The sequence below is a fragment of the Homo sapiens genome, chromosome 17 (assembly GCF_000001405.40).
Source record: "Homo sapiens chromosome 17, GRCh38.p14 Primary Assembly".
Taxonomy (NCBI): Eukaryota; Metazoa; Chordata; class Mammalia; order Primates; family Hominidae; genus Homo; species Homo sapiens.
In genome coordinates, this window is record NC_000017.11 from 60,119,731 (window position 1) to 60,535,407 (window position 415,677).

At 42.2% G+C, this 415,677-nt stretch overlaps 4 protein-coding genes, 2 long non-coding RNA genes, 1 other non-coding gene and 7 pseudogenes across 44 annotated transcripts, besides 27 other annotated features; 6 read left to right on the top strand and 8 right to left on the bottom strand.

The window, feature by feature from the left end:
- Nucleotides 1-2,932: 2,932 nt before the first annotated feature.
- On the bottom strand, nt 2,933-15,914 carry LOC100996660 (uncharacterized). Of its 7 annotated transcripts, NR_187525.1 has the most exons (5): nt 15,026-15,914; nt 12,706-12,782; nt 9,226-9,360; nt 8,811-8,929; nt 6,805-7,135 (listed from the first exon to the last, which is right to left on the bottom strand). It is a non-coding gene; the product is annotated as an uncharacterized LOC100996660 (long non-coding RNA). The 7 variants fall into 7 exon arrangements; NR_187528.1 differs by lacking the exon at nt 9,226-9,360; NR_187526.1 differs by lacking the exon at nt 8,811-8,929.
- Nucleotides 15,586-15,645: an enhancer, noted in NCBI's record as "active region_12525". NCBI's record gives its function as "activates an Ori minimal core promoter by ATAC-STARR-seq in GM12878 lymphoblastoid cells {active_cell/tissue: GM12878}" and the evidence as "EXISTENCE:reporter gene assay evidence [ECO:0000049][PMID:35858748]".
- Nucleotides 15,756-15,855: an enhancer, noted in NCBI's record as "active region_12526". NCBI's record gives its function as "activates an Ori minimal core promoter by ATAC-STARR-seq in GM12878 lymphoblastoid cells {active_cell/tissue: GM12878}" and the evidence as "EXISTENCE:reporter gene assay evidence [ECO:0000049][PMID:35858748]".
- Nucleotides 19,326-19,859: an enhancer, noted in NCBI's record as "H3K27ac-H3K4me1 hESC enhancer chr17:58216417-58216950 (GRCh37/hg19 assembly coordinates)". NCBI's record gives its function as "activates a minimal SCP1, AML or CMV promoter by ChIP-STARR-seq in naive H9 embryonic stem cells {active_cell/tissue: H9 hESC(naive)}" and the evidence as "EXISTENCE:reporter gene assay evidence [ECO:0000049][PMID:30033119]".
- Nucleotides 20,394-20,927: an enhancer, noted in NCBI's record as "H3K4me1 hESC enhancer chr17:58217485-58218018 (GRCh37/hg19 assembly coordinates)". NCBI's record gives its function as "activates a minimal SCP1, AML or CMV promoter by ChIP-STARR-seq in naive H9 embryonic stem cells {active_cell/tissue: H9 hESC(naive)}" and the evidence as "EXISTENCE:reporter gene assay evidence [ECO:0000049][PMID:30033119]".
- Nucleotides 21,584-22,140: an enhancer, noted in NCBI's record as "H3K27ac-H3K4me1 hESC enhancer chr17:58218675-58219231 (GRCh37/hg19 assembly coordinates)". NCBI's record gives its function as "activates a minimal SCP1, AML or CMV promoter by ChIP-STARR-seq in naive H9 embryonic stem cells {active_cell/tissue: H9 hESC(naive)}" and the evidence as "EXISTENCE:reporter gene assay evidence [ECO:0000049][PMID:30033119]".
- Nucleotides 22,847-23,356: an enhancer, noted in NCBI's record as "H3K27ac hESC enhancer chr17:58219938-58220447 (GRCh37/hg19 assembly coordinates)". NCBI's record gives its function as "activates a minimal SCP1, AML or CMV promoter by ChIP-STARR-seq in naive H9 embryonic stem cells {active_cell/tissue: H9 hESC(naive)}" and the evidence as "EXISTENCE:reporter gene assay evidence [ECO:0000049][PMID:30033119]".
- CA4 (carbonic anhydrase 4) lies at nt 30,243-59,291 on the top strand. Of its 11 annotated transcripts, NR_137422.2 has the most exons (12): nt 30,243-30,362; nt 35,584-35,637; nt 36,830-36,985; nt 37,697-37,842; nt 37,960-38,058; nt 38,331-38,397; nt 38,553-38,716; nt 39,500-39,770; nt 50,821-51,332; nt 52,134-52,295; nt 56,631-56,854; nt 58,554-59,291. NR_137422.2 is itself a non-coding variant. In XM_047436652.1 (11 exons), exons 1-8 carry the CDS (start codon nt 30,305-30,307, stop codon nt 39,692-39,694), a joined length of 1,011 nt encoding a protein of 336 aa, XP_047292608.1. In that variant the 5' UTR covers nt 30,243-30,304; the 3' UTR covers nt 39,695-39,770; nt 50,821-52,029; nt 52,134-52,295; nt 56,631-58,459. The 11 variants fall into 11 exon arrangements, 10 of the variants coding, with proteins under 10 accessions (XP_047292608.1, XP_047292607.1, XP_047292611.1 ...); XM_047436652.1 differs by lacking the exon at nt 58,554-59,291 and having other exon boundaries at nt 38,259-38,397; nt 50,821-52,029; nt 56,631-58,459; XM_047436651.1 differs by lacking the exon at nt 58,554-59,291 and having other exon boundaries at nt 38,259-38,397; nt 56,631-58,459.
- Nucleotides 35,414-35,914: an enhancer, noted in NCBI's record as "H3K4me1 hESC enhancer chr17:58232505-58233005 (GRCh37/hg19 assembly coordinates)". NCBI's record gives its function as "activates a minimal SCP1, AML or CMV promoter by ChIP-STARR-seq in naive H9 embryonic stem cells {active_cell/tissue: H9 hESC(naive)}" and the evidence as "EXISTENCE:reporter gene assay evidence [ECO:0000049][PMID:30033119]".
- Nucleotides 38,058-38,887: an enhancer, noted in NCBI's record as "H3K4me1 hESC enhancer chr17:58235149-58235978 (GRCh37/hg19 assembly coordinates)". NCBI's record gives its function as "activates a minimal SCP1, AML or CMV promoter by ChIP-STARR-seq in naive H9 embryonic stem cells {active_cell/tissue: H9 hESC(naive)}" and the evidence as "EXISTENCE:reporter gene assay evidence [ECO:0000049][PMID:30033119]".
- Nucleotides 41,878-42,172: a silencer, noted in NCBI's record as "tiled region #8996; HepG2 Repressive non-DNase unmatched - State 20:ReprD". NCBI's record gives its function as "represses a minimal TATA promoter and a strong SV40 promoter by Sharpr-MPRA in HepG2 cells {active_cell/tissue: HepG2}" and the evidence as "EXISTENCE:reporter gene assay evidence [ECO:0000049][PMID:27701403]".
- Nucleotides 46,482-46,561: an enhancer, noted in NCBI's record as "active region_12527". NCBI's record gives its function as "activates an Ori minimal core promoter by ATAC-STARR-seq in GM12878 lymphoblastoid cells {active_cell/tissue: GM12878}" and the evidence as "EXISTENCE:reporter gene assay evidence [ECO:0000049][PMID:35858748]".
- FAM106DP (family with sequence similarity 106 member D, pseudogene) lies at nt 53,549-55,839 on the top strand (annotated as a pseudogene).
- Nucleotides 57,597-302,686, bottom strand: USP32 (ubiquitin specific peptidase 32). 13 transcript variants are annotated; one of them, XM_011525372.2, is made up of 34 exons: nt 302,516-302,686; nt 225,751-225,878; nt 181,869-181,974; nt 174,953-175,071; nt 168,793-168,952; nt 151,620-151,751; nt 149,720-149,827; nt 146,246-146,361; nt 145,682-145,744; nt 135,445-135,528; nt 132,651-132,712; nt 116,408-116,510; nt 106,309-106,501; nt 103,681-103,856; nt 102,679-102,819; nt 99,940-100,057; nt 94,890-95,044; nt 93,851-93,932; nt 92,294-92,368; nt 91,646-91,784; nt 91,283-91,388; nt 89,640-89,813; nt 88,924-89,098; nt 88,329-88,480; nt 87,291-87,402; nt 85,717-85,928; nt 78,530-78,714; nt 73,114-73,200; nt 70,833-70,953; nt 65,730-65,921; nt 63,435-63,723; nt 61,594-62,018; nt 60,815-60,907; nt 57,597-59,698 (listed from the first exon to the last, which is right to left on the bottom strand). In XM_011525372.2, the coding sequence occupies exons 1-34, from the start codon at nt 302,619-302,621 to the stop codon at nt 59,525-59,527; spliced, it is 4,863 nt and encodes a 1,620-aa protein (XP_011523674.1). In that variant the 5' UTR covers nt 302,622-302,686; the 3' UTR covers nt 57,597-59,524. The 13 variants fall into 13 exon arrangements, with proteins under 13 accessions (XP_011523674.1, XP_011523673.1, XP_011523678.1 ...); XM_011525371.2 differs by having other exon boundaries at nt 99,898-100,057; XM_011525376.2 differs by lacking the exon at nt 302,516-302,686 and adding an exon at nt 272,609-272,736.
- SCARNA20 (small Cajal body-specific RNA 20) lies at nt 111,786-111,915 on the bottom strand. Its single transcript, NR_002999.2, has one exon.
- Nucleotides 125,574-125,917, bottom strand: RPL32P32 (ribosomal protein L32 pseudogene 32; annotated as a pseudogene).
- SEPTIN7P12 (septin 7 pseudogene 12) lies at nt 136,959-138,678 on the top strand (annotated as a pseudogene).
- Nucleotides 185,420-185,469: an enhancer, noted in NCBI's record as "active region_12528". NCBI's record gives its function as "activates an Ori minimal core promoter by ATAC-STARR-seq in GM12878 lymphoblastoid cells {active_cell/tissue: GM12878}" and the evidence as "EXISTENCE:reporter gene assay evidence [ECO:0000049][PMID:35858748]".
- Nucleotides 195,329-195,388: a silencer, noted in NCBI's record as "silent region_8787". NCBI's record gives its function as "represses an Ori minimal core promoter by ATAC-STARR-seq in GM12878 lymphoblastoid cells {active_cell/tissue: GM12878}" and the evidence as "EXISTENCE:reporter gene assay evidence [ECO:0000049][PMID:35858748]".
- H3P42 (H3 histone pseudogene 42) lies at nt 196,104-196,485 on the top strand (annotated as a pseudogene).
- Nucleotides 205,616-205,769: a silencer, noted in NCBI's record as "fragment chr17:58402707-58402860 (GRCh37/hg19 assembly coordinates)". NCBI's record gives its function as "represses an EF-1alpha promoter that drives an FKBP-Casp9 reporter gene in an ReSE screen in phorbol 12-myristate 13-acetate-treated (for megakaryocytic differentiation) K562 erythroleukemia cells {active_cell/tissue: K562(+PMA)}" and the evidence as "EXISTENCE:reporter gene assay evidence [ECO:0000049][PMID:32094911]".
- Nucleotides 207,926-208,772: an enhancer, noted in NCBI's record as "H3K27ac-H3K4me1 hESC enhancer chr17:58405017-58405863 (GRCh37/hg19 assembly coordinates)". NCBI's record gives its function as "activates a minimal SCP1, AML or CMV promoter by ChIP-STARR-seq in naive H9 embryonic stem cells {active_cell/tissue: H9 hESC(naive)}" and the evidence as "EXISTENCE:reporter gene assay evidence [ECO:0000049][PMID:30033119]".
- Nucleotides 265,806-266,617: an enhancer, noted in NCBI's record as "NANOG-H3K27ac-H3K4me1 hESC enhancer chr17:58462897-58463708 (GRCh37/hg19 assembly coordinates)". NCBI's record gives its function as "activates a minimal SCP1, AML or CMV promoter by ChIP-STARR-seq in primed H9 embryonic stem cells {active_cell/tissue: H9 hESC(primed)}" and the evidence as "EXISTENCE:reporter gene assay evidence [ECO:0000049][PMID:30033119]".
- Nucleotides 272,118-272,959: an enhancer, noted in NCBI's record as "NANOG-H3K27ac-H3K4me1 hESC enhancer chr17:58469209-58470050 (GRCh37/hg19 assembly coordinates)". NCBI's record gives its function as "activates a minimal SCP1, AML or CMV promoter by ChIP-STARR-seq in naive and primed H9 embryonic stem cells {active_cell/tissue: H9 hESC(naive and primed)}" and the evidence as "EXISTENCE:reporter gene assay evidence [ECO:0000049][PMID:30033119]".
- Nucleotides 272,134-272,193: a silencer, noted in NCBI's record as "silent region_8788". NCBI's record gives its function as "represses an Ori minimal core promoter by ATAC-STARR-seq in GM12878 lymphoblastoid cells {active_cell/tissue: GM12878}" and the evidence as "EXISTENCE:reporter gene assay evidence [ECO:0000049][PMID:35858748]".
- Nucleotides 272,224-272,443: a silencer, noted in NCBI's record as "silent region_8789". NCBI's record gives its function as "represses an Ori minimal core promoter by ATAC-STARR-seq in GM12878 lymphoblastoid cells {active_cell/tissue: GM12878}" and the evidence as "EXISTENCE:reporter gene assay evidence [ECO:0000049][PMID:35858748]".
- Nucleotides 272,554-272,873: a silencer, noted in NCBI's record as "silent region_8790". NCBI's record gives its function as "represses an Ori minimal core promoter by ATAC-STARR-seq in GM12878 lymphoblastoid cells {active_cell/tissue: GM12878}" and the evidence as "EXISTENCE:reporter gene assay evidence [ECO:0000049][PMID:35858748]".
- Nucleotides 278,429-278,558: an enhancer, noted in NCBI's record as "active region_12529". NCBI's record gives its function as "activates an Ori minimal core promoter by ATAC-STARR-seq in GM12878 lymphoblastoid cells {active_cell/tissue: GM12878}" and the evidence as "EXISTENCE:reporter gene assay evidence [ECO:0000049][PMID:35858748]".
- Nucleotides 278,659-278,708: an enhancer, noted in NCBI's record as "active region_12530". NCBI's record gives its function as "activates an Ori minimal core promoter by ATAC-STARR-seq in GM12878 lymphoblastoid cells {active_cell/tissue: GM12878}" and the evidence as "EXISTENCE:reporter gene assay evidence [ECO:0000049][PMID:35858748]".
- Nucleotides 282,968-297,675, bottom strand: LOC105371850 (uncharacterized). 2 transcript variants are annotated; one of them, XR_934893.3, is made up of 3 exons: nt 297,579-297,675; nt 294,175-294,312; nt 282,968-283,231 (listed from the first exon to the last, which is right to left on the bottom strand). It is a non-coding gene; the product is annotated as an uncharacterized LOC105371850 (long non-coding RNA). The 2 variants fall into 2 exon arrangements; XR_007065870.1 differs by lacking the exon at nt 297,579-297,675 and having other exon boundaries at nt 294,175-294,352.
- CHCT1 (CHD1 helical C-terminal domain containing 1) lies at nt 301,484-311,696 on the top strand. 6 transcript variants are annotated; one of them, XM_005257033.6, is made up of 6 exons: nt 301,484-301,803; nt 306,053-306,154; nt 306,431-306,606; nt 306,988-307,124; nt 309,632-309,827; nt 311,451-311,696. In XM_005257033.6, the coding sequence occupies exons 1-6, from the start codon at nt 301,654-301,656 to the stop codon at nt 311,527-311,529; spliced, it is 840 nt and encodes a 279-aa protein (XP_005257090.1). In that variant the 5' UTR covers nt 301,484-301,653; the 3' UTR covers nt 311,530-311,696. The 6 variants fall into 6 exon arrangements, with proteins under 6 accessions (XP_005257090.1, XP_005257091.1, XP_005257092.1 ...); XM_005257034.6 differs by having other exon boundaries at nt 306,988-307,087; XM_005257035.5 differs by lacking the exon at nt 301,484-301,803 and adding an exon at nt 301,989-302,186.
- Nucleotides 301,586-302,005: a silencer, noted in NCBI's record as "silent region_8791". NCBI's record gives its function as "represses an Ori minimal core promoter by ATAC-STARR-seq in GM12878 lymphoblastoid cells {active_cell/tissue: GM12878}" and the evidence as "EXISTENCE:reporter gene assay evidence [ECO:0000049][PMID:35858748]".
- Nucleotides 302,016-302,115: a silencer, noted in NCBI's record as "silent region_8792". NCBI's record gives its function as "represses an Ori minimal core promoter by ATAC-STARR-seq in GM12878 lymphoblastoid cells {active_cell/tissue: GM12878}" and the evidence as "EXISTENCE:reporter gene assay evidence [ECO:0000049][PMID:35858748]".
- Nucleotides 302,226-302,295: a silencer, noted in NCBI's record as "silent region_8793". NCBI's record gives its function as "represses an Ori minimal core promoter by ATAC-STARR-seq in GM12878 lymphoblastoid cells {active_cell/tissue: GM12878}" and the evidence as "EXISTENCE:reporter gene assay evidence [ECO:0000049][PMID:35858748]".
- RPL12P38 (ribosomal protein L12 pseudogene 38) lies at nt 313,948-314,570 on the bottom strand (annotated as a pseudogene).
- Nucleotides 315,203-315,806, bottom strand: HMGN2P42 (high mobility group nucleosomal binding domain 2 pseudogene 42; annotated as a pseudogene).
- Nucleotides 323,428-406,512, bottom strand: APPBP2 (amyloid beta precursor protein binding protein 2). Of its 4 annotated transcripts, none has more exons than NM_006380.5 (13): nt 406,064-406,512; nt 380,669-380,757; nt 374,736-374,887; nt 359,418-359,541; nt 346,561-346,729; nt 344,291-344,380; nt 342,264-342,331; nt 342,080-342,185; nt 340,933-341,057; nt 336,566-336,651; nt 334,572-334,762; nt 332,150-332,315; nt 323,428-328,104 (listed from the first exon to the last, which is right to left on the bottom strand). In NM_006380.5, the coding sequence occupies exons 1-13, from the start codon at nt 406,199-406,201 to the stop codon at nt 327,851-327,853; spliced, it is 1,758 nt and encodes a 585-aa protein (NP_006371.2). In that variant the 5' UTR covers nt 406,202-406,512; the 3' UTR covers nt 323,428-327,850. The 4 variants fall into 4 exon arrangements, with proteins under 4 accessions (NP_006371.2, XP_047291072.1, NP_001269405.1 ...); XM_047435116.1 differs by lacking the exon at nt 406,064-406,512 and adding an exon at nt 389,323-389,482; NM_001282476.2 differs by lacking the exon at nt 380,669-380,757.
- Nucleotides 393,279-402,564, top strand: LOC107984970 (splicing factor 3B subunit 6-like; annotated as a pseudogene).
- Nucleotides 405,423-406,131: an enhancer, noted in NCBI's record as "NANOG-H3K27ac-H3K4me1 hESC enhancer chr17:58602514-58603222 (GRCh37/hg19 assembly coordinates)". NCBI's record gives its function as "activates a minimal SCP1, AML or CMV promoter by ChIP-STARR-seq in primed H9 embryonic stem cells {active_cell/tissue: H9 hESC(primed)}" and the evidence as "EXISTENCE:reporter gene assay evidence [ECO:0000049][PMID:30033119]".
- Nucleotides 405,852-406,121: an enhancer, noted in NCBI's record as "active region_12531". NCBI's record gives its function as "activates an Ori minimal core promoter by ATAC-STARR-seq in GM12878 lymphoblastoid cells {active_cell/tissue: GM12878}" and the evidence as "EXISTENCE:reporter gene assay evidence [ECO:0000049][PMID:35858748]".
- Nucleotides 406,202-406,341: a silencer, noted in NCBI's record as "silent region_8794". NCBI's record gives its function as "represses an Ori minimal core promoter by ATAC-STARR-seq in GM12878 lymphoblastoid cells {active_cell/tissue: GM12878}" and the evidence as "EXISTENCE:reporter gene assay evidence [ECO:0000049][PMID:35858748]".
- Nucleotides 406,513-415,677: the final 9,165 nt, after the last annotated feature.

Consider the following 415,677-nt stretch of genomic DNA (forward strand, 5'->3'; position numbering starts at 1 on the left):
GGCAAAGGTCCGCGGCCCTGGAGAACGCCGCGGCGGGGTCCACGGACACCAGAGGAGGAACCGCCAAGGTTTTTCCAAAGGACAAGCGGCGCGGCGGTCCTCCTAGCTCCTCGGCCCGCGCGCCACCCGGGAGGCCGAACCGGCCCCAGCCCTGGGCCCCCTCCCCAGCCCGCCCCAGCCCCGACCCTCCGCTGCGGGGCCCTCCCGGAGCGGCCGGCCAGCGGGGAGCAACTACGCTGCCGGCTGCAACGCGTGTCTCCCCGGGACGCAGCTCCGCCCTTCCCGGGAACAAAAGCGGCTGCCCGCGCCTGAGCTCCCAAACGGCTGGCGGGCAGGGAGCGGGCGCCGCGCGCCGGCTCCCCGGAGCCCAGCCCCGCAAATGGGACACCCACAGCGGGTGCCCCCAAACTTCCCACCTCTCCCGTCCGGTCGGGGGAGGGGTCGGGGCCGGTGGGCAGGGCGCGGAGAGCGCACGAAGCGCTTAGGGGGTCTGCGGCCCCGCGGCGGGGGGTTATGCCAAGGGAGAACGCGACGACGCGAGGGGGAGGGACGGAGGGCACCCCGAAGCCGGGGACCGCCAAGCCGGAGCCAGTGGAGTGGGGCGAAGTCGGCGAGTTGGAAACTTCCTGCAATCGTCCACTCCTAGCCTTTGGCGTTCGGCTGGTCCTCTGGCGGCTTGGCGGGCGGCTGCGCAGGGCTGGGACCTGTGCTGGATCGTTAGGCTTCCGAAGAGATGGTCGCCATCCTTGTCGTGGTCGCGGGCGCCGTCAGAGGGGCGGCGGCGGCCGGCGCTGGCAGTGGCTGGGCGCGCGGGGGCGTCATGGGGCAGGTCCCGCGGGAAGTGGGGGAAGTAGCCAGAGATCTGCTGGATGGGGCGGATGGGGCCGGGGCACACGTCGATGGCCACATGCTCCTGGATGCAAACGGTCGCCTTTTCCCCGCGCCGCCGGGGGTCATACAGGCAGCGCCTCGCCGCCCCCGCACGGCCTGGCCCGGAGCGACCCCCGCCGGGGGCGGCTCAGCAGGCCCGGCATGGCGCGGCGGGGCCTCCGCGAAGGCCAGCGCGAGTGAGTGCCAGGGGCGGGCGGGCAGGGGGCCGGCCCAGCCCGTGTCACCCGGCAGCAACCACGCAGCGTGAGTGTGCGGGCTGCCCAGGCAGCGCGGAGCGGAGAGAGCTGCGTGGGGCCACACTCACTCGCACTCACACCGGCGGACACGCCGGCCTGGGACCCCGTGCGCGCACTCCCTCGGGACAAGCGGGGAGCCAGCAGGACAGGGACCCACGGATCGCACACTCACTCACACGTTCCTGCAGGTGCCAGCACATGCGGGGCTCCGTTCGCTCTCACGGGACACACGAAGGTGTGCAAGGACAATGCAAGTGCACGCACACGTGTGCAGACACGTAGTGGAAGCATCCACTCGCTCATACCTGTAAGACACACACACACACAAACATATGCACACATACAGAGTTGGTTGAGGATGCTGTAACACAGTACACCCCCTAATGCACACACACACAGACACACGCACACACAGGTGATCAAGGGCACCCAGGGGAGAATCTTCCATACCCCCAAGGACCCCTAACAAGATGCACAAACATGCACCCATAGAAGTAATCAGGGGACCCTGGGCACAACTCCCTCTCTCCTTCCCCATCTACCAGGACGTGGAGTCACACTCCTAGGCATGTGTGGACAGGCTGCCTACACACGGGCAGGACATGTATATGCTCAACTGTACAAGGACACTGCGGGCACACTCTGCGCACACATATTCTCAGGTCACATAAACACAGCACTCTGTAACCTGGAGTCAGTCCCTCACTTGGTCAGTGAGTGGGCTGAAGCACCCACTGGGACAGGGTGGCTGAGAACCAGGACAGGGCCTGGTCAGGAGGGGTTGAGGGCAGGGCCTGGGAAGTGAGTGATGCAATGAGGTTGGGCAGTACCACCCCCCACCCAACCACCCACTGCAGGCCTCCCACATCATCGGGTCACTAAACAAATCCCAGAGGGCCCAGCCCCAGCTGTTGCCTGGCTTTCCAGAAACAGAACTCGGTTGGGAATCGCTGCTGCTTGGACAGGTCTGTCCCCAGAAAGCCCTGGGCATGGATGGAGTCCTGTCTACCCTCTGGTTTCCACTGACACATTTACCTACCAACATTCTGTCCAAGTCTCCTCTTCTGAGCCCTCACCAGAATCACCCTTAATGGAGAGTCACAGGGAGAAGACGTCCACCCGCGCATGAGAAGACAGGCCTGGAACAGAGCCTTCCTGCACAGCCTCAGAAGGGACCCACCTTGCTGACACCTTGATCTTGGACTCATGGCCTCCAGTACTGTGAGACAGTAACGTTCTGTTGTTGAAGGTGCCCAGTCTGTGGTACTGTAAAACAGCCCTAGGAAACTAACACAGCCTGTTAGCCCACAGATGGTGGAGAGATGGAATGCTCCATGGAGCTCCAGGCTTACTGTCTGCAGCCCCCAAAGTGTGCTCCGGGACCCTTGGGTGGGTGTAGGTATGCAAGGTAATTTGGGGTGGTTCAAGGTGAAGAATTTCAATTGACATAATAATGTATTTATCTTGCTGGGTAAATGAGGGATCCCCAGCTGTTAGGAACCAGGCTACACAGCAGGAGGTGAGCAGCCAGCCAGTGAGCAAAGCTTCATCTGTAGAAACAGCCACTTCCCATCCCTTGCATTACCACGTGAGCTGTGCCTCCTCTCAGATGAGCGGTGCCATTATCTCATAGGAGCGTGAACCCTACTGTGAACTGCGCATGCCAGGGATCTAGATTGCGTGCTCCTTATGAGAACCTAATGCCTGATGATCTGTGACTGTCTCCCATCACCCCCAGATGGAACCATGCAGTTGCAGGAAAACTAGCTCAGGGCTCCCACTGATTCCACATTATGGTGAGTTGTGTAATTATTTCATTATATATTACAGTGAAATAATAGAAATGAAGCACACAATAAATGTAATGGGCTTGAATCATCTCCACATCATCCCTTCCCCTTCTCCCGGGTCCGTGGAAGAATTGTCTTCAAGAAAACTGGTCTCAGGTAGCAAAAAGGTTGGGAACCGCTGGTGTAAATGCTTCAAGGAATAGTTAAGCAGCTTAAGGTTTACATGCTACAAAAAGTACAGGTTCAAACGCTAATAAAAATGGGTGCAAATGAAAACACTCTCTTGCTGTGGTCCAAGGAGTTTTAAGCATTCTATCAGAAAGACTTGCAGCTTGGAGCTGCAGCTGCCCTCCCACATCCTGTCCACTGTAACCCCTGCAACACACAAACACACATATGCACACACGCGTGCACACACACACACACACACACACACACACGCTGTGCTTCATGCCCTCACTTGGGTGGCCTGGGAGGGAATGTGTTTGTTTGTTTGTTTGTGTGTTTGTTTGTTTGTTTTTTGAGATGGAGTTTCACTCTTGTTGCCCAGGCTGGAGTACAATGGCGAAATCTCGGCTCTCTGCAGCTTCCGCCTTCTGGGTTCAAGCAATTCTCCTGCCTTCGCCTCCCAAGTAGCTGGGATTACAGGCATGTGCCACCATGCCTGGGTAATTTTGTATTTTTAATAGAGATGGGGTTTCTCCATGTTGGTCGGGCTGGTCTCGAACTCCCGATCTCAGGTGATCCGCCTGCCTCAGCCTTCTAAAGTGGCGGGATTACACGCATGAGTCACCGCGCCCAGCCGGGAATGCATGCTTTTAGGAGAAACGAAGACAACTCAGGCCCCTCATTCTCCTGGTGTTTGCACAAGTGCCTTCTCCACAGACCATGCTTCAGTCTCTTTCTTAGTTCTCCTTCTTACTGAAAGAGAGAAGCAGAGTCCCATCATGTACCCAGCTGCTTGGGGCCCAAGCCAAGTGTGCAAGCTTCCTGGGGAGCCTAGTGAGTGGAAGGCACTGCAGACTCTCCCCAAAGAAGCATCAGTTTTTGATGGATCCTTGAGCCCAGGAAGGCAATAGACAAGACATCATGGTTCACCAGAAGAGACAACAAAAATGCGGTGAGGAAGGGCAGTAGTCAAAGGTTTTATGCTCCATGAGAAGGGGTTCTCAGGGCTCTAAGCAGCAGGCAGACTTTATTGCATGTGTGGTTAGGTGATGGCGACCTACAGTTTTCACTGGGAACTGGGATCAAGAGTAACTCGACCTCCTACTCCTGCACGTCTCTCTCTGTCTCTTTGTGTTTTGTATCTCTCTCCCCATCTCACCCTCCTTATCCTCTCAGCCTCCTCTGTCTCTCTCCAAATCTCTCTTCCTCTCTCACTTTCCCTTCTCCTCATCTCTCTTTCTCTCTCCTTCTTTTCCAGTTCTCTCTCCCTCCTCATCTCGCTGCATGCCACTGTTCACGCTCCTGGGGCTCCACGTGGACAGGTGGACATGGGACTCCTAGGCTAATTTTCACGGCACAAGCACAGGGCTGCAGGACCTTGGTCCCCCACCTCCCAGCACCCTCAAAATGAGAGGTGTGGGGTCTGCCCGTGCTCTCCTGGGTGGGCGTCCCACGCTCCAGGAAGCAGAAACTGCAGGACAAAGCTGGCGCAAGTGACATGCCCGCGTGGCTGCCGGCTTCCATCTTGGGATCTGCTGAGGCCAAAGCAGAAGACACCTGCCCCGGACCGACCCTGCACCAGGGTAGGGGTAGGGGTGGGTTTGGGGGTGGGAAGGGCGATGGGAGCAGACACTGCAAAGCAGTCCCTGGCTGGCTTCCTGCCCCGCACCCTGCCATGCGAGGCCTCTCCTCCCGCCCCCAGCCCTGCCCCTCACCACCTCCACCCCTAGGCTGTCCAGATCCAGGCTCCAGAAGTCTCCTAGGATCCAAGAACTAAGGGCAACCACTGGGCTCCGCAGCCCCTAGTCCATGAGTCAGCCACCCCTCTGCATGCTGACAAACCTTGGCTGTCACTTATCCTCCACCCCAAACCAGCCCCAGCCCCATCCTATTGCAGGCCTGTGTGGCTGCTGGAGAGGCTGGGCTCCCTTCCTCACCCTGAGGCTGCCTGATATGCTTTCTGGATCCTGGAGAAAACTGACCCACTATTCTCATACTGGTGCAACTTCTTCCAAGACCTCAAAACTGGACCACATGAACTTGTCTTCCTTCTTGTTTCTCCTTGCTAGGGCTGTCATTGGGACAGTCCGAGATGGGGGGTCGGGGGAGACAATGGATGAATGGATGGATGAATGGACGTCCCCCCACCAGCATTACCACCTCCTCCTAAACATAGTCCTGAGAGCTCTATTTCCTGGTAAACTTCCCCCTTCCCACCCTGGTCCAGAGAAGCCCAAAGGCCAGTGCCCTCCACCCACGCTTCCTGGGGTACACTCTACTCTCTTCTTGCCCAGATGTCTTAACCTGGCTCTACCAAGCTAGAACAGATAGCAGGGATGAGCCCCCAGCCTCTACCAGGAAGATTTGCCAAAATGTTCTCAGTTTAGAAGCAGGGGCAGTGACGGGGCCTAGGGATGACCCCAGGGTTGTCACTCAAGCAACAAGAAGGGCAAGGAGCCCTGTTTCCTGCCCTTATCCTGGGAGAACTTGGCCAGGGCTCCACAATGCCCTGCAGGGGCAGGAGGAGAACAAATACACCCTTCTCTGGAGGAAGTCACCACCATCCCCAGGAAGCAGGAGATGGGAGCACACTGGCAGAGCCCTCGCGTGCTATAGGGCAAGGCCGGCAGGTCTGTACTCAGCCTCAGCCCCAGGGGAGCTGCAACATAGACTGAGACCCTCACATGTTTGGCTCTGTGTCCCCACCCAAAACTCATCTGGGATTGTAATCCTCCTGTGTCAAGGGAGGAATCTGGTGGGAGGAGATTGGATTTGGGGACAGTTTCCCCCGTGCTGCTCCCCGGATAGTGAGGTAGTTCTCAGGAGAGCTGATAGTTTCAAAGTGTGGCACTTACTGGTTCTCCACTCACTCCCTCCTGCCGTCTTGTGAAGAAGGTGCCTGCTTCCCCTTCCCCTTCTGCCATGATTGTAAGTTTCCGGAACTGCAAGTCAATTAAGCCTGTTTCCTTTATAAATTACCCAATCTCAGGTATTTCTTTACATCAGTGTGAAAACAAATGAATACAGTCCCCTTCCCTGAGGTGCCTTCCCCTTAGGCAACCAGCTGCCCCCATGCTCCTCTTCTGCCCCCTGGTATTTCCTTTCCCCTCATGAGGCCCAAGTGATCCACATGGCCAGCCCCAGCCCCATCCTACTGCAGGCCTGTGTGGCTGCTGGAGAGGCCAGGCTCCTTTCCGCACCCCGAGGCTGCCCGATATGCTTTCTGGATCCTGTAGAAAACTGACCCACTATTCTCATACCGGTGCAACTTCTTCCAATACCTCAAAACTGGACAACGTGAACTTATCTTGTTGCTTGTCTCTTCTTGCTAGGGCTGTCATTGGGACAGTCCGAGATGGGGGGGTGGGGGGAGACAATGGATGAATGGATGGATGAATGGACAGTAGTCCAGGGAGATGTCCCTGTGTGTCCTGAACTGGGCCCTTCCTCCAATGAGAAGCCTTCCTGAGTGAGTTTCTACAGTCATCCCTTGGTATCCATGGATTAGTTCTAGGGTCCCCGGGGATGACAAAATCCATGGATCCTCAAGTCTCTGACATAACATGGCCTAGTATTTACATATCAGCTATGCACATCCTCCTGTAGACATTAGACCATCTCTAGATTATTCAGGATGTGTAATACAATGCAGATGCTACATAAATGGTCGTGATACTGTATTCTTTAGGGAATAATGACAAGAACAAAGTCTGCACATGTTCAATAGAAATATAACTGTCCAATTTATTTTCTGAATATTTTCCATCTGCTGTTGCTGAATCTACAGATGCAGAGCTCCTGGATATGAGAGCCAAGTGTGCTTTGAGAGTAGGGTGGGTGAGGTTGCTAATGAGTACAGGGGAGCAGGTGTTGATCAGGAGGACCCTGCACTGGGGCATCTGGACGTCCTGCCTCAGGACTTGAGACTCCAGTTGGATGGCACAGGCAGACTCGGCACAGGCAGACTCAGCCCAGGTCAAAGCCCTCCCCTTGGATGTTCATTTTATCCCAAGCTCTTTCTGGACCCTGGAATTTGGCATCCCCTAGGCCCTGCGTGGAAGGACAGATGAACCAGGTTTTAGATAACACGTCTAGAAGAGTGAGCCCCTACTGTGTGCCCGGCACTTTCCCCACAGGATCCTCTAGCTAGAATATCCAAGGGTCATGGAGAGAAATACCCAGTTAAAATATCAGAAACGAAAAAGAGATACAATTAGAGACACTAAAAAGACCATTAGGGACACTAAAAAGACCATTAGGTAATAGTATTAGTATTTGTATTCTGAGATCCAGCAGCAGCAGCAGTCACTTCCCTCCACCCCTATGTGTATCCCAGGACCACCCTGGGCGGGGAGGGCTGAGGTTAGGGAGCAGCCAGGGATGCTCTGATGCTGGCCCTGGGCCTCGGGGGTGACAGTGATGAGGAACTGGGTGCACATGAGTGGGGCAGCCAGGCCTGGCCAGAGAAGCAACATACACGTGCACAGACGTGTTTATCCACGTACACGTGTGCACGCACGTGCACACATTGCAGGCAGGCACGTTGTGGCACTTTCTAGCTGTACCCTATGCTTGGGAGAACTACTGTTTCGTGTTACCTCCACAGCTGGCTTTATTTCTGTTACCTCAGCGGGATCAATGGCAGGGCAGATGTTTACTTTGAACTAGGAGCTGAGTTATACTTTGTCAGATTCAATGAGGTGACGCTGTATAAAGGGTCTGGTTCAGGGGCAGGCTGTGAGTAAGGGCTCAATAAATTACAACTCTAATGACTAGCTATAAATTATCAGCCACATTATTAGGACAGCAATGGCCCAGACTTGATAGGAGCCCAAGGGACAGCACCTAACCCAGCCAGTGGAAGGGAGATTGGGGAAGGCTTCCTGGAGGAGATAAGGACTGGGCTGAGTCTTAGAAGGTGAGCAGACACCAACTAAAGAAGGTGAGAAGGGCAATCCAAGCAGAGGAAACCAAATGAGAGGGAGCACAGGGCTGGGGTGCGCCAGAGCATCTTGTGAAGGGCAGGAGTCTTGAGAGATGAGACTGGGGAGGTCTGTGGAGCCAGGGGGGTGAGCTTGCTTGCTGGGGTTACTGGTTTTTCTACAATGAGTAACACAATCCTGATTTTATAGGGGAGGAGACAGCCTCAGTGATGGTCACTTGATTTTAGAAGATGGAGCTCAGCTACCTCTGAGTCATAGGATAGAATGCTAAGGCACAGGCTGGGCACGGTGGCTCATGTCTGTAATCCCAGCACTTTGGGAGGCTGAGGTGGACAGATCGCTTGAGCCCAGGAGTTCAAGACCAGCTTGGACAAGATGGTGAAACCCCATCTCTACAAAAAATACAAAAGTTAGCCGTGTGTAGTGGCACACGCCTATAGCTCCAGCTACTCAGGAGGCTGAGGTGGGAGGATGGCTTGAGTCCAGGAGGTCGAGGCTGCAGTGAGGCGAGGACATGCTACTGCACTCCAGCCTGGGCAACAGAGAGAGCAGGAAGCAAGGAAGAAAGGAAAGAAGGAAGGAAGGAAAGGAAGGAAAGAAGGAAGGAAGGAAGGAAGGAAGGAAGGAAGGAAGGAAGGAAGGAAGGAAGGGAGCCCAGACAGGGAAGGGACTCACCTAAGTAGCCCTGCATGGAGGGAGCTTTGGTTTTCCCACCCCATTTCCAGTGCTCCTTCCATGCCCTCCCCCTGCCTTCCTCTCACTGGAAACAGCCTCTACCTGACCTTGTCCTCTGCATCCTCTGATAGGTAGCTGATACCAGACAAGGTTTTGCAGGGACTCCAGGTGCCCCTCGGTGTCTGTTGAGATTAAACCCAATGCAAAATAAGGCTTAATCCCAAATCTGCAATGGAGAAGAAAGACAGGAAGTTTCCTTCTTGCCTGGGCCAGAAAAGGCTGCAGGTCCTGTCCCTTCCCTTCACCCCACCGTCCAAGTCCTCCCTGGGCTGTTCAGGGATTCCTAGGGGGTCAACAGAGAGGGGTGAGAGCTGGAGGCGGTCACTGGGGTATGACGGGGCCTCCTTGACAGAGCAGGTGGTGAACTTTCTGCCTTTAAATATTTTGAAATAGCAACAGACAGAAGAAAGCACAAAAAATCCCAGATGGCACATTATTTCCTCCAGCCCGGTGTCCCCCCACCTCCCAGGGTCCCAGGCACAGGAGCCCAGGTTCACACCAGCAGGAGGCTAGGACTGGAAATTCTGCAGACTTTCCAAGCGTGTTTATTCACATTCCTGTGGGCCCCCAGGACCCTGCTGAGCTTCCCAATATTAGCTGAGAAAGAAAAAAAGCACTTCCTGACATCCGGAGCAGATTTGACATTCATGGTTAGACCTCAATGTTGTCACAAACTCATCTGACTTTCATGGGGAACATTAACAAACTCACAGAATTCCAACCTCCAATAAGGTTACTCTGAGACCATGATAAAATGAGGCAAGGCAAGGCCATGTCATAATTTTGTCTAAGCACTGACAAAAACAAGGTCACTATGCTGTCACCCATAAAATACCAAATAATCTCTCTCGGCTAAAGTGAGTGACTGCTATCCTTTGAACAGATTTATAAAGATCTAATTCACATACCATTTAACTCATCCATTCAAAGTGTATAATTTGGTGGCTCATGCCTGTAATCTCAGCACTTTGGGAGGCCAAGGTGGAGAATCGCTTGAGCCCAGGAGTTCGAGACCAACCTGGGCAACATAGCGAGACCCTGTCTCTACAAAATAATAAATTTTAAAAATTAGCTGAGCATTGGGAGTTCAAGACCAGCCTGGACAACACGGTGAAACCCTGTCTCTACTAAAATACAAAAAATTAGCCAGGTGTGGCGGCATGCCCCTCTAGTCCCAGCAACTCAGGAGGCTGAGGCAGGAGAATTGCTTGAACCTAGGAGGCAGAGGTTGTAGTGAGCCAAGATCGTGCCACTGTACTCCAGCCTCAGCTACAGAGTGAGATACCATCTCCAAAAAAAAAAGGCTGAACATGATGGTGCACAACTGGTAGTCCCAGCTATTTGAGGTGGGAGGTCGAGGCTGCAGTGAGCTATGATTATACCACTGCACTCCAGCCTGGGCAACAGAACAAGACTCTGCCTCACAGAAAAAAAAAAAAAAAAAAAAAAAAAGAAAAGAAAAAATGTACCTATCAGATACTATGCTTTTTACTGGAGTGATGAAATAATCTGTACACTAAACCCCCATAACACACAATTTATCTATATAACAAACACACACATGTACCCCTGAACCTAAAAGCTAAAAACATTGAAAAAATTATATTCACTGAAGCGTGCAACCATCACGTTATATTTATTTATTTTAATTTTTAATGTTTGTGAGTACATAGTAGGTGTATTTATTTATGGGGTATATGAGATGTTTTGATACAGGCTTACAATGCATAATAATCACATCAGGGTCAACAGGGTATCTATCACCTCATGCATTTATCCTTTGTGTTTCAAATGATCCAATTATATTCTTTTAGTTAATTTTAAATGAAGTTAAATTATTTTTTACTACAGTCACTCTGTTGTACTAGCAAATACTAGGTCTTATTTGTTCTAATTTTTTTGTACCCACTAACCATCCCCTCTTCCCACCCCCGCCCCACTGCTACCTTTCCCAGCCTTTGATAATCATCCTTCTACTCTTTATGCCCATGAGTTGAATTGTTTTAATTTTTAGCTCTCACAGGTAAGTGAGAACATGCGATGTTTGTCTTTCTGGCTTATTTCACTTAACATAATGACCTCCATTTCCATCTATGTTGTTTCAAATGACAGGATCTCATTCTTTTTTATGGCTAAATAGTACTCCATTGTGTGTATGTACCACATTTTCTCTACCCATTCGTTTGTTGATGGACACTTAGGTTGCTTCTAAATCTGGGCTATTGTGAATAGTGCTGCAATAAACACAGGAGTGCAGATATCTCTTAGATATACTGATTTCCTTTCTTTTGGGTACATACCTAGCAGTGGGATTGCTTGATCGTATGGTAACTCTATTTTTAGTCTTTGAGGAACTTCCAAACTGTTCTCCATAGTGATTGTATTAATTTACATTCCATCAATGGTATATGAGGGTTCCCTTTTCTCCACAACCTCACCAACATGTGTTACTGCCTGTCTTTTGGACAGAAAACATTTTAACTGGGGTGAGATGACATCTCATTATAGTTTTGATTTGCATTTATCTGATGATTAATGATGTTGAGCACCTTTTTATATGTTTGTTTGCCATTTTTTTTTTTTTTAAGACAAGGTCTCACTCTGTCGCCCAGGCTGGAATGCAGTGGTGCAATCTCAGCTCACTGCAACCTCTGCCTCCCGGGTTCAAGCAATTCTCCTACCTCAGCCTCCAGAGTAGCTGGGGTTACAGGAGCCCACCACTACAACTGGCTAATTTATATATATATTTTTAGTAGAGACAGGGGTTCACCATGTTGGCCAGGATGGTCTCAAACCCCTGACCTCAGGTGATCCACTTGCCTTGGCCTCCCAAAGTGCTAGGATTCTAGGAGTGAGTCACTGCGCCTGGCCCTGTTTGCCATTTGTATGTCTTATTTCTTTTTTTTTTGAGACAAAGTTTCGCTCTTGTTGCCCAGGCTGGAGTGCAATGGCACAATCTTGGCTCACTGCAACCTCCACCTCCCAGGTTCAAGCGATTCTCCTGCCTCGGCCTCCCTAGTAGCTGGGATTACAGGCATGTGCCACCACACCCAGCTAATTTTGTATTTTTAATAGAGACGGGGTTTCTCCATGTTGGTCAGGCTGGTCTCGAACTCCCGACCTCAGGTGATCTGCCCTCCTCAGTCTCCCAAAGTGCTGGGATTACAGGCATGAGCCACCGCGCCCGGCCTTATTTTTTTTTTTCAATGTAGAATATGTGTCTTCTTTTGAGAAATGTCTATTCAGATATTTTGCCCATTTTTAAATCGGATTATTCGATTTTTTTCCTATGGAGTTATCTGAGCTTCAGATGAGTGGTTTGCAAATATTTTCTCTCATTCTGTGGGTCTCTTCATTGATTGTTTCCTTCGCTGTTCAGAAGCTTCTGAACTTGATGTGGTCCAGCATGCTAAATTCAGAACATTTCCATCCCCAACATTTCACCCCAAGAAGAAACCCCACCCCCCTGAGTCATTACTTCCAAATCCTCCTCTCTCCCCCCAACCCTTGACACTCAGCCTCCCAAGTAAGTAGGACTACAGGTACATGCCACCACGCCTAATTTTCTTTTCTTTTTTGTTTTTGAGGAGATGAGGTCTTGCTATGTTGCTCCAGCTGGTCCTTCACTTATTTAATCCTACCAGCTAGTGTTCTGGTATCTCCTCTGAATTTTTAATTAATTTCACTTCCAGAGAATTAAGTATTATTTTTGTTGACAGTTTGTTCTCTCAAACAGCATTGCATTTAGTAATACTTTTTTAGTTGTTGGGGTTTTTGTTTTTTCAAATGTTACTAATTTGTTTCCCTTTCCAGCTGAAGAAATAGTGACCAGGGGAGTAAATATTCTCAGGCCACTGTGTTTGTATATTATGGACAATCAAGAAAGAACTAGGGTATGTTAGAGACAGAACTCCAGAGGTCAGGTCATCTCCGTCTACTCACTTGGTGGACTTGGCTAAGTCACGTGATCTCTCTGGGCCTCCATTTCTTCATCTATAAAATGGACTAATACTTTCAACCTAGTACATGAAAGAAAATATGCTGATTGAACCAATCCTACTCCTGTTGCAACCTCACACCAGAGCACAGGCTGGGTGTTCATGTATGTTCCCTTGCCTGGTCTCTGGCTTTCCCTCTAGGAGATATCCTTCTTAACTCTGGTGCTCCTGGGAGCTGGGCTAAAGCTGATCTCTCGATTCTTGCCTCTGCCCAGTTTCATTGCAGGCAGCCTCCACTGAACTATGCCCACATCATCATCCCTGAATGGAAGATCTATAGCATGATGAGGTTCAATCAAATCCTGCTAAACAAACAAACAAAAAGCCACTGGCCTGATCGGTTGTAATATATTCTTTACAAAGTCCTTTATGATACTTATCTTAGTAAAAAATGGTGTTAAAACTTTGCCATATATGCCAGGCATGGTGGCTCACGCCTGTAATCCCAGCACTTTGAGAGGCCGAGGCAGGTGGATCACCTGAGGTCGGGAGTTCGAGTCCAGCCTGACCAACATGGAGAAACTCTGTCTCTACTAAAAATACAAAATTAGCCGGGCGTGGTGGCGCATGCCAGTAATCCCAGCTACTCAGGAGGCTGAGGCAGAAGAACTGCTTGAACGTGGGAGGCAGAGGTTGCAGTGAGCCCAGATTGCACCATTGCACTCCTGCCTGGGCAACAAGAGCGAAACTCCATCTCAAAAACAAAAACAAAACAAAAAAAAACCCCCAACTTTGCCATATTGCTTATGTGGTATATCTTAATCTATAACAAAGTGACACCCGTGTCAGCCAGCCTACACCCCTGGAAATCAGCCTTCCTTGCTTAGGGCTCCAGCAAGGCTCTCCCCACCCTAGCTGGTCTCCTGGGAAAAAGAGGAATTCAGGCAGCAACAGTCAAGCAAGCAGGTGCTTCAGCAAGCAAGTAATCCATCTCAAGAAGCCGTAACCAGCGATCGTTCAACAATTCTTAGGAGTCTTGTGAAGTCTGCAAGCTCCATAAACGAGGGCTCTTGCATGTCCTCAGGTGAGCTCTGCTTTGTTGTCATCTTATTGAAGTGGACCCACAGCAGCAAGGTGAGCAAAGCCAAAGGAAGCCCCCTGCCTGAGTCTAGCTCAGGTGAACTGACAGTCCAGACAGGACAACCGAGAGGGACCCTGTTTTCATACTGCTATAAAGAGCTGCCCATGGCCAGGCGTGGTGGTGGGCGCCTGAGGCAGGAAAATCACTTCAACCCAGGAGGTGCGGGTTGCAGTAAGCCAGATCACACCACTGCACTCCAGCCTGGGTGACAGAGTGAGACTCTGTCTCAAAAACAAAACAAAACAAAAAGGCCGGGCACGGTGGCTCACATGTGTAATCCCAGCACTTTTGGTGGCCGAGGTGGGCAGATCACTTGAGGTCAGGAGTTGGAGACCAGCCTGGCCAACATGGTGAAACTCCGTCTCTACTAAAAATACAAAAATTAGCTGGGCGTGGTGGTGTGTGCCTGTAATCCCAGCTACTTAGGAGACTGTGTCAGGACAATCGCTTGAACCTGGGAGGTGGGGGTTGCAGTGAGCCGAGATCACGCCACTGCACTCCAGCCTAGGTGACAGAGTGAGACTCCATCTCAAAACAAAACAAAACCAAAAAACTACCCAAGACTGGGTAAGTTAGAAAGGAAAGAGGTTTAATTAACTCACAATTCTGCATGACTAGGGAGGTCTCAGGAAACTTACAATCACGGCAGAAGTGGAAGCAAGGCACCTCTTTCACAAAGCAGCAGAAAGAAGTGTGGAGTGATGGGGGAAGAGCCCCTTATAAAACCATCTGATTTCCTGAGAACTCACACACTATCATGAGAACGGCATGGTGGAAACCACCCCTACGATTCAATTACCTCCACCAGGTCTCTCCTTTGACACGTGGGGATTATGGGGATTACAATTTAAGATGAGACTTGGGTGGGGACACAAAGCACCTAACCATATCAGCCCTAAAGCCATGGCTGGAGAAGGCTCCTGCCAGAAGTCCACCCCGAAGCCCTCAGACTCCACTGTGGCCTTTCCTCACTCTGCTTCCTATCTCCATTTTTCTTTCCCTGAAGGAGGTTGCTCTATCAATGCCTCCCGTGACAACACATGCCCCCTCCTCCCCCACCCCCCAGGCTCAGCGATAAGGAAGCTGGTGCCCTGAATCCCTGCCCCACCCAAGACTCTTTCCTTTTCTTCCCACTTAGTCTACTTGAAACTCCTCTCTGTATTTTTTTAATTAAGTTACCCACCTCAGCTTTGTTTCTCAAAGGCTTTAACTTTTCCGGGAAGAGCTGCAATCGTTTCTTGGCAGGAGTAGTTTCAGGTTTGCATTGCTCTGAAAGAGACTCTCAGAAACACGGGACCTCCATTTTGGTGTCAGCACCGCACGCACCCCCACCCAAGCCAGCACCGTGGCTGGAAAGCTTACGTATAGGATAAGGGATGTGGGTGGAGTGGGAATTGACGTGGAGGATGTTGGAGATCAGATCAACAGATGCTACAAAAAAACCCAACCCCTCCCCACCGAAAGACGGCAATACTCAGGCTAGGAGCCGCTGCACTAGGTGCTAGGGACCCACTGAATTTTCACCAGAGCAGTGGCTTGGTCAGATCTCTATTTCCAGAAACATCGCCCTGGAATCCTTTCCTTGGCGTGGAAGGAGAAGTTGACCCCGAAGAGTTACTCAGTCAAGGGCGACTCATTGCTCCACTCTAAGGTTTCTCTAAGCACAGGGCGGTGGCGAAAGGGAAGGGCTGCAGGGTGGAGTCCGGCACCAAGACCTCCCGGCCCGGCTTCTAGCAGCACACGGACGCTTGAGATGATTTCTTCTGAAAACGGGCAGTGGTTGAAAACCACTGCTTCAAAACACAGACTGGAGGAGTGGTAAATACTAACGAGGAGTTTTAGCAATGGACTCTGTTAACAGAGTCTGGTCGCCTGAGAAGGGCCTCGGAGGACTGGCCAGGTTGGAGAACGATTTCAACTGCGTACTGGACGACACACAGAAGACTGCGGGGAGCCTTAGCCCCTACCCGGCCTGCAGTGCTCTCTGGGGCACACGGCAGCCCCACGACGCCTTTGGGTTTCTTCGAGCGCTACTCGCACGCACCAGCGCCCACACAGCTGCAACGCCAAACGCCCGCCAGCACCTTAGGGCCGCGGGAGTCCCTTCCCCAGGCCCGCCCCACACGCCGGCCTTTTCTGCCGCTTCCCAAGCCGGAGCCAATCAGCGCTCAGCAGCGACCGGCAGGGACGACCAATCGACTTATCCTGCGTTGTGCTAAAGACCTAGAAATCGAGCGTGGTACATTCGATCGACGGAACGTCTGGGCCCTAGTGCTAAGTTGGGTGACTGTTCGGTGGTTGTCTCGGGGGGTTGCAGGAAGATCCTGTTTCCTTGGCGTAGAAGGAGAGGTTGACCCCGAAGAGTTAAGATTCTCGAAGCACACTATTTATCCGTGGCCCTCCTCCTCCTTCGCGGGGTAGCTTGGGGCAAGTCATCTATTCTCTCTAGATCTGTGTTCTGCCTAAAAATTAATGAATGGGACAAAATGGTCTCTACAGTCCCTTGTTTATCCTGGCCCTGCAAATCCAGGATCGCTGCCGTTGTATCTCAGTCTGATGTCGGTGGTCTTGCGCTGGCCGGTGTTCTGAAACTTTGTCGGCAGTAACATGCACTCCAGTCAGTCTCTTCAGTCCAGGACACCATCGCCGGGGAAACTGAGGCATAAGAAAAATAAAAATGAGCATTGTCCATCCACAAATATGTATTGTGCTCCCGTTGTGTATCTGGCACTGCCCTGGTGCTGGGTCCCCTATGAGAAACAGGCATGGTCCTTGTGCCCCTAGTTATAAACTATGTCACTTCCATCAGACTCTGAGATCCCCAGGGAGGAGCTGTACTCTCATCAAGCTGCTCTCATCAGCAGACAGGAAGGAGACAGACTTGTAGGCCTGCATGCTCCTGTGCTCCTCTTGAACTCCCAGCTCAGCCACTGGCTGCCTTTTACCCACAGATCTGAAAGGAGCCAGGGCGGACAGGCTCCAGCAGTACCTCTTTTCTTGAGGAAGCCACCTTCTCCTGGCTGTCCAACCCTGAAAGGACCTTGGAAGTTTGGGGGAGTCCCTCTTGGCACTCTGATTTATCCAGAATGCACCTAATCACCCTCTACACATGCACACCCGCCCCCCCCCCCCCCCCGACACACACTCCTCCAGCCTGATACCCTGCTGGGGTTCTTTTGCAGAGTTTTGTCTTGAGGTCATCAGAGAGGTCGTGCTCCATGGGGCATTGAAGCACCACAGAGAAAAACCCCTGCAAGGCCAGGAAAGCATCTGAGAGGCATCTGAAGTCAGAAGGCCTGTGCCGGAATCCTAGCTGTTTCTGGCAGTGTGGTCTGGGTAATTTAACTTCTACCAGCACCATGTGTATAAATGAACATCATCACAGCACATACCTCACAGATTGCTGAAAGGATTAAATGAAATGATGGATATAACTCACTTGCAGCATGCCTGGCAGAGACATATAGTAAATGGGCAAGAATTGGGAGCTACTGTTATTATTGTGTTATTGTGATTATATTCAGCAGGAAGGAGGCCTCCCAGGCTAGGCGCCAGTCCTTGATGAGAAGGTGCCCACTTTATGTCCTCTCCTGTTTCTAACTCTCCTCTTCTGCCTTCTGTGGTCCCAGCTGAGTGGCTGTACCTCAGCAATATCCAGTTTCCTGCCTCAGAACATGAAGCCCAGATATACAAGCTGAAGGAGGGTGCCACATTTGAGAGGCAAGGGAAGATCAGGCGGGGACCCTGTGCTTCAGAGCTTTGGTCACATCCGCAAGGAGCACAGCAGGCCCTACCAGATAAACAGACAAAATCAGGAGGGCTCCAAGGTGGGACAGAGAAGGAAGATTGTTAAAAATTGAATCTGCTAGACTGGGCGTGGTGGCTCACACCTGTAATCCCAGCACTTTGGGAGGCCGAGGCAGGCGGATCACGTGAAGCCAGGAGTTCGAGACGAGCCTGGCCAACATGGCAAAACCCCATCTGTACTAAAAATACAAAAAATTAGCCAGGCGTGTGGTGCGAGCCTGTAGTCCCAGCTACTCGGGAGGCTGAAGCACAGAATTGCTTGAACCCGGGAGGTGGAGGTTGCAGTGAGCTGAGATCATACCACTGCAGTCTATCCTGGGCAACAGAGCAAGACTCTGTATATTTTAAAAAAAAAGGCAAAAATTGAATCTGCTGTGCCCAACCAAGCCATCAGCTGATCAGCTGTGGGGTCCTGCCCTGAATCATTTACTCCTCACCCTATCTCTGGGACCATCAGGGCAGGCAGGCAGCAGCAGATGTTTTCCAAGCTCTACTGCTCCCAGGCCAGCATGACATCTGCAGTGACCATTTTAACAGGCTGGACACCCTCGTGTCCCCCTACCACTTATCCTTGGCCCACTTGCCACTTGTGCCTTACCCAGTGGGGAGGGAGTGGCAAGGCCTTGGCTCTGGGTTCCACAGGTAGAGTTTTGCAGAGGAGTCCAGTGAACTCATTCTTTACAAAACCTACCCAGGCCTGCTTTCAGCCACCCCTCCTGCTAAGATTATATGTAATATATAATATTATATATAATTTTTTATAGAGACAGGGTCTTCCTCTGTCACCCAGGCTGGAGTACAGTGGCATGAACACAGCTCACTACAGCTGCAAACCCCTGGGCTCAAATGATCCTCCTATCTCAGCTTCTTGAGTAGCTAGGACTACAGGCATGCACCACCAGGCCTAGCTTTTTTTTTTTTTTTTTTTTTTCTGTAGAGATAAGGTCTCACTGTCTTGCTCAGGCTGGTCTGGAACTCCTGGCCAAGCCATCCTCCTGCCTTGTCCTCCCAAAAATGCTGGTATTACAGACATGAGCCACCGTGCCTGGCCAAGAGACTATATATTTTGAGCAGCTGCTGGAAAGCGGGGACTAAGTTCTGGTCTGAGGAGAACTTCCTGGGCGTCCAGGAAAGAAATATCTGACATTGTTGGTGCACAGTGAGTATAGTCCTCACTGGTCACCCAGAGGACAGGGTGTGGCTCCCTCCACAGTGTAGCTCCCTAGCCCCCAAAAGCTGGACCTGGGCTCTCCCCAGTCACCAGAGATCCCTCTCCTTCGTCCCCAACAAAGTGTTTGGCTGGCTGCAGCAACTGTGCAGACCCTGACTAGTGGACATTCCTAAGTACCAGGGGCTCGCCTTGTGTCCCGCCAGGCTGGTCCAGAAGGCTGTTGCGGGCAGGTGGGATAAGAAATTCAGGAAGCTGAAACAGCCAGAAGGTGGAACCTGGCCGGCTCGGGGGAACTGCCTGTGGAATGGCCCAGCGCTGAATGAGTGGAACAGTGGGTGGGCCTTGAAAGCGAACTCAGGAGATGGGGCGTTGTGTATAGGCAAGTCGCTAACCGGGAGCCCCGCGCCTCATTCCGACTGGATCAGGGGGCCCCGCCTGTCCACGGTCCCCATGCGCGGTGCGCTCCCCCTCCTAGGGCCGTAATTGCCGCAGCCATCCCTACGCGTCTCCAGCCCCCGTCGTCTTTGTCCATTCGGTTCCGAGGCCGCGCTTGGACTGGGGCGCCCACGACTGACCCCGGAGGCACAGCGAACGGGGCAGCTGCAGGGACTCCCTGTCCTGCAGGCGACTGGGCTCCCGCGAGGCAGCAGGTGCCGAGGACTAGCAGCAGATCTGGTGTGCAGAACCCTGGATTCGAGTCCCGGCTTCAGAGACCCTCGGCTGTGTGACGTGGAGGCGTCGGCCGCCCTCTGAGAGCCTTCGTGGATGACAGCTGATGCTTGGGCCTACCTTCCTCGGCTGCTGAGAGGCTCAGAAGGGACCGCGTGTAAAACGCCTTGGAATCTTAAATCTACTTAATTCCATTTACCTGCTTCCCAGAAACGGTCCATGGCTTCCGTCCCGGTCATAGCGCTGCGCAGCGGGACCGTTCTGCCCCGCTGCCCTCGAACAGCCCGTCCGCGCTCCATTGCCCCTCCAGGTGCCGTTATTTTGCCTTTTAACCTGGGGCGGGAGGTTTTAGACGAGGCTGCAAGTCTGGGCCAGCGGGGACCTGAGGGTCCCTTGCAACCAGCACCCGCGACGGTGTCTACACTGGAATTCCAAGGAAAAGAGGGCTCCAGGGGCGCGACCAAGGTTTGGTCTTCTGCTGAGCGCTGCTGGATGAATCGCCAGCCTTCGCCCGCGGCCCCCTCCTCCTCATCCCTGACCCCAACTCGACAAGATCCCCCGAGCGCAGGCCCAAACTCCGCACAGCTTGTGGGCCGTGAGGTCCGGGTCTCGAAGCTCGGTCCCGCTGGGGCTGTCCCTCCGCCTCTACTTCCAGGGTAAAGACCGCGGAACCAGGCGGGGGTCTGGGGAGCCTGGCTGCGACCTCGGCTGCAGGCTTCCGCAGCTGCTTCCAGGGTGCTGTCCACCCCGTGGTGCTGAAGTGCCCCACGCCCCTCCGCCACCTACCGGAAGCCGCGTCCGCGCTACAGCCTCCACTCAGGATTCGACCCGAACTCCAAGACGCGTCCGCACTGGTCCAACAACCCTCATGGATCGTCGCCTGCCTCAACTGTTTAGACCACCGCGGGTTTCACCCGGAAGCACCGGGGAGGTCGGAGCTTGCCTGAGAGGCTCAGCGAAGGTCCATGCCTTGTTCAGTCCCAGGCAGTGCGGGACAGGTGGGCGAAGCTCGAACCCCATGCTCTGTCCCGGCACTGGCAGGAATTCACTTATTATGGAGATAGTCCTCGCTCACTCCAGACCTGTCCTGTAATTGTCTGGGCCCCGGGAAGGTTTCCCTCGGTTTTTAGAATCTCAACCGCGGTGTGGCCATCCAAGCTGTGCCAACGCTACTACCTGCGAAGCAGGAGAGAAAAACCCCTGGAATTCCTCCCGCACATCTTTCACAAAGTGAATATGCCCTTCTTTGACACTGGGTACAGCCACTTCGGGACCAGATTTTTGCTCCTGAGCATATAAAATCACAAGCTTGGGCAGGCACAGTGGCTCATGCCTGTAATCCCAGCGCTTTGGAAGGCCGGGGCGGGCGGATCGCTCGAGCCGAGGAGCTCGAGACCAGCCTGGGCAACATAGTGAAGCCCCGTCTCCACAAAAAACATAAAAATGAGTCGGGAGTGATGGCACTGCACCTGTAGTCCCAGCTACTTGGGAGGCTGAGGTGGGAGGATCACCTGAGCCCAGAAAGTTTCAGTGAGCTATGATCACACCACTGCACTCCAGTCTGGGCAACAGAGCAAGACCATGTCAAAAAAAAAGAAAAGAAAGAAAAACAAAAAGAAAAGAAATGTCTTTCCTTTTTGGAAAGCTTGGATGACCACAAGGGGGTTGAGATTCTAAAAGCCGAGGGAAAGCTTCCCAGGGCCCAGCCTCCCCATACAATTCATAGGACAGGTCTAGAGTGAATGAGGGCTACTATATCCATAAAAAGAAAGAGAAAGGAAAGACAAGACAATATTGCCCAGTGAGTCAAGCATGATCGTAGCACAAAGAAGCAGGGCACTCTTCCCCAGAGCAGGCCAGTTCAGAGAGGCAGTCCAGGGCTATGCCCCAGTATGGCTCCCGCCGTGCTCCTGCGCGGTGTCCCAGGGCCTCCTGGCACCTTCTTATCATCAGCCTGGGGCGAAATGCCAGACCAGATGGTAGAGGCAGAAGTCAAGCAGGCAGGTGCCGTCCAGGGCATTCCAGGCCAGCTGAGTGTGCAGCCAGCGCCCAATTCAGACGGCGCCCCAGGCCAAGGCTGGCCCGCTTAGGGACCGCGCTCGGGCTGGACGTCGCGCTCAGCGCGCAGGGCCCCCATGGACGTCGCGCCGCTGACCTAGCTGTCAGACATCGCCACGAGGAGTAGGCAGGCTCGGGAGGCCGAAACGCTGTGCTCACCTCGAGCACTGCCAGGCTGCTGGAGAGGCTTTCCGGGGCACAGAAGCTGCAGCGGCGCGGGGCGGTGGGCTGTGAGCGAGCATATGTAGGGGAGCGTTTCCCGCGAGAAAGCAGAACCTGCGCCAGCCGAGGGCCCTAGGGCTGCTGGTAGGAGGACTGTTCTCTATCGTCCAGCTGCTCCCGACCTCTTCTCTGAACTGGCCCTGCTCTGGGGAACAGCGCCCTGCTTCTTTGTGCGACGATCACGCTTGACTCATTGGGCAACATTGTCTTGTCTTTTCCTTCCTTTTATGGACATAGTCCTCGCTCACTCCAGACTTGTCCTGTGAATTGTATGGGGAGGTTGGGCCCTGGGGAGCTTTCCCTCACGGCTTTTAGAATCTCAACACCCTTGCCGCCCGCCCTGGCTGGGTGGAGATACAACCAGAAGACAGACACCGCTCCCCTAAACCCCAGCCTCCAGTATAAGCTACAAAATAAAAATGTGGGCAGGGTGAGGTGGCTCATGCCTGTAATCCTAGCTCTTTGGGAGGCCGAGGCGGGTGGATCAGCTGAGCTCAGGAGTTAGAGACCAGCCTGGCCAACATGGTGAAACCCCGTCTTTACTAAAAATACAAAAAAATTAGCCCGACATGGTGGCGGGCATCTGTAGTCCAGGCTACTTTGGAGGCTGAGGCAGGAGAATGGCGTGAACCCGGGAGGCAGAGCTTGCAGTGAGCTGAGATCGCACCACTGCACTCCAGCCTGGACGGCAGAGAGACACTCTGTCTCAAAAAAAAAAAAAAAAAAAAAAAAAAATTAGCTGGGCGTGGTGGCTTGTGCCTGTAATCCCAGGGAGGCTGAGGTAGGAGGAGCACTTGAGCCAGGGAGGTGGAGTTTGCAGTGAGCCAAAATCACGTCACTGCATTCCAGCCTGGGCAACAGATTGAGACTCTGTCTCAAGAAAAGAAAGGAAAAAAAGAAAGAAAAAGAAAAGAAAAAAGAAAATGTGAAGCTCTTCTAAGTGCAGCTGCTCTGCAACTATGCAAGCCCCTGCCCCATGAAGCCAGGCCTGCCCCTAATCCTTTACCACACAAGGCTCATTAAACTTCGGAAATCTCGGAGTTACTTGCTAGGAAAAAGCCATTCCCCACTTCCCCATTTGCATAATAAACGGAGGGGCAGGGAAGACCCATCTAACCACCCCACGTGTACCCATGTGTCACCCTTATCAGATGCAGGAGGTGAGCTGAGCTGCCAAATGCTTGGCTTCTTTCTGGGGCTGTAATACAGCCATCCCTCCCCAGGGCCACACCTGGAGAAGGGAGTGGCTAGGACAGGGTCTTCAGGGAAACTGCTGCCTTATTCTCAACTGCTTGTCTCAGTCCCCATCCCCCCAACCCCCAACTCAATATCTAAGAGAGAGAGAGAGTAGTTCCAATAGGGAAGTCTCCTGAAGGAGGCTAAAGTTCTGGGTACTGGGTTTGGGGTGGACCTAAAGAGTTTTTTTTCAATTCTCTGAATGCTATTTCATTGCTGTTAAATGATACTCTTCCCCTAAATGGAAAGGAGACAGGAAGGACAGACTGGTCTACAGTTACACAGAAAGAACTTCCAAAGTATTAGACGAGCAGGGACAGCAGAGGGCGCCAATGTGGTGCAAGGGCACTCAGGGAGGAGTCGCCCACAAGCACATTTTTTTCTCACACGCTGCAAATCTATTCAGAACCACCTCACCCCCAACCTCACACATATTTCCCATCTCACAGGCACATCAGAGGTCAGAGTGAGGACTCCAGGCTCTGATTCTCCCACTGGCCGCCAAGGGACCTTCACCAGCCCCCACCGCACTCCTCAACTATTTTCATGAACTTAGTTAGGGCAGCTCCCCTCAGTAGGGAGCTGGGTAGAGGAGCTGAGACTCCCAGGTTCCCTGCCCATCCAGCGGCCCTGTCCATCTAGCGGGAAGGCGTTTGCTGCAATGTTCTTTATAATGGGGAGTGAGCTGATGATACAACCTGGGTGTACTGTGGAGCCACAAAATGAAAGTTGCAAAGGCTGCCCAGTAACACGGACTCAGGTTTACACTGAAATGTGGACATTAAAAAGCAGGACCCTCCATTGTTCACTATGTCAATAGCGCGCTTGCATATAGATAAAGGCTGCAGGGGACACAGAAAAATTAAACACGGATTGAGGTGAGGTGTTTTTTCTTAAAAATACATCAAATTTGTAAAATGATTGCCTCTGGGAAATAAGGTTATGAATAATGTTTCTTTTTCTCCTTTCCAAATGTTCTACAATGAGCAAGTGTTATTTGGGTAATCAGGAAAAAGAAGTTCACACACACACACACACCCCTGAAAGAGCTTGCTTGCTTCCTTCCTTCCTTTCTGCTTGCCTTCCTTCCTTCCTTTTTTTCTTTTTTTTTTTTCTTTTCTTTTTGAGACAGAGTCTTGCCCTGTCACCCAGGCCGGAGTGCAGTGGCATGATCTTGGCTCACTGCAACCTCTGCCTCCCGGGTTCAAGCGATTCTCCTGACTCAGCCTCCTGAATAACTGGGACTAGAAGCATGCGCTGCCACCACACCTGGCTAAGTTTTGTATTTTTAATAGAGATGGGATTTCACCATGTTGGTCAGGCTAGTCTCAAACTCCTGACCTCAGATGATCCACCTGCCTCCACCTCCCAAAGTGCTGGGATTACAGGTGTGAGCCCCCACCCCTGCTAGTCCTTTCCTTCTTCCTCTTTCTTTCTTTCTTTCTTTCTTTCTTTCTTTCTTTCTTTTCTTTCTTTCTTTCTTTCTTTCTTTTCTTTCTTTCTCTCCTTCTTTCTGTCTCTTTCTTTCCTCTCTCTTTTTTCTTTCTTTCCTCTCTCTCTCTGTCTCTCTCTCTCTTTCTTTCCTCTCTCTTTTTTTCTTTCTTTCCTCTCTCTCTCTCTGTCTCTCTCTTTCTTTCTTTCTTTTTACAGACAGGGTCTCACACTGTTGCACTGTTGCCCAGGCTGGAGTACAGTGGCATGCTCATAGCCCACTGCAGCCTCCATCTCGATCTCCCAGACTCCAGGGATTCTCCTACCTCAGCCTCCTGAGTAGCTGGGACTATAGACGTGCACCACCATACTCCCCTAATTTTTTATTTTTTGTAGAGACAGGGTCTCTCTATGCTGCCCAGGCTGTTTTCAAACACCTGGGCTCAAGTGACCTTCCTGCCTCAGCCTCTCAAAGGGCTGGGATTACAGGTGTGAGCCATTGTGCCTGGCCAAGTCTCTTTTTTCTTTCCTTTTCTTTTCTTTTTCTTCTTTCTCTCGCTCTCTCTCTTTTTTTTGAGGCAGAGTCTCACTCTATCACCCAGGCCCCAGGCTGGAGTGCAGTGGTGTGATCTTGGCTCACTGCAGCCTCCACCTCCTGAGCTCAAGTGATTCTCCAGCCTCAGCCCCCCAGGTGGCTGGGACTACAGGCATGTGCCACCATGCCCAGCTCATTTTTGTATTTTCTGTAGAGACCGATTTCACCATCTTGCCTAGGCTGGATTCGAACTTCTGGGCTCAAGCAACCTGCCAGGCTTGGCCCCTCAAATTGCTGGGATTACAGGTGCGAGCCACCGCCAAGCCACCCGCGAGCCTGTTTTCTTAATGTTGTCACAATGTTAATTAAGGAAGGACCATTCCTTTCCCCACCAAAGTTGCTCGTGTGGCTCTTCTTCTCCCCAACCCAATTCCCCCTCATCACCCTCTTTAGGGGATCCCTCCACCACAAAACCAGAATGTAAATGAACACACTTGCAAAATCTGACCTCGCTCTGATCCCAGTGTCCTGCTGGTGTGAGCCTGGGCTGTTGTGGCCAAGATGCTGAGAGGGGAGGGGACGACCACGGGGGAGTATTCCTGAGTTTTCTGCAGGAGAGGAACAGAACATATGTCACCTCTATCACTGGGTTTTTCCACACGTATTACTGCTATTGTTATTTCAAAATGTTCGGGGCCAGAAGTTTCTGCCAACTCCTGTACCAAAAAGGCTCCTGTCCTTCCCTAGTGACAGTCTCCAGCTCTCTCTGCCGGCCCCCTCCCTCCCCTCCCTCCCCTCCCCCAGATTCTCTGCACAGTCCAGAGAAATAGGGCAGGCATAGAGGGTGGGAAGAGGGCACGCAGCCTCCACAGGTGCTGGCAGGAAAGGAGTTTTTTCGTCTTTGCTGGAATACAGCAGAGATCCAGGCTGGGGAGAGGTGGAGCCCAGGCTATTGACTAACCCTTCTTTTGTGTGGATTTAATCTCACTCTCTGGGAACACAAAAGCTGGAATCTCTGCAAACCTTTCCCTGAATAATCTGCGAGTCAGCGGAGAATCTGCGGGTGAGGAAAGCCAGGGCAGATGGAGGCTGGGACTCCCAGCGGGAGGGAAGTATGTGGTGTTGGGAGGAGGTGAGATGGCACAGAAAGAGCACTGGGAAGTGGAGCAGGAGACCAAAGTTCTAATCCCACCTGTACTCCTCTCTCCTTGCTGTGAATTTGGGCAAACCACTGCCCTCTCTGAGCCGCAGCTTCCTCTTCTGTAACTCATAGAAGTAACAGAGGATCCCTACCTGCTTCTGGGGTCGAGTGACCCTCTCTGAGAATGTTCCCCAGTCTATAAAATTAAGATCTTGATATCTATCCCGCACCAAAGGAAAGATCAGTCCAACCTTCCAATCCTAACAGACAAGCCCTGTCTGGTCCCAAACCCCTCTCCAGCCTCACCTCCATGCCTTTTCTCATTCTGTTTCCTTCACCTGCATCTCCCTTCCCTTTTTAAGTTAAAGTCTACTTTTCTTTGAAGACTCAGTGCGGGTCTGATCTCTTGAGGGAGGCTTCCCCAGTCTCTTTCCTACAGGCTGGGTTAGGGGCTGCTCCTCTGGGCTCCTGTGCTGTTCTGGGCATAAGGCCACTGTGGCCTTAACAACTAAGAATTACAGCTGAGGTTTACTGAGCACTCAGTAAGTGTCCAGACAGGCCCTTCACCCAGCATTACCTTGTGGAATTTTAACCACGCTCTTGTGAAGGTATTGCTGGTTTTCTTTTTTTCTTTTTTTTTTTTTCTTTTTGAGATAGAGTCTTGCTCTATTGCCCAGGCTGGAGTGCAGTGACACAATCTCAGCTCACTACAACCTCTGCCTCCTGGGTTCAAGTGATTCTCCTGCCTCCACTTCCCATGTAGCTGGGATTACAGGCACCCGCCACCACACCTGGCTAATTTTTGTGTTTTTAGTGAGACGGGGGTTTCTCCATCTTGGCCAGGCTGGTCTCGAACTCCTGACCTCAAGTGATCTGCCCACCTCGGCCTCCCAAAGTGTTGAGATTACAGGCATGAGCCACTGTGCCCGGCAGCTGCTGTTTTTATTTCTGCTGTGTTTTTTGTTATTTTGGTTTTTTTTTAAAATCATGGTCGAAGGCTGGTGATTTTCCTGATCAGGACACTGAGCCTGACGGGGGTGAAAGCTGAGTGTCGGGTCTGGGATGTAGACCCCGGGCAGTGTGGCTCCTACTCCTATTCTGACCCTCTGCCTGATATTCTCTCTGCCCTCCTGCGACGCTGAGCATAAGGTATGATAGGTTTCTGTTTAGGGCAATGTATTTGACCTTCCCCTGAGCTGTGAACCCAGGGGTGCAGGGTCTCAGCTCCCTTTGTGCCTCCACTCCATGGCTCTCACAGTTCCAGCGGGAGCTGCATCTGAACCTCATGTTCCCAGGTTTACAGTCAGGGCTCTCCTCCTTGCCCTTGGGAGCCCAGGAAGAGCCTGGATGTGCCAGGGCCCCTCTCCAGTGCTAACTCAATGTTCCATCCCACCCAATGCTGCCTCCACACCTGCCTAGGGTCAGATTTAATCCAGCTAAGGGGACTCTGCTTAGAGGTCATGGCCACATGTGCCAATGTGCCAAGCCGTGGGCCCAGCCTCCTCAGACTTTAGCTCACTGAGGCCTCAGGGCAATCTTTGAGAGAGATTGGGGGATGATTTCCATTTCATAGATGAGGAAAACTGAGGCTCAGCTGCCATCACAGAGCAAGTGGATGGAGCCAGAAGTGACTCCAGGGTTATGTGTCTCAAAGCCCCTTAGCTTTCCCATGGCCTCCCTTCTGTTCCTGACAGGGCCATGCGTGCAAACATCCCCAGAGGACAAGAGTGTGATTAATCTTTGCATCCGCCATGGGCCAGTGGCTACACCCAGGCACTGAGAGGCCGGTTGTGAGAGTCTGGGCTGGGCAGGCCCTGGTTCACAGCAGACTCCAAATAACTGTTTATTGGTGGAGGTCAGCCGGGCAGGGATTACCATCTCCAGTTTATAGATGAGGAAGTTGCAATCAGCCGGGTGCAGGAAAGTTGCCCAAGGTCATCCGTGAGTCAGAAGAAGAGCAAAGACTTGAACTCAGAACACTGGGGGCCTCTGCAGAGTAAGAGGAAGGAGGCTGGGGCTGCTGGGCTGGGCTCTCCCACTCAGGTGGCCTGGGCTGGCAGCTTTATGGGCCCTGTAAGTCGCTGGGACATGTCAGCACTCATTCCAGCTCTAACGACCCTAAATCAGGCCTTGTCCCCTACAGGTAAGCAGGGCCCCAGGTAGTCTAAATAGTGACAGGTGACTGGTTTATGGCAGGCCAGGACTGGGGTCAGGGCTGGAGATAAGGCTGAGAATGTTAAGACCAGGAACAGGAAGAGAGGGCCACTCACCCTGTGTAACCTTGAAGTTAGAGATGGCAGATGGAGCAGGAACCAGTCCACCACCCCATCGCCAATGTGCAGGCTCTGTGGTGCCCATAATTAAGATGCACCCATAAGAGAGTGTATAGCTTTACCCCTCCCGCATTCCTCAGAGGGGATGCCCTACCAGGGACTCGTTCTCCTCACCCATCTTTATGGTCCCAAAATGCACCCAGGGCCCCCCTCTCTCCTGGGGGGCCTGAATGCAATGAACTTTAAAGTGGATCATTGATCAACAGTCCCTTAACCCCACCAAAGTTTCCCAAGCCTCTCCCCTGCTCATCAGGGGGCTGGCCAGAGGTCACAGGGACTCCCTGGGGGTGGTTTTTATTCCCAGGAACAGGCTTCCTCAGTCCTGAAAGGGACATTTTTATAGCCCTGTGAACACAAATGCACTCCCCAGAATAGGCTCTGGGTGTGGAATCCCTCCTGTGGCTGTCATGGTCGCAGGCTGGTGATTACATTATACAGTGGTGTTGACAATAGAGCCCTAAGCCTGGCATGGACACCCCCTCACCTCCCTCCTGCCTCTCTGTAGGATCAAAGCTGCTCTGTGAGGCTGTGTGATCCTGGGCCAGGAGCGGGGAGTCAGCCTCAACCCTAAGCAAGGAGGAAGCATCTTTGCCTGAATCCTTCTGGGGGAGGCAATCCCCCTTCAGAAGTCCCTAGCCCAGGTTCGAAGGTCGGTAGGGACTGAGAGGTTGGCAGCGGATGGGGAGTGGCTAAACCAGAAAAAGGGGGCTTCCTGTTGATGGATTGATGGAGGAGGTCCAGGTCCACTGCCTGGTTCCCCGTCCCTCTCCCGCACCCCAGCCTGAGCTTCCCAAACTCCCACAGAAGCCCCCACCCCATGTGGGACACAGAGGACCTGCAGTAGCAGGAGGGCACAGCTAAGAGAGGAGACAAGAGGCAGCTTGGGGGCATGGGGGGGACCCCATTTCCCCAAATGTTGGAGCCGCCCTTAAGGGAACTTCCCCTGGACTCCTCTGGAGGTCTTGCCAGATGGGAGAACCAGGGGTCCATTCAGACCCCAGTCTCTTCTCTTCCCATCTCATCTCTCCACCTGGGGGGCTCAAAGAACCTAGCTCCTCCCCTTTGACCCCATCAGCTTCTCCCTCACCGAATCCTCTTACAATCCATTTCTTAATTCTGCCCCATCAACCCTCCCTGGTCATCACATAAACACCAGCAAGGGCAGTAGTTTAGGGACAGCTTTGCTCTGTATTCGAAGAAAGGTCTTTGGTCTGCTTAGAAATTAAGTTTGGAGCAGCCTGGGAGGAAATAGAAGAGATGAGACCCAGAGAATCAATGGCCACTGCCAAAGAGAGATAGGAGAGCCTTTCTGCGGCCACTGATTCAACAAACGGCATCACACGCCCCTCAGCCTCTCATCTCTTCGAGGCCATCTCCACCCCCACCCCCACCCCCACCCCAAGGCCATTCCAAGGTCCCATTCAAGACCACTGCGCAGGGGTGGCGCCAGAATGATCAAAGTCATCATGGGGCACTCATCTTTGTGTGGGTCAAGCACTTTGTGGTGTCGTGTCCCTGTTCCCAAACCAGGGACCAGGAGTAGGATGGGGGAGGGGCAGGGCGCCGCTGCTGAGTGGAGAGGACGCGGAGTGGGTGAGGGGGCCTTGCGCACAGGGCAAGAGGTGGCCAGGCAGGGCGGGGGACCGGGGAGAGCGGAGGATTTCAGATGAGGGACAGGGGAAGGTGGAGAGGGGAGGGCAGGCCCCGCCAGGGGGAGGAGCCGCCTCCCGCGTCCAGCTGTCGGGGCTCCCTCCCGTCGCGGCTCCGCTATAAAACCCAGGCCGGCAGGATCGCTGCACCCGCGGCGGCCTCCTCGGTGCGCGACCCCCGGCTCAGAGGACTCTTTGCTGTCCCGCAAGATGCGGATGCTGCTGGCGCTCCTGGCCCTCTCCGCGGCGCGGCCATCGGCCAGTGCAGGTGAGCTCCCGGGCTCCGGCCCCAGGTGCCCCTCGGCGGTCCCCTCCGTGCCCCCAGCTCCCGCCCCTGCAGAGGATCCCCCCGCGGGCGACCGGTGAGCGTCGGTGGCGCTGGGGTCCCGGGTTGCGTGTGCGCCGGGGGCCGCGAGGGTGCGGGAGGACTGGGCAGCGCGCGAGCTTGTGTGTGCACACGCGTGTCAGCACCGGCTGGGGGAGCGTGTGCACGGGTGTGCGCGGTGAGGGTGTGTGCGCGTGGCCCGGCGAGACGAGTTGGGAGTCCCTGATAAGGATGCGTCTCAGGCCGGGCGCGGGTGCTCCAGCCTGAAATGCCAGCACGTTGGGAGGCAGAGGCGGGTGGATCACCTGAGCCCAGGAGTTCGAGACCAGCATGGCCAACATGGTGAAATCCCATCTCTACCAAAAATACAAACATTAGCCGGACGTGGTGGCACACGCCTGTAATCCCAGCTACTCGGGAGGCTGAGGCCCGAGAATCGCTTGAACCCAGGAGGTGGAGGTTGCAGTGAGATCACGCCACTGCACTCCAGCCTGGTGCTCCGTTTAAAAAAAAAAAAAAAAAAAAAAAAAAAAAAAAAAAAGGATGCTTCTCGGACCCGCCTCAACGCACGCCTTCTTTTCTCACCCAGCCTCCTCCGTCTGCCCGTGGGTTTCCGTCCGTCCCGCTGGGACTCAGCGCTGGGTGACTGCCCCGCGGCCAGAGCAAGGGCGGTCTGGCAGGGTCCTGGAAGCCGCGCTTCCCACACGGGTTCCTTGCCCCTGAGGGTCGCAAGCTCCCCTGGCCTCCCTAACCTCCAGCGCTGAATTGGGAGCCTGGCGGGGGCGGGGGGTGGGGGACCCGGAGCCCCAAGGCCTCTGCGGAGCCGGTCTTTCCGGACAGGGTGATTTTCGTTTAAAGATTAATGGTGAAGCCGAGCTCTTAATTATTCCTCTAGGTGGGAGGTGGCAGGAAAGGCATGTTAATATTTGATAAGAAGCTAAAGGCGCTTCAAGCGGCTGGGCACAGGGATCCGATCCTGGAGGCACCTTCTTTGCAACCCCAGACCCCATCACCGGAAGACCCCCTCTGCCAGTTCTCAGCCCAACCACCCCTCGGATGGTTCTTGGGGTCCACGCAGGCTGAAACCTCCTCTCCCAAGTTAGGTGCTCCATCCTCAAAGCGGCGGAGTGAGGGGTGAAGGTGTCCTCTGCACAGAGAGGAGCCAGCGTGTGCCCTTTGCAGCAGGGACTGGCTGAGCTGTCTTAGAGGGTCGAGGGGCACCTTGCAGCCTCTCCACCGGGCCCCTGGGAGAAGAAAGAGAAAAAGCAGAATGTGGAAACTTTTATTTGTAGGGTTGGACATTGGAAACCTACTAAGCAGCTAGAAAGTAGAAAGAGAAATGCTTTGCAGTTCTGGTGCTTTGTAGCTGTGTGGTCTTGGGTAAGTCACTTCCTGTCCCATTTGCAAAACAGGTGTTGTCATTCTGACTTCAGGGGTTTTAAGCGTTTGAATAAGATAATGGGTTTAAGTGATTAGTGCGGTGCCTGTGTGGCACGTGGCTGGTGTGTCATATACCAAGTTTATGGGGCTCTCCCCCAAGCCTGGGGCCAGTGTCAGGAATGTGTCTCAGCTCACCCCTCACACAAGCTGCTATCCCCTTTAGTGCCAAGGCTTTCTGACTGGGACCTGCCTTCCATTCATCTTATGGAGGACTCAAGCTGAGAAGGGACCAGGTTGCATATGGCGACCCCCAGAGCATCTCTGTCCATTGAGACAAGAGGCCGGGTGAGGATATTTGGTCCCCTTCAGAGCCCCAGACCCCTGGCCGGGAGCGACTGAGACTTTGCCCAGGAAACACTTGGGTTGTGCTGAGCTGTTTTTCAGGATTATCCCCTGTCCCTCAGAGGGGGAGGTGGGGTGAGCAAGGTCCATTAGAGAGGCTTCTTCAGCCATCTTGAAATAAGGGGGAGGGGTGGCAGGTCAGTCAGTGTGGGGGGCAGTAGCTGGGTGACAGGCGACTGACTTTCGGTCTCTAACCTCTGGTCAGGGTGGATGGACTAGGTAGGATGTGGCGCTGGACACCGAGACCTCTGGGTAGGTAGCCCCTCTCCTTCCCAAGCCCTCTTGGGAGTGGCCTGAGTCAGTGGGCTGGTACTTACCTGCAAGGGTGGCCCTCTCATTCAACGAAGACAGGAACCTGAGTGGTGGGTGCTCCTGCCACCAGCACCCCACCCTCATCCACCGACATGGACCTGACCCCTGGCCTTGACCTCACCACCATTATGTTTTCCTGGCTGCTGCTTCCTGAAGAAGGTAGTTACAAGTGCGTTCAGCCAAGCAGGTCAAAAGTCTCCATGATTAAGACAGTGGATCACAGGTCACCACTACAAACCTAGGAGCTGCGGCCAGAGCCAGGGAAGACCAAATTCCTAAGAAAAGCTAAGCCTGGACCAGATGGGCCCCAGGGAGGCTGTGAGGCGAGTTACAGGGGGCTCCACCCTTTGCAGCTGGCTCTTGGGGATGCTGGCTGAAGGGAGGCTTCTCCTGGAATGGCTGCCCCCGGGCCCTCCAGTCAGAGAAGAGGCCAGCCCAATCTTCAAAACCCCTTCCTCCTTCAAGACCTCTGCGGGTGGGGACATGGGATGATTATGGCAAGGAACTGTCATGGTGCAAATGCCCTCTGATTTATTATCTCCTTAGTCACCAGCACTGGGAATTTGGTGGCTGCACCTGTCAGAGGCGTTTGAACCAGAGTGACTCCATTTTGGGTGAGAGCTAGGAAAATGAGGCCGAGATTTGCTGGGCTGCATTATCAGAAAGTCAGGCATTTCTAGCCTCTAGATGTTTGCAGTTAAGGGAACAAATTAATAATATTTACTACACAGACCCAGACTTGGGAAGGTCCAGATACTCCGATATCTGGAGAGCAAAGGCATTCCTAATTTTGCTTTAAAAATAATAATGTTGGCTGGGCACGGTGGCTCACACCTGTAATCCCAGCACTTTGGGAGGCCGAGGCGGGTGGATCATTTGAGGTCAGGAGTTCGAGACCAGCCTGGTCAACATGGTGAAACCCTGTCTCTACTAAAAATACAAAGATTAGCTGGGCATGGTGGTACATGCCTGTAATCCCAGTTACTCAGGAGGCTGAGGCAGGAGAATTGCTTGAAACTGGGAAGTGGAGGTTGCAGTGAGCCAAGAGCCCACCACTGCCCTCCAGCCTGGGCAACAGAGCGAGACTCTATCTCAATAATAATAATAATATCAATTCTTGGATAATGTAGTAATTAAGAAAATTAATCCTTTATCACAAACCCTTGTAGCAGAGCACATGTCCCCATATATACAACGCATTGAATGCATTCCTTCCTTCTCTGACTTTTGGGAATGTCCTACTCTGTCTATGGAGTAGCTGTCCTTTCACCACTGTACTTTCTTAATAAACGTGCTTTTCCTTTGCACTGCAGACTCAACCTGAATTCTCTCTTGTGCAAGATCCAAGAACCCTCTCTTGGGGTCTGGATCGGGACCCCTTTCCTGTAACATGCCTTCTGTCAGAGGAAGATTATGGGACTCAGAATGTCAGATAACTCCCCTGTGGAGACTGAGCAAAGGCAGAGCGGGAGCTGGAGGCTTCGGAGCTCTGCCCCACTGCTGGGGTGGCGAGTGGCCACTGCCCTCTGCAGAATCCACCCACATGGGGGTGGTTCAGGTGCAGCAACTCCCAGGGACAGCAGAGCCCTGCCCGGGGCTGGGGATGGGCCATCAGGGGGAGGACACTGCAGCTCTGAAAAAGGCGATGCCAGCAGGGAAGGAGAGGCAGTGATCAGGGCAGGGAAACTCCAAAGCCCAAAGCAGCTCTTCGTGGCCAGTTAGTTTTCCTGGGGATGCTCCCTCATGGCTCCTTCCCCATCCTGTCCCCACTCCGGGGACTCTACCCTGGCTTAGACTACAAGAAGATGGGACTGTGGGGGCAGCCCAGGCAAGAAGGGAGAGGGTGGATGAGCTCAGAGACCTCAGCTTTGGCTGAGTGGGAACCGTGCTTTTCTTAGGAATTTCCTCATCTTGATTTCTTTCCAAGTCACTTCATTTCTCTCCTCTCTCGGCCCCTCCTTGGCTTTGGCCATCTGCTCCCAAAAGGAGGCCATGGGGTGGGTGGGAGGGGTGGGGGGGAGGGAAGGAGTTGTCGATGGGATTTTACTAAGTGCCAAGCCGCCTGAAACCTCATTTAATCCTCCCCAAGGCCCTATGAGGTGGGTATGTTTGTCTCATGTTACAGATGATACAACTGAGGCTCAGAGAGCTTAAGGGACTTGCCCCCAAACCCATCTAAGCCCCCTGAGCGGCTCAGCCAGAATTCCAAGCTCTGGATGAGATGTTGTGTTCGCCCTGCTGGTGCAGCCTTTTAAAAAAATTAATAGACTTTATTTTTAGAGCAATTTTAGGCTCACATAAAAATTCAGCAGGAAGTACAGAGGGTTCCCATAGGCCCTTCTGCCCTGCATGCACTTTCCCCTCTTATTAACATCTTGCATCCATGTGGGACATTTGAGGTGCAGCCTTTTTTTCAGAGATGCTGGGTTCTATTGCCCTGAGGCAGAGCCCTCAGCCTGTCCCCAGAGATCAGGACTGTGCGGTTGAGGGGCAGGGGAGGAAGCCTGGCTGCTTTCCTCCTAGCGGGAGCTGTGAGACGCTAGCCAAGAAGGGATCTTAGTAACACAGGGTGAGACATTCTGGGGAGGGGCCGCCTAATCTCCTCCCTCATCTTGGATCTGGGAAGGCTGCCCGGTTGAACCTGACTCTATTGTCCCAGGAGCGGAGGCTGGGCCAAGTCCTCCTCTTCTCCTCTCACCAGCCTCTTTTCCAGGTTTGGGGTGGGGGAGGTAAGCGCGGAGGAGGCTGCTGGTGACCAAAGGATGGAGTATCCAAGCCAGCCCCATGTTAGAGATGAGTGGCCTCAGAGGGCTTCCCTGGAGGGCCAGTGGCTGCTTGGCCTGGCCCTGCCTGGGGAACAGAGCCCTATGCCAGCTGACCTGTTGATCAGCCCCTGCTTGGTTTTCAATTGAGTCTCTTTTTCTGGGCCCTCAATCCTGCTGCCAGGAACACTCCATCCCAGCCCAAGAGGGGCTCCAACCCCAGGGGTAGGCCCAGCCTCTGATCCTCCTGTGTGTGTGAGCAACAAGACACACGCACGCACACTTCACACCCTTCCTCTCTGCTCCAGAGTCACACTGGTGCTACGAGGTTCAAGCCGAGTCCTCCAACTACCCCTGCTTGGGTGAGTACAGCCAGTCCAGGGGACTGCTCTTTGTGCATGGTGGGCACCACGCAAGCCGAAATGGAGACCCCGGAAGAGTGGGAAGGGGAGGGGTGATGGTGGCTTCCCAGGCAGATATCAGTTCCCAGCATACACACACACACACACACACACACACTCTCTCTCTCTCTCTCACACACACACACACACAGATATACAAACACACACACTCACACAGAAACACACACACAACACACACACAAGCACACACTCAAACACTCACACTCACACATGCACACACACACTCACACTCACACAAACCCACACTCACTCACACACACAAACACACACTCACACTCTCCTGTCCTGGTGCTCAGGGACCAGGGAGCATAGAGTGACCTGAGTCTTCACTGGCACCTGCTGTCATCGAGAGGGCATGTTCCCTGTGGAATAAATCGGTAGCAGCATTAAAGGAAGAAAGGCGTTTTGCTGTTTCCCATAATAAAACGGGGAGTTGTTTCTATCCCAGTGACACCCCTTGCAGGGTGCCTGAGTGATGGTCCTTTACGCTTTTATTTGAATGCTGACCAATTCGAATGCAAACCCTGCAGTCTGCTGTGTTTTGGTGACTGAGCAGTGCTGCCCGCTCCTGACCCTGGCCCACCTGGTGTTGGGGTCACCAGGGTTCGGGGAACCAGCTCCTCCAGGGTTACTCCTCTCCCTCCCATTCCTCAGATGATGCTCAGCGCCCTTCATCAGCAGCCCCCCCGGGGGTCCCACTCCACAGTTTCCAAAGCCCTCTCCATCCACCTCCTTTAAACTCTCTGACATCCCAGGGAAGCGGATTATCTCTGCAGTTCCCATTTTACATTTGGGAAACCCAGGGCTTGGAGAGGCCATGTGCACCACCTCATGAAGTTGTCCCTACCCCGGAGCTCACAGTCAACAGTTGGCAACCCTGTTCCCACCCTGTTCCACACTGGGGCTAGACTCCCCAGCCTTGCATGTATGTTTCTGTGGAGGAGGAGGAGGAGGGCCCAGGGAGGGCGAGAGTGGAGTTCGGAGCTGAGCATCCCTGCAGCACAGCCTTCAGGCCACCCCAAAGCGTTTCTGTGTGGGAACTGAGTGGGTGGGCCTGACTTCAGTGGGGTGGTGGGGGCTACACCTTGGTGCCAGGCACCCGACTCTCAGCCCACCTTCTCTCCCTGCTCAGTGCCAGTCAAGTGGGGTGGAAACTGCCAGAAGGACCGCCAGTCCCCCATCAACATCGTCACCACCAAGGCAAAGGTGGACAAAAAACTGGGACGCTTCTTCTTCTCTGGCTACGATAAGAAGCAAACGTGGACTGTCCAAAATAACGGGCACTCAGGTGGGCTGGATGGAGGCCCCAGGCAGGCCTGGGCACCCGAGTTCCCCAAGGACTGAGAGGATGGGGCTCCTCCCAGGAGGGTGTGCCAGACCCAGGCCCATCTGTGCTGTGAGGTGGCTGAAAATCCCATGGGGGAGGACAGCTTCCAGGAGGAGAGAGCACTCTAGTATGTTTTCGTTACTTTTGTCAGACCAGTCTGGGATGTGGGGGCAGGAAACGTTCCAGGAAGAAGGACATGTGCAAAGGCGCGGAGGCATGGAACAGCTCGGCGTGTTCAGAGGACTGCCAGGAGCTCTGTGTGGAGGAAGGACAGACAGTGAAGCCAGGCAGAGCCCAAGCAAGGCCCAGGGGCAGCTGGGCTGGGGCCCAAGGGCAGATCACCCAGGCCTGAGGAGTTTGGACATTACCCCGAGGACACCAGGGCACCACAGAGGAGGTGGACGCAGAGGAGGCACCAGGACAGAGCTGCAGTTTGGGGCAGTGGAGGGTGCAGGAGAGGGGGAGGCAGGCAGGGAGACCAAGGAGGAGGCCAGGGAAAGGTCCGGGGCTGTCCCACCCTGTCCCACCCCGCGCCACCCCTGCAGGCCAGAACCAGAGCTCATGAAGGTTGGGAGGCAGGAGACAATGTCCCATCTGGGTGAAGCTGGGATGAAGAGCTAGAGGAGGCTGAGGGAGGCTGGTTCGAGGACTCTGCCCCTTCTGTGCTCCCAGTGATGATGTTGCTGGAGAACAAGGCCAGCATTTCTGGAGGAGGACTGCCTGCCCCATACCAGGCCAAACAGTTGCACCTGCACTGGTCCGACTTGCCATATAAGGGCTCGGAGCACAGCCTCGATGGGGAGCACTTTGCCATGGAGGTGAGGGCCCCTTCCCGACTGGGACCTTGTCTGGGCTCTGGGCGCGCACCTGCCTTGGGCAAGGAGGGTAGTCCAGGCCCTTCATAGGTCCCCTTTTCACCCCTCCACCCCGACCAGATGCACATAGTACATGAGAAAGAGAAGGGGACATCGAGGAATGTGAAAGAGGCCCAGGACCCTGAAGACGAAATTGCGGTGCTGGCCTTTCTGGTGGAGGTGGGACTCCCATCCCCCACTTCCCGGGGAACCCGGGGCTGAGAGCTTCTTCTTAGGATTCAGAGACCTGGGACTCCAGCGAGGCAGGAGGGGGCGGGGAGACTCCAACTTCCGCCTCTGTTTCTGGGGTTGCATGTCCCCGGGCCAGGTGGGGAGCCCAGAGCCTCAATCCCAGAAGCTGCCTGGCCTTCCGCCCCCAGATCGGGAGAATGAACTGGCCACCACCACTGGCTCCCTGCAGACTTTCTCAAGACCCTTCCCTCCCTTTCCAGGCTGGAACCCAGGTGAACGAGGGCTTCCAGCCACTGGTGGAGGCACTGTCTAATATCCCCAAACCTGGTGAGTCAGGATGGGGGAGAAGGGCTTGGGGTGAGGGGGGGGATTCCTCCCACAAAGGAAGGGGTGGGTGTGCGGGGAGCTGGGCTCTCAGAGTGCAGGGGAAGAGGGGCTCCTTCTCCCACCCTCACTGACAGTGTCCTCTGCCCCTATCTCAGAGATGAGCACTACGATGGCAGAGAGCAGCCTGTTGGACCTGCTCCCCAAGGAGGAGAAACTGAGGCACTACTTCCGCTACCTGGGCTCACTCACCACACCGACCTGCGATGAGAAGGTCGTCTGGACTGTGTTCCGGGAGCCCATTCAGCTTCACAGAGAACAGGTGCACAGGGCCTGGGGCAGGGCATGGGCTCCCACTGCCTGGCTCCCCAGAAATTATCCCTCTGTCTGCCCTCAGAGGTCCCTCAGGATACAGGTGGGGAGCCCAGGTAACTGAAGTCCGTTGTTAATCATCGACATTCACTGAAGACAGGCAAGAAAAGCCTGAGCTGTTCCATCACCAGATTGGGGGCTAGACAGGAGGCAGGGGAAGGTGGAGTCATTCAGAAAATGGTGCTGGGGTTTCTATCATGAACGAGGCTCTGGGGAGACAGCAGTGAGCCCAAAGGACCCAAATCCCTACCCTTGCACTGCTTTCATTCCAAAACAGTGGTTCTCAAAGTGCGGCCCCTGGACCAGTGGAGTCAACATCATCACTGGGGGAATTTGTTAGAAATGCTAATCCTCAGAGCTACTGAATCAGGAACTCTGGGGGTGGAGCCCAGGCATCTGGGGCCCAACAAGCCCGCCCCCCAGCTGATGCTAACGCATGCTCAAGTTTGAGAGCCACAGTCCTGTAGTAAGAGTGACAAGAGAAGCAGGCATTGCGGGCCCCCTGGGGTGTGAGTGAAAGGAAGCCAATGGGCACTTAGCCTTCACCCATGCCACGCACCTCATTTACATCCCCTATTCTTATCATCTTCACGACCACCTTGAGAGCCAGGGGTTCAGAGCCCCTCTTTCCTAATGAGGGCTCCCAGGACAGGATGAGGTGCCTGCCTGAGGTCACACGGCAGGGAGTGCAGCTCCCCCTGCCCCGACCTGCTGAGCCCCATCACTTCCGCAGATCCTGGCATTCTCTCAGAAGCTGTACTACGACAAGGAACAGACAGTGAGCATGAAGGACAATGTCAGGCCCCTGCAGCAGCTGGGGCAGCGCACGGTGATAAAGTCCGGGGCCCCGGGTCGGCCGCTGCCCTGGGCCCTGCCTGCCCTGCTGGGCCCCATGCTGGCCTGCCTGCTGGCCGGCTTCCTGCGATGATGGCTCACTTCTGCACGCAGCCTCTCTGTTGCCTCAGCTCTCCAAGTTCCAGGCTTCCGGTCCTTAGCCTTCCCAGGTGGGACTTTAGGCATGATTAAAATATGGACATATTTTTGGAGAAACCTTTCTCAAGTGTGTTTTTAGCCTTCCACAACTACCCCACCCTGTCCCCCTCCACCCACCCCTGTTCCTCCTGTTCCAGGGCGGGGGCTTTAAGGCCAGGAGATTTCTCCCAAGCAGGTACCACCAGGTGTCCCCACTCCCGTTCTATGTGAATTCCGTGTCTATACCCCACTCCCTTCTACCAGGACCTGGACCTTGGAGAGATGCTGAAGGCATCTTGGAGCTTCATCACAGCGGAAGCTAGAGGAGTTCCAATCTGATCTCTTCATCATATAGAGGGGGAAACTGAGGCTGAGAAAGACAAGGTTGGGGCCGGGCATAGTGATTCACGCCTGTAATCCTGGCACGTTGCGAGGCAGAGGCACGTGAATCACTTGAGCCCTGGAGTTCAAGACCAGCCTAGGCAACATGGTGAAGCCCTGTCTCTATAAAAAATACAAAAATTAACCAGGTGTGGTGGTGCACACCTGTAGTCCCAGCTACTCAGGAGGTTGAGGCAGGAGGATTGCTTGAACCCAGGAGGCGAAGGTTGCAGTGAGCTGAGATTGTGCCACTGCACTCCAGCCTGGGCAACAGAGCGAGAGAGAAGAGGCTGCTTGGCTGGCTGGAGGCCATATACTGAGGCTAGGGCAGAGCCGACTGCATGACGGCAGCCCCAGCCCTGTGCGTTCTCCCCTGTGCTAGGGGTGAAAGGGTGTCATGTGTGGGGATGGCCTAGGCAAGGTGGGCGAAAGGAAGTTCATTTGTTTGCTCAAAAATTTATTGAGCGTTTATGCTCTAGGCACTGGGGATATGGCAGAGAATAAAAGACAAAAATGCCTGCCCTCCTGGAGTTCACAGTCTAGTGGAGAGACAGCCCATAAATGAAGCAGGCATGTTGTCTAATAGATCGGGAGGCAGTGAGTGCATGGGAGAAAGAGAATTCAGGGCAGGGGGCCGGGCGCAGTGGCTCATGCCTGTAATTCCAGCACTTTGGGAAGCCGAGGCGGGCAGATCACCTGAGGTCAGGGGTTTGAGACCAGCCTGGCCAACGTGGCGAAACACCGTCTTTACTAAAAATACAAAAATTAGCTGGGCATGGTGGCGGGTGCCGGTAATTCAGCTATTCAGGAGGCTGAGGCAGGAGAATTGAGGCAGAGTTTGCAGTAAGCCAAGATTGAACCACTGCACTCCAACCTGGGTGACAGAGAGAGACTCTGTCTCAAAAAAAAAAAAAAAGAGAGAATTCAGGGCAGGGAAGGTGGGAAGCCCTGGGGGAAGGGGCGGCTGGGAGGAGGCCAGAGATGGAGGCCTCTGGAGACTGCAAATGTTGAGGTGCGGCAGGGAGGGAGCCTTCCAGAGAAACAGCAGGGAGGAGTAGAGGGAGGGAGGGAGGGAGGAAGCAGGGGGAGGGGAGGCAGGAGAGTGAGGTGGAGGGCATTGGTTTGGAGCAGGGAGGGGAGCTATAGAGGTGAAGGCAGAACGCAGGGACAGTTCAGGGGCTGCCGCAGTGCCCAGGAGCTGATCTGCTGATGGGTTAGCAGTGAGATATGAGGGAGAGCTCATGGGGGTGTCCAAGGGTGTGGGGCTTGGTCCCTTGGGACTTGTCAGGAAAGTCCCCACCACCACGGTGATTACATCTCTAATGGGTTGTTTTCCCTCCTGTGGCCAGAGGGAAGTGGAGGGAGAGACTGGGAGGAGGCTGGTGAGAGGGGGTCCAGGACACCAGAATGAGAAGGAAAGAAGGGGACCCACGCGGTCCCCAAGCCAGGTCAGGCCCCAGGTGCCAGGAACTGAGGGCCCGCAGCTGTCAGACCTCATCATCAGGAGTAGGACTGGATTTTGGAATTCGTGAGCCTTGGAGTGGGGTTGGCTGAGTGAATGGGGCACCCAGGTTTCCCTGGCTGGGTGAGGACCCCTTTGGCAGGCTGAGAGTCCGGAGGTAGAGAGCTTCCTCACAGGAAGGCGTGCCCACCAGGAGGGCACTGAGGGATTCCATCACCTGGTTCTAGAATCCCTCGCTGGCTGTGGGAGGGGAGCTGGTGGGAGAAGGTGGTCTCTAAGCCTTCTCTCACCCCGAGCCCCCCATGCCCCTGACCACCCCCAGTCAGCCCAGGGAGAGGAGAGACGGCTGCTCCCCTCCCTCCTCCCTTTCCCTCCGTCTTCCCTTTTGTAACCAAAAATAAGTCCCCCCTCCCTTCCCTGGTGACCACGCAGCTGTGGGGGAGGGGTGGTATTGCTGTTGCCATGGCAACCGCAGGCCGCCTGTCAGCGGGGGGTGTGTGGACGCAGAACCTGGAACCTGTTCTTTGGTTCCCACACAGACTGCAGGGGATCTAAGCTGCCCCCCAAAGGATCAGGGCTCTGAGGTCAGAATGGCCCCTCCCAGCTCCCCAATGGCACTGCATCCCCACCCCCATCCCTGCCCTCCAGGCAACCTTAGTGAATAATGTGGCAGCAGGACCAGGAAGTCCTGGCCTTTCCAACCTAAGGCAGAAGGTGTTCGACCCTCCCCATCCCCCTGGTCCCTAAATCATAAATCCGGCCAGCAGGAGCCAGAACGGGCACAGCTTGTCCAGGGCCTGGGGCTCTGGCCACCTCCCATGTCCTGCCTGCCCTCCCTGCGGCCCAGAGGCCACAGCAGGTGCTGCCAGCACTCAACTCCCAGCCAAGTCACCAGGGCCAGTCACAGCAGAAGTGGGCAGCTCACCCCGGGCACTGGCCCCCACCTCCCGAGGCCGCCACTGATGGCATTCCTTCCTGTGAACATGCGTGTGTTCATGACGAGCTTCCTGTTTTTAGTAAATTCACTCCCTCCATGCGGCCTCCACCACCCCCAGCAGACCCCCACCCTGGGGATGGTGGCTCTGAGTTCCCTGTGCCCAGTCTGGCCTGGCTTCTGAGACAGTTCCCTCTGAGGGCGAGGGAGGAGAACCCCCTTATTCACAAAGAGGGTCCAGCCTGGCCCCTGAGCCCTCCTTTCATTCATTTCTGAGGCCCCGTGGGTGACTGCATGGGGTACACACACACACACACACACACACACACACACACACACACACCAGCCTTCACTCCTTCACTGTAGCTGGCCAGGCCTGGGGAAGGCTCACAGGCTGATGGTTTTGCCTGCACCCTGACTTCTCTGAGGGTCACTGGCCGGCACTCAGCACAGCATAAAGCACATTCTGGGGTGCCCATCGTGTTCCAGGTGGGGGCCGTGCTGCAATCCCATTGGGGTGGTGTTATCCCTCCCACAGCACGGATAAGGAAGCCCCAAGGCACAGAGAGGGACGGGGCACTTGTCAGAACCTGGGGCCACTCCCCTGTGCCTCCTTGGCTCCCCTGGCCGGCTCTCTCCTTTGGCTGAGCCATCTGTGTCCAGGGGCAGGGTGGGGGCTGCAGCACCCCGTCCCACCCATCTCCGCTGGTTGCTCTCCATCCCCAGTGGGCCGCCTCTTTGGCCCCCTGTTTAGATTCAGCATCCGGGTGGGAGCCAGGGGCTAAAAATATTCCTCATGTGTTTAGATGGTTCTTGGAAAATAAACTTCCCCATCTTGGCTCTTGGTTTGCACACTTGCTGGCCCTGCTTCCTGTGGCTCTGATCTGACAATGTAGGGGTGGGGGAGGAAGGTGGGGCGGAGGAGGGTCTACAGGGGGCCCAGAGTCGTGGGGGCTGTGTGGACGTCTGCCCATGGTTCGTGCAGGCTGCCGTGTCTTAAAACTCCAGGGGGCGCCTATACCGACAGGGCCTTGTGAACGGTGCCCCCAGCGTGGTGCAACCCTGAGGCTCTGAGCTTGTGTGTGTGTTGGGGTGGGAAGAGGCAAGGAAGCTAGTGGCTCCATGGGCATGGAGGCATGCTCCCTGCTCTGGGCCTCAGTTCATCCATCTGCAGAAGGGGCTACCCTTGGTCCCCCCATCTAATTGGGCAAGGCTGTCCCGGGCTCCTGCTGTCCCCGGTGACCTCAGAAGGAAGGCCAGGCCTCTCTGAGGTTGGGGAACTGTTCCTGCACCTCGCACTACACATGTCCTAGCCGCTCTGTTTGTTTATCTGAGAGGGACAAAGGCATTCTTTCCCCCAGGGACAAAGGACGATGTCCAAGGCCCAGGGAGGGGCTTCCTTTGGAGAAGAGCTGCGGGACAGAAGAGTCAGTTCCTTCCGCAGAGCCCTCGGCTGGACACGTGGGAGGCTCCTCAGGTTGTTCCAAGTGTCAGCTGCGGCAAGGCCTGGAGGACAGGAAGAGGGCAGCGGAGCAGGACACAGGGAAGGGATGTGGGTGCATTCTGGAACAAGATTTAATCTTCCATCAAGATTTAGTCTTTCAGCCAGGCGCAGTGGCTCACACCTGTAATCCCAGCACTTTGGGAGGTCAAGGCGGGAGGATCACTTGAGCCTGGGAGTTTAAGATCAGCCTGAGTAACTTAGGGAGATCCTGTCTCTACGAGGGGGAAAAAAAGAAGCCAGACGTGGTGGCACGCCTATGGTCCCAGTTACTTGAGAGGCTGAGGTGGGAGGATGGCTTAAGCCCAGGAGTGCAGGCACCATTGCACTCCAGCCTGGGCAACAGAGAGGGACCCTGTCTCAAAAAAGGAAAAAAAAAAACAAACGTAATCTTCCTTCCTCCCTCCCTCCCTCCCTCCCTCCCTCTCTCTCTCTCTTTCTCTTTTTCTTTCTTTCTTTCTTTTTTTCTTTCTTTCTCTTTCTCTTTCTCTTTCTTTCTTCCTTCCTTCCGTCTTTCCGTCCTTCCCTCCCTCCCTCCTTTCTTTCTTTCTTTTTCTTTCTCTTTCTTCCTTCCTTCCTTCTGTCCTTCCCTCCTCCCCTCCCTCCAGTCTGTCTGTCTGTCTGTCTTTCTTTCTTTCTTTCTTTTTTCTTTTTCTTTCTTTTTATACAGTCTCACTCTGTTGCCCAGACTGGAGTGCAGTGGCACGTTTTCGGCTCACTGCAACCTCTGCCTCCTGAGTTCAAGTGATTCTCCTGCCTCAGCCTTTCGAGTAGCTGGTACTACAGGCGCATGCCACCATGCAGCTAATTTTTTTCATATTTTTAGTAGAGATGGGGTTTTGCTATGTTGGCCAAGCTGGTCTCGAACTCCTGACCTCAGGTGATCCACCTGCCTCGGCCTCCCAAAGTGCTGGGATTATAGGCATGAGCCACCATGCCCGGCCTTAATCTTTCAACAAACACTATTATTTCCTCTGTGCCAGGGACAGAGGATTTAGGGAGGAAAATCCTAGTCTGGGCTCTTCCTCCGAGACTCCCAACTGTAGGGCAGGCAGACACAGCAGGCACAGGAGCACCAGGTTTACGACACAGAAGCCAAGAGAGGAATGCAGAAACATCCGGGCATGCAGCCCAGACTCACACCGGCCTGGGGTGGAATCCCCCTCCATTGCTGACTCTCTAGGTGCCCTTGGTAGTTTAATTCATTTTTCTGAGCCTCAGTTTCCTCATCTGTGAAATGGGGGTGATGACAGCATTTACCTCATGGGCTTGTTGTCAAGATGAAACAAGATGCCGGGACAAGAGGAGATATTCAATAATTTATAATTATTATGATGATTCTTTTTATTGGAGAGGGCAATGAAGGACAGGCAAGACCCACAGGTGGGGAGTAGGGAACACTGGGCGGAGGCTGGAATTATGCAGAGTGATGCATAATGAACTCTGATCTGTGGTTGGTGGCAGTTCTTTCCTATCCAAGGGAGAAAACTTAAGACCCTTCAAGGGGCCACCTCTCTGCCCAGACACTTAGGGACATCCCTCAGCACTCTGTCCCAACCGTACACAGAACAGTTTACAGAGGAAGATCTCCCAGCCTGACCTTCACCTAGAATTGTCTAAGGTCACCCAGAGCATCAGAGGGAGAAAAGGGGGCCCTCTGAGCCCCAGGACTGCCCTGCAGTTCTTATGTCCTGCCTTAGGGGGTAGCAGGTGCAGAGTTCAGAGTCAGGCTGAGCCCACATCCCTGAAAGAAGGGGCTCTCGGCCAGGGCTCCTCCTGCTTTCTCACTGTGGGGATTGATCGGGTTGGGGACCAATTTCCCATTTCATTTTCCTCTAACGCTTCCTCTCCCCCTTCCCCAGGAGCCGTGGGATTACACACATGTCCATCTCTCTGCTTCTGGCTCTGTCCCTGGCTCTGCCTCCCACAAGCCTATCCTGTGTAGAGTTGCTGCAGGCTCCCCCAGCACAGGATGAGTGCCTGCCCCTGTCCCCACCCTTGGCTTCAGTTTTGTCTAGATGGGTTCACCTAGACAAAATACAGGCTGCCCAGTTACATCTGAATGTCAGATAAATAACAAATCTCTTTTTTTTTTTTTTTAGTATATCCCTAAATTACATGGGACATAGTTACACCAGAGCATTATTTGTTATTTACCTGAAATTTAAATTTAACTGGTTGTCTTGTACTTTTATTTACTAGGTCTGGTGACCCTACCTCCATCCCACTTATAAGAGGAAGACTGAAGCCAAGAGAGAAGGGTGGGCAAGAGAAAGAGACTGACAGCCCAGGCCTGCTGCCACTCCTTCCTCCTCCCGGTCACCTCCCTCCCTAATGGGGCACACCTTCTAGTAACTGATAACAGACTGATCAAGGGGTTTTCCCTCCTGTGTGATTCTGGTGTTGGGCTTCCTGTGGGCAGGGCAGCTGGGAGGGCATTGGAGGCCCATCTGCCTGTAGATTTCCTCCTCGCTGACTCAGCCTCCCAAGTAGCTGGGATTACAGGCACCTGCCACCATGCCGGGCTAACTTTCTGTATTTTTAGTAGACACGGGGTTTCGCCATTTAGCCAGGCTGGTCTTAAACTCCTGAGCTCAGGCAATCCTCTCTCCTCTGTCTCCTAAAGTGCTAGGATTACAGCCATGAACCACCATGCCCGTCTTGAATTTTTGACTGTGTGTCTTTAGGATAGATTTCTATAAGTGAAGTTTCTGGTTCAAAGGGTAAATGCCTATGTAAAATTGCTAGATATTGACACATTCCTCAAGAAACTAATTTCTATTGCATCTGGCAAAATTATTTGCTGTGCTTTATATAGCACTTAATCCTTAGAATAACAGTCAGAGATGAGTATGTCTATTTTCTTCATTTTCAGATGAGGAAACGAAATACACAGGACATAAGGCTAACAAATAGAGCTGAGATTTGGCCAGGTGCGGTGGCTCATGCCTGTAATCCCAGCACTTTGGGAGGCCAAGGGGGGGGCGGATCACCTGAGGTCAGGAGTTCGAGACCAGCCTGGCCACATGGCGAAACCCTGTCTCTACTAAAAATACAAAGATTAGCTGGGCATGGTGGCATGTGCCTGTAATCCCAGCTACTCTGGAGGCTGAGGCAGGAGAATTGCTTAAACCTGGGAGGTGGAGGTTGCAGTGAACTGAGATGGTGCCAACGTACTCCAGCCTGGGTGACAAAGCAGGACTCCATCTCAAAAAACAAAAAGAAAACCCCCCAAAAAACAAATAGAGCTGAGATTTGAACCCAGAAATTCTGATACTTGAGTCCGCACACTTACAATTGCTACATTGTACTGCTTTTCTGAAGAAAATTGAGAGGTAAAGGAACTTGTCCCTTGCCAGCGAATGAATGACAAAATGGGGAATTGAACCCAGATCTGCAAACCCAGCAGTCCTTGCTGCTTCCCTTATACTGAGTGCTGCTGGCCTCCAAGTGTTTCTTGTTCTGTGTTTCTACATGGACGCTTACAGGGAAGCATGGGTGCAGAAATCGCCAGGCCAGTCAAGGACGCTGGGATGTGTGCTGACCCTAGCCCTGGAGCGCTCTCCCCCACCACTCCCCGCAGTCTTGCTTCCTCTTGTGAAGTCTACGTGCTAGCCAAGACCCAGCCTGTGAGGCCTGACCTGATCTCTGCTCCTTGTCTGCTCCCCCAGCAAGAGTCCCTGAGGAAAAGAATGGGGAATCACGTCTTAGTCATCAGAGCATCGAAGTGCCCAGGCCAAGGCTGGCCACAGAGAGGGAGGGCAGGTGGCAAATGTTTGCAGCACGAGTGAATAAAAGGAAAAATGATAGCAAAGAATGGAACTACCAGGCACCATTCCAGGGCTGGGACTAAATATTTACCTTGCCCATTGGGCAAAGATAAGCCTGGTTTTCCAGGCTCTATTTATGCCAGCTTTCCTTCAGGGGCTGACACAGTCAACCTGGTATCATTACAGCTTGAACAGCGGTTTCCACATGTGGGATCTGGGTGTACAAGGTGCTTGATTCTCAGATTCTGCTATTCCCTAGCTCCATGTGTCTTCCCAGTCCTTGAGCCCTAGGTGGCTTTGCACCTCCATTCTGCTGCCTGGTCTGTCCCCAGTCTCCATGAGGCTATTGAATCGGGGTTCATTCTACTCTAGATGAAGCTGTGTATCCTCGTTTAGCCCCTGAGGTCAAGCCACATCAGGAGCTGCTTACAACATGACAGGACAGACTTGCCTGGGTCTACTGCCTCAGTGGCCTCCTGCGAGACACCTCTCTTAAGGGAATAGGGTTGGGTATGACAAGCTGGGTCCAAGTGAAGCTTCAGAGATGTAGAGATGTAGAGATGTAGAGATGTAGGGGAGGAGGGACTCTGAGTTCAGTGTGGCAACCACTCAGCCTCTGGGACTCACACCAGGGGCATAAGGAGAATGGAAGCCGCATGTGGAAAAGGGAAGGGTAATTTCTTTTTATTTTTTGGGGGGGCGTGGGGAAGGGTGATTTCTTTTTTTCGGGGGGGAGGAGGAGGTGGGGAAGGGTGATTTCTTTTTTTGGTGGGAGGAAGTGGGGAAGGGTGATTTCTTTTTATTTTTTGGGGGGGAGGTGAAGAAGGGTGATTTCTTTTTTTGGGGGGGGCAGGTGGGGAAGGGTGATTTCTTTTTTTGGGGGGGGCAGGTGGGGAAGGGTGATTTCTTTTTTTGTGGGGGGCAGGTGGGGAAGGGTGATTTCTTTTTTTGGGGGGGCAGGTGGGGAAGGGTGATTTCTTTTTTTGGGGGGGCAGGTGGGGAAGGGTGATTTTTTTGGGAGGGGGTGGGGAAGGGTGATTTCTTTTTTTTTTTTCGGTGGGGAGGTGGGGAAGGTGATTTTGTGGAAATACGAACAGCTCTGCTTTGGGAAAGCCTTCGTGGAGTGTGAAGGGAGCAGTGAGCAACTCTGGCCCCTGGTGTCCTGCCTGGGAGGCAATGCCTAGAGGCAGTGGTCACGTTGGGTGAGGGGTGCCCAGAAGATCGGGTGGTCCCTCTCAGAGGACACCACGTGGCAGCTGAAAGGACTAGTTGAAGAGCACACTTGAGATACCCTCTGGAGGCTGCCATCAGTACTTTGAGGGAGAGTGGGTCTTTGCAGGGGGATAAAGGAGAACCAATGAAACCTGAGTCATTACAGCGAGTGACCTTTCACTGAGCCTGAGGCTGCTATAACCAGGAAAACACAGCCAGTGTGGAAGCAGATTCACAACCAGGCACGGTGACTCGCGCCTGTAATCCCAGCAGTTTGGGAGGCCAAGGTGGGCAGATCACCTGAAGTCAGGAGTTTGGGGCCAGCCTGGCCAACATGGTGAAACCCCATCTCTACTAAAAATATAAAAATTAGCCGGGCATGGTGGTGCATGCCTGTAATTCCAGCTACTTGGGAGGCTGAGGCAGGAGAATCTCTTGAGCCTGGGAGGCGGAGGTTGCAGTGAGTTGAGATCATGCCACTGCACTCCAGCCTGGGCAACAGAGAGAGACTCCCTCTGTCTCAAAAAAAAAAAAAGCAGCAGCAGCAGCAGCAGCAGCAACAGCAGATTCGCAGATTCATGGAGATACTACTGCTTGGAATTTGGTGATGCTTCAGGGAGTGGGGCCGGAGCTGGCCTATGCTCCAGACAGGCATAAACTATCAACGTAAACACAATTACACCTAAGCCTCTGCAGGCATGGTGCTGATGCTGCCCCCTCCCAAGGGGGTACCATCTGGGTGGGTACAGGCCCTGGAGGCTGACTTTTTTATTTTTTTTAAGATGGAGTCTTGCTCTGTCACCAGGCTGGAGTGCAGTGGCTCAATCTCGGCTCACTGCAACCTCTGCCTCCTGGGTTCAAGTAATTCTCCTGCCTCAGCCTCCCAAGTATCTGGGACTACGGGCATGCGCCACCATGCTCAGCTGATTTTTTTGTATTTTTAGTAGAGATGGGGTTTCACCATGTTAGCCAGGATGGTCTCAATCTCCTGACCTCGTGATCCACCTGCCTCAGCCTCCCACAGTGCTGGGATTACAGGCGTGAGCCACTGCCCCCGGCCAATGCTGACAATTTTCAAGTCAGCTATGGAGTTTGAATTTTCCTCCAAATTTACACTGGCTATTTCCCCAGTTCAAATTAGGCCTGACTGGTTTCTCTTTCTCTTTCTTTTTTTCTGAATACATATCAGTTTTGGATTGAGGCCTAACATTTCCACTACCATCCAGAGGAGAGATGAGAAAACCAGAGTTGGGCTCTTAATCCCAGGGGAAAAAACAATGGGCTGCTCTGGAACGCTGCAGAGTCAGGGTTGAATGAATGCAGGAGCGGGGCAGGCAGCTAGGGAGTGTGTCGGCCACGTGATGAGCCTGCCATGGTGTCCAGATGGACATGTGGTATTTGGTTTAAAGCCCACGCTACTGGGGCATAAACAGCTGAGGATAAATGATCAGACTCAATTGTTCTCTCCTTTCCCAGGAAAGGCCAGGAAGGAAAAGGCCCCAGTTTAAGGGAGAAGGCATTGTCCTCAGTGGATGAAGCATAGTCAGGTAGCCCGGTCTGGCAGGGGGCCAGTGGGGAGCACGAGATTCTCATGGCTGCTGTGGCTGGTGGCCGCCTTTACAACAATAGCATATTGGACTCCTGTCCTTCCCATCCCACCTCTGAAATGATCACACCCATGTTAAATCTCTGATAAGATACTATCAGATACTCCAAAGTCCAGTTTGGAACTACAGTCTTTGCTTGACTCAATCCAGAATCCTTTCTCTCTCCCTGGTCCTATCTCCCCATCTAATCCCCCTCAATTCTTCTTTCTATCCAGCTGCTAAGGTCCCTGGGCCATCAGAAGCGAATAGAACAAACCTAAGACATCACTCTCCATCAAGAGGCCTGCATGACTCTTTATTTACATCATCTTCCAGGAAGAGGAGGAGGAGCTGCTTTGGGGACACCCACTTCCTCTCCTTACGTAACAACACACTGCATTTGCACAAGTGTCCTTGGTTGTAAAGGGTTCCACACTCACTTTCTTATTCAGGGCTTATTACAAGCCTCTCAGGTAGCTATGGTCATGGTACCCTGATCCCTTGTCAAAGATGAGCCCACTGAGGCTCAGGGTGACTACCGTTGTGCCAGGAGTTGCTAAGTGGTGGATCACAGACTCCAGTTCAGGGGGAGGTAGGGTGGTAAAGAAGCAGCTGGATGAACCTGGGTTTGAATCCTGCTCAGAAATGTTCCATCTGTGTGACACCACAGGCAAGTGACTTAACCTGATTGAGCCTCAGCTTCCTGATCTAGAAAAAAGGGTGATCATGCATCCCTCATAGAGCTGTGGTGAGCATTTACGAATCACGAGTGAAACATGCATAGCATGGGGTTTGGCAGATAGAAGTCCAGTAAATGTCTAAGCCCATCTCCAGCGTTTCTTCTGGTTCCAAGCTCAGGACTATCCTTTAAGCTAAGTGGTAGATACTCAATGAACGTGTTTTGGATGATTTAGCCCTCTCCTTTCCCCCATCCCTCCCCAAGTGAGAGGATGTTTATTTGCAGCTCTGTGCTGCAGAGAGCTCTGCAAACAAGGATTGGCAGCAGTAACTTTCTCCAGCTGGCACAACAATGAAAGGCCACAGGCCCTGGGGCTGCTCCCTATGGATGTCCAGGGAACAGAGGCCAGGCAGCAGGCTGACTGCTCCGGGCACTCCCTGTGGCTTCTTCACTCTAGCTGGCTACCCAGTATACTGAGTAGCAAAATGGCCTTTGAAAAGGCCCACCCTGTGGCCATGATTTCTAGCAGACCAAATGAGAGTGTTCTCCTGGGAGCACTGTCAACTCCTCTTGCTGGAGACAATTCTCTGGGAGCTCCTCAGACCCTACTGGAGCACTGTGTGCTTGGCTTTCTGAATGCTTAGAGGTGACAGGTGCTTTAGCAGACATCCAATCCACAGCGGTTGCCCAGGCAGCACTACACCCCCCACTGTCACTTCAACCGGAGTAACTCCAACCTCATCTGCTTTAGCTATGGGTCCTTCAGGTAAATGTGGCTGGAATGGCTGGAAGAAAGGGTCGGGTCTCAATGTTGTTTCAAAATAAAAGCTGAAGACAACTGACCTAATGCAACTCGCTCAATATTCACAGGGGGAACCGAGGCGCGGACAAGGCAAGTGACCCCCAAGGTCATACAATTCTGCCAAGTGCTGAGCAAACACTGCGGACTGGACTTCTGGTCTACTGCTTTCCATGGCATCAGCTAAGATGACTGCTCTGAACCTGGGGCTGCGGCAGCCTCTGATGATGGCCGTAGGTATCTCCTACTCCATTCTGGAGGCTCCCTGCTGATCCCTAATGTGGAAGTCCCCCTCTTCCTCCCCAGTTTGTAATCCCAGTGGGCACTGAGGTTTGGCCATCAGCAGCAGAGGATCCTGCTACAGATAACTGAAGGGTGGTACTGAAAAAACCATCAGATCAGCAGAGAAGCCCCGTCCCCTTATCCCCAAGGTCCTTGGACAACTCCTCCAACCAGGCACATTTTTCCTTCCTGGGCTGCACTCAGCTGTGACTGGGCTCCTCTCTCTGGCATGCCTCCTCCCTGTCCAGAGCTCTTCTAGGTTTTCCCCCTTCTGCCTCCTTTTTTCTTCCTCCTCCACTTCCTTCAGTCTTCTTGGGGCATTTCAAGCCTAGCACCCATCTGTGAGTTCCTCTTGGGCTTGTTGGTAAGGTCTAAAGTTTGTTATCAAGAGAAATTCCAGCCAAAGTGGATTGTGAATATGAAAAAGAGAGAAATTACAGCAAACAGAACTTATGTTTATAATAAAATGGTCTAAAATAGATACATATGTGCCGTGTGGTGGCTCACACCTGTATTCCCAGCACTTTGGGAGGCTGAGGCGGGTGGATCACCTGAGGTCAGGAATTCGAGACCAGCCTGGCCAACATGGTGAAAACCCGTCTCTACTGAAAATACAAAAATTAGCCAGGTGTGGTGGCGTGCGGCTGCAATCCCAACTACTTGGCAGGCTGAGGCAGGAGAATCACTTGAATCCGGGAGGTGGAGGTTTCAGTGAGCCGAGATAGTGCCACTTCACTCCAGCCTGGGCGACAAGAGTGAAACTCCGTCTCAAAAAAAAACTAAAATAGGCCGGGCACAGTGGCTCACGCCTGTAATCCCAGCACTTTGGGAGGCCGAGGTGGGTGGATCACCTGAGGCTGGGAGTTCAAGACGAGCCTGACCAACATGGAGAAACCCCATCTCTACTAAAAATACAAAATTAGCTGGGTGTGGTGGCTCATGCCTGTAATCCCAGCTACTCAGGAGGCTGAGGCAGGAGAATTGCTTGAACCTGAGAGGCGGAGGTTGTAGTGAGCTGGGATCGCTCCATTGCACTCCAGCCTGGGCAACAAGAGCGAAACTCCGTCTCAAAAACAAACAAACAAACAAACAAAAAAACTAAAATAAATAAATACATAAATAAAATGGATATGTATTTATACAAACCATAGAAAAATGTTTGGCAACTATCCCAAGATACCTGACAATGTGAAATACTTTTATTACAACTGGCCTGACCTTCAAAGGCCTTCACAGCTCCTGCCTTCCTGTTACAGTCTACTATGTTCCTCATGCACCTTCCACTCAGCACAAACAGGCTGCACTGCCTCTGAAACGCATCACTTGAATCCTGCCTCTGCTCCTTTGTCCATCTGAATCACCCTCTCCACATTTCTGACCCAGTAATCCTAATCTCACTTTATGAGGCAGTTCGCTTCCCTTTTGCATTTCCCTGGGGTACACTGTCAATAGCCTAGTGTCTGATGTCATCAGTCAGCACTTCATCAGAGGCAATTATGTCTACAGAGCTTTTGGCTAATTACTGTCACTCCTTACATGTGTGCATATGCATATCATCTTTCCCTAATGAGACTGGAAATAATGATTCATTCCCTGGAGCAGTGGTTTCCATAAATGACCAACCCACAGACCAGTGCAAACTGGCTGTGAAAGAGCTTCCTCTGAGGAACTTATTAGAATGCAGATTCTTGGACTGCATGGGAGAGGAGGATCTCATAAATCTGGGTGTAATAGGCACAGAACATTAGGTGTAATATGGGCAGGACTCTGGACTCAGCATATCCAACAAGCTGCTGGCTGATTCCGATGATGCCGATGAATTGCCAGGTTGGGAACTGTTGCCCCCAGAGAAACTAGCAGAGAGCTCTGTACGTGGTAGGTGCTCACTCCCCTATTGTTTGGGTGTATGCCTCCTGATAATGAACTTGAACATAACATTATTGTTATATTATGCCTGTATTGTTTCCTTAAGTGAGGGAAGAATGCTTTTGAGTACCTAATAGGTGGCAAGCTCTGTGCCTACTTACATACATGATCTATTCCTTTTAATAACCTTTGGAAATGAAGTGGTATTTTCACTGGGCGTTAGAAATCTGAAAACTTTCGTTTACAGCTGTTGCAACAGCAGAACTAGAATGTGACCTCCGACATAATGGGCTCAAAGTCTATGACCTTTCTGCTCACCAGAGGGCATGAACTGCTGGTTTGTACCTGGCTTGCAGATACCTTCTTTGGGCAGCACAATGTTCAAAGTTAAAAAAATTTACCAACACTTCTAAACTGGATACTTTGTATTAATATCTGGGTTTCTGGCTTCTCTTCATGGGAAAAACAAAACAAAACAAAAGGTTTGGTGAACACTGGGGCCCACATTCCTGCAGGACAACAGTCACATGGAGCCTTTAGATGGGCATGTGCCTAGAACACACTAGAGTCCCCATCGCTCCCCATTCTCTTACATTCTATTCCCAACCAGGTTCTTATAGGCCTGGGTTTGTGACTGCTGCACACTTATCTACTCTCTTGCTTCCCACTGGTCAGGAAGTCTGGCAAACTTAAAAGGCCTCTTTTTGTTGCTCTCTCCTGTATGGATCTCTGATCATAGAGGTGTGTGCATTTCTGTCTTTGTGATTTCAATACTAAGGAAGCCGTTGGTACATTATCAAGAGAAACTGGGATCGCCACTCCCCAACTTACACATTCTGGTGTGTCCCAGTAAAATTCTGTACTCAGCCTCCAAACTAGCTGGGAAAAATGTGGCAAATCATCTACTTGCTCCAATTCAATGGTGTTTAGAAGTAAGAAGTCACTGTGAGCAATGCCACCAAGTGGTGGAGAGACTCCATGCAGACTCACCACCTTCAGCCAGGGAGGCTGGGAGGCCGAAGACCTCTCTCAACGCATAGGGCCATTCAGAAACTAGAAACAAAATGCTTGCCCATCTCCCTAGGCCAGTCCTTCCGAGGCTTTTTGAGACAAGGTCTCACTGTCACCCAGGCTGGAATGCAGTGGCACAATCAAGGCAACCTCAACCTTCTGGGTTCGAGCGATCCTCCCACCTCAGCCTCCCGAGTAGCTGGGATGACTACAGGCATGGGCCACCACACCCAGCTGATTTTTTTTTTTTTTTTTTTTAGTAGAAATGAGGTCTCACCATATTGCTCAGACTGGTCTTGAACCAGCCCATTTTTAGCTTTTTAAAAGACAGCCTTGGCCAGCCATGGCAGCTCACACTTGTAATCCCTGCACTTTGGGAAGCTGAGGTGGGCAGATAGCTTAAGCCGAGGAGTTCGAGACCAGCCTGGGCAACATGGTGAAACCCCATCTCTACAAAAAATACAAAAATTAGCTGGGTGTGGTGGCGCACATCTGTGGTCCCAGCTACTGGGGAGGCTGAGGTGGGAGGATTGCTTGAGCCTGGGAGGTTGAGGCTGCAGTGAGCCATGATTACCTCACTGCATTCCAGCCTGGGCAACAGAGACCCTGTCTCTATTTAAAAAAAAAAAAAAGTGTGAACCTAGGAGTTGGAGTTTGCAGTGAGCCGAGATTGCGCCACTGCACTCCAGCCTGGGCGACAGAGTGAAACTCCGTCTCAAAAAAAAAAAAAAAAAAAGGAAACCTAAAAACAGACTGGCACTTAAAAGAGTTGTGCTTCATTTTTTGACTTTCTGTATTAATTTTCTGTTTGTTCCTTTCCTTAAACAAGCTGCCACTGCTGCTGATTGAACATGTTTCATTTTATACATTTTTTTTTTTTTTTTGAGACGGAGTTTCGCTCGTTTCCCAGGCTGGAGTGCAATGGCGTGATCTCAGCTCACTGCAGCCTCTGCCTCCCGGGTTCAAGCAATTCTCCTGCCTCAGCCTCCCAAGTAGCTGGGATTACAGGCATGTACCACCACGCCCGGCTAATTTTGTATTTTTAGTAGAGACGGGGTTTCTCCATGTTGGTCAGGCTGGTCTTGAACTCTCAACCTTAGGTGATCCACCTGCTTTGGCCTTCCAAAGTGCTGGGATTACAGGCGTGAGCCACTGCGCCTGGTCCATTTTATGCATTTTTAATGTGTATTCTCGTTTTTGGAAAATGTGAACAGAGGACTATTAAACTCTTTTAGCATCAGAATAGCAAGGAGGTAAAAAAACAAACAACAAAACAAACAAAAAAAACCCTCTTTGTAAAATAGGATTGAGTATCGTTGGATTGAGCACTTACCAAGCAACTGTGCCAGGCATTTGTGTCCTTCATTTAATTCTTACAAGCCTGAGTGTTCGGTATTTTAATTTTATAGGTGAACAAATAGAAGCTGAGGGTGAAGGACCTACAGCTGTCACCTTCATCTCTTCTCAACACTGCCAACTGTCTCCTTGGATCTCCCAGACAGACGACTAGGGACATCTCTGGTTTCTCGGTGCTCCCTAGAAACCTAGGGTCATTTCAAGGCATTATGCAAATGAGCTTTCCTTCTCTTCACCTCATCTCCTGATCTGCACAAAAATGACCGTAGGACCCACTGTAGGTACCAATGTAGGCACCAATCCTCAGTTTACCACCTGCTCTCTACTTGCTTCCCTGCCATAACTTTCTAAAAGGGATGTGAGCCATGTTTAAAGTCACCTGGTCACTGGAGGGATCTTGTTCTACACTCTACATCAGTGGTTGCCAACCTTTTTGGCACCAGGGACTGGTGTTGTGGAAGACAATTTTTCCACGGACTGGGGGATGGGGGGAGTGGTTTCAGGATAAAACTGCTCCACCTCAAATCATCAGGCATTAGATTCTCATAAGGAGCACACAACCTAGATTGCTAGCAGGCACAGTTCACAATAGGGTTCGTTCTCCTGTGAGAATGGCATGCCGCTGCTGATCTAACAGAGGCAGAGCTCAGGTGGTAATGGGAGCAAGGGGGAGCGGCTCTAAATACAGCTTGCCGCTCACCTCCTGCTGTGCAGCCCAGTTCCTAACAGGCCACAGATGGTACTGGTCTGTAGCCCAGGAGTTTGGGAATCCTGCTCTACAGAGTTTCCAACCTCAGAGATGAAGCATCCCCTCTGTAAGTCAGAAAGAAATTATTCAAGTAGGAGAATTAAAACAGGATCACAGAGAGGGAGGCTGAAGAATTTGTCTTTCTGTGTTTACTTGTATGAGGAAAAACGGCACATGGAGGCATCCACAGTATTTAATTTGTTTGTATACTAGTTACAGATAAACAGGTACACCCCATATACAATTACCAATACTTTTTATACAGTTCATATTTCGGTACATCAACACTATTTTATTTACACTCTATTTATGTACATTAACATCTTTCTAAAGTCAGTGCATTGTCAACAAGTTTTATACAGTAATTTACAAGGTGAATGTAGTTAATAGTTAATTTAATAAATTTTCTGCTAGTTCATGAATTAAAAAAATTAATTACAACCAGTATAACAAACACAGATCAAACAACATTAGTAGATTGAGCTACCTGCTTAAATAAAACATCTGTAAAGAAATTATTTAAAATCTTCCACTTTTTAATGGGAATGGACAGATTTTATATACTGAAAATCTTGAAACTATAAAGTATGCATTTTGTCTGACTTTATTACATTAGACAATTTAGGCCAGTCCTACCTACTTGCAATTATATTTTTTCTGAAAAGGATTTCAATTTAGGTAGCCATTTAAGATAACCTTTCCAAATGCTCTGAGAACTAGATATTAATAGTTACTGGCCTCAGATATCAGAACACAAATACTTAGTTACATTGGTAATTACTATCTATGAGGAAGAAAGGGTAGTGGAATCTGACAATTAATGAGAATCAACTTGCAGGGTCTAAATGAATAAACAAAGACCAAAAATAAGGTGAAACATTTCCTTCAAGTATATATTAAAAAACTACACGAAAAAAATGCTACCTGAAATAAATAATATTTATACTTTTGTTCCAGTCTTGATTAGAGAAAAAAATGAAGTAAGCAAAGAAACATAACTTTCGATGACTACTGTAAAATTTAAAAAAAAGACAAATATCAAAATAAAAAAATTAGTGGACATGCAAACAAAGCAAAACTAAAGTTGACTTCCTAAAACCACCAATTTCATTAAATACACTTATGAACTCCTAATGTCTGGGATGTGTTTTGTTTGTAATTTATAGCCCTTAGAGCCATCAAATACACACAAGCAAGTTCATTTGCATGTGTTCTCTCTTTTTTAAAGTGCAAGACAAACACAGAAAAGAACAACCACTAATTGTGAAACGTGATCTAGCTCCAATGCCACTTACCTTCCCAGAAGCTCTTGTTGCAACAGGTGCATGTGAAGATGGTGCAAATATTGGCAACTGCTCCCCTTCCCTCAGCATGGGTGGGGCCGGGGGTGCAGAATACATTTCTGAGGATACTTGAAGTATCCTAAATGTAAGATGCCTCCACTGGGAGGGCCATGGTAGCTGGATTTCCCAGGATGCTGTTTCTTTCTACTGGGTCTCCCACAAGGCTCTGGGTGGAAGGCACACAGCTCTTAAGAGAGCCTCCCTTTCAGACTGACCACTATATGCCCCTGCCACCAATGACTGGTTGTGTCTCAAACATAAATACAACGGCAAAAACAAAAAGCAAGAAAGACAAAGAAAGGGTATGGAAACAGTTTAAAAAATAAATTGAAAAATCCTCGTCCATGCCTTAAGAATCATTTGCACACCTTCGTGATCTTGCTTTCTCCATCTTGTCAATATAATGGAATAAAACTTCAGGAAAAAGGAGGTAGCATATCATGTCGTCCCTAGACAACATTATAATTGTTTGTTTTTTACTCTGACTCCAAGGAAATCTTTAATATTTGTTATGATTATGGTAAACTCTATACTCACTACATATTTGTTCATATCTGGACAAGCACAATTGAATTCTTATTTGGTCCCAGGTGGCTGGTGCCAAACCTTTTGTTTACAGGCTAATGGTGGGATCTGCCTGAAAGTTCTCTATCGGAGAGCTTGTATGAGACTTCAAAATAAAATGATTACTACTCTTAAAGTTAACTATTTTAATTAGAATTTTTATTTTGTGCTTCAGGGCCACAGGATAAAATAACTACATTTAGCTTGCCTTTCAGTGACGCTTTTGCCAAATGTCAGCTACAAGGAGTCATCTCCCTCACCGCCAAGCTGTCTAGCAGCCAGAGTGGTAGCTTTACTGTAACACACAGTACTTTTTGTAATCAGACTCAAAGTCTTCATCCATACTGCTTGTGTCTGCCATCTTTTTGCCATCAGTCTTTGGCAGAAATTGTGCATAGTCTATCCCCTGCTGCTCATAGAAAAGAATGTAGGCAGAGTCGGTGTCAATTTCATCCGGGTGAAGTTCCTGAAAGGGCAAGAAAAACCTTTAACAAAAAGCCATCACTACTATGGCTCTAAATCCTTGCCAGGAAAGGGAAGACCAACCCTCTGTAATTACTAAACCTGATTGCTTCCAATAAGCTCACTAGTTTGGCTGTCTCACACCTGCCCCTTTAAGATGAGCCCCATTATTTCCAATGTTTGCTTTGGGGAAAATATTTTGACCATAGACAAGTCAAAAAAGAATGACCTAAAACCTCATCAAATTCTATTTATTTATTTTTTTGAGATGGAGTCTCGCTCTGTCACCAGGCTGGTGTGCACTGGTGCGATCTCAGCTCACTGCAACCTCTGCCTCCTGGGTTCAAGCGATTCTGCTGCCTCAGCCTCCCGAGTAGCTGGGACTACAGGTGCGTGCCACCACGCCTGGCTAATTTTTTGTACTTTTAGTAAAGGCGGGGTTTCACCATATTAGCCAGGATGGTCTCGATCTCCTGACCTCATGATCCGCCTGCCTTGGCCTCCCAAAGTGCTGGGATTACAGGCGTGAGCCACCGTGTTCGGCCCAACCCCATCAAATTCTAACAGTCTAGAAGATAGGAGTTTTTGCATTAACTAACTCCTGTTTTTTTTTTTTCTTGAGACAGAGTCTTGCTCTGTTGCCCAGGCTGGAGTGCAGTGGCGCAGTCTTGGCTCACTGCAACCTCCACCTCCCAGGTTTAAGCCATTCTCCTGCCTCAGCCTCCCGAGTAGCTGGGATTAGAGGCACGCGCCAACACGCCCAACTAATTTTTGTATTTTTAGTAGAGATGGGGTTTCACCATGTTGGCCAGTCTGGTCTTGAACTCCTGACATCAAGTGATCCACCTCCTAAGCCTGCCTCAGCCTCCCAAGGTGCTGGGATTACAGGCATGAGCCACTGCACCCAGTCAACTAACTCTTTATTTTTCCTCACTACTCATGTTTTCATTCCCTACTCTGCATATAACTTTTGTTCCTTTAATACTGACAGCATCTATATATTGATTCTAACAGAAATATCTATTTCCTATTCAAGAGATAGTCCATTATTTCAACAAATGTTCCCCAGTTCTGTTGATATTCTGTTTCTAACTTTCATTCAAAGACTGAGAATGTTTACCTTACAGCTGCTGTCATTGTAACAGTACCACTTGCAGTTTGGGTTTTTGGCATAAGTGACGTAATGGCCCCCACCCAGAATTCCTGAATGGCACTGTAAGAGATAAGAGAGTGGAGGTATGTTAGCAGTTAACTGTACTATGGCCAGGGTATAGCACTAGGATCTGAGCAGGAGAACACTGATCATGTAAATGATCAGTAGGTGAAAAAATATTTTAGAACCCTCTAACTTTTTCTAAAACCAAAATAAGCAAAAAGCAAAATACAAAAGTCATAAGCTCTAAGTCTTGTGTGGATAAACAATCATTTTATAATTGTAATTACTATTATTATTATTATTATTATTATTATTATTTTGAGACAGGGACTTGCTCTATCACCCAGGCTGGGGTGCAGTCGAGTGATCACAACTCTCTAAAGACTTGACCTCCTGGGCTCAGGTGATCCTTCTGCCTCAGCCTTCCAAGTAGCTGGGACCACAGGCACATGCCACCATACCTTGCTCCATTTTAAAATTATTTCTAGAGATGGGGCCAGGCTGGTCTCAAACTCCTGGGCTCAAGTGATCCTCCTGCCTCAGCCTTCTAAAGTGCTGGGATTGATTACAGGTGTGAGTCACCACACCTGGGCAGGCCAAGATTTCTGTGTTAACTTTGTCTATCACTAAGCTCAATGCTAGGAAATAAGCAGGACCTGAAAAAAATACTTGCTGATGAATACATGAAGACAAGTGAACAAAACACAGACCACTCTCTGAAAACCATATAATAAACCACTTACCGAAATTGCATATAGATTATAAATAGGCTTAATACGAGTATCTTCTCTTTGGTCATCAGTGCTGTCTTCTTCACTGTGGTTTCCAAGCTGACCATTGCTGTAGCCATTGCCACATGCTTCATGCTCATAAAGGAATCCATTGGCCAAAGCTACCTCATGGTCCTGAGGAGTGACCAACTCTGGTTGGCTGCCCCCCAGCACATGCCCTCGACTCAAGGCGTCAGCCAGCTCACATATCTGCCCAGCCCCATTTTCTTTGCTGGCATCCAAGTTCTCTTTACTACTTGACAGTTTATTTTTGCTGCCAATCTGGGGCAGCCGGAGCCTCCCTTTGCTCCTCCCCAAAGTCCGTGGGCTGCTATTAGGGCTGCTGTTTTTGCTGGAGGGACAGCTGGTTCCACTTTTTCTTGATGAAGAAGGAGAACCTGTGAACAGGACAGAAGAAAAGATTCACAAATTCAAATGCCACAAAGTAAGCCAGCCCCAAATGCTACCTCTGAGGTTAGCTTCACAACTGTACACACAAAGGTAAAGACAGGGCAGTCGTGACTGGCTACTCTTTAGTTCCTATTATGTAGCCAGTAAGTTACATTTTTGTCTTCTTCAATGCCAAGTCCCTATAAGCAACAATGTCCTCAAAATGTAAAGTACATTATAGGGACTCAGAAAATAGCAGAAAGATGATTTATGTCAGATTCAGTTGAAAAAAATCTAACTATTAGAGTAAGGAGTTTTCCAAATACATATTCCTCTCCTTTGTAAAATTAGACAAAAAATGTGACCACCATTTACTGAGTACTTCCTATTGTTAGGCATGGTACTGGGAATTTGTTGCTGTCCATTGTTACCTCTATGTCTCACAAAAATCCTGTAAGGCTTTAAACTTTTTGGTTATAGCCTCTTACCCATAGCCCCTTTTATACCTTTAAAAATTATTGAGAACCTTTAGAACTTTTATGTGAATTTTATCTATCAATATTTCCCGTATTAGAAATTAAAACTAAGGAATGAAAAAGTACAATACATTAGCACAGACTTCACTGTCAAAGTGACGATATTATTCCATGTCATGTTATCTCTCACACCATTGTACATTTGTGAGAGAATAAAAGTGAAAAGGCACATATTGTCTTAGTATTTTTATGAAAATAGTTTTGGGCAAGGCACAGTGGCTCACACCTGTAATCCCAGCACTTTAAGAGGCTGAAGCAGGAGGTTCACTTGGGCACAGGAGTTCGAGCCCAGCCTGGGAAATATGGCAAAGCACCATCTCTACAAAAAATACAAAAATTAGCCAGGTGCAGTGGTGCATGCCTGTAGTCCCAGCTACTCAGGAGGCTGAGGTGGGAGGATTGATTGACCCCAGGAGGTAGAGGCTGCAGTGAGCTGTGATCTGTGTTGCACCACTGCACTCCAGCCTGGGTGACAGAGTGAGACCCTGTCTCAAAAAAATAAAAAATAAAATAAATTAAAAAAAAAAGAGTTTTGATCCTCTAGACCCCCTGAAAGATGGGGAACCTCAGAACTTTTGCTATAAGGGGACAAGACAGCAGCTACCATTCCTGTTTACCGTATATCAGGCACTGTGTGAAGTGCTTTACTCTCCATGTGTCACTCTCAACTCTGTAAACCTGGCATTATCTCCATTTTACAGATGAGAAAATAGATTCAGGGAGGCTGAACCTCTTGCTAAAACTTACATAGCTCAAATACAGATAGGTCTGATTCCAGATAGGTTCTTTCCACCCAACCAACCTGATGTTCCAGAACAGAAGACAGAGAAACATATGTAGCCTACAGGAGTCCCAAGAAAGCACCTGCATAAGGCCCCCAGGCCTCACCTTTCGGGCTGCTGATGATGTTAGCGCTGAGTGAGGATGGGCTTTTGCTCAGGAGCACGTCCTCTTCCCCAGCCGAACTCTGCGCATCCACTTTCTTCACCTCCCTTGCCAGAATCCTGGGCTCAGAGAGCTCATCCCCCTGGGGTGTGAGTGGTTTATGCTGGCAGAGAGCCGGGTCTCTTGGTACCAAAAAAGCACTTGGATCAAAACTTTCCCGAGGAAATTTGACAATTTTCTGTGATTTTATCCACCGACCATTTACAAATTGAAATCGCTTAAGGTGAATAATCTGGAGAAGTAAAGGTAGAAAACATCTGCATTAAAGGGTTCTGAAGATACAAAATTTACATGGAAAAAACAAGTCAAATACATGTGAATGTTTGGGAATATATAACAGAACATTTACTCTTCATTATTTTTTAAAGACTTCAAAAATATGGTTTCATAAAGGCCTCTACATAGGCCCCAGTGCACTGGTGTGCTTGTGCACACACACTCAACTCAGCAGTGTGGCACAGCCACGTGACTGCGCAGTGGGTACTGCCTCCAGGCTCAGTTGCTCTTCTAGAGTCCACAAAGGCTTAGCCTAAGCTTCCACCCTCCACAGAGCCAGAAGTTCACCCTCTCCTGAAGTTCAAATTCACCACATTGTACCCCTTGTGGCAGTTCTCACATCACACTGAATTGCAGTTACTGGTCTACATGACTGCTCTGCTTGTTTTATGTGATGATTATATGAAAATATATACTTGTCAAAATTCATCAAACTGGATATTAAAAATCTATGCTTTTAATTGTATGCTAATTATACCTCAATTTTTTTTAAAAGGTCTACCCGTCAGCCGGGCGCAGTGGCTCACGCCTATAAACCCCGCGCTTTGGGAGGCCAAGGCGGGTGGCTCATGAGGTCAGGAGATCGAGACCATCCTGGCTAACACAGTGAAACCTCATCTCTACTAAAAATAAATAAATAAATAAATAAATAAAAAACACACAAAAAATTAGCCAGGCGTGGTGGTGGGCGCCTGTAGTCCTAGCTACTCAGGAGGCTGAGGCAGGAGAATGGCATGAACCCAGGAGGTGAGGCTTGCAGTGAACTGAGATGGTGCCACTGCACTCCAGCCTGGGCGACAGAGTGAGACTCCGTCTCAAAAAAAAAAAAAAAAAGTCTCCCCCTCCTCCCCACCCACCTTGTCTCCAAGCCTGCCCCTTCCCTCTAGTTCCTATCTGTGGAGCTAGCTAACAACCAATGTTATTAATTTCTTGTGCATCATTCCCTGGGAAGCTGTTCTGGTCTAAGAAAAACCTACATTCAGCTTCACAGAGTAGTATGACAGAGACATGAATAGAATAAGAAAACATGGCTGGGCACGGTGGCTCACGCCTGTAATTCCAGCACTTTGGGAGGCCAAGGTGGGCAGATCACCTGAGGTCAGGAATTCAAGACTAGCCTGGCCAACATGGTGAAACCCCATATCTACTAAAAGTACAAAAATTAGCCGGGTGGTAGTGGTGCATGCCTGTAATCTCAGCTACTCAGGAGACTGAGGCAAGAGAATCACTTGAGCCCGAGAGGTGGAGGTTGCGGTGAGCTGAGATTACACCACTGCACTACAGCCTGGGTGACACAGTGAGACCCTGTCTCAAAAAAAAAAAAAAAAAAAACATATAAATATCTGAATTAAAATATGCCAGTACCTTACAGTTACACTGATCTTAATGAATAGGAAGATTTGTCACTTCAAATTCTCCTGACAAACAACAGGACAGTCTCCTAATCCATGAAGGGAGAAGGCAGAAGTAAATTAAATCTAAAAGAACACACAGGCCCTAGTGCACTGGTGTGCTTGTGTACACACACTCAACTCAGTAGTGTGCCATAGCCACATGATTATGTGCAGTGGGTGTTGGGGGCTCCAGGCTCAGTTGCTCTTCTAGAGTCCACAAAGGGTTAGCCTAAGCTTCCTCTCTCCACAGAGCCAGAAGTTTAACCTCTCTTGAAGTTCAAATTCACCACGTTGTACCCCTTGTGGCAGTTCTCACATTGCACTGAATTGCAGTTACTGGTCTACATGATTGATCTTCTAGGTTATAAGCTCTTTAGGAAAAAGAACTACAAAATATTTGTAGAAAGATTCATCTCTGTATTCAACATAAAAAGCTTGTACAGAAAGTGTTTTAAACACTGCTGCAGGAAAGGTCTTATTCTCAAAAATAACAAAACCTCCTGTTTGTTCATGTCTTCTTTCTTTTATGCCAGATTCCTGCTCTCTCAGAGGCAGGACTGTAACATACCAGGATGGGTGGAAGCCTCCAGAGATCCAGCTTCTTTGTTGCTAAGCAGTGGGTCTTACACTTGGAACAGTAGTACATCTCATTTTCCCCTAGCTCTTCCTCACTGGTGAAAGCACGGAGACAGCTGTCCAGGTTGATGGGCTCGGCTTGCGCTCGCCGACTCTGCTCCACACTCTCATGCTCATCTACAACCTGCAGGTAGAGGGAACAGGAGGAAAGGGGTGCGTGGGAAGGCATTTAAAGTGGTGATCTAGGTATGCATCAACCTCTTGGTCACTCACCCTTATTTTACTCTATATAAGGAAAAAGAAAATACAACTGGCTGGGTATGGTGGCTCATGCCTGTAATCCCAGCACTTTAGGAGGCCGAGGTGGGGTAATTGCTTGAGTCCAGGAGTTCGAAACCAGCCTGGTCAAAAGAGTGAGACCCTGTCTCTGTAAAAGAAAAATCTAAAAATTAGCTGGGCATTGTGGTACATGTCTGTAGTCCCAGCTACTCAGGAGGATTGCTTGAGCCTGGGAGGTAGAGGTTGCAGTGAACTGTGATTACACCACTGCGCTCCAGCCTGGATGACAGAGAGAGACCCTGTCTCAAAAAAAAGGGAAAAGAAAACACAACCCAAACTAGAGTCTGAGCAAATACAGCACCTATATATTTATTCACAAATGTTACATCGGTAACATTCTGGATAAAATTTCTATTTATATGACCATAGCTTTTCTTGAAAAATTTTTGAACGCTTCAAAATGACAAAAACAAAAAGAATTGCATTTATTTAACAACTTTGGAATCCTATAAGGGATTACATGTGAGCTGGCCCTCAAGCCAGGGGTGCTGATAGTAAGCCATTTACTTTTAATCAGAAAGCCAGAGCATTATTAGTATGCTGCAGACTTTACAGAGGCTAGGAGAAATAACATGAAACACAGAAACCAGAGCTGGATGAAATAAGGGCACAGAAAAGCTCACCATGAGAAGACAACACAGCAGAGCATGAAACCCCACAGGGTACAACTCATTTGCATCTGATTCCATGTAACACAGAGTTATCAGAATACCAAGTCTATAATTATCTGTCTCCTCCCTCATGGGGCCTTTTTATCTGAGATGGCAACAAAAGGAAGAGCAAGCTCAAAAGAGTGTGCTGCTTTTGCTGAGAAGGCCCCTAATACTCACCCAAACCTTTGGGGTCCTGTTAATCAGCATGTTAGGCTGTGGAGCAAGGAGGAATTAAGTATAAGAAAGGACAGAGAGCAAAGAATGGGCGGGGTGCAGGGATGTAAGTTGGGGGTGGTGTAGAATGAAGAAGACGGAGAGAAGGAAGGATCTAGAGTGCAACAGAAAAGAAACAATTTTTTCCTCTCCATGCCTGGCTGCTACCTGACAAACAATCAAGAATCATAGAGCCGGGATCCTTCTGTTTGTCCCTCTAATGTATGGGAAGGTGGGTGAAGCATCAGGGTTATGAATGCTATCATGAGACTTCACACAGTATATATTTGTGTCCCAAAGCAGAGCCCAGACCACAAGGCCCACACTGACTGCCTCTCTGTGGCAAACGTCACATATGTCCATCACCCACCCTATTTATTGCTCCTCCCTTCCAGAGGTGAACTTCCTCCATGAATTTCCCTTCCTGAAACTCATGATGGGAACATTAGGCTGTTGCAATACAAATTGGCACAGCTCAAGACATTCAGTTTAGAATGGGTTTTCAGGTGAGACTTCTTCCCTATATGAGAGTCACGAGGCTCTCAAATGCTGCTATAAACTAGCAAGGCTGGATTTGATCGTGCAATTAAGGTTCTAGCACTGCATAACTATCCAGGCTAAAGAGCTCATTTAAAAAGGGGAACTTAGAGGAAAATTCTTTTTTTAGAAAAGGAAATCTGGCTTGGACTTGGGTTATAGACTTCTTTTTTGAGTACAAATTCTGTAGTAACAAGATATTAACTGTCATCATCTTTTGAACTGGTCACTCAAGGAAAAAACTGATGTGCTTCAAAAGGAAACGTGCTGCATCATCGTTGTTGGAATGAGTAGAAAAAGGGGTGTATCATATACGGTAGTGTTTCCTTTCTCATAGCCAGTTAAATATTATCTCTATTATCTCTACCAGGAATACTTTATGGCCAACCACAAATTAGAGTAAGCTAGTAAAGAATGTTGATTTTTATTGACTATATTTTCTGTGGAACACAGGCTACAGTGCTAGATGAAGACAGGAAAGAAGGCTGATAAAAAACATATTTGTGGACTGTACTGACAATAATTTCTATTTATCAGTAAATTTCCCAAAGTGATAAAGATTCCCTTTACCTCTTGGGATCTACGCTTAGATCCTCTACTATTGTTTAAATAATCTATAAATTACTTATAGGCACCCTCTTCTTTTTCAAAGTTACTTTAAAGCTCATCTTTAACACAAAACACAGGAAATGAAGTAATAGTTTTCATAGAAGACTATTGAAAAAAAGAGAGTGGCCTAAGAATTTGTCTAGCTTAATTTTCTTTTTTTCTTTCTTTTTTTGTTTTTTTGAGACAGGTTCTTGCTCTGTTACCCAGGCTGGAGTGCACTGGCGAGATCACAGCTCACTGCAGCCTTGATCTCTTGGGTTCAAGCAGCCCTCCAACCTCAGCCTCCCAAGTAGCTGGGACTACAGGTGCACACCACCACACCTGGCTAATCTGTGCATTTTTTGTAAAGACAGGGTGACATCATATTGCCCAGGCTGGCATCCAGTTTAATTTTCTACTGAGGAATCTGAGGTCCCAACAGGAGAGAAATGTAAAGGATAAGAGTGATTGCCTCTGTTTTTTTTCTGATTACTAGGTATAATATTCATGTTGGAAAGCAGAGAAAAATGTTAAAAGGCAGGGAATCCTTTTATATTCTTAATTATATTCTTAATACAAAGGCAACCACTGTCAAAATATTGGCAGATTTTCTTCTGTCCTCTTTCCTAAATAGTATTTTTTTCAATATTGAAGGTATTATTTCCAGTATATGCAACTTTATGTCTTGTTTTTTAAAAAATGTTCACATATCATAAGCTTGTTCCCATAAATGTTAGCAAAAACTCCTGGTAATCATTTTCAACAACCGCATTATATTTTATCCAATGAATACACCATGCTTTATTTAACCATTCCTCTAATGTGAGACAAATATAAGTTGTTAATAACTTTTTGCTATTCTAAAAAATGCTATGATGATATTTGCCTGCAAATTATGGAGTAATTACAGAGTATTCTCCCCTCAGATAAATTCCTAAAAGGGAAATCACTGGAATAAAAAATATAAAGTATATGGGCAATAATCCCAATTTAAACCACGGTATCTCTTTTGTCTACATGACTTTCTAAGCACATTCAGAAACCCTACATGTAGGGGAGCCCAGATTAGTCATATGGGCCCACTCCCTAGCAAGGCATCAATAGCCCTTCACTTCCATGGTATCCTAAGTGCATCACTGAAAGTGGAAGTAGGGTGAGATTTAACAGGTCACGTAGGCCGTTTCCTATAAGCAGGATGTCCTAAAGAGCTTTTCCGATTGCACACTGGATTTGTTAAAAAGGGGAAGAGATTTATAGAGCCAAATAATTTGTCATCATTGACAGTAATGTCTTGTCAGATTTTGTGCTGACAAAGATTTATGAATCTATCAACTAGTAAAATTTTCCCTCCTTGCTAGTGAGCATGATCTAGAACATTAGTTTCTCTTCAGCTTTCTTTAGCTTTAGCCTAGTGATCTTTCATTTGACAAGTATCCACAAATTATACTTATTTCTGGCTAGAAAGGGCTCCCAGGAGCCTTGGTGTGTGCGGCATATTTTGGGATCTAAATAAGAAACTAGGTCTAGAATTGGTAGTTTCCCCAGTCCTCCATAGCACAACAAGACAGAAAAGTCAGTTACCGTTACTAACTTATCCAAAGGGAATGCTTTAAAAAATAGTAAAGGAAATTTCCAACTATCAAGAGCCATAAAAATGCAAAAACCACTACAATTCCTCATGTGACTTAAGGAACTCCTTTGACTCTGTTGTTTTTACCTCTCTATCAGATTCTTAATGTCTTTACCATTCAAATAATATTTGGTTGATTAAAAACTGCCTGAGGCAAACATTTTTAGGTATGGAGTTAAAATTATTTCTGAAGCAACATTTTCAAAATTTAAAAATTGCTCTGGCCAGACAGTGACAATAGAAGAATGTGAAGTGCAAAGAGTGGCCACTGAGATGTGCTCTTAGGTACCCAAAATGGAAACATTTCAATCCTTTCTGTAACTTTTCTGATCACTCTGCCTATTAAAGGCAGCAGCTATAGCCCTGGGACACATTTGAACTAAGTAACTGTGGTTACCAAATGCTGCAACTTCAATAATATTTAACAGAGAGATGCTTATTGATATGTCATGGCCAGACACAGTTTTGTTTCAAGGTTCACTTATTAATATTTTTGAAATTTAATGCCTGCTATAGTTTGGACATGGTTTATTTGTCTCCATCAAAATGCATGTTGAAATCTGATTCCCAATGTGGCGTTGTTAGGAGGTGGGGCCTAGCAGGAGGTGTTTGGGTCATAGGGGTGAAACTCTTGTAAATGGTTGGTGCCATTCTTGCAGTAGTTGAGTTCTCCTTCTGAGAACTTAGTTTCCAAGAGAGCGGGCTGTTAGAAAGCGAGGATCTTCCTCCTGTTTGGTCCTCCCTCTTGCCTGTGTCTGTTCTCCTTTGATCTTCTCTGCCATGTTATGATGCAGCACAGAAGCCTTTGCCAGAAGCCAGGACCATGTCCTTGAACTTCCCAGGCTGCCGAACAGTAAGCTAAATAAACCTCTTTTCTTTACAAGTTACCAGCCTCACGTACTCTGTTATAGCAACACAAAATGGACAAAGACAATGCCCCAATACAATGAACTCCAGAAGTTGGAAAATGAAAAAGCTCAAGCAAACATGTCAATATATTAGGTGCCATAGAGGATGCCAATGAAGGTTTTTCTGGTTGTTTTTAAATTGTCTAAAACAGAAATGGCATAATAGTTACACTGGTGGAAATTTCTCATATAAAAACCACCATTTTATGGTGGCCCTAAATACTTACCCTTTCCTGGGATGTTTGATAGCGAAGGTGAAGGGCTGTGGGATCCCAATCCACAGCGATATAGGCATTTCCAATGAAAGCTCTGTCTTCCCCACAATCAATTTTACAGCCTCTGCAAAATCTAAAAAGGGGGAAAAGATCCACAGAGGAAGAAATAATTATGAAGGAATCTAAATTTTCTTAATAAAAAATATTCTCCCTTCCTACTTTTCTGCTTTCCTCTTGGGCCTCACAATTTGTCATGGGCTTCTAACTTCAGACTCTGATAAATGTAGGGATACTTATTAATAATTAGTACAGTTTCAGGGAATCATGCTTTTCATTTTTCAAGTCTTTATTTTTACAAAGTACTTGATAACCACCTGTTAATCACAGGAAGATGTGAACTTTATGGCAAATAAATGACATGGGAATTGCCTGTTTGAGATACTACAGCACTCAAGAAATTCCAAATTCAGTTATTGAATGCTCTGAGGTAGGACAATTTATCTGGTGTAACACCTAGCTCCTTGTCTGTAAAATGGCAGATTAAATAAATGCATATAAAAGTTTACAGGGGCCGGGCATGGTGGCTCATGCCTGTAATCCCAGCACTTTGGGAGGCCGAGGTGGGTGGATCACCTGAGGTCAGGAGGTCGAGACCAGTCTGACCAACATGGTGAAACCCTGTCTCTACTAAAACTACAAAAATTAGCCAGGCATGGTGGCAGGCACCTATAATCCCAGCTACTTGGGAGGCTGAGGTGGGAGAATTGCTTGAACCTGGGAGGTGGAGGTTGCAGTGAGCCGAGGTTGCACCACTGCACTGCAGCCTGGGTGACAGAGTGAGACTCTGTTTAAAAAAAAAAAAAAAAAAAAAAAAAAGTTTATAGAGTTGCAGAGGTGGGGTGGGAGATGGGGTAGGGGGGAGGATATAATAAAGTCATGGTTCCAATGCCTACTTTATTATTATTATTATTTTTCTTGAGATGGAGCCTTGCTCTGTCGCCCAGGCTGGAGTGCAGTGGTGCGATCTGAGCTCACTGCAAGCTCCGCCTCCCGGGTTCAAGCAATTCTCCAGCCTCAGCCTTCCAAGTAGCTGGGACTACAGGTGCCCGCCACCATGCCTGGCTAATTTTTTGTATTTTTAGTAGAGATGGGGTTTCACCGTGTTAGCTAGGATGGTCTCAATCTCCTGACCTCTTGATCTGCCCGCCTCCACCTCCCAAAGTGCTGGGATTACACGCGTGAGCCACCACGCCTGGCCAATGCCTACTTTAGACTCAGTTTGCTAAGTCTATTGCAGTTCTCTAAAGGCGGACTTTAGTATCATTAGGCACTTTCCCTGTTGTAACAGCAATGACCAATCAATCTCCGTAACTCTTTAAAAACCAAGAACAGATTTCCAGCAAGGTCTAGTAAAGACTATGGTCTACTGTGCTTAGAACTGGCAAACTTATATTTAACGAGAGGCTTGGCGTGGTGGCTCACACCTATAATCCCAGCACTTTGGGAGGCTGAGGTGGGTGGATCACCTGAGGTCAGGAGTTTGAGACCAGCCTAACATGGCAAAACCCCATTTCTACTAAAAATACAAAAATTAGCTGGGTACAGTGGTGTGCACCTGTAGTCCCGGCTACTCGGGAGGCTGAGGCAGGAGAATTGCTTGAACCTGGGAGGCAGAGGTTGCAGTGAGCTGAGATTGAGCCACTGCACCCCAGCCTGGGTGACAGAGCGAGACTCCATCTCAAAACAAAACAAAACAACACAAAAAAGGAGAGGTGAAGTTATAGAGTAATAAATGTTTATCACAAGCTATGAATTTGGTATGGACTGTAGTTTATAAAACCAGCTAAATCTCAAAAGCAAAACTTATCTATTGACCTCAAAAGGAAGTGAAAAATATTTTTTGAGACGGAGTTTCGCTCTTGTTGCCCGGCTGGAGTGCAGTGGCATGACCTTGGCTCACTGGAACCGCTGCCTCCTGGGTTCAAGCGATTCTCCTGCCTCAGTCTCCCAAGTAGCTGGGATTACAGGCACGCATCACCACGCCCCGCTAATTTTTGTATGTTTAGTAGAGACGAGGTTTTACTAGGTTAGGCTGGTCTCCTGATCTCAGGTGATCCACCCACCTCGGCTTCCCAAAGTGATGGGAATACAGGCGTGAGCCACCGTGCCCAGCCACAATTCTTAAGTTTCTCATTATTCACTATTTACTTCTCAAAACTGGAAATCTTATGAAAACTGTATAATATCTAAAGCTGAAATTCTACTAAAGTAATTCTTTTGCAGGTCACTTTACCTATACCATGGGCACCAAGCACAGGAGTTCCCATCTTTCTGCACAACTCGTAGAGTGAATGGATATTGATAGCCCATACTGTCGTCACTGAAACAGAAGAGAACAAAAAGAGTGTAAGAAGCATTTCTGGTTCGAGGTCCAACTCCTCTTCATCTTCTCTTGAAGTAACCCTAGGAAGGGGCATTTGCCATAGCAGTACGCTCATGTTGACAGCTCAATGTTACTTACCCTAATCCATTAGCTGCAGCCCAGTACCAAATACACTCTGGCTTCCCATCCTCTATCTGGGCTTACAGAAGGGTAGACATAAGACTGCCAGATGTCTCTAAGGGAGTCCATGTGGCCCATGAAAATTTTATAAGATAAGCTAATCATGAAATCAAATACTAATTATCCTTCAGCCTTAATTCTATCAGAGGATTTAATTCACATTAAACTAAAATAATTAGATCTTTCCATGACAAGAACACCGACACATTGCAGAAAGCTGTATATTTAGAAGTCTTCTTTAATCAGAATCGCTGATGTGGTACATGCTAAGTACTGCCTTAACTACTCAGAGTTATAAGCTACATACCATTTTTGGAGTAACTGCTTTTAACTGCCAATGATTATGTCAAGATGGCCCTGTGAATTTTCCAACTTTTAAAAAAATTTACTCATCCTTGCCCTAACAAGGAGCAATGCAACAATTTATACATATTATCAAAACATAAGCTGTACACCTTAGATGTATATACAATTCCTTGAACCTGGGAGGCAGAGGTTGCAGTGAGCTGAGTTCAATAAAGCTGGGGGTGGGGGAGAAGGAAGCAATGCGAGGAATATAACATAAGAGTGGCATACTTTACAGCTCATCTGGCAACTGACAGTGGTTATTACATGGGCTATTGAAGGTAATGAAACCATGATAAAGAGTCACTGTAAGGGCAAAGGTGAGAATCACATCTGGCATAGGAGTTCCCATCTTTCTGCATAACTCGTCCAGTGAATGATCATTGATAGCCTGTACTGTCTAGTACCATGTCCAAATCAGGCCAGCAATAAGTGAGGAATCAAAAGAAAGATAACGGGATAAAACAGTCAAGTAGCACTCATAGAAAGCTGTGCAGCACTTCCCTTCTGAAAATTTCTTTTACCTTTTTGCTCTAACTGAATGAAGCCTGGCTTTCTTGAGAATCCTGCTCCCCCTGCAGACTTTTTCCATTTTTTTTTTTGAGACAGGGTATCACTCTGTTGCCCAGGCTGGAGTGCAGTGGCGCAATTATGGCTCACAGCAGCCTCCACCTTTCTGGGCTCAGGTGATCCTCCCACATCAGCCTCCCAAGTAGCTAGGATTACAGGCACGCAACACCATACCTGGCTAATTTTTACATTTTTTGTAAAGACAGTATTTCACCATGTTGTCCAGCCTGGTCTTAAACTCCTGGGCTCAAGTGATCCTCCTGCCTCAGCCTCCTAAAGTGCTGGGATTACAGGCGTGAGTCACCGCACCCTACCCCCTGCACTTTGTATTCTCATACGTTCCAGAACCTGGAGGTAAAATAGATCTCTTCCTTACTCCTATGCCACTTGTGCATGATTTCTTCTTCCTTCCTTTTCTAAAACATTCCAGCTTCTTTGTAGCATGTGCTACTGAATTATGCTACCTGCTATTCCTCCTTGGAAGGTACATATCTTCTTTACTCACTAAAGATTGCAGCACCCAGTTCACTGTGTTTTTTCTCCACCATTTCTCCTGTTATTATTCTTGGTGACATCAACATCAATGCAATTAATATAACAGTAACTTGGTCTTCTCTTTTCCAACAATAAGTTCCTCCACCCCATATGTAAACCCTCTCCAAATGTCATATTCTAGACCTTGTGAATACAAACTTTTCTACCTCCAAAATCTCAATTCCAAGTATCCTACTTTGCAACCACCACCTCCTATCTTTTTGGGTTACTTACTTATTCGAACATCCCTATTCTAATGATTCTTTCACCCAAGAGAAACCTCCAATCACTGCCCTGAAATCCTCACTTGCCTCTTTACCCACTGTCCCTGAAAATAATCACTCTTCTCCATAGACCCTTAATTCCAGGATTTTGTCCATTTAATCTAAAATTTCAAATTTATTGACATAAACACTCAAGAAGTCGAGAACTATACAATGAACATCCCATGTATTCATTACCCAACTATAAAAGTCATCAACTCCAGGCCACTCTTATTTCATCCATAACTTTACCAAGTACCACTAGAATCAGGTGAGAGCTACCATGCCTGGCTATCTTTTTTAATGTCCGAAGGACATAACCCACTCCAATCTCTACTCCCTTATCTATACTAAAATAGCTTTCACAAAGATCACCAAAGACCATTTTATCAAATCCAGCGGGCAATTCCCAGTCCTCTGTAGCATTTGAAACGACTATCACTCCTTTCCTGAAATACTTCCTTCACTTAACTCCTGGTTTTCTTCTTACACTATGGGCTGCTCCTTCTCAATCTTACTCTCTCTCTTTTGAGACAGAGTCTTGCTCTGTCGCCCAGGCTGGAGTACAGTGGTGTGATCTCAGCTCACTGCAACTTCCACCTACAGGGTTGAAGCAATTCTCAGGCCTCAGCCACCCAAGTAGCTGGGATTACAGGCACGTACCACCATGCCCGGCTAATTTTTGCATTTTTAGTAGAGACGGGGTTTTGCCATGTTGGGCAGGTTGGTCTTGAACTCCTGGCCTCAAGTGATTCTCCCACCTTGGCCTCCCGAAGTGCTGGGATTACAGGCATGAGCCACTGCACCCAGCCTCAATCTCTTTTGATGCTTCTTTTTCCCTTTTCAATCTCTAAATGTCGGAATGCGTATGAACTCAGTTCAGAGTTCATGTATAGATGATGGGAATCTTCTCTATTTAACTCTCACTCTCTAAATGTTAATCATCTGGTCTCAGGGCTTTAAATACACCTTTTTGTTGATGACATCTGTATCTCCAGCAGAGGACATTCAAGTGAATTTCCCACTTGAATATATCATAGACTTCTTGAATTTAACTTGATTCCTGTCTTTTCTTGCCAAAATCTGCTCCTTCTCCAGTTTTCCTTCTTCCATTAAATGGTACCACCATTCACAAACAATTGTTCAGGGTAAAAAGCCGGCCTGGGCCGGGTGCAGCAGCTCACGCCTGTAATCCCACCACTTTGGGAGGCTGAGGTGGGATCATGAGGTTAGGAGATCGAGACCATCCTGGCCAACATGGTGAAACCCTGTCTCTACTAAAAATACAAAAATTAGCCGAGTGTGGTGGCATGCACCTGTACTCCCAGCTACTTGGGAGGCTGAGGCAGAAGAATTGCTTGAACCTGGGAGGCAGAGGTGCAGTGAGCCGAGATCATGCCACTGCACTCCAGCCTGGTGACAGAGCAAGATTCTATCCCCACGCCAAAAAAAGAAAAAAAAAAAAGAAGTCAGCCTGGATTCCTCTTTCCCTATACTCCACATCCAATTCATTAGCAAGTCCTGGGAAAAGCCCTCGTCTAGAAGCTCTTTAATTCAATTACTTCACTTCAAATTTAATCTTGTCCAACTTTCATCTTTACTAAACACAACATTCATTAACTAAACTGCTTATCTATTATTTGCAGTTTTCCTTTAGGATTTATTTAAATCTTAAAATAAATACTTTAAACAATTATTTATTTAAATAACTTATTTTGGCCGGGCACGATGGCTCATGCCTGTAATCCCAGCACTTTGGGAGCCTGAGGCAGGCAGATCACTTGAGGTCAGGAGTTTGAGACCAGCCTGGCCGACATGGTGAAACCCTGTCTGTACTAAAAATACAAAAATTAGCCAGGCATGGTGGCGGGCACCTGTAATCCCAGCTACTCAGGAGGCTGAGGCAGGAGAATCGCTTGAACCCAGGAGGTGGAGGTTGCGTTGAGCCGAGATTGCACCACTGCACTCCAGCCTGGGTGACAGAGCGAGACTCTGTGTCAAAAAAATACAAAATAAAAATAAATAAATAACTTATTTAAGTAAAGATTTATTTAAATCTTTAAATTTAAATCTGGCCAGGTGTGGTGGCTCACACCTGTAATACCAGTACTTTGAGAGGCCGAGGTAGGTGGATTACTTGAGGCCAGGAGTTCGAGACCAGCCTGGCCAACATGGTGAAACCCTGTCTCTACTAAAAATACAAAAATTAGCTGGGTGTGGTTACGAGCATCTGTAATCCCAGCTACTCAGGTGTCTGAGGCATGAGAATCACTTGAACCTGGAGGTGGAGTTTGCAGTGAACAAAAATCACACCACTGTACTCCAGCCTGGGTGACAAATTAAGAATCTGTCTCAAAAAAAAAAAAGATGTATTTATCCTAAGCCCTACCCTAATCATCAAAATACCCCATATCATAACAAATAAGTAAAGAACTTTTTTTAGTTACCATAAAACAGAACTCTCATTTGTACCATGATGGCAAGAAAATGATCTACAGGCCGGGTGTGGTGGCTCACGCCTGTAATCCCAGCACTTTGGGAGGCTGAGGCAGGTGGATCACCTGAGGTTGGAAGTTTGAGAACAGCCTGACCAACATGAAGAAACCCCATCTCTACCAAAAAAGCAAAATTAGCCAGGCATGGTGGTGCATGCCTGTAATCCCAGCTACTGGGGAGGCTGAGGCAGGAGATTTTTTTGAACCCAGGAGGTGGAGGCTGCAGTAAGCCAGGATCGTGCCATTGCACTCCAATCCGGGCAACAAGAGCAAAACTCTGCTGTAAAGGGAAAAAAAGAAAAGAAAAGAAAAATGATCTACAATTTGATTGAGATAAAAATAAGACATCATCAAAATCCCAAAAATTATTCAGAGTAAATGCATTTACTAATCAAATAGAACAGTGATAGGAAAAAGGGAAAGAAAACAGAAAATGTTAATTATTTTTATCTAGATTTATGAAATTACTTCACGTTAAAATGACATGGTAAGGGAAAAAGAAAAAAGAATGACATGGTATGGAAATAATCCAACAGAATTATTTTTTGTATCATGAGACTTTTCAGAGTTCACGTATGCAGTCACTCTCATTCTGAATTTCAGAGGACTGAGATTATACAAATTTCCTGGTGAATTCATACTCTCTACTTTTGCAACACAGAAGACAGGATATTACTTGAAGCATTAGCAGGATGAATCCAGGTAAAAGATTAGAGAATGGAAGGATTATTTGACACTAGAATGTTTGGCAAAAGGAAGCTGTATCATCTCTCCTACTCCAAATATCAAACCAAATGGTTGAATTGTATGCTGTCTGAGTGGTTCTTCCAAGAGTGATTAACTTGACATAGGCTGGGTCCTATCAGTCATGTAGAATTCATATAGATTATTTTTCTAGAGTTTGGAAACCACAGGTTTAGATGGATCCCCTGAACTCACCAATCCTGGGCATGATTACTAGCTTCCTGAGGTGGGAGTGGGCTCGCTAACCGGGATACTTGAATCCAAACCGCATCATATAGGTCTTTCTTCCGGGTATGCACAGTACATGGAACAATCAATGGCATTCCAAAGAGGCTGGGGCGATTCTTCTGAGATGACAGGAAATACAGTTCTGTCCTCATCTGTATGTACAAACAAGAGAATAGAGAGTTCAGAAGACAGGCCTCTGATTCCTCCCTTTAGTTCTTCTAAATGCCTGCCAATGACAGGCACTATCACCATTTCAAATCAGTCACTATCACATTCTTCTCTGTATTTATAAAACCATCTTTATTGACACAAAGAGAACGGTTACAGTGGAGTCATTAAAGGGGCTGAGGTATTGCCAGTTTTAGAGTTGTTGCCTATTCTATCAAATTTGGGTTTCAGCAATTAATATATTCAAACCAGTTTTCTCTGATAAACATTTCTCACATACACTGACTCACATGTAAAAACTAGTAATAGCTTCATAGCTAAGGGCTTTTAAACAATTAAGGCTCTTTCTTTCTCCAGAAAATATGCCAGTAAGCTGGGTGTGGTGGCTCACGCCTGTAATCCCAGCACTTTGGAAGGCTGAGGCAAGAGGATCCCTTGAGCCCAGGAGTTTGAGATCAGAATGGGCAATGTAGGGAGACCCTATCTCTATAAAGAAATAAATACAATTAGCTGGGCATGGTGGCATGTGTCTGTAGTCCCAGCTATACAGGAGGCTGAGGTGGGAGGATTGCCTGAGTCTGGCAAGTTGAGGGTACAGTGAGCTGTGATCGTGCCACTGCACTCCAGCCTGGAAGGTAGAGTGAGACCTGTCTCAAAAAAAAAAAGAAATGAAAAGATGCCAGTGGAAAAAAAAAAAAAAGACTCTCTCAACTATAGTTTTCTAGGGATAAGCTGTTGATAGTGGTTGTTGGAGTGGCAATTTCCAAAGTTTTGGAGATTTGTGAAACCTAGTAATTCTATTTTATAACAAGCTTATCCACCTTCCTAAAAGCAGTTAAGTGATTTTAATCTTTTTTTTTGTTTTTTAAATACAGGATAGGATAAAAGTAAGGTAAAATTTTTAAAATTTGCTTTGAGTACGTTAAAGAGATATTTACGATATTCCTTAATATAGAGATACTGCACAGAATTATCCTGGAAATGGCTGTTAAATAAACATTTAGTATAATGGAATGGTTGGTGGGAGTTCAAGGTTATCTAAAGCTGCTGAACCTTTGAACATTTAATTCCCTAAGAAGTTTGGTATTTATTGAGTAGTTAGAAAAGCTAAATCAACAACTTATCAACTCACTAGGGGTTAAGTTAGCTAGTTTCTAAGTAAAAAGACCCTTTATTCAGATTATTAAGCATTTTATTTTGCCATTTTCATTTAAGCTTAAATACATAATTTTAAGCCTCTATTTCATATGTTACTATTATTATAAGATCCAGAGAAATCCAGACAGAGTTCAGTACAAATATTTTATAAAATTTTAAAACGTAGCTAAACCCACACAATTTTCATCCTCTCATTAAGGAACTTCTCCTAGTGCCCTAGGGCCCATACTTTCTCAGTTACTACTGAGATAAATTCTACTCCTAGTTATTAACATGGTTAGAAACTTCAAGCCAGGGCCAGGTGCAGTGGCTCATGCCTGTAATCCCAGCACTTCAGGAGGCCGAGGCGGGCGGATCATGAGGTCAGGAGTTCGAGACCAGCCTGGCCAATATGGTGAAACCCTGTCTCTACTAAAAACACAAAAATTATCTGGGCATGGTGGCAGGCACCTGTAGTCCCAGCTACTCGGGAGGCTGAGGCAGGAGAATCACTTGAACGCAGGAGGCATAGAGTACAGTGAGCCGAGATCGTGCCATTGCACTCCAGCCTGGCCGACAACAGCAAGACTCTGTCTCAACCAAAAAAAAAAGAAAGAAATTTTAAGCCAAGGGCTACTAATGCAGAGAAAAATAAAAATCAGAGGTAAAAGGGTACATTTCTGGCTGGATGTGGTGGCTCACACCTGTAATTCCAGCACTTTGGGAGGCCAAGGTGGGTGGATCACCTGAGGTCGGGAGTTCGAGACAGCCTGACCAACATAGAGAAACTCTGTCTCTACTAAAAATACAAAATTAGCCAGGCGTGGTGCCGCATGCCTGTAATCCCAGCTACTCAGGAGGCTGAGGCAGGAGAATCACTTGAACACAGGAGGCGGAGGTTGCAGTGAGTTGAGGGCCTGCCACTGCACTCCAGCCTGGGCAACAAGAGTGAAACTCCATTGCAAAAAAAAAAAAAAAGTACATTTCAAATAATTATCACAAAGCAACTAGCTTTCCATTATCACTGAGTTTAAGAAACAGAATATAGCGAACACTCAAAAGCCTCCCATTTGCTTCCTCCAAATCACAAATTCTCCCTTCCTCACAAAGGTAACTATTATTCTAAATGTTACAGTAATCACTTTCTTGCTTTTCTTTACAGTTTTATATCCTATGCACAAGTAAATAAACACTAGATTTCATTTTCCCTGTTTTAAAAGTTTTTATATTTATAAATAGAATTACTTAATTCATTTTTGTTTGTTTGTTTTTTGTTTTTTGAAACAGGGTCTAGCTCTGTCATCCAGGCTGGAGCGTAGTGGTGTGATCTCAGCTCACTGCAACCTCCACCTTCTGGGCTTGAGAGATTCTCTTGCCTCAGCCTCCCAAGTAGCTGGGACTACAGGTGTGTGGCACACGCTGGCTAATTTCTGTATTTTCTGTAGAGATGGGGTTTCACCATGTTGCCCAGGCTGGTCTTAAACTCCTGGGCTCAAGCAATCGGCCCACCTCAGCCTCCCAAAATGCTGAGATTACAGGTGTGAGCCACCGTGCCTAGCCTAATTCTTTTGTGTTTGGCTTCTTTCCATCAACATTAGGTTTACGAGATTCATTTATACTCTATATAACTACAAATCCATTCATTTTCATTCCTGTATAATGTTCCATTATCTTAATATATCTCAGCTTCCCAATCCCTTCTACAACTAATGGACATGCAATGTTTTCATTTTGGGGCTACTATAGATAATGGTGCTACGAATATTCTTGTACATATCTCCTGGTACACATATCTCTTGGGTGGATACCTACAGGTAGAACTGCTTATCTTTAACTAGAAAATTGTATTCCAAAGTAGTTGTTTATAGTATTTAATTTATAATTAAAATTATTTATAATTAAATATAAAGTTAATTTATATTCTCATCAGCATGGTATGAGAGTTCCTGTTGCTCTACTTAGCAACCCTGTCAGTCTGTTTAATTTTACCTGTTCAGGTGAGTGCACTGATATCATAATATTGTTTTAATTTACATTTCACTGATTACTAGTGTCGTTGATCATTTTTTTTTTTTTTTTGAGACGGAGTCTCGCTCTGTTGCCCAGGCTGGAATGCAATGGCATGATCTCGGCCCATTGCAACCTCTGCCTCTGGGGTTCAAGTGATTCTCCTGCCTCAGCCTCCCGAGTAGCTGGGACTACATGTGCCCACCATCACGCCCAGTTAATTTTTGTATTTTTAGTAGAGATGGAGTTTCACCATATTGGCCAGGCTGGTCTTGAACTCCTGACCTTGTGATCCATCCGTCTCGGCCTCTCAAAGTGCTGGGATTATAGGCGTGAGCCACCGCACCCAGCCAAGTTATCAATTTTAATGAAGTCCAATTTAATCTTTTCTTTTATATGAGTAGCGTCAGGAATGTATTTACCAGTATTATCTTCCAAGGGCTGTTTCATTGTTTTGCTTTCAAATTTAGCTCTATAGAACACCTGGAATTGTGGTGAAAGGTAGGTGCCAAGTTTCATATGGATATCTAATTGTCCCAGCACCACTTGCTGAGAAAACTATCTTTCTCTCACCACTCTGCAATGTTATCTTTGTTATAAATCAGGTGTTCATACATTTGTGAACTGGTTTCTGGGCTCTCTATTCTATCCCAATGGTCTACTTGTCTTTTCTTGTACCAATATGACATTATTTTAAATATCATATCTTTGTGAAATAAATCTTGATATCTGGATGATATCCAATCTTGATGATATCCTCATATCTTACTCTTCTTCAAGAGTATCTTGGTTATTCCTGGTGCTTTGTATTTCCACATATGAGAATCAGCTTATCAAATCACACACACACACACACACACACACACACACACACGCAGACTTTGCATTTGTATTGGGATTGTGCATTAAGTCATCCGTAGATTAGTTTGTAGAGAACTGATATCTTAAAATATTGAGTCTTCTAATCCATGAACATGGTTTACTCCTTCCAATATTTCAGTCTTCTTTAATTTCTATCAATATTTTATTTTCTATATAGATGTCTTATGTGTCATTTTTAAAGTTTATTCCTAGGTACTTAATTTTTTCTCAGCATTTAATTTTTTTGATACTAAGATAAATAATATCTGTAGTTGAGTTGAATGGTGGCCTCTAAAACAGTATATCCATATATCCATGTTCTAACCCCTGGAACCAGTAAATGTGACCTAATTTGGTAAAAGGATGTTTGTAGATGTAATTAAGTTGAGGATGTCAAGATGAGATCATCCTGGATTGTCTGGGTGGGCCCTAAATTCAATAAGTATCCTTATCAGAGAAAGACAGAGAGAAGGAGAAGGCTATATGAAGAGGCAGGGATTGCAGTTATGCAGTCACAAGCCAAAGAATGCCTGGAGCCACCAGAGGTTAGAAGAGACAAGAAAGCATTCTCTCCTAGAACCTTTGGAGGAAGCCCCCACCCTACAGAAACCTTAGTTTCAGACTTCTGGCCTCCAGAAGGTGAAAGAATAAATTTCTGGGCCGGGTGCAGTGGCTCATACCTGTAAACCCAGCACTTTGGGAGGCCGAGGCAGGCAGATCACGAGGTCAGATCAAGACCATCCTGGCCAACATGGTGAAACCCCATCTCTACTAAAAATACAAAAATTAGCCAGGCATGGTGGCGTGCACCTGTAGTATCAGCTACTTGGGAGGCTGAGGCAGGAGAATTGCTTGAACCCAGGAGGCGGAGGCTGCAGTGAGTGGAGATCACGCCACTGCACTCCAGCCTGGGCGACAGAGCGAGACTGTCAAAAAAAAAAAAAAAAAAAAAAAAAGAATATATTTCTGTTGTTTAAAGCCACCAAATTTGTGGTAATTTGTTATAACAGTCCTAAGAAACCAATACAGTACCTTTTTTACAATTTCGTTTTCTCTTGTTGCTGCTATACAATCAATTTACTTGATCTAGAAGCCTTGCTTTCCTTTATTTTATTTATTTATTTATTTAAGACGGAGTTTTGCTCTTGTCGCCCAGGCTGGAGTGCAATGGCACGATCTCGGCTCACTGCAACCTCCGCCTCCCAGGTTCAAGCGATTCTCCTGCCTCAGCCTCCTGAGTAGCTAGGACTACCGGCGTGTGCCACCATGCCTGGCTGATTGTTGTATTTTTAATAGAGACGGGGTTTCACCATCTTGGCCAGGCTGGTCTCGAACTCCTGACCTCACGATCCACCCGCTTCGGCCTCCCAAAGTGCTGGGATTACAGGCATGAGCCACTGTGCCCGGCCTTTCCTTTACTTTATAAAATTAAGACACTAAAGTCCAAAGAGCTCAATCAGCTATCTAGTGGCAGAATTAGAACTAAAACATAGGTTGCTAAATTCCTAGTTCAGTGCCCTTTCTACTCTACCAAGTTGCCACTATACCCGAAGACTACCTCTTTAACAATTATCCACTGACCAGTTTTCAAACCTTCCTTTTTCTTTTTTACCAAAGAGTCAACCTTTAATGCAATAGTTATATATTAGACTGTCAAGAGAGGAATTACGCACAACTTGATTTTCCTCAAGAACATTCTTGTATCCTCTAAGAAAAAAAACAAAACAAAACAAAAAAACCAACCCCAAAACAAAAAACTTTTCCGAAGCCATCCGCATTTACGTGGCAGTGAAGATATACATACCTACACAAACACACAGGAAACATAAATTTTGTGTGTGTTGGTTTTTGTTTTTTTCTAATTTTTTTAGAGACAAGGTCTCACTTATTGCCCAGGTTGGAGTGGAGTGGTTATTTACAGGTGTGAGCATCATAGCATATTATAGCTTCAAAATCCTGTCCTAAAGGGATCCTCCTAAACATGCCTGGCTTAGGAGATACTTTTTTTTTTTTTTTTTTTTGAGACAAAGTCTCACTTTATCACCCAGGCTGGAGTGCTGTGGCGCAATCTTCGCTCACTGCAACCTCTGCCTCCTGGGTTCAAGCAATTCTCCTGCCTCAGCATCTCGAGTAGCTGAAGCTACAGGCGCATGCCACCATGCCCAGCTAATTTTTTTATTTTTAGTAGAGATGGGGTTTCACCACATTGGCCAGGCTGTTCTCAAACTCCTGACTTCAGGTGATCCCCCTGCTTCAGCCTCCCAAAGTGCTGGGAGTATAGATGTGAGCCACCGCACCTGGCCATTTTCTTTCTTTCTTTCTTTTCTTTTTCAGACAGGGTCTTGCCCAGCCTGGAATGTGTGGGGCAAGCAAGCATGGCTCACTGCAGCTTTGACCTCCTAGTCTCAAGTGATCCTCCTGCCTCAGCCTCCAGAGTAGTTGAGACTATAGGCACACACCATCATGGCTGCTTAGTTAAAAAAAAGAAGTCTTTTTTTTTTTTTTTTAGAAGAGACGAGGTCTCACTATGTTGCCCAGGCTAGCCTTGAACTCCTGAGCTAAGGTGATCCTCCTGCTTCAGCCTCCCAAAGTGTTGGGATTACAGGTGTGAGCCACTGCACCCGGCCAGGAGACACAAATTTCTAAAGAAAGTAGTACTCAGATGCACTGACTATCCTGTTGCCTCTTAATATACGGATAAGGAATGTCATTTCATACATTAGCCACCATGAGTAATACTAAATCCTGGCTCTGATCACTTATATTAGCATATATAATACATTGAAAATGCATTCACAGCAACAGATTTTGAGGACAGGATAAAAAAGTAAAAAAATAAAATTTGTAAAATTATTAAATTTTAAAAAATTAAAGAAAAGAAGAGAAGAAAATACATTCAATGATGTTGCAAAGACAGAAAATGACTATTTCACAAATGACACTAGCAAGACTGGCAGTGAGTTGCCTAACATTTAACTAACCATTTTTCGGTGGACTGCAATGATGTAACCTGTAAAGGGGCTGTCAGGAAGAGATGGCATGTGACCATTAACCATTCCATTTGTGAAGTTCTTCTCAGTTCCACATGGCACAACAGTGTTTGGCATTCCATTGGGGATGAATATTGGTCGGGGTAGGTCCCCATTGGTAGTTAGGGTGAACATTTCATTTGTAGATGGCGAAGAGGAGAAATCTACAAATTCAAAGATAAGTACAGTATCATAAGCTTGTGGTATTTTCATCTTTGCTCTTTTCTCAAGTATCCTGAGGACCAGAGACAGTGTAGTCTCTTAACACAGGGCAGGGAGAAATCACAGTATAAATAATTCTAGATTTATTGGAAGATTTTAATTTTCCAGTTTTACTTCCCTAACTCACACTTTTGGCCAAATGAAAAGGAAAGAGTAACTGCTGGAAACTATTAAGCAGAATTTTTGCAGAAACCTGTATCAGCACCATGTTGTAGCACACAAACAGTTCTACCACTTGTTTTCTTTTCCTTCTCTTTGCCTTTGAAGACACTGTCCAATACAGTAACCTCTACCCAGATGTTGCATTTAAAATTTAAATTAGGCTGGATGAGGCAGCTCACATTTGTAATCCTAGCACTTTGGGAGGCTGAGGTAGCAGATCCCTTGAACCCAGGAGCTAGTGACCAGCCTAGGCAACATGGTGAAAACCCATCTCTACAAAAGATACACCATAGCTGGGCATGGTGGTACACGTTTGTAGTCCCAGCTACTTGGGAAGCTGAGGTGGGAGGATTGCTTCAGCCCATAAGGCAGAGTCTGCAGTGAGCCAAGATGATGCCACTGCACTCCAGGCTGGGTGACAGAGTGAGACCATTTCTCAAAATAAATAAATTAAATTAAATAAAAATTAAAAATGCATTATTCTCACTCACACTAACCACATCTCAAGCGCTTAACAGTCCACGTGACTGGTGGATACTGTATTGGATGGCAAAGATCACAGAAGTTTCCACCACTGCAGAATTCTATTGGACAGTGATGCTCTAAACTAAAACTAAAATTAGAACATCCACCAACTCACCGTCAGGACTATCTACCTACTACACATCAATGAGGGGAGCCTCATAAAGCCCTTTATAGTTGGGGAATTAGCCTAATTAACCTAATTGTAAGTAATATAAAGAATAGACAAAGCATACTAGTGGCTAAAAGGACTCAGTGAGTGACCACATTAAATTACATATAATATTGGATTTCTTTCTAGCTATATCTATTGTTTATATTTTCTGGTAGTATGTTCCTCTCATACTAGCTGTTGCCATGTTATATTAGATACAAGTTCAAAGAGATCTGAATTCCAAGGGTATATTAGCTAACGACTACCTATCTAACTGAAGTCACTTGGGTTCTCTAAATTTTAGGTTTCTCGTCGAAAAAATATGGAATAATCAGTAAGGTTTCCCTTGGGTTCCAAAATTCTTCTGCTATAATATCCTCAGCATGAACAAATATAAAAAAGATGACAACTCTTAGACAAATATTTAAAGGAGCAATCATGAGAAGGAGTTCTAGTTCTATCTTACCTGTCTGTGTTGGACTAGAAGCTGAAATTGGAGACACAGGGACAGGAATTTCAAATGCACACAAAAATCCACTCACTGAGAGTCGTACTTTTTGGTTGTCCTGAGGAAAGTTCTACAGAAACAGAAGCAAGATGAGAAGGGGGAGATGTTTCAGATAAAATGGAAAAGTTCTCTCTCTAACATATTTCAAAAGAATGTCTTAGGCGCTTTCATCCGTAAAACCAACGAGATGATTGAATAATTTTTCAACTACATAAAGGATGAATGCTTGATAAAAATAACGGAAAACTAACCTCAATTTTCGAACTATTATCTCTTTTCACAGGAAGAAGTGTGTTATATACGACTGACTTCAGTTTTGTCCGTTTCAGGGATCTAAATTCCAACCCTCAGAGACTCCATTTTTGCATTTCATATTAAGAAACTGTCAGTGAGGTGAGAGTGTGTTCAGAAATCCCAAAGATGAATATAAATAATACCAGTTGCAGGAGCTTAATTTAGAGTAGGCAATATATTTATTAGATTATTTGTTTCCCCAGCTGGTATGTAGAAAGACATGATTGGTGTCAATTTGTCTTTACTCTTAATTTCTTAGTGTGTTAAAAGACCAAGTATATATATTCATAAATACTAAAAACACACATTCATAAATACATAAAATACTTTAACCTAGGAAGAATTCTAGTAACAGCGGTAATACAGAAGAGTTGTCAAGGGTAATAGCAGCAGTCTTTGGTAACAGCAGCAGTCTTTGGTGGAAACCTATACTATAGTGACACAGCTAGAACACTCCATATAGGCAGCCTTACGTATTTCCCTTCTTCAAAAATACCACCATCAGTATTATCCCTTTATTCTGGTAGAAAACTCTTAAGTTTCTGGGTTGGAAAACTTGGCATTTTTTGTTGTTGTTGTTCAGTTTTCGTTATGTTTTAGTATCTCTCTTGGTCACATAACCTAACAATTGATCATAATAATTGAGAAAAATGTCATCTTTGGAGGATAGAATCAAAAGTTTCTTAGAGTAGTTAATATTACCTTTATGTTGGAACCATGTACTTCTGCTAGAAGGATTTGTTCTGAATTAAGTCCACAGAGATCACTCAGCTGTTTTTTTAAACCTGTGTACTTTTCATCCATATTCAGTCTTAGTCCATACCGTACAGGGGTAGTACCATCTAACTTAATCACTAGTAAAGAGAAAAGATCTTTTATTGGTAAAATGCAGGTTTCATTGAAAGTCTTAAATGCTGTGTACAGATATATCTGACCTGTAAATATAATAGCAAATATTTCAGCCTAGAATTTTTATTTTATGTGTAAACACTAAAACAGATGGTACTTAGGGATAATATTAAGTGAAATCAGTATTTTTTTGGTGTTCATCTGACATAAAAGTATCAGTGGCTTTGCAGGGTTTTAAAGAGAGTTGCTGGCATATTTGAAACCAAAAAAACATGCCCCAGTCTACATCTTTCAAACCTCAAGTCATGCCTAAAATTAGGTTGCTCAATTATAATATGCTGACTACCGGTCTTTATTTGTAAACAAATAACTATGCTTACAAATTCAGGCTATTTAAATAAAGTAAATTTAATGGAGTCAAGTAATTTTTCAGAACTTTCTGACCTACCTGTTATTTCTAAGTGCATATAACTGTCCATTGGTAGTGGCAAAGACAAAAAATTGAAAGGGTCAAATCGGACACTTATATGCCCACATGTCTTGCATTTTACTTGAGATCTTAGCTGCCCATGGAACAAATCCACAACAATTGATCTATTTCTTCTTAGATGGTTGTCCCAGGCCTAGCAATAAAAAAGATGAGAATTTTCTCTCAAAATCCAAAAGAGAAGCATTTCTATATAAATTCAAAGAAGCTAGTTAAATATATTGGATTTAAATGTAAAGAATATAATCCTTACTCTTCATTTAACATAAAATATTAAATTGAGATGGAAAATCCTATTTTTCATTTGTTCTTATCAAGGTAACAATGGTAAATATTAAAGTTATTTGTCCATTAACAAGTATAAAGCATGCCTATAGGTCACTGTATCCATTACTTTAGCAATTACGGGGACTCTTTAAATTCCACTGGATAATTATTCCTACATCCAGTCCCATAAAGTTTACAATATGAAATGGCAACAGTTTTCTATTTTCATTAAACGTATTTTTGTTTTGGCATTATTGCATAAGAATTAAGCACAGAAATAGAAATTCATTCATTTTTGCAGTAAAGTTCTGATCTCAGAATAGTTGAGTTTGCATTTAAGTTGTGCTACATGTATTTGTGGCCAGAACATTTTGTCTATTGCTTACATTAGAAACTCAAAACTGACAAACCTCTGCAGCTACTTCCCAGTCTGGTCGCCCATCACTGTCCTTCAGTTCCACATATGGCTTTTCATGGACTCGATTAAGATCTTCATGAAGACCATCCAAGAGAAAAGCCAGAAGTTCTTGGGAGTCCTGTTGCTGAAACCCATTAAACCTGGGAGCATATTTTGCTATGGTCCACTATAAATATAAGAGAAGTCACAGTCATTATTTCCTACCCATAAAATTTGGAATGAACATGTCCTATAATCCAATCAGAGCCATTGTAAGAAAATAAATAGTATAGTACTTAGTCTGCCTCTATTTCAACAAATATATTTTGGATAATCATGAAATCTTTTGAATCTTAATGTCAAATGACCCCCCCCAAAAAAAGAGAAGTATTTTGGCCAATACTGTGCAATACTGTGTCCTCAGTTCAGTATTATGTAAGCAAACTGTTCTTCAGGCACACAGATGTTATTTAAGACAGAAACATTAAAACAGCGTTTGCTCACATTGAAAGACATCCTGTTCTATAACGTTTTACATTTTTATATGCATATAAAATATGTATATTTTATAGGTACATAGTATATACATAACATATGCATAAAATAATGTGTATATAATAATACATAACATGTATAAAATAATATGTGTATACATTATTTTATATAATATAATGTTGTCTTCAACAATTACATTTTCTGGTCTTGTTGCATCCTAAATTTTATTAACTGCATTATATTATAGAATTATTTTGAGGATATAAATTAATTAGAATAGTGCCTGGCAAGAGGTAAGTAGTCAAATGTGTAGCTGTTATAGTTAATAATTTGTAATATAAAAAGCTTTTGCTTTGTATTTAAATAAAAATAATGAATAATCCTAACTTCACTAAAATCTACTACATCTGATATTAATATAAAACTTATATTCATTAGTTTCATTCATTCATCCTTCTACTTTTTTTTTTTCTTTTTGGAGACAGAGTCTTACTCTGTTGCCCAGGCTGGAGTACAGTGGTGCGATCTTGGCTCATTGCAAACACCACCTCCCAGGTTCAAGCGTTTCTCGTGCCTCAGCCTCCCAAGTAGCTGGGATTACAAGCATGCACCACTATGCCCGGCTAATTTTTTTTAGTAGAGACAGGGTTTCGCCATCTTGTCCAGGCTGGTCTTGAACTCCTGGCCTCAAGTGATCCACCCACCTCGGCCTCCCAAAGTGCTGAGATTACAGGCGTGAGCCCCTGCGCCCAGCCTACTTCTTTGTATTCTACAGATAGAACTATCTTAGTTACGTTGAAAATGGATTGGATTGGATGTAATTAATAAGACTCTGAGGTCCACCTTGCAGTTAGAATACTGCTAATAGTGAAGTATTACCAAAAAAGGTTTACTCTTCATATAAGATGTTTGACAAATTAGTAAAATGAATGACATCCCGAATTTAGAGTGTACCTTTGGTCTTTATCCTACCCACTACATATACAGTAGTAATTTTGCATATATTTAAACAAGCAAAAGAATTTGACCTTTTGTTTATACCAAGTGAAGGATCCAAAAACATTTATTAAGTTAAAAGGCTAAACACAAAAAACAAGCAGAGAAAAATGATTAAACAACTATTAGGAATTAAATACTTTTATATTATTTTAACCTGCTTACCCGAAGCTTTAATGGGGCAACATTCTTCTGAGTTCCACTCCAAAGTTCCTGCACTAAATCACCATAGCATTTAGCCATATGCCCCTTCATACCAATGGGATTTGTCCTAGAAGTTTGAGAGGAAAATTTGTTGCCAAAGATTCTCATAAATCACAATCATGTGGGCGCAAAAATGCCTAGCATCTCACATCAAAATATCTTTTCTTTTTGAAACAAGAGATGTATTCCTTGGCCTATTTCATATTAAATAGGGCAAATAAGATAAAATCTTTCTCCCACAGGGTGAAAAAAGAGGAAATTTAGGTGATATTGGGTTTATATCAAAGTCACAGGTTAAGAGGCCAGTGACTCCAGAAAGATTACCTGTTGAGTTCATAAAGATGTCTCCCTGAGATAAAATACTGTGTCAGTGGCTGTGTGTTACTAACACACTGGATGCTTGAGTTCATGAAGCATGTGTTTCCCAGATTGCTTAGACCTGTGGCTCCCTTTTCTGTGGGAACTGGAACAAACAATATGAGAACCAAAGCTTAGCTGTAGTAATATGCCATGGCACAAACAGTTACTTATATTCAATGAAAAGGTTTTTTATAACTCTCATAATCAGCTAAATGGTGCTAATAATTCTCTAGCAGGTCTCTGAAATGCTAGAGAAGGCTTTTCATGGAGTGTCTGGCAACAGTGATGATCCATGCTCATTTGTAACCCAGAAGCAGCAATTATTCTTTTTAATTGCTATGATTTTTCAAAATAATTCAAACAATTCTTCTTCTAGTATGTCTTTTAAAACATATAAATTATTTAATTGCAGAGTTAGAAAGAAATTTAGAAAATAATTTGATGGTGGGTTTGCCAACATCAAATGCTGCTTCAGGAAAAAAGAAAAAGAAGAAGGCCCTAATTACTTTTGAACTAGAAAACCAAAAGTTGTTAGCACTTTAACAGTTGAGAGAAGAAAAAAAAAGAATACATTTAAAATAATCTCTTTAAAAAATAATACTGGAGACTTACCCTTGTGTCTATCTATTTTACTACTATTTGCTATAAAAGACATCTCCTCAGGCCAACTCATATCTTTGTTGCGAACTGGAAGGACAGATAGGAATGTGTTAATTTCTTATCTATCTAATTTATACCCATTCGATTGCTTTTTTTTTTTAAAGACATCTTATTCCTAAATCAGAAGTTTTAAAATCTAGTTAATTTTAGTACATACATTGCTTAACGACGAGGTTATATTCTGAGAAATGCATCATTAGGTGATTTTGTCTTTGTGTGAACATCACAGAGTGTACCTACACAAACCTAGGCTATGTATGGTATAGGCTGTCGCTCCTTGGCTACAAACCTGTACAGTATGTTACTGCATTGAATACTGTAGGCAAGTGTAACACAATGGTAAGTATTTGTGTATCTAAACATGTTAGAACATAGAAAAGGCACAACTAAAAATACAGTATTATAATCTTATGGGACCACTGCTGTATACAGGTCTTTTGTTGACAAACATCTTTTTGCAGCACATGCCTGTAATTGGCTCTAAAACCATTCCTACTCTTCATATTGAGGACTTTAAAGTCACTTGGTTTGAATAATCTTATCCCTCAATTACCTACTTGAAGTAAAATTATACTCAACCATCTACAGAAGTAATTAAAGTTCAGAAACAATGGAATTTCTTATACTTAAAACATTAGAAATTACAATTCTTTCTTAAATTGTAACAACTGTCAGAGTAATTTATTCCTTTTTTTTTTTTTGAGACAGTCTGGCTTTGTCCCCCCAGGTTGGAGTGCAGTGATGTGATCTTGAGTCACTGCAACCTCCGCCTCCTGGGCTTGACTGATTCTCGTGCCTCAGCTTCCTGAGTAGCTGGGACTACAGGCACGTGCCACCACACCCAGCTAATTTTTGTATTTTTAGCAGAGACAGATTTCACCATGTTGTCCAGGCTGGTCTGGAACTCCTGACCTCAAGTGATCCACCCATCTCAGCCTCCCAAAGTGCTGGGATTACAGGCGTGAGCCACTGCGCCCGGCCTATTCATTTTAATACAAAGGCAGCTAACAATGTTGCCACAAAACTTGATGGGAAAAGATACACTTAAAAAGTTTTTAATGGCATGTGCATGCCAGTGTGTAAATCTATGAATATACAAATAGCTCTGTCAGTGAGTAGCCAATGTTGGTGACTAATGAAAGCCTGTGCTACTAACTATGCAAGAAAGTTGTTCTTTTTACTCAAACTCAAAGCAGCAACTTGAAAATTTTAAGGAACTATAAATGTGTAAACTGAATTCACTTGTTTTTTATCTACCATTCCCATTCTTTGTCAGTCAATGACTAAAAACAGAATATTTTCCCTTTAAAGCAATCTAAATTGTATGGTAGGATTACATAAGAGTTCAAAGGGTTTTCTTTTTCTTTTTTTTCCAAAGGGTTTCTTTATCATAAAAACATAATAATCAAATAATAGTTGTTTTGGAGAAAATTATAAAATGGGTTATTAGTAACTCTTTAAATTCTTCCCCTTGAAAATTTAATATAGATGCATGCTTCCATCTTGTACCTTCAATTACCAGGTGTTGTTCATCCTGGATTTTCAAATATTCCAATTTATGATCCTCATCATCCAGAAGAGTAAGGTAGTTCTGTGTAAGGAGGAGGAAATGTTTTTGTTATTTGGTTAGTAAACTTGAAACAAATACAGAGATAAAAATGAGTAACAATTAAAAAAACAACTTCTTTGTAGTTATATAACATATCACAAATATCTGGCCTACTATAGTTGTTCATAAATATTTATAACTTAGGTGGCAGTATGACAGAAAGACAATGTGTACTTCATAAGCGTTATCTTTCTCTTTTTTAAAATTTCAATAGGTTTTTGGGGAACAGGTGGTGTTTGGTTACATGAATACGTTTTGTTTTTTGTTTTTTTTTTTTTTAAAGATGGAGTCTGGCTCTGTTGCCCAGGCTGGAGTATAGTGGCACTATCTTGGCTCACTGCAACCTCTGCCTCTGGGTTCAAGCAATTCTCCTGCCTCAGCCTTCTGAGTAGCTGGGACTACAGGCTCCCACCGCCATGCCCAGCTAATTTTTGTATTTTTAGTAGAGACAGGGTTTCACCACGTTGGCCAGGCTGGTCTCAAACTCCTGACCTCTGGTGCTCCAGCCACCTCGGCCTCCCAAAGTGATGGGATTACAGGCGTGAGCCACTGTGCTCGGCCACACCATTAGTTTATAATGTAACATATAATCTTTGTAACATGTAATCTTTATATGTAACAATAATCTTTGAAAGATAGTACTGTCCATGGTGATCAATTGCTATTATGGATCTCAGAGACAAATATTACAAGTATACATATAGTAACTTAAAAGATGAACTTTTCACTGATATCCTAGACATGGCTTTTAGCATAATTATTATAGGTAAAATCCCATACTCATGAAATATGATTTAACACTTAATTAGCCTTGTGCTCTTTGGCAACATATGTACTAAAATTGGAACAATACAAAGAAGTTTAGCAAATTTCTTTTACTATTTAAAATTAAACAAATACCAACAATCAGACTCTCTATGACTCTGAGATGCCTCTTACCTCACTGTTGTATAGCCACAGGCGCATATCTTCCTCTTTAATGCGCAGCCTTTGAGATAGATATTCGTGAATTTCCTTGATGGTCTGCATTCGACTAAAACAGCCTGTATAGGCTAATACCCGCTTTAAAGGTGCATTCGGAGAAGGTACATTTCCTATGGTTACAGTAATCACAGTAAGAAAAAAGGCAGATGTGAAAAAGAAGCACCCCTCTCAGCAATGGGGACCATACTATTTTAGGAAATAATAATGAGAAATGAGAATTACAGGTGTAATAATTTTATAAATGAAGAGTACCAAAACGCTTTAAAATGCAGGCAGGAGACCCAAGTTCTTTTTGTTTGTTTGTTTGTTTGTTTGTTTTTAATAGATGGAGTCTTGTTATGTTGCCAGACTAGAGTGCGGTGCTGTGATTTTGGCTCACTGCAGCCTCCACCTCCAAGGCTCAAGCAATCCTCCCACCTCAGCCTCCTGAGTAGCTGGTACTACAGGTGCACGCCACCACATCTGGCTAATTTTTGTACATTTTTGGGTAGAGACAGGGTCTTGGCCATATTGCCCTGGCTGGTCTCTAACTCCTGGGCTCAAGCGATCCACCTGCCTCGGCTTCCCAAAGTGCTGGGATTACAGGTGTGAGCCACCAAGCCCAGCCTTCCAGGTGTTTTAAAGTGAGTCCAAAGCCTCAACTTTGAAAAGATGAGCAAAGGCCCAAGGCCCAAGGTCCAAATTATTGGCAATATTTGGATACCAAGAAGAGTAGGAACATGCCAGAAAACAATTGGCATTGATATCTGGCTGCACTCAGCTGAGTCACAGTCAATAGCAAAATGAAATAAAACTCAGTGAAAAAAAAATTAGGACAGAGTTAAAAAAAAAAAAAACTCAGTGGAGGAGGTAAAATGAGATGGGATTTGAATCCCACAGATAGATAATTGGATTCACCTGGTCCACTTTCCTAAACTTTCTTTGAATCACTAATCCCATCACTTTCAGTCATTAAGTAGCTCAATTATCTGGCACAGTGGTACAACTGCACCAGAAAACATATGTATATCTATTACATATCAATTAAAAAAAAAGAGAATTTGACATAAAATTCTAAATAGGTATAGACTCTACATAGCCAAACAGAGTTTTTTATTATCATTATTTGAGATAAGGTCTCATTCTGTTGCTCAAGCTGTAGTGCGGTGCGGCAATCATGGCTCACTGCAGCCTCAACCTCCCTCATTCAAGTGATCCTCGCACTTTAGCTTCCCAAGTAGAGACAGGGTCTCTCTATGTTGCCCAGGCTGGTTTTGAACTCCAAGGCTCAGGGAATCCTCCCACCTTGGCCCCCCAAAGTTCTGGGATTACAAACTGAGATTACAAGTGTGTGAGCTACCACATTTGGTCAAAACAGAGTTTCAAATTGAAGCCAAGAAGTTTCCCATGGCCAAATAAACAAGTGCCCAATAAGGAAAAAAAAAAAATCGTATTAGCCTGTCCACCCAGTAAGTTGACGACAGACATGACCTTGAATTCCTGAAGGGCTAAAGGTAGAAACAAGAAGAGTGGTAATACAGGGGAAAAGAGTAAAGAGTGAAGGAAGAATATATCAAGTCTCACTACATACTTCAAAAGAGGAGGGGTATGAAATGACAAGAGATTATGGAAATCAAAGAGAGGTGGCAAAAAAAAAAAAAAACATCATTAAACCCTGGTTAACTACTCCGCCAAAAATCTAGACAAAACTGTGGCTTAAAATAGTCTTCTCTGCTGAGGCTGTATTTTATTGAGCAACCCAACTTAAAAATATAAACTTATCAATATAATGTACATTCCAAATAATTTTCTACCCATTCAATCATGAGTTAGCTTCTTTCTTCCTGAAAAATGCTTTTAATGAGTCTTCCCCACTAAATAAAGCTGAGAAAATATGTGCATCATCTACTTTTTTAGAACTTCAGAAAAGGAATTCCCTCACCTAAGGCAGGCTAAAAAGTCACCTAAAAAACAATGACTTCTATAGCCTTGTCTGTAGAAAAGCCTACATTTAAGTAATTGTAACTGTAAGAAGGTTTGAATACTTGTCACTTCAAAAGGAATAAAAGAGCCTAGTAAACAGCTGTAATAAATTGAGTATTTGAGAAAGATGAACATCATGTTATGGCAGAACAAAACCCAACCCGTGATCAGTTTTTGAACACATAGCAAGCAAATCTTTTACAATCAGCAAGCAAAGGATAATCTCTAAAAGAAAACAAAAGAGCAAATTTCTCCAATTATACATTTTAGGATTAGTTGTAAGATTACAGCAAGAAAGCATATTTTTATAAATTTTAAAATGATTAATGATTGATTTCACAACTAATTAGCAAGGAATAAAATTTCAAATTAAAACCAAATTTGGAGCATCTGAAATATGCAGTTCTAGGATTCAGAAGCATATAAGTATAGTATTCAAGTCAATCTCTATTGTCTTAAGCCACAATATGAAAATTTGAGTTTTAGAAAGTTTTTATAGCATAGCTCATTAAGCAGGCAGCCACTTACTATACATACTTTTGTGCTTTTGAATAGCACCAACAAATCTAGTGGAATTTATAGAAGCAGCAAAAATCTAGGATCAGCACAAGAGTTACAAAGAATACCTACTAAAAGTGCAACAACACATCTTGCCTCTCATGTTATCTTTCTTTTATATATTTTTTTGAGACAGAGTCTCACTCTGTTGCCCAGAATAGAGTGCATGGCGCGATCTCGGCTCACTGCAACCTCTGCCTCCTGGGTTCAAGCAGTTCTCATGCCTCACCCTCCCGAGTAGCTGGGATTACAGACACCTGCCACCACACATGGCTAATTTTTGTATTTTTAGTAAAGATGGGGTTTCACCATGTTGACCAGGTTGGTCTCGAACTCCTGACCTCTGGTGATTCAGCAGCCTCGGCCTCCCAAAGTGCTGGGATTACAGGCATGAGTCACTGCACCTGGCCTCATGTTATCTTTCAAAGAGAATTGAAAAAGTTGTAATGGGTGCCATGGAAGCAAGGCTAATCCTTCTAATGGAAAATTAAATCAAGAATGTTTCATAAAGGTTCTATCTCACTGTTCCTTTTTTAAAAAATGGTTTCCTTCACTTTTTATTTTTTTTTAAGAGACAAGCTCTTGCTCTGTTACCCAGGCTGGAGTATGGTGGCACAATCATAGCTCACCACAACCTTGAACTCCTGGGCTTAAGAGATCTTCCCACCTCAGCCTCTTGAGTAGCTGAGACTACAGGGCACACCACTTTGCCCAGCTAATTTAAACAATTTTTTGTAGAGACAGGATCTTACTATGTTGCCCAGGCTGGTCTCAAACTCCTGGCTTCAAATGATCTTCCTCCCCAGTCTCCCAAACTGTTGGGATTACAGGCATCAGCCACCATGCCCAGCCTCACTGTTCTTTGATTTTGCTGTTTTCCCCAAAGACAAAGTTTGGTAGACAGGGGCCAATGCTTTGCTATAATTACTACGAAACACTACTGAAAGAATTCTTACCAAACAGGCCGAGGTGGATGGATCACGAGGTCAGGAGATAGAGACCATCCTGGCTAACATGGTGAAACCCCGTCTCTATTAAAAATGCAAAAAATGAGCCAGGTGTGGTGGTGGGCGCCTGTAGTCCCAGCTACTCAGGAGGCTGAGGCAGGAGAATGGTGTGAACCTGGGAGGCGGAGCTTGCAGTGAGCCGAGATCGTGCCACTCCACTTCAGCCTGGGCGACAGAGCAAGACTCCATCTCGAAAAAAATAAAAAATAAAAAATAAAAGAATCTTCATATATTAAATGAATATAACCTTTAATGAAGATACAAAACTAACTTTGTTCAATTTCAAAGGAGAGCAAGTACTTCTTTTGGTCAGGGTTTAGAGGTAGTTCTTGCATACTAAGTTATTTAAATTATAATAACATGCTGGTATTGTTAACATAGTCTGAGAATTTGTGTAAATGGTTGCTCATGATTATTAATATTATTTTTTGAGACAGAGTCTCACTCCGTCACCCAGGCTGGAGTGCAACGGTGTGATCTTGGCTCACTGCAACCTCCACCTCCTGGGTTCAAGCGATTCTCTTGCCCCAGCCTCCCAAGTAGCTGAAATTACAGCACCACCACGCCCAGCTAATTTTTGTGTTTTTAGTAGAGACAGGGTTCGTGTTGGCCAGGCTGGTCTTGAACTCCTGACCTCAAGTAATCTGCCCACCTCAGCCTCCCAAATTGTGGGATTACAGGCATGAGCCACTGTGCTCAGCTTATTATTTCTTTACTGCTGAAGAATAATTTCAAACATTTGCAAAGCAAAAGCACAGAGCAAGTCTTGCCCGTCAATAAAGTTTAACCTTACAGAGAAATGAAAGGGGAACTTTTTGCATGTTATACATTAAAATGGGAACTACTTTATATGTCATTTTGATAGGCTTGATGTTTTTTCAAAGCAAATATATCACTTTAATCTTCAAAAATATGCCTTTTGCTCTGTACTCTCTGTCTCTTATGTAAAGCCTCTTTAGATCAAGCATGAGAAATGTATCATGTTTTGCCAAAAAACCAAACAACAACAAAAACCTTAAAAAACAAAAAAGATGATAGTATAAGAGGAATTGCTTTTTACAAATTTGAGTGGAGTTGAAAAGACCAGTCAATGACTGGTATACTACTACTTAGTCTAGTAACAATTTACAATGGCTTGTCTCAAAGAAATAAAGCATGTAAAATCTATTTCTATTTATTTTCTTTGTAAGTAGAAAAGGAAACATCCCATCTCAGTTTGCTGTTGGAATGTTTGCTTCAACCCCTCATCTAGTCTTGTGCATGACCATAGTTCTAAGCCCTGTAAAAATTAATTACTGAGTCTGTAGGAAAGCTGATGGGAATGTGTATCAATACAGTGGCACCAGACTTCGAGCAACGTAGTTTTCACCTTTTTTTTTTTTTTTTTTTTTTTTTTTAAGGAAATGCATGGTATTCTTGCTGCATTCTTAAGTTACCTCTCGGTAAATGCTGAGGAAACATTCTCAGGCTCATCATACCCATATTCACCCAGATGTTAGACTGCTGTGTCCGAGTGGCAGGCTGCTGTCTCAGGAAGAGAAGATAGCGGGGAAATAATTCCAGCTCTGGGATGTCTGTCTTGCTGTTCTTGATAACCTATTGTTTTAAAAGATAAAAAGAGATCACTAAAAAAAGAAACAAAACTTGCCATTTTAATCTAACTTCTGAGATTTATTTCTAAACCAAAATGTCCAACAAGTTCACTAGCTACATTTCAGTAATTACTGAAACTCACACATTTAAGTTACATGGATCTGATTACTGTTAAAATTCCTGCTCCGAAACCCATTTCCTAAGATTATAACTCCTTGTAGATATCTTCTCCCCTTTTATTTAAAAGCAAGTAACAACACTGAGGAAAAAAAAAAACCCTAAGTATTATCTATAATTCTACTACCCTCACACCATAAGTCTTTTCATTTTTACATATTTCATGTATATAAATGATTGACATTTTAAGGACAAATTCATAAAAATTGAGTTACAAGTCAAAAACTATGGAAGTATTCATTAGCTATATAGTCATGCTGCCATCTAAAGTTTAGCAATTTACACTATTGCCAGTAATGTGTAAGTATACTACTCTCATAAAACCTTATCACTGGACATCATTTAAAAACATCCACATTTCGTTAATATGAAGAGTATTATAAATTGCTTAAATTTTTATTTTTTGTACTAGTAGTGAGGATGCAACTGTTCCCATATAAAAATTTACTACGTTCTACTTGCGTAACCAGTCTGTTCACATATGTTTTGTCTATGACTTAAACAAAAAATTTGGATGTAAAAAAAACTCAGATTTCACATTGTTGGAACAGGATTTTTAAGTAGTTTTAACCTGCTTATAAGCCCACAGACACAGGAAAACATTTAATTATCAAAATATTGTTGTAAGAGTAGTAAATGATCAATTTCATATTCTAAAAGGATAGCAGGGTTAACACTGAAACTCCTTTTTTTTTTTTTTGAGACACAGTCTCGCTCTGTCACCCAGGCTGGAGTGCAGTGGCCCGATCTCGGCTCACCGCAAGCTCTGCCTCCCGGGTTCTTGCCATTCTCCCGCCTCAGCCTCCCAAGTAGCTGGGAATACAGGAGCCCGCCACCACGCCTGGCTAATTTTGTTTTTGTATTTTTAGTAGAGACAGGGTTTCACCGTTGTTAGCCAAGATGGTCTCGATCTCCTGACTTCGTGATCCGCCCGCCTCAGCCTCCCAAAGTGCTGGGATTACAGGCGTGAGCCACCGCGCCCAGCCAACACTGAAATTCTTGAAAACAGAAACTCTGTACAGAGTCTTTTAAGTCTCAGGTGACCAGGCTTTATTTTCCTTTACTCTCATAACCAATATCTTCTGCAACAGAACTTTTTTTTTTTAGTATCAAGAGGGAGCAATAAAAATCAAATAAAAACAACACTACAAGCCAGGTGCAGTGGCTCATGCCTGTAATACCAGCACTTTGGGAGGCCAAGGCAGAAGGGCTGCTTGAGACCAGGAGTTCGAGACCAGCCTGGGCAACACAGCAAGATTCTGTCTCTTAAAAAAATTTAAAAATTAGCTGTTATGGTGGTGTGTGCCTGCAGTCTTAGCTATTGGGGAGGCTGAGGTGGGAATATTGTTCAAACCCTGGAGCTTGAGGTTATTTTTCATAAACGTAATTATTAAGAACTCAAAATCAACATCAAAATTACATTAGTCTGTTTTATAACAGATTTTTACTCTTTTTAGAAGTTAACGTACCATATCTCATCTATACAAAACCTTCCTGGCATAAGGAAGTTTTAGCTTGGACATTATAAAAGGAAGAGTGTTTCTTTCTTTTTTTTTTTTTTGAGACGGAATCTCGCTCTGTCACCCAGGCAGGAGTGCAATGGTGTGCAGTCTTGGCTCACTGCAACCTCTGCCTCCTGGGCTCAGACAATTCTCCTGCCTCAGCCTACCAAGTAGCTGGAACTACAGGAGTGTGCCACCACACTGGATAATTTTTGTATTTTTATTAGACACGGGGTTTCACTATGTTGGCCAGGCTGGTCTCGAACTCCTGACCTCGTGATCTGCCTGCCTCGGCCTTCCAAAGTGCTGGGATTACAGGTGGAAGAGTGTTTCTTAATATACCAAAACAAATCCCACCAAAACATCTTGTTATATTTTACTTCATCAACAATGTAAAAAGTGAGTGTCCAGAGTACCGAGTGCTGTTTACCGTGTAAGCACAACAAATGGTGCTATATACTAATATTTTAATATAATATTCTGTTATCATATGTTGTGATCTTTTATATGCCCCTCCTTCAAAAACATAAACCACAAAAATCCACCAAAAGCTACAAGAAGAATCCAATCCCTAACTAGATACTTGTGTGATTGTTAGGAATAGTAGTTTCAGAAATAACCTCTGCATCACGCCCTACATTCACTGAACTTTTTGGCACTGGCTCTTGGCCTGTCTTCCCCTCCAGCCTAAGTTCCACATATCCTAGGTGATGTCTACTTTTATGTGGATAACACATTCAACAGCCTCCTATTTCCTTGCCTTTATTTATGAATGAATGAACGAATGTGAAGGAACTTAACATTGAACAATCCACACAGGTTCAGAACACTCTTCTACCACAAGGTAAGAGCTACTTTGTGGTTAGTGAGAGTCACATAGAAAAAGTAACAGAAGACCCCCATCTATGACTGCTCCTTATATAAGGCACTATTAACTATACTTACTGGTCTAGGTAAGGCCAGGTTTGCTCCATACCAGTGATAAAGTGCTCTCCACACAGGTTCTGGGACCATTTCATAGTCTCTTCCATGAATCAGCTGTGGAGTTCGTTTTAATCGTCCTCCTTCTAGTGTTAATGATGTAGCCTGAGAAAGAATAGAATGACAATGTTGACTTTCAATATTACAAAAGTTTTTGGGTCTCAGCAATACCTAGAAACAGGAAAACAAACTCATATATCACCACCCAGTTTCATGTTGCTGGAAAAACTTAATTTTTTTTTTTTTTTTTTTTTTGAGACGGGGTCTTGTTCCGTCACCCAGGCTGGAGTACAGTGGCGCGATCTTCGCTTGCTGCAGCCTCCGCCTCCCGGGTTCCAGTGATTCTCCTGCCTCAGCCTCCCGAGTATCTGGGATTACAGGCACACGTCACCATGCCCGGCTAATTTTTGTATTTTTAGTAGAGACGGGGTTTCACCATGTTGGCCAGGCTGGTCTCAAACTCCTAACCTCAGGTGATCTGCCCACCTCAGCCTCCCAAAGTGCTAGGATTACAGGCATGAGCCACCACGTCCAGCAAAAAAACTGAATTTTTAATGAGAGATTTTTATTTTTGACTTTCAAAATAAACTATGTAAGAAATGAAACTCAAAGCATATCATTTGGAAAAATCACTAAAGCACTTGAAATAACTTCACAGATTTCTTTCAAACAATAAAAAATACTAGTTTGGAAAAAAAAATTCATACATAGCGTATGTGAAACAACATTTTCAGAATAGCTGTCCTAAGTAAGAATAACAATAATGCCAAGGGTTACTAAACTACTTCTATGTAAGTTCTAAATCATAAATATTCTCACAGAAATGTACTATACAAAGAGATGTCCATCTATAATACAGTAATTAAATGAACCATCAATGTTTTGCTATGTGCTAAAACCTCTGAAATGAAATTTATTAATAGCTTGCAAGAGAATAATTTTAAGTTTAGATGTAAAATTACTTACCTTTACTGGTTCTTGAGTTACTAATGGCTGATTATCAATAGCCCCTGGTTTCTGAGGGTTAAGGTGCAACAAAATATTCCCATTGGCTCCCAGCAAACACTGGTTGTTATTGTCAGAAGTGTTATGTTGTCGAGCAAAGCAAACATCTGCCCCTGGTGTGGCAGAATACAGAAAGCCTATAAAAAAAAAAGAGGATAGAATCTCTTATTTTTAGTTATTATACATAAACAGGCTTGAGGATATGAACTCAATGCCCATGTATTGTATTACTCTGTTGACATGTCAGTACAGATTAAGATTCTGGTAATTCTGTAGAAGACAGGAAATGTTATCCTTCTCTGAACAATACATGGCATGGTACTAAAAATAAGAGCTTTTAAAATTATTACCAAATGAACATTTGGCCACCCTCCTAGAATATCTAATAATTCATAATGAGAATTATATGTCCTCCGACTGGAAGGGAAGAGCTGGGCTAAGTGGCTGGGCTTCTACATAGCATCCTTTAATTATTTTCCTCAAACTAGAAAAATATTCCAAATGTTCTTGGTAGATAATGGTGATATGAAGTCACTAAATTAAAAGAAAACTAAAACAAGAACTCCAACAAAAGAGTAATGGGGGCTAGATCCTATTGTATCTATGAACTCAATGTCCACAAGTTCTTTTGAAAGAAATACATGATCTTTACAATACGAAAATATGCACAGAAGATGATTAACCATGGCTTAGAGTTGTGAGCCTCAGTGGTATTTTAAGCCATTTCAACTCTCAACTACATGCTAATCTTTGGTAAACAATCTAGCAGTCATCACTTTGTAACCTTCTGCCTGTGGTATGCAGCCTTTGGGTGTCACAAGTTATATGGTAAGCACATACCAAACAGGATCTTTAGATGGGGTTAAGAAATAATCCTCATGTTAAAGCTGATGACAGCACTTCTAGGACTGCTAAGTGATCTTTGTAATACCAGAAAGGGAGGGAAGAAGCAGATTCTACAAGGAGCTTTGTGAAGAAAATGCTAGCTCTGTCCAATTTGCTTACACCTTCCACAGAAAAGGAAAAGAACATCTTGGAAGAAATAATAACACACGCCAGGAGGAATGGCTCATGCCTGTAATCTCAGCACTTTGGGAGGCCAAGGCTGGAGGACTGCTTGAAGCCAGAAGACTGCAACCAGCACAGGCAACATGAGACCTCGTCTCTACAAAACAATTAAAAAATTAGCTGTGTGTGGCAGTGTACACCTGTAGTCCCAGCTACCAGGTAGGCTAAGACAGGAGGATCATTTGAGCCCAGGAACTGGAGGTTACAGTGAGCTATGATCATGCCATTGCACTACAGCCTGGGCAACAGAGTGACACCCTGTCTCTTTAAGTAAATAAATAAATAACAATAGGGTAAGATTGAGGGTTCTGCTACTGTACCAGAATAACAGCAATCAACTCAATTCAGCTGGGCCATAGAAATACCACAGCATCTTCCTTGTAGGTGTGGAAACATGAAGTTTTAGGTAAGTACCAAGGCCTAAAGGGAATTATGGGAGGCATCTGAATTCTTTCTCAGTATTTTAACAAAATAATCTCCATATTTTGGCCTGAAATATACATAGAATCTGATGTGGGGTGCATTTAATTTAATTATGTTTATGGCTAGAGAGAGTCCTGGAGATGACTATCTTTGAAAATTTAAATTTACTGACTAAATAATTTAATAGCAATAGGGAAAGATGGGGCTTGATTGATGAAAATAGTGAAAATAGCCGCATGTGATGGCTCATGCCTGTAATCCCAGCACTTTGAGAGGCTGAGGCCAGAGGACTGCTTGAGCCTGGGAGTTTGAGACCAGCCTGGGCAACATGGCAAAACCCTATCCCTAAAATAAAAACACACAAAAAATGGCTGGGCATGGTGGCGCGTGCCTGTAGTCCCAGCTTCTTAGGAGGCTGAGGTGGGAGAATTGCTTGGGGCCAGGAGGCAGAGGCTGCAGTAAGCCGTGATTATGCCACTGTACTCCAGCCTGGGTGACAGAGCGAGATCCTGTCTCAAAAGAAAATAGTGAAAATATTTCCATATTGAGAGATTTAATGAAGTATAATATGGAAAAGAGGTTTTCTTTGTAAAAATACTAATATATTCAAGAATTTTACAATTGACCATTTCATTCAAAACTTATTTCTGTTAATGGAAGCCTGATCTCCTATTACCATATTCACTACAGCCTCTGTCAAATTAGACTGCCTTAATAACTATCCATGGGGAGGCCAGGCATGGTGGCTCACGCCTGTAATCCCAGCACTTTGGGAGGCCGAGGCAGGCAGATCACGAGGTTGGGAGTTCAAGACCAGCCTGGCCAACATAGTGAAACCCCATCTCTACTAAAAAAATACAAAAATTAGCCAGGCGTGGTGGCGGGTGCCTGTAATCGCAGCTACTCAGGAGGCTGAGGCAGGACAATCGCTTGAACCCAGAAGGTGGAGGTTGCAGTGAGCAGAGATCGCGCCACTGCGCTCCAGCCTGGGCAAAATGTGAAACTCAGTCTCAAAAAAAAAAAAAAAAAAGAAAAGAAAAGAAAGACCTATCCAGGGGGAATAAACCAATAAACCTCAGGGGAATAGGTCATATTTACCGCTGCCAGCAGTTTCTGAGGCTTCAGATGCAGTAGAAATGTTGTCTGAAAATTTCTCTTCTGTAGTATTCACGTAACTGAGGCTGCTTCCAATTCTATCTTCGACCTGCTCCATAGGATGGGCTGCAGTTCCAAATGAGTATTTTCCTCCATTCAAAACAGATGATGGCTCAATTACCACAGGGTTGGCATCCTAAAATCAGGAAATCAGAGAATAAGAAGCAAAGTTTATAATCTGACAACTATGTAGTCTTCAGAAACAAATCTCACAATTATCTATTTTTTTAAGTCTCCTGTGGTTGGCCACAGACATTTAAAAACATTCTAATACATAGCTATATTTTAATCTCTTTCAGGAGGAAAAGTATGTATATAGATAAAATTGGCAAGGTAGACAAAACAGACTGTGAAGGATTTTGTGCCACATAAAGTAATTTACACTCTATTCTGTTGGCAGCCATTTTTTTAACATTAAAAGTAAATAAAGCTTAAATTTTTTTCTTTTCTTCCTTATTTCCCATAGTACATGAATGTATATAATTTTTTTATTATTAAAGATTACATGGTCAATGTAGAAAATATAGAAAACATGAAGAAAATATCACATGTACTCAGATTCCATCATTTAGCAATAACTGTGTTTTAGTTCTTATGACTGAAAAATATGTATATATGTAAAAGATGAGTGGTGTATGTACATAGAGTGAAGGGCAATGCTATGACTTATACCTATGTGACCTTCTACAATAACTGAACACACCTTTAATCCCAGCACTTTGGGAGACCGAGGCAGATGGATCACTTGAGGTCAGGAGGCCAAAATGGTGAAATCCCATCTCTACTAAAAATACAAAAATTAGCTGGGGGTGGTGGAGGGCTCCTGTAATCCCAGCTACTCGGGAGGCTGAGGCAAGAGAATCACTTGAACCCGGGAGGTTGCAGTAAGCTGAGATTGCGCCACTGTACTCCAGCCTAGGCAACAGAGTGAGACTCTGTCTCAAAAAAAAAAAAAAAAAAAAAAATCATATTTTTTTCTTTCACCAAACATTGTATTGTTTATATAGTGCTAATATGCTAATCTAACATTTCATATTTTCTCTATTTCTCTTTTTAACAAAGAGAGAACAATCCTAAATAGCAGAGTCTTCAAAAGGCAACACTATTAGCTGGAATTTAATAATATTATTGCCTTCTATTTCTGGCAAGCGACACTAGTTTTCTTTTCTTTTTTTCTTTTTTTTTTTTTTTTGAGACGGAGTCTTACTCTGTCACCCAGGCTAGAGTGCAGTGGCGTGATCTCGGGTCACTGCAACCTCCACCTCCCAGGTTCAGGAGATTCTCCTGCCTCAGCCTCCCGAGTAACTGGAATTACAGGTGCATGCCACCAAGCCCAGATAATTTTTGTAGTTTTCATAGAGATAGGGTTTCACCATACTGGCCAGGCTGGTCTTGAATTCCTGACCTCAGGTTATCTGCCCGCCTGGGCCTCCCAAAGTGCTGGAATTACAGGCGTGAGCCACCATGCCCATTCAGTTTTTCTTTTCTTTTTTTTTTTTTTGAGACAGGGTCTCGCTATGTTGGCTAGGTCAGTCTTGAACTCCCGGCCTCAAGCAATACTCCTGCCTGGGCCTCCCAAAGGGCTAGGATTAAAGGCGTGAGCCACTGTGCCCAGTGGACATAAGTTTTCTACTTAAAGTAGTGATATAAAGTTTCCTTTGAAAATATGATTAAATAACTAATTAATCACAAACAGTTATAAATTTCTTTGTTCCTTGTCTGTTACCACTGCTTCACTTTAGTAGCCAAAAAATTTTTTTAAATTTTAAGTAAAAATGGCATAATTATTTATGTAAGTTAACTGTATGGCATTACATGAGAAAAATGGTGACCATAGTTTAAAAAAATGATTAAGAAGTAGGAATCTATATTACATATGAATTTTGGACCATCAATTTTTAAAATTTAGATGGTTCACCAAAGTAGTCAAAATTCTTTTTTTTTTTTTGAGACAGAGTCAAGCTCTGTCGCCCAGGCTGGAGGTCAGTGGTGCAGTCTCGGCTCACAGCAACCTCCGCCTCTAGCTTCAAATGATTCTCCTGCCTCAGCCTCCTGAGTAGCTGGAACTACAGGCACCTGCCACCACACACAGCTAATTTATGTATTTTTAATAGAGACAGGGTTTCACCATGCTGGCCTCAAACTCCTGAACACAAGTGATCCACCTGCCTTGGCCTCCCAGTGTGCTGGGATTACAGGCGTGACCCACTGTGCCTGGCCTAGAAACCAAAATCCTGTAGACAAGACAGTAGAACCAAAATGATCTATGTCAAAAAAGAAGTATAAATTAGTCCTAAGTGTTAATTTTCTTAAAGATAATATCAAGCTTCTCACAGCTTTTCTAATATGGAATTCATACCAACACAAAATACATGACATTTAAATTAGGTTTCTTTTTTCTTTTTCTTTTTTTTTTTTTTTTTAATTAAAACAAGTTTTGGCCAGGGATGGTGGCTCATGTCTGTAATCCCTGCACTTTGGGAGCCAAGGTGGCTGGATCACTTGAGCTCAGGAGAGTTGGAGACCAGCCCGAGCAACGTGGATAGATCCCGTCTTTACAAAAAAATATTAAAAAAAAATAGTGGGGCATGGTGGTGTGCACCTTTAGTCCCCAGTAACTTGAGAGGCTGAGGTGGGAGGATGGCCTCAACCCAGGGGGTGGAGGTTGAAGTGAGTTGAGATCATGCCACTGCACTCCAGCCAGAGCAACAGAGCGAGACTCTTTGTTTTTTTTGTTTTTGTTTTTTTTTTTGGTAGAAATGGAGTCTTACTGTATTGCCCAGGCTGGTCTCAAACTCTAGCCTCAGGTAATCCTCCTGCCTCAGTCACCCAAAGTGGTGGGATTACAGGTGTGAGCCACCTCACCTGGTTAAATTAGGTTTCAAAAGAAAATTTTCCATAAACATAAATGCCTTATTATTTAAATCAATTCAACTTTTTTTTTTCACTTATGCTTTTTGATTTTTTTAGTCTGGAGTATAGCAAAGGCTCTTTTTTTAATACAGGGTCTTGCTCAGTCGCCTATAGCTCACTATACCCTTGAACTCCTGAGCTCAAGTGATCCTTCCACCTCAGCTAGGACCACAGGCATGCATCACCATGCCCAACTAATTTTTAAAGTTTTCATAGAGATGGGGTCTCAATATGTTACCCAGACTGGTCTCAAACTCCTGGAGGATCCAAACAATCCTCCTGCCTTGGCCTCCCAAAGTACTAGGATTACAGGCATGAGTCACCCGGCCAAAGGCATTTTTTCATTTTTAAAGTTCTCTATGTGATCTCACTACATATGCAGCCAGAATTAATAACTATTGCCCTAGTGAGGATTATAGTCTCATGCATTTGTTTTTATAATGTGCTCCAGATGTTAAGAGCTTAGAAATTGACTTGTTATTAAATCTGCTACCTGCTCTGGAACTTGTGTTTTAGAAGAAGATTTAGATTTATTTAGTTTTCAGGTCATTTGCTTCCTGCCCATAAAGATGGAGCAAGACAGACAGCAAAACCATTTTGAAAGAGTAACAGCGCCACCTTTGAGAAAAATTAAAGTCTTCCAAGTCACTTTGTTTTCCTCCAGAAAAATCACTTTAGTTTTGCTATAAGTGATCTTAAATGATGTTTCAATAACCATCACATTTTTGGCAAGGTAATCCGTTTATAAATTTATACTCACTTCTATATTCCATTTATATAAAGTTGATGCATTACAAATTACTTTTTTTTTCCTTCTTTTTTTGAGACAGAGTCTCGCTTTGTTGCCCAGGCTGGAGTGCAGTGGTGCAATGTTGGGTCACTGCAACCTCTGCCTCCTGGGTTCAAGCAATTCTCCTGCCTCAGCCTCCGGAGTAGCTGGGATTACAGGCACGCACCACTGCGCCTGGCTAATTTTTGTATTTCTGGTGGAGACAGGGTTTCGCCACGTTGGCCAGGCTGGTCTTGAACCCCTGACCTCAGGTGATCCACCTGCCTTGGCCTCCCAAAGTGCTGGGGTTACAGGCGTGAGTCACTGCGCCCGACCACAAATTACTTTCTAAAAAATTTGTAGTAATATATTTTGAGGAAGATTGGGTCTATTTGAGCAAACAATTTTCTTCAAGTTTTCCTCTAAGATGGGCATGTAAGAGAATTTCAAGGAGTAATATTTGGAATTGTATCTTAAATGTTTTAACATGTTTGAAAGTCTTACATGGTGCCTATGTTTCTAAAGAAAATGTAAATGAAACCATTCCTGTAATAATGCTTCTCATTCTGAAGAGCTCAGTCCATAGGTTAAATCTATATATATCACTGGCAAGAAAACAGGATAATAAAAATATTACCAGGCATTAAATTTGCTAGGCTAAATTTTATAATAATTTGTGAACAGGATGATTCTAATAACTTCTCAGAGATTGCAACATTTGCCTCTAGCAACTGCGGTTCTACCACATGCTTTTAACATGGTACAGTGAGTAATAACCTTTAGACTTGGAGAATATGGGCTTTTCTTTGCTTCTCTTCCAATGCTCCAAACAAACTAGACTGGTCTGTCTTCTCATTGTCTTCGGCTTTCTTTTCTATTACAGGAACCTGATGCTCTCACTGTTCTCCACTGCCTGAAACTGTCAGCACAACTCAGGTTCCTTCTTCCCCTTCCTACACGCTTATTTTTCTTGTTCCTTCTACCCTTCTTGGCTTTCAGTGAAATAGCTACCTTTTCATCCGATTAATCTTATTACCACTTTCCTTCTATAAGATGAACAAACCAATCACAGTTATATATTGCAGAATCTTAGAGTCACTAGCTTTTTTTGACTGTTCATTTCTGGCTGCTTGCGGAAATTTTTGTTTTTCTAAAACATCAAAGGATCATGTTTTGTTTTTATTGACTTCAGGGGTCTGGAACTATTCAAAATTATCCTAGAACCCTGGTTTTCAGAAGATAGATTTCTAAATAGGTAAAGTTTCACCTGTAGAGAGAAATGTCCTCATTTTCTGAGTCAACAATTCACAAAAGGACTAGGTACTTATTTTAATATAAGAGAATTTTATTTTGAGATTTTAGGATTCCCTGTGAGTTGTATAAATAGTTTATGTGTTCTAAAATATGGGTCAAGATTCACCTTTTTCTCTATTGATGATACTACTACTTTTTATGCCCTGTACATAGGTATGTTACAAGAATCAATTAACAGTTATGTCAATTTCATATTTCACTAGTGACTGAAATGCTAGCTTTGGAAAAATAGAGGGCAGCATGGAGCAACAGATTAGGTACTAAGGCAGGACTCAGGACACTGAGCTCTAGAGTGCTAGATAAAGTAATAAAATAATTGTCTGATACAGCTTTGGGCAATTATAAAACCTAAGGACCTCAGAGGCTTCATTTGTAAATTCAGAGAAGAGAGGTGTTTCATTCCTTTTATTTCCCACTCAACTACACATGTCTGAGGCAGGAAAACAAGGCTGCCCCACTCGTGGCAGTCCTGACGACGATCCTCGAGGGCTGCTCTTGGCCTCCAGCCTTGGCTAAGGAGAACAGGGACCCCCCAAAGCCCATGGGAGAGAGGCACGAAAGGTGATTTAAAGTATCTTCTAGCTCTAAAGTTACGTGATAACTAAATAGGAAAATCTGCATGTGAATAGTAATAGCTGCTCCTTCATAGTTCTCAAAAAGGAAGATACACATTATGTAATGTAATAATGATAGAAAAGATTTCACCATTCTTCCCCATTTACATTTTTTTAGGAGATTACACATAGAAGAATAAAGCTTGACACATTAAAGCGGGGAAAGACTGGTAAGATTCCATGAGCAGAGACACAATCAAATTATTCATGCTCCAGTGAATCAGCAAATCTGGGGTTAGCCACTTCTAAGAAAGGATGGCTCATTTTTCCTGATCCCTTGGTCTCTGATCTTTCCATTTAGTCTTGCCAGTATTTGAAACATACTACCCTCACAATTAGTAATATTCGTAAGTAAATATGTCATTTTATGAAGAGAAAAAATTAAAGCTAAGTACTCTCTTAGGTAGGCAGATGAAGCTCTAAGATCAAATTATCTGACATGTCAACACTAATTTTCTTTTTCTTTTTTTTTTTTTTTTTTTTTTGAGATGGAGTCTCACTCTGTCATCCAGGATGGTGTGCAGTGGCATGATCTCGGCTCACTGCAACCTCTGCTTCTTGGGTTTAAGCGATTCTCCTGCCTCAGCCTCCCAAGTAGCTGGAACTGCAGGCACACGCCACCACGCCAGGCTAATTTTTATATTTTTAGTAGAGTCGGGGTTTCACCATGTTGGCCAGGCTGGTCTGGAACTCCTGGTCTCAAGTGATCTGCCTGCCTCAGCCTCCCAAAGAGCTGGGATTGCAGGTGTGAGCCATTGCACCTGGCCCAAATTTTTTTTTTTTTTTTTTTTAAACAAGGCGTTTGTCAAAGTGGCCACATGGACTGGAAAGAGAAATTTGATTTTTTTTTTTTTTTTTTTAAATACAGTCTCATTCTGTTGCCCAGGCTGGAGTGCAGTGGCATCATCTTGGCTCTCTACAACCTCTGCCTCCTAGGTTCGAGCTATTCTTGTGTCTCAGCCTCCTGAGTAGCTGGGATTACAGGCATACACCACCATACCCGGCTAATTTTTGTATTTTTAGTAGAGACGGGTTTTCTCCAGGTTGGGCAGGTTGGTGCTGAACTCCCAGCCTCAAGTGATCTGCCTGCTTTGGCATCCCAAAGTGCTGGGATAATAGGCGTGAGCCACCATGCCTGGCATGAAAGAAGAAATTTAAATCCTCATATAACTACTGCTACTACTACCACCATTATTACCTTTAACCTTATATAGAGTTTCTATCTGCCAGGCACTGGGCTAAGTGCTTCACATGTATTAACTCATTTAATTCTCACATCCCTACTTAAATAGATATTACTATTAATCTCATTGTTCATATGTGAAAACTGAGGTAGAGCAAGAAGTAGTAATTTATTCAAGGTCATAAAGCAAGTGCAAGGGACAAGAGTCCAAGCTCACTACAATTACCTTATTGAAGTTTCTCATAATAATAGCTACCTATTTAGTACTTACTATGTACCAGACACTGTTTTAAAATACTTAACAAGAGTCTGGGTGCCTGTAATCCTAGCACTCTGAGAGCCCAAGGCAGGAGAATCGCTTGAGCCCAGGAGTTCGAGACTAGCCTGGCAGGCATAGTGAGACCCCATCTCTACAGAAAATCAAAAAATTAGCCAGGTGTGGTAGTGCATGCCTGGAGTCTCAGCTACTCAGGAGGTGGGAGAATTGCCTCAGTCCATGAGGTTGAGGCTGTAGTGAGCTATGATTGTGCCACTACACTCCAGCCTGGGCAACAAAGGAAGATCCTGTCTCAACAAACAAGCAAACAACAACAACAAAACACTTAACATGCATCAAACTCATTTAATCCTCGTAACACTATGAGGGCGATTATTATTATTACTCTAATTTTACACATGGAGGAAACAAGGCCCAGAATGTCACTTTTTTAAAAAGGTTACTTGAATTCAGTTTAAAAACATTTTTAAAAAATCTGTCAGTGTGCAGTTATTTGCATTTACTTTTAGAAAAGAACACTTTTCTAATTAAAACATGTTCAGAGGATTGTTATTAGTCAACTTACATTTCCCCCACCTTATTAATAAGTTGCCATAGTTCCCTGTCTCTTTATTTAGTAAAAACACTTTTCTAATTAATATGTATTTTCAGAAAGTACTGCTGTTACTCCACTTACATTTTTCCCCATCTTATTGAATAAATTCCCATACTCTGCCTCCTTTCTCTCCATATAAAGCGATACTCCTCTCCTCCCAGGTTTATTGTAACTCTAAGTTTGCCTTTATTTATTCATTTATGTTATGAGACAGGGTCTTGCTCTGTCACCCAAACTGGAGTGTAGTGGTGTGATCATGGCTCACTGCAGTCTTGACCTATCAGGCTCAAGCAATCCTCCCACCTCAGCCTCCCAAGTAGCTGGGACTACAGGCGCACACTACCAAGCATGACTAATTTTTTTTTTTTTTTGAGATGGAGTCTTGCTCTGTCGCCCAGGCTGGAGTGCAGTGACGCGATCTCGGCTCACTGCAAGCTCCGCCTCCCGGGTTCAAGCCTTTCTCCTGCCTCACCCTCCCGAGTAGCTGGGACCATAGGCGCCTGCCACCATGCCCGGCTAATTTGTTGTATTTTCAGTAGAGACGGGGTTTCACCGTGTTAGCCAGGATGGTCTCGATCTCCCGACCTCGTGATCCGCCCGCCTTGGCCTCCCAAAGTGCTGGGATTACAGGTGTGAGCCACCACACCCGGCTCAAGCATGACTAATTTAAAAAAAAATTTTTTTGGACCGGGCGTGGTGGTTCACGCCTGTAATCCCAGCACTTCGGGAGGCCGAGGAGGGCAGATCACGAGGTCAGGAGATTGAGACCATCCTGGCTAACACAGTGAAGCCCCATCTCTACTAAAAATACAAAAAAAAATTAGCCGGGCGTGGTGGCACGTGCCTGTAGTCCCAGCTACTCGGGAGGCTGAGGCAGAAGAATGGCGTGAACCTGGAAGGCGGAGCTTGCAGTGAGCCGAGATCGCGCCACTGCACTCCAGCCTGGGCGACAAAAGCAAGACTCCGTCTCAGAAAAAAAAAAATTTTTTTTTGTTTTGTAGAGATGGAGTCTCACTATGTTGCCCAGGCTGGTCTTGAATTCCTAGGCTCAGGTGATCCCCCTATCTGGGCGTTTCAAAGTCCCGAGATTACAGGCCCAGCCAGACTTCATTCTTAAGTAAATTTTAAAGTTTGCATTTGACAGACGCATGCTAGAAAATAATATCAAATGCCAGAGTGGAGAAGGGAATATGTAGATTCTCCCATGTATACCTCTCCCTTACTACCCTCCCCAAATTTCTTTAGTGCACAAAAGGACTATGGTAGGCAACAATAAACCAGGTTCATGTTCTTGTCAGTGCAGTTCAGTCTGTTTATAAGGGACACGCTGCTAAGAGTAAGATCTCTATTGTGTTCCTACGGAAAACAAAACGTAATACATCCAAGACAAAACTAGGTTATTCTTTGAGTCTATACTCATTAAAACATTAACAACCACTCATTCTAAGGCCAAGCTACAAATATAAAAACCAAAAAAGTATTTCAAAATAATGACTGATGCTGTACCCCAATATTCTCATTTTTCTACCTACACATACCATCATTATCTACCTACAAGGTCCAGGAAGTCATTTGCCTACTTTTTATTCCTTCAGAGACACCAAAGTCCGTGTTTCCCAATTAATATATTTTACATGTGAAAACACATTAATAAACTCTGCAAAATGGAAAAAGGATGAGAAAGAATGATGAGATAGATAATGTAAAAAGTATGTAACTACCAATATTCTGATAATAAGCAGTGACAGAGGAAATACAGGCAAATAGGAATCAAATGATTAGAATTTTCGTTAGTGATCATTTGGCAATGAGTGTATATATCAGTTGGCTCTCCAAGAAGGCAAATACTTGATTCTTGGCATTACTCTTTTCAATTTTCTAGTTCTGAAAAAAATTCCATTTTAATGGAAAAGGTAAAATAAAGGACAATGTAAATGATGTAGTTGAGAGAATATAAGCTTTAAAGTCAGTCCTTCGGTTTGATCCCAGATCTTCCACCCTGATCATGACATTCAGGTTACTTTTTCTTTCAGCACCAGGTTCCCCACAGGTAAAATGGGTATAATATTATCTTCCTCACAAGGGTGGTGCGAGAAATAAATGAGATGTGATGTATGTGACATATGCAGGTACCCCCGTACCCAATATTATCTTTTTTTAGGGTTGTTGCAAGGAAAGAAATGTATGTGGAAGTGTAATCACAAAGCCTAGACCATAGCAAGTATCATATAAACACTCATTTCCTTTCCCTTCGAATCTTTATTTAAGTTGGAGCATTTTATTATTGGCTGGTAGTCATAGCATTTTATTATTGGCTGGAAGTCTCACGCAGCTGAAAATCCTGTGAAAAATGTAAATAGACAGGAATCTAACTCACGTATTTGACATATTCTTTCCACTGTTGCCACCACTGCATGGAGATGATAAACCAGTTGTGTCCTGCTTGCAGACCATACCTGCTCTCTCGTTCTAACCATCCTCTGTATGTACAAAAGAAATTAAATACATCAAACAAAGTGTGAAATAGGTGGCAACGCACAAAAATTATCATTAGAAGTTTTATAAGGAAAACCGCGAAACATTTAGATGTAATTAGGAGAGACTGCCAAAACCCAATTAGTAAAACAACACTGTTTCTATTGATAAACCAATTTCAAGAGTCATAGGGCAGTATCAAGAATAATTACTTCAGGAAAAGATTCTGGGAAAAACTTAAAAATTAAAAAAAATTAGAAAAACAACTGGTGTTTCCAATTAATTAATTAATTACATTTTTTGCAGAATGTTCATGTAACCAATGATGTTCTTCAAAACAGCCTTATTGAGGAATAATTTACATATATATAAAACTTACCTATTTTAAGTGTACAACTCAGTGATTTTGATAACTTTACAGATATGTGCAACCAACACCACAATCAGTTTGAGAACATTTAAAACATTTCAATTAATCCAAAAAGACTGCTGTAGCCATTTTTGGTCAATTCCTATTACCACCCTCAGCAACAGGAAACCACTAATCTATGTTTTGTCTCTTACAGATTTGTCTTTTCTCAACTATTCATATAAATAAAATGATAAAACACATGGCCTTTTAAAAATTTGGCCTCTTTGACTTTGCGTGTTTTTGTGGTTCATCTATTATTGTGGCAGACATCAGTTGGTTGTGCTTTATTACTGAATAGTATTCCACTGTATGTATATATTACATTTTGTTTATCCATCCAACACCTAAAGAACATTTGAAACTGGCAAGTCAATTTCCAAAGTGGCTGTCCATTTAACATTCCCATCAGCAATTCTAGTGGGTGTGAAACACTGTTACACTGGGATTATAAAAAAAAAAATCTACTCTATCTATCTATCTATCTATCTATCTATCTATCTATCTATCTATCTATCTACAGAATCTCACTCTAGCCTAGGCTGGAGTGCAGTGGTGCAATCTCAGCTCGCTGAAGCCTTGACCTCCTGGGCTCAAGCAATCCTCCTGCCTCAGCCTCACAAGTATCTGGGACTACAGGTGTGTGCTATGCCCAGCTAATTTTTTTTTTTTTTTTTTTTTAACTAGAGACAAGGTCTCACTATGTCACCCAGGCTGGTCTTGAACTCCCAAAAGTGTTGGGATTACAGACATGAGCCACTGTGCCCAACCAAAAACTATTTATTTTTTTGAGGTGAAAATGGCATAATATGAAATTATTTTAAATCATACAATTCAATGGCATTTAGTACATCCAAAATGCTGTGTGACCACCTCTTATTAAGTTTCAAAACATTCTGATACACCTCAATTAAAAAGTCATCCATTAAATAGTTATTCCCCATTACCCACTTCGCCCAGACCTTAACAACCACCAGTCTGCTGTCTGGACCTATTGACTTGCCTGTTCTGGATATTTCATGTAAATGGGATGATTCAACATATGACCTTTTATGTCTGGCTTCCTTCATTTAACATGTTTGTGAGGTCCAACCATGTTGTAGTATGTATCAGTACTTTATTCCTTTTTATGGTTGAATAATATTCCATGGTGTGTATATACTACATCTCGTTTAACCATTCATCCACTGATGGATGTATAGACTGTTTCTACCTTTTGGCTATTGTGAACAGTGGTACTATGAAAGTTGTGTTCAAGTATTTGAGTACCTGTTTTCAATTATTCTGGTATATATTTAGAAGTAGAATTGCTGGTACATGGAAATTCTTGCTGAGGAACTGCCAAACTGTTTTCCACAGTGATTGCACCATTTTACATTTCTACCAGCAATATATGAGAGTCCCTAATTTCCCTACTTGCCAAAACCTTCCATTTTAAAAATTCTAATAATCTTATTGAGAAGTAGAATTTCATTGTTTTGACTTGCATTTCCCTAATGACTAATTACGTTGAGCATCTTTTCATGTGCTTGATGATCACTGAACATCTGGAGAAACATGTATTCAAGTCCATTTTTAGGTGTCTATTTTTAAATTGGGTTGTTTGCTTTTTGTTGTTAAGCTGTAGGAGTTCTTTATATATTCTAGTTAGGAGACCCTTATTGGATTATATTATCTCCCATTCTATAGGTTTTTTTGGTTTTAAAAATAATATCTCTTGATGTATAAAAGTTTTAAGTTTTGCCAGGTACAGTGGCTCACACCTGTAATCTCAGCACTTTGGGAGGCTGAGGCAGGCGAATCGCTTGAGCCCAGGAGTTCAAGACCAGCCTGGGCAACATGGCAAACCCTCATCTCTACAAAATATACAAAAATTAGCTGGGCGCAGTGCCTCACGCCTATAATCCCAGCACTTTGGGAGACCGAGGCAGGCAGATAACCTGAGGTCAGGAGTTCGAGACCTGCCTGACTAACATGGTGAAACCCCGTCTCTACTAAAAATACAAAAAAATTAGCTGGTGTAGTGGTGGGCACCTATAATCCCAGCTACTTGGGAGGCTGACACAGTAGAATCGCTTGAACCCAGGAGGCAGAGTTTGCAGTGAGTCGAGATCATGCCATTGCACTCCAGCCTGGGCAACAGAGCGAGACTCCATCTCAAAAAAAAAAAAAAAAAAATTAGCTGGTTGTGGTGGTGCACGCCTGTGGTCCCAGCTACTCACGAAGCTGAGGTGGGAGGGAGTTTGAGGTTGCAGTGAGCTGTGATGGTGCCACTGCACTCCAGCCTGTGTGACAGTGTGAGACTGTCTCAAAACACAAAAACAAAACAAACGAAAACCTTTCAAATTTTGATGAAATGCAGTAGTTTTTCTTTGGTTGCTCATGCTTTTGGTGCTACAACTAACATTCCACTGCAAAATTCAAATAATTTTTGAGGAAATAGTTTTGTTAGATATAGAGATCTTGGTTACAGTTTTTCCCCCACTTTCAGTTCTTTAAAAAAATTACCATCCCACTCACTTCTGGATTCCATGCTTTCTGATGAGAAACATGCTATTAATTTTATTGATGATCCATTGTATGGGACAAACAGCTTCTCTTTTGCTTTCAAGATTCTCTCTTTGTTCTTGGCTTTGTAAAATACAGTTTCATTATAATGCTTCTCAGTGTGGATCACTTTGTTTATCTTTCTTTAAGTCCAATGAGCTTTTTGAACGCGTAGGTTCACGTCTTAAGAAGTTTAGGACAATTATTTCTTCAAATATTCTGCCCTTTCCTTCTCTCTCCTTTCCTAAGATTCTTATGTTGACACATATGATGTTGTTCTATGGGTTTCTTACGTTCTGTTCATTTTTCGTCATTCTGTTTTCTTTCTGCTCCTCAGTCAATAATTTCAATGGACTTTTATTTAACTTCTCTGATTCATTCTTCTGCCTGCTCATATCTGATGGAGAACCCCTCTAATAGATTTCTCATTTCAGTTATTGTAGTTTTCAGCTCCAAAACCTGTTTGGTTCCTTTTTATACTTTCTCTTTATTGATACTCTATTTGTACATATATCATTCTCTTGGTTTCATTTATTTATTTCTTTATTTATTAGTTTTTGAGATGGAGTCTCGCTCTGTCACCCAGGCTGGAGTGCAAGTGGCACAATCTCAGATCACTACAACCTCCGCCTCCCGGGTTCAAGGGATTCTCCTGCCTCAACCTTCCAAGTAGTTGGGATTACAGGAGCCTGCCACCAGGCCTGGCTAATTTTTGTATATTTTTTAGTAGAGACGGGGTTTTACCATGTTGGCCAGGCTGGTCTCGAACTCCTGACCTCAAATTATCTGCGCCTTGGCCTCCCAAAGTGCTGGGATTACAGGCGTGGGCCACCATGCCCAAGCCAATTCTCCTGGTTTCCTTTAGTTTGTTGTCCATCACCTCCATTAGCTCTTTGAACATATTTAAGATAATTGATTTTAAATGTTTGTCTACTAAGTCCAATGTCTGTGCTTCCTCAAAGAGAATTTCTATTAATTTCCTCTGCGAATGGACCACACTTTCTTGTTTCTGCAATTTTTTGTTGAAAACAACATTTTGAGCATTAATGGTAACTCTAGAAATATTTCCCTCCACCTCAGGGTTTGCTTTCACTGACTGCTATAGTTGTTTGTTTAGTCACTTTTCTAAAATATTTTTATAAAGTCTGTCTTCCTTGTTATGTGTAGTTTCTTAAGTCTTCATTTCACTTGTGTTCGAAGAGCTAGTATTTTGACAGTGATTTCCTAGAATGGCAGAAGTGGGGAGAGGGAGAGAAGAAAAGAGAGAGGGAGGGAGAGAGAGGAAGAGAAAGAGAAAAAAGGGAGAGAGAGAGAGAGAGAGACAAAAGACAGAGACAAAGACAAAAACCACTACTGTCTTTGCAGAATGGCGCTGTGCTGGGGCATTCCTACAATGGTTTACAACTATGCCTTAGCCTTCACTACCTGTACCCTTAGTCTAGAAGCTCAGCCAGAGGTGAAAGTTTACGGGTCTTATAAGGTCTTTTCTGAGTGTGTATCTTGTTGTTGGCATGTGCAAAGCCTTCTAAATTACCCAATGTACAGTGTGCTTTTGGGTACTTTAATTTCCCAAGGAAACTCTCAAGTTCCCACCACCCGCAAGACTTTCAGCATTCTATTATATGCCTCAATTAAAATATTTTACCCCAGGTGACTGCAGGTGGCTGGCTCGTTTGCCTTACAGAACTTCTGACGAATAACCCTGCCTGCCTTTCCATCCTGGGTAAATTCTGAGTTAAGTATAACATAGCTGAGCATCTTGCAGTAGCTTTTCTGGTAGCCCCAGACGGTTTAGACAAACACAACTTGTTTTGTTTTGTTTTTGAGACAGAGTCTTGCTCTGTTGCCCAGGCTGGAGTGCAGTGGCTCAATCTCAGCTCACTGTAACCTCTGCCTCTCGGGTTCAAGCGATTCTCCTGCCTCAGCCTCCCAAGTAGCTGGAACTACAGGTGTGCGCCACCATGGCCGGCTAATTTTTTGTATTTTTAGTACAGACGGGGTTCCATCATGTTGGCCAGGCTGGTCTCGAACTCCTAACCTCAACTGATTCACCCACTGTGGCCTCCCAAAGTGCTGGGATTACAGGTGTGAGCCAACGCACCCAGCCTGACAAACACAACTCTATAAATAAGGTATGTTCTGCTCTCTCTGAAACCAGGGACCAGGTGGGTTGCCATTTTCAAGGCTGCCATTACTAAACCAGACAATGGCAAATATATATACAGGCTTTTAAAAAATTATTATTTTTTTTATAATTTTTTAAATCAACATTTGCTTAGTAGCTATAAATCTTTGTCTCTTTCTTCAGAGTTCCAACAGAGTTGAAATGGGCAGTTTGTTCTTTATTTTTCAATGTTTCTGTGGAGAGACAGGCTCTTAGAGCTACCCACTACATAATTTTCACTGAGTCACTCCTCTCATTGTGCTTTTAATTTGCCTTCTCTGAGGAAGCAGAACATCTTGTCATGTACTTACATGTATGGTTAAGAGTCTATTCAACTCTTTTACACATTTTAAATTAGATTTTCTTGATGTCTTAATGTGTTGTAACAGTCCTTTATATATTCTGGACATGAATACTTTATCATATATAAAATTTGCAAATATTTTCTCTAGGGCTGTGAGGCTGTAGCTTTTATTTTCTTAATGCTCTCTCTTGAAACTCAAACGTTTTTAATTTTTTCTAAGTCTTACACTTTTTTCCCCACTTATAAACTGTGCTTTTGGTGTTATATCTATGAAATCTTCTAATCCCAAATCACAAAGATTTTCTACATTTGCTTTTCTAGAAGTGTTATATTTTTAGCTCTGATGTTTAGGTATAGGGAATCCATTTTGAGTATACTTTTAAGCATAGTGTGAGGTAAGGGGTCTAAAATAATCTGTTTGTGTATGGATATCCAAATTCTCCTGCACCGTTTTTTGTTTTTTAAAGAGACAGAATCTTGCTATGTTGTACAGGCTGGTATGAGGTGGCTATTCACAGGTGTGATCACTGCATACTCACACTAAAGCCGTGAACTCCTGGGCTTAAGTGATCCTCCTGTCTCAGCCTCCTGAGTAGCTGGGACTACTGGCCAGCTACACCACTGTGCTCAGCTCCTCCTGGACCATTTTTTTTTCTTTTTAAAGTCAGTCCTTTCTCTACTGAATTTTCTTGACATCTTTAAAAAACAATAAAAATGATAATAAAAATAACCATTGACCAAAAATATAAGGGTTTCCTTTTTTTCTTTTTTCAGGCAGAGTCTCACCGTCACCCAGGCTGGGGTGTAGTGGCATGGTCTCAGCTCACTGCAACCTCCGCCTCCTGGGCTCAAGTGATTCTCCTGCCTTAGCCTCATGAGTAGCTGAGACTACAGTCGTGTGCCACCATGCCTGGCTAATTTTTGTGTTTTTAGTAGAGATAGGGTTTCGCCATGTTGGCCAGGCTGATCTCAAACTTCTGACATCAGTGAAACCACCTCTGCCTCCTAAAGTGCTGGGATTACAGGCATGAGCCACCACGCCTGGCCAAGGGTTTCCTTTTAAAATATCAATTCCATTTTACTGATCTCTATGATTCTCCTTATTCCAGTACTTGATTAATGTATCCTTAGGTAAATTGTGAAATCAGGAAGTCTAAGTCTTCTGTTTTTTGTCATTTTTTTGAAGTTGTTTAGGCTAGTCTGAGTTCTCTGCATTTCCCTATACAATTTAGGAATAGCTTGTCAATTTATAGAAAAAAGCTGGGATTTGATTAGGTGTGTTTTGAATCTATAGAACAATTTGAGAAAATTGCCATATTGACAACAATAAGTTTTCAAATCCATTTACGTACATTTTCTTAAATTTCTGTCAGCAATGCTTTGTATCTTTCAGTGCACAAGTCTTGCACTTCTTTTGTTGAATTTGTTTCCAAGGGTTTGATTTCTTTTGACAATATAGTGAATGGAATTGTTGTCTTCTTTTTAATTGTACTTTCAAATTATTCTATCTAGTACATGACAATTCAATTGATTGCTTAATCATTGATCTTGTATCCTGTCATGTTGCTGAACTCATTTTATTAATTCTAACAGTTTTTCTGTGAATTCTTCAGGGTTTTCTACACATAGGATCATGTTATCTGCAATTACAGACAGTTTTATTTTTCTTTACAATCTTGATGCCTTTTATTTCCTTTTCTTGCCTAATTTAACTAGCTTGAAGCTCTAATACAATGTTGATAAGTGCGGCAAAAGCAAGTATCCTTTCCTGATCTTATGGGAAAAGCCTTCAGTGTTCTACCATTAAGTATGATCTCAGCTGTATGTTTTTCAAGATATTTTTTAGAGTGAGGAATTTCCCTTCCCCAAAGTTGTGAATGAGCATGACTGTGCTCTAGTAAAATGTTATTTATGTACACTGAAATGTGAATTTTATATAATTGTAAGGTGTCACAAAATATTTATCCCCTTTTGGTTTTTTCTAAGCCACTTAAAACGGTAAAAACATTTTTAGCTTGCAGATTGTACAGAATCAGGCAGTGGGACAAAGTTGGTCAATATGCCATAGTCTGCTGACTAACTGCTGGCCTAGTATATGGTCTATCCTAGAACAATACTCTGTCTACATTTGAATATGTATTCTGTTGCTGTTGGCTGAAGGGTTCTGTTGGTGGGTGCATATATCATCATTTATCATAATAAAATGTCTCTCTGGCTCCAGTAACTTGACTTTTGTAACCTAAAAGCCATTTTCTTTTCTTAACAGTAAAGTGATTTTAGTTCACGTATGGCTATATTTGTATGGTTTTATCTTTTATTCTTTTACTTTCAACCTATTTGTGCCTTTGAATCTCAAGTAGCTGGATTGTGTTTTTTTTTTTTTTTTTTTTTTTTGAGATGGAGTCTAGCTCTGTCACCCAGGCTGAAGTGCAGTGACGCGATCTCGGCTCACTGCAAGCCCCGCCTCCCGGGTTCACGCCATTCTCCTGTCTCAGCCTCCCGAGTAGCTGGGACTATAGGCGCCCACCACCACGCCCAGCTAATTTTTTTAGTAGAGACCGTGTTAACCAGGATGGTCTCAATCTCCTCACCTTGCAATCCACCCACCTCGGCCTCCCAAAGTGCTAGGATTACAGGCATGAGCCACCGTGCCCAGCCAAGTAGCTAGATTTTTCAAAAAACAAGTCAGTCTAAATCTTTGGCTTTTGATTATCTGTTCAATCTGTTTATATTTAAGGTAAAAACAGATGTGGATTTATGTCTGCTATTTAGTTTTTTGTTTTCTATGTATCAAGTCTATTTGTTCCTCTATTCCTCTAGTTCTTTCTTTTGTGGTAAATAGGTATTTTCTAGGAATTTAAATAGGTAACATTTTAATGCCTTTTTAAATAAAACTATTTTGGGGGATCATTTTCTTAGAGATTGTTGTAGGGTTTACAATATGGATCTTAACATAGTCTACTTTATTGTTTATTTTACTTTATGTTTTTGAGATGTCATCTTGCTCTGTCGCCCAGGCTGGAGAGCAGGCGTTCCATCTCAGCTTACTGCAACCTCTGCCTCCTGGGTTCAAGTGATTCTCCCACCTCAGCCTCATGAATAGATAGGGTTACAGGCACGCACCACCACGCCAGGCTAATTTTTGTACTTTGAGTAGAGACGAGGTTTTGCCATGTTGGCCAGGCTGGTATCGAACTCCTGGCTTCAAGAGATCCGCCTGCCTTGGCCTCCCAAAGAGCTGGGATTACAGGCGTGAGCCATGGCACCCAGCCAACATAGTCTACTATGTTTGATTGATACTAATTTATTCCAGTAAAGTATAGAAACTAAAAAAGTGTAGAAACTAAAACATAGAAACTTTGCTCAAATATAGCTCCCCTTCTACTCTCACCTTTGTGCTATTGTTGTCACTCATATAAGATCGTTATATGTAATGGGAACAACATGGTTTTATAATTATTGTCATGTAAAAATGTCTTTTAAACCAGTAAAAAATAAAATAAACAGAATGGTATATTTATACTGTCTTTTATTATTACCTATGTAATTTCTACTATTGGTGCTCTTTATTTTTTTTTTTGGCAGTTTTTATGGTTTTATTTAAACATAAAACATGCATATGAGCTGTCTATTCATTTTCTTCACAGGCTGGCATTGGGATTGGTGACTCTGATGGCCAGCTGGGCTGCTCTTTCCACAATGTCTTTGCAGTTCTTGGAGGAAACACTGTGGGCAATCTCAGCACACTTGTTGCACGTCAGCAGCACTTCCAGCTCCTTGACATTGCGGACCAGGAAATTCTGGAAGCCACTGGGCAGCATGTGGTTTGTTTTTTGTTGCTGAACCTTCTACAAACTCTGTTGTCAATACCTCTGGGTTTCTGTCAGTTACACTTAGTTTTGACATATCAGTGTAACTGGTGCTGGATGAAATTCTTGGTTCTCTTTTTGATGATCTTGGACTTCACAAGGGGTCTGAGGGCAGCTATGATGCCAAGTAGGAGATGGCTGCCACCTCCGTAGGCAGCGCCAAGGAAGAGAGCCTCTTTATTTGTTCATGTGGATGTTAATAACCGTCTGGTGTCACTTATTTTCAGCTTGAAGAACTTCCTTCAGTATTTAAAGACAGATTTCCTGGTAACAAATTTTCAGTGTTCATATAGGAATGTCTTTAGTTCACCTTCTTTTTTTTTTAATGTGTTTTTTTTTAAAAAGCTTTAAAAATATTTCTATTAAAAAATTATATATAATAATAGTATATGTTTTTGGGGTACATGTGATATTCTGATATATGCATACAATGCGTAATGATCAAATATGGTAATTAGGATATTCATCACCTCAAATATTTATCATTTTTTTGGGTTGGGAATATTCCGAATCTTCTAGCTAATTTGAAATATACAATAAATTATTTTTAACTATAGTTACCCTACTGTGCTATTAAACACTAGAAGTCATTCATTCTATCCAACTGTATTTTTACAGTCATTAACTAACCTCTCTTCAATATTATCCCTCCTGCCCTTGCCAGCCTCTGATAACCATCATAATACTCTCTAATTCCACGAGATCAACTTTTTTAGCTCCCACTTAAAAGTGAGAACACGTGATATTTGTCTTTCTATGCTTGGCCTATCTCACTTAACGTAATGACCTCCGGTTTTATCCATGTTGCTGCAGATGACAGGATTGCATTCATTTTATGGCTGAATAACATTTTATTGTGTATGTGTGTGTGTATATATATATATATTTTTTTTTTTTCTTTATCCATTCATCAACTGATGGACACTTAAGTTGATTCTGTATCTTGGCTATTGTAAGTAGTGCTGCAATAAACACAGGGGTGTAGATAGCTCTTTGCTTTACTGATTTCCTTTCTTCTGAATATATACCCAGCAGTGGGATCGCTGGATAATATGGTGGATCTATTTTTAGTTTATTGGGGCACCTCCATACTGTTTTCCATATTGACTGTACTAATTTACATTCCCATCAATAGTGTACTAGCACTTCCCTTTCTTCACATCCTCATCAGAATCAGTTATTCTTTGTCTTTTTTATAATAGCCATTTTAACTGGGAGATAATATTTCATTGTGGTTTTGATATTTCGATTATGATTAGTGATGTTGAGCATTTTTTCATATATCTGCTGGCCATTTGTATGTCTTTTTTTGAGCAATGTCTATTCAGATCACTTGCCCATTTTTAAATTGGGTTATTTGGTTTTTTGTTATTGAGTTGAGGCCTTTATACATTCTGGTTATTAAAACCTTGATGAATGGATAGTTTGCAAATATTTTCTCCTATTCTGTTGGTTGTCTCTTCACTCTGTTGACTGTTTCCTTTGCTGTAAAGCTTTTTAACTTGATGAAATCCTGTTTGTCCATTTTTGCTTTGGCTGACTGTGCTTTTGAGGTATTATACAGTGTCATACCACTCAGACAAATGTCCTACAGCATTTCCCCAATTTCGTCTAGTAGTTTAGGTCTTAGATTTAAGTCTTTGAATCCATTTTCTTTTCTTTTTTTTTTGAGGCGGAGTCTCCCTGTGTAGCCCAGGCTGGAGTGCAGTGGGGCAATCTCGGCTCACTGCAACCTCCACCTCCCGGTTTCAAGCAGTTTTCCCACCTCAGCCTCCTGAGTAGCTGGGATTACAGGCGCCTGCCACCATACCCAACTAGTTTTTGTACTTTGAGTAGAGATAGGGTTTCACCATGTTGGTCAGGCTGGTCTCGAACTCCTGGCCTCAGGTGATCCAGCCGTCTCGGCCTCCCAAAGTGCTGGGATTACAGGCATGAGCCACCTCGCCCAGCCTCTTTAATCCATTTTGATTTGATTTTAGTGTATGGTAAGAAATTGGGAACTGGTTTCATTCTTCTGCACGTGGATATCCAATTTTTCCAGCACCATTTATTGAAGAGATTGTCCTTTCTCTAATGTATGCTCTTGGCATCTTTGTCAAAAAAGAGTTGGTTGTAAATGTGGGGGGTTTTGCTTGTTTGTTTGTTTTGGTTTTTTTTTTGTTTGTTTGTTTTTGAGACAGAGTCTCATTCTGTTGCCCAGGCTGGAGTGCAGTGGCGTGATCTTGGCTCATTGCAACCTCCACCTCCCCAGTTCAAGCGATTCTCCTGCCTCAGCCTCCTGAGTAGCTGGGACTACAGGCATGTGCTATCACACCTGGATAATTGTTTTGTATTTTTAGTAGAGACGGGGTTTCACCGCGTTAGCCAGTATGGTCTCAACCTCCTGACGTCATGATCCACCTACCTCAGCCTCCCAAAGCACTAGGATTACAGGCGTGAGCCACCACGCCTGGCCTGGATTTATTTCTGGGTTCTCTGTTCTGTTCCATTGGTCTATTTGTCTGTTCTTATGTCAGTGCCATGCTGTTTTGGTTACTATAGCTTTGTAGTGTATTTTGAAGTCAGGTAGTAATTCACCTTTATTTCTGAATTACAGTTCTGCTAGATAAAGAATTCTGGATTGACAGTTTTTGCTTTTTTGGTTTTTTCCTTATATCACTTTCTCATATCACTGCACACTGAGCTCTATTGTTTCAAAAAGTCAGCTGTTTATCACATTGTGGTTCCCTTCTACATGATGAGTCTTTCTGCTCTTGTGGCTTTCAACTTCTTCCTTTGTCTTTAGTTTTCAACACTTTGACAATGATATGTCTAGGTGTGATTCTTTCTGTGTTTAACCTAGTTGGAGTTCATTAAGCTTCTAAGATTAATAATTTTCGAGAAATTTTAGAACTTTCAGACATTATCTTGTCAAACTTTTTTCTGCTTCTTTCTTTCCTTCTGAGACTTTCATTATGCATATTTTGGTAGACTTGATCATGTTCCAACTTCTGTGAAACTCTGTTCATTTATTTGGTCTTCTTTCTCTCTTTCTGATGAAATAATCTCTATTGATCCATATTCTGTTTTGCTGAATATTTCTCTGTCAACTCAAATCTGCTAGAATTTCTATTTGATTCTGTTTTAAATTTTTATTTATTTATTGCTATTTTCTATTTGGACAAGTCAGTGAGATCATACATTCCTCTAATTCTTTAAATACAGCTTCGTTTAGCTCTTTGAAAACATTTACAATAGTTGTATTGAAGTCTTTGTGTGCTAAGGAGAACATCTGCTGCCACCTCTGAGACAGTTTCTACTATTCTTTGTTTTTTCCTCGTATATGGGTCACATTTTCCTGTTTTATTCCATGTCTCATAATTTTTTCTTGTTGAAAACTGAACACATTTGATACTTTATATTAGCAACTCTGGATTCTGAACCCCTGTGTGTTTTGTTTTGTTTTACGACTTCCTGGAACAATTCTGTAGAGTTTATCTTCCGGTACAGTATCTTGCAGTGTGAAGCTGCTCAGTTTCTTCGTGTTTTCTTTTTTATTATCTGTTTTTATTTTTAAGCTTGGCCTTCTTGGGGTGAGCCTAACTTACTGGTCAGCCAATGACTGCTGAGAGGTTGTGCTCTCAGCAGTTTACTGGTTGTGTTTAGCCAGTAACATTCACACCCTTTTCCTGATGGATCTGTACATGGTTTGGGGAATGCATTTAAAGTTTGGGCAGGTTACAAGCCTACCCTGGCTTTTACTTTCTGCACATGCAAGGCTTCACCTTCAACTAGGGAAGAATAAAGTGCTAAAGCCCACTTTGGTTTCTCCTGAGTTTGTGTATAGCCTTGTACAAGCAGTCTACAGATCACTGGGGACATGAGAAAGCTTGCTAAGGCTCACTATGGTGATCCTGTTCCCTGTTAAAAATTTGACTGGTCTGTTGTTAGTCTGCTGCTTCCCCTAACCAGTATTTTATCCCCAAGCTGGTGATGTCAGTTTTCCCTCACTGTTTACCACCATGATGGTATGTATTTATTTTATTATCCTTGGACAGGCATTTATTCCTGCTCTCCTTCAAATCATGAATCAGACTGACAGCCCATGCAGACTTGCTGGATGGGAGGAAATGAAAGCTGCTCCTGGTTAAATTACCACACACTTCCATTGTTCTCACCAAGGATTAGTAGTTCTTGAATAAATGCTTCTCAATTTCTTGTATATATTTGGTCAGTTTCCAGAGTCCTGAAATGGTTGTTTGACAATTTTGTTCAGTTTTTTAAGTGCTTTTGGGGAAAGGGTTGGCTGAGATCTTCACTCGGCCATTCCAGAAATCACGATACTTTTTTTTTTTAACAACGTACTGACTGTAAGTTAGAGACAAATATTTGTTTCACCTCATTGCATATGAACCAACCTGAATCATCCTTTAAAAATTATCACAGTCAAATGAATTTTTATAAGTAATAGTAGAGGCAAAATAAAATAAAACTGAAAATGAATAAACAAATTTTAAAAAAAACCCACAGATGAAATGAACCCATTTGGAACCAACAATTTTAAATCTAGACTTATTAAAAAATACAAAATACAAAAGGCAAATTATTGGTACTTTTAATGAAAGAGGTCCTAAACTTGATTCTGCCAGTCCCATGTAATTTCAGGTCCTCAACTTCTATAAATCTTGGTTTCCACTTTTACAAAATGAGAGACACTAATTTCATGCAGTTATTCTAAGGACCAGATGAGATAATGTAACTACATGTATTTTACAAAGAATAACTTTCTATGAAAATATAAGATTATATCAACCTTATTTTTTGAAATAGGGATGCTATGAGTAGTTGTAAAATAAGCCAATAAATATAAATATAGGCTATAAAGCATTATTTCTACCTATGCTAAGTGATATTTACCTCAGAATATATTACTATAATAAATTAGATTGTAATATTCTAAGAAAAAAAGTCACTATAGCCACATAAAAGCCTTTATGTATGTCCTTACAATATCTGGTTTCTACATGTCAATTATTTTAAAATCCTACGTTAATATATTTTAAAATCTTTTAGTAGCTAAAAACTAGAGACAATCAAGAAAACACTCAAGAATATCAAGACTGAGTCTTCTGAGTATGAATATTTAAAAAACTACATGAAAGTTGGGCACATTGGTGTACACCTGTAATCCCACCTACTCAAGAGGCTGAAGTGGAAGGATCTCTTGAACTCAGGAGAGTTCAAGACCAGCCTGGGCAATACAGTGAGACCCCATCTCAAAAGAAAAACCAAGACAGAAAATAAAACCAACAAACAAAAACTACATGAGACTAGAGTTTTATGAAAGCAACATTTAAAAAAATAGATTTTGCTTAATCTTCTTTAAGAAATAACCATGCTGTTTTGCATATGGAGTGGCCACCCATTTATTCCTTTCTTTTCTTTTTTTTTTTTTGAGAGAGTCTCACATTGTCACCCAGGCTGGAATGCAATGGCATAATCTTGGCTCACTGCAGCCTTGACCTCCTGGGCTCAAGCAATCCTCCCACCTCAGCCTCCCAAGTAGCTGGGACCACAGGCGTGTACCACCAAGCCTTGATAATTTTTGTATTTTTTGTAAAGACAGGGTCTCACCATGTTGCCCAGGCTGGTCTCGAACTCCTGAGCTCAAACAATCCACCTGCCTTGGCTTCCCAAAGTGCTGGGATTACAGGCATGAGCCACTACACCCAGCCCCTTCACTTTCTTAATAAACTTGCCTTCACTTAAAAAAAAAATAATAATAATAAATAACCGTTTTTAAAACTTGTCATTTAAAAACTTAGAAAATATATCTACTACTTTAAATATCTATATCTTAATTGGCATGTCCTGTTTAAATGCTGAATATGTAATCCTATTCTCAGGTATTCCAAACAACTCTATTTTAGTAAACTCCCATCTATCCAGAAACCCAAGCCAGAAGAAACTACTGAAAAGTTTGTATGCACAATACTTTCAAGAAAAAGTCAAATGACAGTACCTATTGAGAGTTTATTTTAAAAGCAAATTTTACTAGAAATTCAGTCCTATTTCTGAAACTATCTACACAAATGTGTAGCATAATAGCAATGTCACAAAGCAATGAAAGACACTCAAGTTATTAAAAATTGGACTATAGCTATAAAATATGCATACCTTTGTTTTTTAAATATAATCCGGATATTTGATCTTAAGTAATTTATCCTAAAGTAAATCCTTAAGCCAAGACATAGAGATTTTATTAACAAAATTGGTCCAATATGCTTATACTAAAAAAGAATAATAGAGAATGAACAGGAATGCTAGCCAATCATTTAAAATTATATTCAAAGAAGGCTTTATTCTAATATATTAAAGTATTATTTTATATGATCTAGAGTGAAAATAGGAGCAGGGAATAAAGTAGGTATTTCAGAATATTCCCATTTTTATATGAATTTTACAAATATCACTGTGGGCATATGTTTATATGAATATTAAAAATGTCTACAGCAATTATCTATAAATTATCTATAAAATCTTTCTCTGCTTCTTTTTGTTTAGCTCTATTTTCTAATTTTTCCAACAATAAACATATTTTTGTACTAAAGAAAACTGGCTACCTTTTATCTCATTTCAAAAAATGAAATTTAGTATTCAGTGCAATTTTAATGTTAAATAGAATTTGCCTTCTTAATTAATCTATAGTACCTTCCCTTATCTAGGAAGGTACTTTAACAAAAATATTTCAATATGTAACTATTTTTGAGAAATAGTTAATGATTACATTAAAATAGGACATGCTGTTCCTCAGTAACCAATATATTTCAAGTATGTGAAATTTCAACTATATAATTGAAACTACAAATTTACCTAATAATTTGTCCTTCTTCTTCCGGAGTAGCTGGTCTTAACCCCAGAACTATGTGACACACCTAGGGAAAAAAATGGTAAATCAAAGTTTATTAACTGCATAATATTTCACATTATCTGCATGAGACCCATTTCCTAAATTGGAATCTGAATTAGCAACAGTTTTCAACTCATGAATTATCAATTATTCACTTGAGCAAATTTTAACTTTAGCCTTGTGGTTTTGGGGTTTTGTTTGCTTTTTTTAAACAAGCCATTCCAATGGAAGCTAACTTTCAAATCTCTAGGTAAGAAGGGAAGAGAAAGGGAAGGAAGAAAAAGCGAAAGGGGAAGACATTACCTCAGGAACAGATTTCAGAATAATTCTTCTGACACTTGCATATGCTAGATTTTAAATAACCAAAACACTCAGCCATGTGTGAGATCTTGGCAAATAAAAGCATAATTCAATATTGTATCATTAACCTAACAAATTAACTCTATCAATTTTAAAACACAGATAGAAAATAAAAACAATTTAGCATAACTGTCTGCTTATTCATATATTAATTGCATATATTAATTGTACATATGAGCATAACCAAATATGTGACAAAGCACATACAGTAAAATGTAATAAAATTTAGGTGTTGAGTAGATTATTGGATGTTTCCTGAAAAAAACTTTCAGCTTTTCAGTATAAAATGTTGGAAACATACATAAGCAAATATAAAGTATATGTTTATTCATTATCACAAAAATAGTGCCACTCCAAGTCCTTAGTAAGAATGACAAAATAGGAAAGGCAATACCAAAAGTCAAAATGCTATACTCTGTGAGAGCTACAAGATGACTCAGACACAAACTTAAGTGACCAAAATGTTCATACACTGATTATGAGATAAAGAGTACACTGAATATGTTCGTGTACAAACAGCATATGAACTGTCAACTGTACATGAGCAATACATTGAATGTGTTCATGTACTGTTCATACAAAAAGTTCGTACACTCAACATGTGATTGTTATTTTAAAAAGTAACAATAGTTTAATTAAAAAAAAAAAAGCCTACAGAACCTACTACTGAAGATCTTATTTTAAATGAGATAAAAATAGTTGACCAGGCTAGGCTTGGTGGCTCATATCTATAATCCTAGCACTTTGGGAGGCTGAGGCGGGCAGATCACTTGAGGTCAGGAGTTTGAGACCAGCCTGGCCAACATGGTGAAACCTCGTCTCTACTAAAAATACAAAAATTAGCTGGGGGTGGTGGCACACGCCTGTAATCCCAGCTACTCGGGAGGTTGAGGCAGGAGAATCGCTTGAACCTGAGAGATAGAGGTTGCAATGAGCCCAGATCCCAACCACTGCACTCCAGCCTGGGCGACAGAGCAAGACTCTGTCTCTAAATAAATAAATAAATAAAAAATAAAAAATAGTTGACCCATTTTCATGTTACCAAGCAATTCTGTTGTGTTTATAGTGGTGATCTATATTATTTTCATATATATTTTATAAAGCCATCGACTTGAATCTATGCTGAAAATTATAACTTGTAATAAAGCAAATAATTGATTTACAGGCCTATCAGATTATATATGTTTTAAATACATAAAACTTAGTCATTAACTCTCAGGAAGAGACCAATTTCCATTTATTCCAACACAGACGTGTTGCAGACAAGTTATTCTTTGTTTAAAATGGTAGATCATGATACATATAAACATACTAAACCATTCTGACCTTCACAGTGGTGAAAGGAAAATAAAATAAGAAGAAACTAAAATAACCACTATTAAATCAAGTTAAATATTTGCGAATAACTATAAAAATGGGAAAATATAAATTATCTTTAAAAATCAGAGCGAGGGAATTAGTTTAACTAGGACAATAGTTAAAATTTGGCAAGCTCTGTGACTTAGTGTTCACTTCTGGTAGCTTTCCTTCTTTCCTTCCCACTTAATCTTTTTTGGACCTTCTAAAGAATAAAAATTAGGAAACAGCCTCATACCTTCAATGATCTCTTAACCAGAGAGATGGTATACTTTGAAAAACTTGGGCTGGGCGTGGTGGTTCACTCCTGTAATTGCAGCACTTTGGGAGGCTGAGACAGAAGAACTACTTGAGCCTAGGAGTTTAATACCAGCCTGGGCAACATAGCAAGGCCTGTCTCTACAAAAAATACAAAATTACCCAGGCGTGGTGGCACATGCCTATAGTCCCAGCTACTTGGGAGGCTGCGGAAGGAGAATGACCTGAGTCTGCGCAGTCAAGGCTGCAGTGAGCCATGCTTGCACCACAGCACTCCAGTCTGCATGACAGAGTGAGATGCTGTCTCAAAATTAAAAATAATAATGATAATAATAATAAAAGAAAAGAAAAATGTATAGCTACCTCCTTATGATTCATCTTTCTGGTCATACTGCCTTACTTATTAGGAAGGCCTTTTATTTATTTATTTTCTTTTAAAAAAATTCTCTTGGTCAGTCTTATTACAAGGAAGCCCTTTTAAAAAGACAATAATGAAGAAACTAGCAAATTATGATGGCTTTTGCAACTTATTCTCTATATGTCTATGTACTGCTCTATAATGAGTTATAATAATCTACATCCCACTTTCCTATTTCCCACGTCACGATTTTGACAAACTTCAGCAAGCACCCATCTTTCAGACGAGTAATGTAGTTCTTTTTTTTTTTTTTTAATATATGGTTTTGCAGCCTAGATACAACAACTCTGGCTACTATATGATGGAAAAGATGTAGAAGTACTGGTACTACTACCCTCTGTTGCTGTCATTTACCTTAAACATACCTGGAAAAGGAGGTTCAAAAACTCATTGGCAAGAACATTTTTCACACTCCAGATCTGATAGTCTTCCAGAGTAAGATGACCCATCTGAAACAGAGACACTCATGTTAGGAACATCTTTTTTTTCTTTTTTTTTTTTTTTTTGAGACGGAGTCTCATACTGTTGCCTGGGCTGGAGTGCAATGGCACGATCTTGGCTCACTGAAACCTCGGCCTCCTGGGTGCAAGCGATTCTCCTGCCTCAGTCTCCCAAGTAGCTGAAATTACAGGTGCCCGCCACCATGCCTGGCTAAGTTTTTGTGTTTTTCAGTAGAAACGGGGTTTCACTATGTTGGCCAGGCTGGTCTTGAACTCCTGACCTCGTGATCCATCCGCCTTGGCCTCCCAAAGTGCCGGGATTACAGGCATCTGCCATGATCTAAATGTTGACTAACACAGAAAAGTAATTTCTTCCTCTTTACTTTCCTAACTCCCCTACAATGCAGAAGGTAAACTAGTTCAAGTTCGTTCCTGTATGTTTTCCTAAATGCATTCAATAGCAAAATTTTACAATTTGTGGTAATGCAAACATATATGGTTTAATCATATATGGTTGGTAAAATTCACTAAATATCTCTGAATTTTATCAACGCAGTAAGAAATACTGCCCATTTTCTTTAAAAGGTTTAGGTAACTAAATCAACAAAGATGTTCTGGTAACATTATTTGTCCTCGCTTCCTTTTATGCCTCAAATATATTGGTGGCAGTCTGCACTAATAACAAGGAAAATATATACACATATTGTTCTCTAAAGAGAAAAACATTGACTTGCAGAATCACTGAAGTGTATAGATCAACTGTCTTATAATCAAACAACAGACATGTGAGAGATTTAATAGAAAAATCACTGGGCATGGTGGCATGTGCCTGTAGTCCCAGCTACTCCAGAGGCTGAGGCAAGAGGATCGCTTGAGCCCAGGAGCATGAGTCCAGCCTGGGCAACTAGCAAGACACCATCTCTTTGAAAAAAAAAATAATAAAAATAAAGAAAATCCTCCAAATCAGAATAGAGAAATAAGCTAAAGGGAAAGGAAGAAAAACAAAAACTCATTTTTGTTTTTTCAAAAAAGTTCACATTCAAAAAGTAGAAGGCAGGGAGAGGGGTAGGCAAATCACTAGATTATGACTAACACTGAATCACAGAATCTTTCTTATCATGATCACTTTTCAAAAAATTGTCCTGTTCACTTACAGCAGAGGAAGTGCTGTGATAAGGTTTTTGTTTTTTTTCCACCCAAATCAGTACAGCAGAGGTCCTTGAATAATGTTTCATTCAATATCATTTTATTATAATGTTAATGGGGGAAAAAATGGATTCCCAGCTGGGGCCACTATCTGTGTGGAGTTTGCATATTCTTTCCATGTCTGCATGAATTTTCTCCAGGTACTCCGGTTTCCTCCCACATCCCAAAGACATACACGTTAGGTTAACAGGAGTGTCTAAATTGTCCCACTGTAGTGTGGTATCTGTTGCTGTGAGGAAAGGAACATCAATGCCTGCACCACGGCAACAGAAGAACTTCAAAGGCTATGTAAGATCTGCCAATCTCCCAAATCAAGTATACAAAAAACTGGTGAAGAGAGGGTTTGAATTCATACTTATAGGTGAATTCTGGATTGGGCCAGTCAACATTAATCAACTTATTATTCCTCACAGATTTCTATTCTCCAGAGTATCCAGGTCCTTCCCATAGAATAAAAAACACTGACCAACAACGTGATTTCATCATTCTAAGAAATATATTGATAAGAACACACATGCAGAACTTGAAAGATGTTACTAATAATGAAGAACTACAGAAGCAGAAAACCGGCAGCTGTGACATAATGGAGTTGATAACGTTACCAAGCAAAGGAGGCTTGCTGCCTGATGAGACAGAAGCCAATACTCTGATGTTGGGTTTTTGAGAAAAGCAAAGGTTTTCACTATAAGCCAACCAAAAAGGAGATGGGAGTCCAGCTCAAGTCTGTCTCCCTGTGCTTGTTTTAAGGCAATAATTTTATTAAAAAAGCCTTATAGGGTGGATTCTGGGATTGGCAGATGACTGGTAGAAGGAGAGGATTGGAAAGTCCTTCGGCATGCACAGTTATTTCTTCATGTTACTTCGTGGATCACATGTGCCAATTGGGGGGAGTCAGTATGAAACACACAGTGGGAATTAGCAAGCTCATTCTGCGTAAACTCTACTTAGCCATATTGGTTCTAGCCAATTCAGCCAGTTTTTAAAATCTCACAGTGGAGAGAGGGTTAGCATTTCAGCAAGTTGTTATTTATTTTATTTTGTTTTCTAAAAAAGACACAGGGTCTCACTCTATCACCCAGGCTGGAGTGCAGTGGTGTGATCACAGCTCACTGCAGTCCCAAACTCCTAGGTTCAAGGGATCCTCCAGCCTCAGCCTCCTGACTACAGGCACAGGTTACCAAAACTGGCTTAAAAAAAAGAGAAAAACACAGAAAAACAAGGTCTAGTTATGTTGCCCAGGCTGGTCTTGAACTCCTGGCCTTAGGCAATCCTCCTACCTTGGCCTCCCAAGGTGCTGGGGTTACACAGGTGAGAGCCACCACACAGGCCAGCTTTTTGGTGTTTTTTTTTTCCTTCAATCTGCTATTCTGCAAACTCAAGGAGTTCTGCTGGTTATCAGTTTCTTACTCTTTGGGGAACAGTTTTAGTTTCAGCTTCTTACTAAGTTGCTTTTTTTCGTAGCCTCTATCCTGTAAGCCCAAGAATATAGTCATTGGTTTCTTTAACTCTTTAGGGCACAATTTCAATAACAAAATAAATGGCAGCTTACTAAGAGTCTTCCTCTGGCACAAATGGAAGAAGAAAAAAGGGAGCAAGCAGATAAGATGAAGAAGATGGAGATCAAGACAGAGCAGGTATTTGAGATGAAGGTGAGTAAGTAGTTCAAAACCTGAGGGACTCTGAAGTTGAGCTCCAACGGTGCCATGAAATGATGCAAATGAAAAACATGAAATGATGCAAATGAAAAACATGAAATGATGCAAATGATAAATGAACATTACGTTCACTTAATGCAAATAAAAAACAATTTGGAAGCACAGCAAAAAGAATTAAGAGAAAAACTGTTGTCAGTTTGAGGATGAGTAAGCAAACTGGGAAGCTCAACAACGTATTTTAGAACATCAGAACTCTTCAAGAACCTTGGCAAAGATCAAGAAGAAAGGGAAGGTCTTTTAAACTCTCTACTGACCAAGAGTTACATATTAGTTGCCAATATGCCATTATGCACATCAGTGTTTGTTGGATCCCTTTGACCAATCTGCATCAGCCATTATGATGGATTTAACAGCGTGACAAAAGTGACTTTGTTGTTGATCCTGATGGAGATTAAGATGCCTTGAATTGTAGGGTGTTGTATACTTAGAAAGTAACAGCTCTAAGTACCTTTCCTACATTTTCTTTTCCTTTTTAAAAAATTAAACAGATATCTTCAATTTAATGCAAGAGAACACTTCGCTGTTTTACAGTCATATTCTGGCAGTTTGAATGTTTACAGGACATTCCAAAATGAAATGACTCTGGAAGGTTTTGATTGAAGATAAATTGCCATAATATGAGGCAAACTATGCTTCTCTATGATAACTATAATGCAAAGTTCCATCTCATGCAGCATATACAATAAGGTAAATTAGTCTAACACAGGTGACCCTATTTTTTGACCTTTCCATTCTTTAAAAATACACATGGGAAAAAACCCTATATGCTTACAGTGCACCTAGAACTACTTTTTTACACAATCCTTTAAATATATATTATTCTTATTTAGTGGCCCCTTTAGCCAGAATCTCATTATTGCTTCATTTTTGTAATAACACTTAAATTTAGGTATTTTCCACATATTGGCCCAGCTAAAATAGAATATAGCATGTTTCACATGGTAGGAACCAGCAAGGAAGCTTTCCTTTAGCTCCCTTTACACATTTTATGGTAAGTAGCAGGAGGAAGGAGGAAGATGCATTTACAGATCACTTCTAGGAAACACTGAGAAGATAAAGACCAACCTGCGGTCTCTTTAGTTTACTAGAAATAAGAATCATGGCCTTTTAAAGAGAAGAAGTCACTATTTTTCACTGAGCTGTATTCATATATAGCATATATGCCCTTTTTGTTTGTATTGTAAACAATTCACGTAACAATGCTGTGATGTAAAAAAACAAAAAAATGAAAAAATTAAATAAATTGTCCCAGTATGAGTGAGTGTGGATATACGTGTGAGCGCGCCCTTCAGTGGGATGGAGTCTTGTCCAGGGTTGGTTCCTGTCTTGTACCCTGAGCTGCAGGGATAGGCTCTGGCCAGCCACTAACCTGAACTGGAATAAGCGGGTTGGAAATGAATACAAATTACCATAAAATAACAAGTATGCAATGATCATACAAATGCATGATAATAAATGATATGCTGAGAAAGTACTCAATGAGCCTCCCATATTTGTTATTGTTAGTTTTTGAACTGCAAGGTGGTAGGAGGTGTTCCTTATAATTTTCATTTTGCAAATTTATCCCTTGATTTAACCCATCACCACTATGACTGCTGCTGTCACTCACTAATTCACCAAAAACTGGGTAAATAATTATCTTGTTTTTATCAATCTTTCTTAGATCTGTTTATAGTTCACATTTATTTCAAAGCTTAATATTAGAAGTGCTTGGGGTCTTTATTTAGAAGTTTGGTGATATTTTTGTGACTAGAAATATGCTGTAGGAACTTAACTCTTGTTTGCCTATGGTAAAATTAGTTTTGTTCTATACCCTTTCACTTAAAGTTGCAGTTTCCAAGAACCTAAAGACAACATTAAGTGAGTACTAACTGTACAAGAAGTTAAAGGCATCTGGAACTGTAATACATTATGAACAAAAGAATCTTTGACTTAAGAGACCTGTTGTTCATATTACAATGCTATCAGAACCATCAATTACTAGATAACCATCCATCATTAGTATTCCTCTTGCCTTTGAAAATGACTTTTTGGCTATAGCAATATGGTTTTAAAAGATACAGGAATAGGCTGGGTGCGGTGGCTCATGCCTGTAATCCCAGCACTTTGGGAGGCTGAGGCAGGTGGATCACCTGAGGTCAGGAGTTCGAGAGCAGCCTGGCCAACATGGTGAAACCTAGTCTCTACTAAAAATACAAAAAAATTAGCTGGGTGTGGTGGCGGGTGCCTGTAATCCCAGCTACTCAGGAGGCTGAGGCATGAGAATCATTTGAACCCAGGAGGCGGAGGTTGAAGTGAGCCAAAATCACGCTATTACACTCCAGCCTGGGTGACAAGAGCAAGACTTTAAAAAAAAAAAAAAATACAGGAATAAATCATAGCATAATCATAATGGAATACTATGCAGAGGATAAAAAGACTAAGTTAATCTATATATAATTTTCTATCTAGCATATGAAAGATGCTTAGTAAACATTTTACTAAGTTTATGAAGTAAACATTTATTTACTAAGCATCTTTCATATGCTAGATAGAAAATTATATACAGATTTAGGAAAATTCAGAAAAAAATTATTGCATAATCGCTTATACAGTATTATTCAATTTTTAAATATAGAACACACACACAATACATATAAATTTCTCCTACACTTGATAGTAGTCAGAATAGTATATCTTCCCCTCTAACATCCATTGAGAATAACTAAAATTTTAATTCTTAAAACAAAACAAAAAAAACCCAGAAGAACTGCAAGCTCTGCCACATCATGTATCTCAGTCATGAGGAGGCAAAAGAGAAACATGTCACATAACTTAATGAACTCTACGGGTGAGGATATGATCTGATAAATTTCAACTCATTCAGGAGTTTTACACTGAACAGTCACGACTAAAATTCCAGGACAGAAAAATGAAGAATGCCAACAGAGGGAGAAGCTATGTTGAACATAGGCTATATTTCAAAATGCTACTTGTTTATCTTTGAAGTAATAATTGTCAATGATTCTGCACTGATGACAAAATTAACAGCTAGTGTAAACCCATTTTAATTTTATAGGACTCAGCATCTAGAACAGATAGGAAAATCACAGTGAAATATGAAAATGTAATAACTTCTATTAATTTTATTGTTTGAAAATCTAAAATGCTACTAATAAAACTAAAATAAAGGCTGTTTAAAAAGTACAAATGTAGGCCAGGCACGGTGGCTCACACTTGTAATCCTAGCACTTTGGGAGGCCAAGGCGGGTGGATCACTTAAGGTCAGGAGTTTGAGACCAGCCTGGGTAACATGGCAAAACCCGTCTCTACTAAAAATACAAAAATTAGCCAGGTGTGGTGGTGCAAGCCTGTAATCCCAGCTACTTGGAAGGCTGAGGCAGGAGCATCACTTGAACCCAGGACGTAGAGGTTCCAGTGAGCCGAGATCATTCCACTGCACTCCAGCCTGGGTGACAGAGCAAGACTATCTCAAAAAAACAAAAATAAAAACAAAAACAAAAACAAAAAAACAAAAAAAGGACAAATGTAATTTGATATGTGTGATAAATTATTAATACATGGTATAAGAACCTTTTATATCTAACAGAACAAAATATAAAATGCTCAAGATGGTAAAAAGTATTTTTAAGATGATAATCTGATTCTTTTATATAACCACAAATATTCAAGGAACAATTTTCAGGTACACTGACCTCAAAGATATGTTAATACTGTCCAAAAGGAAAGAAACGTCATGAAAAGAAATAATAGATACCACCGTACAGAATCATCATGCATACAATGATGATCAAAAGCCCATTTGCTATACTGACACCTGAGTAATAATTAACACACTGTAAAAACATATAGAGCATTATGCTTAAAATCTAGAACTGTAAATGGATTTTATTTTCTCCCAATTTAATGGATGTTTTACTGACTGCAGTTAGGACTACTGCTAAGCAAGGTATCATATGAACTTTTTCTAAAGCAAATTCACTGACTATATGGCTTATTTATTTTGTTTTATGTATGTATGTATGTATTTATTTATTTGAGACAGAGTTTCACTCTTGTTATTCAGGCTGGAGTGCAATGGTGTCATCTTGGCTCACTGCAACCTCCGCCTCCCAGGTTCAAGCAAAGCTCCTGCGTCAGCCTCCTGAGTAGCTGGAATTACAGATGCCCAACACCATGCCCGGCTAATTTTTGTATTTTTAGTAGAGACAGGGTTTCGCCATGTTGGCCAGGCTGGTCTCGAACTCCTGACCTCAGGTGATCCGCCCACTGTGGCCTCCCAAAGTGCTGGGATTACAGGCGTGAGCCACCATGCCCAACCTATATGACTTATTTGTAAATGTCCTCCGTTTAAATGTGGCCCTGATTTTCAAAATAGTGTCAGCTGATCACTTGCTCTGTTCTACTTGAATCTTTGGAGGTTTCTCCATAGTTTGGTATAAAGTTCAACTCCTGAGTTTTGTACCCAAGGCCCTTCAAGATACGTCTCCAATCCAGGTCTACAGCCTTCAATATATGAATCTGTTATTCCAGCCACATCAGAATATTTGCAGTTCTAGGACTACACAGGATGTTTTACTGTACAGTCCTATACAGTAATAATGTCTTCTATTCTACCCCTAGTTGTTACCTCTTTTAGGAATCACCTTTCAACTTTTTACTTCTGTTAACCATAATTAACTAATTATTAAAGTGCCACATCCCAGCAGAAATCTTCTGGACTTTCAAAGTTCAATTTACATGGTTCCCTTTCTATCCTCTCACCGTAATACTTGGTGCTAACCTTTTTTTTTTTCCAGACAAGTTCTCATTCTGTTGCTCAGCCTGTAGTGCAGTGGTGTAATCATGGCACACTGCAGCCTTGACCTCCCAGGCTCAAATGATCCTCTCGCCTCAGCCTCCCTTGTAGCTGGAACTATAGACATGTGCTACTGTGCCTGGCTACGTTTTTTCTTTTTTTAGAGATAGAGTCTCGTTATGTTACCCAGGCTGGTCGAGAGCTCCTGGGCTCAAGTGATTCTCCCACCTCAGCCTTCCAAAGTGCTGGGATTATAGATGAGAACTACCATGCCCAGCCTCAACTTCTAACATAGCCCTGATCACACTTGTCTATCTTTACCTGTATACTACAAACTATCCAAGGGTAACATCTAGATCTCTTGAGCCACTACAGAGTATCATTAAATAGTCAACAGATGAATTAGATAAAACAGAGAAGAGTTGGAAGTCAGAAAAAGAATGAGTAATGTTGGTACAATCTAGTCACCAGCGAATATGGTTAATAGGCTTGGTTAAAAAACCCAAGTTCTATCCCAAACTATTACTATTTCATTATCATGGTTACATGGAAATGAAGCAGCTAAATGATCTTGTTTAATGTTCACAGAAGAGCCAGAAGTAGAAACTCCATCTAACATAAAAGGCGACAGCAAAAATACCTACATACTTATGAAACACTTAGAAAAAAGGTGTTCAAAATTTTATCTCTACACAAGGCATTTTCTAACAGAAACTTTTCCTGGTTTTTGTTCTCATACACACGAAATAGAAGTCGATACCTTAGTTTCTGGCAGAGAGGAGAAAGAAGGGGACTGAATTGTCAAAGCTCTAGCCTGAAACTCATTTCTATTATTTGTTTCTATTGAGAATCAGTTAATAGGGCCATTAACAATTTCTTCTGAAATTGTGATTGAAGAAAGAAAAAAAACTGACGTTCTTTATTTATTCTAAACCTCTATTTAATAACACCATTGTGGTGTAGATCCTACCAATCTGCGACTTGGTACATGTCAATGCTTCAGTAGAAAGACTCCAATTTATGCAAATGTGTCTCATACAGGTAATTTATTTTCAATTTCACAGGGACACATAGACATCATAGTAATGCAAGCTATAGGAGTAAATCTATTATGATAACATTACTAATAAATGTTACCAAACTAAATAAGTCAAGGATTTTTTTTTAATTTATAAAGTACATGTTTATTTTTGCTATTACATGCTTATTCTGGCTACCACTAAAGGACACAGGAGAGGTCCTTACCACAACCATTTAAAAAAATTTTTTAGGCCAGCACAGTGGCTCATACCTGTAATCCCAGCACTTTGGGAGGCTGAGGCAGGACTGCTTGAGCCCAGGAGTTTGCAACCAGCCTGGGAAACATGGCGAGACCTGGTCTCTACAAAAAAAAAAAAAAATTAGCTGGGCATGGTGGTGCACACCTATAGTCTCAGCTACTCGAAAGGCTGAGGCAGGATTGCTTGAACCCAGGAGGTCGAGGCTGCAGTGAGCCAAGATCCCACCACTGCACTCTAGCCTAGGCAACAGAGCAAGATCCTGTCTCCAAAAAAACAAACAGACAAAAAAAAAAACAAAAGAAATTTCTTGAAAGAATAGATGTACTGGCCAGGCGCAGTGGCTCACGCCTATAATCCCAGCACTTTGGGAGGCCAAGGCAGGGAGATCACTGGAGGCCAGGGGTTTGAGATCAGCCTGGCCAACATAACGAAACCCCATCTCTACTCTAAAAATACAAAAAAATCAGCCGGCATGGTGGCACACACCTGCAGTCCCAGCTACTTTGGAGGCTGAGGCAAGAAAATCACTTGAAGCCGGGAGGCAGAGGTGGCAGTGAGCTGAGATCCTGTCAGTGCACTCCAGGCTGGGTGACAGAGCAAGACTCTGTCAAAAAAAAAAAAAAAAAAAAAAAAAGAGAGAGAGAATATATGTACTGCCAGATTAAGAGGAAAAAAACATTTCCATCATCTCAGATATCCTTACGGTTGTTCCCAATTAATCTGCACACCCCTGAAATCACTATTCCAACTTCTATCACTATTTGTTAGTTTTGCTTCTGTGTTCTTCGACTTCATATAAATGGAATCATACAGTATATATTCTTTTTTGTTTGACTTCTTTTGCTCAATATAAGGTTAGCCTTACCACAACTTAGTCAAATGGAAGAAATACAGATGATAGGCTATAGTTGCCAAGGGCTCTGTCTACATAATTCTTATAAAATGCCTAGCTTATAATAAATGTTTTCACATACAGTTTCAGAGTTGCTTAAAGATGGAATGGCTCTCTTTGGAGATAACTTGGAGGTGTTTTACCCACAGGTCCAGATAAGTACTTGGTAGGGAGGATGCCAAAGAGATTCAAGCATGTATATAAGCGATACATCCCAAATGGAGTACATGATATTTTTAGAAAAAGATAAATTAGTTCTATCTAGACTCACCTTTGTGGTGTCATGTGCATTCAGTATGCCTTCTACAATATCAGAGAGATCCATATGTAATTCCTTTAAAAATAACCCAAAGGAGTAATTAGAAAACAGTGAATATACTTTTAATTTTGTTATTCAATGGCTAAAGTATATTAAGCAAGATTTGTTTTGCTTTTCTTGTAGAGATGGGGTCTCCTTACGTTGCCCAGGATTATCTCAAACTCCTGGGCTAAAGTGATCCTCCAGCCCTGGCTTCCCAAAGTGCGGAGATTCCAGGCAAGAACTACTGCGCCCGGCCTTGCTCAAGTATTTTTATAATTACCATAGATTCTCATATATGATTAAAAATTAAGATAACTTTCCTATGGTTTCATTCTTATTTTACATAGTTCAGTTTAAGATTTTCTAAGCCAAACTCTCTTTCCAATTTTGCATCTTCAGCTATAAATATTTTGAGTAGCATAATGTAGTAACTAAAAGCAGTAACAAATTATTTTATGCTTTTAAAGAAAATGATTCCCTCCAATTTCCCATTGGAAGTTTATACGCAACAAGACATACACAATCATAACTTACAGGAATATCATCAGTGCGGTTGTCCTTCCAGACTTCTAAAAGTGCAACCACCATGTCTCTCAGTTCAACCCTGGAGAGAACTCCATCACGGTCAACATCAAATACCTTGAAGCAAACTAATGAAAAGAAACTCTTATGGAGGAAAATCATTTTTGTATTCTGAGGTATAATATATTTTACTAGAAGTTGCCCTTGTATAATTACTTAGTTTTTAAAGCAAGTATATGTATTCTGGAACAGTTCTCATCTGTAATAAACTATATTATGTCATTATAGTCCTCAGAACTTGTAGGACTTCCTGCATATCATGAATCTGTATCTCTAAATCATTATTCAGATATAAGACCCTACCCTTCAGCCAAATCTAAAGCTAAATGCCTTACAAACTGTCAAGAAAGGGCGAAGTTACTGTACAATAAATATTACAATACCTTACAAGTTTTTAGGAAGTAATGCAAACCCCTAGGTTAATTTCTAATATTGAAAACTGATCATTGCAGAGTTGTTTCTTGTTCTTCTTTTTGTTTGTTGGAGATGGAGTCTCGCTCTGTCGCCCAGGCTAGAGTGCAGTGGCATGATCTCAGTTCACTGCAACCTCTGCCTCCCGAGTTCAAGTAATTCTCCTGCCTCAGCCTCCCGAGTAGCTGGGATTACAGGAGCACACCACAACACCCAGGTAATTTTTTTTTTTTTTTTTTGAGATGGAGTCTCACTCTGTCGCCCAGGCTGTGGTGCAGTGGAATGATCTCAGGTCACTGCAACCTCTGCCTCCCGGGTTCAAGCAATTCTCCTGTCTCAGCCTCTGAGAAGCTGGGACTATAGACACGTGCCACCATGCCTGGCTAAGTTTTTGTATTTTTAGTAGAGACGGGGTTTCACTGTGTTAGCCAGGATGGTCTCGATCTCCTGACCTTGTGATCAGCCCATCTCAGCCTCCCAAAGTGCTGGGATTACAGGCGTGAGCCACTGTGCCCGGCCAATTTTTGTATTTTTAGTAGAGACGGGATTTCACCATGTTGGCCAGGCTGGTCTCAAACTCCTAACCTCAAGTGATCCACCGGCCTTGGCCTCCCAAAGTGGTACGATTACAGGCATGATGCACGGTGCCAGGCCAGCAGAGTTGTTTGTTTGCTTAAAATATCCTATTTACAGCTGGGCATGGTGGCTCACGCCTGCAATCCCAGTACTTTGGGAGGCCGAGGTGGGCGAATCGCGAGGTCAGGAGCTCGAGACCAGCCTGGTCAACATGGTGAAATCCCGTCGCTACTAAAAATACAAAAAATTAGCTGGGCGTAGTGGCGGGCGCCTGTAATCTCAGCTACTTGGGAGGCTGAGGCAGAATTGCTTGAACCCGGGAGGCGGAGGTTGCAGTGATCCAAGATCGTGCCCCTGCACTCCAGCCCAAGCAACAGTGCGAGACTTCGTCTCAAAAAAGAAATCCTATTTATATCAAGAATCTTAAGCTGATATAAAGACAGTCCACTTCCATGTTACCTTTCCAGTATAACTAATGTACATTCAATCTTTTTTTGGCAAAAACAATTTTAACTCTTTTTTTTTTCTTTTTTTTGAGATGGCGTCTCGCTCTGTCACCCAGGCTGGAGTGCAGTTCTCAGCTTACTGCAACCTCCGCCTCCTGGGTTGAAGCGATTCTCCTGCCTCAGCCTCCCGAGTAGCTGGGACTATAGGTGTCCACCACCACGCCCGGCTAACTTTTGTATTTCTAGTAGAGACAGGGTTTCACCATATTGGCCAGGCTGATCTTGAACTCCTGACCTTGTGATCCGCCTGCCTTGGCCTCCCAAAGTGCTGGGATTACAGGTGTGAGCCACCGTGCCAGGCCTTTTTTTCTTTTGAGACAGAGTCTTGCTGTCTCCCAGGCTGGAGTGCAATGGCGCAATCTTGGCTCACTGCAACCTCCACCTCCCAGGTTCAAGCAATTCTCCTGCCTCAGCTTCTCAAGTAGCTGGGATTACAGATGCCTGCCACTGCACCCAGTTAATTTTTGTATTTTTAGCCGAGACTATGTTTCGCCATGTTGGCCAGGCTGATCTTGAACTCCTGACCTCAGATGATCCACCTGCCTCGGCCTCCCAAAGTGTTGGGATTACAGGCGTGAGCAACCATGCCCGGCCAACAATTTTAACTCTTTAATGAAATTCAAACACAACATGCTAACAATTAGAACACCAGTGCTTTGCTATTTAACTCCAAATGAATCATTCTAGTTTAACTTCCATTAGTTCATCAGCAAAAAAAGAAATTAAAACAAAATTTTTTAAGACAACAATTAACTTTAATGGAAATGCAGAGCTGGGCATGGAGGCTCATGTCTATAACCCCAACACTTTGGAAGGCTGAGGTGGGCGGATCATTTAAGGCCAGAGGTTCGAGACTAGCCTGGGCAACATAACAAGACACTATCTCTATTTAAAAAAAAAAAAAAAATTAGCCAGGCATGGTGGTACATGCCTGTAGTCCCAGCTACCTAGGAGGCTAGGATGGGAGGATCCATTGAGCCCAGAAGTTCAAGGTTACAGTGAGCTACGATCACACCACTGCACTGCACTGGACTCCAACTTGGGCAACAGAACAAGACCCTGTCTCAAAAAAAAAAAAAAAAAAAAAAAGATTTTAGCTTCCTCATCTAAGAGCAAATTGTAATGGAAACAACCAAGCCAGTTTGAAATAGTGGTATAACAACAGGGAATAAAAATAGAGATTTGAATTTTTAGTTGAAAAATTATTTCATATACCTTCATAATAGAATTATGGCTATTAAATCAATTGAGCGCATCATAGTACAACAGTACTAAATACGATAAAAATATTGAACACCACACCCAAAATATGCAACATTTGGGAAGATTTATTTTAGAAAGACGTGGAGATAATGACCCCAGTAAATATATTTGAGTTAGGTTCCAATTAAATGTAAATGCCTGCATTTTTACAAATATGGTTAAGATTTAATAATGGAATGTATTTATGCTTACAAATTATGCTACAACATTTTAGTTAGGTTAAAAAAGATCATTTTAGTATTTGACAAAATTAGTTTTGACCATAAATTTTCTTTTGCCAATGAAATATTAATCTGTGCCAGTGGATGGAAAATGAGTTATGCCTCAACTTATGTAAGACACAAAATTCTACCAGAAAAATATTTCCTAAATGTTTAAAATTTTCAATTACATCATAGCTGATCTGATTCATTTATCATGAATTACAAATTCTTCAGGAAAATCAACTCCATTGTTAATAGCAAATATCCCAAACTATTCCATAGTAAAAAAGAAGAGGTGATTGATTCCTTAGAGTGACCTCAGTAAAACCCTAACATGAGATTAATATTTGTTAATCTGACAAAGTTATAAAAATTCAAGCCTTAATCCACAGATAATTTTACATTGATGAAAACTGATTTTCTCTCTACATAGTTTGCAATTTTTTGACAATGTTTAACACACTTACATTTTTGTCTTTCAGCCAGGGGTCCCCTGCAACAGGCTGATAACCCACAGGATATCTCCTTAAAATCTATGTGATTGTCACGATTTTCATCAAAAGCATTAAACAAACCTGTAAAATAGGAAGAGATGCCATAAATCACAGCCAAGCTTCCTAATGTTAATAATGACATGTTTACAAAAGGAGGAATGACTCTTTCCCATAAACTGACTGAATTTTTTTTTAAGTTTATTAGTAGTTCCTAATGTTTCAGGAAGTACCTCTTTCCTCTTGGTATAATTATAATTGAAACTTGTGATCATGGCAGAAAATACATTACAATCCTTTAGTGTTTGGTTATGTCCATCTATATTTATCTTACATCATTTTTAATGGCTAAAATGACTATTTTTGAAGTCAATAAATAAAAATTAAAAACCAAAAAAAGGTCAGAAATTGCAACAATTATCCTTACTTAGAAAGACTAAGAAGAAAAAGGGAAAAAAGAAAGAAAAACTGAACTGCTTATTAAATGAATACTCGAAGATACACTATGGTATCATTAATAAGCTCCCATAAAGCTCTTTCATAAAGCAAAGGAAGATACACTATGCAACATAAGAGAAAGAAATTCTCTACTACAGTGTCTCTTTGTACTGTTGAATCTTTTATACATGAATATTTTAAATTTCACAAAGGGAATTTATAATCTAATCCTGTGGTTTTCAAACATTTCGTAAAAAAAAGAAATGAAACAATTTTGTTTTCAAATGAAATGATACATCAATCCCAATTCTAAAAAGGTAAAAACACAATGCACTGTTGTTGAAGTAGGTAGAAACCCAGAGCCCTATCTGCCCTGGCTCCCCTGACAAGTACTTCCGAAGTACTCTAGAAATTTGAAGAATACAGATAGTATATTCCCAGAATCTAACGCAGTGCCCTCAGTTTAGGGATTAGAAAACTAAAGCTCAGAGAAAATTACATGATTTGCCAAATATAAGTTTTAAAAGGTGAGAGCTGGAAGCAGAACCCAAGTATTCATATTCAAAATATGATTTTTATGATGTGCTCACAATTATATTTGGACTCCTTATTTTTAAAAAAGTAACAGCAGACTGGGCGCAGTGGCTCACGCCTGTAATCCCAGCACTTTGGGAGGCTGAGGTGGGCAGATCACCTGAGATCGGGGATTCAAGACCAGCCTGACCAATATGGAGAAACCCTGTCTCTACTAAAAACACAAAATTAGCCGGGCATGGTGGCACATTCCTGTAATCCCAGCTACTTGGGGCGCTGAGATAGGAGAATCGCTTGAACCCAGGAGGCAGAGGTTGCAGTGAGCCGAGATGGCGCCACTGCACTCCAGCCTGGGCAACAAGAGCAAAACTCTGCCTCAAAAAAAAAAAAAAAAAAAGTAACAGCACTAAGTTTAGAGCTAGAGAGCACCTCGGAGATGGTCTAGTCCAATAGTTTCTTCATCTTTTTTTGGAGGGGAGAATACAGCAATGGAATCTTCTTATGTAAAAGAAAAAAAGTAGAGGCACCCTACTGGAGGAAGAGACGAGGTCATGTGTGGAAACATGGAGCTCTGCCCATTCAGTGGCCACCACATGACTCCAGGCACTAGCTACTAATGCACCTTACTGGAACACAGTATCACAACCACTGCCTTGGTCAAACACATTTTATACATGAGCATGCTCGGGTGCAGAGAGCTAAACTGATTTATGCAAGGTTATAACAGGTAGAATATCAGGCTCAAGACTATAATAATAATTCCCATTTGTTTTTCCCCACTCCATTAAACCTGCAAACATATGAGAAGATGGTTTCTTAGAGTTAAAATGTATTGGTTACAAATATGAGATGGGCTCAGGTATGTTTACCAGTGAACATATGTAGAAAATGGAATGATCCCTACCTTCACTTAGAGATGGACGAATAGGTGGTGAAACCAATGGGCCAAATGTCTCTAAATCAAATCGTCCAGTCCGGGATTGAGCCTTCAATAACCAATAGCGTTTCTCAAGATCAATGATGTCTGATTCCTCCACTAAGGGTCAAATCAAAAAAGATTATAAAACCTCAGAATTCTCTTCTCAGGAGTTCAGTTCATCCTGATAATATATCTTCCACAGATATATTTTAGTTTCACAATTCAATTGCTAAAAAATAATCACGACCAAAAACAAAACTGAAATTTATTATATCCAAAATGGTAGGAAAATTAAACCAAAATAAACAAAATGAAGCTTTAAAACAGAAAAAAGAAATCTACAATTCCCCATTTAAGTAGGCTGTTAAATCCAACATTTAAAATAAAAATTAAGCTATTTCTTTTGGGTTTCCCACACCACTTTTACCTGTACTGATTTTTTTTCTTCTTTTTTTTTTTTTAAGAGACAGGGTTTTGCTCTGTCACTCCCAAGCTGGAGTGCAGTGACACGATCATAGTTCCCTACAGCCTCAAATTCCTGGGCTCAAGCCATCTTCCCACCTCAGCCTCCCAAGTAGCTAGGACTACATGTGTACGCCACCACATCCAGCTAATTTTTTAAAAACTTTTTGCAGAGATGGGGTCTCGCTATGTTGGTCAGGCTGGTCCCAAACTCCTGGTCTCAAGCAGTCCTCTCACCTCTGCTTCCCAAAGTGTTGGGATTATAGGTGTGAGCCACTGTGCTCAGCCATTTTTGTTTATTTTCAATCTCTATCTTGGATTTAAAGTTTCTATGTACAGCTTCTCTCCTGGCTAGACTGTAAACATCATAATGGCAGGACCTATGTCTGATTCATCCTGTCAATACAATTAATGACTTACACATTCAATACTTATTGAATAAATGAAAAAAGTCAGCACTGACAGAGAAGATGGAGTAGGAGTCCCTATGTGATAGCAATAGCAAAGCCATGAAAGCATGAACACCTGTCTCTCCTCATTCCTCAGAATATACATCAAAAATCGCAAATAGGCTCTAAACCATTTTATCTGTGTTTGTTTTTCCTCCAAGGAACTAAAGTAAAATTTACAAAGCGTACATAGGACATTTATTCTCAACTAAACACAGGAACCAAAGTGATCCTGTTAAAATATAAATCTAGAAATTTCAAATTCTGTCTATAATGGAGTAACTAGCACCAGACTTCACCTCCTACCACAAATTACTAGAAAACTGTATGAAATATATAAAACTATTTCTAGAAATTAGAGAATAAGCAGCATAGAACGGTGAACCTTGAGAGAGAGGAAACAAATAAGGTGAACCCTTTCATTACCCTGGATTTTTTCCCCACAGTCACTTTCCAGACCTAAACAAGGGATGAGTACTGTAAGCAGAGAGATTTCATTGAGTTAAGAAGATAGGTTGGAGGTAAGGTAGCTGAAATTTGCAAAACAGAGTACTGGAGAGGAAAGAGTTATGCCAAGAAAGGGCTCCAGAAATCTGCACATGTGTCTTACTGAGTTTTGGCAGAATAGTAAGCTGTGTATACATGAAGTGAATACAATGAGGCTGGGCTATGTACAAATGCCGGGAAATTTGTTTTGTTTTGTTGTTGTTTGAGACAGAATCTCACTCTGTCGCCCAGGCTGGAGTGCAGTGGCGTGATCTCGGCTCACTGCAACCTCTGCCACCCACCTGGGTTCAAGAGATTCTTGTGTTTCAGCTTCCCAAGTAGCTGGGATAGCAGGCATGCACCAGCATGCCTGGCTAATTTTTGTATTTTTAGTAGAGATGGAGTTTCGCCGTATCACCCAGGCTGGTCTCAAACTCCTGGCCTCAAGTGATCTGTCTGCCTCGGCCTCCGAAAGTGTGGGGATTACTTACAGGCATGAGTCACCGCACCCAGCCCAGATGCTAGGAAACTGTAAGCTAAAAAAGTCCTAGAGCTCATACAGGGCTGGGAGATGTCTGAGTTGTGACCAGCTGAAGTGGAAACACATTGTTGGACATTGGGAGCATTTGTGAACTCCAGAGGGTCTCTACTTAATAAACAGAGAAAAACTAACTCTAGAGTAAAGGCTACTCTAAACTTGTCCCAACAAAGCTTACAAACAATCCTGGAAAATATGGTGCTGATCCACAAGTAACTTAACTGCCTATCAAAATAAAACACAAGTTCCTTTTTTAAAGAGAGACAACAATCCAGATGCTCAGATACGTAACATCCACAATGTCTATCATCCAAAGAAAACATGAAAGTAGTAGAAAAATGTGACCCAAAATCAGGATTAAAAATTAGTCAATAGAGGGCTGGATGTGATGGCTCATGCCTGTAATCCCAGCACTTTGGGAGGCCAAGGTGGGTGGATCACTTGAGGTCAGGAGTTCGAGACCAGCCTGGCCAATATGGTGAAACCCCCATCGCTACTAAAAATACAAAAATTAGCTGGGCGTGGTGGCGGGTGCCTGTAGTCCCAGCTACTCCGGAGGCTGAGGCAGGACAATCGCTTGAACCTAGGAGGTGGAGGCTGCAGTGAGCCGAGATTGCGCCACTGCACTCCAGCCTGGGGGCAACAGAGCGAGACTCAGTCTCAAAAAAAAAAAAAAAAAAAAAAAATTAGTCAATAGAAAAAGACCTAGAAATAACAGATGATGTAATTAACAGGCAAAGCTTTAAAATGTCTATTGTAAGTATCTCAGGAATTAAAGAAAAACATGCCTATACTAAGGAAAGAAATGGCAACTATAAAGAAGTATCAACTGGAACTACTAAAGATGAAAAATACAATATTTGAAATTTAAAAAAATTCCCTAGAGGACTTAACAGCCAATTATAAACTAGACAGGAAAGATTAGTGAGCTTGAAGGACAGGCAATAGAAACTATCTAAATGATAGCATAAAGAGGAAAAAGGCTAAAAACGTATTAGAATCTTAGTGACCTATAAGATAATATCAAACATACATACAATTGGGATCCCAGAAAGGGATAGGCAGAAAAATATCTCAAAAAATAATGGCTGAAAACTTTCTAAAATTCATGAAAACTATATTCCCACAGATCCAGAAGTTCAATGAACCTTGTGTTAGAAAACTCAAAACCCTAACAAGGCAAGTCATAATCAAACTGGTGATGAAGAAAAAAATCTTAAAAGGAGCAAGATGGGGGAAAAACACATTACAAACAAAAGAACTAAGATAATAATTTATCTCCAGAAAAAAACCCCAGAAAGCAACAGGGAAGAAGTACTGAAAAAGAAAACAAAATTGTCAACCTCCAATTCTGTATCACGTGAAAATATTCTTCAAAAATAAATTCAAAGTACAGATTTTTTTTTTTGACAAATGAAGTGTTTTAGCAGAACCACACCAAAAGGACTATTAAAGGGCATTCTTCAGACAGCAGGAAGACCAGTTAAGTATCTATGTAAACAGAATAAGGCTAACAATGTTACTTCTCTGCCTCAAAACCTTTCAATACTTCCCCATGATCCTGCATGGCTTACACCCACAACTCCTTCAGATCTTTACTCAAATGTCACATTCTCAGACCATCCAAACCACACCACCTTCAAAGATACTCCTCTATCCCTCTTCCCTGCTCTACTTTACTCCATAATACTTATCAACTCTAATATAAAATTTATTCATTTGTTTTGTTTATTGAGCATCTCCCTTGATTAGAACATAAGCTTGAGGGCTGAGTTTCTGGTATGTTTTGTTCCCTGTTACAGTCTAACACCAGAATAATATCAGGCACATTTTGAGCACTCAATAAATAAGTTTAATGAATAAATGAGAAGTATTGGCCGGGCGCGGTGGCTCACGCCTGTAATCCTAGCACTTTGGGAGGCCAGGGCAGGCGGATCACCTGAGGTCAGGAGTACAAGACCAGCCTAGGAAACATGGTGAAACGCCATCTCTACTAAAAATACAAAAATTAGTGAGGTGTGGTGGCGTGTGCCTGTAATCCCAGCTACTCAGGAGGCTGAGGCAGAAGAATCGCTTGAACCTGGGAGGCAGAGTTTACAGTGAGCCGAGATTGCACCACTGCACTCCAGCCTAGACAACAGAGCAAGACTCCATCTCAAAAACAAACAAACAAAAAAGAATTATTTGTTGAGCTGTTTTATACATACATACACACACATACCCCCACACCCCTCTTCAGGATAATGCTAACTGTGATAAAAGATAACAATTAGTACCAGACATGACCTTGGCATCTAGTAACTTTCATTTATTTATTTATTTTTCCTGTTAGGTCAGTTTAGCAAAGTAACTCTTAAGTTACCTGGAAAGATAAGAACAAAGTTCCCTAAATTTCCAGGGCCTTCAAAGCATTTGATGTATTTTTTTTCCAAGACGGAATCTCACTCTGTTGCCCAGACTGGAGTGCAGTGGTGTGATCTTAGCTCACTGTAACGTCTGCCTCCTAGGTTCTAGCGATTCTCCTGCCTCAGCCTCCTGAGTAGCTGGGATTACAGGCACCTGCCACCATGCCTGGCTAATTTTTTGTATTTTTAGTAGAGACCTTGTCTCTATTTAAAAAAAAAAAAAAAGTATGGAGCAATAAAGATAAAATTTTCACAGAGGAATATACACTGTGTCATATAGTTTTGCTTTTTAAACTAAGTAACTAATTCACTAGATTGTAATCGCCTGATGGGTCAATGTTTGCAAAGGTCCAATTACTTTGGAATGGGATCTAATTTTTAAAATATATAACGGCTGGGCGTGGTGGCTCACACCTATAATCCCAGAACTTTGGGAAGCCGAGGTAAGAGGATTGCTTAAGTCTAGGGGTTTAGGACCAGCTTGGGCAACATAGTGAGACCCTGTTTCAACTTTTTTGTAATAAAATAAAAAATGTAAAACTCATACTAAAGAATGCTGTTTTCGTTTTTTAATGCTGAAGTATCTACTTCAAATATCCAGATAACTGAATTTATTTAAAAGGAGAGAGTATTTTAAAATTTTAGCAATAGGGAGAACAACAAAGGAATCTGATATATAAATTGAGATTCCTAAATAAGATGTCTGTCTATTCCATTTATGATGCTAAAAAGAAAAAGAAGCCTCTTTCATTCCTCCAGAGAAACACTAGCTTTTTCAAGTTCTAAACTCTTCCAAGTAGTAGATCAGCATACAAAAAAATCTAACCCTGAAACAAAAGGAAGATAGCAGTCTTGACGATAGAAACTGTTCTTATTTCTATACTTCTCAGTATTGAGAATATAATAGGTGTTCAATAAGTACTTCTGATTAATTGGTGTTTACATAATACAGTAAATTGAAACACAGAAAAATCATATTAACTGTGATTCTTTTTTTTACTTTGAAAACTATGTTAATCAATCTCCTTAAAAAACACAATTTCTTTGCTGAAGCAGAAATGTGGAAAGACAAGTAAAACATATTTACAAGAAAAAAATGATCAGATTGGTCATGGTCACCAGTGAAAAACATCCTTTAGTGCTGACGTTTAAGTGTATGTGATCTGTTCATTTTCTGGATATAGACTGCACATTCCTCAATCAAACATTTGTCAAAAGCAAGCTAAAGTAGATTACATATACATATATATATATATATATATAAAATTACCAAACATTTTACATGAATTGGCAGCTAAATTACTAGGAAGAGGGAGTTTAACTAACCTTATTTTCACTTACAGAAGTTTGAAGCAGTAATTTCAGTAGTTACTCTTTCTATTTGCAATGCATAAGTCACTATGAAAACTTAGTCTATTGGCTAAATAAGAATGAATTTATCACCCACCTATAGGTATAATTTTTTCTGGGTCACAACAGCAGTATACCATATTCCCAACATTCTAAGTAGTTCTTGGTCTGCACTTTGGGCCATCCTAATCAGGTCTCACCTCACCAAAGGCTCCAGCTGCAGACAACAACTCTTTAATGCCAGAAGTCAATCCTCATCAAAAAGGCCAGGCACATATCCAAATATTTTCATACAGTAACACATTTCTTTAACATTTTTGAAAAACAACCTCCTCTCAGGAGCAATGACCTTCTGAGATCTACTTAAAATGGCTGTAAGCCTTGCATCACTAACGGATAAGAGGATAATGAAGGAGAGGCACACAGATTTACTAGGCAGTTCATGGTCTAAGAATCACCAAAGTCCTTTATTCCCTATTGACAGAAGGCTTTAACATTGTAAACTAAAATGTGGTAAGGGACCATAATAATATACATATTGTTAGTTGAAATAAATGCTAAAACAGATAAGGACAATATACATTTCTTGAGTTAGCTCTGAAAAGAGAAACAATCAAAATGAATTATAAAGTCCCATCACCAAAATTAGAATTTTAACTACTTCAGAATCCAGATTCTACCATTCAAAGAAATCACTCAGTTAGCAAGCTGAATACATTATGATACATTCTGGGGAAATGCCAAAAACTTTCTTTATTTATTGGAAAACATTTACAAGACAGAATAGATATATGTTTTCTTCCAAATATTGCTGAATTCTACAAAAGAATATGACTATTAAAAAAATAACTTAATAATAGTTCCTTTTTTTTTTTTTTTTTGAAGAGACAGGGTCTCACTCTGTCACCCAGGAGTGATCATAGCTCAATGTGGCCTCAACCTCCTGGGCTCAAGTGATCCTCCCACCTCGGCCTCCACAGTAGCTGGGAATATACGCATGTGCTACCACATCCAGCTAATTTTCAAATTTTTTGTAGAGACGGGCCTTGCTGTTTCCCAGGCTGGCCTTGAACTCCTGGACTCAAGTGAGCCTCCTACCACAGCCTTCCAAAGTGCTGGGATTACAGGCATGAGCTACTGCACCCAGACAATAAATAAAAATTTTAAAAGCCACATCATATTCTGGAAACATTTAGTAAAAACGTATTATATGCCTGACATTGTACTAAAAACTACACATATGACTGTGAACAAGACAATTATGTTTAGAGATGAGAAGTGAAAACTGATCATTTTCATCTAGTGTGGAAAGTACAATGAAAAAATAGAGAGTTTTCTGGGAGCACATACATGGGTAGGCCCTGGAGGTCTCGATGTTTAAAGAGGTACATGAAGAGAATCTAAGGGTTAACTAGGGAAAGGAAAAGGAGTGTGGCAGAAGGAAATTATAAGCAGAGGTAAAACAGGATGTGTAAAAGTCTGAAGGTAAGACAGATAGTAATAGGACAGAAAGACAAAAAAGCAGTTGTGTTAAGTTTTAATTCAAAAACAAGAAAAAGGATCACCTATAGAAAGGTTTATACCATGGACCCAAGATAAAAGGCAAAAAACAGGAAAGAATTTTAGTTTCCAATGACAAAACAAAAAAAGTATAAAGATAACAGTTGAACCTGGAATAGCAGGCATTTCAGTCACAACGTAGACATTTCAAAGAGAAGATGACTTGGAGCTGCTAGACTGCTTGGAGAGGACTATTCACGTACTACAGTATAGGGGATGGCATAGACAGATTTAAAATAGTGAAAGTCTGATTAAAACTAATCAATTAAAACTAATTACATTTTAACTTTATAGTCTGTCTCTCCAAACTCCAACACTGTGTGTATTATATAACTATGGACAAAATGGAAAAGGAAAGAGTATTATAAGAAAAAACAAAAATGACTAGGGTTTGATCATTCAAAGTAGAATCAGAGGAGGAGAGGGAAGAACTGTACTAACTTATTTCAAACTTTTAATTACATAGAATGTTTATGCTCCCTATACAAGCTTTCTGACTCAACATCATCATCGAGATGCTCAGCATCATCACAAACATCATATCTGTCCTCCTGTACCTTTAGTACAAACGGCTTTAAAGATTAACTTGTCATTAATCCTGTTGACTGGGCACAGTGGCTCACACCTGTAATCCCAGCACTTTGGGAGTCTGTGGCAGGGGAGGATTGATACCAGCCTGGGCAACATGATGAGATCCCATCTCTACAAATAATTTTTAGAAATTAGCCGGGTGTGGTGAATGCACCTGTGGCCCCAGCTACTCAGGAGGCTGAGGCAGGAGGATCCCTTGAGCCTGGGAGGTTGAGGCGGCATTGAGCCATAATTGTACCACTGCACTCCTGCCTGGGGAGCAAGACTCTGTCTCAAAAAAAAAAAGAAAAAAAAAACCTTATCTATATTTCACAAGTAATTTTACAAATAAAATCTGAAGTATTTAAATAGCCAGGCATGCTGGCTCACACCTGTAATCCTATCACTTTGGGAGGCTGAGGCAGGTAGATCACTAGAGCCCAGGAGTTTGAGGCCAGCCCGGGCAACATGGTAAAACCCCTTCTCTACAAAAAATACAAAACTTAGCCAGGCCTGGTGGTGTGCGCCTGTAGTCCCAGCAAGTTGGGAGGCTGAGGTGGGGGGATCACTTAAGCCTAGGAGGCGGAGGTTGCAATGAGCCTAGATAGGGCCACTGCACTCCAGCCTGGGCAACAGAGCCAGAGCCTGTCTCAAATAATAATAATAATTAATAATAATAATAATAATAATAAAATGTTTAAACAGCAAATTAGGATAGAAAAATACAATGGTATTGATTAAAAAATTAGTTAAGATGTATTAAACCATAAACACTTGAACTTTGGGCTAAAGTTCTGATTCCACTTCTTAATTTAAATAGATAAGGTAATAATAGTTTGGAATTTACACTTCAGAAAAATGTAATTACCATGACAAAATCTAAAATCTTGGGTAAATTGAGTAAGTTATTATTATTATTATTATTTTTTGAGATGGAGTTTCACTCTTGTTACCCAGGCTGGAGTGCAATGGCACGGTCTTGGCTCACTGCAACCTCCACCTCCTGGGTTCAAGCGATTCTCCTGCCTCAGCCTCCCGAGTAGCTGGGATTACAGGCGTCCACCACCACACCCAGCTAACTTTTGTATTTTTAGTAGAGACGGGGTTTCACCATGTTGCCCAGGCTGGTCTTGAACTCCTGACCTCAGGTAATCCACCCACCTCAGCCTCCCAAAGTGGTGGGATTACAGGCTCGGGCTACTGCACCTGGCCAAATCAAGTAAGTTAATTATTCTAAGTCTGTACTGAATACAAATAGCTCCACAGTTTCCTTTGTGATTCACATCAAAGAGAACAAAATATGATTAAACGTGGCAGTGTGTTCAACTTACTGTGACTTCAAATTTTACTATATATTTGTGTATGAAAAAGTAATTAAAGGCATCTGCATGTTAACATGTTATTTAGAAGTTAAAAATTGTAATTCCTTTTTGTTTCCTAGATACCTTGGCTCATTACACAAATTTAAATGGAGTCACTGATGCTTTAAAATAAATGTCTACTTATAAATCAGTTAATAACATTCCCTATTTTTATCACAAGTTTCCACATTCCTAACACATTATTAGAACAGTTCAATGTACCAAATATTATTTGAGTAGAAGAGCCTGCAAAGACATCAATAGTGAATTGTTTAGCCAGAATCAGACTGAGAATTTATAGGTAATATAAATCATAGTCATCAAATTGTAAACCTAACCATGTCAGAATTTCTCTAAGAAACTTAGCAGTAATTCTGACTTTGTGATAATGCTTTTCATAGTAAGACTCACTAAGAAAGTAGCTGCTTGCCAGAAGCCAGCAGCAATTCAGTTGTCTGTTGAATAAATTTGTTGGTTCTTTGTTTTTATAGATTATAAAATAAAAGTAAACAAACTGGTAAGAAAAACACTGTCTTTCCACAAATCTGGGCAAGTTAATTTTTATACTGATCTACAGCCCTCTATTTGAAAATTTGCTTGATCCCAAAACAATTATTCTCTGAAGACAGAGGGGTAAAAACCACTGACATTCACAAAGCCAAGTGTTCACAAATATAAGAGGATGCATATTCATTATAAAACACATGCTCTGGCCGGGTGCAGTGGCTCACGCCTGTAATCCCAGCACTTCGGGAGGCCGAGGCGGATGGATCATGAGGTCAGGAGTTCAAGAGCAGCCTGGCCAATATGGTGAAACCCCATCTCTACTAAAAATACAAAAAATTAGCCAGGCGCGGTAGCAGGCGCCTGTAATCCCAGCTACTCGGGAGGCTGAGGCAGGAGAATTGCTGGAACTCGGAGGATGGAGGTTGCAGTGAGCTGAGATCATGCCACTGCACTCCAGCCTGGGCAAGAGTGAGACTCCGTCTCAAAAAAAAAAAAAAATGCTGTATACCAGACGCAGGCTGAGTCCTTTTATTAATAATAACAAAAGGTATTACCTAATTTACTCCTTGAAACAGCCTTATAAGGTAAATTGTATCATTATCCCTGTTTTACAAAGGAGGAAAAAGAAGTTCAAAGAGGTTAAATCTATTTCCCACAGCAATAGTAAGTGGCAGGGGTAGTCTGTGTGACACAGAGGTTGAAGAACTACTAAATATTTTATCAGTGTTTCTCAAAATGCAGTTCATGGTCCATCTACATCAAAATCACCCTGGAGGTCTGTAAAGTACAAAGTCCTAGGGCCCACTAAATCAAAATCTTTGCCGACAGAGCCAGTAACCTGCACTTTCAATAATTTCTCCAAATAATTCCAATGCTCAATATAGCTGGTAACTATCAATATGCCATAGTAGACTTACGGCTGACTTGTTTTTAATTTGGGGTTATTTCTCTTACAAGAAATAAGGATAGGACAAAACTCAACTAAGATGCCAGCAAATAAGAATGTTATAAATAACTGAGAAAACAGCATAATATTTCTTCAGGCTTTTACCACACAGTACTGATTTATTTCAATGACTACCACGGAAATCAATGCGCACATTGTAAGAGCAGTTAAAATCATTACATGTATTTAAAGCAAACTGACTCTTCATGTGCCTAAACTGAATGCTAATCAATGTTCTATATCTGATATCATTTAGCTAACCAAAAGTTTTAGAAGGAAGACCTTAGAACTTTGCAACTTTCAACAGTTCTTTAAGTGTGTAAGTATCATAATTCATTTCCCCCTAAAAACATAGTATACTCTTTTTTTTTATTGAGACGGGGTCTCGCTCTATTGCCAGACTGGAGTGCAGTGGTGCAATCTCGGCTCACTGCAACCTCTGCCTCCCAGGTTCAAGCTATTCTCCTGCCTCAGCGTCCAAGGTAGCTGGGACTACAGGCACATGCCACTACACCCGGCTAATTTTTGTACTTTTAGTAGAGACAGGGTTTCCTCATGTTGGCCAGGATGGTCTTGATCTCTTGACCTCGTGATCCACCCATCTCGGCCTCCCAAAGTGCTGGGATTACAGGCATGAGCCACCGCACCCAGCCAAACATAGTCTACTTTTATGAGAACATCCCCATGCTATGAAGTTGTTAAACCTTATTTAAACATGATGATTTATCTTGGTCCTTCTCCCCTTGGTATGGCTTTAGCCTTACAGTCCTAAGAGGACACATCCCTTCTGCTCACTCTGGAGGCAATCAAATGTTTAAATCAAGACTTAGAATGTACACTTTAAGAGGCTGAAAAATTTTCAATCCAGTTCAATCCAACAAAATGCATTTCGTCCACTAAACTAAGAAAAACTCAAAGGAATAGGACCTGAGCCATATTCCCAAGGGGCTTGCAACTTGTGGGGGTAAACAAAATCATTTCCAACAGACTTAGAGATAGGGCAAAAAGCAAATTAATTGCTTCAATTGAAATATAAAGTGTTGCAGAAATGCAAATAGTAAAATAAATTAACTCAAAGAGAAATGGACAAGCATGACAGAAAAGGCAGCATCTGAATTGGGCTTTGATGACAAACAATCATCTCAATTGTCAAGGGCTGAAAGATGAAGTACATTCTTAAATGAAGGAAGATTAGGAGTGATGTATATAGTGTAGCTATAATATAAAAGTTCATGGTGTGGTCACGGTATATTGACCAGTGCTCTGTAGTTGAGGCAAAGAACACACGTGAGGAGAAATGAGCATGGGAAATTAAGTCAAGGATAGGAAACTAAGAGACTCTGAAGCCATGCTAAGGAATTTAAACAAAGGTTTCTAAGCAGAGAAGTGAAGTAATTAAAAGAAATTTAATGTCAATTTAATGTGAATTAAAAATACATTTAAAAAATTGTCCTTCATCCTTTCGTATCATTGAGAGGAAGTAAAATAAGAAAGATAAGAAACTTATAATGATGGCACCAAGAAAGAAAGATGCAAGAAATATGTCTGAGTTAAGATGGATAGAATCTAATATGAAGCTTGACAAGGAAAAGTCAAAGGTTAGTCAAGTTAGACACTGGAATTAAAAATACTATCAACCAGGATATAAAACACAGAAGGAAGAACAAGTTTGCCTTTTTTTTTTTTTAATACCTTTAGGTGGATCATGGCAGGGAAAGATGAATTCACTTTAGATATAAGATTTAGGTGCTAGAAAGTATAACCAAGAGGCATTTATTAAAATGAATCTGAGGTTTCAGAAATACCTCAAGAGCAGAAAAGTTCATCTAGGTATCACCTACAAAGATAGGAAGGATAGGTGAAGCATGGAAATGGCTGTGATGAAGCAAAGAATGTACATCATCCGAGAACAAACTAGAGCGAAGGGCTGATCCACTGGAAATAACTTTTATTTTAAAAGTAGGTGGTAAAAGGGGAACAGTAAAACTCGTAAGAAATAAGAAGAATATTAGGAAACTACAATGTTTCAAAAGCCAAAGGAGAAGAGAGTTTGAAGAAAACTGATTGGTCAACAGTGTTAAAATGCTGCAGAGATGTTAGGAGGTACATGAAACTAAAAAGAAAACAATCATTAGGAATTAGAAGGTCATTATTGTAGGTGAAACAATCAATGTACAGGAATATTTGTTTCAAATAATTCAAGATTTTTTCTTTTCTTTTTTTTTTTTTTTTTGAGACCAAGTCTCGCCCTGTCGCCCAGGCTGGAGTGTAGTGGCATGATCTTGGCTCACTGCAACCCCCGCCTCCCAGGTTCAAGTGATTCTCCTGCCTCTGCCTCCCAAGTAGCTGGGACTACAGGGGTCTGCCACCATGGTTGGCTAATTTTTGTATTTTTTTTTTTTAGTAGAGACAGGGGTTTCACCATATTGACCAGGCTGGTCTCGAACTCCTAACCTTGTGATCCGCCCGCCTTGGCCTCCCAAAGTGCTGGGATTACAGGCATGAGCCACCACGCCCAGCCTAATTCAAGATTTCTTAAGGCAAAAGTATTTTTAACTTTTAGATACTACTAAAAATCCAAAAAAAGATGATTTTCAAATAAAACGGAGCCATTTTTAACATATTGAAAATTATTTGACTGATTAAATAAATTTGTTTTCTCTAATAATACAGTGTTTTCAAAAACAGTAAATAAGCAGCTTCTGCTTTCAAAGTAATTTTTTAATCAACTGACAAAGCTCCTTGACCAAATTTTTTAGGTTCCTCTAAGCTCACTTCTACTAAGTTTCATTCTTGGTTCCCTTCCTGTCATTGGTCTATCCTAGACCAGTTTTAGATAAGAATCCAGCAATAGTCATTCCCCTCACCTTGGACTGCTTTAGCAAGAATCCCCTACCTTTGATGTCTCCTCTTTGTAATTTTTCTATCCACTGACCACCTCACCTTAATCCTTGGCTATAAATCCCCACTTGTCGTTGTTATATTGAGAGCTGAGCTTATCTCTCTCCCCTACTGCAATACCCTTAATTGCAGTAGTCTTGAATAATGTCTTCCTCACAGTTTTAACAAATATCAGAATAATTTTTTCTTTAACACAACAAGGCATTTAAGGAAAGCAGTCACACTCTTTTCGATATTAACAGAAAACTAATTTACCATACAATCACAAGTAAAAGTGAAAGTTCAACAGAATATCCATATGAGTAACAATATAAATATTAAGGTAAGTTAGAGTTTACACAGTGAGTATAAAAAGGTTCCCTCAATATTTTAAGCAAAATAATTTTTTAAAAGGCTTTCCTATTTAAAACAAAGATAAGGGCACTGAAAAGTAGTAGAATCAAGCTTACTGCCCATTCATGCCAGAACTTACCAGTCAGAACTTTTAATAATAACAGAATGAAAATGGGAGAAAGTAGCTGGTGTGTAATCTGTAGTCAAGTTATATGTCATATAAAGTAATGGATACAAATAGCACTTGACACCCAAATTCCTCTATTCAGTCAACAAATACTTATTCAGGCTTGGCCCAAGATTGGAAAGATAGGATAATACTGCAGACCCCCTCTGCCGGAAAGGATCCTATGAGTTAGGAGACATGACATGTACAAATAAGCAGAATGCTATAAGTAGTTATAATACAAAGATGAATAGGATAAATTAATTCAAAAAGGGTACAAGTAAGGTGTTATCAGAGTTCAGAGGAATGAGAGATAATTTCTGATAAGAAGGCAAGAAAAGGTTTCATGAAAAAGAGGGTATGTGATTTAAGTCTTCATGGATGATTATTAGGATTTAACACGTAGAAGAAAAAGAGAAGGCATTTTAGTGATAGAAAGAAGCATAAGAAAAAGCAGCCCAGGCACAGTGGCTCACGCCTGTAATCCCAGCACTTTGAGAGGCCAAGGCAGGTGGATCACCTGAGGTCAGGAGTTCAAGACCAGCCTGGCCAACACAGTGAAGCCCCGTCTCTAATAAAAATACAAAAATTAGCTGGCATGGTAGTGCATGCCTGTAATCACAGCTACTTGGGAGGCTAAGGCAAGAGAATCACTTGAATCCAGGAGGCGGAGGCTGCAGTGAGCTGAGATCACATCACTGCACTCCAGCCCAGGCAAAAGAGTGAGACAGTGTGTCCAAAAAAAAAAAAAAAAGGAAAAGCAGAGTGTATTAACAGTTTTCTGTATCCAATGGAAAGAAGAACAGTAGAAATTAACACTTAGGCCTGTGTAGTGAATTGAATACTGTCTCCCAAACATTCATGATTATCTGGAACCTCAGAATATGGCCTTATTTGGAAATAGGGTCTTTGCGGATGTAATGAATTAAGGATCTTGAGGTAAAATTATCCTGGATTTAGCCTGGGCCCTGAATCCAAAGAGGAAAGGACACAGAAACACACAGAGAAGGCCATGTGAAGACAGAGGCAAAGAATGGGAGATGCTGCCACAAACCAAGGAATGCTTGGGGTCACCAAAAAATGGAAGAGGCAAGGAATAATTCTTTTCTAGGGACTGAGGCAGAGCAGGAGGCACCTTTTGAGGGGCCGAGGGGCCTAGGGGTCCCTGCATGCATGGAAATAAAGGATACTCCTGAGTTCCTTCAAGTGAAACTCTAGGCATCTATCTAGCCAGCCCTGAGAAATAAGTAATGTGTTAAGCCAGAAAGTAATAGTAGCCTAAAAGAAGATGTTTGATTTCCCTATAGCAACTAAAGATAACATCTTAATATGTGTCCCTGAGTTGTCATTCAGAAGCACAGACCCCCTCCCTCACCAAGAACTCCCACTGAGCTGATCAGACCTTAGACCACAGGGGAACTAAAGACTCAATGCTCACCATCCTTCTTTGTTCTAAATTTCTTCCCAGCCTGGGTGTGGTGGCTCATGCCAGTAATCCTAGCACTTTGGGAGGCTGAGGCGGGTGGATCACTTGAGGTCAGGAGTTTGAAACCAGCCTGGCCAACATGGTGAAACCCCTTCTCTGATAAAAATACAAAAAATTTAGCTGCACATGGTGGCAGGCACCTATAATCCCAGCTACTCAGGAGGCTGAGGCAGAAGAATCGCTTGAACCTGGGAGGTGGAGGTTGCAGTGAGCCGAGATCGCGCCACTGCACTCCAGCCTGGGCGACACAGCAATACTTCGTCTCAAATTAATTAATTAATTAATTTCTTCCTGAAGGGCCTGGAGGGAGTCACACCCGTGAGCCAGTTAACGTTCTTTTCTGCTGACCTCAAATTTTTAAAAGATGGTTCTCTTCCTTAACCAATTGCAAATCAGAAAATTTTTAAATCTGTCTACCTATCTATGACCTACTTGTAAGCTCCCCTTTCAAGATATCTGGCCCTTTTAGGCCAAAACCAATGAGTATCCTCCATGTATTGATTTACGATTTTTGCCTGTAGCTTCTATATTCCTGAAAGTTACCCTTGCCTTTAAAAACCCTTACCCATGAGCCTTGGGGAGGTTGGGCTTTGAGCATTTACCTGGTCCTCTTTGCTTAATGCCCTATAAATGTCTTCCTTTCTACTGCTACAGAAACTCTGGTGTAGATATGTGATTTTTACTGAGCCAGGTAAGCAGACCCAATTGCGATTCTATAACAGGACTTCAGAGGGAGCACAGCCCTATAAACATCTTGATTTCAGCTGCTAAAACTGAGTAAATGTCTCATTTCAGTTTATGAATTGTGGTAATTTGTTACAGCAACCCTAGGAAACTAATATAGCTTCATTAAGGACAATTCACAGAGGCCTATATTTTCCATGCCCAGCATTTCTTTTTATTACATTTTGAAAAAAACAAAACACTGACAAAAAAAAAATTTCTCAGGCCGGGCATGGTGGCTCACGCCTATAATTCCAGCACTTCGGGAGGCCGAGGCGTGTGGATCACGAGGTCAGGAAATCGAGACCATCCTGGCTAACATGGTGAAACCCTGACTCTACTAAAAATACAAAAAAATTAGCCAGGCATGGTGGTGGGCGCCTGTAGTCCCAGCTACTCGGGAGGCTGAGGCAGGAGAATGGCGTGAACCCGGGAGGTGGAGATTGCAGTGAGCCGAGATCACACCACTGTACTCGAGGCTGGGCAACAGAGGGAGACTTCGTCTCAAAAAAAAAAAAAAAAAAAAAAAAAAAGTCTTGGCTGGGCACAGTGACTCACAACTGTAATCGTGACTCAAGACTCAGGACTTTGGGAAACTGAGGTGGGAGGATTACTTGAGCCCAAGAGTTCAAGACCAGCATAGGCAATATAGACCCCTGCAGTCTCTACAAAAGATAAAAAAATTAGCCAGGCATGGTGGCGAGTGCCTGTAGTCCCAGCTGCTTGGGAGGATGAGGTGAGAGGACTGCTTGAGCCCAGGAAGTTGAGACTGCCGTAAGCCACGATGGTGCCACTGCACTCCAGCCTGGGACAGAATTTAAATAAATTTCTCCTTTATAAGCATATTCTCATATTACCAGCCAATTATATATATAAAAAAAGGCAAACAGAAAACAATGAAATGTCATTACTTACAATGTGTGACTCCAGCCAGAGTTTGGTAGAAAGTAGGAGTATCACTATCATCAGTGAGGGTAACATACACACCTCCAGATAGAAGCCATCGAGAGAAAGTAAAAGCATCTTTGTTTAGAAAAAGCCAATTTCTAAACTTTTCATAGTTTACCTTTTCACCCTAAAATTAAAACAAGAAAACATAAGTTTAGTCAAATTTTAAGGTATCTTACTTGGAACCTGCACAACCTGAAATTTGCAATTAGTTGGCAATTACCTTTCTGCTGTCTACAAAGGAAGGATTATCTAATAACACTGCAGGGTGTATATACATATTTGGAAATCAAACTTTTCAAAAATACTTGTGCTTCATAACTTCTACTTGCATAAAATCTGTATGTTAACTACAAATTATTTCATCAATTCAGTAAAGCAGTACACTGCCAATAAGCCAGATTTTGTTTGCTAAGTATATCCCAAAACCAGTAAACTGCATTTTGTTTTTTGTTTTTGTTTGTTTGTTTGAGACGGAGTCTCACTTTGTCGCCCAGGCTGGAGTGCAGTGGCGCGATCTCGGCTCACTGCAAGCTCTGCCTCCCGGGTTCACGCCATTCTCCTGCCTCAGCCTCCTGAGTAGCTGGGACTACAGGCACCCACCACCACGCCCGGCTAATTTTTTGTATTTTTTAGTAAAGATGAGGTTTCACCGTGTTAGCCAGGATGGTCTTGATCTCCTGACCTTGTGATCTGCCCGCCTCGGCCTCCCAAAGTGCTGGGATTACAGGCATGAGCCACCGTGCCCGGCCATCTGCATTTCTTTAAACATTTAATAAATCCAATTTTTCACTTGCCTTATCCCTCTTCTTTAGCACTCTTCAATCTGCCTGAGTTACTATATCTTAATTAAATCTGTATGGAATTAAAATACTCTTTAAATTTCATTTGTGAATTAAAAACAACTATCCAGGTGTCCTCCTAGAGTAGACATTCAGGATCCCAGAAGGCATCACTGAAAACATGTATGTACACAGAGAACAAAAAGAAGCAAGTTGATTTCTGTTTCTTTGCTTTCTTTCCAGGTATTTTTCTTGATAAATCTCTGGAGAAAAGTATCCAGGCTGAAAAAGAGCATCATATGGTTGTTCACGCCAATCCCTTTGCTTGGAAGACAAGAGATCCTAGGTTTAGTGGGAGCCAGGTATTTCTAAGCAGAAAAAGGGAGAAGCAATTCACAAGGAAATACAATGAAGCTACAACCTGAACTATTTGATCAGGAAAAAAAAGAAAGAAATACATTGAATAATGACAGTCAAGATTGGAGCAGCTCTAATCCTAATAGACATGCTAAAGAATACGAATAATTAGTTACCTAAAAGAAATATGGTAGAAACATATCTACATTGTTTAGTAGCATCCCATTAAGTGAGGCGATACTTTTAGCCCGGTACTTTCAGAACATTTAACGTGACTGCAATCCAAGCAATCAAGACATTGACAGTCTTGTTTTTCTGAATGGAAGAATATGGTGTGAAAGTGGATCATACAAATTGGGTCATTCTTGTCATAACTAAATCAGAGTCAACAGGCCCGGGGTAGAAAGCATTCACGATACATTGCTCTCGAAATGTAATTCTCTGTAAGTCCAGCTGCTGAGATGACTTGCTGCAACTAATTTTGCCCACCACCATCGCCCACCAACTGAAGTTTGCCAGCTCCCTAAAGCTTTACTAATACCAATGAACTTTCTCTCAGGACCATATGTAACACTCCCATTTTTAGAAAACTCCCAACCTTCTCTTTGTTCTTTGGACATATTGAAGATCACCCAGTCTTCATGTATGCCCTATACATTTTTATTTTGACATTGACAATGACATTCAGACATGTTGCAGGGACATATGAGTACACTGCCAACATGTTTAGAGATGAGAGTTCCTACCCATATTCTTTCTGTATCCCATGTTTAGTCTAGAAAGAAGCTTAGTATAAATTCTACAAGCTGATGCACATTTTTACACACATTAACATCTCTGACATTGGGATAAGTCTTAAAATCAATAGCATCCTTTAATTGTAATTTCTTAGTGGTTGCGATATTGTTAAATATATATTTGGTCTTCATCTCTTTTTCTGGCATGCAACTCCTAAAATTCTTGTAATCTCCAAAGTGATAAATGACTCTGCATGCTAATGAATGGACCCCACAGCTGGGTGGGGGGCTGCTAGATAGCCTCAGGATGGGGGCTGGCCACTGGGAAAAAAAAAAAGAAAACCACAATGATTAACCTCTAGGGAGGGAGGGGAGAGGGCTTAAAGTTGAGCTGATTACCAATGGTCAATGATTTAATCAATCATGATCGCTAGCGAAGATGTCTAGGGGTCAGTTTTGTGGAACTAATCCCTCAAGCTGTGGGATCTGATGCTATCTCCAGGTAGACCCTTCTACCACCTTCATACAGAGCTAATACCAAATGTTTACAATGTCCTAAGAACTGCTCTAAATATTTCAAATACTAATTTAATCTTCAAAACACTCTCTACAGAAGACACTATTATTATCCCCATTTTATCATGAGAAAACCAAGACACCAAAAGGTTAAGGAATTTGCCTACTGTTATACAGTGGAAGAAAGAGGACTGAACTCAGGTAGTCCAGGCTCCAAAGTTAGCACACTGCCTGTCTAAGTGAAATACAAAGTAATCTCTGAAATTCACTTGCCCATTGGGAATCATTCCACATAACTGGTAGACCAAAAATTATACAGTCAAATCTGATTTTTTATGTTTCTGAGTCATGGATCTCTTCTAAAAAGAGAAGAATAGCATAAAATATAAATTTCCATTTTAAGAGTCAACAACCTAAAATAAGTCAGTGAGAAAAAAACTTCATACAACACCTAGGTAGATTCCTTTATAACTTCATCTGTCAAGGCTAATAATAAAGCACAAGATAGAAAAAGCTGAGACCCATATCACTTAAATCTAAGCACTAGGTCCTTATATTTTAGCTAAAGTGCTTCTCTCTCTGTGTGTGTATGTGTGTGTGTGTGTGTGTGTGTGTGTGTGTGTGTATAAACACAAAAACAACACAAAGCATTGTTATTGAAGGTCTGAATTAACCTATTCTAATATAAATACTTGGATAGCAATGTTCTACATGCAATCATCGACACACTACTCAGATATTACAGCAGGCAAATAAATCAAATAGTTGAATCAAATACCAATAGCCCATTTACAATGTTGGTTTTATACCAACTAGAGGTATCTAATAGTTCAAATAGCCATATACATGAGCTTCACATTTCTTTGATCTTTTCTCCTCTAAAGATCTTATTAAAAACACCACCAACTCAGGCATTAACTACCACAGTCTTATGATGTCTTTATTGTAGTAACTTCCTCTTCCCATAATTGAAAATTTAAGCATTCCACTCTTCCTATCACCATTTCCTCTTATGAGTACATTTCATCTAGTATCCTACACCAGCAATTTTTTAATTCCACAGGACCTACACCAATGACCTACCTGCAGATCACCAAATTTAATGATCACTTCTCAGTGATCAAAGGTCAACTCACTAGACCTTCCAGGGTATTTGACATAGTTGAGTTCTCCTTCCTTCTTGAAACATTGTCCTCAGTTGGCTTCCAGGACACTATTCTCTTTTATTAATCCTCTTTTCTTGCAGGCTATTTCTTAGTGGTCTGTTTTGAGTCCTCTTCATCTCTCCAAACTCTAAACACTGGATGACAGGACTCATTCTTCCAACCTGTTTTCTATCTAAACTTACTCCTAGATGATCTCATCCTCACCTGTAAGCCAACAACAAATCCTTTACTCCTCAACAACAGATTTATATATCAAAAATCACATCTGACAACTCCACTTGAGTGTCTAATAGGATTCTCAAGTGTAATTACAACTTTCTTGATATCCAACCCCCTAACCTGCTTCTCCATTACTCTTAGCCATCTCAGTTAGTGGTAATTCCATTCATTTACTGAATCAGGCTAAATACTAATCATCTTCCCCCTACTCATTCTGTCACATAGTCCATAATCAATACGAGAAAAAATTCTAGGCCAACTCTACCTTTGAAATAAATGCAGAATCTGAAAACTTCTCACTACCTCACTGCTACACCATGTTCTAAATGACTGATTAAATCACTGACCATTGGTAATCATGACCCTCATGCCTGGATTATTCAGATACCTCAATTGGACTCAGTTCAGCCTACTTCCCACATAAGATCCAAAGTGATCATGTGTGTAAAAAAAAAAAAAAAGCCTCATATTTTGTTACTCCTCTACTCAAAACCTTCCAGTGGTTTCTATCTCACTCAGGGTAAAAGTCAAAGGACTCACGCTGTCCTATAGGACAATATATAATCATTTCCTACCACTCCCTTGTTCACACCATTCCAACTAAATTGGCCTTTTTATTGTTCCTTGGACATACAAGTACACCCCCACCTCAAGGCCTTTGCTATATTCTCTTGATGAAAAGTGGTCCTCCAGATATCTTCATGGTTTTCTTTCTCACTTGCTATAAATTATTTACTCAAATCTTAGTTATCTGATAGACCTAAGCATTCTATATAAAATAACAAGATTCAGATTTTCTCTATTACCACCTTCTTCCTTTATTCTACTTTATTTTCCCCTATAGCACTAATTATCAGCTAATACATGTGCCTGCTATTGTGTTTAAGTTTTTAGAGTACTGGGTAGCCAACCACCCTTAGTTTCCATCTACAAAAATGAGAATGTCTGCATAAACCGTATTAAAATGAAAAAATATCATACTTCCTGAAAAAGAAAAGAGTATTAATGTTTTGGACATCTATGTCAAAAATCCAATCAGTCAAGTTTGCTAGATTATCTTTTTTTCTTACAAGCAAATTTTATTATGGGGGAAAAAAACAAACAAATCATAGCTCAGTTCGTCCTGAAGTAGTAAATTACTATCACAGCAACTTCCAGTCAATATGTCAGAACCAAAAACACAGGAAGCACATCCTTTTGCACCTGACACTTGGAAATGCTGGATAAAACGTTAGCACCATAACCACCGCCAAAAACTGCATGCTAGGCTCAAAAGCAAGAAAGAGATATCACCAGGTGCTATCAACACAGGAGATATTCAAAACCAGAGTGGTAAGAAACTAATGATAGGCAGTCCAAAGATATATCAGAACCAGATACATGCAAAGGCTGAAATATGGACAATCAATGTCTATACAGTCAGGAAGGCAGAGCTAACTCCCCAAATAAAACAAAGAACAATGGAGGACTGTCATACTGGTGAAATGGAATTGTGTCAAAAAGCCACCCAAAAGAAAATGGGCAGCACTGAGTGCTGCATGAAAGAATCAGAACTTCTAAAGGGATTTTTACTCTACAATCACTAAGGACTTGTCACATACTAGCAGACCTCTGAAAAGAAAAATAAAATAATTCTCTCTGTTAAAGATATACTTTTTCTATTGCTGAATTTTCTATTGTTTAATTTTTCTATAAAGACACAATGAAAATATATTATTTTTGAAAACAGAAAAAATGACTTTCCCCACCCTCTGGTAGAGTCGGGGTCTTGCTACATTGTCCAGGCTGGTCTTGAACTCCTGGGCTCAAGAGATCTTCTCACCTGGGTCACCCAAAGTACTTGGATTACAGGTGTGAGCCACCTTGCCTGGCCCAAAGATGACAATTTTTTAACACAAATATTTCACTATGCAAATCAACTAGGTGAAATAAATGACAAAATAGGCTTTGATAAAACAGGTCACAGATGGCTCAAGGCTAATGAATGAATGATATCCGTGATGAAAAGCAAAGACACTACAACATGAGCACTGTTTCAGGTTCCTGCAGGAGTGTGTGTGTGTGTGTGTGTGTGTGTATTACTGTGTTAGTGTGAGTATATAGAATTGTGTTTCATTATACTCTAAGTATGAATAGTTGCCTTTACAGTAGAATTGAAAATTTTCAGATTTACAAATGTAACAGTAATGAGAGTCATGCAATAGCACATAAATGGAAACATCAATAAATATAAAAATGCCAAGAGTAATCTGCACATAAACATCTGTTTGTCATACTTAAAACTTATTACACAACTAAGAGTTAATACTTTGTCAATGAAAAGGGATAAAATGTAAATCTTTAACTATACCTCTGAGAAACACTTCCTGAGTGTATCTGGGACTTTACCATCCACCACGTGGAGCATTCTTTCCATTTCTTCCCGTATAACATAGTTCCCAGATTCACTTGAAAAAAGACTAAAAATGTCTAAGAAAAAGAAAGATAGAATAAATTAATCTTAACAAAGACCAAATATACGTTGGTGGAAGTAGGGAGAAAAGACAAAGCTACAATAACTGAGTGATTACTAGGGCCAAGCACCTTATAAATATAGTTTATTCCTTAAAATAATCCAGCAACAAAAATTTAAAACAGCAGTGTAGTATCTTTTCAAACATGCCAAATTTGCAAAAATCTTTAGGTATTACAATACAAAGTGTTAGCAAAGACTAGGAGAAACAGGACCTCTTATACACTGTTAATAGGAGCACAAATTATTGCAACCATTTTCATGAGTAATTTGGCAAAATCTAGTAAAGGTCAAGAGACATTCCAGAAACTCCACTTCCATCTTTGAAAAACTCTGAAACCTGCGTACAAAATACAAGATGTTCACTGAAATACTGTTTGTAAGAGCAAAACTTCGAAAAAAAAAAAAGATAAATGTCTGTCAACAAGAGAACAGGTAAAATGAGATACACACAATGAAATACTACATAGAAGTTAAAATATGTGTTTCAAGATGGATAAATATCAAAAGATATAATATTCAGAGGAAAAGCAAATGACAAAATCATCTGTATAGTACAGTAGTACCCCCTTATCCATGGTTTTGCTTTCCAAGGTTTCAGTCACCTGTGGTTAACAGAGGTCCAAAAATATTAAATGGAAATTTCCAGAAATGAACAATTCATAAACTTTAAATTGCACACTGTTCTGAGTAACGTGATAAAATCTCTTGCCTCCCTCTTTATCCCACCTGGGACCTGAATGATCCTGTTGTCCAGTGTATCCACATGCTACTCGCCTGTTAGTCACTTAGTGGCCATTTTGGTTATCAGACTTACAGATCACAAGAAGGGTGAGTACAGGAAGATATTTTAACAGAGAGAGTGACCAGATTCACATAAAACTTTTATTATAGTATATTGTTATAATATTACTATTTTATTATTGTTAATATCTTACTGTGCCTAATTTTTAAATTAATCTTTATCATAGATACATATGTATAGGAAGAAACGGTATATATAGGGTTTGGGACTATCTATGGTTTCAGACATCCACTGGGAGGGTCTTGGAACAGATCTGTGCAGATAAGGGGGGAACTAATGTGTACCATTTATTTAAAACTTTAAACCTGCAAAGTAGTTGACAATGTTTAAGGACACATAAACATGTTGTATAAAAACCAGCATGAGAAAAAAATCACCAAATTCATGAAAGTGGTAACCTCTGTAGAGGGAAGAACAGAATGGGATCATGAAGGGATACAAAGAAAACCTCACCTTAGTTTTAATATTTTTAAAAAATCAAATCAGGGACATATGATACAATGTTAAGAAATAGTTAAGCTAGGTGGAGGTACGTATTAGATATATGTTTGAAATATTGTTGTTATAGGCTGAACTTTATCCCCCTAAAGATATACTGAAGTCCTAACCTTGAAGTCCCTGTGTATGTGAGATTATCTGGAAACAGAGTCTTTGTAGATATAATCAAGTTAAGATGAGGTCATTAGGGTGGGACCCAATATAATATGACTGGTGCCCTTATAAGAAGAAAAGCACAAACAGAAAAATAAAGCCATGTGTAAGAAAGGCAGGGATTAGAACGATATAGCTGCAGGCCAAGGAACCCCAAGGATTGTCAGTCATCCTAGAAGCAACAGAGAAGAAAGAATTTTCCCCTACAGGTTTCAGAGAAAGCATGGCCCTGCTGACACTTTGATTTTGGACTTCTAGCCTTCAGAACTATGAGACGGTAAATATCTGTTGTTCTAAGCTACCCAGTTTGTGGTGCTTTGTTATGGCAGCCCTAGAAAACTAATACAATCACATTTTAAAAAATGAAGAAACTTTAAAAATATGTGTTTGTGACTTAAAAAATTGTTACCAGTTGTACCTCAGTATCTGTAGGGGATTAGTTACAGAACCCCCAAGGACACCAAAATCTGCAGGTGCTCAAGCCTCATATAAAATGGCATGGTATTTTGTACATAAAAACTAAAAAAGAAAATCCTAAGCACCCCAACCAACTGAACAGACTCCCTGTCTTGGCCAAGGGGACCCCAGAAAATCCTTAAAAACAGATACTGGTCATGAGGGGATGGGCAGTCAGACACATCTCATTATATCCAATCCCTTTTGCAGTTTAGAGATGCAACAACTAACCAGCATTAAAAATAAAGATCAGAAGACTGACAGACTCTTTGTGGCAGAAAAATCCCAAATTGTAAACAAAACCTAAGCTATGCCAGGCAAGGCATTAAGTCATGTACCCCTACACTTAAAGAATAAACTGCCAGGTATGGTGGCTCATATTGGTAATCCCAGCACCTTGGGATGCCAAGACGAGAGAATCATTTGAGGCCAGGAGTTCGAGACCAGCCTGGGCAACATAGCGAGACCCCTATCTCTACAAAAAATTTAAAAATTAGCTGGGCATTGTGGTACGTGCCTCTAGTCCCAGCTACTCAGAAGGCTGAAACAGGAGGATCACTTGAGCCCAGGAGTTCAAGGCTGCAGTGAGCTATCTTGCCACTGTACTGCAGACTGGGAGACAGAATAAAACCCTGTCTCAATCAATCAATCAATAAACTATGTTCTAACTGCTACAATGTTTTTCCTTTTCTTTTTTTTTTTTTCTTTTTGAGACAGAGTCTTGCCCTGTCGCCCAGGTTGGAGTGCAGTGGCGCAATCTCGGCTCACTGCAACCTCCACCTCCTGGATTCAAGCAATTCTCCTGTCTCAGCCTCCCTAGTAGCTGGGATTACAGTCACACGCCCAGCTAATTTTTGTATTTTTAGTAGAGACGGGGTTTCACCATATTAGTCAGGCTGGTCTCAAACTCCTGACCTCAGGTGATCCACATGCCTCAGCCTCCCAAAGTGCTGGGATTACAGGTGTGAGCCATCACAACCCACCTCAAAATATCATGGCATGAGCCACCGTGCCTGGCCATTTTTCTTTTTCTCTAGCAGTTATTGAATAAGCACTGGCCTTGAGATAAGCAATATTGAAAACAGTTGCAGCTCATTCACCACCAAATGCTAACCTACTGATTCCTGTTCCACAAGCCGTAACTACAGCTTTGACTGGACAAGAGAGCTATTTCAGTAGCTATCAACAAGTTAGTGGTCTCCTGATAAGAAGACCACTGACCATGGACTGGTTCTGGCTGGTTTACAGAGGCTGCTCACTTGACTGCCTTGCTGTCCTTGTTTCACCTTTTGACTTATAGGGCCTAACTGTAATGCATTTAAATATTAAGTCTCCACCCCAAAGTAAACATCGGGCCTAACTGTAATGCATTTAAATATTAAGTTTCCACCCCAAAGTAAACATGGGACACATATAACAGTATGCATGTGTCAGGAACCACTTCATGAATATTCATGGCCCCTCCGATAAGCTGTTGAATATGTACAACTGGCCAACCTCTTCAGCATAAATCTCTGTTCTATTCTCCCTTGCACAGTACCTGTTTGGGGTATCTGCTGGAGGCTATGTTTCTCAGCCTGTCAAAATGGCCAACTTGCAGGCTATAACCCTTTATAAGAAATAAAGTTTCTTTTCCAAATTTATAGATATCATAATTTTTTTCAGTTGACACATATAACCTATCCACATCCTCCCATATATTTTAAATCATCATTAGGTTATTTATAATACCTAAAACAATGTGAATACTATGTAAATAGTTGTTATAGTGTATTGTTTCTTATTTGTATTATTTTTTTTGCTGTACTGTTACCTTAAGCTCCTAGCCTTAAAAAGATCCCCCTGCCTCAGCCTCCCAAATAACTAGGATTACAGGCATGCACTACCATACCTGTCCTGTATTTTTAATTATTGCTGCCTGGGGCCAATTTATATTTCTGCTGGTGAAGAAATGCTAATTTGCAAAAATCAGGATCACAATTATATTCCAATACATAAAACTGGGTTTATGGATACATTCATTATCTTGATTATGGTAATGGTTTACTGGGCATATACACGTGTCAAAACATATACAAATGTGTAACTAAGTATGCTAGCTCATGTTTGTAATCCTAGCACTTTGGAAGACAGAGGCAGAAGGATCAGTTGAGGCCAGCAGTTAGAGTCCAGCCTGGGCAACCTAGCAAGACCCTATCTCTACAAAAACAAAATAAAGAAAATAAATTAGCTAGGCATGGTGGCATGCACCTATAGTCCTAGCTACTTGGGAGGTTGAGGTAGGTGGATCACTTGAGCCCAGGAGTTAAGGGCTGCAGTGAGCTATGTGCCACTGTGCCACTATACTCTAGCCTGGGCTACAGAGTAAGGCTCTCTCCTCTGTCCCCTATCCCCTCCAAAAACAAAAACAAAACCACGTATCAAAATATATACTTTATATATGTGCATATTATTGTATGACAATTATACCTCAATAAAACTTTTCTTAAAAATGATCTCTTTGTCCATTTTGTGCTGCTATAATAAAATACCACAGATCTAGCAACTTATTATAATGAACAGAGATTTATTTCTTACAATTCGGGAGGCTAAGAAGTCCAAGGTCAAGGCACCTGCATCCGGCAAAAGGACCTTCTTGCTCTTCCATCATCCCATAGCGGAAAGCAGAAGAGCAAGAGAACACATGCAAGAGGGAGAGAGAAGGAGGCTGAATTCTTCCTTTATAAGGATGGCACTCCTGTGATAAGAAGCTCACTCCTGAGATAACAGCATTCATTCATTCATGGGTGTGGACCCCTCATGATCTAATCATCTCTTAAAGGTCCCACCTCTCAACACTGTTGCACTGGGGATTAAGTTTCCACACATGAACTTTGGGTAACGTGTTCAAACCATAGCAAGAATTAAAAATAATGGTCTAGATTCAAGAATAGGAGGGGATTCTGAGAAATTTAGAAGCAGTCTCAGGGCAGCAGCTTAGTCTGTTGAGGCTGCTGTAACAAAATACCATAAACTGGGTGCTTATAAATAACAGATTTATTTCTCACAGTTCTAGAGGCTGGGAAGTACACCATCAATTCGGTGTCTGGTGAAGGACCACTTCCTAGTTCATAGACAGCCACCTTCTCATTGTATCCTCACACAGGGGAAAATATAAAGGGTCTCTCTGGGGCCTCTTTTATTAGGGCACTTAATCTCACTCATAAGATACTTATGATTAACCCTCATGACCTAATCACCTCCCACAGGCCCCATCCCCTAATACCATCACCTTGGTGGTTAGGATTTCAATATATGAATTTTGAGGGAGACACAAATATTCAGACCATAGTAGGCAGATTAGAAAAGGAAGAAGGAAGAGAGAAAGACCCAGCATATGGTGTTCAAGAATAAAAGCAAAGGAATTTTGGGTACAAAATGTTACATTCTGTGTAATATAAACAGCTGCCATACTTCCCCTGGGAAATCTTCAATAAAATATGCAGGGCTTATGAATGCTTTTGGTAAGGCAGATCTGTCTTTGGGGAGTTCAAAGAAAAGAATGAGGGGACAGAAGACCTTATAAATAATTAAATGAATGAACTTTTTAAAAGTAAATAAATCTATATCCCACGAAACAGACGGACACTAAGCAACTAAGATTATCTTCCCTTTCACATTTAGCAGGGGAAATGGTGTCCTCTCATTATAGCATTTCCCTGATCAGCAGGATTTAAAGGTAATGAATAAGGTGCCACTCTTTTCTCTGCTTAGATAATTCACCTAATAAAATTAATTTCTGAAGTTAAAAGTAAAACATTAAAAAAATTAAACCTTTTACAAATAACGTATATAAAATGTTATCAGGTAAGTAAACTTTGGTTTTGTTTGTGAAACAAATAGACTACTATGTCTATGTCATCAGAATTTTAAAAAATAAGTTCTATTGAGACATAATTCACATCCCATAAAATTCACCCTTTTAAAATAAACATTTCAGTGATTTTTAAAGTATATTTATAAGGTTGTGCAACTGTCACTCCTATGTAATTCCAGAACATTTTCGCCAACCCAAAAGGAAACCCTGTACCCATTAGCAGTTGTTCTCCATTTCCCTCTCACCTGATACCTCCAGCAACCACTAATCTATCATTTTCTGCCACTGTAGATTTGCCTAATCTTGAAATTTCATATAAATGGAATCATAATATATGGCCTATTGGGACTGACATCTATCACTAAGCAAAATGTTTTCAAGTTCATCCATACTGTAGCATGAATCAGTACTTTATTCCTTTTTATACCAGAATAATTTCCAGCATGTGGATATATCATGTTTTGTTTATCCATTTACCAGCTGGTGGACATTAGGGTTGTTTCCATTTTCTATTATGAACAATGATGCTATGACTATTTCTGTACAAGTTTTTTTGTGTGTGTGTGGTAAACATATGTATTAAATTTTCTTGGGTACAAACTTAGGAGTGGAATTGCTGGGACACACAGTAACAACGTTTAACAATTTGAGGAGCCACCAGGCTGGTTTCCAAAGTTGCTGCACTACTTTATACTCCCATCAGCAATGTATGATGTGGGTTACAATTTTTCCACATCTTCCTCAACACTTATTATCAGGCTTTTTACTTTTAGCCACTCTAGTAGGTGTGAAGTAGTATCTCACTGTAATTTTAATTTATATTTCTCTAATGACTAATTATGTTGCACATTTTTTAGGTGTTTATTTACCACTTGTATATCTTCTTTGGGAAAATGTCAATTCAAATCCTCTACCTGTCATCAGAATTTTGAGATAAATTATTCTGTACATAGACGAATTATTTTTGAGATAATAAAAGTACTTACATTTTGCTTTCTCTTCATCTTTGCCTCTTGTAAGGAGGACAAGTCCAACTATTAAATTATTGAAGTGCAGCCCTTTGGATGTTCCACCAAAAGAACAGTAAATCACCTGGAAAAAGATGATAAAGCCAACCTTAGGAGGCATTTCAGTTGTTGAGGAATCTGAGGCAGCTATCATCTTTAACAAATTTTATCTCCACCTCCACAACAGGCCCTGGTAAATTTTAGTGAAATCATGTTAAGTTTCTCCCTCTTCTTCCTCTTTTGGACCTTATTATTGCACTCAGCCTAGAATAGACTGTGACTACTGTAAAATACGTACAGATGGTCCTCAGCTTGATTTTTCAACTTTACAATGGTGTGAAAGTGATACACATTCAGTAGAAACCATACAGTACTCCATAAATTACATAAGATATTTAACACTTTATTATAAAATCTGATTTGCACTAGATGATTTTGCCCAACTGAAGGCTAATGTAAGTGTTCTGAGCACATATATATAAATATTTTGTTTGTTTATTTATTTATTTATTTATTTATTTATTTATTTATTTGAGATGGAGTTTTGCTCCTGTCGCCCAGGCTGGAGTGCAATGGCGTCATCTTGGCTCACTGCAACCTCCACCTCCCAGTTCAAGCAATTCTCCTGCCTCAGTCTCCCAAGTAGCTGGGATTACAGGCCACTTGGGATTACATGTGCCACCATGCCAGGCTAACTTTGTATTTTTAGTAGAGATGGCATTTCACCATGTTGGCCAGGCTGGTCTCGAACTCCTGGCCTCAAATGATCTGCCCACCTTGGCCTCCCAAAGTGCCGGCATTATAGGCATGAGCCACCGCGCCTGGCCTGAGCACATTTAAAACAGTCTAGGCTAAGCTCTGATGTTTGGTAGGTTAGGTGTATGAAATGCCTTTTCAACTCACAATATTCCCAACTTACAATGGGTTTATCGGGCTGTAATCCCAGGTAAGTAGAGGAGTATCTGCATATTACAGACCCACACAACTGAATTATTTATTCTTTCTCTTGGGAGTCCTTATCAAGGTCCAAGAGTACAAAGGTCCTCCAATAGCCACAATAATGTGATAAGAATTTTGTGCAATTACACAACTTCCTTCAAACCTGGGAAAACTTACGCACATTACTTTGATTGGAAAAAAAGATACTCTCTAACTGAATGTTCAGAAATTCAAAGAGACTCAAAAAAATATTTTTTAACACTCTCAGAAATAAGTATTATAGTAATCAGAAATAAAGAAGAAAAACTATGCATAGGAAAGGGACAACAGAAATCACAATAAATTCACTCATTCAACAGTTCTTTGTTGAGTGCCTACTATCTGCCAGGCAAAGTTTTTGTCAATAAAAATGCATGATTAAACAATAATTCGAGAAGTTAGTCAATATGAAAACTGAAAATATATATTAGTCACCAAATTATATTTATAAATATATTTAATAACACCTGACAACTGATGTCAAAAACTATCTATCTCTAGTGCCAGTGATAACTCAACCCAGCAAAAACTAGCCAAAGGAAATAGCTACAGAACATTAAAAGTATTTTTTAAAAAACCAAATAAACAGAACTAATACACTTTGTAAAATAACTATTTTTAGTTGCCCCATCTCCCACTCCCAACTAGAAGAAAATAACAGGGAAAAACAAAAACAAAAACACCTTTATCCCTGGGGAAGGGCAGGAAAACATAATGGCCCCAGACCTTACAGATCCCCTATCACTGGGAAGAAGGAAGATCAATGTAAAAGTGTCACCCCTAATATCCAGGGACACAGCACCTGCCTAAAACTGAGACAGAAATAGGACTACAGAGAATGTCTTTGAGGTGTGATAACAAATAGAAGGTAACATCAAAAGTTGAAGGTAGAGCAAACATTAGAAAAAACCTCTAAGAAAGAGCCCTAACCCCTAAAAAAAAAAAAGTAACCCTAGAATGGAAATTGAAGTCTCTATAGCACTTAGGGTAACCATAGCAACAAGACCAAAATTAAGCTAAACTATAGACTATATTGACTCAACTTCCCAAGCTGAAGGAAGATACTACTTGGCTCAGTCTCTTCTGTCCTATATGAAGCACTTATGTTTCAACCATAAATTTTAAGTCACAGAAAGAAGGAAAAACCCAATATATTGTCAGAGACGAAGGAAAAATATGCTAATGGAGTTTGAAGAATGCTTTGGAATGGCTCAAGAATAAACTCAACAGAGTTGCATAAGAGATTATCCAAAACGAAACAAAAGGGGGAAAATGTGAGGAGAGCGGGCAGGGGAAGGTAGACAGAACAGAAAACCCAAGAGCTGTGAGATCATATCAATGATGTAACATTCAAGTAATCCTGATATCCTACAAAAAAAAGAGAATGGGGCAAAATAAATATCTGAGGAGATAAGGTTGGGGATTTTCAAAATGAATAGACACAAAACCACAGATATTAAGAAGTTCAGAGAACAAGCAGAATAGATCACACCTATAATCCCAAAAACCAACTAGACAAATCACATTGAAACTTCTCAAAACCAAAGATAAAAAGAAAATGTTTAAGGCAGCCAGAAGAAAAACAAAATTACATTAAAAAAAACCCAAAAATTATAGCTGGATTATCATCAAAAATTATGTAAGCCAGAAATCAATGGTGTGAAATATTGAAAGCACTAAAGGAAAAAAACTCAACCATAAGTTCTGTACCTGGTGAAAATATCTTTCAAAAAGAAAAGATATTTTGCTTCCCTTTATTTTTTTATTTTTTTTTTTTACGGAAACAAAAACAGAGAAGTCATTACCAGCAAAAAGGGGTACAAGAAAGTACCTCAGGCTGGAGGAAATATTATGCCATTAGAGATACATGTACCTCCATAAAGAAATAAGAATACTGGAAATGGCATAAATGAAGGTAAATATAAAAGCATTTTTCTTATTTTTAATCACTGTGAAAGATTAACTAGCAGTCTACATCAGTAAGAGAAGAAATGTAAAGTGTCTTTATAGAATATGTAAAAGTAAAACACGTAACAATAGCACAGAGGATGGGAGAAAGGAATTGGAAGTATACTGTTGTATAGTACACATAAATGTTGTCTATACACCATTAAATGGTTTATTATACCAATTCACATGTGGTATATCTCATCTTTAAACTGCCAGTCACCAGGAAATTACGTGACCTTAGTAATCTAGTGTTTAAGCCTAACATTGACCTCATTAATAAACTCTTATTTTTATAATAAAAGCAATAGCTAATATTTAAATGCTTGTTATGTGGCATTTTACTACTGTAAGTTATTTACCAGTATTAAGCCTTTAGATGACTCCACAAGGAATACTGGTATCCTCATTTTAGGGCTGGGGGAAACCAGAGCCCAAAGAGATTAAGTAACTTGTCCAAAGTCATACATCAATGAAGCAGCAGAGTCAGAATTTTAACCTAGGAAAGACAGGCTTCTGAAACTGAATTTTTAACCAACTTTTAGTTCTATAGTACAATTAATATGTTAGTCTGTTTTGCATTGCTATAAAGGAATACCTGAGGCTGGGTAATTTTTATAAAGAAAAGAGGTTTTTTTGGCTCACGGTTCTGCAGCCTGTATAAGCATGGCACCAGCATCTGCTCAGCTTCTCATGAGGCCTCAGAAAGCTTTCACTTGTGACAGAAAGTGAAGGGGGAGCAGAGAACAAGCATGTCACATGGTGAGAGAGGAAGCATGAGAGAGAGGAGGAAGTACCAGGCTCCTTTAAACAACCAGCTCTTTCATGAACTAATAGAGTGACAGCGCACTCATTACTGTGGGGAAAGCACCCAGGCACTCGTGGGGATCTGCCCCCATGATCCAAACACCTCCCACGAGGCCCCACCTCCAACATTGGGGATCACATTTCAATATAAGATTTGGAGGGGACAAATATCCAAACTATATCAATTATATACATTCATTTCTAGTTAATTTGTCTAGAATTATATGAAAGACATCATCAGCAAGACATACATCATTTTGGTGAAATCTCCTGAAGATTAAACAAAGAAATTTCAAATGGTAACAAATTCAATTTATAAACACTGAGTTTTTGGCATCCCTTTCCATTCACTGTATCTTGATAATCCAGTCTCTTCACTTTTGACAATTTCACTGACTTTAATACAAAGAGTAAAGCAGTGAGGGTAAAATTAAGGAAGAAATTTTGAGTAAGGTATGACTTTCAGTTTTGCAAGTACTTGTAAAATGTAACAGATTTTGTATGGAATAAATTTGTTTGGAATATACTGCTACCTCCCTATCGCTCCCAAAATACAAGTACAGCAATAACCTAGAATCATCCAGTTCATTTGACAAATGATTAAGAGGAAGCCCCCAAAAATCACCATTTCCTAAGTTCTAGGATGTACATATTTTCCGCCTTTAATCAATGTTTCAGAAAGCAGTATGCATCTAACACCTCTAATGTCTAAGTACCCTTTTTTCACTCAAAAAGAAAAAAAAAGGAAAAAAAAGAACAACTATTTAAATGGTCACCTTATAATAGGCAGTCCTTTAACATTTAGAGAATATTAAGTGCCACACTCATTACTAATTAGCTTTCATTTTCGGATTTAGAAGACGGAGTGTGAATAGGATAGCAAGGATGCTGGCAGTCCAGGGTGGTCTTGATGTCATTTTTTGAAAAGCACTTAATAAAGGTAAAGTGTTATTTATATAATTTGTTGCAAGACTTTTGTTTTAAAATCCCTATAATAATTTTCTGGCCGGGCGCAGTGGCTCATGCCTGTAATCCCAGCACTTTGGAAAGCCGAGGGGGGTGGATCATTTGAGGTCAGGAGTTCGAGAGCTGCCTGGCCAATGTGGTAAAACCTTGTCTCTACTAAAAATACAAAAATTAGCTGGGCGTTGTGGTGGGCGCCTATAATCCCAGCTACTTGAGAGGCTGAGGCAGGAGAATCACTTGAACCCGGAAGGCAGAGGTTACAATGAGCCAAGATTGCACCACTGCACTCCAGCCTGGGCAACAGAGCAAGACTCCGTCTCGAAAGAAAAAAAAAATGTCTTTAGCTATTAAAAAAGGAAAGGCCAGAGCAATCAGGCAAGAGAAAGAAATAAAGGGTCTCCAAATTGGAAAGGAGGTCGTCAAATTAGCCTTGTTACCAGATAACATGACCTTATATTTAGAAAAACCTAAAGATTCCACCAAAAAACTGTTAGAACTGATAAATTGAGGAAAGATTGCAGGATAGAAAATCAAAATACAAAAATCAATACAATTTATATACATCAACAGTAAACAATCTAAAAAAGAAATCCCAAGTGAGTAATCCAAGTTAAAATAGCTACAAAGAATATAAAATACCTAGGAATCAGTTTAGCCAGAGATGTGAAAGATCTATAAAAGGAAAACTATAAAATACTGATGAAAGAAATTGAAGAGGACACACACACAAAATGGAAAGGTATTCTATGTTCATGGATTGGAATAATTAATTTTTTTTCCTTTCTTTTTTTTTTTTTCTTTTGAGACAGTCTTGCTGTGTCACCCAGGCTGGAGTGCAGTGGCTCGATCTTGGCTCTCTGCAAACTCAACCTCCCAGGTTCAAGCAATTCTCCTGCCTCAGCCTCCCGAGTAGCTGGGATTACAGGCACGCACCACAATACCCAGCTAATTTTTTGTATTTTTAGTAGAGATGGGGTTTCACTATGATGGCCAGGCTGGTCTTGAACTCCTGGCCTCAAGTGATCTGCCTGCCTTGGTCTCCCAAAGTGCTGGGATTACAGGCGTGAGCCACCACACCCAGCCAGAATTCATTTTGTTGAAATGACAATACTATCCACAGCAATTTACAAATTCGATGCAATCCCTATCAAAATATCAATGACATTCTTCATAGAGAAAGAAAAAGAGAATCCTAAAACATACATGGAACCTCAAAAGACCCCAAATAGCCAAAAAATCCTGAGCAAATAACAAAACTGGCAGCATCATACTACCTGACTTCAAACTTACTAAAAACCTATAGTAACCACAACAGCATGGTACTGATACAGGAGCAGGGCAGGGAAGTGCTGGGTAGAGAAAGGCAGGTGCCTGGCTAGGGCTCCACCCTCAGGCCTGTGCCCACAGACCTAGGTGAGGACAGGCACTCCTGCCTTGGTGCCCAAATGTTGCATTTTCCAAGACCACCCTGGCCTGCCACGCCCCCAAGGTGTGCCTATAAAAATCCCAAGACCCCAGCAAGCAGAGACATACAATTGGCTGGACGTTGAGAGGAACATATCAGCAGAAGAACGCACAAGTGGCTGGACGTCCAGAGGAACACATCAGTTGAAGAGCACACTGACAGGCACTGGCAGATGCCGGCAGGCCACTGACCAGCAGAACGATGCGGAGTTAGGGTGGGGCAGTCAGAGGAAAGTACGGCCGCTGAGAGGCCCGACTCCAGGGGAAAACTGCCTTCCCAATCCCCTTCTGGCTCACCGTCCAGCTGCTGAGAGCTACTTCTACCATTCAGTAAAATCTTGCACTCATTCTCCAAGCCCACATGTGATCCGACTTTTCTGGTACATCAAGGCAAGAATCCGGGATACAGAAAACCCTTGCGATAATGCAGAGGGTCTAATTGAGCTGATAAATACAAGCCACCTAGAGACAGCAAAACTAAAAGAGCACACATTAACACAAACGCACTGGGGCTTCAGGAGCTGTAAACAGTCACCCCTAGATGCTGCCCCTGGTGTCAGAGACCCATAACCTGCCCATCTGTATGTTTCCCTAAAGGTTTGAACAGCAGGGCACTGAAGAAGGGAGCCACACCCCCATCACACACCCTGTGAGGGGGACAAGGGAACCTTTCCAGTATCAATACTGGCATAAAAGCAGACACACAGACCAATGGACGACAGAGAACCCAGATATAAATCCAAAAATTTACAATCCACTCATCTTCACGAAAAAGCACAAAGAAAATACAATGGGGGAAAGAACAGTCTTTTCAATAAATGGTGCTGAGAAAACTGGATAACTATACGCAGAAAAATAAAACTAGGCTGGATGCGGTGGCTCATGTCTGGAATCCCAGCACTTTGGGAGGCTGAGGCAAGTGGATCACTTGAGGTCAGGAGTTCAAGACCAGCCTGGCCAACATGGCAAAACCCTGTCTCTACTAAAAGTACAAAAATTAGCTGAGCGTGGTGGCGCATGCCTGTAATCCCAGCTACTCAGGAGGCTGAGACAGGAGAATTGCTCTAAACCCAGGAGGCGGAGGTTGCAGTGAGCCGAGACTGTGCCACTGCACTCTAGCCTGGTGACAGAGCAAGACTCTGTCTCAAAATAAAAAACAAGAAACTAGACTCCTCATCTTTCAGCATACACAAAAAATCAAATCAAAATGGACTGAAGACCTAAATCCAAACCCTGAAACTATGAAACTACTAGAAAAAAACATTGGGGGAAATGCTCCAGGAGATTGTTCTGGGGAAAAAAATTTTTGTGTAATACTTCAAAAGGGCAAATAACAAAAGCAAAAATAGACAAATGGGATTTGATCAAGCTAAAAACTTCTGCTCAGCAAAGGCAACAATCAATAAAATTAAGAGACAACCTGTAGAATGGGAGAAAATATTTGCAAAATACCCATCTTACAAGGGATTAATAATCAGACTGTATAAGGAGCTCAAACAACTTACTAGCAAAAAAACAAAACAAAAACAAACCCACAAAAAATTACATTTCTAAATGGGGAAATTCCCAGCATTTTGGGAGGCTGACACAGGCGGATAACTTGAGCTCAGGAGTTCGAGACCAGCCTGGGCAACATGGCAGAAACCCCTGTCTCTACAAAAAATACAAAAATTAGCTGGGTGTGGTGGCACGCACTTGTAATCACAGTTACTCGGGAGGCTGAGGTGGGAGAATCACCTGAGTCCAGGAGGCCGATGTTGCAGTGGGCCAAGACTGCACTACTGCTCTCCAGTGTGGGCAATGAAGTGAGACACTTTCTAAAAAAAATAAAGAAATGGGCAAATGATCTGAAATCTTCAAAAGAAGACATATAAATGACCAACAGGTACATGAAAAAATGTTCAGCATCACTAATCATCAGAGAAAGGCAAATCAATACTATAATGAGTTAAAATCTCACCCATTATATCGAAAAGCAGGCAGACTGGGCACAGTGGCACATACCTGTAATCCCAGCACCTTCAGAGGCCAAGGCAGGTGGATCACAAGGTCAGGAGTTCAAGACCAGCCTGGGCAACATGGTGAAACCCCGCCTCTACTAAAAATATAAAAATTAGCCGGGCATGGTGGCATGTGCCTGTAATCCAAGCTAGTCGGAAGTCTGAGGCAGGAGAACTGTTTGAACCTGGGAGGTGGAGGTTGCAGTGAGCCGAGATTGTGCCACTGCACTCCAGCCTGGGTGACAGAGCAAGACTCCATCAAGGAAAAAAAAAAGAAAGAAAAAGAAAAGAAAAGCAGGCAATAACAAATGCTGGTGAGGATGTGGAGAAAGGGAAACTCTTGTACACCATTTGCAGGAATGTAAACTAGTACAGCCATTGTGTAAATTAGAACAGCTATGGCTGTTCCTCAAAAGACTAAAAATAGAATTACCATATGATCCAGCAAATTGCTACTGGGTATATATCCAAAAGAAAGGAAATCAATGTATCAAAAAGATACCTGTACTAATGTTTATTGCAGCACCATTCATAATAGTCGAAGTTTGGAATTAACCTAAGTGCCCATCAACAGATGAATGGATAAAGAAAATGTGGTATATACACACAATGGAACATTATTCAGCCAGAAAAAAGAGGCTGGGTGCGGTGGTTCACGCCTGTAATCCCAGCACTTTGGGAGGCTGAGGTGGGCAGATCATGAGGCGAAGAGATTAAGACCTTCCTGTCCAATGAGGCAAAACTCTGTCTCTACTAAAAATACAAAAATTAGCTGGGCGTGGTGGCACGCGCCTATAGTCCCAGCTACTTGGGAGGCTGAGGCAGGAGAATCACTTGAACCCGGGAGGCGGAGGTTGCAGTGAGCCAAGATCGACCCACTGCACTCCAGCCTGGGGACAAAGCAAGATTCCATCCAAAAAAAAAAGAAATGCTGTCATTTGCAGCAACATGTTAAGTGAAATAAATCAAGCAGGCCAGGTGTGGTGGTTCACGCCTGTAATCCTAGCACTTTGGGAGGCCAAGGCAAGAGGATCACTTGAGCTCAAGAGTTTGAAACCAACCTGGGCAACATGGTGAGACCTCATCACTACCAAAAAACAAAAATAAGCCAAGCACAGAGAGACAAATATCACATGTTCTCACTCATATGTAGGAGCTAAAAAAAGTAGATCTCATGAAGATGAGAGTAGATTGGTGGTTACCAGAGGATAGGAAGAGTAGTGGGGAGGAGGGGGGAATACAGATAAGTTGATTAATGGGCCCAAATACATGGTTTGACAGAAGAAATAAAATGTAGTGTTAGTAAGGTGATTATAATAATCTAGTGTACATTTCAAAATAACTAGAAAAAATTAATTCAAATGTTTCTAGCATAAAGGACAAACATTTAAGGTAATGAATATTCCAAGTACACTGAGATTTTATATTTCCAAATTATGAATGGATTAGTGATCACATGTACCCCCCAAAAAATGTATCTATTATGCAACCCTAAAGGAAAAGAAAAACACTCTTAAACATTTTGTAGCCATGACTATCCAGTCAAAGACTTAATACACTGTTATACTAATATATAAAATTGATGTATGTGGTAATGATCTCACTAGCCTCCTTTCAGACAATGATGTCATCCCAGTAAATAATATGATTAACTCTGAAGAGAGGGAAATTTGTCTGTATTGTCAAAGAAAAAGACTTATAACATACCAAAAACCTACCTCTTGTCTAACAGTTAAGAGGTCAAAAAAGGGTAGATGTAGGCCGGGCACAGTGGCTCACGCCTGTAATCCCAACACTTTGGGAGGCCGAGGATGGTGGATCACCTGAGATCAGAAGTTAGAAACCAGCCTGGCCAACATGGTGAAACCCTGTCTCTACTAAAAATACAAAAAAATTAGCCAGTTGTGGTGGCAGGCACTTGTAATCCCAGCTACTCAGGAGGCTGAGGCAGAAGAATCCCTTAAACCCAGGAGGCGCACGTTGCAGTGAGCTGAGACTGCACCATTGCACTCCAGCCTGGGCAACAAGAGCGAAATTCCACCTCAAACAAAACAAAAAAAAACGGTAGATATGTGTAGGTCTCCAGAGTTTAGAAACAGTTGTAGCATGTTTCAACTGCTGCTTTCTGGTCCTGGTCATTCCACTGTCTAATGGATATAAGGTAAAGGGTTATCCCACAGTTCCTTAGGGGAAATAGTTAAGTGACAGATACTGTTTTATCATGGCTTTTAGAGTCAGAAAGGCCTGACATTGAAGCCAGGCTTTATTAATATACCAACTATGTGGTCTTAAGCAAATCACTTAACTTTCTGGGCCTTAGTTGCAGTCCATGACACATATGTTGAAGCAATGTGCCAAGTCGTCTCATTCCAGGACCTAAGCTGGAAAGCAGCCCCTGGGTGGGAAATACTATCTCAGGACAGAAGGCGGAAACCAGAGTTTGAAGTCACTTTGTTAACTAGTAAGAATTCAGCACTGATGAGCTCATAACTTTTGCTTGAAAATATTTTTCCAGAGTAAACTCTAGTACACCAATCTAACTGCTTGATTAATTCATCAACAGAACCAAATTAATGTTTTCAAATTTTCATTTTATATAATTCTCATGAGGATCAATACTTTTCCATTTGTTGTTGTTGTTGTTGTCGTTGTCGTTGTTGTTGAGACAGGGTCTCATTCTATTGCCCAGGCTGTAGTGCAGTGGCATAACCACAGCTCATCGCAGCCTTGACCTCCCAGGCTCAAGTGATCCTCCCAAGAGTCCTTGGGAGTCTGAGGACTCCCAAGTAGCTGAGCGCACAGGAACATGCCATCACACCTTGCTAATTTTTTCATTTTTTTGTAAAGATGGGATCTTACTATGTTGCCCAGGCTAAAAAATTTATCCTGACTGACACAGAGTTAAAAAGGAAAGTATACATAAGTTAAAAAGGCAAAAAATATATACCTTTCCAAAGAACTTGATGTCACCAACCTACATGCTTAAAAGCCATCTTTAGGTAATGACAAAGATGAAACATGAATTCACAAAATAAGTCATGCTGTATGTTGGTGAGCTTCGAAGAATAACTCAAACACAACATAAGGCCCATGGTATATGAATACATTAAGTACTCATTTGCATAAAACATACTTACTACTGATAAAATTTCAAATGTTAACATTTAATGCAAGCTCTGTGGCTGGGCACGGTGGCTCATGCCTGTAATCCCAGATCCCAGCACTTTAGGAGGCTAAGCTGGGTGGATCACCTGAGGTCAGGAGTTTGAAACCAGCCTGGCCAACATGGTGAAACCTCGTCTCTACTAAAAATACAAAAATTAGCCAGTCATGGTGGCAGGCACCTGTAATCCCAGCTACTCGGGAGGCTGAGTAAGGAGAATCGCTTGAACCTGGGAGGCAGAGGTTGCAGTGAGCCAAGATCGCACCACTGCATTCCAGCCTGGGTGACAGAGTGAGACTCTGTCTCAAAAAATAAAATAAAGTAAGATTAAAAAAATGCAAGCTCTGTTCCTATATGTGTGTGTTTTGAAAAACTTTTCCTTCTAAAACTAAAAATTATGTGTGTTCACATTACTGTTTCTTTAGTGCAGAGTCCAATAGAACAAAATGTTTCTTTTCTTCAAATGTGTTTCATAATACTAACCATGTCTTTCCTGGAAGTAAATATCATAAGGTAGAGTCATGCTTAGCTCCAAAAAAAATAAAGGGCCCCTTGAAATTCTGAATAAATAACAACATACAAATGCAAAGTATAAATTCCTGAAGTCTAAGCAAAGAACATATACTGAGGAAACAACTACCAGGGATTAGAAAGCGGAATAGTACCCAAAGCTCACATTGAGTTTATCAGTCAAGCAGAAGAGACACCTCATTGAACATCCAGAGCATTGAGGAGAGACCCCAAGAGTTAATCCTTAGTATTAGAGGTAAACCATACTTATACTAAAGTCTATTCAAGACTCACCATTACAAAGCTTTAACACAGGATTAAAGAGGATTAGCTAATCTGTGATTAAGTGTGTGCTAGAATAAAATCCAACATTTTAAAAACAAAGACAACAAATTCAGGTACTTATAACATAAGGTTTACAATGTTTACTAGATATCAAAAAGTTACTAGATACAAGAAACAGAAAATTGTAACCAATCACCAGAAAATTATGAGGCAAAAGAATGACAGAGATGATAAAAACTGGTATACAAGAAGTTTAAAACAGCTATTATAAATATGCTCAAGAATTTAAACAAAAATAAAAACATGGAAATAGAAACTATATTTTAAAAAGAAACATGAAACTTTAGAGTGAAAAATATAATATCTGAACTAAAAAGTTATTGTGTGGCTTTTTTTTTTTTTTTTTTTTTTTTTGAGACAGGGTCTTTCTCTGTTGTTGCCCAGGCTGGAGAATACAGTGGCATTGATCTTGGCTCACTGCAACCTCTGCCTCCCGGGCTCAAGCAATCGTCCCACCTCAGCCTCCCAAGTAGCTGGGGCTACAGGTGTATACCACTACTCCTGGCTAATTTTGAGTATTTTCTGTAAAGGAAGGGTTTCACCATGTTGCCCAGGCTGGTCTTGAACTCCTGGGCTCCAGTGATCCACTTGCTTAGGCCTCCCAAAGTGCTGGGATTACAGGGGTGAGTCACTGTGCCTGGCCCTGTGTAGCCTTAAAAGCATATTAAACACTACTGAATAAAAGAGCAGTGAACTTGAAGAAACAGGAATAGGAACTATCCAATCTGAAGTACGGTGAAGAAAAAGAGCTAGAACTGGGGGTGGGGGGAGGAAAGGAGAGAAAATAATCAGTCTCAGTAACCTGTGAAAAACCACCAAGCTTTTTACATACCTGTACTTAGAGACAAAGAAAAGGGAAGGGTGAACAGAAACATATTTGAAGAACAGTACTGAAACACCTTCCAAATTTGATGATAAACCTACCAATCCAAAATGCTCAAAGAAACTCATATGTAAGATAAACAAAACCAAACAAAGGTATATAATACATTCCTGAAAAATAGTAATACAGAAAATCTTGAAAGCACTGAGAGGGAAAAAGGTATAAAGTGAAACAAAAATAAGAATAATCACTGACTTGTAATCAGAAACAATGCAAGCCACAAGACAACAGAAGAAACAATTTTACTATACTGAAAGAAGAAAAAAACAGCCTAGGATTATATATCCAACAACAAAATGACCACTCAATTTTAAACAGGGCAAATGACTTAAATAAAAAGATGCAATGTCTTTAGTCATTAGGGAAATGCAAATCAAAACCACAATGACATACCACTTCACACCTACAAGAACGGCTATAATAAAATGAATGAGGCCGGGTGTGGTGGCTCACGCCTGTAATCCTAGCACTTTGGGAGGCCGAGGTGGGCGGAATGCCTGAGCTCAGGAGTTCAAAACCAGCCTGGGCAACACAGTGAAACCCCATCTCTACTTAAAATACAAAAAAATTAGCCAGGCGTGGCGGTGTGCGCCTGTAGTCCCAGCTACTCAGGAGGCTGAGGCAGGAGAATGGCTTGAACCCGGAAGGCAGAGGTTGCAGTGAGCCGAGATCACGCCACTGCACTCCACACTCCAGCCTGGGCGACAGAGTGAGACTCCATCTCAAAAAATAAAAATAAATAAAATAAAATGAATAAATAACAAGAATGTAAAAAAACCCCTGCAACATCTATACACTGTTGATGGAAATGTAAAAGGGTACAGCTGTTCTGGAAAACAGCCTGGTGGTTCTTCAAAAAGGTAAACATAGAATTACCATATGACCTGACAATTCTGTTCCAAAAAGAATTGAAAACAGAGATTCAAACAGATACTTGTATGCCAATATTCACAGCAGCATTATTGACAATAGAAGAAAGGTGGAAACAACCCATAAAAAGATGAAAAAAATGTGGTATATACACACAGTGAAGTATTATTTAGCCATAAAAAAGAATGGGTGTTTGCAGCCATTACAGCTCTCTAGCACCTTTAGCTCACTGAGCTCCTGCAGAGGGAGCTGAAGAATAAGTAAATAAGTCTCTATAGCATGGCCTGTACAAAACAGATTGCCTGCAAACTGACCATGGTAAAGCACCCACGAAGTAACTAGCCACAAAAGCCATTCACAAGAGTGCACCCTCTATTGGAGGGGTAAAGAAACGTCATCATTACAGGCCTGGTCTGGTACTCTGTGACACTGAACCTTATCACAAGTCCACTGAACTTCTGATTCACAAACCTCCCTTCCAGCATCTGATATGGGACTTCAAAACAGATCTGTGCTTCCAGAATACAGTTACTGGTGCTCTGCAGGAGGCAAATGATGGTTGGCCTTTTTGAAGACATCAACCACTCTGCTATCCATGCCAAACATGTAACAATTATGCCAAAAGACATTCAGCTACCTTGCCGCATATATGGAGCACATGCTTAAGAATATGCTATGATGAGTAACATTTCATTCTCAAAAAAAAAAAAAAATTCTCTCTTCCCTGTTACTGGTAGTTCTGAACCCTAGATTTTTTTTTCCCCATGGGGTGAAAAGCTACCTAAGTAAATGACTGCAAGTGGGAAAATGGGGAACGGAAATCAGGTATAGGGAGTTTTTCTATTTTCATGTTGCAAGAGAATTTTTAATATAAATATGGGTATGTAAAGCATTAATGCAAGTCAAAGTGCTTCAGTGAGCACGTTTCCGCAGTTCAACTAGTAAGTACGTATTTTTAATATTGTCTCTCTTCTGTGTTGTTCCTGTAACTACAAAAAAAGGAATGGGCCAGGCACGGTGGCTCATGCCTGTAATCTCAACACTTTGGGAGGCTGAGACAGGGGGAGCACTTGAGGTCAGGAGTTCGAAACCAGACTGGCCAACATGGTGAAATCCCGTCTCTACTAAAAATACAAAAATGAGTCGGGTGTGGTGGTGGGCGCCTGTAGTCCCAGCTACTCGGGTGGCTGAGGCAGGATAATTGCTTCAGCCTGGGAGGTGGAGGTTGCAGTGAGCAGAAATCACACTATTGCACTCCAGCCTGGGCAAAAGAGCGAGACTTTGACTCATAAAAACAAACAAACAAACAAAGGAATGAAGTTCTGATATACGCTACAAATGGATGAACCTTGAAAACATTATGCTAAGTGAAATAAGCCAGACACAAAATGGCAAATATTGTATGATTCCACTATATGAAATATTTAGAACAAGCAAATTCATAGAAGTAGAAAGTAGACTGGAGGTTATCAGGGGCTGGGGAGGAAGAAGAATGGGAAATAATTGCTTAACAGGTACAGTATTTCTGTTTGGTGTGATGAAAGAAAAATTATTTTTCCATGTAAATTTGAGAAAAATGGAGTGATGAAAAATGTTGAAAGTAGATAGGCATGGTGATTGGGCAACATTGTGAATGTAATTAATACTACTGAAATGTTCACTTAAAGGTGATTAAAATGGGCCAGGCACAGTGGCTCATGCCTATAACCCCAGCACTTTGGGAGGCCAAGGCACAAGGATCACTTGAGCCCAGGAGTTTGAGACCAGCCTGGGCAACATAGTGAGACCTCATCTCTATTAAAAAAACTTAAAAATAAGCCAGGCATGGTGATGCATGCCTGTAGTACCAGCGACTCGGGAGGCTGAGCTGGGAGGATTACTTGAGCCAAGGAGGTCAAGGCTACAGTGAACCATGATCAAGCCACTGCACTCCAGCCTGGGTGACAGAGTGAGACCCTGTCTAAAAAAAAAAAAAAAAAAGTTAAAATGGTTAATTTTATGTTATAAATCCCAATACTTTGGGAGGCCAATGCAGGAAGATCGCTTAATGCCAGGAGTTTGAGACCAGCCTGGGCAAAATAGCGAGACCCTCACCGCTACAAAATATTCAAGAATTAGCTAGGTGTAGTGCCATGCACCCATAGTTCCAGCTACACAGGAGGCTAAAGAGGGAGGATTGCTTGGGCCTGGGAGATTGAGGTACCACTGCATTCCAGCCTGGGCAACACAGTGAGACCAGCCTGGCCAAAATGGTAAAAACCCGTCTCTACTAAAAATACAAAATTATCTGTGCATGGTGGCATGCGCCTATAGTCCCAGCTACCTGGGAGGCTGAGGCAGGAGAATCACTGGAACCCAGGAGGCAGAGATTGCAGTAAGCTGAGATGGTGCCACTGCACTCCAGCCTCGGCGACAGAGCCAGACTCCGTCTCAAGAAAACAGAAAACAAACAAACAAAAAAAACAGCCAACTGGCTTTTGTTATTGATCATGACTGTTAAACATTTTTAAAATCAGTGGTACAAATTGTGACATAGAAAGCATGTGTATCAGTTTTGTAAATGACAAAGTTGGTAGGGATGGCTAAAAGGTTAACAGAATTAAATCAAATTCATCTTAGGCTGTGACACTAGGCTAAAAGCAACAAAATTAAATTTAATCTATTTAAACTGCAGTTTCCTTATAAACTCAGCATATATAAAGATATAGAAGAAGATCAAGCTTGAAATTTTTAGCCAACAAAGTGATGACCTTTTGGCTTGTTTAGGCTAATACAATTTTATGCTGAATGGTAGTGATTAAAGAATTATATATTCTCCTGTTCACTAATCTAATTCCATCTAGAGAACAGCATGGGATTAACCATTATGCATATTAACTGTGGTTAAGAAGCAGCAGGGAAAAGGACTTGTTCACATCTCTAGAAGGGAAAGTTCCAGTTTCCCAATTCAAACAGCTGAACTCTACCTCCATGAAGCAGAGGATTTCCAGTTGAGACTCAAGTAAAGACAACAAAAATTTCAGGATTATGAAACTGTGACAAAATCATTAGTGGCTTTTAGCTGCACCCCCACCTCCAAACCCAGAAAACAAGGCTGGGACTAGGTCAGGTGAATTTACAGAATTGTTTTACTGCCCCCAAACTTAAATGGAGTAGAACCAAAACACAAAAATTTTACTGAATTAATGATATCCTACATCATTTTCAAGCTGGTGTGCTACATCAATTTATAACATCCAACATTTAGCAAGATACAAAAACGGTAACCTTGTAAGAGAAATGTTAGAGAAGGATGTGAGTGAAAAATTGACCACTTTTTAAAATAAGTTATTCGTTACAATGGGATATTATTCAGTCATAAAAAGGAATGAAGTTCTGATACATGTTACAACATGAATGAACTTTGAAAACATTATGCTAAGTGAAATAAGCCAGCTACAAAAGGACACATATTATATGATACCACTTACGTAAAGTAATTTGAATCGGCAAATTCATAAAGACTAAAAGTTGACTGCGTGTTATGAGGGTTTAGGGGAAGGGGTTGGGAGCATTAATGGTTAATGAGCCGAGTTTCTGTTTGGGATGATGAAAAGGTTTTAGAAAAAGATAGTGGTGATGGCTGCAAAATATTGTGAATGTAGTTAGTGTCTGTGAACTGTACACTTTAAAATGGTTAAAATGGCAAATATTATGTTTTATATATTTTGCCACAACAAAAATTTTAAAACATAGTAAAATACAGGGACTCAGATTAAGAATATTCAGATAATAAATACGAGTATAATAAACACTTAGATAGAAAGTACTTCTGTGAGCTAGGCACAGTAGCTCTTGCCACAACAAAAATTTTAAAACATAGTAAAATACAGGGACTCAGATTAAGAATATTCAGATAATAAATACGAGTATAATAAACACTTAGATAGAAAGTACTTCTGCGAGCTAGGCACAGTAGCTCATGCCTGTAATCCCAGCACTCTGGGAGGCTGAGGCGGGCAGATTGCTTGAGCCCAGGAGTTTGAGACCAGCCTGGGCAACATGGTGAAACCCCATCTCTACCAAAAAAATATAAAAATTAGGCAGAAGTGGTGGTGCGCACCTGTAGTCCCAACTACTCAAGTGGCTGAGGTAGGAGGATTGCTTGAGCCCAGGAGGCAGAGGTTGCAGTGAGCCAAGATAGCGCCACTGCACTCCAGCCTGGATGACAGAGTGAGACCCCATCTCAAAAATAAAAATAAAAATAATACAAAATTTAAAAATACACTATAACAACTATTCACGTAGTATTTACATTGCAATAGGTATTATAAATAATCTAGAGATGATTTAAAGTATACGGGGGTGAGGGGTGTGTGCATACTAAACATTTTATTTAAGGGACTTGAGCATTTGCAGATTTTGGTATCCTGGTGGGCCTAGAATCAATCCCCAACAGACACCAAGGATGACTGCGTAAGTATCTTCAATATCAGCATTGGAACTCTTCTCTCACACAATATATTTTCAGGGAGTAATCTGTTGAAAATCCCAAACTGTTATTTAAACAAACTACCAAGAATACAATTAAGTCCTCATTTAACATCATGGATAGGTTCTTGGAAACTGCAACTTCAAATGACACCAGGTAGAATGAAACCAATTTTACCACAGGTTAATTGATATAAACAAGAGTCAAGTTCCTGAGGTATGTTTCTGGTCACAAAAATATCACCAAACTTCTAAATAAATACCCCAAAACATTTCTAATATTAAACATTGAAATAAATGTAAGCTGTACATACATTTGAGGAAAATTAATAAAAACAAGTAAGATAAATTACTATATCTACCCAATTATTACTGTTCAGTGTCACAGGTAATCAGAGCCTATGTCAGCAGCTCAAGGGCACCATCCCATCACACGGCACACTCACGCAGACATCCACACTCACTCAGACTGGGACAACTTAGACATGCCAAGTCATCAAACGTGCACACCGTTGGGATGAGGGAAGAAACCGGGGTACCTGGAGAAAACCCACACAGACATGTGGGGGAGCATGCAAACCACACAGTGGCCCTGGCCAGAAATTGATGTTTTTTTCATCAACATTATAATGAAAAACAACACCGAATGAGTGATGAGATGACATTATTTGAGGATGTGCTGCACACAGTTATATAAACCTATTTAGTAATCAAGGAAGAGTTTCCCTAATAAATAAAAATATTTTCAGAAAGGGTAATAAGCAATAAAACTAGCATTTTAGAACATGTACAATGATTACCAGAATTCCAGGCAAATGTCACATGCAGGTTCCAGGAACTAGGACCTGGAGATCTTTGAAGCCATTATTTAGCCTACAACCCTCTCCAGAGTAGCTATGGTCCTAGGAGAATGGGACAAATTCTCATTGCTTTTTTTCCCCCATCTCTGTCCTCTTACCTCCTACAGCTTGGCTCCGGATACAGACGCAGTAGCACAAAGTATATGGCACAGTAGTATAACTAAAAACCCTAACTCTCTAACCAGAGGACTGAAAATCGGAGATCCAGGGAAATAGAAAGTAAAAAGAATATTGAGGAGAGGAAGAAGCTCAGGAAAGTTGTCTTTTGAACTCCTGGGTATACCTCCCAGCTGTATATGAATGGATATAAGCCTAAATTGCTTATCAAAGTCTAAGAATTAAAATTCAGCATAGACCAAAACCCAGGTCCCAGTCTAGCCACTGGGTGGTACACATATGGGACAGATACAAATACCACTGCAAAGACTCTAAAAACTTAACTGACATTGGAACTACAACCAACGTAAGACTGGTGGGAACTGATGCCCTGAGCCCATCATTATCAAGGATCTGATAAAACAAATATACCGACATCTCCAAAGCAACAATCAGAATCTCATAACACAATATTCCAAATGTCCAGAATATAATCTGAAATCACTCAGCACATAAAGAACCAGGAAATTATCATCTCAATTAGGAAACGACAATCAATCAACAGGTACCATCAATCAGGTGAGACACATTGGATATAGACAAAGGCTTTAGAACAGCTATTACAAAAATTCCCAAAGAAATGAGGGCAAACATTCTTGAAATGAATGGAAACACAACAGTTTAAACATAGTAACAGAAAATACAGAAGACCAAATGAAAATTTTACAATGAAAAATACAGTAACAACAACAAAAAAATTTTAAGCCACTTCCCTAAATCTATCAATTGGAAATCTGGAAAGACAAGCTTCTCTTTTAACAGTGACCATTCGTTGTGATGGTCAACTCTATTAATCATTAACACCTCAGTGGTAACTATTTTAATCAGATGGCTTTTTTTTTTTTTTAGCCCTAGTGATACTAACTGAAAAAGAAATTGTCTTTGACCTTTGCCACAACTTTAGTCATCCCTTTGCAATAAAGTGCCCATAGCTGGCATTCAATGACTGTTGAGAAAACTTAATAAACAGAAATAAATAGAATAAAAGCATGTCTTTATGAGACAGAGAAAAAAAGTTAAGTAAAATGTGACAACTAGATACAAAATAGGCCCACTGTTTTATAAGATGTGTTTAACATAAGACTCAACATGCTGGTTCTTTAAAGTGAACTGAGTAGGTAACTCTATAGGCCAAACTTTTTTTTAAGGTTATTTTAAGATGAGTTCTTGCCATGTTGCCCAGGCTTGCCTCGAACTCCTAGGCTCAAGGGATCCTCCCACCTCAGCCTCCTCAGTAGCTGGGACTACACGAACATACCACTATGCCTGGCTCCCTAAATCATATTTAAGTGTTTAAGATATTGTTCTTAAATCAATGAATTTAATAAGCATTATACTAAAAGCCAAGAAAAAGCATGGCATATACAACTTGAAATCCACATGGATTTCATTTTGGCTCTCTGTATTAGTAAATCTTCACAAAAATTTATTTATACAAAATTAATAACTTAATTGGTATTTTAAAAATAGATTGTAATAAATAGATGTAATTTCAGAAAAGTTCTGATGTTTGTTCTACACACTAAAAAAATAGAATTTCAAAAAAGGGTCAAGATTAGAAAACACGAAAATTAACTGACTCAGGGTTCAAAAAAAGGAGATAGTCCCTGGGTTCTAGACTTGGAGTTACATTTATAGAACCACCATATAAAATATAAATACCATATATCAACATTAAATTTGGTTAACAATTACTTTAACATTTTAAAGATATTTATTGCTAAAAAACAGAAAACTTTAACATTCTTCAAAGCACTAAAATGGATTGAGCCAATTATGCCAATTACAAATTTCCATATACATATACACCACATGAATGTATAAATATTTTCATTTCAGATTTACTAGTCCATTTGATCAAGAAATTTGAACATCTGGAGATCAGGAAAATGCAAATCAAAACCACAATGAGACACAACTTCATACCCACTAGGACAGCTATAATAAAAAACACAGATTAATTAAACTCCAAGGATATAGGGAAATTGGAACCCACATATACTATTGGTAGAAATGTAAAATGGGCAGCCACTTTGGAAAATAGTCTGGCAGTTCCTCAAAAAGTTAAATGAAGAGTTCCATATGACCCAGAAATTCCATGCAAGGTATATATCCAAAGAAATGGAAATATATATCCACGCAAAGGTATACAAATGTTCACAGCAGCATTATTTATAATAACAAAAAAGTGGAAATAACCCAAATATTCATTAACTGATGAAATAAACAAAATGTTATATATATATGCATACAATGAAATATTATTCAACAATAAAAAGGAATAAAGGACTGATACATGTTTTCAAGATTCATCTAAGAGGCCAATCACAGAAAATCATGATTTCATTTATATGAAATTACTAGAATAGTGAAATCTATATAGACAGAAAGTAGATTAGTATATTAGTTGGCCAAAGGCTGTGAGAGGAGAGGATGAAGAAAACAGGGATGACTGTTAAAGTAAGGTTTCTTTTTGGGGAGATGAAACTGTGGTAATGGGTACACAACTCTATGAACATAGTAAAAGCCACTGAATTGTATACTTTAAATGTGTGAATAGTGTGACATGTAAATTATAGCTCAATAAAAGCTTTTAAGAAAAACAAAACACTATTTCTTTTAAAGCAAAGAACTGGTGTATGTAACAAAGTTGGTTAAACACACTTTGCTGAATACTGCTCCTATAAGGCTTTTTATATCTCACCTAAAATTTCTGAAAGTCAAATATAACAAGAAAGAAGGAAGACTGGAAAAGTAGTTCAAGATAAACCTTCATGTGAAGTATTATATGCTTTACTGTTTTCTAAAAAGCGTCAAAACATCTCTACAGCTTCTGCCATTTGGAAATTAAGAAATTCTTCTTCAAAGATGGAATACTAGTAAAGTTGCCACCCATGCATAAAATAGCTTAAGCAATCAGCAGTGCAAACTATAAAATGATTTTTTAAAAGCATAAACCAGGCCAGGTGCAGTAGCTCATGCCTGTAAAACCAGCACTTTGGAAGGCCAAGGTAAGAAGATTGCTTGAGGCCAGGAGTTCAAGACCAACCTGGGCAACACAGTGAGACCTTGTCTCTACAAAAACATTTTTAAAAGTTAGCTGGGCATGGTGGTGCACTTGTGGTCCCAGCTACTTGGGAGGCTAAAGCGGGAAGATTGGTTGAACCCAGGAGTTCGAGGTTGCAATCAGCTATGATTGCACCACTGCACTCCACCCTGGGTGACACAGCAAGACCGTGTTTCAAATATATATATATATATATATTTTAATTAAAAACTATTTTTAAAACTAACCAGATTCTAGAAAAAAGTGAAAACACATTTTCAAAAATGCTACTAACTTGATTCGAAAAAGACTATCTCAGTGTCTTCCACATGAGGCAGGAGAAGAAACCAATTCTTAAACCTCATTTCCCCTACCCCTGAGATCAATGGGTTCCTATAGATAGAATTTTATATTTATATTTTCCCATTGTTATTAATGGTAATTAACAACATGTAAATGGTATGGTTAAAAGTCACCCTCATTTCACCTTTGATACTTTATCTTTTCTTTGTTTCAATGCATTGATACCTTATCTTGATGTCTCACATTACTTCAACAGAAATAAAAAATACATTTTGAAAAGCAATGTAAAAAATTAAACTTTGTCTCAGAAAATTATACTAAAAAACTGTTATAGGCCAGGCATGGTGGCTCACATCTGTAATCCCAGCATTTTGGGAGGCTGAGGCCCACAGATTATCTGAGGTCGGGAGTTCGAGACCAGCCTGACCAACACGGAGAAAACCCCCTCTCTACTAAAAATACAAAATTAGCCAGGTGTGGTGGCGCATGCCTGTAATCCCAGCTACTCAGGAGGCTGAGGCAGGAAAATGGCTTGAACCAAGGAGGCAGAATTTGCGGTGAGCCGAGATCATGCCATTGCACCCCAGTCTGGGCAACAAGAGCGAAACTCCATCTCAAAAAAAACAAAAAACTGTTGGAAGGTTTAAAATGATTTAGCTACAGGTGTTATGAAAACTAAGCATAGGAAAAAATAAGGCAATTTTTAAAACAAGGAAAAACAAAATATTGAATAAGAAAGAAACCTAGCTGCCACGGTGGCTCACACTTGTAATCCCAGCATTTTGGGAGCCTGAGGAGGGCAGATCACTTGAAGTCAGCAGTTCGAGAATAGCCTGGCCAACATGGTGAAACCCTGTCTCTACAAAAAATACAAAAATTACCCAGGTGTGGCAGTGTGCACCTGTAATCCCAGCTACTTGGAAGGCTGAGGTGGGAGGGAGAATCTCTTGAACCTGGGAGGCAGAGGTTGCAGTGAGCCAAGGTTGTGCCACTGCACTTCAGCCTGGGTGACAGCGCAAGACCCTGTCTCAAAATACAAAAAAAAGAGAAAAAGAAAGAAAACTATATCATAGTACACTATGTTGCAAGGAATATTTACATAGTCATAATATTGTAAATAACACTGATTTAACCAAAAATTGTGATATAATTTCACTGGATTTTGTCAGGGAGGGATGTAAGAAAGTTAAATACGTATCTCTTCTACAAATGCAAAGCAAAAGATAAGTTTAAAATTATTTTAAAATAACAGTAAAGGGCCAGGCGCGGTGGCTCACACCTATAACCCCAGCACTTTTGGAAGTTGAGGCTGGCAGATCGCTTGAGCCCAGCAGTTCAACACCAGCCTGGGCAACACAGCAAAACCCTGTCTCTACAAAAAAATACAAAAATTAGCCAGGCATTTGTGGCACATGTCTGTAGTCCCAGCTACTTGGGAGGCTGAGGCAGGAAGATTGCTTGAGCCCAGGAGGCAGAAGTTGCAGTGAGTTGAGATCCCACCATTGCACTCCAGCCTAGGTGATTGCAGTGAGTTGAGATTAAGTCATTGGACTTTAGCCTGGGTGACAGAGTAAGACTCTGTCTCAAAAAAAAAAAAAAAAAAAAAGTAAAAATATTTAGAACTAAATGGTGGTATGTACCAGAAGCAACTACTAGAAACTGGTTGCTTCTGGAACCCTGATAAAATTGAGCTAGGTAAGGATAGGAACTCTTGTTTTCACTAACTCTTTTTTTATTCTATTTTAACTATGTGCATATGTCACTTTGATAAAATAAGTAAATAAGTAAGATTTACTTGCAAAACAGGTGATGCATTTCCTACTGATACATAGATTCATCATAAATCAAAGATTGCATTTCATCACACCCTCTGCCCTAGTAACCTGATTTCGGGTCCTTATTTGACACCATGGTTTGTTTTCTTTTTTTTTTTTCCTTTTGAGACAGAGTTTCGCTCTCGTCGCCCCGGCTCGAGTGGAATGGCGCAATCTCGGCTCACTGCAACCTCCGCCTCCTAGGTTCAAGCGATTCTCCTGCCTCAGCCTCGCAAGTAGCTGGGATTACAGGCACCGACAACCATGCTCGGCTAATTTTTGTATTTTTGGTAGGGACTGTTGGCCAGGCTGGTCTTGAACTCCTAACCTTGGGTGATCCACCCACCTTGGCCTCCCAAAGTGCTGGGATTAAAGGCATGAGCCACTGTGCCCGGCCATGGTTTATTTTCTCATTCTACTGGGACTTAATACTTATAGCAGCAGCACATGGAATTTGTGGATCTCAGTATGAGACACTCTGTAAGATGTTTCTTTCTTTTAGATTCCCTTAGAGAATCACCAAAGGAAAATTCATGCACAGAGTATAAAATATTCCCCCCAAAGAGACTTACTAAGTTTTATGAAAATAAAACTAGTTATTTCCACAAGATGTTCTGAGTTATATTTATATAGATTACTATCCTGCCAAGTTATTTTATTGTTAAAAAATAAACACTTCATGAAAGGTAAACAGTTCTCAGTCTTACGTAGATGCTAAAAAAGTTGATCTCATAGAAGTAGAGAGTAGAATAGTGGTTACTAGAGGCGAGGAAAGGGAGGGGGAGGAAGTGATAGCTGAAAGTTGGTTATGTATAGAAAAGTACAGCCAGATAGGAGGGAAAAGTTGTAGCATGCTACAGCACTATAGGGTGACTATAATTAACAACAATTGGTTGTATATTTTCAAATAGCTAGACGACCAGATTTTTTAATGTTCCCAACACAAAGAAATGACAAATGTTTGAGATGATGGATATGCTAATGGCCATGTGTAATGGCCTATTTGACATTATATACACGTATCTAAACATCACACTGATGGCAACGGCGAGCCTTCTGGAGTGGCCGCTGACGTCACGCCAGCTGCAGCAGGGAGACACAGGCAGTGGTGGCAGGATTGGCTTCAAGAGCAGCAATAGTGGCAGTGGGTCCCCTGTGCTCCACGTCACCGAAGCAGCCCATGGCACAGCTGTCAATGTGGGTTGGTGGGGGGCGGGGGGGAGGCGGAGCTGGGCCTGGGGCGGTGCCCCACTCCACAAAGGCAGCGGGACCCAGGGACAAGCGGGGCCCGCCCACCCCACCCCACCTCAGGAGCCAGGCTGAGCCCGCCCGCCAGCAGAAGAGCAGCACGGTTGGGCAGGAGGGGCAGGCAGAGAGGGGCCCAGCGAGGACATGGAGCCCCCACACCAGGCTGCAAGGAGATGCGGCCAGGGCTGCCGACATGCTCCAGGCAGTGAGCGAAAGCCCCGCCCTCTCAGATGCAGGACCTGGACATCTCTGGATTCTGCACCCTCAGGGGTCCGGGGAAGTCCCCCTGCCCCTGCAGGCTCAGGAATGTCTGCTCCTGCTGCCTGGCCTCTCCCGACTCCCAGCCCCTGCTCCAATCTTGGAGCAGGGCTGAAGCCAAGCCAGGTAACTGTCACAGCCCGGCCAGGTATGTGGACACTCAGGGCGGTGCTGACGTGCTAGCTGCCTGCCACCTCAGCCCGCTTTGGACTTTGGGCACCAAAAAGCAAGATGGGGGAATCAAGGGGAGATTAGTGCAGCTCGGTGCTGGCCTGCAGGTGCCCCTTGGCAGGAGCAGCCTGGGAGCCATGGATGGCGGCAGGCAGCAGACAGGCTCCTGGGCAGAAGGGGGCAGGTCCCCACTGAGGCCCCACCTTCCGGGCCAGGGAGGGCCTGAAGGCTGGGGGCCAGGCTGCTAGTCCTGTGGACTGGAGTGGGAACTTGTGGTGCCTTTTCCAGGCACAGCAATCCATAGACCAATCAGTGCATACTTCCTCCCCTCTGAGGCCCATAAAAGCCCCAGGATCAGCCAGAGCTGTACAGATGATGGAACAACCAGCTGCAGGGAGGAATTACCTTCTCTGCTGAGAGCTGGACAGATGATGGGACCACCAGGTGCAGAGAGGAGCTACCCTCTCTGCTGAGAGCTGGACCGAGGATGGGATGACCAGCTGAAGAGAAAAGCTACCCCTTCTGCTGAGAGCTGAACACTCTTCAGGATACCCTGGCTACAGAGAGGAGCTGCCCACTGCAGGTCTCCTCTAAGCTGTTCTATTGCTCAATAAAGCTCCTCTTCATCTTCCTCACCCTCCATCTGCATACCTCATTCTTCCTGGGTGCAGGACAAAAGCTTGGGATCCACTAAATGGCAAGGCTAAAAGAGCTATAACATAAACAGAGCTGAAACATTCTTGCCACATTGTGGGCAAAGAGAAGGAGAGAAGAGCTGCAGCCCTTCCAGAAGGCCAGACCTGGGAGCTCCCTGAGCCAGGGCTATGAGTCCCTCTTTGGGGCCCTGCGGTTCCTGATGTCTCCAAGCTTCCAGACGCCATCACACTCCCCGGGAGCAGCCAGAGAAGCTGCTTGAAGTGCACCTGGTCCAGCTGCAGCCTTGCAGGAAGGCAACGCCCATGCCAGCACCTGGAGCTACCTGCTCTGTGGCAGCAGCCAGTGTGTCTTGACTGCACACTGGCTGTACCCCACTCTAGCTCACACACCCCTCCCCAGCTCCACGCCTGACTCACGCAGTCTCCCTTGGAGGCATGAGATCCAGGCTGGTAGTGTGAGCCTGCCAGGCCAAGTGGATGGAAAAAGCCCAGCGGGCCCAGACAAAGGCGCCACCAGCCACACGTTTCTGGCCAGAAAGGAGACACCCTAAAGATGCTGTAACAACACTGTACTCCATAAATATGTATAATTATTAAGTAAATTAATATAACAAAAGAAAAAGGAAACTGTTTATTCGTAAAAAGAAAGTGTTAAATAATACTTCCAGAAAAAAACAAAAAGATGTTAGTTGCTCCATCTTCTTGGTATATTTTATTGTTTTTGCCTGACAATGTGTGTGTGTGTTTTTTTTTTCATGTAAGAATTGTCCTAAGAGTTCCAGAGGGGTCTTAGGATAGGACTGTGTCAGATAATATATCCCACAGAATTGTTGACTATTATATGCTAGGTATGAGCCCAGACCATAAAATGTTTATAGAACATGAGAATCAGAAAGTTACTAATACTCTGCTTAAATTTATTATCATTATAATTTGTTTTTATTTATTTTTTTTTTTTGAGATGAGGTCTCACTATGTTGCCCAGGCTGGCCTTGAACTCCTGGCCTCAAGCATTCCTCCCACTTCAGCCTCCCAAAGTGCTAGGATACAGGCATAAGCCACCATGCCCAGCCTCTTCTTAAATTTATAGAATAGAACACTCCTTATTACTTTTCTCCCTTCCTCAACTCTTAAAAGCAAAGGAGCCTTTTCTATGCAAAATATCTAGAATACCTCAGAATATTACCTACTTATATCTGACAGACTGTCAGACCAATAACTAATTCTAGGACTGATTCCACAAACCAGATTACCACTCTGCCTTAGGCAACTTCATGCTGCCAACACATAGAATACCAACTCCTGCGACTCAGTCTCCTTTTCTTGCCTCTGAACATACCTTGTCTATTTAGGTCTATTTAAATACACAACTACAAGAGATACTCAGAGCATAAGCAGTATTACTAGAGATCAATGAGGTAAGTTATTCGTATGCCCTTGCAATTAGCTTCACACTGGTTTAAAATAATTAAATAATTTCTTTGAAGTTCTGGGTTGTAACTCCCTTTCCACTCACTAGCTTCCTTTAAAGCAATATTTGTCCCTACTCAATAGCTGATCTATTCCTAACCCAAGGAAGAAACTGAATCCTCCTCAGGTCCGCTGGTGCCCAAAAATGCCTATTAAAGCTTCTGGTTCAATTACTAGGTTTCAAGTCAAAATTGCTCTCTTTAAAATTAGTAGCTCTGAATTTTGCCTATTGAGACTTCCTGAGTAGCTTTTTTCTTTGCTGTTCTACGCTTTTCATCCATGATCTTAAAATTGGCCTCCTTGTCCTCACAAGTGGCTCCTCCTGTCTGTCCTTATTCTACTTTATTATCCATATTTTTCATGGAAGTGAATTATCCTGGATCTTCTATTCTCAGTAATCTCATTCTGGAGTCTCCTTGCTTTAACTTAGATTTCTTTCTTTTCTTTTCTTCCTTCCTTCCTTCTTTCTTTTCTTTTCCTTTCCTTTTTCTTTCTCTCTTTCTCTCTCTCTCTCCCCCCCTCCCTCCTTTCTCTCTTTCTCTCTCTCTCTCTTTTTTTTAAAGACAGGTTCTCACTCTGTCACCCAGGTCGGAGTGCAGTGGTGCAATCATGGTTCACTGTAGCCTCAACCTCCCAGGCTTAATCAATCCTCCAGCCTCAGCCTCCCGAGTAGCTGGGACTACAGACACATATCATCACACCTGGCTAATATTTGTATTTTTTGTAGAGATGGGGTCTCGCTGTGTTGGCCAGGCTGGAGATTTTCTAAAAGCTTAGTTAAACCCAAATATAACTTCATATCATAAGGAAAAGACAGAGTTCCAAATTTATCACTGGGCATTTCTTCTTTTCACTATCCCAACTTTCCCAGCCTAACCCAGCCCTCACCCTTCTCCCCTCCATTCCAGGCAAGTTTCCAAGTCAATGGTAGAACATCACAAGTTAACTGTACTTGTAACTTTTCCAATTTCACTCAAGCTAGTCATATACCTAAATTCCTACAATTCTGATCAAAGTTTTGGAAGTTCTTTTGTCTCAGAACTTAAGTGACTAGGAAAAGATCATTAAGTAAATAATAAAGTTCAACCAAAATACAAATGCCCTAACAAAGATAGAAAAGGAAATGATAGTTCTGTCCAATAGTCAACTTTTATATTCCAGGCTCACTTTCCTAAATAGTGTTAAGTATTCTTCCTGAAAAACCCAAAAAGTATATTTAATTTAACATTTTACCAACTTTTGTGAAACAACTGAAGTACAATAAAACTGCATATACTTAGACTGGGTGTGGTGACTCACACCTGTAATCCCAGCACTTTGGGAGGCCAAGGCAGGCGGACTGCTTGAGTCCAGGAGTTCAAGACCAGCCTGGGGAACATGGCAAAACCCTATCTCTACAAAAAAATACAAGTTAGCCAGGCATAGTGGCATGCACTTGTAGTCCCAGCTTCTCAGGAGGCTGAGGCTGGAGGATCACTTGAGCCTGGGGAGGTCAATGCTGCAGTGAGCTGTGATCATGCCACTGTACTCCAGCCTGGCCACCAGAGTAAGACCCCATCTCAAAAAAAAATAAAATAAACTTTAATATTAAAAAATCTGCACACATTTAAAGTATACAATTGAGGTCAGGCACAGTGGCTCACACCTGTAAACCTAGCACTTTGGGAGGCCAAGGTGGGAGGATTGCTTGAGTCCAGGAGTTCAAGACCAGCCTGGGGAACACAGCAAAACAAAAAAATACAAGTTAGCCAGGCATAGTGGCATGCACTTGTAGTCCCAGCTTCTCAGGAGGCTGAGGCTGGAGGATCACTTGAGCTTGGGGAGGTCAACGCTGCAGTGAGCTGTGATCATGCCACTGTACTCCAGCCTGGCCACCAGAGTAAGACCCCATCTCAAAAAAAAATAAAATAAACTTTAATATTAAAAAATCTGCACACATTTAAAGTATACAATTGAGGTCAGGCACAGTGGCTCACACCTGTAAACCTAGCACTTTGGGAGGCCAAGGTGGGAGGATTGCTTGAGCTCAGGAGTTCAAGATCAGTTTTGGCAACATAGCGAAACCCCATCTCTACAAAACAAAAATAAAATAAAATACAAAAAATTAGCTGGGCATGGTGGTGCATGCCTGTAGTCCCAGATACTCGGGAGGCTGAGGCACGAGACTCGCTTGAACCTGGGAGGTGGAGGTTGAGGTGAGCAGAGATCACGCCACTCCAGCCTGGGTGACAGAGCGAGATGCTGTCTCAAGAAAGAAAAAAGTGTACAGTCAATCGGTTTTGTCATGCATATATACCAATCACTAAACACAATGAAGAAAACAAAAACCAAACATTTCTATCGCCTCAAAAGTTTACTCTGGGCCGGACGCGGTGGCTCAAGCCTGTAATCCCAGCACTTTGGGAGGCTGAGGCGGGTGGATCACCTGAGGTCAGGAGTTTGAGACCAGCCTGGCCAACATAGTGAAACCACGACTCTACTAAAAATAAAAAAATTAGCTGGGCGTGGTGGTGGGCGCCTGTGATCCCAGCTACTCGGGAAGCTGAAGCAGGAGAATCGCTTGAACCCAGGAGGCGGAGACTGCAGTGAGCCAAGATCATGCCATTGCACTCCAGCCTGGGCAACAAGAGAGAAACTCTGTCTTAAAAAAAAAGTTTACTCTGCCCCTATATAACCTATGCTTTCCCTTTTCTCCTGCACCAATATCGGCACCCAGTCTCCAGGCAAGCTTCCTTTCACAATAGATTAGTTTGCATTTCCTGGAATTTTATATGAATGTAATCTTAAACATGCATGCTATTTTTTCCTGGCTTAATTTATTCAGCATAATGCTTCTGAGATTCATTCATGTTGTTGCATATACCAATAGAGCTTCCTTTTTATCACTGAATCATCTAATAAAATTTTACAAAGAAGTAAAAAGAAAATCCTCATTGTGAAAACATCTTACTCTATGTATAGTACACAGAACTTACATTTTCAAGATATTTCTATTTTGAAAGAGAGAATGTCAAAGAAAGACTACTCAATGAAAAAAAATTACTGGTATCATAATCTTTAAGGAAAAATAAAAACAAATTAAAGACTTCAATTACAGTTGACCCTTGAACAACACAGAAGCTGGGGCACAACTCCCCGCAAGGTTGAAAATCTGAGTATAACTTTGGACTCCAGAAAAGCTTTACTAATAGCCTGACAATCACAAGCCTTACCAAAAACATAAACAGTTGATAACACATATTATATGCCTTCCACAGTGTATTCTTACAATAAAGTAAGCAGAGAAGAAAAATGTTATTAAGAAAATCATAAAGGCAGGGCATGATGGCTCATGCCTGTAATCCCAGCACTTTGGGACTCAAGGCAGGCAGATCACTTGAGGTCAGGAGTTTGAGACCAGCCTGGCCAACATGGTGAAACCCCCATCTCTACTACAAATACAAAAATTAGCCGGGCATGGTGGCATGCTCCTGTAGTCCCAGCTACTTGGGACACTAAGGCAGGAGAGTCACTTGAACCCGGGAGGTGGAGGTTACAGTGAGCCAAGATTGTGCCACTGCACTCCACCTGGGTGACAGACTGAGACTCCATCTCAAAAACAAAAAATAAATAAATAAAGGTAAGAAAGAAAGAAGGAAGAAAGAAAGGGAGGGAGAGAAGGGAAGGAGGGAGGGAGGGAAAGAAAAGAGAGGAGAGGAGAGGGGAGGGGGAAGAAGAGGAGAGGGAAGTAAAAGGAAAGGAAAGAAAATCGTAAAGAAGAGAAAATACATTTTCAGTACTGTACTGTTTTTATCATAAGTTTATGTCATCTGTTTACAGCAAGAATCATCTGTCTGAAGTGGCAGGCAACCACAGCTGCAGACCTCAATCTACTTTACGTATCAAACAATTCAATTTTTTCCTATAATGTCATGATTTTCTCTGCTTCTTGGGAACACTTCCAGGATCACAAGTGGCACTTGATATGGGTCACATGGTGTTATTCAAGGTTTAGGGTACTGCACTAAACACAATAAAAAATATGTGAGAAACACAAGAGATCACTTTTACTGTAATATGCCATTTACTGGAAAGATGAAGTGCTCATATGGAGATGATTAGCACCTCGAATACTTACAGTACTTGAGTTTACTGTAAAAAAGCAACAAGAGGTGGCCATGCAATTACTATAGTATTATAATATATATTACAGTTAATTTTATGCAGTTATGGTTTAATATTGCATTTTCTGTTTGCATTTTTCTGGACTGCAAATGAGGCCATGTACGATCTGTGTTTGTATGCATAAGGTTTGATAAATTTTAACTTTTAATAATAGATGTATAAATTTTATGGTAGTACCTGATAAAATAAACTAGTATCTACTTGTATTTTATGCATTCACAACATATCTCTCTCAATTTTTTGATGTTTCTAAGCCATGCGGCTCATCTGTGGCTTTTTCAAATTGTTGCAAATCTCCAAAAATTTTTCCAATATATTCATTGAAAAAAATCTGTGTATAAGTGAAACCTCGTCTCTACTAAAAATACAAAAAATTAGCCGGGCGTGGTTGCAGGCGCCTGTAGTCCCAGCTACTTGGGAGGCTGAGGCAGGAGAATGGCCTGAACCCGGGAGGCGGAGCTTGCAGTGAGCCGAGATCGCGCCACTGCACTCCAGCCTGGGCAACAAAGCGAGACTCCGTCTCAAAAAAAAAGAAAAGAAAAGAAACATAAACAGTTGATAACACATATTATATGCCTTCCACAGTGTATTCTGTGTATAAGTAGACCTGCGCTATTCAAATCCATATTGTTCAAGGGTCAACTGTGTCTAGCTTTAGCAGCTCAATATATATACAGAGATGGGGTTTCACCATGTTGGTCAGACTGGTCTCAAACTCCTGACCTCGTGATCCACCTGCCTCGGCCTCCCAAAGTGCTGGGATTACAGGCGTGAGCCACCGCGCCCAGCCACGTTTTTTTATTTAACAGTTGCTGATGTTTCTTGTTATTTTTTAAGAGACAGGGTCTCTATTGCCCAGGCTGGAGTGCAGTGGCATGATCACTGCAGCCTCAATCTCCCAGCCTCAAGTGATCCTCCCATCTTAGCTTCCCAAGTAGCTGAGACTACAGGCGTGCAAGACACCCAGCTAATTTTTTTTATTTTTTGTAGAGAGGAGGTCTCACTATGTTGTCAGGGCTGGTCTTAAACTCCTGGGCTCAAGCAATCCTTGAGATTCCGAAAAGTGGTGGGATTACAGGTGTGAACCACCACACCCGGCCCTCCATTTGTATCCTTGCCTGAGTCCCTGCAAATATTAAGTATGTGTCTGTCTTTCTTCATCCAAACACCCACTTATTCCTACACATAAAATCTTTCTTCTATGCATAAAACAACTCCATTCCTAACAAAGACTTCCACAAAGTCCTATCCAGTTCCTACATTCAGGTCCAAGGTCTCTATGTGATTTTCAATTCTTTCCACTAACTCTAAAGGTGATTCATTGTGGTCTGGTGACCTATAAACTAAAACACAAGTTGTACCTCTTCTTTTACTTGTATTATGAATGGTGAAGTAGAAAAAAATATATCTACAATAGAAATTTCCATTCAGAAAAGGGAAAAGTGGAAAACATACGGTAGTCATGAAGGTAAACTGCCAGGGCAAGAGAGTACGTTCATTGGTCAGCCCAGTTACAAGTCCAGGTTTTGTTCCCTGAGACAAAAACCCTGTCTATAGCCCTCCCTGGCCCTTAGCCTTATTCCTTAGCAATTATTTTTCAAGAAGTGGGCAATGGGTCATGTGCTTTTGTTGAAGGTTACACAGATCTTGTTGTTGCATTGAATTTTGCAACATGTATAACCAAATTCTGATTAAGTTTTATCAGCTAAATTTTGGCAGAGTCTGTAACACTGCCAGTTATAAACTTAACCTTATTTTCCTTTATAATACCTATTAAGGATAGAAGTTTCTCATAAAGACTCACTTGGATAGGATCCCAACTGTTTTTATCGTCTACTACACTAGTCATGTCAGTAGCTCGGTTAATACACCAAGAATTTGAAATAAGTAATTATACATAAGGTATTTTCTGTAAGAGTGTTTTTTAGTATGAATTACTTCTTTAACATCTGGCATACCACTTAGAACATCCATAATCTATGTAATGTTCTTGATGTAAAGTTTTCTACAAGGAGTTCACTAGTCCCATTACGCTTAACTATATGTTAGATCTTCTATTGTGAACTCTGTTTTTCAATAGCTTATGAAGCTGTTTAAATTTGCTCTAGCTTAAAACTTGACAACTAAGGACCATCAAGATAATAATGCACATATTTTTTAAAGTTCATATATGTTTACCAGAAGAGAGTGATATACTCTGTTGTACTGTCATCTTACAGAAGCCTTGAAATCTTTTTTGTCCTGTCTTACAAAAAGAAATGAATTGGCCGGGCGCGGTGGCTCACGCCTGTAATCCCAGCACTTTGGGAGGCCGAGGCGGGCGGATCACGAGGTCAAGAGATCGAGACCATCCCGGCTAAAACGGTGAAACCCCGTCTCTACTAAAAATACAAAAAAATTAGCCGGGCGTAGTGGCGGGCGCCTGTAGTCCCAGCTACTTGGGAGGCTGAGGCAGGAGAATGGCGTGAACCCGGGAGGCGGAGCTTGCAGTGAGCCGAGATCCCGCCACTGCACTCCAGCCTGGGAGACAGAGCGAGACTCCATCTCAAAAAAAAAAAAAAAGAAAAAAAAGAAATGAATTAAGACAATGAAATTTAAGAACTAGTATGAATGTTACACTATGAACAAAAAGAGAGGCAATCAACATAATGTACTAGGGAATATTTCACAGATTCTAGTTACAGGGAAAGATTTCAAACCAGTATCCTGCTGGTTGTTCTGTCAGCTATGATGTCAAGATCAAGATATACCGTAACAAAAATGTTAGCTGCTTTTCTCTAGTTAATATAAACAAGTTAATCATTTTACTATTACAACAGTCAGTGACCAACAGTATCAAGAGTTATCAATGACTAGAGTTGTCAAGAAAGTTGTTAGCCCTTAATGCTGGTAAGTCCAACATAAAGGGATTTAATCAATAATATAGATCAACTATCATCAAAGAAACCAAATACAAATCACTATTCTGTGATACTCTCCCTAAACCTAGACTATCTGGTAAATATGCAGGCCCCCCAACTCAGAGGACATCTAAATGCAACAAGACTACTTCAGCATAAATTCACCAGCACTAATAGGAAAATATCCTACTAATCAGCTGTTTGTTTTCACATGTTGATCACTATGTCTAAAAACACTCCGGAATCTAATACGGCTTTTGATTAATATACACAGTTTCCTCTAATCTAGAAAAAGGTTAAGTGTTCAAAGCTTGCAAAGTTAGCAAAGCTAACTACCTTCAGGTCTCCTCGTCTCTTGGTTATTGTTTTGGTCATTCTTTTAATAGGATTTTGCAGAATAATAACAACTACTAAAAAGAAAGTATTAATAAATCAAATATTCGCTAAGTATATACAATATGCACAGCACTCTGGGGCATATGTTTTTTTTAAGTCATAAAGTCTGCCCATCAAGAATAACAATTTTGGCTGGGCATAGTAGCTCATGCCTGTAATCTCAGCTCTTTGGGAGGCTGATGAGGGAGGACTGCTTGAGCCTAAGAGTTTGTGACCAGCCTAGGCAATATGGTGAGACCCCGTCTCCACAAAAAATAAATAAACTGATTAACTGGGCATGGTGGCACATGCCTGTGTCCCACCTACTTGGGAGGCTGAGGTGGGAAAAATCGCTTGAGCCTGGGAGGTCGAGGCTACAATGAGCCATGATCGGGCCACTGCACTCCAGCCTGGGAGACAGAAATGAGACGGTCTCAAGATTTACATGAATAAGATTAGACAAGACGTACATGAACAATTAGTGAATGGGCCATTATCTAATAAAATGTTGTGCTATGTACTACAGATTCAGGCTTTAATGCTTGAAAGAGAGTTTAGGATAAGAGAAAAACAATGTTGGCTAAAATTGTTGGACGCAGGCAAGGCGTGGTGGCTCATGCCTTGTAATCCAGTCCCCTGGGAGGCTAGGACAGGCAGATAGCTTGAGCCCAAAAGATCAAGCCCAGCCTGGGCAACATGGCGAAACTGCATCTCTACAAAAAATACAAAAAATTAGCTGGGCATGGTGGTACATGCCTATAATCCCAGCTACTTGGGAGGCAGAGGCAGGAGAATCTCTTGAACCTGGGAACTGGAGGTCGCAGTGAGCCAAGATTGCGCCACTGCACTCCAGCCTGGGTGACAGAGCAAGACTCTATCTCAAAAAAAAAAAAAAAAATACTACATAGAAATGTTTTGTTATTAAATTTGTTTGAGAGGAGTAGATGTTCTGAGGAGGTGGCACCCTAAAGAAAATAAAAACACTAGACAATTCAGAGTTGGTGAGGCCAGGCATGGTAGCGCACATCTGTAATCCCAGCAATTTGGGAAGTCGAGGCAGGGTGATCACCTGAGCTCTGGAGTTCAAGACCACCTGGGCAACATGGTGAAACCCCATCCCTACAAAAAACACAAAAATTAGCTGGGCGTGGTGACACGCACCTGTATTCCCAGCTACTTGAGAGGCTGAGGTGAGAGGATTGCTTGACTTCAGGAGGTCGAGGATGCAGTGAGCCGAAATTGCACCACTGCACTCTAGCCTTGGTGGCAGAGTGAGACCCTGTCTCAAAAAAAACATAGTGGCCTTGGTTCAGAAAAAGACTAATCTCAAGTAGAATACATTTTTCATTTATTTTCCATTTACCTTGTTTTCTCAATCCCCTCAAATTCTGTTCATTATTTTATTCAAGTAATACATGGTTACGATTATAAGCAAGATTAGAAGTACATAAAAATATTTTCTTTGTTTCTTTCTTTCTTTTTTTGAGACGGAGTCTTGCTCTGTTGCCCAGGCTGGAGAGCAGTGACGTGATCTTGGCTGATTGCAACCTCTGTCTCCTGGGTTCAAGCAATTCTCCTACCTTGGCCTCCCAAGTAGCTGGGATTACAGGAGCCCGCCACCACGCCCAGCTAATTTTTGCATTTTTAGTACAGATGGGGGTTTCACCATGTTGGCCAGGCTGGTCACAAACTCCTGACCTCAGGTGATCTGCCCGTCTCAGCCTCCCAAAGTGCTGGGATTGCAGGCATGAGCCACCGCGCCCAGCCTAGAAGAACATAAAAATATTAAGTACACTAATCTATCCTCAAAACAGTATGTCTAATGAGATATGCACATAAGTGCTAAAAGGTATAAATGGCCGAGCATGGTGGCTTACACCTGTAATCCCAGCACTTTAGGAGGCTGAGACAGGTGGATTACCTGAGGTCAGGAGTTTGAAACCAGCCTGGCCAACATGGTAAAACCTCGTCTCTACTAAAAATACAAAAATTAGCCAGGCGTGGTGGTGGGCACCTGCAATCCCAGCTACTTGGGAGGCTGAGGCAGGAGAATTGCTTGAAACTGGGAGGCGGAGTTTGCAGTGAGCTGAGATCATGCTGTTGCACTCCACCCTGGGCAACAAGAGCAAAACTCCATCTCAAAAAAAAAAAAAAAAAAAGTATAAACTGCCATGAGTTCTTATTCCTCACCTAAAATATTCTCTGCATTGGAATGTATAACAGTAAGTCTTCGGAAGTAAAAATTGGAGCTCCATTAATCCTAGATAAATCTCTCTTTTGCTCTAAAAATATAAAGCTACTGTTTTCAGGAAAATAATTTAGAAATTTACATTGCTTCCTTATATAATATATTCTAAAGTGGTTATCCTTTTTAAGTGCATGAACCTTTTATAATAAAATCCCAAAAATATCGTTCCTTGCTCTTAAAAAATATATGTTATTACTTTTACTATTAAAACAAAACATTATTAGCTAGGGAATAAAGTTCTTTCCATCTACAACTGGCAGCTTGTGTAGTCCTGTAGCTTTCTTTATAGATATACTGATGTTAAAATACTGCTATGATATCTCAAAACATTAATTTCAGAATCTCACCAAGAATAATGATGCTCTGTTTACTCAGACTTAAAGGTCCAAGCTCTCCATAGGATTTTTTTTTCTCCATAGGATTTTGAAAAAGAACTCACAAGGGTCATATGCACTGACCCTTCCCTAGCTTTGCAACTAATTACCTTGTTTATAAATCCCATTATTTAACTTGACCTCCCTGCAGTTGTGGAATATAGATCATCCATTCCATGAGTCTATCCACCCACTAAAACTAAATTCAAGCTTCAAAATTACCAGCCCTGCCAAGCTCAGTGGCTCACACCTGTAATCCTGACACTTTGGGAGGCCAAGGTGGGAGAGGATCATTTGAGCTCAGGAGTTCAAAACCAGCCTGGGCAAGATGGCAAAACCACGATTCTACAAAAAATACAAAAATTCTTTGTCTCTTTTGATCGTTGTTGGTTTAAAGTCTGTTTTATCAGAGACTAGGATTACAACCCCTGCTTTTTTTGGCTTTCCATTTGCTTGGTAGATCTTTCTCCATCCCTTTATTTTGAGCCTATGTACGACTTTGCACGTGAGATGGGTCTCCTGAATACAGCACACTGATGGGTCTTGACTCTTTATCCAATTTGCCAATCTGTGCCTTTTAATTGGGGCATTTAGCCCATTTACATTTAAGGTTAATATTGTTACATGTGAATTTGATCCTGTCATTATGATGTTAGCTGGTTATTTTGCCCATTAATTGATGCAGTTTCTTCATAGCATCAATGATCTTGACAATTTGGCATGTTTTTGCAGTGGCTGGTACCGGTTGTTTCTTTCCATGTTTAGTGCTTCTGTCAGGAGCTCTTGTAAGGCAGGCCTGGTGGTGACAAAATCTCTCACCATTTGCTTGTCTGTAAAGGATTTTATTTCTCCTTCACTTATGAAGCTCAGTTTGGCTAGATATGAAATTCTGGGTTGAAAATTCTTTTCTTTAAGAATGTTGAATATTGGCCCCCACTCTCTTCTGGCTTGTAGGGCTTTTGCCTAGAGACCCACTGTTAGTCTGATGGGCTTCCCTTTGTGGGTAACTCGACCTTTCTCTCTGGCTGCCCTTAACATTTTTTCCTTCATTTCAACCTTAGTGAATCTGACAACTATGTGTCTTGGGGTTGCTCTTCTTGAGGAGTATCTTTGTGGTGTTCTCTGTTCCTGAATTTGAATGTTGGCCTGCCTTGCTAGGTTGGGGAAGTTCTCCTGGATAATATCCTAAAGAGTGTTTTCCAGCTTGGTTCCATTCTCCCCATCACTTTTTGCAGTGGCTGGTAGCAGTTGTTTCTTTCCATGTTTAATGCTTCCTTCAGGAGCTCTTGTAAGGCAGGCCTGGTGGTGACAAAATCTCTCAGCATTTGCTTGTCTGTAAAGGATTTTATTTCTCCTTCACTTATGAAGCTTAGTTTGGCTGGATATGAAATTCCGGGTTGAAAATTCTTTAGGAATGTTGAATATTGGCCCCCACTCTCTTCTGGCTTGTAGGGCTTTTGCCAAGAGAACACCAATCAAACGTAGATTTGGTCTTTTCACATAGTCTCATATTTCTTGGCGGCTTTGTTCATTTCTTTTTACTCTTTTTTCTCTAACCTTGTCTTCTTGCTTTATTTCATTGATTTGATATTCGATCACTGATACCCTTTCTTCCACTTGATTGAATCCGCTATTGAAACTTGTGCATGCATCACGAAGTTCTCGCGCCATGGTTTTCAGCTCCATCAGGTCATTTAGGGTCTTCTCTACACTGTTTATTCTAGTTAGCCATTCGTCTAACCTTTTTTCAAGGTTTTTTAGCTTCCTTGCGATGGGTTCGAACATACTCCTTTAGCTCGGAGAAGTTTGTTATTACCAACCTTCTGAAGCCTACTTCTGTCAACTCGTCAAGTGATTCTCCATCCTGCTTTGTTCTGTTGCTGGCGAGGAGCTGCGATCCTTTGGAGGAGATGAGGTACTCTGATTTTTAGAATTTTCAGCTTTTCTGCTCTGGTTTCTCCCCATCTTTGTGGTTTTTATCTATCTTTGGTCTTTGATGTTGGTGACCCCCAGATGGGATTTTGGTGTAGATGTCCTTTTTGTTGATGATGATGCTATTCCTTTCTGTTTGTTCATTTTCCTTCTAACACTCAGGTCTCTCAGCTGCAGGTCTGTTGGAATTTGCTGGAGGTCCACTCAAGACCTTGTTTGCCTGGGTATCACCAGTAGAGGCTGCAGAACAGCAAATATTGCAGAACAGCAAATATTGCTGCCCGATCCTTCCTCTGGAAGCTTCTTCCCAAAGGGGCACCTGCCTATATGAGGTGTCTGTAGGCCCCTACTCAGAAGTGTTTCCCAGTTAGGCTACACAGGGGTCAGGAACCCACTTGAGGAGACAGTCTGTCCGTTCTCAGAGCTCAAATGCCATGCCGGGAGAGCCACTGCTCTCTTCGGAGCTGTCAGACAGGGACGTTTAAGTCTGCAGAAGTTGTCTGCTGCATTTTGTTCAGCTATGCCCTGCCCACAGAAGTGGAGTCTAGAGGCAGTAGGCCTTGCTGAGCTGCAGTGGGCTCCTCCCAGTTCAAGCTTCCTGGCAGCTTTGTTTACCTACTCAAGCCTCAGCAATGGTGGATGCCCCTCCCTCAGCCAGGCTGCCACCTCACAGTTTGATCTCAGACTGCTGCGCTAACAGTGAGCAAGGCTCCGTGGGCATGGGACCCGCTGAGTCAGGCACGGGAGAGAATCTCCTCTGCTGGTTGCTAAGACCTTGGGGAAAGTGCAGTATTTGGGCAGGAGTGTCCCGTTTTTCTAGTTACAGTCTGACATGGATTCCCGTGGCTAGGAAAGGGAAATCCCCTAACCCCTTGCGCTTCCTGGGTGAGGCAACGCCCCACCCTGCTTCACCTCGCCCTCCGTGGGCTGCACCCATTGTCCAACCAGTCCCAATGAGATGAACCAGGTACCTCAGTTGGAAATGCAGAAATCATCCGTCTTCTGCATCGATCACGCTGGGAGCTGCAGACCAGAGCTGTTCCTATTCGGCCATCTTGGGCCATTACGTAATGGTAAAGGGATCAATTCAACAAGAAGAGCTATCTATCCTAAATATATATGCACCCAATACAGGAGCACCCAGATTCATAAAGCAGGTCCTTAGAGACCTACAAAGAGACTTGGACTCCCACACAATAATAATGGGAGACTTTAACACCCCACTGACAATATTAGACAGATCAACGAGACAGAAGGTTAACAAGGATATCCGGGACTTGAACTTAGCTCTACACCAAGCAGACCTAATAGAAATCTACAGAACTCTCCACCCCAAATCAACAGAACATACATTCTTCTCAGCACCACATCGCATTTATTCTAAAATTGACCACATAATTAGAAGTAAAGCACTCCTCAGAAATGTAAAAGAATAGAAATCACAACAAACTGTCTCTGAGACCACAGTGCAATCAAATTAGAACTCAGGATTAAGAAACTCACTCAAAACTGCAAAACTACATGGAAATTGAACAACCTGCTCCTGAATGACTACTGGGTAAATAACGAAATGAAGGCAGAAATAAAGATGTTCTTTGAAACCAATGAGAACAAAGACACAACATACCAGAATCTCTGGGACACATTTAAAGCAGTGTGTAGAGGGAAATTTATAGCACTAAATGCCCACAAGAGAAAGCAGGAAAGATCTAAAATCAACACTCTAACATCACAATTAAAAGAACTAGAGAAGGCCAGGCATGGTGGCTCACGCCTGCAATCCCAGCACTTTGGGAGGCCAAGGCGGGTAGGTCACCTGCGGTCAGGAGTTCAAGACCAGCCTGGCCAACATGGTGAAACCTCGTCTCTACTAAAAATACCAAAAAATTAGCTGGGCATGGTGGTGGGAGCCTGTAATCCCAGCTACTCAGGAGGCTGAGGCAGGAGAATCGCTTGAACCTGGGAGGCGAAACTTGCCATGAGCCAAGACCATGCCATTGCACTCCAGCCTGGGCAACAAGAGCAAACCTCTGTCTCAAAGAAAAAAAGAAAATAAAAAGAAATAGAAACTAGGGTTAATTAAAAATGGCAAAGAATGGTTCTATATAATATACCAAGCCTAAAATTCCTATTTTTTTTTTTTTTTTTTGAGTCAGAGTCTCATTCTGTTGCCCGGGCTGGAGTGCAGTGGCACAGTCTCAACTCACTGCAACCTCCGCCTCCTGGGTTCAAGCAATTCTCCTGCCTCAGCCTCCCGAGTAGCTGGGATTACAGGCACCCGCCACTAAGCCCAGCTAATTTTTTGTATTTTTAGTAGAAATGGTGTTTTACCATGTTGGCCAGGCTGGTCTCGAATTCCTGACCTCGTGATTCACCCGCCTCGGCCTCCCAAAGTGCGGGGATTACAGGTGTGAGACACCTTGCCCAGCCATAGTTTTTATTATCTTATAAAATTTATTCTTTTTTTCTTTTGAGACAGGGTCTCACTGTCACCCAGGCTGGAGTGCAGTGGTGCAATCATAGCTCACTCTAGCCTCAAACTCCTGGACTCAAGCAATCCTCCTACTTCAGCCTCCTGAGTACCTGGGACTTACAGGCACACACCATCATGTCTGCTAATTTTTTTGGTTGCTGTTTTTAAGTAGAGATGAGGTCTCACTATGCCCAGGCTGGCCTGGAACTCCTGAGCTCAAGTGATCCTCCTGCCTCGATCTCCCAAAGTGCTGAGATTATAGGCATAAGCCAACATACCCAGCCAATAAATTTTATTCTTATTTCTCATTTAGAATGACAAAATGTACATCTGTGTACATAACTACAAAATAGTAAACTTTTATTTTATTTTTTTTAGAGACAGTGTCTCACTATGTTGCCTAGACTGGACTCGAGTTCTTGGGCTTAAGCAAGCCTCCTATTTCAGCCTCCTGAGTAGCTGGGACTACAGGGACGCACAGTGGCGCCGGTTAAACATATTATTTTTAGAAACAGAATATATCAACTTAGCACATTTTATTTCTACCTAAACATTTTAGTAGAACTTAAATAAAAATTTAATTAAGTCCCAATAAGTTAGTATTTCATTTACAACATTTAATTTTATAGAATTAACTATGTTTTACTATACAGAAAATTTTCTTTAACATAAAATTTATAAAACATATTTGCAACATAAAAATTTTTATGTCACAGAGATTAACTTTCTAAGAATAAGAAGCCAATCATGGAAATGTTCCTATGATCATAATCAGTGGCTATTAAAGCTCTAAAGTACAAAAGAAACAGAATTACAGCTCTGTAGTACTCCCACTTGACCTCTAAGAACACAGCCACGTTGACATCTAAAACAAAACATTGTTTACCCACTCAGGAAGAAAAATAACTACAGGTAAGATTAAATCTGTTAAGAGCAGAAGGCCCCTCAGGAATTTAGGCTGGTGGAGGTGGATAACTACCTCAAAGGAAAACTTAGAACAAAAAGATTACCTCAGCAACCTTTGGAGGCACTCCATCCCCAAGCACTTCCCGGATGAAGCAGTGCTGGCCCATGTAATATGAGAGTCCACAGGTCCTCTTGAAAGCATCCTTCAGTCGTTTTAGCTCTACATCTGTAACTGCAATTCAGAAACAGAAGATGGGTAAGAAATCAGGAGAGAAAAGAGGTGTCTCATAATTTTTTTCAACCTGGCTCCTAAGAAAAATTGAGGCTAGGCACAGTGGCTCACGCCTATAATCCCAGTACTTTGGAAGGCCAAGGCAGGCGGATCACTTAAGGCCAGGAGTTCAAGATCAGCCTGGACAATGTGGCGAAACCCCATCTCTACAAAAAAAACAAAAATTAGCTGGGCATGGTGGTGCATGCCTATAATCCCAGCTACTTGGGAGGCTGAGACACGATAATCACTTGAACCTGGGAGATGGAGGTTGCACTGAGCCAAGACCATGCCGCCGCACTCCAGCATGGACAACAGAGCGAAACTCTGTCTCAAAAAAATAAATAAATAAAAAGAAAAAAAAAGAAAAATTGGCAAGCATTACACTTCTTTTTTGGTTAAATAAAACTCTATGACATTTAGTCATAATTCTAATATTTTCAAATCTAATTTAGAAAATAAGTATAATTTTTTTTTTTTAAGAGATGGGTCTCGCCATGTTGCCCAGGCTGGTCTTGAACTCCTGGGCTCAGGCAGTCCTCCCACCTTGGCCTCCAGAAATGCTGAGATTAAAAGCATGAGCCAGCACGCCAAGCCAAAATTCTTAACATTCAATTTTCAAAAGACAAAACTTTAATATAGGCATACAAATTTTAGGCAGGGGCAAAGAAGTAACAAATATTTCAAATTAGCAGGTAAGCTAAATGCCACTGGATTCTGGCATTAATGTTTTCAGCAGCAATACATTAATCTCCTTTGTGATAAAAATTATATTATTTGTACTCCTTGAGCACATCTCTATCCATATGGAGAACAGTCTTCAAGTTTAGCTTGGATTTTGTCATTATTTAAAAAGAAAATAGTTCATAAACAGATGATATTAACAAACTAAAATTTTTAGATACTTATTATCAAAAACAAAAAAATTACTGAGCCATTACTTTATTTTATGCATTGAAAACTTTTTTTCACTATATGGAACAATCTCTATCTACAAGAACAAAGAAATAAACACCCTTTACTATTACATGATCAGTACCACAATCACAATAGAGGCACAGAAATGGTACCTTTGACCCATGCTAGAGAAAACAGAGAATTCTTCCAGATGAAGATAATTACATTAAATTTTAAAGGCTAAACCAAGCAAAATGAACAAGGATATGCTGGTCAGAAATTACAGTTTGCTTCAAAGTACAATGAAGTATAAAAATGTATCATAAAAGTATCTTACTACAGCAAAGCACGGAGTAGCAAACGATAAACCTAGAGAGGCAGCAAGACCAAGTCACAGAGACTCTGTCCTGTCATAAGGAAGGGACACAGTCAGATACAACTCAGATAAAAACTGCAGGCAGACGAGAAAAAAACACAGTGAGATATAATTCAGATAGCTCACTCTACCAATAACAAAGAGAACAGAACAAATCTGGAAGCAATAGCCTGCTACTACAAGAAAAGGAGCTAAATTTGGGAAATATCCAGAGGGTCAGTAGAACTTGAAGCTAGACTGAGAGTAGAAGCAGTACTGGGAAGCTTTTTTTTTTCTTTTTTTGAGACAGAGTCTCACTCTGTCACCCAGGCTGGAGTGCAGTGGCATGATCTCAGGTCACTGCAACCTCTGTCTCCCAGGTTCAAGCAATTTGCCTGCCTCATCCTCCCAAGTACCTGGGAATACAGGTGCGCACCACCACACCTGGCTCATTTTTTTTTTTTTTTTTTATGAGACGGCATCTTGCTCTGTCGCCCAGGCAGGAGTGCAGTGGCACGATTTCTGCTCACTGCAAGCTCCGCCTCCCAGGTTCATGCCATTCTCCCGCCTCAGCCTCCCGAGTAGCTGGGACTACAGGCGCCCGCCACCACGCCCAGCTAATTTTTTGTATTTTTAGTAGAGACAGGGTTTCACTGTGTTAGCCAGGATGGTCTCGATCTCCTAACCTCGTGATCCACCCGCCTCAGCCTCCCAAAGTGCTGGGATTACAGGCGTGAGCCACCGCGCCCGGCCTACACCTGGCTAATTTTTGTATTTTTAGTTTCACCATGTTGGCCAGGCTGGTCTTGATCTCCTGACCTCAAGTGATCTGCCCACCTTGACTGGGATTACAGGCTTGAGCCACCGCACACAGCCAGTACCGAGAAACTTCAAGGATTATGTTATTATGTAGACAGAGAATGTAAGAATAAGTCAGGAAAGGCTGGGCGCAGTGGCTCACGCCTGTAATCCCAGCACTTTGGGAGGCTGAGGCGGGCGGATCACGAGGTCAGGAGATCCAGACCATCCTGGCTAGCACAATGAAACCCCGTCTCTACTAAAAATACAAAAAATTAGCCAGGCCTGGTGGCGGGCACCTGTAGTCCCAGCTACTTGGGAGGCTGAGGCAGGAGAATGGCGTGAACTCGGGAGGCGGAGCTCGCAGTGAGCCAAGATAGCGCCACTGCACTCCAGCCTGGGCAACAGAGCGAGACCCCGTCTCAAAAAAAAAAAAAGAGTAAGTCAGGAAAAAAGATGATAAACTTTTTTAAGGATACTGAATATGGGAAACCTTGGAAAATGCAATGGGGTTTTAGAATTTTAAATGTAAAGCTTAAGAGAGGTTGATAGGAGTCATCAGTATAGAGGTAGTAATTAAAACCATGAGGAAGAAGCATAATGAGACACACCAAAACTAGAAGAAGCCAGTGTTTCCAAGAGGAAGGAAACAGAGGGAAAAACTAAGAAAGAGAAAGAAAATTGATATGGAATAGTCAGGAGAAAAGAAGGAGAAGTAGAAGAGTATGCTCTCCAAAGGCCAGGAAAAGGGGACTTATCAAGTTAAGGCAGAAAGGACCAGCAAGATAAAGACTAGGCCAGGTGCAGTGGCTCATACCTATAATCCTAGCACTTTGGGAGGCCAAGGCAGGAGGATGGCTTGAGACCAGGAGTTAGAGACCACCCTAGGCAACATAGTGAGACCCTGTCTCTACAAAAACAGAAAAATTAGCCACACTTGGTGGCACGTGCCTATAGCTACTCAGGAGGCTGAGATGGGAGGATCACTTGAGCCCGGGAAGTCAAGGCTGCAGTGGGCCATGATCGTGCCACTGCACTCTAGCCTGGGTGACAGAGCGAGACTGTCTTAAAAAAAAAAAAGATAAAGACTAAAGAGTGCTTGGCACACAGTTAATCACTTTGATAAATGCTTGTGGTAGGAAGGGGGGGTTCATGGTTCAGCAACATAGAGTAATGATAAAACAATAAGAACCACTAGTTGAATAAGTAGCTAGAGAAAAGTATGACTATTAGGTACTTTATTTAAAATTGGATTTATAATATTAACATTTGCAATTGAAGGAGGTAACTTTGGCTGCGGAATATGTATTTCTTCAAGATGCCTAATTTTCATTAATGGCTTTAGTAACAAATTAGGTTGTTCACAGTCTAGTGGAGGAGACAAGAAAATTAAACATTCAAATAATATTAGAATAATATATGACTAAATATTAGAATAACATAGTATTAGAATATATTACAATATAATTAATCTAATATATTAATTATATATTAATCTAATAGACTACCTGTATAACAGTATAGGTAATCTCCTATAGTGTTGGTTACAGATTATTTGAAGAACTACTTGGTAATATGTTTTTTAAAAATATAATCTGGTGGCTGGGCACGATAGTTCACACCTGTAATGCCAGGACTTTGGGAGACTGAGGCAGGTGGATCCCTTGAGGCCAGGAGTTCGAGACCAGCCTGGCCAACATGGTGAAATCCCATCTCTACTAAAAATACAAAAATTAGCCAGCCGTGGCGGTGGGTGCCTGTAATCCCAGTTACTCAGGTGGCTGAGGCAGGAGGATTGAGGAGGCAAAGGTTGCAGTGAGCTGAGATAGCCCCACTACATTCCAGCCTGGACAATGACAGAGTGAGACTCTGTCTCAAAAGAAAAAAAAAAAAAAAAAAATATATATATATATATATATATATATATTATATATATATATATATATTATATATATACATATATATACACATATATATATACACACATATATATATATAGCAATCTGATGACTAATGAATTTATTCACTTAAACTGTAGGGAAATGTACATATAAATAAGCTTTTAAAGCATTTATAAGAAGCAAACAATGTCCATCAACAAAGGACAGATTGAATAAATTATTGTATACATTTAGAATATCATACAGACACTGAAATGTTCCTACAGATCCATATTTACTGAAAATAAATACATAAAAATGTTCACCATACAGTGAAATGTTGAAAATTTTGAAAATAAAAATTTAAGCAAGACAGAAAATATAATAGAATCAAGCCTAAGTTCTGCTCTGTGGTTTTTTCGTTGTTGTTGGTTTTTGTTTTTTTTTTTATTTTGAGACGGGATCTCACTCTGTCACCCAGGCTGGAATGCAGTGGCATGATCTCAGCCACTGCAACCTCTGCCTCCCAGGCTCAAGCAATCCTCCCACCTCAGCCTCCCAAGTAGGTGGGACCACAGGCTCCCACTGCCACACGTGGATAATTTTTTGAATTTTTAAATAGCGATGGGGTTTTGCCATGTTGCCCAGACTGGTCTCAAACTCCTGAGCTCAAGCAATCCACTCGCCTTGGCCTCTCAAAGTACTGGGATTACAGATGTGGTAATTTTTGAGACTGAGTCTCGCTCTGTAGCCCAGGCTGGAGTGCAGTGGCATGATCTTGGCTCACTGCAACCTCCACCTCCCAGGTTCAAGTGATTCTCCTGCCTCAGCCTCCCCAGTAGCTGGGATTACAGGCACCTACCATAACACCTGGGTAAGTTTTATATTTTTAGTAGAGATGAGGTTTCACCACGTTGGCCAGGCTGGTCTCAAACTCCTGACCTCAAGTGATCTGCCAGCCTAGGCCTCCCAAATTGCTGGGATTACAAGCATGGGCCACCGTGCCCGGCCCAGGTGTGGTAAATTTTTTAAATAAGAAAATGATATTAGTTATCTTCGTATTAGAAAGAAAAAGTAGCTTCAGAAAAGGACAAAGGGACTTTTCTTAAATCTTCTCTCTCTCCCTCTATCCCTCTCTCAGTAAAATTACAGTGAGAATAAAAGAAGATATAAACTCACAAGGACAGAGGGATAAAAAACTACATAATAGGTATAATGTACCCTACTCGGGTGATGGGTGCATTAAAAATCTCAGATTTCACCACTGCACACTTCATCCACGTAACGAAAAACCACCTGTACCCCAAAAGCTATTGAATTTTTTTTTTTAACTCACAAAGACAAAAATAGGACAAGAGAGACACGAGAACCTAAGAGACAGTCAAATTTTTCTGGTGCACATTAAGTATCTGGAGTGGTCACTGACCTAAGCCAACCCAAGAAAGTTAAAACCTAGCAGCTGAGAAATTCAAACAAGAAGCAAACGAATTTACCCTGTCCATAGCCCCAAAAGGCTCAGAAATGGATGGTACCAATTACCACAAAAGTCAGGGGGGTAAAAGGTGAGGCTGAGAAAAAAAAATAGAGATTGGTTCAAAGTCTATGAGGAGTAGTTAGACTCTCTGGACCCTTGCAGCACAAGGCAATCAGGCACCAATCTACCACCTACCCAAACCCCCATCACTTTCACACCAACCTTTTAGCAACTCCCGGGCTCAAGTGATCCTCCCACCTCAGCTGCCCAAGTAGCTGGGACTACAGGCATGCACCACTATGTCAGGCCCTTCCTAGCTATTTTTAATTTGTACCTTTAGCTGATTTTTTTCAACAAGCATTTATGAAATGTCTACTATGCCAGGCTTCTTTTTTTTTTTCGAGATGGAGTCTCACTCCGTCCCCCAGGCTGGAATGCATGATCTCAGCTCACTGCAACCTCTGTCTCCCGGGTTCAAGCAATTCTCCTGCCCAGCCTCCCAAGTAGCTGGGAGTACAGGCACGCACCACCGTGCCTGGCTAATTCTTGTATTTTTAGTAGAGGCGGGGTTTCGCCATGCTGGCCAGGCTGGTCTTGAACTCCTGACCTCAGGTGATCCACCTCCCTCGGCCTCGCAAAGTGCTGGGATTACAGGCGTGAGCCACCAAGCCCAGCTGTCAGGCATTTATTAAATGTCTACTTATCTCAGTCAAGATGAGTAATACATAGTCTCCATATTCTAATACTTCAAAATTTAGTAGAAAAGACAGGACACAACAAAAATAACTATAATACCAAATATGAAATATTAAACTGGAGGTATTCAATGGAGTTCCAAAATAGGGAATAATTAGGAAGTGGTAATTCCTAAAGAGTAGGGGTTCACCTGGCAAAAAAAAACGCAAAGGGCTATTCTATGCAGGGAAAACACATATAAAAGAATAAAGTGGCATGGATAATCAAAGAATTGCAAGTAGTATGATATAAATGGAGTACAGGGTATAAGAAGCAGAGTTGTCAGAAATGAGGTTAGAATGATAATGGGCAGACAAAACAGAACCCTGACTTTATTCAAGATGATAATGTCCTTAGCTAAATGACTATATTTTTCAGTTTCCCTTGCAACTAGAAATGGCCAATGAAATGCAGTAGAAATGACTGGGGGGACCTCCATGAAGGCTTCTTAAAAGGTAACAGCTGGCAAATATCCTTTTGCCCTTATCTCTTCTTCCCACCTGGCACTTAGATATACAATGGCTGCATCTCCAGCAGCCATTTTACACACCTATTTTTGAGTGAACGTCAAAGTTATAAGCCATACAGTAAGGATGGCGAGGTCAAAAAGATTTTTAAAAGCCTAGATGACCATGGAACTGCCATATGACCCTTGGATATCCTACCTCCAGATTTACGTGTGAGAAAAATAAACCCTTATATCTTATTTAAACTATTATTTTGTTTAATATACATCCAAACTTAAACCTAACTGATAAAGGTATCAGGTACAAGTTTATGGAAGGCCATTCTAAGCCATGTTAAAAATCCTTTCCTGGCTTTAAACAAAGAAGTAACAATCAGGTTTACATGCACATTGGTGTCGATGCAATAAACAAGACTGGGAAAAGGTCAGAATGGAGGTATAAAGACCAGTTGAGCGGTTACTGCATTTGTTCAGACAAGAGATGAACTCAACAAAAGAACTCGAAGGCACAGCCTCAAGCGATCCTGCCACCTCTGTCTCCAAAGTGCTGGGATTACAGGCCTAAGGCATAAAGTAAAAAGGGAGGTAAGAAGGCAGATTCAAGAGATAAACTCAACTGAACAGGGTTCACTGAATAATTAGCTGTCAAAGGACTAGAAAGAAAAAAATGATCTTTGATGATTTCAAAGTGTCTGCCTGTTTCTAAGATATACTCAGTGCTACTGATGAAGATTAGTCTAGGGGAGAATTTGAATATATTACATTGTATTTACATTTCTGTTATGAAATGAATGTATGTGTCCTCCCCTCAAATTCATATGTTGAAGCCCTAACACACAGTGTGGCTGGTTTTGGAGTAAGGAAGCAATTATTGTTAAATAAGCTTATAAGGATAGGACGCTGAACTTACAGGATTAGTGTTCATAGAAGAAGAGACACCAAAGGGCTCAAGCGCAACATAGGCACAGAGGAAAGAGCATGTATGGATGCAACGAGCAGGAAAGGCTCTCTTCTGCAGGCCAGGAAGAGAGCCCTCACCAAAAACAAAACCTTGCTGGAACCCAACGTTATTTCCAATGGGAAATAACATTTCTGTCGTTTAATCATCCAGTCTTTGGTATTTTGTGATGGTAGCCCAAGCTGACTACTATCATTTCTATAGTACCAATGGTAAATAGACCAACTCCTCCATTTTAATTTAGATAGAGGCCAGTGCGGTGGCTCACACCTGTAATCCCAGCACTTTGGGAGGCCGAAGCAGGTGGATCACTTAAGGCCAGGAGTTCGAGACCAGCTTGGCCAACACGGAGAAACACCATCTCTACTAAAAATACAAAAATTAGCCAGGGATGGTGGTGCACACCTGTAATCCCAGCCACTCAGGAGGCTGAGGCAGGAGAATCGTTCGAACCTGGGAGGCAGAGGTTGTGGTGAGCAGAGATTGCACCACTGCACCCCAGCCTGGGAGACAGAGTGAGACTCTGTCTAAAAACAAATAAAAAATAATTTAGATAATCTATGTAAATCGCTTTTACAAAGTCATATGAAGAGATCAGAACTCACTGTCCATGAAAGGAAAATAAAATTATGTAATTAACAATTGCACAAAACAAACATAAGAGAGCAGCACAACGCTCATTGTCATGCTCTAAACTTTTAGAGGTTACCGTGTCTACACCAGTAGTTATTAACCTTTTCTGCAGTGACACAGAATGGATGTTGTCATTACCATGAGCATTCCGTAAATTCTAGCTGCAACTATACTCTTTACTTCCAGTCAAGAAATCACATGCATGTGTGAAATGCATGAAATTAAATCCATTTTTGTAAAGGTAAGCTTTTTTCTTGAAGTTCAATACTTTATTATTACTCATTACATGGTATAAAATATTTCACAATAAACCACAATACTGGTGTTCTATTCCCCTATTATATACTGCTTTATATTATAACTTTTTTTCAAAGGTAATATTTGTCTTATCTCTCCAAGTATATTTTAAGTCTCTTGAGAGCAAAGACCAAGTCTATTCTTCATCTCTATTTCTTTAAGACAGCCAAGGCAGGACCATGCATTCTGATTTCTGTTATAGGATAGGAGTTTCCGTTTTAACAGTTTGGTTCCAAAGGCAAAGAGGAAAATTTAACAACATCTGAATCAGAGGATAACCACAGAGATAAATAAACATTGGGAAATATGCCTTTCACTGCCAAAGTGGGCTAAGAATTTACAAACCTAGGACAAGAAGAAATTGTATAATGCAGCAAAGAAAACACAACCAACATATTTGTAAATCTGCTTGGTGCAGCTGATCTGAAGTAAATTAACCTATCAAAAGTCACTTTGGTAGGGTCCCTGCTAAAAAAAGCTACTGCAGAGCCACTTCAGGTAGATGATAAAACCCAGATGGGACATCTCAGGCAAGAGGGGGCCTACAACTAGCAATTTTTTTTGCTACTGGTGACTTTGTGCCAAATGTCCATGAACAAATGAATCCAAAAAAGTATGATATAAGGCCAGGTGTGTGGCTCACGCCTGTAATCCCAGCACTTTGGGAGGCTGAGGCAGGCAGATCGCTTAAGGTCAGGAGTTCGAAACCAACCTGGCCAACAGAGTTTGCTCCCTCTCTACTAAAAATACAAAAGTTAGCTGGGCATAGTGGCGGTGCCTGTAGTCCCAGCTACTCAGGAGACTGAGGCAGGAGAATCACTTGAACCCAGGAGGTGGAAGTTGCAGTGAGCCGAGATAGCGCCACCGCACCCCAGCCTGGGCAACATAATGAGGCTCTGCCTCAAAAACAAAAACATAAAACTATGATACATTCTTATTATAGAATACTTTTCAGCATAAAAAGGAGAAAACGAAAGTGCTGATATATGCAACAACATGGATGATGCTCACAGATATTATACTAAGTAAAAGAAGGCTGATTAAAAAAAAGAGCAGATACTCTGTGATTCCCCAAGTTCTAGAACAGGAACAACTCATCAATGATGACAGGTCAGAACAGTTATTGCCTCTGAGGATGTGGTAAATTTACTGGTAAGAGGAACAAGTCAACTTTCATAGGTGATAGAAATGTTCTGTATCTTGTCAAAATGCAAGGACACATGACTTTTGTATTTTAGGATATAAAAATTTTCCCTCCAAAAAAACCTGTAAGGAGACCGATTGCCGGAATGGTAAAGACCTCTGAAAATCCATTCTTCTAAAAAAGCAGCAAGAACACTATCAAAAACTGTCAAAATCCAACTTTTTCAGAACTCTAGAAATCAACCAAATGCTTGCAATAATCCAAAGAGCTTTATTCCAGAAAAATGACTGAGCTGAGTGCGGTGGCAATCCCAGCACTTTGGGTGACTGAAGCAGATGAATTGTTTGAGCCTAAGAGTTTAAGACCAGCCTGGGCAACATGGCAAACACTGTCTCTACAAAAACTACAAAAATTGGTGGCACACGCCTGTAGTCTCAACTACTCAGGAGACTAAGGTGGGAGGATCACTAGCGCCTGGGAGGTCAAGGCTGCAGTCAGCCATGATCATGCCACTGCACTCCAGGCTGAGTGACAGCTCACTCTCTCAAAAAAAAAAAAAAAAGAGAGAGAAAGAAAAAAAAAAAAGAATGGCTGAACCTCTGTAAAAAAAAAAAAAAAAAAAAAAAAGCAGTATTTGTGGTGTTTTAACATGTTCTATTCCCATCACCTTCTCCCCAGCTATGCAATAGCTTTGAAAACCAAAAATCTCCCTAAGCTGTAAAAACCAACAGTCAAACAGCCACTGAAGGAGGCAGAATGGGTTTAGAGCTTCTCAAAAGAAGTGTCAATATTTGACCTATCTGGTAGCTCATTAAAAAGTTCCATTCTCAAGCTTTGTCTTTATTTGATCTGGCTTTGAGTTCACTCTACAAATAAAACTTTTTCCCCTGGCATTCTTCAAAAACAATCAGTGGCAACTATATAACTTCACAGCTGCCTGAGAAAGCAGTGGCAGATGGGGCTAACAAGAGGTTAACCAAAAAACATGAAAGGAAAACCTGGAAAACAGCAAGCCCACAAGGGCTTTGAAAGGCTCTGACATATTCCTGGAAATCCAAAAGGCCACCTGCATATGGAGAGCTGTGCATGTGCCCCAAAATTCCCATATCTCTCACTTTGGCTGACCTTAAACCTCCACACAAGCAGGAAGTGAAGGCTAAAGCAGAGTTGCAAACTGACTGTACAACATTTGAACACACACCCGAGTAGTATAGAACCCCTCCGCCAAGGCTGAACTTATAGGTTCAAGGCATTTTTAAAAGTCTCTGTCCAATCTTAGCTGACCACTAAGCTAAATAAGCACACACAAAAAAGAATACACACTTTATAAAATCAGACCAAGAAAGTCACTAAGCAAATAAATAATAGCAGGAACAACAACAAATAGCAGTAACAAACCTTAAGGTAGGGAATCCAATTTCCAGAGCTGCCACACTACAGTACTTAAAATGTCTCATTTTCAACAAAAAATTGCAAAGCATTTAAGTAAGAAAATGAAGCCCATACACAGGAAAAAGGGCATTAAATAGAAACTGTCTGTAGGCAAGTCCAGACATTTGATTTACTAGGTAAACACTTTAATGAACTATTTATAAACAAGTTCAAAGAAGAAAAAAAAACATGCCTAATGACTTCAAGTATGAGAACACTGTCTCACCAAATGGAGAATATCAATAGTGAGATGAGATGGATATTATAAAAAGAAACCAATTAGCAATTCTGGAGTTGAGAAGTATGAGGTTGCAGTGAACTATGATTGCATCACTGCACTCCAGCTGGGACAACAGAGTAAGACCTTATCTCAAAAAAACAAAACAATTGCAAAATTTGAAGACAGTCAATTTTGATTATCCAGTCTGAGGAACAGAAAGAACAACAAATGAAGAGGCCAGGCACTGGCTCACACCTCTAATCCCAGAACTCTGAGTGGTCCAGGTGGGAGGACAGCTTGAGACCAGGAGTTCAAGACCAGCCTGGGCAACAGAGGGAGACCCCATCTCTACAAAAAATAAATAATAATTAGGCAGGCATGGTGATACACGCCTATGGTTCCAGCTACACGGGAAGCCAAGGCAGGAGGACTGCTTGAGCCCAGGAGTTGGAGGCTGCAGTGAGCTATGATTGAACCCCTGCACTCCAGCCTGGGCAACAGAGCAAGACCCTGTCTCTTAAAAATAAAAATAAATATATATATGATATGTAGACCAAGCAAGCAACAGAGCAAGACCCTGTCTCTTAAAAAATAAAAATAAAAATATATATATGTAGATATATCAGTACATTCATAGTCATACATCTCTTGCTGACAACTCCCAATTCCTTATACAAAAGGACAAAAATGTCCTAAGGGTACCTTTATCTTTCCAAGTGATTAATAGTAGTTAATATCATTAAACATTCTCAGGCTGAAGCTGAATTAATCTCTGGAAAGGACTGGATGACTCAGCAGTGAAGAGTATTCATATTCTCAAGCATTGGCATTTAGATACTTTTTTTTTTTTGAGACGGAGTTTCACTCTTGTTGCCCAGGCTGGAGTGCAATGGCGCAATCTCAACTCACTGCAACTTCCACCTCCCAGGTTCAAGCAGTTCTCCTGCCTCAGCATCCCAAGTAACTGGGATTACAGGCATGTGCCACCACACCCAGCTAATTTTGTATTTTTAGTAGAGATGGGGTTTTCACCATGTTGGTCAGGCTGGTCTCGAACTCCTGACCTCAGGTGATCCACCCGCCTCCACCTCCTAAAGTGCTGAGATTACAGGTGTGAGCCACCACACCCAGCCCTAGATACATTTTTAAATGACTTTTTCCATTTAATTGTCTGCTTCATCTAGCATTCCCATAGTATTGTTTCTACTACTTTTTTATTGCAAATATAGAGTATTTCAGCTATACTATGACTTAATTTTCTGTAAGCCACCACCCTATGAACCTAATCATCACTTATAACATTGTTTCTACGGAAAAATAAGTTTTAAATTCCAGATGAACTTTTGAACACAATCCAGGCTGGGCATGGTACCTCACACCTGTAATCCCAGCACTTTGGGAGGCTGAGGCAGGTGGATCACTTGAGGTCAGGAGTTCGAGGCCAGCCTGGCCAACATGGTAAAACCCCATCTCTACCAAAAATACAAAAATTAGCCAGGTGTGGTGGCGGGTACCTGTAGTCCCAGCTACCTGCTAGGCTGAGGTGGGAGAATCATTGAACCCAGTAGGTAGAGGCTGCAGTGAGCCGAGATCATGCCACTGCACTACAGCCTGGGTAACAGAGGGAGACTCTGTCTCAAAAAAACATAATAAAAATAAAAATAAAGGTAATAGTCCTCTGTGCTTCAAGAATATAAAAGACCACTAGGAAAACAGAAGGTCAAGTAAGTTTTTAACATCTAAAAATGAGATTAAAAAATGAACATTATTCTTACAGAAGGAGTTTATCATAGATCTAATTTTGAGAAACTAGATGAGACCAGGATATTGAGGATGACGGTGCTTCGCAAGGTTTTGATATTACATCATGGGGCACCACTGACAACTAAGAAAATATAGCTTAGTCTATGATTACAGGGCCAACAGGGATGTCACTTGCCAAGATTGAGAATCTCTGGCTTAGGCCAAAAAGATTTAAAATGTTATAACACACAATAAATTGATAAAAATTTAAAATGCAAACCTTAGAACCAGAAGGTAGAGACACACGAGAGGTTCCAGCTGCTGCAAACTACTTCTCATTCCCTAACCACATTATGTTCACTGCTACTGTCCTTGCAGTGTCCTCTGCCTATGAGCTCCAATCATACTCTGAACAATCCAACATCCTTCAAGGCTTGGCTTAATGTCCCTCCTTTATTTTTTGGAAGCCTATTCTAATTGCTTCCATGCCCCACCACCTAAAATGTTAGGTGTCCCTCCTACAAAATAACTTTCCTTATAATCACTTATTCAATATCAAATTCTCAATGCTTTAACTTTAAAATAACACAGCTTATATTGTATGTTTATTGAATTGTATATCTCCCCTCTGCTCTTTAAGAACAAAGAAACTGCCTTATTTATATGTATCCCCAACACCCAGCAAAGAACCTTAAATATTATTGATATTTTTGGATAAAGACAGAATTTTTTAAATGATCAAATAAATGTGCTATCTATTCTCTTGTCCAAGGCCTATGCTTATTACTAAACCTCAGCATCTAGAACAACTTCTGACACACAGTAAGAACTCAGAAAAAATGTTTTTTCAAGCAGGACACAGTGGCTCAAACCTGTAATTCCAGAACTTTGGGAGGCTGAGATGAGAGGATCACTTGAGCCCAGGAGTTTGAGACCAGCTTGAGCCACACAGGGAGACCCTGTCTCTACAAAAAGCAAAAATATTAGCATGGTGGTGTGCACCTGTACCAGCTACTCAGGAGCTGGGAGCTACTCAGGTGGGAGGATCACTTAAGCCCAGGATTGGAGACTGCAGTGACCTATGATTGAACCACTATACTCCAGCATTCCATAAAGAATGAGACCTTGTCTCTGAAAATAATAGATAAATAAAGAGTTCATAGAAACATGACAATGTTTGTAAGACAAAGATTTTTTTTTTTTTTTTGAGATGGAGTCTTGCTTTGTTGCCCAGGCTGGAGTACAGTGGCGCAGTCTCGGCTCACAGCAAGCTCCACCTCCCAGGTTCACACCATTCTCCTGCCTCAGCCCCCCGAGTAGCTGGGACTACAGGCGCCCACCACCACACCTGGCTAATTTTTTTGTATTTTTAGTAGAAACGGGGTTTCACCATGTTAGCCAGGATGGTCTTGATCTCCTGACCTCGTGATCCACCTGCCTCAGCCTCCTAAAGTGCTGGGATTACAAGCGTGAGCCACCGCGCCCGGCCCTGTAAGACAAAGATCCTTAAACCTGGCCAGGCACAGTGGCTCACACCTGTAATCCCAGCACTTTGGGATGCGAGGTGGCCTTCTGACTTGAGGTCAGGAGTTTGACACCAGCCTGGCCACCATGGCAAAACCCCGTCTCTACTAAAAATACAAAAATTATTTTTTGTATTTTTACAAATACAAAAAATTTTTGTATTTGTATTTTGTATTACAGGCGCAGTGGCTCATGCCTGTAATCCCAGCACTTTGGGAGGCCAAGGTGGGTGGATCACCTGAAGTCAGGAGTTCGAGACCAGCCTGGCAAACATGGAGAAACCCCGTATCTACTAAAAATACAAAAGTTAGCCAGGCGTGGTGGCACATGCCTGTAGTCCCAGTTACTTGGGAGGCTGAGGCAGGAGAATTGCTTGAGCCTGGAGGTGGAGGTTGCAGGGAGGCAGAGGTTGCAGTGAGCTGAGATTGCACCACTGCACTCCAGCCTGGGCAACAGAGTAAGACTCCATCGCAAAAAAACAAACAAACAAAAACTAAAACTATACAAAATACATGCAGAAGTAGATGATAATGTGAAAAAAATGTGGTTGTTGTGCTGGGATTAATTTTTTAAATTAGTTTTTCATTACACAAGCAGTAAGTGAATGCATTCTTCTTCTAAATTCAAACAGTATACATAAAGTAGGCCGGGCGCGGTGGCTCACACCTATAATCCCAGCACTTTGGGAGGCCAAGGCAGGCAGATCGCTTGAAGTCAGGAGTTCGAGACCAGCCTGGCCAACATGGCGAAACCCCATCTCTACTAAAAATACAAAAATTAGCCAGGTGTGGTGGCACATGCCTGTAATTCCAGCTACAGGGGAGACTGAGGCAGGAAAATTGCTTGAACCTGAGAGGCGGAGATTGAAGTGAGCTGAGAACATGCCACTGCACTCCAGCCTGGGCAACAGAGCAACACTCTGCCTCAGAACAAACAAACAACAACAACAAAAACCCGGTATATATAAAGCTAAACATACCACTACCATAAAATCCTACTTACTTCCTCCCCTCAGTCCTAATCCCTCCCGTGCCCATTCAGTCTTCCCCAAGAGATAATCAGTTTGGTTTGTCTCCTTTCAGATCTTTTTCCATGCTTTTATAAGATGTACCCCCACAGAAACTTACAGCGGTTAGCATATAATACATATTATAATGCAACTTACTACATATAGATTTAGTTCATTCCTTATGTGCTGTATAGTTTTTCATTATATAACATTAGTAATATACAGGTATTCACTTACTGTTCATATTTAGGCTGTTACCCGTCATGAAAAACCATATACATGCCTCCTTAGATACATACAGAGAGTGCTTCTCCAGTGAGCACTAGGGTCATTCCCAGTTTTTTGGTCATTGCCAGACTTCCTTCCAAGTGGCTCTACCAATTTACATTCCCACAATTGTGCTTTTCCTAGCCTCTTGTTCACTATTGCTTAGTAGTTTCTACAATTCAACTTTTTAAAAATTATAGAAGAACCTATCCTGTATAGCCTATCTAAGGGTAGCTGTTTAAATAATGAAGAAAAATCAATATCCACTTATCCTGTCATTCAGAAGGTATAAATCTGGCACCCTGCTATTATGTCCTCATTTCTATTCCCAAGCAGACCATCTGTAATTCAAAGTAGAAAACAGTGTGGAGAGAGAAAGATACATGTATATATATATATGCCATTTGGCCTCAATGCTCAATGTTAACACAAAGATATAGTGTTAACAGTATTACTATATGTGGGTATGTGCCTGGAAACTAAAAGTGGATCCACTCTTCCCTTCTACTATGTCCATACAAAGTTGTTCTTGGCTTTACCACAATACACATGGTTAGTACAGACTGTAGAATGGATGGTGGCTCCATATCTTTACTTCACAGACTGCCAGTGTCTGTAATCAAAATGAACCACCCCATCTTTGCAAAGCATCAGGTTGCCCCATCTGCCACTACTTCTGTTCCCCCAGCATCCCTGAGCTTGAATACATCACATTAAAAAAAATCGTAGTCTGAGAAAATTCTGCTCTTTTCTAACAGAAAGTTCGTATTAACAAGCATAAAAATGTGAAGAAAAATATAGAATGAAATCTGTATGTTGTACAACAAAGCTCTTTGTCCATGAATCAACCAGTAACAATTTATAAACTTTAGAGGACAAATGGAGAAATACGCAAGTTGGATGGGTTTTCCTCTACTAAGAATGAATGCTCCCATTCTGAAACATGTAAAATATGCCACTATAAAATTAACAATTTAAATTAATTTCTGAGGAGGAATGTGTCTTTGAAAACTGCCCACAAGAACAGAACATAAATTTAGAAAGACATCACTTAGTTTATTGTCACAGGAAATCTGTTGTATACTTAAACGCTGCAGGAGAGTCTTAAACATATCATGGAGAGAATGTCCTTAAGTATTCATTAGTTTTTTTCGTTTCCATAATATAACAAAATGACTATTTAACATATGTTGATGACAAATGTTCTAGTTTATTCATTTGCTTCCAGCAGTTTCTCGAATCAAATACACAATTTATCATTCTCCTGGTTCACAAACTTCTGAAGCTATCAAAAATGTGGTACTCATTAGTTCAACTATATTAAAAAATGTTTCCAAGTATCCTTCTTTCCCTCAGGAGAGGAAAAAAAAAAACAAAAAACACCTTAGTCAAAAGGCAGCTAATAGTCCAATTTCCTTTACAAATCTAACCAAATTGTAATAACTGATTGTCTTTAACTCATTAAACAAAATAAGATTAATAATAAATGTTGCATCTAATCCAGCATTTTACTCTTTAAAAAGAATTTTTGGCCAGGCACAGTGGCTCAGGTCTATAATCCTAGCATTTGGGAGACCAAGGAGGGAAGATCACATGAGACCAAGAGTTCAAGATCAGCCTGGGCAACACAGTGAGACCCCATCTCTATTTTTTAAAAAATATTAAATTTTTTAAATTAAAAAAAAATTTTTTGAGGCCAGGCGCGGTGGCTCACACCTGTAATCCCAGCACTTTGGGAGGCTGAGGCGGGCAGATTGCCTGAGCTCAGGAGTTCGCAACCAGCCTAGGCAACACGATGAAACCCCGTCTCTACTAAAATACAAAAAATTAGCTGGGCGTAGCGGCGTGCACCTGTAGTCCCAACTACTCAGGAGGCTGAGGCAGGAGAATTGCTTGAACCCGGGAGGTGGAGGTTGCAGTGAACCAAGATTGCGCCACTGCACTTCGGCCTGGGTGACAGAGCGAGACTCTGTCTCAAAAAAAAAAAAAAAAAAGCGCCACTGCACTCCAGCCTGGGTGACAGAGCAAGACTCTGTCTCAAAAAAAAAAAAATTTGAGACAGGGTCTCACTCTGTCGCCAAGGCTGGAGTACAGTAGTGCACTGTAGGCTTGACTTCCCACTCTCACCCTCCTTAGTAGCTGGGACCATAGGTCCATGCCACCATGCCCAGCTAATTTTTTGTTTTTTTCAGGGTTTTTTGGTGGAGATGGAGTCTCCCTACGTTGCCCAGGCTAGTCTCAAACACCTGGGCTCAAGCAATCCTCCCACCTCAGCCTCCCAAAATGCTGAGATTATACACGTGAGCCACTGTGCCTGAATAGGTATAATTTCATAAAATTCTTGTAATTTATCAACTCTGTGTTGGTTCCTTTGTTTTTGGGAGAAGGAAGGAGGAAGGGAGGGAGAAAGAAGGAAGTGTTGGGGGGGCACCTTACAGACAAGGTTACAAGTTTTCAGCTTCCCTAAAGTAATCAGTGATGATTCTCGTGCACTATTATTCCCCCAAAACATGCTTAATCTGTTCAGGCTGCTACAACAAAATATCTCAGATTAGATAATTTATAAACCAGGGAAATTTACTGCTCACAGCTCTGGAACCTGAGAAGTCCAAGATCAAAGTACCAGCAGATTCAGTGTCTGGTGAGAGCCTTTTCCTCATAAATGGTACCTTCTGTGTCCTGACATGGTGGGGCAAAGCAAGTTCTCTCAGGCCTCTTTTAGAAGGGCACTAATCCCATTCATGAGGGCAGAGCCCTCATGAAGTAATCATTCCTGAAGGCCCCACTTCTTCATACAATCACATTGGGAATTAGGTTTCAACATATGAATTTGGTGGTATAAGGGAACAAACACTCAGATCACAGCACCTGCTAAGCCAATCATATTTATTTGGTTTTTGAGGGGTTGTCTGTTTGTTTCAGACAGAAGCTCACTCCATCACCCAGGCTAGAGTGCGGTGGCGCGATGTCCACTCACCGCAACCTTTGCCTCCCAAGTTCAAGTAACTTTCGTGCCTCAGCCTCCCAAGTAGCTCAGATAGGTGCGCGCCACCATGCCTGGCTAATTTTTCTATTTTTAGTAGAGACAGGGTTTCACCATGTTGGCCAGACTGGTCTCAAACTCCTGGCCTCAAGTGATCTGCCTGCCTTGCCTCCCAAAGTGCCGGGATTATGGGCGAGAGCCACCACACTCAGCAGCCCAAGCCAATCATATTTAACATTCATGAATTTACAATCATTTACTATGTCCATTCTATTTCACTTTTATTAGCAGTCTTTTACAACATAATAAAGGCCAACATAATTTATCCATAATTTATCCATAAATTCCATTGTTCACTAATGTTTGTGAAGAAACAAAAACCTAATCCTCTAATGAGATTCATCTTCTATATACAAGTCAAACCTTATATTTTAGACCCAAATTTTATATTTGTAAAGAAAGCCACAAATAACAACATGGATTTACATCTTCATCAAATGATTACAAAAAGGTCAGATGTTATACATTACTACTAGTACTATCTAAACCCATAATACTCAAGTTGAAAGTAAATTCCTTATGCCTTTTAGTTAAGAAATCATGTTATTTCAAAAAGGGAAAGTTTTTTTTAAATGAAGAAAATGTTCATTGTTTTCCAGTCTTCATTATCAACTAAGCTCTATTCAGTTAATCTGATTTCATAAATAAGCTTATTTCTTTAAAAATGACCATGTTTTAGCCGGGTGCGGTGGCTCATACCTGTAATCCCAGTACTTTGGGAGGCCGAGGCGGGTGGATCATGAGGTTAGGAGTTAGAGACCAGCCTGGCCAACGTGGTGAAACCTTGTCTCTAATGAAAAAATATAAAAATTAGCCAGGCATGGTGGCACGTGCCTGTAATCCCAGCTACTCAGGAGGCTGAGGTAGGATAATCGCTTGAACACAGAAGGTGAAGGTTGCAGTGAGCCAAGATCAGGCCACTTGCAATCCAGCCTGGGTGACAGAGCGAGACTCCATCTCAAAAAATAAATAAATAAATAAATAAATAAAATATAAATGACCATGTTTTAAAGTTGAATTTAACTTTCAAGGAATTAATCTGTAACTAAAGAATTATCTTCCCTGTAAGCATTCACTCAGTATTTCCCCAAGGAACTCTTGTCCTCCTTAAGTACAAAACTTTTATTACTTTTTTCATTAGTCTATATTGTGACTTCATGGTAATAGTTACGAAGTTGTCAGAAACAAAGTAATTATTAAAAGAATGCATTAAGATAAACCATTTTTATAAATAAAATTTTGTATGTAATTTTATTAAAATACCAAAAATAATGCCCAGAACAAATATATAAGAGAAAAACCAGAATAAATCTACCAAAGAGTTTGGCCTTGAATACAAACTTCTGCAAAGTGTCAACTCCAAACTGACATGAGAAATTAATCCATTTGGAGGGCTATGTGGGGTTTTTCGGTTCATTTTTGGTTTAGAGAGAGGGTCTCGCTCCCTTTTTCTTGTTGTTGTTGTTGTTTTTTGAGACGGAGTTTCGCTCTTGTTGCCCAGGCTGGAGTGCAATGGCGCGATCTCGGCTCACCGCAACCTCTGCCTCCCAGGTTCAAGAGATTCACCTGACTCAGCCTCTCCAGTAGCTGGGATTACAGGCATGTGACACCACGCCGGGCTAAGTTTTTTTTCTTTTTTCTTTTTTCTTTTTTTTGAGACGGAGTCTTGCTCTGTCGCCTAGGCTGGAGTGCAGTGGCGCGATCTCGGCTCACTGAAACCTCTGCCTCAGGAGTTCAAGCGATTCTCCTGCCTCAGCCTCCCAAGTAGCTGGGATTACAGACACATGCCACCAGGCCCAGCTAATTTTTGTATTTTCAGTAGAGACGGGGTTTCACTATGTTGGCCAGGCTGGTCTTGAACTCCTGACCTCGTGATCTACCTGCCTCGGCCTCCCAAAGTGCTGGGATTACAGGCATGAGCCACAGTAGAGACGGGGTTTCTCCATGTTGGTCAGGCTGGTCTCGAACTTCCAACCTCAGGTGATCCACCCACCTCAGCCTACCAAAGTGCTAGGGTTACAGGTGTGAGCCACTGCACCCAGCCCGCCATTTTTTAATGGTAATAGTTCTTGGACTATGACATTTAGAACTAAAATAAGCCAGGTGCTGTGGCCCAGACCTGTAATCCTAGATAGTCAGGAGGCTGAGGCAGGAGGATCACTTGAGCCCAAGAGCTTGAGACCATCCTGGGAAACACAGCAAGACATCGTCTCAAAAAAAAGTTGGTTTTTTTTTTTTCATGCTGCTTTTCTTGAAGAAACAGAGACACGCTATTACTAAAGTATATAAAGATTTTAAGCCCACTCTTTTTTTTCTTTTGAGAGGGAGTCTTGCTCTGTCACCCAGGCTGGAGTGCCAGGGTGCGATCTCGGCTCACTGCAAGCTCCGCCTCCCAGGTTCACGCCATTCTCCTCGTCTAAGCCTCCCGAGTAGCTGGGACTACAGGAGCCCGCCACCACACCCAGCTAATTTTGTTTTTATAGTTTTAGTAGAGACGGGGTTTCACCGTGTTAGCCAGGATGGTCTCAATCTCCTGACCTTGTGATCCGCCCCCCTTGGCCTCCCAAAGTGCTGGGATTACAGGCGTGAGCCACCGCGCCTAGCCTAAGCCCACTTTTGAAAAGAATCTCACCTACAGTTGCTCCTTCATATCCATGGGTTCCATACCCAGAGATTCAACCAACCGAGGATACAAAATATTCAGAGGTCGGGAGTGGTTGCTCAAGCTGGTAACCCTACGACTTTGGGAGGCCAAGGCAGGAGGGTTGCTTGAACTCAGGAGTTCAAGACAGCTTAGGCAATATAATGAGACCTTGTCTCTACTAAAATTCAAAAACAATTGGCAGGGCGTGATGGCTCATGCTTGTAGTCCCAGCTACCAGAGGGCTGAGGTGGGAGGATCACTTGAGCCCAGGAGGCTGAGGCTGCAGTGAGTCCGAATCATGCCACTGCACTCTAGCTGGGCAACAGAACGTGTCTCACAAAACAGAAAGAAAGAAAATATTCAGGCTGGGCATGGAGGCTCAAACCTGTAATCCCAGCACTTTGGCAGGCTGAGGTGGGTGGATCACTTGACGTCAGTTCAAGACCAGCTTGGCCACCATGGCAAAACCCCATCTCTACCAAAAATACAAAAATGAGCCAGGTGTGGTGGCACATGCCTATACTTATAGCTACTTGGGAGGTTGGGGCATGAGAATCACTTGAACCTGGGAGGCAGAGGTTGCAGTGAACTGACATGGCCCCACTGTACTCCAGCCTGGGTGACAGAGTGAGACCCTGTCTAAAACAAAACAAAACCAAATATGCAGAAAAAATAATGGATGGCTACCTCTGTACCAAACACGTACAGGCTTTTTTTTTTCTTTTTTTGTCATCATTCCCTAAACAATACAGTGTAACAGCCATTTACACGGCACTTACACTGTATTAGGAATTATAAGTAATCTAGAGATAACAGGAGGCTCTGCTTAGGTTACATGCAAATACTACACCATTTTATATAAGAAACATGAGCATCCTTGGATTTCAGTATCTGCAGGGGGCCCTAGAACCAATTCCCCACAGACACCAAGGGACTCCTGTCCTTCAAAGAGCCATATAAGCTAACCAGCAACAACAACAAAACAAAATTCCACCTAATCAACTTCACCCTGTTTCATACAATTCCAACCTTCCCGCAGAAAGAGAAATACAGTATTTAGAGATACTGAAGCATTTCACACTGTACAACAGCACTGGATAGTATAATGCTTCCTGTTTATTTTAATGTAATTTTTTAACGCAATAGAATGAAATACACATTAGATTGCTTTTTATTTCACTATGTAGTAAATATTTTCACTTCATAGAAGTCAACAGGGAAAAGTGTTCTATTGTTATAGTTAGTAAGAAATCCCAATATAAACATTTAAAAGAGCTTCTCTACTAGAGGAAAATCTTTTCAACAAAAGACTCTGCTTCAAACAAAACAAGACTACTAGTTACAGGGCCATTGCGGTTGGGGGGCGGGGGAAACGAGGGGAAAATATATTTAAACTGAGGTCCTAGTGAAAAACCAAGAATATTACCAAAAAAAAACCCACATACACACAAAAACTATTAAAACTAAGAATTAAATCTACCCATCAAAAAATAGTAAACATAAAGTAAGTCCAGGGGTTTATGTTTCTACTGCACATAGTAAGCACTTCACAGTTGTCAGCAATTTCCTAATAATCATACATGGTTCTATACACAACCTCGAAATGGCAACATTATTAAGTTTTAATACATATAAGCGAAAGTGTACAAACATTTCCCAAACAACCAAACCAAAACAAATAAAAGTCTGGACTTCATATAATGCAATCCAAGTTTCTCTGAGAAAATGAAAAAGTTTCTGATGCAAGACAACATGGAGAAAATTAAAACAAAACATATGAGGCAGAAAAGGAGTTAGTACACATACACGAATTATTTTTTAAAAGATTTTTTTTTTTTTTTTTTTTTGAGACGGAGTCTCGCTCTGTCGCCCAGGCTGGAGTGCAGTGGCGGGATCTCGGCTCACTGCAAGCTCCGCCTCCCGGGTTCACGCCATTCTCCTGCCTCAGCCTCCCAAGTAGCTGGGACTACAGGCGCCCGCCACTACGCCCGGCTAATTTTTTGTATTTTTAGTAGAGACGGGGTTTCACCGTTTTAGCTGGGATGGTCTCGATCTCCTGACCTCGTGATCCGCCCGCCTCGGCCTCCCAAAGTGCTGGGATTACAGGCGTGAGCCACCGCGCCCGGCCAAAAGATATTTTTTAAGCCAGGCATGGTGACATCTGCCTGTAATCCCAGCTACTTGGGAGGCTGAGGTGGGAGGATCACTTGAACCCAGAAGTTCAAGACACCCTAAGCAACATAGCAAGACCCCTACCTAAAAAAAAAAAAAAAAAAAAAATCCTAACTTTTTACTACACTCCAAGATAAATTTTGGGTGAATTTTAAAAAGTTAAACACTAGAAATATGAAGTCATAAATTAGAATTGTTTTTCAGATATATGTAAGAGTAAAAATGTAAAACTTCAGAAGTGAAACAGAAACACAACAATTGGCAGATCTGACATATACAAAATTTTAACTCATACACATTAAAAGTAGCAATACAAAACAAATAGCAATGTTAAACTAACTGGAGAAAATACTTGCAGCAAATTAGTGAAATAGTTGATTAAATTCAAGGTACTTATTAAGTTCTACACAATGATTTTTTTTTAAGAGACAGGTTCTTGCTGTCACCCAGGCTGGAGTGCAGTAATCATAACTCACTGCAGACTTGAACTCCCTGGCTCAAGTGATTCTCCTGCCTCAGCCTCTCAAGCAGCTAGGACTACATGCACTTGCTACCATGCTCAGCTAATTAAAAAAAAGATTTTGTAGAGACAAGGTCTCACTATGTTGCCTAGGCTAGTCTCGAACTCCTGCCTCAAGTAATCCTCCCACCTTGGCCTCCCAAACTCCTGGGATTACAGGTGTAAGCCAGCGTGCACAGCCTACAAAATAATTTTTTTTTTTTTTGAGACAGAGTTTCACTCTTGTTGCCCAGGCTGGATTGCAATGGCCCCATCTCAGCTCACTGCATCCTCCACCTCCTGGGTTCAAGCAATTCTCCTGTCTCAGCCTCTAGCCAGAAAAGTAAAAGAAAAAATTATAAAAATAAAAAGAATTTTTTTAAATGTTTAAACAAACACATCTTTAAGAACTAAAATGATGACAACAACAAAGGACAAAAAGACAATGAAAATAATGAAGAAATACAACTACCAAAAATGGGAAAGGTTCTACTTTGACACCAATCCAAAAAAAACCAATTAAAACAAGCTACCATTTTAGATTACTCAATTAGCAAAGAATTTTTTGCAAATGATAATACCAAATGCTGAAAGGGTTTTAGTAAATTAACACTCAGATTCCACTTTCAAAAAATTATTTGAGGCTGGATGCAATGGCTCACACCTGTAATCCCAACACTTTGGGAGGCCGAGGCGGGAGGATCACTTGAGGTCAGAAGTTCAAGACCAGCATGGGCAACATGGCAAAACCCTGCCTCTACAAAAAAAAATACAAAAAAAATTAGCTGGGCATGGTGGTGCCCACCCAACCACTCAGGAGGAGGCTGAGGTAGAAGGATCCCTTAAGCCCGAGAGGTCGAGGCTACAGTGAGTTGTGATCACACCACTATACTCCAGCCTGAGTGACAGAGTGAAATGCTACTGTCTCAAAAAAAAAAAAAAAAAAAGAAGAAAAGAGAAAAAAATACATTTTGAGCAGCAAGTTGTGGTGGCTCAATGCTTGTAATCCCAGCAACTGGGAGGCTGAGGCAAGAGTGTCTCTTGAGGCCAGGAGTTTGGGACCAGCCTGAGCAACATAGCAAGATCCCATCTCTAAAAAAATTAAAAGTAGCAAGGCATGGTGGCTCATGCCTATAATCCCAGCACTTTGAGAGGCCAAGGCTGGAAGATTGCTTGAGACCAGGAGGTTGAGACTATCTTAGACAACACAGTGAGACCCCCATCTCTACAATAAAAATAAAAATAATAAATTAATTAATTAAAAACAATTAGCTGGGTATGGTGGTGTGAACTCATAGTCCCAGCTGTTCCAGAGGCAGAGGCAGGAGGATTGCTTGAGCCCAAGAGTTCCAAGGCTGCAGTGAGCACCACTGCACTTCAGCCTGAGCAACAGGGGAAGACTCTGTCTCTAAAAATTAAAAAAAAAAAAAAAAAAAAAAAAATTAAATGGCCGGGCGCAGTGGCTCACACGTATAATCCCAGCACTTTGGGAGGCCAAGGCGGGTGGATCACCTGAGGTCAGGATTTCAAGACCAGCCTGGCCAATGTGGTGAAACCCCGTCTCTACTAAAAATACAAAAATCAGCCAGGTGCGGTGGCACACGCCTATATAATCCCAGCTACTCAGGAAGCTGAGGCAGGAGAATCGCTTGAACTTGGGAGGTGGAGGTTGCAATAAGCCAAGACTGCACTACTGCACTCCAGCCTGGGCAACAGAGCAAGATTCTGTCTCAAAAAAAAAAAAAATTAAATGAAACACATGTATAAATGGCCAACATGCACATATAAAGGGTGTTCAACATCACTTAGTCAAGGAAATGCAGATTAATCCACATTGAGATACTACTTTCCAACAATCAGGATGGCTAAACTGAAAGACTGACAATATGAAGCACCAGTCCTGCAAGCTCCTTTCATGTAAGTAAAAAGGCCACATGAGACATTAGAAGAATAAACTGCCAACAACTCATAGTCTTGAAAGGAGACTTAGGCAAGTGACAGTGTTCAGGGTTGAATTAGTGATAAATACTTAGAATACTAAGCAAACACAAATAAAATCAGTCATCAGCTCCAAGGAAAACAAACATTGTGCTAGAAAAGTAATCAAAACTTACTACCTAATTTCAGCTGTGAATCCTACGCATATGCTCATAAGGTAAACATTTAACAGTTATCTAAAATTACCATATAACTATTGCGGTAGGATTAAGTAACAGGGAGAGGGGAAGGGGAAGTGGCTAAGGTGGAAGGAAGGGAGAGACAACTAAATTCTCATGCTCAGAAGTGGGAAGTCAACAGATAATGCTGAAACTGAAAAATCAATACCAAATACCAAAGATCAACTAAAAGAATACAAAGTGGTCTCCTCTAAGAGAAGGAAAATGCCAAGGAAAATTAAGGAGCTGGTTGTCATTTAACAAATCCTGGTCAAGCTATTAACACTTTAAACTACAGTTATGCATCACAAATGACAGGAATGCATCGTTAGGTGATTTCATCATTGTGCAGACATCAGCGTGCTTACACAAACTTAGATGGTATAGACTACTACACACCTAGGCTATATGGGATGGCCTATTACTCCTAGGCTACAAACCTACACAGCATATTACTGTACTGAATATTGGAGGCAACTGTAACACAGTATTTGTGTATCTAAACATATCTAAACATAGAAAAGGTATAGTAAAAATATAGCCTTAAAGATAAAAAAAAAAAAAAGTCCAGGCACGGTGGCTCACTCCTGTAATCCCAGCACTTTGGAAGACTGAGGTGGGAGAATCACTTGAGGCCAGGGGTTTGAGACCAGTCTGGGTAACACAGTAAGACCCCGTTCTCTACATTAAAAAAAAAAAAAGAAAAATTTCCCAGGCTTGGTGGCATGTGCCTCCAAGCTACTGAAGACATTGAGGCAGGAGGATAACTTGAGCCCTTGAGCCCAAGAGGTCCAGGCTGCAGTGAGCTATGATCATGCCACTCCAGCCTGGGTGACAGAGTGAGACCCTGTCTAAAAAAAAAAAAAAAAAAAAGACAAAAAAATGGTTCACCTAGGCTGGGCTTGGTGACTCACATCTGTAATCTCAGAGCTCTGGGAGGCCAAGGCAGGAGACTTGAGCCCAGGAGTTCAAGAATAGCCTGGCTAACATAGCGAGGTCTCTACAAAACATAAAAAACAAAAAAATCAGCCAGGTATGGTGGCATGCACCCATAGTCGCAGCTACTCTATAGGCTAAGGTGGGAGGATAGCTAGAGGCTAAAGTGGGAGACAATCTCTTGAGCCCAGGAGCTCGAGGCTACAGTAAGCCATGATCACGCCACTTCAATCTACCCTGGGTGACTGAACAAGACCCTGTCTCGAGACAAAACTAAAAATCTTTTTTTAAAAAAGGTACACCTATATAGGGCACTTACCATGAATAGAGCTTGCAGGATGAGAAGTTGTTCTGGGTGAGTCAGTGAGAGACTTAGGGGTGAGTCAATGTTGAAGTCCTAGCCCTAGGACATTACCATGGAGTACTGCAGTAGATTTTATAAACACTGTGCAATTCGGTTACACCAAATTTACTAATTTTTTCTTCAATAATAAATTAATTTTAGCTTACTGTAATTTTTTTTTTTTTTTTTTGAGACCAAGTCTTGCTTTGACACCCAGGCTAGAGTGCAGTGGCACGATCTTGGCTCACTGCAACCTGCACCTCCTGGGTTCAAGCAATTCTCGTGCCTCAGCCTCAGCCTCCTGAGTAGCTAGGATTACAGGCGTGCACCACCACAACCGGCTAATTTTTGTATATTTTAGGAGAGACAGGGTTTCACCATGTTAGCCTGGCTGGTCTCAAACTCCTGGCCTCAAATGATCCACCCGCCTCGTCCTCCCACAGTGTTGGGTTACAAGCGTGAGCCACCATGCCCAGCCAGCTTACTGTAACTTTTTTACTTCATAAACTTTTAAATTTAACTTGTTGGCTCTTATAATAACCCTTACCTTAAAACACATTGTACAGTGTCCAAAAATATTTTTTCTTTATATCTTTATTTAAAAAGTTTTTACTATTCATGTTTTATTTTCCTTTTTAAGCTTTCTTGCTAAAAATGAAGACATACACTTTGGGAGGCCGAGGTGGGCGTATCACCTGAGGTCAGGAGTTCAAGACCAGCCTGGCCAACATGGCAAAACCCATCTCTACTAAAAATACAAAAATTAGCTGGGTGTGGTGGCATGCACCTGTAATCCCAGCTATTTGGGAGGCTGAGGCAAGAGAATCGCTTGAACCAGGGAGGCGGAGGTTGCAGTGTGCAGAGATCACACCACTGCACTCTAGCCTCAGGGACAGAGTGAGACTCTGTCTCCAAAAAAAAAAGAAAAAAGACATAAACACACACCTTAGCCTAGGCCTACACAGCATCAAGATCATCAATATCACTGTCTTCCACCTTCACGTATTGTCCCACTGGAAAGTCTTCAGGGCAATAACACACATGGAGCTGTCATCTTCTATGACAATAATGCCTTCTTCTGAAATACCTCCTGAAGGACTTGCCTAAGGCTGTTACAGTTAAGTTTTGTTTTTTTTTTTTTGAGACAGAGTCTTACTCTGTCTCCCAGGCTGGAAGAGTGCACTGGCGTGATCAAGGCTCACCCCAGCCTGAACCTCCTAGGCTCAAGTGATCCTCCCACTCCAGCCTCCTGAGTAGCTAGGACCACAGGCGTGTGCCTAATTTTTGTATTTTTTGTAGAGACAGGTTTTCACCATGTTGCCCAGGCTGGTCTCAAACTCCTGGGCTCAAGCAACCCACCCAAAATGCTGGGATTACAGGTGGGAGCCACCACGTTCAGCCAACTTTTATTTAAATAAATAGAAGGAGTATACTCTAAAATAATGATTAAAGGTATAGTATAGTAAATGACTACATAAAAAAAGCAAAAAGCAAAAACAAGTAAATGGCTACGATGTCACTAGGCAATAGGAATTTTTCAGCTCTACTATTATCTTATGGGATCACAGTTGTGTATGCAGTCCATCGTTAACCAAAACATCATCATGCAGCACATGACTGTATAGGTATGTATAACATGGACAGAAACAGACATCTCAGAAAAAGCAAGATACAAAATTTTATGTACATTATGATTAAAACAATACTAAACACTAATTTGAAAAAAGAGTAACAGCAAATAATTAGCTGTGTTTGGTGATGAGATCATTAGTGAAATTTTCTCCCTTTATCTTCCAATCTCTTAGTAATCTTGTATATTGTTTTTTGTAATATTTAAATAAGTTTTACAAAAGTGCTGTTGGTGGCTGGTAGTTGATATTCCTGTTTGTCTTTGTTTATGAAGCTCCCTCCTTCTCTGTGGATACCACGCTTCTTCTTACCCTATATATCTATAACCAACTGTGAGAGAGTTTTTAATGTTTTGACAAAAAATTTTAAAGGTCACACAGAACAATCATAATCTTTTCCACTGATTACTATGATCCCTTTGAATAGTCTCAGCTTGCATGGTCATTTTTACAGTCCCATACTACTATGCAAACTGAGAAATGACTACATATAATATAGATTTACTCTCTATCTTAGTAATTTTCATCTTTATCATTGAGTACTTAAAGGAACGTCTACAATGCACCATAAACCATACAGCAGAATGTTAGAATTTTCACTATAAAACCAAACACGTCATATATGCACACCCATGAAGTGTACAAACAATACATACTAAATTATCTCTTAACACTATTTTTCCTTTTTCTGGTGTTTTGTTGTTGTTTGTTTGTTTGTTTTTGTGATGGAGTCTCGCTCTGTCGCTCAGGCTGGAGTGCAGTGGCACGATCTTGGCTCACTGCAACCTCCGCCTCCTGGGTTCAAGTGAGTCTCCTGCCTCAGTCTCCCCAAGTAGCTGGGACTACAGGTGCATGCCACCATGCCCAGCTAATTTTTATTGTATTTTTAGTAGAGACGAGGTTTCACCATGTTGGCCAGGGTGGTCTCAAACTCTTGACCTCAGGTGATCTGCCTGTCTCAGCCTCCCAAAGTGCTCGGATTACAGGGGTGAGCCACTATGCCCGGCCAAATCTTTAATTTCTAAACTAATTTGGAAAGACAGAAAAATTTGTATCTTCCTATGTGTGTAATCAAAAAATAGTAGTCAAAATATTCATTGCATTTTCACTGTCACTCAATCTTTTGCCAATTATAATCTAATTTTTTTTAGTTTTTGTTTTTAGAGACGGGGTCTCACTCCTGTCGCCCAGGCTGGAATGCAGTGGCACAATCATGGCTCACTACAGCCTCAAATTTCTGGACTCAAGAAATCCTCCAGTCTAAGCTTCCCAAGGAGCTGAGATTACAAATGCGAGCCACTGAGCCCAACTATAATCCGATTTTTTATTTGTATATCTAATTATTAAATAATTTTATATATAATTGCACAATATATATTTTATGAAAAGTAACGGTTTCTAAGATGAAGAAAATCTAACCCCTTCCATGAGTTCCAGTATCTTATTATAACTACACTAAGCTACAATAATAGCTTAATATTAAACATTAATGTTTCTTCGACCTAAGGAAGCTGATTTTTAAAAATAATAAATATTAATTTTAAACACAGTATTAAAGTATTAATAATCAAACAAAGCCACGCAGTGAAATGACATTTGAATTTTGGGAAATTTTCTTTTTTTTTCCTTTTCTTTTTTTTTTGAGACAGAGTCTCACTCTGTCGCTCAGGCTAGAGTGCAGTGAGGCAATCTTGGCTCATTGCAACCTCTGCCTCCCGGATTCAAGCAATTCTCCTGCCTTAGCCTCCCAAGTAGCTGGGATTACAGGTGCCTGCCATCACGCCCAGCTAATTTTTGTATTTTTAGTAGACAGGGTTTCACCATGTTGGCCAGGCTGGTCTCGAACTCCTGACTTCAAGTGATCCGCCCGACTCCACCTCCCAAAGTGCTGGGATTACAGGTTGAGCCACCACACCTGGTAAGAATGTTGGGAAAATTTTTTCATACTAACACATTGGCATATCAGTTATCAGTTGGATAAAAGTTTTCTTCTATATATGAAGTTATAAAATGCCACTGCCCAGAGACAAAAATCTTCTGAAGAGGTATTAGATGAATGGCTGACAACATCGAATAAAAACGCACAAAGAACATTGTCATAATAAACTTTTGATATCCAAAGGGCTACATTTGAGGGGTTATATACCTAAAAGAAACCTTTTTCGGCCAATATTTACATCCCCCTTAAACTCACCTACTACTCTCTCTATATATATGCCCATTAAGATAGGATATCTTCTGAGAACCTGCCTCCAGAAATAAAGTCTTTAAAAAGTTTGGGCCAGGCACGTGGTTCACGTCTGTAATCCCAGCACTTTGGGAGGCCAAGGCAGGAGGATCTCTTGAGGCCAAGAGTTTGAGACCAGCCTGGGCAACACAGCAAGACCTCATCTCTGCAAAAAATAATAAAAAATAATTTTTAAAAGTTTAAAAATATAGCATTTCATTTTTAAAAGTGCCTACAAAAGCAGAAGATTTTAAAACATATAAATGTCACTTGCATCACTAAATACCCACTTAACCTTCGAACAGTCTCTACTCCAATAACACACATAACAAATAAACCCTAGGCCCTTACAGCAATTGGGCTAAGAAAGGTTAAATTTCAGAATTCATAAAGATAGGAGGCATTTCTCATTCTTATGGTAGAGACTACCTGCTGTCGTCTGTGTACATGCTTACAATAATAAAGGCCAACCTTTTATTAATGTTTGCTAATAAATATCCTCCTGATTTTCCATTCCAGCTAAGATTTGATAATATAATTGACTCTTCCGTGTTTTCATCACAAGCAGCACTGTTACAGATATCATTTCCTCTTAATTTATCCACAGGCTGTGTGAATAATTTAGAAAATTATTTTCAAAGGACTCTATCTAGGGAAGTCTTTTGGGTTTTAGAGTAGGGTTCTTTCTATTCTGGTTTTCTGCAGCTGTGGGGTCACTCTATCAGAATTTCATGGTTATACCCTTTGCACAATCTGTAACATTGTTTAAGTTCAAAACTACATACATTATTTCATCAAAATTAAAAACTTTTGGGCATTAAAAGATCCTATCAAGACCATGAAAGACAATCCACAGATATTAATATATCTGTAACCCACAGAAATATTTGGGAGAAAATATTTGTAAATCATATATCTGATGTGAGAATAATATCCAGAATGTATAAAGAACTACAGAACTACAACTCAACAACAAAAAAGCACACATCTCAATTCAAAAATGGGCAAAGGATTGAATAGACATGTCTCCAAAAAAGACATACAAATGACCAATAGCACATTAAAAAAATGCTCATTAGCACTAGCCATTAGGAAACTAAAAATCAAAATGACAATACTATGTCACACCCATTAGGATGGTTATTAATTGAAAGAAAACAAAATAACAAGTATTGGGTAGATATGGAGAAAATGGAAGGAGCACTTGTGCATTGCTGGTGGAAATATAAAACGGTACAGAAGCTGTGGAAACCAGTTTAGCTGTTCCTTAAAGGGTTAAATATAGAATTACCATATGACCCAGCAATTCCATTCCTAGGTTTATATCCAAAAGAAGTGAAAGCAGGACTCAGACAGATATTTGTACACCAATGTTCACAACAACATTATTCACAATAGCCAAAAGGTGGAAACAACTCAAATATGTCCCATCAACAGATGGATGTACAAACAAGATGTAGTATATACAAATTATTCAGTCAAAAAAAGAAATTAAATTCTGCTATGTACTACAACATGGATAAACCTTGAAAACATTATCCTAAGTGAAATAAGAAAGGTCAAATATTGTACGATTCTATTTACATGAAGTATCTAGAATAGGCAAATTCATAAAAACAGAAAGTAGAATAGAGGTTACCAGGGGCTGGGGAAAAAAAGGGATAGAGAATTTCTGTTTGGGATGATGAACAAGTTCTGGAAATGGATAGTGGTGATGGTTATACAATATTGTGAATGTACTTCATGCCACTAATTGTACATTTTTTAAAATAGTTCAAATGGTAAATGGTATGTTCTATATATATATATATTCACAATAAAAATAAAATAAATTGGCAAAGCCAGGAGAAGGTGGGGGAGAGCTATGTACATACCTGAGTTTGTGAAGATCAGACAAAAATTCACATGAACTATTTTGAAAGTCTTTTACAATAATCCTAGTAAGACATAGTTGAAAATATAATACTGATCATGACTAAGCCATAATCCTATTGCAGTCAAAATCATAATTTAGTACAATTTTTTGCTTTCTCAAAGATATGAGAAAAGCTGCATACATGTATTTGTATACTAGAAAAACATACCTTTTAGTAAGGGTTTTACAGCAATGCAAATGTCAAAGTAGCACTGGCATAAATTGAGGCAAATAGTTTTTTAACTAGTAGGAGATAACTGTGAAGGACTTAGTAAATGTGAAAACTTTGAAAAGCTGAAAAATCCACCTGTAGTATTTTGACTTCACTGACATAGGGAAATGCACAAACATCTACTACATTCCAGATTTAGGGACTCAGGATACTAAGATAAACAGAAAAAGTCTACCCTTTCAAAAGTTTAGCTTATCTCTGCCAGGATCACAAGAGGCACTAGTGAAGAACAGACATTTTGGGGGCATTTTCAAATTCTCAAACTGACACAAATACATGAGATGCGCAAAAGTCTTCTAAATTACAGTGTAACCTACAATTGTCTATCTTCTAATAAATTCTTCTAACACATAGAGAACTTCTGTGTAGTGCAGTCCTCTGAGACCTGTAATTATAAACTTCAGTCACATTGCTATAAAATTCCAAATTGGGAGTTTGAAATATGAGCCACATGTTACTTAACGTTCAGAAGACGTATAAATGAGAGCAAAAGGTTATGGCTTAACAGAAAACTAAATAAGAAATAACTATTGATTTTTAAATAGCAACATATCACAATCATACAGACACACCAATGACTGTAACCATATGGTTCTCTCAATCATCAAGCATATGCTAAATTTGTGCTTAAAACAGTCCAATGTGGTTTTAAAAAAAGGTTACTCTTCAGCAGCTTTCAATCTAGTTGGGAGAGTAAATTAATACACATAAAACATGTGTTATTTATGTACATATATATGTAAAAATACTCAAATACAAAGGATCCAAATGTAAGAATTCAAAGGAGATAAGTAAGTTCAGGAAAGCTCCAAAGAAGGTAAGATTTAGGCAAAGTCCAGAAGGATAGACAGAATTGAATGGAAATGAACCCTTCATAATCTAACTTCATCTTGCCTTTCCAACACATTGTACAATACAAAATTATTAGAATAGATAAAAGCAGTCTATGGCCATACCAACCTGAACATGCCAATCTCATCTGATCTCAGAATAAAAACAAATTAGAAAAGAAGCTAGGTGCAGTGGCTCACGCCTGTAATCCCAACACTTTGGGAGGCTGTGGTGGGTGGATCTCTTGAGCTCAGGAGTTCAAGACCAGCCGGGGCAACATAGCAAAACCCCGTCTCTACAAAAAAACACAAAAATTAGCAGGGCATAGTGGTGCACACCTGTAGTCCCAGCTGCTAGGGAAGCTGAAATAGGAGGATGGCTTGACCCTGGGGAGTTGAGGCTGCAGTGAGCAGTAAATGTGCCACTGCACTCCAGCCTGGGTGGCATAAAAAAGTCATTCCAGATAAGAGAAATCACAGAAATATGAAATAAGAAGAGCATAATAATTAGCCCACTTAATGCTTATTGTAGAGAAGTGGTTAAATATTTTACATAGGAATACACATGTCAAATTATATAAATTACATGGGAGAAAAAAAGCTCCTAAAATTGCATGGAATTTTGACATGACTTTCCAATGTACCCTATTCATACCCACTACTCATTTGCTATTTGAGAGAAATGTCTCAGAACCAGTCAAACCAAGGCTCACCTTCAAAACCAGGTGGGCACCCAAATTATAATAAGAATTAGAAATTTGTGCTTGTCCTTGCATATAAGGCTGTGTTTCATTTTTCCTTCATATTTACTACTGATTGCTTCATGAATTCAGATAATTTCAGAGCCAGGAGGCATTATTTATAACCCAAATTTTAAATGTTTATATTCCTGAAACATTTGAATATTTGCATAAATGTCATGAGACAAAATTTACTCTAGAAAGCACAATTTACCAGATTACTGCTGCTAGTTGTATTCTGTCAGCTTTCTCCTTTAAGGAGAAAGCACAGCAGCACTAGGTAGTCCCATTTATTACGTCAACATTTTAATAAGGCCAGGCACTGTAGCCCACACCTGTAATCCCAGCACTTTGAGAGGTCAAGGCCAGAAGATTGCCTGAGTTCAGGAGTTCAAGACCAGCCTGGGAAACAACAGTGAGATTCCCGTCACTACAACAAAATAAAAAAATTAGCCAGGTGTGGTCCACACATCTGGAGTCCCAGACACTTGGGAGGCTGAGATGGAAGGATTGCATGAGCGCAGGAAGTAGAGGCTGCAGTGAGCCATGATCGCACAACTGCACTCCAGCTAGGGTGACAGAGGGAGACCCTGTCTCAAAAAAAAAAAAAAAAGGTTTTTATCTGTCCCTTGGACTATTTGCCTCCTACTCCTCCAATTCATTCTTTGTATTTCCAATAGAATAATCTTTGAAATGCACCTCTAGTCATTTTACTCAGGTGCTCTTCTTCAGTGGAAGGTACGTATGCCCTATGGTTTGAAGTCAGTCGTTTCAGCATGGCAAGCCCTAGTAGTTTCTATGATTTGGTCCCTGTCTGAACACTGTGTACCCTTGCAAATGTTGCTTTCTAGATCTTGAAATGTTCTGCATTTCCACAGGTTCCCCCTCTTATCTCTCCTATTACTTACGTAAACTGTACAAATCTTACTATATAGCTTGACTGAATTTTTAGGGATGCATCCAAGGAATTATCCTGCAAAATTAAGATACAGAACATTTCCAGCACCCCAGTAGGCTCTCTCCTGTTCTCTCCCAGTCGATACCGACCCTCAGAGGTCACCACTATTCTGTCACCATAAATTAGTTTTGCCTATTTTGGAACCTCATATATACAGTAATGCAATATTTACTTTTTTTGTGTGTATGTGTGCATGGTGAACTCATTTTTAAGACCAAATTTTATGCATCTTCTCTGTGAAGCAAAACCCTGACAAGATTTAGTGTCTTGAAATTAGGGCCAGTGTATGATTTCTATTTCCAGAGGCTGGCATAGTGAGATAAGCTCACCGGCAAACTGCCATGTATCTTTCCCCTCGAACTACCTGCCTTGCCAGATCCTTATCTGTCAAAACTAAGCCCAGATGTCAAGTTCTCTCAGAGGCCTCCGCCAGCCAGCACAGTGGCTCATGCCTATGATCCCAGTGCTTTGGGAGGCTGAGGCTTGAGGCCAGGAGTTTCAGACCAGCAACACAGTGAGGCTTCGTCTCTGCAAAATTTAAAAAAATTAGCCAGGTGTGGTGGTGCACACCTGTAGTCCCCACAATTCGGGAGACCTGAACCACCATGCCCAGCTAACAGTACCATTTTCATAACAAGCCCTGTATTCCCATCTGATTCTAAACTATGTGCATATACCATTGTAATAAAAACAAAAACAAAAGACTAAGAAAAGAGGGAGGGAAGCATTAGCCATGGAATATAAGAGAAAAAGAGTCTTAGACCAAGAAAAAAAAAGTTAATCATAAAATTTAATTTAAAATCACCTGGATTATTTAGAACCAAGAGAGAGCTCTGTGTGTTGAATTTTATATAACTCTGTATAACACTTTAAGCAAATAACTTTCTAACTCTAACTTCATATATGGCAGTAGGATAATACTTGTCATCATAAATGAAAAGTACATGAAGGTCATCATATAAAAATGATTATTTCAGGAATAAAATTATTAAATTTTATACATAACCAAAAGACATTCTCAAGTGTTCATAAGTACAATACTTACCCCATACTAATCTCACAGGAATTTATTTATCAGCTTCAAATATTTGAACTAAACAGACAAAACTACATACTATATTTAGGACTATTTATTTTTAACTATCATTTAAAACTTTAAGCACAGGCCGGGCGCGGTGGTTCACTCCTGTAATCCCAGCACTTTGGGAGGCCGAGGCAGGTGGATCACGAGGTCAAGAAATGAAGACCATCCTGGCCAACATGCTGAAACCCCGTCTATATTAAAAATACAAAAATTAGCTGGGCGTGGTGGCTTGTGCCTGTAGTCCTAGCTACTCAGGAGGCTGAAGCAGGAGAATCGCCTCAACCCAGGAGGTAGAGGTTGCAGTGATCCCAAGGTCGCACTCCAGCCTGGGAAGCGACAGACATCGTCCCAAAAAAAAAAAAAAAAAACTTTAAGCACAAACTTTTTAAAAGCTGCTGAAAGGAAAAGAAATTTTGAGGTGGATACATATAGTATAACTCGATTCCTGTCTTTATTTTTTACCCCCCGATCTGACAAACATGAAAGCTCTCCACAACTTCTCTCCATTATTTATACATTTATACATTCATCCAGACATCCAATATTTACTGAGCACTTAAAATACATTAGGCACTGCACCTATCCTGACACTGGGGATTCAGCAACAGACCTGACAATAAACGTGATAATTACGTATTATGATAAAGGCTGTACACAAACTGTTCAGAATATTGCACAATAGTGATAGACAAATACCACTTCATATGAGGTGATAAAGGAAGGCGTCCTTGAGGCCATCTGAGCTGTGGCCATCAGATATGAGAATGAGCCAGACATGTAAAAATTCATAAATAGTCTTTCCAGGATGAGAGAAAGTAGCAAATGCAAAGGCTGCAAGCCAGAATAGGTTCCAAGAACAAGAAGATGGCTAGTGTAGCTAGTGTACAGGAGGCAAGGGGTAAATTACTACAATTGAGGTTGGAGTTTTAAGCAGGAACCAAATTATTTACAGCCTTGTAGACCACTATAAAGACTACATTTTTAAAAATTAATTATAGACTTTAAAGAAAGGAATAACAAGATCTGGTTTGGATTTTAAGAATACACTGACTGTGTGAAACTAGGAAACTACTGCACAGTGTCTTGGAGCAAAAGATGATGGCAGTGGGGACTAAAGTGGAGGCAATTAAGCAGAAGCTAACAGACTAAACTCAATACCAAACTAATAAAACTTGGTGACAGATTCTAACTGGAGATAAGGGGATATGGTCAGAAAGTGAGAGAAAGGGAGGAACTGAGGATATGTCTAGATTTTTCAGTTTAGTACTTGTGTTGCAATAGTGATGCCATTTGCTGTCATGGGAAAGACTAGTGGAGGCCTATCTTGTTAGAAAGATCCTTTTCATAATGTAATCTCTCCAGACCCTTTCACGAGTCATCACCAAAAGGCAACCATAGCAAATGTTAAAAGGCTTTTGCCACAGGGATAAGATGCTGGGGCAACCAAGCTTCTTTACAGAAATGAAAGACACTGGACAACTTCCTCTGTAAAATCCCACTTTAGCATAGTTTTGCTTTTAATGCGGTCCAGTGTCTAGTACCCCAACAAACATGTTATAGGCAAGGTTTCAAAACATCAGTTTTCCTGAATCTTATTCACAAGATAGTGATGAGCGCCGCCCTAGGCCAGGCACGGTGGCTCATGCTTGTAATCCCAGCACTTTGGGAGGCCGAGGCGGGCGGATCACCTGAGGTCGGGAGTTGGAGAACAGCCTGACCAATATGAAGAAACTCCGTCTCTACTGAAAATACAAAATTAGTCGGGCATGGTGGCACCGTGCCTGTAATCCCAGCTACTCGGAGGGCTGAGGCAGGAGAATTGCTTGAATTCGGGAGGCGGAGGTTGCAGTGAGCCGAGACTGTGCCATTGCACTCCAGCCTAGGCAACAAGAGCAAAACTCCGTCCAAAAAAAAAAAAAAATCCCTAAAATAAAGAGCCTGGCTGGGCGTGGTGGCTCACGCCTGTAATTCCAGCATTTTGGGAGGTGGAGGCGGGTGGATCATTTAAGGCCAGGAGTTCAACACCAGCCTGGACAACACGGCGAAACCCCATCTCTACTACAAAATACAAAAATTAGCCAGGTGTTGTCAGGCCTCTGAGCCCAAGCTAAGCCATCACATCCCCTGTGACCTGCACAATACATTCAGATGGCCTGAAGCAACTGAAGAATCACAAAAGAAGTGAAAATGGCAGGTTCCTGCCTTAACCGATGACATTCCACCATTGTGATTTATTCCTGTCCCACCTTAACTGAGCGATTAACTTTGTGAAATTCCTTCTCCTGGCTCAGAAGCTCCCCCACTGGGCACCTCGTGACCCCCGCCCCTGCCTGCAAGAGAAAAACCCCCTTTGACTGTAATTTTCCACTACCCACCCAAATCCTATAAAACAGCCCCATCCCTATCTCCCTTCGCTGACTTTCTTTTTGGACTCAGCCCGCCTGCACCCAGGTGATTAAAAACCTTCATTGCTCACACAAAGTCTGTTTGGTGGTCTCTTCACATGGACGCGCATGACAGTGTGGTGGCACACGCCTGTAGTCCCAGCTACTTTGGAGTCTGAGGCAAGAGAATCGCTTGAACCAGGAGACAGAGGTTGCAGTGAGCCAAGATTGCGCCACTACACTCCAACCTGGGTGACAGAGCAAGACTCTGTCTCAAAAATAAATAAATAGGCCAGAAGCAGTGGCTCACGCCTATAATCTCAGCACTTTGGGAGGCCAGCGTAGGTGGATAACTTGAGGTCAGGACTTCCAGACCAGCCTGGCCAACATAGTAAAACCCTGTCTCTACTAAAAATACAAAAATGAGCCGGGCATGGTGGTGGGTGCCTGTAATCCCAGCTACTTGGAAGGCTGACGCATGAGAATAGCTTGAACCCGGGAGGCAGAGGTTGCAGTGAGCCAAGATCACGCCACTTGCACTCCAGCCTGAGCAATAGAGACTCTGTCTCAAAAAAAAAAAAAGAAAAAGATAATTAAAAAAAATTAAAAAGAGCCTTATGTTAATGAATACTAAGTCCCTAATAAAGAGGGGTGTTAAGGAAAGGTCTTGAATTCTGGTCATCTTTGAATAGATACATCTTAGGATACATCTCTGACTATAAAAGAAAATTCTATTCTATTGCTGCATAACACACACACACACACACAACACAAAAGAAACAAACGGAAAGAACAATAAAGGAAACACTTGAAAAGCTAGTTTTTACCAGGCTTTTGTGCCAATAATTAACTACATACCTCTAACTTCCAAGAGTTCTTTATTATTAAATGAGAGGACTTATTGGAATGCAGAAAGACATTAAACTGCTCAACTTAAACACAAATATGTCATGAGGCCCAAAAAGCAAAAGCAGAAGCATAAACAAGCTCTGAAAGGAGAAGCCATGCTTCCCGGATACAGTATAAAAAGAACTGTCAGTCCCACCTTAATCTTCTCAGTACACTATCCAACTACTAATTTTTAGTTCATAAATTAAAAAAAAAAAAAAAAAAATCCCTCCACCACTGCAGCTGTTTAACATTAAAGCTTCTAATTCAAACTCTCAGCATTACTCTGGTGCTGCAAAAACAGATTTTTCTCTAGTGACAACAAAAATAATAATCACTTCTCTAACTTTTCCAATGATCCAAGCATGTAATCCAGTGCCAAAAATCTTCCTTTTCTCGTCCTGAGAAAATATCTGGCTATGGGTTGGGCATCACAATCCCAACTCTAACTTCCTTACACATCTTTCTGGAAGGCAACCCTGAGTGCTGTCACTGTAAAGTCTCACTAAGCACAAAGAGAGACAATGAACAAGGAAAAACAAACAAGAGCTGTCCAGTTTGGTAAATGGGGAGCTCACTAACCAGCAAGTGATGTCCCCTCATTTTGCTCATCCCCCAAAATCCAGAGTTCATCAATATATTTATCTCCTCTTGTCAGAGACACACCAAACCTACGAACTAAAGATTAGTGAGGTGAAAACAGTGAAATTAGTGAAACAGTGAGATTAGTGAAAACAGCACCTTTGTAATCACTCAGGTGACTACATATAAGCAGACTACTTAAAAACTGCCCCATTTTTCTCCTTTACAAATAGTAAGATCTGGTATACTTTTAAAAGGCTTAACCGAAACCAACAATTCCAAACTAATGCTAGAAAGTTCACTGGTGAATTTTAAAAATTCATAGGAAGGCAAATAAGTGCTTTAATAAGGGAGATAAATACGCATCCCAGAAGGTACTGACTGTGAAATTCAATTTCCGTGTATAGAATGATACATTATGCTAAACGAACTAACATCACATCATAGGTAGTATAAATCTAACGAAATTTTAAGATTAATACTGAGAAATTGGTGAACAAAATCTTAGTTGGGAGTCAATGTTTTAAAGCATCTTAGATTTGGTGGATAAGCAAAATGAAAAGTACTGAATTATCAACTGTTACATGCTTAATTATTCCACTAGCAAACACAACTACCTATAAGTGACTAGGAAATTAAATCCTTTAACACTCAATTATTGAGCATATACTATAAAATGAGCACAGTGCTAGCAGCACTTCTAGGCCATCAGAGACACCCATACACACTCTGTATTTCCGTAGCACTTTCTCCTATAGCACTGCAGCACTTAATATACCATAAGCTAATCATTTATAAATGATATGCATATATACTACTTTTGAACATATTATGTGCATTATTAAACATACACAAGTTAGAACTATAAACAGAATTTCTAGTATTTTATTCGCATCCTCTATGAATAGGCTTACATTCTTTGATACAACTTACAATGAGATTACCTCCCAATAAACCCATCATAAGTTGAAAATATCATTAAGTCAAAAATGTATTTAATACACCAAATTTACTGAACATAACTTAGCCTACCTTAAACATGCTTAGAACACTTACATTAGCATACTGTTGGACAAAATAACACAGTAATGCATTGAAAATCTCATGTAATTTATTAGTGTACTGAAATATTAATACTATGGTTATTAATACTAAATATTAATACTTTACTGAAATATGATTTCTACTGAACGCATATAGCTTCTGCACCATCGTAAAGTTAAATTGTAAGTCGGGGATTGTCTATATACACTTAGTGGAGATCACTGACCCAAGCTATATGATCCTAGAGAGAGGGGTCTTGGTTATCCATTTCCTTAGTGCCTAATTCATACCCAGCCTTCAGTAAAAATCTGCTGAATTAATGAGCAAAAGGACATTTTAAAATATGAATCCATAACATAACTTTTTGACACACTATAGTTCATCACTCAGCTACTAAGAGCAATATAAATGCCAGATTTTAAAGAAAGGGATTAGAAGAAATTCACCCACTGTATTTTATTACTACAATTTAAAAGTTAAGAATCATTTTAATTCAGCCGATTCTTACACACACACACACACACACACACACACACACACATCGCCTTATAATCCTGTTTCCAGAAAGATGAAAGGAAGGACAGAGAAGCAGATAAGACAGAAGAATTAAAAAACTGGTGAAGATTTTTAAGATGTCTTAGAGTTCTAAAAGGATCTAAAATGCAACTCATCTTTCACCGAACGGTTTTTGAATGCTGTGTTCCAAGCATTTAAAACACGTTTTTAAGAATACACAAGCCACAAACTTAGATGCAACAAGGAGGTGAAATAAAGAGATGAAGAATGTGCTGCTCAAATTTCCAGTATCCATGAAGTACAAGTGTACTTCCTTAGAAAACACACGCAATATAAACAAGAGTCAAGGCTTTCCTTGTGTTTTACTCAAAATATTTAAGAAAGATAGATTCAAGCCAAAAAATAAAAGCTACCAGTAATACATCTCCCTAACAGTGTTTAAATGTACACTTTTAGAAAACGTTAAGGTTTAGACAACTGACAAACAGTCTAGCTAAAATAGTGTGCAAAAACCAATCTTCCTAATTTCTAGGTGCTTCTAAAATGTAACTGAAGTCACTAGACTGCCCTTCCACTCAGGCCCAGTAAGTGTTATCTGTCATTAACATAACACTTCGTTTCCAAGGCCCCGCTTTGCAAGATAAACTGCCTGCAATTCCATGTTTGTATGTGGTAATATATGCCTATTTTTTTAAATACTACCTGTGTCTAGGCATTATTTAGCATTCAATAATTTTAAGTAAAGCCAAGGAGGCAAGTATTTCTGTAGTTTTGTCAAGCTTGTTTTGCACACACTGGACTAATGTGTGTTTGTCAAATCCTATCTACCCTTTCCCCCATTCATTTTATACAATATAAACAAGTAGATGAAACCAATGAATGCAGGTTTTACCAACTGTTTATATTATTCAAGTGCCCAAAAGAGGTTCCAAGACATTTTTAGCTCTATCAAAAGATTCTGGGGACAGCCGCAGTGGCTCACCTGTAATCCCAGCACTTTGGAAGGCCGAGGCTGGTGGATCACCTGTGGTTGAGAGTTTGAGACCATCCTGGCTAACATGATGAAACCCCATCTCTACTAAAAATACAAAAAATAAGCCAGGAGTGGTGGCATGCGCCTGTAGTCCCAGCTACTCGGGAGGCTGAGGCAGGAGAATGGCTTGAACCCGGGAGGCGGAGGTTGCAGTGAGCCAAGATCACGCCACTGCACTCCAGCCTGGGCGACAGAGCGAGACTCTGTCTCGAGAAAAAAAAAAGCTTCATAAACTTTTTTTGTAATCTTAAATTCTATATTAAAGTCTGACATTTACTAAATGGACCATGCTTAAAGAAGGGGGCTTCTGGTTTACATTTAGAAATACAATTTTATCAACTTGCTGCTCTCTTTTGCTTTAATTTTCCTCTAAAGCAAACTGGTAAAACATAAATTCATGCCGGCCGGGCGCGGTGGCTCATGCCTGTAATCCCAGCACTTTGGGAGGCCGAGGCGGGCAGATCACAAGGTCAGGAGATCCAGACCATCCCGGCTAACACGGTGAAACCCCGTCTCTACTAAAAATACAAAAAAATTAGCCGGGCGTGGTGGCGGGCACCTATAGTCCCAGCTGCTGGGGAGGCTGAGGCAGGAGAATGGCGTGAACCCGGGAGGCGGGGCTTGCAGTGAGCCGAGATCGCGCCACTGCACTCCAGCCTGGGCAACAGAGCAAGACTCGTCTCAAAAAAAAAACATAAATTCATTCCAATAGTTACAAATAAGCTCTTAACAAAGATTTTGCTATCTCTTCAAATACATGTGTTTTAAAATTCAACAGGCAGACACTGTATAAGAAATTAAACAAAAACCTTCCAGTCAGATCAGTTTAAAATGCAATTAACTTCATTTGTATTTACAAACGTACCATCTTAGTTTGATAGGAGATTAAGCAGGCTAGAGCTGAATACAAGTTTAATTTTGGAATTTCTCAATGCCAGGTACATCACTAGTATTCACACCCTCAAACTTAAGAAACACTTCTGAACCTTGAAGCTGTAAATCAGTTTGACTAATGTCCTCTTTCATGCCATGTAAGCCATTGCCTAATTGAGGCCAGACCTGTCAGGCTCAACAGCATCCCGGAAATGACTAGCCTACTAGGGCTGGAAACACATCAAGAATTTGGAATATTTCTCATATTGGGGCAGACAAAAAAAGTTCAAATGAGATTGTCCATAAAAACAATTATTATACTGTTCCACAAGGGAAAAAGAAAGAAAGACATAAAAGGCATATCTGTGTTATTCTGGTAAATCCACCACCACCAATACATCTCAATTCTGTATCTTACTGTCAGGTGATGGTCAACTGAACTTACCCACTTACCCCTCTTCTTCCTATATACGAACAAGAGTTCACTTCTCAAGCCTCATTTTGAATACCCGTCTTTTAATCTAATTACCATTTTATATCCTTAGCTACTAAAACCACCTGGAGCATGGCTGATTTCTTGACTTGGAAACCTGTTAACAATAATGCCTAGCTCCTAATCTTCTTAATGTTTTTTCACTTCTTACCAAGAATATCCATTAAATGTCTAAAAGAAATACAAGCATACACAGATCTACACACACTGAAATCCCAGTCATGAAAAATTAAGACATTCCGGCCATAAACTGTGCAACAAGACACTTCCAGTTAGTGTGTGCTTTAGTGATCATGGACAGCGGTATCAGAGTGAGTGGTAGGGGGTTGGGGCTGCCAACAATATACTGTGCCTCAGAGCCAATAAGCAGCAGGCCGGGACTGGCAGCCAGGCCAGTCTCTAAAGGGAGATTTAACACAATATCTGAATGCTGGACTTCCCAATGCCATTTCATGGAGAGGGATGGAGCGAGAACTGGGCATCAAGTGCAGTCAAAGGCTTTGGTCAACGTCGGAGGAGATGAAACCTAAGACAAGGTCTGGTGCCAACGCCAGCTGTCCAGTCTCATCTCACCTCAAACACAACTTCATTTCAGATCGTTCTTATCAAAGTCAGCCGCTCAAACGGTGAAGGGTGGCAGAAGCGGATGGCCACAGCCCTCAAGAGACAGGCATAGGCTCTGGGAAAAGGCAGGGACTCCCCAGATACGAAGGGGCTTCCAGTAGCAGAGAGGAGCGCTTTGCAGCCGCCTCCTCGTCCCCTTCCAGCTAAGGCTGTTAGGAACGAGGTTAGGATGTTATTTGAGGTTTTTATGAAGGAATGATAGGAGAAAATGGCAATGAAGGATGAGGGGGGCTGGATGGGCTGGAGCCGCCCAAGAAAACGGGGAGAGGACTTCCCTGGACACATCCAGGATCACAACGCCACCAGCGAGCACGGGCACTGCCCTGCCAGCGCCGATCCCCCTCTCTCAGGACAAGCCCCTTTCCAAACGGCCCTAATTCCCAAACGCTGCTTCCCACCCGACCTCTCTCCTCCACCACACTCCCCAAGGCCGGCCGCCTTTCCCTTCCGCCTCAGGCGCCCCACGCCCTCAATCTCCCCTCTCCCTCCCGGTTACCCACCCTCCAGGCTGCCCGTCGCGGGCCTCCCAGGCAGCTCGCCCAGACCCCTCCCCCCTCACCTCTCCTCAGCGCCTCCTCGTAGCTGAGGAATCCGATCCGTGACTCCTTGGCACCCATGCTCCCCTCATCCCCTCGGCGGGGGGTCGGAGCCTGATCTCGCCCCCACCCCCCTCCCGCCTTCTCCTCGGCGTCCCTGGGTGACGGTGACGGTGTCGGCGTCCCCCGCCCCCACCTCCCCCCACACTAACAAGTGCGGCTTCTGCCCCGGCGGCTCCTCCCGGTCGCCGCCACCGCCTCCATGCCGGATCACGTGACTCTTCCGCCCCGCCCCCTTCCCCTGCCTCCTACTCCGCCCTTCTCTCTCCTCTCTCTCCTCCCTCTCCTTCCCTCCTCACGCCCTCTTGCCACTTCCGCCCCCTCCCGCCAGCTCCGCCGAGGGTCACGGGACCCGAGGCCAGACACTGTTCCCGGTAACGGCCGCCCAGGGCCGCACGCTCCGCCCCTCCCCAAGCTAACCGCGCGCAGGAGCGCCGGGGAGGGGGACGCATCTCCGCACGTAACGCATCGTCCCATCTTCCCGCCAATCGCAGCCGCGCGCCCCGCCCGGGCGCCTCCGCTGGCGACGGGGGGTGGTGACTTCCGGGGCGCTTGAGGACGACCCCCCCCGCCCCCGCGCCCACATGTTCTGGCGTTCGGCGGGTGGGGTCCGAGCAGCTGACGGTTAGTGTGGCAGTTGCCGGGACCTAACATGGAAGACCGCAGAATCTTAGGGAATGGGGTTCTGAGGGATGCGGCATATGGCTCAGAAGAGAAAGGAGTGGGTAGGCAGGGAGCTCCCAACCTTAGGGACGTCTTTGACTGGGAGGGCGTTGTGAAAGGAAAGGAGAATCTCAAGGCTTTCCTGTGACAAAAGAATGCTCACACCTAGCGGGAGATCCCTGAGGAAAGTGGACCTTGTTAACGAAGTGGATCTGCCTTTTCGGGTCATCTCGCCTGCCCGGCCCACCTTCTCCTCCTGACCATGCCTCTTGTACACATTCTCTGGAAAGCGCTGTGCAAAAGGCTTATCCTCTCTCCCAGAGTTTCTCCCCGAGAAACATGAGGGCTACAAGGCTTAGCGTGGAGTCGTTTTAATCTGTGGTAAAATATACGTAACAAAATGTACCATTTTCACAATTTCTAAGTGAGTTCAGTGGCGTTAAGAACATTGATATTGTTTTGCATCCATTGCCACGTCCCATTTCCCACCGTTTTTCATCTTGCAAAAGGGAAACTCTGTGCCTATTAAACGGTAACTCCCCAATCCCCCTCCCACTGGTCCGTGGCAACCGCTGTCCTACTATCAATTTCACTACTCTTAAGTATTTCCTCTGAGTGGAACTCTGCAGACTTTCTCTTTTGTGACTGGCTTATTTCACTTGGCATCGTGCCTTCCAGGTTCATGGTGTGGCAGCATGTGACTGACTCTCCCACTCCACCTCTCCATTTCCCAAAGAATGAAAAGCAGGGATGTGAACAGGTATTTGTGCCCCCGTGTTTATAGCAGCATTATTCACGAGAGCCAAAAGGTGAACACAACCTATAGGAAACCATAAATGGAGAAACCAAATGGGGTGTATATGTACAGTGGAATTATTATTTAGTTCCTTGATTTTCAACTCTTATTTAGTTTGCGTCTTCAACCTAAAAGTCACGGAATAAAGCTTCTGGAAAAGGAAGCAATATTGAAAAAGTAACCATTTGGATTAGATTGGACCCAAGGTGCCGGTTAGGTAATTTAGGGCCAGGGAAAGGTTATTAGTTCCTAAAACCAACAGATTCTAATATACCCTGCTAGAGAAAGAAGGTAATATTCTGTGTTTTTCTTTTTTTTTTTTTTGAGACGGAGTTTCACCCCTGTTGCCCAGGCTGGAGTGCAATGGCGCGATCTCGACTCACCGCAACCTCTGCCTCTCTGGTTCAAGCGACTCTCCTGCCTCAGCCTCCCGAGTAGTTGGGATTACAGGCATGCGCCACCATGCCTGGCTAATTTTGTATTTTCAGTAGAGACAGGGTTTCTCCATGTTGGTCAGGCTGTTCTCGAACTCGCAACCTCAGATGATCCGCCCGCCTCAGCCTCCCAGAGTGCTGGGATTACAGGCGTGAGCCACCGCGCCCCACCAATATTTCGTGTTTTTCTACTCACCTTTCCTGGCAAACCAGATCAGCAGCGTGGCATTAGTCACAGCGCTGCCCTTTCCAGTTCACTGTGAGGTGGTTAATTTTAAGACCTCAGATTAGCTGCATTACTGAAAGGCCATGAATCAGGGGGTTGGGAATACATTTCAAAGCCTTTAATTTCCAGGTCATTAGTTCGGTATAGAGAGACATCAGGCAAAACACCTCAGTCATCTTCAGCCTGCAGAGTGCGAGTTCCGAGTTAGATTATCGTAATTAATGGGAAGTGAATTTTATGAAAGGGCCCAGCTGTGAGGGAGAAAAACCCTCAAGAGTTCAATTGCAACATATACTACTATTATTACTGTCCTAAACCGTCAGTACCTACAGATGGCCTTGCTATACAAGGGATAGGCTTGGGTATTTATCTACCCACTTGATTTGCAGTGGAGTTGGGAGCAAATTAATGTATCTCTTTGTGGCACTTGCCCCACTTGAAAGACAGGACTAGAGTTGCAGTTTAGCTGCTTTCATGAGATGGTAAATGATTTACAAAATACTCAGGAATTAATAGAATATGACCGCATGTGTCGTTTTCCAATGGGGTGCATTCTAAGAGATACATTGTTGTGGTGCAAATATCATAGATTACTTACACAAACCTAAATGGTATATCCTGCAGCACACCTAGGCCTATTGCTCCTAGGCTACAAACCTGTATAGCATGTTACTGTACTGAATACTGTAGGTAATTTTTTATTTATTTATTTATTTATTTTTTTGAGACGGAGTCTTGCTCTGTCGCCCAGGCTGGAATGCAGTGGCGCAATCTCGGTTCACTGCAGCCTCTGCCTCCCAGGTTCCAGTGATTCTCCTGCCTCAGCCTCCTGGGTAGCTGGGATTATAGGCGCACACCATCCCGCCCGGCTAATTTTTGTATTTTTAGTAGAGATGGGGTTTCACCATGTTGGCCAGGCTGGTCTCGAACTCCTGACCTGAGGTGATCCACCAACCTCGGCCTCCCAAAGTACTGGGATTAGAGGCACGAGCCACCACGCCTGGGCTACAGTAGGTAATTTTAACAATGGTATTTGTGTATCTAAACATAGAAAAGGTACAGTTTAAAAAGCAGTGTAATCTTACATGACCACCATCATATATGTGGTTCTCCTTTGACTGAAACACGACTGTAGCTCATGACTGTATGAACTTATTGTAAAGTAAGATTTACAGCAGTACTAACATGAACTTTTAAGATTTCCTCTTTAAGTTTCAGGCCTGGCATCCCCTAAGGTCATAAAAATTTCCACTCCATGGATTAAGCACTTCTAAAAATTGTGAGTTGAGATAGCAGATTAAGAAATACTATTTCTCCTTTGTCTGAGTTAAATTAAGCATATTATTGTAGCCAGTGAAGCAGATAGTTGTGTCTGATGGGAATTTTAAGTGTTAAACCCAGATTAAAACCTGCATTTTGGTTTGTATTACACAGTAGCAGGGAGTCAAATGTTAAACATCCCTCTAAAACTTAAAATTGATGCAGTACTTAAGTCTAATAACGTAGAAAGTCTGAAGTCTGCTTGTCATGCTGAAAGGAATTCTATTAATCGTTTAGTTTGTTCAATTTCATTATAATTAACTTAATCCATTGAAGAGTTGGCCAGCCACCTCACTTTTAAGTAGTCAGTTGTACTTAGGAAACCATTGCTTTAACTATAATTACATGCCTGCAAAAGGGTTATCCATATAAAGATTTAAAGCACAGGAGATTGGCATGTAATTTCTACTTCCAGTTGGGCAACAGAAATGACAAGTGTTTTCCCCAGTCTGTACTCACAGAGAAATGACATAAGAATAGGACAGTCATTTTAGTACTTGCCAAAGAACCTTAGGTAAGCTAGAGAGAGGGAGGTCAATACAATAGAAGTGGAAAAGCACCTAATTTATGTATAACTTCATTGCTACAACGTGACACCAACACATTAAGAGAATTGATTTTTCAGTATTATGGACTTGTTACCTTACAGTCAAACAATATGAGGATGTGGTCACGTGTATTGTATTTTTATGTACACTAAAGCACTTGAAGCTTTTTTTTTTTTTTTTTTTTTTTTTTGAGACAGGGTCTTGCTTTGTCACCCAAGCTGGAGTGCAGTAGCACAATCAGAGCTCACTGCAGTCTTTACCTGCCGGACTCAAGCAATCCTCCCACCTCAGCCTCCCAAGTAGCTGGGACTACAGGCATGCGCCACCACACCTGACTAATTTTTTATTTTCTGTAGAGACAGAGTTTCTGTAGAGAGCCCAGGCTGGTCTCGAATTCCTGGGCTCAAGTAATCCGCCTGCCTTAGTCTCCCAAAGTGCTGGGATTATAGGTGTGAGCCACCACGCCTGTCCCGAAGCTATTTTTGTACAAGTAATACATGCTCATTTTCCATCAGTACACAAGTATATAATGTAAAAGATCACTTCCAAAATATTGAAAGAATGACTAAAAATACGTCATTCTCTAATCTGCAGTTAAAGAAATTTCTCCTCTCTGTTGATCATTCTTTTAAAAATGCTGGCTGGTCACAGTAGCTCACACCCGAACTGTAATTCCAGTGCTTTGGGAAGTCAAGACAAGAGTATTGTTGAGGCCAGGAGTTTGAGATAAAGAGTGCCTAAAATTGGCAACATTTCAACAGGAGCCATCTCCTAAGAGTTTAAGACACACAGGATTCCTAAATTAAAACTATGACTAGGAAAGAAAACATTAAGATAACGACCTTTAACTTAGATCTACCTTGGAGGTTCTCTTTTTGTTTTACTACAATCTATGTTTGGCAAACAGACTACTCACTGATTGTGTGAATTAAAGTTTACCCTATGTTATACTCCTGTCTCGCCCTTCTCTACTCCAACTGCAATGAAGTTATATTCGTATCTCCTTCAAATTAATAGTTTACAAAGGTTAGGAGAAGGGTCTTATGGATAGTACCACCAGTGGCTGCTTTTTCTTCCTAAGCTCCTGAAAAAATCAAGTAGCATCCTTTTAGTTCTCCTTGATCTCTTTACTTCTTCCCATGTGGCAGCTGGACTGTACATTTAGGCCAGTCTCTTTCAGCAAAATACAAACTACAAGCTTGAGAATAAGTACACCAGTTGAATTCTAATCAGCAATTAAAATGCATAGAATAATATGGACTCCAACTTTGAACATATAGGATATACCTTACTTCAGTTTCTAGATAATAATAACTTTGTCAAGTCACCTAAGTCCAGCTTATCACCTTAATATGCTTTCTTAGATATTTGAGAAATACCAGCTCCAGCTGTGTACCTTTGGCTTTGATTTCTTCATCTTGTGGATGAGAGATTTAAACTCAATCAGGCTTTTTCCAGTTGTTGTTGTTGTTTAAGACACAGCGTCTCTCTCTATCACTCAGGCTGGAGTGCAGTGGTGTGATCATAACTCACTGTAACCTCAAACCCTGGGCTCAAGAAATACTCCTGCCTGAGCCTCCAGAGTAGCTGGAACTACAGGTGCACACCACCACACCTGGCTAATTTTTTAATTTTTTATAGAGATGGGGTGTTGTTTTGTTGCCCAGGCTGGTCTCAAACTCCTGGACTCAAGTGATCCTCCCGCCTAGGCCTCCCAAAGTGCTGGGATGAGACACCATGCATAGTCACCCCACTACCTATTAGTACAGTGCTTCCATTCTGTTTTGCACCTTTTGCTGAAATACTGGTCTGCTGTTTTTCCAATTGTCCTCCATTTTGGACCCCAGGCCTCCTTTTGATCAATAACTATTATCCTGATACTCAAAAAAAATTCTGAGACAGAGATGGGCCTGCCTACGTATAGGTATTTAATAGTAATTGTGGTATAATTTGAAAACTCTTTTAAGAGTTTTACAGTGGGAGTGAGGATGGGGTTAATCATTAGAGTCTTAAAAGGACCTAGGAAATGTACCATGTGATTTATGATTCTAGGTTAAGATAAAACTTTTTCACATGGTGGTACTAACCCAACAATTAACATCTTTAAAAGTCCCAATATTTTCTTCCAAATGGATTTGAAAGCTATAAAATAGCATTTAGTTAAAATTGTTTTGGCAGGCCAGGCAGGGTGCTTCGTGCCTGTAATCCAAGCACTTTGGGCAGCCAAGGCAGTAGGATTGCTTGGGCCAAGGAGTTTGAGACCAGCTTGGGCAACATACGGAGACTCTGTCTCTACAAAAATAAAAATTAAATTACTAGCCATCTCAAAAAATCTTAAAAATTAGCTAGGCACAGTGGTGTACCTCTGTAGTCTCAGCTACTCAGGAACCTGAGGTGGGAGGATCACTTGGGCCTGAAAAGTAGAGCTACAGTTACCCATGACTGCGTCACTGCACTCAAGCCTGGGCAACAGAGTGAGACCTTGCCTCAAAAAAAGAAAAAAGAAAAAAAAAGGTGTTTTGGCAACCCTGTTTAGTCACTGGTGTTCTGGCCGGAGGGAAGCAAAGAGAATCAAATCTGGGTTTCTTAGAAAGAGGAAGGAAATTCATGTAAGAAAGAGGAAGTTGGCAAGCCCCTCATGCCTATTTAACATCTTCCCACTACCCTAACAATTGAGTATAAATGTTGCAAATAGTTCATTTTAATATTCATAAAGCACTTTTTGTGTGCTAAATCCTGAGGAATACAAAGATGATTTTTTTTTAAGTTGCTTAGCTAGGTACAGTGGCTGGCTCAGAAATTAAACTCCTGTATGTAATCCTAGCACTTTGGGAGGCTGAGGCAAGAGGATTGATTGAGGTCAGGAGTTCAAGAACAGCCTGGGCAACATTGCAAGACCCTGTCTCTACAAAAAAAAAAAATTTAATTAGCTGGGTGTAGTGGTGTGTGCCTTCGGTCCCAGCTACTTGGGAGGCTAAACTGGGGAGAGCACTTGAATCCAGGAATTTGAGGCTGCAGTGAGCTATGATCATGCCAGTGCACTCCAGCCTGGGTGACAGAGTGAGACTGTCTTTAAAAAATAAAATAATAAAAAGAAAAATCTCTAGAAAGTCCTACAATACAGGATGTTATGGGAACCTAGAGTAGGGAGAGGTATTAGTCCAGATTGAAGGAGTGGGAAGAGGGCAGGAAGCCTAGGGAATGTGAATCTCGAAAGATAAATAAGAAAGCAGACATTCATTTACTCTTAACAAATCCACTGTGCCTACTCTGTGGCAAGCATTGTTCTAGGCGCTGAAGATACAGAATTGAGCAAAGTAAAAGCTCCTGCTCTCATGGAATTTATATTCTAGTAGGAAAAGAGACAAAATAAGTATAATAGTACATCAGTTGTTCTACAGAAAAAAAATGCAGAGGAAGGAGGCAAGAAGTGCTGAGATGAAGATTATAATTTAAAACTAGAATGGGGCTGGGCATGGTGGCTCATACTTGTAATGCCAACACTTTGGGAGGCCAAGGCGGGAGGATTGCTTGAGTCCAGGAGTTTGAGACCAGCCTGGGAAACATAGCAAGAGCCTGTCTCTACAAAAAAATTTAAAAAAAAAAATTTAGCTGGGTGTGGTGGCATGTGCCTGTAGTCCCAGATGCTTGGGAGGCTGAGATGGGAGGATTGCCTGAGCCCAGGAAGTGGAGGCTCCAGTAGGCCATGATCACACCACTGCACTCCAGCCTGGATGACAGAGCAAGACCCTGTCAAAATAAATAAATAAATAAGTAAAAGTAAAATATAAAAATACAAATAGAATGGTCAGAGAGAAGCAAAAAGGGTGATATTTAAGCCAAAATTGGAAGGAGAGAATGAAGCAGACTTTGTGGATATCCAAGGGAAGATTGTCCAAGGAATGAGGCAAGAGCACATCTGCCAGCTCTAAGGGCCAGCAAGGAAGCAAGTGTGCCTGCAACAGTGAGAGAAGGGGATGGGATCAAATCCTCTTTACAGACTTTGGCTCTTGCTCGTAAAATCAGAAGCTGTCACAGGTTTTGGAATGGAGAAGAGATCTGTCATCTTTTTTTTTTGAGATGGAGTCTTGCTCTGTTGTTGACCCTGGAGTGCAGTAGTGTGATCTCGGCTCACTGCAACCTCCACCTCCCAGGTTCAAGCAATTTTCCCATCTCAGCCTCCTGAGTAGCTGGGATTATAGGCATGCGCCACCATGCCTGGCTAATTTTTGTATTTTTAGTAGAAACGGGGTTTCACCACGTTGGCCAGGCTGGTCTTGAACTCCTGACCTCAGGTGATCCACCTGCCTCGGCCTCCAGAAATTCTGAGATTACAGGCGTGAGCCACCAAGCCCAGCCTGTCATCCATTTAAAAAAGATATCTCTGACTGCTGTGTTGAAAGTGGACTGGAGTGAGAGGAGAAGGGACAAAAGGGCAAACACAGGGAGACCAATTAGGGGGCGACTGCATTAATCCAGGCGTGAGGGTTAGGCGGTGAGAGGTTAGATCCCAGATATTATTTTGAAAGAACAGCCAACAGGATTAGATTGGGATGGATGAGAGAATATTTAAAGATGACTCCAAACTTAGTGACCTAAGTAGTTCAGAATTGCTACTCACTGAGATGAGGAATACAACAGGAGAAGGAGATTTGTGGGTCAAGATCAGAAGCAGAGCTTTGGACATATTACATTTGAGATGTCTATTAGACATCCAAGTGGATAGGTTAAATAGAGAGTTAGATATTTAACTCTGAAGTTAGAAAAGGTACAGGCTGGAGACATAGGTTGAGGAGTCATTAGAGATTGATGGTATTGAAAGCTGTAAGACCAAGATGGGTGCAGTGGCTCATGCCTGTAATCCCAGCTATTTGGGATGCTGAGTCGGGGGGATCACTTGTGGCCAGGGGTTTGAGACCAGCCTAGGCAACATTGGTAGACCTAGTCTCTACAAGAAATAAGAGTTTAAAAATTAGCTTGATATGGTGCCACCTGTGATCCCAGCTCTTTGGGATGCTGAGGCAGGAGGATTGCTTGAGCCCAGCAGTTCGAGACCAGCCTGGCCAACATAGCAAAACCCCATCTCTACAAAAAGATTTTAAAAAGCTGGCATGGTGGCATGTGCCTATAGTCCCAGCTACTTAGGAGGCTGTGGTGAGAGGATGGCTTGAACCGGGGAGGTAGAGGTTGCAGTGAGCTGAGATCATGCCACTGCACTCCAACCTGGGTGACAGAAACAGAGCCAGACCCTGTCTAAAAAAAAAAAAAGACCGGGCGCAATGGCTCACACCTGTAATCCCAGCACTTTGGGGGGCCAAGGTGGGCGTGGTGGTGGGCGCCTGTAGTCCCAGCTACTCAGGAGGCTGAGGCAGGAGAATAGCGTGAACCAGGGAGGCGGAGCTTGCAGTGAGCCGAGATCGCGCCACTGCACTCCAGCCTGGGCGACAGAGTGAGACTCCGTCTCAATTAAAAAGAGAAAGAAAGAAAGAATTATAAGCAGTTGACGAATGCTTTCAGGTAGATAGATCTTAGGAGCTTTATTGGTTTTTGTCAGGTTTCTGTTTTACTGTAATTTGGGGGCTATCAATGTGCAATACTTGACAGGAAGTTCTGGGCACCCTCAAAATTTGTTCTAAAAGAATGTGTTTGGTTAAAGTATGATAATCAAGGGTTAAAAGTAGACCTCTGGGGGCTGGGTGCAGTGGCTCACACCTGTAGTTATCCCAGCACTTTGGGAGGCTGAGGCAGGTGGATCACTTGAGGTCAGGAGTTTGAGACCAGCCTGGCCAACATGGTGAAACCCCATCTCTATAAAAAAAAGAAAAAAAAAAAAAGAAAGAAAGTAGATCTCTGCCTATGCATGAACTTCAGCCTGGTTGTCACTCAGAGATTACTGGGGCCCAAACTTTTGTGCACATTTGTAGATAATATTAACAAACAAATCAATTCATGCAAAAATCTAAGGGAGCAGCCAGTAGATACAAAGTTGTTCCCAGAAAACCCATGGAGAAAGGGTTCAAATTTCCCCCACTGAGACAAACTCTCCCCTAACTCTTATAGTAGCTCACACTGTGTGCTAGCCTCATGGGCAACCTTTCTGGAAAAGGGTGCTAACTTATCCCAGATCTTCTAGTTTTTGTCTGAGTGAAATGAAAACAAAGGTGGGCAAAGTGAAATTCTAGTTAATAGGTCACTGTGTGCATGTATTAGCTGCACCCAATTTTGCATTGTACAAGCACTAATATAAGGATCTTTCATTCTAGTGGTTGTCCCTTCAAAAGAGAAAGCCTGGTAGGGGAACAGTATTTTCTCCATCCTCAATATTCCATCCCTCATTTATCTTTTTTTTTTTTTTTTTTTTTTAATACAGAGTCTCACTCTGTTGCCCAGGCTGGAGTGCAGTGGTGCAATCATGGCTCATTGCAGCCTCGACCTCCCAGGCTCAAGTGATTCTCCCACCTCAGCCTCCTGAGTAGCTGGGACCACAGGCACACACCACCACACCTGGCTAATTTGTTTATTTTTTGTAGAGACAGGGCTTCACCACGTTGCCCAGACTGGTCTTGAACTTGGTTCAAGTGATCCTACCTCTTTGGCCTCCCAAAGTGCTGGGATTACAGGCATAAGCCACTGTGCCTGGTCCTTATTGATCAGTTATTCTTCTGAAACGCTAAATTAGTAATCAGAATCACGTTCCAGCACAGTATGCATTACTTTGCTTACATGAGTATACCTGTGCTACTGTGATTCTGGGTTGTCATTGCTTCATAAGAAATTATTCCAAACACTGAGTAGCATAAAACAATGACAACATTTATTTTGCTTATGAAACTGCAATGAGCAAAGCTCAATGGGGAGAGCTAATCTGTACGCCATTTAGTGTCAGCTGCAGTGGCCTGAAAGCTAGGGACTGGAATCCTCTGAAGGCTTTCTCACTCATGTCTGCCAGTTGATGCTTGTTGTCAGCTAAGGCCTTAGCTGGAGTTGTCATAAAAACAGCCCACTGTGCTTCCTCTTTCCTGACAACATTGTGGTTAGGTTCCAAAGGTGAGCATCCTGAAAAGAGGAGGGGAGAGAAGGGGGCTGGTGTAGTGGGCGGGTAAGCCGTATCTCTGTTTTTTTTTTGAGACGGAGTCTCGCTCTGTTGCCAGGCTGGAGTGCAGTGTCACGATCTCGGCTCACTGCAACCTCCACCTCCCGGGTTTAAATGATTCTCCTGCCTCAGCCTCCTGAGTAGCTGGGTCTACAGGCGCGCGCCACCACGCCCAGCTAATTTTTGTATTTTTAGTAGAGACAGGGACAGGGTTTCACCATGTTGGCCAGGATGGTCTTGATCTCTTGACCTCGTGATCTGCCGGCCTCGGCCTCCCAAAGTGCTGGGATTACAGGCATGAGCCACTGCGCCCAGCCAAGCTGTATCTTATGACCTAGCCTCAGATGTAACGCAGTGTCACTTCTGCTGCATTTTAGTCATTGAAGTAGCCACAAAGTTCTGCCCAGGTTTAAGGGGAGGTGAAATAATATCCAGAAATGTTGTCATGCCACAGTCTGCCCTCGGGTTACAATTCAGATTCCTCCCATTTGTAAGATGCATACACCGTTTCTTCTAAAACAGCCTTGAGGTCTAGGATCTCATCATCTAGATCAGGTCCAGGGGGACTAACGCTCCTCAGGTGTGGTTCCTCAAATACAATGCCTTTTGACTTGAACACCTGCTCTTAGTTAGTATACAATGAGTTTATTTAAGGAAAGGGGGTCGTGATGTATTGAACTTACTTTTAAATGCTTCAGGGACAAACTATATATTTTTTCACACATATATATTTGAAGACTATATACATACAGAAACATGGGCCGGGAGCAATGGCTCCCACCTGTAATCCCAGCACTTTGGGAGGCCAAGGCGGGAGTATTGATTGAGCCCAGGAGTTCAAGACCAGTCTGGGTAACATAGTGAGACTCTATGTCTACAAAAAATTAAAAAATTAGCCAGGCAGTTTGGCACACGCCTGTGGGTCCCAGCTACTTGGGCAGCTGAAGTAAGAGGATTGCTTGAGCTTGGGAGTCAAGGCCGCAGTGAGCCGCGATCACACCACTGCACTCCAGCCTGGGTGACAGGGCGAGACCCTGCCTCAAAAAAAAAAAAAAAGGAAAAGAAAAAAAGAAAGAAAAAGAAATATGCGCACACACACATATTTCTGGGGATTACTTCCCATCCCTTGAGCTTGGGCGGAACTGTATGACTGCTTAAATGATGGAATGTAGCAGAAGTGATACTGTTACATTTGAGGCTAGGTTTTAGAGAGAGAGGTGGGGGAGAGGGAGAGAGAATGCAAATAATAAAGCAAATTGAGCAGATGTTAATAGGTGAATCTGAATAAAGGGTATATGCAAGTGTTCTTTGTGCTATTCTTGTGTTTGCAACTTTTCTGTAAGCTTGAAATTATTTCCAAATAAAAAGTTTTTTTTTAATGTGATGCACATGGAAGAGGTCCTGAGCTTTAAATATTTTGATATTTTTAATTCCAGGGCAAATCCCAACTTGATTTTTATACCAAACCTTTAGTTCCTCCTTTGCCCAGATTTCTACAAGAAGACAATCTCGTTTCCTAAAAGAACTAGTTCTAGGAGAAACCGTCTTTGAGAGAGGAGATTTGGCATAATGAGACTCAACTTTTCAATTATCTTTGTATGACCTACTACACTAAAGGCATCTTGAAGCTATGTATGGTTTATAGGGAAATTGTAGAAGAGTGCACCTCAGCCTCCTTGGAACAAAAGAGACTGGGATTAGCTGCCTTGAAGAACCATCATTGTGTTCCCAGAGTTCAAATTCTAAAAATAGTGGCTGCTGAGAAACAACCTTCTCATCTTTCCTGTATGAAAAGGACACTTAAATAGAAGGCTGGTCTTTTTACTTAACAGTGTCACAATCTCCAAACAACCAAGGAGTAATCACTACTAAATGTCCCATTTTAGAAGCTGTTTGGGTGGGTGCGATGACTCCACGCCTGTAATCCCAGCACTTTGGGAGGCCGAGGCAGGCGGATCTCTTGAGGTGAGGAATTGGAGACCAGTCTGGCCAACTTGGTGAAACCCTCGTCTCTACTAAAAATACAAAAATTAGCCGGTATGGTGCTGCACAGCTACTCGGGAGGCTGAAGCACAAGAATTGCCTGAACCAGGGAGGTAGAGGCTGCAGTGACCCACGATCATGCCACTGCACTCCAGCCTAGGCGACAGAGCAAAACTGTTTCAAAAATAAAAAGAACAAAAAATAGAAGCTGTTAGTTTTTTGTTTTTGTTTTTGTTTTTGAGACAGAGTTTCGCTCTGTCACCCAGGCTGGAGTGCAGTGGCTCAATCTCGGCTCACCACAGCTTCCACCTCCTGGGTTCAAGCAACTCTCCTGTCTCAGCCTCCCAAGTAGCTGGGATTACAGGCACACACCTCCAAGCCAACCTAATTTTTTTTGTATTGTAGTAGAGATGGGGTTTCACCGTGTTGCCCAGGCTGGTCTCGAACTCCTGAGCTCAGACAGTCCACCCGCCTCAACCTCCCAAAGTGCTAGGATTACAGGCATGAGCCACTGTGCCTGGCTGAAGCTGTTAGTATTTTTAAAATCATGCGGTTGAATTGCTTGAGCCCAAGAATTCGAGACCAGCATGGGCAACATATCAAAACCCCATCGCTACAAAAATACAAAAATTAGCCAGGCCTAGTGGCATGTTGCCTATAGTCCCAGCTGCTCAAGAGGCTAAGGTGGGAGGATCACCTGAGCCTGGGGAGGTGGAGGCTGCAGTGAATCATGATCACACCACTGCATTCCTGCCTGGGCAACAGAGTGAGATCCTGTCTCAAAACATAAAATAAAATTAAATAAATAAATAAAAGGCACCTCAGGGCCATTTAATAAATTCATCCGTAACCATCGTGCATAGAATTTTATTCTTTCAAAGGTTATTATTTGGCTGGGTGCAGAAGCTCACTCCTGTAATCCAGCACTTTGGGAGGCCAGTGTGGGAGGATTGCTTGAGCCCCAGAGTTGAGACCAGCCTGGGAAACATAGTTAGACGCCACCTCTCCAAAATGTCTTTTTTAAATTTAGCTAGGTGTACTGGTGCACACCTGTATTCTCAGCTACTTGGGAGGCTGAGTTGGGAGGATCACTTGAGTCCAGGAGGTCAAGGCTGCAGAGAGCCGTGATCATACCACTGTACCCCAGCCTGGGTGACAGTGCAAGACCTTGTCTCAAAAAAAAAAAAAAAAAAAAAAGCTTATTATTCTGAAAAAAAAAATTTTTTTTTGGAGACAGTCTTGTTCTTGTCATCCAGGGACCATCTCAGCTCACTGCAACCTCCGCCTCCTGGGTTCAAGCGATTCTCCTGCCTCAGCCTCCCAAATAGCTGGGACTACAGGCCCATGCCACCATGCCCAGCTAATTGTTGTATGTTTAGTAGAGAAAGGGTTTTGCCATGTTGCTCAAGCTGGTCTCAAACTCCTGGCCTCAAGTGATCCACCCTCCTCAGCCTCCTAAAGTGCTGGGATCACAGGCGTGTGCCACTGCACCTGGCCCATTATTCTGAAATTCTACATTGAAGTTCTTCTTTTGCTTTTTTTTCTCTTTTTTGAGACAGAGACTTGCTCTGTCACCCAGGCTGGAGTGCAATGGCATGACCTCGGCTCACTGTAATCTCCACCTCCCAGGTTCAAGCGATTCTCCTGCCTCAGCCTCCTGAGTAGCTGTGATTACAGGCACGCGCCACCACGCCCAGCTAATTTTTGTATTTTTAGTAGAGACAGGGTTTCACCATGTTGATCAAGCTGGTCTTAAACTCCTGACCTCGTGATCCACCTGCCTCAGCCTCCCAAAGTACTGGGATTACAGACATGAGCCACTGCGCCTGGCCTTTCTTTCTTTCTTTCTTTCTTTTTTCAAACTCCATTTTGTAAGGTTGATCAGTTGCTCAAAGACTGACATGCTAATCAAATTTCAGTGAAACAGAGGACTTTTGTTTCTGATCATGATGGAGTTAAAAGGGACCAGATTAACCCTTCTGCCATACACACCTAGGAAGCTAGACAAAACATACAGAACAACCGTTTTCAGATGTTGGACAATTGGCAGTGCAGAACTGACGTCATTGAGATAAAGAAAACAAATGAGGTAAATTCTGTGATTTTCCTAGCTTTTTGCCTAGGGGTGCAATCTGGATCATAAAATCAGAATGTGGCAATCTCACTGAGGACGCACAGATTGGAGTTCATGGAACCTGAGGCAGCTGTGGAAGTTGCTGTGCAAAATTCCAAAAAGGAAGAAGGTATGCAAAAACCTTCAGAAATTTGCATAGGATCTTGAGTTTTTTCTGAATATTAAGGTAGCCATAAGTAGAGCTAAGTTCCAGGAGACTGAGCAAAGAACAATTGAAGAGATGTAACTGAACAATTCCCAGAGCTAGGAAACATACAAATTATGACCAATTGGAGTAGAAATAACTTAGTGACCTCCCAAGATGTTCAGGAGAGACTGCAGCAGAGGTAAACCTTACTAAAAGGTCTAAACTAGGTCTAGAGTAAAGTACACGCTAGAACTGCTTAATGAAGCTTAAAAACTAGCCTCAAAAACATCAAACTAATCCAAAAGTAAGTTAACAATCTGGTACAACAAAGACCTATACTCTTTAAGGGAAGACTACAAAATACAGACATTCAACAATGTGACATCCACATTAGCCAGGTGTGGTGGTCCATGCCTGTAATCCCAGCTACTCAGGAGGCTGAGGCAGAAGAATTGCTTGAACCCAGGAGGCGGAGGTTACAGTGAGCCGAGATTAAGCCACTGTGCTCCAGCCTGGGCGACAGAGCAAGCCTCTGTCTCAAAAAAAAAAAAAAAAAAAAAAAAAGCAGAAACAGGCCGGGTGCAGTGGCTCACGCATGTAATTCCAGCACTTTGGGAGGCCAAGGCAGGCGGATTGCCTGAGGTCAGGAGTTCGAGACCAGCCTGGCCAACATGGTGAAACCTCGTCTCTACTAAAAATATAAAAATCAGCTGGGCGTGGGGGTGAGCGCCTATAGTCCCAGCTACTGGGAAGGCTAAGGCAGGATAATTGCTTGAACCTGGGAGGTGGAGATTGCAGTGAGCTGAGATGTCGCCACTGCACTCCAGCCTGGGGTACAGAGCGAGACTCCATCTCAAAAAGAAAAAGAAAGAAAAAGAAAAACAATGTGACATCCTGAGATCCAATAAAAAATTACTATTTATACCAAGAAGCAGGGGGGAAAAATCAGGTGACAGACATGGACCCAGAAATGACAGAAATTATGGAATTAGCAGATAAGAATGATGAAACAGCTATTATAACTATATTTAAAGAAAAACATGAATATAATGAGGAAAGAAGAAAAAAGAACCAGATGGAACTTCTAGTGGTGAAAAATACAGTATCTGAACTTGTAACCACATCGTATCAATCTGGCTCAACTTTTTTTTTTGAGACAGAGTCTCGCTCTGTCCCCCAGGCTGGAGTGCAGTGGCACGATCTTGGCTCACTGCAAGCTCTGCCTCCCGGGTTCAATCGATTTTCCTGCCTCCGCCTCCCAAGTAGCTGGGATTATAGGTGCATGCCACCATGCCCAGCTAATTTTTGTATTTTTAGTAGAGATGGGGTTTCACCATGTTGGCCAGGCTGGTCTTCAACTCCTGACCTCAAATGATCTGCCCACCTCACCCTCCCAAAGTGCTGGGATTACAGGCATGAGCCACCATGCCCGGCCAATCTGGCTCAACTTTTATATAACAAAGTTGTGAGTTTTCAGTTGCTATGGATTCCCCAGGTTGAAGGTTATGTAACCTGAGCATGCCCAGATGAAGCAAGCATGCAACGATAGGGGGAATCTAAGTGCTCAGACCAAGGAGCAGAGACGGAACTAAGTGGACACCACATAGTTTGATCCAGGATCCAATCAGATCAAACTCTGACATCACCCCATGCCAGGATCCAGTCAGATCATGCCTTCTGGCATCACCTCATTGCAAGATCCAATCAGATAATACCTTGCTACCCTATGCTTATAAAACATGACCCAGACCCCAGCTTGGGGAGACACAGCTGAGCATTTCCTCCTATTTCCTTGCCAGCTGACTCACAGTAAAACTTTTCTCAGCCGGGCACAGTGGCTCATGCCTGTAATCCCAGCACTTTGGGAGGCCGAGGTGCACGGATCACCTGAGGCCAGGACTTCAAGACCACCCTGAGCAACATGGCGAAACCCTGTCTCTACTAAAAATACAAAAATTAGCTGGGCATGGTGGCACATGCCTGTAATCCCCGCTGCTAGAGGGGCTGAGGCAGGAGGATCACTTGAACCTAGGAGGCGGAGGTTGCAGTGAGCCGAAATCATGCCACAGCATTCCAGCCTATGCAACAGAGCGAGACTCCGTCTCAAAAACAAAAACAAAACTTTTCTCAAAAACTAGTGCCACAGTATTGGCCTCTATGCACGTCGGGCAGTGAGCCCATTGATTGCTCAGTAACAAAATGAAAAATTCAACATGGCAGCTGGCTTACCCCAGAGCAAGCAATCAGAGGGAAAAAAAGAGGGTTACCTAATGCATTAGTTTTCTATTGCAGTAAAAAATTACCACAAGCTTAGTGGCTCTGAAACCACCCTTGCAAAAATTACAAGTGAGATAAATCTGACATAGAAAAAGTATGATAGTGAAAAAAAGTCTGACCTAACTGACTCCATTTTGCTTCTAACCTCAAAGCCACCCTTGTTCATTTCCCAGCATAGGCCAAACTAACTATGGGAGGAATTTATAGTTTGAAAGAGGGGTGTCCAATCTTTTGGCTTCCCTGGGTCACATTGGAAGAGGAAGAATTGTCTTGGACCACACATAAAATACACTAACACTAATGATAGCTCATAAGCTTAAAAAAATCACAAAAAAACCCTCAATATTTTAAGAAAGTTTATGAATTTGTGTTGGACCACATTCAAAGCTGTCCTGGATGGTATGCAGCCCATGGGTCAAGGGTTGGACAAGCTTGGTTTAAAACAAAGATGAAAATAGCCCCTTCCCAAAACTAACAATCTCCTTGTTCAGCGACTAAAACTGCCTTTGAAAAACTAACAAACTAGCTACAAAGTTAAAATTATGGTTCAGAAGTCTTGTAGCCAGAGGGCACAAGATTTGTAATCTCCCCAGTTGCTCCTATAGATAACATCACTATTGTAAAATCTAAGATTGATGTTTGAGGTATTTTCCAGACCCTGCATTCTGATGGGCTATCTGGTCTTGTAACCCCCAGCAACACATAGGAAGAAACTGGCTCATCTGGTCTTGTAACCTCCACCCAGAAACTGACTCAGTGCAGGAAGACAGCTTTGACCCCCTATGATTTCATCCCTGACCCAACCAATCAGCATACCCCATTCCCTAGTCTCCTGCCCTCCAAACTATCCTTTAAAAACCCTAGCCTCGGTGGGCGCGGTGGCTCATGCCTGTAATCCCAGCACTTTGGGAGGCTGAGGCGGGCAGATCACAAGGTCAGGAGATTGAGACCATCTTGGCTAACACGGTGAAACCCTGTCTCTACTAAAAATACAAAAAATTAGCTGGGCGTGGTGGCAGGCACCTGTAGTCCCAGCTACTCAGGAGGCTGAGGCAGGAGAATGGTGTGAACCTGGGAGGCGGAGCTTGCAGTGAGCCGAGATTGCACCACTGCACGCCAGCCTGGGCCACAGAGTGAAACACTGTCTCAAAAAATAAATAAAGAAAGAAAGAACTAGAGAAGCAAGAGCAAACAAAAACAAATGCAGTCTATACTATATAATGCTATATAAATCACAAGAGTCAAAAGCACATAACATAGGTTAGAAATAGAAACTGTCGGCTGGGTGCGGTGGCTCACGCCTATAATCTCAGCACTTTGGGAGGCTGAGGTGGGGGGATCACAAGGTCAAGAGATTGAGACCATCCTAGCCAACATGGTGAAGCCCCGTTTCTACTAAAAATACAAAAATTAGCCAGGCATGGTGGCACGTGCCTGTAGTCCCAGCTACTTAGGAGACCAGCCTGGACAACATAATGAGACCTTCACCTCTACAAAAAAAAAAAAGTTTTTAAAGTTAGCCAGCCAGGCCAGGCACGGTGGCTCACACCTGTAATCTCAGCACTTTGGGAGGCCGAGGCAGGCGGATCACCTGAGGTTGGGAGTTCAAGACCAGCCTGACCAACATGGAGAAACCCTGTCTCTGCTAAAAATACAAAATTAGCAGAGCATGGTGCATGCCTGTAATCCCAGCTATTTGGGGGCTGAGGCAGGAGAATCGCTTGAACCCAGGAGGTGGAGGTTGCGGTGAGCCGAGATTGCCCGATTGCACTCCAGCCTGGGCAATAAAAGCAAAACTGTCTCAAAAATAAATAAATAAATAAATAAATAAATAAATAAATAATTAGCCAGCCATGGTGGTGCATGCCTGCAGTCCCAGCTACTCAGGAGGCTGAGGTGGGAGGATCACTTGAGCCCAGGAGTCAAGGCTTCAGTTTGAGCCGTGATTGTACCATTACACTCTAGCCTCGGTGACAAAGTGAGAGTCTGTCACTATTTTTTAAATTTAATTTTAATTTGTATTTATTTATTTGTTTTAGAGAGAGAGGTCTCACTATGTTCCCCTGGCTGGTCTCAAACTAATGGGCTCAAGTGATCCTCCCACCTCAGCCTCCAGAGTAGCTGAGATTACAGGCATGCACCACCATGTACAGCTCCTATTCTACTTTCTGTCTCTATGAATTTGCCTATTTTAGATATTTCATATAAGTGGAATTATATATTTGTTCATTTGTGTCTCGCTTATTTCACTTAGTAGAGTTTTTAAGATTCATTTATGTTGTAGTATATATGAGGATTTCATTCTTTCTGTGGTTGAATAATATTCTATTGCATGCATATACCACATTTTTTTATCCATTCATCTATTGATGGACACTTGGGTTGTTTCCACTTTTTGGCTATTGTGAACAATGCTGCTGTGAACATTGGTATATAAGTATCTGTTTGAGTCCCTGCATTCAATATAATTTAATATTTAATAATGCTTCTGTTTAGCAAACAGCTGGCAAAATTGCAAAAACTTAATAATCAGCTCTGATGAGCCTGTTAGAGCCAGCTCTAGCACAATATCAGAGAATCTGTAATTTACCTGACTGGACCCAACAAGCCCAACTTGGAATTCAAGCTCACCACACCGGTATTTTCCAAATTTGCCCGATGATGATAATTGCCTAGGATATTTATGAAAATACTGATCCCCAAGCCAGGTGTGGTGGCTCATGCCTATAATCCCAGCACTTTGGGAGGCCAAGACAGAGAAGATTGCTTGAGCCCAGGAGTTTGAGACCAGCCTGGGCAACATGGTGAAATCCCATCTCTACAAAAAATACAAAAATTGGCCGGGTATGTGATGTGAACCTGTAGTCCCAGCTACTAGTGGGGAATGGGGGCGGTGGGGCGGGGGAGCAGGTGGCTGAGGCAGGAAGATCACCTGAGTCTGAGAGGTCAAGGCTTCAGTGAGCTATGATTGCACCACTGCACTCCAGCTTGGGTGACAGAGTGATACCCTGTTTCAAAAAAAAAAAAAAAAATAGTGATTTCCAGACCCTCTTGGGACATTCTGATTCTGAAGATCTAAGGCAAGGTGATTTTTCTGTCTGAAAAACTCTAATATTAGTCCCCAGTCTCACCAAATCTGGGCCTGAAGGGAGGGAGTGGGGTACAAATACGGTGCCCTGGAAGAAAGGTGGTGAGAGTGAGTCCTTTGGGGAGAAATTGCTGCAAAATTTGAGATGCATTTTTTTCCTCTCCAAAATCATTCCCAGCTCCAACATTCATTGACATTCATTCAGTTCTCTCCTGCTTATCTCCCTGAATTCTGTCTTAGCAAAGAAAACCTTCCAGAAAGAGCCAAGAGGAAATCATTAGGCCCCAGCAATTTTGACAAGATCACAGACGCTTGCATATCATTAGACTATTTAGAAACACGCTCTAAAGTTCCGAGGTTGCCATTCTGCAGTGTTATTTTGATACCCTGACAAGATATTTTTAGAGCACATGAAGCCCAAATTAAAACATTGCTACAGGAAAAAAAAAGTGAAATCCAACCAGGGGTCTATTAAATGGAAAACTACAGTAAATATCAGATAAGAGTGAAGAAAATAGTACAAAACATTTTTGAAAACTATTTTGGGAGAAGCAGGAGTTGGAGAGATGCTCATGACTTATGTGCAGAGATGTGTTCTGTATCCTGCCAGTGGGGGAGGGAAAGACCTTATCCCTGTGTTATAGAACTGGGGTCCACTCACCTGGCCCAGCAAAAAGAATGCTGATGTCAGGATAGCAGTGAAAGAAAGTGAGGACTTTGTTGCAGGGTGCCAAACAAGGAGAGCTGGCAGCTCATACTTAAGACCTGACCTCCCAGATGGCTTACAGGTAAGGGTTTTTAAAGGCAGGGAGACAGATGTGCTAGGCTAAGTCATAAACCAGTACAGGGAGGCTATATATTATTTTGACTTAAAAAGGAAGGGAGGACAGGTGGATTAAAAAAATTTTGATTTCTAATTGGTTAAGAGGCAAAGCTTTTGTCTAAAACTTTGGGATCAGCAGAAAAGAATGTTACTGGCTGGGCGCAGTGGCTCATGCCTGTAATCCCAGCACTTTGGGAGGCCAAGGTGAGCAGATCACGAGGTCAGGATATTGAGATCATCCTGGCCAACAATAGTGAAACCCTGTCTCTACTAAAAATACAAAAATCAGCTGGGCATGGCAGCGTGTGCCTGTAATCCCAGCTACTTGGGAGGCTAAGGCAGGAGAATCACTTGAACCCAGGAGGCGGAGGTTGCAGTGAGCTGAGATCGCACCGCTGCACTCCAGCCTGGCGACAGCTAGATTCTGTCTCAAAAAAAAAAAAAAGAAAAAAAAAAAAAAAAAAAGAATGTTACCTGTGGTTCATGAGTGTGACCTTCTCCAGGCTCCTCAGGAAGAAATTTTTAAAAAAGAATGGTTGGTTTGGGAACAGTCCTCTGTTCCCCCTTATCTGAGGTCCATGTGCTAGCAGAGTAGGATGTGGGTCCGGGTTTCTGAAAAACAACTCAGGGACACATATTAAGATGTTATCGGCTGGGCGTGGTGGCTCACGCCTATAATCCCAGCGCTTTGGGAGGCCATGGTGGGCAGATCACTTGAGGTCAGGAGTTCGAGACCAGCCTGGCCAACATGGCAAAACCTCATCTCTACTAAAAATACAAAAATTAGCTAGGCATGGTGGCATAAGCCTGTAATCCCAGCTACTCGGGAGGCTGTGGCAGGAGAATTGCTTGAACCTGGGAGGCAGAGGTTGCAGTGAGCTGAGATCATGCCACTGCACTCCAGCTTAGGTGACAGAGCAAGACAAGATGTTATCTTTAGTTTCTATAGGGAATAAAATATCTCCTGACTCTAACTTCCTTGGTGATTGTTTTATTGATTTATTTGTTTATTTTTTGAGACAGAGTCTCGCTCTGTTGCCCAGGCTGGAGTGCAGTGGCATAATCTCGGCTCACTGCAACCTCTGCCTCCCAGGTTCAAGCTATTCTCATGTCTCAGCCTCCTGAGTAGCAGAGATTACAGGCGCCCACCACCAGGCCCGGCTAATTTTTGTATTTTTAGTAGAGACGGGGTTTTGCCATGTTGGTCAGGTTGGCCTCGAACTCCTGACCTCAGGAGATCCACCCGCCTTGGCCTCCAGAAGAGCTGGGATTACAGGCATGAGCCACCACGCCCAGCCAGTTATTGTTTTAAACTACTATTGCCTTCTTGTTCATCAAGTTGCTCATTTACTTCTCCAGGCTAGCTAGGTGCCTGGAATTTCCCTAGAAGGAACACCAGATTTTTATTTTTCTTTTCTTTCTTTCTTTTTTTTTTTTTTAGATGGAGTCTTGCTCTGTTGCCCAGGCTGGAGTGCAGTGGTGCAATCTCAGCTAGCTGCAACCTACGGTCTCCCGGGTTCAAGCAATAATTCTACCTCAGCCTCCTGAGTAGCTGGGATTACAGGAAGAAATTTAAAACAAAGAATGGGTGGTTGGAGTTCAGTCCTCTGTTTATAGTCCTCTATAAAGAAAATAAATTTTTCGTTATTTTCATGCTTGGGGAGGGTGGTATCCAGCAGGTCCCTAAGAAGGGTCCTTGCTTAGTCTCACTTGCAGCCTGTCTTGGAAGGTCCTGATGCCTTGTATTAGCACAAGAGGAGATTCCTATCCACTGGGGAGGGCTGGATGTAGGCTGCTGGCAGGGAAGACACAGGACTTCACTGTACATGGTCAAATATCTTACTGGCCTTCTGTTTACTCCCTGGTTCCTTGGCTTGGGCCTGGAATGTGGTTAATTGGGCTTTAAACCCCCTTGCCTTCTTCCTCTGCCTTTTTGCTCTCAAGAGTAGCCCTGTGTCTGGTGTTTGTCACAGTGTCTCCATTTGAAGGCTTCCATGGGTTAAAGACCCATCTAACTTCCAGAATCACTGCCGAGAAGGTCCACAAGCTTAGGTTAGACTTGTTAGATCCTTAGTTCCTAATATCTTTGGGGCTAGACCTCTTTGATGAGTCTTTGCATACAATTCACTGGATAGCACTTCAAAGGTTTGTTGACTCCCTTAAGCCCATTGGTGGATTAAGACAGTGTCTAGGTAATGATTCGGATCCAGGTGGCCTTGGAGTAGGGACAACTTGGCTTAGCTGGGAGGTGCTGGCATGCTCTTCAGACCCAGCACTCCAGCTATGACAGGGATTTCAATGGCCTTCCTTTTCTTGGAGTCTTTATACAATTCTAATTGGATAATTTGGAGCAAGAACAAAAATCCTCTTTTGGTAATTTTAAGATATGCTTGGTGGTGTTTTTTTTGTTTATTTGTTTGTTTTTTTGAGATTGAGTCTCACTCTGTTGCCCAGGCTGGAGTGCAGTGGCATGATCTCGGCTCACTGCAACCTCTGCCTCCCAGGTTCAAGCAATTCTCCTGCCTCAGCCTCCTGAGTAGCTATGACTACAGGCACGTGCCACCACGCCCAGCTAATTTTTGTATTTTTAGTAGAGACAGGGTTTCAGCATGTTGGCCAGAATGGTCTCGATCTCTTGACCTCATGATCTGCCCGCGTCGGCCTCCCAAAGTGCTGGGATTACAGGTGTGACCCACTGCGCCTGGCTTACTCTTGGGTTTCTTACAAAGAAAAGAGGATAGAGGAGAGTTCTTTAGGGTAATACAAGGATTCTACATCACTGGTCAACCCAGAAAGAGAGATGGGCAGATTTCATATCTATGAGGGAAAGCGTAAGCAGTAGATGCTAAGAGTTATTTTCTATGTATGCTTAATTCAGGACATACAACAAGAATTTCGTGAGTTCCATCACATATACTAGGGGATGGAGGTAAAGCATGATGATTATGAAACAGGCGTATGCCATCAAAGAGCATGCCAACCTGCATAAAGAGGGGGGTGGGCAAATTAACAACCCACAACCCCCTCACCTGCCAGATGCCTAAAGTATATGGCACATATTTGGATTAAAAAAAATGTGGTGGAGGGATGACTTTGTTGAATGACTTGATTTGCCCTATAGAGTCATTTTATGCCGACCAATGGAATTTTGAAGAATGCTCCCAAAGGCAATGGATTTTTGTTTTGTCTTAGTTAATGTTGAGCCATTATTCCTGGCTGCTGTTAGGTTCAATTGTCTCTTCAGGCTACTCCCCATGGTTGATAATAAAACCATTATGAGAATAGGGCAGTCATCCAAAGCCTAGGGCTTGCTGAAAGCTCTGGCAGGGAAAATGGTAGTTTGGGATTAGGGAACAGGAAGGGACAGCTAAGCTTTGAGGTACTAACAGTTATTTCCTCCTTCTGAATTGAACTGGGGATATATATACACACACATGCACACACACACATATATTCATGTATTTATATATGTATGTATATATCCAATTCCTTTTTTTTTTTTTTTGAGACAGAGTCTCAATCTGTCACGCAGGTTGGAGTACAGTGGTGTGATCTCGGCTCACTGCAACCTCCCCCTCTTGGGTTCAAGCCATTCTCCTGCCTCAGCCTCCTAAATAGCTGGGATTACAGGTATGCACCACCACACCCAGTTAATTTTTATATTTTTAGTAGAGACTGGTTTTAACCGTGTTGGCCAGGCTGGTCTCGAACTCCTGACCTCAGGTGATCCACCCACCTCAGCCTCCCAAAGTGCTGGGATTACAGGTGTGAACCACTGTGCCCAGCAAATTTCTTTCTTTCTTTCTTTTTATTTTAACTGTATTTTCTTCCAGTCTTGATCCATATTTGTGTCCACTTATGAAGTGTAGCATACATACCCTTTTATGTTCTGTATTTTTGGTGGGGAGTCTCTCTATGTTGCCCATGCTGGTCTCTAACTCCTAGGCTCAAAAGATCCTCTTGCCTTGGCCTCCCAAAGTGCTGAGAATACAAGCATAAGCCACATGCCCAGCTGATTTTTAATTTTTTTTTTTTTTTTTGTGACAGAGTCTCGCTCTTGTCGCCCAGGCTGGAGTGCAGTGCCATGATCTCGGCTCACTACAACATCTGCCTCCCAGGTTCAAGCGTTTCTCCTGCCTCAGCCTCCTGAGTAGCTGGGATTACAGGTGCCTGCCACCACACCCAGCTAATTTTTGTATTTTTAGTAAAGACAGGATTTCGCCATGTTGGCCAGGCTGGTCTCGAACTCCTGACCTCAAGTGATCCGCCTGCCTCAGCCTCCCAAAGTGTGCTGGGATTACAGGCTTGAGCCATTGTGCCCAGCCTGATTTTTAAAATTTTTATGTATTTATTTATTTTTATTTTTATTTTTATTTTGAGACAGAGTCTTGCTGTGTCGCCCAGGCTGGAGGGCAGTGGCACAATCGAAGCTCACTGCAACCTCTGCCTCCTGGGTTCAAGCGATTCTCCTGCCTCAGCCTCCTGAGTAGCTGGGGCTACAGGCGTCCACCACCACGTCCGGCTAATCTTTTTTTTTTTTTTTTTGAGACGGAGTTTCACTCTTGTTACCCAGGCTGGAGTGCAATGGCACGATCTCGGCTCACCACAACCTCTGCCTCCCAGGTTCAAGCGATTCTCCTGCCTCAGCCTCCCTAGTAGCTGGGATTATAGGCATGTGCTACCACGCCCAGCTAATTTTGTATTTTTAGTAGAGACGGGGTTTCTCCATGTCAGTCAGGCTGGTCTCAAACTCCCGACCTCAGGTGATCTGCCTGCCTCAGCCTCCCAAAGTGCTGGGATTACAGGCGTGAGACCCCTCGCCTGGCTAATTTTTGTATTTTTAGTAGAGACAGCATTTCACCATCTTGGCCAGGCTAGTCTCAAACTCCTGACCTCAGGCAATCCACCCGCTTTGGCCTCCCAAAGTGCTGGGATTACAGGTGTGAGCCACCGTGCCTGGCCTCTGTTTTTTTTTTTTTTTTTTTTACTATTAACTTTTCCTTTTTTGTATTCTACTGCATCTTCTCAGAATTGTGTTCTGTCACCAAAAGCAGTTTCAACAAAAGCAAAAAGTGACTAATGGGATCTAATTAAACTAAAGAGCTTCTGCACAGCAAAATAAATTATCAATAGAGTAAACAGACAACCTACAAAATGGGAGAAAAATTTTGCAAACTATGCATCCTACAAAGGTCTAATATCCAGCATCTGAAAGGAACTTAAATACATTTACAAGAATAAAAACAAACAACCCCATTAAAAAGCCATCAAAGGACATGAACAGACACTTTTCAAAAGAAAATATACATGCAACCAATAAGCATATGAAAAAAAGCTCAACATCACTGGTCATTAAAGAAATGCAAATCAAAACCACAGTGAGATACCACCTCACACCAGTCAGAATGATGATGATTAAAAAGTCAAAAAATAACAAATGCTGGCAAGGTTGCAGAGAAAAAGAAACACTTCTACACTGTTGGTAGGAGTGTAAATTAGTTCAACCATAGCGGAAAGTAGTGTGGTGAATCCTCAAAGAGCTAAAAACAGAACTACCATTCAACCCAGCAATCCTGTTACTGGATATATACCCAAAGGAATATAAATCATTCTACCATAAAGACACATGCACTCGTATATTTATTACAGCACTATTCACAATAGCAAAGACATGGAATCAACCTAAATGCCCATCAATGGTAGACTGAATAAAGAAAATGTGGTAATATCCATCATGGAATACTATACAGCCATAAAAAAGAACGAGATCATGTCCCTTGCAGGAACATTGATGGAGCTGAAGGCCATTATCCTTAGAAAACTAACATAGGAACAGAAAACCAAATACCGCATGTTCTCACTTATAAGTAGGAGCTAAATGATGAGAACACATGAACACGTAGAGGGGAACAACACACACTGGGGCCTACCAGAGAGTGGAGGGTGGGAGAAGTGAGAGGATCAGGAAAAATAACTAATGGGTACTAGGCTTAATACCTGGGTAACAAAATAATCTGTGCAACAGGCTGGGCACGGTGGCTCATGCCTGTAATCCCAGCACTTTGGGAGGCTGAGGTGGATCACGAGGTCAGGAGATGGAGGCCATCCTGGCTAACACAGTGAAACCCCGTCTCTACTAGAAATACAAAAAAATTAGCCGGGCGTGGTGGCAGGGGCCTGTAGTCCCAGCTACTCGGGAGGCTGAGGCAAGAGAATGGCGTGAACCCGGGAGGCGGAGCTTGCAGTGAGCAGAGATGGCGCCACTGCATTCCAGCCTGGGTGACACAGCGAGACACCATCTCAAAAAAAAAAAAAAAATTCTGTGCAACAAACCCCCATGACACAGGTTTATCTATATAACAAACCTGCAACTCAAGGTTAAAAAAAATTATTATTATTATTATTATTATTATTATTATTATTATTATTATTTTATTATTATTATTTGAGTCGGAGTCTTGCTCTGTTGCTCTAGCTGGAGTGCAGGGGCATGGTCTTGGCTCACTGCAACCTCTGCCTCCCGAGTTCAAGCGATTCTCCTGCCTCAGCCTCCTGAGTAGCTGGGATTACAGGCATGCACCACCGCGCCTGGCTAATTTTTGTATTTTTAGTATTTTTATTTTTATTTTATTTATTTTGTTTATTTTATTTTATTTTATTTTATTTGTTTTGTTTTATTTTATTTATTTTGTTTTACTTTATTTTATTTTGTATTTTTAGTAGAGACTAAAAATAGTAGAGAGTTTTAGTAGAGGGTTTTGCCATGTTGGCCAGGCTGGTCTCAAACTCCTGATCTCAGGTGACCCACCCACCTCGGCCTCTCAAACTGCTGCGATTATAGGTGTGAGCCACCGCACCCGGCAGAATTATGTTGTTTTAAAACTTAGCATTATATAATGTTTTTAATGATGTTATTTAATCCTTATGAGTAGATTTTTAAAAAAGACTCTTTCCTGGCCGGACGCGGTGGCTCACGCCTGTAATCCTAGCACTTTGGGAGGCTGAGGCAAGCAGATCACCTGAAGTCGGGAGTTAGACACCAGCGTGACCAACATGGAGAAACCCCGTCTTTACTAAAAATACAAAATTAGCCAGACGCGGTGGCACAAGCCTGTAATCCCAGCTACTCGGGAGGCTGAGGCAGGAGAATGGCTTGAACCCGAGAGGCGGAAGTTGCAGTGAGCCGAGATCACGCCATTGCTCCAGCCTGGGCAATAAGAGCAAAACTCCGTCTCAAAAACAAACAACAAACAAACAAACAAAAAAACCTCTTTCCTGACTGTAAAAGTAAAGCATAATTGTTATTGTTAAAAATACAGATAATATGTGAAGAAAGTGAAAAATTACCTTTGATATTTTGAAGTGTATCCTTCAAGACTTTTTTCTATGCATATATAAATATATATGTACAAAAATGGAATCATACCTTTTAGTTCCTGTTTTCCATGTCAATAGATATATAGTGACATATTTCATGTTTTTATGAATATACCATGATTTATGTATTCTATTAGTGACACTGCAATTGTTTCCAAATTGTCACTATTGTAACAGTCCTCATCATCTTCTCTCCTTAGGACTAATTCCTCCTATAAGTAGAATTGGTGAGTCACAGAGCATGCACATTTAAACACTTTAAAATACATTGTTTACCAATCTCACTGCCAGTAGGAACGTATGTAAAGGTTCCTTTCCCCTTGCTCTTGCCAATATAATTATCCTTCTTAATACTCGCAAAATAATCTGGAATTAATGATCAGAAAACAGACCTTCCATCTTGGAGGCGGATAAGTGGAAGGTTTATTCCTCCCCTTACAACAACAACAACGACAACAATAACAACAAGACGTTTGCTGAACATGCTGGCATAGAGGACAAGTTAAAAAGTTTCTGGACTCAAAGGGTGCTCCTCCAAAGCTCCGGGCCTCCGGGCTACCCCTACTTGAAGCCGCTATGCCCCTCTCCTGTGCCCGAGGTGGCCGCTGGGTGGCAGGGGAGGCCCGGGCCGACGGCGGTCCCACCGCACTGTCGCGAAGGCAGGCGAAGAACAGGGCCACACTGAGTGGGGACAACTGGGCCCGGGCCCAGAGGACACGAAGGAAGGTCCGGGAGAAGGAATTCCTAGTTTCAGGGAAGAAAAGGTGGCTCGAGTGAGGAAACTGCGGGGGCAACGGTCTCTCGTCGCCGGGACCCCGCCGTGTGCCGCCCAGGGACGCGAGGGGGCGCTGCTGCCGCGCCAGGGGCGAGGGTCCCGGGGCCTCCTGAGCACCTCCCGGCCCTGCCCGGCCAACTCAGACTACACCCGGACTCTGCCCACCGCGTTTCCGCCCTCGGCCTCGGGTCCCTGGAGGGCTCGCGGGTAGGAAGAGTCGGGGTGGCGGGACTTTCGCCGACACCCGGCTCCCCGCCTGGTGGCTGCGCACACGAGGCCGGCGACGGGACTTGCCCGCGTCTCAGCGCCTCCTGTGTGAAGCGGGACCGCTGCGGTACCTGCCCCAGGGAAGGCCGCGGGGAGGGTTACAGAGCCCGTAGGCACTGGCGGGGATCTTTATACACCCCCAAAACACACACATCCCACCCAGTACCCAGCACCCAGCACCCAGCACGGAGGGCTTATTATTAACAACTTCCTGGAGGCCGCAGGGGCAGTGCTGGCTCACTGTGTCCCTTCTCCCTTTCAGCTCTCCCTAGACCTCTGTCCCAAATCAGAAAAGAATTTTACAAACTGTGCTTTCCTCTCGGGGAGCCCCCACCACGGCGTAACCCAGCAGGCAGGAATGGCACACGTGCAGGAAAATGAGTTCAACAGCCTTACCAGGTGGTGTCAGGATCAGCATCTGACAGTATTCTTGGGAGAAGGGGCGCCAGCCTCTCCTGGCCTGCTGTGCGCTCTGCCAAAGTCTTCGCTCGACCCCGCACATCTTGCTCCGTTCCCTAGTCCAGATCCCAGCTGGAGGGGCCAGCTGCAGCCACCCCTAAGAATGAGGAAATGGGAGCGGGGTGGGGGGCTGGGTTCTGTGTTGGCGGTTGCCGTGGCTTTGCTCCGAGTTCTGGAGCCAAACCGCCCACTCCCTGAGACGGCTAGGTCACAGAAGCAGTGGGTCAGAAGCCAGAGGGGACGTGGGGAGTGCCACCCTGGAGCCTACCGGCACACCTGCTGAGATGGAGGCCTCAGATGGGCAAGGGGGTGAAGGGGACAAGCCACTAGAGCAGGTGAAGTGGGGTGTGAGGGAGGGAGGGAAGGAGGGTCCCGGAGGGGCTGGTTTTGGAAAGTAGAGAACATGAAATTCAGGAAAGAAGAGAAGAACAATGATAGGGTACCTGAGATAGCAAGAGGCCTAAAGCACAAGAACTTTCATTCATTCAGAAGTTTATGCATGACCTGTGTTCCTGGCGAGATGATGGGGAAGAGGTCGCCTCTCATTGTTGGTTATGAAGACTTGAGAGTATGTGTATGTATACACATGGTCTGTGTGTGGTTGTGTGGTGTGTGTGCTGTGTTGGAGGAGTTGATCAGCCAGAGTCCTGTCTCTAGGACCTGGAGGAGCCTGTGTCCCATCTCCTCTCCATGCACCTCCCTCCCCCTGGCCTTTCCCTTCAGAGTGGTCTGGACGGGATCTTCCTTGTTCTCCCCGAACACAGACTAGAATTCATACTTTTCTGAGAAGCTTTTGAAAGGTGAGGGGCAAATCCAGTTCTGACTTCTAGTGTTATTTCACAGTCACTTTGTTGCCACTTATTTTCAGCTTTCTTTTTTTCTTTGTTCTTTTTTTTTTTTTGAGACAGAGTCTCACTCTGTCACCTAGGCTGGACTGCAGTGGCATGATCTTGGCCCACTGCAACCTCTGCCCCCTGGGTTGGAGCAATTTATCCTGCCTCAGCCTCCTGAGTAGATGGGATTACAGGTATGCATTACCACACCTGGCTAATTTTTGTATTTTTGGTAGAGAGGGGGTTTCGCCATGTTGGCCAGGCTGGTCTTGAACTCCTGACTTCAGGTGATCCACCCATCTCGGCCTCCCAAAATGCTGGGATTACAGGTGTGAGCCACTGTGCCCAGTTTTGCTCTGTCACCCAGGCTGGAGTGCAGTGGCTCAGTCTCGGCTCACTGCAACCTCCACCTCCTGGGTTCCAGCAATTCTCCTGCCCCAGCCTCCCAAGTAGATGGGATTACAGGCACGTGCCACCACACTTAGCTGATTTTTTTGTATTTTTGGTAGAAATTGGGTTTTGCCATGCTGGCCAGGCTGGTCTTGAACTTCTGGGCTCAAGCAATCCACCCACTTCAGCCTCCTAAAATGTTGGGATTACAGGCGTGAGCCACTGGGCCTGGCCTAATTTTCAGCTTTCTTTGCCCCACTTTTGTGGTCAAAGGTTCTTTCTCATCATCACCATCATCCACTTTTTCTGAATAGTCATTAGATGCATGGTTTATTAGTCCATTTTGCATTCCTATAAAGGAATACTTGAGGCTAGGCAATTTATAAAGAAAAGAGGTTTATTTGGCTCACAGTCCTGCAGGCTGTACACGAAGCATCTGCTTCTGGTGAGGGCCTCAGGAAGCTTACAAGCATGACAGAAGATGAAGAGGGAGCAAGCTTGTCACATGGTGAGAGAGCAAGCAAGAGAGAGAGGAGGGCGTGTCAGGCTCTTGTTACCAACCAGCTCTCACATGAACTGACAGAGTGAGAACTCACTTAATTGGGGCAGGGAGGGCACCAAGCCCATTCATGAAGGATCCACCCCCATGACCCAAACACCTCCCATCAGACCCTGCCTCCAACATTGGGGATCACGTTTCAACATGAGATTTAGAGGGGACACACATTCAAACCATATCACATGACGATGCTAGAGGCTAGGGATGCAAAGAAATGGGCCCAGTCTGATGCAGTCAGTAAACATTTGCCAAGTGAGTGAGTAAATGAATCCCTGTTCATTCCCCCAAGGAGCTGCTTAAATCTTTTGATGCCTCATTGTTCTCATCTGTAACTAGGGTTAATGATATTGAAACCGTCCCTAGAAACTTTATAAAATTAATCAGAAAAAAAGAGGGGAAAAATGAAAATTAACTGAGCTTGCAGCTCATTCAGCATGAATCATGAGGTCAGCCTGCTCTCTGACCCACTTCCTTGGAGTTCTTTGGTGCCTGTTTCCTTAGAATTCCGTAGACCCTGGGTGCGGTGGCTCATGCCTGTAATCCCAGCATTTTGGGAGCCGAGGTGGGTGGATCACTTGAGGTCAGGAGTTTGAGACCAGACTGGCCAACATGGTCTCTACTAAAAATACAAAATTAGCCAGGCGTTGTGGTGCACGCCTGTAATCCCAGCTACTCGGGAGGCTGAGGCAGGAGAATCGCTTGAACCCGGGAGGCCAAGGTTGCAGTGAGCCGAGATCACACCACTGCACTCCAGCCTGGGTGATAGAGTGAATAAAAAAAAAAAGGAATTCCATAGACCCTGTTACAAGGATACTCCCTTAACTGCTCTGCAGATAACAGCTCGAACATTATGAAGCATTGCGTTTTCTCTTTAAATATTATTTCAGATCCTACATACCACTCAAACTACAGATGGCAGTTGGTCTAAAGAACCCTTCAAAAACCTGATTCACCAAAGAATGCAGTTTCCACATCCTCATAATTTCATCCCCCGACTCTGACCAATCAATGGCCCCAGTTTTTTCAATCCCTCCCACTCCATGATCTCCTTAAAAACCCCAGTCCAGAACTCCTTGGGAAGATAGATTTGAGGATCTCCTTCCATCTCCTCACTGAGCACCCAGCAATCAATAAACTCTTTCTCACAGTGACATGATCTCGGCTCACTGCAACCTTCAACTCCTGGACACTAGCAATCCTCCCACCTTGGCTTCCTGGGTAGCTGGGACCACAGGTGCACGCCACCATGCCCAGCTAATTTTTGTAATTTTTTGTAGAGACCAGGTCTCACTATATTGCCCAGACTGGTCTGCTGCCACTTTTGCTGTCTCTATATATTGGACTGTGAGTGTCCAGCAGGCATATAAACCTGTTGGTCCTATAACAACATCTAACCTGACAGAATTTGCGGGAAGATAAAATGAGCTAATGTTTACCAAGTGCTTTGCAGTTACCTAGTAGAATATGCTGTGATTATTATAAAAGAAAGAGGTGGAATATTCTAGGTTTTCTAAGCAGAGATTTTCAGAGATGGGTTTCTTTGCCCAAGGCTCACTCACATCCATGCTGGGTCAAGAAGGTCTGAGGGCAATGGAGAAGGGCTTTGGCTGCCATTTGGGTCAGTCCCTGCCAGCACTGCCCCCAGGAGTAACGGTCCAATCCCCCGGCTTAGTGCCCCCTGCCTCCTCCTAGGTGACAAATGTGTCATGCCTGGAGACAAGCTCCAGCGCCAGCCCTGCTAGAGACTCGCTCATGCGCCATGCCAAGGGCCTGGATCAGGACACCTTCAAAACTGTGAGTAAAGAGCCAGCCTGGAACCCTGTCCCCTTTTCCCCATTGGTCAGGAGGCCTGAGTCAGGAAATGGCAGGCCTCAGACCCACAGCGCATTGCCCCACTTGTCTTACTCTTGGTAAGGACTTTTGGTGAGAGGTGCACCAGAGCCACCTCCCGAAACACGCAGCACTGGGCCACTCAGGGCTGCGGCCAGACCGGTGTGCTGGATACCTGGGACTGCCCATCTGCCTCTTCTTTTCTCCCATGGCCCCTCACCTCACCTGTTGCCTCCTCAGTGTAAAGAATACCTAAGACCGCTGAAGAAGTTCCTGCGAAAGTTGCACCTGCCCAGGGACCTTCCCCAGAAGAAGAAGCTGAAGTACATGAAGCAGAGCCTTGTGGTCCTAGGGGACCACATCAACACCTTTCTGCAGCATTACTGCCAAGCCTGGGAAATCAAACACTGGAGAAAGTAGGGCAGTCTCTTTGCTCTGCTCCCCATACCTACTCCTGGGCAACCCCCTCTTCATTCAAGGGGACACCTTAGTCAATCCCCCAGTCCTTCATCTTTATGTGGAGGAGTCAAGAGCCTGAGGGGATGGAGAGAGCTCCTAGTCACTCAGGACAGCCCTGACTGCACCTTGTCTCTGACTGAACAACTGCGTGCAGGCGCTCAATACCAGGATAGGATATTCAAGTTTGGGCAAATCCCCACCCCTCCATTCCCCCAACCCCAAACCCCAAAGGGGCATGTGGCCCATATTCCCCTGGGTGGGTCCTGACCCTGAGACAAATGCTGGAGGGAGGAAGCGCTGTGCTCCACCTCCCCAGCCTAGGGTCTCCCCCTTTGCAGGATGCTCTGGCGGTTCATCTCCCTCTTCTCGGAGCTGGAAGCAAAGCAGCTTCGCCGACTTTACAAGTACACCAAGAGCAGCCAGCCGGCCAAGTTCCTGGTGAGGCGCAAGACATTCCGCCCGAGCACAGCTGAGGGTTGGTTGATGTGTCCTTAGACTTGCGGGGAGGCCTGGGATTGACACACCCAGAGCCCCTCTGGTCCTTCCCAGGGCTCACTGCCAGGGCAAGACTCTGCTGCTTGACCTTTACCCCTGCCCTGGGCAGAGTGGGCTGAAGAGGCCGAGGCTCAGCATCAAGTTCTCCATATATATTTGATGCACGGGCAAGCCCGGGAAAGTTCTTGGTTTTGCCCAGAAAAGAATTTAAGGGTGAGCTGGTGGTATTACACAGCAAGTTTATGGAAGCGGCCGTGTAGAGTAGCAGCAGAGGCACTCCTCCTTGTGGAGCAGGGCTACCCTATGGGCAGTGTGCCCAGAGTAGCAGCACAGGGGCAGCTCTGAGCTCATATTTATCCCCGCTTTTAATTACTTGCAAATTATGGGGTGGTTATTTGGAATTTACCAGAAAAAGGGTGGTACTTCTGGGTTGTTGCCATGGGAAGGGGTCGCAACTTCCAAGTATTGCTATGGCAATGGTAAACTGACATAGCATTGGTAGGTGTGTCTTAGGGAGAGGTGCTTTCACCCCTTCCCTGTTTCAGCTAGTCTTTTTTTTTTGATATGGAGTCTCACTCTGTCATCCAAGCTGGAGTGTCGTGGCGCGATCTTGGCTCACTGCAACCTCCGCCTCCTGGGTTCAAGTGATTCTCCTGCCACAGCCTCCCAGGTAGCTGGGATTACAGGTGCACACCACTGTGCCTAATTTTTGTATTTTTAGTAGAAACGAGGTTTCACTATGTTGGCCAGGCTGGTCTCGAACTCCTGACCTCAGGTGATCTGCCCGCCTCAGCTCCCAAAGCATTGGGATTACAGGAGTGAGCCATCGCGCCCAGCCTACCACTCTTCATGTTGTATGGGCTATAGGTTTTGCCAAAGGTATGATGACATGTATCTACCATTACAGTATGATATGGAAGAGTGCCATGGTCCTAAAAACCCCCTGTGCTCCATCTATTTGTCCCTGCCTTCCTGCCCCCACTCCCCTGGCGACCACTGATCTTAGGTTCACTGTCTCTTAGTTTTGCTGTCTCGGAATGTCATATCGTCGGGATCATACAATATGTAGCCTTTTCAGATTCGTATCAGTGAAATTTTCATACTAGGTTTCATTAGAATCCATTGGTTTCAGGGGCTCCATGAGGTCAAAATATTACAGGGACTCCTGGGGGTTTGCAGAGCACACTTTGAGAACCACTGGTCTGGAATAATAATCATAGATAAAGCAGATGTAAAAGCATTCTATGTGCCAGGTACTTTATATTCCTTCAAGTAATATTCAAAAGTAACCCTAAGTGGTAATTAGGTTTATTGTCTGCAGTGTGTAAATGAAGATCCCAAATACAGGGAAGTAAGGTAATTTGTCGCAGTCTTTATAGCAAGTAGGAAGGAAGAGGAAGGGTTCAGCCTCCATCTGGCTGGGATGAGAGCCGTGCTCTAACTGCGCCCTCCTGCACTCTCGCCGTGCAGCCCTAACCAAGTCCTCTCCCTCTCTGCATCTGTTTCTTCCTCTGAACATGTAACGATTGGAGAACTTCAATGATTTCTCTTCTGAATAAGAGGAGCTGCCACTTTACTGATTTCTAGATTTCTGGATTTCATTGGCCTGAATTTTTTTTTTTTTTTTTTCGAGACAGAGTTTTGCTCTTGTCCCCCAGGCTGGAGTGCAATGGTGAGATCTTGGCTCACCACAACCTCCACCTCCAGGTTCAAGCGATTCTCTTGCCTCAGCCTCCTGAGTAGCTGGGATTACAGGCATGCACCACCATGCCCAGCTAACTTTTGTATTTTTAATAGAGACGGGGTTTCACCTTGTTGGCCAGGCTGGTCTTGAACTCCTGACCTCAAGTGATCTGCCCTCCTCGACCTTCCAAAGTGCTAGGACTACAGGCATGAGCCACCGCACCAGGCCGAAAAATTTATATATATATAGTCTTTGAATTTTAATTTCAAAATTCAAGCTCTCAATTTATTTCATTTCTAAAATTTTTATTTTTTTTTTAACAGACTCAAAGCTTACAAAGGCTCCCATTTTTTTTTTTTTTTAAGACAGAGTTTCGCTCTGTTGCCCAGGCTGGAGTGCAGTGGCGTGATCTCGGCTCACTGCAACCTCCGCCTTCAGGGTTCTAGGGATTCTCCTGCCTCAGCTAAACGAGTAAGGCTCCCAATTTAATTTTTGCTAAGTTAGATCTTTAAAACACATATCATTTCATTGCAAAAAAACAATAAGACACTGCAGTTCCAAAAAGAGATGGAAGACATGATCTCAAAATAAAGGACAACGCAGGAGGACACCATTGGCAGCTTGCCTCCATGTCCCCACAGTCTTTTCTCTCCCACATCTGTGATTCCTACCCCATCCTTTTGGTTAGGCAAGTGTGACCGGCAGGCAGACCTTAGCATTTCTCAACAAATGCGGTGCTGGGACTCTAAAGTTCAGGTCCCCCTCTTCTCAACACTCTCCTTAACACGGAGGCTCCATGGCAGGTGACATTCTGCGCCTCGGATGCGCCGGAGAGGTCCTTGCTGGCCGACCGGGAAGACAGTCTGCCCAAGCTCTGCCATGCATGGGGGCTGCACAGCAACATCAGCGGCATGAAGGAGCGGCTGTCCAACATGCAGACCCCAGGTCAAGGGAGCCCCCTGCCTGGGCAGCCAAGATCCCAGGACCATGTCAAGAAAGGTAATGACCATTTGGTGTTGGGGTGATGCCTGGACCCAGGAGTTTGTGAGTGGTGTCTGGGTGTTTCCCAAGAGTAGACTCAAGCAGCCGGGAGCCTCTGCCCCCAGCCTGACAAGCTCCTCTTCCCTCCTTTCCATCTTCTCTTCATCCCGCATTTTCCTTTCTGTTTTTTCTTCTCTTTCTCCACTTTCTCTTCTCTTTTTAGTCCCCCTCTTCCCCAGGCTTGCTCATTATAGAAAGGTTTTTGTTTTTATTATTTATTTATTTTATTTTATTTATTTTTTCCAGACGGAGTCTCGCTCTGTCACCCAGGCTGGAATGCAATGGCGCTATCTCGGCTCACTGCAACCTCTGCCTCCTGGGTTCAAGCGATTCTCCTGCCTCAGCATCCCCAGTAGCTGGGATTAGAGATGCCCATCACCATGCCTGGCTAATTTTTGTACTTTTAGTAAAGACAGGGTTTCACGGTGTTGCCCAAGCTGGTCTTGAGCTCCTGAGCTCACACAATCCAGCCGCCTCAGCCTCCCAAAGTGCTGGGATTACAGGTGTGAGCCACGCACCTGGCTTTTTTTTTTTTTTTTTTTTTTTTTTACATTCCTGACCTGTTGAAAAGATGAGGCTATTATTCAGCAGAATGTTCTCCTTCCTGATTTATTCCCTATTGCTTCCTTTTGACATCTTTTAGCTTGTTCCTCTATAAACAGGACTCGAAAGTCTTCATGGGTTCAAATGAAACATGTTTTTGGCTAGAGGCTACATAAGAGATGAGGTTATGCTCTTCCCATTATTACCTGACAAAGCACAGAATATCTCATGGACCCACCGGGAATGGGCTAAGATTAGTCACTGAGTCTGTCCTTGCAATGAAAATAACCTATGTGGTATTTCTTTGGCACTATGTTAATAAAGTAAGTTATTTTATTTTTTATTTTTATTTTTTTGAGACGGAGTCTCACTCTGCGGCCCAAGCTGAAGTGCAGTTGTGCGATCTCAGCTCACTGCAACCTCAGCCTCCCCGGTTCAAGTGATTCTCCTGCCTCGGCCTCCTGAGTAGTTCAGATTACAGGCATGTGCCACCACACCTGGCTATTTTTTGTATTTTTAGTAGAGATGGGGTTTCACCATGTTGGCCAGGCTGGTCTCAAACTCCTGACCTCAACTGATTCATCCGCCTCAGCTTCCCGAAGTGCTGGGATTACAGGCGTGAGCCACTGTGCCTGGCCATAAAGTCAGTTCTTAATTAAAACTTGGCAATGGGGTTTGCAAACAGTACTGGGAATTGGGTCATGAGGCCTAGGAGAGGAGTAAGGAAGAATCAGAGGTTGGAGCCAGAGGTCGAGGAAACTCGGGTCTTGCCCTGACTCTTCCCCTAACTTGCTGTAAGACTTTGGGCAGGTCATTGCTTTACCCTGGACCTGGGTGACAGTCCTCATCTGTAAATTGGGGACAATGCCATCTCTCTACTGGGTTTCTGTGAGAAAAAACTAAGTGATATAGGTGGGAAGTAAGATAGGATTTTGCTATTCTTCCTCTCTGCCCCTACAACACCCCCCATGTATTACAGACTGAGATTCTTACTATTTGTGATGTCATTGGGACTGTCTCTGACCTTCTCTTTTTCAGATTCTTTAAGGGAGCTTTCTCAAAAACCAAAACTCAAGAGGAAGAGGATAAAGGAAGCCCCAGAAACTCCAGAGACTGAACCGTAAGAAGACCAACTGGGACAAAGGGCCCGCTTGTCCTGGCTCTCAGAGCACGGGGAATGGAGACCAAAAAGGGAAAAGAATTGTCCTTATCAAAAAGATTCTCAGGTCTTAATTAGGAATAAATGAGGTGGGAAATAAACATTCTTATGACAGTTCTACCTTACTTGACCAACAGTCATCATTCGTACATTTTAAATTTGTTTAAAAGATATTTGCCAGCCACCTTCTAAGTGGCAGGTGCCCCACATATGCACAGATGAATAAGATGTGGTCACTTTGTCAAGGACCATCACAGTCTAGTGGAGCAGACAGACATAGAAAAGACACGACAGCAGGGTAAATACAGGTGACTGGGGCAGGCCTCCGGGGAGTTAACAAAGGAGCTGGGTGTTTGCCAGTGGAGCACACAGGTGGGGAGGGAGGGAGCCTGGGGTCAGAGAATGGCAAGCCTGGCAGCCCGCCTGCATTGTCTGGACTTCATTTTGTGGGTAGCTTGGGATGGGCAGTGGTAAGGGAAGTGTCAAGTAGTGGAATGAATGGGTGTCACTACGGTATTGGGGAGATGCTCTGGTGACTGTGAGCAAAGTGCATGGAAGTGAGCGAGGCTAGAGGCAGGAGACCAAAGAGGAAACAACACCGATGGTCTTAGCTAACATGGTGGCTCGAGCCATCAGTCACAAATCCACAGCCTGCACACTAAAGTAAGGCTACTGATGTGTTTTGTTTGTCCTGGGTCATGTTCTACTTGTTGTTTAAAACACTTTAAGTCCGGGCATGGTGCCTCATGCCTGTAATCCCAGCACTCTGGGAGGCTGAGGTGGAGGTTTGTTTGAGCTCAGGAGTTCCAGACTAGCCAGGGCGATATGGGAAAACCCCATCTCTACAAAAAAATTAGCTGTTCATAGTGACGCACACCTGTAGTCCCAGCTATTTGGGAGGCTAAGGTGGGAGAATCGCTTGAGCCCATGTGTCAGTCTTTTCTCGCACTGCTAATAAAGACATACCTGAGACTGGGTAATTTATAAAGGAAAGAGGTTTAATTGACTCAGTTCCACGTGGCTGGGGAGGCCTCACAGTCATGGCAGAAGGCAAATGAGGAGCAAAGTCACATCTTACATGGCAGCAGGCAAGAGAGTGTGTACAGGAGAACTCCCCTTTATAAAACCATGAGATCTCATGAGACTTATGAGAACAGCATGGAAAAAAACCCACCCTCATGATTCAGTTACCTCCCACTTGGTCCCTCCCACAACATGTGGGTATTATTACAATTAGAGGTGAGATTTGGGTGGGGACACAGAGCCAAACCATACCATACCGCCCCGGCCCTTCCCAAATCTCATATCCTCACATTTTAAAACCAATCATGCGTTCACAACAGTTCCCCAAAGTTTTAATTCATTTCAGCATTAACCCAAAAGTTCAAGTCCAACATCTCATCTGAGACAAGGCAAGTCCCTTCCGCCTATGAACCTGTAAAATCAAAAGCCAAGTTAGTAACTTCCTAGACACAATGGGGTTGCAGGCATTGGGTAAATACACCCATTCCAAACGGGAGAAATTGGGCAAAATGAAGAGACTACAGGTCCCATACAAGTCCAAAATCCAACAGGGCAGTCAAATATTAAAGTTCCAAAATGATCTCTTTTGACTCCATGTCTCACACTGAGGTCATGCTGATGCAACAGATAGGTTCCCATGGTCTTGGGCAGCTCCAGCCCTGTGGCTTTGCAGGATACAGCCCCACTCCTGGCTGCTTTCACAGGCATTGAGTGTCTGCAGCTTTTCCAGGCACATGGTGAGCTGTTGGTGGATCTACCATTCTGGGGTCTGGAGGGCAGTGGGCCTCATCTGACAGCTCCACCAGGCAGTGCCCCAGTGGGAACTCTGTGTGGAGTCTCCTACCTTACATTTTCCTTCCATACTGCCCTAGGAAAGGTTCTCCATGAGGGCTCCACCCCTACAGCATACCTCTGCCTGGACATTCAAGCATTTCCATTCATCCTCTGAAATCTAAGTGGAGGTTCCCAAACCTCAATTCTTGACTTCTGTGCATCCACAGGCTCAACACCATGTGGAAGCTGCCAAAGTTTGTGGCTTGCACCTTCTGAATCTATGGCCCAAGCTGTACCCTTCTAGCCATGCTGGAGCAGCTGGGATGCAGGGCACCAAATCCTGAGCCTGCACACAGCAGGTGAGCCCTGGACCTGGCCCAGGAAAACATTTTTTCCCTTCTAGACCTCTGGGCCTGTGATGGGAGGGGCTTCCAAGAAGGTCTCTGACATGCCCTGGAGACATTTTCCCCATTGTCTTGGGGATTAGCATTTGGCTCCTCCTTACTTATGCCAATTTCTGCTGCCAGCTTGAATTTCTCCCCAGAAAATGAGTTTTTCTTTTTCTTTTTCTTTTTTTTTCACTAGTTGTCAAATGATCCTTTATTGAAATATTTTCCTTTGTGCTTAACTAGCTGGGCATTCCACAGCACCACTGTTGATGTCATCTATGATGTCATGAGGGTGGCGGCCATCAACATTACAACCCACAGAGACTGGGCAGTCCCCAGGATCTCTTTAATGGTTCCAGAGAGTTCTCTGGCTAAGGATCGGTGCTCCATCTGTCGAGCAAGGTTGACGATCTCATCAAAAGTGATATTCCCACTGTGTTTAATGTTTTTCTGTTTCTTTCTGTCTCTGGTGGTTCCTTGAGGGCTTTGATGATCAGGGCAGAGGCAGAAGGCACCACCTCAATCTGGGCCTGTCTGTTCTGAATGGTCAGTTTCACTGTAATCCTCAGGCCCTTCCAGTCACCCGTTGCCTTGGCAATGTCACCACCAACGTTTTTTGGAGACAGACCCAGGGGGCCGATCTTGGGGGCCAGGGCAGAAGTGGCATCTCCGGTGCACCTCAGGTATATGACTTTGATCTCGTTGGGGTCGAACTTTGGCGGCATGGTGGAGGCGGCTGGTGTCAGATGAACCCGGATTCGGGACAACCGAAGAAAGTTGCACCTTGGCCTCCTCCAAGCCGAAAGCCAAGAGCGAGTTTTTCTTTTTCTATTGCATTGTCAGGCTGCAAATTTTGTGAACTTTTTTTTTCCAAGCCAAACTGTATCCAGCTTTATTAAAGATACTTTCCATAAACAGTCATGGTATTTCAGGCAGGACATGGGCAGACAATCATTAACAGTATACAACAACTTTCAAACTCCCTGGATTCTTCAGTGGACTACCAAAAAGAAAGCCAGTATAAAACCCAATGAAGTCTTCATCTGATGCTCTGAACAGGGAAAGTTTAGAGTGAGGGTTGATATTTCACATTCAGCATGCTGTTAACTTTTCACAAACCAACCTTGACTTTCAGGAAGTGAAATGAAAATGGCAGAATTTATCTGAAGATTCACAATCTAGAAATGGAACCACTGCTCTTTTGACAGGTGCCATCTCAGTGGCATCTGGAAAGTCCAGATTGCCTGACACTGGTAACCAATGACTAGGGGTCAGGTCCCAACAGACGTCTGGGCTTAAGGGAGTTAAGTCTATGCTGAAAGATGGAAAGGGAGAAGAGGACATAAAAATAAATTTGTTTTTCCATACCGCAAGCCTTTTGTGCCAAGGTGGCCATGTGTATCAAAGCCAGGGAATCCCTCCTCCTGGGAGCCAAAAGGAAGTCTCTAAAAACTAGAAGGGAAAGGTGTTTTCCCCATATCAATCCAGCTTCGGAGTCATTCTATTAGTGACGTATGCCCCTTCCCCTAAAAACAACAATGAAGTGTTCTGTGTGCTAACAACGTAGCTTAAAAAAAAAAAGTAAAATAAAATTCTGCATTTTTATAAATCTTGATAAAAAATAGTATTTCAAACTGTATAGTCACCAGATGTACACAGTTATCAAAAATGCACACACTTCACTTGGCATCTCCAGCACCTTCAGCTTTCTGTGCCTGATCTGTTTTGGCATCTTCATTTTCTGCAGGGCTATTCCCTCCTTGCCAGCATCAGCTTTTCCCTTTTTCCCTTTGGGTACCTTCTCTCCCTTCTTTGCAGGGGCCATTTTAGGCTTGGGCTCCGGCTTTGGAAAAGCAGGTTTAGCAGACAACCTCGCGGATCTTTTCTGTGGTTCGTCCTTCGTCTTGGCTTTATCTCCTTTAGCATCCCCTTCAGCCTTTCTCTTGGTCATGGTGGCGGCGACGATGGCATTGAGACGTAGGCACTGGGCGCAGGATGCAGCGGCGCGCGGGCTTTGCTCGGTTCGGGGATCGTTCTCGCCTCTTCTTCCTCCAAATTTTGTGAACTTTTATCATTTCCAGGAGGGTAAGTAGGTCCAAACATTCCCCAAAAACACAAATGACATATTTTCCAGGGCTCTGCCTGAGGCAGCAGCATATAGGGTGCAGGGCTGCCCTGGAGCAGGAGAGGCCAGGGCAGATGTGTGTGACTCTTCTCCCTCCCTCCCTCGATTTGTGTTCAGAAGTAAGTATCGTCATAGACTGACAAGGCTAAAATGAATATCAATCTAGTCTCGAAGAAGGAGTTCAGGGAAGCATGAATGGGGGAAGCGGGGAGGAAGCGCCATTTCTTTCCTCCTTAGAGTCATCGCCTCCTGGAAGTGGCAAGATGAGACGGCCAAGGCATAGGCCTGGGGCCAGCCTGGCTTGGCTAGACCCTGACAGTTTTGTCAAAGCAGGGAGGATTTCAGAGAGAAGGGAAGCCGGGCTGGAGGGTGTCCATGATGACTATGGGCTTTCCAATGTTTTCTACTCCTAAGAGATTTCAGAAATGTGGCTGTTTTGGGAACAGTCCAAAAACACGAAGTATCCCCAGTAGTCAAGGCAGCACTGCCACCTAGAGGAATTGTGAGACACTACAGCCTTGTTCTTTCAACCAACATGTGCAAACCAGCGTGTGCAAAAGATGAAGATGAGAGAAGGGAGCCAGGGGTTCGTTTATCAACCTTGAGAACAATCGGGACGCATAAAGGCAAAAATGGACAACAAGTGAGGCTTGGTTTTGAAGCTTTCTTTCTTTCTTTTTTCCTTAGACGGAATCTCGCTCTGTCGCCCAGGCTGGAGTGCAATGGCGCAGTCTCGGCTCACTGCAACCTCCGCCTCCCGGGTTCAAGCGATTCTCCTGCCTCAGCCTCCCAGGTAGCTGGGCTTACAGGAGCGCGCCACCAAGCCTGGCTAATTTTTTTGTATTTTCAGTAGAGACGGGGTTTCACCATGTTGTCCAGGCTGGTCTCAAACTCCGCTGGCCTCCGCCTACCAAAGTGCTGAGATTACAGGCGTGAGCCACCACACCCGGTCAATTATTGTATTTCTTGTTTATTAACTGTCTTCTTCCCTTAGAATGTAAGTTCCACAGGGTTAGAGATTTTTGTCTGTCCTGTTCATTGCTGTATCCAAAGCAATTACAATAGTATTCAACATATAATAGGTACTTAGCAAACTTTTAATGAATGAACCAACCCAAAACAGAGAATTCTGACCAACCACCTCCTCGTTCAGAGGGGAAAACAGAGGCCCAAGAAGAAAGGCGACTTCTCCAAGGTTGTGCAGGAAGTCAATGGCAGAACTGGAACGACAACTCAGACCTGAGGTCCCCCAGGCCAGCGCACTTCCTACATACCAACGACATATGTTTCACCTACTCTTGGCCCACACACTCATTTCTCACAAGATAGAAATAACCCTCAAGACTAAAATGTATTACTTCTTCTCCTTCTTCTTCTTCTTTTTTTTTTTTAAGACAGTCTCACTCTGTCACCCAGGTTGGAGTGTAGTGGTGCAATCTCCACTCACCACAACCTCTGCCTCCCGGGTTCAAGCGATTCTCCTGCCCTATCTCCAGAGTTGCTGGGATTACAGGCGCCCGCCACCACGCCCAGCTAATTTTTGTATTTTTAGTAGAGATGGGGTTTCACCATGTTGTCCAGGCTGGTCTCGAACTCTTGACCTCAGGTGATCCGCCCACCTCAGCCTCCCAAAGTGCTGGGATTACAGGCATTAGCCACTGCGCCTAACCAAAATGTATTACTTCTTCTAGAATTTTTATTTTTTAAAAGTATCTCTACCCAAAAGTATAATGGTGGACTTGGGAACACCAGAAACAGGTTGTTGGAGAGGCTATTGGGAAGTGGGGAGCCTTGGTGGAAATCCCCAAATCATACCTTGGCCTATGCTGCCTTAGGGGTGAGGCTCATCCTAGAGAAAGTGCCTCACTATCGGAGCCTTCGAGAAGGGTCCTTTTCCTTAGAGAATAAAGGGTACTTTCCCTAAAGTTTTACTTTCAGTTTTTTTTGTTTTTTTTTTTTGAGACGGAGTCTCTGTCACCCAGGCTGGAGTGCAGTGGCGCAATCTTGGCTCACTGCAAGCTCCGCCTCCCGGGTTCACGCCATTCTCCTGCCTCAGCCTCCAGAGTAGCTGGGACTACAGGCGCCCAATGGTGCCCGGCTAATTTTTGTATTTTTAGTAGAGACGGGGTTTCACCGTGTTAGCCAGGATGGTCTCAATCTCATGACCTCGTGATCCACCCGCCTCGGCCTCCCAAAGTGCTGGGATTACAGGCTTGAGCCACCGTGCCCAGCTGTTTCCTGACTTTTTAATGATCGCCATTCTAACTGGTGTGAGATGGTATCTCATTGTGGTTTTGATTTGCATTTCTCTGATGGCCAGTGATGATGAGCATTTTTTCATGTGTTTTTTGGCTGCATAAATGTCTTCTTTTGAGAAGTGTCCGTTCATATCCTTTGCCTACTTTTTGATGGGGTTGTTTGTTTTTTTCTTGTAAATTTGTTTGAGTTCATTGTAGATTCTGGCTATTAGCCCTTTGTCAGATGAGTAGGTTGCAAAAATTTTCTCCCATTCTGTAGGTTGCCTGTTCACTCTGATGGTGGTTTCGAGTTTTAAATGGAAGAGGCTCCTAACCGCGAATGTAGTGACTAACTACTGCCTGACCCACTCCCACCCCAGTCTCTCAGGAGTCACCCGAAGTTTCCTCTTTATAATAATTATCACAAATATATGTAACTGAAGAGAAATAGCAGAGTTTTGCATCCATTCTCACTGGATTTTTGTGTCAAACTTGTGAGGGAAACTCCTTCTCCCCATTACAAAGAAAACAGGCTATGGCCAGGCTTGGTGGCTCAGATGTGTAATCCCAGCACTTTGGGAGACCAAGGTCGGTGGATCACTTGAGGTCAGTAGTTCGAGACCAGCCTAGCTAACACGGCAAAATCCCATCTGTACTAAAAATACAAAAATTGGCCAGGCTTGGCGGTGCGTGCATGTAATCCCAGCTACTCAGTAGGCTGAGGCAGGAGAATTGCTTGAACCCAGGAGGCAGAGGTTGCAGCGACCCGAGATTGTGCCACTGCACTGTAGCCTGGGTGACGGAGCGAGACTCTGTCTCAAAAAAAAAAAAAAAAAAAAACAAGAAGAAGAAGAAAGAAAAAGAAAACAGGGGCTTAGGGGCTGACTTAGTTGAGTTGAGATGCTGACTGCCCAAGCTTTTTGACTCCTCCACACACAAGGCTCTGTCTTTTTGATTTTTCTTGTTTTTGTAAACAGACATTTGCTTTTTTTTTTTTTTTTTTTTTTTTTGAGACAGAGTCTTGCTCTGTCGCCAGGCTGGAGTGCAGTGGTGCTATCTCGGCTCACTGCAAGCTCCACCTCCTGGGTTCATGCCATTCTCCTGCCTCAGCCTCCCCAGTAGCTGGGACTACAGGCGCCCGCCACCATGCCTGGCTAATTTTTTTGTATTTTTAGTAGAGACGGGGTTTTGCCATGTTAGCCAGGATGGTTTCGCTCTCCTGACCTCGTGATCTGGCCGCCTCGGTCTCCCAAAGTGCTGGGATTACAGACGTGATCCACCGCGCCGAGCCTTTTTTTTTTTTTTTTTTTTTTTGAGACAGGGTCTCACTCTGTCACCCAGCCTGAAGTGCAGTGACATGATAATAGCTCACTGCAGCCTCGATTTCCTGGGCTCAAGTGACCCTTCTGCCTCAGCCTCTTGAGTAGCCGGGACTACAGGCATGTACCATCATGCCTGGCTAACTTTAAAAATGTTTTTTTGTAGACACGGATTCTCGCCATGTTGCCCAGGCTGGTCTCAAACTCCTGACATCAAGCAATCCACCTGCTTCGGCCTCCCAAAGTGCTGGAATTACAGGCATGAGAATATGTGATAGGAAAAGAGTATACAGACTTGAAAAAAAATAGAACGTTTAGAAATGAAAAATAACTATTCTTGAGCCAGGCACAGTGGCTCAAGCCTGTAATCCCAGCTACTCAGGAGGCTGAGGCAGAAGGATTGCTTGAATCCAGGAGTTTGAAACCAGCCTGGGCAACAGTGAGAACCTGTCTAAAAACAAAACAGAAACACGCACCTCATAGCTAAGTGAAACAGGAGGCAACATCTGGGTCATTCTTAGCTCATAGAGAGAAATAATCAGTCATTACGTAACAGGAAAGAAAAATACTCAAACTATTTAAAGAGCAGCAGGAATGAAAAAGCCTGATTCTGTACTTGGAAAGAATTTAAATGCAAATCAACTTTCACTTGTTACACAAAAGTTCTAATTCAAAAATAAATTACACTAGAGGTTTTTCAAGGCACTTTCTGGAAGTGATCATTCACAGATTTTTTTCAAACTTATGCATCATATTTAACTGCTTGTGCAAAGTGAAGTCTGATTTTTAAAAATTATTGTAAAATACACATAAAGTTTACTGTCTGAACAATATATATTATATATATAGTTGTAAAATACACAAAATTTATTGTCTGAACTATATATTATATATAAAATATATAATATATAGTTATAAAATACACATAAAGTTTACTGTCTGAACAATACATATATATATCTTTTTTTTTTTTTCTTTTTTTTTAGGTGGAGTCTTGCTCTGTCACCCAGGCTGGAGTGCAGTGGCACAATCTCAGCTCACTGCAACCTCCGCATCCTGGGTTCAAGCAATTCTCCTGTCTCAGCCTCCCTAGTAGCTGGGACTACAGGCGCCCGCCACCACACCCGGCTAATTTTTGTATTTTTAGTAGAGATGGGGTTTCACCATGTTGGTCAGGCTGGTCTCAAACTCCTGATCTCAGGTGATCAACCCGCCTCAGTCTCCCAGAGTGCTGGGATTACAGGCATGAGCCACTGCGCCCAGCCCTGTCTGAACCATTTTATATGTAAAATGCACTAGTATTAATTTTCACAGTGTTGTGAAACCAATCTCCAGAACTTTTGCATCACACAAAACACAAACTCTAGATCCATTAGTGCAGTGGTCCCCAACCTTTTTGTCACCAGGGGTTGGCTTTGTGGAAGACAGTTTTTCCACAGATCGGAAGCAGGGAGAGGTGGGGTGCTTTTGAGATGATTTAAATGCATTAAATTTTTTTAAAAAATTGAGACAGGGTCTCACTGTGTCATCCGGGCTGGGGTGCAGTGGCACAATCACGTCTCACTGCAGCCTCAACCTCCCAGGCTCAAGCAACCCTCCCACCTCAGCCTCCTGAGCAGCTGGGACCACAGGCATGTACCACCAGACCCAGCTAATTTTTTGTATTTTTTGGTAGAGACGAGGTTTTGCTATGTTCAGGTCTCGAACTCCTGAGCTCAAGTGATATGCCTGCCTTGGCCTTCTAGAGTGCTGGGATTACAGGTGTGAGCCACTGTGCCTGGCCTCAAGCATATTACATTTACTGTGCACTTTATTTCTATTACTATTACATTGTAATATATAATGAAATAATTATACAACTCACCATAATGTAGAATCAGTGGGAGCCCTGAGCTTGTTTTCCTGTACTAGACAGTCCCATCTGGGGGTGATGGGAGACAGTGACAGATCATCAGGCATTAGATTCTCATAGGAAGTGCATAACCTAGACCCCTCACACGTGCAGTTCACAATAGGGTTCACCTAATGCTGCCACTGATCTGACAGGAGGTGGAGCTCAGGCAAGTGATGGGGATGGGCTGTAAATACAGAAGCTCTGCTCGTTCACCCACCCACTGCTCACCTCCTGCCACGTGGCCCAGTGCCTGACAGGCCACAGATCCCCGGGGGTTGGGGACCCCTGCATTAGGCAACTACTCCCCATTTTCCCCTATCCCCAGCTCCTGGCAATCACTATCCTACTTTCTGCTTCTATGAATTTGACTACTCTAGATGCATCATCTAATAGTATCATACTCTTTGTGACTGTCTTATTTCACTTAGCATAATGTCTTCAAGGTTTGTCCACATTATAGCTTATGTCAGAATTTCGTATATTCTTATGGCTGAATAATATCCCACTGTATGTATATGCCGTATTTATCAACAGGTTCTCATTCTCTTGCCCAGGCTGGAGTGCAGTGTGGTGTGATCACGGCTCACTCAGCCTCAACCTCCTGGGCTCAAGCAATCCTCCCACCTCAGCCTCCTGAGTAGCTGGGACTACAGGTGTGTGCCACCACGCCCAGCTAATTATTTTTTTGTATTTTTTGTAGAGACAGCATTTCACCTTGTTGCCCAGGCTGGTCTCGAACTCCTGGGCTCAAATAATCCTCCTGCGTCGGCCTGCCTCCCAGAGTTAGGAATACACATGAGCCACCACGCCTGGCCTGCCATATTTATCTGTTCATGCATTGTTAAGACATTTAGGTTGCTTTCGCTTTTGGCTACTGCAAATAATGCTGCTACACGGGTATATAAATATCTGTTCAAGACCCTTTCAATTCTTTTGGATCTATACCCAGAAGTTGAATTGCTGGATCATAAGAGTAATTGTTTTTAATTTTTTGAGCACAGGTGATAGTTTTTCACAGCAGATGCAGCATTTTACATTCCTGTCAACAGTGCACAAGGGCTCTCATTTCTGCACATCCTTGCCAACACTTACTTTCTGTAATAGCCATCCTAATGGGCATTTGTCTATAGAAATGTGCGCTTAAAGTAACTGAGTGTGGTTTGCTAACACACTCAGGACAGTATCTGTCACAGGATAAACTCTATGTTGAATACACAGATCAGCAAAGTTTACAAGTTGGAAAGAGTCTTAACACTGTAAGTTATATGGCCATATGGTAATTGCTTTCACAAAGCTCTAAAATGCTGCATTAATACCAAGTGGCAACTCAAACTTTAAGGGAAGGGTTCCCTTGATCTTTGAGCTTGACAGATGAGCAACACTATCCAGGAAATGGCATTCCACAAGGACGACGAAATCGCATGTTCAGAGGTTCAGTCATGGAGATGTAAAAAGAAACATTTTTAAATTCAGTATCACTGAAGGTGGCAGGCAGTGAAGCTGGTGCTGACTATATTCCAAGTGATGGTGGGATTTTGTCTACAATATTTTCTTCCTAATCTTTAAAAATATGGCTTCGTTTCCTACAACTGGTTTCTGAGTCCTTCAGATTTATGCTGTTTCATGGTGAAGTTTTTTAAAGACCTGATTTTACCCCCTTATTCATGTGAGGAAATAAAACACAAAGAGGGCTGGAATGACGTAACTCAGAATCTTCCAGTTCAGAGACAGCTGGAACTGAAACTCCAATCTAGGCTTTTCTTCACTATTCCAGCAGAACTTTACCAGGTCTCATCATTCATCTTCAGCCTTTAGAGTGAGAGGATTCTTAAAAGAATGGTATACTTTTGTAAAGACTAAAAAATCCCTTTGCATTAATGCAGTGCTTTGTCTTTTTCCAAGTGCTTTTCATCAGCACAATCTCCAGATGTTACCATGCGCCTCCTCTGCCACACATCTTAATTTTCTTGAACAAGAGCACTTTTGTTCTAGTTCCAACAGTTTCTCTCACACTGTTCTCTAATAAAAACAGTCTGCAAAGCTTAATCCCAACCAAAAGCAATCAAAACCAAATTGGAAACAGATACACTATGAATGCAGGAACACTATATTTATTAGGTCAATAATTCATTTTTAGCAATACAAGTACAGAATATATCACAATGCTGGTTACAAACATACTTAGTATGGTTTAATAGTTACAAATAACGGTGGGCACTACAAGTTGGTGAGAATGATATGAAAGGTCATCCTGACACAATGAAGAACCGTCTTCAAAAATCTATTTAATGACCTTAGATATTTCTATAGAAATTATTGTGGCACTATTAGTGGGGATTTTCACGTAAAGATTGTTAGTGTTTTGTTTTTAACTGTTCCATTAAGAACTTTTTATTTTGAGCCTATTAAACTAAAATCCCCTGTTGCTTAATAAAGTATAAAAATAGTACTGACCTGGTAATATTTAATAAAACGTAGCATTCATTCACATCATAAAAGTAGAACTGAAAAGTTTTAGTTACCATGGCAAAATATCTTCCCATAAAAGGAATATACAGAAATGAGTAATGTTACACAAACGGTACCTGCAATGGTTATTTAGTGATCCAACACTTAACTGTGCACCACAAACCAAGTTTTCTAGATATCTATATATAGGATATATTTTTAATCTTAAATTTTACTCTTGAAAAACATGTGCACTTCAACAAACTCACTAAGGCCACTCATGCTATAGATACCTAGGATTGCAATTAAAGAATAGTATTATGCAATAAATCCTAAAGCACACTCCTTCTGATTATCAACAGGGTAAAACCAGTTTTCTGCCTAAAACATTCCTGAGATTTATGGACAAAAGAAGTACTGTTGAAGCTGGAGATTAATCCAAATGTCATATTAACAACAAAAAATTTCCTAGCCAGGCGTGGTGGCAGGAGCCTGTAATCCCAGCTACTCGGAAGGCTGAGGCAGGAGAATCGCTGGAACCCGGGAGGCGGAGGTTGCAGTGAGCCAAGACGGTGCCATTGCCCTCCCAGCCTGGGCAACAAGAGCGAAACTCCGTCTGAAAAAAAAAAAAAAAATTTCCTGGCAACTAAGTTCCTCCACAGCCAAGAGGTGAAGTACACATCCACTTCTAAAGCAAAGATAAAACCCCAAAAACTTTGTACTTATAGTGTTTTTCCAGTAGTAACTTTGCCACCCAGAAGAAAAGCAAGCAGCAAGGCTACAAATTCTAGGGAAAACATAAAAAGTGGCAGTTAATGATACCTGTTATGAGCAAATCATTATTTCTATGTATAAAGTTTCAGCCAAAGGCTTCAATCATGTTTTGGCATGTGTTCACTGCAGTTTTCTGTCTGCACTATTAAGGAGCAGCCAAATGGCACCTTCATTATTTCTAAGATCGCAGCCTCTGTACTTAATTTTCATAAAATTATAAACTTTTCCCAACAGGCTAGGAACAAAGGTCTTTCTCAAATTATTTTCACAAGTGAAAAAATACCTGGGCAGGGGTTACTACAAAGCAATAGTGAGCCAATTTTTAACCAAGCAGAGACAGAGATTTGATGGTAGTAAGGGTCTCAATCCCTTTGGCAAAGTCAGCTTTGAGGATCCATAAAGATTATGCTCTAAAAATTCCAATTGACTCTATTAAATGGAATGCAGGCATGAGTGGCCACCTGAGCGACACATGCGAGTGCTGACGGAGCTCCCTGATGCACCCAACTGGAGTAGCACCGAACTTTAGGAAAAGACTGGGTAGAAGAGTCAGAGAAGGATGAGACCAAAGGCCCCTAATTTAACATAACTTTGCTGAACCTCCAGAAAAATCTTTAAGTTGGCCAGGGCTTCCTTACGCACCTCACCATATGTAAAAAGTTTGCGCAAGTTAACTTATTGTGAGATAAATTTTATTATTTTCTTCAAGATTTTTAAGAAACCCAATAAATCATAGTGGCACACATCTAACTTATCCTAAACATCCCTACTTAAAGGATGAATCTTACACTTAAAGTCATAGGGTATTATTCTTCATTAGAACCAGAAATAATAGCACATTAAGTCATATCCCTAACCAAAATGGCAATGTTTTCTTAAGCTAGAGTGTATGCATTAAAGTATATGGATTTACAAAAAAACTACATTAAAGCAGTGGTGATAAGGAGAAACTGCCAATAATGATGTTTCAAAAAAACACAACTGGCTGCCAATTGACATTATCACCCTGTGATCCTAGGCTTCTACATACCATGTTGTTTTATCACTGAGTGTGAGCTAAGTTGAGTTCAAATGGAGTTAGGGAGGATGAGGCTGTAAGTCATTTGTTTATTTTTATCCTAGGAAATGCTGTATGTGCACAAAACCAAAAAATACAGATTGAAAAAAAAACTTCATATGGAAACATGTTTCAAAATATTTATTGAAAAACAATTTACCATGACATTCCTATACCACAAACATACCACTGGATTCTAAATAACCAATAAAAGTATACAAAGCCTATCCTGAAAATATCTTTGGAGGTATTAAATATATAGGCCCATGAGGATAGAGCTGAGTAACTTAAAAATGTTAGTCCTTGGTCACAAAGACTATTTGGTAATTAATAAAGAAGTGCCTCTTGACATTAGACTGCAATTAACTGAGGGGTGGGGGGCAGCTTCATAAACTGCAAGTACGTCAATTTACTCTTTCCAAAATTTAAAAAGAAAATAATTCGATTTGAGGAGTAAACTCAGGTTTCTAAATCACACAGTTACCATCTTAGGGTGTGGGTTTGCTTCATCTCTTTCAGTACATCCCCCAACCAACCCCCTCCTAGGGAACTTAAATGCAATGGCTCAAAACTAATAGGACTGCAAATAACAGCTTCAAACAAGGTTGGGAAGTTCAAAAAAGTGCTTAAAATATTAATAAAATTTGAAATCTACAACTTTTCTGTACTCAATGTGGCAGACAGCTTAGATTTTTTTCCCCTCTCACCCAACATGCATGTTAAAAGAAAACTAAAATTCAACACACATCCATTCACCCACAGACTACTCCAAGCATTAGCTAGGAGCAACATCTTTAACAGCCAAGTCATGAACCCCTGAAAATAGGGGGGGAACCCAGATTCTTAACTATAGAAGCATCAGATGGGCTACTACAGTAAGAATTGAGGTAACAGCAAAATACCTTTTTGTTTCTTGAATTGCTACATGTCACAAATTCTTAAATTTGATTATTACCTCATCATTAAATAACCTGACTGGCTTACAAAAAATCAAATCAAAACCCAATAAACAGAAAGACAAGTTAGTGAAATAGGTGTATTATTAGGGGATCTTTCCATTTGACTCCTAGATTTCAAATGAAATGACCTAGTTGTATTACTATTTACCATAAAAATGGAGGATTTTCTAAGACTTATTTTTGGGCATTCATTTTCATTAATCTCCATAAACCATACAGTAACCTAACATTTCCATCTGAACATGAACTATTTCATGACACACAGCCAATATACTTGTTAACTGCATTGATTATTAGGGCAACATTTAAAATGAGGGGGATGGCTGCAGCCGATATTTATAGACTTGCTTATGGCACTGCCATCTGTGTACCTTGACTAAAAATATGCCATTGAAATTGCCAAACTTCCCTAATTTGGTATCTATTACATAATTTTTGCATTATCCTTTTTCATTATACATCTAAATGAAATCATTCTACTGATAAAAGTATATGTAGGATCTAAAATAATAATCTAAAGCCTCTGGTCCAAGTAACCACCTTCTACATTAGGCTGGTCCTTTTTAGATCCTCCTGGTCCTGTTAGCAAATGCTATCAGAGCATCTTGCATTGTTGTACCAAAAAAAAAAAAGTCAGAAGTGCTGGTCTATCAGATTTTCTATTACATTACAGATCAACACTGGTCCAGTTCAGATGAATCTGACAGTCCTTTCCTTGTAATATAGAGTGGTTGTATCCACTTATCTGGGCAAGGTAGAAAAACGTAAGTCGGGATGTCCCTCTTTTATTAGTACTTGTGTTAACTTTTCTATACTGCATATAAAGATTTTCCGCATAAAATTTCTTTACACTACAGTATTGAATACCTCCACATGGAAGAATTACATATTAAAAAGTTGTTAAAATCATCCTTACATAATAAGAATGCAACTCTTTTAAACTCTTAAATAGTTTTATTTAGGGGTATTTTTTTTCTTTCAGGCTTTCTGCAAAATGAATTTTTTAAAAACAACAAAAAAAAGATTTCCTGTTGTTTGTTCTACTAGGTTGAAAATGTGGGCCAGACTACTTACACATGCGGTACATGCTGAATATAACTGAATATATGCTTATTCCTACAGACATTCTGCAAGATAGGGATCACCCAAAATAGGGTCTTCAATGGACTGGACCAGTGTTTCAATGCAAATTCCAGCCCCCCAAAACAACATGGTTTTGATTTCACAGTATGAATTCCCTGGAATCCGGGAAAAGGTAATTGGTTAACTGAGGTCCTCCCTCAGCAGCTCGGTCCCTCGACATTCTGAGAAATCAGGAAGGACTGCACCACTTCTTCAGTGGACTGGGGGCTGGTGCTGACATCTTCAAGAGCATCTGTCACTGAATATTGCCGATCTCGCAACCGGTTCCAGTTAGACAGAACATTGTGATATTCAAACACTTTCTCGTAATTTCCAATGGAGTTGTAAAGTTTAATGAGACCTCGATAATCATATTCTAGTCCACTGTAGCCCTCACCAAAAAGTTTCTTCCCTGTAACAAAAAAGAAAAAGGAAAAAAAAAAAAGCACAAATAATGAGATAACAAGCAATTTCTATAACATGAACACAAGTTCAATTCTTTAAACAGGGTGGCTTAGGTTTATTCCCCTGAAAGGAATAGATATAATTCTTGTATCAGCATCCCCTAAATCAGTCCCAACCATGAGCTATCACTAAGACTTAAAAAAAATTTTCTCGTCTAAAGAAGTTGGCCTCATTAGAATAGAATTATAAAAATTCATGGTTTGAAAGAACTGTTTAAAGAGATCTCAAAGAAGAATGGCAGCATCTCCAACAACAGAAAAATACACATGCACAGGCCAGTCATGGTGGCTCACACCTGTAATCCCAGCACTTTGGGAGGCCAAGGTGGGTGGATCACCTGAGGTCAAGAGTTTGGGACTAGCCTGGCCAACATGGTGAAAGCCTGGCCAACATGGTGAATACCCGTCTCTACTAAAAATACAAAAATTAGCTGGGCGTGGTGGTGCATGCTTGTAATCCCAGCTACTCGAGAGGCTGAGGCATGAGAACTGCCTGAACCCAGGAGGCAGAGGTTGCAGTGAGCCAAGATCAGGCCACTGCACTCCAGCTTGGGTGACAGAGAGAGACTCCGTCTCAAAAAAACCAACCAACAAATGAAAAACCAAAACACATGCACAAGGCTATTCACTGCAACAGTATTTGTAATTACAAATTAACAGAAACAAACAAAAACACGTAGAATAGTTTAATCAACTGTGGTACCTTCACTCAATGGCATATTATGTAGCTGCAAACTGATGGGGAAATTTCTGGGCTCTCTGTAACGGTTACGGAGTGACTGATGGTATATTGTTAAGATTGAAAAAAGTAAAATACCAAAGAGTATCTATAGTATGCTATCTTTTGTGTATGATAGGGAAATAAGAAAATATTTATCTGTTCATTGTGCAAAAAGATACACAAAAATGATAAACCAGAAACTAATGAGACTGGTTATCCATAGTGAGTGGGTGGGAACTGGGTAGAAGAAATCAGAGAAAATTATATGTATCTGGACATATCTTTCTGTATAGTTCTAATTACAGTACGTTAATATTTCGCATACTCAAAAAAATTAACAAAATAAACAAAGATGGATGGGGCAACAATTTAACATGTTAAATAAACCTAATTGTTGTGCAAAAGAATAACATAACCACATTGAAAGGAAAGGGGTGTAAATAACCCCAAGTAACTTTTGAACATAGTATTCTGAAAATATACTACCTTCGGGCTAGAGAAAAAGGAAAACTGTAAACGAATATTGAACTCTAAGTAGTAGGTCTGTTTTTCACAGCGGTATGGGTTAGCAACTCTTAAACTACATGCACTTGAGGAATGAGCAAGTCAGTCAATATATTATAGATAATAGGGAACCCACATGTATATGGATAAATGATTTATGAAGAACACAGTATAGCAGAGGGAAAAAAAGAGTCTTTTGGCCAGGAGCGGTGGCTCACGCCTGTAATCCCAGCACTTTGGGAGGCCCAGGCGGGCAGGCTGCCTGAGGTCAGAAGTTCGAGACCAACCTGGCCAACACGGCAAAACCTTGCCTCTACTAAAAAAATACAAAAAAATTATCCAGGTGTGGTGGTGTGCATCTGTAGTCCCAGCTACTTGGGAAACTGAGGCAGGAGAATCGCTTGAACCCAGGAGGTGGAGGCTGCAGTGAGCTAAGACCACGCCACTGCATACCAGCCTGGACGACACAGCGAGACTCTTGTCTCAAAACAAAACAAAACCAAAAAAAAGTCTTTTGAAGAAATGGTCTTGGCTTAACTCTGTGTCCATATGGGGAAAAAAATTGATCCCTACTTCACACCATAAAAAAAAAATCAGTTTCAGGATTGTAGATCTAAATATAAATAAAGTTTCCTGAAGATAATTTTCTAGAAAAAAATATCTTTATTACTTTGGGTAGAAAAAGATTTCCATATTTTTTTTTGGAGACGTAGTCTTGCTCCGTCACACAGGCTGGAGTGCACAGTGCAATCTCGGCTCACTGCAACCTCTGCCCGCTAGGTTCAAGCAATTCTCCTGCCTCAGCCTCCCGAGTAGCTGGGATTACAGGCGTACTGTACCACGCCCGGCTAATTTTTGTCTTTTTAGTTGAGACGGGGTTTCAGCATGTTGGCCAGGCTGGGCTTGGACTCCTGACCTCAAGTGATCCACCTGCCTCGGCCTCCCAAAGTGCTGGGATTACAGGTGTGAGCCACCGTGCCTGGCTGAAAAGATTTCTTAAACAATACAAAAAGTGCTATTCACAAAAGAAAACACTGATGCAGGCTGGACGCGGTGGCTCATGAGGCCTGTAATCCCAGCACTCTGGGAGGCCAAGGCAGGCAGATCACGAGGTTAAGAGATTGAGATCATCCTGGCCAACATGCTGAAACACCGTCTCTACTAAAAATACAAAAAATTAGCTGGGCATGGTGGCGGGCACCTGTAGTCCCAGGTACTCCGGAGGCTGAGGCAGTAGAATTGCTTGAACCTGGGAGTCGGAGGTTGCAGTAAGCCGAGATCGCGCCACTGCACTCTAGCCTGGGTGACAGAGCGAGACTCCCTCTCAAAAAAAAAAAAAAAGAAAATACTGATGCATCTGATTACATTAAGAACTGGCTGGGCACAGTGGCTCATGCCTATAATCCCAGCACTTTGGGAGGCTGAGGTAGGAGGATTACTTGAGCTCAGGAGTTTGAGATCAGCCTGGGCCAAGATTGTGAGACCTTGTCCCTATTGAAACAATAAAAAAAAAAAAATTAGCCGGGTGTGCTGGTGCACATCTGTAGTCCCAGCTACTCAGGTGGGCTGAGGCAGAAGGATCACTTGAACTCAGGAGATTGAGGCTGCAGTGAGCCCTGATGTGCACTCCAGCCTGGGTGACAGAGTAAGATCCTGTCTCAAAAAAAAAAAAAGAAAGAAAAAAGAAAAAAGAAAAAAAGAACTTCTGTTATTTAAAAGGCTCCATTAGGAAACAAGCAAGAATAAGAGATGATATCTATGACACATGTAACCAACGAAGGTCTGTCATATTCATATCATATAAAGAACTTCTATAAGTCAATAAGAAAATGACAAGACAAATCAATATAAAAATGGGCAAGAGTTTTAACAGGCACTTCATAAGATGATGGCCATAGATTCCTTATTTTGATTTTGTAATAGTCCTGAAATGGAAATCCAAATGTTCCAAATGTTCATTAATAGTGGAATGGATAAATGATGACATCCTAATCCAACAAATGGCAGTGATACGCAACATCACAGATTTCACCATTATTGTTCACCAATAAACCAGACACATAAAAATATACATTGTATAACTTCATCAAGTTCAAAAACAGGTAAGCCTGATCTATGATGTTAAAGGTAGGAGAAGGGAGGGGGAGGAATGAGTGGGCAGTAACTGCACAAATAGTTTAAAATAACTACTTTTGCCTACACATGACAGTCTACTGTCATACCTCTTACTACTGGCTTCAGTATCAAAAAAAGCACCTTTAGCAAAATGTTCCAGATGATTTTTGGGTGGTTCCTGAATATCCTTAGCAACTTATCCCATTTAAATCTATTTTATTTTATTAAATATTTTAGTATTTTATTTTATTTTATTTATTTTTTTGAGATGGAGTCTCGTTCTGTTGCCCAGGCTGGAGAGCAGTGGCACAATCTCAGCTCATGACAACCTCTGCCTTCCAGGTTCAAGTGATTCTCCTGCCTCAGCCTCCTGAGTAGGTGGGACTACAGACATGCACCATCATGCCCAGCTAATTTGTTTTTGTATTTTTTAGTAGAGATGGGGTTTCACCATGTTGGCCAGGCTGGTCTCGAACTCCTGACCTCAAGTGATCTGCCTATCTCGGCCTCCCAAAGTGCTGGGATTACAGGTATGAGCCACCGCACCCAGCCCCATTTAAGTCTTTAATAACATTTTCCTTATACAACATATAAGACATGCTGACATGTTGATTTGTAATCAACTGACTAAAGAAAATTTAAATGTAACATACCAATTGCTATAGATCGCAAATAAAGTTTCTCAGCATTTTCATACTGATTCATGTCATAATTATATAAAGAAGCCAGATGTCCCACTGAAAGGGCTACTTCATAATCTTCTTGACCAAGAAGTTGTTCTTTAATCTGAATTGCTTTGATGTGCATTTCTTCAGCTTCCTGAAAAACAATTATGCCATATCAATCATTATACTTTTTCTCATCTTAACAGTTCTTACTCAATGAGCAAAACTGATCTAAATGCCAAAGACATCTTATGAATGCCATAAGGTAATCAGATCAAAGAACATACTATGTTATTCCAAAAATTGCCTATGGGAAGCATTACAGAGTTTTGGAAACTGCAGATAAACTGATGACAGCAATAGTATCCTATGTCAAAAGTAACAAGTGAAAACTTATCCTGGTAATAAAAAATTGTTACAAGAAATTCACAACAAAGAAATTTGCAAAATTTTAAGAAACTGTTAGAAGAAATTAACAAAACATTCTAAAACAAAAATTACTTCCTTTGGTTAACACAGTTAACACAGTCCAAAATTTAGTTGAACCTTCTTAACAAGCTCTAGATCATAATATGTTAATTTACATGGGCATACACTTTCATTTCATTTTTTGGAATTTTGACAATTTTTATTCCAACAAACTAAACTCAAGCTAATTGAGGGATATACAGGTTGCTTTTCAGGTAAAGAAGACCTCTCACTCTTTACTTACTGTGATCCCAAAATTAATAATATTAAGAATTTATAGGCTGGGCACAGTGGCTCATGCCTGTAATCCCAACAGTTTGGGAGGTCGAGGCAGGCAGATTGCTTGAGCCCAGGAGTTCGAGATCAGCCTGGGCAACAGGGCTGGGCAATAGGGCAAGACCCTGTCTCTACAAACAATACAAAAATTAGGCAGTGTGGTGGTGTGCGCCTGTATTCCCAGCTACTTGGGAAGCTGAGGTGAAAAGATCACCTGAGCCCAGGGAGGTTGAGGCTGTAGTGAGCCATGATCACACCACTGTACTACGGCCTGGACAACAGAGTAAGAACCCATATTAAAAAATATATATATAACTCAAAATTCTAAAATACATTGAAGTTAGTCATATTTATTGCTACAACTGATAATACTTGTTGCAATATCTGACATTTCTTGCACACCTGCCATGTGCCAGGCATTCTGCTAAGAGCTATACTTAGTATATACTAAGAATTATATATCAAGAACTATATACTAAGAACTGTTTGAAATATAGCAATCATATTTGTCTTTTTTATTTAAAAAATTTTTTCTTATCTCAAGTACTACTTTCATATATTAATCTTTTTTTTTGAGATGAGTCTCACTCTGTTATCCAAGCTGGAGTGCAGATCTCGGCTCACTACAATCTCCATCTCCCAGGTTCAAGCAATTCTCCTGTCTCAGCCTCCTGAGTAGCTGGGACTACAGGTGCATGCCACCATGCCTGGCTAATTTTTGTATTTTTAGTAGAGATGGGTTTTCACCATGTTGGCCAGGCTGGTCTTGAACTCCTGACCCTCAAGTGTTCTGCACACCTTGGCCTCCCAAAGTGCTGGGATTACAGACATGAGCCACTGAGCCCGGCCTCATATATTAATCTTTTTAGTTTGACATGTTTCCTAATTTTTCATGATCCTGTTTTTTTTTTTGTTTTTTTTGAAGACAGGCTCTCACTCTGTCACCTAGGCTGGAGTGCAGTGGTGTGATCAGAGCTCACTGCAGCCTCAACCTTTTGGGCTCAAGTCATCCTCTTGCCTCAGCCTCTGGAGAAGCTGGGACTACAGGTGTGAGCCACCATGTCTGGCTAACTTTTTCTTTTTTGTAGAGATGGGATTTCCCTATATTGACCAGGCTAATCTTCAACTCCTGGCCTCAGGTGATTGTCCCACCCTGGACTCCAGTGCTGGGATTACAGGCATAAGCCACTGTGCCTGGCCCACGGTCCTGATTTTTAAATTTTATTTATATTTTGACTATTGTTTGTTTGTTTTAGAGATAGGGTCTCACTCTGTCACCCAGGCTAGAGGGCAGTGATGTGATCATAGTCACTGCAGCCTCAACTTCTTGGGCTCAACTCATCCTCCTGCCTTAGTCTTCCAAGTAGGTAGGAAGACAGGCATGTGCCACCACACCTGCCTAATTTTTGTAGAGACAGGGTCTCCCTATGTTGTCCAGGCTGGTCTGAAACTCCTGGTCTCAAAGGACCCTCCCATTTCAGCCTCCCAGAGTGCCAGGATTATAGGAATGAGCCACTGTGCTTGGCCTATGTTGTTTTATACTCACTATCTTCTCAATTCCTTTGTGCAATAAGTGTATAATTTATTTGAGCTTACTTAAAATTTATTATTTCAGGTTCTATTTCATTACTTAAGAGAGAAAAATATAGTAAAAACATGTTTCTACCTTAAATTTTCTCATTGACTGATAAAGTCTTCCAAGGTTTCCATAGTGTTTTGCAGTCTGTACATTAAATTCCCCAAAAGCTTTTTTAGCTAGTTGGAGTGAAGACAGGTGCAAATCATGAGCTTCTTGAAGCAGCCTCTGTTCAGTTTCCTTATTATGACAATCAATTGCAATCTCCTCTAAAATAAGTGCTAAAAAAGAAGGCAATAAATTAGTGTACTTCAAAACCATCTACCAAAGCTAGTAAGAACATCTAATTTAAACTTAAATAATATAAATGTTTACTGAATATATTTATATGTGATTATGGTTTGGAACTGGTCAAGATGAAAGAATTCCACTTTTAACAAAAAAGTACACTTTTTGGTGGTCATTCTATTTTGCACAGTATATATATTCAAATTTAAGAAAAACAATGGTATAAACGATTTTGCAGAATTAGCTTCTATTTTAATAGACTGCTATACTTTGCTGATGTGAAATTTGTTTTTCAAATTAAACGGAAGCACAAGGCAAGTTTTTTAAAGTCATGAAACTGTGTCAAGGAGTACCTAAGCACTTCTGAAAATTTTGAAAACACACTTTATAAAACATAACCTTTAACCAAACACGGCTAAAAGAACTGATTTCCTCCTACTCATCTGACCAACCAAATCAGGCAAGACATTTCAATTTCAAAGCTCCATTCAAGACTTTCAAATTCTATCTAAAGTCTTAAGAATATACATATTATTTTACCAGATAATTTGATTTATTGGAAAACTGTCTATGTACACAAAGGTAAGAAAAAGAGATTTACTTCACTGTAGCATTTTTTAAAAAGAAAAGGTTAAAAATAATTATAAGAGTCAAATAATAAAGGTAAGGTTAAATACATTAGAAAAAAGGATATATGTAGAGACATGAAAAAATGTAATATATTAAGTGAAAAAATCAGATTATAAAATTAAATCATTCATTTAGTTATCTTATTTGAAGTAAGAAAAGTCTAAAATAATATTCACCAAAATGTTGACTGAGGATTGGTGGGATTTTAAGGCAATTTATTTTTCTCTTTTCTATCTAACATCATGTATTACTTGTGCAACTTAAAAAATACAAACCTAGAGGGAGAAAAAACTCAGTTCCAGAATTAAGGTAGAACATATCCAACATGCACGGAAATAACACATAGGTGACCCAATCATGTTAGCAAAATAAATGCATTACGTGAAAAAGCCTTGGTGGTAATCAGAAGAAAAGTTAAAATAAGAAATGGAAGATAGGGGTATTTTGCAAGAGCCTTGCAACATTCGGGGTAACCTGATACGAAGCTCAGGATAAGAATCCTGCACTACAAAGCTGAAGTTATGAAACCCATCTTCTATTCATGTTGTGTAGAAACATTTGTATTATGCTTCCATGCAATCCTCAAAAAAATTAATGCATGCATGAGTGAATGACAAAAGGGAGAGAGAAAAGAAAGAAATTCTGGCTTACTGATTTTTTTTTCTTGAGACAGAGTCTCGTTCTGTTGCCTAGGCTGGAGTGCAGTGGCACGATCTTGGCTCACTGCAACCTCTGCCTCCTGGGTTCAAACGATTCTCCTGCCTCAGCCTCCCAAGTAGCTGGGATTACAGGTGCACGCCACCACATCCGGCTAATTTTTGTATTTTTAGTAAAGATGGGGTTTCACCATGTTGGCCAGGCTGGTCTCAAACTTCTGACCTCAGGTGATCTGCCTGCCTCGGCCTCCCAAAGTGCTGGGATTACAGGCATAAGCCACCCCATCCGGCCTATTAACAATGTTTTATGAGAGATGCAAACAGTCTTTCATTATGAGCCACTGGAACCCCTTAAGTAGAGTTGTGGTAAAATGGCTATCTAGTAATACATAGACACCGTCAAATCCTGTGAGAAAATCCTCCAATCCTCTGAGAAAATAAACAAATACCCCTATTTTATACCATATATCATCTATTTTAAAATATCTGAGACTAGATTACAAAGGATACCTTTCACCCTCTTTGAAGAAGCCAAAAGAAGATGATCTTCAGGTAGGATGTGGGTAATGATACCAATAGCTCTTTCTGCATGAAATCTGTAATACAGATAGATACAGTCTGGCATTTCTTTTTAGTTACAAATGATTTAGGAATTTTAAAAATCACAATCTGTAATATAATATTGATAGAAAGTACTTCTAAAACTATCTGTGGTAAAGATCCAGCTTTTTGTTTTAAATTTCCAATCTGTTGTAGACTGAACTTTTAATACCCAACAGAGACTCCCATTTCCCTCAGAATGAGAGGAAATCTTTACTACAGACTACAAGATTCTACATGATCTTTCAGCCTGCTACTTCCCTGACCTCATCTCCTGCCATTCTCACACCAACCCTCTCCGCCTTCCCCTCCAGCCACACAGGCCTAGCAGTTTCCTGAACATGCAGAGCATGTTCTCACCCTGGCTTTACCCTTTCTATAATGCTCTTCCCCTGAACATTCTCACGACTCGCTCCTCAGGTCTTTCCAGAACAGACCACATAAAAGGCCCTAAAAAAATTTACCACTGGCCGGGTGCAGTGGCTCATGCCTGTAATCCCAGCACTTTGGGAGGCTGAGGTGGGTGGATCACCTGAGGTCAGGAGTTCGAGACAAGCCTGGCCAACATGGTGAAACTCCATCTCTACTAAAAAAATACGAAAATTAGCCAGGTGTGGTGGTGAACGCCTGTAATCCCAGCTACTCAGCAGGCTGAGGCAGAATCGCTTGAACCTGGGAGGTGGAGGTTGCAGCGAGCCAAGATTGCACCATTGTACTCCAGCATGAGTGACAAAGACTGTCTCAAAAAAAAAAAAAAAAATTACCATCACTCTCTCAACTCAGCCTACTTTACTCTTCTTCACAACATGTATTCTTGCCTGACAAGTTTGGTTATTTGTTTATGGCCCATATCACCAAATAGAAGGTAAGCTATTTCTGTTTTATTGTCAGTTTCTTTCAAACAATGCCAAGCCTCCCTCTCCCCCACCCTCCAGGTAACCACTAGTTTTCTCAAATCTGTCTTCCAATTTACTAATTCTCTCTTTTGTTGTAACTAAACTTCTGTTTAACTTGTCTGCTGAGGTTTTTTTTGTTTTGTTTTTGTTTGTTTGTTTTTTTTACACAGGATCCTGCTCTGTCATCCAGGCTGGAGTACAGTGATGCAATCATGGCTCACCGCAGCCTCAAACTCCTGGGCTCGGGTGATCCTCCCACCTCAGCCTCCCGGATAGGTGGGTTACAGGTGTACACTGCCATGCCCAACTAATTTTTTTGCATTTTCTTTGAAGAGACAGGGATTTGCTATGTTGTCCAGGCTGGTCTCAAACTCCTGGGCTCAAGTGATCCACCCACCCTGGCCTCCTAAAGTGCTGGGAGTACAGGCGTGGGCCACCACGCCTGGCCCATCTGCTGAGTTTTAATGTCAATGACTATTTCCATTTCTAGCCATTTGTTTTATTTTTATAACAGCTCAAGATATAATTAGTATACCACACAATTCACCCATTTAATGTGTACAATTCAATGATTTTTAGTGTATTCACAGAGTAGTATGCCAATCACCAAAATCAATTTTACAACATTTTCATTACCCCATAAAGAAACCTATGCCCATTAGCAGTCAGTCTCCATTTCCCTCCAACTCCCCAGCCTAGATAACATCAATTTATGTTCTCTCTACGGATTTGCCTATTCTGGACATATTACATAAATGAAATCATACAATATGTGATCCTTTGTGACTGGCTTCTTTCACTGGGCACAGTGTTTTCAAGGTTCATCCATGCTGTAGCATGTAACAGTTACTTTAAAATCTGCCCTTTTCCAGCCAGGCATGGTGGCTCACATCTGCAGCCTCAGCACTTTAGGAGGCCAAGGGGGGCAGATCACTTGAGGTCAGGAGATCGAGACCAGTCTGGCCAACATGGTGAAACCCTGTCTCTACTAAAAATACAAAAATTAGCCAGGTGTGGTGGCGTGTGCCTGTAATTCCAGCTACTCAGGTGGCTGAGACAGGAGAATCGCTTGAACCTGGGAGGTGGAGAGTGCAGTCAGCCGAGATCACGCCACTGCACTCCAGCCTGGGCGACAGAGTGACAGACTCTGTCTCAAAAAAAAAACAAAACAAAAACAAAAAAACTTCCTGTTTTCTTTATGGGAATATTCTTCATTCTTTCTTTTATATTAGAGTTAACAAAGTTTTTCTGTAGAGGGCCAGATAGTAAATATTTTAGGTTGTGTTGTCCACACATTCTCTGCTGCAACTACTGAACTCTGGCTGCTGTAGTGTGAAAGAAGCTATAGAAAACACATGAATGAATGAGCATGGCTATGTTCCAGTAAAACATAAAACTTTACTTATAGGCCTAGTTCGTCAACCTATTTTGTATCTTTAATCATATAAAGAACACATACTTTACAGCATCAACCAAAAAGAAGTTCTGGTTTTTTTTTTTGTTTTTTTTTTTGAGACGGAGTCTCGTTCTGTCGCCACGCTGGAGTGCAGTGGTGATCTTGGCTCACTGCAACCTCCGACTCCCGGGTTCAAGCGATTCTCCTGCCTCAGCCTCCCGAGTAGCTGGGATTACAGGCGCATGCCACCATGCCTGGCTAATTTTTGTATTTTTAGTAGAGACGGGGTTTCACTGTGTTGGCCAGGATGGTCTCCATCTCCTGACCTCGTGATCTGCCCGCTTCGGCCTCCCAAAGTGCTGGGATTACAGGTATCAGCCACTGCGCCCAGCCAAAAAAAAGTTCTGTTAACTAAAGTTTTCAGGATTCTAATCCTGTTCATTATGTCTGCTGACTCAGAGGAAATATTTCCTTATGTTTTGTAATTTTTAATGGTGAGTTCATTTTAGGTAAAGCTTCGTCTATGAAATGTCTGTATAGTTTGGGTTGACAGATAATTATTTCCAAGTCTTGCATTTTCTCTCACAAGGCATCCCAGGAGAACCAGCACCCCCAAAGTGCTTTTTAATATTTTTCTGTTTGCAGATCCTGATGCATTATCCCTAAACTCAAGAGCGGTATAGGTAAATAATTATGTTTTGTGAGGCTTCTTTTTGGGTTCAACTGTGACACCAAGCTCAGATGGCCAACTTTCCCTGTCATCTATTAATTAGATAGATGTCCACCTGTCCTTTCCCTGGGGTTGTAGTCCCTTTTTTTTTTTTTTTTTTTTGGAGACAGAGTCTCACTCTGTTGCCTAGGCTGGAGAGCAGTGGCGTGATCTCGGCTCACTGCAACCTCCACCTCTTGGGTTCAAGCAATTGTCTGCCTCAGCCTCCCGAATAGCTGGGATTACAAGTGCCCACCACCATGCCCGGCTAATTTTTGTATTTTTAGTAGAGATGGCATTTCATCGTCTTGGCCAGGCTTGTCTTGAACTCCTGACCTCAGGTGATCCACCTGCCTTGGCCCGCCAAAGTGCTGAGATTACAGGCGTGAGCCACCACGCCCGGCCGGGTTGCAGTCTTGACTTTGCTTCATGTGAGGGTTTCAGTTCTAACTCCCAGCCTCCTATAGGCTGTTTCTTAAACCAAGGTTACAGAAATCTGTAAACTTTCCCATCACCCCAGAGCAGTTATACCACAGGCCATACTTAATCCTTTAAATTTTAGTGTCCATTATTGGCCCTTGGGGGATTTCCCCCTCACTCTTGCAAGCTCAGTTATATATTTAAAAAGACAATTGTTATTCAGTATTTCTATGTGTTATCACCAAGAAGTTTTTAGGTTATTAAGTTTGCTACTGTATTACTCAAAAATTATTGAAGGAAATACTCAAAACATAAGTTATATTCTGCATGAAAATATACAAGTCTCAATAGTAAATCACATAAAGGCTAAATGAATAACCTATAAATTAGTATGACTTTATTTATTTTTGGAAACAGGGTCTCACTCTGTTGCCCAGGCTGGAATGCAGTGGTGTGAATATGCTTCGCTGCATCCTTGACCTCTTGGGCTCAAGCGATTCTCCTGCCTCAGCCTCCAGAGAAGCTGGGACCACAGGCATGCACCAAAACGTCCATCTAGTTTTAAAAATTTTTTGAGTAGACAGGGTCTCAAACTCTTGGGCTCAAGCAATCTTTCCACCTCAGCCTCCCAAAGTGCTGGGATTACAGGCGGGAGCCTCTGCACCTGAAAACTGGTATGATTTTAAATGACTTCAAGAACATTTTAGGCATTCTGATAAAGCTCCAGGAAGACAAGTTCAATCCATAAAGTATATCAAGTACTATTATTAATGTAATAATAGTTCCCTAATGGGAAAAAACAAAATAAAACAAAAACAGTATTTCCTCCTTCAGAGAAAAGGAATGTGGAACTTACAGTGCATTGTCAAATTTCCCAGAGCTATACTGGTGGACATAAGAAGAGTAGGCCAAATCTTCATGAGCTGTTGCTACGTGGATATTTTTGCCACCAAACACTGACTGTCTAATGTCAAGGGCTGCCTGAAAGAATCATAAAAATATTTGTCAATACTGTAGAAAATACCACCTAGTTAAATTAAACATCCTAGTAATTTAAATATATATCTATATGCCTAACACCATAAAATTTTGAAGCCCAGAAAGTCCTGCTGTATTTAAATTACAGAACATGAAAGTCACCTAGAAGTCCTGAATTTCTGAAGATACGAGTTTGACTTAAAAGGCCACGGCTTAATAATAATAATAATAATAATCATTCCTATGTCTTGAGAATCAAGACATTGGGAATGTTTTGCTCTGTTTCCTTCTTCAAAAGTGAACCTTAGGCCAGGCGCGGTGGCTCACACCTGTAATCCTAGTACTTCTGGGAGGCAAAGGTGGGTGGATCACCTGAGGTCAGTAGTTCAAGACTAGCCTGGGCAACATGCTGAAACCGCCTCTCTACTAAAAATACAAAAATTAGCCGGGCATTGTGGCACGGGCCTGTAATCCCAGATACTCAGGAGGCCGAGGCACGAGAATTGCTTGAACTTGGGAGGCAGAGGTTGCAGTGAGCTGAGATTGCGCCATTGCACTCCAGCCTGGGCGACAGATCAAAACTGTGTCTCAAAAAAAAAAAGTGAACCTTGAAGTCAAGTATGCCTTGTCTACAGCAATGGCATAATACATCATTTACCTGAGAATGAGTAAGAAAGACCTAAAATAATTATCAGCCATCTTTGTTACTACAAAGGCAGTTTTAGTGACATTTGCTAAATCAACAACAAAGACAAGCCATTACATGGGTAAATAAAAAATGGAAAACTACTCCCACATATGAGCTCACAACCCAATAATTCCTTTCCTGAATGATTTTCTTTAATTCCCAAAGCATTAACTTTTACACCTTCTAGGTAATACTTAATAAAATAATGATGCAACCTATATTGGTGGGCGGGGTAGTTGTCAAAAAGTCATTTTTAGAGTGGTTTATACACCACAAACAAATACAGGTCAGCAAGTCAATACAGGTTGAAAGAAAAAAAGGGTAACCATTAACATACCTGATAAATTGCAACAGACTGACAGATATTATCTACATTGAGTAAGTAGAACCCATAATCTAGCAGTGTATCAGAATATTTTGGGTGTTTGGATCCAAAATGATCCCTATAAAAAGACACAAAATTATTAGGATATAAAGTATAGAGACAATTTAAAAGGATATTTTTAATAATAATCACCTACCGTGCCAAATACACTGCATGTTTAATTAACTGTTCTGCCTTCTTAAATTCACGTTTTACTACACAAGCCTAAAGATAAAGTGAAAAATGGTTAACTCTCAAACAGTTCATTAGTGTGCTAAAATACGTGTAGTTTATATATTCTGGCTATAAGAGTTAATAAGAAAAAAAACCCTCCAAACATAAATACAAAGGTTCTATTTGTAATTTCTTTCCTTCCAAGTACTTAAAAATTCTATTATAAACAGATCTGTATATAAGCTGGGAAAATTATAAAGTTTAAAATTTTGACAGTCAGTCCTAGTACAAATCTGTCAAAACAAAGTTACCTTACAAAGCTGGTATACCCCCATTTTCCGCTATTATTAAAATAAAACAATGGGGGCAGAATTTACCACAGCATTTTCTAAGGTCCTTATATCCCAGTCCTGGAGTGGCTGACAACAATCTTTTGTTATTTTCATTTAATAATTTTTAAATGCATAGAATTTCAAGTTTTCCTATTAATTCTTTTCTTAAGAGACAAGGTTTTATGTTGCCCAGGCTGGACTTGAACTCCTGGCTACAGGGATGTGCCACTGTGCACAGCTCTCAGTTGTTATTTTGATCCATGATTATAGCTAGGCATTTTCTAAAAACTCTAAATATAATTTGCATATAGAAATATAAATCTTGTGGCCGGGCACAGTGGCTCATGCCTGTAATCCCAGCACTTTGGGAGGCCGAGGCGGGCAGATCACAAGGTCAGGAGATCGAGACCATCCTGGCTAACACGGTGAAACCCCGTCTCTACTAAAAATACAAAAAATTAGTCGGGTGAGGTGGCGGGCACCTGTAGTCCCAGCTATTCAGGAGGCTGAGGCAGGAGAATGATGTGAACCCTGGGGGGCGGAGCCTGCAGTGACCCGAGATCGCGCCACTGCACTCCAGCCTGGGCGACAGCAAGACTCCATCTCAAAAAAAAAAAAAAAGAAAAAAAAACCCAGAAATATAAATCTTGCATAAATATTATGTTGTCTTTATATTAATATTCAATTATTTCAATTAATTAAAAACGTAAGAATATCCCTGTTCTAGCTCTGATAACTTAAATATTTATGCTGTTTACTTACTCTAAAATGACTGATTTAATAAATTTCAGAGAAATATTAGACTCTCTCAGATCTATAATTTTGGAATCTATTTTCTAGTTGAATTTCCATAAGTAAAATCAACCAAAATGAAATATTCAAATCTGAGAAACTTCAGGGTAGAAGAGTGTATCTGAAAAGTACATTAATGCTTTAAGTCCTCACTGCACCAAAGGAGTAGTTTTAAAATACTACTAAATGTCCTCAAAGAGTTAACGCAGGCCAACCGTGGTGGACCTGTAATCCTAGAACTTTTGGAGGCTTGCCTAGAACTTTTGGAGGCTCAGGTGGGAGGATCGCTTGAGTCCAGGTGTTTGAGACCGGCCAGGGCAACATAGTGAGACCCTGTCTCTATTTAAAATAAAATAAAAATGTAAAAGATTTAATGCATTTATTTACAGAATAAGAAAACACTAGAGAAAAATCAAGTAAGGACTGCCTAGCAGGTCAAGTATAGCAAGCTGCCTTGCTGTGAGACTGCAATACTATGACAAAGAGATTTAACACCAGGCTATCTTTAGCAGAAAAGTGACCAAAGTTCACAGGATTTTGGCATAAGGAATTCTGGTTGCTATAAATATTTAAGAAAAACAAAAACAAACTCAAGCCAGAATAGCACCCAAATACTACTTTGAGCTGTACTTTAGTGCACTGAAACAATGATCAAAATGAATTATTTCACTGGTTTTCTTGGTAAAGAAAAATTGGCTAAAAATCTATGTGTGATATAGTTTTAGTTAGAAACCAGATTTCTAAAAATGAGCACAGAAACTTATAAAACAGACCTATGCCTACGGAGTGTACAAATAACTAAAATGTTAAATAACAGGTTAATTAAAACAAACTTAAAGCCTGATAAATCCTATAATTCATTTAATAATTTTAACATTATATTTACCTTAGAAGCTTGTCTTAAGACATCCACCACAACTTTCACTGGTAAGCCTGCTGTAATTTCTTTCATTGCCTCGATGCACCATTTGTATGCCTAAAAAAATTATTTATAGAAGAGACAGAACTGTGGTTAAATCAAGTTGACAATATTTAACAAGATGACTGCAAAATTTTTCTACAAGCACTTAAATAAGAACACACACAAAATATTTACAGTTAGAATTTTCTGAGGCTAAACTTTCTTCAAAGTATAAATCTGTTATATTATTTTTACTCTTAATATCTATAGCTTATCTGAATCAGACGTTGTGGATACATGACATATCTTCTGGAAATCAGAGGTATGTTCTCTCTTGCCCAGAAGCCTTTGCACATACTGTTCCCTCTGCCTTAAAATACATTCCCCCTTCCTCCAACCCCTTAAACTCATCTGTCTTGTGGGGTTTCCTGTGTTTTCCTATACATTCCATCCTCCTATTGTAACATTTGTTATTTTATGTCTGAATTGTCTGTTTAGTTGAGTGTTTACTTTGTCCCAGCTACTGTCCAAAGTATTTTATGTGCATTAACACATTTACCTGACAAAACAGCCCTATAAGATACGTACTATTAGGGGAAACAGGTGTAGAGAGGTTAAGTGGCAGGTAATGTGCTAGTATCTAGGTATGAAGTGGGAAACAAAACCAAAAATGTCCTTCCTCTCCTGGTGCTTAGTGGAAGAAATAAAAAAGGCAAAATAAATTGTCTTAGGCTGGGTGTAGTGGTGCATACCTGTAATCCCAGCACTTTGGGAGGCTGAGATGGGAGGATCGCCAAGCTCAGAAGTTTGAAACCAGCCTGGGTTATAACATAGTGAGACTTTGTCTCTATCAAAAATCAAAAAAATTAGCTGGGCGTGGTGATGTGCACCTGTAGTTCCAGCTACTTGGTAGAGCTGAGGTGGAGGCTGCAGTGAGCCGTGATCATGCCACTGCACTCCAGACCTTGGTGATGGAGTGAGACGCTGTCTCAAACAAACAGACAAACAAACAAACAAAGACAAGTGTGGCCATGTGATTTCTTTCCACAATTAAAATATGAGAAGTGAAATGTGCCACTTCTGGAAGAAAAGTCCAAGAGCCGGCAGTACTTCTCCATGAAGTTTCTGCCCCTGTGCCCAGGCTGGTAATGTTCTAGATAGATACGTTCCAGATAGACCCAAAACCACGCTGTGTCTTGATCAAAGCGTAGGTATAATGTTAAGAACAGCCATAGCCATCTGAAGACAGGGATATATTATGAGCCAGAAAGAAACTTTTATTGTTCCAAGCTATTCTGGGGTTGATATTACCTCTGCATAACCTAGCCTATCCTAACACAAAAACATGATGCTAATTCATCAAACCATGTCTGTAAGATTTGTGTACTTTTCTGTAGATATCAGTGAAAAGCTTATTTATCACTAGAAGATTGAACTGTCAAAATTATCCAAGACTTCAACATTCCTCACGAATGTGCTGAGAGCTGCAAAGACATGAATAAGGCACAGTATAAACCCCTAAATCCAAATGTAGAAGGAAAATAACTGTCAGGCTGGGCATGGTGGCTCATGCCTGTAATCCCAGCACTTCAGGAGGCCAAGGTAGAGGATCACCTGAGCCCAGGAGTTTGAGTCCAGCGTGGGTGACAAAGCAAGATCCTGTCTCAAAAACTACAACACGAGGCCCAACCAAACAATTTAGGCAAATATTTGGTTAAATTAAAAGAAAAACAACAAAAGAAAGGGCTCTAAATTACACATGTATATATTTCAAATTCACCTCACAAACACTCCTTTTGCCTGATTTTTTATTTTTTTGAGACAGGGTCTCACTCTGTCACTCAGGCTGGAGTACAGTGGTATAAATATGGCTCACTACACCCTCAACTTACTGGGCTCAAGGGATCCTCCTGCCTCAGCCTCCCATGTAGTTGTGACCACCACAGGCGTGTGCTACACATGCGGCTAATTTTCTATAGAGGCAGGGTCTCTCTCACTTTGTTGCCCATGCTGGCCCCAAACTCCTGGGCTCAAGTGATCCTCTACCTTGGCCTCCTAAAGTTCTGGGATTACAGGCATGAGCCACAGTGCTCGGCTTGTCTGATTTTAAATTTTCCATTACAAATGTGTACTGCCTTATATAAACCTAATATGTAAAAGAGATCTGTAAGAAAAATAAGAGAAGACTATTTGATTTACCCTCTGTTTTTATAGGTACTTATTGGTCACAGTGAAATGTACCTTAAAACACTTACCTCATCATAGTGACTTTTTGCAAATAGGAGTGCACACAGTTCTCCATAGAGTGCAGCTTTATTTGCTTGCTGGCCATGTTTTGATAGTTTATCCATATATGTCTGAGCTAATTTAAATGTTTCTTCACCCAAATGATATTTGCAGTTTCCATTTCGCACATGAAGCAACCTATAAAACACCAATAACATTGCTCTATTTTTGATATTTTCAGCTTGGTAGACCTGATGACCTCTTACCAATCACCTGAATGACTTAAGGTAATTAAATACAATTACAAGGCAGCATTGAAAATAAGTGTGTGGCCCAAATTGGAGTTGACCTCATGCCCATAAAGAAGTACATGCTCTTTCCTGAAAGCGTCCCATAATTCATCTCATCAATTGTTGATTCCTTCTCTAAATATTTTATATATTTTATGTACTCAGCATGTACTGCATCTAAAAAAATGACATTTAATCTTTTTGTTCCAAATCCACAAGTAATATAGCTTCAGTATAAGAAACTTGGAAAATAATGAAGAAAATAAAATTGACATAAAATATCTTCTTTTCTTATTTTTGGTATAGTCTAACACTTGATCAGTTACCACTTATTTCATGATGCTTCATAATGTTCATTTTTTCCAATAAGATAAATTTACCGAAAATAGCAGTAGTGTCAACTATTTCTTTTAAAATCTTTATCCTCTATAGTAGAAATACAGAGTTCTTTAAACAAATTAACTGTACAACTATGCTGACTATTTAATGATATGCAAAAATAGTACAATGCTTTAGATCAGACTGGTCTAGATAGCAACAGACTGTGTATCTATATAGACTGTACAAGATAGGCAAATAGTGTTAGGACTGGACAAATATTTATTTATTTATTTATTTATTAAATGCTAGCTAGAACATTATGTTCATGTATCAAGCCAATACAACTTTCTGAAAATGCTCAGACTGAGAAGGAACAAAGGTATAAAAGCTATTTAAAAGAAAAACAAGGATGGACAGGTTAGGAAGTATTCCTCAGGAGCATCAAATCAACAGATACAAAAAATTTATTTTTTCTATCTATACCACAATTATTAACAGATTAGTAACTCATAATGAGAAAAATTCAGACAATCTTTTAATCTCTATCATTCCTCTGTATAGTCACAGAAACAGATTAACTTCCAAAGAACCAGGACTAATCAATAAAGTGATGACTACTATACAATGCCAATGTGTATCCTCCCAACACGTACCATACAATTATCTGCAAAATCTATTACCATAAGCAGCTTATGTTCTAGTGGTGAGAAGGGTATTAGTGTGGGCAAAGATAAAATACGTAAGACTTTCATTTAAGGATAAATGCCATAAAGATGATAAAAAAGTAGGGTAATATGATCAAAAGATTCTGAAAGGAGGTATTTAGGGTAGACAGGGAAGAATCCTCCTGAGGTAGTAACATTTAAGTTGACATCTAAATGATGACACTGTAGCCAGCCAAGTGAAGATCTGGTGGGGAAGCATGTTCCAAAACAGAAGGAACAGCAAAACAGAAGGAATAGCCCCTGAGAAGGGATGGGGGGAAATCCTGGCATAGTCAAAGGAACAGAAAGAAGGCCAATTCATCTAGACTACAGTGAATAAAAGATTATGTAAAGAGAAATGAGAAGGGAGAGATAAGCAAGATTTTATAGCACCTTGCGGGCCGTGGAAAGGAGTTTTGTTTGCAACAGTAAGGGAGGTGATTTGACTTATGCACTATCTAATATAATTTCCTGAGATGTTAGAAATGTTCTATACTTGTGTTGCTCAATTTGGTAGCCACTAGCCACAGTGGCTACTGAGTATTAGAAATGTGCCTAGTGTGACTGAGGCACATTTTACTTTTAATTAATTTAAACTTAATAATCACATATGGTTAATGGCTACCATATGGGACAATGCAACTCTATCAAGAATGCTCTGGCTACACTCTGGCTATAGCAAAGCCAAGAGGGGAAGCAAAGCAACCAAGGCAGAAGATACTGTAACAGTCCAGAAAAAAAAGTCCTTGAGAAAAAAAGGATTAGTATTTGAAACACAGATTTGATAGCCAAATGGTTGAAAGAGAAAAAAATGAGAAACCCATAGGTTGAAAATTTAGAGAATAAAAAGAACAGTGCTTACTTCTCATTTCCACAATGCTAAGAATTTCCTTTCCAAAGACCTTCACTGTAAGTATTCTCCTGAAATAACAATCTGTGGAAATTATTTAGTAATTGGCACATGATGAAGTAGCAAAATAAACACTGTATGCCAGAAAGGCACAGCTTGGTATTTTCTCCAGTCCCTGCTGAATGTCTATTTAAACAAAAGGGCAAATTAAACATATGGAGACTCTTTAGGTTCTGTGTGTCCATCTGGGCTGACACTAAGCAGTATATTGAATCCAAGGAACTTGTGGTCCAACTTATTATGGTCTAATTTTATCCCAACCTTCTGCCTAAGGAAAAAGGAGGTTCTCAAAATGTGGCACTACCATGTAAACACAGTATTTTACTTTCATAACATAAAATTATGTCTACCTGATCAACACCTACTGTCAAGAACAATTACTATTTGATTGAACTATTCATTGTTTAAAATGAAAAATATACAAATGTGTAAGTCATTAGTTTACTAATATATTTACCATAAGACTGAACATGACTAGTTAGAGCCTCATCAGCCAGACATGACGAAAGTAAAATACACTGAAAGTGAACCTAAAGGAAAAGAATTTCTCTCCTTCTTGTAAGTGTCTTTTTCTTAGAACTAGTTTATCCCAGCACTTTGGGAGGCCGAGGTAGGCGGATCACGATGTCAGGAGATCGAGACCATCCTGGCCAACACGATCCCCGTCTCTACTAAAAATACAAAAAAAAATTAGCTTGGCATGGTGGTGCGTGCCTGTAGTTCCAGCTACTTGGGAGGCTGAGGCAGAAGAATCGCTTGAACCCAGGAGGCAGAGATTGCAGTGAGTCGAGATCACACCACTGCACTCCAGACTGGCGACAGAGCAAGACTCCATCTCAAAAAAAAAAAAAAAAAAAATTGGAAATAAATGATAGCTTGAAAGGGGAGAGCTGCATAATGAAAATAAAGACCGGTATGGGTTTAATAATTTTTTTTTACTATGGTGAAATATATATAAAACTTTGCCATATGAGCTATTTTTAAGTATACAATTCAGTGGCATTAATTATATTAACTATGTCATGCAACCATCAATACTATCCACTTCCAAAACTTTTTCATCACCCCAAACAGTCCCTAGTAACCTTTAATCTACTTTCTGTCTCTATGAATTTGCCTATTCTACATATTTCATGTAAGTGGAACCATACAATATTTGTCCTTTTGTGTCTAACTTATTTCACTTAGGATAAAATTTTCAAGGTTCATCCATGTTGTAGCATGTACCAAAACTGGCTGAATCATTGTATGTGTATATATGTAAATGCCAAATTTTGTGTATCTATTTATCTGCTGATGGATACTTGGATTGTTTTTATCTTTTGACTTGTGAAAAATTCTGCTATAAACACTAGCACACAAATATCTCTCGATTCCTTGCTTTCAATGCTTTTAGGCATATACTTGGAGTGAAATTGCTGAGTCATACAGTAATTCTATGTTTAGCTTTTTGACAAACTGCCAAACTGTACTCCACAGCAGCTGCACCATTTTACATTCCCAGCAACAGTGCACAAAGTTTCCAATTTCTTTTTTTTTTTCAAATGCTCTCTCAGCAGAATCACTTGATTTCTTCTCATCCTTGCCAACAGTTATTTTCTTTTTTTTAAACTGTACCCATCTTGGTAGGAATAAAGTGGTAGCTCATTATGTTTGATTTCCATTTCCCTAATGCTGAATGACACTATCTTTTCATGTGCTTATCTTTTCATGTGCTTACCGGTCTTTTGTGTATCTTCCTTGGGAAAATGTCTATTCAAGTCCTTTGTCCATTTTTTATTTTTAATTTTATGAGACAGAGTCTCACTCTGTCACCCAGGCTGGAGTGCAGTTGCATGATCAAGCTCACTACAGCCATGATCTCCTGGGCTTAAGTGATCCTCCCACCTCAGCCTCCTACGTAGCTGAGACGACAGGCCAGTGCCACCACACCTGGCTGATTTTTAAAAAAATTATTTTAATAGAGACAAGGTCTTGCTATTTTGCTCAGGCTGGTCTCAAACTCTTGAGCTCAAGAAATCCTTCTGCCTCAGCCTCCCAAAGTGCTGGGATTACAGGTGTGAGCCACCATGCCCAGCCTGCTCTTTATTAATTAATTAATTAAATTTTTAACAGAGTTTCGCTCTTGTTGCCCAGGCTGGAGTGCAGTGGCACAATCTTGGCTCACTGCAACCTCTGCCTCCTGGGTTCAAGTGATTCTCCTGCCTCAGCCTCCAGAGTAGCTTGGATTACAGGCGCCTGCCACCATACCCAGCTAATTTTCCTATTTTTAGTAGAGATGGGTTTCACCATGTTGGCCAGACTGGATTTTTTTTTTTTTTTGAGATGGGGTCTTGCTCTGTTGCCCAGGCTGGAGTGCAGTGGCACGATCTCAGCTCACTGCAACCTCTGCCTCCTGGGTTCAAGCGATTCTCCTGCCTCAGCCTCCTGAGTAGCTGGGATTACAGGTGTGCACCACCACGCCTGGCTAATTTTTGTATTTTTTTTTTCAGTAGAGACAGAGTTTTATCATGTTGGCCAGACTGGTCTCAAACTCCTGACCTCAGATGATCTCTCTGCCTCAAACTCCCAAACTGCTTGGATTACAGGTGTGAGCCACAGGGCCCGGCCTCATTTTTAAATTCTGTTGTTTGTAGTTGTAGTTCTTGATATATTCTGGATACTAGAAACTTAATTGACATGTGATTTGCAAATATTTTCTCCCATTCCATAGGTTGTCTTTTTATTTTCTTGATGTTTTTGATTTACAAAAGTTTTTATTTTGATTAAGTCCAACAAATCTATAGTTTTACTTCTTCCTTTCCAATACTGATGATTTTTATTTTTCTTGTCGAATTTCTTCTGCTAAAGCTTCCAGTACAATGTTGAATACCACTAGTGAAAGCAGGCAACTATGTCTTGTTCCTGATCCTATGGGGGAAGCTTCTAGTCTTTCACTATAGAGTATGATGTTATTGTGAGTTTTTCATAAATACTCTTTATCATATTGAAGAAGTTCCTTTCTATTCCTAGCTTTGTGAATTTTTTTTTTTAATCATGAAAAGGTGTTAGATTTTGCTAAATGTCTTTTCTGTGTCAACTGAGATAACTGGGTTTTTTTTTTTTCCCTTCATCCTATTAACATGGTGTATCACACTGATGTTCTTACGTTGAACCACCCTTGCATTCCTGGGATAAATCTCACTTTGTCATAGTGTAAAATCCTTTTAATATTCTATTAGATTTGATTTGCTAGTATTTTGTTGAGGATTTTTTCATCCATATTCATAAGAGATACTCGTCTGAAATTGCCTTTTTTGTGATGTCATTTTTGGTCTTTGGTATCAGGGTAACGTTAACCTTTTAAAACGAGTTAGGGGCTGGGCGCAGTGGCTCATGCCTGTAATCCTAGAACTTTGGGAGGCCAAGGTGGGCAGGTCACCTGAGGTCAGGAGTTCGAGACCAGCCTGGCCAACATGGCAAAACCTCGTCTCTACTAAAAATACAAAAATTAGCCAGGTGTGGTGGTGGGAGCCTGTAATCCCAGCTACTTGGGTGGCTGAGGCAGGAGAATCGCTTGAACCTGGGAGGCGGAAGTTGCAGTGAGCCAAGATGGTGCCACTGCACTCCAGCCTGGGCAAAAGAGTAAGACTCTGTCTCATAAAATAAAGCAAATAAAATGAAAATGGAAACAAAAACAAAAACAAAAACAAAACAAAACAAGTTAGGAAGTGTTCCTTCCTCTGCAATTTCCTGGAGGAGTTTGAGAAGAACTAGTGCTAATTCTTTAAATGTTTGATAGAATTCACTAGTGAAGTCTTCAGTCCTGGACTTTGTTGGAAGGTTTTTGATTATGGATTTAATTTATTTACTTGTTATAGGTCTCGTAAGATTTTCTATTTCTTCTTGGGGCATTTAGGTAAATTGTCCATTTCTAAAAAATTTGTCCATTTTATTTATGTTATCTAATTCACTGGTGTTCAACTGTTCATAGGATTCACCTTAAATCCTTTTCATTTGTGGAAGGTTGGTAGTAATGTTCCAAGTCCCATTTCTGGTTTTAGTTATTTGAGTCTTCTGTCTTTTTCTTTGTTAGTCTGGTATGGTTTTAATTTCAAGTCAGGGAGGACATCAGTGTGAGAGTGTTTCTTCTGCTAGAGAACGTGGAATCTGCACCTGACACCTCAAACCATGGCAGCAATCTTACAAGCACTGGAGAGCTAGCCAAAGAAATGACTGGTACACAAAGAATTAGCAGACAGATTGAAAGAATCTAGTTCCTTAATAACCTCTATATATTCAGAATTAACCTACCCTGGAGGCCCTTAACATTGTACTGATTATCTTTTTATCAAAGTTTTTGTACTTTTAAGGTACACTGCTTATGTAGGTGGCTCCTATCTTATTTGCTACACATAGGTTTATGACATTTTTGTGAATTATACATTCTATTATCAATATCCCTTTTGTATTAACTAATGACTTTTATCCTGAATTCTTCCTTATTGTTAGTATTATTGTTTTGGGGTGTTTCCTTTTTATGATATAGCACTAGTTTTAATTTTTTAACCCTCTTGGTAACTGCCATCTTTAGGTAGGAGAATTGAGCCCATTTACATGTATTGTGATGATAATTATATTTGGTCTAACCTTTTCATCTTATTTTTCACTTATCATAATCAGTTTGTTCCTCTATTCACTTTGCTTATATCTAGCTTGGTCAAGTTTCAAATCATTCTCACCCATATTCACACCACCCTAGTTTGGAAGTTCTATCACACTTTTCTATTACACAAGGCATCAAATGCCCATCTCTAGCACTGATAATGTTTAAACTAAATAATGATGCCCTTTCCTACTCTACCCACTAAGATGAGAACTCTGTAACACTTTTACTCATCCATTCTCCCAAATGCATATTTTAAAAATAGGCTATATGTCTATTAAAAAACAACCTGAATGTAAGATGAACCTCCATTTTCCATCTAAAAATATTTTTGCCAACTCATATATATCAAGTTTTAGGGATATATGTGATAACATTAAAACACTTATAATTTATATTTAAGGCCAGGTGTGGTGGTCATGCCTGTAAGCCCAGTATTTTGGGAGGCCAAGGCAGGAGGATCACTTGAGCCCAGGAGTTTGAGACCAGCCTGGGCAACATACTGAGGTCCCTTTTCTATTAAAAACAAAAAGAATAAAAATTTATAACATTTAAATCTTTCCTTATACCAATATATTTAAAATCTAAATTAAATTTTCAAAAATCGCTTTTCCTCCTCACAATTTACAAAACTTTATCCAAATTATTCACATGTACCTTAAACATTTAGCTTCATCATCACCATAGTTATTTGAGTCATCTGACAGTTTTTATTTTATCTTTTAAATAAATCCTTCTTTGGAATGACAGCTTTTTAGAGTAAAACATTTTCACTTGTTTGAAAACCAGTACTTCTGAATCTCTGTATGATGTCATCAGAAATTTAATCCAAAGCTACCAGTAACCATCTGCAAAGCATTAGGACTGCTGGGCTTTTCAATTTCTCCTATGGCAAGCAGATATCCAGGATCTCCAGAACTGAATTACTCCATCACTTTTCAAAGTAATCTTTAAAAAGCCAGTTAATAAAATTATCCAACTCTTAAAACTATAAGGTCATGACCTCCAGAATAATTCTAAATCTGTTAAATTTCATTTTTTTTTTATTTTTTTTTTTTGAGACAGAGTTTTGCTCGTCGCCCAGGTTGGAGTGCAATGGTGCAATCTTGACTCACTGCAACCTCCACCTCCCAGGTTCAAGCGATTCTCCTCCCTCAGCCTCCCGAAGTAGCTGGGATCACAGGCACCCACCACCATGCCCAGTTAATTTTTTTGTATTTTTAGTAGAGACAGGGTTTCACCATGTTGGCCAGGCTGGTCTTGAACTCCTGACCTTAGGTGATCCACCCACCCTGGCCTATCAAAGTGCTGGGATTACAGGTGTTGAGCCACCCCGCCCAGCCTCATAACTTATTTAGAAAGAAAATTTCACTAGGTGATCTCTATAAAGCTTCCTGACATCAGCACTAACTGAAATTTCAGCTTAACATTTCTTTCCTAAATACTACTTTGTTGTTCAAAATACAGGTTGAGTATCCTTATTTGAAATGTTTGGGACCAATCATGTTTCAGATTTCAAATTTTTGGATTAGGAACACTAAACCTGTAATAGGTTTGACGTGGTAAATTTTTGTTTTTTGTTATTTCCAAAATTTCCTTTTCATCTCTGGTTTGAAAAGAATCCTCATTTAAGGCCTATTACAAATTCTCAATTTGTTCTTCATTCTCTTCCTACTCCATTTACATGTGAGACATATATTACAATATTCATTACCTACCACTGTTTTTATACTGTCTTCCCCTACCTTGGGATTTGTTATTATTAATTTAAGAACTTAAATAAAAGTTTAAAATTTTTATTTTAAAATAAAATAGAGGCCAGGTGCAGTGGCTCACGTCTGTAATCCCAGCACTTTGGGGGGCCAGGGCAGGCAGATCACGAGGTCAGGAGATCGACACCATCCAGGCTAACATGGTGAAACCCCATCTCTACTAAAAATACAAAAAAATTAGCTGGGCATGGTGGCGGGCGCCTATAGTCCCAGCTACTCGGGAGGCTGAGGCAGAAAAATCATTTAAACCTGGGAGGTGGAGCTTGCAGTGAGCCGCGATCACACCACTGCACTCCAGCCTGGGCGACAGAGACTCCATCTCAAAAAAAACAAAAACAAAAAACAAAAAACATGACTCAGACATAACATGACATGACATAACATAACATGATAGTTTCATTATATTGCCCAGGCAGGTCTCAAACTCCTTGGCTCAAACGATCCTCCTGCCTTGGCCTCCCAAAGTGCTGGGATTACAGGCATGAGGTACCATGCCTTGCTGGAACTTATATTTGGTTACAGAAGTTCCTCGATTATTTCCCTCAGATACGGTACATGGAGATATACTGGGTCTTCATGTATTTGAAAATTACTTCTTTTGCCCTTCAAACTGGTGAGGTACAGTATTTTCTCTCAGTAACTAAGATACTGCTACTTTCTTCTAGCTTCTAATTTCTATTTATCTTTGGATTTCAGGAAATTCAGCTGCCCAGGGTTCTCTTTCAATCCACATTCAACTCTTTATACACACACACACACACACACACACACACACACACACACACACGCTCCCCAACCCCACCCCACAGTCCAGTAGTTCAAGAAGTTCTTTTTATTATTTAAAAAAACCCACCAAAGGAATACATGTCAATGGTTTAAAAACATAATAAATAGTAGAAAAGGATTTAAAATAAAAAGTAAGTTTGTTCTGCCCAACTCTCACAAGCCCAAAAGCAATCTCTGTTCCCTTATCTGGAGGTTCTAGAGAATTCCTGACCTTAAACAAACCATGCTCACATGGACTGATTAGCTCCAAAGAAAAAACTGAAAAGGGGGTTGCGGGTGTGATTTTAAGTTTGTCATCCCCCAAAAACAAGCCAGTTCAGTAACTGTAGTTATTTCTGAGCAGCAGGGTTATAGACAACAATTTTCTTCCTCATAGCTTTCTGTATTTTCTGGATGTGTTTGGCCAGACATGTATAAGCAAGAAAAACAAAGCCATTAAATAGAAAATGAATAAATGGAAATAGGCAGAGTCTCCAAAGAATACAAAAGGACTGAAAAATGGTACCAGTTTTAACTACTTTCTATTAAGAAAGGCTAGGAAGGTTCTCTGACCTTTGTTGTATAATGTTTTGATGTTAGCCCCATATTAGAAATTGGCTTTGTGACATTAAATTGAAAAATATACTTTTATTCTTGCATCAGGCTCAAAGCCCCTGGGATTGGCCAAAGCATTTGATTAGTATCTGTTGTGCAAAACACTTCTTTTCTAATTCAATTAAACACATGGTCAATTAATACCCCAAATTTCTCTCTGCCTTAAAAAAAGGCTAAGTCATAAAATTTTAATAATCTTTTCAAATAATACTAAGTAGATGAAAAAAATTACTTATTATAAATAAATTATATTAAATACACCTGTAACGGCCAAGAATTTGGCAAGGTTAGTTGAATAGAGGCAAATTTTATTGTGAAATTTCAAATTCATAAAGACATAAGGTCTTGGTATACAGGCAGTGAGCTGGCATTATAAATGGCTTTGTTCCTTGGTCCAGACAATATTCTAGTTTCACATGTGCTTGCTAAAAAGACAGCTAGTTCTGAATTGTTAATTATCTATTGTTTTTAATTTATTTTAAAATTTTTTATAGAAATGAGGTCTTGCTGGTCTCCAATTCCTAAGCTCAAGCAATCCTCAAATCTTGGCCTCCCAAAGTGCTAGGATTACAGTCGTGAGCCACTGCACCCAGCCAGTTATCTACCCAATATTCCTCATGTTTTCTTCCTTAATGTAGACCCATGAGTTCATTCATGCACAATTAAAAATGTTTTGCTCCTCAGACTATACTTATTACACAGATTAGAAGTTGTGTAGAATGTGTCCCAGTTTCCAGTTTAAAAGACAAGTAATCCAAGAGACAGGGTTAGACTTCTGGGAAAGCAATTTTTTTCTGATTTAAAAAAGAGTCAGCTGGCATGCACTTTTTGACCTCCCCTCTTCTTACTGCCTATTAACACTTGCAGCCATAATGATGTGAGCTACTTGCTACAGATGACAAACTAGGAAGGAGAGAAGGAGACTGACTTGTCTTGTGAGAAAACTAAACCTTTTGGTAAGGCTAAAGCCAAATTTATACAGGAACCTTAAAATCAGAAGAAACACAGGTATTTGGGTGAAATAAATCTGAATATGTGAATAAAAAAATAAAGCACATACAAAAAAGAAAGTGTTTTATCTTTTGGTCAAGATTGCCATAGTGAATAATCTATGATAAAAATCATACAAAATCCCCTTTCTGTTCCAAATTAACCAGTTTATGTACATAGCAATATATAACTAACCTCCCAAATCCCATATGGGATAATGTAGTCTCCTATTCCTAAAAATATAAAATAGGCAGAAGAGGGGGAAAAAAATGAGAGATTATTTTTATGAGTACTATAAATTATAGGGCTAAATACTAATCCTTTTAGAGTTTCTGCACACAAATATTCCTATAATTTATCATACACTTCCAAAGTATATGTGGGAAATTATCACCTTCTAAAATATTATTTATAATTAAGTTTGCATATTACAAAATTAACTTCAGGATTGAATGTCTGTCTGACATAGATAAGCCTTGTATAAAAAAGGTCAATGACAGCCTCAAAAGACTGAAATCCAACTGGCCAAAAAAAAAAAAAAAAAATAGAGTTTTACTCAATTTTAGCTTAAAGCAACAATAATCTGGCTGGGTGTAGAGGTTCATGCCTGTAATCCCAGAACTTTGGGAGGCCCAGGCAGAGGATTGCTTGAGCCCAGGAGTTGGAGACCAGACTGGGCGATACAGCAAAACACCATTTCTAATAAAAATAAAGTAAAAAATATATTTAAAAAAAAACCCAAAACAAAAATACAATGGTTTTATAGGAGAATATTCTAGGTTTGAAAGGGTTCAGATTCAATTAACTCATCTAAAAAATACCTAGGAAATATGAACCTTAATTCCATAAAAATAGAAGACTGTAAATTCAATAAATTGATTGGACTTTAGTTACCTTACGATAAAGAATTTCTGCTGTTTAATTTTTTGACTTTATTTTAATTTTCCTTTAGTTTTATATAAAAAAATACTTTTAAGAAATGCCAAATCAAATTGGGGGACAAAGAGAAAACCTGTATGAAAATAGCTAAAGGTAAATGTAACATGCAGAAAAAAATAAGGACAATAAAGCAGAGTTACTTCTAGATTTGCTTGACTTTAAGGAAATCTGTAAAAAAGTAATAAATGTATACTCAAAGAAAAGTTATTCATAAGTAAAGCACTAATCTTGTTATGCACAATTATGGAAATGTAAACAAAGCAGGGGGTACAAAAGTAACACCAAAGAAAAAGTACATTTCTGGAGTTTCCGAGCATCCAGTGTCTACCACAGTTCCTAGTACACAAGCATTCAATAAATATTTGTTGAATGAATAAACAAACAAGCTCTATGACAAAGCAAAAAGATATGTAAGAAACACATTCTGGGCCAGGCACGGTGGCTCATGCCTGTAATCCCAGCACTTTGGGAGGCCAAGGCAGGTGGATCACCTGAAGTCAGGAGTTCGAGACCAGCCTGACCAACATGGCAAAACCCCATCTCTACTAAAAATACAAATAATTGGCGCATGCCTGTAATCCCAGCTACTTGGGAGGCTGAGACAGGAGAATCACTTGAACCCAGGAGGTGGAGGTTGCAGTGAGCCAAGACTGTGCCACTGCACTCCAGCCTGGGTGAAAGAGCGAGACTCTGTTTCAAAATAAAAATAAAAAAAGAAACACATTCTGGTTCATAATACTCAAATCTAACCTAAGCTGTCTACAGCAGATTAACTATATTTTAGAGATGAGAGGATGCCAGACTAGTGAAACTATGACATATAAATATCATCTCAGAGATTTACTCAAATGTTGGCATATACTTATAAGAGCTAAAACTATAAAAGCCACTAAATACTGTTATAGCACGTAATTACAGGATATGTTCCAACTTACCTCACACAACATTCTACTGCACGAAACCAATGAAGCATCTCATCGTGTAGAGTACACAACTGAAGGCAGGACAGAAAAACTTTCTCAGCATCACTGTACCAGCCTGCATCTGAAAGAAAGCCACCTAAAAAAATAAGAAACACCAATTTTAGAAAACTTGATAAATAGCCTGCAAGATAAAATGACATGCTGACAGTGAATATTACCTAAATTAAAAATAAACCATGATAGTAAAATCTTGTGTTTAGCATACAACACAGGTATGAACTGTGAGATTTTTATATAAAGGTTTTGAACTACGGGAAGGAGGGTTAAGGCTAAGACCTTGAATAAGGAGTCAAAAGTTTGAACCTTCTAAGAATACTCCATGGCCTAAGAGTTGTTACTTTCCAGCTAATGAGCTAACTAAATTATTTTACTATTTTCATCTTGGAGTGTACATATAACTTTAGCATCTCCCAATACACAATCCCAAAGAAGATAAATCTGAATATACTTAGTATAGCAGCACATAACGGAGGATACACAGATAAAAAAAGACTGTGATCCTTAATCGATTATCTTATTATTTTTTTAAACAAGAAATTACTGTCCTGGGCAGTATTTCCTCAGCATATTATCTTTTTGAGGATTCTGCCTCCTAAATATGACTAACATTTAATACACTGTTACTACACCATGTAAAACACTTCGTATTGTGGTAACTACATAACTACACGAACTCACTCATTTAACTTTCACAACACACCTTCGACTTAAATAACTGCCCCAACGTAACAGATGAAAACACTTGAGTCACAGAAAAACCAAAGCTTATAATCCAGTAAGTGAAAAGATTCAGATGCACACAATGTGACTTCAGAGGCTAAGTCTGTAGTCCCTATACTGCAACAGTTATTAAGGAATAATTTCTTAGTGCTATTCAGGATTAGTTACAATAACCAGAAAACACAAAGTAACATACCATCATGGTATGTTCTAAAACACATTTTTTTGCACATTAAAAAATCTCTGAAATTATCTGAGACCAGCCTGGGCAATATGGCAAAATCCTGTCTCTACAAAAGATACAAAAGTAAGCCGGATGTGGTGGCGAGTGCCTGTAGTCCCAGCTACTCAGGAGGCTGGGGTGGGAGAATGGCTTGAGCCTGGGAGGCAGAGGCTGCAGTGAGCGGAGATCACACCACTGCCCTCCAGCCTGGGCAACAGAGCCAGCCAGACCTTGTCTCAAACAACAACAACAACAAAACTCTGAAATTAGAGTACGTCATAAAAGTAATGGTATATTACAATAAGTGGCTTTTTCTTGGCACACAAAAAATATGGTGTCTTAATAGTATTAATGTATGAGTTGACAAAATATTATATTTTGCTTAGACTCATGTTTTATATTTAATTAAAACTACATGTAATTAAGCATTTTTTTAATTGGAGAGAACTGTGCTTTAAAACTTTCTAGCTTCCTCACCAAGTTGAGCAGAATAATGAGATTATTCATATTCATACTAAGCAATATTCTACTTATCATCCCAACATATTGTATATTGTGCTGGTTATTAGAATACTGTCTCTCAGCTTCAAACCCATACTACTAGAGTCTGTTTGAGGATGCTGAGCAAGGACTCTGCAAACCACATTTCTCCTTTGCTAGCTGGCTCCGTTTGGCTCAGCGAATAGGAGGCACTGGAGAAATGGGCTGCATGACTGGAAGAGCAATGGACACTCTCCTTCCTGTATCTGTTAGTGAGGTTCCTGCTGACAAAAACACCCCAGGGTGTGCTTCTTTTCTTTGGTGGTAGTTCATTCCATTAAATAATAGTCAATACCAGTTGCAGTTTTCCAATGCTTGCAAAACCAGTTTCACAGCACTCCATCAAACATCAGCAATAGCCATCCAGGTTGCTCCTCCTAGAGGTCTAGATCCTAGACCCACGGGCCCTCTTTTCAGACCTCTGAGGCACCAGTAACAGCCTAGCAGTATCCCAGCTTCATGGGGCAAACCCCTCCAACTCCTACTTTTTAATAATTCCAATCTCTTTCCTTGGTTCCCCAAGCCATAGGTATGGTAGCCAATTCTCACAGCTGCTTTGTCCATAATACCCTACTGTTCCCTTTTTGCCTCTTTAGTTCTCTAGTATCTGGTTAAAAACGATTTGTATTAGGCCAGGTACAGTGGCTCATGCCTGTAATTCCAGCACTTTTGGAGGCCAAGGTGGAAGGATCCCTTGAGGCCAAGAGTTCAAGACCAGCCTGGGTAACACAGTGAGACCCTGTCTCCTAAATAAATAAATATTTTTTATGCTGATAATTGATTTTATAGCCTAGTGAAATGAACTATTCAGATATAACATCTACTTCATCCACATCTTGTTGAGAAGGAGAAAATTTATACAATGTACTTAATTTTATTTGGTTCTTAGTTTGACAATCCCTAAAAATTTAGGTTTATTCTAGAGCATGACAAAGTCAAAACTTGTAATATTGACCCTAGAATTCACCTAAACTCAAGGAAAATACTACAATAGAGCTGGGCTTCAGCTAAGTCAAATCCAGAACCAAATTTATTTTCTCTGTTCAAAACAAATGAGATCCTTGTTTTCAAAAGAAGTTAGGAAAAGAAGACAACAGCACAATTGTGGCAGCTGTTACAGCTTCTTACAATGACCATTTGTGCTTGAAAATGAAGTGGACATTTGCTGTTAATAGAAGTATCAATCCAGTAACCACAGGATAGGTTACTATTTCTTTTTTTAGAGACAGAGTTTGCTCTTGTTGCCCAGGCTAGAGTGCAATAGCGTGATCTCGGCTCACCGCAACCTCCGCCTCCTGGGTTCAAGTGATTCTCCTACCTCAGCCTCCTGAGTAGCTGAGATTACAGGCATGTGCCACCACGCCCGGCTAATTTTGTATTTTTAGTAGAGACGGGTTTCTCCATGTTGGTCAGGCTGGTCTCAAACTTCTAACCTCAGGAGATCCGCCCACCTCAGCCTCCCAAAGTGCTGGGATTACAGGTGTGAGCCACCGCGTCCGGCCGGGTTACTACTTCGATTAAAAACTTAATTTTAAGAAATGTGTTCCTTGACTATAAGCATCAAATTAAATACTTATAAACAAGAAATAAATGAATCCAAACCATTTTAAAAACATATTCCTGTTAAGAAATGTTTAATTTTCCCTTTGAATAGCCTCATCCCAATAAAGATGTGGCCTGTCAGAAAAGGGCTTGAATGTCCAGGGTGATAGTCCTACTTAGTAATGCAGTCCTTTCTAAAAGACAATTCTTTTTTATTTTTTAGGATTAAAAATTTATTATTATTATACTTTAAGTTCTAGGGTACATGTGCACAACGTGCAGGTTACATGTGCCATGTTGGTTTGCTGCACCCATCAACTCGTCATTTACATTAGGTATTTCTCCTAACGCTATCCCTCCCCCAGACCGCCACCCCACAACAGGCCCTGGTGTGTGAGGTTCCCTGCCCTGTGTCCAAGTGTTCTCATTGTTCAATTCCCACCTGAGTGAGAACATGTGGTATTTGGTTTTCTGTCCTTGTGATAGTTTGCTCAGAATGATGGTTTCCAGCTTCATCCATGTCCCTACAAAGGACATGAACTCATCCTGTTTTCTGGCTGCATAGTATTCCATGGTGTATATGCACCACATTTTCTTAATCCAGTCTATCATTGATGGACATTTGGGTTGGTTCCATGTCTTTGCTATTGTGAAGTGCCGTAATAAACATACATGTGCATATGTCTTTATAGTAGCATGATTTATAATCCTTTGGGTATATACCCAGTAATGGGATTGCAGGGTCAAATAGTATTTCTAGTTCTAGATCCTTGAGGAATCGCCACACTGTCTTCCACAATAGTTGAACTAGTTTACACTCCCACCAACAGTGTAAAAGTGTTCCTATTTCTCCGCATCTTCTCCAGCACCTGTTTCCTGATTTTTTAATGATCACCATTCTAACTGGTGTGAGATGGTATCTCACTGTGGTTTTGATTTGCATTTCTCTGATGACCAGTGATGATGAGTATTTTTTCATGTGTCTGTTGGCTGCATAAATGTCTTCTTTTGAGAAGTGTCTGCTCATGTCCTTTGCCCACTTTTTGATGGGGTTGTTTGATTTTTTCTTGTAAATTCGCTTAAGTTCTTTGTAGATTCTGGGTATCAGCCCATTGTCAGATAGGTAGATTGCAAAAATTTTCTCCATTCTGTAGGTCGCCTGTTCACTCTGATGACAGTTTCTTTTTTTTTGAGATGGAGACTTGCTCTGTCGCCCAGGCTGGAGTGCAGTAGCGCAATCTCGGCTCACTGCAAGCTCTGCCTCCTGGGTTCACGCCATTCTCCTGCCTGAGCCTCCCAAATAGCTGGGACTATAGGCGCCCACCACCACACCTGGCTATTTTTTTGTATTTTTAGTAGAGACGGGGTTTCACCATGTTAGCCAGGATGGTCTCGATCTCCCGACCTCGTGATCCGCTCGCCTCGGCCTCCCAAAGTGCTAGGATTACAGGCGTGAGCCACCGCACCTAGCCGATGGTAGTTTCTTTTGCTGTGCAGAAGCTCTTTAGTTTAATTAGATCCCATTTGTCAATTTTGGCTTTTGTTGCCATTGCTTTTCGTGTTTTAGACATGAAGTCCTTGCCCGTGCCTATGTCCTGAATGGTATTGCCCAGGTTTTCTTCTACGGTTTTTATGGTTTTAGGTCTAACATTTAAGTCTTTAATCCATCTTGAATTAATTTTTGTATAACGTGTAAGGAAGGGATCCAGTTTCAGCTTTCTACCTACGGCTAGCCAGTTTTCCCAGCACCATTTATTAAATAGGGAATCCTTTCCTCATTTCTTGTTTTTGTCAGGTTTGTCAAAGATCAGATGGTTGTAGATGTGTGGTATTATTTATGAGGGCTGTGTTCTGTTCCACTGGTCTATATCTGTTTTGGTACCAGTACCACGCTGTTTTGGTTACTGCAGCCTTGTAGTATAGTTTGAAGTCAGGTAGTGTGATGCCTCCAGCTTTGTTCTTTTGGCTTAGGATTGGCTTGGCAATGCGGGCTCTTTTTTGGTTCCATATGAACTTTAGAGTAGTTTTTTCCAATCCTGTGAAGAAAGTCATTGGTAGCTTGATGGAGATGGCATTGAATCTATAAATTACCTTGCACAGTACAGCCATTTTCATGATACTGATTCTTCCTATTCATGAGCATGGAATGTTCTTCCATTTGTTTGTGTCCTCTTTTATTTTGTTGAGCAGTAGTTTGTAGTTCTCCTTGAAGAGGTCCTTCACATCCCTTGTAGGTTGGATTCCTAGGTATTTTATTCTCTCTGAAGCAACTGTGAATGGGAGTTCACTCATAATTTGGCTGTTTATGTGTTATTGGTGCATAAGAATGCTTGTGATTTTTGCACTTTGATTTTGTATCCTGAGACTTTAAGGAAGTTGCTTATCAGCTTAAGGAGATTTTGGGCTGAGATGATGGGGTTTCCTAAATATACAATCATGTCATCTGCAAACAGGGACAATTTGACTTCCTCTCTTCCTATCTGAATACCCTTTATTTCTTTCCCTTGCCTGACCGCCCTGGCCAGAACTTCCAACACTATGTTGAATAGGAGTGATGAGAGAAAGACAGAAAACTGTCTTGTGCCAGTTTTCAAAGGGAATGCTTCCAGTTTTTGCCCATTCAGTATGATACTGGCTGTGGGTCTGTCTTAAACGGCTATTATTTTGAGTTACATTCCATAAATACCTAATTTATTGAGAGTTGAATTTTGTCAAAGGCCTTTCCTGCCTCTATTGAGATAATCATGTGGTTTTTGTCTTTGGTTCTGTTTATGTTATGGATTACGTTTATTGATTTGCATATGTTGAACCAGCCTTGCATCCCAGGGATGAAGCCAACTTGATCTTGGTGGATAAGCTTTTTGATGTGCTGCTGGATTCAGTTTGCCGGTATTTTATTGAGGATTTTCGCATCGATGTTCATCAGGGATATTGGTCTAAAATTCTCTTTTTTTGTTGTGTCTCTGCCAGGCTTTGGTATCAGGATGATGCTGGCCTCATAAAATGAGTTAGGGAGAGTTCCCTCTCTATTGATTGGAAAAGTTTCAGAAGGAATGGTACCAGCTCCTCTTTGTAGCTCTGGTAGAATTTGGCTGTGAATCAGTCTGGTCCTAGACTTCTTTTGGTTGGTAGGCTATTAATTATTGCCTCAATTCCGGAGCCTGTTATTGGTCTATTCAGAGATTCAACTTCTTTCTGGTTTAGTCTTGGGAGGGTGTATGTGTCCGGGCATTTATCCATTTCTTTTAGATTTTCTAGTTTATTTGCTTAGAGGTATTTATAGTATTCTCTGATGGTAGTCTGTATTTCTGTAGGATCAGTGGTGATATCCCCTTTATCATTTTTTATTGCATCTATTTGATTCTTCTTTTCTTCTTTATTAGTCTTGCTAGTGGTCTATCAATTTTGTTGATCTTTTCAAAAACCCAGCTCCTGGATTCACTGATTTTTTTGAAGGGTTTTTTGTGTCTCTATCTCCTTCAGTTCTGCTCTGATCTTAGTTATTTCTTGCCTTCTGCTAGCTTTCGAACTTGTTTGCTCTTGCTTCTCTAGCTCTTTTAATTGTGATGGTAGGGTGTGAATTGTAGATCTTTCCTGCTTTCTCTTGTGGGCTATTAGTGCTATAAATTTACCTCTACACACAGCTTTAAATGTGTCCCAGAGATTCTGGTTCGTTGTGTCTTTGTTCTTATTGGTTTCAAAGACATCTTTATTTCTGCCTTCATTTCGTTATTTACCCAGTAGTCATTCAGGAGCAGGCTGTTCAGTTTCCACGTAGTTGTGTGGTTTTGAGCGACTTTCTTAATCCTGAGTTCTAATTTGACTGCACTGAGGTCTGAGAGACAGTTTGTTGTGATTTCTGTTCTTTTACATTTGCCAAGGAGTGCTTTACTTTCAACTATGTGGTCAATTTTGGAATAAGTACGATGTGGTGCTGAGAAGAATATATTCTGTTGATTTGGGGTGGAGAGTTCTGTAGATGTCTATTAGGTCTGCTTGGTGCAGAACTGAGTTCAAATCCTGGATATCCTTGTTAACCTTCTGTCTCATTGATCTGTCTAATATTGACAGTGGGGTGTTAAAGTCTCCCATTATTATTATGTGGGAGTCTAAGTCTCTTTGTAGGTCTCTAAGGACTTGCCTTATGAATCTGAGTGCTCCTGTATTGGGTGCATATATATTTAGGATAGTTAGCTCTTCTTGTCGAATTGATCCCTTTACCATTATGTGATGGCCTCGTCTCTTTTGATCTTTGTTGGTTTAAAGTCTGTTTTATCAGAGACTAGGATTGCAACCCCTGCTTTTTTTTGCTTTCCACTTGCTTGGTAGATCTTTCTCCATCCCTTTATTTTGAGCCTACGTGTGTCTCTGCATGTGAGATGGGTCTCCTAAATACAGCACACTGATGGGTTTTGCGTCTTTATCCAGTTTGCCAGTCTGTGTCTTTTAATTGGGGCATTTAGCCCATTTATATTTAAGGTTAGTATTGTTATGTGTGAATTTGATCCTGTCACTATGATGTTAGCCGGTTATTTTGGCCATTAGTTGATGCAGTTTCTTCCGAGCATCGATGGTCTTTACAATTTTGCATGTTTTTGCAGTGGCTGGTACCGGTTGTTCCTTTCCATCTTTAGTGCTTCCTTCAGAAGCTCTTGTAAGGCAGGCCTGGTGGTGACAAAATCTCTCAGCATTTGCTTATCTGTAAAGGATTTTATTTCTCCTTCACTTATGAAGCTTAGTTTGGCTGGATATGAAATTCTGGGTTGAAAATTCTTTTCTTTAAGAATGTTGAATATTGGCCCCCACTCTCTTCTGGCTTGTAGAGTTTCTGCTGAGAGATCCACGGTTAGGCTGATGGGGTTCCCTTTGTGGGTAACCTGACCTTTCTTTCTGGCTGCTCTTAACATTTTTTCCTTCATTTTTATCTTGGGGAATCTGACAATTGTGTGTCTTGGGGTTGCTCTTCTCAAGGAATTATCTTTGTGGTGTTCTCTGTATTTCCTGAATTTGAATGTTGGCCTGCCTTGCTAGGTTGGGGAAGTTCTCCTGGATAATATCCTGAAGTGTCTTCCAGCTTGGTTCCATTCTCCCCGTCACTTTCGGGTACACCAATCAAACGTAGATTTGGTATTTTCACATAGTCCTGTATTTCTTGGAGGCTTTGTTTGTTTCTTTTTACTCTCTTTTCTCTAAACTTCTCTTCTCACTTCATTTCATTAATTTGATCTTCAATCACTGATACCCTTTCTTCCACTAGATCGAATCGGCTACTGAAGCATGTGCATGTGTCATGTAGTTCTCGCGCCATGGTTTTCAGCTCCATCAGGTCATTTAAGGTCTTCTCTACACTGTTTATTCTAGTTAGCCATTTGTCTAATCTTTTTTCAAGGTTTTTAGCTTCCTTGCGATGGGTTCGAACATCCTCCTTTAGCTTGGAGAAGTCTGTTATTACCAACCTTCTGAAGCCTACTTCTGTCAACTTGTCAAAGTCATTCTCCATCTGGCTTTGTTCCATTGCTGGCGAGGAGCTGCAATCCCTTGGAGGAGAAAAGGCACTCTGGTTTTTAGAATTTTCAGCTTTTCTGCTCTGGTTTCTCCCCATCTTTGTGGTTTTATCTGCCTTTGGTCTTTGATGATGGTGACCTACAGGTGGGGTTTTGGTGTGGATGTCCTTTTAGTTTATGTCGATGCTATTCCTTTCTGTTTGTTAGTTTTCCTTGTAACAGTCAGGTCCCTCAGCTGCAGTCTGTTGGGAGTTTGCAGGAGGTCCACTCCAGACCTTACTTGCTGGGGTATCACCAGCGAAAGCTGCAGAACAGCAAATATTGCAGAACAGCAAATATTGCTGCCTGATCCTTCCTCTGGAAGCTTCGTCTCAGAGGGGCACCTGGCTGTATGAGGTGTCAGTCAGCCCCTACTGGGAGGTGTCTCACAGTTAGGCTACACGGGGGTCAGGGACCCACTTGAGGAGGCAGTCTGTCTGTTCTCAGAGCTCAAACTCCGTGCTGGGAGAATCACTGCTCTCTTCAGAGCTGTCAGACAGGGATGTTTAAGTCTGCAGAAGTTTCTGCTGCCTTTTGTTCAGCTATGCCCTGACCCCAGAGGTCAAAAAATATTATTTATATTAAATTCTGTCTCTATAACATGGATGGATTTTGAAAGTATTATGGTAAATAAAACAAGCCAGTCACAAAGACCATGTATTTCAAGAGTACACTTATATAAAATGTCCAGAACAGGCAAATCTATAGAGACAGAAAGTAGATGATGTTTGCCTGGTGTTGGAGAGAAATGGGAGTGACTGCTAATGGGTACTGTTTTCTTTTTGGGGAGGAAATAATGTTCTAAAACTTTTTGTGGTGATGTCTGCAAAACTCTTCTGGTATGACTTTTTCCTCTTGGGTAATTTTAGGATTAAGACTGATAACTGTGAGTTTGCCAGGACTTGGTTCTCTCTCCAAGGTATCTAGTTGGGTCATTATAATGGCCAGATTGGCATAAGTAGATGTGGAGATGATAGAGGACCTCAATGAACACTAGTCTTCCTTTCATCTTCTTTCATACTAAATTTCTCTCACACACACATTTTTACATGATCATATAGAACTAAAGGGATATCATCCTTAACATTAGTCAAGATCACAAGTTTTGAGAGACTTTCTTTGGACAATTCTTTGTCGCTACTGACATTTCCATAAGACTATTTAAAAAATAAATGCTGGCCAGGCACGGTGGCTCATGCCTGTAATCCCAGCACTTTGGGAGACTGAGCTGGGTGGATCACGAAGTCATGAGTTTGAGACCAGCCTGCCCAACATAGTGAAACCTCATCACTACTAAAAATACAAAAAATTAGCTGGGTATGGTGGCAGGTGCCTATAATCCCAGCTACTCGGGAGGCTGAGGCAGGAGAATGGCTTGAACCCGGGAGGAGGAGGTTGCAGTGAGCTGAGATCACACTATTGCACTCCAGCCTGGGCGACAGTACAAGACTCTGTCTCAAATAAAAAAAAAGAAATAATGAGGGTCCTTTTCAAAAAAATATGCTCTGAAGTCCCTTCGGCAACCTGTCTTTGGCTACTACAAAGAATTATTCTAAGATTAAACAGGCCAGGCACGGTGCCTCAGGCCTGTAATCCCAGCACTTTGGGAGGCTGAGGTGGACAGATCACCTGAGGTTAGCAATTTGAGACCAGCCTGGCCAACATGATAAAACACCATCTCTACTAAAAACACAAAAATTAGATGAGTGTGGTGGCGCATGCCTGTAGTCCCAGCTACCTGTGAGGCTGAGGCAGCAGAATCACTTCAACCCAGGAGGCGGAGGCTGCAGTGAGCTGAGATCGTGCCACTGCACTCCAGTCTGGGCGACAGAGTGGGACCATGTCTCAAAAAAAAAAAAAAAAAAAAAGATTAAAAATGACTGTTAAAAGTTGTTGGGAAGGATGTATACGCACGTGTGTACACTTTAAGACAGAAAACACATACATGGCACATGCACACAGTAATGAGAGAAGTTAAAAACAAAAGTAGGGCTGGGTGCAGTGGCTCACGCCTATAATCCCAGCACTTTTGGTGGCAGAGGTGGGTGGACCACTTGACGTCAGGAGTTTGAGACCAGTCTGGCCAACATGGTGAACCCCGTCTCTACTAAAAATACAAAAATTAGTTGGGTGTGGTGGCACACGCCTGTAATCTCGGCTACTTGGGAGGCTGAGGAAGGAGAATAGCTTGAACACAAGAGGCGGAAGTTGCAGTGAGCAAAAATCATGCCACTGCACTCCAGCCTGGGTGATAGAGTGAGACTCCATCTCAGAAAACAAAACAAAACAAAACAAAACAAAACAAAAACCCCCAAACAAAAATAGTTTGTGGTGATCAAATAGTACTGTATCTTGATAGTGATGGTGGTTGTACGACTCTACATGGAATCCACCGCACAGACACACATACAAACAAATGAGTGCACGTAAAAACTGGTGAAAACTAAGTAAGGCCAGTAGTCTAGTTAATGGTATAACACCAGTGTCAATTTCTTGGTTTTGATATTGCCCTACAGTTATATAATATGTGACCACTGGGGGAAGCTGGAGGAATGGTTCAAAGAACTCTGGGTACTCTTTTGCAACTTCCTATGAATCTACAGTCACTTCAAAAAAAGTTTGTTTAATAGAGAAAAAAGAGCCAAGTGCAGTGGCTCATGCCTGTAATTCCAGTAGTTTGGGAAGAATGCTTGAGCCCAGGAGTTCAAGACCAGCCTGGGCAACATAGCAAGACCTTGTCTCAACAAAAATAAAAATTAGCTGTGTATGTTGACACATGCCTGTTGTCCTAGCTACTCGGGAAGCTGAAGCAGGAAGACTGCTTGAGCCCAAGTTTGAAGTTACAGTGAGCTATGATTGTTGATATGGTTTGGCTCTGTGTCCCCACACAAATCTCATCTTGAATTGTAGCTCCCATAATTCCCACATTATGGGAGGGACCTGGTGGGAGATAACTGAATCATGGGGGCAGTCTCCCCAATACTGTTCTTGTGGTAGTAAGTCTCACGAGATCTGATGGTTTTATAAGGGGTTTCCCCTTTCATTTGGCTCATTCTGTTTTGCCTGCCACCATGTAAGATGTGCCTTTTACCTTCCACCATGATTGTGAGGCCTCCCCAGCCACGTGGAACTATGAGTCCATTAAACCTCATTTTCCTTTATAAATTATCCAGTCTCAGGTATGTCTTTAACAGCAGCATGAAAATGAACTAATAAAGTAAACTGGTGCCAGCAGAGTGGGGAGCTGCTATAAAGATACCTGAAAATGTGGAAGCAACTTTGGAACTGGGTAACAGGCAAAGTTTGGAACAGTTTGGAGGGCTCAGAAGAAGACAGAAAAATGTAGGAAAAGTTTGGAACTTCCTAGAGACTTGTTGAATAGCTTTGATCAAAATGCTGATAATGATATGGACAGTGAAATCCAGGCTGAGGTGGTCTCAGATGGAGATGAGGAACTTGTTGGAAACTGGAGTAAAGGTGACTCTTGCTATATTTTAGCCAAAAGACTGGTGACATTTTGTCCCTGCCTCAGAGATGTGTGGAACCTTTAACTTGAGGGAGATGATTTAGGGTATCTGGCAGAAGAAATTTCCAAGCAACAAAGCATTTAAGAGGTGACTGGAGTGCTGTTAAAAGCATTGTCTCATTTATTTTTATTTTTTTATTTTTATTTTTTTGAGATGAAGTTTTGCTTTGTCACCCAGGCTGGAGTGCAGTGGGGTGATCTCAGCAGTACAGTGAGGCGATTTCAACTCACTGCAACCTCTGCCTTCCAGGTTCAAGTGATTCTCCTGCCTCAGCCTCCCGAGTAGCTGAGATTACAGGCACCCGCCAACAGGCCCGGCTAGTTTTTGTATTTTTAGTAGAGATACGGTTTCACCATGTTGGCCAGGCTGGTCTCAAACTCCTGATATCAAAACAATCCACCCACCTTGGCCTCCCAAAGTGCTGGGACTAGAGGTGTGAGCTACTGCACCCAGTCAGCATTCAGTTTTAAAAGGAAAACAGAGCATAAAAGTTTGGAAAATTTGCAGCCTCAGGATGCGATAGAAAAGAAAAACTCATTTTGTGAGAAGAACTGCAAGCTGGCAGCAGAAATTTGCATGAGTAACGAGCAGCCAAATGCTAATCTCCAAGACAATGGAGAAAATGTCTCCAGGACATTTCAGAGAACTTTGTGGCAGCCCCTCCTATCACAGGCCCAGAGGCCTAGGAGGAAAAAATGGTTTTGTGAGTTGAGCCCAGGGCCCCCCTGCTGTGTGCAGACTAGGGACTTGGACCCCTGTGTCCCAGCTGCTCTACTCATAGCTAAAAGGGACCAACGTACAGCTTAGACCATAGCTTCCAAGGGGGCAAGTCCCAAGCCTTAGCAGCTCCCACATGGTGTTGAGCCTGTGGGTGCCCAGAAGTCAAGAATTGAGGTTTGGGAACCTCTGCCTAGACTTCAGAATGTATGGGAACGCCTGCATGTCCAGGCAGAAGTTTGCTGCAGGGTGAGGTCCTCATGAAAAACCTCTGCTAGGGCAGTGTGGAAGGGAAATATTGGGTTGAAGCCCTTACACAGAGTCCCCACTGGGGCACTGCCTAGTGGAGCTATGAGAAGAGGGCCACTGTGCTCCAGACCACAGAATGGCAGATCCACTGAAAGCTTGCACCGTGTGCCTGAAAAAACCACAGACACTCGACGCCAGTCCGTGAAAGCAGCTGGGAGGGAGGCTGTACCCTTCAAAGCCACAGGGGCGGAGCTGCCCAAGACCATGGGAACCCACCTCTTGCAACAGCATGACCTGGATGTGAGACATGGAGTCAGAAAAGATCATTTTGGAGCTTTATGATTTGACTACTCCACTGGATTCCAGACTTGCATGGGGCCTTTAGCTCCTTCATTTTGGCCAATTTCTTCCATTTGGAATGGTTGTATTTATCCAATGCATGTACCCCCACTGTATCTAGGAAATAACTAACTTGCTTTTGATTTTACAGGCTCACAGGCAGAAGAGACTTGCCTTGTCTCAGATGAGACTTTGGACTGTGGACTTTTTGAGTTAATGCTGAAATGAGTTAAGACTTTGGAGGACTGTTGCGAAGGCATGATTGGTGTTGAAATGTGAGGACATGAGATTTGCGAGGGGCCAGGGTGGAATGATATGATTTGGCTGTGTCCCCACCCAAATCTCATTTTGAATTATAGTTCCCATAATTCCCACGTGTTGTGGGAGGGACCTGGTGAAAGATAACTGAATCATAGGGCCGGTTCCCCAACACTGTTTTCATGCTAGTGAATAAGTCTCATGAGAGCTGATGGTTTTATAAGGGGTTTCCCCTATCTCTTGGCTCTCATTCTCGTCTGCCACCATATAAGACATGCCTTCCACCTTCCGCCATGATTGTGAAGCCTCCCCAGTCATGTGGAACTATAAGTCCATTAAACCTCTTTTTGCTTTATAAATTACCCAGTCTCGGGTATGTCTTTAATGGCAGCATGAAAACAGATTAATACAATTGTGCCACTGCACTCTAGCCTGGGTGACACAGTGAAACCCTGTCTCAAAATAAAATAATAAAACAAAATAAACAAAAAAGGTAGCAAAAACTTTAATAAGAAATTGCCTGAAACACACATCTAAACAGATTTGTGAAAACCATATAAAATTGTATACATACATTAAACAATATTTTTCTACATGTATAGCACACAAAACATTTTTCTAACTACTTTTATATTTATCATTTATTTTTAATTTTTTTGTTTTAGAGAGGAGGTTTTGCTATGTTGCCCAGGCTGGTCTCGAACTCCTGGGCTCAAGTGATCCTGCCACCTCAGCCTTCTAAAGTGCTAGAATTACAGGTGAGAACCGCCATGCCCAGCCTTTTTTTTTTCTTTTTTTTTTTTTCTGAGACAGAGTCTCCCTGTTACCCAGGCTGGAGTGCAGTGGCACAATCTAGGCTCAATGCAACCTCCACCTCCCAAGTTCAAGCAATTCTCATGCCTCATCCTCCCAAGTAGCTGGGATTACTGGCATGCGTCACCACACTCGGCTAATTTTTTGTATTTTTACTAGAGACAGGATTTCGCCATGCTGGCCAGGCTGGTCTCGAACTACTGACAGTGATCCACCCACCTCAGTAACCCAAAGTGCTAGGAACTACAGGCATGAGTCACCATGCCCAGCTCTATCACATATTTTTAAGGTCTCACTATGTTGCTTTTACATTTCTTTTCACTATCCTCATAACATCCACATGAGGAAATACAGAATAACCCTCATTTTAGAGATGGGAAAACTGAGGCTCCGAAAGGATGAAGTTCTCTGCCACAGCCTACAGTAAGCAGGTCAAAGAGGCTGGTGGCAGCATGACATGGTAGAAAAACACATATTATGGAATCACATAGACACAGGAATCTAAACTTAGCTCTACTACTAGCTATGTGACTTGAGCCAGTTACTCAACTTTTCTGAGTCTGTTTCCTCATTTGTAAAATGCTATTAATACCATCACTTCGTTGGAATGTCATGAGGATTTAGAAAGATACTATTTAAATGTATAGTATAATGCTTTGGCATGGGGTTAAGTGGTTCTGATGTTCTTCTCATAACCTTCTTACGTAGACTTTGGGAAAGCCCTGGAAGAATTCTTTGTTAGCAGATTTAATTCTGAGTCCATCACAGGACAAAATACTTCTGTTCCACCATTACTTACCTAAAACAAAGCCAACCTGAATGGCTTTTTCCTTTACTGCAGCATCTGATTCTGCTATATAAGAGCACCGCCTACTGAATGAGTAGGCCAAGACTGAAGCAACTTTAACACCATGATCCATCAAAGCCTGAAAACAATGATGAAGCAAATGTCTGTAAGAAAAGAAAAAGATTATTTTATAGAGTTAATTTATTTTTCTCCTTTTAGAAAGTGCTAACTGCTTCTCTTTTAAATAATAGCACCATTATTTTCCAGGACGGAATAAGATAAAAAGCATTTTGCCTTATCAATTACAAGGCCATAATTCAAAATTTAGCCTAATCTCTTCACTCAGTGGATAACTGAGTGATCCTACAACATTCAGGAAAAGTACACAATGTGTAACTTGATGACAAGGAAGGATGAAGCTAACTTTTAAAATTGGCTTTTAAAAACCAAATTATAATTCACAATAAAAAGGTACATAACCCAGTTTTTAAAAGGCAATGAAGATAGAAGAGTTTTTTTTGTTTTGTTTTGTTTTTTTTTTTTTTTTTTGAGATGGAGTCTCACTCTGTTATCCAGGCTGGAGTGCAGTGGCGTGGTCTCGGCTCATTGCAATCTCCACCTCCCTGGTTCAAGCGATTCTCCCGCCTCAGCCTCCCAAGTAGCTGGAACTACAGGTACGTGTCACCATGCCCAACTAATCTTTTTTGTATTTTTAGTAGAGACAGGGTCTCACCATGTTAGCCGGGATGCTCTCAATCTCTTGACCTTGTGATCTACCCACCTCGGCCTCCCAAAGTGCTGGGATTACAGGTGTGAGCCACCACGCCTGGCTGATATGAACAGATATTTCTCCACAAAAGATATATAAATGCCAATAAACACGAAATAAGAGGCTCAACATCATTAATGATTAGGGAAATGCAAACCAAAATCATGAGATACCCCTTTACACCCAATAGAATTTTTAAAAATATTTTATTTATTTATTATTTATTTATTTATTTATTTATTTATTTATTTATTTATTTATGTTTTAGAGACAAGGTCCTGCTCTGTCATCCAGGCTGGAGAGAAGTGGCATGATCATAGCTCACTGTAGCCTTGAACTGGTCTCAATTAAGATCCTCCTGCTTCAGCCTCCACAGTAGCTGGGACTATGGATGCCTGTCACTGCACCCTGCTATAATTTTTTTTGAAGTGTTGTCATGAGGTGAAAAAACGGGAACCCTCATACATTGGCGGTGGGATTATAAAATGATATGGCTGCTGTGAAAAAGTGTAGTGGTTCCTCAAAAAGTTAATCATAGGGTTACCATATTATACACCCTAGGTATATACTCAAGAGAATTGAGACTATATACACACAAAATATTGTCCAACCACATTCACAGCAGCATTATTCATAATAGCCAAAAGGTGGAAACAACTCAAATGTTCATGAACAGATGACTGGATAAGCAAAATGCAGTATTATCCTTACGATGGAAAATTATTCAGCCATAAAAAAGGAAAGTAGTACTGATGCAAGCAACAACATGAATGAACCTTAAAAACATTATGCTAAGTGTCAGTCACAAAAGACCATATAAGAATCAACTTATATAAAATATCTAGACTAGGCAAATCCAGAGAGACAGAAAGTAGATTAATGGTCAGCTAGAAACTGAGGAAAAAGTTACTGTTAACTGAGGAAATGGTCAGCCAAGAGGAAATGGAGTTGACTGTTAATGATTTCTTTTTGTGGTGACCAAATTTTCTAGAATTAGACAGTGGTGATGGTTACAAAATCTTGTGAATAGTTGAATGGTAGAATTTAAATTGGTGAATTTTATAGTGTGTGAATCACATTTCAATAGAAAAAAAACCTTTTAAACAAAATTGTAAGAGTCACTGCTTTGGGTAAAGGAAAAAAAGGTCAAATTACATGCTTTTAGTTTCACAAATACATAAAACACTTACCAAAGGATTTGGACTTGGTGAAAGATAACCTAAGAGATGAAAAAGAGGTATTCCACTGAATCTTTACAACAGCCACGTTTAAAACTACCTACAGAGATTCAAATCCCCAAAAGCTATCCTTTCTTTAGAGTAAGGAATGTTTTTAAAAGTTTTTCTAGTCTTCTTTTACCAAAATGAGAAGTTCTTATTTATTAGATTTTTTTTTACAGCCTAACTTTAATCAACTAATCAAGAAGTTTCTCTATAATCTTAGCACACAGGCCACATTTCAAAGTTACCCTTGAACACTGAAATCATGCTGTTTACTTACTTATTTTATTTTTTTTGAGACAGAGTCTCACTCTGTCACCCAGGCTGGAGTGCAGCGGTGTGATGTTGGCTCACTGCAACCTCCGCCTCCCGGGTTCAAGTGATTCTCCTGCCTCAGCCTCCCGAGTAGCTGGGATTACAGGCATGAGCTACCACGCCCAGCTAATTTTTGTATTTTTAGTAGAGACAAGATTTCAGCATGTTGGCCAGGCTGGTCTTCAACTCCTGACCTCAGGTGATCCACCCACCTTGGCCTCCCAAAGTGCTGGGATTACAGGTGTGAGCCACCACGCCCAGCCGACTTACTTGTTTATTATCTTATCATCTCTCTCTAAAATACAAACTCCATGAGGAAGGGACCTTGTGGATCCTACTCACTGCTATGGCCCCAGCATCTAAAACAGTATCTGGAAAATGTGCTATATATACACAATGGTGTACTATTTGGCCATAAAAAAGAATGAGATCCTGTCATCTGCAACAACACGGATGGAACTGTATGGTAAGTAAAAGAAGCCAGCCAAGGAAAGAACAACTTTGCATGTAGTCACTTATTTGTGGGAGCTAAAAATTAAAATAATTGCATTCATGGATATAGAGAGGAGAAGGATGGTTACCAGAGGCTGGGAAGGGTAACTGGGAGAGGGGGGCAAATGAAGATGGTTAATGGGTACAATAAAATAGAAAGAATGAATAAAATCTAGTATTTGCTAACACAACAGGATTATAGTAAAAAATAATTTAGTTCTACATTTTAATAACTGAAAGAATATAACTGGATTGTCTGTAACACAAAGAATAAATGCTTGAGGTGATGAACACCTCATTTATCTTGATGTGATTATTACACATTGCATGCTTGTATCAAAGTATCTTATGTAACCCATAAATATATGCACCTAATATGTATGTACTATGTACCCCCAAAAACTTAAAATAAAACAGTACCTGGAACATATTAGGCACTCAGCAAGTATTTATTTAATTTGTTGAATAAATGCTAACAACTTGGTAAGATTCTTATTAGAGATCAGCAGTATTTTGTGAAACTATATTCTTATTTTCCTAGAAATGTGGGTTAGGAAATAAAATGGCAGTTAAACTTAGGGAAGAACACTAAAGAGAACAGCAAGCAGACCAGGCACGGTGGCTCACACCTGTAACCCCAGCACTTTGGGAGGCCAAGGCAGGTGGATGGCTTGAGCTTAGGAGTTTGAGACCAGCATGGGCAACATGGCGAAACCCCATCTCTACTAAAAATACAAAAAATTACCCAGGCGTGGTGGGGCATGCCTGTATTCCCAGCTACTTGGGAGTATCACCTGAGCCCTGGAAGTCGAGGCTACAGTGAGCCATGATCTTGCCACTGCACTCCAGGCTGGGTGATGGAAGTGAGACCCTGGCTCCAAAAAAAAAAAAGAACAGCAAGTACAATGAAAAGCCAGATCTGTAGCTACTACTACTACATGATGATACTTAAAACGGGAAGATGAATTCAATCTCCCTTTCTTGAACTCAAAAAGCTAAACTTCCAAAGTGTTAACTTTCCAAAGGGGATAGAAGGAGGCAGAACAAATTATCTTCTCTTTGTCACCAAGCTTCTGTTTGGGTTGTACAATTACTGCCACAATATTTTTACTATATTCTCTATGATGCTGGCAAAGACTTCTTGAGTTGTCTTAAATTGCTTTCAAATTCTACTTCTAGGTATGTATCTAATAGATATGCATACATATGTTCACCAAAAAACATTTACAAGAATGTTCAGGGCAGCAAGAGTTATAATAGCTAAAAAGTGGAAACAGCCCAAATGTCCATCAATAATAGAATGAATAATACTGTATTCACATAATAAAACACCATATATATATACAGCAACAAGAATGAACACACTGTAATTGCACATAACATAGGTGATTCTCATAAAACAATACTGGGGGAAAAAAAAGCCAGACACAAAAGGGCACAAACTGTATAATTGTATTTAATATGTTCTAAAATACATAAAATGAATCTAGTGGTTACCCTAGGGGAGGGGAAGTAGTGACTGGAAAAAGACAAGACAGGGGTTCTGGTAACAACTGCAAATAAACATAATTCATAGTGAAATAATACCAGGTATATGGAAAAACTAATTGAGACAATTTCTCAATGAAACAACTTTATAGATTTATATTGGTACTATACTTATGAGGCAAAATTATTTTATCCACTCTAAATTTTCTGATATAATCATATTTATGAAATAATTTCTAAACCACATAAGAAATTAGTCAAAAATAAACGTAACTTCATGCATTAAAAAGAGGTGTAATGGAATTTTAAAAAACAAGTAACCTAAAAATGAAATTTATGTCCCAGCACTTTGGAAGACTGAGACAAGAGGATCACTTGAGCCCAGGAGTTCGAGACCAGCCTGGGCAACACAGCGAGACCTCATCTCTACTAAAAATAAAAAAATTAGCTGGGTGTGATAGCATGCGCCTATAGTCCCAGCTACTCAGGAGGCTGAGGTGGGAGGATGGCTTTGAGCCAAGGAGAGTTTGAGTTTGCAGTGAGCTACGAACATGCCACTGAACTCCATCCTGGCAACAGAACAAGACTGTGTCTCAAAAAAAAAAAAAATATGGAAAACAGTATGACAGTTCCTCAAAAAAACTGGAAATAAGAGTTGGGTGCAGTGGCATAGCGCCTTTAGTCCCAGCTAGCAGAGAGGCTGAAAAACGAGGATCCCTTGAGCCCAGGAGTTCGAGGGCAGCCTGTACAACATAGTCAAACTAAGTCTCTTAAAAAATAAACAAAAGTAGAATTACCATATAATCCAGCAATTCAACTTCTGAGTATATAACCAAAATAACTGAAGGCAGGGGCTTGAAGAGATATTTCTACGCTCATGTTCACAGCAGTATTATTCACACTAGCCAAAAGGTAGAAAGAACCCAAATATCCATTGACAGATGAATAGATAAACAAAATGTGGTATATGCACACAATGGAATATAATCTAGCCATAAAAAGAAATGAAATTCTGACTTGTACTACAACATAGATAAACCTTAAAAACATTATGCTAAATGAAATACAATACACACAAAAGGATAAACATTATAAGGATTCCACTTATATGGGAAATCAGAGAAGTCAAACTCATCTAAAGTACAATGGTGGCTACACAGGATAAGGGAAAGAGAGAATGGGGAGTTACTATTTAGTGGGTAAGGAGTTTTTGTTCAGGGTGATTAAAAAGTTCTGGAAATGAATGGTGTTGATGGTTGCACAATGTGAATATACTTTTTTTTTTTTTTTTTGAGACGGAGTCTTGCTCTGTCACCCAGGCTGGAGTGCAGTGGCGCGATCTTGGCTCACTGCAAGCTCCGCCTCCCAGGTTCACGCCATTTTCCTGCCTCAGCCTCCCAAGTAGCTGGGACTAAGGCGCCTACCACCACGCCCAGCTAATTTTTTGTATTTTTAGTAGAGACAGGGTTTCATCACGTTAGCCAGGAAGGTCTCGATCTGACCTCGTGATCTGCCCACCTCAGCCTCCCAAAGTGCTGGGATTACAGGCGTAAGCCACAGCACCCAGCCCACAATGTGAATATACTTAATGCCACTCAATTCGGTTAAAATGGTAAATTTTATGTTATGTATATTTTACAATTTTTTAAAAAAGAATTTACCTTTTATCCAAAGCTCTCAGTACTTTAGCAAAAACTTCCAATTCACAAAATTCACTGCCCAGTTGACATAAGCGTCCCTGTTGGTAAAGCTGAAATAAAAAACAAATGATTTAAAAATTTTGCAATTTAATTCTTCTTTTTACTTTAATCATATTTGATAAATGTAATTTGATTAATTTCAGGAAAGATGCTTATGTTAAGAGAAATGTAACACTAACAAATTTCTACAATTCATATAAAAATATTTTAATAGTTGCATATAATCGTTACAAATTGGTATTTGTAAACCACCTAGAACAGTACCTGGAACATGGCAAGTACTACAAAGTGCTGTATAATTATGTATTCATTAAATACAGATAAAAATCATGTTAAACTGTTAACTTTTTTACTTAAACAAAACTGGAGAGTCGGTGTAAAATTATCAAAATAATAGCAAAGATAATGTCCAGAAAACAGAGCTGGTCAATATGGCCACCTCAAAAATCTCAGTTCAGTCCTGGTTATAACACGTCAAAAACACACCAATAGTAGAGCATGTCAATAGTAATACAGGATGGCAGGATTTCTAATTATGCCATAATCGTTTATACATTCTGACTTTTTAGAACTACAATTTAAAATAACATTTTAAGGCTGGGCGCTGTGGTTTGATCCTGTCATTCCAGCTACTAAGGAGGCAAAGGAGGGAGTATTGCTTGAGGCCAGAGTTTGAGACAGGCCTGGGCAACATAGCAAGACCCTATTTATAAAATATAAATAAATTCGCTAGGTGTGGTGGCATGCACCTGTAGTCTCAGCTATTTGGGAGGTTGAGGCAAGGGGACTGCTTGAGCCCAGGAGTTGGAGACCAGCCTGGGCAACATAGTGACACCCTGTCTCTAGAATACACAGCCTGGGTGAGAGTGAGACCCTGTCTCAAAAAAATTATAAATAAATAAACAGAAAGACAAATACTATTGTCCCTCCCTGCAACCCCGCCTCAATGTCACCAAATGCTTTTTGAGACAGTCTTGCTCTGTTGCCCAGGCAATACAATACCCAAGAGTGTGTAGTGGTGCAATCTCGGCTCACTGCAACCTCTGCCTCCCGGGTTCAAGCAATCCTCCCACCTCAGCATCCCTAGTAGCTAGGATTACAGGCATGCATCACCATGCCTAATTTTTTTTTTGTATTTTTAGTAGAGACGGGGTTTCACCATGTTGGCCAGGCTGGTCTTGAACTCCTGACCTCAAGACCAAATGCTTCTAAATTTACACATGCTATATAAATAATACAGTGCCTTAGAAAGCAGGATTTATTTGACTTTATATTACAGGCATTTAACAGCTCAGTTGATGAGAACATGGGTTTCATAAAGAAAACAAGGTCACTCTCCAAATGGGCCAGTTTACTTGGTGCATGGAAAACATAATAAAACCTCAGCACACTCCTGGGCATAAATCACTAGTCACAATGGAGGTCAGGTCGAATTAGGTAAATATATTAATCCAAATCCATAATGACTGCTTCAAAAAATCTGTAACTCCTGGAGGGGAGAGGGGACAGGGACCACCACATGCTCACGAAGGAAAGGCAGAAATGTTATCTTCATGTAATAGTTAGACATTTATGTTAACATTAAAACCTTCAGCAAGAAAGATTTGTTATTTTTATTTATTTATTTATTTATTTTTTAATGGTCTTACTCTGTCATCCAGGCTGCAGTATAGTGGCACAATTATAGCTCAATGCAGCACTGCAGTCTCAAACTCCTGGGCTCAAGTGATCTTCCTGCCTCAGACTCTCTGAGTGCTGGGGTTACAGGCGTGAGCCACTGCGTTCAGCCTATATTTGCTATCCTTATAGAGGACTCTGTTTTCTGCTATAGAAAAGTAAGAGCTTCTGGGAATGCATGCTGTAAAATTCACTACTATTAACTGCTGTCTTATTTACTTGACAACCAAAACAGAATAACTCAGGGAAAGTAAAGCTGAGAACTTACGACCACATTCTTATAACATGGGCTTAACAAGGTGATAAATTTCTGATTTGCGACACAACAGTTACCAAAATAAATACAAACATACACTCCAAAAACACTAAGACAACAATCTTAGCTTCTTACCAAAATGACTGACTTTTCATTATCAAACTTAAGGCTTAGAATTTCTTTTTAAAAAAAGAATAAACAGGCTGGGCATGGTGGCTCACGCCTGTAATCCCAGCACTTTGGGAGGCCAAGGGGGGGTGGATCAGCTGAGGTCAACAGTTCAAGACCAGACTGGCCAACATGGAGAAATCCTGTCTCTACTAAAAATATAAAAATTAAACAGGCCATGGTGGCAGGCACCTGTAATCCCAGCTACTCGGGAGGCTGGGAGAGAATCGCTTGAACTCGTAAGACAGGTTGCAAGGAGCCAAGATCGCGCCACTGCACTCCAGCCTGGGTGATGGAGCAAAACTCTGTCTCAAAAAAAACAAAAAAAGAATAAACAAAAACAAGTTATACAACTACTTTGCCTAAAAACAAAATTTTATGTTATCTTACAATTCACTGCATTCCTTTAATGACTGAAACTGGTGTATCCTACTAAATGAGAGTCTATATTTGATATTTGGCTGTTTAAATTTTCTTTTTTTTTTTTTTTTGGGACAGAGTCTCTCACTCTGTCACCAGGTTGGAGTGCAGTGGCATGATCTCAGCTCACTGCAACCTCCACCTCCTGGGTTCAAGCGATTCTCCTGCCTCAGCCTCCCGAATAGCCTGGACTACCGGCGCGGGATACCACGCCCAGGTAATTTTTGTATTTTTAGTGGCGACAAGGTTTCAACATGTTAGCCAGGATGGTCTCGATTTCTTGACCTCATGATCCGCCCGCCTCAGCCTTCCAAAGTGCTGGGATTACAGGCATGAGTTTCTCTAGTTAAAATGCGCTCACATTTAAATTGACGGGAAAGGGTAATTTGTTTCAACTCATCCTTACCAAGTTTATCTAAAAAATGCAAAGTAATTTTTTTTTTTTTGAGACAGAGTTTTGCTCTTGTTGCCCAGGCTGGAGTACAGTGGCGTGACTGACTCACTGCAACCTCCACCTCTCAGGTTCAAGTGATTCCCTTGCTTCAGCCTCTGGAGTAGCTGGGATTACAGGCGCCCGCCACCACGCCCAGCTAATTTTTGTATTTTTAGTAGAGATGGGGTTTCACCATGTTGGCCAGGCTGGTCTTGAACTCCTGACCTCAGGTGATCCGCCTGCCTTAGCCTCCCAATGTGCTGGGATTATAGGTGTCTGCCACCGTGCCCGGCCTGAAATTAAGACATTTTATGAATTAAAGGGGTTTTTGGATACCAATCCAGAAAAAAAATAACTTCTAATCTTTTATGTGTCAGGCACTGTTGTCAGTGCTTTTCATAAATTATTCATTTTATCCTTTTACAGATGAGGAAACTGAGTCATATACAGTTAAATAACCTTCTCAAAATCATATAATTAGGATGGGCAAAGCAGGAATCTTACCCAGGCAGTCTGTCCCTACATCCATGTTCTTAACAACTTACCCTATATTGCCTCTTGAAGATAATATAAAAGGAAATTTTTAAAAGTATTAAATGGACAATTTAAAATATTTTTATAGAAATGATGGAAGATTTAAAGGTTAATCCCCTCATAGATTCAAACATCTTATGAAACAGAGCTTAGAAGAGAGGAAACTGATACTTTTTGTTCCAGTAATGATTCTCATATAAGATTTTTAAAACTTATTTTAGTTTATATTATGTACCCGTAGCATAATGAAGCTATTAAAGGGCTATATCAACCACTTTCAGCTGTTCCTACCTTAAACAAAAGGGAAAACAAGCTTATTTCTAGAAGTAGGCAAATTATCACCCACCAGATATAAAAACAGATAATAAAATACAATTAAAACAGTATTATACAGTTATGAAGATAGATCAACCAACAGAACAAAATGCAAAGTTCAAAAACAGACCTTAGTGTATATAAATATCAACGTATGACAAAAGAAGCATTTTAAGATCACTGAGGAAAGAAAAAAATTACTTAATAAAGAGTGCATAAAAATGGGTAAACAAAGATGCCTACCTGATAAAATGTAACAAAAAGGAATTCCAGATTTATCAAAGTTTTAAATGGTAAAAAATTATATCATAGCAGTATTAAAAGCTACCTGCTAACATTGCTTTCCTAAGCATCACATCACATAAAATTCAAGATCAGCCTGGCCAACATGGCGAAACCCTGACTATACCAAAAATATAAAAATCAGCCCGGCATGGCTGCGTGTCCCAGGTACTTGGGAAGCTGAGGCATAAGAATTGCACAAAGTCAGGAGGCGGAGGTTGCAATAAGCTGATATTGCGCACTGCACTCCAGCCTGGGTGACACTGAGACTCTTGTCTCAAAAACAACCAACCAACCAAAAAACACCTATGTTCTAAGAAAAACTGAAGGCACATAATTGCATGCACACACTCACACATACCAATGAAACCTGTGCATCTCATTCATGTTTGGAACTTTCTCAGAGAGTCTTTAAATAGCCAAAACTTCAGAAATGAAAAGGGGTTGTTATCAAGGAAAAATGGCCATGTTATATGAAGTGAACAAGTTCCTGAAACGTGTAATAAAATTCCACTTTTGCTTCTAAATTGTATATCTACATTATATATGCATCCATATAAAAATCTGAAATAATACAATGCTTATATATATGGTATAGGATTAATATCTCAAATATTTCACCTAGATTACTGTAAAGGTTTGATAGAATTAGTCCCTCCATTACCACTCTTGTCTCCCTCAAAATTACGGTCCACACAGTAACCAGAATAATCTTGTAAAAAAGTAACTCATATCATGCCATTCTCTTGTTTAAAACCTTTATTTAAATGGCACCCCCAATGTAGAACATAATCCAAAATCTTTTCTTTTTGAGACGGAGTCTCGCTCTGTCGCCTAGGTTGGAGTGCAGTGGCACGATCTTGGCTCACTGCAAGCTCCGCCTCCCGCGTTCACGCCATTCTCCTGCCTCAGCCTCCAGAGTAGCTGGGACTACAGGCGCCTGCCACCATGGCCAGCTCATTTTTTGTATTTTTAGTAGAGACGGGGCTTCACGGTGTTAGCCAGGATAGTTTCGATCTCCTGACCTTGTGATCCGCCCACCGTGGCCTCCCAAAGTGCTGGGATTAGAGGTGTGAGCCATCGCGCCTGGCCCATAATCCAAAATCTTTATTAATGTTACCTCTGAGATCCTAAAAGCCACCTGACCCCTGCGGTTTTTTTTTTTTTTTTTTTTTTTTTTTGAGATGGAGTTTCACTCTTGTTGCCCAGGCTAGAGTGTAGTGGTGCCACTTGGGATCACTACCTCTGCCTCCCGGGTTCAAGCAATTCTCATGCCTCAGTCTCTTGAGTAGCTGGGATTACAGGCGCCCGCCACCATGCCCAGCTAATTTCTGTATTTTTAGCAGAGATGGGGCTTCACCATGTTGGCCAGGCTGTTCTCGAACTCCTGACCTAGGTGATCCACCTGCCTCGGCCTCCCAAAGTGCTGGGATTACAGGTGTGAGCCACCATGCCTGGCCTTTCTTTTTTTTTTCTCCCTGGGAGACAGTCTGGCCTCTGTCTCACAAGCTGGAGGGCAGTGGCATGATCATGACTCACTGGAGCCTCAATCTCCTTCCTGGGCTCAAGCAATGCACCCACCTCAGCCCCAGATAGTAGCTGGTACTACAGGCATGCACAACCATGCCTGGCTAATTTTTCCATTTTTTCTGTAGAGATGGGGTCACACTATGTTGCCTAGCCTGGTGTACAAACTCTTGGGCTCAAGTGATACTCCCACCTAGGCCTCCCAAAGTGCTGGGATTACCGGCCTGAGCCACTGCCCCTGGCCTTGACGCCTGCCTATATTTCTGACCTCATCGTTTACTATTGTTTCTCCCTGTCTCCTACACTCCTGCCACCTTAGCTTTCTTTTGGCTCATAACTTTTGCACACATATGCTACTACCTCTACATGAAGCACTGGTAACATGATTCTTTGCCTGGTTAGTTTATAACTCATCCAAATCCTCTCAACTACACTATGTCACTTCCTCACAGAGCTCTTCCCCTGACTCAGCAATCTAAATTCTATGTCCTGTTAAACTTTCTCATGACACACTGTTTTTTTTACCTCCACAGTAGCATTAAGACATGCATGCATTCACTTAAACAGTCATTTGTTAAATATATTATTCCATCACACTCTACATTCTATGAGGTGACTACAGTCACCACTATATTCCCAATACCTAGCACAGTGCCTAGTACAAGATATACATTCAATATTTTCTTTTTTAAAAAAAACATTTTCCCCCCGGGCGCGGTGGCTCGCGCCTGTAATGCCAGCACTTTGGGAGGCCGAGGCGGGCAGATCACGAGGTCAAGAGATCGAGACCATCCTGGCCAACATGGTGAAACCCCGTTTCTACTAAAAATACAAAAATTAGCTGGGCGTGGTGGCGGGTGCCTGTAGTCCCAGCTACTTGGGAAGCTGAGGCAGGAGAATCTCTTGAACCTGGGAGGCAGAGGTTGCAGTGAGCTGAAATCACGCCACTGCACTCCAGCCTGGCGATAGAGCAAGACTCCATCTCAAAAAAATAAAAATTTTTTCTTTCTTCTCTTTTCAAAAATTTTAGATTCAGGGGTACATTTGCAGGCTTGTTACACGGTTATATTGCATAATGCTGGGGTGTGGGCTTCAAGTGAACCCATACCCAAGTAGCAAAACAGTACCCAGTAAGTAGTTTTTCAATCCTTGCCACATTAAATATTTTTCTTTTTTCTTTTTTTTTTTTTGAGACAGAGTCTCATTCCATCACCCAAGCTAGAGTGCAGTGGCAAAATCTTGACTCACTTCAACCTCTGCCTCCTGGGTTCAAGTGGTTCTCGTGCCTCAGTCTCCCAAATAGCTGGGATTAAAGGCATGTACCACCATGCCCGGCTAATTTTTATACTTTTAGTAGAGATGGGATTTTGCCATGTTGGCCAGGCTGGTCTAGAACTCCTGACCTCACGTGAGCTGCCCACCTCAGCCTCCCAAAGTGCTGGGATTACAGGCATGAGCCACAATGCCTGGCCCCCTTAAATATTTTCTAAATGAATAACCCAAATTGGTACTTAATTACTTTGGATGGAACTCAGAACCTCAGAAGACACAAAAAAATTCAAGACACAGTCTCTACTCTGGAGTTTATAATTAGGGAATCAATTATTTAGTATTGTTATTATATTACATCCTTATTTACTGAAATTATCGAGATTAACCCGGTTGGTAAATTTGATACTTTGGGAAAAACCTCACTTTCACACAGTTGACTACTGCCTCTCCAATCAGACTATAAGCACCTTTCATTTTCATGTTTTTGAATCAGGGTCTCACTGTCACCTTGGCTGGAGTACAGTGGCGTGATCATAGCTCACTGCAGCCTCCAACTCCTGGGCTCAAGAGATTCTCCCACCTCAACCTCCCAAGTAGCTACAACTAAAGACACACCCTGCTACACCCAGCCAAGTTGTTTCTTTTTTTTCCTTCTTTTTTTTTTTTTTGGAGACAGGGTCTCACTCTGCCACCCAGGCTGGAGTGCAGTGGTGAAATCCCAGCTCACTGCAGCCTCCGCTTCCTGGGCTCAAGCGATTCTCCAGCCTCAGCCTCCGGAGTAGCTGGGACTACAGGTGCGAGCCACCAATGCCTGGCTAATTTGTGTAGTTTTTGGTAGAACTGTTCTCTGATTTCAAAAAATTTAGAATCTTTCAGAACAGAAAAATAATGTTCACAGATTATATGATGAAGGTAGGCAAACTGCTTTAAGAATACAGATAAAATATCCACTCCAAGAACTTCAGATGCAGAGGAATTGCTAGTAACACTTCTAGCAATATGGCACATAGCACTGACAAAGATGCTAACCTTTCAACCCTTTTTCGGACACAGAAAGGCTGGATATATATTTAAAAAAAATCACAAAATAACTTTTGGATAAATAGCTAAATTGAAACCAAGCATAGAAACTCCACAGTTGCCAAAAATTAAGAAAACACAAACTTGAAAGCAGCTAGGAAAGAAGGAAAACAGAGTAGTTTATACCTCTGAATGGTTTCAAGCTAGAGTATCAAAGACCAGAAAGGAGCTGAGGCAGCATATCCTGTAAGCAAAGAGACCTGGAGATTAACTACCTGCCTAAAGAAGTCTAACTACCTGCCTAAAGAAGTCTAGAACATCTCCTCTAGCTTTAGCAGTCTCCTATGAAAAACTGAAACCTCCAGTCCAGGACACACATGGGTACCTAGTCCAAATTGATACTACCTAGATGATTTACAGACCCCAAACTCAGAATCTGGCATTAAAAACTAGCCTGAAACCAGTGAAACCCATGAAGTCCCCAGACAGACAAATGCAAAAACACCCAGGTGTTTCTGAGGGGAGATGAAAATGCTGTATATACTGATCAGCAAAATCTAGACTTCAGGAAACTCTTTAAAGTCTACAGGACAAACGAATGTGTTTCTTAACAAGTAAATTGCAAAGAAAATAAAACAGAAGGAAAGGTAAACTATAGATCAAGAGAGACTCAAGAGGTGTATCAAGAAAATGCTAACATGTGGAACTTACCTGCATCCTGATCCAAACAAGCAAACTATAAAAATATACACATTTGAGTCCAGGAGTGGTGGCTCATGGCTGTAATCCCAGCACTTTGGGAGGCTGAGGCAGGTGGATCACAAGGTCAGGAGTTCAAGACAAACTTGGCCAGCATGGTGAAACCCCATCTCTAATAAAAATACAAAAATTGGCCAGGCATGGTGGTGTGTGCCTGTAGTCCCAGCTACCAGGAGGCTAAGGCAGGAGAATTGCTTGAACCTGGGAGGCGGAGGTTGTAGTGAGCCGAGATTGCGCCACTGCACTCCAACCTGGGCGACAGAGCGAGACTCCGTCTCAAAAAAAAAAAAAACATGTTTGAAACAACTGAAAATTTGAACAGTGACTGTACATTTAAGAACATTAAGGAATTACTGTTCATTTTCCTCAGGTGTTATAATAGTGTGGTAGTTACTAAAATATTTCTAGATGAAATTACCTGGCCAGGTGTGGTGGCTCACGCCTGTAATCCCAGCACCTTAGGAGGCCTAGGCAGGCGGATCACCTGAGGTTGGGAGTTTGAGACCAGCCTGACTAACATAGAAAAACCCCATCTCTACTAAAAATACAAAATTAGCCGGGCGTGGTGGCACATGCCTGTAATCGCAGCTACCCGGGGGGCTGAGGCAGAATTGCTTGAACCCAGGAGGTGGAGGCTGCGGTGAGCTGAGATTGCACCATTGCACTCCAGCCTGGGCAACAACAGTGAAACTCCATCTCAAAAAACACAAAAAACAACAACAAAGAAATCATCTGATGTCTAGATTTGCTTCCAAATATCACATGAAAGGGGAAAGTGAATGGGAGAACAGATTCAGTAACAAGACTGGCCAGAATCGATAATTGTTAAAGCTAGGTGATAGACATAGGAATTCATTATTCTATTCTATTTCTGTATGTATTTAACTTTTTAAAAAAGGAAGTCTTGTAAATGTATCCTTTACCTCTAACATAAAAGAATATGTTTCATTTAACAAACATGAGTTATCGTCACTTACATGATTCATTTATTATTATGCTCTGATCTCAAAACTCATCTGAAGGCTGGCACAGTGGCTCACACCTGTAATCCCAGCAATTTGGCAAGCCGAGACAAGAGGATTGCTTGAGACCAGGAGTTTGAGACCAGCCGGGGCAATGTAGCAAGACCCCCAACTCCACAAAAAATAAAAAATTAGCCAGACGTGGTAGTACATATCTGTAGTCTGAACTACTTGGGTGGCTGAGGTGGAAGGATCACTTGAGCCCTGAAGGTCAAGGCTGCAGTGAGTCATGATTATACCACTGGACTCCAGCCTGGACAACACAGCAAAATCCTGCCTCAAAACAAATAATTTTAAAAAGTAAAAAACTCATCTGATGTTGGGCGTGGTGGGTCACACCTGTAATCCCAGCACTCTGGGAGGCCAAGGTGGGAGGACTGCTTGAGCCCAGGAGTTTAAGGCCAGCCTGGACAACATAGGGAGACCCCCATCACTACAAAAAAAAAAAAAATTGGCCAAGCATGGTGGCGTGTGCCCCAGGTACTTGGGAGGCTGAGGTGGGAGGTTTGCCTGAGCCTGGGAGGTTGAGGCCGCAGTGAGCCATAATTGCTCCACTACACCAGAGCCTGGGAGACAAAGTGAGATCCTGTTTCTGGGGAAAAAAAAATCATCTGAAATGTACTCTGAAAAACATTATATTAGAATATTGATATTCCTTTTCTTTGTACTTTATACCTTACATTTAATGTCCTTTATCTGTTGCTTCATTAAAGTGTCATTTCAGATAATATTCAAATAAAAGGGCAACCCTTTACTAAAACTTAAATATGCTGTCCATTTATGATGATGATGTCACTAGGTCAATCATCCATGAAACAAGAAATTAAGAGTTTTCCCCCCCAATGGTTAAAAGAATGAACTTATGTGTATTTACCCAGATGCTCCAACTCTATACCTCACTTTATAGGTCAATGGCATAATTTTCAAGATAGTATGATTTTGTTAGTGGTAGGAGATGTTACCACAGCACAAATGGAAGTTCAAAACAAAAATCTAGTTAGATGTAAGGCCTAGTCAGTGATAACCAGTCATACATAACACAATATATACCAGCAATCTCTATATTTGGGATAAGTCTCTCAGCTTCTCTTCTTGAAGTTTCACTACCAATATGTGGTGAAAATCGGAAGTGTTTCCATGAGACAAAAGGATAGGGCAGTATAGCTATAAGAAAACACTTTCTGCCGGGCGCGGTGGCTCACGCCTGTAATCCCAGCACTCTGGGAAGCCGAGGTGGGTGGATCATGAGGTCAGGAGATCGAGACCATCCTGGCCAACATGGTGAAACCCCGTCTCTACTAAAAATACAAAAATTAGCTGGGCGTGGTGTTGTGTGCCTGTAATCCTAGCTACTCAGCAGACTGAGGCAGGAGAAACACTTGAACTCGGAAGGCAGAGGTTGCGGTGAGCCGAGATCGCATCACTGTATTCCAGCCTGGCGACAGAGCAAGACTCCATTGAAAAAAAAAAAAAAGAAAAAGAAAAAAGAAAACACTTCCTGTCTCTATAAGAAAACTCATTCTGTATTCTAGATAACCAACTGTAAAACACTTGTTTCCTCTGATTTCAGCATTTATGTTTTTAAAAACATTAGAAAATGCAGGGAATTTCAAAAATAATTGCTGATTTTTACCATCCATCTACAGAGGAAAATCACTGTCAACATAATGGCACACTTCTTTCCAGTTCTCCTTTTCTTATTGATTTGCAAGAGTTTTGAATATGCTTAATAAACTTTAATCCTCTATTATATAAAGATATATTTTTTCCCACTACACATTTTTAAAATTTTTAACGGTTCTAAGAACTGTTCTGGGGATTCTGATTAAGTTCACACTGAATATATAGATTCTGGGAAAAGTTACATCTTTGAAACCCCAAATCTTCCAATCTAGGAACAAAATATTGGCTCTTCTACATTTATTGAAGACTTTTGGGTGTCTTTTTGGTCTCACTCCTTGAGGTGTTTTTTTATTATTATTATTATTTTCTTTTTTTGAGATGGAGTCTCGCTCTGTCACCCAGGCTGGAGTACAGTGGCCCAATCTCGGCTCACTGCAAGCTCTGCTTCCCGGGTTCAAGCCATTCTCCTGCCTCAGCCTCCCGAGTAGCTGGGACTACAAGTGCCCACCACCACGCCCAGCTAATTTTTTGTATTTTTTAGTAGAGACGGGGTTTCACCGTGTTAGCCAGGATGGTGTCGCTCTCCTGACCTCGTGATCCGCCCGCCTCGGCCTCCCAAAGAGGTGTTTTATTATTTTGAGTCAGATATAATCCTTCCTATATTGCATATAGAAAAATTGAATTTTTAATTATAAACGTGTAATCAGCCCCTTTACTGAATTATCTTACTGCTATAGTTTTTCAGTTGACTTTGCTGGCTTTTTACTTATTTTAACAGTACTGGTTAGCACCTCAAGAATGTTGAATAGGGCTGGGTGCGGTGGCTCACACCTGTAATCCCAACACTTTGGGAGGCTGAGGCGGGAGGATCACGAGGTCAGAAGTTCAAGACCAGACTGGCCAACATAGTGAAACCCCGTCTCTACTAAAAATACAAAAAATAGTCGGGTGTGATGGCACGCACCTGTAGTCCCAGCTACTCAGGAGGCTGAGGCAGGAAAATAATTTGAACTCAGGAGGCGGAGGTTGCAGTGAGCCGAGACTGCCCATTACACTCCAGCCTAGGCAACAGAGTGAGACTCCATCTAAAAAAAAAAAAAAAAAAAAAAGGAAAGGAAAAGAAACGACAAAAAAAAAGAATGCTGAATATCTAGTATACAGTTTCAGAAATAAGTCTGAAAGTCTTCACTTAAAAAAAAAATTTTTCTTTTCCTTTTTTTTTTTTTTTTTGACCCTGGGAGCCTATTCAAAAGGGAACGCTACATGGTCGCATCTTGGCGTGAGACAGCGCTATTCCGTGGGTGCTATAACAGGTTCCAGCAGTACTTGGGTGTTGATGTCCCACCCCTGATGCTGTGCAGCGCCTGAAACCCAGCGAGCTCGGAAGGTGTCCAGAAGAATTTCAGTATTTGCTACAGTAACCTCATCAGCCTGCCAAGACAGCAGTGCAAGCGGCCAAGAGGGCGAGCATTCGACTTCCACCTGAAGTAAATCAGATATTGTATATAAGAAATTTGCCATACACAATCACAGCTCAATCAATGTATATTTGGGAAATATGGACCTATTCATCAAATCAGAGTGGAAAACACACCTGAAACTAGAGGAACAGCTTATGTGGTCTATGAAGACATCTTTGTTGCCAAGAATGCTTGTGATCACCTATCGGGATTCAATTTTTGTGACAGATAACTTGTGGTTTTGTACTATAATGCCAACAGGGCATTTCAGAAGATGGACACGAAGAAGGAGGAACAGCTGAAGCTTCTCACGGAGAAATATGGTTGTCAAGATAGATCCACCAAAATCAATGTTTTCTACATTTTTATTTTGAGGGCGGGCACGGTGGCTCACATCTGTAATCCCAGCACTTTGAGAGGCCAAAGCGGGAGGATCACCTGAGGTCAGGAGTTCGAGACCAGCCTGGCTAACATGGTGAAACCCCATTTCTACTAAAAATACAAAAAATTAGCCGGGCGTGGTGGCGGGTGCCTGTAATCCCAGCTACTCGGGAGGCTGAGGCAGGAGAATCACTTGAACCTGGGAAGCAGAGGTTGCAGATGCCACTGCAATCCAGCTTCGGCAAGAAGAGTGAAACTCCATCTCAGAAAAAAAAAAAGAAAATAGAGCATATATGTACAAAGTAAAAAGCAATTGCGATCCTACCCCTGGAGTAAACACCATTAAAATTTTGTTGTGTTCCCCTATATTCTTCTTTCAATGCAAACACATATACATATTTTCCCCACATTAAAAAAAAAAAAAAAAAAAAAACACAGCCAGGCATGGTGGCTCACACCATTATAATCCCAACATTTTGAAAGGCTGTGGCAGGAAGATCACTTGAACCCAGGAGTTCAACACCAGCCTGAACAATGCGGCAAAATCTCATCTCTACAAAAAATACAAAAATTAGCTGAGCATGCAGTACACACCTGTAAGTCCCAGCTACTAGGCAGGATCACTTGAGCCTAGGAGGTGGAGGTTGTAGTAAGTGGTGATTGCACCACTGCATTCCAGCCTGGGTAACAGAGCAAGACCCTGTCTCAAAACAAACAAACAAAAAACCCACAATGGAGGCTAGGCAAGGTGGCTCATACCTATAATACCAGCACTTTAGGAAGCCAAGGCAGGAAGACCGCCTAATGCCAGGAATTCAAGACCAGCCTGGACAACAGAGCCAGACCCCGTTTCTATCAAAAAAACAAAAACAAAACACACACATAAGATGATTCTATTCACACTACTTTGTAACAAACTTTTTATTCTCCCTACTTGCTCTATGTTCTGGCATCTCTAGTATACATAGAATACTCATTCTTTATAAATGCACTATGATATTCCATTCCTGATTAGCATATGGTTGTTTTCAATTTTTGCCATCATAAACAATGCTGCTTATGAACAAACACTGAATATCCTCTAACAGGATTTTCCACACATTCAACAAGTATTCCTGGAAGAAAAATTCTTTAAATTGTATTGTTGGTTAAAGGGTATGAGTGATTTGAATTTTTAAAGCATGACAATCTGACAGGTGAAGGCTGATGTTATTTTAAAACTTTTCTTTTTTTTTGAGGCAGGGTCTCACTCTGTCGCCCAGGCTGGGGTGCAGCAGTGCAATCTCAGCTCATTGCAACTGCCACCTCCCAGGTTCAAGTGATTCTTCTGCCTTAGCCTCCCAAGTAGCTGGGATTACAGGTATCCGCCACCATGCCCAGCTAATTTCTGTATGTTTAGTAGAGACGGGGTTTCACTATGTTGTCCAGGCTGGTGTTGAATTCCTGACCTCAAGTAATCCACCCACCTCGGCCTCCCAAAGTGCTGGGATTACAGGCATCAACCACTGCGCCTGGCCTATTTTAAATTTTTTTTTTTTTTTTTTTTTGAGACAGAGTCTCACCCTGTCACCCAGGATGGAGTGCAGTGGCACGATCTCAGCTCACTGCAACCTCCACCTCCTGGGTTCAAGCAGATCTCCTGCCTCAGCCTTTCAAGTAGCTGGGATTATAGGCACCAGCCACCATGCCTGGCTAATTTTTGTACTTTTAGTAGAGACGGGGTTTCACCATGTTGGCAAGGCTGGTCTCAAACTCCTGAACTCAGGCGATCCACCCACCCTGGCCTTCCAAAGTGCTGGGATTACAGGCATGAGCCACCACGCCCAGCCTATTTTAACATTTTTAAATCAAAGTATAACATGCATACAGAAGAGCGCACAACTCATATTTTAAATGTGAAGCTTGATAAATTTTTCACTTGTAACCAGCATCCAGATAATAACAAAGTATAACCACAATCTCAGAAGGCTCCCCTCATATCTGTCCCTGCATCGTCACTACTGTCCAAGAATAGCGTCTCCTAACTTTCAACAACTAAATTTTGCCTGTTTTGAACTTCATATAAATGAGATCATATATTATACATCCAGTTTCCAAACTGTGCACCAAGGTGCCCTGAGGCCCTGCTAGATATTCTTAATTTGAGAGAAACAACATTCAGCATCTGCAATGCGCTATACCAACTACTAGACTGGTATACTACACTGCTTTCAATGAGATCTTTATGAAGCTGTGTTTTCAGTGGTTGCTGTGATAAAAAGAGTAATATAAAAAGTCAATAAGGAACATCAGATGAAGCTGGGTGCGGTGGCTCACGCCTGTAATCCCAACACTCTGGGAGGCCGAGACAGGCAGATCACTTGAGGTCAGGAGTTGGAGACCAGCTTGGCCAACATGGTGAAAACCCGTCTCTACCAAAAATATAAAAAATTAGCCAGGTGTGGTGGCACGCACCTGTAATCCCAGCTACTGGGGAAGCTGAGGCAGAACTGCTTGAACCCAGAAGGCAGAGGTTGCAGTGAGCAGAGATCATGCCACTGCACTCCTGCCTCGGAGGAAGAGTGAGACTCCCTCTCAAAAAACAAAAACAAAAAAAAAACAAACAAAAAAAACCAGATGAGAGTGGTGGTATCCAATCTGATTCCAAGGTTTGAGACGCTGTACAGTGCCCAATAAACAAACATCCCATTAGTTAATGTGGTTGTCTAAGAATGAAAGTTTTTTCGTTCAATTTTTGTGCATTTTAAGAAACAGATCTTAAGTTGTTAGGACATAAATAATATGAAGTTTTTTGGATCTAACTACTTAATAAACAGAACTGTCAGGTATTTCTTTTGGCCTGGGGTTGCCATGAACCAAGGGTTATAAAGGGAGAAAGTTTAGGAACCTCTGGTATATATTCCTGTGACTGGTTTATTTCACTCATTATCATTTGCAAGATTCATTCATATTATTTCAAGTAGTTGTTGTTCATTCATTTTCATTGTGTAATATTCTACTACGTGACTATCCCACTATTTATTAATATTCTTCTATTGATGGGTATTTGGACAGTTTCCACCTTTGGGCTATTATGAATAGCAGTGCTATGAACATTCATAAGTGTATATATCTTGAAGTAGCATTACTGGGTTACAGGGTATGTTTATGTTCAGTTTTAGTAGATAATGCTGCTTTTCCAAAATGGCATATCAACTTATATTCCCATTAACAATGTATGAGAGTTTTTTATTTCTCCATATCCTTGCTAACATTTTCATTGAGTCACTGTGATGGGTGTACAGTAAAACAGTACTTCTCTGAAGACAAAATAAGGTTGAGTTTCTTTCTAAATGTTTGGCCTTTTGAATATTCTCTTTTGGGATGCCTATTCAAATTCTCTTCAAAAAACAAACAAACAAAAAACTGAGTATTTTTCTCGCTGTGTCGCCCAGCCTGGAGTGCAATGTCATGATCTCAGCTCGCTGCAGCCTCCGTCTCCTGGGTTCAAGCAATTCTCCTGCCTCAGACTCCCAAGTAGCTGGGATTACAAGTGCCTGTCACCATGCCTGGCTAATTTTTTTTATTTTTAGTGGAGATGGGGTTTCACCATGTTGGCCAGGCTGGTCTTGAACTCCTGACCTCAGGTGATCCCCTGCCTTGGCCTCTCAAAGTGCTGGGATTACAGGCGTGAGCCACCATGTTGGGCCTTTTCTCTGCTATTAATGTACAGTTCTTTCTTTAGGTGTACAATGAGTCCTTTGTCAGATACAGGTGCTGCAAATATCTTCTCCCACTCTGTGGCTTGACTCTTCACTTGCTTAATGATATCTTTTGATGAGATGTTCTTGATCTTAATATAGCACCAATTTATCACACTTCCTTTATATTTAACCACTTTGAGATCCAAATTAATCTTTGCTGACATAAAATTTTTTTCTAAAAAACTTTTTTCATATTTAGATCAGCAATTTATCTGGAAATGACTTTTGTGTGTGGTGTGAGGTAAAGTCAAGATACTTTCTTCCCTGATACAGAAATTAATTAACCAATACCATTAATTTGACTTTCCTTTCCCTATCATAGTGCTGTCTCACTTTTATCATAATACAGGTGATAGTATATGTGTCAGTCTGTTTCTGGACTGTCGATTTTGATCCATTGGTCTATTTGTCAATCCATGTGCCAATACCATATTACCTTAATTGTTATAGCCAGGTAACAAGTTGAATTCCTCCAGATTTTCTTTCTTCATCGTCATGATTACCTTGCATCTGGCTTTATCTTGTATTTGAATTTGTATTTCAGTTGAGTATCTTTTAATGTTCATTGGCCATTCATATTTCCTCTTCTGTAAACTGGTTTTTGGGACATGAATTAGTTGCCTTAGCTGCCTTTTTCAAACTGATTAGTATTAGATCTTTCTGTATTAGAAAACATGCCCTTCATCTGTCAAATGCTGTCATCTGCATAGTGTTTTTTTAAAGTGTTCTTACAATTTCCTTTTTTTTTTTTTTTTTGAGACAGTCTCATCCTGTCTGCAGTGCAGTAGCATGATCTTGGCTCACTGCAACCTCCGCATCCTGGGCTCAAGCAATTCTGCCAAGTAACTGGCACTACAGGTGTATGTCGCCATGCCTAGCTTATTTTTTATTGTTTTTGGTTGAGACACCATTTTGCCATGTTACCCAGGCTAGTCTTGAACTCTTAGGCTTAAGCAATCTGCCTGCCTCGGCCTCTCAAAGTGCTGGGATTACAGGCATGAGCTACCATGCCCAGCCGTGTGTGCGTGCGTGTGTGTGTGTGTGTGTGTGTGTGTGTGTGTGTGTGTGTGTAAGAGAGAGAGACAGCTAGTCTTGAACTCTTAGGCTTAAACAATCTGCCTGCCTCGGCCTCTCAAAGTGCTGGGATTACAGGCATGAGCTACCATGCCCAGCCGTGTGTGTGTGTGTGTGTGTGTGTGAAAGAGAGAGAGACAGGGTCTCACTCTGGAGGCTGAGAGTGCAGTGTCATGATAACCACTCACTGCAGCCTTGAATCTCCCAGGCCCAAGCGATCCTCCTGAGTAGCTGGGACCGTAGGCATGTGCCACCATGTCTGGCTAATTTTTAATTTTTTTGTAGAGACAGGGTCTCCCTATGTTGCCCAGGCAGGTCTAGAACTCTTAGGCTCAAGCCATCCTCCCACCTTGGCCTCCCAAAGTTCTCAGATTACAAGAGTAAGCCACTGCTCCCTGCTCTACTTTTTAATGCATTCCAACACATCAATTTCTTTTTTTTCCTTCTGGGCTTTGGTTTCATTCTTAGAAATGCCTTCTTCATGCCAAGATGGCATTACAGTGTTGGCAAGGTAAGACAAGAGGTAAAGATAGATTTTAAAATTATTTTTACATTACCTTTTTCCCCCCCTTTGAGACAAGTTCTCACTGTGTTGCCCAGGCTAGTGTGCAGCGGCACAATCACAGCTCACTGAGCGGCCTCGACTTGCCAAGCTTCAAATGATCCTTCCACCTCAGCCTCCCAAGCAACTGGGACCACAGGCATGCACCACCACACCTGAATAAATTTTTTTTTTTCTGGTAAAGACAGTGTCTCCCTATGTTGCCCAGGCTGGTCTCAAACTCTTGGGCTCAAGCAATCCTCCTGCCTTGGTCTCCCAAAGTGCTGGGATTACAGGCATGAGCCACTGCTCCTGGCCACTTATTTTTATAGTGTTTGACATTTTCATGATTTGTACATTACCTTAAAAATAATTTTTTAGGCTAGGCACAGTGACTCACACCTGTAATCCCAGCACATTACGGGGCTGAGGTGGGAAGACTGCTTGAGGCTAAGGTTCAAGACCAGCTTGGGCAACAAAGTGAGATACGGTCGGTCTCTACAAAAAAAAAATTTTTAAGGTTTTTTTTGTTGTTATCTCCTACAGAAAGGAGAAAATTTTTTTTTTAATTAACCAGGTGTGGTGGCAAGCATCTGTAGTCCTAGCTACTCGGGACGATGAGGCAGGAGGATCACTTGGGGCCAAGAGTCCAAGGTTGCAGTGAGATATGATTATGCCACTGCACTACAGCCTGGGAGACAGAAGGAGGACTTGTCTCTTAAAAAAGAAAGAAAAACAATTTCTTTAAAGAAGAAATTTTGGTCATTTCCCACTGCAAAATATTGACCCAATAATTTATTCTGATACTTTTATAATTTTAGTAGCCAAATTTAATTTTTTTTTTTTTTTTTTTTTTTGAGACAAGGTCTCACCCTGTCACCCAGGCTGGAGTACGGTGATGCAATGACAGCTCACTGCAACCTCAGCCTCCTGGGCTCAAGCAATCCTCCTGCCTCAGCCTCCTGAGTAGCTGAGACTACAGGCATGCAACACCACACATGGCTAATTTTTTTCTTTGTTCTAGAGATGGGATCTCACTATGTTGCCCAGGCTGGTCTCGAACTCCTGGACTCAAGCAAAATCCTCCCACCATGGCCCCAAAGTGCTGAGATTACAGACATAAGCCACCATGCCCGGCCATCAGTGTATTTTTTTAAATTCTCAGAAAACTGAATGTTAGTTCAGGCTGTATGTAGCTATACAACTGAAATATACAGAGAAAAAGAAAAAATTAACTCCGATCCTAAATCAGAACCTAATTAGTATGGTTTTCAGCATGGTATTTATTTTTATTTTGTTTTTTCTTTTCAGCATAATACTTTAATTTTTAAAAAAATCATTAAGGAGGCCGGGCGCAGTGGCTCACTCCTGTAATCCCAGCACTTCGGGAGGCCGAGGCAGGCAGATCACCTGAGGTAAGGAGTTCAAGACCAGCCTGGCCAACATGGTAAAACCCCATCTCTACTAAAAATACAAAAATCAGCTGGATGTGGTGGCAGGTGCTTGTAATCCCAGCTACTTGGGAGGCTGAGGCGGGAGAATCACTTGAACCCAGGAGGCAGAGGTTGCAGTGAGCCGACATTGTGCCTATGCACTCGAGCCCAGGCAACAGAACAAGACTCTGTTAAAAAAAAAAAAAAAAAAAAATTAAGATTGTGAAAACAATACATAGAACACACTGCTGAAACACTTCACCCAGACAAAGTTTAACTCTACGGCACACTTTGTATTTGGAAAAAACACAAAATAGACCTTCAGTAGTTAAAATAAAAAGATCATAAACTTCATTCATTTTTTTAAAGAGATGGAGTCTCACTACATTGCCCCAGCCAGTCTTGAACTCCTGGACTCAAGAGATCCTCCCGGCTCAGCCTCCCGAACTGTTGGGATTACAGGTGTGAGCTACCACACCTGGCCATAAACTTCATTCTTTAGAATAAGAACACAGCCCCGTCTCTATTTCCTTTCACTCTGTATAGAGTTCTAGAATTTTCTTTTAAGAGATAATTGTGTTGCCCAGGCTGGAGTGCAGTATTCACAGGCACGACCGCAGCTAGCACCCTATAACCTCCAACTTCTGGGCTCAAACCATCTTCCTGCCTCAGATTCCTGAGTAGCTAGGATGGGACTACAGGCATATATCACTCCATCTGCCTCACAATTCTTTCACTTCATCTTACCTGCTTTTATACCAAAATGGTTGCACGCCCTTGGAGAGAAAACTTTCAGAATCCAAGCATTATGATCACATGCCACATAAAGTTTCAGTCAACAACCGACTGCATATAAAAAGGTGGCCCCATAAGATTATAATAGAGCCAAAAAGTTCCTATTGCCTAGAGACATTGTAGTTGAATTACTTTATTTTTAACATTAATTTATAGTCGTCTAAGTATACACTGTTTATAACATCTACAGTAGTGTACAGTGATGTCTTAGGCCTTCACATTCACTCACCACTCACTCACTGACTTACCAGAGCAACTTCCAGTCCTAAAAGCTCCATTCACGGTAAGTGCCCTATACAGGTGTACCATTTCTTATCTTTTATACTGTACCTTTTCCATGTTTAGATGAAGCTTGCCCAATGCACAGCCAGCGGGCCACACGTGGCCCAGGTCAGCTTTCAGTTACACTTTTTTTTTTCTTTTTGTGAAGAATGGGGTCTCGCTTTATTGCCCAGGCAGGTCTCGAACTCCTGAGTTCAAGCTATCCTCCCACCTCTGTCTCCCTAAGAGCTGGGATTACAGGCATGAGCCACTGCACCTAGCCCCCAGGACAGCTTTGAATGAGACCCAACAGAAATTCGTTAACTTTCTTAAAACATTATGAGATTTTTTTTTTCCTCAGCTTATCAGCTATCGTTATTGTATTTTATGTGTGGCCCAAGACAATTTATCTTCTTCCAATGTGGCTCAGGGAAGCCAAAACATTGGACACCCCTGGTTTAGATACACAAGCACTTAATACTGTGTTACAACTGCCTACGGTACTCAGTAAAGTAACATGCTATATGAGTTTGTAGCCTAAGAACAATAGGCTATCCCACATAACCTAGGTGTGTAGTAGACTATACCATCTAGGCTTGTGTAAATACACTCTCTGATGTTCCCACAAGCATGAAATCGCCTAACAATGCATTTCTCAGAACATATCCCCGTCATTAAGCAACACATGACTGTATTGTGTAGGGTTCTGATTTTTATTAACTATTCTTTTACACATTTTTAGTCACCTTCCCTTCTCATACACCTCAGTAGACATTCCCAACTTCTGTTTAGACTTCCTGTATAAAAGCTACCACTCCTATCACTTACCCGCAGCAAATGAACTCACCTCCTAATTCATGACAATCATTCTTACAAACTTACCTATATTAACGACTTGTTTTGTTTTGAGATAGGATCTCCCTCTGTTGCCCAGGCTGGAGTGCAGTGGCACAATGACAGCTCACTGCAGGCTCTGACCTCCTGGTCTCAAGCAATCCTCTCACCTCAGCCTCCCGAGTAGCTGGGATGACAGGCATGCACCACCATGCCTGGATAACTTTTTCTACTTTTTGTAGAGAAGGGGTCTATGTTGCCTAGGCTGGTCTCGAACTCCTGTGCTCAAGCGATCCTTCTGCTTCAGCTTCCCAAAGTGTTGGAATTATGAGTGTGAGCCCTGCGCCTTTACATCTTTAATTCTTTTGTTCTGATCTTAGAAGAAGAGTTCTTTCCCCAACTCCAATATAAGGATAATACCTTAATTTATGCACGGTGAAGGAGGAAAGACCAAAAACAGGCAAGACTCATCAACTCATGTTCCTGCTCAGGGACTTTGCTCCGTAACTTATTTCCCACCACACTTGGATACTCAACCTCATTCTCTTGGTTTCTGCCACTCAGCCAACAAATATATTCTAGTGTCTTCCATTCTTTTTTTTTTTTAAAAAAAAGAAAAAACATTTCATATTTTACCCTTTCTATGCTCTCCCTTCCCTGCTTATACAGCAGTCAACATTCCTGCTTCTTTACCTTCCATTCATTCCATAACCCCATCTCCTAATGCTTTACGATTGTGCCTTTATCTGAAGCTATTACAAAAATTAACACAGTCATACTGTAGTACACCAAACAAGCAGAATGGGGAAATTTGATTCCACAAATACTCCAATTTTGTCTATGACTATGCCTACTGATGGAAATTTGGACTGCAAGAGAGATGTAATTATGAGTTTCTCCTTGGCTTTAAAGTGCAGAAAATTGGAAATTGGAAACAGTAAGCCTCCTAAAATTTTCACAAGTTGGGCAGGGGGTGAGTATCTTATATTTATGTGTGCAGTTATATTGCTTTAAAAAGTTTTTCCAGCCTGGGCAATATATCAAGACCTCATCTATACTAAAAATTAAAAAAAAAAAAATTAGCTAGGCATGGGTGGCATACACCTGTAGTTCCAGCTACTCAGGAGGCTGAGATGGAAAGACTGCTTAAGCCCAGGGGTTCAAGGTTGCGGTGAGCTATGATCACAACTGCACTCCAGCCTGGGCAACAGAGCAAGATCCTGTCTCCACAAAAAAAGTTTCTTATATGTATATGCTAATAGTGTTTAAAAGGAAGAAAAGTCAGGTGCGGTGGCATATGCCTGTAGTCTCAGCTACTCAGTAGGCTGAGGCAGGAGGATAGCTTGAGCCCAGGAGTTCAAGACCAGCTTGGGCAAAACAGCGAGACCCCATCTCTATTTTTTTTAAATTTTAATAAAAAGAATAATTTCTTCTTACATCTCCATTAAAGATTAGAATAGAGTCCTGGGACTGACTTTCACTCCACTTCCATAGAAGCTAATAAAAAAATTAGTGTTATAATATCTTTCATTAAAATAATCTACTATCTTAAGATAGATATCTAAGTAAAAGAGCAAGGAACTCAGGAACTAAATATCAGGTTTGAGACCTTAATTAAATTACTTAACTTTCTCACCAATAAAGCAAGGTTATACTGTACTCTACTTCACAGTTTAATTCTGAAGATTAAACAAAATAACACATAAAAGCACAACATAGTTACAGGCACATGTTTAACACTTCCCTCATCTTAGCACAGTGCCATACTCCCAATAAGCATACAACTATTAAGAAGTAAAAGTGTACCAAAAAGGAGCAATATTAAAACTGTGTGAACTATGTGAAACAGAAATTCTAACAAAAGCACCATCTATTCATACTAATAATCTTCAAATGAAAAGCTTCAATTAGAAGTGAAAGTTACTAAAAGATATTCAAGTATTTTGAACGAATTCAACTAGTAAATACACTTGGATTACATTCCCAATGATTTCCTCTGAGAGATTACATATGAGGTACAAGATTACACATGATTTAATAAAATGGACAGAGAGCACACACAAAGCTGCAGTTTCCCAGGCTGAGAAAGACAAATCTAATTTGTCCTTCCTGGGGAGGAATGTATCTTAAATGAACAAAATTTCCTTAGAATACACAAAAGTAAATCAATGTATCAAAGGGATTAGGAAAAAAGGGAGCTTTTTCTCGAAATCCAAAATAATAATACGCATGACCTAAATGAATCTTCTCCAAATATTTAGGGGGGAAACCCCACTTTAATTGTTAGAATTGGTGCAAAGCAGCTGGATTTAGTAGAACGCAGCCCATCAACTGCTAATTCTGAAAAAAAAAAAAAAAAAAAAAAAAAAATCTAGGGGTGGAGAAAGCAGGCAATCTTCCCAATAAAACAACTGCCACAAAACACTGTACATACGTAAGAACATAAACATCTGTTAAAATATCAGTTTACACTGTTCCAGCCAACTTACAGATCAAGAGGAAGTATTTAAGGTCTAAAAAATAAATTACATTCTACTTTTAGTCACATTTTGCATGGGTGGCTACTGGACACTAGGAGTTATCGACGCGGATTCAAGACAAGGAAGACTGAATAATAAATCCAGTGTTCACATTCAAATGTGGGGGAGAGAAAAGGGCAGGCTCTGAGTCCATAAAGTTCTCCACACTCTGAAAACACTGCAAAAATAGTCCACATCTAAGGACACTTACCCTTGAAACTCCTTGGAGAGTGGCTTGGGAGACTTGCTGTTCAGATTTTTGAGGGGGAGTGATTTAAGAATGCTGCAAGATTGCAACTTTCAAACACAGGAACATAATCTAAAGTGTTTTTTTCTTTCAGTAAAGATCTCTCCCTGTCCTCTTCAAACAGTTGATCAGCACTCCCATTTTCACAAAATCCCTAATTCAAGTATAGAGCCCCTCCTCTCCCACAAAAAAATCAAAGCTTTAAAGAATATGCAAATAAAACACACAGATTATTTCCAATAATCCCTAACTCCTTCCCAATTGGGAAAAGAAAGGAGAAACGAAGGAACACGAAGCAAAAACACCAAAACACTCGGGGAAGGAAGGCGGCGAGATGAGAAAGTAGGAATGGGTGGGGGGAGGAGCACGGAAAAAAGTCCAGCTGATGCTGACACTTAATTGGAAGGAGAGGATGGAAAATATCCTGAAGATACGGGCTAGAAGGAAAGGACTAGGTGGGACAGGGGCGCGATAGAGTAAGTCCACGCAAAAGGCCTACCCAAGAGGGCCACTGTGTAGAAGGGAACACCAACAGGGAGCAAGACTCCCCAAGATTACTTCAAGGCCCCAAAGCTTAAGAGACAGGGCATAGGGAGATGGGGTGCTTCTCCACTGGCAATGCAGACACCGCACCAGACGTTTCGGGAGGCAAGTCTGCCGGAAGGGGTGAGGGGTTAACTGCGGGGGTTCGCAGACGTGGAAGGGGGTGCGGCCCCCGGGGTTGCTGGAGGAGAGCAGAGAGGAGGCCCACGGCGCATACCTTGTAGTAAACATCAAACTGGATGTTCTCGGGCAAGGAGCGGATGTCTCGGCGGGAGCGGATGTAGTTGTCCACGACAGCGGAGATGGCGGTGTTATAGAGAGTCTCTGGGATCCACTCTAGTTCCACGGCCGCCATCTTCCTTCCCTCCTCCTCCGCCTCCTCCGCCTCCTCCTCCCGAAGGCCCCCACCTCCCTCCGTAGCGAACCCCTCTGCGGCCCCGGAGGATTCGGAGGGGCGGTGGCAGCCACGCGGGCGCACGGCAGAAGGCACGGCCGCCCTGCCTCCTCCGGGGGCAAACTGAGGGACGGCGGCAGCGGACGCAGGCCCGAGTAAAAAGTGGGACAGAAAACAGCGGCCAGCCAGGCCAAAAGCGTCACAATCCCGGTTCGAGAGGAACCCGGGTTCCGTCCCAGCGCTGATCTCTGCAGGGGCGGGGCTGCGTGTGCGGCGTCATGACGTAAGCGCACGCCGGCGCGCCGGAGGGGAGGAATGCGGCAGGCGGAAAACTTAGGAAGAGCTGGATGCCTCCCACGGAGAGCGTCCCTTCCAAGCGGCCCCGGAGTGGAGTGGAGTGGAGTGGATAGGGGTAGACTTTTCACACGGGGACAAATTATTACAGGATATCTGCGCCCCCTGTTCCGAGTCACTCGGGGCCATCGGTTACTTCAGCAGGTTCTCTGCATCACGGACCCTTTTGAGGCTCAGGTAAAAGTTTGGATCCTCTCCCCACAAACGAGCAAAATTATCTGTACATTGAAAATTATGCATTGAGAAAATTCACATTACTCTAGAAACCCTTAGACTGCAGTTCCTAACCCAAGTTAAGAACCCGCGGTCCAGGAACTAGGGGTAACGATAGAAGAGAGACTTGTTTTTCTTTGTATAACCATTTGCACCGTTGTAACTTTTTGACCATGTTTCTTTATCCAAATGAAATTTCCGAAAAAAGAAAACTCCTGCCCCAGAACTTCGTAGGAAAACTAGCTTGATTATGGAATTACAAATAATAGTAAGAGAAAAAAGGCTAAGTGGTGGCCGTGATAGGACTTAATGGTATTTCAATTCCCAGAGTTACAGTGGCGGCTTCAAGGGATTGTTGAATAATTGGGAGTACTTGTTTCAGCTTCTTTCCTTCCTCAGCCTGAACATCTGCTGTTTATGTAACTTAATTTCCTAAGTCTGCGATTTCAAGAATTTGATGCAACATCTTTCTGTTCTAGGAATTTACCATGGAAATTATTGGCCATAATTGTTGGTGACACTATCAAACTCATAGTCACTCTATAACGATGTAAGTCCAGAAAACAGCCATAATAATAATGTCCTGATTGATATTTAGAGCTAAAAGAAGTGGAAAGAGTTATTTCAATTTACCCTTCACCTGGTACTTCAGTGTTAAGTGGTTAAATAATTCCACAAAAAATAAACACTCTTAATCTTCTTCAGTCTATATAAATTCTTACTCTATACTGTGAACCTAGGAAAGCTGTGGATGGCCTCAAGATCAGATTGCCAGTTTAGCAAGTAAAAAACTACAAGGCTGGGCGCGGTGGCTCACACCTGTAATCTCAGCACTTGGGAGGCCGAGGCGGGTGGATCACGAGGTCAGGAGATCGAGACCATCCTGGCTAACACGGTGAAACCCCGTCTTTACTAAAAATACAAAAAATTAGCCCGTGGTGGCGGGCGCCTGTAGTCCCAGCTACTCGGGAGGCTGAGGCAGGAGAATGGCGTGAACCCGGGAGGCGGAGCTTGCAGTGAGCCAGGATCGCGCCACTGCACTCCAGCCTGGGCAACAGAGCGAGACTCCGTCTCAAAAAAAAGAAAAAAAAAATTACAAGTGCCCAGTCACATCTTAATGTCAGATAAACAACAAATGGTTTTGAAATGTAAGTATGTTCTGTGCAATAGTTTTGCTCATGCCTTCGGAGCCACTCAAGTGTATCAGTTCATTCAGCAAATCCTTCATCACTTCTTAGACACTGGCGCTTTTGAAGATCAGGATCCCTGCCCCACATAAAAGAATAATTATTATCTCTGCAAATATTGCAGGGGACATATTTATACTAAAAACTTATTTGTGACCAGCCTGGGCAACATAGCAAGACCCCATCTCTACAAAAAAAAAATAGCCACATGTGGTGGTGTGCACCTGTAGTCCTAGCTACTCAGGAGGCTGAGGCAGGAGGATTACTTGAGCCCAGAATGTTGAGTGAGCCATGATCATGCCACTGCACTCCAGCCTGGGTGGCAGAATGAGACCCTGTCTCAGAAAACAACAACAACAAAAAACTTTGTTGTTCATCTGAAACTCACATTTAACTGGACACCTGTATTTTATCCAGCAATCCTACCTAAAGGGATCCATGAATCCCCTAACATTGAATGCACATGTTCTTGGACATTTTGGCTAAATCAGGACCCGTATTAAGCTCCTGTAAACAGGTAAAGGTGTGTCAGACACACATATTGATTGCTTTATGGACCTTAGATGCTGAGTGTATTAGTCCGTTTACACACTGCTAATAAAGACATAGCTGAGACTGGGCAATTTATAAAAGAAAGAGGTTTATTGGGTTTACAGTTCCACATGGCTGAGGAGGCCTCACAATCATGGTGGAAGGCAAGGAGGAGCAAGTCACATCTTAATGTGGATGGCAGCAGGCAAAAAGAGACAACCGAAAGGAGTTTCTCCTTATAAAACCATCAGATCTCATGAGACTACCACAAGAACAGCGTGGGAGAAACCACCCCCATGATTCAGTGATCTCCCACTGGGTCCCTCCCACAACACGTGGGAATTATCAGAGTACAATTCAAGATGAGATTTGGGTGGGGACACAGAGCAAAACCATATGACTGAGTTAGACATTAAAAAATGTATATAGTCACAAAGGGGACTCTGGATGGAAGGGCCTCTTGATCCCTTCTTCACTGCTTTCAGATTGAAAGTTATTCAGATGTGTATGATGGACTAGGAGGTCGTGACCAAGAGCAGATAAACTGCCAGAAAGGATAAGTCCCCTGAGAAGGACTTAGTCCTGGCAGTATTCATCACCTTCTAACTGAAGAGCCCTTGGGCCCTAAATGACCAGCAGATATACCCAGATACTATGTTGAGGACCTTGGGTGAACCTCTGAGACTTGCTGGCTTCAGATGCCAGCATGGCCACAGAGGGGTAGAGCACCAAGTGGGCCCTTGGGGTTCCTGATTCCAGGACTTGACTCCTAAATGGCATTTCTGACCTGCCCTGGTCCAGAGTAGAGCCTTCTGCCCTGACGGTTGAGTCTCTGCCCAGACAGCATTCACCACACACTGACTTGAGAGGCCGTGGGCCTTAAGGAAACATCCGTGGAAGTCTGGCAGTACTCCCTGTGGCCTGTGGTGATGGTGGTTACAGAGTGAGGCTAGTCTCCCTTTGGGAAGGAAAGGGAAGAGTAGGAAGGACTGTGTCTTACGGTTTGAGAGCCAGCTCAGCTGCAATACAGTATAACACCAGGTAGACTTCTGAGATTTTTTACTCTAGTCTCTGACTCCTGGACTGTACATCTGGACCTACCCAGGGCCTGGGGGAACTCGCCACCCTGAAGGGAAGGACACACGCCTGGATGGCTTTGCCATCTGCTAATTGTAGAGCCCCAGGGCCTTGAGTGAACATAAGCAGTAGCCAGGGAGTGGTTACAGCAGGTCTTGGGTGAGACCCAATGCTATGCTGGCTTCATCTCTAACCCAGTCCAGTCATAGTGGGGGTGGCCACAGAGGTACTTCTGTCACTCCACTCCCAGCTTTATGTGGCTCAGAACAGAGAGAGAAATTCCATTTGTTTGGGAGAAAGTAAGGTAAGAGAACAAGAGTCTTTGCCTGGTAATCCAGAGAATTTCTCCCAGATGCTGTCCTTGACCATCAAGGTGGTACCCCTAAGAGTCTGCAAGAACTTCAGAGAACTACAGTGTTATTGGGTTCGGGGTAATCCCTCCCCCAGCTCCAGGCAGCTCAGCACAGAGAGAGAGACTGTTTGTGTTTAAAGAATGTAAGGGAAGAGAACAAGAGTTTCTGCCTGGTAATCCAGGGAATTCCCTTGGATCTTACCCATGAACACCAAGGTGGTACCTCTACAAGTCAGCAAGAACCACAGCGTTACTAGGCTTGAGGTGCCCCCTAAAGCAGATACAGCTTAGATCACAGTAGTGAAGTCCTTTGAAATACCTGGAAAGCCTTCCCAAGAAGGACAAGTACAAACAAGCCCAGACACTGGAGACTGATAATATCCAACTCTTCAATGCCCAGAGAGTGAAGAATATCTATAGCATCAGCACCATCCAGGAAAACATGACCTCACCAAATGAACTAAAGAAACCACCAGAGACCAGTCCTAGAGAAACAGACATATGAGACCTTTCAGACAGAATTCAAAATAGCCATGTTGAAGAAACTCAAAGAAATTCAAGATAATGGAAAGAAGGAATTCAGAATTCTATCAGATAAACTTAACAAATAAATCGAAATAATTAAAAAGAAGCAGAAATTCTGGAGCTGAAAAATGTAATTAGCATACTGAAGAAAGCATCAGAATCTTTTTTTGTTTGTTTTTTTTTTTTTTGAGGTAAGGCCATACTCTGTTACTGAGGCTGGAGTGCAGTGGCAGGATATCAGCTCACTACAGCCTCAGCCTCACAGGCTCAAGCAGTCTTCCTGCCTCAGTCCCCTGAGAAGCTGAGACTACAGGTGTGTACCACCATGCTCGGCTTGTATTTTTTGTAGAGATAGAGTTTTGCTATGTTGCCCAGGCTGGTCTTGAACTCCTGGGCTCAAGTGATCTATCTGCTTCAGCCTCTCAAAGTTCTGGGATTACAGGTGTGAGCCACCACACCCAGCCTCGAGTCTTTTAGTAGCAGAATTATTCAAGCAGAAGAAAGAATTAGTGAGCTTGAAGACAGGCTATTTGAAAATACATGATCAGGGAGACAAAAGAAAAAGGAATAAAAAATAATGAAGCATGCCTACAGGATCTAGAAAATAGCCTAAAAAGGGCAAATCTAAGAGTTATTGACCTTACAGAGGAGGTAGAAAAAGAGATTGATGTAGAAAGTTTATTCAAAGGGATAATAACTGAGAACTCCTCAAACTTAGAGAAAGATACCAATATCCAAGTCCAAGAAGGTTATAGAACACCAAACAGATTTAACCCGAAGAAGACTACCTCAAAGCATTCAATAATCAAACTCCCAAAGATCAAGGATAAATAAAGGTTTCCCTGACAAAAGCTGAGGAATTTCAACACCAGACCTGTCCTTCAAGAAATGCTAAAGGGAATACTTCAATGAGAAAGAAAAAGACATTAATGAGCAATAAATCATCTGAAGGTACAAAATCACTGGTAATAGGACATAAACAGAAAAATAGAGAACATTATAACACTATAACCATGGTGTAGAAACTACTTATTCTAAGTAGAAAGACTAAATGATGAACCAATCAAAAATAATAACTGTGACAACTTTTCAAGACATAGACTATATAAGATATAAATAGAAATAGCAAAAAGTTAAAAAACAGAGATGAAGTTAAGACATAGAGTTTTTGTTAGTTTTTTTTTTTTTGCTTGTTTGTTTATGTAAATAGTGTTAAATTGTTATCAGGTTATAATAATGGGTCATAAGATAGTATTTGCAAGCCTCATGTTAGCCTAAAACCAAAAAACATACAATGGATACACAAAAAATAAAAGGCAGGAAACTAAATAATATCAGAGAAAATCACTTTCACTAGAGGAAAACACAGGAAGGAAACAAGACCACAGAACAATTAGAAAACAAATAAAATGACAGGAATAAGTTCTTTTTTTTTTTTTTTTGAGACAGAGTTTCGCTCTTGTTGTCCAGGCTGGAGTACAGTGGCACAGTCTCAGCTCACTGCAACCTTTGCCTCCTGAGTTCAAGCGATTCTCCTGCCTCAGCCTCCTGAATAGCTGGGATTACAGCCATGCGCCACCAAGCCCAGCTAATTTTGTATTTTTAGTAGAGACGGGGTTTCACCATGTTGGCCAGGCCGGTCTCGAACTCCTGACCTCATGATCCACCCATCTCAACCTCCCAAAGTGCTGGGATTACAGGTGTGAGCCACCGCTTCTGGCAAGAATAAGTTCTTATCAATGGTAATATCAAATGTAGATGGACTAAACTCTTCAATAAAAAGACACAGAGTGGCCGAATGGGTGAAAAAACAAGACCCATTGATATGTTGCCTATAAGAAACACACTACACCTATAAAGACACACATAAACTAAAAATAAAGGGTTGGAAAAAGATATTCCATGCCAATGGAAACCAAAAAAAGAGCAGGAGTAGTCAATGGGATATCATCTCACTCCAGTTAAAATGGCTTCTATGCAAAAGACAGACAATAACAAATGTTGGCAAGGATGTAGAGAAAAGGGAACCCTCATACACTGTTGGTGGGAATGTAAATTAGTACAACCACTATGGAGAATGGTTTGGAGGTTCCTCAGAAAACTAGAACTAGAGCTACCATGTGATCCAGCAATCCCATTGCTGGGTATAGACCCAAAAAAACGGAAATCAGTATTTCAAAGAGATACCTGCACTCCAATGTTTGTTGCAGCACTATTCACAATAGCTAAGATTTAGAAGCAACCTAAGTGTTCATCAACAAATGAATGGATAAAGAAAATGTGTTACATATACACAATAGAGTACTATTTAGCCTTAAAACAAACAAGATCCAGGCCAGGCGCAGTGGCTCCCACCTGTAATCCCAGCACTTTGGGAAGCCGAGGTGGGCGGATCACAAGGTCAAGAGATCAAGACCATCCTGGCCAACATGGTGAAACCCTGTCTCTACTAAAAATACAAAAATTAGCTGGGCATGGTGGTGCACGCCTCTAGTCCCAGCTATTTGGGAGGCTGAGGCAGGAGAATCACTTGAACGTGGGAGGCAGCGGTTGCAGTGAGCTGAGATTGCGCCACTGCGCTCCAGCCTGGTGACAGAGCAAGACTCCATCTCAAAAAAAAAAAAAAAGATCCTGTCATTTTCAGCAACATGGATGGAACAGGAAATCATTAGTGTTAACTGAAATAAGCCAGGCACAGAAGTACAAACATTACATGTTCTCACTTATTTGTCGGATCTAAAAATCAAAACAATTGAACTCATGGTCACAGAGTGTAGAAGGATAGTTACCAGAGGCTGGGAAGGGTAGTCGGGGGTTGGGAAGGAGATGGGGATGGTTAAAGGCTACCAAAAACTAGAAAGAATGAATAAAGCCTACTATTTGATAGCACAACAGGGTGACTGTAGTTAATAATAACAATTGTACGTTTTTAAATAACCAGAAGATCGTAATTGGATTGTTTGTAACACAAAGGATAAATGCTTGAGGAGATGAATACCCCATTCTCCATGATGTGATTGTTTCACACTGCATGCCTGTATCAAAACATCTCATGTATCCCATAAAAATATATATACTATGTACCCACAAAAATTAAAAATTTAAATCTTTTTTTGGGCCAGGTGCAGTGGCTTATGCCTGTAATCCTAGCTACTTGGGAGGCTGAGACAGGAGAATTGCTTGAACCTGGGAGGCAGAGGTTGCAGTGAGCCAAGATGGTGCCACTGCCATCCAGCCTGGGAGACTCCAGAGTGAGACTCCGTCTAAAATGTAGATATATTTCCACATCAAGGGATGCTTATTTAAAATGGGAGAATGATAGGGAAGCAATTCTAAAGAATAACCCTCATTTATAGCCTCTAGTCCCAAAACAGTCTCACACTACATGTCAGTTTTCTTTCTAAGTCATCAATCAGATCAGATCAGAGTACTCTCCTGCCCTAAAGCTCGCAGATATTCTGAAGAAGTGCCCAGACAAGATTATTACTGGGTGAAGTGGGGAATAAGTGAAAGGGTATCACCAGAGACAGGTTAACTTTGAAGGGAAAGCAGTAATTTTGGATATAATAGCCAAAGAGGGCATTGGTTAAAAGGTGACGTATAAACCAAACGTGAACCAAGTGCCCAGAGCGTTGGAACTCATAGCCCTACCCTCCACTTCCAGGGAGAGAAGAGGGACTAAAGGCCACCAATGGCCAATGACTTAATGAGTCGTGACTGTGTAATGAGGCCTCTATAAAAACCAGAAGGATCGAGTGCAGGGGGCTTCCAAGAAGTTGAAGAAAAATACATCTACGTGTCTAAAAGGCAGTTCACCCCAACTTCATGAGGATGGAAGTTTTTACACTTGGGACCCTTCTGGACCTCCTCACCCTATGTATCTCTTAATCTGGCTGTTCATTTTGTCAACCTAAAATAGTTAAGAGGGTGAGAATCTAGTTTATTTATGTATTTATTGAGACAGGGTCTTGCTGTATTGTCCAGGCTGGAGTGCTCAAGTAATCCTCCCACTTTGACCTCCCAAAGCACTGGCATTACAGGTGTGACCCACCTCACCCAGCCAGAGTCTGGTTTAAAGAGAGTTTATTCAAGCATAGAGTTTAAGGACAGCCTCCTGGGAAACACAGATTCCAAAGGATGGAAGTCAGTGTTTTGTGAATGTGAAGTTTGGATTGTTTATATAGACAGATTGGGGAAGCTTAACAGAATTTCAACATCTGTCTCTCCAGGGTCTTATTTTTTGTGTAGGCTGTAGTCCAGTGGTACAATCATAGCTCACTGCAGCTTCTAACTGCCGGGCTCAAGGGATCTTCCTACCTCAGCCTCCTGAGTATCTGGGATTACAGGTGCCAACCACTACATCCAGCTCTATATAAGGCTTAATGCATAGTTACAACAATCTGATTAGTCAGGTGGTCTTTTTCTTTCAGGAAAGGTGTATTTAATACTACACACTGAAGATGTAGCAGTCGTGGGGTCTTTTGCACCCTCTGTTCTGAGTTAGGTACACAACAATAAAGGAGGCAGTTAATCTATAACAAAGATGAGTGATTGGAAGGGGAGGGGCTGTAGTTTCCCTTAGTCATTTATAAAACAAGAACAATGAGGAAGAGAATTAATCTATAATCTAAGAAGCAGAACTTGCGAACTTGCCATGTGACTCGGTCTCCAGGACTTAACTTCTTACGTGGCATAATAAATTTAGAGGGTCCTGTTTTTATTTTCTTTTACAATATGTACCCTTTAAAATATCCTGGCCCGGCACGGTGACTCATGCCTGTAATCCTAGCACTTTGGGAGGCTAAGGCAGGTGGACAACTTGAGGTCAGGAGTTTGAGATCAGCCTGACCAACATGGTGAAACCCCATCTCTACTAAAAAAAAATACAAAAATTAGCTGGGCATGGTGGCAGGCACCTGTAATCCCAGCTACTCGGGAGGCTAAGGTAGGAGAATCGCTTAAACCAGGGAGTTGGAAGTTGCAGTGAACCAAGATCGCGCCACTGCACTCCAGCCTGGGCAACAAGAGTGAGACTTTGTCTCAATTAAAAAAAAAAATCCTTTATAATAAACTGGTAAATGTAAGTAAGCATTCCCCTGAGCTGTGAGCCACTCTAGCAAATTAATCAAACCCAAGAAGAGCGACATGAAAACCCTGATTTATAGCCAGTCCGTCAGAAGCACAGGTAAAACATCCTG

Excerpts from the sequence above, each read along its gene's own strand:
- USP32 (XM_011525371.2), bottom strand. The coding sequence starts at position 302,621 with ATGTGCGGGGTCGAGCGAAGACTTTGGCAGAGCGCACAGCAGGCCAGG. Across the intron at positions 175,072-181,868 it reads AGATGAAGAGAAAGCAAAAT|ACATTTTTAGTCTTTTTTCA; the intron begins GTAAGTACTTTT and ends TCTTTTTCTTAG. Across the intron at positions 151,752-168,792 it reads TCTGGCTGGAGTCACACATT|TGGAGGAATCAGACATCATT; the intron begins GTAAGTAATGAC and ends TTTGACCCTTAG.
- CHCT1 (XM_005257033.6), top strand. The coding sequence starts at position 301,654 with ATGCCCCTCTCCTGTGCCCGAGGTGGCCGCTGGGTGGCAGGGGAGGCC. Across the intron at positions 301,804-306,052 it reads CCCAGAGGACACGAAGGAAG|GTGACAAATGTGTCATGCCT; the intron begins GTCCGGGAGAAG and ends GCCTCCTCCTAG. Across the intron at positions 306,155-306,430 it reads ATCAGGACACCTTCAAAACT|TGTAAAGAATACCTAAGACC; the intron begins GTGAGTAAAGAG and ends TTGCCTCCTCAG.
- APPBP2 (NM_006380.5), bottom strand. The coding sequence starts at position 406,201 with ATGGCGGCCGTGGAACTAGAGTGGATCCCAGAGACTCTCTATAACACC. Across the intron at positions 380,758-406,063 it reads AGTTTGATGTTTACTACAAG|CTTTACCAACAGGGACGCTT; the intron begins GTATGCGCCGTG and ends TTTTTATTTCAG. Across the intron at positions 328,105-332,149 it reads TTTGCGATCTATAGCAATTG|GGAAGAAACTTTTTGGTGAG; the intron begins GTATGTTACATT and ends TTTTTGTTACAG.
- CA4 (XM_047436650.1), top strand. The coding sequence starts at position 30,305 with ATGCGGATGCTGCTGGCGCTCCTGGCCCTCTCCGCGGCGCGGCCATCG. Across the intron at positions 38,059-38,258 it reads TGCTGGCCTTTCTGGTGGAG|ATCGGGAGAATGAACTGGCC; the intron begins GTGGGACTCCCA and ends TTCCGCCCCCAG. Across the intron at positions 38,398-38,552 it reads GTCTAATATCCCCAAACCTG|AGATGAGCACTACGATGGCA; the intron begins GTGAGTCAGGAT and ends CCCCTATCTCAG.